This window comes from Gopherus flavomarginatus, chromosome 2 (genome assembly GCF_025201925.1).
Source record: "Gopherus flavomarginatus isolate rGopFla2 chromosome 2, rGopFla2.mat.asm, whole genome shotgun sequence".
In the NCBI taxonomy this organism is placed as follows: Eukaryota; Metazoa; Chordata; order Testudines; family Testudinidae; genus Gopherus; species Gopherus flavomarginatus.
Window position 1 is genome coordinate 275,452,008 of NC_066618.1, and position 487,587 is coordinate 275,939,594.

The 487,587-nt window shown below is 42.5% G+C and overlaps 2 protein-coding genes across 6 annotated transcripts; one reads left to right on the plus strand and one right to left on the minus strand.

The window, feature by feature from the left end:
• The first annotated feature begins 63,954 nt into the window (after positions 1–63,954).
• Positions 63,955–135,893, plus strand: MED30 (mediator complex subunit 30). Of its 5 annotated transcripts, none has more exons than XM_050941405.1 (5): positions 63,955–64,111; positions 65,891–66,096; positions 71,996–72,154; positions 77,516–77,626; positions 135,282–135,893. In XM_050941405.1, the coding sequence occupies exons 2-5, from the start codon at positions 65,923–65,925 to the stop codon at positions 135,348–135,350; spliced, it is 513 nt and encodes a 170-aa protein (XP_050797362.1). In that variant the 5' UTR covers positions 63,955–64,111; positions 65,891–65,922; the 3' UTR covers positions 135,351–135,893. The 5 variants fall into 5 exon arrangements, with proteins under 5 accessions (XP_050797362.1, XP_050797365.1, XP_050797363.1 ...); XM_050941408.1 differs by lacking the exon at positions 135,282–135,893 and adding an exon at positions 100,065–100,088; XM_050941406.1 differs by lacking the exon at positions 135,282–135,893 and adding an exon at positions 79,475–80,281.
• Positions 135,894–229,665: 93,772 nt separating this feature from the next.
• Positions 229,666–485,992, minus strand: EXT1 (exostosin glycosyltransferase 1). Its single transcript, XM_050940868.1, has 11 exons — positions 484,109–485,992; positions 263,289–263,382; positions 260,555–260,662; positions 252,654–252,773; positions 248,746–248,878; positions 246,516–246,634; positions 245,702–245,797; positions 241,778–241,867; positions 237,525–237,685; positions 236,216–236,387; positions 229,666–233,217 (listed from the first exon to the last, which is right to left on the minus strand). The coding sequence occupies exons 1-11, from the start codon at positions 485,068–485,070 to the stop codon at positions 233,032–233,034; spliced, it is 2,241 nt and encodes a 746-aa protein (XP_050796825.1). The 5' UTR covers positions 485,071–485,992; the 3' UTR covers positions 229,666–233,031.
• Positions 485,993–487,587: the final 1,595 nt, after the last annotated feature.

Sequence of the window (487,587 nt, forward strand, 5' to 3'; positions counted from 1 at the left end):
CAAAATTGTTGAAATGCTGCAATCCAGGTGTCAGGAATACAGACATTAACATAGAACAATTGCACCGTTTAAGGGCAATTGGTGAAGTAAAGTATTAGCCTTAGATCGATAAAAGTTAGTAAGGAAGTAGGATATGCATGCTGTGCCCCAGGTGAGTTTTACTGTTTTGCTTTCTTTGTCCTTTTGTCTAATTCCCGCTCTTTTATCTGTATAAATAAGATAGTTTGTGTCTTGCATGGTGCTCAAATTATCTGGATGTTATTAGCAGAGCACTGTGCTAATAAAACAGAGTGGTCTGACAAACTGTGAGTCCTGAGTCTAACTTTAACAACGTTTTATATTGGAAAAATGTAAAGGGGAATCATCTGGGTGGAATAGCTATGCTCTGAATGCATGACAAAACAAAATCGCTTGGAAATAGAAATCAACTGCACCTCCAGTGCCTTTCTGGCAAGGTCTCAAAATGATTCAACAATATTAATTAAGCCTTAGACTCCTGTGAATTAGGTACTGGAAGTACTTTATAAATGATCAAACCAAGGCTGTTATTTGTATTTAAACTGAAATTGTGTTCCATGTTTTCCAATCATGGAGAACACAGCCTTTACTCCCAGTGGCGGATTATCGTATGTGCTGATGGGGCCCTTGCCCAGGGGCTCTGGCCAATTTGGCAGCCTCACCAGAGCACTGTCATTCTGGCCCTGCCCCTTGCTGCTTCTTTCCCTCCCACCCCTCAGCCCTGCTCCTCCTCTTCCCCTGGAGACCCCGCCCTTGGCCAGGTTGGAAGATGGATGGAGCATGTGTAGAGAGTGAATTGTATTCCCCCACCCAGAGCTGGCTGAGCTTCCTCTCCCTTTGCCCTCTTTCCCTCCCCCAGCACGGAGCTGGCCAAAGCCCCCTATCCCTTTCTCTCCCCCAGCACAGAGCTGCCCAAGACATTTGCCCAAGCCTCCTCCTTCCCCATGCCAGGTTGGCATGAGCCCCCTTGCTGCTGCTGCTGTGTTAGATGTTTTCCATTCATGCAGAACACAGCCTCTACTCCTCTGCAGGGTTTACAGTCCTAAAAACACCAAGACAAAGAGTGTAAGAGCAACAGGTATAACACACAAGCAAAGATGTCAGGCTCAGAGTAGTCACATGGCTTATTAGTCACACGGGCTTTTTTGTTTTGAAAAGTTACACACTCCAAGACCCTGATCCAGCAAAGCACTTAAGCATGTCCTTAATGGCACTATTCATGTTTTTAATTTCAATGCCAAAGTCCTTAATTTCAATGCCAGAGTCTCCACACAAATCAGCAGTTCACTTAGAAGATGAACAAATGAGGTAGATAAATAAGAACATAAGAATGGCCCTACTGGGTCAGAGCAAAGGTCCATCTAGCCCAGTATCCTGTCTTCTGACAGTGGCCAGTCCCAGAGGGAATGAATAGAACAGGTACTCATCAAGTGATCCATCCCCTGTCGCTAATTCCCAGCTTCTGGCCAACAGAGGCTAAGGACACTTAGAACAAATAGAACACTTAGCTAGTTTCTGTTGGTGTCATAAGGTATATCTATTCTGCAATGTAAACTCAGGTTAAGTAAGTCTTGTAGCCCAGAGAGCAAGCTTAGCATTTGATTTTACTTAGCAATAACACAAGGCCTGTATCCTGTAAAACATTTGCTTAAGCAGGTTAGCATAAGTGAAGTCTAGGCCTGTGACTCTTAGTATAGATAAAATGGCCTGATAGTTACCCTAGATTTTGGGGAACTGGGAATTGCTTCCTTAAGAGGGGAGTTGGTACATAATGAAACCAGGCAACTGCAGGAACATTGAATTGATACTAGACTTGGATAGGATAAAATTGTTAGCAGATGTTTAACCTCAAACTTACTTTAGCAATAGTTGATGTATATGGTAATGAGCTAAAAGGCATTAATATGTTAGCCTATATAGCCTATAGAATAAAGGCACTCTGATATTATTAGGGTGAGGAAGTTAGATATGGACATGGGAGGTTGGGCATCTGAATGAATATTCATGACAGTCACCTGGACCCTATAACAGGCCAGGTCACTATGTAAGAGATAATGAGCTTTTCATCACTGGGCCCTTCAGCTCTTCATTGTCATCTATCACTGACCTTCAGGCCTCAGAGTCTGAACAATCGGACTCATGTGAAATGCCAGGGACAGGGTTTGTCCTTTGTCTCTTACTACCAGGTCCGCAAGGAAGTTTGTGAATCTATACGTATATGAACATATGTAAGGAAGATCAAAGATATACCTAATACTAATACTACTGCTATTTGTTTATATGATTGGAGCTTGCTTGTCTTTATTGATTGTGTTAATCAAAGGGGCTAAGGCTTTGCTTTTGGCCTCAGTGTGAGTGTCTTTGCAGTGTGAGTGTCAGGGTTTCCCACAAGATATTGAACTTGTCAATTTTAATTCTGTTGTGTCTGATTCTGGGACTAGAACCCTATTACCGCCAATTCTTTAAACTGGTATTAATTGGCAACCAAGTACAATTATCAACCATTAAAGAATCAGACTACAGACTCAAGGCAGCTGACCCACATTAGAGAACCCTGAGCTTGAGCATCTATACTGTTTTTTTAATCTTACTGTCTGTGCCTCAGTGGGTCACAGCTGAGAATACCAGATTCAGGACAAACTGCTGAGAAATAGGACAGACTTACCCCAAACTGGTGGTTATTCTGTCATTAGATATACCAAACCAGTAACAAAAGTAAACTTCTGTCTCACCACACTGGTTACCAAGAAGTCAAAAATGAAAGCTCCTCAGGAATTCCAGTCCTTATCTCATCACCCAGACACTAGACTTTATGATGACTGGTGTCATAAACAGATAGCTAAGGGTTAATGTCTCTTTCACCTGAAGCACCTGACCAGAGGACCAATCAGGAAACCGGATTTTTTCAACTTTGGGTGGAGGGAATTGAGTGTCTTTTGTCTTTTGTCTGTCTGCCTGCTTTCTCTGAGCTTTGGAGAAGTAGTTCTACTTTCTAGTCTTCTGTTTCTAAGTGTAAGGACAAAGAGATCAGATAGTAAGTTCTATGGTTTTCTTTTCTTTGGTATTTGCATGAATATAAGTGCTGGAGTGCTTTGATTTGTATTCTTTTTGAATAAGGCTGTTTATTCAATATTCTTTTAAGCAATTGACCCTGTATTGTATCATCTTAATACAGAGAGACATTTGGATGTATTTTTCTTTCTTTTTATATAAAGCTTTCTTTTAAGACCTGTTGAAGTTTTTCTTTACTTCAGGGAAATTGAGTCTGTACTCACCAGGGAATTGGTGGGAGGAAGGAATTGGGGAGATCTGTGTGTTGGATTGCTAGCCTGATTTTGCATTCCCTCTGGGGGAATAGGAAAGTACTTTTTGTTTCCAGGATTGGGAACAGAGAGGGAGATTCACTCTGTTTGGATTCACAGAGCTTGTGTCTGTGTATCTCTCCAGGAGCACCTGGAGGGGGGAAGGGAAAAAGGATTATTTCCCTTTGTTGTGAGACTCAAGGGATTTGGGTCTTGAGGTCCCAGGGAAGGTTTTTCAGGGGGACCAGAGTGCCCCAAAACACTCTAATTTTTTGGGTGGTGGCAGCAGGTACCAGGTCCAGGCTGGTGGCTAAGCTTGGAGGTTTTCATGCTAACCCCCATATTTTGGACGCTAAGGTCCAAATCTGGGACTAAGGTTATAACATGGTGGCAGTTGGTGGGATATAGACAGAATCCAGAAGCCAGTAGGAATATTATATTTTTCTTTTCTCTGCTAAGGGCTTTTTAGCAGAGAGAAACAGTTGGTTTTAAAAGGGAACCAGAGAGAATTTTTTTTTCTCTGCTCTCTCTGGCAGTTTGTGGCTTGCATGTTAAGCGAGAAGCCATTAAGAGACTGTTGAGGGTCTTTTGTCATGCAATAGCCCTCCCATTAGGAGGCAAGTACCAGCACTTATATGCATGCAAATAAAGTGGTTTTTCTGGTTTCCCTTCATTGAACATTAGCTAGAGAGAGAAAAGGAAAAAAGCACTGTTGCTAGGCAGACTCCAGGAGGGAACAGAGCCTGCAGTTCAGAAGATAAACACCGGAGGGCACCCCAACACAAGAAAACAGGAACCATGACTTCTAAGGCAAAAATTGACGCCGAAGAACAAATCAAAGAAGCTGAACACAGGCGACAACTGGAAATAAAACAAAAAGAGATGGAGATGAAAGAAAGAGAAGAACAGATCAAAGAGGCAGCCTACCAAAGAGAACAGGCAGCCTACCAAAGAGAACAGGCAGCCTACCAAAGAGAACAAGCAGCCCAATAGGCAGCACACAAAAGAAAACTAGAAGAAGAAGAGGTGGCCTACCGAAGGAAACAAGCAGAAGAAGAGTTGGCCCACCGCCGAGAAATGGAAAAGCAACAAAAAGAGAATGAAGAGAAGGAAAAACAGAGAAAACATGAACTGGAGTTGGCAAAAGCTGGGCTGCATGTGCCAGCCAACCCTAACAACCCGGCGCCCATTATTGCTCCACAGCACAGGAAATTTCCCACCTACAAGGCAGGTGATGACACCGAGGCCTTCTTGGAAAATTTTGAAAGAGCCTGTCTTGGGTACAGCATTCCCGAAGACCAGTACATGGTAGAATTGAGGTCACAGCTCAGTGGACCTTTAGCAGAGGTGGCAGCTGAAATGCCTAAGCTGCAAATGAATGACTATAAACTTTTTCAAACCAAGGCCAGATACCGAATGGGGATAACCCCAGATCATGCCCGTCGGCGCTTCAGAACCCAAAAGTGGAAACCAGAAGTGTCATTTCCCAAACACGCCTACTACATTGCAAAAAACTATGAGGCCTGGATAACAGGAAACAACGTTCAAACCTTGGAAGAACTGCACCTCCTCATACAAATGGAGCAGTTCTTGGATGGTGTTCCTGAAGACATCACACGGTACATACAAGATGGAAACCCCAAAGATATCGCTGAGGCGGGGGAGATTGGAGCCAAATGGATGGAACTGGCAGAAAGCAAGAAAGCTACTGTCAAGGGGAACGATTACCCCAGGGGGCACACAGACCATAAACCCTACAACCGAGGACAGCCAAAGACCCCACATACCACCCAAGTAAAGCCACAGATACCCTACCCTTCAACCTCACCAGTCTCCAGTAACTCACCTCGGCCCAGTGACCCATCAGATGGAAGATGCTTTAAGTGTAATGAACTGGGACATATCAAGGCCAAGTGTCCCAAGAACACCATGCGAGTGCAATTCATTACACCACCATCACACCAAAGATCCCCAGGCCCGGATGCCTCTCAAATACCCTTAGAGCGAAGGAAAAATTTGAGAGTGGGCAGAAAGAAGGTTACTGCGTGGAGAGACACGGGGGCACAAGTGTCAGCTATCCACCAATCCTTCGTTGACCCCAAATTCATCAACCCAAAGGCCAAAGTTACAATTTTCCCCTTCATGTCACAAGCTGTAGACTTGCCTACAGCTCAACTGCCTGTCCAGTACAAAGGCTGGTCAGGAATGTGGACTTTTGCAGTCTATGACAATTATCCTATCCCCATGCTACTGGGGGAAGACTTGGCCAACCAGGTGAGGCGGGCCAAGAGAGTGGGAATGGTTACACGTAGCCAAACCAGGCAAGCTTCCAGACCCATTCCTGTTCCTGAGCCGTCCACAGAGGCCCCGTCTGTGTTACCAGAGACCCAGACAGAGGTAGTGGACCCGGATTCCATGCCAACCACTGAAACAGCCACAGCACCTCCAGTCCCAGGCCCGGAACTGGAACAGCAACCAGCACCAGCAAGTGCAACCACATTTTCAAACTCAACACCAGAGGGCGCCAGTGAGCCAGAACTGGCAGAAGCAAAACACAGCCATACCCAAAAGGCTCAGCCAGAGCCTGAAATACCCTCAGGTGCACCAGTGGAGAGCGGTTCACCAGCAACGGAAACAACCCCATCACCTACATCGCTTCCAGAGGGACCAAGCCCAAGTCCACAGTCTGAGGAAGAACTGGTGACCCCAGCCTCAAGGGAACAGTTCCAAGCTGAGCAGGAAGCAGATGACAGCCTTCAGAAAGCTTGGGCGGCGGCACGGAGCACCCCACCGCCTCTCAGCTCTTCTAATCGATCCCGGTTTGTTATAGACCAAGGACTTTTATACAAGGAAATTCTTTCTGGTGGACACCGGGAAGAATGGCAGCCGCAAAAACAGTTGGTGGTTCCAACTAAGTACCGGGGGAAGCTCTTAAGCTTAGCCCATGATCATCCCAGTGGCCATGCTGGGGTGAACAGAACCAAAGACCGGTTGGGGAAGTCCTTCCACTGGGAGGGGATGGGCAAGGACGTTGCCAAGTATGTCCGGTCTTGTGAGGTATGCCAAAGAGTGGGAAAGCCTCAAGACCAGGTCAAGGCCCCTCTCCAGCCACTCCCCATAATTGAGGTCCCATTTCAGCGAGTAGCTGTGGATATTCTGGGCCCTTTCCCAAAAAAGACGCCCAGAGGAAAGCAGTACGTACTGACTTTAGTGGACTTTGCTACCCGATGGCCAGAAGCAGTAGCTCTAGGCAACACCAGGGCTAACACTGTGTGCCTGGCCCTAACAGACATCTTTGCCAGGGTAGGTTGGCCCTCCGACATCCTTACAGATTCAGGGTCTAATTTCCTGGCAGGGACCATGGAAAAACTGTGGGAAACTCATGGGGTGAATCACTTGGTTGCCACCCCGTACCACCATCAAACCAATGGCCTGGTGGAAAGGTTCAATGGAACTTTGGGGGCCATGATACGAAAATTCATCAACAAATTCTCCAATAATTGGGACCTAGTGTTGCAGCAGTTGCTGTTTGCCTACAGGGCTGTACCACATCCCAGTTTAGGGTTTTCACCATTTGAACTTGTGTATGGTCACGAGGTTAAGGGACCATTACAGTTGGTGAAGCAGCAATGGGAGGGGTTTACGCCTTCTCCAGGAACTAACATTCTGGACTTTGTAAGCAACCTACAAAGCACCCTCCGACACTCTTTAGCCCTTGCTAGAGAGAACCTAAAGGATGCTCAAGAAGAGCAAAAGGCCTGGTATAACAGACATGCCAGAGATCGGTCCTTCAAGGTAGGAGACCAGGTTATGGTCTTGAAGGCGCAACAGGCCCATAAGATGGAAGCATCATGGGAAGGGCCATTCACGGTCCAAGAGCGCCTGGGAGCTGTAAACTACCTCATAGCATTTCCCAATTCCTCACTAAAGCCTAAAGTTTACCATGTTAATTCTCTCAAGCCTTTCTATTCCAGAGACTTACAGGTTTGTCAGTTTACAGTCCAGGGAGATGATGCTGAGTGGCCTGACGGTGTCTACTACGACGGAAAAAAAGACGGTGGCGTGGAAGAGGTGAACCTCTCAACCACCCTGGAATGTCTGCAGCGGCAACAAATCAAGGAGCTGTGCACTAGCTTCGCCCCATTGTTCTCAGCCACCCCAGGACGGACTGAACGGGCATACCACTCCATTGATACAGGTAATGCTCACCCAATCCGAACCCCACCCTACCCAGTGTCTCCTCATGCCCAAGCTGCTATAGAACGGGAGATCCAGAACATGCTACAGATGGGTATAATCCGCTCATCTACCAGTGCATGGGCATCTCCAGTGGTTCTGGTACCCAAACCAGATGGGGAAATTCGCTTTTGCGTGGACTACCGTAAGCTAAATGCTGTAACTCATCCGGACAACTATCCAATGCCACGTACCTATGAGCTATTGAAAAAGTTGGGACGTGCCCAGTTCATCTCTACAATAGACTTAACCAAGGGGTACTGGCAAGTACCGCTAGATGAACCTGCCAAGCAGAGGTCAGCATTCGTCACCCATGCGGGGGTGTATGAATTCAATGTCCTTCCTTTTGGCCTTCGAAATGCACCCGCCACCTTCCAGAGGCTGGTAGATGGTCTACTAGCTGGACTGGGAGAATTTGCAGTTGCCTACCTCGATGATGTGGCCATTTTTTCAGACTCCTGGCCCGAACACCTACTACACCTGGAAAAGGTCTTTGAGCGCATCAGGCAGGCAGGACTAACTGTTAAGGCCAAAAAGTGTCAAATAGGCCAAAACAGAGTGACTTACCTGGGGCACCAGGTGGGTCGAGGAACCATAAACCCCCTACAGGCCAAGGTGGATGCTATCCAAAAGTGGCCTGTCTCACGGTCCAAGAAGCAGGTCCAATCCTTCTTAGGCTTGGCCGGATACTACAGGCAATTTGTCCCACACTACAGCCAAATCGCTGCCCCACTGACCGACCTGACCAAAAAGACCCAGCCAAATGCAGTTAAGTGGACTGATGAGTGTCAAAAGGCCTTTACCCAACTTAAGGCAACGCTCATGTCTGACCCTGTGCTCAGGACCCCGGACTTTGACAAGCCATTCCTAGTAACCACGGATGCATCTGAGCGTGGTATAGGAGCAGTGCTCATGCAGGAAGCAACAGATCACAACTTCCATCCTGTCGTGTTTCTCAGCAAGAAACTGTCTGAGAGGGAAAGTCACTGGTCAGTCAGTGAAAAGGAATGCTATGCCATTGTGTACGCCCTGGAAAAGCTACGCCCATATGTTTGGGGACGGCGGTTCCAACTACAAACTGACCATGCTGCACTAAAGTGGCTTCATACTGCCAAGGGGAACAACAAGAAACTTCTTCGTTGGAGTTTAGCTCTCCAAGATTTTGATTTTGAAATTCAACACATCACAGGAGCTTCTAATAAAGTTGCTGATGCACTCTCCCGTGAGAGTTTCCCAGAATTCAGTAGTTAAACAGTGTTCTTAAAATGTACAAGTCTGTTAGTTATATACTTAGGAGTATATGTAAAGGTGCATGTGTTGTATTAATCTGTTTATTTTAATGTTCTAGAAGGAAATCGCCGCCAGTGAGCTTCCCCACTGTCTGCAATTTGGGGGGCGTGTCATAAACAGATAGCTAAGAGTTAATGTCTCTTTCACCTGAAGCACCTGACCAGAGGACCAATCAGGAAACCGGATTTTTTCAACTTTGGGTGGAGGGAATTGAGTGTCTTTTGTCTTTTGTCTGTCTGCCTGCTTTCTCTGAGCTTTGGAGAAGTAGTTCTACTTTCTAGTCTTCTGTTTCTAAGTGTAAGGACAAAGAGATCAGATAGTAAGTTCTATGGTTTTCTTTTCTTTGGTATTTGCATGAATATAAGTGCTGGAGTGCTTTGATTTGTATTCTTTTTGAATAAGGCTGTTTATTCAATATTCTTTTAAGCAATTGACCCTGTGTTGTATCATCTTAATACAGAGAGAATATTTGTATGTATTTTTCCTTTTTTTTTATATAAAGCTTTCTTTTAAGACCTGTTGGAGTTTTTCTTTACTTCAGGGAAATTGAGTCTGTACTCACCAGGGAATTGGTGGGAGGAAGAAATCGGGGAGATCTGTGTGTTGGATTGCTAGCCTGATTTTGCATTCCCTCTGGGGGAATAGGAAAGTACTTTTTGTTTCCAGGATTGGGAACAGAGAGGGGGAGTCTCTCTGTGTAGTTTCACAGAGCTTGTGTCTGTGTATCTCTCCAGGAGCACCTGGAGGGGGGAAGGGAAAAAGGATTATTTCCCTTTGTTGTGAGACTCAAGGGATTTGGGTCTTGGGGTCCCCAGGGAAGGTTTTTCAGAGGGACCAGAGTGCCCCAAAACACTCTAATTTTTTGGGTGGTGGCAGCAAGTACCAGGTCCAAGCTGGTAACTAAGCTTGGAGGTTTTCATGCTAACCCCCATATTTTGGACGCTAAGGTCCAAATCTGGGACTAAGGTTATGATAACTGGTTATTGAAAACCAATTTCATCAAACAAAGGGTACTTCTGATCACAAGAGATCAGCCACAGAGCCAGGTCAATATATAACTCAGATCTTAGCCAATAATCACACTGCTGCCAATCCTTTGGTAACTAAAATCTAAAGGTTTATTTACAGGAGAAAAGAAGAGAGTTAAAACAGTTAATAGATCATATACATACAATCGTTGAAAAGTTCTTATATCAGGTTTGTGGCAGTGATGGAATAAACTTCTGGCTTGTAAAGTCTCTGGTAACTTCCAAAAAATTGGAAGGTCCTCAGTCCATAGACTTAGTTGTAAGTACATAGTTCAGCGAATCAGAGCAGGAAAGAGGCAACATGGAGATGATTCAAGGGTCCTTTACATCCTCTGCCAGGTGCTTGGAATTGTACTGTCACAAAACAAAGCTCGTGGCACAGTTTATGGGAAATTACTGGCACAAGATGGAGTCACGGGTGGGTCACATGAGCAAGTCACATGCCTTTACATGCAGGGCCAGCTCCAAGTTTTTTGCGGCCCCAAGCAAAAATAATTTTCCCGTGCCCCCCCGACCCCGCCCCATTCCAACCCCTTCGCCAAATCCCTGGCCCTGCCTCCTCCCCTGGGAGCGCCACATTTCCCCTCCTACCCCTCCCTCCCAGGCTTGCCTGGAGGGAGGGGGAAAAGCAGAGCTGTTGTACGCATGGGGGAGGAGGCGGAGGTGAGCTGGGGGGGGAGTGGTTCCTCTGCCCCCCCCCAGGCTCACTTCCTGCAGCCCTCCCCACATCCCCGACTGCCGCAGCTCACCTTCACTCCGCCTGCTCCCCTGAGTGCACCGCCCCCACTCCGCTTCTCCCCCCTCCCTCCTTCCCAGGCTTGCGGTGCAGATCAGCTCGGGAGCAGGCAGCAGTGGAGCGGAGGTGAGTTGGGGAAAGCAGTTCCTCTGCCCCCCCCAGGCTACTTCCTGCGGCCCTCCCCGTGCCCCCCCACCACCGCAGCTCACCTCCATTTAGGGCTGGCTCCGGGCTTTTTGCGCCCCAAGTGCAAAAAAAAAAAAAGGAGCCGGAGTGCCACCTCTTGGAAAGTGCCACCCCAAGCACATGCTTGGAGCACTGGTGCCTAGAGCCGGCCCTGTTTACATGGCTTGATGTTTCACAGGGGCAGCCATTACCCATATTCTGGCTGAGGCAGCAGTCCCCGGGTGGCTGAAGCAGCCATTGTCAGTTGCCCCCAGCAGCAGTCCTGGGGCAGCCGGAGCAGCTGCTGTTCAGTGATCCCCAGCAGCTGGTGCCACTTCCCCCCCAAAGCAGCCCCTGGGGCAACCCCTCCCAGCAAAGACCCCACACTCCTCCGAGATTAAGTCAGAATTATTTATAGTTACGGATAAGTCACGAACCACAAATTTTTGTCTATTTTCCCTGACCTGTCCATGACTTGTACTAAAAAATACCTGTGACTAAATCGTTGCATTAATCATAACTTTTCCATTGACATCTTATATGATATACTTTGTACATGATTTGTTGCAATTGTCTAACAGTGGCAATATTATTGATATAAATGGTGATATTTCAATCATACAGCATCACACCTACATTAAGACTTTTGTAACCCGTCCTCAACCTTGGGGCTCTGGCATCCACACTGCAGTGCATAAACCCAAGTCAAACCAATTATATCCCTGAGTCCCTAGCACCCTCCCAAAATGTGGCCACTCCAGCCCTATCACTATGTTGAACTGTGGGAAAACTTTACTGCCCATCCTTCTGTGACATTCCCTAGTGTTATCTGGACCGATGATCTGCTAGGTCATGACAATCCTTGACTCTGGGAGCCAGCCTTATTCTGCTTTGCTGTGAGAACCCCCACTCCTGGATTGTTCACACACAGCCTCTAGCATGTAACCTGCTCCTTGGATTGTGCAACTGAATGACACTAGCCAATATCTCTGATCCCAGACACAATCCTGGAACCTCTGTCTTGCAGTGTCCAGTTATGCCCACTGGACGCTGCAAACTTATATGAGTTCATCAATTTAACAAAGAAATTGATGTGTATCAGGTTTGTTATCCCAAGGGGAGTCTCTGACACGCTTCAAACCAAACACACTGCTTCAGATAGAATAAACAAACAGATTTATTAACTACAAAGATAAATTTTAAGTGATTATAAGTCAAAGCATAACAAGTCATATTTGGTCAAATGAAATAAAAGCAGAATGCATTCTAAGCTGATCTTAACGCTTTCAATGCCCTTACAAACTTAGATGCTTTTCACCATAGGCCGTCTGGTTGCTCTTCAGCCAGGCTCTCCCCTTTGATCAGCGCTTCAGTCGTTTGGTGTGATGTCTGTAGATGTAGATAGAAGAGAGAGAGAGCATGGCAAATGTCTCTCCCTTTTATCATGTCCTTTCTTCCCTTTTGGCTTTGCCCCCCCTTTCAGAGTCAGGTGAGCATTCCTCATTGCAGTTCCAAACTGACCAAATAAAGGGGGGTGACTCACTCGAAAGTCTAATAGACTCTTTTGTTGCTGCCTAGGCCAGAGTCCTTTGTTCCTGTGAGGCTGGGCTGGGTTTGCCTCATACCTGCCCTGATGAGGTGTGAACTGCCTCTCTGGAGAGCTTTTGGCTGGGCCTATTTTAAGTCATGAGGATACATTTTCATAACTACATACATGAAATTATAACCTATAACATTACTGTAACAACAATGCTCAGTGCATCATGAGCCTTCTGAAGACACTCAACATGACAAACTTTGCATTGGATACCACACAACCATTTTATAAAGATGAACATGGTAGTGTAGTATGTTCCACGAGATACAGAGCATCACACCTTCACATTACAGGAAGTTTGAACAGCCCACCAAAGCAGCCTGCCAAGAAGTCATTTTGGTCTGTATGCTCCCAGCTACCAGAGCCAGCAACATGAGGAGGAGCCTTTTGAAGAACTTCTCTTGCTTTCACTTTCACTCCTGTGTCAGGAAACTAGCAGCACATCTGTGGGGCACTGGTGCACATTTTGGTGGTGCTTTCTGTCCCACCAAAGGTACCTGATGGAGATGCAGGAGGAGGAGGAGACAGCAGGGGAGGAGTACCCTGGCACAGCAGACTCACATTGGCAGATGCTGCTCAGTATAACTGGCATAGCCGCTGATGTCCTCTATGTAGACCAGCGCTTCTGGTGCAGAGCCACAATAATGTTCGTCCATCGTTGTCGATGAAGACCTCAACAACTCATTCATTCGATGACTGGGCTCTGTGCGTCCGAAGATGACTGATCAGTCCGATTTGGGCGTGGAATGTCCTGTCACACGTCGGGCAGACATGTGATGGTACTGTCAATGATGTGTGGGCAGCCCTGGACTTGCGCAGCTCACGCTTTCTTTCAGCCTCAGCAGTGAGCCTCGCCTCAGAGGTATTACTGCCTATGTGAATGAGGCTGCACCATGCTGGACGGTTAGGTGCGAGGGTTTCCCATGTGGCGGTGTTGATCTCAAGGGACTTCAGAGAGGTCTTCAGCGTGTCCTTAAACCGCTTCTTTTGTCCTCCATGGGAGAGCTTTCCCTGGGTGAGTTCTCCGTAGAAGAGCTGTTTAGGAATGCGCTCTTCTGACATTCTCATGACATGTCCGACCCATCTGGTCTGGGCTCCCATCAGCAGTGTGTGAACTGACGGCAGACTGGCTCTGGTAAGGATTTCAGTATCGGGCACTTTGTCCTGCCATCTGATTTTTAGAAGCTTTAGCAGACAGGAAATGTGGAAGTGATTGAGCCTTTGTGCATGACTCCGATAGACAGTCCACGTCTTGCAGGCGTACAGCAGAGTTGGAAGCACCGCTACTCGGTAGACCTTCAGCTTTGTTGGTAGGCTGACCCCTCGACGTTCCCAGATGTTGGAGTGCAATCGGCCAAATGCAGAGCTGGTGTTAGCAATTCGGCAGTTTACTTCATCGATTGACACTGCTCGGGAAAGGGTACTGCCCAGGTACGAGAAGTGGTCCAATGCCTGAAGTCTCTGTCCATTTACAGTGATGGACGGTTCTGAGTATGGAGCGTGGGGATCTGTCTGGTGCATGACCTCAGTCTTCTTGATGTTAATGGTGAGACCAAGGTTGTTGCATGCAGATGAAAACTTGTCCATACTGGCTTGCATTTCTGGCTCTGTACAGCATTCAGAGCACAATCATCGGCAAAGAGAAAATCTCGAAGTACAGTTTCCTTCACCTTCGTGATGGCACGCAGTCGCCTCAGATTGAATAGTTTCCCGTCAGTTCTGTACTTCAGGCGTACTCCGTCAGTGCAGTGTTGAAAGGCATAATCAGAGTGGCAGAGAATATCATGCTGAACAAAGTGGGTGCTAAAACACACCCCTGCTTGACACCGTTGGTGACTGGGAAGGCCTCAGATGTTTCACCGTCATCCAGGACACGAGCCATCATACCGTGATGAAATTGACGTATCATTCGTATGAATCTGTCTGGACAGCCGAATTTTGACATGATCTTCCACAGGCCCTGGCAACTGACAGAGTCAAACACTTTTGTGAGGTCCACAAAAGTTGTGTAGAGTTCATGACTCTGTTCTTGACATTTCTCCTGCAGCTGACGCGCAGTGACGATCATGTCAATAGTCCCACATCCCTTGCGAAAGCCGCACTGTGATTCTGGCAGTAAGCCCTGCTCCAGGTGAATGATCAATCGGTTCAACAGAACCCGTGCAAGAACTTTCCTCGCAGAGCCACAATGCAGGCTGGTGGGATCACATCATCATTCAGATCTGAGATACTCAGCAGTGGGTCTAGAATTTTAGCATGAAGAAAGCTACATTTCTGGAACTGTGTGAGAAGCTTGCCCCCACCCTCCCGCATAAAGAGACACAACTGAGGTCACCCTTGCCAGTCCAGAAGAAGGTTGATATAACGGTCTGGAAGCTGGCTACCCCAGACTGCTACAGGTCTGTTGCCAAACAGTTTGGGGTTGTGAAGTCGACTGTGGGTAGAGTAGTGGTGGAGCTTTCTGAGGCAATCAGGCATGTGGTTTATCCCAAGGTGGTGTGCATTAAAGATATTCTGGGGATGACTGCTGGCTTTGAGAGAATGGGGTTTCCTAACTGTGCTGGAGCCATTCATAGGACTCAGGTGCCTATAGTTTCCCCTCCTCAAGGAACACATGAGTACACAAAGCACAAAGAGTACTACTCCATTGCTATGCAAGCCCTCATGGACCACAGAGGCAGGTTTATGAATGTCAACATGAACTGTACTGGAAAAGTTCACAATGCCAGAGTTTTTCACTGCTTGGGAGTCTACATTCATGGACTAGTTGGGACGCTATTCCCAGCAAATGACATTGACATAAATGGAGCTACTGACCCCACTGTTATTCTGGGGGACCCTGCATACCCCCCTTTTGCCTTGGCTTATGAAACTGTACCCTGATTTCTGAGGCCCTGGCAAAAGAATGTCTAATTACATTCTCAGAAGGTTTAGAATGGTTGCTCAATGTGCTTTTGACACATCACGTTGGAAATGTCTACAGACCCATTTGGATACCAGTATCGTTAATGCTGTCTGCATTACTATGGCTTGCTGTGCTCCATAAAATCTTTCTGAAGCCAGAGGTGAGCCATTTCCCCGTGACTGGACCTAGGACAGTGAGGGGCCACTGAATTGGTACACTCAGCCAGAAAGTGCATCTGTCACTGTGGGAGCTGATTGCACCCGGGCAACAGAAGTCAGGGATGCTTTGTGTTCTCACATTATGGATGAATGTACTTGTGAGGGAAAAGGGGATAATTAAAAGTTGGGACAGGCATTTAGTGCTTTGGAAGGTGTGTGGGCTTGATTGCGGTGCAATATAATTATGAATAACATGATGATTAATGAATTGGAGGGTTGGCGGGCAGCATGTGTTTATGTATGGAATTTTTTGAAATGTGAATAGCTCAGGAACCAATCCATGCAACAAACCTCAATGCCAACTCTGCCCACATATCTACCCCAGCAATACCATCACAGGACCTAACCAGATCAGCCACACCATCACCGGTTCATTCACCTGCACGTCCACCAATGTAATATACACCATCATATGCCAGCAATGCCCCTCTGCTATGTACATCAGCCAAACTGGACAGTCTCTACGGAAAAGGATAAATGGACACAAATCAGATATTAGGAATGGCAATATACAAAAACCTGTAGGAGAACACTTCAACCTCCCTGGCCACACTATAGCAGACCTTAAGGTGGCAATCCTGCAGCAAAAACACTTCAGGACCAGACTTCAAAGAGAAACTGCTGAGCTTCAGCTCATCTGCAGATTTGACAAGATCAGCTCAGGATTAAACAAAGACTGAATGGCTTGCCAATTACAAAACCGGTTTCTCCTCCGTTGGTTTTCACATCTCAACTGCTAGAACAGGGCCTCATCCTCCCTGATTGAACTACCTCATTATCTCTAGCTTGCCTGCATATATATACCTGCCCATGGAAATTTCCACCTCATGCATCTGACCAAGTGGGTATTCACCCACGAAAGCTCATGCTCCAAAACGTCTGTTAGTCTATAAGGTGCCACAGGATTCTTTCCTGCTTTTGAAATGTGAATTGCTGCATGTTGGTAAGCAGAGGAATAGTGTTTGCTTACTAATGTATAATTGCTCATAATCATGTTTTTAGCTTTATTAGCTGAAATTATGATTGTATCATGTGATGCAGTGGCAGCAACAAACTTTCTTGAAGACCTAAAAGGCTTTATTTGTAAACAGGTTAATACCAGTCACGCAGTGTTGGACAGACCAGCTGCCATTACAGCACCCCAAAACAAGTACCAAATGAATATTTTCAAAGAAAAAAATGCTGGAAACAGTGCAAACCCAATTCAAAACCGCTTCCGCTACATGCTTCCTGGCCTATGTTTTCTTTTCCCCTCTTTCCCTGTTTTCCACGCACGTGGAGCTGCAGGGGGGAAGAGTGGAGGTATCCACAGGAAAGGAGTTGAAGAAGGAAGACCTCACAGGGTTTAGTTGCCCTGCTTAGCCGCTCATGAGACTTGAATGCATGGGTCACTCTGACATGGAGCTGTCCAAGCTACTGCATGCCTGATGGTACATTGCAGGGGGATCCGGCCCTGGTGTGGGGGAGGCAGTAGGAGCTGGCGCTTTTGCGTCCATGATGGAGGTGAGTTGCTGAAACAGTTCTTTCTGTTGAGGTATGTCCTCCTCCCTTTGCTACCATTCCTGTTCCTGGAACTGCTTTGCAAGTGCATGCTCCCTCACTGAAACCCTCTCCTCCACCTGCACAGCAAGCCTCAGCCTTTCTTCCTGCCTCCCAGCATGCCCTTGCTCCTGTCTTGTGTCCCTCTGCTTCTGGTACAGAACCTGCTGGTCAGATCTCTCAAGAACATTGACCGTAAATGCTTCGTCACATAAATGCTCCCTTTTGAACAGTCCTTGAAGGTACGGTGGGTCAGGGATCGTGTTTCTGATGAACACCAGGCAGTAGAGATTGAGGGGCCTGAAACAGGACAAGAAACAGAAGATTATTGTCTAAACTAGCTCAGCGGAGAAGCACAGAACTAATTCTTGTGGAATCTCATGGACATAAAATGTTACATTTCTAAACTGGCCCAACATATATTATGAAGGTGCAAGGTCCTGGCATCCTGGGTCTGAGTGCTAGGTTAGTGCAATTGCAATGTAGATGCAAGGGGGGTTAGGCTTGAGCACAGAATGTAAACAGAAGTGAGTCTTCAGGAGGAATTTGAATAAGGGAAAGGGAGTGGCTTAGCAGCTTTGCCGATGGACTCAGTAAGGGTGTTCCTGACAGGCTAATGGTTGTGGACCCTATAAGGGGTTGATGGTGTTATTTTTTCAGTGGCTCTTATTCTGGGAGTCCCTGAAAGAGCCTGGGCAAATGTTCATCTAGGTCTTCATCTGTCAGATCCCACCAGGCTGTCTTGCCCCCATTTACATTTTGATTAGAAGGGAGGTTGAAGAAGAGTTGGTAAGGAAGGCTGGGTTACAATGACTTCAGTATGCGGAATGCACCTAGATTTACATTTCTCTTTCTCTCTATCCCGCGGGTGTAAAGAAGTGCCTTACCCAGTGCTGTATAGAGATTGGAGTATGGATTAGGGCTAACTGACTGAAGTTCAGCACGGACAAGACTGAAATGCCATTGGCTGGAGAAAGCAACTAAAGGAGAAAGGCAAAAATCCTACTTGATGGTGTATGCCAACCATTCATTTCTAAGCCAGGCTGCCCTAGTGCCATGTTGCATCTCCAGCTGCTTTTGACCTCTCAGGTAGCAGTGGTTGTCAAGAGTGCTTTCTATCCCACAGGTTTGACATGAAGGTTGTGTCCTTTCCTTTCAGATTCAGACCTTGCAGCCTCACCCATTCCTTCATCAATTCAAGTTTGGATTATTTGCAATGTGAGTGTGCTTTGACCTGGGGCTACATCCTCACACCTTTCACAGGTTGTAGACTGTGGCATCGTGCTTGTTAGGTGGTGTTTCTCGCTGCTCTGGCATCTGTAATGGCTTTCAGTTACTTATGGGTGAAATATAAAGCTACTGGCTTTGAACTAGAGTTGGGTCCCAACTACCTAAAGGACTGCCTCTCTCCCAGTATGATACCCTGGCAGCTGAAATCCTTTGGGTTCAGAAACTAACAACCCTGTGTTAGTATAAACAAGTGGGGATGGAAAGCAGATGACAGAGTGTCTCTTCTCACTGAAGTATCACCGACTGAACTGTTTGAAATTTTTTTATTCCAAAAGGTGGGGAATGAGAGTTGCCAAGAAAAGCTAATCTAACAAAACAATTTATTTGAAAAAAAAATTGTCTTCCTTTTAAATGTTTTGATTTTTTTCAATAATGAAAAGAAACTTTTCAGTTAATTTCAGTTTCCAAAAAAAAATAAAAAATCAAATATTGTTGTTCCCCTTTTCATTAAAATGCACATATTTCAATACAAAAGGAAATAAAAAATGTGTGTTTCATAAAAAAATCTGTTTCATCAAAAAAAAAATTATTTTTTCATTTCTTTTGAAGTTTTTTATGGGAAATATTTACCTTTTTCTGATTAGCCTTAGGCACTGGCTCTCAGACCTGCTTCCCATATAGGCTAAACCAAAGCCTCAATTTGACCTTCCACTTTTTACCTTTGACTTTTCTGAATGTGGAGAATCAATGGGGAACATGAGGAAGATGGTTGTGATGTGATGTGATTATTTTGAAATAATTGTTTGGTCATAAAATGTTTGTGTTAAAGCATGTAAAAGAGTAAGATATAGATGTAATTTATAATTTCAAAATTAATAAATAAATGTAATCCAAAGTGTTTCCAGCACCCAGTGGTCCTGACTCTGCTCCCCTGATCTAATCTCTAGATCACAGTGTGATGGATGTGAAGCTGTTGTATAATAATTTTATGAATACTGCATGTGCCCTGGTTAGCAAGCTAGTCTCTGTAGCTATATTGGGTTACTGGGCTTTCATACATGAATGTATTGGTGTAGCTTAATAAGAAGATGTTGCAAAAACAAGCAGGATGGCCACAAAGGAGCTCTACATAAACAGCCTCCCAACAAACATGTGGCAGTAATTGCAAGACCATAATAATATATATGGAGATATACCTATCTCATAGAGCTGGAAGGAACCCTGAAAGGTCATTGAGTCCAGACCCCTGCCTTCACTAGCAGGACCAAGTACTGATTTTGCTGCAGATCACTAAGTGGTCCCCTCAAGGGTGGAGCTCACAACCCTGGGTTTAGCAGGCCAATGCTCAAACCACTGAGCTATCCCTCCCCCTATACCTGAGCTATTAGCAGTGAAGATGCTATATCCAGGCTCCAGGTGTTCTGCCAAAGCTGGAAGCCTAGAGATCAAAGGAAGAGTAAGTGATTTAAAGGACTGTCTGCGGAGAGGGAATGGGGACTTGTCAGTGAGCTGTTCATCGGGGAACAGACTAACATGGGCACAGATACAGGCCCAGTGGGAATGTCTGAAGCAGTTGTTGCCTTCCATGCTTCCAGGGAAGGGTAAGTCTTAAGATCTCTTTCTTTGGAATACTTTGGTTCTATATAAATACTTTGCTTTAAGAAGTGAGTCTTTTGAATAAAATTGTTAACTCTGTTCCATTTGCAGGATCCGGTTGCTGGAAGACACTTACTTTAGCTCCTGAGGAGAAGAATTGCAGGTACTGAACATAAGATGCACCTACTGAGGTAACCTCCCACCTTGCAGGGTCCTAGAGCCCAGGATTCAGCCCAAGCCTGGAAGTTTACACCACAATTAAACAGCCCCTCAGCCAGAGTCCTGCGAGCTTAAGTCAGCTGGCATGGGCCAGCTGTGGATATTTAATTGCAGTGTGGCCATATCCTGAAGCTCAGACCTTCTGACACCCTGGGTCTGAGCTTGAGTGGCTAGCCTGTGCTACTGCCTGTGTCACAACATCCACACTGCTATTTTTAATGTGCTAGCTTGAGCAGAGCTAGTGCACATCTGTCCACCTGGGCTGGGCCTGGGAGGCATGCTCCCAGCTGCAATGTAGACACACCCAAAGAGGGTGCTGGAGCTATCAGAGGTGCAGTTAGCATGGTAACTGTGCCACACACTTCCTTCCTTCATTGTTATTTCAGTTCTTGGACTCAATTATTGTGCTGATAGGTCTTTTAAAAGTTCATTGGAGGTATTTGGATTAATTATAAAATGCTGAGAGAGATTCCATTCCAGCTGAATAAATTAAGATGCAATAAAATCTTAATATAAATACATTTTAATAGCTACATGTGTCACAACATCATGACACTGTAGTTTCCATGGCATATATTTAATTTAATTTTGCAGTCATTTGAAATATTGGGCCTGATCGTGCTCTCACACCAGTGTGAATCATGAGTAACTCCTTTAAAGTCAATGTAGTTAAACTGGTATAAAACAGTATGGGAGGAGAATCAAGCCCTTATACTGGAGATTCATCAATTTCATGGCCCAAAGGGACCATTAGATCATCTAGTCTGATCTCCTCCATAACACAGGCCAGGGAATTTCACCCTGTTACTCCTGTAGTGAACCCAATAACTTGTGCTTGATGAAGGCATATTTTAGCAGTTTTAATTTGAAAAATTATTGTGCGAAAAAAATGGCACCTTCTGTGTTTGGTACTTAGACAACCCCCATTACCACAGTATCTGAGCACCTCACAATTCCCCTGGGAGGTAGATGGGGAACTGAGGCAGAGAGATACTGGTGACTTGGCTAAGGTCATACAGGAAGTCTATGGTGCAGGAAATTTAACCCTGAGCTCTCTAGTCCTAGGCCAGAAGCCCAACCATTGAACATTTACTCTCCTTACTCAGCAAACCTGCTGTGTATGGGTATCCAAGCTCTAGGTCCTGTTAACCCTGCAGAACAAACACAGCTCTTGGAGCATGAGATTCTTTTCTCATCATGAGTCTTTTGAATAAAATAAAATTGTTAACTATGTTCCATTTGCAGAATCTCCTGCACAAACCTGCTGTCTTTACATTATGCCCTCAGTAACCTTCTGGAGACAATAGGACTTTACAGGTCTATTTTAAGGCATAATTTGACCTCTGTGATCTTTATTACTCAAGATGATGCATGAGCTAGAAAGACTGCAGCTTGACTTTCAGATCCCAGACTAAACTTCTTTCAGGTCCACTGTTCAGAAAAAAATAACACAAAACCAACACCCATCTCTACTGGTAAACAGCGCAAACTGGGCAAGGCAAATCATTCTGAAACAATAGATGGTGGAACTCCACACGAGAACAGACACTCTTCAGTGCAGAAACTCACTTTGTAATGTTTTCTTTTGACCATTGCTAAAAAACACCCTTGATGTTAAATATTTAAGCCTCATAAACTCCACAATGTCCTCCCTGAATTCCTGTACTTTACTTCAGGCATCAATTAAAAAACACATGAAATTTTCCTTCCATCCTTGCAGGACTCTTACTCATTGCTGTTGGGGCCTTGGGATTGTTGGTTGTGTGTAAGGTGGAATTTCAAGTGAGATGCCAGTGGCAACTGAGAAGGTGGTGGGGCAGAATCTGCTCATTTTGAAATTATTTATAAAATATGATCACGTTAGTTTTACATTCTTATTCAGAGGAAGCATATTTTACTGAAATTGCTGTTAGCAATGCAGCCTGAACCACATCAGGAAGAGAGAGAATCTAACAAAACTCAAGTGACAGTTGCTGGCAGAGAAACAGAAAGGAAACAGCTGGAAAACGTAAGAAACATTTTCAGGTAAGTAGACAGATTCTAATATTCTTACAAAATGGACAGTACATGATGCCAAAGATACATTAGGCTTTATTCTTAATTGTGCTAGCAATCTGAGAGTGTACAGAGAGCAGAAACTGCCCTCTGAGAATACCCCCCTTGTGCAGGGGTTTCCATGACGTGTAGCATTAGGGACACATCAGGAGCAGGAACTGAGAAGGCAGAGGCAGGCCAGGTGGCAGGAGAAGGTGTGGCTGGAGTACACTGCACTACAGCTATTCACTGCTTCCCATGGCCCAGGGGAGCTGATAAGAAGCAGAGCATAAGTTAGAGCAACCCCTATCATGTGGGGACTGCAAAGGGAGCTTAAGGACAATTTTGTCTCTTACCTCCAAACATCCCGCTGTAAGCATCGGCCAGGAGGAACTGAGAATTTGGGGCCATTGGTGTAGAGAGACCAGATATTTTTAAGTTTAAAAACGAATGGCTTTCTTACTATCGTACATAAAAGGAAGATTTGCATGTGGGATGGGTTTGGCAAAAGAGGATGAGATGGAAGCAGGAGATTGTTTTATGGGGCTTCAGAAGGATTTTGACAGCCGGTTTCAGGGAATGGGCAGGTTAGTAAAGATTGGTAACTGGGGCAGGTGAGTAGGATGGAAGTGGGAGATGCAAGACAATTCAGAAAGAGATTGTGGTAAGGTTTGTTGGAAGAGAGCATGGATTTGGGGTGATATCCACAGAGTGGAGGAGAATTTTAACAGATGAGAAGTCAGACTGCGGGTGCTTGTCCTGGAAGGATTTCGTAGCTGAAAATAGGGATTGGGCTGTGGTGTCTCTGCGTATGTCCACCATTTCTCATCTTCCAGGATCTGCCTTTCTCCTCTAAAATAGTCACAAGTCCTTTGCACACAAGAATTGAACAATCATTGTCTGCACTCCATGGAAACGTAATTCCAATTGTTCCTTGAAGTATACGTCACAGTTTCAGGGTAACTGCCCCTGTATCCCCACGCCATGGTCCACTCCAGGAGTACTCAGTCAGGCCATTACCTGACTTTGGGTAAGGATTCTTGTCCCACTTTCTTCTCACCAGGTATTTAAGGCTGTATAGCTCCCTGCCTTACATTGAAATGTTTCCAACTAGCCACTCCGCCCAATGGCCAGCAGGCTCTCTCTTTGAGGGCTGTGAACAGTATATTGCTGGCAGTTACATGGTATCTCACAGCTCTTTCTAAACAAGCACCTTTATTTTTAAGACAAAACATCATTAAAAAGTTCCTGTATGTATGCTAGAAACTCACCAGAGGTCAACCATCAGTCTCATGAGGCCAGAGTTGGCCATAGTCTTCCCAATCCTTCTACAAGGGTTTAGGCCCCCCTTGAACAGAGGGTCCTGTCTGTTTTCAGGATTAGAAAAAGGCAATGAGTCCATTCAAGCTTATCCTTTCATACCAAAAGCCCTTCCTTTGTCTCCTAATCTCTGGAATACAGGGCTTGAACCAGTACATGTGAGCCCTCCCAGGTGGTGGTGATACAAGAAGCTTTTTAACTGCCTTGATCCTGTGTAAGAAATACAGCAGCCAGGACAGAGACATGCAACCACATGCACACAGCTGTAAACAGCCAGATGGGCAGAAAATATAGTAAAGATCACCTCTCCCAATTAACATAACAAAGGCGGTGACAGTGTCATAATGCTTAAACATGTATAAAATGTAATTAGTTTGAAATTTAAGGCTTTTTATAAGTAATAAATAATGATAGTTTATAGCTAGAAATCCAAAATGGCGGCCACAATAATTTTGTATTAGAGACATCAAAATGGAAGATTCAAACTACATCGACCAATAGCAGACAGAAGATTAGGGTGAAATAAATTTCAGCAGGGTGTGGTTGATCTTATTCTAAAATACCTGAAGGGAGGGGTCAGGAGAAGGTTCAGCTGTAATGACACGTAAAACTGATGCCTGAGCAGGTATAACCCCATAGGGAGGATTCATGCTAATAGTTGAAATTGAAGAAGCAACCAATCAGAGAAGGCCAAAAATTGTACATAAGGCAAAGAGCTCAAAGGCTTTGGGTGAAAAAGAGTTTTGGATGAGTGGAGAAGACTACAGAAGGAGCAGCAAGAGAAGCAGAATATTGGCAACAGTAGGACTGCGGAGGACAAAAGCAACACCACTAACAAGCAGAGAACTGACAGAGCAGAAGGACCCTGAGACATATCAGATGTATCTTGAGAAGAAGGAAAGTAAGTATAATATAGACACACATTCCCTGGTAAAACCCCGGCAATTCCTCTAGAGCGGGCCACCCCTTGTTACCCATTGAAGTGGGCCAAATTGACAATTGGCTTATGATTATAGGCAAGCCATTATTGGGGTGCTTTGGGTCCAAATTTTGAGGTAACAGTGCTAGCTCCATGGATTCCTAAGTGATTCACCTTAATAACCCCCCACTGTTTTTGAAGGACCTTTAGTAACCTTTCCCTGGGAGCTGTATACAGTCCCTGGTCCATAGTGATACAGGAACCATTCATAAGCTTAATACAATATGGTCCCCAAAGATATTGCATGTGGTTGCTATATCTGTCATAGTATGACTCAAGCTTTCCCAAATCAATATACCTCTCTGTCAAACATGTCACATTTTAAAGTCTGTAAATTACTTCAGAGCTTTGTCTCCTGACAGCATTCCTTCTGTTGTGTCCTGTAGATCTAAATTGTTTTGACATGACAGAATCTCTTAATGCTAACAAAATATCTACCAGCATCATTTATCTTTATAGAACATCCTTCACACAAAAATATCCCAGCACACTTCTCACATGGTTTCCTTCTATGATATCTGTGACGGGCTGGATCACAGAACCCCCCCTAGAAGCTGCCACCTGATGTGCCCAGACTCCTTCTACCACTGCTTTCCCTGCCAGCCCTGTCTTGCTGAGCCATACACTCCTGTCTGCTCCAACAAAAAACCCAGGGTCTGAATTACATGCCCCAAAGCTGCAGGTTTACCTGAAAGCAGCTAACAGAAGTGTTCTTGTCTTTACTACTCAGATGCCCAACTCCTAATGGGGTCTAAACAAAGGTGCTTGTTGGTACAGTGTACTGGACATTTCCAACACTTTCTTTTCTATACCACTTCATTCTTCCTGCTATTACAAGTTTGCCTTTACCCTTGACAAACAGCAAGTCACATAGACCAGGGTTCCCCAAGGGTATCACAATGCCCCAAGTATATGCCATCGAATAGTTGCAGCATTGTGGAAAACTGCCTCTTACCGGAACAACATTGTGAGCTACGTGGATGATATACTAATAGCAACTAAGACCAAGCAAGAAAACACCAATGCTTTGGATGAAGTATTGGGGATAGTGAAGACAGCAGGTTTACCAATAAATCCAACTAAAGCCCAATTAGTCCAGCAACAAGTCATTTATCTAGGAGTGCAATTGGGACCTGCTGGAAGGAAGCCTGACACCAACCGGATAAAATTAATAGCTAAACTGTCCACGCTGACAGATGTAAGCACCCTCTGGTTCTTCTTAGGCCTGGGTGGCTTCTCAAGAGATTTCACTGAGGGCTACAGTCAGGGCCGGCTCCAAGTTTTTTGCCGCCCCAAGCAAAAAAATTTTCCCATGCCCCCGCCCCCGGCCCAGCCCCAACTCCACCCCTTCCCCACCCCATTCCAACCCCTTCCCCAAATCCCCAGCCACACCTCCTCCCCTGGGCACGCCGCATTTCCCCTCCTATCCCTCCCTCCCAGGCAAGCCTATTCGATGGCAAGCCTGGGAGGGAGGGGGGAGAAGTGGAGGGGTGGCACGCTCAGGGGAGGAGGCAGAGATGAGCTGGGGGGGAGCGGTTCCTCTGCCCCCACCCAGGGTTACTTCCTGCAGCCGTCCCCGCACCTGCAACTGCCGCAGATCACCCCCGCTCAGGGCCAGCTCCCAGCTTTTTGCGTCCCAAGCAAAAAAAAAAAGGAGCCGGAGTGCCGCCCCTTGGAAAGTGCCACCCCAAGCACATGCTTGGAGCACTGGTGCCTAGAGCCGGCCCTGGCTACAGTGAAAATGCAAGGCCTCTGTACCAACTTCTCAGAAAAGGTCAACAGTGGAAATGGGGAAAAGAAGAACAAGATGCTGTCCAACAACTAAAGAAAGCTTTGATGGAAGCACCAGCTTTAGCATTCCCCCAGGAGAATAAGCCTTTCCACCTCCAGCTAGCCACTACCAGCATGGCAATCAGCACCATTCTGTTACAACACAATGGAACTTCCTTAAAGCCTATTGCATATGGATCTAGAATGCTGTCCGCAGTAGAACAACAGTTCACAGAATGTGAAAGAGAAGTACGAGCTCTTGTATGGTCGCTGGCACACTGGGAGTACATAGTGGTATGTATGGTATGTATCCCATTGTATTGAAAACACTGCATACTCCTGTAAAGTACATATTGACTGGAAAAGCTAGTTCGGGAAGAGTGAGCCATCCTTGTTTGGCCAATTGGACCTTGCCATTAATCAACAAGGAGATACAGGTGGAAAAAGTTGCAAGTCCTAATTTGGCACCTTTTGCACTTTGTGTTTTAACACCAGAAGAAACCCTGACTAATCATGAATGTCCTCTTCCTGAAATCAAGAACCTTGAGATTACATCTCCTTTTAAATTGGAATTGGTATTTGAGGATGCAAAGGCTTACAATCAAGATTTGTGGGTTGTAGACGACAGTAGCATGTACATAAATGGGAAAGCAGCTACGGGATTTGCAGCTCTTTATGTTGCTTCCGAAAAGGTATATCAAGGAACCATCAAACACAACTCAGCCCAGGCTGCAGAAATCAAAGCAGTTATTGTAACCTTGGAGAATGCAGAAGCTTCCACGGACATTTCCATCTGCACTGATTCCGAGTGGGTAATGAGGGCATTATTAGATTGGATGGTCGTATGGAAGGCTTGAAAGATGAGAACAACCGATAATCAGCCGGTTGCATATGCAGGATACTTGCAACATGCATGGCAGTTAGCGAAAGCCAGGAGGGGTGACACCTTCTTATTCAAAGTCAAAGCTCATTGCAAAAATCAGGCCGAAATCACTCTCCTGAATAGCAGAGTAGATCACCTGGCAAAACAAGCTGCAAGATTGGGACCAGAACACCAATGGGACAAAGTAAAAGCCATACACACATTAACAACAACAGATTATACTGACCATCAGGACATTATAAAACTGCAATTACAAGATCTGAAGATTAAACAGTTAATAAAAGATGGAAAATGCAAATCATACAGCGTTCAGCATTTAGTTGGGGGTCTACATGTGTTATTGCCAGAGTGATTTGTATTTTGGGCCTGAGCTCAATGCTCCTGTTTTAAAGCTGCTGTTTCACTGTTTTGTATTGTTTATCTAGTCACTGTTTATTCACAATTACCCCTTCCCTGATTTGTAAATTTATCCCCCCAATACACTTATCTGTTGTTTTTGCCTTTACCTATTGCCAGTTTTTATTATTTGCACTACACATAAGGAAAAGGGAGGGAGACCTGTACACCAGTCCACTGGTGACAGACACGGCAGAGGGCAGGTCTGCGCTTCTGAGTCAAAGGGGCTTGTTTTACATCTTGATACCTACATCATTATACATTTAGAGTTACCATGGCTCCCCTTTGAGGTAATAGGTGGAAGGAAGGGGTTACATCCAGGATTTTCTTTGTTTCTAGGCTTTCAAGTCTATGTCTCATATTGACTGTATAAGAGTTAGGTATTGATTGCTACGAAAAACCTTTCTAGTTTTGGTCAGGAAGGAAAAAATGTTGCTGGTACAACTGAAAACTGAAAACTTAAGCGTGAACCAAAATATTTGGAAGCATTTTGCTAAAACTTTCTTCTTGGCAACAATAAGAAATTTTTGCATGTAGCCTTAGTAACTATTTCATTTGTTAGTTGTTAGTTGTCATCCTTCTCCAGCTTCCGTGGCCCTTTTTCCTTTTCTTTACCAGTTACCATTCTGAGCACCAGGTGGCACTAAAATCATACAGTTACCAATAGTACCTTCACAGACACATAGAAGATCTCATTTCCAGGGTCAACAGGATTCTGTGGAAATCTCTGAACAAATATGGTTCTTTCCTGACTGTACGTTATATTAACATTCTGTAAAGGTTCTCATAACTGCTTTAGGAAGTTAAGACCTGCTGTACTCCATCATATCAATGGTCCATTTGTTCCAGTACTCTGATTCTAGTGGTTCAGATGAAGGTGCAAGAACTCCACAGTGGATAATTTTTAATACATGTTTGTGAGGCATAGAAAATGGTGGCTCTTATTGTTATTTGACTCTTGTTAAATATTGTTAAAAGACTCTTCTTCCTCCACTAAAGCACTTGGGATACTGCACAACGGTGAAAGTACCAAAACAAATTAAGTACAAAACAAATTAAAAAATGCATAAAATAAAAAGAGATGAAAAGCCAAATTAAGTGACTTCATTTAAATATGAAAGTGGGTGGGAAAGTCATGTAGAGGGACTGGCATGGAAAGAATAAAAACATTTCTAGGAAGAAGTGCTTTCAGATGCTTTATATTTAAAGTAGGGAAGATGCATTTCCTATATATTTGTACTGTGGTAGTGCTTAGATCAGGGCACATTGTGCTAGGCTTTGCATACACATGTAATGGAAAGATGAACCCTGCACCAAAGAGCTCATTGTTCAAGGTACAATAGGTGGATGCAACAAATAGATGGAGGAGCACAAGGAGTCAGGAATCAGGGCCTGCAGTAGATCCTATCTGGAAGTAGGGCCTGCAGCAAAGCTGGTCTCTGAGCAACCTAAAAAACACAGCTGGCCTGCAGAAGGCTGTCTGATTGGCCCCACTGCCTGATTGGTTGAAAGGATCAGCAGACTAGCTCTTACTCCAGGCAGCAGCAGCAATTCAGTAGCTACTCAAAGCATTCATCCAGCGCTGTGATAACGCATGCCTCATTCCCAGTCCTGCTCCCGACTTGTCCCCACCCTTGCATCACTTCAGGTAACCCGGTTCTGACCCTTGGCTCTGGCCTCTGACTCTGGTTCTGTCCCTGAACTCTGACTGCTGGCTCATGATTCAGTTGCTGACCCTTGGTTCTGGCACTAGGATGCTGACTCCAGTTCTAATCCTGGGCTCTGATTCCAGACTACTGCTTTGTGCACCAACCACTATGCCTGACTCCTGCTCCAACCACTAGGCACAATTGGCCACGTCCTAATCACATGACACAAGACAAAATAGAGACAGTTATGATTAGTGTAGATGTAAGCGGGGTCTGAATGAATGCTCCTGTGACAGCTAGCTGGGAGGGGGAGAGACTTTGTGTGTGTTTATGTAAATACAGTTTGCTCCTGCTCTGCTTAGATATTCAGCACATAGAGTGTGTCAAAGTAATAAATTTTGGCTGGTGTTGGGTACAAATGACCTTAGTACTGAATGCAGGGGTAGTGAAATACTGTTACCAAAATGTTGTAATTATTGTGGGAATATAGGGAAGCAGGACTGTGGTTAACCTGTCTCAAATGAAGGGTGTCACCTTCAGCTGAAAGGACCTGGTTAAGCCAGGGGCTTGAATGCCAGAGTGGTGTGACGCTAAGAGAAGTAGGGACAGATGTCCCAGCCAGGAAATGTGTGGACACTCCCTAGAACTCCCCAGACTGGTTTAACCTGTTCCTCCTACTGTTAAAAGAACAGAGCTAAATAGGCTTCATTAGGAGCCATTTAAATGCTCAATGAGAGCTAAAAATCAATTGTGGTGAGACTATGTTTCTGCCCAGAGCTGAAAATCACTGAGAGCTGAAGTCACCTGAGATGGGGCTATTTTTCTACCCAGCCTACAAAAAGCTGAAAATCACTAAGAGACTGATGTGCAGAGGTCACTGCAGAGAGAGGAAGGTGGCAGTAGAAGGTGACTGACCGTCGGCTGATGAACAAGTGGCTGATGAGGGGATGAGCAGAGCAAGTGGCCAGCAGGGCGGCTGGTGGAGAGTTGCAACAAGCAGCTAGCAGGGTGGCTGGTGGAGAAGTGCAGTGAGTAAGGTGCCTTCTTACCTCCACCCAGGGTGGGAGGTGTACTCTGCAGATGCACCTTTGAACTCTGGGTCTGCACTGACCAGGGACAGCAACTGAGAGAGGGGTGCAGAGATGGGACAGGCATTCTAAAGGGACTTTTGGGTTGCTGGACTTAAGAACCTGAGGGGAAAAGGACACTGCCCAACTTACTTGGGGTGGGTCTTTTGCTCATGGTTTATGTTTATGAACCCTATTTGCAGTGTTTTCCCAAATAAACACTGAATTACTTCCCTCCTTTTATTAAACATTTATTTGCTACACTCAGACTCTGTGCTTGTGAGTGGTGAAGTATTGCCTCTCAGAGGCACCCAGGGGTGGTGTGTAATTTTCGCAGGTTACTGAGCGGGGGCTTGAGCCGGTTCTGTGTTGTATCAATGGAAAGGAACCCCTAGATAATGAACCCGGCTGTGGTTGCTGCTGGCTTCGCCTGACAGAAGGGTTACATAATAAACAGCAATCACAGTACACCAGCTGCCTAATCATCACTAAGGCTGATGTCCAAGGAAAGCAAGTTCTAACACAGAACTCTCTAAAGCAGCAGAAAAATCTGTCTTAATTGGCACTTTGCGTGAATAAGACCGGGTTAGAGTTAAACTGAGTTAACCTATATTTCCATTGGGAATGGACAAACCAATTCTGACATTAAAAAAAAATGTATTACTTGCACCAAACAATTTTAAGGTCCAGGAATTGGTCAGTTTAAATTCTCTCCTTTTTTTCCCTACCTGGTTGGCGGTGGGGTGTCTCTTGTCCAGGCTTTCTTGCTGCTATCTGCACAGGGATGTCATTCTGAGTGGTATTCTACAGTGCACAGCAGGCCTGAGAAGCTCAATCTCATGGACCTCTGGATGTGAGAGGCTCATTGGCGTGTTATGACTAACAATGGAAGCCCTAGACCATGTGGAAAATTAAAGTTTGCAATAGTGAATATCACCATTTGATATTGCTGCTGGAGCAAGGGCCATGAACCACCCTTGAAGACTCCTGAGCTAAGCACTGGAGGCTGTGGTGAAGGAAAGTTGCTGGGGCAGAGAAAAATGTCACAAAGCCTGGGGAAGCCCCTAAATGTGTGGGAGTTCAATTATGATTCAGTTAAGCACTCGTACTTTGAGAAAATATTATAATTAGAAAGGTTAGAGAATCATTCTCATGCAGACAGTCTGAGTTTTAAGGTTACAGGAGAGATCAGAGGGTAAAGAAGTAGCTACTTCTTCCTTCAGAGAATTTCAATCTGTTCTTCTGGGGGACTTTTTGTGATACTAAATTTGATTTTCCTCTTTAGTATTGGAAAATGTATTTGGTCTCCTGGCCTTTCAAGCTTGGAAAGGAATTTTGTGGCATAGTTCTTTAACTGTTTCCTGCTCTACGGGCAATATAGGTCAAATTTTATCTTGTATACAAAAGAAAATAATTGTGATTTCTGGACAATGCATTCTAATTTTTCCAAGTATTGCAGAGATAGAATGACACTGAAATGTGTGCTCTCCTTTTTTTTTTTTTTTTGGTTGGACATTCTTTGCTATGTGTAACACTTCGTTATTAGTCACTATCTTATCTTCAGAGACCTGCAGAAATTCACATGATGATAAATACTTCCAGTCAGTATTGACATGAGATGTGATTCGGGGCATGTCTACACTACAGCTGCTACTGCAGCACAGGTATGGCCCTGCAGCTGTGCCACTGTAGCACCATAGTGTAGGTGCTTCCTACATTGTCAGAAGGGGTTTTTCTATTGAAGTAGTTAATATACCTCTCTGAGAGCTGATAGCTAAATCAATGGAATAATTCTTCTGTTGACCTCGCTGCATCTAGACAATGGATTAGGTTGACCTAATTATGTCCCACAGGATGTGAAGATTTTTACATCTCATTTTTAAAAGTAGATCTGGCTTAAGGTACTGTGGTGTGGTTGAGTTATTATATAGTGGTTAAATTAAGTGATGTAAACTATGAAAAAGAAAATACCAAGTAGATCCATAATTTAAGGGGGAGGAAAACAATCTGTACACTTAAAATGCTCTCCATCTTAACTAATTTGACAGCATCCCTGTGAGATACACAATTATATACGTTTTACCAGTGATTTGCCCAAAATTGCACAATGAGTCACTGGAAATACTGAGATTAGAAAGACAAGGTAGGTGAGGTAATATCTTTTATTAGATCAACGTCTGTTGGGGAAAGAGAAACGCCTTCAAGCTACAAAAAAGCTCTTCTTCAGGTTAGAATGGTCATTCCTGTCTCCTGGTGCTTAGATCACACCCTCTGGATCAAAACCTGTACTAAGTACATTCTGGGAGAAGACGTGTCCATTACCTTTGCCAGATGGTGATGGAGCAGGGAATTGCCAAGAGATTAAGGCCACGGAATATCCCATCACTCTGCAGTCATGTCAGGAATGTGTCTTCAACCACTCCAGTTAAATAAGAGAGAATATTTTAATTTGTGAATATTTTAATTTTCTTCATCAATTACTGTATTAGTGGGTGGGAAATTGCAGTTAGGCTAATCTTGTCCAATGGAGAGACCCAGTCTCCTGCTATTTGTCTCTTTCCATCAACACTGCGATCTTCCTGTGTCTTTTTCTAACTCCACCTGGCTCAAACTGGTTACTGTGGCAGTTTGACTGGACGTGGGACCCAGCTCTCGGTTCATTGAAATGACATAATGTACAAGAAAATGAACAGCATTTACTTTTGTTATGAATAATACAACTAACATTAAAATATCTCCAGTCTTTGTCAATCCCCTTCTGGATGGATTACCCAGGCAGAAAAGCAATCTTGGCACCCATCTGGATTGCTGTTAAACTCTCTGATATTGGATGCAGAAGGAAATGAAATGGAGCAGTAATCCGGACAAGAGGCTGGCTGCAATGGAGTAATAGATAACAGGGAACGTATCCATTTTCATCATCCCACTAATAGTACTAGGGTTGCAAGAACTTTACACATCAATGAGTCATTACAAGTCATTCAAATCAATGGAAGTTTCACACCTAGAAGTCTGATCTTAATATTTTCTCCCATTCCTAGAAGTGTGATTATCTTCCAAGTGGAGAAGAATGGATAAAAACATGTCTGTGAACAAACTTACCCTTTCACCACAGGACTTTTGAAGTCAATGGGTTTTCTGCATTGAAGGCGCATTCTTTGAACCTACACTAGTTCATCATTGTCTCATTGAACTATTTAGATAAAGTTTCCATAAAGGGAGATCATAGTGTACAATGGCAAAACCAGTCCTGTAACAGTTGACATTTGGTTGCAATCATTTAACAACAGGAGACTTTTAGACCAAAAACCTTAAAAATCAGGAAGGAGGCAGAGTCAGTACGTTTTCTCAACAAGTGATAATTCTTAAATAAACAAGCATTCCTTTTAAGTGAAAAAGTGTTGTAGAGGATTAAAAAAAACTTATAAATTAAAGCAAATGAAAATTACAGGGGGAAAATTAGAGTGACAAATAGCACAAACATTGTTATGTCCAAAAGTTTGGCAAACTCAAATTTAAATACCCACCCTGTTCATTGTAAAAGGATGCTGGAAGCTGTAGACTGAGAAGTGGACAACAGCAGCAATAATTATTTAATAGTCTGTGTTTAGAAATGTAAAAGGTGGATTACTGCCTGTTCCAGATAGCAAAATTATAAGGACAAATGAGAAGATATTCAGTAATGCCAGAAATGGCTACGTTTAAAGGCTCTGAAAATTGACAGGGCCCCAAGATTCAGACTACATGAAACCGAGAATATTAAAATAAGTAAGAATGGAAAGTGGAGGAGTTTCAGCTGACATTTTCACACATGTACTTAGTTCAGGAGAAAGTCCCTTAGGATTAGAAAGTAACTGGCATAACATTTTAAAAAAAGAATCAAGGGACCCAACAGGAAAATACAGAACAGTCACACTTACAATCTATTTGAAGGGATCAAATGGAGGAATGATTAAGGTAGCCAGGCCTCTCTTGCCTTCAGATGCATCCTTTGTTAGAATTCTTTGAAGATCTCTGACATGGTACTCAAGAGGGATGCATCCTTTAGCTAAGATCTCCTAAAATACTTGACAATGCAGCCCACCAGCAATAAATGTCTAATGTGTAAGAAAGAAACATTGGCAGATAAGATAGAGAGTGGGACAATGGGATAAGAATAACAGGTTGTAATAAATGAATGTTTTCAGGCTGAAAAGGATACCTGCATACCTTAGAGATCAGTGTTATAACTGATTTGTTGTTTTTGTCAACAAGTCACTAGAGAGAAAGAAATTTAGATTGTTTGTGCTTCTTGCTCAATAAAAAGAGAAAATGCACTTTGAAGCTGAAAAAATAGAGTTAGGTACATTAAAACTGATTTACTCTACAGGGTGCTTTTCCTGAAATTCTGTTCAGCTGGTACTGGAGATTTTAAGCAGCTCTATCCGAAGCCTTGAACAGAGAAATAAAACTGTTGTGAACGTCTCAAGCATACAACTGCAATGTGCCAAATATATAGAACCTTTGCTTAAGAGATGGAAAAGATGGGTGGAGACTCAATTTTTTACCAAAGCCCCTTATTAGCAGAGTTAGAAGACATTTGTTAGGTACAACCTTAGGAGGAGCAGGAACAGGTCTTGGAGTATTAAATAGTATAGATGTAGAATTGTAGGCTAACAAACCCTTAAAGACATCCCTAAGTGAAATAAGTACTAGCCATCATTTAATAGCTAGTTTGCTTCCTGGCTGGTAGAAGCTGCAAGAAGCAGATCACTAAGTACTATTGCAGACAGTAGACGTTCTGCAAAGCAATGTGTTCATGGCATTAGCTTGCATACAGGCACAAGCGTGGACCAATGATGTGATAAAATACATCATAAAATATGGAATGAGTGATATTCTGCCATTAGAAATAAGCAGTATAATGTGGAAACATGCTACTATTTCTGTACAAAATCTGTATTCTTGATGGAAAATGATAAACTTTACCTATGATTTACAGTTAAACCACATTACCACATATATAATAATGATGTCAAATGCTCAGATAAAATGAATATCCCCTATTGAGGCATTGGGATTAAATGTCAATAATAGTGTACTGGAACATGAATTATGGGCCATAAATGAAACCTCTGTATGGAAAGCGGTAGAACCTGAAGCTTGTATCGAAGAATGTGAATTTGGATATGTCTGTAATAATCATACTACATCACCATACGATATATGTTTGAATTCAGAAAAAAGGGAAACGTCATTACCAATTAGACCCTTTCCCACTTAGAAATTATTGTATTATGTATTATTTCTATGTATTAGAAATTAGTGTAAACTGAAGTTACTCATTTCTTCAATGTAACATGTGATCCTCATGATAACCAAAGTTTGTCTAATATAACTGTTTAAAAGGACCTCGTTTTAATTTTACATTACCTGAAGTTAAATATAGGGAAAAAATAAGGGTCAGAATCAAATGTATTCAAGTGTTAAGCCGGTACCATTAGCTACAAATATAAGTTTAGTTAAACATTTACTTATTCATCCTGAATTCCAGATGCAATTACAAAAAGGATACACACACACACACAAAACGATGGTCCGTGTGCATCAATCAGCTAAGGAGATGGACCAAATTATGGAATTAGTAAAAAGAGATGCTAAACAGAAATGGTGAGAAGTATTTTTGGGATGGTCTCCCACAGCACCAGGATTCTTACATGCTATTTTACATCCTGTTATAATAATTTTGGTATTTTAGATTTTGGTGGTTTGTATGCTCATTATCCTACTGTGTTGGATCAGAAGAAGGTTTAAGCAGCTAAAGTATATATAATTCTTGAATGTTCAACCTTAGTGAGGCAGAATCAGGGTCGTGCAGAGGGGTCAGAGTTCTAGAAGCTTGATGTTAAATTCTGGTCTGGAGATGGTTCCCAAAAACCACTGCTTTTTTTGTTACATTACATAGGTAAAAGTAGCTATCACATTATTCAGCACCCCTAGGAAGGGCCTGGGTGGTTGTAGTTTTTGCAACAGATCAAGAAACCAACAAAAAGCAGTTGCGTGAGAGCAACAGCAATCGCAGCAACCATAGCAGTAGTAGCAGTTACACTGACAGAGAAGAAGGTGAATTGACAGAGCAGAGGGAGAGAAGCCTATGGAGAATAAGCATGCTAGCTATACTGTAAATATAGCATAGAAATAGTATTAATGAGTATCTCTACGTACATCTGGATTAATAAAGATGTGTGTTTGTGTTATGAATGTCACATTGTTTTACATGTATAAAGTTTAAGCTCTAACACTGCTGTCAGTAACTGCACATGGCTGCTCACAGTATGCCGGGTGAAATATTTAGTACCATTCTAATTATATGACATTGCAATTGGCATATTTTAAAATCTGTATTAAGGAATTGTCTTGTTTAGATTATATTGTAGCCAGGGATCATCAGTGTGCTACTGTAATAAAACAAACTACCTGTGTGTCAATCAATCATATCGGAAGGCTGTATCCATGTCCTTCCAAGAATAACTGTCTGAGGGGTTTTTCTAAAAGGGAACCTCTAGTAAACCCAGGTAATTCTTCTAGGGCAGGCCTCCTTTCACCCTTCAAAAACATAATAGGTCAATAGGCCATCTTGAGGGGAACCTCTAGAAAACTTAGGAAGGGGCAACATGTTGATGAGCTACTCTGTGAGTACCCTAGATCTGTTTTGGAGGGCAACACAGGATTTAGTGCCAATCTATAAAAAAGGAAATCAAGACCACCCAGGGAATTAAAGACCAGTTAGCTTAACTTCTGTACCCTGAAAGATAATGGAGCAAATAATTAAGCAATCAATTTGCAAACATCTAGAAGATAATAAGGTAATAAGTAACAGTCAGCACAGATTTGTCAAGAACAAATCATGTCAAGTCAATCTGATAGCTTTCTTTGACAGGGTAACAAGCCTTGTGGATAAGGGGGAAGCAGTTGACATGGTATATCTTGACTTTAGTAAAGCTTTTGATACTGTCTCCCATTACCGTCTCATAAACAAACTAGGGAAATGCAACCTAGATGGAGGTACTATAAGGTGGGTGCAAAACTGGTTGGAAAACCATTCCCAGAGAGTAGTTATCATTGGTTCACAGTCATGCTGGAAGGACATAACAAGTGGGCTTCAGCATGGATCAGTTCTGGGTCTGGTTCTGTTCAATATCTTCATCAATGATTTAGATAATGGCATAGAGAATACACTTATAAAGTTTGCGGATGATACCAAGCTTGGAGGGGTTGCAAGTGCTTTGGAGGATAGAATTAAAATTCAAAATGATCTGGACAAACTGAAGAAAGGGTCTGAAGTAAATAGGATGAAATTCAACAACAAAAAATGCAAAGTACTCCATTTAGGAAGGAACAATCAGTTGCACACATACAAATTGGGAAATGACTGCCTAGGAAGGAGTACTGTGGAAAGGGATCTGGGGTCATACTGGACATAAGCTAAATATGAGTCAACAGTGTAACACTATTGCAAAAAAAGCAAACATCATTCTGGGATGAATTTGCAGGAGTATGGTAAGCAAGACATGAGAAGTAATACTTCTGCTCTACCCTGCGCTGATTACTCCTCAGCTGGAGTATTGTGTCCAGTTCTGGGTGCCACATTTCAGGAAAGATGTGGACAAATTGGAGAAAGTCCAGAGAAGGGCAACAAAAATTATTGAAGTTCTAAAAAACATGACTTATGAGGGAAGATTGAAAAAAATTGGTTTGTTTAGTCTGGAAAAGAGAAGACTGAGAGGGGACATGATAACAGTTTTCAAGTACATAAAAGGTTGTTATAAGGAAACAGGAGAAAAAAAAGTCTTCTTAACCTCTGAGGATAGGACAAGAAGCAATGGACTTAAATTGCAGCAAGGGAGGTTTAGGTTGGACATTAGGAAAAACTTCCTGTCTGGGTGGTTAAGCACTGGAATAAATTGCCTACGGAGGTTGTGGAATCTCCATCATCTGAGACTTTTAAGACCATGTTAGACAAACACCTGTCAGGGATGATCTAAATAATACTAAGGGCAGGTCTTCACTACCCACCAGATCGGCAGGTAGAGATCGATCTATTGGGGATTGATTTATTGTGTCTCATCTAGATGTGGATAAATCGATCCCTGGACATGCTTCCTGTCGGCTCCGGATCTCCAGCTTGTGAGAGGCGGAAGTAGAGTCGATGGGGGAGCAGCAGCAGTTGACTCACTGCCGTCCTCACGACCAGATGAGTCGACCTAAGATACGCCAAATTCAGCTACGCTATTTGCATAGCTGAAGTTGCGTATCTTAGGTCGACCCCCGCCCAGTGTAGACCAGGGCTTAGTCCTGCCAAGAGTGCAGGGAACTGGACTGGATGACCACTCAAGGTCCCTTCCAGTTCTATGAGTCTATGATTTATTCTAATTTATACTGTAGGACAAACATAAAATGTGTGTAATATGGCTTTGCCATATTGTATGCTAATATCTTTTCAGCGCTCAGGTGAAAGGGAAAGTGAGGGCTATTTCTTTTTTAGGGCCAGATGTTCAGCTGGTGTAAATTAGTGTAGCTCCATTGAAATCAAGATGCTTAAAACTAACACATCCTGGATCAGGGCAAGAGTTCGCAACATTTTGAAGGATTGAGGAAACTTGACTACAGTCACACAGAAGTCTGTGGCAGACCCAGAAATTAAATCCAGATCTCTTGAGTTCCAGTGCAGTGCCTTAACCACATGACCAACCTTCCTCTTTGAAGGATGTCTTTGAGGTCATCTGGGCTTAAAAAGTGCTGCTTTCACTCGGCTTTCCATCACTTAGCTCCTCTTCAGTGCTGTCTGCTTCTACTCTTGGATAATTATTTTATGTATCATACCTATCTAAATATGACTGTAAGCTACTCAAGGCAGGGACCGATTTGTTTGTAAAGTGCCATATATGCCTATGGTACTATATAAATAAATAATAAGACTAATAGCACTGACTCTATATATAGGATCTTAAATGTCACGCAATCTTAACATCAATCAACCACTTTATTAGCTGCCAGTGAATCTTGCAGATTCACATCAGTCAGTTTCAGTTGGCAGCTTAGCTTCAGGTGACAAAACATCTTTTCTGAGTAGCATAAAAATAAATCTGGAAGCAAAAAAAAAATCGGAAGAAATATTACCTGCTAAAAAAATCCAAATAATACAGTTCAAGAAAGAGCTGTAGGATGGGGGGTGGGGGAGGGAATCCATAAAGCTGGTGATGATTCTGAAGTGGCAAAAAAGTGCTGGATTCACTGCTACTGACGGTGATATACTGGACGTTAGACAATACGCATGTCATGTCATTCCAAGCTGGTTGACTGAACTCCTGTTCCTTTTGCCTCCTTCTTTTTTAACTTGTCAGTGGTGGGAGCATGTGAAGAGAAACTGAATTCCTGATCTGACTGATAGCTAGACCTACACCAAGTGGACTGTGAGAATGGGGTAAGCTGTTTCACCAGATGAATTGTTAAATTATATTAAAAATGGCTTGGTGTGACGTGACTGGACAGCAAGTGTGAAAAATCAGGACAGGGGGTGGGGGACAATAGGCTTCTATATAAGAAAAAGCCTCACATATCGGGACTGACCCTATAATATCGGGACATCTGGTCACCCTAGTTTGGTGTTTGATTCATTTAATAGATTCTGGGGCCATTGTGATCTAGTCTGACCTCCTTGTAACACAGGCTATAGGGATTCCCCAAAATAATTCTTAGGACACACCTGTTAGAAGAAACATCCAATCTTGATTTTAAAATTGCCAGTGATGAAGAATCCACCATGACTCTTAGTAAATTGTTTCAATGGTTAATTACTCTCACTGTTATAAATGTACATCTTATTCTGTCTGAATTTGTCTAGTTTCAACTTCCAGCCATTGGATTTCTCTGCTAGATTGAAAAGCTCATTTTTAAATATTTGTTCCCCACATAGATACTTATAGACTGTAATCTAGTCACTCTTAACCTTCTCTTTGTTAAGCTAAATAGATAGAGCTCCTTGGATCTGTCATTCTTAGGCACGTTTTTTAATCCTTTACTCATTCTCATACCTCTTCCCTGAACCGTCTCCAAATTATCAATGTCCTTTTTGAATTGTGGACACCACAACTGGACACAGTATTCCATCAGCAGTCACACCACAGTGCCAAATACAGAATTAAAATAACCTCTCTACTCCTACTCGATATTCCCCTGATTATGCATCCAAGGATCGCATTAGCCCTTTGGGCCACCGTGTCACTCTAGGAGCTCATGTTTGGCTGATTATTCACCACAACTCCCAAATCTTTTTCAGAGTGACTGCTTCCTATGATAGAGTCTCCCATCCTGTAAGCATGGCCTATATTCTTTGTTTCTAGATGTATACTTTTACATTTAGCCGTACTAAAACTAGGGTGACCAGACAGCAAGCGTGAAAAATCAGGACAGGGGGTGGGGGCTAATAGAAGCCTATATAAGAAAAAGACCCAAAAATCGAGACTGTCCCTATAAAATTGGGACATCTGGTCATCCTAACTAGAACTGCTGTTGTTTGCTTGTGCCCAGCATACCAAGTGAGCCAGATTGCTGTGTATCAGTGACTTGTTGCCTTCATTATTTGCAACTCCCCCAATTTTGTGTCATCAGCAAACTTTATTCAATGATCATTTTATTTTCTTCCAGATCATTGATAAAGATGTTAAATAGCATACGGCCAAGGACTGATCCCAGCAGGACCCCAATAGAAATGCACCTGCTTGATGATTCCCCATTTACAATCACAGTTTTAGACCTATCAATTAACCAGTTTTTATTCCATTTAATGTGTGACTTTAATTTTATATCTTTCTAGTTTTTTTTAATCAAAATATCATGTGATACCAAATCAAATGCCTTACAGAAGTCTAATTATATTACATTAACATTACTAGTTTTATCAACTGAACTTCTAATCTCATTAAAAAAATCTGGTTACTTTGACGGGATCTATTTTGCATAAACCCAGATTGATTTGCAAGCATTACACTACCCTCCTTTAATTCTTTATTAGCTGAGTCCCTTATGAGCCACTCCATTATCTTTCCTGGGATTGATGTCAAGCTGACAGGCTTATAATTACCTGGGTCATTCCCCTGTTTACCCTTTTTAAAAACTGGCACACCACTAGCTTTCTTCCATTCTTCTGGAACTTTCCCAGTGCTCCAAGACTTATTTGAAAATCAGCATTAACATTCCAGTGATCTCCTCAACCAGCTCTTTTAAAACTCATGGATGCAAGTTATCTGGACATGCTGATTTTAAAATGTCTAACTTTAGTAGCTTATGCCTAATGTTCTCCAGAGATTTAGTGGAATGGAAAGAGTTTTATCATATGATATGACTATATCAACTTTTTTTCCCGAAATATGGAACAGAAATGAACACTTCTGCATTTTCTGCATTATTATTGTTAAGTCTAACATTTCCATCTAATAATGGAACAATAGCATTGTTAGGATTCGTTTTGTTCCTAACAGACTTAAAAAACTCTTTTTATTATTGTCAACTGTACGGGGCATAGATTTCTCCTTGTGTCTCTTGGCTTCCCTTATCAATTTTCTACAATTCCTAGCTTCTGATTAATATTCATTACTATCTGCTTCCCCTTTCTTCCATTTGTTATATATTATGAATATTTTATAGCTGCCTTCACTTCACTTCTAAATCAGGTTGGTTTTTTTAATCAAACTAACTGGAATGTAGTTCCAGTTTCAATTTTAAATAAATTGCAAATTCAGGCCACGATTTCAAAGGCAACTAGTGCTTTGGGGTCACTTAGTTTTGTGTGCCCAACTTGGGTCACCTTTCAAAAACAGCTGAGATTTTCAGAGGCAGATGCCTGGCACATTCTGAAGTTATTGCAAATTAGGCATCTTAAAAGCAAGTCACCTCAAAACGTTACTCAGCTTGGATAAAATCTTGCATACTGACTTACCATCTTATGGGGTCGGGTGGGAAGAAGTGAAAATGAAACACAGGATATTGTTTTACAAGGTCTGCTACCCACATCGTAGAAAAAACACTCAAGCCTAATCAGCTCAGTAATCCTGAGGCCTTGTCTACACTAGAAAGCTGTCCTGGTAAAAGTTCTGCGGCATTATGCCACCACCAAAGCTATTTCAGAAGAGAGTGTTCACACTTGGCTGCTTCTGCCACTGCATTGTGTCCACAGAGCACCAGGCTATATTGGAAAAAAGCATATTCCACTGTGGGTATGTATTCCAGCTTCTGCGCCGCATTGAGGCTGCATTACCTTGTGGGTAATTGTCACTGTATACTGTGGAGCAGCCACTGTGCATTGTGGGATACCTGCACACTTCTCAGGGAATTGTGGCAGTTGGGGTTCAAATACCCATAATGCCCTCTGCTATATCCCATAGTCAATGGCTCTTGTGTTTCATTTAAGAATCTGCTGCTACATACATGGATGTGTCACGGAGGAGCACAGCTCTCTTCTCCATTGTAAGATCGGGGCATACAAAACTTGTATTTTGCAAGGATGCAGAGCTCAGACAGACTCAACTGAGAATGTCTGAATAGTGAACAAATGTTTCACTGTTGGAACTTGGCATGAGACATTCAGACTATGTATGGTGGTCTGGACGAGTATTGAACAGTTCCTGACTTTCAGCTATACTTTTTCATGCTGTCCACTTCCTGGTTGATGCACGTCCACCACACCTTGATAGTTTTCTTCCTCCTCTGCAGGATGCAAAATCTCTGCAGTGGTTACAGGGGAGGTGTCTTATCCCTGCTGAATATAGCATCCAGCTTATTATAAGAGGCACTGGTCATGACTCTGGAATTCTCATTCTCCTTCACCTTCTGGAAACCCTGCCTCAGTTCCTTTCCAATTCCATGGCACTGGGCTCCTCTCTTTCCTTTCCTGTGCCATTGCTCCTGTGGGAGTGCCATAGCTGTGGCTGCACATGCTCCTCCTCCCCACAGTGCACTGAAATTGAGCACCTCCTTCCTGCACCAGTCAGCAGCACGGGATCCAGAGTGAAGAACCATGCTTTCAGCTAAAAGGTAGCTGGTTACAGGAAAAGAAGTGGCTGAGAAGACCGCACCAGCCCTTTAAGAGTGTGGTGGACTTCTGCACACTGTAACCTGTGGGTAGTAAGGGTTATGAGAAGGTCACTCCTGAAAGCAATGTTGCATTGTGGGATTACAGTGGGAGGACTGCTAAAACCAGTATGTGTGCGTCCAGACTGCCACTGTCCCGATAGCACTGTACCAGCAGGGGTGCTTATGTCACACCATAAAGGGGAATAACTGCCAGAAAGATAGGATTGTCAGCAGGAGATACAATTAAATCTGGATGCATACCAGGTTGTGCCAAAAAGGAAAGTTTTGCTAGTACAATATTCTAGAGTACAGCAAGTTTTACTCAGGCACTGGTGCTTTTAACTTAAATTGGAGTAGTGTGTGTAAGGCTTCGTACATGAAAAAAACTTGCAGGACAAGGTTCAATAAGCTCAAATTACTCTATGTTGCTACAGACCAAATTTTCAGTAGCTTTGTAATTATTTTCCATCTTCTCAATTGCTCCCATTTTATTTTCTAACATATTTACTGGACATATTGCCTGGAATTTACCCCCTATTGAGAACAAAACGCGTGTCATTAAGACAACATTTTTAGGTAGGATGGCAATCTTTAATCTTAGTGTCCCTTTTTCAAAAGTCATGTCTTGTGTTTGATCACTAATCCCCTTCTGAGCATTTCTTATCTTGTGGATGGCCCCACAAAGGAACTGCTTCTTAATATTTTTTGTTTGTTTGTTTTGGAATGAGGCTTATCTGCCATTGTCACACAGCACAGTGGGATATCCAGAAATGCAAGGAGGCCTGTTGTGTCACTTTCAGAACGTTGCTTTAACTAGAGCCACACTGCCTCCAACATAGGCACGCAACTCCTGCATCAGAACCATTCTCTCCAGGTCTCCGCATTCCACTCAGTCTTCAGTTTCTTCTGTAGCCTTTGAAATTTCAGTTAGAAATAGTGACATGGATACAGTTTCAGAAGAATCCTTTACAGCTCTCCAACTAACAGCCTCAGTTTGTTCCTCAGTAATGCTCATCTTATAGAGAAGGGGAGTTTACGGGTTACGGCCCTGAACTCTCAAAATCTGAGTTCAATTCCTAGCTATACCACAGACTTGCCCTAGTCAGGTAGAGTATATCTACACTGCATAAGAAACCTACAGCAAGGGATCTCTGAGCCTAAGTCAACTGACTCAGGCTTTCAGGGTTCATGCTACAAGGCTAAAAAATAGCAGTGTAGATGTTTTGGGTTTGGGCTGAAGCCCAGGCTTCAATACCCGACTACCTCACCAAGTTTCAGAGCATGGGATTCAGCCCCAGCCCAAACGTTTAAACCAGTGTTTCTCAACGACTGGTCCGTGGATCAGTGCTGGACCCTGAGAGCTCCCTGACACAGTTTAGGAAGGCAACAAGCTAGTCCTGGTATCAAAAAGGTTGAGAAACACTCGTTTAAACAACTATTACAAGCCCCACAAGCCTAAGTCAGGCGCTGAGATTTGCTGCTGTGGGTGTTTTATTGCAGTGTAGACATATCCCTAAATTACACTGGTCAACAATTTTTGAGAAGTTGTCTGCTTCAGAGATAAAATGTGCTAATTATTATGTATTTTGATGTGCTGAATTCAAATATGACAATTAAAACAACTGATTGGCTACTGTTTCTAAGATATTTAAGTTTTTACATTTTATGTCTATGTATATTGTATAGATAGTAGAGTTTTAATCATAAATTGTAAACCTAGGTCTTTTCCTGTGTTTATGGTTGCTTTACATGATAATATTTCACCTGTCCTGTTTATGTAACACTTTAAAAATCAGCAAAAGGGTTCTATAAATAAAATTTATTAGGAAACAAAAGGCAAAAAACTATTATGTACATAGTTTAGTCCTATTCAGTGTCTACTCGGCGCTTCTTGGCTTGTCTCTTGTATTCATTAAATGGAGTATCTCTTGTCACTGTCCAGCAATAGTCTGCAAGCATTGATGGGCTCCATTTGCCCTGATAGCCTGCCAGGAGATTCCACTGCTGTAGTCTGGAGCCCAACAGCTCTGCCGTACTCTTGGGTAGTTCCAAATCCCTGACAAGGTCATTCAGTTCACCTTGTGTTATGAGGTGTGGTTCAGAAGAGGAGGATCGGAGAAAATGTCGGTCCTGTGACATTGATGGTTCAGGACCAGAAGTTTCATCCTCTCCCTCGTCTGACTCAAGTGAGAATGATTCTGGTGCATCAAGAACCAGCAGTCCTTCTCTGTGGGGTACTGGGCGTATAGCTGATGGAATGTTTGGATAATGCACAGTCCACTTTTTCTTCTTTGATACATCTTTCCCAACTGGAATCACCATGCAGAAGTAACAATTGCTGGTATGATCTATTTGTTGGCTCTCTCCAAATCATTGGCACTGCAAAAGGCATAGATTTCCTTTTCCTGTTCAACCACTGGCGCAGATTTGTTGCACAAGTGTTGCAGCATATGTGTGGGGCCCACCTCTTGTCCTGATCTCCAATTTTGCAGCCAAAAGAAAGGTGATAGGCTCTCTCAACCATAGTGGTTATACTGCGCTTTTGTGATGCAAAAGTCACTTCACCACAAACATAGCAGAAGTTATCTGCCCTGTTCACACAAGTACGAGGCATCTCTGTTCACTTTGGCTAAACAGAAATGTGTCCCTTTGCAAAATCAAACACTGACAAAGAAGAGAGCACAACACTGTATGATTTCTAGAGCTGATATAGGGCAATTTGTTCAGCAAAGTGATGTAAGCTTCGTTATGATTGCATCATCCATGACTTCTAGGAATAACATGATGCAATTCATATCATGTATGATGCAATACCAGCTTCAGATTGCATCATTCATTGTTTTGCCTCAAAAGCAAGTACTGTCCAAACCCAGTCATAGATTTATTCATAGATCCAGTCAAAGATGTATTTTAGTCATTTCTGGTTTAAATGGAGATCCCTTTCCTTTATAACTCACTTATCTTCCGCCATTCCCAAGTCAAGGGTCGTATATACGGACCCAATAGCATATCTTGAAAACTAGAGCCAATCAACAATTTTAAGCATTATTTTTGTTCTCAGTGACCCAGAATTAGTAAAGTTGGACTACATTTATTTCAGAAGCATTTTGGCTGTAGAGCAGTATTATCCATGCCTGATCTGTAAAATGGGGATAACAATCCTTCCTTTCTCCCATCCACTAGCTGTTTTGTTTATTTAGATTGTAAAGCCTTTGGGACAGACTCGAGACTGTCTCCTACGCTGTTTGTACAGCACCTAGCACAATGGGGCCATCATCTCAGCTGAAGTCTCCAAACACTACTGCCATACAACCCCAAAAAAGTTCTTTGATAGTCCACAGTGCAACAACCTTCCTTATACAAGCAGGGTTCAGCATTACATGCTGCTCTCGTTCCTTGTCCAGCCAAAAGGGTTCCTGCAGAGTGACACAAATGGCTCTCTTCAAGAGTTCAGGACTTTTATGGAAGCACCTTGCTAGTTATTGTTCATGATTCCATATTTCAGTATTTTAAATTACTTTCTAGCTGTTGTCAGCCTGTGAAACAAAAGCTTGGACCAAAGAATCAATGCTGGTTGTCTCATGTGGTACTACAGTATCCTGGCTACTTAAAGGTGTTTTGTTTTGTTTTGTTTTTTTTAAACCAAAACTCCTTAGGCACAATTTATATAGATTTTCATGTAGCTTGCTGAGCAAAACTGAAACTGCCTAACTGGAATCTGCCAGAATTCATATCCCATGGGGCATCAGTACAATAAAGAGCTGTAAGGGAACCAGATCTTTCATTTCAGGGGCAGAGGAAGTTTCACAATTTTGAAATTTATTCCATTCTGGAACGGACTGAAGACAATAAATTTCTAAATTTCCTGCCAACTGAAATTTAAAAAAAAAGTTGCTTTGATAAAATTAAGTATCAGAGGGGTAGCCGTGTTAGTCTGGATCTGTAAAAAGCGACAAAGAGTCCTGGGGCACTTTATAGACTAATAGAAGTATTGAAGCATGAGCTTTCGTGGGTGAATACCCACTTCGTCAGATGCACTTTTGATATAATCAAATGTTTTGTTCTGATTTCAACTTTTTAATTTAAAATATAATAGTTAAAAAATGGAAGTCACTTTGCAATGGAAAATCGAAATGTTCCTGTAAGCAGGGATGGGGAAACTTTTTAAGGTTGGGGTGCAGGAGGAAGTGAGGGCTCTTGTTGGGGAAGCAGGCTCCAGTGTGGGACTAGAAATGAGGAGTTCAGGGTGTGGGATGGGGCTCCGGACTAGGGTGAGGGAGTGGGGTGCGGGAAGGGGTCCAGGCTGCGGCTGGGGGTGTGGGCTCTGGAGTGGGGCTGGGGATGAGGGGTTTGGGGTGCAGGAAGGTTCTCCGGCCTGGGATCATGGGGTTCAGAGGGCAGGAGGGGGATCAGGGCTGAGGCAGAGGGTTGGAGTGTAGGGAGAGGCTCAGGGGTGCGGCAGTTACCTCAAGTGGCTCCCGGAAGCAGCGTCATGTCCCTTCTCTGGCTCCTATGCAGAGGGACAGCCAGGCAGCTCTGCATGCTGCCCCATCTGCAGGCATCACCCCTGCAACTCCCATTGGAGCACTGGAGGGGAGCCATGCCACTGCTTCAAGGAGCTGCATGGAGCGGCCCCTGACCCTGCTCCCCGGCTGCAACACCAGAGCAGGGCAAGCCACAGACCCCGCTCCCCAGTCAGACATTGATGGATGGCTTAAAATTGGCCCGCAGGCAGCAGTTTGCCCACTCCTGCTGTAAGCAGTTGCTCTTACTGCCATAGCACCCACCCCTGCTGGCAGGAAGTGATGTTGCAGTGGTCTCCACTTCTAGTGCCCCCTAGTGACCACTTCCTTGGCCCCATGATGGCCTGTAAGTCCAAACAAATATCTAAAGTGCTAAACTAATAATTTGTCTGCCCCTTTTGGTTACACTGATGTTATCGACCTTTTTTGCCCCTGCTCCTAGGCCCTGCAGAGTTTCTCCTATGCTGCTTCTTCCCAGCAGGTTTCTGTCCCTAGGGTCTCCAGCTGCTTATCTCAGGGATCTCCATGTTCCTCATAGGTCCTATCTCAGGGCCACCCCACAGGATCCTGTCCTGCTCCCCATATCACCTCCAACCTGACTCCACCAGTCCTGTTCCCAGAGAGGAAAAAGACCCTCTCTCCTCACAGCTCTGTTTAAACAGTGCTTTCTGATTCCCCACTGCTGGGGTCAGCCATTATAATTAAGTCTCCATTATACTCAACTGGGAGGATAGCTGGCTGGTCACAAGCAAGGCTGAGCCCAACGTGCCTTAAAGGGGTAGCCAGCCTGTGCCAGTTTCATTCCTTTTTCAATTTTTCTTTGAAAAGAATTTTCATCAAAGGTGACACATTTCTGAGAAATGTTTTGCTTTCTACAAATCAGCATTTTTTGACAGAAAAATGTTCTGTTGGGAAAATTTCTGAACCGCTCTAATCATAATGCAATGGACTTTGTGGCTGGTAGGCTAAAGCAGCTGGAGTACAAAGGTAGTTGGGGGAGAAATCAACACAACCAAGCATCTGTACAAGTTCATGATCAAGGAATTCAGAATGCATCTGGAAATGTTAGTTCTACAAGTCAGGGTTACACCAGCCACAGGCCTTGTTAACTCACACAGGGATACAGCAATTTCCATAGCAGGTCAGATCTGTGGCCCAATTACTCCAAAATCCTATCTCTAGTAGACTTCAGTAACAAAAACTTTAGAGAAAGACCCCATAATTGCAAATAATAGTCTTTTAAATCAAGTGGTACAGGCTTATGCTTTTAGAACTTAGTGGCCTCCAGTTCAAACCCCCTCTTAACACAAGTGGGGTCAACTGCATTCAGATCAGTGATTTTGGTTTGAGCCAGTCTCTACGCTTCATTCCCCAATGAGAATGTGTATGAACCCAGAAGCAGTGATTATCACTACAGTGAAATTTAAGCCATTGGGAACAACATAACGAGCAGAGTTTGCTGAAGCAATTCTCTCACTTTATGCCAGGAATCCAATCTGTTCTTGGCTCTTACCCATTTATGAAGGCTGTGTTCAAATTTAGGTCTTACCATATATGGTCAAATATGGATCATAACTGTGCCTAAGGAACATTTTGTCTGACATTATTTTCTACAGTTTCTTTCTCCTCCAGCTAAGTAACACTTCAGTTATTCTGAGAACACTCTCCCCATTATAAACACATCAGTATATATTGGCATGTTTTCTTCATATATGTCAATATGGAGAATGTTATCAGCAGCAATAGAATTCCCATAGACCAATTACTCTCCTGACATTTACTAAATAACTAACAGACAGGACGAGATACAAATTGCTATAGTTTTCCTATAACCCTGTTGCCCTGTTAGGACAGATAGGCAAACATTTTTGCTCAGCTGTTTCTCAGGATTTGACACACAAACTAATGGAGTGGTCAGAGAGACAATTACTTTTCCTTGTCTAACTTTTGGATACCATGATTTACTTTTTAAAGGTGACCAGTAAGTATAAAAAAAATTACCCCAAATCCTAAATATAGGTTTAATTGCTGGATTCTTTGTATATGAGTTGCATTTAGCCACACATAGGTGATTTTAAATTCATGAAAGTTTAAAAATCACTTATGTGCTGAATGATTTTCTAACCCTTTCTGTTTGAAAGGGTTGATATTAATCTGATATTAATCTGATTTTTCTGTCAACTTTGTAGTGCAAAGCACAAAAATTTCAATAATAACATTACTTATTATTTAAAGTGAGATATTTGCCTGTATTTTGAATCTCAATTGCTCAAAATTAAGCACATGCTAGAGTACTTTCTTGGATCAGGACCAAAGAGACCACCTGAGAGGAGGGATTCATTGAAGGGACCAGGAGTGGCAAGATAGGCTTGTGAGCTGTCAGCATACAGATGGTAACTGAAGCTGTGTGAACAGATGAGATATGCACAGAAACTGTATAGAGAAAGAGACGATGCAGGACACTAAGACCAAGCCTTATAGGATTGTCATAGAAAGCAGAATTAAGGAGGACCTGCCAAAAGAGACATTGAAAGGGCCTTTCTCTCTCCATCCTCTTGCATCTTGTGTATAGATCAGCACAGCAATATTTTATACCCCTTTTGCACTCTCTTGTGTAGCTATAAATGACTACAAATTCATAGATTATGGGCCGGCGCTACCATTTAGGCAGCCTAAGCAATCGCCTAGGGCACCAGAATAATTGGTGGGCACCGTTTTGCCGGAGAGGGCAGCAGACGGCTCCGGTGGAGCTGCCGCAGTGGTGCCTGCGGAGGGTCCAGTGCTCCGCGGCTCCGGTGGAGCTGCCGCAGTCGTCCCTGTAGACGGTTGGCTGCTCGCGCGGCTCCAGTGGACCGCCCGCAGGCATCATTGTGGCAGCTCCACCAGAGCCACGGAGCACCGGACTCTCCGCAGGCACCACTGCAGCAGCTCCAGTGGAGCCACGGGACCAGCGCGCAGGGCGGCGAAATTGCCGTCTGTCTAGGGCGCTCAAACTCCTAGCGCCGGTCCTGCATAGATTCATAGATTCTAGGGCTGGAAGGGACCTCGAGAGGTCATAGAGTCCAGTCCCCAGTCCCCATGGCAGGACCAAATACTGTCTAGACCATGCCTGATAGACATTTATCTAACCTACTCTTAAATATCTCCAGAGATGGAGATTCCACAACCTCCCTAGGCAATTTATTCCAGTGTTTAACCACCCTGACAGTTAGGAACTTTTTCCTAATGTCCAACCTAAACCTCCCTTGCTGCAGTTTAAGCCCATTGCTTCTTGTTCTATCCTTAGAGGCTAAGATGAACAAGTTTTCTCCTTCCTCCTATGACATCCTTTTAGATACCTGAAAACTGCTATCATGTCCCCTCTCAGTCTTCTCTTTTCCAAACTAAACAAATCCAATTCTTTCAGCCTTCCTTCGCAGGTCATGTTCTCTAGACCTTTAATCATTCTTGTTGCTCTTCTCTGGACCCTCTCCAATTTCTCCACATCTTTCTTGAAATGCGGTGCCCAGAACTGGACACAATACTCCAGTTGAGGCCTGACCAGGGCAGAGTAGAGCGGAAGAATGACTTCTTGTGTCTTGTTCACAACACACCTGTTAATGCATCCCAGAATCATGTTTGCTTTTTTTGCAACAGCATCACACTGTTGACTCAGATTTAGCTTGTGGTCCACTATAACCCCGAGATCCCTTTCTGCCATACTCCTTCCTAGACAGTCTCTTCCCATTCTGTATGTGTGAAACTGATTGTTCCTTTCTAAGTGAAGCACTTTGCATTTGTCTTTATTAAACTTCATCCTGTTTACCTCAGACCATTTCTCCAAATGGTGCAAATCAGTGGAGAATCAGGCCCACAGAATAGCCAGAGTATATAATACTTGACATTTGTAAAATAAAATTCCATTCATTATCTAAATGTGGATCCAGATTTTGGAAGTGGCTCTGTATTTACTGTATTTGGCTGAACCAAATCCCTGGATCAAAAATTTCCCAAGCTTTGGAATGTTCCAAATCTCAATTTTAAATTTTGCAGATCAGATTGCAGCCCAAGTGAAACCTAGATGAGGTTTATCCATGATTATCCTTCTCTCAGAGCTTGTCTACACTAGCCCACTGAATCGGTGCTGCTGCATCAATTTAGCGGGTCTGGTGAAGATGTGATAAGTCAATGGGAGAGTGCTCTCCCGTTGACTTCAGTACTCCACCTCCCCAAGAGGCAGGAGCTAAGTTGGCAGGAGACCATCTCTCACCGACGTAACATGGTGTAGACACCACATTAGGTCAATGTAAGCTATGTCACTCGGAGTGTATGTGATTTTTTTTCACACCTCTGAGCAATGTAACTTACATCGATTTAAGCGGCAGTGTAGACCAGGCCTCAGTCTCAGAAACATTTTAGCGTAATACAAAATGGGGCAAACGTTCAACTGGTGTAAATTGTAAACGCTTAGTTGACTTAAGTAAATAACTCTATTTGAAGTCAATAGAGTTATGACAATTTACACCAGTGGAAGATCTGCTCAAAGGTAGTCATCCTTTCTGTTTACACTGAATGTAATGCAGTATCTGTTAGTCAGTTCTATAGCCAGATTCCTAAACAACTGAATCACTGAATATTGCCAAACAGAGATGAGAAAAGTCCCTTACAAAACTTCTCATTTCATATAGTTGGTGGAGGAAATGGTTTTATCTTGTTCAACTTAACCAACAAATGATGAAACATTGACCTGACCTTTGCACTGTAGTTTTCTTTTCCTGCTTTAGGATAAGCATTTCATTCTTCCCCATATATGCCGCTATTGCTTAGTAGATACTATCTGCTGAAAAGTATCTTCCCACACCCATATAATACTGTATGTTTGCTCTGTCACTTCTGACACTAATGGAAACAGCATTCTAAGTACATTTTTATCTTTGAATATTAAGATTTTCTAGAAAAGAAAAACAGATGAGTAGTGGTTTGCATCTCTGCTTTTGTTCTGAAAGCCAGAGTGTGTATGTGTGTATATATATATATATCTCAATGTTTGAAGGATATGAACATACAGTTCCAAGCAAAGGGTCTTCTTACAGCATGTGAAACACATATCAGACAGGTGAATTTTAATCTTTCCAGACAAAATTAAAATTCTTTTAATCTCAACTTCAGAAGCAGCAGCAGGACACTGACTTTTACCTGCATGTACTCTTTCTAGACCAAGACTTTGATTCTGTAAAGGTTGTGGAAAGGATTTCACAGATTGTCTGATTAAAGAAAATAGCTCTTTTATGTGTTCTTTATATATGCCTTTTTATGTATGGTAATTTGGCATTTGTACCTGAGAAGCAGAGAGGTGGAGATTTGGGGTTGATGCTGCCTGGTTCTGAGCATCCTCAGCTCACCCAAAAGGAGTCAAATATGCCGAAGTAGCTCACAGAAATCATTCAGTGCTTTGTGATAAAGCCCTTAGAAACGTATTTTATCTGTTCCTTCTTGCAGTGATGCATGGACTATTATTGTTGTTGCCGTCAGTATTGTGGCAAAGGACTAAGATTTCTTCTTTTTTTCGTATCTGATGCCCCTTTTGTTGATATCCACAGGGGTAGTATTTATTGAAGTTTTTGAAAATATATTCTCTTAAAGGACCAGTGTTTGGTTAAAATGAAGTTAAAACAAACAAAAAAAATCCCACTTGCCCAAAGTCACAATTCCCGTCACGTTCCAAATTATCCCTTACAGTATTAAAACAAAAGATTTCAAACATATAGATGAACCCTCACTATTTAGGCTGTTTATGTTTTGACTTCCTTTTTGCTTGAACCTTGATTACACAATTAGTCAATTTCATCTTCCTTTGTCACTTTTTAGTAAGTTTCACTTTAAGATGCTGTAATGTTTGTGTTGCAAATAGTGCTAATCAAAAACTTTCCATTAAAACATTTTTGATGGGAAATGGCTTTTCAATTAAATGAAAATTTGTTTAGAAAAAAGTTTGTTTTTTTAAATTAGTTTTGACCAAAAACCCTCCCCCACAAACATTTGGGGAAAAACACTTTTCAGTGGCAACAAACAAACATTCATTTTCACCAAAATCTTTCCAGGGCCGGGGGGCTGGAAGAATATCATTTCCTGACCAGTTCTAGTTGCAAACACTGCAAGAGAGTTTCTAATGGAATGTTGAAAACAAAAAATGGCAACATCTCTACCGGGCTTATGTTTGGTAAAACCTAATTTTTACAAAGCCTAAGTTTAGGGCCAAATTTGTTTTAACAGTGTTCTTCTAAATTCCAATAGTACTCTCCTGGTTTAAAAAATGATAGCATACGAGGGATCCCTGTGACAGCTGCTCTAATCCCTAGCATGACAGGGAATTGCATGTATCTTCACTATGGTAGCTCCCTGCCCCATGTGCATCCACATCCCTATCCATGATAGCAGCCTTCAACAATATGGCCTTGAAGCAGTCTCCATCCCCAAGAAAGGCAACAGCGCTGCAGAACTTAAGAATGACCATAGTCCATCTAGCCCAACAGCCTACCTTCTGACAGCGGCCAGTCAAATACAATCTGACTTGCAACAGAGATCTGCTTCAGAGAAATTGTTTGTGGTGGGAGCTGTAACAAAAGCTTTTTAAGATAAATTGTGGTATTTAAACTGTTTGGGCTTCCTTGGAATCCCCACCTTGCTGTATCACTGGTGGAATAATTTGAAGGTCTGCTGCCCTTCCATTTCATCTTTTGTGCAGTCTCTACTCCTATTTCTTGTGTGTCCTAAATAGACTTTCCCCAGTCTAATCTATCTGCATCCCAGCTCGGCTCACCTCTGTAATTGCAGATGTGCTGCTTTGCACTGAGCAGTGACCCCGATACACCTGCCATGGGAGAACATGAGCCCCTGGAGAATAGATGAGTCGTTCGCAATTATCTCTAGTAGCCATATACAAAACAAAATGATGTTGACTTTTAATGTTTATATGAAAAGCATTCTATACCCCTCTGTTGTTGTTTTCAATTAATAGATTCAAGTGACAAGTTTTATTATTAAATGACTGTGACCAAGTGTCCTAAACACATCTCTTCATCTTGATCTCTTGACTTAACACCATGATTGGGTTTTGCATCCGGCTCTCAACACTCTGCATGGCTAGATGAGAAGAAACGAAATTCAGAAGCTGTCTGACAAATGCTTAATAGTAGCAAGCCCTTTACCAGAGTTACTTGTTTGGTCAAATGGAGGTGAACCTCAGTGTGGTCACTAGCCTGGAGAATTCAGCTGATGCTGGCCTGCATCCAGGACATTATGGAGGACCTGTTACACCTTTAATCTTCTGGTCCTTCCCGCAGTTCATTAGGAGTACACCTGGCAGCAATCTCAGCATTTCATCTGCGCATCCAACAGAAGTCAGTATTTTGAACTCCATGGTAGTGAGAATTCTGAGAGGAGTTACTCGTCTCCACCTTCTAGTTAAAGAGACAGTTTCTTTGTGGGCCCTTAATACTGTCCTAGTGCCTCTTCTGGGACCTCTGTTTGAGCCTCTGGCAACTTGTTCTGTCTCTTCTGGGTCTGAAAACAGCCCTCCTTGTTGCAATTACATCTGTGAGGACAGTGTATGAGTTGTAGTTTTTGATCACAGAGCCTCCATACATAGAGTTTTCCAAGGACAAAGTGGCCCTGCAGCCATATCCTAAAGCAGGGGTGGCCAACCTGTGGCTCCGGAGCCACATGTGGCTCCGGAGCCACATGTGGCTCTTCAGAAGTTAATATGTGGCTCCTTCTATAGGGACTGACTCGGGTGCTGGAGCTACAGGCACCAACTTTCCAATGTGCGAGGGGGTGCTCACTGCTCAGCCCTTGGCTCTGCCACAGGCCATGCCTCCCCACAGGCGCTGATCGGTGGGGCTGCCAGTGGGTGGGAGGTGCTGGGAGTGTAGGGGGGAGATGATGGGCGGCTACTGATATATTACTGTGGCTCTTTGGCAATGTACATTGGTAAATTCTGGCTCCTTCTCAGGCTCAGGTTGGCCACCCCTGTCCTAAAGTTTTGTCTAAGATGATTTTTCAGTTCATCTGAACCAAGTCATACATTTACCGTATTCTTCCCTAAACCACATGCAAATTTGAATGAGAAGCAACTTCATTTGCTGGATATCAGTCAATATGTGGAGTTTTATATGGATAGGACCAGACCTTTCTGTTCTTCACCTCACCTTTTGGTCTCCTGTGAGGGTCAAATGAAAGGTCAGGCAAACTTTGTGCAGATAGTCTCCAGGTGGATAACTTCCTGCATCATGACAGCATATGAAGTAGCTCAGACTACATCTCCACAGAGATTACAAGATCATTCCACAAGAGTCCAAGCAATGTTAATAGCACTCCTAAGTGATGTTTCAATAATGGACATTTGCAGAGTGACAGCTTGGTTCTCTCAACATGCTTTTACCAAGCACTATGTCATTACTGTTGTGTCTAGATCAGATGTAAACTTTGGGAAGGCTGTCCTGTCCTGCAGTCATTTAAACAGACCCCAAGACTCTATGAGTACTGCTTGTGAGTCACCTAAGTGGAATATATATTTGCATCCACCTCAAGAAGAAAAATCGTTATTTACCTGTACTGTAACAGTTGTTCTTTGAGATGTGGGTGAAGATGTGTCGTGGAATACCCTGCACCCTCAGTCCCCTCCACACTGCAGTCTCTACCGTGGATGTTTGGTGCAAAGGAATTTAGCAACATCAGGGCGATACTGCCCTACAATAGCCATGGGAGGGGTGAATGGCACAAGGTCTGAGTGCTGCCCCATGAGCACTGCTAGGCAAAGTTGTCCAACTTCAGTGCACTGGACATACACACAATAAGTAGGATGTACATCTGCACCCACAGCTTGAAGAACAACAATCACAGTATAGGTAAATAACCATCTTTGATAGTGGATCACAAGTTGCATATGCATCAGCAATGTTACTCAGTAGCAAAAAGGCTAATATTCTGGGAGGCATTAATAGGAGTGTCAGATGTAAGGCATGGAAGGTGTTTGTCCCACTCGGCACAAATGAAGCATCAGCTGAGGTCCAATTCTGGGAGCCACACCTTAGGAAAGATGTGAACAAACTGGAGAGAGTCCAGAAGAGCAATGAAAATGATAGAAGGTTTAGAAAATTTGACATATGAGAAAAGGTTAAAAAAAACCAGGGCATTTTTAGTCTTGAGAAAATAAGACTATGTATGGGGAAACCTGATAATTGTTTCAAATACATTAAGAGCTGTTATAAAGAGGATGATGATGATCAATTATTTTCCAGGTCCACCAAAGGTAGGACAAGAAGTAATGGGCTTAATCTGCAGCAACAGAGAGCTAAATTAGAAATTAGGAAAAACTTTCTGACTATACGGGTAGATAATCCCTGGAACAGATTTCCAAGGGAGGTTGTAGAATCTGCATCATTGGAGGTTTTAAAGAACAGGTTAGACAAACACCTGCAGGGATATTTGATCCTGCCTCAGCCTAATGGGCTGGACTAGATGACCTCTCAAGGTCCCTTACTGCCCTACATTTATACGTTTCTTATATTGGCAGCTCTCTCCTGCTCCCTATCACGGGAAAATTCTGCATTTGGAAAAGGCTGGACTTGCAAATTGAGAGCACAGTACAAGGGTAAATTGTTATGGACCTTTCCATTGGTAAAACTACACACAACATTATTAGGTGCACATGGGCAGGGCACTTGAGGCCTCCAACATAGTACAGCAGGGTAACTTCAGGCATCTTGAGACACCCATGGTACCCACATTGGAATGCATCTAACCCTGTTCTGAATTGTGTTAAAGGACATGATAATAACACAACTGACTAGCTGCATCTGAACCTATTTGCCTACTTAGGCTTAACACCTTTAAAAAGGGTAGGTTACTTTCAGAAGAGGAGGGTTGTGTTGTCTGAAAATAGGGTAGAAAATTCTGAAGACATATAGAAAGTACTGAGTTTGGATTCTGTTTATTATTTGTGATGCAGCTAGAGACTTTTGCATAGATAGTGTCAATGTGGGTCAATCCAGAATCCCTGAAATGACACCCAACTTGCAGTGGAATGATTTGTGGTCAAACCTGTTCCTTCAGTGACTTTTTTCTCTCTTATCATTCTATTCCCTAGTTTTACTGCATGTAGCCTTAGCGCATTGGAAGGCTACCAGCAGCTTTTACTTCTTCATTGGCAAGATGATAGCTTCTTGGATGTGAGTTATTAAATTAAAATGTCTGTATTCTTATTATTATGCTGCATTACCTTCTATAATTCTCACATCTTTTGTTCTAAATTAGGCCACTCCATCATCCTTATCCAGCTATCCCTAGGCCCTCCTTTACCTATTCTCCTTTGTGCTTTGAAATACATGATCTCTGGATTGTACACTACTCGAGGAAGGATTGTCTTTGCTGTGTTTGCACAGTGTCCCGCACAATTGAGTGATACCATAATATAAATATTTACTACTACTAATATAAGCCCTCCTTTTTTAACAAGTTGTAAAGCTACCACTAAGGGGGGAAAAACAAAGAGACAAGTGCACCTTGGGATGAATGAATTATATGGTTGAAGGCACAAATAAGAGTGTAAGACAGAGAAGGGTTGCATATATGGGCAAGCAATTGAACAGAATGCAGAAAACTCACAGGACCAGATTTATAGCATTGGCAGAGGCTAGTTTTACATGCTCATTATTAACTGTTTTAAATGCTATTCAGGCTTTGCACACAAAATCTGATTCACTTGCAGCAAGGGTTGTGGAACCTGAAAATAAAAGAGACCATAAAATCCAAATTGATCGACAGTGAATAAATGGCAAATAATGTTATGAGAATGGGACTATAGGTGAAAAGGCATTTCATGCCACTCTTAGTGTGTGTGCCCTGGAGCAATGATGAGTCTAACTAGGCAGTGAGAATGTGAACTACCCATGCAATCCACTCATGGATACCAAATCCTCAAAAGACAAGGCACTAGGGAACTGGACTGGGGTATACTAACCCTTTAAGGCCAGAGTGAGAAGTCTCAGGGGTCAGTCTACCTGTTTCTGGAGTTATAGGCCAGATAAAGACCAAGAGAATAACAGACACAGAGAGGGAAGAAATGGTCCCCAGGTAACAACTGGTGCCTGGAAAAACTCCAGGCTACTGTTCCTTTCAGGGCCTAGGACTTATAGCGTAAAGCAGGGCTGGCCTCCCCTCTCAGACAACCAAGACAAGCTCACTCTTACTTTCACTAACATTTTGCAGAATACCACAGGATGATAGTGATACTCACATTGCTGACTGCATCATCATTGCATGTCAGCAAGATCCTCCACTTTGTTTTAGGCCACCAAAATGCACACTGAATCACCACTTTGCACCTGCTGAGTTTGTAGTAGAACCACCAGCTATCAGGGTTTGTATATTTAGGCTAGAGCTTCATAAACCAGGGGAGAAGTGAGTATGCACGGTTTCAGAGTGTTCTGGTGCAAAGAGATAACATTATTAGCTATTATGTAGGGTAGGAAAGAGTGCCACTCTTGAAAACCCCGAGGTTCCTACAAATTCTTTGCTTGGCCATACTGCAAACATACAGAAACTGGCTAAAATGCTCCACTGAGGCCTGTATCTCATACAAACATAGAAATTGCCAATTTGCCATGTGGATCAGACCAAAGTTCCAGCTAGCCCAGTATCCTGCCTCTGACAGCAGTGAGTTAGTGCCAAATGCTTCAAAGGTAAAAGGACCCTACAGTGAGCAGTTATGAAAAATGCCTGCTCACAGATGTTTCTTCCTAACCTCAAGCATTTAGTAGTTGCCTTATGTCCTGTAGCATGAGGTCTTATATCCCTTCTACAATTTATCCTATGTAGCCCAACTGTGGATGTGCTCAGCCCCTATAAATGATTGTCTTTGGGGAGACAAGACTGTGGCAGTCAGCTCTTCAACATGATTCCTTTGGCCTACCAGCATAATCTGTTTGCATAGTGTTTGACTTTAGCCATCTTTTCCTCATCTGTTGTTCACCAGACACTAAGATAAACTGTGAAAAGGCCATGTCACCCAGTTAACAGACTTGTATGCTCGCTACGTATTATTGGCAGCTGAATCAGTGAAGTCTCACTATCCTTCCTAGTAGCTGCATGTAAACATTGAATTAGACAGGGGAGACTGGAACCCTGTGGTTCTGTTTAAAACACTTCCCTGTACGCAGCATTCAGTGATCAACTGTAAAGAATCCTGTGGAGGGATATTAGAGTATGAATATGGAAGTTTCCTCTTTATTCATGGAAAAGAAGAGATTGTCCACCAACACCTTAAACCTAATTGGGAAGGATATAGGGGCAGATGTGGAGACAGCTTTTTGCTAGATTTTCAGTGCAGCTCCTTAGGTAGAGAAATAAGAGAGATTTGATGCTGTGTGTGGTAGTTGGCAAAGACCATTGTACCCAGAGACACTGGGTGAACTAATGCCATGAATCAGTATGGATGTGAAGGAGGGACTGTCTGAGCTGGACACATTTGGCCAAAACAGACAGAGTAGTGTGTGTGTTTTCTGGTTTAAGCGGGGCTGCAGGGGGGTGTTCTGGTTCAAGCAGGGAAAGGTATGAGGTGGCTCCTGCTCCCTTGCATTAGCACAAAAGATCAGAAGGTGTAATCCTGAAAAGATTCAGAGAATTCCAGATCCCGCAGGCATCCCTATGTGTACAACCTAAAGTCTCCCAGCAAAGAGGGAATGAATTAAGTCCCTTGCAGAGAGGGAATGGTGTTTCTTTAGGCATTGGAGCTACATCTGCCAAGTGTTGAGCACCCAGGCATGGTGGGCATTTTTCATTTATTGTTAGTAACAGTGGGAGCCTGCTGGCCTGGAAATATATTCCTCTTATTTTTACACAGAGCCTCCACACAATCAATTTACGAAAGCAGCTTTTTATTTAGAAGTTGTTTTTATCTATATCTATATATAAACAAACATTGTCGGTAGTTTACATATTTAAGCCATTAATATAAGAGGGCACTCAGAAAACTTTTTTTACACAACTACTGACTTGACTATAGGAATCAAGTTTGATAGTTTAATCCTTAAATAGTTGTATAATCACTCTATACATCATAGAAAACATTATATTGCACAGCTTGGTTAATGGTAATATCTTTGTTAGGATCATTTGTGCTGTGCTTTGGCTAGGGGAATGTTTTTGAAAGAAAATTACTATTTATTTAGCCAGCCAGGTCAAAGCTCAATTAATCTGTTTCAAGAGGATGAGCAGCTTAGTTCTGGTGGCAAGTCTGTCCCTAGTAATCTTTACTGCTTTCTTTCCTCCTCTTAAAAACTGATCATGGTATTGTGAAAGTAGAATGAATTATATTGTAAAAATAGAAAGGATTAAAGAAGTGCTGTCTGTACCTTTAAGCAAAATTGTTGAAATGCTGCAATCCAGGTGTCAGGAATACAGACATTAACATAGAACAATTGCACCATTTAAGGGCAATTGGTAAAGTATTAGCCTTACATCGATAAGAGTTAGTAAGGAAGTAGGATATCCATGCTGTGCCCCAGGTGAATTTTACTGTTTTGCTTTCTTTGTCCCTTTGTCTAATTCCCACTCTTTTATCTGTATAAATAAGATTGTTTGGGTCTTGCATGGCCACTCACATTATCTGGGTGTTATTGGCGGAGCGCTGCGCTAATAAAACAGAGTGGTCTGACAAATTGTAAGTCCTGATTCTAACTTTGGCCTGGTCTACACTACGCTGTTAAACCGATTTTAACAGTGTTAAATCGATTTATCGCTGCACCCGTCCACACTACACTGCTCTTTATATCGATTTAAAGGGCTCTTTAAATCTATTTCTGTACTCCTACAAAACGAGAGGAGTAACGCTAAAATCGATATTACTATATCGGATTAGGATTAGTGTGGACGCAAATCAACGTTATTGGCCTCATTATTTTACAGTAGCTACCCACAGTGCACCGCTCCAGAAATTGACGCTAGCCTCAGACCATGGACGGACACCACCGAATTAATATGCCTAGTGTGGACGAGCACAATCGACTTTATAATATCTGTTTTATAAAATCGGTTTAAGCTAATTCAAATTTATCCTGTAGTGTAGACGTAGCCTTAGACAGTATACAGTCTGACTCTGATATGTTACCAGAATGACAATCATCATAAATATCATACAGAAGACTGTACATGCCATCAGTATTAATATAGCACAAACACTTTAGCCCTGTACTCTGATCCAAACACACTGAATTAGTAAAAAGCCACTGGTGTATAAATGCACCCTTCTGGGTTTTCATGCAGTCATTATCAGAATCATTAGAACAACTCTATGATGATAATTGTGGAAACAGGAACTTTGATTTTTATCAAGCTAACACATGCAGAAACTTGACTGCCTTTACAAAGGAAGCAAACACTGGCATTGGTTCATTTTTCCACCATATGGAGACAAGTATATTTATTAGTACTCAAAGACATTTTTATCAGTACTTGGGGCACTCTGAATTTTAGTTTTCTAATGTGGTTGCATATTTTACCCTAAATGTTTCTCTACCTAGCCCTGTTCTTCAAAGAAGGTGATCAAGCAAGAAATTTGGGAATAGGAAGGGGGGGGGGGGTTCTTGACATTACATATTTATTATATAATTTTTCTGACAAGGAACACAATTTTTGGAGTAACAGCAAAGAGGATTCATACCCGACCCTGCTTCTTCCAGGTAGCATATTTTGATTTTCAACATACTAGCACTATCTCAGGCCTTGTCTGCATTCAATTATATCAATGTAAAGGTGTTTGAGGGCTTGTCTACATTTAAAAGACAACACTGATTAAGGTAGGGTATGAATTAAAAGTGTAATAATTGTTCTTAGAGGGTACACTAAGCAGAAACACAGCACTCAACCTCAAAGAGGAGTGTTCACACACAGTTAATGAGGAAAAACTCCATGTGTAATCAAATCTTTAAGCTTATACCCATGCAGGAAAGGGAAAACCCTATACTGTATAAAGCACTTTTATACTGGTATAAATGTGTCCACCACAGGTACTGTACCAGTATAATTACATTAAAAAAAAAATCACTCCTCATCTATTTATACTGGTTCGAAATCTGTACGTAGACCAGGCCTCGGAATGAGTTGCCAAAAACGGATAGTCTGTTATAGTAATATAATCTCACAGGAAAATGGGCAAGTTTAAAAGCTAAATCGTATTTGCCTTATTCACAAGAATAATGCTATTTAGCTGAGTCAGGTAGAAGAATCTGACCCTAAATTTTCAACCTAAAAAGAGATGAAAAATGACACTCTCAGTTACAACCTCTTGCATTAATTGGGGTCTTTCTTAAAGCCCCAGCTCTTAGAGTCATGGGAGTACACAGAATATCAGAGTTGGAAGGGACCTCAGGAGATCTAGTCTAATCCCCCTGCTCAAAGCAGGACCCATCCCCAGATTTTTACCCTAGTTCCCTAAATGGCCCCCTCAAGTACTGAACTCACAACCCTGGGTTTAGCAGACCAATGCTCAAACCACTGAGCTATCCCTCTGCCCCCAATCATGACAAATTCAGCTTTCATTTAAATAAGTGCATTTCTAGCCCTCAGTTGCAGAGAAAGGCATGAAACTGTGAAACTAGTGCACAAAAACCAGAGGGCCAATAAAAATAACTGCATTTTTTTTAAAAAAAAATCTCACAACTTTTAAGCCAATCATACTATCTGGCGAGGCGGATGTCTTTAAAAAAGTATTTGGATTTGGCAACACCCCAGCGCCGGGCACGAGGTGACGTTGCTCCCGGATCCCCAGCCCTAGATCCAGCCCACCAAGCGAAACGTTTCAGTTCTTCTCGGCGGCTGCTCCGTGGAGAGCAAAATCGAAGCAGCCTTCGAAGTTCACATTCACACCAGGCGTCCTGCCCGCCCCGGCGCCCCAGGGCAGGTCACTGCACACAAACCCGAGACACCGGGGTCTGGTCCGGCCCCAGTCCGCGTTTCTCGGCCAGCAAACACGTTAAGCCCCCAAAACCCCGCACGTACCCCCCGCCGGGACCGCTCTGACCGCGCAACACGCGTCGCGTCAGCGCCGCCAGCCGCGCGCCCCGCTCTCGCCTTCCCAGCCATGAGCCGCGCGCCGCGCCGCGCCCCTTCCTCTAGCGTCACTTCCCGCGCGGCCTCGCTTCCGTTTCTCTGCCCAGTCCTGTCATCTCCTTCCGCCTGGCCGTTTCCAGGGTAACTAGCCGCGCCGGTCGGAGACTCCTGTCGCCCGCCTCCCAGCGGGGGAGTCAGCCCGGCCCCCGTCCGGCGTAAGTAGCTCAGTACCCGGCCCTCAGCGACCTCCTCGGCGGAGAGGAGCCCCGCCCTTCTGCCTCCCCGCCGGGCGTAGAGCACTGCCCCTCCCCCACTGGGGTCAGGAATCCCCCCGCCCTCCCCGAAGTAGAGGGTTGCCCTTCACTCCCAGCGGTGCGGGACTGCCCCTCCCCCCAGGTCAGGAATCCCCCCCATCCTCAGAGGCTGCTCCTCTTTCCCTCCACCAGTCCCCAGCCAGGTGTTGGGACCCACAAGAGATCAGGATCAACACCCCCTCCCTCCCAGGACTGCTTTCCCCACAGGTGAGAAAGTCTCCCCTCCCTATGAAGTGGAAGACTAGCCCAACCCTCTCCTCCCCTCGAGCAGTGGCTCTCAACCGTTCCAGACTAATGTACCCCTTTAAGGAGTTTGATTTGTTGTGTCACCTCACTTAAAACTACTTGCTTACAAAATCAGACATAAAAATATAAAAGATCCACAGTACACTATTACTGAAAAATTGATTATGTTCTCATTTTTGTCATATTATTATAAATCAATTGGACTATAAATATTGTATGTACATTTCAGTGTATAGTGTATACAGCAGTATAAACAACTCATTGTCTGTATGAAATGTTAGTTTGTAGTGACTTTGATAGTGCTTTTTATGTAGCCAGTTGTAAAACTAGGCAAATATCTAGATGGCTTGGTGTACCTCCGTTCCCAGCCAATGGGATCTGTAGGAAGGGGCGTGGGCCTGCAGACAGTTGATGTAAACAAATCGTTTTGCGGCCCACCCGCGGGTTACCTGGATGGGCTGCAGGTTGCCCATCACTGACTCAGGAGTAAAGGACTGTGCCTCCTGCCTCCCCTGGAACTGACCCCTCCCACCCAGAAGCAGAAGCATAGGAGATTGGTCGCCTCCCAAGCCGAGCAGAATAGGAGACTGAGTCCCCACTTCAGTGCAAAGGACTTCCCGCCATGTTCCACATTACAGAGTCCGGTGACCTCAAAGTATGTTGCAGCCGGGAGGAAAGGATGGGGATTGATAACCCCCACACACTGAGTAGTTGAGCCCGTGTGTTCTCTCATCTTTTCCCACTAAGCTTCTGGTGGGCAACCCCTACTGCTTTGACATGTTGCCCAGACATCAAAACCATCTTCCTTGGGGTAAAAAGTTTTGGGCCTGCTTGCCTTTTTCTAGATGTTTGTACAGTGTGTGTAAAGCATCTAGAGTTCTAGAGAGGAACTTGATAAACCAAATGAAACAATACTTAGATATGGAATTTATTTTAAACTTTTATTACGCCTTTCATCCCAAAGCTGCTCATGGACTACATATACTGCCTGAAAAACCTTTCTGAGGTGGAGAGGACAGCAATTGGGCTGACATCAGTCATACAAGACAACAGTAGAAAGAAACGAATTTTGGCCAATGGTACTAGGACAAATTCCTACTTCTAGGAAAAGTGCCCTAGGCTCTTTCATGTCTACATAGAGTAGGTAGGACTCATCCAAATAATTCCTTTATAGTGTGAACTGCTTGGATATAAATTGCTAGAACTGAGTTCGTCCTACTGAGTTACAAACCTGTGGTTCAAGGAGGCTGAAGATATTTCAAACCTGATGTTTGAAAAACCAACCTATCTTTTGCCTGTTTAGTAATGTAGTTTGTTTTTCATGTTTGGGACTGGGGTGTCATGAGGAAAGGAAGAGTATAGTAACTGTACAGAGTTTTAACTGAGAATTCATGAACTATACTTCAACATCTCTTTCTCCCTGTCTGTGTGCAGCCTAATTTTGTGGGATTGATTGGAGTCAGACAATGTCCACTCCTCCTCTCGCTGGGGCAGGGATGCCTCCTGGAGCTTTCTCAGGACCACAGGCTCAAGCAGCCCGGGAAGTGAACACAGCTTCTCTCTGTCGCATTGGCCAAGAAACTGTGCAGGATATTGTATTTCGGACAATGGAAATCTTTCAGCTACTGCGGAATATGCAGGTGAGAAGCAGAAAGACCTTCCCTTTTCATTCTCTTCTGTTCCCTTCCCATCTCCTACCAAATAGCTGTTTAAAAAAAAAAAAAAAAGTAATACAGTTGGAGGTGATCAGGGACATCATAGCATGTGTAGAACGTGTTTTCAGTATTTGAAGGAGGTAGTTTAGCTTAGAGCAAATTCTTGACCAAACTGCTTTCAGGGGGTGAGGATATGTTGTCTGTATATTGCTGCTGGATTATTTCTGTAAATCTGTTCTTCCATCCTGGTTGCCTGAGCGTTGTGAATTAGAGAAACTCCTCATTTAGTGTACTGTGGGTACATTCTAAATGTAAGACTTTTGTCTTCATGTTTCTATTTTCTTTTAAGAAATAACAAAATTTGTTTGTATGTGAACTGCATTTCTGTATTCTTGCTGGCCTTTGGGGATTATTTTGCCAGAGATCTTTTGATCATCTGATTATAGAATAACATTTTCCATCCAAAACTGGGTGAAATTCTTAACGCTCTTTTTATACTCAGTAAGTGGTCCAAATAATCTTCAGTGTGAGGCTGGTTACTGAGTAAATTAACAAATAAATCCCAAGATGTAATTGTATTTGAATAATGGAATCTGAGAAGATGAATTGGAATATAATCCTTGTATTTGTTCCTGTGACTATGATTTTTTTTATTTAGTTGGAAGTTATATTATATTGTAATTTTTTATCTATACGTAGGTATTTATGTCAAAGATTATTGCTAAAGCATTTTGATACTGAGCTTGATAAAATCTCATAAAACTATAAGGTGGCATCCAATGTCACATCTTCTACATCTTGCATAAACTAGTTTAGGGTTGGGGTTAGGGTTAGGGTTGTCATAGCACTTGTTTTGGGAGGTGAAAGAAATAGTAGCGGCCAGATTCTTGTATCTGTGGGAAGAATCCAACAATCATTGAAGTAAATGGGAGTTGAGCAGAAGCATTTTTGAGTACAAGACAGAATTTGGCCAACAAAATGGAATAGCCTTTGTAAATTGATATATAACAGATTAAAATGTTATAGCTTGAGAATTATTGCATTTCTAAGAGGTTTTCCGGAACTGTGCATCATACTAGAGTTGCAAATTTTTTATTGAACAAGTTACTTTTTTAAAATCCAAATTTAACTATGAAGATGTCTCATTTGAGCTACTTCACTATATTTGAATAAAAGTAAAGTGAGAAATATTGTAAAATAACTGCAAGAAAAATATGTATCCTTAAGGCAATGGTTCCCAAACTAGGGTTCACAAAATGTTACTGGGAGTTCTCGGGGAAAAAATTCCCTAATGGCTGACAGCCGTCCCTAGGGACCTTGGGCAGCATGGGGTCAGCAGCCTGGAGACCCTGGACTTCCAAGAGCTAAGCAGTTCTAAGCAAGCCTATCTATCACACTGAGGAGATTTAAACTTCAAGACTCTTTATAAGAAATGGAAAGGGAGGTGGATTTTTTTTCTTTCTGTTTTTAAAATGAAATAGGCAGCTAGTATGGTTTTTAAAATTATTATGAAGAACAAGTTTAAGCTTTGTTGTAATGTGTGTTGTTTTCCTGGACTGCTCAAGACTTCAGTGCTTGTGTAGGAGGAACTCTTTGAGTTGGTTTCTTAAATACCTTCATGCTGTTTCACATCTGATACTCCTTGATGAAACATAGGAGCCTTGTCTTATAACAGGCTTATTCAAACTGATACAAGCTATGAAAATGAGATCTTGGAAGAGTGTTGCTGTTTTCATAATGTAATAAAAATACTGTAATGATAAATAATAATTAATAGTGTGTAATAAGCATGTCATAAAAACAAATTTTATACTTCCATGATCACTGCTTTTATAGTTTTTATTCAGGTAAAGGAGAAAATCCCTGGAAATATTCATTTTTAGGAGGGGGTTCACAAGACTTGACATTTTAGTGAAAGGGGTTCACAGGTTGTTAAAGTTTGGGAACCACTGCCTTAAGGGGTATTGCTTTGAGCAGTGACCAATACAGTTTGATTAGATATTGCAAATCCTCTATTATTGTAATGACATTTATATGATAAAATAAATAAATAAAATAAATTAATGGAGATATACCTATCTCCTAGAACTGGAAAGGACCCCGAAGGATCATCGAGTCCAGCCTCTTGCCTTCACTAGCAGGACCAAGTACTGATTTTGCCCCAGATCCCTAAGTGGGCCCGCTCAACGATTGAGCTCACAACTCTAGGTTTAGCAGGCCAATGCTCAAACCACTGAGCTATCCCTGCCCTTACTAAAAGTAAAGGTGAAAAAAGAATAATTTATTTGTGGACTAAATAAAAAAGTAGTACCGGTGTACAGGTTGTACACTGTTATTAACAGGACATAATCTAGTTGCTTGAAAATGTTCCTTAGATCAGAAAGGACGGATACAAAAAAATTGTCTGTGTAAATTATTTTTACAACATTTAAACAGAATGAAAGAAACCATGGCTTCTATGAAATTCAATACAATTAACATAGCCTTGATCTATTAAAACCCTTTAAGCTATAACTAGCAAATATATACAGTCTATCTTAGTTCTCTTTTCAACTCTTAAAGAAATGCTCATGCATTTGGTATAGCTTAATGAAGTAATTAACTTAGATATAGAGGAAATAATGTTATTGTTTAAAAATAAATATTTTCTGTGTTATGTAACAGTACTAAAGCCACGTCTCGGGATTTCATAGTGGAGTCTTTTTGTAGAAATTTATGACTGTATTTCCTTTCAATATTTGGTTTTATGGAAATCTACCTTAGCCTCTTATTTTCTCTTATTAACCACAGAAATGTGACACTGAGCCTAGTCTACACGACAAACTTATGTCAGTGGAACTACATTGCTCAGGAGTGTTGAAAATTCACACTCCTGAGTGTCCCAGTTATGCCAGCCTAACTCCTGGTATAGACAACGCTATGTCGATGGGAGGGCTTTTCCCATTCACATAGCTACCTCCTCTCAGGGAGGTGGAGTACCAATGCTGAGTGGAAAAGGTGTCCTGTTGGCAGGTAGCATTTTCATTAAGTGCTACAGCACTGCAAGTGTAGACAAGCCCTTAGTTCATCACTTTGATTCGTGACTGAGATGGCCACCTAGATGCATTGGCAGTAGAGATCTCTGACTATTCATGATTTAGCTTCAGTTACAGAATTCATATTTATAGTTGTGAGTACGATCACCTCCTGAATGAAAATAATAAAACAAATTCTTTCTCTCATTTCCATCAGTGGGGAAAACTTGAAAAGTAGAAGACATTTTGTTTTGTGATGAATGTGTATATGAGTCTGTGTAGAGAGCTTATTGTGGAAAAGCTAAGTTGATGAGGTGTATTTTGTATTAAGTTCTAATTTTGGAAGTCCTGTAAGAGTGAGTTCCATAGTCTAGATCCAGACTCCCGTTCTCTTGTCTGTGTCATAATCCTCCTCTCTTGGTAAACAGTTTCATGGTTCTAGTAGAATTTAGCTGTCAGTGGAGAGAGAAGTGATCTTAGGTAACAAATGTTAACCCCACAGAGAGCTTTGAAATTTAAAATTAAAGCTGGTCAAAATCTCAGAAAATTATTTCATCAAAATGCTGAATTTTCAAAAAGTTTCAGCCCTTTGTAAATTGGTCATAAACAGAAACAATAATTGAAAAAATTAGAAATATTTTTCCTAAAAATGTTGTTGAAACTTTCTTTTTTTTAATAACTAACTAAAATGAAATGAATACAGAATCCAATGCCTTTGCTAAGTGAGCAGACTGCTGCACTCTGCATTATGGAGCCTCTTTCCCTGACATAGTGAATATGTCTGGAGCATAAGAGTGTGGATTACTCTGGTCAGATCTAACCAGGAGTTAGATTGTTAGTTAGTTGTTTTTGCTGATACAGACTAACATGGCTACCACTCTGAAACTGGTCAGATCTGTGTTTGATACGAGAGAGTATCAATAGGAAAGATGCTAGCATTTGCAAAATGCTTTGAAGATATTAAATAATGAGCTATTGACCATATAAAGGTTCTGTTGATTACACAGGACTTGAGTTTGTTGATGTTTTTATATCAGTGATTTGGCATATAAAATCAGCAGATAAGGTGCAAATTTTTAATGTAAAGAAAGTGACTGGAACATCTATGACTGTTAGACGGAGAGAAGAGGTAAAAAATAGGCCTGTCAAGTGATTAAAAAGATAAATTGCGGTTAATTACACAATTAAAAAAATTAATCATGATTAGTCATGCTGTTAATAATAGAATGCTATTTATTTAAATATTTGTGGGTGTGTTCTACATTGTCAATTATATTAATTTAAATTACAACAGAATACAAAGTGTACAGGACTCACTTCATATTTATTTTTATTACTGTAAAAACAAAAGAAATAATATACTTTCAGTTCATCTAAAACAAGTACTGTAGTGCAATCTCTTTATCATGAAAGTTGAACTTACAAATGTAGAATTATGTACAAAAAATAACTGCATTCAAAAACAAAAAATGTTATGTTTTAGAACCTACAGGACCACTCAGTCCTACTTCAATCAATCATGCAGACAAACAAGTTTGGTTACAATTTGCAGGAGGTAATGCTGACCACTTCTTGTTTACAATGTCACCTGAAAGTGAGAACAAGCATTCGTATGACACTGTTATAGCAGGCGTCACAAGATATTTACGTGCCAAATGCGCTAAAGAGTCATATGTCCCTTCGTGCTTCAGCCACCATTCCAAGAACATGTGTCCATGCTGATGATGGGTTCTGCTCGATAACGATCCAAAGCAGAGCGGACCGACGCATGTTCATTTTCATCATCCAAGTGAGATGCCACCAGCAGAAGATTGGATTTTCTCTTTTGGTGGTTCGGGTTCTGTAGTTTCTGCATCGGAGTGTTGCTTTTTTAAGACTTCTGAAAGCATGCTCCACACCTTATCCCTCTCAGATTTTGAACGGCACTTCAGATACTTAAACTTTGCATCGAATGCTATAGCTATCTTTAGAAATCTCACATTGGTACCTTCCTTGCGTTCTGTCAAATCTGCTGTGAAAGTGTTCTTAAAACGAACACATGCTGGGTCATCAGCGAAGACAGCTATAACATGTAGTATATGGCAGAATGCAGGTAAAACAGAGCAGGAGACAAACAGTTCTCCCCGAAGGAGTTCAGTCACAAATTTAATTAATTCATTATCTTTTTTAAAAAGCATCATCAGCATGGAAGCATGTCCTGAGGGCTGGTGGCCAAAGCATGAAGGGGCATACAAATGTCTTGGTGGCACTGTAAATAAGAATCAGGCAGCAGTATGTCCCATAAATGTAAAGAAACTTGTTTGTCTTAGCGATTGGCTGAACAAGAAGTAGGACTCAGTCGACTTACAGGCTCTGAAGTTTTACATTATTTTGGTTTTGAGAGCAGTTATGTAACAAAAAAATCAACATTTGTAAGTTACACTTTCACAATAAAGAGATTGCACTGCAGTACTTGTATGAGGTGAATTGAAAGATACGATGTCTTCTATCATTTTTACAGTGCAAATATTTGTAATAAAAAATAACAAGATAAAGTGAGCACTGTATACTTTGTATTCTCTGTTGTAATAGAAATCAATATATTTGAAAATGTAGAAAAAACATCCAAAAATATTTAATAAATTTCAATTGGCATTTCTAGTCTATTGTTTAACAGTGTGATTAATCACTACTAACTTTTTTAATTGCAGTTAATTTTTTGAGTTAATTGCATGAGTTAACTGTGATTAATTGATAGCCCTAGTAAAAAAGAACTTATCATAAACACTTAATTTTAGTTGATGGGCTGGAAAGTTTGTTTTAGTAACTTGTTTGGTGTTTTTTTTTGTTTTGTTAACCATTTTCCTTTTTAAATTGTTTGGCTTTTTAAGCTACCAAATGGTGTTACTTATCATACTGGGACGTATCAAGACAGATTAACAAAGCTGCAAGAACATCTCCGTCAGCTATCAATACTCTTCAGGAAACTGAGATTAGTCTATGACAAATGCAATGAAAACTGTGCAGGGCTAGATCCTGTTCCCATAGAGGTAAGTATTTACTTTGATATGCATGATTCATGGGTCTGATTTTTATTGTTTATTTATGGTACACTAGCACCCATTCCTTCAGATTGCTTGTTATACTCTGCTGTTGTCTCTAATTTTAAACAAGACTGTAAACCACTGATCCCCAAACATTTTATTTTGTGGCCTTTCTTACCCATAATGGAACCTGTCCACCCCCTCCTCCCGGAACTATGGTTGGGAGCAGGACCTGAGGCAGAGTCAGGAGCTGGGACCAGGAGCAGAGCTGCAGTTGGGGGCCAAGAGCAGGGCAAGTGGCCAGGGCTGGGAGCCAAGGCCAGGACTGCAGATGGGGCCGCAGCTGGGAGTGAGGCCATGGCTAGGGCCCAAACTGAGACTGGGGGTAGAGTAGGGCTGGGTGGCACTCCCTCCCCACCCCCGAGGGCTGTCCCGGACCCCACCACATCGAATGTTCCTCTGCTTCCCCCCACAGGGGTGCGCCCACTAGTTTGGGGACCACTGCTGTAAACTCTGGGGACAGATTGTCATTTTTTGGAGCTGGTTGAAATTTTGGGGTTTTTTAATTAAAAAAATTTTTTTTAAAGAACTACATTTTTTTCATTTATATTGAATGAGGTTTTTTTTACTTTTGGGAGGATGAAAAATTTGAAACATTTTTTTAAATGAAATTACATTTCATTTCAGATTTTGGATTAGTCTTTGTCCAGTAGAAAAAAAGGAGAAAGGGTTTTTGTGGGAGAGAGAGACAAATCGGAAAAAAGCTTACTTTCTGTGTGTCTTTTTTTACACTTTTCCAGGGGAAAGAACTACATTGGGTGGGCGGGGGGGAGTTAGAGTGGAGATTTTTATCCACTACTTTCTCTCTCATTTTTTCTTTTTCTAATTATTTTCCAGTGGGGAAAAAGAGAGAGGAAGAATACTGGATGGAAAATCCTTTTTCCATTCAGCCAAAAGTAAAGAGAAAACCTGAGGAGTAACTCATTTTCTCTTGATTTTTTTAATCTTTGTCAAAACTACCTTTTTCTCTTTGAAATTTAGACATGCCCTACTTAATCTGAGTGTACTGTATAGCACAATGGAGCACCTATCCTCATTGGGCCTCCGGATACTATTGCTGCTGCTGTTACTACTACTATTACTACTAGATTTTTGGATTTTCGACAGTTTAATTTAAACATGGTGTTATATGTTTTTAAATGTTCACTAAACAGGGACAAAGACATATAGGAAATTTAGGATCAGACCTGTGGTCCATCTAGACCAGTCTCTGACAAGATTACCACCTGCTTAAGAGAAAAGTACATGAAACCCTGCAGCAGGCTGTTATGGGATAATCTGCTCCATGGCAAGTTTCCTCCCAATCACTGATAGATGGATTTAACTTATGCCCCATAGCATGTAGATTTATATCCTTCTTGGAGTTTATGGGATTTGAGGATTTTTTAAGCATTTCCTATAATATATCTGGATATTTTGTTATCCATATTAACGTCCAGTCCCTTTCTGACTCCTTCTAATCTCATGGCCTCAGTGATATCTTGTGCAGTGAGTTTCATTTTGCTTTTTGTGAAAGAAGTTTATTTTTATTGATTTTGAGTTTGCCACCTTTGAGTTTCATTTTGTTCCTCTTCTTGTGTATTGTGAGACAGAGTGAATAGAAGCTGAATCTATTAGACCAGTGGTTTTCAAACTTTTTTTCTGGCAACCCAGTTGAAGAAAATGTTGATGCCCATGACCCAGCAGAGCTGGGGATGAGGGGTTTGTGGTGTGGGAGGGGGCTCTGGGCTGGGGCAGAGGGTTGGGCTGTGGGAGGGAGTCAGTGCTCTGGGCTGGGGGTTCAGGCTCGGGTGGGGCTGGGGATGAGGGTTTTGGAGTGCAGGAGGGGGCTCTGGGTTTGGGGGGGCTCAGGGCTGGCTCAGGGGATTGGGGCATGAGTTGAGGTGCGAGGTTATCTCAGGCAGCTTCCAGTTAGCAGCTCCACAGGGGTGCTAAGGTAGACTTCCTGCCTGTCTTGGCACCACAGACTGTGCTACACCCCGGAAGCAGCCAGCATCAGGGCTGGCTCCTAGCCAGAGTCGCACAAGCGGCTCCACGCAGCTCTCACCTGCAGGAACCCCGACCCGCAGCTCCCATTGGCCGGGAATGCCGGTGTGCAGGGCAGGGACAGTGCATGGAGACCTGTGGCCCCCCAACCTAGGAGCCAGACCTGCTGATGTCCACCACTGGGGCACAGCGTTATGTCAGAACAGGTAGGAACTAGCCTGTCTTATCCGGGCAACACCGCCAACGGGACTTTTAATGGCCCGATTGGCAGTGCTGACCAGGACCGCCGTGGCCCAATGCCTTACATTCACGACCCGCAGTTTGAAAACCACTGAACTAGACCATTCACTATTTTGTGTCCCTTTGTCATATTCCCTCTTAGGGCCTTTAATTACCTTCTATTATGAAAGTGAAAAAATACCGCTGGTAAACACAGTATCTTGAAGAGGGGGAATTTGGGCTGAATATAGCAAAATGGTATTGCATTGGTGAATGCAGAGAAATTGTCCTCAGGTTCTAAAGGAAGTGTGTGTGTTAGGTCAAGCTCTCTTCCAGTTCCCAGACTCTATAACTAACATTCCATCAATAAAACTAGATTAAGAAAAGGTTGCGTAACCATAACTCTGTCGCCTTGTGCATTGCTTTTGATATAGTCTCTAATTACGTACTAAAACAATATTATGTTCTACCCTATTTTTTATATTAATTTAGCTCCCATCCTGCCACTGATTCCATCAGAACCAGTTGCAAGATTCTGGCTTTCGATTACGTGTGCTGCATCTTGAAAAAATTTTTTTTTTAATTTTTGCTATACTCTGTTTTCATTGGCAGTCTTTATTTACTTAAATGTTTTAAAATAAATCTCTCTTTAATTTATATACGTTAATATAGTTGGCTTCTTTCTACTGTGCAACTCCTTTTCAACCAACAGATCCATATGTGAGGCAATTAACTATGAAGCTGGCCTAGCTGCAAACGTTCTTTGCCTGAATTTCCTGAATGTTGAGTGCTTAACTGTTCAATTTGAATGTTCTTAGTCACTTTTATCAAAAAATTGCAGTAGGTTTAGAGATAAAAGAAATGTCATAGTGTAGTATATTTGGCTGCAAGCTACCAGAATGCCTTCTCCTTCCCCTGCAGGATAATGAAGGAAGCCCTCCTCCAGAGAACCTTAGTAGCTAAGTAGCTTCTGCCTTATAAGATGCAAATATTATAAGTCATGCACTTTCATTACATTTTCACTGTACAGCTTAGATAGACACATGTAGTTTGGCATTCGTTGGCTGTCCACTTTAAGAAGATTAATGAGAATTCCGTGCAAAATGTATTTCACATGCATGAAATTCAATTTTCAATGGGTTAAATCCGAACTTTTTTTCACTAGTGTATTCAAAGGTGGTAATTCTAAAATGAGGACTCCTACATACCAACTTTAAACTTCCTACCCGCATCCATTTTACTCCTAGAGTTGCATTTGATTTTTTTTTTTTAATTGGGAATGTCTGAGGAAGATGGGAGGTCCCACTCTTGTACTTTAAAATATATTTAATGTCTTTTCTCAACTTAAAAAAATAATAACCTCCCTTAAGCAGAGACCAATCCTGCAAAATTATGGTACAAAGGGTAAATGTTTCAGTAAATTATGAATGTCTGAAAATGGGTTAGGGTGGAAATTATCGTGCTATCTGAGGTATAACAGATATATTTGGACTGCATAAATATTTAGTATTCATGATTTCTCTTCCTTTCACAATCTCTCAGCATAAATGGTTCAGTTTCCAATGTAGCTAAATAACAAATGAATGTGAATTTGATTGAGAACCTATTCCCTAATCCTTAACCCTTGTCTTCTCCTTTCATGTTTCCAGTAATTACTAATCTTAGTTTTGTCTGTTCTCTGTTTACATTTAAGAGAATCTTATTCTACTAGCAGCTTCATCTTTTCTCAGTGCCTAATGTTTGAGGACTCAGACATTGTGTTGACATGTTTAAGGGTTCCAAATTCTCGACTTTGTTCAGAAATGGAAGTTTAAAGAAGCCAACAATGGACTGTGTGCCTTCATATACAGGTTTCATTAACTCTGAGATCTAATTCTAAGCTGTTGTAGGGTACTGCTTTTGAATCAGAGTAGTATTTTTTTGCTACTCAGAAAAATACTTTTGTCTGTATTTTTTATATGCAAATTGGTTGGATTTTCTTTTAAAGGAAGGATATGGGTGTTAAAATTCATTTAGGACTACTTCATCGGATTTGGGGTTCAGATTGTTTCTTTTTACAATAGCAGTTTGTAGGAAATGGTGAAACATGGGTTGTTTGATCTAATCACAGTGGAAAATATTTAAGACAAAACTCATTTTTGACATATTTTCCTGTTAAGATCTTTCTATTTAAATCAACCTATAATGGTCAAAAATACAAAGACATCATGATGTAGACTTCTTAAAATATTAAAGGCTAGATTTTGCCTGTTTGTAAACCACAGCCCATCTTGAGGCCTGCATAAAGTTTCAATGGTCCAAGCATAGGTCTGTGAGGCATTGTGCCTACTTGAAGCACAATACCCCTCCCTGGTGTACTGGAGGTGTGTGCTGGAGCCATTCTGTGGGCCTTTGTGTCGGGGTGGGCAGGGGTGGTTGAGTAAGCCATGTCACTACCACCTCCCTTTAGGGCAATTTTCACTTCCAGAGAAAGCCATGATGTCTTTGCTCTCTTATGCACCTATCCAAAGGCTAAGGACAATCTGGCACTAATATAGCACACCTGTAAAAAGAAACTTTCCTTCTTATCCTCTGTCTGCCTCTGTTCCTCTTTCCCCCTTCTCCCATACTCCTCCCCTCACCCTCTCCCCCCTCCCCCACACACAAAAGAAAACAAAGGAGTTGTTCAGATTAAGAACTCTGTATTTGTATATATTCCCATGCAGAGCTCCCATTGCCCACTGAAGGAGAGCTGAAGGGTTAGAATATTTTAAAATCTGCTTCCTGTGTTCCTTGATTCTATAAAAAATACTGTTTACAAGCTTCACAGTATTGAAATAATAATACTAAATAGTCCTTTACAAACATATGCTTCAGATCAGGAAACTTATTAAGATTTCTGTTTAATATATTTAAAGTATTGAGAGCAGAGGTTTATAACGGAAATGACATTGGCACTGAAATGCTTCATTTTGACTGTATTGCCATAAATGTAGATGAGAAGTTTATTTTGTCTGATGAGTTCCATAACTCTGGAGCATACTATGGTTCTCTTCAAATTTTTAGCATACATAGCAAAAACAGTTTTTACTTGAACTCTTAACATTTGGTTCACCTTCATAGCAACTTATTCCGTATGTTGAAGATGATGGATCCAAGAATGATGATCGTGGTGTTGCCAGCCAGCTTCGTTTTGCTAGTGAGGAAAGAAGGGAAATCATGGAAGTAAATAAGGTAACAAAGTTGAGATTGACTTGCATAACGCAGAAAATATGTCGCTTTGTCCATGTGAAGCTTGTATTACTAGATTGCTTCATAGAATGCAGTGTGTTTGCTCTTTGGCCCCAGGTGACAAATAGTTCAGTAGTAAACATTTCTTGTATATCAGGATTTCAGCATTCTCTGTCATTCAGCAATTTTTGATTTTGTTCTACTGGGTGATTGCAGAATTAAGGCACCCCAACAATGGAAACTAGGTTGTTCTCTACAGTGTTTCCTAGCCAGTGCTGTGAGATTTTCATAAATGAGGTACATTTGGGTTTGTACCTAGTAGTTCTGGTTAGTGTTTGGAGAGTAGATTGGGATGAGATCATTGTTGGGTTCTCTGCGGCTTTGAGGCTTCTCCAGGAATGGTGGATAGCAGAATGTATATACAATGTAAGATGTGAAAATATTATCAGAACTACGTTGTGGATTAATAATGAACTTTAGAGCTGCCACTCCAACACCTTTTATGAGTAATAAATTCCTTGTTTGAAGGGGGGGAAAAAGAGGGTCTGCTTTTTGTATTTTGAGAAATTGAAGAAGAGCTTTTCTTTTGTCAAGTGTAACCATTTATGGAACAGTAACTGGTTCAAGCACAATGCATCAGATATGCTAAAGATGTTACATTTTCAGTCTGAATGGCAGGTATAGTTACTAATTAAAATTTTATTCAAAACTAAAAGAAAAAAGACGAATTAGCATTTACTACAGTGTACAAAGGTTACTAAAATATACAGCATCACTAAAACACAAGTAGTTGGTCCTTCAAATTGTAAAATATAAAGATAGAATTAATTAAATATTTGAAGGGCTGGAATAGACGTATGTGTAAATACTAAGTAGAAAGCAGTACAGGTACATGTAAAATAGACAGAAAACAACTGAACAAAAGAAGTATCTAGATTCCAAGTAATTAAAATAAGTGGTAGAGAGAAATACCAGAAAATGCACTGAAAATATTTCTTTGATGTTTCAACTTCTCAATTCCCAATTAGAGAGGGACAGATATTACATAAAACCCTATATTTATTCACACATTCTATAGGCAAAAACATGGAGACAGCATGTGAATTGAGAGAAAAGCAGCTGAAAGCTTTCCTGTTGTATTTTATCTTATATGTTTGATGTAGTGGGATTGTATATATTGAATCCTGTATAATGTTATACTGTGAATCTATGCACATTTATTTGTAATCTTTAACTGTTAATAAACATAAACTGTCTGTATTTACTGTGTTTTTGATAGTTTTATAACATGTTTTTAACCTTGTTGTTTTACTTGTATGCAAATTTGTTTTTTAAACCTCCTTGGCATGATCTTGTGGAATTTCATAAATGTTTACCCTTTCTTTTAACAAAATAAGTTAATAATAATAGAAATGTAGGACTGGAAAGGATCTCAATAGGTCATCTAGTCCAGTCCCCTACACTGAGGCAGAACTAAGTACTATATCTAGATTTCCCTGACAGGTGTTTGTTTAACCTGTCCTTAAAAACCTCTAATGACAGAGATTCCACAACGTCCCTAGGTAATTTGTTCCAGTGCTTAACTACCATTATATTTAGGAAGTCTTTCCTAATGTCTAACCTAAATCTCCCTTGCTGCAATTTAACCCCATTACTTCTTATCCTGTCCTCAATGGATAATGAGAGCAATTTATCACCCTCTTCTTTATGACAATCTTTTATGTACTGGAAGACTGTTATCCTGTCCCCTCTCAAGTCTTCTGTTCTCCAGACAAACAAACCCAATTTTTTCAGTCTTTCCTTGTAGGTCATACTTTCTAGACATTTAGTCCCCTTTGTTGCTCTCCTCAGGACTTTCTCCAGTTTATGTACATCGAAGTGTGGATACAGTACTTGGACACAGTACTTCAGTTCTGAAGCCATATCAGTGCTGAATGGAAAAATTACATCCATTGTCTTGCTTGCAACACCTCTGTTAATACATTCCAGAATGATGTCTGCTTTTTTGCAGTGGAATTAAGTTGTTTACTCATATTTAGTTTGTGCTCCACTATAACACCCAGATTCTTTTTTTCAGTACTCCTTCCTAAACGGTCATTTCCCATTTTGTTTTTGTGCAGTTTATACTCGTAGGGCAGGGGTCGGCAACCTATGGCACGCGAGCCAATTTTTAATGGCATGCCAGAGCAGCGTGCCATTAAAAATCCTGCCCAGCCTGGCCCGGCCCGCTCTTCACCGCCCTGCGCCCTGCCCTGTGGGGGCAGCGGACAGAAGCATAGGTGTGCACACTTGGTGTGCCCAAGCACTCCCTAATGCAGGGGTGGGCAAATGGCACCACTCTCCCAGCACAGCAAGCCGTGGGGTCCACGCTCCTGGGCTGGAGCACACAGCCGAGCGCGGCAAACCGTCGGTCCCTCCCCTGCCTTTCCCCCTCCCTTGGAGCCATGCCGCCGTGTGCGCAGCGCTCTGGGGACCGGGGCTGCACGCTCCCGTGGGGCAGTATTTGGCTCCGTGGGGAGGCAGACATGCTCCTCCCTCCTCTGGATCCATGTCGCTGAGCGCACAGCGCTCTGAGGGGCGGGGCTGCCCACTCCTGCGGGGCAGCGTGTCTGGCTCTGCGCGGAGCAGAACATGCTGCTAGGAGCCTCATGGTAAGGGGTCCAGGGTGGGGAGGGTTGGATAAGGGGAGGGAAGTCAGGGGACAGGGAGCAGGGTGGGTTGGATAGGGAGTGGGATCTCGAGCGGGGTGGTTAGGGGCAGGGAGTCTCTGGAGGGGGGGCAGTCAGGAAGCAGTGGGGGTTGGATGGGGCATGGGAGTCCCGGGGTCTGCAGAGAAGGAGCAGGGGCATGGCCTGGCATGCGGGGGTGGAATAGGGGCATATTCCCACCAGTCCCCTGTCCTGACCCCCCTCACACAGCCCCCAGCCGTGACCTCCCTCACACAGCCCCCAAACCCCGGGGCCCTGTGCCCCCACACACACCCATCCCTCTGCTGTGACCCCCACTCACACACACCCAGCCCTGTGCCCCGCAGACACCCCATGTCCCTGCCCTGAGCCCTGTATCCCCCTCATGCACACCCAGTCCTCTGCTTGACTCCTTCACATGACCCCAGCCCTGACTCTGGCCCCCCCACACAAACCAAGCCCCCCCCGTCCTGACACCTGCGCCCCTGACACCTGCGCCCCCATCACATGCCCCCAGCCCTCTGCCCTGACTCTTGTACCCCCCACATCCTCACCCCCACCCTGAGCATCAAACGGGAGCTCCTACACACACACACACACACACACACACACACACACACACACACACACACACACACACACACACACACACACACACACACACACACACACACATATATTCCCACGTGCATCCCTCACACCAAATGGGAGCTGCCCAGGTAAGAGCCCCACACCCAAACCTCCTGCCCCAGCCCTGAGCCCCCTCCCTCATTCTAGCTCCTGGGCAGACCCTTCACCCCCAACCCTGTACTCAGTGCACTCCTACCTTCAGCTCAGTGCAGAGAGAGGAAGAGAATGGGCCAGAAGGTAGGTACCCAGTATGTGGGCAGGGCCGGGACCCCAGACTGGCAGTGGGCTGAGCAGGTCCAGCGGCCAGGATCCCGGCGGGCAGGAACCGGCAAATGGAACCCACTGCCAGTCTGGAGTCCCGGCCGCTGGCCCCGCACAGCCCACTGCCAGTCTGGGATTCTGGCTGCTGGACCCTTGCCAGCCAGGGTCCTGGCCGCAGGCCCCGCTCAGCCCGCTGCCAGCCTAGGTGAACAGAACCCCAGACCAGCAGCAGGCTGAGCGGGCCAGCGCCATAAGATCAACATTTTAATTTAATTTTAAATAAAGCTTCTTAAATATTTTGAAAACCTTGTTTATTTTACAATACAACACTAATTTAGTTATGATATAATATAATAATATATAATATAGAGAGAGACCTTCTAAAAAACATTAAAATATATTACCAGCATGCGAAACCTTAAATTAAAGTGAATAAATGAAGACTCGGCACACCACTTCTGAAAGGTTGCCGACCCCTGCTCCTAGGGGAATTCTGCACCAAAAAATTAAAAATTCTGCATACAATATTTTAAAATTCTGCAAAATGCTGCATATTTTATTTGTCAAAATTACACAATATAATCATGCCAGTTTCAATTATTTTGATAATTCATTTCAAAATATCTGCCAGCAAGTATGTCTGAAACAATACAGACCAAAAAAAACCTGATTCTGGTAGGGTTTTTTGTTGTTTGTTCATTTGACAAATAGATTCCTTACTAGGCATATTAATACAGAACTTTGAGTAATTAATTTAAATTACAATACAGAACTGTATTTCCTGCACCTGTCAGAAGCAGCGCAAAGGCGTGGTGAAGTCAGGGGTAAGGAGGAGCTGAGGGAGAGGAAAGGAGCCTGGAGTGAACTTGGAGGGTTGTTGGGTGTGGGTGGGAGAAATATAGAACAGGTTTTTTTGGGTGGGGAGAGTTGGGATCCTCCCCCACACAGACCCTAGCTGACCCCAAGCCTGTCCCATTCAGTCAGGCACATCTGCCTCTGTCCCCGTACTCCTCATCCCCATCCCCAACCCCCTGCTTCCTCCCCCATCTTTGTGCCTTAGTTTGTCCCCCACTAGCCATTGTGAACCCCAATCTCTGACACCCCCCCAGCAGCCCTATGTGCCCCACTCTGTCCTAACTTGGCTCCGCAGGCAGGTTGCTGTGATGAACTTCTACTCCTGGAGGAATTTCCCCCACAGAAAATACATTCTGCCCCAGTAGTGCTTCAGTTCCACCTTTTGCTCACCAGAGGCTACTGTGGTGCCAGAACAGCCAGCTGCGTTCATGCTGCTAACTGTTCTGGTGCCACAGCAGCCTCTGGTGGGTGAAAAGCAGAACTGCAGCACTTCTTGGGCAGAAATATATTTTTTGTGGGGAAGAAAAAATTCTGCAGGACACGTGAATTATGCGTGTCGCAGTGGTACAGAAGTCCCCAAGGAGTAATACAAGGGGGTCAGATTAAGTTGGCACAGACTACCTTAATTGTGGCATTTCTTAATTTTTGAGTGTTTGACTTTGCAATTTTACCATTCTTTGAATAGTTGTTTATGTAATAGATTTATTACCCCACTACTCCCTTCTACACATAATGGTGTAAATCTGGTGTCAAAAGCTGCACAAAGTAAAGGAGGAGGCTTGCCCTACTTCCCACATTTCCTCAAGGATTCCACTCTCAAGAACTTTTAAAAGAACTAAGTAAAATTGCCTAAGCATCCTGAACTTGTTCTTACCTAAACGGAAATATTAATTTTTCTCTAACATCTGTTTTCCTAGTTTAAGGGGAAAAATAAAGGTCACTGCAACCTTAGCAGGAATTTGCAGTCACTTTTTCAAAACGTAATTATAGCATAATTTAGTGGTCAGAAATACCCCTAATGCTCATGAAGGGAAAGAGGAAGTAAGTTCTTTGCACAATAGACTGCTATATAGCAAGACAGACTTTGTTTCTTTAGTTCTGTTGAAAATGTTTGCAAGTAAAATGCTGATAATAATGAAATTTAACACCATTATCTGTACTTACTAAGCTCAGATGCAATCCTGGGTTGAACAGCTGATTATGGTTGTGGGAAAGTATCTGTGGGCACAGAGATAAAGAGAATGGAAACTTGTTATGCTTTTGGAAAGGAACTCAATTTTTTCTTCAGAAGAGGACATACTTAAAACAGAGATGCACATCTGGATCTCTTTTACCGGTGTCAGTCTTATTTTACCATACTTCCTACACTCTTATCCTTTGTTTCAAGAGTGACCAAACTTTGACAAGATGGACCACACCATGGTAATACATTAAGGCCCTGATAACAGCTAATAATGATTGATGTTAACTACATATTGTTACTTGATACATATTGTTTGGGAGTGAAGGAGGTTGAAGGTGATTAGACTCTTGGATATGTGTAATTAAATTGTGCTGGTAGAAGACTAGGCAAACATAAGCATCACTGATTCAGTATGAAACAGAATTGGTGGGAGTATAAAGAAAAAAATGACTTGCTAGAGGATTGGAACCAAATTCCAGGTGTTAGTAATTTTAACTCCCATTGAAGTTGATCTGACTTTGACCCACAGAGTCCAGATCTGTCCAACCCATTCATCTCATCCACAGGATTCCATCTAGCACTATGAAAGGACAAAAAAAGAAAAGGGTAAAAATTGCCCATGATATCTTCCCTCTACCCCCTTCGATCAATGTATCAGTATTCACTTAGCACATACTCACATTGGCTTTCGGCGCGATAAGATTCAGGGAATTCCAGATCCTGGAGTATACTCACACACTTAACCAACTTCCCAGAAAGAATACCACATGTGTACAGTTTAGGAACCACTTCATAGCCTTTTACAACTTCCTCACATGATATCATCTCAACCTACATCTTCACTTAGCCATCAAAGTAGTAGCATCCTCTCATATTCCACCTCATTGCTGACATGATCCTTTTTAATAAAAGCCCTGTGTCCTGCTATGACAACCTACACAGTTCGGCAAATGATGCATACTTGATCATGAAGGAATACATGCAGATCTTGCTTTCCTCACACATGAGGGTATAAAACATAGATTTCATATCGTAATCACAGCTCTGTCAAACATGGCAAAGTAATCCACGCATGTCCTCATATCCCAAACACGCTTTTACCAAGCAGGCCCAACTACTGCCTCCACCAACTACTGCCACCACCACATTACACACTGACTGCGCCTACAGCATATGCAAATAATTTCCATTGGCTACTGCTAGCTACAGGGGGCCAAAGGGAAGATAGTGTGGGCAACTTGTTTTTGTGTCCTTTAATAGTATTAGATGGAATCTGATGAATGAGGGAATGAAATTATAAAAGGTGAAGAGCTTGTACATTTCAGCAAGAGGTATTAATAGGATGTACGGAGGCATTGCTGAAAGAGGACAGAGTTAAGGTTGCATGGCAATCCTAACTGCATGTCCTGGTTTTTCAGAAATTTGTGTTTCATTTGACTCAGTGTTCTGCAAGAGGACAACATAGCACCATGCAATCTTAAGTCTCCATTAATGTACTTCTTTGCCATTGAATTTCTTAGTTTTTTGAACAGGAAAATATATGTTGCTGGTACAAGTTAGTAGTTTTTTAGGCACTTGTGCATTACATATCCCACAATTTGCATACCGAACCAAATCATGCTATAGTCAGAAATCCCCATATCATGGTGTACTCCTTGCTCTCCTGCAAACTTCTGTAGCCTTATGATCTGGGAGTTGCCCAGAATTGACACATTGGCAACACTGGCAGCTGTCAATTCTAAATCTCTGCAGTATGTGCCTTTGGAAATGCCACCTTAATCTGCTTCATTATCAGGAAGTAGTGACTCCCCTACCTGAGCAGTGAGTAAAATACAGCTTTTCTGAAACAACTAGTTTAAGGATTGCCTATCACCTATCCTCATTACTCAGCCCCTCCACAACCACAACCTCTCTCCCTGTCTCCTACCCCTTCCCTCACCCACACAGTCTTCTGCCTCTGACTTTCTCCATCCAATACAACAAAAACTTTGGTTAGGCTGCTGCTGACTGTTCTGCTGTTTTCAGAGTAAAGCTCCCCATAAAATAAAAACATGTTATATTATGACAAAGAAAACTTGCAGCAAGTAACATAAGTTATTAACCTTTTATTGCAAAGGTATAGAAAGGTTCAGACTAGAAATGTCAGTGGCTTGGTGTTCCCCAGGAGCAGTGGCATCAGCACGTTCCCTGCAACTACGCAGACCAGCATACAGTGACTGTATAGACACCGTCTCATGTTTTTTTCTTTATTGGTGCATGCATACTAATCCTTCCGGATTGCACATCTATGCATGTGAGGAAGTTAACATGTTCTTAAATACCATTCACAATTTGGATCCCCCAAAGAGTTAGTGGGTGCCATGTAGTGCCTTGGGTAAAAACTGACTGATAGAAACCTGTATCACAACAATAGTTTGATCTTTAGTTCTGCACAACAACAACTTTTTTAAAAACAGCTGTTTTTTCGGGGTTTACCTCTCTCTGGCTCAAATGAAGGTCACTAATCCTTTTTTGCATTCCTACAAATAACAGCAAATTTTAAGAAAATCTGTGCAAACATTCAGCATTGAGGCCACATCTACACTACAAATTTTGGTCAATGCAAGTTACATCGATGTACAGCTGCCAAAGTTTGTATATCACTATGCACATGCATGCTTGACTGTTTGCATCGGCACTGTGCGTGCTCAACAGGAGTGCTTGTGTCAATGTAAAGTGGGGTGCATTACAGGTTGGTATCTGTGCCACGCGCAAGTTCCCAACATGCAATTTTCTCCATCCCATAATGCCATCCATATCTCATAATTTCCGTGCCTTTTTTTTTAATCCCACAGACCTATGCAGCACTTTCAATGTCCTCCATCTTTGACAGACACATGGAACCCACAGAGCTCTAACACTAGTCTCATAAGCATTGCAAATACAAGACCACAATTCTCCTGTATTTGCAGCCTGCAAGAAGTACTGCAAGCGGGGACCTAACAATTTCTTGGAGGAGAGTTTGCTGAGGGACATAGCAAAAAAAACAATTAAACATGGTTGGTGGCATTCATGGAGCAGCTGCGATGGTGGTGCACTGCTGACTGGTGGGATTACATCGTAATGCAGGTTTGGAATGATGAGCAGGGGCTGCACAGCTTTCGGATGCGAAAAGCCACATTCCTTGATCTGCGTGCCAAGATGACTCCAGCCCTGCAGAATAGGGACACCACAATGAAACCCACACTGACTGTAGAGAAGTGAGTGGTGATCACACTCTGGGATCTTGCAACAATCAATTGCTACCAGTCAGTGGAAATTAATTTCGGAATTGGAAAATTGACAGTGGAGGGTCTTGTCATGCAGATGTGTAAGATCATTAATTATCACCTGCTAAGCAGAACTGTGACTCTCTGCAATGTGCAGGACATCATGGATGAATTTGCAGCAGTGAGATTCCCAAACTGCAGTGGGTGATAGACGGCATGCACGCAGCTATTTTGGCATCAGTACAACTTGTCACAGAGCATGTCAACAGAAAGGGCTGCTCTTCTAAGGATGTGCAAGCACTGATGGATCACCAGGGATACTTCACTGGTATCCGTGTGGGCTGGTCAGGGAAGGTTCATGATTCTTGCATCTTTAAGGACACAGAACCATTCAGAAAGTTGCAAGCAAGGACATTACTTGCCAGTTGACAGATTACCATTGGTGATATTGAAATCACAATAGTGATTCTGGAATATCCAGCCTACCGTTTGCTCCTTTGACTCATGAAGCCATATTCAGGCCACCTTGACAGCACTAAGGAAAGAATCAATTACCAGCTCAGCAGGTGCAGAATGATTGTTAGTTGTTTTGGTAGACTGAAGGAGTGCTGGCAATGTTTACTTACTAGAATGGATCTCAGTGAGGAAAAATATCCATATAGTTATAGTTATCTCTTGTTTCCTGCATAATATCTGTGAGGCAAAGGAGGAAAAGCTGTGGCTAGGATGGAAGGCATAGGTGGAGCAGGTGTCTGTTGACTTTGAACAGGCAGACACAAGGTCTGTTAAAAGAGCTCACCATTGAGCTATGCAGTTGAGGGAGGCTTTGAAAAGGCATTTGCATGGTCATCCACAGTAATGTTCATGCTGGACTGTTCTCTGGACCTGGAGCATTGGGTGCTGCTAGGAGTTGTGTAATGATTGCTGTACATTTACATGTATTGTGTGCTCTGAGTAATGTTGTGTATTTTGCAATATGTGTTGTGAACTAATAAAGATAATTGTGTTCTCCAAAAATAGAAGTTTATTAACTGGCAAAAACAGTGCAGAAAAACAATGTGTAAAAACCAACAGGCAGTGCAAAAACCATCAGCCAGAGCAATACAAACTATAAACATAGATTAACAGAATGGGACTTAGAAATTGGAAAGGCAGAAAACATTTCTGTCCATTTCAGTGCACAAATGTAGTTTGTTGTGGCCACACGTACACAAATTATAATTCTCACAGGTCAGTGTATGTGAAGCTGTGGTTTTCCATGCTGTCCCCCAGCGTGGAGTGATGGGGTAATGATGTGGCCTGTGATGTCATGTGGTCAGTTGTAGGGCATAGGGAGCAGCAGCTATGGAGTTCTCCAAGGGCTGCAAAGAGTGGAAAGTCTGAGATATTTGAACCTGTAGGTCAACCTGGCTCTGGAGCATTTAGGTTTGCTGCCTGAGAAGACCCATCATGCACTAGTGTGTCCCACTGTCCTTTTCCTGCTGGGACCTCTGGGCTCTCTCCTGTCCACTCTTTCCTTCTCTAGGCAGTTTGCCATTTTGTCCTTCTAAGCCCTTTGTTCATGGTCTGATGCAGCAAGCTTACAGGACCTTGCAAAACATATCCTCCCTAGTGCTCTTCTTTCTCCTCATCGGGATCAGGCATTGTGGGGGAGTGGAGGAGGCACTCCTCAAGGTTGCAATGGCAGAAACTGCTGATAAAAACAGACAGATGTATCATTGGATTTACAGTCACAACGGAAAGGAAAAGATAAGAGAAGGGAGTTTTGAAACTAATTCCCATAAAATCTTATTAAAAGATACTTATTGACACTTCAGCTTTGGAACGCCTCTGTACAGCACTGCTCTCCATCCCCAGCCATGGTAAGTATAGCCCACCAGGGGTGGTGGGGAACGGAAGGAGTTTTAGTTACACAAAACAATAAAATTTCAGTCCTTGCTTCATGGATACAAGTATAGGGCAACAGCATTGAATCTTGGCAGTATTTTCCATAGGCGGTGGTGGTTTTAGCAGATATCTCACTCCTGAGGTTAACAAAGGCACAAAGAACAAAGCTGCTGCTGGCATTCTGAAGCCACATGGGTTTATATGCCACTAGCCTGTTTACTGCAATGGTGCCAGCCAAACACATCGTGGAATGGGTTGGGAAAGCATCCTATCATGGAGGAAGAAATAAGACATCTATCCATAGATACCTTCTAGAGAGGATTGTGAGGATCTCCATGAAAGTTTCATCAAGATCTCTCAGGAGGATACAAGGGATATCCTTATATACATAAACAAGTGCTCTGCATGCCTGCTCCCCCCAACTCAATAGAGGAACGAAAAACAGATGCCAGCTTTATCTCTGTTGTACTTCTGCCTCTTCTTGTATGAATAAAACAATGGAAAGTCTACACCTGGGTCTTGTTAACTTGGGGATGAACCAAGTGCCATCTTTAAACATTCTAAAGAAGAATGAATGCATATTCCTTCTCCGGCACCATGCGTATCTGTTCTCAACTGGTGGGATTAGCTAGACTGGAGTGGAATCTCAAACAGGTCCTGACTGGAGCCCTCACGACCACCTCTCCCTCCTCTTCCTCCTTGCTGTTCATGGCGGGGATCTGTCTCTGTCTCTTCTGAGGTATCCATGTTCTGTAGGATGCTGGTGCAATCTCTGCCAAGAATGGCATGCTGTTTATAGTAAAAGCAACAGGTCTGCAGCTTGGCACTTTTGCATGGTGCTGCTGTTGTACCCCTTTTGCCTGCATTCCCTCTATAATCTTTTTCTTGATGTCTGTGTTTCTATGTCTTTGTTCCCTGTGCCATTTGGGGAGCTGGTTTTCCTGCATTGCTGTAATGAGGCATTTACACCAGCTGGAGACAACTTTGAGTGTAGACACATGCACAAATATATTGACATAAGACAACTTACATCAGCCTAACTTTGTAGTATAGACCAGGCCTGAGAGCCATCATCCTTTAAACAGGAAGGATGGAGGGACGATGGAGAGAAAGGGCTGCACTACATATCCGCCTGCAGAATAGGAAGCTCTGAAAGATGTGAAGTGGCCCATCCAAATCAGTATGGTGTTCTCAACCAAATGAGAACCCCCCATTGCAATGAATACAATGTGAAGCAATGGTTCTGAGACATGTGAACTGCCCCATTCACCTCAGTGAGGGTTCTCATTCCCCTCCTGAGTGCTCTAGAATCTGTGATATGCATGAAGTATATCCTTTCTCAGATTTCCACCCAAAGAGTCAGGATTACCCCAGATCTTGACTTTGGGGAGGGAGGCAAGGAGGAGGCCTCAGACCCTTCCAAAATGGCAAGCCCCCCAGAATGGCTCACATAAGGGGGAGGGAAACCAACGCCTGTAGATGGACATGGCCCATGAAGACCCTGACACTCATGGGGGGCAGTGGGAAGGCCTCAGACACCCTCAAAGGGGCTAGGCCCCCCAAATCCCAGTTCACAGAAGAAGGGTTGGGAGGGGGGGCTCAGACCCCCTTACGGGGCAAGAGCCTTCCAGATCTGGGCATTAACACATGGGAAGAAAGAATGTCCCTGTCCTTAGTCTTCCCCAGTCTCCCTGTCCCAAATTTCCCTCAGCTGAGCCCCCAAACTTTCTCCCCTCCCCATCACCCATCCCCATTTATCCCCCTCCTCATAAACCCTTTTCCCCTTACTGCAGCCCCATTACCACTTTAACGTGTTCCCCCACTGCTCCACCCCCTAATTACCTCTCTTCTTCCCCCTCCCCCCACTCTGCCAGTGCACAGGGCATTGGGGTGCACTGGCAGAGCTGGAGAGTGCAGAGTTTTCTCAGGTCAGGCTATGCCTGCTACTGTAATGAGAGTAGATGGTACTCTCTGCAGCTCATCAAACCCACTGCCTTCTGAGAACCCCAGGAGGGCATAAGGCCAAGCGAGCAACCCCTGACAGAAAAGCTCCACTGCCGTGTGGGTAAATTCATGAGAATGTAAGGCTATGAGAATAATCAGAGACAGGAAACCCATAGTGGAAGGTGGTCAGGTACTGACATTTTAGTATCTTTCTGGCAACTCCAGATTGGGTACCAGATGAATTGGTTCTTCCTCTCCTCTGGATTTTACTGGTGACGCCAAGAGGAGTATCCTGATGCATGGACGGTCAATGTAAACAAACTGGCTCACGGCCCGCCAGGTCGCAGGTTGCCCACCACTGGTTTAGAGGCTTTTGTTACAGCCCCTAGGTATGAAGTCTTTTTTGCCTCAGACTGTTTTTTCCTAGATGACCAGTCAGACGGTCTGAGGTGATACCCTTGTGATGGTGAAGTACCTACACTGCTGGGAGAAGCTCTCCTGTTGGCATAGATAGCATTTTCACTATGCACTACAGCGGCACAACTGCAGCAATGTAATTACAGATTTTGCTGGTCCCCTAATCCCTAGAGTATTTGTGCACCTCAGAATCTAGAATGAATAGGATGCCCTGTTTGCTGGCCTGCACATCAGTTATAAATCAGGGTTGAGGTGCTTTGAGAGAGCTGTTGAAAAAAATTGAACACCTCTCTTCATCAAACTATGCCTGGTTCAGACTACCTCAGAGTTACAAACCCCTCGGGAATGCAGGTTGTTCGTAACTCTGAACAAAACATTATGTTCTTTTAAAAGTTTACAACTGAACATTGACTTAATTCAACTTTGAAACTTTACTATACCAAAGAAAAATGCTGCTTTTAACCATCTTAATGTAAATGAAGCAAGCATAGAAACAGTTTCCTTACCTTGTCAATGTTTTTGAAACTTTGCAAATTTTTTTTTTAGTTTATGTTTAACTCAGTAGTGTACTGTATTTTCTTTCTTTTTTGAGTGGGTGGGGAGGGAGGTGTCTCTGCTGCTGCCTGATTGCGTACTTCTGATTCCAAATGAGGTGTATGGTTGTCCGGTCAGTTCATTAACTGGTGTTTGTAACTCTGAGGTTCTACTGTACTACTAATCCACCACTTTTCTAAGCATTCAATTCACACAAAATATGCTCACATAAATTTACCTGTTCCCCCTAGACCTTTTAACTAGTTCAGACTGTGCAGTTTTTTCTTCCTACAGAAGCATGCTTTTGTTGCTTTAAGGACTTTGCTAATATCTTCTGGTGCCCTCAATCACTCTGGTTTTAAAGAAGCTTGTTTGTGGTGTGAGAGACAAGGGTTCTGACCAAAAGACTGTTGTGAAAAGAAACAGTATTCCTATAGCAGTCCTTAATTGCAGGTTTTTCTAATCCTTGAAGAGTACATTTTAAAGAGAGCATGGCATTCAGTTGATGATGATGGGAGCATTGGTGTGTGAGAATAAAATTTTTTTTAATTGAAATTCCAATTGCATAGTCTGGGCTTGATCAAACACCACTTGATAAATTCTTTCTTTTCACAGAAACTGAAACAGAAGAATCAGCAGCTGAAGCAAATTATGGATCAATTACGGAATCTCATTTGGGACATAAATGCCATGTTGGCAATGAGGAACTGAACTATGATACAATTTAAGTATTTTTTGTAATTATGAAAATAGACTTTCTTTATTTGTTTGAAAATACATAATTTCTTTTTTCTAAAAAGCCATTCATTTTACCCTCTCCTAATCCCACTGGTAGACAAAACTCCTTTAATGTTACTATGTGGTTTCTTTTGCGATATTTAAATGTGTTGGTTCTGTTTGTGTAAACAATTCATCATGTAATTTGTACACACAATAGAGACTCATTTGTGTTTACTACAATAAGCTTTGTAACCTGTAGTCATATTTTGGTTAGCATTCCAATTCCGCTGATATTTTTTTTTTAAGCTGACTTCAAAACTTGTGTTTTGAAATAAATTTCTCAATGTTTCAACAAATAAAGCTTTTGTTTAAAATATAGTCAGCATTCAAATATGTTCAATGTATTTTCAATATTTTCAATGCTCTGTAGTGAAAAGCACTCAGGTGGAAAGAAGGGGATGTAAGTGATACTAAGAAAATTTAAGATAAAGGATGATGGTTCTGATGTAAGTAATAATTGGATCCTAGGATGATGCATAATGGGTGTAATAACCTTAGTCCCAGATTTGGACCTTAGCGTCCAAAATATGGGGGTTAGCATGAAAACCTCCAAGCTTAGTTACCAGCTTGGACCTGGTACCTGCTGCCACCACCCAAAAAATTAGAGTGTTTTGGGGCACTCTGGTCCCCCTGAAAAACCTTCCCTGGGGACCCCAAGACCCAAATCCCTTGAGTCTCACAACAAAGGGAAATAATCCTTTTTCCCTTCCCCCCTCCAGGTGCTCCTGGAGAGATACACAGACACAAGCTCTGTGAACCCAAACAGAGTGAATCTCCCTCTCTGTTCCCAATCCTGGAAACAAAAAGTACTTTCCTATTCCCCCAGAGGGAATGCAAGGTCAGGCTAGCAATCCAACACACAAATCTCCCCTTGATTTCTTCCTCCCACCAATTCCCTGGTGAGTACAGACTCAATTTCCCTGAAGTAAAGAAAACTCCAACAGGTCTTAAAAGAAAGCTTTATATAAAAAGAAAGAAAAATAAGTACAAATGTTCTCTCTGTATTGAGATAATACAACACAGGGTCAATTGCTTAAAAGAATATTGAATAAACAGCCTTATTCCAAAAGAATACAAATCAAAGCACTCCAGCACTTATATTCATGCAAATACCAAAGAAAAGAAACCATATAACTTACTATCTGATCTCTTTGTCCTTACACTTGGAAACAGAAGACTAGAAAGTAGAACTACTTCTCCAAAGCTCAGAGAAAGCAGGCAGGCAGAAAACAAAAGACCTCAATTCCCTCCACCCAAAGTTGAAAAAATCCGGTTTCCTGATTGGTCCTCTGGTCAGGTGCTTCAGGTGAAAGAGACATTAACCCTTAGCTATCTGTTTATGACACGCCCCCCAAATTGCAGACAGTGGGGAAGCTCACTGGCGGCGATTTCCTTCTAGAACTTGAAAATAAACAGATTAATACAACACATACACCTTTACATATACTCCTAAGTATATAACTAACAGACTTCTACATTTTAAGAACACTTTTTAACTACTGAATTCTGGGAAACTTTCACGGGAGAGTGCATCAGCTACTTTGTTAGAAGCTCCTGTGATGTGTTGAATTTCAAAATCAAAATCTTGGAGAGCTAAACTCCAACGAAGAAGTTTCTTGTTGTTCCCCTTGGCAGTATGAAGCCACTTTAGTGCAGCATGGTCAGTTTGTAGTTGGAACCGCCGTCCCCAAACATATGGGCGTAGCTTTTCCAGGGCGTACACAATGGCATAGCATTCCTTTTCACTGACTGACCAGTGACTTTCCCTCTCAGACAGTTTCTTGCTGAGAAACACGACAGGATGGAAGTTGTGATCTGTTGCTTCCTGCATGAGCACTGCTCCTATACCACGCTCAGATGCATCTGTTGTTACTAGGAATGGCTTGTCAAAGTCCGGGGCCCTGAGCACAGGGTCAGACATGAGCGTTGCCTTAAGTTGGGTAAAGGCCTTTTGACACTCATCAGTCCACTTAACGGCATTTGGCTGGGTCTTTTTGGTCAGGTCGGTCAATGGGGCAGCGATTTGGCTGTAGTGTGGTACAAATCGCCTGTAGTATCCGGCCAAGCCTAAGAAGGATTGGACCTGCTTCTTTGACTTTGGGACAGGCCACTTTTGGATAGCATCCACCTTGGCCTGTAGGGGGTTTATGGTTCCTCGACCCACCTGGTGCCCCAGGTAAGTCACTCTGTTTTGGCCTATTTGACACTTTTTGGCCTTAACAGTTAGTCCGGCCTGCCTGATGCGCTCAAAGACCTTTTCCAGGTGTAGTAGGTGTTTGGGCCAGGAGTCTGAAAAAATGGCCACATCATCGAGGTAGGCAACTGCAAATTCTCCCAGTCCAGCTAGTAGACCATCTACCAGCCTCTGGAAGGTGGCGGGTGCATTTCGAAGGCCGAAAGGAAGGACATTGAATTCATACACCCCCGCATGGGTGACGAATGCTGACCTCTCCTTGGCAGGTTCATCTAGTGGTACTTGCCAGTACCCCTTGGTTAAGTCTATTGTAGAGATGAAATGGGCACGTCCCAACTTTTCCAATAGCTCATCGGTACGTGGCATTGGATAGTTGTCCGGACGAGTTACAGCATTTAGCTTACGGTAGTCCACGCAAAAGCGTATTTCCCCATCTGGTTTGGGTACCAGAACCACTGGAGATGCCCATGCACTGGTAGATGGGCGGATTATACCCATCTGTAGCATGTTCTGGATCTCCCGTTCTATAGCAGCTTGGGCATGAGGAGACACCCGGTAGGGTGGGGTTCTGATTGGGTGAGCATTACCTGTATCAATGGAGTGGTATGCCCGTTCAGTCCGTCCTGGGGTGGCTGAGAACAATGGGGCGAAGCTAGTGCACAGCTCCTTGATTTGTTGCCGCTGCAGACGTTCCAGGGTGGTTGAGAGGTTCACCTCTTCCACGCCACCGTCTTTTTTCCCGTCGTAGTAGACACCGTCAGGCCACTCAGCATCATCTCCCTGGACTGTAAACTGACAAACCTGTAAGTCTCTGGAATAGAAAGGCTTGAGAGAATTAACATGGTACACTTTAGGCTTTAGTGAGGAATTGGGAAATGCTATGAGGTAGTTTACAGCTCCCAGGCGCTCTTGGACCGTGAATGGCCCTTCCCATGATGCTTCCATCTTATGGGCCTGTTGCGCCTTCAAGACCATAACCTGGTCTCCTACCTTGAAGGAACGTTCTCTGGCATGTCTGTCATACCAGGCCTTTTGCTCTTCTTGAGCATCCTTTAGGTTCTCTCTAGCAAGGGCTAAAGAGTGTCGGAGGGTGCTTTGTAGGTTGCTTACAAAGTCCAGAATGTTAGTTCCTGGAGAAGGCGTAAACCCCTCCCATTGCTGCTTCACCAACTGTAATGGCCCCTTAACCTCGTGACCATACACAAGTTCAAATGGTGAAAACCCTAAACTGGGATGTGGTACAGCCCTGTAGGCAAACAGCAACTGCTGCAACACTAGGTCCCAATTATTGGAGAATTCGTTGATGAATTTTTGTATCATGGCCCCCAAAGTTCCATTGAACCTTTCCACCAGGCCATTGGTTTGATGGTGGTATGGGGTGGCAACCAAGTGATTCACCCCATGAGTTTCCCACAGTTTTTCCATGGTCCCTGCCAGGAAATTAGACCCTGAATCTGTAAGGATGTCGCAGGGCCAACCTACCCTGGCAAAGATGTCTGTTAGGGCCAGGCACACAGTGTTAGCCCTGGTGTTGCCTAGAGCGACTGCTTCTGGCCATCGGGTAGCAAAGTCCACTAAAGTCAGTACGTACTGCTTTCCTCTGGGCGTCTTTTTTGGGAAAGGGCCCAGAATATCCACAGCTACTCGCTGAAATGGGACCTCAATTATGGGGAGTGGCTGGAGAGGGGCCTTGACCTGGTCTTGAGGCTTTCCCACTCTTTGGCATACCTCACAAGACCGGACATACTTGGCAACGTCCTTGCCCATCCCCTCCCAGTGGAAGGACTTCCCCAACCGGTCCTTGGTTCTGTTCACCCCAGCATGGCCACTGGGATGATCATGGGCTAAGCTTAAGAGCTTCCCCCGGTACTTAGTTGGAACCACCAACTGTTTTTGCGGCTGCCATTCTTCCCGGTGTCCACCAGAAAGAATTTCCTTGTATAAAAGTCCTTGGTCTATAACAAACCGGGATCGATTAGAAGAGCTGAGAGGCGGTGGGGTGCTCCGTGCCGCCGCCCAAGCTTTCTGAAGGCTGTCATCCGCTTCCTGCTCAGTCTGGAACTGTTCCCTTGAGGCTGGGGTCACCAGTTCTTCCTCAGACTGTGGACTTGGGCTTGGTCCCTCTGGAAGCGATGTAGGTGATGGGGTTGTTTCCGTTGCTGGTGAACCGCTCTCCGCTGGTGCACCTGAGGGTATTTCAGGCTCTGGCCGAGCCTTTTGGGTATGGCTGTCTGTGGCTTCTGCCAGTTTTGGCTCGCTGGCGCCCTCTGGCGTTGAGTTTGAAGATGTAGTTGCACTTGTTGGTGCTGGTTGCTGTTCCAGTTCCGGGCCTGGGACTGGAGATGCTGTGGCTGTTTCAGTGGTAGGCATGGAATCCGGGTCCACTACCTCTGTCTGGGTCTCTGGTAACACAGACGGGGCCTCTGTGGACGGTTCAGGAACAGGAATGGGTCTGGAAGCTTGCCTGGTTTGGCTACGTGTAACCATTCCCACTCTCTTGGCCCGCCTCACCTGGTTGGCCAAGTCTTCCCCCAGTAGCATGGGGATAGGATAATTGTCATAGACTGCAAAAGTCCACATTCCTGACCAGCCTTTGTACTGGACAGGCAGTTGAGCTGTAGGCAAGTCTACAGCTTGTGACATGAAGGGGTAAATTGTAACTTTGGCCTTTGGGTTGATGAATTTGGGGTCAACGAAGGATTGGTGGATAGCTGACACTTGTGCCCCCGTGTCTCTCCACGCAGTAACCTTCTTTCCGCCCACTCTCAAATTTTCCCTTCGCTCCAAGGGTATTTGAGAGGCATCCGGGCCTGGGGATCTTTGGTGTGATGGTGGTGTAATGAATTGCACTCGCATGGTGTTCTTGGGACAGTTGGCCTTGATATGTCCCAGTTCATTACACTTAAAGCATCTTCCATCTGATGGGTCACTGGGCCGAGGTGAGTTACTGGAGACTGGTGAGGTTGAAGGGTAGGGTATCTGTGGCTTTACTTGGGTGGTATGTGGGGTCTTTGGCTGTCCTCGGTTGTAGGGTTTATGGTCTGTGTGCCCCCTGGGGTAATCGTTCCCCTTGACAGTAGCTTTCTTGCTTTCTGCCAGTTCCATCCATTTGGCTCCAATCTCCCCCGCCTCAGCGATATTCTTGGGGTTTCCATCTTGTATGTACCGTGTGATGTCTTCAGGAACACCATCCAAGAACTGTTCCATTTGTATGAGGAGGTTTAGTTCTTCCAAGGTTTGAATGTTGTTTCCTGTTAGCCAGGCCTCATAGTTTTTTGCAATGTAGTAGGCGTGTTTGGGAAATGACACCTCTGGTTTCCACTTTTGGGTTCTGAAGCGCCGACGGGCATGATCTGGGGTTATCCCCATCCTGTATCTGGCGTTGGTTAGAAAAAGTTTATAGTCATTCATTTGGTGCTTAGGTATTTCAGCTGCCACCTCTGCTAAAGGTCCACTGAGCTGTGACCTCAATTCTACCATGTACTGGTCTTCGGGAATGCTGTACCCAAGACAGGCTCTTTCAAAATTTTCCAAGAAGGCCTCGGTGTCATCACCTGCCTTGTAGGTGGGAAATTTCCTGTGCTGTGGAGCAATAATTGGCGCCGGGTTGTTAGGGTTGGCTGGCACATGCAGCCCAGCTTTTGCCAACTCCAGTTCATGTTTTCTCTGTTTTTCCTTCTCTTCATTCTCTTTTTGTTGTTTTTCCATTTCTTTTTGTTGTTTTTCCATTTCTTTTTGGTGTTTTTCCATTTCTCGGTGGTGGGCCAACTCTTCTTCTGCTTGTTTCCTTCGGTAGGCTATCTCTTCTTCTTCTAGTTTTCTTTTGTGTGCTGCCTCTTGGGCTGCCTGTTCTCTTTGGAAGGCTGCCAGTTTCATGCTTTCTTCCTTTTCTTTCATCTCCATCTGTCGCCTGTGTTCAGCTTCTTTGATTTGTTCTTCGGCGTCAATTTTTGCCTTAGAAGTCATGGTTCCTGTTTTCTTGTGTTGGGGTGCCCTCCGGTGTTTATCTTCTGAACTGCAGGTTCTGTTGCCTCCTGAAGTCTGCCTAGCAACAGTGCTTTTTTCCTTTTCTCTCTCTAGCTAATGTTCAATGAAAGGAAACCAGAAAAACCACTTTATTTGCATGCATATAAGTGCCGGTACTTGCCTCCTAATGGGAGGGCTATTGCATGACAAAAGACCCTTAACATGCAAGCCACAAACTGCGAGAGAGAGCAGAAAAAAAAAATTCTCTCTGGTTCCCTTTTAAAACCAACTGCTTCTCTCTGCTAAAAAGCCCTTAGCAGAGAAAAGAAAAATATAATATTTCTACTGGCTTCTGGGTTCTGTCTATCTCCCACCAGCTGCCACTCATGTAATAACCTTAGTCCCAGATTTGGACCTTAGCGTCCAAAATATGGGGGTTAGCATGAAAACCTCCAAGCTTAGTTACCAGCTTGGACCTGGTACCTGCTGCCACCACCCAAAAAATTAGAGTGTTTTGGGGCACTCTGGTCCCCCTGAAAAACCTTCCCTGGGGACCCCAAGACCCAAATCCCTTGAGTCTCACAACAAAGGGAAATAATCCTTTTTCCCTTCCCCCCTCCAGGTGCTCCTGGAGAGATACACAGACACAAGCTCTGTGAACCCAAACAGAGTGAATCTCCCTCTCTGTTCCCAATCCTGGAAACAAAAAGTACTTTCCTATTCCCCCAGAGGGAATGCAAGGTCAGGCTAGCAATCCAACACACAAATCTCCCCTTGATTTCTTCCTCCCACCAATTCCCTGGTGAGTACAGACTCAATTTCCCTGAAGTAAAGAAAACTCCAACAGGTCTTAAAAGAAAGCTTTATATAAAAAGAAAGAAAAATAAGTACAAATGTTCTCTCTGTATTGAGATAATACAACACAGGGTCAATTGCTTAAAAGAATATTGAATAAACAGCCTTATTCCAAAAGAATACAAATCAAAGCACTCCAGCACTTATATTCATGCAAATACCAAAGAAAAGAAACCATATAACTTACTATCTGATCTCTTTGTCCTTACACTTGGAAACAGAAGACTAGAAAGTAGAACTACTTCTCCAAAGCTCAGAGAAAGCAGGCAGGCAGAAAACAAAAGACCTCAATTCCCTCCACCCAAAGTTGAAAAATCCGGTTTCCTGATTGGTCCTCTGGTCAGGTGCTTCAGGTGAAAGAGACATTAACCCTTAGCTATCTGTTTATGACAATGGGAACATAGGAATTGCCATGCCAAATCAGATGATTAGTTCATTTTGTCCAGTGTTGTGTGTCTGACAGAGGACAGAACTAGATGTTTCAGAGCAAAGTGCAAGAAGCCACATACAAAACAGTTCTGGAATAACCTGCCTTTAGGGGATGCAATACTTTCCACCTAACCGTTGTCCTTGACTATAGAGTAAAACATCCTGAAACAAACATTTGTCTCTGATTTTTACCTTGTCTACTGTATCAGTAGATGTTCTTATTATCCTTTATATAAGTCTAATTTTCTTGAATTCTTCTAAGCTCTTGAATTCACTGTGTCTGTGGCATTGAGTTTTTAAATTAATTATGTAGTTTGGTTTAAATATAGTATTTCTTTTTATCAGTTTTAAATATATTGGCTTTTAGTTCATTGGATAGCACTCTTGTTCATATATTATGAGAAGGAGTAACCATGAGTGCCTGATTTCTTTTCTTGTATATCATTCATTTGTTATATCTTTGTGCTGTCTCTAAACTGAACCCTTACTCTTCTCAATCTCTCTCTATGGAGGTCTCACCATTCCTCATTTTTTTTTCCTCTTCTCTGAATCCCCACCCCCATTTTTTTAGATGAGGTGACCAACCAGAAATTGAATGCAGTATTCCAGGTGAGCCATGTATTGTATAATGGAATTAGTATACTTCTACCTGAGTATTTTGGTTGCTGCTATTGCCTGTTGTGCATTGAGCAAATTTTTCATTAAACTGTCCAGCATGACCTCCACTTTTTATCCTTAAGAGATTACCATTCATTTAGAAACCAGCAATGTATGTGAGTAGTCCATTATCTTGCATTAGTCATCACATTTCATTGGTATTTGTGCTGCCCATTTGCGTAAATTAGTTAGGTCACTCTGGCATTCCTCACAGCTCTTCTCTCGTCATGAAACTATCAGATTCTTAAATAATTTTGCATCATCCACAGATTTTGCCACTTAACTGTTTACCCCCTTTTCCAGACCAATGACTATGCTAAACAATATTATTCCCACTGCAGATCATTAGGGCACCCTACTGCTAATATTTCGCCAGATTGAAAACTGGCCATTTATTCCTAGTCTGTCTCATAGACAGGTTATACTATTACTTTACTTTTCATCCCATGTCTAATTAGTTTCCTGAATAGGCTCTTGTGAAAGACTTAGTCAAAAGCTTTTTGAAGTCCACATATATCTACCAGCTATCCTTTACTCATACTTCACTGATACACTCAAAGAATTCCAGTGGATTAGCAATTTCTTTACAGAAGCTGTACTGCTTTGTTCTTACATCATGTGCAAGGTGTCTGTTTGCATCTGACTATCTCAACAGAGGGTTCATTATTGTGTCCTTTTCTCTCAGCAGAAGATGCCCTCCACTGAAGCTCTTTATTTCCTGTTTCAACCAATTTATCTCGTACTGGGGGTAAGACCATTGGTGTGTAATTCCCAGGATCATCACTAGCATCTTTTTTTTTTTAATTCATTCAATTTTTTCAATAGTTCAGTCACTTCATTTTAAAATTCCTTCAGAACTTTTGGATATATGCAATTCAATCTTGGTGGCTTGCTGTCCATTTGTATCAGACTCCTCTTTCATTACCTAAAAAGAGGAGGTCTAAGGTAGGCATCTTCCCACCCTCAGTATTGAAGGCTGTTATAGAGATATCATTTAGGTCCTCTGCAGTGTCCGTTGCTACCTTAAGCATGTCTTGACTAGGGAACAAAGCTGAATTTAGTTCAGGTTTCGCTAATGGAAGTTATAATCTAATTTGACCTGCCGTCGTAAAGCTAGTGGTTTTGCCCTATATCTACATTAGGAAATGTGGTCAAATTTAAATCAGCTGAGCTAGCTCATGTTAACTAAACACACACAAATTCATGCAAGTTTCCTAATCTAAACAAGTCATTAGTTGCTCTCTTTACTCCTCTTTTGGTGTCTGTAAGTTTATAGATAGCAGGTGCCCAAATTATCTTGTGTCTGGACTCGCAGATTTAGTGGACACACTGATTGGATTTTGGTTCAGATTAATTTATTTTTGATTAGAGGCCTAATTGGAAGTAATGGTGATGTAATAATATGCCAGATACCTCAACAGACCAGTACTGCTGCTAATCTCAGCTGAGCAAGGGTGAGCTCTTGGTGATGATCTGGAGTCGTACCAAATATAATGGCAAGATTGACCGCCTCTGGACACTCTGCTGTTGCTGTCTGTGAAAAAAAGGCAAAGCTGGTGAAGATCCTCTTCAGAACAATAGAAAGAGAGTTACAAATGGGTGACACTGTTTGGCCCTCTCTTAAAAGTGCACGCTCTGATCTATACCTTGCTTCTAATTTATGGTGCAGTAGCGCTTTTTTTCCAGTTGCTTGGGTGAGTGTGTGGGCATGACTATATACCCATGAAGTGCACAGCAGGGTGGTGCACTGTAGATTTTCACCCTGGCTCACTGCACTCTAAATCACTATTTAGACCCCCCTGCCCCCGTGTGTTTGTGGGTCCATGTAATGGAGTAGGAAGAGAGTGTGACAGGGACTGGTCCACTCACTGCTCAGCAGCACCACCTTGTCGCTCATCTGGGGAATTAGCTCTGGCACCTGGTCTGACGCCCCTTCCCACTGTTAATCAATCAATCTTTCACCTCACACATTCTATAGCTCTCTTGTAGCGCTTTCCTCTTCATAGCTTAGCCCTCCAGCCAAATCACATTAAAGTCCTCCCCCATTCCAAAGTAATGCAAGTTCTTTGAGTCAAACTGTCCCAGGCAATTCGCTCCCCACTGCCTGGTCTGGGCAACTGAACCAGTGGCTGGTCCAAGGGAACCCAGGCCCGCTCTCCACTCCAGATTCCAGTCCAGGGACATTCAACCCAGCAGCTCTGGGCTTTTACTCTCCAAGCCCTTACTGCTCCTTCCCTGGACTGCTTCTTACTCTGTCCTTACAGCTTCCTGCTCTTTCCTCTTTTACCAGGGAGTGCAACTGCAGGTTTCCTGCTACTAGCCTGCCAACTTCCTCCCTTTATAGATCCTGCCCAGCCCCTCCCCCCAGCTAGACTTAATCTGCCATTAGGCCCTCGCACTCCCTAGGTTTTCTCCAGGGGTAGACTAAGGTTAATTGGCCTAATTTACCCCTTCAGGCCTTGTGTGGATGGACACTCCATCACAGAGACCTTTTCTTTGTGTTATTGCCACTAGAAGGAGAGGAATTCACAATGGGTATAAAATGATGCCACCAGTGTAAGTGAGAGGGGAACTCTCATTTGGTGGTATTTTATACTCACTTTGTTATTATCGGGGTATGGAAATTGTATGGCAGGCCAAGAATGCTCATGAAATTGGGGATAGGAGTGCAGGAGGTGGTGAGGGCTCCGACTAGGGGTGTGGGCTCTGTGTGGGACCAGAAATGAGGAGTTCAGGGTGCAGGAGGGGCTCTGGGTTGGGGTGGGGGTGAGAGCTCGGGTGAGGGTGGGGATGAGAGGTTTGGGGTGCAGGAGGGTGCTCCGGGCTGGGATTGAGGGCTTTGGAGGGCGGGAGGGGGATCAGAGCTGGGGCAGGTGGTTGGGGCATGGGGAGAGGCTCAGGGGTGCAGACTCCAGGCGGCGCTTACCTCAAGCGGCTCCCAGAAGTAGCGGCATGTCCCTTCTCTGTTTCCTACATGGAGGCGCAGCCAGGTGGCTCTGCACACTGCCCCATCTGCAGGCATCATCAAAATGCAACTCCCATTAGAGCGCCAGAGGAGGGCAGTGCCGCTGCTTCCAGGAGCCGCATGGAGTGGCCCCAGGGCTGGCTCCAGGCACCAGCCGACCAAGCACGTGCTTGGGGCGGGGCGGCACTCAGGTTTGGGTTTTTATTATATTTTTTTTGGTTTGGCCGAGTGGCGCAGGAGGGTTTTTTTTGTTTGTTTTTGTTTTGGCAGCGCGGTGCTCGGGGGGAGGGGGCTTGGGCAGTACAGCGCTCGGTGGGGCAGGGGGCTTGGGCAGTGCAGCGCTCAGAGGGGGTGGGGGCTTGGGTGGCGCAGCGCTCGGAGGGGCGGCTTGGGCAGCGGGGGTGGGGGCTTGGGCAGCGTGGTGCGGTGCTTGAGGGGGCTTGGGTGGCGCGGCACGGCACTCAGGTGGGGTTCAGTGGCGCGGCGCTCAGAAGGGGCGGGGGCTTGGGCGGCGCAGCACTCACGGGGGGGTTCTGTTGCATGGCACTCACAGGGGGGTGTTATGGTGGGCCAGCGCTCTTTTTTTTTGCTTGAGGCAGCAAAAAAGTTAGAGACGGCTCTGAGTGGCCCCAACCCTGCTCCCAGGCTGGAGTGCCGGAGTGGGGCAAGCCCCAGACCCCGCTCCCCAGCGGGAGTTTGAGGGGCATCTTAAAATAGCTGGCAGGCCGGATCCAGCCCGCGGGCCATAGTTTGTCCACTCCTGCTGTAGGAGATGCAGAGTAGTGTAAACTAAGACCCATTATGGGTGACTATTATTGTATTTTCGTTAAAATTTCCTTGAAGCTAGCTAGATTCTTTTTTGTGGTAGGTAAACAGTTAAAACAGCCTAATACAGGAATAAAAGTGCAACAGAATGTTAGGAACCATTAGGAACGAGAGATAATAAGAAAATATCATAATGCCACTCTATAAATCCATGGTACATTCACACTTTGAATACCCCCCATCTCAAAAGAGAGATATTGAAATTGGAAAAAGTACAGAGAAGGACAACAAAAATTATTAGGGATATGGAACAACTTTCATGTGACGTGAGATTAAAAAGACTGGGACTGTTCAGCCTCGAATAAGAGATGACTGAGGAGGGATATGACAGAGGTCTATAAAATCATGAATGGTGTGGAGAAAGTGAAAAAGGAAGTGTTATTTACCCTTTCACATAACGCACAAATCAGGGATCATCCAATTAAATTAATAGTCAATAGGTTTAAAACAAACATGAGGAAGTACTTCTTCATACAAAACAGTCAACCTATGGAACTTATAGCCTGGGGGTGTTGTGAAGACCAAAAGTATAACTTGAGTTCATAAAAGCGTTAGATAAATTCATGGAGGATAGGTCCATCAATGGCTATTAGCCAAGATGGTCAGAGACGCAACCCCATGCTCTGGGTATCTCTAAACCTCTGACTGCCAGAAGCTGGGATTGGACCACAGGGAATGGATCAATCAGTAAATTGCCTTGTTCAGTTTATTCTCTCTGAAGCATCTGGTACTGACAGAAGACAGGATATTGGGCTAGAAGGACCATTGGTCTGACCCAGTATGGTCATGCTTATATTCTTAAATATTACAGGTAGAATCACTACAATATTTAATATATAGGTTCCATTCTATGCATCTGATGAAGTGGACTGTAACCAACGAAAGCTTATGCTCAAATAAATTTGTTAGTCTCTAACACTATGAAATTAGGTTGAATTTATAGAAGTCAGTTTTTTAGAAATCGATTTTATACAGTCGATTGTGTGTGTCCCCACTTAAGACACATTAAGACCATTAACATGGCAGAGTGCATCCACAGTACTGAGGCTAGCATCGACTTCCGGAGTGTTGCACTGTGGTAGCTATCCCACAGTTCCTGCAGTCTCCGCCGCAGATGCCTGATGGGTCAAAAACATTGTTGCGGGTGGTTCTGGGTACATGTAGTCAGTTTCCTCCCTCCCTCCATGAAAGCAGCGGCAAACAATCGATTATTTCTCAGGTTTTTTTCCTGGGTTATCCATGCAGACACCATGCCACAGCAAGCATGGAGCCTGCTCAGCTCACCAGTCGCTATACGTCTCCTGGGTGCTGGCAGATGTACTGCATTGCTACACAGCAGCAGCTCATTGCCTTTTGGCAGCAGATGGCACATTACGACTGGTAGCCATCATTGTCGTCTCCTGGGAGCTCTTTTAGCCAACCTCGGTGAGGTTGGTCAGGGGTGCCTGGACATATATGAGAGTGACTCCAAGTCACTCTCTTTTTAAGTTTCATCTCCTGGAGATTCAGTCCTGCCTGCAGTTGTACTGCACCATCTTCTGGCTAGCAGCCAGGAGACGATGATCGCTAGCAATCATACTACACCATCTGCTGCCAGCCTAAGATGTATAAGAGAGATGGAGTGGATCAAAGCAAGAAAGACCAGATTTGGTTTGTATTTATTTATATTCATTTTCTCCTCACTCCCTCCCTCTGTGAAATCAATGGCCAACAATCGTTTTGGTGAGGTCTGGCAGGGGCACCTCGAAAAGTTTAATGGAGATTCAGTCCTGCTTGGGTTAGTGATGGGAGGGAGAGCTCAGTGGTTTGAGCATTAGCTTGCTAAACCCAGGGTTTTGAGTTCAATCCTTGAGGGGGCCGTTCTGTGTGTTTCTCCTTGATGCAAACCTACTGCCTTAATTGATTTTAATTCCCTGTAAGCCATGTCATCAGTTGACCCACCCTCGGCACTGCTGTGGGTCCGTGTTATAGTCTCTGTCCTTCATCCTCTGGGAAATTTTTTCAGATGTTTGGGCATTTCATCTTTTGGAATAGAGTTCTGATAGCACGGATTCGTCTCCCCATACAGTGATCAGATCCCGTACCTCCAATTCGGTCCATCCTGGAGCTCTTTTGCGATTCTGGGACTCCATCATGGTCACCTCTGCTGATGAGATCTTCACTCACCTGCAGATTGCCACACTGGCCAAACAGGAAATGAGATTCAAAAGTTCACGGGCCTTTCCCTGTCTACCTGGCCAGTGCATCTGAGTTGAGAGCGCTGTCCAGAGCAGTCACAATGGAGCACTCTGGGATAGCTCCTGGAGGCCAATACCATCGAATTGTGACCACACTATCCCACACTACCCCAAATTCAACCTGGCAAGGTCAATTTCAGCACTAATCCCCTCATCGGGGGCGGAGTACAGAAATCGATTTTAAGAGCCCTTTAAGTCGAAAAAAATGGCTTCGTCATGTGGACGAGTGCAGGGTTAAATCGATGTAACGCAGCTAAATTTGACCTAAACTCGTAGTGTAAACCAGGGCTAAGGTGCCACAAGTACTCCTGTTCTTTAAAGACGCTATATACATCTGCAGCTAGTGGCCAAGAATTATGTTCCAATTTTTCAGCTGAAAGAGACAAAATAACACCGTAAGGTGCCACCAGCACACTAGCAAAATTGTAAAGAGTAGAAATTGATAGAATTGTAAATTATCACAGTAAACATTGTCAGAACAGGAACTTTGCAAGGTATTGGATCAGAAGAATGTCCTTTGTCTTAGAGAAGGCTAGTGAGGGCAGTTTATATAATTCACTAAACTGCCAAATCTTTGAATAAATGTAAGGTGTGTTGAAGAACAGTAGAAGATAAATTTGAAAAGAATAGCTATTTACAAAGGGCATTATACCACTGTGTAAAAAAAGTCTGAGGCATCTACCTAACGGGGCTGGGGCCCCTCACCATGCCCAATTTCCACACAGGGTGGCCTAGTATAGGCCACAGCCTCTTAGCTCTGGTAGTGGCCTCGCCCTTCTGGGCCTGATTACTTCTGGGTGCAGGGAGGAAGCAAAAGTCCAGGTCAACATAAACCAAGCCCCACCTAAGATCAATAAGAAGGCAACAAAAAAGTCTGAGGCACCACCTTAATTCAGGGGTGCCTGGGTGGCAGCTTTGTTGGAGTGCTTATGGCTGGGTAGTTGAGTCAGTCCCTCCTAGTCAAGCCTACCCCTGGGGTTTGCTGGCCCCCTCGCAGAGCTGGGAGGTTTCAGGCATGAGGGTTCCTCCTGCTGTTCCAGGAAGTACTCTAGTCATTTCCCTCTCAGGCCTTCTTCCCCTTGTGTAATTGTTTCAATGTTTGTATATCAGTGTAATGAACTTATCTTGGTTTTGATATTAGAACGGGAGGAACTGTTTGGATAGTCTCATGTTATGAGAACAAGTAACTCTTGATGCTATGATCTTTCTAATGTATCTGCTGAAATAATTTCTGTGTGTAATCCTCATATGCATCCAGTGTACTCCAATTCAAACTCCAGAGTAATGAAGCTAGTCCAAAGGTCCTGCCAGATTCTCATTTAAATTATGGAACTAAGTTTTAAATTCAGTTTTGGTTCCAGGCAGTCATTTGCCCGTCACTTACAATATATGTATTAAAACCTTGTCTATGAGCAAAATATAGGTATATGGCAGTATGTGTTACTGGGTGGTAAAGGATCAAACAAATGCTATAGTCTGCTTCCACCTTAAAAAGAACAGGAATACTTGTGGCACCTTAGAGACTAACAAATTTATTTGAGCATAAGCTTTGGTGGGCTACAGCCCACTTCATCGGATGCATAGAATGGAACATATAGTGAGGAGATATATATGCACATACCGAGAACATGAAAAGGTGGGAGTTGTCCTACCAACTCTAAGAGGCTAATTAATTAAGAGAAAAAATTTTTGTAGTGATAATCAAGATAGCCCATTACAGACAGTTTGACAAGAGATGTGAGAATACGTAACGTGGGGAAATAGACTCAATGTGTGCAATGACTCAGCCATTCCCAGTCTCTATTCAAGCCTAAATTGATAGTGTCTAATTTGCATATTAATTCAAGTTCAGCAGTTTCTCTTTGAGTCTCTTTTTGAAGCTTTTCTGTTACAAAATTGCCATCTTTAGATCTGTTACTGAGTGGCCAGAGAGGTTGCAGTGTTCTCCTACTGGTTTTTGAATGTTAAGATTCCTGATATCAGATTTGTGTCCATTTATTCTTTTGTGTAGAGACGGTCCGGTTTGGCTAATGTACATGGCAGAGGGGCACTTCTGGCACATGATGGCATATATCACATTGGTAGATGTGCAGGTGAACAAGCCCCTGATGGCGTGGCTGTGATTAGGACCTATGATGATGTCACGTGAATAGATCTGTGGACAGAGTTGGCATTGGGCTTTGTTGCAAGGCTAGGTTCCTGAGTTAGTGTTTTTGTTCAGTGGTGTGTGGTTGCTGGTGAGTATTTGCTTCAGGTTGGGGGGCTGTCTGTAAGCTAGGACAGGTCTGTCTCCCAAGATCTGTGAGAGTGAGGGATAATCTTTCAGGATAGGTTGTAGATCTCTGATGATGCACTGGAGACGTTTTAGTTGGGGGCTGACGGTGATGGCTAGTGGTGTTCTGTTATTTTCTTTGTCGGGCCTCTCTTATAGTAGGTGACTTCTGGATACTCTTCTGGCTCTGTCAATCTGTTTTTTCACTTCAGCAGGTGGTATTGTAGTTTTAAGAATGCTTGATAGAGATCTTGTAGGTGCTTGTCTCTGTCTGAGGGATTGGAGCAAATGTGGTTGTATTTTAGAGCTTGGCTGTAGACAATGGATCGTGTGGTGTGTCCTGGATGGAAGCTGGAGGCATGTAGGTAAGTATAGCGATCAGTAGGTTTCCGGTATAGGGTGGTGTTTATGTGCCCATTGCTTATTAGCACAGTAGTGTCCAGGAAATGGACCACTTGTGTGGATTGGTCTAGGCTGAGTTTGATGGTGGGATGGAAATTGTTGAAATCATGATGGAATTCCTCAAGGGCTTCTTTTCTATGAGTCCAGATGATGAAGATGTCATCAATGTAGCACAAGTAGAGTAGGGGTGTTAGAGGACAAGAGCAAAGGAAACATTGTTCCAGGTCAGCCATAAAAATGTTGGCATGCTATGAGGCCATGCAGGTACCCATAGCAGTGCCGCTGACTTGAAGGTATATATTGTCCCAAATGTGAAATAGTTGTGGGTGAGGACAAAGTCACAAAGTTCAGCCAGCAGATTAGCTGTGACATTATCGGGGATACTGTTCCTGATAGCTTGTAGTCCATCTTTGTGTGGAATGTTGGTATAGAGGGCTTCTACATCCACATGGCCAGGATGGTGTTTTCTGGAAGATCACTATATGTTCCTTTCTATGCATCCGATGAAGTGGGCTGTAGCTCACGAAAGCTTATGCTCAAATAAATTTGTTAGTCTCTAGGGTGCCACAAGTACTCCTGTTCTTTTTGCGGATACAGACTAACACGGCTGCTACTCTGAAACCTTCTACCTTAGAAAGTCATAGTATCTAATTTCATGTCAGCAGTCACCTGGAAACTGAATACAACAAGCACTGGGCAGTCAAAACTATATATAGTGCTGGGTGCCTTCCACAGCTGGGAAAAATGGCCAGCACCTGGTACTTGAAGAAAGATCAAAGAGACTGAATTGAAGTTCATGTCTGGACAAGTGTTGTGCGGGAGAGGAGCAGTGAAATGGTTCCATAGCTTCAAAGGAGTAAGATCTGATCTAGACACTTGTTGAGATCAGAAGATGGTACATGGTAACAGAAGGGGGAGTGAGAGATGCTTTTGTTTGGAGGATTGAGAAACTGGATGGGATGGTTTGAGTCTCTGGTAGGTAGTGTGGGGACAGTTTGGGTAGTCTTTGAGGAATGTTAAGGAATTGGCAGTGCATTTGTGTGGGAGCCCTGCACAGGCAAGTACACTCCTTTGTACATTTTCATTCTCTCTGTTCTAAAGGTGAGTGCATTCACTCAGAATGTTGTGTTGTTGATCCAGTGCTGCCAGAGACAGTACTATGTGCCTGAATTCAACTCAAAGTGACAATAGAATAAAGTTAGAAAGATGTCTATTGGGTAACAAACAGCCAAACCTGTGTCTGCAGAAGTTCCAACTTACATACAAGACAAAGTACAAACCTACGCCACTTTCAAGAAGGCTACAGAAAGCCTACTTCTGCTCTGCCATAGGGGCAGCAAAGCCACACCCTACTGAAATTTCCTAGACCATTAATTTCTCCGTTAAACACAGATTGCCTTCACTCAGCTAGAGGAGCCTAGCTAGCCTTGTACTTCTTCCAGCTGAGAGTTAAAAGGGAAGTTGGAACCTGTGCCCAAGTGCCACTTGAAGTCACTGTGGTAAAATAGTGGGGTCACACAGTACAGCAATACAATGGTGCTGGACTTCAGGATCGCAAGAAGCCAACAATGTGTAAAATGGCTGAGCAAGCCTAAGCCCATAATAGTTAGGGCACCACTGATAATTGCTCTGAAAAAAATGCTAATATTGCTTCCTGAGTAGTAGCTGTTCCAAGATCTGAAGTTAAGAAAACCTGGCAATCGAAAAAGGAGAGAGGCAAGCTCAAACGTGAATACTATGAGTCATTTAAACTTTACAGGGAATAGATTAAAAACTAATTATATAATGTTAACCAAAGGAGTCATGGGTAATAAGAGAATTCACAAATACAGCAGGCTAGAAAGAAGTACTTGGGAAAAAGTAAGTACTGTATTAGTAAATGACAGGGATAAAATTAATGAGGACTGAAATGGCAGAGCGAGTGAACTTTTTTAAAAAAATGATCTTCAACAAGAAAAATGTCTGTATAAATATAGTTATGATAGGATATTGAGAGAATTAGCAAACAAACCTATTGTACCACTGACAATTATTTTTGAAAAATCATGGAAATCAGGATGTACTGAAAGGGTGGACAAAAGTAAATAAAGTACCTTGAAAATTACTACCCAGTAAATGTAACTTTTCTTCCTAGTAAAATGATGGACTATGAAGAGAATAAATCCCTAAGGGACTAATTCTGGGCTCTGTTGTGACAGTAAGTCATGAGTAACTACACTAAAGTCAGCACAGTTATTCTGGACTTACGCCAGGGTAATTAGAAGCAGAATTTGACCTTGTTTTTCTAAGAGCAGATATTACCAGACAAAGTAGATTATATATATGATATAGAATTACAGTACACATGAACTTGTTATGATTTTATTGTAAAGTAATGGATACTATTACATGAAATGTTACTTGAAAAATTAATTTAAATTGGCTTGGACAGGAAGACGTGTGGCTTGAAAATTGCCTGAAGGACTGTAAACAAAGAACAATGACAAATGTCAAAAAATTAAAATGGGGAAGCTATGTAACTGTGTCATGCAGAGATCGGTATTGGATGTGGTTTTATTTAGCATAATAATCGGGATGGGTGGGTTTAAAACCAGCCCATTAATGAAACTTGCTGATAAAGTGGGTGGAGCTTGCAAACAGTAATGAGGATAGAGAAATAATACAAAGAAACAGTTGAGAAATAAACTGACTAACAGACAGTTAAAAAGGATCTTGGGGAACAGTAATGCCAAGAGAGACATAGGAGTGGTAATAAACAACAGATTAGACATGAGATTGGAGTAATATGGGTGCAAAAAAGGCAGCTGCAATTTTGGGGTACACATCCAGAGATAATGTGTTAGAATACTGAGCAATAGGCCCACTCTGCAGGGCCCCGATGTAATTCCACCTGAAATACTGCATTAATATGGGGGCACCCAGTGGCAGCAAGTTAGATGGAGGTCAAAGGTGAACTAAAAGAATTCTTAGTGAAATTAATGTCTGAGGAAGAATTAGAAGAGCTAAATAATATCGTTTGGAGAAGAGAGGACATGACACAAATATTGATAGTGTACACAAATGATGGAGAATTATTATTTGGAGTGGTTCATGGGGGTTATAACCGAGTAATGGAAAGAAAGTAAGAGGTGAAATTTAGGCTTCTGTCAGTGAAATATACAATAATAATCTCCTAAGGTGTGTGGTAGAAGCCCTAGAAGGTGCTTGGGACCTGTAAAACTCAATGGCACAAAAGACTCCTTAAATAGGTTGTAGACAACTATCTTGCATTAGCAGAATGATTATGTGTATTGAGCTAGCATGTCTTTCCCATCTTTAATTTCTCCGACTATAATAACATTTGTGTGTTAAATGAATATTTGTCAGACCATTAACTCTTCAGAACATCTGAACCAGGCAACACCTGCTTGTGTTAAACAAGCTTCCATGGCTTCTCTTGTCTAAAGATTTGTTGCAGAATTCTTCCTTAGCTTAAAGTGCTTTCCTGGAGTTTGGATTTAAAGTGAAGAAGAAGCGGAAATACAGGATGTAGCAGCACCATGTCTTTATTCTTCATTCCCTAGTGATGAAGAATCATCCTGTGATCTTTCTACAAAGTCACAGTAGCACCTGGTGTCAGTTGACTAACTGGAGGATCCTATGAAGCTATTTACTCATTTGAAACTTGCGAATCGAATGTTTTCCCGCCCTCCCCCCCATAAAAAGGAAGCTGTAACACTCACGTGCCTTGCAGTGTAAGATTTTTACACAGCCCAGGTAGTAAGGGTATGTTTGTTCCTTTACATAGTTGGGATTTTTTTAATGGATGGTGGTGTCACAGAGTCCCTGGGCGATGCTCTGGAACTGCTCCCCACAAAACCAGTCAGGACTTTGGGGAGCCTCCTCTCCCTTGGAGCAGACTTTTTCAGAGCAAGAAACTCCCACGTTTTCGCCTCCTGGGTCTCTCCTTCGAGCATTCAGCATCCTCTGCCCCTCCGTGCGCTTCCCACAGCAAGCCTCCCCCAGCATGGTCCTGGGGAAGCTACAGGGTCCTGCACCCCCACTTTGCAGTCAGATGTTACTCTCAGCCAGCCAGTAAAACAGAGGTTTATTCGATGACAGGAACATGGTCTAAAACAGAGCTTGTAGGTACAGCGAACGAGACCCCTCGGCCGGGTCCATTCTGGGGGACAGTGAGCCAGACTCCCACATCTGCACTTCACTCCTCATCCCCAGCCAGCTCCAGACTGAAACCCCCTCCAGCCCCTCCTTCTCTGCTCAGTTCCTTTCCCGGCCAGGAGGTCACCTGACCTCTTTGTTTTCAACACCTTCAGTTGGCACCTTTGCAGAGAAGGAGCCCAGGCCATCAGCTGCTAGGAGACAGCGTCAGGCATTTATGTGCACTGGCCTTTTGCTCTGCAGCAATCACACACCCTTATTCCACCAGCTAGATACTTAAGAACTGCATAGGGGACACTGAGGCACCAACACAGTATTCAGAGAAAACATTAAGAACATTCCCAGTTCGTCACAGATATGTATATGTATGTACTGTAGCATGAAACGGGCTGCTTTTATATTTAAGTTAAAATACGATCACATAAAACATATGCTACTTGCATAGCATTCATATGTTACATATATTTTTGTTCAATGTGGGAGGTTTTAATTACTTTCTAGGAAATGGGAACTTCATTTAAAAGGTTTTGAATAGCTTCAAAAAATAGTTTCAGCAACCACATATGAAATGCCCTCCCACAGTCACAGAAACCAGAAATAAGGATGGAAGTAGACCATAGTAGACCAATGCACTTTCACCAAAGAGAAGATGTTTTCCACATGTGTTTACATAAAATTGCATCAATCCTAGGTTCTCATATCATTTGTTTGCTTAGGGTTTATAAAAATGAAGAGCCCTATACCATTTGGAAAATGATAATGAGATTCAAGTCAATTGAGGCAAAGACAATTAATATCTTTATTTTACAGCCAATTGAAGCCACGGAGGCTAACAACAGCTTAAGTAAGGTTAAGCAGATCTGAGCACAGAGCTAGTGCAGAAGTGGGCTTTAGCAAATTAACTCAAAGAAAGTATGATCTTTACATTCAAGCTTTGAACTAGGACAGCTTTCCTAACCTACAAGAAAGGAAGGGATAGCTCAGTGGTTTGAGCGTTGACCTGCTAAACTCAGGGTTAAGAGTTCAATCCTTGAGGGGGCCACCCAGGAATCTGGGGCAAAAATCAGTACTTGGTCTTGCTAGTGAAGGCAGAGGGCTGGACTAAATGACCTTTTAAGCTCCCTTCCAGTTCTAGGAGATAGGTATATCTCCGATTATTATTAAATACAGAGACAATAAATTCTTCAATGGTATAAGGTAACACCATAAACAAAAGTTAATCCAAAATAGGTCATAAAGGGACAAATAATCAAACCTGTGACTTTCTGGATTTCTGTGGTGTTTCAAATTATGCAGTAAGACACTGCTCATATTATTTGTTGTGGTTGTACAGTACCTCACACAATGTTCCCTGATTGGGCCTCCCTAATGCTACCACAACACAAACAACACTCAACAGGAGTAGAGGTGGCAGAATCTAGCCCTGAATTGATTTAGCTATTTAACTTTCTGATTTAATGCACAAACGTTTGTTCCTGAAATTGATTGTGCCATCAGCTGTAAAAGTTCAGATTCCTTTTTAAATTAGTCTCGGTTAAAAAAATAAGAGGTAGTTTACAAACACGTCGACAGAGGAAAAGATGTATATTAATTAGTCAATCCCTCATTCCCCTTACCGTTATTTGGTAAATATATTTCCATTTATGTACATAGGGCTGTACAACACAGATAATGAGAGATTTCTCTGTGCCAAGGAGTTTTACAACATAGGAGAGTGAACAAGAGGAGATGGTAACACAGGAGTGGAGAAGAAACAGTAAAGCTGGAGGACCACTATACTTCTACCCTGACACAAGGACCTAAAGCAGGCATCTGGAGCAAAGGTTTTGTTGTTATCCTTTTGTTTTAAACATTTATATTTGTCAGTTTTTATTTGAATATGTAAGAGTCTGTCAGTTTATGCAGAGATGCACGCAACTGTTCAGATCCTGACTGAACTATTTCCAAGGTTCAGAGGTGTTTAGATTTTTGGATTCAGCCTGTTATGAAGTCAGGACTCAGGAGCTGTCTGCAATGTTCAGATCTGACCTTGGAGTGCAACTACCCCAGAGTGTAGACATTCATCAGCTCCAGAGTTTTGAGCGAGGCCCATGTTGCACTACTTTCTATTCTTTGCACATCTTATACAACTTCTGTATCTGAAGCAGAAAGAAAATACAGAAACAATAAACAGATCTGTGCTCTCAGTGGAGTGACTAACCTTTACTCTTCATGGATGTTCAAGGACAGCCACCCCTGCTAATAATTAAACTGTTGTTTTTAGAACATGGAAAAAATGTACATACAAAGCAGTTAAGTACATTTCTCAAGCATTCTGCAATGTAATCTTTGTCTATTCAGATTCCCATAGTCATTACCAGATAGAAATTAGCTCCAGCAATGGCCACTGTGATGCTATCAGCAGTACAGTTTACTTTTAAATTTAAAATGGAGTCTGTCATGTGCCTCGTACCAGCTATTAACTTTACTGTCATCCTCACAAAGCCATCAATCTCAATATGTCCCAAATCCATTTTCTATGTAGAGCCAGTCCTTCGCACTTAGTGCCTACACGTATAGATTTTAAATCACCTTCTCTTCTACTGCATAAGACAAACGTTTAAGACTGTAAGTCTTGGAAGTTTGTGATTTTATATACATTCAGCATCTCTTACCAGATGACAGCTTGCAGCTACGCTCTGGCTATTATCATGCAGGTCAAAAGAGAATAGCTTATATAAAATGGGTGAAATCCTGGCCCCATTGAAATCAATTGCAAAATTCCTTTGGACTTCAGTGGTGCCATGATTTCAATCTGTAAGTTTTAATATTTATTTACAGATATTTGCCATAAAGAAAAAACACTAACAGAAAATGTCCTTTATGGGCTGGATCCTGTGTACCTTAGAGGCTGCCTCTGCTTGCACGATACCACAGCATCTGAGATCAGCAGAGATGCTCCAGCTAGTTGCCCCCTAGGTTAACAAAGCAGAGCTTGCTACCAGGGCATTTTGAATGAAGAGCCCTTGATTCTGGAATTTTCATCCCTTCTGGGTCCAACAGACCCCAAGGATGTTCTTCATTGAGGGATAGAGGGAGGGGAGACAAAGAGAAGTAGAGTGATTGACTCTATGTGCACTTAGCTTGGAGTTGGAAACCTAGGATTCAGTCTCTCTGCCAATGAATAGTTAAGTATTTCATGTAAAAGGTAACAACTTATACAGGAGAGACTCAAAGAGACCCACTCCAGAGTACCCTGGAGCCAAGCAGTTAGGGCACTCAGTTGGGAGATGAGTGAATTGGGCTCAGGTCCCTACTTTACATCAGGTAGAGTGGAGATAGAATGGTCTCCCTCATGCTGGGTGAGTGCCCTACCTATTGAGTAAAAGGGGGCTTCAGATATGTTTTGTGCAAGGCCTGACCCAGTAGACCTTCTCTAAAGTGGCCTCTACTCTATTGGGCCCCCAGGAGAGAACCTACTTTGTGAATCCTGCTGGGGCTTAGGCATAAGTTAGACTCCAAACTTCTCAGAAGTGTCAGGATGGAGGGTGCTGTGCATGTCCCCAGTAGCAGAAATTTAGGCAGTACTTTACCAGTGAAAACTTAGGCCCCTAGGAAATTTCATTGCCTACAGGTTAGGTGGCAGTTGAGTTAGGGTTTTGTGAATACCAGCGATGCCTAAATGTTGGACTTGGGCAACTGAAGTGGTAGTTAGTTAGTGAACTAAGTCCCGCTTGTGAATCTGGCCCCTAAAAGCAAGCTTCACCAATTTAGACAAGACCCTCATTCAGTAGGTAGACTAGCCGGAGAGTATTCATTCACATTACCAAAGAGGCAAGGCTCAAACTTGGCACTTGAAGCCAGCAATAGTATGAGGGGTACCTGAAAGGAGCCTGCTCCCAGGCCAGTAGGAGCACTGATATGCTTGTCTCAGCTGGAAGTTTCTTTTTGCATAACTTTCAAGCCATGCCACAGTGAACTAAACGCAAGCGTGTATAACACTGCGAAAGTGCATAATCTGCAGCGTTAAAGTGTGCGCTGAACATTTGCACAGGGGGATTATAAGAGTAAAAAAGTGTACTATTCAGTGAGCAACCAAGCAAGCACTTCCCATAGCACAGCAGCAAAGGGTAAAGCATGAACAGAGCACCTGTTGTACAGAGGCATCTTGAAGCAATTTGGGACTGAATTTTTGTACCTTTGAATTATATACCCAAGTGCAAACAAGCTCTTCACGTGTAAAGGCCATGTTGACATGGGTTGCCAGTAAATCTATACTGCAGTTAAAGGGACACCATATTAAATACCTGAAATATCTGTTTCCACATTTGCAAAACAATCTTCAGCATGTGCACAAATGTAGCACTTGATCATGCTAACATTGCTGGGTGCCATGTTTACTCCTGTGCATAGCCCATTGATGTTGTGATCATAAGTACTGCGCAGATGAATGTTAGCAGCACCAGGCCATAAATAGGAATTGAGGGCCAGGTTGTCCGCTGGGGAATTGGTACAGCTCTATGGAAATTAATGGAGTGGTGCTGATTTTCAACAGCTGTGGATTTGGCCTTGAAACATGATTGTGATATCTCATCACATCCCTGCAAAATAATTTCCAAAAAAACCTCACTCCCACCTCACCCCCGTATACCCAGTCCGTCACTCATATAGCAACAGCCCTCCGGAGCGTCATACACTCCCGCAGACACAAACCTGCCATTCTCTCCCTTAACACACACACATACAGCACCTCTGGCCATACCCTCACTCTGCCCAACACTTACCAACCCATGCACCTCTGCACATCTACGCAGAACCCCACATCTAAACCATCACATTCTCGCACCTGCTATCACACACAAACATATCCCCTCAGCCCACACTTGTCTGCCATTCATCCCAACTCATCAATTCTCTGCTCTTCCATTTCATATTCATCAGATCTCTTTTGTCTTCTCCCACCAGATTCATCAACTGTCTTTTCCATCTCCTTTCCCTCCTTTCCGCTAGATGCAATCAATTTCCTTTCCCTGCCCAATCTATTATCCTCAGCAGTTTCTTCCTAACTGCTGCAGTCATCTCAGCCCCACTCCCCCAGGTGGGGTGAAAGTCTTTCCTGGTGGTAGCAAGCACCTCACCTCTCTTGGCTGCTCCACTGGCAGTGCCATGACTCTAACGCTGATGAGTTGCTGACGGTCCTGCTCTATCACCTGCTCTGCTTAGCAAAAGGCCAGCAGAATTTCTCGGACCATCTTCTCTTCCTTGGAGGGCTGCTGGAGCTTGGCAGGAGAAGCTGGGGCCAATTGTGGGGCGAGGTTTTAAGGTCAGGAGAAAAGTTGGTGAGTAAGGAGAGAAAAGAATTAGCTCAGGATAGTGGAGAATTCTGAGGAGCCACCCATCTTCATTCTCTCAGTGTGTGGAATCGGATGCCCAGTGTGAGACATGAAATCTCATCTGTAAAAGGAGGATAATGATAATACTTAACTTTATTGCAGGCCTCTTACTTATATTATTTATTGATCATTGCAGATGTGCTCAGCGGCATAGAGCATGGAGAACACAAGGTCTCTACCTCCAGGGGCTCAAAAACAATAAACAGATACAGACATGTCACCAATTATCCAGGATGTGAAATCATTACATAGCAGCAGTGCATGCCATGTTTAGCTTTTGAGTGAATAGAAGTGTTGCATCAAGCATGTTAAGACTGATGAGCTGCACTGAGGAAGTGTGGTTTGGGATTTGAAAAGTCAGGGTGGGCAGCATGCTGCACTGCGATTGGGAAAGCATTCCAGGTGTTTGGGCAGCATGGAGAGAGGTGACAAAGGGAGTGCTTAAACTTGCCGGGCTGGCAGGCAAAATGGGAGCAGAAAACACTTCAGTCAGTGATGTAGGTCAGAACAGAGTTCAAATTAGCCTTGAAGGGAAAGACAAGTAGCTTGAATGTGATACAGAAGGCAAGAGGGAAACTGAGAGGGAATCCAAGGAGATGAGTGATGTGGGCAATGCAGCTGGTGAGGAAAATGATTTTCACAGACGCATTTGAAAGAGTTAGGTAGAAATGAGGAGGAGGTTGCAGTAGTGTAGGTGAGAGATGACCAGAGCATGGCCAAGGTCCAGACCCCTGAAAGCATTTAGGCACCTACATCCCATTCATATCAAAGGAAGTTAGGTGACTATCTTTGAGGCTCTGGGCCTTAGCCACATGAAGGAGAAAGGGTATGTTTTAGAGAGGTTTATACGTAAAGAAGTAACAGAATTTGGCAACAGCCTGGATATAGTGGCAGACTCAGGTTGCGAGGATGGGTCTTGTGAGATTTAATTAATCAATGCAGCACAACACTTAGGGATCTGTGGAAGAAAATACAAAAGTGTTATTATTCCAGAGACTTTCTGAAGAAACAGAAATGGAAGTCAAAGACTGTCTTGATCTCTTGATCTCAAAAAGATATTAATCTAGCGGGGCTGCTTGCACTTGACGTCCAAGTGGCAAACATACCTATCTTCTCCGTACAGAAACTGAGAGCAGTGTTTGTGCTCTGGAAAGGTCAACTCATCCCTCCTTGGGCCTCCAGAAGGTTATCTCTGAATTATGTCAGAAACATAGCTCAATAAATCTTTATGGAGAGAGTCTGTATAAACTGTATCTTTATTTCAAATTGACTTGTAATAGACTTTATATCCAGTAGCAAAGCTTCAGTTCTCAAAGCACTTGCACGTATTTTTGCCTATCCCTATAGAAAATGCAATGAGTTAGTTGATATGGGGGGGGGGCGGGAATTTGCATTTCTAAGAGAGAGAAAAAAAACTGTAATGCCTTTTAGAGTGACAGTCTGTTTGGAATAGATGGATTCAGGCAAAGCAGAAGGGGTACCAACTTCCTGAGTTCAAAATTGGTAGAATTTGTTAAAGGAGCTTTAAATTCAGTAGGAAGGAGAGAAGAGGACTTTTCACTTGATTCAAATAACCAGACATATACCTCATCTTCTGAATAAGGCAGAAGCTGGAGTAGTTCCGAAACAGAAGATAAAATAATAGTAATGTACTGAAGTGTCTACACAGGAATGCAGGTAGAATGGAAAATAAGCAGCAGGCACTAGAAGTGATACTATTGGATGAAGATTATGAACTAGTGGGCATAGTTGAAAGCAGGTGGCATGACTCTTGTAAATGTATTGAATGTCAACATAGAAAGATACAATCTACATCAAAGAAATAGAAAGTGAAAGAGCGGTGGCTTTATATGTCCAAATTATCTCAGTAGTGTTGTGAATGCAATTGACTTTAAAAGGCGTTATACTTGCATAACAGTGGCCCAAAAGATGTGGAATGCTGGAAGTAGTGAAAGTGATGGGTCTAGTATGATTTTTTTCCCCCAGCTCCTGGGAGTTCTTAAACCCCTGAAGCCTTTGAATTTAGTGGTTATAAAATGTTTCTCATAAAAGTCAGTTCAAACATTTTTAGTCTAACCTACATTTACATTTATTAAGTAAAGCTACATAACATAATACTGGATGCTGTACTGAATGTTGAGTGTATTTGTACAAAGTTCCTTAATTGTAGTAATTAGTATCAGCCTTGAGATGGGCCACCCACTTGCCTTTCCCTCTTTGATGTCAGCAGCTTAAGGAAGGAATAAAATAGAAGCTAGAATGAAAAGAAAAATACTTAGTGAGGCCTTTGGCCCCAATATCATAGCCCTGAGTTACTGCTTTAGGCTGAATGCCACTCGTCTAGCAGAGAGAATTACTCCATAAATTATGAAACCACAATTAAAACATTCTATTCAGCTCCCAGGCATAAACAGTTTTATCATGGATTGTTTGCACTTTTCTTTGTACCAACAACATTGTCAATCACTGAAATCCTGCATCCAGCCTCAAGCTTTCCATTGGCCTGATTATGCCGCCACGGCACAGATGACTTCCATGGGAGCCAGCTATAGCCTGTAGCCGGGAAACAGACCTGTGCTCAGATGAAGTCACACAAAAGCAGCATGGCAATGGAACTCTAGTGGACACCTGACTGTGAATCCAACTTGATAGCAGAATGACTGTGTTATACAAGCACCACAGTGGGGGCACCTACCTGCCTCATCGTCAGGGTCCGTGCAATGAGATTTCCATACCTGTGAGTTTCTGTCCCCAAATAATCCCTTCTCCAGCAATGTGGGCAGATGCAGGCCTCCTGTGAATTCATTGGAATCTGTGCTTTTGGGAACCCATTGAAGGGGAGGGTTCTCAGCACTAACAAGAGCTTCTGCAATAAACTCCAAGGCAGGATACTCTGTAGTAGGAAGTAGGAAACCTGTCCATACTAGGGATCATGTAGCAGCCAATGTTGCTGCTTCTGTTGCCAGCACAAGCCATTGTTAAGGTATAGCAGTTAAAATTAAGGCAGCTTCCTCAGCATCTGTTGATTCTTTAGTGGGCATGGTGCCATCTCTTAGCCACCACCCAACACTGCTTGTGCACTGACTAAATTGAGCACAAATGAATCAGACAACATTTGGGAGCACTGTGCTCCATGCTCTGAGTGCCCTTGAGTGGAGCAGGTGATGGTAGAGTCCTTGTCCTGTGACTCTCCCATTCTGAGATCAGGGTTGGTTCAGTCCGCAATAGTCTCAGAAAGATTTGCTGCTCTCCAGTCTTCTATTTTCTAGTCATATATTTTAGCTCGTATCTATTGATAGAAATTAAGGCCATTACCTCCCACAGATCTAGGAAAAGCAGTAGATTGACACCCTAACATTTGAAGATACTTGTCCTCTCCTACTTGCATCTGGTACGTATTGTTTGGAGGTGCCTACATTACCCACCATGTTAGATACACTGAATTATGTACAATACTTGGGAATAGGTACTAAATTAATTACTAGTCCCCTGAGGAGTGATACAGGGCTGGATAGGCTCAGCAATGATCTGAGATCTAGAGCCCTCTCTGAATTTTTATCTTTTTGGAAGTACTCAGACTACTATTATATTTTCACAGCACATCAATATCTCTGAAAACAACATCAGGTTAGGATGATGAGTGCAACTCAACAGTCAAGAGCTGAATACTGTTTTTTCTCAAGCCAGCTAGAAGTGACATGTTATATGGAAACTTGATCTAGTGTGGCACATGGTAATGAGTTCTATTTCTTTCTGTCCACAAGTGCATTAGGAAGGTGGAACATGGCATGGAGCCGAGAATGGAGGAGATGGTGTAGGGAGAGCTACATGTATGTAGGCATGATGTACTAGTATTTTTCACCCTCTCCCACTTCTTGTCCCATTGGGAGTCAGTCACAGAGCATGACTACTGCTCTGCAGTGATCAGATCCAGCCAACTTCAGTTATACTAAGCAGGAATGCAGAAGTTAGCTAATACCTATGAGCAGAGATGCTGGAACTAGAGGTGCTGGGGGTGTGGCAGCGCACCCTCGCTTGAAGTGGTTTCCATCATATACAGGGTTTGCTGTTTTGTTCAATGGCTTTCTGCACCCCCACTATAAAAATAGTTCCAATGCCACTGCCTGTGGGCTAGATTCTGTCACCCTTACTGAATAGATCCATACTTTATGAGTCATCTCACTGAAATCAGTAGGCTTTACCCATAAAATGCAGGGCTACTCCATGTGAACGTGAGTGACAGAACCTGACACTAAGGGGGACAGAACATGACATTCAAATGGGAACTTGGGCGCTGCAACTGTGAGCACTTAACCTTTAGGGGCCCTGCTGCCTAGTGGAATTCAACCCCAAATTAGGTGCCCAGAGTCCCTTTACAATGACTGGGGAGAGTTAAGCACCTAAAAAGGGGATTCACAGGAGCCAGCATGTTAAGCAGGGATAGTAAGAAGTACTGAGGAGAGAGAGAGTTTTGTGAATACCGGTATCACCTAAATCTTGGGCTTAGGTGCCTAAAGTGGCAGTTAGGTGCCTAAATCCCCTGTGTGAATCTAGCCCTAAGATTTTTGCAATCAGGTCTGCTGGTCTTCTGTTGAATGAGAAAGCGTGGTGTGGTGTTGAAGAGTGGTTGTAAAGCTAGCAGAGGATGGTTTGTGGGTTGGAGGGAGGAGTTGAAAAAGTCCAGGATGGGGATCTACAAGGTGCTTTGCACAGGAGTCTTCATTCCACAGGAATTTGTTGGATGAAGGAACTCCACTTGTAGCCTGACGCTTATGATGCTCTCTTGCTGTCCAAGAAACTGCTGTTTGCTCCTCCTCTGCTGTTTGTATTGCTGTAAATGTTGGGGATCATTGGCCAAGATGATTGCAATGCATCTCCACGTGCCCCAAAGTTGACTTGATGTCATTACATTTGCATCTTGTACTTTGAAGTCACCGTTTCCCTAGTCTTGGAAGACAAGAAATGGTTGTTTGACTAACCTACCCAGAATTCTTTAATAGGAAGTTTCATGTGTCCGAACTGGAGAGTGAAAGATAAAAGGATGGTGGCTTGTTAGCTACTTGTGTTTTTTGTGATTGTCATAACCTAGTCCCAGATTTGGACCTTAGCGTCCAAAATATGGGGGTTAGCATGAAAACCTCCAAGTTTAGTTACCAGCTTGGACCTGGTAAAACTGCCACCACCCAAAAAATTAGAGTGTTTTGGGGCACTCTGGTCCCCCTAAAAAACCTTCCCTGGGGACCCCAAGACCCAAATTCCTTGAGTCTCACAACAAAGGGGAATAAACCATTTCCCTTCCCTTCTCCCTTCCAGGTGTTCCCTCCCTGGGTTCCTGGAGAGATACACAGAAGCAAACTCCGTGAATCTAAACAGAGGGATTTCACCCTCTCTATTTCCAGTCCTGGAAAACACAAGCACTTCCCTCTTCACCCAGAGGGTATGCAAAGTCAGGCTAGTAAATCTAACACACAGAGATTTCCCCCTGACTTCTTCCTCCCACCAATTCCCTGGTGAGCACAGACTCAATTCCCTGGAGTTCCCCACTAAAGAAAAACTCCAACAGGTCTTAAAAAGAAAGCTTTATGTAAAAAGAAAGAAAAATACATAAAAATGGTCTCTCTATATTAAGGTGACAAATACAGGGTCAATTGCTTAAAAGAAATATGAATAAACAGCCTTATTCAAAAGAATACAATTTAACACATTCCAACAACTACATACATGTAAATACAAAAAAACAAACCTATCTTTGTACTCACAACTTGGAAACAGAAGATTAGAAAGCAGGAAATAGAAAAATCCTTCCCGTAGCCGAGAGGGACAGATTCAAGACAAAGAACAAAGGACTCACACACAAACTTCCCTCCACCCAGATTTGAAAAAGTTTTGTTTCCTGATTGGTCCTCTGGTCAGGTGTTTCAGGTTACTTCTTTCCAGGTGAAAGAGACATTAACCCTTAGCTATCTGTTTATGACAGTGATTGCAGTCTGCTGTGGATTTTACAAACATCCATGTTCAAAACAAAGCAGCTGGAACAGAATGGGGGGAGAGGGAGAGGAAGTAAGAAATAGGATTGGAACAAGATCTTGCTCTTTGTGAGTGCCCCATGAATACAATTAAATTAGGATTTTCAAATATAAATGCCATGTGGGATTGTCAATGCTATATATATCAGTCACAAGCAGAGATCAACTGGCATCCTGCAAATCTTATTTGCATGAAATCAAAAATAGTAGGAGGAAATCTGCTCACAGCAGACTTTGTGTCAGTCTGCCAAAAATCTTTCAGCAGAACAAAGTCACCACATGAATACTTAGTCATTTTCTTCATTTAGCATAGCAAATGGTGGATGCAATGTTTGGCACCCTAGCCCACTGAAGGTACAGACCTAGGATTTTGTTTCAATGCACTATCTGATGATATTGCATCCCAAAATGAGAAAAACACTAAAAAAATGTAAAATGATACAGACCTGGGGTAAAATTTCAAAAGTGTCTCAGAAGTCTAAGTTCTATTTTCAAAGGTAATTTAGGCTTGATTCACAAAGTTACTAGGGTGCTGCAAGACCTAACCCAGGCACCCTGCTGACTAGTGAAATTCTCAGCCCCAAATTAGACACCCAGGTGCCCTATGCATTGCCTGGGGAGAGTTAGGACCTAAATTTTGGAGGTATACTTATCTCAGAGAGCTGAAAGGGACCCTGAAGGGTCATTGAGTCCAGCTGCTGCCTTTGCTAGCAGGACCAAGTACTGATTTTGCCCCAGCTGGTCCCCACAAGGAGTGAACTTGTAACATTGAGTTTAGCAGGCTAATGTGCAAACCACTGACCTATCCCTTCCCCCCTAAGAATGGAGGTTCTCCGGAAGCCAGCAATCTCAGCAGGGACCTGCCTAAGCTAGCCAGGAGTCAAACATAAAGGAAAGGAGTGGGGCTAAGTCCCATCGATCTGGGCTTGAGTCTCCCTTCACACTGGATTCTGAGCCATAACCCCTCTCCTGGAGTTGGGTGCCTAAGCCAAGTCAGCCCATGCCATAGCAGATGAAACCCAGACTTTTTTCATGGAAAACCAGAAAGAAAGAGACCCCCCTCCATACCAAATAGCTCAGTGGGTTAGACTACTCCTCCAGGATATGGGAGATCAAAGTCCCTGTACCAAATCAGGGAGAGTGGGATTTACAAATAGGTCTTCCCCCAGCCCATCTGTGTACACTAACCAGTGAGCTGTTGGGTGTTGTGGCACACATGCATGCCCACCCCCAACTATCATTTGTGCAAGCTCTGATCTTCTAGGAGTGTTCTAAGCATGCCTACCACATCAGACTTTGCAGGCGAGATAGGTGGGGGAATACCTAGTTGGAAAATCCTGCTAGGACTTAGGTGTGAGTGAAGGCGCCAAGCTACTTGGTGGTATGAGAATTTATGTGGTTTTGCACATGCCTACCAGTGGAAACTTAGTTGCGACAGGGATTTAGGTGACTACAGAGTTGGACAACAGCTAAGCAGCTATTTTGAAAATTTCATTAACCTCAATGTTGGACTTAGACACCTAACATGGCACTTAGATACCTAACTCCACTGGTTCTAAGTTACCTTTAAAAATAGTCCTTAGGTGTCACTTAGGCAATTTAAAAGTTTACCTCTAAACCCATCTAGAAAATCAGTAGTGGAGCTGACCTGCTGGCTGATCCAGCTGATACTACTGCAATCTGATCAAGTGTTTTAACATACACAAAATGTAATGACTGGTGAGGGGAAACTAGCTGATCTTTTTCTTTACAGCTAACCAGTGCCTGATCTTGTGAACATACTCTTGTTCGCAATCCTGAAGCCAGTAGGATTACTCACATAAGTAGCCCCTGCTCATAACAGAGTAAGGATTTGCAAGAGGAGGCATCAGATGACTCATCTTTCCCAAAAATAAAAAGAAATCAATGAGCCAGTAAAAGAACAACACAGTTAAATTAACAATTGCAATATAAAAAGAGCTCTTTGGCATCTATACTGTCACTATTACTGAAATGCTGTCTAGGTCACCAGCCTGTCTCACGCTAATGCATCTCTAGTTAATGCCTTTCCAGCCAACAACAATTCCACCATCATAACTTTTTCAGAAGCAAAAAGGAAACACTTCTCAACTTACATGCAGTAGCTGAATATAAGTACAGTAGAACCTCAGAGTTAAGAGCACCTCAGGAAGGGAGGTTGTTCATAACTCTGAAATGTTCGTAACGCTGAACAAAATGTTATGGTTGTTCTTTTGAAAGTTTACTACTGAACATTGACTTAATTCAACTTTGAAACTTCACTATGTTAAAGAAAAATGCTGCTTTTAACCATCTTAATTTAAATGAAACAAGCATTGAAACAGTTTCCTTACCTTGTCAAATCTTTGTTTTTAACTTTCCCTTAATTTAAAAAAAAATCTTTTTTGCTAATTTTTTTAGTAGTTTACATTTAACACAGCACTCTACTGCACTTGTTGGAGCGGGTTTGGTCTCTGTTGCTGCCTGCTTGTGTACTTCCGGTTCCAAAAGAGGTGTGTGGTTGACTGGCCAGTTCATAACTCTGGTGGTCCTAACTCTAGTGTAGCTCAACTAAGGAAGGTTAGAGAGTTAGATTTACTGTCATTGATATCCAGTACAACTTGAAGAAGCAGAGTTTCCTATAAGCTAGAACGGAATTTTTCTGAATGTTTTCAGTGCTAATACAATATTGGAGTGTATGCAAGATGCATGTTAAAAACGACTTCAAAGAACCAATATAAAATCATAGCATATAGATGGATACAATAATGCTTGCAGTGTATTGTAGCCATGTTGGTCCCAAGATATGAGAGAGAGAGAAAGTAGATAGGTGATATCTTTTATTGGACTATCTTCTGTTGGTGAAAATAGAACAGAAGTTGGTTCAATAAAATATATTTATGCAGTATTTTTCATCTGAGGGTCTAAAACCTTTTTTACAAGCCTTAAACATTTAAAAATCTATTCAGTAGTTTAATCCAAATAGTACAAGAACAGAATAGGATTCAGTCCCTTGGCCAGGGCAGAATTGTGCCCTGTGATATACTTTCTGTGTTTTGTCCAGGCTTATTAAAAATAAAATTAAAAAAATCAAGCAGTGACACTTTGGTAGGACTATTCCATGATCTAAGAAATCTCACCAATAGGAAGTTTCTTCTGACATTCAGCCTAATTTTTTCTTTTATTACGTCCACCCTACTACTCATTATTAGCTTCATCACCACTTCCTGTGCAAGGAACTATTACATCAACATTGTTATTAAGGGCCTGATCCAGTGCCCATTAAGTCAATGGGAGTCTTTCCAGTGACTATAAAGTAGGCATTGGAGCAGGCTCTTAGAACTTGTCCCCAAGGCAAAGAAAGATGCATGCTATCATATTCATAGCTGTGGTAAATAAAGAGTGTCCAGGGACCTGTCCTGCAAGAGAGAATTATTCCACTCTTTTGTTCACACCTCAGCTGCTAGCAGAGGACCTCACCCTCCCTGACTGAACTAACCTCGTTATCTCCAGACTGATTCTTGCCTGCATATTTATACCCGCCTCTGGAAATTTCCATTACATGCGTCTGACAAAGTGGGTATTCACCCATGAAAGCTTATGCTCCAATACATCTGTTAGTCTTAAAGGTGCCACAGGACTCTCTGTTGCTTCTTTGTTTATAATTATTTTTCATGGTGTATGGTTGACTAGAGCTAAACTATAGGGGCCTGATTTTCAGAGAGGCTAAGCACCCAGGCCCAGATCCTTAAAGGTACTTGGGCATTGCTTCTCTCAGCATGGCAATGCCTAACTGCTAGGTGGCCTGATGCCCAATGGAATTTTCAACCCGGTGCTAGTTGCCCAGGCAAAGAAAAGGGTTTTCAGATGCTGGCCAGCTGAGCAGGGGGCTCCCTGCTAGGATAGCCAGGAGTGAAATGTCAGGGAGAGGGGTTTAAACATCCAAGCAGCTGATCTGATGTGCCTGGTTGAGAGGCCAGACATAGGTGCCTCCCTACACTCAGGATCCTCAGCCACAGACCCTCTCCTGGAGTTAGGCGCTGAAGCCAGGTCAGCTGCTTAGGTAGCACATGCCCTAGCAGCCTCTAGGGCTCTCTCCTTCTCCTGCTCACAGTCAATATTTCTCACATGTTTGCCCTACACTGTCCTGTGCTCCTGGCTCTCTTGTATTGGTGCTCTGCTGGCCCTCCCACCTGCGCCGGCTTGCCTCCAGCCCTTCTGCTGTGGATCTGACAGGTATCAGAACACACCTGCAAAATCAGGCCCAGCTGGCAAGATAGGCATCCCCTTGCCTAGTCTGAGACTCCTGCTTTGAGGCCTTATAAGCCCACCCGAACCCCTAGGCTTGAGAGCAGCAATGTCCACACTGCTATTTTTAGCACACTAACCTGAGTCCCAGTAGCATGTGAGGCTCACTCCCAGCTGCAGTGTAGATATGTTCTTAGGTGCCATGGGGACTTAGGCACCTATGGAATTAGGCTGCAGCTGAGCAGAAGCTTTGAAAATATCCTTGATATCTAAATGGTACATCTAGGTGCCTAGAGGTAGATCGGCACCTAAATATCTGTAAGGATCTGGGTCCACATTTCCAAGAGAAGTCAATGAGAACTGCATCAGGCCCATAGAATATACTCAGCTGGTGTTCAGCCCTGGGGTGAGGACACACAAAAATAAAGAGCGAATTGTGCTGTTTCTGGAGCCTTAAGTTAGGTGACTGTCCCATGCCTTCTGAGCTGAGAAGTGCTCTGGCTTTTAATTCCAAAGCACAGCTCCTCAGCCCTTGCAAATCAGCAGAGCCCCCATTGATTTTACCAGCTGAGGATCTGGCGCTTTTTCCTTTTGTGTTTTGACAGCGAGTGTGATCTGATGATTGTAGTAGGGGGCTGGGAGTCAAGATTCCTGGGTTCTAGTCTCAAATTAGCAGTGGGCGAAATTCTGGCCCCACTGAAGTCAATGGGAGTTTTGCCATTGAACTTGAATAGGGCCAAGATTTCATCCCGTGTGTCATATAGTCTCACTGTCCGTTAGTTCACTTAGCTACTCCACAGGGGGGTAAAGAACAGTAGTCAATGTTTTCCAAGTGATTTGAGATCCTCAAACAGATGTTAAAAACATAAAAATAAAACCCCATGGCGGCCTGATTCTCCATTGCCCTGCACCATAACTAGCCATTTCCTCCACTGCAAGGCACATGTAAAGTGTTGCTATTCTTATTTTACACCAGATTTATATGGGTATGACCCCAGTGCCCATGCAGGGTTCCTCCCATGTGGCTGTCACTGCAGTATTGGGCCCTGCATGGTGGAAGTCAATGGAAAACTAGGCCTATTCCTTTTGATATAGCATTTCAGCTGTGGTTTCATTTCAGCCGTATCTCATGTGACGCTCCTTCTGCTGACAGACATCGTATAAATAAAATATATTATCATATCAAAAACATAACCTGTAGGTCACTGTCTTGTGCTGACTAGAGCGTATGCTGCTGGCATTCTTCACTCAGCCATAAATAAGTGGAATCAAAGAACATTGTGTTTTAAAACCAGACCATCAACTTAAACATGCATACTATGCCTATAAAACAGAGGGTTCAGATTAGTAACTTATTATCACACACTCCCACAGGAGAAAGTGTCAGTTTTTTCCCTCTGAAACAGTTAGTTTTAACAAATGAAAAAATTAGTGATGCGACTCAGATCCCAGTGTAATGTGAAGTGTGATTCTCCCTGCTAGACAGTAGGTGTCATATCACACCACAATTTCTTCACCTTTACTATAGTAAAATTGTCAGGCAGCATATTGATCTCTAAAGATTTTTTTTTTTTTAAAGGGCACAAATGTTCTCCCTTGGACACGGAGCAAGAGTAACGTGATCACTTTTTAATGAGGAATTCGGCAATTAGCTCTCATATCTGTTTGGTTTCAAGAACGGTGGGTGAATTTAAAAAGAAAAGCAGAGTGCTCCTGTACATTCAGTGGGCCCTACTTGCAGATTCTAAACATGAAGGCATCAAGACCAGTGCCTGCTCACCTCCGCATTACCTTTTATCCCTGCAATAATCTAATAAAAAACTCTTTGGTTTCTGTCAAAGCTGCAGCTACAACTCAATAATGTCATCATACAGATCAGCCAGCTCAATTTTCCTCTAATCCAATCAATAAAATGACTATGCTGTGCTCCCAGTTCCAATTTAAAACAGGATGATAAATTCTGAGCTGCTGCTGATCAGACCTCAGGGGTTCATTTGGTTTAGTTGCTTGCTGTTTTTGCAACTTGTTTATATGCACATTGAACCCATAGAGGCAACATTGCTGCTAAGGAGCGAAATGAGGGGAAAACAGTCATTTACATGTTATAAGTCTGACACTGAGTTTAAACTGACATTAACCCATTGACTTCAGCGGCTTTACTCCTGATATAAGTGCAATCTCATAACCAGCCCCTACATGCATTGTGTATCTTTCTTCTTGCCATGTTATCTGTACGGAACAGGTTTTCAGCCAAAATGGCTAGATATTTACACACACATTGGTAAACATACTTCACTGTAATAGATAGATAGGTTAGATTGCCGGGAGTAGTAACAACCTCTATAGTTAAGGTTGCCTAAACTTGTCCATTCTAAACCCCAACTTCCTGTCCCTTATAACTTGAAATATTCACCTATCAAGCTAAAATTTTCCTGGTCTCTGCCTGAAGCTGAATTTTTGTTTGAAAGCTGGAGAAAAATCATTTCAGCCATTTCTGAGTATAAAGAAAATAATGTTTTTTCATTATAAAAAAAATGTTGCAACCTATTTATTTTTCAGCCGCTTTAATGCCAAAGCAGCTGAGGTGTGGAAAGACTGCATTTGGCATAGAGAGAGTCCTCACTGAGTAGAAGTGTCTTTGAGTGTTCCGGTTACAATTGGTTTTGATTTTCCAGAATTAAGAGCTGTTGAGAATTGCACATGCAGTACATTTTCAACATTGAGCATGCTTAGCTGGGGGCACACAGGTAAAGTGCTGCTGCTATTGGGGGCACTGCCAACTTAGTGGTGTTCTAGAAAGTCTTCGGAAAGGTGGCATTGGCTGAGGCTCTGCATGGTTTGTAATTGGAAGGGGGTATATGGAGGGCTCCTGCATGCTTTGCAAAGTGTACGGGGACTGATGGAAGAGGTCAACAGGAGACCTTCACTCAGTCTTTGCAGGTATTGTACAATTGGCCTGAAGGAGTTATGGAGGGATGGGTGACTACAAACTGAGCCCTCAGGTATGTAGGAGGCCTTGGGCCAGCTGCAACATACCTTACAAACCATGAAGATGCTAGGGAGGGCTGCAATAGGCATGTAAGGTGTGCAGGGGCTGAGCCAAGGTACGTATACAAGTTTCACTAATAGTGAAGTGACTATGTGTCTATGCTGTTCTGATCCCATGGGGCTCAGGAGATGTGTAGGAGCTTTGTTTCAGCATTGTGGAGCTCAGGAGATAATCAGGAACTATACTGGTGTTGTGCATAGATCCACACCAACAGGGACTCTCACAATAGTAGGGGGTAGAGAAATTAACCAAGATCAACCAAGCTAGTTAACCAAGGGCCAAGGAGGTGAGAAATGGTGACAAGTGACTTGCCTTTCTAAGACCACTGTATTGTGGAAATTCACACTAGCACAGTTGTACAGTAGCTTGTCTGACCAAACAGTGACAGCACACATCAGTCTGATATATTGTGTAATATCTCTGATAACATTTTCTGAAGTTTCATAAAATTTTCCTTTTCAGTGAAATTTGGGAGATAGCCTAGTGTTTCCTTTTTACAGCACTAGACACATAAAATGGCTTTTTGGATGCTCTGGAGAGGGAGAGAGACCAAAAAACTACTGGAAATCATGGAACAATCTGTGTATCTGCATACTATTTCCAGTACTGATCAGTTTGCCAAGCCAGGATGTATGAGGATGGTTACATCTGTAACTCACACACCTCCTGGGGATGGTGTTCTGTCCCATCTAGTAGTACCAACACCACTTAAAGAGAGAGTTAAATGAGCCTTAGCTAAGAGCCAGTTGTCTTTTAGGTCCTGCAGTAGAGGCTCATGTATGAAGCTCCAGAGGTCCCAGGTTTAATCCTGATGACCGGGGTCTGTCAGCGTTACAAGAGGGGACTTGTCCGGGAATTCAGCTGCGAAGTCTCTGAAGCTCAGGATGTGCTTCCTCAGCTAGGGGAAGTATGTAACCCACACACCTCCTGGGTGTGGTATTCTGTCCTATCTAGTGGCACTGAGACCACTTAGAGAGAAGATAAAATGAGCCTGCTCTGTAGCCTTAGCTAAGCACCAGCTGGCTTTTAGCTCATGCGGTAGAAGCTCATGCACAAAGCTCCAGAAGTCCCAAGTTCAATCCTGCCCACTGACAACCAGGGTCTATTGGTGTTACACATCTATTAGGAGATAGGTGTCAACAAAAATGTGCAGAGCAAACTCGCACTCGCTGGGAGCTCTGAAAGCTGCTCTTCTGCTCCCAACATTTGTAAAATGTGTGGCAGAGACTGAGAAAGTTGCAATTTCAGGACCACAGATTTAGAGGTAAGTCTGTAGTACAATATTTTAATTGCTTAAAATCCATGTGCAGCACATTGCTGGACTATGTTTGGTTAACCGTTGAAAAGTAAATGCACATATAGAGTTTTTTTTATCATTCCTACCCTACTAAGGAAGCTGTGAGTCAGATCTTTAACCAGTGTAAATTGACATGGGATCATCATCTGATTTATACCAGCTGAGGATCTGGCCCTCTGTGTTTAGAATTGTACGTAAGTATCAAGTTTCATATCCAGACAATGTTAGCAAGTGCAGTTAGAGTGTTCTACCATTTACTAAAATAACAGAAGATTAGGGTTGGAAGAGACCTCAGGAGGTCAACCAGTCCAACCCCCTCCTCAAAGCAGGATCAATCCCAACTAAATCATCCCAGCCAGGGCTTTGTCAAGCAAGGCCTTAAAAACCTCTGAGGAAGGAGATTTGACCACCTCTACAGGTAACCCATTCCAGTGCTTCACCACCCTTCTAGTGAAATAGTGTTTCCTAATATCCAAATATGCTACATCACTGCTGTAACTTCAGAGTAATTGAAAGTATTGTCTTAGGTACCATTTGCTGTCACAATAATTAACTGAAAATTTTTCTAATTAGTTTGTTCTTGTCTGTTACATTGTTGACAGTACCATGTTAGCTATCGTGTGCCGCACAAGTATGGTGAAAAAAGTTAACTCTCCTGTTAAGCAGTTATGCTCATAGGCCTCTGTCATGGTATAATCCCCCACTCTGAACCTTAGCGTCCAAAAGATGGGGTACCAGCATGAATTCCTCTAAGCTCAATTACCAGCTTAGTACTTGTAGCGCTGCCACCAACCAGGAATTCCAGTGCCTGGTACACTCTGGTCCCCCCCAAAACCTTGCCCAGTGACCCCCAAGACCCAGTCCCTCTGGATCTTAACACAAGGAAAGTAAACCCTTTCCCTCACCGTTGCCTCTCCCAGGCTTCCCCTCCCTGGGTTACTCTGGAAGATCACTGTGATTCAAACTCCTTGAATCTTAAAACAGAGAGGAAAATTCACTTTCCCCCCTCCTTCTCTCTCCCACTCCCAGACTCTCCCTGAGAGAGAAAGTAATCCTAACACAGAGAGAAAATTAACCTCTCTCTCCCCCTTCCCTCCTTTCTCCCCACCAATTCCCTGGTGGATCCAGACCCAGTCCCCTGGGGTCTCACCAGAATAAAAAAACTATCAGGTTCTTAAACAAGAAAAGCTTTTAATTAAAGAAAGAAAAAACAGTAAAAATTATCTTTGTAAATTTAAGATGGAATATGTTACAGGGTCTTTCAGCTATAAACACTGGGAATACCATCCCAGCCTAAGTATACAAGTACAAATTAAAATCCTTTCAGCAAAATACAAATTTGAACTCCTTCCAGCCAAATACACATTTGCAAATAAAGAAAACAAACACAAGCCTAACTCGCCTTATCTACCCAGCACTTACTATTCTGGACATACAAGAGCCTGGATCAGAAAGAGTGGAGAGAAACCTGGTTGCACGTCTGGTCACTCTCAGAACCCAGAGAGAACAACCAAAATCTAACAGCACACACAAAAACTTCCCTCCCTCAAGATTTGAAAGTACCCTGTCCCCTGATTGGTCCTCTGGTCAGGTGACAGCCAGGCTCACTGATCTTGTTAACCCTTTACAGGCAAAAGAGATGTGAAGTACTTTTGTTCTATTAACTCTTACTTATCTGTTTATGACACACAGCCTCACCCCAGAGCCCGCACCTCTAGCTGGAGCCCTCACCCCCCCCACCCCACTAACCTGGCCGAGCCCGGAGCCCCCTCCCGCACCCTGAACTCCTCATTTCTGGCCCCACCCCAGAACCAGCACCTCCAATCAGAGCTTCTGTTCTATTAACCTTTAACTATCTGTTTATGACAGCCTCTGAATCTGCAGTCCATATTTAGCAAAGCACAGGCGTACTTCAGGTAAGTGCTTGAGTTCCATTGAGGTCAATGGCCCAAATCCTCCAAGGTATTTAGACACTGAACTCCCATGAGTTAGGCACTTAAGTACCTTTGAGGCTCTGGGCCAGTAAGCTTAAGTGCTTTGCAGAACAGGGATGGACTTAAGCACATGAATAACTGCTGTTGCTTTATTGCCCCATTAGCTCTGTGGCACACAACTGCATACAAAGTGTTACAGCATTGCATTAGTTGTGAAGTTAACATAAAGAAACAGAAAATGAAGCACTGGATCCATAAAATGTAATTAACTGCACTGGAAAACAGAACTCTACCTAGCTCATTTCACATTAACATCTTTTTCTCTCTCTCTTTTTTTGACACGGAACAGTTCTTGGGCACAGCAGCCAGCTTCAAAGCAGAGTGGGCAGGAAGGAAGAAGCTGAGGAGGAAGAGATGAAGGAGGATTATGAGGCTGGCCGTAATTATGGGAGCAGTTTTTGGGTGTTCAGCATTAGATGGACAAATATAAATTCACTCTATTTCTAGGTATTAAATAATTTGTGACTGTCTGCAGAGACACACAGAGATATTAACACTTAGAGTCACTAAACAATAACACACATACACATAGTTTATTACTACTAATCTTCCTGGACATTCTATAACAGATTTAAAAGTAGCCATACTTCAACAAAAAAACTTCAGAAACAGACTTGAAAGAGAAACAGCAGAACTAAAATTCATTTGCAAATTTAACACCATTAATTTGGGCTTGAATAGGGACAGGGAGTGGCTGGCTCACTACAAAAGCAACTTTACCTCTTCTGGAATTGACACCTCCTCATCCATTATTGGGAGTGAACTACATCCACCCTGATTTAATTGTCCCTGTCAACACTGGTTCTCCACTTGTGAGGTAAATCCCTTCTCTGCATGTGTCAGTATAATAATGCCTGCATCTGTAATTTTCACTCCATGCATCTGAAGAAGTGGGGTTTTTTACCCATGAAAGCTTATGCTCAAATAAATCTATTAGTCTTTAAAATGCCACCGGACTCCTTGTTGTTTTTGTAGATACAGACTAATACAGCTACCCCCTGATATTTATCATTATTATTTATTATTTATATTGTGATAGCACCTAAGGATCATACTAGACTCTGTACACACATAATTAAAAGACTGTGCCTGCCCCAAAGAGCTCACAGTCTAAGGGACCACAGAGGGTTTACATTTTTCCTGAACAAAGTGGCATTCCTCAGAGGAAAATCTCATGTAGGGATTTGATATAGTAAGATCTCAGAGACCAGGCGAGAGGCGGAAGCGGAGTCGATGGGGGAGCGGCGGCCGTCGATCCCGTGCTGCAAGGACGCAAAGTAAGTGATTCTAAGTCGATCTAAGATACGTCAACTTCAGCTACGCTATTCTCATAGTTGAAGTTGTGTATCTTAGATTGATCCTCCTCCCCACCCCACCCCAGTGTAGACTAGGCCTTGTGTATAAGCAGAAGGCAGAATGGCAGTTTACTTACAACATTGTTTTGTATTGTTCTCCAATAAAAACTGGTTCTGTCCAATGGAGAAGAAAATGAAAGTGGCCATGAGAGGTCAATAGCTGCAAATGGAGGCAAGTATTTAGTAGAGTCATAGGTTTAAGACCAGAAAGGACCATTGTGATCATCTAGTCTCACCTCCTGTACAACACAGGCAAAATCACCCAGAAATTCCTTCATCATCACCCATACCTTGTGGTTGAACTCTTGTATTTTGGTTTTATTGGGGTGAGAACATGCTGTAAGTAGTTCTATAGTGCATGTGCCACTGAGAAAGACAAAATTTGTTAGCTAAGGTTATTCACACTGGCAAGAGAGACAGGGCTACTGCTCACTTTGTTGTGTTCAGATCCTTTATCCTTTTTTAAATTTCATTACTGCTACAGCACTTTAATATGTCCCATCCTGTGTACTGTACATGTCTGTCAGTGAGGAAAAGAACCTGAGTGAAAAATGACTGGAGTTTAGTATAGCACAGATGTGGATACTGCGAGAGGCAGTAATGTAATGACAATGGTGTAGGACATGTATAATTAGTGCATCACTAAGCTACTCAACAGCACTGCAGAATCTTTTAATGTTTTGTGGGTTTGATTTCTCCCCTCCGATGCTGCTGAACAGATTGGTAGGAGTCAGAGGACATGATATCATGTCTGCTGCCCTGGAGACTGCAATGCTTCTGGAATGTGAGGAGCCTTCTGGTACACATATTTCAAATGTTTACCATAATATGTAGGTGTAGAAGAGATCTGACATTGGTCTCTGGTACATTTCAATTTCTCTTTGTGTTTATCTTTAACATAAATCTCTTGCCTTACAGTGTAGAACATCTCTTGGAGGCAAGAACTCATTGACCACATGCTGCAGCCACTGGGTGGGAGGGGGCATGCCTACTAATTAGTGGGAATCTGCAGCATTTAAATCAACATTTGCTGCCTCGAGTGATAATAATGAACCACAGCATGTATTAGGCTGCACAATTGATGGCTTCTTTCCCACTTGATTTCCCAGATTCCACAGTCCTACCTTTTCAGTTTCTGCATTCATGTCCTACCACCCCCACTATTGACCCTGAGCCCTAATTATGTACATGTTTCTCACCTGGTACAACCTCTCCTGAAACAGCAGCAAGGAAAATAGAACAGTCAACTTCTGTAAATTCCTTTGAGGATCCAGAGGAGGGGTGGGCAAACTTTCTGCCTGAGGGCCACATCTGGAATAGAAATTGTATGGTGGGCCATGAGCGCTCACAAAATTGGGGTTGGGGTGCAGGAGGGGGTGATGGCTCTGATTGGAGGTGCTGGTTCTGGGGTGGGGCCAGAAATGAGGAGTTCAGGGTGCGGGAGGGGGCTCCGGGCTCGGCCAGGTTAGTGGGGTGGGGGGGGTGAGGGCTCCAGCTAGAGGCGTGGGCTCTGGGGTGAGGCTGTGTGTCATAAACAGATAAGTAAGAGTTAATAGAACAAAAGTACTTCACATCTCTTTTGCCTGTAAAGGGTTAACAAGATCAGTGAGCCTGGCTGTCACCTGACCAGAGGACCAATCAGGGGATAGGATACTTTCAAATCTTGACGGGGGGAAGTTTTTGTGTGTGCTGTTAGATTTTGGTTGTTGTTCTCTCTGGGTTCTGAGAGTGACCAGACATGCAACCAGGTTTCTCTCCACTGTCTCTGATCCAGGCTCTTGTATGTCCAGAATAGTAAGTGCTGGGTAGATAAGGCGCGTTAGGCTTGTGTTTGTTTTCTTTATTTGCAAATGTGTATTTGGCTGGAAGGAGTTCAAATTTGTATTTTGCTGAAAGGATTTTAATTTGTACTTGTATACTTAGGCTGGGATGGTATTCCCAGTGTTTATAGCTGAAAGATCCTGTAACATATTCCATCTTAAATTTACAAAGATAATTTTTACTGTTTTTTCTTTCTTTAATTAAAAGCTTTTCTTGTTTAAGAACCTGATTGTTTTTTTATTCTGGTGAGACTTCAGGGGACTGGGTCTGGATCCACCAGGGAATTGGTGGGGAGAAAGGAGGGAAGGGGGAGAGAGAGGTTAATTTTCTCTCTGTGTTAGGATTACTTTCTCTCTCAGGGAGAGTCTGGGAGCGGGAGAGAGAAGGAGGGGGGAAAGTGAATTTTCCTCTCTGTTTTAAGATTCAAGGAGTTTGATTCACTGTGATCTTCCAGGGTAATCCAGGGAGGGGAAGCCTGGGAGAGGCAACGGTGAGGGAAAGGGTTTACTTTCCTTGTGTTAAGATCCAGAGGGACTGGGTCTTGAGGGTCCTCGGGCAAGGTTTTGGGGGGGACCAGAGTGTACCAGGCACTGGAATTCCTGGTTGGTGTCAGCGCTACAAGTACTAAGCTGGTAATTGAGCTTAGAGGAATTCATGCTGGTACCCCATCTTTTGGATGCTAAGGTTCAGAGTGGGGAATTATACCATGACACTGGGGATGAGGGGTTTGGGGTGCAGGAGAGTGCTCCAGGCTGGGACCGAGGGGCTTGGGGGGTGGGAGGGGGACCAGCGCTGGGGTGGGGGCTTGGGGTGCAGGAAGGTGTGTAGGCTTCAGCTGGGGGTGGAGGCTCTAGGTGGGGCTGGAGATGAGGAGTTTGGGGTGCTCCAGGCTGAGATCAAGGGGTTCAGAGGGACGGAGGGGGATCAGGGCTGGGGCAGGTAGTTGGGCGCGGGGAGAGGCTCAGGGGTGTAGGCTCTGGGCAGTGCTTACCTCAAGCACCTCCCAGAAGCAGTGGCATGTCCTTTCTCCAGCTCCTAAGTGGAGGCGCAGCCAGGTGTCTCTGCACACTGCACCGTCCACAGGCACCATCCCTCAGCTCCCACTGGCTGTGGTTTCCAGCCAATGGGAGCTGCAGGGGCGATTTCTGGGGTGGGGGCAGCGTGCAGAGCGGAGCCCCCTGGCTCCCTCTATGCATAGGAGCCAGGGCAACTCCCAGACCCTGCTCCCCAGCAGGAGCTCGAGGGCCGGATTAAAAGGACTGGTGTGCCACACCCGGCCCATGGGCCATCATTTGCCCACTCCTGATCCAGAGGATAGACTTACCCCCAGTGATCTGACACAGACTGGTAGGAAAAATATATATGGCTTAATATACATGCTCCACATCAGAAGTCCACTCACCATTTGGTGCATTAGTGTGAAGAAATGTTTATTTGTTAATGTGTGTTATGTTGGTATGGAACAAGACCAGTTTATGGAGTGCTAGAAGTCTTTATGGAGTTTAGCCAGAAAAATCTGATTCTATTTCCTTTTGGCTGAGAGGTCACCTCTGCCCTCATTCACATTGTAAGCGATTATGTGCCCAATTTTGCTCTGGGTTATATCAAGGTAAATCAGTAGTAACTCCACTCTGCTCAATGAAAACAACACTGGTGTAAAACCAAATCAATGTATAAGTAAGGAGAATCCAGGCTATATAATATTAGTTCTTTGTGAGGGCCTTTCTATTTTATATTGTATCTCCAGAAATGCCTAGTAAATTAATATCAGCAAAGATTGACTGTCTGTATAGAGAATTTCAGAATTCCATACCATGCTTTACACATCTTTGTAATAGACGTTTTCTTCAACACTGAACGACACCTATTGTGTTATTTATTTGGCTGACTCACCTCTGTGTTGCTCTAGTGTAACTCCACTGAAATGACATTGGCATAGAATTAGTGCTTCTTAACAAAATGTTCATGTTACCCTGGTTACCTTTCTATCCAAATGTTTTTAGAGAAGTCAGCTTCCATTGTATGCCAGTGCGAGCATGTGCTGACCCAACCAAAGCAAAGCTCCGGAGTAAAGTTCACTATGCACTGTGTGGAGTCAGACGCACACAACCCCTTCCTTTGGTAAACAAAGAAATTACTTGTAATGTAACAAAGTTCATCCCAAGCCTTCTCCCTAGGTTTGGCTGCAGTGCACCCAGGGTTACTTCGGCAGTATCCTTAGCCCCTCTCTGTCTAGAGAGCCACTCCCATTGCCCTTATACCTGGATAACAGTGTCTCAGTGAGTCAGCAGAACCCACTTACTTAATCCCGTCTCAGCAGAACCAATATCTGTGCATAAGGTGTGAGGTTCATAGCGGTTCTGTCAGCCTGTTACAGTCAGCAACAACTTCCACTGCACTGCCAATATTGTTGTGCTATGTAGCATCTGCTAAAATGCATTACACGTTTACAGCAAAAAGGTCGGTGAGATCGTATCTATCATGGACCAACTTATGTTGGTGAACGAGACCAGCTTTGGAGCATATATGAGGTTTAGCTGTCTCCTGTCTGTAGTATATTGCTCCCTGTTTCCAGTCTCCCAGAAACGTTCCTGTTGCAGTACTGCGATGACCTAATAATTTATAAAACATGACCAGATCATTGGCTAACAGCTTCAGAATGTCTGTGTGCCAGTTTTGTACATTAATAGTAATGTGAGACATGTTGTCTCCTATTAATCAGTCTGTACATGTCAGCCATTCCGGGGATCTTCGTCTGCTCACTCAGTAGGAAGTAGGAAGGAATTTGGCAAGATTATCATTTATTTTCATACGGGACTAGATTCACAAGAGATTTAGGCACCTAATGTCCATTCAGCTGCCTCAGTCCCGACACCACTCAGGAGCTCAGCACCTAACACCCACCTAAGCACTGGCAGCATTCACAGACTAGGCATCCTCCTGCCTATCTTGCCTTTGGTGCCCAGTCTGGCAGGTGTTCTCAGAGGCCTGTTGGAGCATGTTTACCATGTCAGGTACCACAAGAACGGGAGGAGGTGCCTCCCTTTTACCCAATAATCCACTGGTTAGAACACTCACCCAGGATCTAGGAGATTGAGATTCAATTCCCCACTCTGCCTGAGGATGTAGAACAGGGACTTGACCGTAGGTTTGCCACTTCCCAGCTGAGTCCCCTTAGCCACTGGATTATAGAGTAATCTGAAATGAGCCTTTCTTTATCTCTCCTATTGGAACTGTTCCATTTTATAGAAATAATAAACTGTTCATTGGAGCAGGGGAGTGAAACTTGGATCTCCTATGCAGGGCCGGCTCCAGGCACCAGCCGAGCAAGCTTGTGCTTGGGGCAGCAGATTCCAAGGGGCGGCATTCTGCCCAATCCTTTTTTTTTTTTTTTGCTTCACCTCTTCGGCCACCCCAGTAGGTTTTTTTCATTTTGGTTTGCTGCTCCAGCCACCCTGTAGGGGGCAGCAGCTCAGAGGAGGGGAGCACCCTGCTGGAAGCGGTGCCAGGTTTGTAGCAAGCCCGGCAGGGCAGCCCGTGTCCTTCTCTGCCCGCCGACCGGAGCAGCGCAGAGCCCTCCTAGAAGGCAGCGAGGCGAGCGCCCTGCTGAAGAAAGCCCTGGCCGCCCCCTCATCTCTCTCTCCCTCCCGTTGCCCGGGGCACATCAGCAGGTCCAGAAGTCCCCCTGCACCTACGTCCATCCACCCCGCAGGTTTGTTTTTGTTTCCCCCCCTTCGCTGCTCCGGCCGCCCTGCAGGTTTGTTTGTTTTCTTTTCCCCTTCGCTGCTCTGGCCACCCTGCAAGTTTGTTTGTCCCCCCCGCCACCCCATCCTTTCGCTGCTCCAGCCGCCCCACAGGTTTGTTTGTCCCCCCACCCCCTTCACTGCTCTGGCCAGCCCGCAGGTTTGTTTTTGTTTTTTCCCCCCCTTCGCTGCTCCGGCCACCCCGCAGGTTGGTTTGTTTTCGTTTCCCCTTCGCTGCTCCGGCCAACCCACAGGTTTGTTTGTCCCCCCTCACCCCATCCTTTTGCTGCTCTGGCCGCCCTACAGGTTTGTTTGTCCCTCCCACCCCCTTCGCTTCTCTGCCCGGCCCACAGGTTTGTTTTTGTTTTCCCCCCCCTCCTTCGCTGCTCTGGCCGCCCCGCAGGTTTGTTTGTCCCCCCCATCCCCTTTGCTGCTCCATCCAGCCCAGAGGTTTGTGTGTCCCCCCCCGCCCTTCGCTGCTCCAGCTGGCCTGCAGGTTTGTTTGATGCCCCTCCACCCCCCTTCGCTTCTCCAGCTGTCCCGCAGGTGTTTTTTGCTTGCAGCGGCAAAAAAGCCAGAGCTGGCCCTGCTCCTATGTCTGAGATAAGTGCCCTAACCAGTGGGCTACAGAACAAGTCATTTGCGTGCTTTTTGTCCTAGTGAATATTTTATTATTTTATACACTGTGGAACAGCTCCAACAAAGGCATCTCATCATCTCTAGAAAGGCAGTCCTGGGTAAAAGGATCCCAATGAACCTGACATACCCCACAAGCCATAACTTCTTACATATTTCTACATATTTCAACCTAACAATATTACATTTGCAAGCAATCTGAGTCTTCTAGAAGCTATAGAGTCTGATATTCCTCTCATATACATGTTTGACATCAGTGTAACTCCATTGACTGCAGTTGCCCCTGATTTGTATCACTGTAAGGGAGGGGAGAAATGCCATCACTTTCCCACCTCTTCAACCTAGGAAATGTAAGGACCACACTCTACAGTGTGTCCCTTGTGGAAAACTATTGGCTTGGGTTTCAAAAGCATGGAGGCCATTACAGAATTTATTAACAGTGAAATTAATAATGGCAACATTGTTCTTCCTGCTATTTGCATAAAATTTGTACTGAAAGGAGAGAAACTGTGAAAGCTTGATGAAGAATTCGATTAGAGTTTTGGCATGAATCTACAAACACAGCACTACTAAAGAATTCATTACATCGAGCAAGACGTTACATATGGAAGATGTACAAGAATCCACAACTGAGGGCCATCGTTGTCTATGTTCTGCAAAAGTGGAGTGTACACAGCCTGACATCAAAGAGAAATTTAGCAGGAACTTGTTCTTCCACTAGTGAGTTTGTTATGCCCTTCAAAACTCCAAGGGGCCTTACTGCTCCTGTAGCCTGATCACACTTTCCCCAATCCAGGTGGTAAGACTGTTACAAAGAATTGTATAGCTGTGAATGTCCCTGGACGCTACGCACATCTTGGTATGGTTGTTTCACACAGTCATGAAGAGGCCCTGCACAAGCACTGGCTATCAAGCTAGTGAAATGTAATAAGCAGAACAAACACAATATTAGGCAGTTAGCATAACAGTTCACCTCTGTGTCATTATCTAGATGAGGATAATGAAGTGCTCTCAACTAAACCAGAGGTGTGAGTTGCACTGCCATCAGTTTCACTGACAATCTCCTTTATTGGGCTTTGCATCTTTCTAGCCTTAGGAAGAAAGATTTGTGGCAAGTGAAGTGCAAACTGACTTATTAGGCAATTAAACTCACTAAGACATTCCTAATCAGCTACAGCTCTTCAAGGATCCATTTCCAAAATAACGAAGAACTAGGTCCAGATCCTCAGCTGTGTTAGAGCAGCTCTTATCTTAGCCATAAACCCAGCCACTGGAGGACTCTCACTGTAGGGAAAACAACAAGGAGTCCTTGTGGCACCTTAGAGACTAACAAATTTATTTGGGCATAAGCTTTCGTGGGATATAACCCACTTTGTCAGATGCATGGAGTCGAAAATACAGTAGGCAGGTATATATATATATATATATATATATATATATATATATATATATATATATATATATATATATATATATAACAGCACATAAAAAGATGGGAGTTGCCTTACCAAGTGTGGGGGGAGGGTCAGTGCTAATGGGGCCAATTCAATCAGGGTGGATGTGGCCCATTGCCAACAGCTGACAGGAAGGGGTGAATATCAACAGAGGGAAAATTAGTTTTTCTAGTGCTAATGAGGCCAGATCAATCAGGGAGGAGGTCGCCCATTCCCAACAGTTGACAGGAAGGGGTGATTATCCACCCTGATTGAATTGGCCTTGTTAGCACTACAAAAAGTCATTTTCTCTCTGTTGATATTCACCACTTCCTGTCAATTATTATTATTTTTTAACTGTTGAGAATAGGCCTCTTCCACCTTGATTGAATTGGCCCCATTAGCACTGACCCCCCACTTGGTAAGGCAACTCCCATCTTTTCATATGCTGTAATAGATATACCTGCCTACTGTATTTTTCACTCCATGCATCTGATGAAGTGGGTTTTAGCCCATGAAAGCTTATGCCCAAATAAATGTGTTAGTCTCTAAGATGCCACAAGGACTCCGTTTTTGCTGATACAGACTAACATGGCTAGCCCTCTGAAAACTGTAGGGAAAGCAGCTGTAGCAGCCTCTACACCACCTCACTTTTCCAGAAGTGGAACTAGGAAGAGAAAACATAATATTGTGGTCAGATTACTGGATTAGAACACAAAAGATCTGTGTTCAAATGCTTGCTGTGCCACAGACAGCCTATGTGACCATATGTAATCATATAGGCCCAGATCCATAAAGGCATTTAGGCTTCTAACTCCCTGAGCCCTTGTCTCTCTGGGCCTGATTCAACATGGTGCTTATAAACATACCTAGATTTAAACCCCTGAGTAGTACCACTGATCCTAATGAGACTACTCTTGTGCCTAACTACCTGGGTGGGCTGGGGCCTCAGTTTTCCATCTGTAAAACAGACACAATAATACTTCTCAACCTCACAAGGGTACTGTGAGAATGATTTCATTCATGGAGCTGTTCTGATACTAGGATGATAGAGCTATAAAGGCATCTACTTAGGAAGGAAAGGGGGCATGGCTGAATATCAGGATCTATTTGGGAACCAAAAAAAAGAGGCATCACAATCATAATTTATTAATTGAGGATGGATAATTCACCCGCCACTTATTTACCCAACATAGGGAGTTTATTTTTATTCTGACTTTATGTCAGATCATGTACCAAATGAAACTACATGACATGAATCCATATAAAAAATTGTTGTTTCATAAATAGGAACTTTCCAATCCAAAGATATTTTAATTTGAGAACTATACTGTTGTGTGCAGTTCTTTTCTACAGTTTTGGAAACAAACTTTGAGTTAAAAAGCCCTCATCATCAGAATTAAAGCAGCTCTCAGAAGGGACAATGTTTGATCTTAATTGTTGGTTAGCAAGGAAAATGTTCATATACAAATACTTTAATATAAATCAATGAAGGGAAATATCATAAGGCTTCACTAGAAAAGAGCATTTCTTTTCTTGTGTGTATTTTATAATGCTGTTAAGATATGAGAATTACATAGCCTGCTTGCTTTGCTAACACAATATTTATAAATCTGTATTATGCCAGTTTCCATCATTTTTTAAACTTTTTTTCTGTTCCTGAGCAATTTGCAAAAATCATTCTGTTTTTGAATAAACATTGAAATACAGATACCTTTGCTTTACCAAGTACTTGTGAGTTTACAAATGAGCTGTACAAAGCACTTGTAATTTCAAACCTATTTTTTAAAAAACATACATAGCTGTGAGACTGCAGTGCTATAAAATATCACCCTGAATAGGCTTATGATTCATTGCAATGCATTTAACATAAGTGCTTTCATCATTTAACATAAAACCTGGCCAACGTGACTGGCCCTATTCCAAAGGGAGGGAGTGGGAAAAAGCTCTTTGCTGTTGGTTTTACTGTTCTCCAACTTATCTTCCCCATATCATTAAAGGTCTGATCCAAAGCCCATTAAACCCAATGGCAGGACTAATATTTTCACAAGTGACTAGTGATTCTGAGTACCCAACCTGAGCCCTCTTAAAAGAGCCTAAATTTCCGAGGGTGCATGCTCACCACTTCTGAAATTAAAATCTCTTTAAGGTGCACTAAGTTTCCTTAACAGGCCTTGAATATTAAGTTTTAGTTTTTAAATAACTATTGAAGACTTATGGTGACACTGCATGACAGCCTAATGCAAAATCATAGAATCATAGATTAGGATTGGAAGAGACCTCAGGAGGTCATCTAGTCCAACCCCCTACTCAAAGCAGGATCAACACCAACTAAATCATCCTAGCCAGGCCTTTGTCAAGCTTGATCTTAAAAACCTCTAAGGATGGAGATTCCACCACCTCCCTAGGTAACCCATTCCTGTGTTTCCCCACCCTCCTAATGAAATAGTTTTTCCTAATATCCAACCTAGACCTCCCCCACTGCAACTTGAGACAGTTACTCCTTGTTCTGTCATCTGCCACCACTAAGAACAGCCAAGCTCCATCCTCTTTGTAACCCCCCTTCAGGTAGTTGAAGGCTGCTATCAAATCCCCCCTCACTCTTCTCTTCTGCAGACAAAACAAGCCCAGTTCCCTCAGCCTCTCCTCGTAAGTCATGTGCCCCAGCCTCCTGATCATTTTCGTTGCCCTCTGCTGTAGTGGGGGGACCAAAACAGGACACAATATTCCAGATGTAGCGTCACCAGTGCTGACTAGAAGGGAATAATCACTTCCCTCAATCTGCTGGCAGTGCTCCTACTGAGGCAACCCAATATGTCATTAGCCTTCTTGGCAACAAGGCCACACTGTTGACTCATATCCAGCTTCTCATCCACTGTAATCCCCAGGTCCTTTTCTGCAGAACTTTGCTTAGCCAGTCAGTCCCCAGCCTGTAGCAGTGCATGGGATTCTTCCATCCTAAGTGCAGGACTCTGCACTTGTCCTTGCTGAACCTCATCAGATTTCTTTTGGTCCAATCCTCCAATTTGTCTAGGTCACTCTGTATCCTACCCCTATCCTCCAGAGTATCTACCTCTCCCCCCAGCTTAGTGTCATCTGCGAACTTGCTGAGGGTGCAATCCATCCCATTATCCAGATCATTAACAAAGATGTTGAACAAAACCAGCCCCAGGACAGACCCCGGGGCACTCTGCTTGATACCGGCTGCCAGCTAGACATTGAGCCATTGATCACTACCCGTTGAGCCTGACTATCTAGCCAGCTTTCTATCTACCTTATAGTCCAGGGGTCGGCAACCTTTCAGAAGTGATGTGCCAAGTCTTCATTTATTCACTCTAATTTAAGGTTTCGCATGCCAGTAACACATTTTAACATTTTTAGAAGGTCTCTTTCTATAAGTCTATAATATATAACTAAACTATTGGTGTATGTAAAGTAAATAAGGTTTTTAAAATGTTTAAGAAGCTTCATTTAAAATTAAATTAAAATGCAGAGCCCCTCGAGACCGGTGGCCAGGATCCAGGCAGTGTGAGTGCCACTGAAAATCAGCTCTAGTGCCACCTTTGGCACGCATGCCATAGGTTGCCTACCCCTATTATAGTCCATTAATCCAATCCATACTTTTTTTAACTTGCTGGCAAGAATACTGTGGGAGACCGTATCAAAAGTTTTGCTAAAGTCAAGATATATCATGTCCACTGCTTTCCCCATACCTAGAGAGCCAGTTATCTCATCATAGAAGGCAATCAGGTTGGTCAGGCATGACTTGCCCTTGGTGAATGTTGACTGTTCCTGATCAACTTCCTCTCCTCCAAGTGCTTCAAAATGGTTTCCTTGAGAACCTGCTCCATGATTTTTCCTGGGACTGAGATGAGGCTGACAGGTCTGTAGTTCCCTGGGTTCTCCTTCTTCCCTTTTTTAAAGATGGGCACTATATTTATAGGATATATTTGTAGGATATCCTATATTTATAGGATAATTTATAGTAGCCTGTTACACTGTTATTTTAAAACAATTGTCTTAGCGTGCGTTTAGCACATAGCACTAGCTTAAAGGTATTTTATGTACCAGTAATGCAAGAACCCTACAGGTCTGCATCTTGCAGGATATTAGCTTGAGCAGTTAGCATAAGGCTGTGAGGCCTTTGAGCCTTAGCGTGAGCAAATTATCCAACCATGAACCTGAGTTATTGGGGAACTGGAATATTATGTTTAGGGGATTTTTGTATAAAATGATACCAGGTTACCACAGGAATATGAACTGATACCAGCTTTTGGATACTTTAGGATAGGAACATCTGCAGATGTCTGACCACAAGAGTATTGATGTATATATTAATAAGCTTGAGGTAAAAGGCCTAGTAAACTGTGGAAGAAGGGCACCCCAACATTAGTAAGGTGAAGAAATACTGATAAAGAAGAGGGGAGAAACCTCTGCTGAATAGGCATTAGGCATAATGGCATCGGCATAACACATTATAAAAGTTCTATCCCAGCCTATATGCTTTAAGAGGGAGAGATGTAGCTCATGGGAGGTGCCAGGATGATGGCCACAGGTGATGATGATGAGGATGATGATGGTGATGAGGAAGACAGTGACTAACAAGGGATGGTGTGAGTATATGGATGTTCAGATGTACTTTCTGTATGATCTCTATGCCCCAGGCTGAGTTAGAGTGGTTGTGACTTTACTAACTGTATGAATTAAACTATTACAAATACAGAAGGGTTTTCCTCAGCACAAGAGTTACAACTGTGCACATTGGGGGTCCCTACTGAACAGTAACTTTAATAATACTGGGCCTGATCTTGGGGCAAGACCCTATCAAACCTCCGCGATTGAACTGGGAATTCTTAAGCAATCAATATAATTAATATGCAATCCATAGATCAGGCAACATTGTAATCTTCTTTAAACCTGCTGCTAAATGAAATTACTGTGTTCTACCATATATCTAATAATGATGAATGATATCTTACATTTACACAGTGCCTTCTATCTCAAAGGATCACAGCACACGCTCCTTCACTGCCTGCCTCTCACAGAGAGACGGAGATCACTTCACCCACTACTGACAAGAAGCACCGCTATATACATTTCAGGACAGTTCTTCCATGGCACGTTTAAAGTTAGGCATCTGCTGAAATACCATCTATGAAGAGCCATATAAATGAGTGTCACGTTCCACCACTCAATAGCGTTTAGTGAAGCATGATAACACTGGTCTACAATTTTTGACAAGTCGTCTGCTTCAGAGATAAAATGTGATATTTATTATGTATTTTGATGTGCTGAATTCAAATATGACAATTAAAACAACTGATTGGCTACTGTTTCTAAGATATTTAAGTTTTTACATTTTATGTCTATGTATATTGTGCAGATAGTAGAGTTTTAATCATAAATTGTAAACCTAGGTCTTTTCATGTGTTGCTTTACATGATAATATTTCACCTGTCCTGTTTATGTAACACTTTGAAAATCAGCAAAAAGGTTATATAAATAAAATTTATTATGAAACAAAAGGCAAAAAACTATTATGTCCATAGTTTAGTCCTATTCAGTGTCTACTCAGCGTTTCTTGGCTTGTCTCTGTATTCATTAAATGGAGCATCTCTTGTCACTGTCCAGCAATAGTCTGCAAGCATTGATGGGCTCCATTTGCCCTGATAGCCTGCCAGGAGATTCCACTGCTGTAGTCTGGAGCCCAACAGCTCTGCCTTACCCTTGGGTAGTTCCAAATCCCTGACAAGGTCATTCAGTTCACCTTGTGTTATGAGGTGTGGTTCAGAGAAAGAGGATGGGAGAAAATGTGGGTCCTGTGATATTGATGGTTCAGGACCAGAAGTTTCATCCTCTTCCTCTTCCTTGTCTGACTCAAGTGAGAATGATTCTGGTGCATCAGGAACCGGCAGTTCTTCTCCGTGGGGTACTGGGCGTATAGCTGATGGAATGTTTGGATAATGCACAGTCCACTTTTTCTTCTTTGACACACCTTTCCCAACTAGAGGCACCATGCAGAAGTAACAATTGCTGGTATGATCTCTTTGTTGGCTCTCTCCAAATCATTGGCACTGCAAAAGGCATAGATTTCCTTTTCCTGTTCAACCACTGGCCAAGATTTGTTGCACAAGTGTTGCAGCATATGTGTGGGGCCCACCTCTTGTCCTGATCTCCATTTTTGCAGCCAAAAGAAAGGTGATAGGCTTTCTTAACCATAGTGGTTATACTGCGCTTTTGTGATTCAAAAGTCACTTCACCACAAACATAGCAGAAGTTATCCGCACTGTTCACACAAGTACGAGGCATCTCTGCTCACTTTGGCTAAACAGAAATGTGTCCCTTTGCAAAATCAAACACTGACAAATAAGAGAGCAGGACACTGTATGATTTCTAGAGCTGATATAGGGCAATTCATTCAGCAGAGTGATGTAAGCTTCGTTAGGATTGCATCATCCATGACTTCTAGGAATAACATGATGCAATTCATATCATGTATGACGCAATACCAGCTTCAGATTGCATCATTCATTGTTTTGCCTCAAAAGCAAGTACTGTCCAAACCCAGTCATAGATTTATTCATAGATCCAGTCAAAGATGTATTTTACTCATTTCTGGTTTAAATGGAGATCCCTTTCCTTTATAACTCACTTATCCTCTGCCATTCCCAAGTGAAGGGTGGTATATACTGACCCAATAGCATATCTTGAAAACTAGAGCCAATCAACAATTTTAAGCATCATTTTCGTTCTCAGTGACCCAGAATTAGTAAAGTTGGACTACATTTATTTCAGAAGCATTTTGGCTGTAGAGCAGTGTAATGAGCCAAATTCTGCTCTCCTTTCCGATCATGACACCCCACTGACTGGAATGAGGTTGCAGGGGTGGGTGTAACCAAGGGTAGAGTTGAGCACTAAGAATTTAAATGCCAGCAGTAGCAAGTCAAGTATCCACTTTGGCTATTTTTAGATATACCATTCTCTTCTATTCTACTCGAGCACCCATCACTTATACCACACCCATCACATCTTTGTCTGTCATCCAGACACAGAGTCGTCCAGAACGTTTAAACATTTGCACATTCTAGGCTCACATTTTTGTCCCCCAGGACCAACGCTGATTATAAATTGATATTTCAATTTGATTATTGATTAGCCACTAATGGAAATTTCCTAGGGCGTGGAACATAAGATCGGTGAATATGCTTCAGATTTTGAAGTCTTTTTTCCAGGGGAGGAGGAAGAGATGTACAGTGAATCTTGACAGCAAAGACACTTGCCATTGCACAGAGAGAAAATCTAACTTTCCAGCTGTCTGCTGGCTCAAGACTCCATTAAATGTTTGAAAGGGAAGCATAAACATTAGAAATATTGCTTGAGTACTGTTACTGGGCAGTGTTAACATGGTTTCACAAACAAAGCTCTGGATGTCATGTTCTTATTGTTATTCGCTGTATAATCTACAGATTCCAGGCACCTTATGACACATCATATTATTCTCTGCTTGGAATAATAGGGAAGGCATATGAAACTTGATTATACACAGGCCACCATCAGCAGCAGTAAGAGCTAAAAATGCAGAGCATTCATGCCATTGAGAGTTTTATGAGCGCTAAAGCATATAGATAGCTAAGGCTTTTTCTCCATCATTCCAGAGCACAGAAGGCTACCCAGGCAAACCCAACATACCTTTATTGGTGGGAAAATATTTCTGTGACAGATGTCTGCAAAGACCCTTTAAAGAAGTTATTTATGGCCAGTAAAAATTGCTTTTCTCTACTTGAGATGCCTACAAAACAGAACACTAATCAGACCATATGCCTACATCCAATAGTCCCTGATGATGTATTCTACGTACTTTATCCATGAGACAGCAACCCTAAACCAGAAAATACAGTCCAATCCTTTCACTAACGCTGACGAGACTGGCGGTGCATTTGAGGCGCTCTAGATGCCATTCAGAAATGTCCAGCATCTAACTGCACCCAGTCCAAATTGCATAGCTCCTCTTCAGTGTAGCCGAGGCCGTGATAATGGGAGCTTTTGTAATTTATAGGATTATTTATACCAAACCAATAATTTCAGTATATTTTCTGATTTACCAGTAACACCGTGTTACAGTAAAGCACAGTGGGGAAATCAGAAAGTGGGAAAAAACAAGTGTGAAGAAAAAGAAGAGGGATAAACAGATAACTTATTCTTGTAAAACACTGGAATATAGTGAGACCAGCCTGAAAAGACAAACACCTCTCTCCCTTCTGCCTCAGAGACTGATCATTTATACACTTTACTTTCTCTCCTCTCTGCTCTGCAAGTCACTTGCCAGTACTGGTTAGCTGCTCCCTAGCCCCACATGCAGAATGCCAATCAATATTGACAGCAGTTCTGTTTGCAGAACATACAATACAAACCCTATGGTGGATCTGAGAAATTTTCCCCTTAAACAGTGAGCAAATACGATCCCTGCCTTAGAAGTGCTCTGGGGACTTAATGTGACGAAAGCTTTAAAAGCATTAAGGGATCTATTCCTTTTATGAATCCCAAAAGGCTATTTTGAGAGTTGCCCAAAGGCAATACTTAAGAAGAAGAAATATTATTTTTCAATAAGGTATAAAATATTTACTGTCTGCCAGTGATGGCATGCTGAATGATTTGTAGATATTACTTGGACAGCTCAGTGTTTAAGAGTGCTTCTCAGCCTACGTCTGTAATCACCAAAGCTGTACATCAAAACCTAGCCCCCCACTGCACCAGTTTAGATATTGACTGCGTCTGAAAACAAATGCACGTATAGGCTTAAAGTTGTATGCATTATTTTTTAAAAAATATTCCCATTGGAGTCTTCCTCCTTTCTAGTACATTTTGTCGCTCAAGCGAGAGGAAATCAAGGCACAAACTACAGTAGATGTAGGAAATGTGAGGTCTCTTTCCTGTTGTTTATTTATCCTGGGTGGGTTTATTTCATTTTTACTCTCTCTCCTATTAACTCAGCAACACACGCTTGCTTCAAGGTTCAAGTTTTCCCCTGGGGAAAGAAGGTAGCGGGGCTTCAAGGCGGGCAGCTGTGGACTCAGAAGAATCTGAGGAACTGTGGCCTAGTTCATGATGAGGTAAGTCCCTTAACAGCTCCATGCATGCCTCAATTTCCACAACTGTTAAATAGAATAAGGATACTTTATGCTCTACAGGGGATAAACATTGTGTAAATGCAAAGTATTTTTATTATTTTATTGTTCTGATCCTTGACACAGCCCAGAAGATTTCCCCTACTGCAAAGAGCCCATTGAACCTCAGTGTAGAGATCTTTTGCTATGGCCATGATCCCTCTAAGCAGAGGGGATCTGGCTGCCATTCCCAAACTGGTCAGACCTTTCTACCTACACACGCTCATGGGAGCTGAGCATTGCAACCTTTGCTAGTCCTCAAGTCTAGTTTTCTTTTGAGCCTGCTTCTCTTTTCTGGAACTATTTGTCATCAAGATTAGAACCAAACAAACAAACTACTTTGCTTCTTTGTGAATGGTACTTAAATGATAGAAATTCATCAGGAAGAATGAAAATCTAATAATAAATTAACAATACTAAAGTATTGAATTTCTACAGCATGTTTCAACCCAGGGTGCTTTACAGACCTGAACTGATATACATATAGAACTGTACAAAACTAAGAGTGCTATGGAGTTCCGTTCACAGTGAGCCTTCATTTTTTGTTTCAATTCATTTACGCTCACAAGCCTGAGTTTCTTCTTGAATTCTGTGGTCTATTGTACCCAAGAAATCAAAGTGAAAATCAAGCAGTACCATGTAATGTAAAACCTCTGAGTTGTGAATGCATTCAGTTCTAAAGATAAATTCTGCTGTTGAAAACCTATAAGCAAATCTGACCTGAATGTTTTTGATCAAAATAAACCTGGAACCAACCAATTTTCACCCAGATTCTGGTTTTGTTGTGACAATTTTGTAAGACAGTAGGAAAAATTATCAGCCAATTGAGCAACATGTATGTGAGTAGTCTTTCCGTTGACTTCAGTGGAACTAATTATGTAACTAAAGATTATTCACAGGAGTAAAGACTGAAAAATCAATCACCCAAAGCTGACATGCAGCCACCTCTGATAAAGAACACTGTAGCTGTTTAACAGTGCACAGCAAGAGAACCCAATTACTTCAGGAGAAGAAGTGAAAAAGAATAATTTTTCCAAATGAAACTCCATGAGGAATATAAGTAGGTAGGCGTTAACTACCCAAGCTGGCACTGTGCCAGGAAGCTGGGGCTAACTGCTCTACTCCTGGCAAAAATGCTGTGGGGTCTTTAATGTTTTGAGTGGATGAGGTCCTGGGTTTTCCTCTGATATACAACTATGCTTGGGGCATTAGTTCAGTACTGAGTCAGAGAAATATACAGTGGCTGCAAGCTATTGCACTTACCATGGCTGATGACCGCTCTTCATTGCTTCCGCTAGTGCTGGGGGCACTAATTCAGTAATGAGTCAAAAAAAGAGTGACAATGACTGAATCAACAACACAACTTCCTGGCGGACATGATGGATCTGTTCCTATGCAATATCCTATCTTACCTGCTTAGCTTGTGTGATCTGAGAGGATGGCTCACAAACCCCAGGAATAAACTGTGGCTGCAATCTGAGGTTATTGTACTTACTGTAGCAGGTATTATTTTTCATTGCTTGCATACACTTTGGACCTCTTTTGGGTCATTATACACTTTTATATTACATAAGATTATATAAACTTTTCCAGTAGCTATGAATAAACTGAACCCCATGCTGTGACTCAGCCCAGAGGAAATTAATATGCTGAGTCTAATATCTGATGCACCAGGGCACATCATTATGATGCCTGGGAAAATCTATGAGTGAATGCTCAGATGCCTTCACTAGCCCAGAGCTTTCAGATCAGGTCGCCAGACAACCTTTGAAAGACTTGTAGTTTATTTCCTTTTCCACTGCTGAATTTCAGTTTAAGAATATTTGAAACTACTGTAGCAAGGAGGAGTTAGGGGCTCCGTACTCAGTCCCTTGAAGTGAAAATACGTCATGTCATTTTCAAGCTGGCTGCTGCTCAGAACACCAGAGATGAGAAAGGCCTAATATGATGTTGGGCCCTTGAGTTCCAGGACTGGAAATGCTGAGGGACCCCACCTCACTAAAAAACCACAACACAATTTATTATAAAAATGGCAAAGCAGCCTTCATTATAGAAATGTGTGTATACTCTATGAATCTGATCTGTTGGGTTCTCAAATGTCTTCAGCTTCATTTGAAGTCAATGGGAATGGACGGAGCTCAGCATATCACAGTATTGAGTGTAAGGTTGACGTTTAGCTAGCAAGTGTTTCAGAGCCGGTTTGTTAATCAGAGAGGACAGATGGTCCAGTGGTTAGCATACTAGCCTGGGACTCTGGAGAACAGTGTTCAGTTGCCTGCACTGAACATTTAAAAGACAGGGAGATAGACTGAATCCTCCCTCAGTGACCATAGAAAGATTACTTAAGGCTTGGCTACACTTGTGAGTTAGAACACATTAAAGCAGCCCCAGGCACCCTAACTCATGATGCGTCCACACTGGCAAGGTACATAGAGCGGTCTGACTCCTCGGCTGGAGCGCTCCCGGTAATCCACCTCCACAAGAAGCATAAGACTTGCTGCGCCCTGGCTGGAGCACCGTGGCACCAATGTGGATGCCTTGGTCTATTAATGTCTGACTGGTCTCAAGAAGTGTCCCACAATGCCTGGTCTAGCCACTCTGGTCTTCAGTTTGAACTCTACTGAACTGCCCTCAGGTGACCAACCATCAGACCCACTCTTTAAATTCTCTGGGAATTTTGAAAATCCCCTTCCTGTTTGCTCAGCAAGGCGTGGAGTGCTCTCAATGAATCTTTCCACAACACCAGGCGATCCCCAGTATGGAGCAATGGCGAGGTGCTGGACCTCATCAGTGTTTGCAAGGAGGAAGCTGTCCAGGCCCTGCTGCACTCCAGCCATAGGAATTATGATACCTTCAGGCAGATATCAAGGGACATGATGGAAAGGGGCCATGACCAGGACACTCTGCAGTGCAGGGTTAAAGTGAAGGAGCTGCGGAATGCATATTGCAAAGCACACGAGGCAAACAGCCGCTCCGGTACTGCCCCCGCAACCTGTCGTTTCTACAAAGAGCTGGACATGATACTTGGGGGTGACTCCACCTCCACTCCGAAGACCACCATGGACACTTCAGAGACCAGTTCAACAAGGCAGGAGAAGGAGGAGGAAAGTGGGAGTGAAGGTGCAGAGGAGGAGAGAGACAGCCCGGCATCCCTACATGCATGCAGCCAGGAGATCTTTTCAAGCCAGGAGGAAGGTAGCCAGTCACAGCGGACAGTGCTTGGGGAAGAATAAACACCAGAGGAGGTGCCCGGTAAGTGGCTTTTATTTTCGGAAGGAAGTTGTTGGGTGCGGGCTTTTGGGGCAAAGAGGGTTAGGGCAGCATGCATGCCACGATGCGGAATAGGGTGTTGATGTGCTCTCTCACATCGTGGTAATTGGCCTCAGTGATCTCTTCAAAGGTCTCGTGCAGAAGCTGGGCAATCCCCTTGCGCAGGTTCTGTGGCAGAGCTACTATGCTCCTTGTCCCAGTAACACTAACGTGTCCATGCCACTGTGCTATGAGAGGCACGGGAACCATTGCTGCACACAGGCAAGCTGCATATGGGCCAGGGCTGAAGCCTCATTGTAGTAGAAGACCCTCCCTTGCTTTCCAGGTCACCATCATCAGCGAGATATCTTCCAGGACGAACTCCTGTGGAAAATGTGGGACAGTGTTCAGTATAGGGGCCCCCTGCAGCTGTTGGCTCCCCCCTTACCCCTGTGCTTACTCACCATTTTGGGGCTCCTGTGGGTTAGTGCATTCGCTTTGGACAGGCAATTTCTGCTATTGTGTACACTGTGCTTGTCCTTATGTACAGCCGAATCATTGCTCTGTCGAGTGTGAACAATGCTGCCTCTGTTAAGTGTTGCATTTTGCCTTTACAGAAGCAACCTTGAGATCCCAGCCGTCCTTGTTATCAACGTCTGAAAGACTCCAAAGAATCAGGAAGTGTACTCGAAAAAGCAGAGGACATGCTGTATGAAGTGATACAGCAGTCCAGTAATGAAAATCAAAAAGTGCAGGAGTGACAGGAGAGTGAAAGGAGGGTCCACCAGCGGAATGTGGATTGCTGGAACCAAAGCATGGAGCGGCTGCTAAGCATCATGGACCACCAAGCAGACTTGATATAGGCGCTCGTAGCAATGCAGGCGGAGCACTTCCACACCCCTCCCTTGCAGCCCTTGTCCCAAAACTCTTTCCCTTGTGCCCCCATATCACCACCAACCCACTTTCCCCAACATCCGGGTTCTTATCGCCACCAGCTGCCTCCAGCTGCTTCACCACCCAGCCCTGCAAACTATGACCCTTATCCACTGCACTCAGCCCCCATCACTATGCATTTTAGCCATCCTGAAGTGCCGGACTCATTGCACAGCACTCCAGACAGGAAGGCTGAGTATAACAGGACATTCGCAAATCTGTGATTGTCCCTTTCCCCAATGCACCCCCCTTCCCTTGTCTCACACAGCACAGATGTGTAATGCCCTTTCTGTTTCCCAAGCAGTTGTGTTTTTTTTCAATAAATGAATATTTTTGGCTCTGAAAACATTCTTTATTATTGCATTAAGTATAAGATACTGTAGCCCAGGAAAGCAACAGGCACTGCAAGTCAGTGCATCATACGTAGCAAACATAGATTCCTACTAGCATTGGAACCACTGCACTTCACTCCCGTGCAGGGCACCAGACATTACTGGTGGCTTTCAGCCTCAAATTGCTCCCTCAAGGCATCCCTAATCCTTGCATTCCCATGCTGGGCCCCTCTAATAGCCCTGCTCTCTGGCTGTGCAAATTCAGCCTCCAGGTGTTGAGCCTCCGTGGTCCATGCCTGAGTGAAGCTTTCACTCTTCCCTTCACAAATGTTATGAAGGGTACAGCATGCAGATATAACTGCAGGGATGCTGTCATCGGCCAGTTCCAGCTTCCCATACAGACAGCACCAGCGGCCCTTTAAATGGTCAAAAGCACACTCCACAATCATTCTGCACCAGCTTAGCCTGTTGTTGAATCACTCCTTGCTGCTATAAAGGCTCCGTGTGTAGGGTTTCATGAGCCATGGCATTAAAGAGTAAGTGGGGTTTCCAAAGATCACAATGGGCATTTCGCCTCCTCCTCCGGTGATCTTCTGGTCTGGGAAAAAAGTCCCAGCTTGCAGCTTCCTGAACAGGCCTGTGTTCTGAAAGATGCGTGTGTCATGCACCTTTCTGAGCCAGCCTGTGTTAATGTCAATGAAACGCCCACGGTGATCCACAAACACCTGGAGAACCATAGAGAAATACCCCTTCCAATTAATGTACTTATAGGCTAGATGGGTTGGTGCCATAATTGGCCATCTGCAGTTAGGGAAACCCATTTGTGCAAAGCCAGCCACAATGTTATGCACATTACCCAGAGTCGCGATTCTTCTGAGCAGGATGCGATTAATGGCACTGCAAACTTGCATCAACACAATTCCAACGGTCGACTTTCCCACTCCAAACTGGTTAGGACCAATCGGTAGCTGTCTGGAGTTGCCAGATTCCAGATTGCAACAGCCACCCACTTCTCCACCGGCAAGGCAGCTCTCAATCTTAGGTCCTTGCACCACGGGTGGGGGCGAGCTCAGCCCACAGTCCCATGAAAGTGGCTTTTCTCATCCAAGACTTCTGCAGCCACTGCTTGTCATCCCAGACTTGCATAACGAAGTGATTCCACCCTCAATCCTTGTTTCTCAAGCCCAAAAGCGGCATTCCATGGTGGTGAGCATATCCATGAATGCCACAAGCAATCTTGTGTTGTATGCATTATGCGAGTCGACATCATCCTCAGCCTCCTCACTGCCAATTTGTAGCTTAAGGAGTAACTCGACTGCAATTTGTGATGTGCTGATGAGACTCGTCACCATATTCCTCAGCACTTCGGGATCCATTCACGCAGACTGAAAGGGAAGACAGAGCACACAGTTAAAAAAAACATTGAAAGATGGCCCCAAAAGTGGATGGAAGCACAAGGATTACTGGGATGCAAAACGATGCATCACGAGGCATGGGGACAGGACCCAGAATGTGCCACACCTACCGCCCCCTTCTCACAAACCACAACACCAGAATGGGAAGAGGTTCTCTGTAGGATAGCTGCCCATAATGCACCACTCCCAATGTCACTGCAAGTGCCGCAAATGTGGCCATGCCAGTGCGCTTGCAGCTGACAGTGTGAACACACTGCAGCGCTTTCCCTGCTGCAGTCTCTGAGGGCTGGTTTAACTCACAGCACTCTACAGCTACAAGTGTAGCCATGCCCTTAGTGTCTCTGACTCATTGGACATAGGCAGCTAAATACCTTTAAGGACCCATGCCTCAGTTCCCCCATCTGTAACATGGTGATAGGAGTATTTCCTTACCTCACAGGGGTGTTGTGAAGCAAAATGCATTCATGAGCATGAGGTGCTCAGATACAAAGATGCTCATGCCCATATAAATACCCAGTATAGATATAGTCAAAAAAGCATGTTGTAGAGCTGCAAGATCAGCATGTTCCTAGCCTTTCAAAGATGGCAAAACACTCAACTCCAAAGACTGTTTCCAATGGTCTCCTATTGAAAGCTGGCTGGAGAAAAGGTAAAAAAAAAAAACCTACTCAAGTTGCAAGAGTTACCTAGAGAGGAACCAGAATCCAGTAAAGTGACAATGCAGTTGAATTTGTTGTAAAACTATCTGCAATTTCTGCTACCACATCTCTACAAGATGAGTTATTGCAAGCCTTTGTTATTAGACTGCTGCTACCTGAGCTCTCACTGAGACCCAGTAAAGACCTCATGAGTTTCTGACTAGTCAGAGTAAGCAAACATAAAGAGCACTTTAGTAAACATTTAAAAGACAGGGAGGTAAACTGAAGCTCCATCTCTACTGGTTGTGAAACAATTTTAAGAATTGTTCCTGTCAATATGGTTTAAACCATTTTCCTCACCAGTATAGAGTAGGCATAACTATTTCAAAGACATGGTTAAAAAAACTCTTCCCCAGGGATTTTCAGCGAAGGCTCATAAACAAACACAGTAAAAGGCTATGTTTGGCCAATATTGACCATGCAAACAATGTTTAAACCACGTTGGTAGGAACCATTTTTAAACCAGTTTACGTTCCAGTCTAAATGGATCCTAGGAATAAAGATTATTGCTAAAATTACTCAAGGTAGAGTGAGTTTAACAGATTTCTGACACCTACAGTACTTAAGTAATTATAGCATCTTTCTCCATTGGTCGGAGGATATGTAGCAAGGCGGTGTGGCTCCCCCTCCACCCTCAGGGAGGATCGAGTCCCGCCAGACACCTAAGGGGGCGGGGCTACAGAGCAGCGAGCCTGCCCCTCAAAGGGTCAGGCGGCGACCCGGAAGTATAAAAGCTGGCCATCAGAGCTCAGTTGGAGCCCAGCTGCCGTCGGGAGCAGACCTGCTAGAGGGAGCTCGTGACTGAGAAGTCGCTGGGGCCCAGGGCAGTTGCCCTGACTGGCCGGAGCCTCCCCACACCCATTACTGGGAGGAGCTGCCGGAGCCACCCCGTCCCTGCTGTTACCCTGAGGAACCCCCAGAGCAAGCCTGGCCGGACTTCCCGGAGGAGCTGCCGGACCTACCGCCCAGCACTGGCCGGGAGGAGCCCATGCTATTGGACTTCCCGGGAGCTGGTACCACGGACCAGGTAGGCCCGGAGGGGGAAATTGGAAGTAGCCCGGGGGGCAGCTGACCCCAGTCAGGCTGCAGACGTACCTGAACCAATGTCAGTGTGTTGCGGTCAGGAACCCCACTGACCGTTAGCGGTGATAGCCGCTACTGGGGCCCCAGGCTGGAACGCAGTGGAGTGGGAGGGCCTGCGTTCCCCCTGCCACCCTCTCAAGGGTGGCAGACTCCCCCTCCCCCTGGCCTGAGGAGGCCACTCAGATTAGTCTGTGTTTGGCGCCCCGCCCGAACTGAGGGCTGGGCCCCTTTAAACTTGTATTATTGCTCAGCCCTGCAGCAGAGGGCCTGAGCTCCCCTGAACTTTGTGTCTGCTCAGCCCTGAGACAAAGGGCCCGAGCTCCTAACTGACTTGTATTATTGCTCAGCCCTGCAGCAGAGGGCCTGAGCTCTCACTAACTCGGTGTGTCAGTGCTCAGCCTTGCAGAAGAAGGCTGGAGCCCCCAAGCGACTGTGCAGTGTCGCTCAGCCCTGAAGAATAGGGCAGGACCCGACTACCTGTAGCAGGCTGGTGTGGCTCCCCTCCACGCCCAGGGAGGGTTGAGCCCCGGCCGCACAAGGTTACAGGATAGAAGGCCTTTCGGGGTTTTTTCAGGCACAGGAGAGGTTCTCCTAGAGTTGTGAACCCAGGTCTGTGGAGGAAGGTCCCAGGACCTTGACCTTCAAAAGGTCCCAAAGGTGACCTCTTTTTAATTAGGTTTGAGAGCTTTATTTCTGTTCACAGAATGCAATACCCTCTTTTCATCTCAAGTCACATCTCCATCTTTTCGTCAGGGGATATGATAGAGGTTTATAAACTCATGACTGGTGTGGAGAAAGTAAATAAGGAAGTCATTTATTCCTTCTCATAACACAAGAACCAGTGATCCTCAATTAAAATTAATAGGCAACAGGTTTAAAATGAACAAAAGGAAGTATTTTTTCACACAACGCACAAGTAGCCTTGGAACTCCTTGCCAGAGGACATTGTGAAGGCCAAGAATATAACAGGATTCAAAGAAGAACTAGACAAGCTCATGGAGGACAGGTCCATCAATGGCTATTAGCCAGGATGGGCAGGGATGGTGTTCCTAGCTTTTGTTTGCCAGAAGCTGGGAATGGGCAACTGGGGATGGATCACTTGTTGATTACCTGTTCATTCCCTCTGGGGCACCTGGCATAGGCCACTGTTGGAAGACAGGATACTGGGCTAGATGGAACTTTGGTCTGACCCAGTATGGCCATTCTTATGTTAAGGCATTTAATCAATACAGAAAATGCTTTTTACTTCCTATCCTTACACAGTGATGCTGGGGCCTATCATTTCCAGTCTTGTCTCAAGGAAACTGAAAGGGTTAATCCATTCTGCCATGCAATATCACTAGGCTGCAAAGCTTTTGATGTTGCCTGATTTCAGAAATGGGGCTTCATACATTTATGACTGTGACCATTAATTACTGCCACAATCTGCTTGTTGCCCTCCTTCAACCATTTCTGCAGCACGTACAGATGGGTGGATATACTGCTGCCATTATTTACCTACACGTTAGCAGAGCAACTCCTTTCCTCATAGAAGTCAGTTCAGTTGTTTTGTTCTGAATAACACAGTGATTGCATATTTTGCCCCCTTCATCTTATCAGTCCCTGTACCTTTCCCACCCGGCTCATGTTTGTGATAATAAAGATGTTGGAATTCTAACCATCCCTAAACATGCTCTCAAGCCAGACCATTTACAGAGCTCTTCAGTTGCTTTGAAGGACATTTCATGGTCAATTCAGCTAAGGATTATCAAGACTTCTACTTCCAAACTTGGGAGAACTGTTTAACTGGGCACTTTAAGAATGTCATTGTTTAAGAAGAATACTCTGAGTATTTCTCTAATAAAGTCAGCCAAAATGTAAAAAATAAAATAAAAAACAGCACTGAGTTCAGTTCACTGTGATTCTTTGGGTTATGTTATAGACTATCAGGGTTGGAAGAGACCTCAGGAGGTCATCTAGCCCAACCCCTATTCAAAGCAGGACCAATCCCCAGACAGATTTTTGCCTGAGACCCCTAACTGGCCCCCTCAAGGATTAAACTCACAACCCTGGGTTTAGCAGGCCAATGCTCAAACCACTGAGATATCTCTCCCTCCCTATTATTGCTGAGTCACCAGACAGCCACAAGGTATTAATGAAAATGTTTATAACTCCTGAGAGTTTTACAGATATTATCAGGAATGAGTATTCATCTGAGAATTCCATGAGGAAGTGTGTTGTTTGTTATTTCTATTATGGTAGCATGCGTCATCCAAATACATTGTAAGAGACCACGTCCCCAAAAACTCCCACTCTATAGGTATAGCTTCACTCAAAAAAAAGGTGTGTCCTGCACTCAAGTTAGCTAACTTAGGCTAAAATAGCCATGAAGACCAGGCAACACAGCTTTTAACTCAGGTTAGCAGCTCAAAGTAAAGCTTGGGGTTGAACCAGAGCTGCTAACCTGAGATAAAAGCCACGTTGATGTGTCTTCACGACTGTTTTAACCCAAGTTAACTAATGTGGGTTACCTAACTCAAATTAAAAACACACAATTTTGGCATGAAGCCATACCCTTAATAGAGACAAGACAAACAAAGGCTCAGAGAAAGGAAGTATCACCCAGCCCTCTGTTCTCTATCTATAAACTGGGAGCCCTCACCTCCCAGTTTATAGATAGAGAACAGAGGCAAAGAGAAACTGAGCGATATGCTTAAGGCCGCCTGCACTGTTTGTAGCAAAACAGGGGAATTGAACTCAGATCTCCTGAGTGCCAGGCCCCCACCGAAATCACAAAGTCATCCGGCCTCTTGATGTTCCCCTAGTGTTAAAAGTTTTAGCTATCTAATCATGCAGGAGAAACATTATCACATGATTTAGAGGAGCAATGTCACCATGTAAGGCACACAAAAATGTACCGTAGGTTACATAGGTAGAGAAGGGCAATATTGCATTTATTACTGGCCTGTGCTACAATGAACATGCACATCTGGAGTGAAGGTAGAGATAATCTGTATCGCTTTCTAAACACATTCTATCAGTTATACATTCAGGCAGCTCCAGGCAAATGTTTAAGCATTTAGTTACTGCACCATATGTCTAAAATGTTATAGTTCCAGCTGACATTTTTTAAATATTTTCATTTCAGGGTAACTCACTGAGTAACTTCATTGCTCCAGGAGCTGGTTATCCCACATTCCCTTTCGCCATAACATTTTTAGATCTTTCTGCCATGCTCTCCTAGTTTTTGGCACTGTAATCGAATTTAACCTCATATAAATTTGAGTTGGCAACTGCATTCGCTGTTTTGTGTGTATGAAGATGCTAAATGAGGCAGAGGGTGTGCACGGTATGTGAGGCTGCCTTCCTTAGCTTGCCTGTTGTAGAGAATGATTGCAGTTTTCTGGAGTAGAGCATGAAAAGCAGGGCAAGACAGTGCCTCTGTATGACCTACCTGGCAGCAAATGAAGATGGGTTGTGGAACATTTGCAGGGAAGTCTGTTGGTGAACAGTGGAGTAATGTAGATCAGGCTTAGCTTTGCACATACCGTTCAGGTGATTAGTAAAGTATAATTTTTGTGCCCTTTAACAGACACATCCAGAGCTCAGCATGGGTTGGTGGGTAGCTAGCTAATCTATCCTGCTTCTCCCTTTGGAGCTGTCATAAACAGATGGTTAAGGGTTAATGCCTCTGTCATAAGCAGATTGTTAAGGGTTAATGTCTCTTGTACCTGTAAAGGGTTACAAGCAGGGAACTGGACACCTGACCAGAAGACCAATCAGAAGACAAGATACTTTTAAATTTGGGTGGAGGGAAACTTTTGTGTGTGTTCTTTGTGTGTTGTGTGTTCTTCTCTCGGAGGGTCTGAGAGGGACCAGACATTACTACAGGCTCTCAAAGTTTCTTTTCATATAGTAAGTAAAAACAGGTGGTTTAGGCTTTTTGATTGTTTTTACTCTATTTGCAATTGTGGATCTGGCTGGTTAACTTTTATAGGTATAGTTGCTGGGAATATTCTGATTTGTATTGGTACTGGGGGGAAAGTCTCTTTCTGGTGTCTGTAAGCTATAGGACCCTGTAATATTTACATCTTGAAGTTACAGAGATAATTCTTTGCAATGTGGTAGGCATGTCAGGGGAATGACACATCTGGTTTCCATTTTTGGTTTCTGAACCGCCGACGGGGAAGGTTAAGGTGTTATCCCCATTCTGTATCTGGCCTTGGTTTGAAAAAGTTTATAATCGTTCATTTTTTCCTTAGGCATTTCAGCTGCCACCTCTGCTAAGGGTCCACTGAGCAGTGGCCTCAATTCTACCATGTACTGGTCTTCAGAGATGCTGTACCCAAGGCAGGCTCTTTCAAAATTTTCTAAGAAGGCCTCAGTGTCATCACCTGCCTTGTAGGTGGGAAATTTCTTGTGCTGTGGAACAATTATTGGCAAAGGGTTGTTAGGATTGGCTGGGTTCTGTTGCTTAGCCTTTTCTAATTCCAGGGCCTGCTGGTAGGTCTCCCTCTGGAGTTCCAGCTGTCTTTGGTGGTCTGCATCTTTGGCTGCTTGCTCTCTTTTGTAGGCTGCCTCTCATTCTCTTCCTCTCAGCTCCATTTCTTGTAGTTTTTTTTTCCATGTCTCGCCTGTGGTCTGCCTCTTTGATTTGTTCCTCTGCTCCCGCTTTTGTCCTGGAAGTCATGTTTCCTGCTTTCTTGTGCTGAGGCGCCCTCTGGTGTTTACTGCCTGAATTGCTGGTTCTCTGTTGGCTTCCTGGGGTTGCTTAGCAACAGAGTCCTTTTTAACTTACTAGCCTCTCCTGAAAGAGTTAAAAAGCAAAAGAAAACTCTTTCATTTACAAATTGTGTCCTGGCTGGAGTGTGTTGCTGACCACTTAAGGCTGCTTTGTTTAACAAACAACCATTGTTAAACCTTAATAGCCCTCCCTATGCACAGCTAGACGGAACAAAGGGAAAAAAAAATTCTCTGGTTGCAGTTTAAAAAAATAAACCCCTACCCTCTGCTTATAACCAGCTAGCAGAGAAGCAAATTAATTATCTTACTGGCTTTTGGATTCATATCAATCCCACTTAACTGCCACCAAATCCTAGCATTCCTTCTCAGATCTGAACCTTAGAGTTCAGAAAATGAGATACTAGCACCTGAATCCTCTAAGCTTAATTATCAGCTTAGATCTGATAGCACTGCCACCACCCAAAAATATAGTGTTTTGGGGCACTCTGACCTCCCCAACCTTCCCTGGGGACCCCAAGAACCCAGATCCCTTGGGTTCTTAAAACAAGGAGAAATAAACCATTCCCCTCACCTTTCCCCCTCTCAGAATTTCCTTCCCTGGGCTATCCTGAGAGATACCGATCTAACGTCTAAATCACCATACAGAGAAGCATCTCCCTTCCCTTCCACAAAGAGGCAAACAGATTCAAAGAAAACAAAGAGAGATTCTATCTCTCCCCCTCTCGTCTTCCCCCCCACCTGTCCTGGTGAGTTATCCCAATCCCCTGGAATAACACAAGGGAAACAAGGAAGAAAAAATCAATCAGGTTCTCTTAAAAAAAAAAAAAAAAAAAAAAAAAAAAAAGAAATCTTTTAATAAAAGGAAGGAAAAAGTAAAGAATTATCTCTGTAACTTCAAGATGTAAATATTACAGGGTCCTATAGCTTACAGACACCAGAAAGAGACTTTCCCCCCAGTACCAATACAAATCAGAATATTCCCAGCAACTACACATATAAAAGTTAACCAGCCAGATCCACAATTGCAAATAGAGTAAAAACAATCAAAAAGCCTAAACCACCTGTTTTTACTTACTATATGAAAAGAAACTTAGAGAGCCTGTGGTAATGTCTGGTGTCTCTCAGACCCTCCGAGAGATGAACACACACAAAAGTTTCCCTCCGCCCAAATTTAAAAGTATCTTGTCTTCTGATTGGTCTTCTGGTCAGGTGTCCAGTTCCCTGCTTGTAACCCTTTACAGGTACAAGAGACATTAACCCATAATAATCTGCTTATGACAGCCTCTTTTACCTGTAAAGGGTTAAAAAGTTCACCTAGCCTAGCTAACACCTGACCAAAGGGACCAATGGGGGAACAAGATGTTTCAAAAGGAAGGAGGGAAGTTTTTTCTTTGTTTAGAGTTTCAGCCGGAGAAAAAAAGATAAAGGAACCAGCCTCTTATCAGAGTAGTAAGTTTTAGAAAGGAATAAATAGGTTTATGTTTATTTCTTTGTAACCTGTCTTACACGATTAGAGGTAGAATCAAATTGAGTATTTTTTTGTGTAACTAAATTTGTGCCCAGGGGAACATCCTCTGTGTTTTGAATCTGTTGTCTGTGAGAGTAGCTGGTATGCTAATCTCTCCCAGAGTTTTTTCTTTTATCTTTCTTTTCTTTAATTAAAAGCCTTTTTCTTAATACCTGATTGATTTTTCCTTGTTTTTAGATCCAAGGGGATTGGATCTGGACTCACCAGGGATTGGTGGGAGAAAGGAGGGGGGATGGTTAATTTCTCCTTGTTTTAAGATACAAGGGATTGGATCTGGACTCACTAGGGAATTGGTGAAGGAGTCTCTCAAGGCTACCCAGGGAGGGGAAGGTTTTGGGGGGAAAGGGAGTGATCCAGACACTGAAAATTCTGGATGGTGGCAATGATACCAGATCTAAGCTAGTAATTAAGCTTAGAACTGTCCATGCAGGTCCCCACATCTGTACCCTAAAGTTCAGAGTGAGGAAGGAACCTTGACAGCAGCTTTTTAGGTTGGATTATGGTTAGGATCCCTTGTTGCTATAAACTTTAAACTGAATTCATATGTTCTGGACATCATCTCAGACTCAAAACTAACCACAGCAAAACAATTTAATGATTTCACTGAATTACAGCTGAGCTTCTTCAACTCTAGCTATCACATCAGCTGCCAAGAAAATGTAACTACCTGGAAAGTTTGCACGGGCAACAACACAGCAACAAGCTGTTTTCAAGCTAGGAGGCAAAGAAACATTAGGCTGAAAGTCAAAAATTCAAATCATTGCTAGTGTTTAATGATCTGTGACTTAAAAACAGCTTGACAAACTTTTGACAAATTTTGCAGAAATATCTTCATTTGTTCTCAGTGTGAATCTGCCAATTTTCTGACCAAACTAATTTTCTTAACCAATGTTATAAGGAGACTAAAATAGGTCTTTATTGACAAGTTATAATTTTTATACTAAAGCTCAGTGCCAATGTTCCAGAGATGCTGAACCAAATTCTCTGCTTGTGTAACTCCATTCAAGTCAGTGGTGTTACACCAGCGGAGAGTTTGGCCCAATATCCGAGAACATTGGCTCTGCGATCTAGTTGAGTTATGCCAACAGAGAATTCAGTCTAGCATCCCTTCTATGCATGGATTTTATCCAGAGAGAGCATTTCTAATAATAGTGGGCCTAATTCTGCCCTCAGTTCCATAAGTGCATCATCTATTGAAGTCAATGGAAGATGGACCCAAAATTCAGTCTGTTACGTTTTATAGAACCTCAAATCTGGAAGCTAAGCATCATGGTTAGATCCTTCAAAACAGCCACAATTAACTACTTTCTTCTTCAGAAATATTTTAAGTAACTTTTAACTTGCTAAGTATTATTATTGCCTGTTGAATGCCAGCAGTGCGTGGGACTCCCAGCTGAAATGGTGGGCCACAAAGGAGCTACTCACAGCTTAATCACAGGCCCAAATCTATGCCGGCACAAATCTATGCCTGGAATAGTTTAGCGCAGAGTTAGGCCAATGCTACACCCATTTGAAAATCCCCACTATACATTTTCCAGAACTTTAGGATAATTTTATTGTCCCACTTCAGTGAGGCAGGATGTGGTGCTTATAGGCTGGGATTTCCAAACGTGCTCAGCATTGGTCAGCCTGCCTCATCCTGCCTCATCTGCCATAGGCTTTGCAAAAGCACTGAGCTTTTTATATATAAAAACCTGATCCTGCCTCTCTAAAGTGAGATGACTTGTATGAATAAACACTGTGACAGATATGGCAATTTCCTGCAAAACCCTTAAAAACCCTAAATGAATTATCTTTGGAGTCCACAGTATTACATGCAAAGGTTATGTATTATTGTGGGCCTGGATGATCAAAGAATTATAGCAAGCAATGTGGGAGACAAGAATGACCTTTGGGACAATACGTATGAAGTGGATTTCCTGGGAAATATCTGGAGAGGAGGTGAATTGAAATTCCTCCTCCCCCTACTGCTGGCACCTCCGATGCTGCAAAAACCCAGTCCTTGGAAATCAGCCCTGAAGAGAGGGTAATTGTCTGCTGATTACCTATTCTCAGGGTCCCATGATCAAAGGCCCATGTTGTATAGAAGAGGTGCTCACAGATCCATGGGAGTGCTTGTTCTGAGTTAACTGCTGTTATGAACTTGTAGCCAAGGAAAACTCCCCTGGTAGGCTAGAGGCCTGGTTGGGGTTTGAGTGATCTCTAGTAAGCTCATTAGCATGTGTAGGATTTTATTTATTGTTTTTAATATGTTTTCCTCTGTAATGGTACCACCTTAAGAATAAAATGTACTTGCTTATAAAGGGCTATGTGGTAACCTCTAACGGTGGGCAATTATGCTGTTTATAGCCGCTGAGGAGAAAGCAAAGCAGGCCTGTTTGACAGTCTGACTTGCTGAGAATATCATAGAATGGGCCAAGAACAGTGCAATGTGGAAAAAAAACCCAGTCAGGAGGAAGCAAGTCTCAGGTCTCCACTCAAGAGCGATGGTGGCTGAGAAGCCAAGAATGGGCTCCCTTTGCCGGACCAAAAGGGAGAAATTCAGATGCATTTGCCCTGGACTGTGATAAGGGCTGCTTGCATGTGTGTGCAATCAGGCCCCAAAGGATGAGGACATAGGTGTGCTTTCTTGTGCTTTCTTGCAATAACAGCCTGCTCTGCTGCCATTTCAATTACCTTGGATCCCATTACTTTCACAAAGGAATAAAGCTGTATGCTCCTCTCTTCTTCAAGAATTTGTTTTAGATGAACACCATTAAAATCACTATCTGATAAAGTAATCAGCTCATTTAAAATAATAAAAGCCCAATGTACTAAAAGGTGGCATATAATTATTGCCTACGCTATTAAAGGAATGAACCTGCTGTAGCCCAATTACACCTTCCCTATATACAATGGCATACCCCTTAACCAATTCCTCAACAAAGGAATACATCTGTCATGAAAGAAAAATGTATTGTTCATCAAAGCTATGTATTCAGGAAGTAGTACTCGTGTCAGGGTCATGCTGGCAGTAACTCAGTGTGCAATTAAAGGGAATTAGAGACAGTCTTGTAGATTTTCCATTCTCTTTGTTGTGCTATAAAATGTGTATTTGAATCACTAACTTTCATCAACAAAAGCTTATTCAACGGAAAATGAGAGTGTTAAAGTATATTTGGTAAACAGAAAGAATACGGCAATTGTGTATAATCTCGATCCCTCAACATAGGGTCCACTCTTGCTCTGAATTGCACCAGCAGAAACCCAAAGTAGCTGCATTGACTTCAGCAGGTTTACTCCAGATTTACACCAATGTAACTGACAGCAGAATTTGGGCTATTCACAGTAAGAAATAGTCACAGGCAAGGTTCAGCATCCACCTATAATTCTGTTTGTAGGTCAACAAAGAAACTCGGAGGTGAAATAGTTCTAATGATTTTCAGCTATAAAGAGTATTCCCCAACCAATCTTTGCAAAAAAAAAAAAATTAAAAAATTAAAAAGACTGTGAAATAGAAAGGGTTAGCTGAGCTCTAAGTGAAGATCACTGGGAAAAAAAGGGTCGTAGAATAGGCTTAAATATTGATTGGATGCATGGTCTCATTTTGAAAAGTTTAAGCTGCATATTCTCTTGAGCTTTTCCAATTAATTGCTAAACCCTTTTCTACCAGCTCTCCCAGGCTATTCAGGCAATAGCATTTCTCGCTAACTACTCATATAATCAATTAGCATGATTTTCTTTGGAGAAAAATTAAAAGTGACCCAATGACATAATTATACACAGTACACATTTTATGATGGAAAGAAACATAGCAAGCTCAAGAACTGCCATTTCCAAAATGAACAACGCTTTCCCCTTCATCTGTTTTGGTGAAGATCAGTAGAACAATTGCTGCAGATAAATATGACTCCTGACTTATTTAACAATCATTTAAAGTACAGAAGGTTCTGCTTCTGAGCAATTAGCTAGATAGAGGCATGATCAGAAATCATAGAGCTGCAGAGCAGAGGAAGTGAAGCTAGTTATAATTCTGATACTCCACAACAGGGGGGGGGAAGATTGCCATATAATTAAGCTTCCCTGAGCTTTTATGGAAATATTTATGAAATGAGAACACATTTTAAATAAATCATAGGTCTGTTTTATTATTCTAAATATGTTGCATTGACAAAATATTCACTGAGCCTTGATTACTAGCCTTGTCCTGTGATTCAGTAACAGCAAACAGAGTCAGGAACTCAGGCTCTTAGACAACTGACGGTTAAATCGCACTGTAAATTTTCCACCTTGCCCCATATAGGTTTCCTTACGTGGACCCCTATTGTCTCCTCCTTATACACAAGTGGATCCAGAGTGAATGGAGTGGGGAGCCCTCCTTCTGCAGCTCTGATCCCACAAGGACTTTTACATACAGTGTGAGTAATGGTCACCCAGTCTCACAAAGGATGTTGCAAAACTAGAGGTGAGGTTCAAAGAGGGGCAACAGGAATGATCAGTGGCCTGCAAACACTGTCATAAGAGGAGAGATTGTAAAGATTACAGCAGTTTAGGAAGGAGACAACTAAGAAGGGACACAATCAAAGTATGTCAAGTATCAGAGGGTAGCCGTGTTAGTCTGGATCTGTAAAAGCAGCAAAGAATCCTGTGGCACCTTATAGACTAACAGACGTTTTGGAGCATGAGCTTTCGTGGGTGAATACCCACTTCCTCAGATGACATGCATCTGAGGAAGTGGGTATTCACCCATGAAAGCTCATGCTCCAAAACGTCTGTTAATCAAAGTATGGGCAGCAGGTAATGCAGGTGTAAGCTGCTCTACATCAAGAAGGCGTGGTTGTCCCTGCCCACACAAGTCTTGGGTTGGACTGCTCCCTATCAGTAGTACATGATGAAGGGCCCTGCTCAGATTACTGAAGGAAGGCCAACAATGGACCCAGCAGATGAGGGCCAAGTTCCCCAATGGTGGTGAAGGTGGATGAGCCATGACTGTGGATGTGTGGACCACATAGGGAAGAAGAAGAGCTAGATCACCATAACAGCCATCCACGCCTTCAGAAACCAACAATATCTGGAGGAAGAGTTCCTGAGAGGGGGGATGGTGTCCCCAAAAATAAAACCTCTATGTTTCCTCAGTCCCAAGGAAACAGAGTGAAACAAATGGTCAAAAGAAGTGATAACCATGACAACAGCACCAGGCTTAAAGCCCTGCTATTTCTGACTCCAGGATGGACTGTGTCACCCAAATTCTGCTCAAGGAGTTCCCAGACCCAATGACCCCAACTTCTTGACTGTCCAGACCAGATCTTAGAGGCATGTTCCATGTGACCATGGAATGTGTTTACACTGAACACTTAGCTGACTTGGACTACGGGGTTGTTTAATTGTAGTGTAGATGTTTGGGCTCAGATTGGAGCTCAGCCGCCCTGCTCATGAGGTCCCAGAGCTTGTGCTCCAGCTCAAACCTAAACGTCTACCTTGTAATTAAACAGCTACTTAGCCATAGCCCACAAGCCTGAATCAGCTGGCACTGGCCAATGGCAGGTGTCTAATTACAGTGTGGACATACCCACAAAGGCTTGTCTGCCATAAAGCAATCAAGTTATTGTTGAAGGCGTAAACTTCCTCCACACTGGTGGTCCACACCTAACTCAAGGTGTGGCATTTGTCATTTAGACAAATTCTAGTCTGGACTCCAACTCCATGGACCCATATTTGTCCACACTTACTCTATGCTCAGCTCCAACATTGTTGTGGACACTTATTTATCATTGTGGCCTATATGCCAATAGAAGACGTGTCAGCTGAGGAAAAGGACACATTCTACCACCAGCTAGCAGCAAAAAAAATCCAGTCAGCTCTGCCACAGGACGCGCTACTAGAGCTTGGATATTTCAGTGCCATGACCGGCTGCAATCAAACTGAATTTGAAACCATGATAGGTTCCTTTGGCTCAGGTTCCTCCAATGACACCACCACCCAAAATTTGACATTGTGTGCCATTGAGGGCATGTTTGTTATGGGCTCCTAGTTTAGGTGCCTTAACAATCATGGCTTGAGCTGGGTTTCAAACAATGAAAGTGAGATGCAGGAAGTTAACCACATCCTCATCAGAAATTGACCATAGTGAAATCCCACCTGGTCTTCATCAACACAGAAGCACCAGCAAGCTCAGACCATAGACTAGTTGTTGCTCATCTCTCACTACATTTTCCATCTTCCTGCAAGCTGGATGCCCACCAACAGTACAATGTCCAGTATCTCTCTGAGGATCCTGTTGAAGCTGTGAAATACACATAGGACATCAAGGATTACATACATAAGCCTGTATCCTCTTGGATGACATGGAGATCACCTGAAGTGGCATACATAACACTATATCACGTATCACTGCTGGAATATTTCTAAAGATGTCTTTGCTATGTTAACGAAAAAGGCAGAAGCATGCAAGCATTGAGATATTCAAGAACATAAATGCCTGAAAGGCTTCTTTCAGGCCATGCCAAATGTGACCATGAGATCAATATCAACTGACTGATGGAGCAGAAGACAGCCTAAAATACAAGAATCTGCATCCTGCCTACAGAGCAATCTGGCTGGCAGCCATAAACAGCCTTCTAAGATTCCCATCATGAAACCAGACAGGTCTCCCTGCTTATCAATGGACTTGGTCCTGAATAGATGAAAAACACATATGAAAGCATACTGAACCACACACTTCCTGATGACTATCCAGAGCCACATGACCTGGTAACTTTTGTGCCTACTCATCAAGGGATGAACACTGATCCTCTGTCACTAAAGGAAGTACCAAATGTCATCCAAAAGTTTACAGAATGGACATGCTGCTGGAACCTGATGGTATTCCATCTGAGCTGTTCAAAAGTGCCTTGGAACCAGTAAGCATCAGTCTGCATCAATTGTTCATAAAAGCATGGGCCTCAGGCCAAGTACCAGCATCATAGTTCCCTGAACAAGGGTAAAGAATCTTGTACTAAGTGTGGCAACTGCAGGCCAACCTCATTGTTATCAGTCCCTGGAAAGGTGTTTGCTCATGTTCTGCTTGATAGGATGCAGCTGCTCCTTAACAGACATCATCATCCAGTACAATCAGATTTCACTGTTAGGCAGTCAACAATGGACACTATTCTTACCCTCCAGCTTCTGGTTGAGCTGCACCAAGAATTTAACTGCCTGCTTCATGTGGTTCATATTTTGAACATCAAAGTGCTTTGGATTTAGTCCACAGGTCAACACTTTGGCTCGCACTGAAAAGAGTTGGCATTCCAGATGTTCTGCTAAATCTGGTGCACAATCTGCACACCAGTACTAGTGTGAGAATGCACATTGGTTCACAGTTTTCACTGCCTTTCTACACAGCTTCAGGTGTGTGGCAGGAATGCATTCTTGTCTCAGCACTATTCTGTCAAATGATTGGCTGGATACTAGGACTTGCTGCTTCACATATCACATATCAGAATCATGGTGGGTCAAGAAGTGATTATCCACTAAGACTATGCCAATGATGCTGTCTTGCTTATGGAGAAGTCAGAGAACTTCAGCCTCGCCCTTCAAGGTCTTCAAGATGCCTCCCCTCTCATATTTTGGAGCTGAACATCTTGTGGCAGGAGACCAAGGTACAGAACCTCAGAACTGGGCCACCAGATCTGCCAGTGCAGGTGGGATCAAGTATCGTGAAGAGCGCTTATGAGTTCATCTACTTGGGCTGCAAGCAGAGTTCAAAAGGTTGCAGCAAACTGGACATTCTTCAACTAACTGCAACTCCTCCATGAAGTTCATGTCTCACTTATGGATGCAAAAACATCCTTACGCTGAGACAAAATTCAGAATCTATCAAACATGTCACCTGGATGGATGAAAACACCCCACCACACCCTGCTCTCAAACTCTCCATCAACACGCAAAGGGGCCCATACTTGGATCCTACCTAGGATTGCCTGAAGGCCACCCCAGAGATTCATGGACTTGCAGGATTGAGCCCGATCTCAGAATTTCACTAAATGATGCCTGGTGTGATGCCGTCAATCATGGTTACTCTGGCTGGCACAACATTCCTCAGAACTATGCATGTTTGATAATAATGATAATGAAAATATATAAAATAATAGAGAAGTTAGCTAGGAAGCTTCCATTCTTTCTGTCACAAAACACCAGAACAAGGGAACAGTCAGTGAATTTGAAAGGTGGAAAATTCAAAACTAACATGAAATACTTTTTCACACATTGTGTAGATTGTTGAACTCCCTGCCACAATTGCTCATTGAGGTCAATATGCAGAAAGAGATTGGACATTTATACGGGTACCAAGAGTATTGAGAGCTGTCATAATTAATTATTACAATTTTGGAAGGTGTATTAAACCTTGTGCTTCAGGGTTTAAGACAATCTCTGACTGTTACAGATTAGGCTGAGACCTAACATGGGAGGCAGATTGTCCCACATTTGCCTACTGTGGAGTTCTTACACCTTCCTCCGAAGCAGATAGCATGGGAGACAGGAAATTGGACCCTTGAATCTGACTCAGTATGGCAATTCTTATATTCCTGTGGTCACAATCAATCATTCAGTACCAGCGGTCCTGAGGCTGTCAGGCTGCATCCAGGAGGTGGCCTCAAAGAGGCATGTAGTGCAGCTCAGGGCAAGGTACATAATCAGCTTTGTGTCAAAAGAAGGAGGCCTTTATTTTAATTGTTAAATCTATTGTATTAATTATTAGGTTATATTAAACATTAATTTATCAGCATTATTAAGATGTGCTCTGTGAGAGACTAAAGGGAAGGGGAGACTATGGGGATTGTTCAAAAAACCTGACCCACAGAAGGAATGAAGGGATGAGCTGGGCTGGAGGTGCATGCCAGACAAAATAGGCTCAGGGATGGGGGACTGGGTGTTGGGTAGGAGTTGGGGCTCACCAGATGTTTACAACCCCTTGATAAAGAGGCAAGAAATCAGAGGCAAGAGGAACTAAAGAGGATCTGTCTCTCCTGACAGTTTCATTCCTGCCTCGCTAATGGACCTACTTTAGAAAGAAGGGAGTTAAAATAAAGATTTATCTTTGTATTCTGATGGAAACGTGGAAGAAATGTAGACCACCTTTTAGTCAGTGGAATGCTTTTCTTTCTACTGCTAGTAAAATGCAATAATAATCTCCCTAAAGGGCGTAGAGGAAAGTCATCAATGCACACTGTTCCTCTTTGAGTTCTCATCATCTCTGTCTGTCTCCTGTCAGAAATCATCTGAAATCACCTTGACTCATTAAAAACTAATCTAATTGGGAATCAGAATGAAAACACTTCTTTTTTAAAAAAAATATATTAACTCCAAAATATTGTGTCCCATGGATCTGGGATACTTTGTGGGTCCTGGAACCCCTTTGGTACAAAATTGAAACAGAATTATTTTATAAAGATAATCTTGGACCTCGAGAATTTTATTTTATTTTACCATTTCATTGTTTTCCCTACTGACCTCAGATGCTGACGTACCTAAAGGCACAGAACAATCACTTTAGTAATGTTTCCCTGATTATTGCATAACGAGAGATGTTTGTTGTGTGTTTTGAAATGACAGCACGGTGATAAAGCAAGCATTTTCTTGGCTCAAGGATAACGGCAGCCACAATCCTACTCAACAGAGTAACCATAGTTCCCCTAACCACAGGGTTTATAACCACAGCTCTGCACATATATTATGTACAGAACTATGAACAAACCCATCTTCAAGGCTATTACAGCCTGTGTGAGCATATAATCCATTACACTGGAGCTCTGAAAAGCTATCTGTTAGATATTAACAATTGCCTTCAAGCAGAGGGTGAAAATCAGCCCACTGCAAGAGCCAGAATAGTAGTCTCTGTAGCACTCAAGTCCCTAACAGAGGGCTTAAATTCTACATCAGACCTTTGCATTAATTGCAAAATGAATTGATTACTGAGTACCTTTCTTTTGCTTCTTTCTTTCCATGCATTGTGCCCAAAGCATTTGATAGGCATTACTGGATTAATTCTGGACGCCCACCTGAGGCATTTTTCTTTGTCTGGTTGGCTATCTGGTTGTCCTTCTGTCTAAATATTTACAGTGTACTGATCATTATGGTTGCAGCTTCACCATGGTGTCCGAGTGCCTATGCTTGATCAGGTTAATGAAAGAAGGAATGAGTGAGTGGAATGTGTAGTGACTATGAAAACTTATGTAAAATTAAAGCTCTCATGGGATCAGAAAAAATGATATCTCTTACTATTTAACACACACATGCACCAATATTCCCCAAAACCACATATTACAATTTCACCGGATCTTCAGATATGTAAAAATCCCTTTGCACTATTCAAAAACAAAGTAGTGTTTAGGCTAACATTCCCCCTCTCAGGAAAACACATTCTAATGTCTTAGTTATTTGCCCCAATTGTGAGATGAGGAAACAAAGGCACAAACTCATTAAGTGTGTGACACTCCCCCCAGTGGCAACTAGCAAAAGGGGTCACTGTTCCATTACAGCAACTCCTATCAGGCCCGCCAAACTCACTACACCTAATACACTGCTTTCATAATGTTTATCTATAAAGAGTGTCATGTACGCTCTAAAATGAAAGTCAGGATCACACTGGTCACTAGTATTGCTGTGAAATGTATTTACTGGCACTATAGAAGGAGATGCATATGTATATTGGAAAATATGTTTTAAGGTCTCAGTCAAAGCAGAGTTGACAGATTTTTGCCAGATAAAGGATGTATGTTCACTTGTGTGTCTCAGTTCACGTCTAACTTAAACCTTGTAAGCCAACACAATGGAAGCCCCTGTGTCCATGTGCCTGGGATGGACCACACTGAGAATGCCACACTCAGGGCAGGCTGCAAGAAATAGGGCAGACAATTCCCAAAGCTGGTGGTTTAGTCTATAATTAGATTCACCAAGGCAATAACAAAAGAGCTTCTGCAGTACCACACTGGTTAACCAGAAGCCAAACACAGTCCCCTTTGGGCATTCCAGCCATTGCTCCCATCCAGACAACCAAGTCTCATATAGTGAGAGGTATTGAAAACCCATTTTACCATATATGAGGCTCTTACTAATCCCAAAGGATCAGCTACTTATCCTCTGGTCAATATGAACCTCAGATCTTACCCAAGTATCATGCTGTCAGCCAGTTCTTAATAGACTAACTAAAGATTGATTAATAAAAGAAAAGAGAATTATAAATGGTTAATACTGTAGATCATATACGTATAGGTGATTGCAAAGTCCTTATATCAGGTTTGTTAGCAATGATGAAATAAACTGCTGGCTTGCAAAACTGTCTCTGGTAATTGCCAAAAGGCTGAAAAGTCCTCAGTCCATAGTTTAAGAGGCTCTTTTTAATTGTAAATCCACAGTCCAGAGAATTAGAGCAGGAAAGAGGCAAAATGGAGGTGTCTCGGGGGTCCTTTATATCATTTGCCATGTGCCTGGAAATTTACTGTCCCAAACAAAGCCCACAGCCCCTTTGCATGGAAATTTACTGGCCCAAGATAGAGTCACATGAGCATAACATATCTGCTTACATGGTTTGCTGACTCACAGGTCATGGATCCTTTCTGTCTGAGAGATCCACAGGAAGAGTTATCTGGACAGGACGAGTTTCTTCATCGGCTCCTTGTGAGCGTAGAGTATCCTTAATGGGCCATCAACATGGAGCTGTCTAGCCTTGATGTAAATCTGTCAGGAGAGTATCCTCAGGAACAAAGCACATGCTGGAGATATACATACATAGCTGATATTCATAATTTTAGACACAAAGATGGTACATACATATACACAGGATACTCATACTTAGCAATTCATAACTTTTCTAGTAATACCTTACATTACATTCTTTGTATAAGATTCATGGAAATTGTGTAACAGTGGTAACAACAGTGATATAAATGGTTACCTTTATTATACACAGCATCACTGCCCTGTTTGCACAGGAAGTCAACATGAGGATGTGAAGGCAACATGGAGTCTGCACACCAGGGAATAAACTGGGGGAGGGGGGAGGAAGTCATCCTGACTTGAGAGGCAAAACAATGAATTTTGGGGCTATAAGAAAAAAGCAAAAGGACAACTCTTTATCCTTCACTGAAGAAGCAAAAAGGACATGTTGGTTGGCAATGCAGGGAGATTGCTTTAGGTGATCGAAAGTACTTTAGATGAGGGATTAGCCAGTTAAAAGGAGGCTTAGATTCTAGGAGGTATGTTATACAATTTGTTTTATAGGTAACCATTTCTGTTTTTATCACGAGCCTTACTCACTATCTCTTAAATTGTAGCCTTTGATTTTCACTGTAAATGTATCTCAGTGCTGTGATGTTATCCAGGGGCTGGTCCTCAGCTGAATCAAATAAATTGGTGTGTGCACTGGTCGTTTGGGGAAAGCTTCCCTGGTCATTTCTATGAGTGTCTAGTGGTTAAAGGCTGGCTGCTGCACAGAGTGGTCTGAGGAGTCAGGCGTTGGTGTGTTCCTATCACTAGCAAGTCAGCAGAGGCCTGGATGGCAGTACTCGTGTTGCCAGAGGCTGTTGGCATTAGGTAGCTGGGCTATAACAGGCACAGACAAGGCTGCTTCATGCTAAGGGCAGGTAATGGTGAGGTGCCTCACAACCCTGGGGAGCATCACAAAGTGACTTTGCCATGGTCACTCAGGGAGTCTCTGTACCAGAGGGAGGACAGAACCCCACGAGTGCTGCTTAGCATACCACATATGATTTTTTTCCCTCACTTCTCTCTGCTCCTTCTACCATGTGCTTGGTTTCCTCCATTTGTTGTCTCATCTCATGTCTCTCAATTGCAAGCTCTTTGGGTCTTTTGAAACTTCTTTTTATTATATGTGTGTACCGTGCCTAGCACAGTGAGCCCCTGAGCCCTGACTGGGTCCTCTTTGTGCCAACGCAGTACAAATAACTAATGCAGAAAAAGATAACAGCTGCTTTCTGACTCGCCCTGCACTTCAGCCACAAGACCATCCCTCCTCACCCCTTTCCCCATCATATGTGTTAGCTGCATTCCAAGGCTCCATTCCAGATCTGTATGGGCAGACCTTTGTTGGGAAATAGGGTGACATCCAGGTTCCACTGAGGCCAGCAGGAGTTTTGCCATCTCCTTCAATAGAGCCAGGATTTCATCCATGGAGCCCAGTTGACTTTGAACAGAGAATTATATTGAAAAAGTAACCAAAGAAATCTGATGATCAGTGTAATGGTGCAGATGCAGTGGGGCTGAAGGTGTAACGATAGTGAATATAAACCTCATACTCAAATCAAGAATGACAACTGGCCCACCACACAGCTGGTGTAATTCAGCTTAACCATTGATGTCAAAGGAGCTAAACCATTTACACCAGTCAAGGCTCTGACCCACCATTACACAGAAAATAAAACTAGTCTGCATTTACTCTGTAATCTGCCCTTGCAAAATTACCTTCACTTAGTGTGAGTAATGTTATTGGACCAGCAAACAAATTTCTTCACCATTATTATCAATCATCATAGCAAATGGTACCTGAATAGATAGTGTAACTGGGCTGGCAAACTTTCAGGAAAATATAGCAAGGCTGCTTTATTCTCAGGAGTACAATTTTTTTAAAATAATCTTGTAACACATAAGTTGTAACAGAGATCAATAACTTTAGCCATCCAGATTCTCATTAACAAATGACACCTGATGCTCTTTGGTCCTTCTGTTCTCTTGCTAATGATCCCCCATTTTATAGCAGAAACAATTGGCTACAGTAAGTGTCCATGTTAAAGTAAAACATGCACATAGGGAAGCAGCAGTAAAATAAACTTTACGGTATATAATGACAAAAACTGTCCCAGCAGTTTACCCACAAATGCTCACTCTATAAAAAGTTCAATAAACTCTTTTAAGACATTTGAAAATGTCTTCATTAACTCTGACATGCTAGAAAGGTCATCTAATACAAGAGAGGTTTCTACTGTATCAATGTATTAACATCTTTATTTTGGATCCATGAATAACAAATGTGATTTTTTTCCCCCCACATGCAGAAAATATGGCTCAAGCCTCATTAGCATTTGGGATTTCTTAGTTTCCAAAGTAAAGAAGCGATTTTCTTCAAGCTCAAGTTCCAACTTCTTGCTTCTGAAACTTTGTAAGATGATATCCATCTAGTTGCTAGTCACCAAGAGGCTTTTATTAAGAAGTTAAAGGTTCATACATAAGGCCCTCCTTGAATCGCGGAATGATTACCAAGTAATTGAAGCTGAGTTGAGGACAAGACATGAAAAATCGTTGAAAAGTAATAATGGACCTTTATTAATTGTGGCTGACAGTGAGAGCCCCAACCACCCCGGAGCTGACAGCAGAAGTCCCGGGAACCCCGCGCATGGCAGGGCTAGCAGCCGAAACCAGGTGCAAGGCAGGACTGACAGACAGAGGTAATTAAAATCAAAATTGCGGTGGAAGCCTAATATTGCAGGATCCGCAATATCGCAAATTAAGTATTATTTATACAGCAATTAAATACAAGTTGAAATAATTATGTCGTGTACTTACAGTACAAATCAGGACTTCAGTTGCCCAAGGCCTTCACTAGAAGGTGGCAGGGCAAACCACAATTACATTTGAAGTGCTGGGGAGAGGAAGCGCTTCACCATTCAATACCTTGGGCCAGAATCTCACGTCAATGTGTGTATGTGCCCCTCCACTTGCTTGTGTGAATGGCCTGTAGTCTGTGTGGAAAGAAAGAAGCCTGAGATCCTGCAAATAGCCTTCTGCTGTGATTCCATGCAAAAGCAGCTGTACTTGGGAGTGAGGCGTATGGAGTGGGAAAGGTGGGAGCCATGTTCCTGCCATGAAGGCAGGGGACTGGACTCGGTGATCTCTTGAGGTCCCTTCCAGTCCTAGAATCAGGACTGGTGCAAGGATGTTTCTTGTCCGAGGCGAAACTTCCACCTTGGGCCCTCCTCCGACCCGACCCCTGCCCTGAGGCGCTCCCCTCATAGCGCCCACTCTTGTGGCAGCTCCCCACCCTGAGGCAACCCCCCGCCCCAGGTCACCCCTGCCCCACCTTGACCCCGAGCATGCCGTCACTGCTTCACTTCTCCCGCCTCCTAGGTTTGCGGTGCCTAAGCTGATTGGCTGCAAGCCTGGGAGGCAGGAGAAGTGAAGCAGCCACGGCGTACTCAGGGAGGAGGCGGGGCAAGGGTGAGCTGGGGAGGGGAGTTCCCCTGTGTGCCACACATCCCCCTTACTTGCTGCAGGCGGCCCTCCCTGCGCTCCCCTGCCCCAGCTCCCTCTGCCTAAATGCCGGTGGCGACTGGGGCGGCCAAAGATCCGGCCGCCACGGTCACTACAGAAGAAAATGGCACCCCCCAAATCCTAGCACCCTAGGCGACCGCCTAGGTCTCCTAAATGGTTGCACCGGCCCTGCCTAGAATCTATGAACGAGGCACTGGCTGTTGTTAGTGCAACATCATGAGCAGACTTATCAGACTCCACATAGAAATATGATTGTGGGGTTAGTACAGTTTGAAGAAGTACTAAGGCATGCTGGGTGCCTTCTGCGACAAAATTGCTTGGGTTCAGTCTGAGATGGCTGCTGCTGTGACTTCTCTGTTTGAGAATCAGCCAGTATGCCATACGGAAGCAATGTAGGAGCTAGGGGAGATTCTTTCTCCAACCTCTCTGGCTGGTGAAGGCCCACAATGAAAGACTAGTTCCCTGTTGATAAACATTGTTAATGTTTTCCTTTGGGAGGAGAGACGACTGCATACCAATGATCCTTAAAGAAGTCATTGTGGGATGACTGTTCAAGAAACGAATTCTTGATGTGGACAGTCTGGCTTCAATCTCCCCAATTTTTGTGCAAAATCACTGAGAAGGTTATAATGGGATGACCCTAGGGTTTTCTTGAATCCTCTGATTTCCTTGACTGGTCAAATTGGGGTATACTGCTGGGGTAGGGTAATAACTGCACTGGTTGTGTCAGCTGATTCATAGATTCCAAGGTTAGATGGGTGAATTGTGATCATCTAGTCCAGGAGTCGGCAACCTGTGGCACGCAGCTCGCCAGGGTAAGCACCCTGGCAGACTAGGCCAGTTTGTTTACCTGCAGAGTCAGCAGGTTCAGCTCCCATGGCTCCCACTGGCCGCGGTTCACCGTCCCAGGCCAATGGGAGTGGCGGAAAGCGGCGTGGGCGAGGTATGAGCTGGCCACAGCTTCCCGCCGCCCCCATTGGCCTGGGACAGCGAACCGCGGCCAGTGGGAACCACGATCGGTCGAACCTGCTGATGCGGCAGGTAAACAAACTGGCCCGGCCCGCCAGGGTGCTTACCCTGGCGAGCCGCCTGCCAGAGGTTGCCGACCCCTGATCTAGTCCGACACAGCCCAACACAGGCCATAGAACTTCCCCCAAAACAATTCCTAGAGTAGATTTTTTAGAAAAACATCCCATTTTGATTTACAAAACATCAGTGATGGAGAGTTCACCATGACCCTGGGGAAATTGTTGTTACTCTCCTCCGTACAAATTCACAATTTATTTCCAGTCTGAATTTGTCTAGCTTCAACTTCCAGCCACTGGATCATGTTGCACCTTTCACTGCTAAGTGGAAGAGCCTATTATTATAAATTTGTTCCTCGTGTAGATACTTATAGACTGCAATCAAGTCACCCCTTAAACTTCTCTATATGTTAAGATAAATAGATTGAGCTCTTTGAGACTATCATTATAAGGCATATTTACTAATCCTTTAATTGTTCTTGTTCCTCTTCTCTGAACCTTCTCCGATGTATCAACATCCTTGAATTGTGGGCAACAGAACTGGACACAGCATTCCAGCAGCTGTTGTACCAGTGCCAAATATTGAGATAAAACAACCTCTCACCTCCTACTCGAGATTTCCCTGGTTATTCATCCCAGGATTGTATTATCTCTTTTGGTCCCAGCATTGCACTGAGAACTTATGTTCAGCTGATTATCCGCTATGACCCCAAATCTTCATTATTTACCACTCCCCCCATTTTTGTGTCATCTGCCAACTTTATCAGTGATCATTTTATGTTTTCTTCCAGGACTTGCAGGACCCCACTGGAAATACACCCTGTTATAAACAGATAGTTAAGGGTTAATTTCTCTTTTACCTGTAAAGGGTTAACAAACAGGGAACCAAACACCTGACCAGGGGACCAATCAGGAGACAAGATACTTTCAAATCTCGGTGGAGGGAAGCCTTTGTTTGTGTTTTTTGGGTTTGGCTTTGTTCTCTCTGGGTCCTGGAAGGGACTAGGCGTGCAACCAGGTTTCTTGCCAATCTCCCTGCTACAGTCTCTTATATATTCAGAATAGTGAGTATTTAGTAAGAAAGGCGGTTATAGTCTTTTGATTGTTTTCTGTATTTGCAAATGTGTATTTGGCTAGAAGTATTTTAAATTGTATTTCTGCTGGAGGAGGCTTTTTCTCCAGTTTCTATAAGATGACAGACCCTGTAACTTTTACCATTTAAATTGCAGAGACAACTTTTACCCTTTTTCTTTCTTTTGATTAAAAGCTTTGCTTTTAAGATCTGTCTGATTTTTTCCCCTTGTTGAGGCTCAAGGGAATTGAGTCTGTACTTAATAGGGAAGGGGAAGGGAAGGGAGAAGGGTAGAATCCCTTTGTTTTAGATTCACAGAGCGTGAATCTGTCTCTCTCTCCAGGAGCCCAGGGAGGGAACACCTGGAGGGGAAGAGAAGGGAGGGGAAGTCTGGGAGAGGCAACGGTGAGGAAAGGGGTTTACTTTCCTTGTGTTAAGATCAAGGGGGTCTGGGTCTTGGGGGTCCCCAGGAAAGGTTTTGGGGGGACCAGAGTGTATCAGCCACTGGAATTCCTGATTGGTGGCAGCTTATCAGATCTAAGCAGGTAATTAAGCTTAGAGGAATTCATGCTGGTACCCCAACTTTTGGACTCTAAGGTTCAGATTGGGGAAAGATACTATGACACACCCATTCAGTGATGATTTGTCATTTACAATTATATTTTGAGAGCTGTCAGTTAGCCAGTTTTCAATCCATTTAACGTGTGCCATGTTAATTTTATATTGCTCTAGTTTTTTAATCAAAGTGCTGTGCAGTACCAAGGTAAACACCTTACAGAAGTCTAAGGATATTACATGAATGCCATTACCTTTATCAGACTTAAAATCTCATCAGTTTGACAGGCTCTATTTTCCATAAACCCAAGTTGATCTGCATTAATTAAATTACCCTCATTTAATTCTCTATTACTCAAGGCCTGTATCCTCCATTATCTTGCCTGGGATTGATGTCAAGATGACAGGCCTATAATTAGCCTAGTCATCCTGTTTACTTTTTTTAAACATTGGCACAACATTAACTTTCTTCCAGTCATTGGGAACTTCCCCAGTGCACTACGACTTACTGAAAATCAACATTCTCTCTTAAAGATGTGCTCTACACTTTGGAAATGTTTGAGAAGCCCAGTTTACTCCGCAGTTCATACACTGTCCAGCTGAGAGGATGGGTCAGCATCAGACAACAGCTGGGGTCAACAATGTCTGAAGAACCTTAACATAGAAATCTTATGTATTTACAGGTCTGCTAGTACTGCTACCAGACTTCCACCAAGCTGAACTCAGCATTTTAGAGAACAGCTATATTAGAAAATAATTTAGAAAGGAAATGAGAAGTTGACTGCACCACAAAAAACAATCAAATGTTCTTGTGCTCCAACTAAATGAACTGCAGCAAATTCCACTTTAACAAAAAGTAATCAAAGGTAAGAATATAAAAGTCATAAAAAATACCAGGTATTGTACTGAGGAGGATGGGGGAAGTTTACAGAATGAGCTGAAGAGAGCAACAACAAAATAAAAGGCAATCAAGTAAAGAATGAAGTGAAGATCACACAAAAAGTTAAGATCAATAATGGACCGTTCTTTCAGCTGTGTAAGGGAGAAGTCACTGAAGGACTCAGTAGAGTCTCCCGTGACAGTGGGAACTGGATGGCAGGCATTACAGAAAAATTAAATGAACTTTTTTTTCATTGTCCACAAGGGAGGAAGATGCACTGCTGCCAAAGAGAGAAATGTGCTTTCCAGGGAGAGGAGAATGAAAAACTGAAAGAACTCAAGGTCAACCCAGAACAAGGGATAAATAAATTAGAGTCGGAGGAGATTTCTGAGGCACCAGGGACACCCCAAGCTCCATTCCACACCCTGAAAGGATGCAGCAAGGGGATGCCTTTAACTGAGTAGCTTAGATGCTCATGGGGATCAAAACTGGGGGAATATGTAGAGCTGGACTAATTAAAGGATAGATAATAAGACAGAGGGGCAGAGCAGTATAGTTGAACACAAGCCAAGGAGCAAAGAACTGCTCAGTTATAATCCCACCAGGAATGTCACAAATTTACTGTGTTCCTTGGGGAAGTCTCATGGTAACCTCGCTGTGTTGTGTTTTTTCTGGGAGTGACTTATGGGCAGTAATATTACTTACCAGCTGCACATGTTGTGAGCGTCAATATTTATCATTTGTGAAATGCTAAGAGAAGATTAAGCACGATATCCCTGTTAAGGGCTCTGGCTCAAATTTTCAAAAGTGCACACCTTCCACGCGCCCGACCAGGGCTGGTGCAAGGAAGTTTTGCGCCCTAGGCGAAACTCCCACCTTGCACCCCCACCCAGCTAACCCCCCCCCTCCACAGCAGCTAACTCAGCCGCCGACCCGGGGAGCCCCCCTGCAGCAGCTACCCCCCCCACTGCGACAGCTAACCCCTCTCCCCCACATCCCCCTACTGCAACTAACCCCACCCAGGGAGTCTCCCCCCCACCCCCGCCATGGCAGCTAATCCTGCCTGGGGAGACCTCTCCCCAGAGAAGCTAACCCTGCCTGCGTAGCCTGCCCCAGCTCGCCTCGGCTCCACCTCTTCCACTGAGCACGCTACCGCCACTCTAATTCTCCTCCTCACCCAGGCTTGCAGCGCTGATTGGAGAGACTTAGAGCTGGGCTGTGTGCTCAGAGGAGGAGGCAGAGTGGAGGTAAGCTGGGGCGGGGAGCTGTTCCCCTGTGCACCACCCCCCCGTTACTGCGGGCAGCCCTCCCCGCTCGCCCCCCCAGCTCACCTCCACTCCACCTCCTCGCCTGAGGGGATTTTTAGGTGCCCCCAACCACTAGGCACCCTAGGCGGCCGCCTAGTTTGCCTAAATGGTTGCACCAGCCCTGCGCCCGACCATGCACGCACAAAAGTAAGCTCAGGATTTGACAATGCACATATTTAGGCGCCTCATATTTGCTTGTGCACAATGGGTGTTGCAAGCACACAGGTCAGGCATACCATGCACAAGGGTTTGACCATTTTTGAAAAGCTGGACCTATGCTATTAACAAAAGGAAATGGATGTCACTCATGGGAATGGCGTAACATGTCTGGGGGCTCCAGTAACATGAGGTCCAGGAGTAATTTAGGCATAGACAGAAGCGACTAACAAATAATAACAATAATGCCTTGGAATCTATGAAGCTACATAAAAAAGCACAAGGCCAGAAGGAACGATTGTGCTCATGTAGTTGGACCTCCTGTCTAGCACCAGGCATAGAACTTTCCCCAAATAATTGTGCTTTTCCTCAGTAGATCTCAAAGTGCTTTACAAAGTATCAGTAGCCCCATTTTACAGAATTCCAAAGAGGTGAAGTGACTTGCCCCAGGAAACCTAGTAGGCCAGTGAGCCAGGAATAGAATCCAAGTGTTCTGAGTCACAGTTTCGTGGTCTACCCCCTGGCCACACTGCTTCCCCTAACGCATAGGATTGACACTCAGAGGTAGCAGTCAGAGCATCTCTTGGGAAGCAGTATGTCTAGTGGTTAATGAAGAGGACTGTAGATTGCCACGTACTTTTAGGGGCGAAAGAAAAATGCAGACCTGTTATTTACCAGGCTGCACGTGGCAATAGACTGTATAGGTAAGGGATGCAAGGAGGGTCTGGGTCACGATGCAAACTGCAGGCACGCACACAACTAAAATTAATTAATTAAAAGTTTTATTGGGGATAGTTACAAGGGGTAGGGGAGCAGCGTTTGATTAGCTAATAGGGTTAATGGAATTTAAAACATACAATGGCTAAAGTATTTACTATCAAACAATATTTATAAACAAAGATGCAGTAAACAATATTTATAAACACGGATGCAGCATTTAGTAATAACCAATACTTACGAATACAAACCAACTCATAACGACCGGCAAACGTAGAAACTCTGCTTAAAACACGTGAGCTGAGAGAGGCTTCAAGGTGATCAGGCTCGGTTACGGGTGTGCACAAGGTACACAGGATTCGTTTTTCTTTCTCCTCTTCTGCCTGCACATGGCAGACCAGCCTAAAATACCCACTATGACATCATAGAAGTGTCATAGGGGATGGGGCCCAAAAACTGTGTGTGTTCGTTTCTGATTGGTACAAGCAAAGTTTACACCAAGTAGGGGAGCAGGTGCCTGAAAGTCTGGCTTTGCCCCCAAAAGGTGAGGAAATGCATATAGTTCAGAATGCCTTTAACACTGACTGACAAAGGAAGAGGCCAGGGCAATACCGGTATGGGCAAGTCTTTTAGGATGCAGACAGGAACTTATCTTAACAAGGACTAAAAGTCAGTACTCCTGGGTTCTGTTGAGAAAGTCACTGTTTTTCTGTGACTCAGATTTCCATCTGTAAAATGGAAATAAATACTGTATTATTCCTATATTGCAGGGATCTTGTGAAGCTTCTCTTCCCCTCAAAGGGCTAGAAGATCATCAGATGAAATACAGATCAAAACAACCAAGTATTTTGATGATTGTAAGGATTGGCAGTTTAAAAGGCAATTAAAAAGTGCTTAACAGCTGGATGCCCTAGGGATCAGTAAATAGGACTAGTGTCGTTGAGAGAATGTTTATCTGTAAGCTATAAGTTTGCTCATTGACTTAGATACAAATCTCATTTGCATTCCAGGGACCAGCAGCCAAACAATGCTGTTTCCTGACAAATGCATAATACACAGAATAGATTTATTAACCTGCAAAGTGGAAGATAGCAAAATATGCTGATGAAACAAAATTCTTTAAGATAGTCAAGACTAGATAGGCTTGTGAGAAATTCCAGACAGCCTTAATCAAATGAAATAACTAGGCAGCGTGATACCCAGATGAAATTCAGCCTAAACATGTGGTTTGTAAGGAATGATGTAAAACTACTTGTAAATGCTGATGGGCTCTGAATTAGTCGCAACCGCTAAGGAAGAAAAAAAAAGTCATCATTGTGGGCAGCTCAGTGACAATATCTACACAGTGTGCAACAGCAATCAAGAAAGTGAATAAGACGTTAGGGAGCATTGAAAAGGGACTAGACAGAGACTAATACAGAGAACATTGGAATCAATGGGACATCCTCACAGTGCTAGATCAATAGAAATTCATTCTGGATAGCATCTGTCATGAAAACCATATCTCAAAATGCCTTGCAGCAAGAAATAATCTGATTCTAGAATTAAATAATGAATAATTATGTGGAAAAAGAAATGTAGAGCTGTATGCAACTGAGAAAAGAGATGGGTTCTGCTGGGAACTAAAATGAACTGGAAACTGAATGAGGCAGAGAGCTCCAGGACAGCGGGTCTAGTTGGCAGGAGCTGCAAAGGAGAAGGTTCTTGCACTGGTGGTTGGGAAATTTTGGGAGGACAAACATAAGGAGAAGTGAGGGGGCAGAGAGAGACAAAATCCACAAGAGAGGCAGGAGCAAGTCCACATAGAGTTTTAAAAACAAGAGGGCAATTTTGACCTGGATCCTGAATAGGAGAGAGAATCTGTGGAGTGACGGATGGGGTAATCTACTTGCATTTCTGTACTCAGATGTGAGAAGATGGGTGCTAACACTCTGTCCATGATGGCATCTCTAGGGCTGGGCGTTGAGCAATGTCGTTTAGTGGATGCAGCTCTGGACTTGCCCTGGGTTCTAGTCCCAGCACAGCCTCTGATGGTTACCTCAGGCAAATCATTTCAACTCACTGTATGCGGTTTCCTCTCCCAGCCTTTGGCTGTGTTGGCTATTTATATTATAAGCACTTTGGGGCAGGGACTGACTCATTCTATATGTTTGTGCAAAATGGAGCCCCACACTCAGCTGGGGCCTCAAGCCACTACTGCATTGCAAATAATAATAAGCAGAAGGGAGTTCCTGTAGTCAAAGCAAGGGGGTTGAATATCTCATCAGTCAAGGCCATAGTCCTACAGAGATGGTGATAAAGTAGATTTGTAGACACAAGAGACAGGAGGAAGAGAATTCAAGGATGCTACCAAGGTGACAAACAGCAGAGCAAAGGGAAAGTCTGTGTTCAGGAAGGAGACAAAAGAGTATAGTTGTGAGGGAGATGGCCTTTTTCAGCCATTGAGACATTTAGCTGAAGGAGGTTGAGGGGAAGTCACAAATTTACTAGGCTTGGTCGGCCTACTCTGAAAAATTATATTGGCTTGGCTAGAACAAACATCACCCCTGACTGACGGAGCTATGCTGACAAACCCCTGAGTGCAGAGCCAGCTGTGTCAGTGTCACAGGCTGCTGTCAATGTAGCTAACAGTTTTCAGGGAAATAATGGTCCTATACCAACAGAAAGACACCTTCTGTTGGTATAGGCTGTGTCTACCTCACAGGACTATGCCAGCACAGTCTTCGTGGTGTAGACATTCATAGGGAAAGATAGCAGCTTTCATCCCTCCATCTCAACGTATTTTACAAAACTGGATGAGCATCATTATCCTCCTCATACAGATGGGTGAGCTAAAGTGAGAAATGAATTAAATGTTATCCTTAGTGTCATTAGCAGACATGAGTACTTGTGGCACCTTAGAGACTAACAAATTTATCTGAGCATAAGCTTTCGTGGGCTACAGCCCACTTAATCAGATGCACAGAATAGAACATATAGTGAGGAGATATATATATATACATACAAAGAACATGAAAAGGTGGGAGTTGCCCAACCAACTCTCAGAGGCTAATTAAATAAGATTAACTGTTGTCAGCAGGAGAAAAAAAACGTTTGTAGTGATAATCAAGATAGCAGGGCCCTACACAAAGAACCACACTGTCTCTTGGCAGGAAGAAGTCACTAAAACTGCACAATTGCATGTGCAACTGAACGTGACTATCTACATGTACGTGAAAGTTACAAGTAGAGAGAAGACAACAGGTGTGAAAAGGTAGCTAAAAAAGGAGGATCTTGAAAACTGCCTTGGCTTTTGGTGATCTCGCCATGAAAAAGACAGAGCAGGTATCCTGTGAATGTGCAGTGTGCAGTAACAGCTACGAGCTGGACGTAGTTTGTATTTTTTATTGTTTGTTTCTTTATGAAAATTAATAAAGATTAATCAGAAAAAAGAGCAGACGTGGAAGTGATCAGTGATGAAGAAATGGATTACAGCAGTGTTTCTCAACCAGTGGGGTGTGACCCCCCCCCCCAGGAGTTACAAAGTCAATTGGGGACAGTTGTGAAGCATTCAAAGTTTCTTTACAAGAAAGAAAATCTAACTTCTGCATACCCCAGTACCCTTCAAGGTCAAGTATTTGCTGTTGATCTCTTGAAACACACACACACACACACACACACACACAAAAATCATACCATCTTATTGAATACTTCTCTTTTTTACTTTTATTTGTATAGTCATTTTAAGGCCCTCTGAAATTTTTTACTTCAAATGAGGGGTTGCCCATTGGAAAAGGTTGAGAAACACTGGATTAGAGGAAGGATTAATAGATTCAGAGTCCAAGGTCAGATGGTACCATTGTGATCACCTAGTCTCACCTCTTGTACAACACAGGCATAGAACTTCCCCAAAATAATTCCTAGAGCAGATCTTTTAGATCTTTTTAGGCATTTGATATGGTCTCGCATGATATCCTTATCAATAAACTAGGCAAACACAATTTAGATGGGGCTACTATAAGGTGGGTGCATAACTGGCTGGATAACCATACTCAGAGAGTAGTTATTAATAGCACCCAATCCTGCTGGAAAGGTATAACAAGTGGGGTTCCGCAGGGGTCTGTTTTGAGACTGGCTCTGTTCAATATATTCATCAACGACTTAGATGTTGGCATAGAAAGTATGCTTATTAAGTTTGCGGACAATACCAAACTGGGAGGGATTGCAACTGCTTTGGAGAACAGGGTCAAAATTCAAAATGATCTGGACAAATTGGAGAAATGGTCTGAGGTAAATCGGATGAAGTTCAATAAAGACAAATGCAAAGTGCTCCACTTAGGAAAGAACAATCAGTTTCACACATACAGAATGGGAAGAGACTGTCTAGGAAGGAGTATGGCAGAAAGAGATCTAGGGGTCATAGTGGACCACAAGCTAAATATGAGTCAATAGTGTGATACTGTTGCAAAAAAAGCAAACGTGATTCTGGGATGCATTAATAGGTGTGTTGTAAACAAGACACGAGAAGTCATTCTTCCGCTCTACTCTGCACTGGTTAGGCCTCAACTGGAGTATTGTGTCCAGTTCTGGGCACTGCATTTCAAGAAAGATGTGGAGAAATTGGAGAGGGTCCAGAGAAGAGCAACCAGAATGATTAAAGGTCTTGAGAACATGACCTATGAAGGAAGGCTTAAAGAATTGGGTTTATTTAGTTTGGAAAAGAGAAGACTGAGAGGGGACATGATAGCAGTTTTCAGGTATCTAAAAGGGTGTCATCAGGAGGAGGAAGAAAACTTGTTCACCTTAGCCTCTAATGATAGAACAAGAAGCAATGGGCTTAAACTGCAGCAAGGGAGATTTAGGCTGGACATTAGGAAAAAGTTCCTAACTGTCAGGGTAGTTAAATGCTGGAATAAATTGCCTAGGGAGGTTGTGGAATCTCCATCTCTGGAGATATTTAAGAGTAGGTTAGATAAATGTCTATCAGGGATGGTCTAGACAGTATTTGGTCCTGCCATGAGGGCAGGGGACTGGACTCGATGACCTCTCGAGGTCCCTTCCAGTCCTAGAGTCTATGAATCTATGAGTCTATGAATCTATGAAAAGCTTCCAGTCTTGATTTAAAAATTGCCAGTGATGGAGAACCCACCATGACCCTTGGTAAATTATTTCAATGGACAATTATCCTTACTGTCAAAAATATAGGTCTCATTTCAGGTTTGAATTTGTCTAGCTCATCTTCCAGCCATTGGAGTATGCTACACCTTTTCCTGCTGGATCAGGAACCGGGGCAGGTTATTGGGTCAGCCAAAACAAGTCTCTTTTTCTGTCCATTTTTTAAAAGATTTAAAAATTTCATTTTTTTCTGAAAAGCTTTAAAATGATTTCGACTATCATTTAATTTATATAGGAAAAGATCTCTCATTTTTTACATTTTTGCTAATGGGAAAAATATTGGGGATGGGCAGCACAAAGTAAAAAGTGAAAGTGAGAAAAACCCACTCTTGCTTTTTTATTTTTTCCACTAGGAAAAGAATCAAAGGGTGACTTTGAACCTATTTCCTGTCACTTAATGAGAGAGCTAAAGAGTGAGAGATTGAGCTGCTTTTACAGTGAGCGTGTTGTTTATCAACTCCATCCTGCGTTCAGTAGTCTCAATTTCCATCTCAACGGTCCATCCTCCTCAGCTGCTCTCAAGTGATTACCATTTACTGCACTAATTTAATATGACCCCATCATCCAGTCATAAAATACCTACCACCCCCATCCCCATGGGGATAAACGCTTTGTTTATTGTCTGGTACTTGGGGGACAGCAGGTAGATTGTACTATAATAAATTTAAGCAACTTTTCTTCCACATTTAATTATTCTGAATCACAGTCTAGCACAGCTCAGGTTGAGTATCAGATCTAGGGATTGTATGACACAGGAATGCTTGAACAGATCATTCTCTCAATCTCTTTAACCAACTTGCAATCAGGACTAAATTTGCCTTACATTATTCTGTCACTAGCGTTGTTTTGCTTGTGTCACTGCTGTTAAACAGCCTTGTTTTGTTTATTGTAAACAGTGGCAGATTAGCCACTGGGCTTACAGGGCCTGTGTTCAGGGGCCCCAGCCAACTGAGGGGGCCCCAGAGCTCTAGCTTCCAGGCAAGTGGGGGGGGGGAAACCCTGTGCTCCAACTCCGCTCCCTGGCAGCAGCGCCGGGTGGATGGGGTGGTGGAAGCCCCCATGTCCCCCCCAATCCTTCTCCTGGCAGCAGAAGTCAGGAAGCAGCAGGGGAAGCCCAAACGCCCCTCCCTTCCTCCACCCTCCGACACTGGCAGAAGCCACGGGGCAGCAGGGGAAGCCCTCGGCGTCCCCTAATCCCATCCCAGGCAGATGTGCTGGGTGGGGCAGGAGAAGCCCCCAAGCCCTGACCCTGGTCCTTCACAGAAGCTCTGGGGGTGGCAGGGAAAGCCCCATCACCAGGACCCCTGCTCTGGCCCCAGGACTGGATGAGCTCTTGTTAGCTGCTATGGCCTAAGGGCTGAGGGGACAGAGCTTCTCTGGGGCCATGGGGGAGGTGAGGCAGAAAGTAGTAAATGGGTAGCAGGGCTGCAGTGGGGGGCAAAATGGGGGGGACCCTGAGTGGAACAGAGGCAGGGCCCTGGGAAAGGGTTGGGGGTGTGGGCAGGGCCGCAGGCAGAGGGGGCGAAAAGGGGGCAGGACCACAGGTGGAAGGGGTGTGGAAGGGCTCCCACTTGCTCTAGCCCAGGGCCCCAGGAAACTTTAATCCACCTCTGGTTGTAAGCTAGCTATCCGAAGAAGGCTCCTTCTACAGGAAGCCAAGTATATAACACTGATTTCTGAGAGCACTATTCTCTTGATAGATGGTATTATCCATAAGAGGATTGTTGTGCGGCGTTTTCTCTCCTCTACCCCTACATTCTGTTTTGCATAGATTCCCACTAGTTGAAGTACTTCAGCCCAAGCTTCTCAGGGACTCCTGCAGACCTATTTGAAGATAAAGGCCTTATTCTTCAGTTCCTGTTGAGACACCTAGCTGGATGGACATCTCCAGAATCTTGGGAGAGTGCAGGAAATGCCCCTCTCCCTAGCTCAGTGCTCCCTGGGGGGTATGGCCCACAGTTTGAACAAGGTGGGGGGGCATGGCAGGGCCCAGTCCAGCCCTCATGGGGGCTGGGTGGGGAAGGAGAGACATGCAGCCTTGCTCTGCCCTCAGCTCTACTCCAGCCCAGCCAAATCCCCAGCTCCACTCCTGGCTCTGGCCCTGGCCCCATAGCAGCCCCCTTAACCCTGTCTGTACTGCTCCTAGCCCTGGCTCCTGACTGTGGCTCCTGGGATGAGGGGGAATTGACAGGGGTAAGGGCATGACATGAAAAATTTGGGGACCACTGCCCTAGCAAAATTACCTCACTGGAAATCAGTGAGCTCTGTTATGAGGGACTTGATTAGATTAAAATCTAAAATACGTTGACTGCTTTGTCTAACTCAAGGTTTTTCATGGATAACTGGTCCTCACCCAGGGCCGTCCTTAGGATTTATGGTGCCCTAGGCGGGATTATTAAACTGGTGCCCCTGTGCCTGTCTTGCTCTTAGCAACACAAACACAAGCTTACACTACTGGAAAACTTGCCACATGCATGTTATTAAAACCAGTTTAACTTAATTAAGCACACTGTAATGCTGATGGACTAGTACTAAAGAAGTAGCACTATAGAAAAAATTCTGATTTGACAGAATGATGCAAATAATATATTTTTTTAATTTGTCAACATTTTGTTGGAAATGTATATGAAGAGGAATTGAAACAAGGATTAGTTTTTAATTAAAAGCAATCTTTCTGACTTTTTGGGCTGCAAAATCAGTAATAATGTCATTGTATGACAAAGACAAAGTGATGTCGTTTGAATGCAAGAATAGCAAGACCAGTCAAGTGTTTCTGACTCCTTGTAGAGCAGAGAGAGTTTTTAATGAGCTTTAGTTTTGAGAAAGTCCGTTCTCCTGATGCTACTGTTACAGGAATTGTCAGTAGAATACAAGTGGCAATGTACACATTAGGATATATGTCAACAAGTTTGCTGGTATGAGTAAACTGTACAACGTCCATCATCGATTTTGTATGTGGCAACATTGATGACAATGTACTCAATTCTTCAAGTCCATTTAAATCAAAATGATCACCATGCTTCAGGAGGCTCTCTAGGTCAGGGGTTCCCAAAGCAGTGCTTGTAGGTGCCATGGCCCCCACAGGGGCCCCTCAGTGCATCTGCGTACTGGCCGACGGAAGAGCATCCGCCAAAATGCCACCAAAATTCCGCAGCATTTTGGCACAGATGCCTCTGGATGACACTGATTGCCGCCGATAAGCAGCGTCATCCAGAGGAGTCGCCACTGAAATGCCACCGAATTTCAGCAGCATTTCGGCAGATGCTCGTCCACTGCCACGGTCCATCATCTGGTGCCCGCCAGACAAAAAAGGTTGGAGACCACTTCTCTAGGTTCTTGTACTTTGTCATTAGTTGCTCTTGTTTTCCTATTTTGTTGAATTTAATCCTGCTCAGCCCGCTGCCAGCTGAGTGAATGGAACTCCAGGCTGACAGCGGGTTGAGTGGCTCAGCCGGGGTCTCAGCCACCAGCTTGCTCAGCCCGCTGCCAGCTTGGGGTTCCTTGGGGGTCCCCAGGCCAGCAGCGGGTGCTGAGTGGGGCCAGCAGCCGGGACCCCGGGGTGGCAATGGAGCAGCAGCCAGAACCCCAGAGGAGCGGTGGGCTGAGCGGCTCAGCCCGCCACTGTGTGCCATCAAAAATCAGCTCGCGTGCTACTTTGGCATGTGTGCCATAGGTTGCCGACCCCTGTTCTATACACTAGTAAGGAGATGAGCATATTACAGTTGTTGGAGGGCTCTATTTAGCAGTAACAGGGCTATAGGAAAGTCAGTCAACATTTTTTGTTTCTCTGATGAAAACTGGCCCACTCCCTTCCCCATACCAAACTTGTCACAAATAATTGTCAACAATTTAATTTTCGGTTTTTGGCTAAGATATTGATTTTTTAAAAAAAATATTGAAATTGAATTCAGGGTTGTTAGAAAGCATTTTTGGCGAACAAATTTGTTAAATGACAATCTAAAAGGTAACACAGCACTGCTTTCATGCTTGGATCACCACCGCCCCCCCAGCCTGCTGGTCCAACAGCTGCAGTAGAGGATGACATAGGTGGAAAACTGCAGGACCCCCAAATCCACCTATTGGGGTGCAGAGTGGCAACAGCAGCAACAAACCCTCAGGCCCGATCACACGCCAATGGGCACCACCACCAGCCCAATGGACCATGGTGAAGTTAGCACAGCATCTGATCTCAGGGACGGGGCACCCATGGAGCCACAGCAGCTCATCCTGCCCTGTGCAGCTCCCCCCGGATGAGATGGATCGCTGTCAGCCCGGGGGAGAGATGCACTTCCCAGCTAGGGCGACCAGATCCAGATGTCCTGATTTTATAGGACCAGTCCCGATATTTGGGGCATTGTCTTATATAGGAACCAATTACCCGCACCTAGGGTGACCAGACAGCAAATGTGAAAAATCGGGATGGGGTTGGGGAGAAATAGGAGCCTATATAAGAAAAAGACCCAAAAATCGGGACTGTCCCTATAAAATCGGGACATCTGGTCACCCTACAGGTGAGTTCCTTCCCCCTCCCCTTCCCAGAGACCCCAGCAGCCAATCCCCTCCCTCAGACTGTGCTGCATTTGGTTCTCTCTAGGACTCAGCAGCCCTGCTCTTACATGCTCCACTGCTTCCCATCTGTCCAGGCTCCCAGCAGAGCGGTGCCCCCAGACCTAGTGGTGCCCTAGGCAGCTGCCTGTTCTGCCTATGGCTAAGGAAGACCCTGTCCTCACCACCTTCAAAGCTACAGAGAAATGGGTCAGCACACAGCCTGTAGCTTCCTAGAGAACATTTTGCAGGAGCCCTGAACTTCTACAGCAACTTCATGTGTTGCTGCATTGAGCTTATTTACTTTGCCTTCAGAAGCATTTCATGCCTTACATACTGGTATGAAGCTTTGCATAAGTAACTATCGTAAATCAGCACTAGCATTCTCTGTGTTAGGGGCTCAGTACCAAAATTCAGCAAGGTGCCTGTAACAGTGTAGCGAAGGAATTTCTTCATAAACCCAACATGCTATCTCAAATAAAGAACTGTCTCAGGAGTAGGACTCCAAGGTACTACAGTAATACAAATAAAATAAAAGCATAATTCCTCAGGTAAATGCTGCCAACCCATCTAAGGTTTCCTGGTGCCCTTTATACACAGTGTATATGTGTATTGCTAGCAGCTAAAACCAACACAAAATATAATTTCAGTTTCTTCGTCCCTCCCCACCACTATTTTCCAACTGAGAACCTCAGTGTTCCACACTGTTATGTGATATGCACACCCCGTCATCCATTGAGGTCAGGCGGGGTTGTGATACCACCATAGTTGCAGACTACCAGACTGTTCTCAGGCTGAAAGCAGCACAACCCATGGGCTGGAGTCAATATGGTGGCCCTTGGGTACAGGGCTGCACGGCCTAATGGTCAGAGTCAACATAGCTGCCATTAGGGTCAGGGCTGTGTGGCTTAACAGCCAGAGTCAATGTAACTGCCCTTGGGGTCTCAGGGTTGTTTGGCCCAATAGCCAGAGTCAATAGAACTACATCTGGAGTCAGGTCTGTGTGGCCTAGTGGCCGGAGTCAGAGAAGGGGCCACCACCTGGGGGTTGGTGGTAGCCAGGGTAGGGAGACCTGGGCCCTCCCTCTCCACGGGCCTTGTCAGCAATGGATGTTGTCACTAACAGTCAGCGGGGAATCCTACCACAACATGCTGACCTTGCTCGGGTGGGAGGTACCACTCCCTTCACCTCCCTGGGCCACTTCCTACAGCATCTCCTATGGCAGCAGTCCATACATCATCTGGGTCCCTGGGGTCCCTGTCGGGGGCAGCTCCCTGAAAGTTTGACTCTCAGCAGTTGCCTGAAGATAGCAGGTCTTGTCTGGTGTCCGGGTTCTCTGGTTCCCTCAGTCAGTGGCTATAGTGGCTCCTGGCCTGAAGCCTCCACCAAGCATTCTCTCTCCTTGGTGATCAGCCTAGCATGAGCTGTTTGTACTGAGTCAGCAATTGGAGCCTGCCTAGCATGGTCTGAGGGGTGGGACTTCCGTCGCCCATAGTGTGGGGTTTACCCTTTCTTGCCCAGTGTGGGGTATGAACACCGCATCACACATACCCAAACCGTTTCAGTGTCTGCTGGGTGGTGCTTTGCTTCAGGAAATGTCAGGAGGGATGGTTACCACTCAATAGTCCTATAGCTGATCTATGCCTCAAGCTCTCTTTTAATATTTCAGGAGGTGTATGTTGCCTAAGTATGCCAGCCAGTCACTTTACCTGCTGTTTCCCCTTCCTTTGAATAGTAGGGTATGATTAGAATCTTTCATCTATATCCTTTTCCCATTCAAACTTTGGAGAAAATTCCAAAGTATTCATCTCCTAAAGCAAGAGAGGCTTTTTGGCAAGTTAAGAGGGCTGACGGGAAATTTAATTCCCCAGGAAAACATAATTCTGATACAAATATCTGGTTTTTGATAAAGTCCTGCTGTTTCCCAATTAGGCAGATAAGCTGAATCAGACCGAAGGAGGCCAAATGATTGCCTGGGGTTACAAAGTGAGTCAGTGTCGTAGGCTGAATTAAAACTACATTCCTCCAAGCTCTGATTTTTTTGATCCATCTCCTAGACAACTCTCTTTCCACCCAGATACAGTCTTTGCTGACACACTTCTGCTGTTACAAGTTCAGCAGCACTTTCGTTAACTTAATATACAATAGCTCTTACTGATCCTGACAAAAGATGGAATATCTTATATTCCATAAAGAGATTGTGTAAAGATATCATTATGGCATTTTTCTCATGCATTCTGGTATGTAATTTCTGTGCCCAGCTGACAACCCTCAATAAAAATATTAGGAAAATGCCCTTGTTTCTGTGTTTATTGTGCCTCAATAACTCCATGTAATGGGGTGCCCACTCCACACAGGACTGGAAGGGGTTAAGGTGGCCAGGTAGGCCTATTAACTCCACAGCCTATACCCAGGGGAAGAGCCAGGGAGCAGGGATTGATTGCAAGCAGACTCACCTGTGAAGGAAGAGATGAGGCCTATAAAGCCAGGTAGCTGGCAACAGATGGGGGCAGCAGTCACTCCTGGGAAGTAGGCGGTGAGTTTGGAGCAGAGAAAAAGGGTAGGAATTAGAAGAGTAAGAAGCAGTCCAGGGAAGGAGCAGTGAAGGCTGGGCAGGGATGGCTCTCTGTTTTTTGCCGCCCCCAAGCATGGCAGTCAGTCAGCCTTGGGTGGCGTTTCTGCGGGAGGTCCTCCCTGGTCACGTGGATTTGGCGGCATTTCTGCAGGAGGTCTGCCAGTCCCGCGCCTTCAGCATACCTGCCACCAAATTACTGCTGAAACCCCGAGACCAGCAGATCTCCTGCAGAAACACTGCCAAAGGCTGCCTGACTGCCGCCCTCACAGTGACCGGCAGGCAGCCCCCTGCGGCTTGCCACCCCAGGCACGCGCTTGCTGCACTGGTGCCTGGAGCCGCCCCTGGGGCTGGGAGAGTAAAGTCCAGAACTGCTATATTGAGGGTACCTGAACTGGAACCCCAGAGCAGAGGGCAGGCCTGGGTTCCCTACCAGCCACAAAAAGGAGTGGCACCTGAGGTAGTGAATGGAAAACTGTCTAGGACTGTGGAAGGAAAGATTTTGATATACCCTGGATGGGGGAAATGCTGAGTGACCTGGCCAGAGGACAGAGTCATGAGGAGGACGTTGAAGTTCCTGGAGTGAGAGAGGGGCTGCAAACCAGAAAGAACGATGGTGTGATGGCATGCGACCATGAGAAGAAGTGTCAACCTTGAGAACTAATCCCCTGAGTGACCAATGGGAGGTGCCAGACAAGCACACCCTGTCACACTCCATATTAAACATTATTATTTATTTCTACTAGCATCCAGAATGTGGTGGTTACAGTGCAGACATCAAGGAAGACACAGTATCTGCCTCAAAGAGCTTGCAATCTAGAAAGGTTGCATGTAAGAAGAATGGGTTTGATCTTCATGCCAAACGGAGATGGAAAAATATATTTCTTGTCTTTCTTCCACTGCCTGTGTTGAGCCCTGCCTCCCTTCCTTGTATGCTAATTTACATCAGAACCCATTGGAAGAGTCATTACCAGTGGATGCCACAGCCCTAGCTCAAATACACACATTTCTACTAAGAAAACATAAGGCCAAATTCATCCCTTGTGACTCTTAAGAGGAGTGACAGCAGGAAAAATTTGACCCAGTCTGTAAATCATTGAACCTGGCACAGGAGGGAGAAAATTGTAAGCTCTGTGGGGGCAGGCACTGTCTTTTTGTTCTGTGTTTGTACGAGACCTACCACAATGGGCTCCATGACTGGGGCTCCTAAGTGCTACAAATAATAAATAATAATAAATTAAAGAGGAATAAATTGTAATAGTGTAAAGTCACATTTATCTGTACAGAGTAAAAAAGAATAAAAATCTCCATGAACTCCCACAAAATACACAGGGAGTGGGAAACTGATCAGTTGAAGTGAAGAGCTGGTTTAAAAACAGACTAATAAAATAAGAAGGAACTTTAACACATTGTTCATTTTCCAGATAGCTTGAGTGACACAACATGTCAGCATGCACCATTCACACTGTTTTCCATGACAAGTCTAGCCTGACACAATGAATCACAATAACATGGGCTGTGTGACTAGCAGAAGTTTGTCCAGTGCAGCTGTTAAATTGCTGGTTTTCAGTTATACCCGTCTAGGGTCAATGTGTAAAGATTCCAGTTGTGAAGGCAGCAATCTACTTTTCTTTGTTTGTTAGCAGATTGTGAGACAGCAATAACGAGCAACAGACCTTTTCATCACTCACAGTTCTTTCCAACCCTCATTTCAGAGGGATGGTAATTTCCCACTAAAACAATTGGCACCTTTCTAGGTATAAGGCCAACTTTGCATAAGATAAAGAAGCAAAAACATGCAAACATGTTAGCATTCAAAATCTTCCCTAAACCAATTGTAATATAATGTATTCAGTGTAAATTTGTACTGAACTTGGAGCTAAAATGATCCCTTGCTGTCAATAACATGCATACTAGGTGTTATTTTTGAACCAGGAATACAGAAAATTGCAGTGTTTGGGTTTTCTCACACTAACAGAACATAGAGCCCGATTCTCATCTCAGTGAGGCTTGGGTAAACCTGGAGTAATTCCACTGATGTCAATAAAGGTTCACTGGTGTGAGAGAGAAGAGAAATAGATCATTGCTTTTAATGGGGAAATGATTTATTTTGCTTATATTAGTCTATAGTATTATAAACCTTAGGCTAGCTAGCAACTTCACGATTGAAAACATAAGAATGGTCATACTGAGTCAGACCAATGGTCCATCTAACTCAGTATCCTGTCTACCGACAATGGCCAATGCAAAATGCTTCAGAGGGAACGAAAAAAAACAGGGCAATTACTGAGAGAACCATCCCATACACACTCATTCAGTCCCAGGTTCTAGCAGTCAGAGCTTGCAGGTTCAGGGACACCGAGAGCATTTAATTGCATCCCTGACCATCTAGACTAATAGTCATTGATGGACCTATTATTCATTAAGGTATCTAATTCTTTTTGGAATCCAGTTATACTTTTGGCCTTCACAACATTCCTTGGCAATGAATTCCACTGGTTGACTGTGCGTTGTGTGAAGAAAGAATTCCTTTTGTTCTAAACCTGGTGCCTATTAAATTTCATAGGGTGACACCTAGCTCTTGTGTTATGTGAGGTGCAAATAACACTTCTCTATTCACCATCTCCACAACATCTATGATTTTATAGACCACTCTCATATTCCCTCCTCCCCTCGTGCTTAGCTGTCTCTTATTGAAGACGAACAGTCCTAGTCTTTTTAATCTTTCTTCATATGGAAGCTTTTCCATACCCCAATCATTTTTGTTGCCCTTTTCCATTTCTCATATCTCTTTACTGAAATTGGAAGAATGGTACATATTCAAGGTGTGGGCGTAGCATGGATTTATATAGTGGGATTATGATATTTTCTGTCTTATTACCTATCCCTCTTGACGTTCTGTTCACTTTTTTGGCTGCCACTGCACACTGAGTAGATGTTTTCAGAGAACAAACCACAATGACTCCAAGATCTTTTTTGAGTGGTAACAGCTAATTTTAGAACCTATCATATTGTATGCATAGCTAAGATTATTTTTTCCAATGTGCATTACTTTGCATTTATCAAGACTGAATTTAATCTGTCATTTGGTTGCCCAGTCACCCAGTTTTGTAAGATTCCTATGTAACTCTTCACACTCAGCTTTGGACTTAAGGGTTTTGAGTAATTTGGTACTGCCTGCAAATTTTGCCACCTCACTGTTCGCCCCTTTTTTCCAGATCATTTATGAATATGTTGAACAGGACAGGCGCCAGAACAGTTGCTTGGGGGACCCTGCTATTTACCTTTCCATTGTGAAAACTGAACATTTATTTCTACCTTTTGTTTCCTACCTTTTAACCAGTTACTGATCCATGAGAAGACCTTCTCTCTTATCCCATGACTGCTTACTTTGCTTAAGAACCTTTGGCCTGGGTGCTTGTCAAAGGCTTTCTGAAAATCTAAATGCACTATATCCATTGGATCCCCCTTGTCCACGTGCTTGTTGACAACATCAAAGAATTAGATGGGTGAGGCATGATTTCCCTTTACAAAAGCTGTGTTGACTCTTCTCCCAACATATTATATTCATTTATGTGTCTGATCATTCTGTTCTTTACTATAATTTCAACCTATTTGCTTAATACTGAAGTTAGATTTACCAGTCTATGGTACACCACACACTGGACCTTTGAGAATGGTTACTTGGAATTACTCAGCAACAGCATGGATACAATTCAGATCCTCCTGCTTCAGAAGCACAGGCCTCTGACAGTTGAGCTAAACAAGAATCTCCACTAGCCTAGGCATCCCACACAGTGGTTGTTCCAGAATCTTTCCTATTTTTCTCCTCTCAAAGCCAGTGTCAGGCTGGCCCGAACTCCAACAATGAGGGGTCTTTCAGAAATATAGCATGTTTCTTCCAGATTGCTTCAAGTTGCTAAGCATGCTGGTACCCTCATTGTGCACTCAAACTCCTGTCGGCCTGTGAGCAAGGGACTAAGATGGGGGTCTGGATGCGGCCGTTAGACCACTCTACTCACCAAGACACTGGTTTAAATACCTTCTGTATCATTGCACTAGGCATGCCTATAACCACTTACTTTTCACTAATGGGCTACTTACAGTCACGGGGATTTCAACATAGCATAGATATTGCTTGTGGAAGGAGGCTACAGTATGTATATTGTAGATGTTATTTCCCTGATTTTGTGCACATATATTTGCACTGTAAATTATAAGAGTCATGAACATATAATGGATTGGAGAATAGACCCTAAATATTCTGAATACTTACCAGTTAACCAAACAGTAATTAGTCTTAATGGTAACAAATTATTTTTACTTAATGTTAAATTTAATAAGAAAAATGTTATTATTCAAAATCCTCCATAGATTACTTAGTTTTGAAATTAAATAATTTATAAATTAATTTCAAACATATTTCTTTTCTTATCTATTTTTAATTTCTTAAGCCTAGACAATGCATCAGTCATAAAACTATACACGGATACATACTTTTCAGAGAGTAACTAGACAAGAAGAAAATTAAACCTTCCTTAATTTGAAAGGAGGAAAAGATAATTAATATCTTATACAGTACAAAAAGTTGCTTCAGTCACTAAAGGAGAAATTATTTCTCTTGCAAACAAAGTATCATTAGTGAATTATTCACACTTTATGATCTGATCTAGCTTGATAGTCATCATCATTTTGCATTTATGTAGCATCTTTTATCCCATCGGATCCTAAAGCACTTTTTGGAATGGCACCATTTTCCTGGATAGACTCATTTTTATTCACTAAGATCATAATGTGCCTTGTACACTGAGACTCTTTAAAAGCAGATTCTTAGATGTGTCAGCGCTTGCCCAAGAGAATTTCAGTAAATATGCCTAGATCATTGATTCATGCAATTCCAGACCTCTTTCACTTTATTCTGAAAAATCAATATTTTTGAGGGATTGGGTAGGGGAGTATTAGTATAGAACATTGATAAAGACTGCTCTACTTTTGAGGCTATATGAATGTCAGCACCAGTGAAACGTTATAAATATTAAAGGAATATTGTTCATGGCAGAGTAGTAGCTGGAGTGAAATGGAAGCATTTGATGACCACCAGCTCCATTTATTGGGAATACACTTCCATGTTGTGAACAGTATTCTCATTATACAACACAACAAAGGAAATGTTAACTTACATCAGCGTTTTCTACAAATAAGTATTTGACTTGCTGCCTGAAGGTATGTTCTCAAACTTTTCATTGTCTTCACTTGGACGTGCAGAAGTCATAGGGCGCTATGGCATGAACCGAAATAGTTGGGTGCACTTCGTGTCAATAACGATTTCAAATGTGGCAGTATGGTCAAGTGGCTAAAGCACAGAACAAGCATGGATTCTATTCCATGGCACTGACTTGCTCTATATCCTTGGGTAAGTCACTTAAAATTTGTGTCACAGTTCTCGCAGTAGTGAGACTGTGACAATGTTATTTAGTCCAGTGTTGTAAAGTCATTTGTGATCACTCTGGGTACGTCGACACTACGGGATTAGTCCAATTTTACATAAACCGGTTTTGTAAAACAGATTGTATAAAGTCGAGTGCATGCGGCCACACTAAGCACATTAATTCGGCGGTGTGCGTCCATGGTCCGAGGCTAGCGTCGATTTCCGGAGCGTTGCACTGTGGGTAGCTATTCCATACCTATCCCATTGTTCCCGCAGTCTCCCCCGCCCCTTGGAATTCTGGATTGAGATCCCAGTGCCTGATGGAGCAAAAATCATTGTCGCGGGTGGTTCTGGGTAAATGTCATCACTCATTCCTTCCTCCAGGAAAACAACGGCAGATAATCATTTCCGGCCTTTTTCCCTGGATTGCCCTGGCAGACTCCATAGCACGGCAACCATGGAGCCCGTTCAGCTTTTTTTTTTACTGTCAATGTATATGTACTGGATGCCGCTGACAGAGGCGTTACTGCAGCGCTACACAGCAGCATTCGTTTGCTTTTGCATGATAGCAGAGACGGTTATCAGTCGTTCTGTACCGTCTGCTGCCATTGTAAATTGGCAATAAGATGACTGTTATCTGTCGTTCTGTACTGTCTGCTGCTATCATGGGTGCCCCTGGCTGAGGTCGGCCGGGGGCACAAAGGCAAAAATGGGAATGACTCCCCGAGTCAGTCCCTCCTTTATGGTTTCTAAAAATAGACTCAGTCCTGCCTAGAATATGGGGCAAGTGTACTAGAGAACCAGTGTATCAGAGAGCACAGCTGCTCCGTGTCAGATCCCGCAGAAATGATGAGCTGCATGCCATTCACGGGGGGTGCCCCTGCAACAACCCCACTCGTTGCTTCCCTCCTCCCCCAACCTTCCTAGGCTACCATGGCAGTGTCCCCCCCATTTGTGTCATGAAGTTATAAAGAATGCAGGAATAAGAAACACTGACTTGTTAGTGAGATTAAATGAGGGGGAGGCAGCCTCCCGCTGCTATGACAGTCCAGGCAGGACATTAAGCAGAGCGGGGAAGAGGAGCCCAGCATCCCGCTGCTATGCTAGTCCAGGCAGTACAGAATCTTTTCTTTACACAGGAAAGGGAGGGGGCTGATGGAGCTCAGCCCCCAGTTGCTATGATGAGGATGGTTACCAGCCGTTCTGTACCATCTACGGGGAATGACCAGGAAGCATTCCTATTTTTACCCAGGCGCCCCTGGCCAGCCTCACCTGAGGCCAGCCAGGAGCACTCATGGGCTGATGGTGACGACGGATAGCAGTCATATTGTACCGTCTGCCACCAGGGAGGGGAGAAGAGCGGATACTGCTCTTCAGTGCTGCAGCATCGCGTCTACCACCAGCATTCAGTAGACATAGGGTGACATTGAAAAAAGTCAAGAAACGATTTCTTTCCCTTTTCTTTCACGTGGTGGGGGGAGGGAGTAAATTGACGAGCTATACTCTGAACCACGTCGGACAATGTGTTTGAACCTACAGGCACTGGGAGCTCAGCCAAGAATGCAAATACTTTTCGGAGACTGCTGGGGACAGTGGGATAGCTGGAGTCCTCAGTACCCCCTCCCTTCCTCCATGAGCATCCATTTAATTCTTTGGCTTTCCGTTATGCTTGTCACACAGCACTGTGTAGCCTGGAGATTTTTTTCAAACGCTTTGGTATTTCGTCTTCTGTAACGGAGCTCCGATAGAACAGATTTGTCTCCCCATACAGCGATCGGATCCAGTATCTCCCGTACGGTTCATGCTGGAGCTCTTTTTGGATTTGGGACTGCATCGCCACCCGAGCTGATCAGAGCTCCACGCTGGGCAAACAGGAAATGTAATTCAAAAGTTCGCGGGGCTTTTCCTGTTTACCTGGCCACTTCATCCAAGTTGAGATTGCTGTCTAGAGCGGTCACAGTGGTGCACTGTGGGATACCGCCCGGAGGCCAATACCGTTGATTTGCAGCCACACTAACCCTAATCCAATATGGTAATACCGATTTTAGTGCTACTCCTGTCGTTGGGGAAGAGTACAGAAACCGATTTAAAGAGCCCTTTATATCGATATAAAGGGCCTCATAGTGTGGTCGGGTGCGCCGTTAAATTGGTTTAATGCTGCTAAAATTGGTTTAAATGCGTAGTGTAGACCAGGCCACAATGAAAGATATGGGATAAATGTAAATTCTGGACAGGTCACTTCAGATGTTATCTTCTCTCAAATATCATCAAAAGACAGAGACAGAGGGTCTTTGACTAACAGGCAGCATAGTATAACAGCTGGAGCAAAGCAGTGGGAAATGGAAACTCCCCATTTCTAATCCCCTCTCTGCCACTGAGCCAGTGTGTCATTGATCAAGATGCTTAATCTCTCTGTCTTCTTTTCTCCATCTGTAAAATAGGGATAATTACTTACCTCATGGGGGGCTGCAAGGAGAAATGAGTAAATGTTCGTTCAGTGCCTGGGAGAGGATATTTACTTCATAAAAGGGAGAGTTTAGTACGATTAATTCCAAGGCACAGTCTTGTATAGAGTTAAAAGAACTATTCGTTATCATGACATCATTTCTTCTGAGCCCTGGATTATTGTTGTAGGCTGTGCATTTCTCTCCATAGGCTACTGTCTTATAGCATCAGGCATGGGAAACTACAGCTGTATGCACAGACTCCCTAATGTCTAGGAGTGTAGAAGTGGCCATTCAAAGGCCTTAGAAGATATGCCAATAAGCAAAGTGAGGCTCCAAACCAGAGGATACAGATGAAGTCCCTGCAAGAGCTGAAAAGAGGCTGAATGATCGACATAAAACAACCAAGTCAAAATGCAGGATAGTGAATCTTTGACTAACAGCATCTCCCAAAGGATGACATTGCAACTGAGTCAAGATCCTGAAGATAAGGGGTGCATATAGATCCTGTCCACAGGTTGGTAAAGAAAGAATTAATTCTTTCAGCCTGGCATAGGAAAACATATAGTTTCCTGCCTTGAATAGAGGGGGTAGCAGCACTGGGAGGCCTACAAGAAATGAATGCATCCCACCAGCTTTCTGTAAGGAATTGTCCACACAAGAGAATTGCAGTGTGGCAAAAAACCAGTGCAGTCCCTGACATGCTTCAAAGTAGCAGCCGTGTTAGTCTGGATCCGCAAAAAGAACAGGAGTGCTTGTGGCACCTTAGAGACTAACAAATTTATTTGAGCGTAAGCTTTCGTGGGCTACAGCCCACTTCTTCAGATGCATAGAATGGAACATATATTGAGGAGATATACATACATACAGAGAGCATGAAATGACATGCTTGTATTGCTTTGTTTGGTTTCATCTCAAAACTACCTTTCAAAATTAACATTTTCATTTTGAATTTTCCTACTGGAAAAAAATGTGTTGAAATCTCCATTTTCCTGCAGAAAAAGTTGATTTTGATTAAGCCACATTTTTTGACAGGAAAAAAAATTTTGGTTGAAAAATTCTGACCAGCCCCAATGTTCTGAATAGAACCCATACCCTTACATTTGCCCTATAGTCCAGGTGAAAGAAAGCAGGCACCTGCCATATATTTCAAACTGTACATTAGAGCTCAGTTTCAATACCTCTCAGAAGAGGAGCAGAGTGCTGGGTCTTTTTGAAACAACAGATGAAGAGGAGGAGAAAAGAAGTAATTCAGCTCTAGCAGCTTTCAGAAGGAAAGAAATGAATGCTCATTCAGAGTCCTTGTAGCCAGAAATCAATTTTGAAAAGTGGAAATTATTGAAGTGCCAGCCGCACTAGATGATCACTGATTAAAGACCCATGAGACTCCAGTACTAGAGCAATTCCCCCATGAGTCAAAGTCATGGCTGTATCACTGGCCAGCTCCCAACACAGCAGCTTCTGCAATAAGGATGAGAGAATTTAGGAGGAGATTGTTTGAAATAGATTATATGGCACTGATATTGTGTTGGCCTTGGACACCTCTGCTGATTGCAGAACTTCAAAGATTCCGAAAACAGCCTAATATGTGCATGGGAAAAAGAAAGAAAAAAAGAAAAAGAAAAAGAAATACTGAACAAGCAGTATGCTTCCAACACACAAATAATTAAGTGTCCATAGTGTGCACTGCTTTATGTAAAACAGAAAGGAAGGCATGACTGCAGCCCCAGGGAACTAAATAGACAGATAACAGAAGGTACTGGGACACCCAATCATTAAAGTATTATCGGTAAGATGTGGTTTTGGAAGAAGACCTGAATTCTGATCCTTCTTCTGACACAGATTTCCTGCGTTGACCTTGTGCTAGTCAATGTGTTTCTATTCCTCATGCCCCAGCTGTAAAATGAGGACAATAATACATCCCATATTTCATAGGAGCTGTCTTAGGATAAGTTCACTGATGTGCATGAAGCACTCAGTTGTTAGGATGATGGGGACCACATAAGTATCTAGACAGAAAGTAGAACTTTTCTCCTTTAGGTAGGTAGCAGTGTTTTGTTGACATTGGCCAGCATTTTTGGAATTCTAAATGTAGTGAATTTTCAGGGAGGGGGTTTGAATGAGTCTGGCCCACTGAGGGGGAGTTCTGGGCAACACTAGATTTGAGAGGGGTGTACAGTTCTCTGTTCAGCTCAATAGAGGATTAAATGGTCATCAGCAGTTTTGAGTGTTCACAGTCAACATATGAACTATTTCGCTGCTGATGTTTTGAGCTGAAACGTCCAATCACTCTGGAATTGTCAGAGGAGTATGGGATGATCAGAAGAGATGGAACAGAGCTTTCGCCCTCCTTCATTTCTCTCCATGAAAAAAATTCAGTTCTGCAGAAAAAAAATAATTTTCCATCAGGAAAATCAAAATGGCTGTTTCCTTCTGGCTGCCTGCCTGCAAAGCTCTTGTCAATTTCACTTGTGGCCATTGAAATAGACAGACATTTTCCCAGAGGGCTACCAGGCTGAGCTCCCTAATTCTGTGTTACTCCACCACCCTCAGCTGCAATTGTCTCTGCCTCTCTTGTTCCTGGAGCTGGAGGAGGCTGAGCACTCTAGCTCGTTGCTTTCTGGCAGTTGAGCTGGAAGGCTCTTGTCAATGATGGGCAGTTGGGAAGCCAAAAAATTCCAGTTTGGTTCTCCCAAAAGAGAATTTTTCTTGAAAACTCTCCCCACAAAATAATTTAACTTGGAACCATTTTTTTTTGTTCAAAAATGCAAATTTTTGTCATGGGAAGTTATTTCCATTTTCCAGACAGCTCCACTTCCAACATGAACAGAGATACATGGAGGTGAAGTGACTTGCCTGAGCTCACACAACAGGTGAGTGGCAGAACTAGGAATAGAACCCTACTCTTGACTCCTGGTCCAGTGACTAAATCACTCGTTTACCCTGCTTATCCTATTAATACCTATGCTATCCAGTCCTCCTGGGAGTTTCTTCCTCCTCCTCTTCCAAATGTCTGTGTTGCTTACACGTGGACTCAGAATTCACCATGCTTTGTTCACAACCATGAATTACAACTCTCTTTGTGCATAGCACTAATGAAAACTTGGTAGAGCTGGTCTATGCAGGGATCAATAATTGATAAAGCTGCCTCTTATCTAAGTATGGAGCATTTAATGGTCCCAGTTAAAGTGCAGGCTAAACTAAAACAGACTTTCCGTCATAACAATTATAGCATCTTTATATGCAAATAGCTGAATTTCACCTTTCATTCCCTCTCTCAGTCTCAGAAGCCACAGCATGGGTTTGGGAATCTAATGAAGCCAGTGCTGTAAGGTACGAAGTCAGACAAAATTAAAGCATTTCTGTTTCGGTCCAAGGCATTAGCAATTCCCCTTTAGGTGGAAATCTCACCATGGGCTTCAACCCCCTTTTGGTGCATATCACAACCCCACTGTGAACTCTCATTCCCCAGGACTGGAACAGCAAGGTGTCTGAGAGAAAGGGAATTTTCAAAACTGAGATGCTATTACAAAGCTACTATGCTGGTGTCAAACCACTGTTTCCTCTCTTCACGCTACCACTCCACAGCTGAAATCAGTTGGGAAGCTAGAGCTCACATTCCCTACATCTGGCTGGCTGGGGGCAGGGCATTCTCAGTGGAGGCCTGTGACTCTGGGATAAAGTTCCCCTCCTGGTTTGACAAAGCCCATTTCCACTTACTCTGTGGCTCATTGCAAGGCTCTCTTTTTACTCAGGTTTTTCCGGGTGAGGTGGACTGGGCATATTTTATAAATCAGAAAAGTAACTAACTGGAAAAGTTAAACTTGGTCCACCACAGCTGGAATGCATTACTGTTCCAGACGCACTGCAGCACATGGGTATTTGGGGAGGAGTCAGCCTGAGGGTATGTCTACATTGACTGAGCTAGTGCACTAAAATTAGAAGTGTTGCCATGGCAGTGAGAGTGGTGGGAGGTGCTAGCCAGGGGCGGCTCCAGGCCTCAGCAAGCCAAGCACGTGCCTGGGGTGGCAAGCCACGGGGGGCGGTCTGCTGGTCGCTGTGTGGGCAGCAGGCAGGCTGCCTTCGACGGCATGTCTGTGGAGGATCCGCTGGTCCCGTGGCTTCGGCAGACCCATCACAGGCGTGCTGCCAAATCCACAGGACCGGGGACCTCCCACAGGCAAGCCGCTGAAGGCAGCCTGCCTGCCGTGCTTGGGGCAGCAAAATACCTAGAGCCACCCCTGGTGCTAGCCACCCTACATATTATCCCGCCCAAGTTCCTAGGTATGTACGGCATGGGGCAGTAAGCCCATCTCATGCTCACACCATCATGGCTACACTTTTATTTTTAGCACAGTACTCCATCAGAGCTGGCACAGGTATGTCTAACTGAGTTGGAAATTACACTTGTCAGCTCCACTGCAGCCAGGCCTGGTGAGAGAAAGACTTTATATTTTTATTTTTGTTTGGGTTTAGGAGAGTGGTAATGATAGACTCATAGGTTTTAAGGCAAGAAAGGCCCATTATGGTCATCTTGTCTGACCTCCTTCCTAACAGACCAGAGATTTCACCCAGTGATTCCTGCATCTAATCCAACAATTTGTGGTTAAGCTAGAGTACGGGTATGTCTACACTCAAGCAGACAGTCGTAAATTCCAGTCTGAGGAGACATACCCGTGCTAGCTCTGATTGTAGCGGCAGTGACACCAGACGTGGGAGGGGCTGGCCACCCCAAATACAGTCCCAACTGAGATCACAGGTATGACCTCCTGATGGCTAGCTCTGACTGTCACTTGCATTGCCATAGCAACACTCCTATTTTTAGTATGCTAGCTCGATCAGAGCTAGAGCAGATATGTCTCCTTGAGCTGGAATTCATACCTTCCAGCTCCAGTGTAGACATACCCTACCTCTTTAAGAAAGACATCCAGTCCTGATGTAAGGACTCAGAGTGACAGAGAAACCCTCGCTCCCCTTAGTAACCTGTTCCACTGGTTAATTATGAGGACAGGGGGAGCAGTTTAGTATATGGTATTTGTGTATGATGATTTTACATGTTGTAACAGAGCCCAGTGCAATATGTAAATTACCCCCTGACTTCCCTAAACATCATCTGTACACACACATTAGCCAGAGCTGCTGTCTGGCAGAGTGATTCTCCAGTGTGAGATAATGCCATCTTGTCAGCAATCAGAAAGGTAAAACAGAAGCGACAAGCAGCAGCCAGCTGTAAAATGGCCATGTTAGGGCTACAGTCAGTTGGCTCTGCCTGATCTAAAGAGCCAGCCCCAAAAAGGCATGTTGGGGAGAAAAAAACCCAAAGGGAGCAGCCCCGTATTCAGAAGAGTTCATTGACACTTCGTGCTAGATCCACAAGGGGCTTTGGCTCAGCACTGCAACACCTAACATTCGAGTGCCCTGACACCAAAGGCAATGACCAGCCCTGAGTTAGGGGCCTAAGCTCCCTATACAAGGCCTGGGGAAAGTTAGGTGCCTAAGAATGGGACTCACAAAAGCCAAGCTGAGTGGGAAGCTGCCTAAACTAGCCAACAGGAAATGCGGAGGAGAGAGGTGTGGCCTAAGCCCTGCCCCTCAAAGGTAGTTAGGCTCCTCCCTCCATTTGGAATTCACAACCCTCTCCTGGAATTAGGCACCTAAGCCAGGTCAGCCATTCCTCACCAAACACAGGGGAGTATGCTCTGCCCCTTATACCGCATAGACTGGGGGAACTGGGCACCACTCCTCATTCTGCCTGCTCTGGAGCACGGATGTGAACCCATGTGTCCCACCTTCTGGGTGAGTTCCCTAATCACAGGGCTATGGGGTAACCTCAGACAGGTCTGTCTCAGTCTCTCCAGTGCCCTTTCCACTGAACCAAACTGCCTCCTATAGTAGTGAAGATAGAAGAGCTTAGTGCATGCCTTAGTCATTCAGCACCGCAGCTCAGCAGTCAGGACACCAAGGCTTTCCAGTTCATTGATGAGAGCAGGAAAACCATCAGGTTGCTTCCTAATCTCTCTCTCCTTCCACAGCACCCCTTTGCATCAAGCAAAGCCACTTCCAGCAGCTGGACAACCTTCCTGAGTTACAGCAGAGAGGAGCCAAGAAGTTAGGCCTCAGTGGGCAACCCAGGATTTCAGATCGGGTGATTCAGGAATTGCGATAGTGAAGCTGATTACAAGATTTCTTTCTTTTTTAAATTGGGCTACATTAGCACCCAGCCTATTTAATGACAACAGCCCATACCAAGTTGCTTGGGAGGCAGAATGCAATGTCTTCCCTTCTCACGTGGCCAGCTAGCGACCCTCCAGCATCTCAGAACACGTGGCAAGTGAGACATTAGCATACAGCACATAGAAAGGCAGGCAGCTTCTATTGATTTCTCTGCCAGCTGAGCTATAGCGGCAGATCTGCCAGGTCAGAGTGGGAACAATTCTTTTGCATCATTGCCCGCAGTTCTTTGATCAGACATTGTCAAGAAGTGGCTAAACTTCTAACCTACCTCTGAAAAAGAAATGACTCTGTTCTAGATGGATTCCTAATAACTCCATTGTTGTGTGAATAAAAAAAAAAAAAAAAAAAACCCACCAGAGGGTTGAAAGAAGATTTATCTGTTAATAGACACACTGTGTGCTAGTTTCTACCTGATCATTGCAACCAAGTGAAGGGTTTCTTTGCACGCTTGGAAGAATATGGGCATGAATAATAACACGTTATGCTTCCTTAGCACCTTCAGCTGGAGAATTTCAATGTGATTTGATAACATTAATCAACCCTCTGAACAGCTATCTTGGGTAAACACTAAAAGGACAATTTTATAGGGGGAACCTGAGGCATGGAGACAATGATTGGGGGCTCTGAGATCTGGAAGAGGGTCAAAGCTAGCACACTATAGGCCATTTTTTCCAATGACCTCAACTCCCAGTTAGGCACCAGAAATAAAAATATATGAATATTTAACCTTTATATTGAGGTAGCACCTAAAGGTCACAGCCAGGCTGGGTCCCATTGTGCTAGGTGCTGTACAAACATATAGTAAATGATAGTCATTGCCCCAAAGAGCTTACAAATGACCAGATTTTCAAAAAAGTTCAGCATGCTGGGTATGAAAACCTGGCCACAATGGTGGCAGCTCCATGCTGAGCACTTCCGAACATCTGGCCCTTATTTAAGTGGCTAAATAGGAGCTGCACTCTTTAGAAAATCTGGACATACATGCACATTTCAATGATACCACATATGGAGGAGATGGAGAGGAAACACTCCATTATTGAGAGAGTATTGCAATTATTTACTATTTAAGGTCGCAGAGGCATGCAGAATGAACTAGATCAGGGGTAGGCAACCGGCGGCACGCGTGCCAAAGGAGGCACAGGAGCTGATTTTCAGTGGCACTCACACTGCCCGGATCCTGGCCACCAGTCCGGGGGGCTCTGCATTTTAATTTAATTTTAAATGAAGCTTCTGAAACATTTTAAAAACATTTTTTACTTTACATACAAAAATAGTTTAGTTATATATTATAGACTTACAGAAAAAGACCATCTAAAAACATTAAAATGTATTACTGGCATGCGAAACCCTAAATTAGAGTGAATAAATGAAGATTCTGAAAGGTTGCCGACCCCTGAACTAGATGCTTTCCCAGTGCAGAAGATGATACAGTTTAAAGAGCATACAGTCAAACAAGGCAAATGAAAAGGTGAAGGGAAAGGATACAAAATCCAAGCAAAGTGTCTCCTAAACGTCACCACTTTCTGCTGCAAGTACAAGGCATTATTCTTCAACTAGGGTTGCCAGGTGCCCAGTTTTTGACCAGAAAGTCCAGTTGAAAAGGGGACCTGACAGTCTCCACTCAGATGTACTGCCCAGACACGAAAAGTCCGGTTACCTTGGTGGGAGGGAGATGCCCGGTCATCAACTGGTGCCAGCCCCTGCTCAGGCAGGGCTGCCTTCTGCCTGCATCTCATGGGCAGGCAGGCAGGCAGGCTGCTCTGGAGCAGATGGAGCCCAGCGGAGGGGAGAAAGGTCGAGAGGATCCAGCTACAAAGAAGAGGGAGGGGGAAGAGACATGATCGGGTGGGGGGGAGCAGAGTGAGTGGGGAGTGGGGCCTGGGAGAAAGAGGCAGAGCAGGGGATGGGGTCTTGGGAGAGAGGTGGAGCAGGGCCAGGGCCTCCAGAAGAAGAGGCAGGATAGGGGAATGGGTGTAGTTGTCAGTAATTAGAAAGTTGGCAACCCTATGACTTCAACCCGGCCTTCTCCAACATAAACACAGCGCAGTGAGGACTTCTAAAGAAACCCAACAAAACCCTGCAGTGCACACACAGAGGGAGAGGATGAGAGAAGGAACGAACCTCATGTGACTCACGTCAGTCATGCCACTTAGTGCCCGACTGGAGGGGGCTCAGACTCTATGGTGATGAGGGGCATGCAAGAGCCTGTTTAGAAGTGACACTGGTGATGACAGGTCGGTGCCTTAGTATTTCCGCGTTAGCTAAATATAAACACTCCTCATTACCCCTCTCCGAAGCTACTGTCAGTCCCTGACCCAAACCTACAAATAGCATTTATCTTGGCCACTGCTTATTTTTCACACCCAATAAAATCCCACGATCATCCCATTCTCATCACAGATAACCCCACTCCCTTCCCACAGCTCCCTGCCTCGCGTTCCCCTCCCTCTGCATGCATCTGCATTCTGCAGAGAGAGGACAAATGTGAAAGTGTCTGCAGAGGTGGGGGCTGCGCTACTGGCCCTTCTCCCTCTGGCAGCATGGCTTGAGTCTCCACCATTGCTTGGGTCCTTTCGCACCCTTATGGCTGTTCAGAGGCAACAATGGAAGGGACCTAGAGAAATGTCACAGTTCCAAGCTGTATCGATTCCCTCCTGGGAGGTAAGCAGGGCCAGAGAGTGGCATATCCCCTGTACACTCCCATATCTGTGTAGCTCCATCTGTTCAGAGGTCTAGTGGGAATCCAAGCCCGTTGTGTGGAGGGAACATTGTGCTGCTATGCAGGTGAGGACAGCTCCTGCCATGCACATATAATTAGTGGAAGAATCCAGCCTCCCTTTCATCTTTGCCATTTGTGTGTGGTCCCATCCCTCACTCTTGAACTGCTCAGATAATGGGGGTTTGTCTGCGATATGATCTGCACTCTCTCTCCCTTCCCATGTACATATTTTAAATACCAGCAGGACTGTGAGGGGGAGTCAAAGCCCTCCCTGAAACCTCCCATGTCACTTAGTTCCTCAGCACATTGCTCCATGCTCCCTAGTAGCAAGGGCAGTGAAATTGACTAACGTTCCAATCTCTGAAGCATGGGCACAGAGCACTTTGGAGATTTGGGAGGCTAAGCTTTCACTGCTGCTGCATACAGAGGGCAGCAGGGTATTGCTTCAGGGAAAGAGTGAGAACAAAGGGCAAAGAGACAATGCAGAGTAGTTTTCTATCTAGACCTAGTTACTCAACACTCTCCCTCCTGCACACTGGTATGATCCTGTCAACAAAAAAGTAATAAGATGCAGCATTCCAATACCAATAGTGGAGTATTTCTGGATGCTTAGTTAAAACAGTTATTAACGGAAGAAACCTTGCAAGTAGTCCATTTTCCTGCAAGGGTGGGTTGTAGGCTTTAGAGAGAGGATATCCCAACTATTAAACATCTAGGACCAGACTCATCAGTATGCTCCATCTGATGCAAAGCTGCCGTCAACCCACTTTAACCAGACAGTTAAACTGAGTTTACAGCTGCTTTGTGTTACCGAAGTGGCACAAAGCAGCTGGGTCATATAAGTAAAACTGGCCCCTAAAATTTTCTTGGGGCCTACTCAGCCATCATTTTACCAGCATACTTCAGATGGTGAGGCGGACATTATACACAACATACACAAATACAATGAAACAAATTAAAAACAAAGCTGGACTTTCACTCTAAAATGACGAAGTATCACACATTTACAGGAAATAGTTCCAAGCTTGCGGCTTTGAAGTACATATAGGAGAATTCGGACTCCCAGGAGCAGCAATGCCATGAAGTTCTTATCCAACAGCCTCTTCTCCACTGCCCAGTCCAAACTGAATATGAAAATAATTATATTGTAGACAAGCTGCTGTCTGTCCTACTTCTAGATATTCAGCGGCCAACCTTCTACCACATTGCTAAGTATATTTTGTTAACAAGCCAGTTAACTTATGGTAAATTCACCGTTCATACAGAATTTGCACAAGTAAACTAGCAATGGTATAAATCTGTAGAATGATAAAAGAGGATTCCTAACGTATGCAGAAGAATCCAAGTATACCAGTGTTAAAGACTTTTTTTTAAAAGGCTCACTCCTCTGCAATAGACAATGAGGTTGCATAACCACTCACTAAAGGGAAAAAAATAAGCATCCTTCCATGTTGAAAATTAATCTGCACACTGACCTTCAACCCATTCTGGTGCTTACTTAGCAGTGTGACAGGAAATACGGATGCAGTGCAACAACATAAACAAATTCCTGCGGAGGAAACAGCTCCGATGGAGACATTCGTTTTCTAAATGAAAACACAATGTATTAACACACTTAACTCATGTTCTATGCAGAACTCTTGATCTATTAATGGAAAGCTTCCTGCACCAAACGTAACTTACAACCAATAAGATGGACAAATCAATGAGCATTGCTTTGAATTTCCTCAAGCACATGCTTTGGCAGAGCAATACTTTGCCTTTGATCATTTGCCTAACCCAAACATTAACCCCCTGTAAATTGCCAGTCTGGAACTTTTGTGGTCAATTATTTATTGCAGCTCATCACGGAGTTATCCGCTGGACCAAGGCTGCCGTGTAGGAAAAGAAAACAGGTATTATTGTTTGCTCATCACATAAAACAAAGGGGAACAAAGACAAGGTTATTAGAGCTCTTTATTTAGGGTGAATTAAATATATCCATATGTTTCACACAGTAAATGACATTCAATGCACTTTAGTGACTCATTGCATTTATTGCATCACAAAATATGTCATGTAGCTCATTAAGTTTGATGCATTATATGTATAAAGCACCACAGGTCATTTGCAAGTATTTTCAGGATGCAAACTGCTATCCTACCTCATGCTGTCAGTACACACACACACACACACACACACACACACACACACACACACACACACACACACACACACACACACACACACCCTTAATATGTAACACTTCAGATTTGACAGCAACCTTCAGAAGGCATCTTGGCACCAACTTCATTCTCCCACCAAGGACGACTTCTTATGAATGATGCCTTTAGGGCTTCAGGATGCTGGATAAATTCTGTTGGTTTCTTTTGGTTGGTTTGATTGAAACAGCACCGCTTCTTTTCAGACTAAAGTCAAAGAAAGGTTGGAAGAATTGTGGAAAGCTAAATAAGCATTGAAGTTGGCCAGTTGCAGAATACAGTCCGACTTCACTAATTTGCCTGGCATTAATCCATACACACAGGCCCAGCAGACCACCCACAGCGAGTTTGACATGGAGTGCTATAGCAAGGTGTTCTATTGCTCAGCCTACATTACACACTAGGAAGTATTTACTGGTGTACCATTAGCAGGATAAGAAAGGCAGAATGGTTAAGTGGAGAAAGCTGGATGTAAGGAGAACTGGGCTCTTCTTCTGGTTCTGCCCCTGACCTGCTGTGTCATTGTGATATGTTTGCAAGGCAGTGAGCACCCTTAATGACCCAAGTGCTTAACCCATTGCACGAGGTGCTCACCATTGAGCCCTCAAACTGCCCAGCATTTCACCCAGCTGCTAAGTGGGGACAATGAGTCTGATCTATCTTTGTAAATGCTTCAGATATTGCTCTTGCTTTGATGCAGCATATATCATTACGCTCTTTTACTGTCTCTTAGTTACACGCTAATTTAAAAAAAAACAACAGTGATTCACAATGGGTTTCCCAATTACCAACATGTATCAGAGAGGTTCTCCTGCAGTGAATAATAAATACAACGTTGTGCTTATCCCTTCATCTGAGGATCAGAAAGCTCTAGTACAAACATGAAACGCTCACATTACTTCTCGTGCTACAGGTACAGTGCTTAATACCCATCTGATTCTTGTCGAAAATAGATTCAGGCATAAACCCCAGGAGTCCTGACTGCCAGTCCCTGGCTCTTGGCACATGGGAGCTGTGATCTTTTGCCATCCAGAAGTCCCAGCTTCAAAGTCCCAATTTGGAAGAAGTTTTTCAAAAAACAGATTTGAAAACCCCCTTCATTTATTATTCTTTTTGTAGTCAAATGTTTTTTCTGGTTCCCTATACTAACCGGCACTACTGGTGAAATAACACCCACGTTATAAAGTTCTAAGGAAGGAAAATAAATGAGTGGCTTAAAATTGTTCTTGTACGACCGGCTGTCTTAATGCTTTACCTGTTAAATATTTCTTCTCTTACCTTTCATGGGTTATTTTTATTATGTATTTGTATTCCCTTAGCGCCCAGGAGTGATAGTCATGGGCACCAATTGTACTCGGCAGTGGATAAACACAGAATAAAAAGTCCCTGCCCTGAAAAACTTACAGTCTAAATAGCCAAGGTAGGCACAGGGTGGGGGAAAGGGCTTATGGCAAACAAAAATGCAATCCCGGTTGGCAAGTGTTATAACATCCTTGCTTCTCTTCTGCCCCTCAGAGCTGGAAGTTCAAAGGCCTAATAGCATGGGCATGTGTCACACAGTTCAGGTTGTTGGTTTGGAGGCTCCCAAAAAGATGCCTATAAAATCCTTACTGTTCTAGCTAATGAGAGATTCAGTGCCACATGTGTGCAGTTATTTTTACAAGCAATTAGAGGCTTTCTTTATGCAGACTCACAAGTGATAAAGGAAAAAGCCCAACGTCTTTGTGTACAATGATTGTATTCATTTCCTTAACATGGAGGTTCAGGCTTCTCCTTAAGAAAGCTGCCCCTTTCTGACACTGGTATCTGCCAGAGTGATTGGGGAGCATTTTGAACTGGACTTTCCACACCTTGCCCACCTGGAAAACTGAGTGCCGGGTGGTGGGTACATGGTCACTGCAACCCCCCAAATCCAAGCAAGCTTTCTATGAGTGCCTTGGGTACCCTGGCAATTGACAGCTAAACTGAGCTTATTGACCTAGGACAAAGATTCCCAAACTGTGGTCCGCGGATCACAATTGGTCCACCATCTCCATTCAGATGGCCTGTGGATAGTTCCTTCTATGGTGCGCACCTGGGTGGCCACACGTGAGAGAATGAAGGGCCGCCCACCTAATTAGTGAAGCTGCACAGGTGTGGCTTCACTAATTTAGGTGCCTGGACCCTGGAGAAGATGCACATGTAAGTTGAGGTGGTGGCCTTTGGGGGAATAGGGGATAGGTGGGAGGGGGCAGTAGGTGAGGTGAGGGAAATAGGAGATAGGTGGGAGGGGTCAGTGGGATGAGAAGAGGGGGTAGGGGAATTTGGGACATGCAGGGCTGCAGCACCAGAGAAAGAGGCTACCTTCTCCAGCTTCAGGGCTGCAGCTGCTGGGGAGAGATGGCTCTCCTTCCCAGCCCCAGCTCGGGGGCTGCCGTGGTAGGAGAGTGAGGGAGAGACCCCACTCCTTCCCAGCCCAGCCTGGTGGCTGCCACAGTGGGGCAGAGACTACTGATATTAAAATATGAGTTGTGTGCTTTTTATTTGTAGAACAAAAACACGTTAATTATTCTTTAGGTTTCAGAGTAGCAGCCATGTTAGTCTGTATCCGCAAAAAGAACAGGAGTACTTGTGGCACCTTAGAGACTAACAAATTTATTTCAGCATAAGCTTTTGTGGGCTACAGCTCACTTCTTTGGATGCACAGTGTCTGTGTGTTCCATTCTATGCATCCGAAGAAGTGAGCTGTAGCCCACGAAAGCTTATGCTGAAATAAATCTGTTAGTCTCTAAGGAGCCACAAGTACTCCAATTATTCTTTAGTTTTTTTTATATAGCACTTTTATCCAAAGCGCTTTACAATAGTTAGCTAAGTGTATAAACAACATTTGGAAAGATCATTAAGTGGTCCGCCGAGATCCTCAGCAATTTTCAAGTGGTCTGTGGAAAAAAAAGTTTGAGAACCACTGATGTAGGGGTTGATCTTACTCCACTGAAGTACGGGAGAGTTTTGCCATTGACTTCACGCCTCTAATTACTTGGATTTACTCTGCTGTTGGTAAAACCAGAATCTAGCCCCACAGGGACAGAGACAGAGTGCACGCACATCTATCAGTTATTAGCTCTTTTTGGAATGAACTAAATGTTTTCATTACTTCCTAAGGATTGTATTTAGTCAGTCTGTAGACTTAAGATGATTCCATTACTACCTGATCCCATCTCAGTTATTGCTTGGTATCCTGGGCAAGTCACAATTTTGAGATTATTTTGTGATACACTCTGATTCACTGTGGAGGAGGGAAATGGAAATGCAGTGGACTGGTGCACATTGCAGTTAGTAACTTTTAAGGGAAGTGGATGCTTTATTTCTGCTTTTGCTATTCTCTGGTTATAAAAGAAATAACCCCACTGAGTAAAATGTCACGAGCTCCCTGTCCAATGACCACATTAAAGTGAACACAGTCTGATCTGCGTGTACAGACTGGCTTAACTATCTGACTCTGCTTGTAGGTATAGGATTAGGTGCTAAGAACCTTGAACTCCAGCTGAAGTCATTCAGCAGGAGCTGAAGGTACTTAGCACCTCTTAGATGTGGCTCAGTAACTGGCAGGACCAAATACAGAACATGAAGATAATTTTGCTTATGGCTCTCAAAGTCTGATTCACCTCTTTCTTACATCACTAAAAATCCATCATCTTCAATGCAGCCACTACTGAGTTACCCCAGTCTAAATGAATGGAGAATCAGATCCTCATTGTCTCACCATTACTGTGATCTAAACCGAAGCAAATTCCTGACACACCTTTTGATTTACAAAGCCAACTTCTGGCCCCTTGCATTAACCATAGTAATTTCCTTCACATTTCCAACCACTGTGCCTCCAACAGTAGTACCAACTGCAGGAGCAATGATGTAGCTAGGCCTCTAATATTTCAACTGGATTGTCATGTAAACCAGCAATGAGCAGGGTGAGGTGACATAATAGTTAAGGGCCAGATTTTCAGAACAGCTCAGCGCCCAGCAGTTGACTGGAGAACAACGGCTGCTGCCAGAAACTGAGCACTGCTGGAAATGTAAGGGTACGTCCAGACTACCCGCTGGATCGGCGGGTAGCGATCTATCGGAGATCGATATAGAGTCTTGTCTAGACGTGATATATCGATCCCCGAATGTGCTCCTGTCGACTCTGGAACTCCACCAGGGTGAGCGGTAGAAGCGGAGTCGATGGGGGAGTCATGGCCGTTGATCCCGCGCCGTGAGGATGGGAGGTAAGTCGAAATAAGATACGTCGACTTCAGCTACGCTATTCCTGTAGCTGAAGTTGCAAATCTTGCATGACCCCCCGACCACCATCACCCAGTGCAGACCAGGCCTAAGACTCTCCTTTTCCACAGTGCTAGTGATTTTAACGGTCTGGTTTTGGATGCCCAATGATCTTCTGAGGGAAAGTGCTCATGCTTGTCCTGAAAACCAGGCCTTTTAAAGATGTCTCAAAGTGGGCACCCAAAAAATGAAGGAGCCCCAAATCATTGGTTAAAGATAGGTGGAAATGCCTAAATGGGAGCTGAGCAGTTTTGAAAATCTGACCCTAGATTGTAAGCTCGTTGGAATAAGGGCTCTGTCTGTACAACACCTAACACAATGAGTTCTTGGTCCAAGACTAGGACTCCGAGGTCTATGATAATACAAATAAGTAATAACATGCCAGCAGCTGGTCTGCACCAACATTTCTAGTATAGTCCCTACTGGGGAGCTGTTCCAAGGGAAAAACTGAAGGAAAAATGCTGGTGTAGACAATTCCCCAAGTTCTCTTTTCAGTGCAATGTAACGAGATCGTTATTTTTTGACCTCTGTAGTTGATGTTAGCATTGCTTTGTTCAAATACAATACAGTGAAGTATCAAATATAGATTTATTAAAATTAACAAAATGTTCTATTCTCTAAGTCTATAAAAGTCAACAGAACAGCTGTTAATTACAAAAAGGGGGTGTGCTCTGTGGAGGGTGTTAGAGATGAAAAGAGGAAAAAATAAAATACAGTGTGATACAGCAACTCATTATTAATGTGAAAACCCCCCTGAGTGACACACACAATGAGCTAAGCGGTACTAGGAGACTGCCTCAAAAGAACACACAGTCTGGAAGGAATGTTAATACTGATACACTTGCAAAGCCAATATAAGATAAAACAAGAAGAAAGTTTGGAATAAGACCCATCACGCAACATCCCTAATAGCCACTCCAAAAGCAGTTTTAAATTGTTTGAAATCTTAAGATAAGAAAAATCTGGTTCCATCTGGTCACATTATAAGTATGCTTTGCTAACAGTTTCACGGAAGGAGAAAACAATATATTTGGTTTTCAGTGGAAGCTATTTTCTTTTCCCTAAGAAGCATTTTGCAAATGGTTTAGAAGAACATAAAATAGATGGCAGATCAGTGCAGACCCATCTTTATATATATGATTCTATATATGTCTCAATTCATGTTACCATACAATGAATTTAACAGATAATTTTCAGAAAAGCCCTGCTGTCAAAAGTGTGTCATTTAGATAGTTATTATTTCTGTTAATTTCCCCTTCAATATATGGGCTCATATCCTCAGCTCATGTAAGTCAACATTGCTCCCTTGACTTCAATGGAATTACACCAATTTACTGCTGCTGAGTATCTATCCCCCTTTTTCTTATTCTGCAGGTAAGCAGACAATAGAATTCCTCTTTCTGTTAACATGAGCAAATGAATATTCAGACGTGATGCTATATTGTGATGCACAAGCCAAGTATCTTAGAATCATCTTAATGTTTATATTGTGATATAACTATTGAGCCAGCCAGACTCATCTGCTTTCTGCAGCCAGTCTCTGAGATAGACCAGATTTTTTTTGGCAGTAGGACCAGATGGGATGACAATTTATTGTAGGGCAATTTTCACTGTGTTGTTGTTGTGATTATTGGACTTAAAAATTTACCCTAAGCAACTGTGAAAAGTATGTGAAAGTTCATAGCATGTCACCATAATCTATGACTTGCCGTCCGCTTGAGAATTAACCACAGAAAAAAAGTCAAGTTGTTTTCAATAAATGAATGTTATGAACAGGTGCAGGGAAACCAAACAGAAAAACTGAATTAGTCCGAACAAAAATGGCCTACTAATCATCAGTGAAGGACTACAGTAAAATACTACTTAGCAAACAAGAAAATGTGGGAACAAAGTTACCTATGCCAAGTTTGGCCCTATAGAAACAGATTTAGTCAGTGGACAAAATAAGGAGGATAAAACATGCCACCCACTTGGACTCCTTTTTGGGTTCTTATAAAGACACATTGAAAAAAAATGAATTATTTTCCTCCAGCTCATCCCCTGACCAGCCAACACAGCAACTCACCTTGATTCATCTCAGCTTCCTCGACCTAAGTCAGAAGCTGATCAGGCAAAGGACGTTCTTCCAGAAAGGAAGGCCAGTTGGCTTGCTGTTCTTTAAGGAACTTTGTTTTCACCTGTGAGAGCTGAAAGTCATCAATCATGCCATCCAGTCCTCAGTCCATCAGTGAGAATACCTAATTCCTGGCACTGCACAGGCAAGTAAGATCCCGTAAGTTGTCCATTCCCTTGTTGTGTTACTTTCTAAGCTCTATCTTTTCTCCCATTCTCTAAGCTTTTCATTGAATCCTAAAATCAACTATATTGCATTCATCCAAATCTGCCTTGTCTAAGGACAAAGGATCCTAAAGATGACATCCCTGACCAGAGCATGAGCCAGGGTCCAAGCAGCAGGTATTGTGGTAGACTTGCCAGCCAAAACATCCACCCTTAACTATTCAGCAGTCCTGTGTTCCAAAAACATCAACAGAAGCCATATTTCACCCATCTTTCCTATTTAGTCTCCCCTACCTTGTGTCTGTTTGTTAAGTAGATGCCCTTCCCACTGAGGGTAAAATTAACCTTTTCCTTATCAAAGAAAGATTATTTTGAAAATAAGAGACTGATATTTTGTCTTCAAAAAGGAGGAGGACTTTAAAGGTTATGATTAAGTTTGTAATCCCTCAGCCACAGTTTCAATATGAATGTGTGTTTTTTTCTTTCTTGTTCTTTCTTGTGTTTAATCAATAAACTTTCTATTTGAATGAATGCTTTTGGGTGTTTGCCAAATAACCAGGTAGAATCGGGATCTCTGTAGAAACATAGCCCAAACCTATCTATCACTGTTTAATGTTGGACAGCAAAAGGGCTTATAAACACCTTTATATTTCTAGGCCTTGGAGATCAATATCAGTACAACGGTGTGTATTGTAGATACACACACATATATACAGTGATTGCCATTAAAAAGTCAGCATTAGTCAGCAGTTATCATGACACATTATCTGTCATACCACTGTAATATTACACACCCGTTCTGTGGTGATGGGTGCCAGTGATGAGTGTGTGTGTGTGTGCGTGTGCCAGTGATGAGTGTGTGTGTGCGTGCGTGTGTGAGAGAGAGAGAGAGAGAGATTTAATATTCCAGTTATGGGGAAATACTGCATTTTTCTCAGGTAACACTAGATGGTAACTGCAGGTAAATGTTGAATTTTTAAAAGCTACCACTGTGTATACATGATACAGTAAATATATTATCTATATAAGATATAGATATAAGACACATCCACACATTCCTCTGTACAGTTTGAGGAGAAAACGGATACAGGAAAAAGCAGTTATCAGTAAGTAATCTGAAGTTTGAGAAAAATGACAACCACACCCCTCCCATTTGCATTGTCAGAAGTACAAGCAAAGTTGTGGCTCTTCATTAAAAATAATAAAACACACTATGACATAGTACATAATTTATTAACAAACATTTTAATAAATCTGAAGAAAAAAAGTCTTTGGTGACACTATCTATAAAAACAACCGATCTTTGATGGTAAACCTATAATGTTATACAGGTTAATGAAGTAAATCAAATAATATGGCTTTGTAATTTTTTTCTCTCTCTCTGTTACACACTTTCTTAAAGTTTAATTACACCATATTATAGTCAAATAGGGGAAGAGGAGATGCTTTAAAAAAATGATGTGGCAGCACTATGAAAACACTGGTAACACATTAGAAATTTTTTCCCCCAAATGTACATTTTATACAAAATAAGGTATGATTGTTTTTGTTTGCTTTACAATTGCCCATCTAAGTATTCCCAGTTTGATTTTTCACCCTTTTCAATCATATACTATACATATTTTCTCTCAAAATAAATATACAAGATTATGTACACTGTCACAAGGCCCACTTGATCATCCCTAATTTCAGTGTGAAATGATTCATGTCAACGAGGGAGAAAAATCCTAATGCATCAGGTGGTTACAAAGAAATTAACTGCAGCTGTTAAAAAGCAGGTAATGATGTAAAATAAAAGGTATATAGGCCAGCCTGACATCACTTTAAGCAAGGGTGAGACGTACAAAGCTTGGAGGACTGTTTCATTATCCTAGAGACAACGGCTCTGATCCTGCAGTGGGCAGACCCCAGCACCTGCAGAAAGCTCAGTTGACTTCTACAGGGCTCTGCAAAGGATCATGGGGCCATCTATGCGGAGTACCATTGAAGTCAATAGTTCCCACTGTAGGACTGGGCTACTGTCCTTCATGGCAATGTTTCTTTGCACCATGCAAAAGCTGAAGTTTCCAACAGCAAAGCCAGACTGGAAAACAAATCCATCCTTTCTTTGCTGTAAGAGAATGCTTAATTTGAGGATTTAACAAATAGATTTCGATCAAAAAATGTATTATAATGACAACCACATACTATTCTTTTGTTTTGGGTAGGGGAGACAGACACAAGTAGGTTGCATTTTAAGAAGGAGAAAGAGAAGGTTTTGTTTTTTATGGACAAAATCCATGTACAGCTGAATATGGGCTGGTACAACTGTTTCAATGTCAAATTATCACTTCTCTTTTTGACATCAAATGTTTTTTGGAAAAGACCTATTTTAAAAGAGGGGCTCATTGGTGAAAGATTAATTTCTTTGTCAAACCTGGCTCTAAAAAGAAACTGAAATCTCAGCTTGATCAAATCCATGGTGGATTCAAATGGAAAGGTAGATCAAAATGCTCAATAGCTGCACATCATGATGAAATCGTTGCAAAGCTTAAACATTCACATTTAGAAAAAGTTGTGGTAATAATTAGAGTTTTTCAAAAATGGAAGGATAGCAAATAAGATCTCACCCAGCCCCAAGCGCTGTGGAGGGAGCCAGGCATTTGCTAATCCTGGAAGTTTGCCCCTACTTTTGTGACTCGTTCTTCTCATTATGAAACCCTCCTCCAGCAATGGGTCTCATTCAAACAACAACCAAGCAGGGATTTTGTTTTAATAAATTCAATTAAAAATTCATTACTTCTCCCAAACCCTGATCCCTGTTTTTATTTTGTTTTAATGGCATGGATCTGTTCACATACATCCAAGTCACCCCTGATGAAATTAAGGTTGGTAACCTTTACTAAAGGCCACATGCATAACACTCCAGGCATTCAAGTACCTGTAACGTAAAGGCTAACATAGCCTGCTGTTAACAAACAAACCAACCTAGAAGAGAAAAAACCAGAGAGGAAAGAAACAAGGAGAGATTTTTGCTTGAGCACCATTTGAATTAAGAAAAAAATAAACACTGACACATTCATAGGACATGATAAAGGAGAATTTTGTTTGCTACAGAAACTGCAGAGCTCTGTACATCATACTGACATGTGAGTGCGTGAAACATGCTTAGCATCCTTCAGGAGCACTGGCTGATAAAGTTTTCACTGTGGCTAATGCATAAAGTTCTAAACTGGATCTGCATCCAACTCTCAAAACTCAGAGAGGACCTGAATCACCATACATGGGCAGAGAGATCTACGGCCATTAGCAAGGTTGGCAGTGAGATGCATTCTTTGCTAGAGAGATGGCTATGCCTTGGTAACATGTTATACAGAAAAGTGTCTCATACCTATCCGAAATCGTTCTGAAGTTCAGCTTTTTATAGTTGCTTCTTTAGGTAGTGATTTGTAAACAGAAAGAGCCTTGAATGATATTCAGATTTAGCCCCCTTACTCTCTTTTTGCCACTCATGGAAATGACATATACAAAGAATGTTGAAGCGATACTGTCAAAGAGTTTTAACCCAAGATTTCACCTGCTGCCCTATAAAAATGGATAATACCTGCTGCCTTTTCTTACGAACCCATCCTACTTCTGCCAAGAAACCACGTTACATAAAAGAACAGCAGAATTCCGGGCATTATTTTTGTATAATGAACTAGCTGTCCCCAATCCGCAGGCACTTCTCCTGCTGGCTAGCTTCCAGAGCGAGCTGCTGAAACATACATGTGCTTGTCCACAAACAAGACAAACAAACTAGGAGCTGTGCTGGGCTTGTCCACTATTTGAACGACAGGACAAAATGTTCACAAATGGGTGCCTTGAAGATAGGCCATATTTTAGCACCTAAATAAGAGGCTTCAAGAAAGGAGACCCAATGGGAGCAGTTGGGTGATCAGCACTTTTGAAAATCAGGCCAACAGAGTTTGGTCTCTTGCTCCCTAATTGGCAACTGCAAAAATTAGAGTAAGAACAGTTCAAAAGACCTTGGCAGTGTCCTTTATGGGGTTTGGCTCAGACTTAAACAACACAGCCAGGAACTTGAGAACTCTGCCCCTAACTCACTGTATTGTACTTGGTTATTGCAGTTCATATGGAAAGAAAGCCACTGGTTGGACTATCCTGACAGAAGATCATGTACTAACAAACAGTAATAGTACTGTGCACTTCTATATCTTTCTGCTGAGGAGCTTATATGTTTTGCTACAAATATTAAACAAACTTCATCACCCCTCTGGGAGATAAACATTACAATGTCAATTTTACAGCAGGGTAAACTGAGACACACAGTGATTAAGTGATTTGACCAAAGCCACATGTGGAATCAGTGACTGAGTTAGGAATAGAACCCAGTAACTCTGACCCAACCACCTTCACTCTTTCTCTGGCTTCGAGAGCATGCTCTCTCCATCCCCTGTATCAACTGTCTAGACCAGATGTTCTCACAACAATTTTTTTGATGGCCTCAGATTGCGGCCACCAACTCTTGCTGGTAGCTGCTCTGACAATTTTTCCTAAAATATTTAATTAATTTTAGAAAAAGACAAATAAATATGCACATACACGTGTCCAAATCATTGTAATTTGTGTGTGTTGGTGGCTTTGTTTTTGTTTTGTTTTTTTGCAGATAAAAATAACACAAAGTTGTCTCCATTCTTTACTGGATCTAAACAGACCTGAAACACTAATAAGGTGCTTTGCACGTTCTTGTCTTTTGTGGTTTCTTTTGCTTTTTTGGTTGCTTTTTTTGAGAGAGTTGCTGGCTAGTAAGTCTGCTGCAGTGAAAAGTGATGCTAGCATATTAATATCACCTTGCACAGCCTCCCAGATAGCTGCTAAATCTGCTGTGACAAGTGCTATTAACATACATACAAGTATCACTCTTCACAGTAGACTTACTCAGAACCGGCAAGCCAAGGGCCAAAGTAAACCCTGGATGGGGAGGTGGATAGGGAGGTAAGTGGGCCAGGGGCAATAAGGGGAATGGGTGGGGATCTGGCAGAGGCAGCAGAAGCGAGGGGCAATGGGGGGTGAGCCCAGGGCTGGAGCCTACCGCTGCACAGCCAAGGGCCAAGGCTGGAGCCTGTTGTGGCAGAGCTTTGGGGATAGAGCTTTGTGCCCTGCACCCGGGGAATGGGGCCCAGGGATGGACCACAGGCCAGAGATGAAGCATGCAGCCCCACGCCTGGAGCCTGCCGCTCACCACCCCAAGGCTGAAGCCTGATCCCCCGGCCCCCACAGAAAGGTGGGGAACTCACTGGCTGCCTGCTCCTCCAGCATGTGTGTCCCAAGAGGGGAACAAGGCCCAGGCCTTGCTGGTGGCTCCATGGGAAGGGCCACCGCTTTCCCCCCCTCTCCTCCAATCACCATCCAGGAGTGTGGCCACAAGAAAAGTCCCTGGTGGCCGCATTTGAGAAACACTGGTCTAGAGACAACAGATTGAGGTAAGGAATGCTCTGCAGTGGTTTTATCTAGGGCCAAAGTCACACTTTCTTGCTGTCATTTTAACACACTTTTTTGTGAGTGATTATTGTTATCAAATACCCAGAGACATCTCGCAGAAATGTGTGACAATTAAAATAATTGCTAAAAGTGCTTATTTATCCAATAGATAGTAATCGCTTCTTTTTAACTCAAATCAGTGTTTTTATTTTATTCCCACAATTTAAACACACACGTAACTAGTTCACACTATGGCGTAAATAATGGAAATGTTTCTGTTTGAAATGAGAAAACCATTTGTGAGTTATAAGGAAAACAGAAAAGAACCTGGAACTACCACATGTATCTTTGGGCCAGATTCTACTTTGAGTTACCGTGGGTTAAATCTGGAGTAACTACCGCCACTGATAGAAATACTCCATACCAACAGAACTCCAGGATGGAATCTGGCTACTTGGTTTCACTCTTACAACTATAAAATACCTAGACTGATTTGATTTTCCTCAGTACAACTGGTTTCAGGCAAAGTCCTTGTAAGCCAAGCTCTTCCTCCCATCCCCCTTCAAAACAAGGGGATTAAAATGGGAATGTTGATAGATCCTTAACTATTGTGACATAAACAGTGCCTCCGTGATACATATTCCCATGTGCATGAGAAGAGCAACTCATGCAAACTGTAGCTTACCCATCACTGTAGCTATAGCTACTATATTTCCCTCCACTCATGATAGGTATATAATTAAAACGGAACTTCCAAACTCCTGCCACACCCTGATGAGCGAAGTCAGGATGATTTCTTATGTGTCATTCATAACTCAAATATAACCTCCACCAATAAAAGGCATTGGATTCCTCCTCTTTGACTTCCATCCTGTTTTGTTCTTTGTGCAAACCAGGCAAATCGACTAATATTTCTTAGGCATCAATCTTTTTTCCCCATTTAAAAAAATAGGGTTTAATTGTCTTTGTTCCCTAAACAGAAGGATCTTAACTATGCTTCACTAAATGGACATTCTTCAGCTTTCCCTCTGTGCAATAGAATGGTTGATACATTTACTATCATTGACTTGAGCAGTGAAAGAGAAAATTAAAAAACTAAAAGCAAAAAAGGCATTAAGTGAAACAGTGTATAATTTCTGTCCTGTTTGTGCCTGATTTTTTTTTTTGAAACTGCTGCATTTTCTACCTGTGAGAGCTGAACTTTTAATTTTGCAATTTTCATTCAGTTCCCCTGCAATGATATTAAAACGCTTGTCAGAAAACAATGGCAGCTTCGAATGCTTGTAAGAAAGGAATGGCAACTTGGAAATATTCACACCCAACACCATTTTGATTAAAGAAAGAACTCTGTTTTTAATAGTTGTGGGTTTTTTTGATCATTAAAAAAGTTTTAACCTGCATAGCAATCATTTCAAAAATAATTATTTAATGTTCCATAATGAAACTGTACACAACCTAGTCTTGAACGACAGAAGCCTGTGAGGTGGTTTGAAGCAGTCCAGCACAATGATTCCTTGAAGCCACATAACTCTACTTTCCACTTGCATGTGTTTTTGTCCTCGTTACAGTCTGGCTCCAAGTGTCTGTGGATCTGCACTGGGCATGGAGAACAGTTCAGGCCCCTCAGCAGGGCTCCTCAAAGTCGTTCAATGTCTCGATATTTCTTCCTCAGGATGGAGACCTGATCTTTAAAGAGGACAGGGTCAAGCCTCATCTGAGAATGGATCAGCGGCATATAGCCAAACCAGCTGGCGAAAGTGTTCATGCAGCTCTGCCGCTGGGCAAAATGATCTGGGTCAGCCCAGCGGGAAGCCCTGGAAGTCTGAATGGAGAGAAAGGAAATGCTAAGTCATCGTGTCAACAACGCTGTGTAAATGGCAGGAGACAAGGTGTTACCACGGCTGTGCTTTGAGGTGATCTCAGCACCTCATCACCTGGCTCCAAAACCTCTACATAGGGCTGAAATTTGGTAAGAAATACATATTTGGTAGTTATATTTCAAGCCACATGGATCAAATTCTGACCTCAGTAACAGCTGGACAACTTATTATTTGTATTACAGTGGTGCCTTGGAGCCTGTCTCATGGACCAGGATCCACTGTGCCAAGTGCTGTACAAACAGAAGAGAAAGACAGTCTCTGCCCCAAGGGCCTTACAGTCTAAGTGTAAGGTGAGAGACAACAGATGGAGACAGACAGATGAGGGAGTACAAGGAAATAATGAAACAATATTGATCAACATGATAAGCAGGGCATGCCTTGGCCTCTGTGACTTTTAAAAGTCTTGGTTTATGAGGATCATTAGGTTTGTTTAGAACAGAAATACCTCGGGATAAATCCCCTGAAATACGTCAAGGCATTATTCTAGAATCTCTCTATTTCAATCCAATTCCCAGATTATTTTTCAAAGTGGATATTAAAACATTACTCCTCCGCAAAAGACCAAGCCACTGGGGGTGCAAATGTCAGAGCTAATTGTGCAACCCTCAAGCTATATTCTAACACATGTCATCAGTGGGCACACATGGCAGCTTGACTAGCCAGAGTGCTCACGTAAGAGCTTCAGAATGGCCCAAGGGCCCCCAAACTAATGGCTCAGGTACCACTGAGGTCTATGAGAGTTGAAGGAGGCCATAAAATGCCTAATTCTGGGAGTTGACGTTGGAGTCAATTTGCGTGGAGAATGTTGAGCATCTCACAGGACCGAGCCGTAAGAAATGAACACTGTAACACCATTATAGGTGTCAGGTCAAAAATTCATTTTGAGGCCCCAGTCCTGCACCTCATATGCATGAGTAATTCTACTGAGTTTGTGAGTCCAGTGGAACTTCTTTATGCAAAAACTCACTCAGGTGTGTAAGTGTCAGCATGATCAGGGCTTTAGAATATTTCCTACAAATAAATGGGCACTGCAAGTGCACAGATAGCACAACATGGTGGATGGAGCCAGCACAATACACGTCGATAGAGAAGTAGAGAAAATAAACTGAAATCACAGAAGTGATTACATTCCATCAGGTCATGCTAATAATCTAGCACTTTTCAAAATTAGTATGAAAGCCACATTTCGTATTTACCCAAAATATTAACAACCTTATTTTCAGAGGTTCTGAGGTTCATCCGCAACTCCCATTAAGGTCCATAGCAGCTATGGGTACTCAGCACCTCTGAAAAATCAGGCCCTAAAAGCTTTGAAGGAGTTGTTATTCTCTATTTGGAAAATAATACACCTCACTGTATATAGGAATCCACTCAATCCAAAACAATTCTTTGAAACAGACTGCAAGTGCTCAGAAAGTGCCATTAAAATCTATTTTGTGCCATCTCTCATATGTCTGCATGACACTTTACTTTTGTTTGTCCTGCAATTTTTTTTTAAACAGCAGAAACTCAAAGTGTGTTCATTAAATGTTAAAACAGTGATAGAGCCAGGAAAACTGGCCAGTTAAACTCGAACAGTAGATTATAATGTGTACTAATCCCAGACACTTGATTATACGTAATCACAACAGGGCTGGCTAGGAAAAGTGTGCTGGAGGATTAAAGAAGACATCCAGCCATTAGCATTGAATTTCCATATGACTATTAATTGGTGTCACAATCTTAAGGTTCTGTTATGTTAATTTTTTATTTGTCTTTTCAACGGATTATGAACATAGACCATTCAGTTTGTTTTAGGAAGACAACTGTAGTTCATTTTTCACTTACATCACCATCTCCTGCAAAGGCAAGCCTGTGTGTAGTCTGAACTGAAGAGCCAAAGGGCAGCTCTACAGATAGCAGGAGGTATCTTCTGAATGGTGCAGATGGAGGCATTTTGGCCATGTCAGGCCCTCTTCTGGGTGCTTCAGTGAGCACACCAACCAGTGGTGTCTGTGGCATCAGAGTACTGAATTGTTAGTACTATCAATTGGAGCCATGGTTATGCCCTCATCCAGCTCCCATCTTTCTCTTTGGTGTGCAATACTGGTCTCCTTTCTTCCCTCCAACATAGTAGCAGCACTGGCCATGGGCTGCCTCCTGCACAGATATACAAGGGGCGCTCTGTGTCCTCTACTCCCACAACTCACTTATGCAAGGCAAGAACAATAGAACGCCATGCTTGCAAGGTTTCTGTGTTATAAAAGGTATTCTTTTCAGGAGGCAGGATCCTAAACTAGTAGCTGGTAAAGGCAAATATGCTCACTGTGAAACGAATTCTAATACAAATAATTTGCCTAGGAACTACAGAGGCTATTGATCATATTGTGTCAGCAGCGAGACAAATATAACAGCATGTGGATGGTTCTTCCTTATCTCCTTAACGAAGCAACTTGAAATAAACATTTGAAAACAACAAATTACATCTGTTGTGACCCAGTTTAAGAACACTGCTCCAGTCACATTGAGAATGCGATATTATTTTTAAATAGCATAGAGACTGCTCTGTACATTACATTCATTACTAATCATTAAAAAAAAAAACCTTTTAGAACGGCACAATAGGCTTGCATTAGAAAATTCTCTTAAATGAAATTCAGTTGTCATGGAATCCATTGCATGAGTTTTACATCACCAAGAATAAATAAAACAATATGGGAAAATGAGGGAGAGGATGTTGCATTCCACAGGCAGATATTTACCATCTCTATTGTTGGATTTTCCTTTGGTTCATTAAAAATGTTCCCAGCTCCATTTATGATTTTATCAAACAAGGAATCGTGAAAAATTGAGCAGAATTTCATTTAGCCCAGAGGTCTCCTACAAAACGTGTCTGGTTCGGAAGCGAAAAGTGATTTTACCAAGACGACTCAACAGATCAAACATGCTCTAGACACATACCTGCCCCATCATGGTCTCCTTATACTGTTTTTTCTGTGTTACTTTGATTGGAGGCAGTTTTGTCACAGCGGACACCAAAAAATTCATTAGAATGTCCTCACAATTGGCCAGTTGGTCCACCATATTCTTCAGGCTGGCAGGCAGGTAATGAGTGTACAGGTAGTGATAATATCTAGAAAGCCAACAACAGGGGCATTAATGCAAGTCTTTGCCTTACTGGGGCATATGGATGCCACAGGATTTCAATCCAGTTGAGGCGCTAACTCACAGTGTACCCATGAGCACATCATGGGTCTTTGTTGCTTCATCAAACCAGAAAAGTGCGGAGGAAAAAGCAGGATGATACGATGAACTAAGCTATTAGAGACACAAAAATTAAAAACTCCACTGGGCCTTTCACAATTAGTGAGAGAGAGATAGAGTTGACTTTAAATCTTAAGCAAGATAATACAAGACTAGAATTTGGACTAGCCCAAGTGCATTGTCGTAGCCAAGGTGGGTAACTGTGAGGAAGAGCATGTGGAAGCAAGAAAAGTTGGAGAGAAAATGGAATATGGCCTAATAAGGCCCTCACAACTGCAGTTCAGATAATTCTGTTGTGGACCTAAATAAATCTAGATCCCTCTTTAACCGGTGCCTACTTCCTCCTTTGCGGGGAGTAGATCAGACACAGCAGTATAAATTTGACTTCATTAATGGCTAAGCGAGTCCCTCTATCTACCCCTGCTCTACTGAAGTGGTAATAATGTGAATTCTCTCCACTATACTGTGCCCGAACTGCAAGGGGTCACTGCACTAAAGATTCAAGCGTGGCTGGAAGAGTTAGCAGCTCTACCAGCCATGACAGTCAGCTACCACAAACCCATAGTGAGGCTGGCAGCAACCTTCACTCCTCTGCACTATAGGCCATTTGGTCCAAGAGTTTAATAAATTTGGGGCTTCTTTGAAGTGCGTAATTCCTGATGTTAAAAAGAGCAGTTAGACAGCCTCAAAATACAAGTGACTTCAAAAGAGATCCAGGGAACACAGTTATGATTACCAGATCCCCAGAGTCAAACTGGGAATTTAAATCATTACTCTATAAACAGAGGTGAGCTTCATCCATTCTCTACCTTCGTTTCCAAAGGGATTCCCCCACCTCCAACCCCCTTTTTTTTGGAGGGAAGACAAGAGTTCCTTTTTCGGGGGGAGGGAATGATAAGATTTTCATTCCTTCTTTTGGTCAGGAACAAATTTATTCACCACCTTTAATAAAATAAATAAATAAAAATGAAACAATAATAAAGACAAAGATGCTTTTCTCTCTTACTTGTGGTAAATAGCAGCTCCTGTCAACACCATGGAATAGTCATTAGTCCATTTGGATGTATAGCCCCATCTCTCCTTAGTATTATCCCAAAAGTGACTGCGAGCAGGGTACCCTACAATCCTCTCCGGAAAACTCTGCCATACTGTAAAGGCAAAATCCACCTGCAGGCAAATACACATGCCAAATGAATAATCAAACTGTTTCAGTAATTGTCAACAAAACAAAATATTATCTTGCCACTAATTCATAATTCAAAAGCTTGGAACTGTTGCAAAACATTAATTCGGTGTATTCATCAGTAAATTAAAGCGATTGCTTGACATTTTGCCCTATAATTATGCACATTTTAATTTTTTCTGTTAAAGGAAGTCTTGAGCACTGCAGCATTACATTAACATTTTGCAGATATGCCCTTTACAATTCAAACCTTTTCAAATAGAATTTTGTGTGTGTACATTTATACTTCTACGCCAGGGATGGTCAAACTTACTGACCCTCCGAGCCGCATGCGACAATCTTCAGAAGTTCGAGAGCCGGGGTGCCACTGCCAGGGCTCGGGGCTTCAGCCCTGCTGCAAGGTGTTGGGGTTAGGGGCTTCTGCCCTGCAAAGTCGGGAGGGGGCGGGGGGAAAGGTCTCGGGGCTTCAGACCTGTGGGAGGCTTCAGCCTCAAGACCCCCTTCCCTGCTGCCATAAGTGCTGGAACTAGGAGCTGAAGTGGTTTCCGTTATATACAGGGTTTACAGTTTGGTTTAATGACTCTCAGCACCCCCACTATAAAAATTATTTCAGCGCCCCTGCCTGCTGAGCAGAAGCTCCTAGCCCCACCATGCTGCTGCAGGGCAGAAGCCTCAAGTTCCCCCAAACAATCTGGTAGGCCGAGAATGGAGGGGGCATGGAGGGCTTCAAGAGCTGCACTTTAACTGTAAAAGAGCCGCATGCAGTTCATGAGCCACAGCTTGGCCACCTGTTCTATGCCATAGCATATCCCCTCATCCTGCACCTTTAAGCATCTCAGCTATACTCTGTGCACGAGTTCAACGTTATCAACCCGAAGCATTTGAAAATCATACATCAGGTCCTCCAAAAACAATGAGATTCGCTCAAAAATCATTTTTTAAAAATAAATATGGGGTTCTGTTTTCCTTCTGGTTTTTCTGCTTTTAGGATATAGTTGGGTCATGTTTTTAAGTTTCTCTTTGCAGCCAGGAGGGGCAAAAACTTACTAAAAAATAGATGAGATTCTCATGTAGTTAACATGACTCCAGGAGCTGGGGCCTTAGGAAAAATACTTTATCAGCAGCCTCATGATAAAATTGTGAGCACTGGCAACACTACTAATTTCTCTTTAAATATTCCAGCCTCTGAGCACAAAAAAAAAGGGGTTGCAGGAGGTCAGGAAGCCCATCAAGAAGAAGAAACGGAGCAAAAGCCAACTATAAATACCCGGGCCAAAAGCATGCAAAGCTACTGAGAGCCACACCTCATTTCCACACTAAAATCATTAATCCACACTGACACCTGAAGTTCAGCCTAGACTCTGACAAAACTTTGCTCAAAAAACCTCCCAATGAACTTTTCAACAAAACATGACCAGAGTTTCAGGTTTGTGGTGTTAAGGGGTCACACATAGTTCAGCGTTAATACAGTAACATTTCCGTTAGAACAGTTACATTTCCTTGTAGTTATTGCCAGAGCTTTTTCATTTACAAATTGGTGTGTGAAAGAGAAGAGACACAAACGTATTGGAACATGCAGTTAGAGGCCTATTCTGTTATTTTGAGTTGTTTGAAGGAACTTGAACAAATGGAAAGCCAATGCAGCTAAAGTTGTTAATTCTTGTGATAATGATTTGGATGAGATCTGAACTAACACATCAAAGAACTAAAGTTGACCTTAAGGACCTTTCCTGTAAAACCAGACATCGGTTTTCTTAAGATGAGTTTGAGAATTTCAGGTTAAGAAAAATAAGAATAAACTATCTACATCTACAAATACCTACTACTAATAGTAACCCAGCTAATGTCCTCACTCATGTATTATTTAAATACCTGTCCTTGTAATGGAAAGAAGCATTAAAACAAGCTGAGCTCCCTAGGAGAAGACGAGTCACAGTTTATCCCCTTAAAACACTCCTCGTCCTAGATAATTTTAAGCAGCATTACCACTCAGCTGATCAGCGGGAAAAGCAACCAGTCACTTCAATCTGTGTATCATTTCCAACCCATACTCATTTCTAATTGCTTCCCATATAAATACCCCTCCAAGCAGCACTTTTGGGCTGCTACCCTTGGAAATGAAAACAATAGAAATTAGGCTTCATTTCATTAAGAATGAAAAATGTTTATTAACACTAGAGCTGAGCAAAGAGTGGAAAACGTGTCTGGTGATTATTCATTCACACTTGAAATGTCAGCTTGACTATCTATGCTTGTGAATTTTTTGTTTGCTTTCCCTAGGATGAAAGCTTGGGAAAAGTGGATTTTAAGTACAAATGTTAGCTGAAAGGGAATTCTGAACTCAACAATTCAACTACGTTTGAAATGCAGTTTAGGTTTATTTACATAAGCCATCCAATCAGGGAACAGAAGCAATATCAAGGCCCCGATCCTGAAAAGAAAACCAGGCAGTAAATTTCTGCCCCCACGTGCAGTCCCACTGAAGTGAATGGGGCTCTACCTAGGCTCAGTGGCCTGCCTACATATTTCCCATTGCAGGACGGGGACCCAACTGACATATGGTGCTAACACACAGACAAACACATTATTTTGAATATTTGCAGCAAATTATTCAGAGCAGTGAAAATGCTGCGAAGAAGTTAACAAATCGTTTCACAAAACAAGCAAACATTAAAATTCTGCCACCTCTTTAACATAAAAAGGGGCCAAACTCAGTGAAAAACTGTTGCACATTATTTGCTTTGCGTAACCCAAAAAGGTGCAATTACCACTAAAATGGGTGTGTGTGGTGGAGGGAAGTGATGGGAATAACAAAGTGGGCGGCCGTAGTACCTTGCAGGAGACTCTGGGTAAAATCCTGGCCCCAAACAAAATCAGAGTTTTGCCATTGACTTCAACAGGGCTAGGATTTCACCTTGTCTTGAACAAAAATCTTGAGCCATGGGCCAGTGCAAGGAGTCTTCCTTGGAGAACGCTGGACTTTGTCCATGTTCTCTCACAAAGCGGTGTTCTTCCCGTTCCGGCAGGAATGGCCCACGTGTGGCCTGAGAGCCAATGCTGCCCTCTTCTACAATACGGAGTGAAGCACAGGGGACTACAGTGGACCTCCCCATGGATAAGCTGAAGGGCTGAATACTGGGACTAGTAGTTCCACACTGGCAAGGAGACTCTCTGAGGTAAATTATGTGTAGTCTTAGGGCTTATAGCAAGCTGCCAATGCAGCACTCAGTCTGGCAAAACTTGGGCATCCCTGCCCTAACGTAAACCATAATGGCATCATCTAAAGGGCTAGAACTATTGACAATAGTAAGAGCAGCGCCATGAGGGAAAGTGGGGAGAAAGAAATAGTTCTGGATGTGATGAAGGGGGGGAAAGAATAGAAAACTGAAAAGAAAATCAAGTCTCCAAGCTTTTCAATAGCCACCATTAATAATGTATTTCCGATATATTGTACTTCTATATAAACAGTCATTAGTCTCCTCTGTGGTTTTCAGGACAAGCTTCCAGAAATCAATACTCATCCCATTTGTAAAAATTGGTTTTCTACAGAATCTTTCCTTTCTCCACTTATTTTTTTTTTTTAGTGCAATCTTGCTCCAGGCACAAATGCTGGAATATCTCAACCATCATGTATCTGCAGCTCTATGGTATAGTGATACAGTTAGTGCATGTGTGTAGGAGAAAAATCACAACATTTGTACCCAGGCAGAAATACTGTCTTTGAAGCAGAAATAATGTCCCATCGTTGAAGCTAATGTGTGGGAAAGAGAGGAACCACGATAAGCACAGTGGAAACATAATGCTAAAACAGACTGCTGTTACCTGTCCACATCCATCTATGTTACTAAAATGATAAAGAGGGGAAGAACCACAAGCTAATGATGCCAATTAACCATGAAAAAATCCTCTCCTGCTGGCAGATGGCGGCAAGATTTTTGAGACAAATGCAATACATTAAACTTGGGGTGCGAGCGGGAAATATTATGAGACACACACGCGCTGGCAAGCAGGTTGTAAGAAGAAGGGTGTGCATCAGGCTGAAAAAGCCGCAGAGATTTCAAGAGGATGGGTCTTACCTCGGTGGTTGAAAGCACGGTGTCCTCGTCAAGGCTTAGCACAGCATCTGTGACTATGTTGTCATAAGGTAGGAAGCGACTGCTCATAACCTGTGGATGTCAAAAAGAGAGAGAGAAGGGAAATCTCTTGAGACACTTATTTCCAAGAGAAGGGGAACATAACCCTTCTGCATATGCTATTTTACTCTTCCTTCTTATTTCATCCATGGCACATCGCACATCTTTATCTGATAGGAAGGATTTCTCAGCTCAAGGGTGAAAGGCTGTCATTTTCCATCAGCCCAGCAGTCAGCTTATACCTTGTACCTGAGGAATTAATTTCTGAGCAGATCTGTCTCTCTCGAGCAGGCTGCCTTCCTCCAAAGCCCAAACTATAAGTGCATCTGCTGAGAATTAGACAGATGTAGGGTTCTTCATGGCTGACATCTGTCTGGCAGTTAGAGTTGTCCATCACCTCCCCCTCTCCCACCTCCACCTCCCACTCCACTATGGGAAAATAATATAAAATGAAGTGCTCAGAAAGACCTTGCACCTTTGACAAGGCCATTCGGTTGGCAAGCTAATGACCCCACCTTGCATCCCAGGCCTTGTCTACACACACAAGTTGTACTGATTTAACTGTATAGTTATAGTATAGTTGAAGTGGTACAGCCCTCCATGTGTGGATGCAATTATATTGGTGTAAAAGTGTCTATACAGGTATAGCTATTCCTGTATGGGAAAGAGAATAAGCTATAGAGATAACAAGGCATTTTTATACAGGTATAACTGCATAAACAGTAGGCATTATACTGGTATAAAATTAGTGTGTAGACCATGTTTTTTATGCTAACCTGGGAAATGCCTCAGTGTAATGGGAATTAGATGCGAGAGGGGGGAAAAAGAAGATGACGATTAAAAAAGGGGAATCTATTTAGGTAATTTTTGGTCTGCATTACCAATGGGATCTATGCTTATTTTGAGTACTGAAAAAATGGATATAAGAACACTACACATGCATTCTCTCCTCCTGCCACCTCCTTTTCCAGCCTGTAGGAACAACTGCTTTATTAGTTTAGAGAGAGAGAGAGAGTGTGAGTGAGTGTGTGTGTGAGAGACAGAGAGAGACAGACAGACACTGGATGCATTGTATGTGCCTGTGACAAAGTTCCTCCTCTACCTTGGTGGGTCCAGCGCTTATTGGAGGATTTGCTCGCCTCAGAGGTTCACTGTGTGGGTCAGGAAAAAGCTCACAGACCTTCCCCTCTGGTAGAAGCCACAGTCCAGGTCAATTCCTCCTGTGTCTGATCAGGAGTTGGGAGGTCTGGGGGGAACCCAGGCCCGCCCTCTTCTCCAGGTTCCAGCCCAGGGCCCTTTGGACTGCAGCTGCCTAGAGTGCCTCCTGGTACAGTGGAGTGACAGCTACAACTCCCTGGGCTACTTCCCCATGGCCTCCTCCCAACACCTTCCTTATCCTCATCACAGGACCTTTCTCCTGGTGTCTGATAATGCTTGTACTCCTCAGTCCTCCAGTAATATGTCTTCTCACGCTCAGCTCCTAGTGCCTCTTGCTCCCAGCTCCTCGCATGTATGCTACAAACTGAACTGAGGTCCTTTTTAACTCAGGTGCCCTGATTAGCTAGCCTGTCCTAATTGATTCTAGCAGTTTCTTCTTAGTTGGCTACAGGTGTCCTAATTAGCCTGCTTGCCCTAGTTGGTTCCAGTAAGTTCCTGCTTGTTCTGGAACTGCCCCTGTTACCTTACCCAGGGAAAAGGAATCTACTTAATCTGGGACTAATATATCTGCCTTCTCACACTCTCCTGTAGCCATCGGACCTGACACCGTCACAGTGCCCAACTCTAACAGATATCCGCTGGGCCTGTCTCTTTATTATACCTTGGCAACACTTGTACAGCTCGTCATGCCAATAAAGCATTATTGAATCGCACTGTGTATGAAGAAATCATCGAAAGAAAACTAGAAAGAAGAGATGAGTTTTGCAGTTAGCTCTGAAAGCACATAGTGAGCTCATGTGGCAGTGAGTTCCACAGTCCTGGGCTAGTTTCTGTGAAAGCTTGGTCTTCTACACAACTGTCACTGTTCGGGTGGAACTTAGCTATCATGTGAGGTCATGACTGTGGAGGAAGGGACAGTCTGGAAGGTAGCCATAGTTATTCCTGTGAAGGGCTACCAATAACAGAACAGAGTTCAAACTTGGCTCTGTGTCCAATGGGAAACCAGTACAGAAAGAAAAAGAGATAAGATTGGTTTCCGTAGAGGATTTCTAATTGGTACTAATATATGAAGAAAAATAATTCAGTCAGGAGACGGGAAAACAATCCCATGCAATTAAACACTTACACTGTTCTTATAGTGAAAGAACAGAAGTAGAAGTCAGGAAATCAGAGTTCTGTTCCTGCCTCCTTTACACACCTACTATGTGAGCTTGGGCTAACCATTCATTTTTAACTGTATCCAAGTTGTGTCAGCTGTAAAATGGGTGCAATAATGCATCTCTGTTTCACAGTAGCGTTATGAGGCTTAAAGTGCTTTGGGATCCTTGGACAGAAGGCCCTAGAGAAATGCCAACTATGAAAAGTAAGTCCTTTGTTAGATCTTTGGAGTACACTGAGCAGCTCAGCAAGACTTGTGAAAACAAACAGCTTTTCTGTTTCAAAAGCCATTTGGTACGTGATGTGATATTAGAAAGGAGAGACTGTCCACCATAAACACTCCTTTGGGAACTTGGGAGATAGGTTTGTAAATTAAACAGCTTCTTCATATGCTTAGAATTGGCCCAGGTGGTCTCCCCATACCCCTCCTCCCAGCCCTAGGCAATTCACAAAGTATGAAAATAGATGGGGAAAAAGCCCATAATGTTCGCAATGCTCAGAAATCCCCAGGCAGTAGCAGCAGTAGCTTCTCTTAGCCATGCAGTAATTCTCTTGACCCCGTTTACATGTCCAGTGACTAAGGCAGAACTATTAGCTGTCAGCTTAGTGGTGCCCTGACTTTCCTCTTGTTAAGCCTACTGGGGAAAAGAGCGAAGACAAGGTGTAAAAATTCACAATAGGATTTTACAGCCAAAGCAGCTAAAACATCACACTGTGAATTCAAGGGTGGAGAAAGATGATAAATATCACAGACTGGCCCAACTCAGATGCCTCAGCATTAGAGAGAGATGATGAAGAATGGGCCTGATTCTCTACTCCATGCCAATGCACTGGGTGTATCATTGGCATGAGTGCAAAGCAGGCAAAAAATACCACTAGTCTCACTTGGTAGCATTTTACCCCCATTTTGCACTCGCGCCAATGACTACGCACAGGGGAGGGCAACAGAGTACCTGGCCCAATGGCAGAATTTTTTCTCCTCCCTTTTGCTGTTTTCTCTTGACCAGTCAACTGTGTTTGGATCCCACTGGGTTCCCAGGCTGTGCATATCTCCCCGCCCTCTCCTTGTGAGCACCTTAATGTCCTTGCTGACAGCTATACAAGCCATAAAAGCAGCTCTTGCCAATTTCTCTGGGAGCCTAATTTCCAAATCTGAACACAGATGAAGGGTCCTCAAATCCTGTGTCAGAACACTCACACTAGCATTTTGGTGCATTATTAATTTAATGCTCCTGCCTGCTCACAGGCATGCAAGACTAGCACCTCCTCTCTAGGTGGCCACATTTGAAAATTGGGTCTCTTCTGCCACTCTCAGACTCGCAGTATTGATTGCCCCCTTGATCAGTAGCTGACATGTGATGAAAGGACAAACTTCATGCACTGAACCTTCATTAGAACAAGGAGTCTGCAATCACATTGGTACAAAAGGCAGAGGTAAAGGAAGGGGCATCGCCCACCTGGTCACCATAAAACATTTGCCAGCTGGAGAAGTAAGTACCCAGTTCCACTGCACCATACTTGCAATCTTTGACTGGTTGTCTCTCCACCTACCTTGCTCTCCCCTTCGATGACTATGACAGGCACAGGAGTGGCAGGCCAGCGGTGTTTGGCTGGGAGGGGTTTATCACAATTCCATAAAACAATGATCTGAAAGGAAGATTGACCTACGGTGTTAGACACACATGGGTACACTTACGTCTGTGGAGTTCAAGCCTGGAGGACCCTGAGCACCAAATGGATTCAGATTAGGCGTTTCAAAAAAGGAGACACGATCAAATTAAATATCCAGTTGGCATAAAAATAACATCCCCTAGCTACTCAGCCACCCTGACAATAAATCCTACATGCCCTCAGTCAAATACCATCTGAATAGAAAACCAGAGAGTATCTAGCCTTACTCAGAAGGGTGTCACTGATTTACCTGGGCACTTGATAAAGTCTAAAGCACTCATGGACTCTTCGAAGCAGAGGGCAGTCCTACTGCCTTCTTGAGATAGTGAGGAGTCCAAATGCTGCTGAGATAAAGGGAGGTAAGGCAGTCAATAGGCCTATTGACCCTTTTGTTATTTACATCGTACATATACCCTAGTCTTAAAGCACAGCTGTTATTTTACCTCTCTTCCCAAACTAAATCAGAGTTGTGATCATCCGTTTTCCACTTTTATTAAAGTTCAAGCGTTTTTATTCTCCACATATGCTGGTTAAGGTCTCTGATTATAGCTATCTCAGAGACAATGAGGATCAGAGTTTAAAACAGGGAAATGGAAACGAGAAGGAGGACTGACAAGTCCTGAAGTCAATGGGGTGCTTGTTTCTGTGATGGCTTTGGCTCAAAAGTGATTGACAGTCAAACATCAGGGCTCACCTGTGCACAGTACTGGGACTTGGCTACAGCAACCAGGAGTTTCAGCACAGGCTGAGACTGAGATACCAAGGGTGTTACTGCATGGATAACGGCAGTGAACTTGGAGGGGGTCTTAAGTCCTGAAATGAAAAATGGATGCAAGTTGAATATAGACCAAGCTGCCTAGTGTAGCATAAATCAAAGAAGTCAGAGATGAAAAAAGACCATTTAAGAACAAAGGAAATGCTATGTTGGATCAGACCATCTCATCCAGTATCCTGTCGCTACAGTACCAGATTCTCTAGAAGAGCGCGCACTCCTTCTCATAAACTCCCCAGCTCTCTAAACGCTCTGTCTGTATTACAGCCACTGCTTTTACATTGTTTCCTCTGATTCCCTCCTGGATGTCCTGCAACCTGGGTTTCTCCCCTTTTGCTCCATAGAAACTACCTTTGCCAAGTTCATCTGTTAAGTTCTCCTGGCCAAGTCTAAGGGCTTCTTCCCTCATCTTCATGGGTTCTGATTTCTCTGTTGCCACTGATATGACTAATCACCGCCACCTCCTTGGACTGCCTGATAGATGCTGGCTTCTTGGTGCTCTCTTCCTGCCTCTCGAATAGCTCCGTCAGCATCTCCAGTGGTGCTTCTTTCTCCTCTCTGTTTTAGCATCCCTCAGAGTTACGTTCTCTGTCCTCTCCTTTTTCCTCTAAATCCTACCCAACGGCAACTTCATCCACACAAAAAGCTTCAACGATCATCTGAGTTGATGACTAAACTATTCTTCTGGCCCATTGAGGAACAATTCCCCTCCATCCATACTTGAGAGTCTGCAAGTTTCTGTGATATATGATTCCAGCCATCCTTCCACCAGCTCATATACTGGTGGCATATGATAGATCCTACCTGCTTCCTCCCTTCAGTACTGCTGCAAATACCATTCTCCTCCACCTCACCCAGGCCCACAACCTTGGTGGCATGGTCATTTTTCTCCTCCCTGACTGGAAGTGTTGTTGAATCCTCTTAGTTCTTCTTTCACAACAACTCAACATCCACATTTTCTTTTTACAGTGTAACAGTGGTTCTCCAAGCAGCTTATCAGATCTATGCTGCTGGCATCAGACTTGGAACCCTGGTAAGCCGTGACTGTTGAGGCTGCAGGCATGTTCCCTTGCAGAATTCAACATTCAGTCTTTGCCTAAAGGAGCCAGGGATCAAACTCTTCTCAGTTCCCCCCACTCAATCAGAACCCATACAGAGACTCTGAAGAAGTGAGGCTGGAGAGTGGGGAGGGTGGATCTATACTGACTATCAACTCAGAGAATTATTTGCGAATAACTTCTGTTGTCTCTGGGTATTGTCAAGCAGAGCTAAGCAACGAATGCAAACCAGTGTTGCCATGAAGTTGCCAGCTACTGATCTGCAACATAAAGATAACCAGCAAATGCAGGGAGGGCAGGGATTTGTTACAATAGTCTCTGTTGGCTGCAGCTATTAGAGGGGTAACATGAGATCCTGTACTTATGCAGGTCAGTCAATGACATTCCATCCAGCAGGGGGCAGTGTTTTGCAGCAGTGATTCTTATCCGGGGTAGGTGTACCTGGCGGGGGGGGGGGGGGAGGGGGGGAACGACACAGTGGTCTTCCAGGAGGTAATCAACTCATCTAGATATTTGCCTAGTTTTACAGCAGGCCACGTAAAAAGAACTAGTGAAGTCAGTACAAACTAAAATTTCATAGGTTTCAGAGTAGCAGCCGTGTTAGTCTGTATCCGCAAAAGCAACAGGAGTACTTAAGCTCACGCTGAAATAAATTTGTTAGTCTCTAAGGTGCCACAAGTACTCCTGTTCTTTTTGTAAAATTTCATAGACAATGACTTGTTTATACTGCTGTATATACTATACACTGAAAGATAAGTACAATATTTATATTCTAATTGATTTATTTTATAAGTATATGGTAAAATGAGAAAGTAAACAATTTTTCAGTAATAGGGGCTGTGACACTTTTGTATTTTTATGTCTGATTTTTAAGTAAGTAGTTTTTAGGTGAGGTGAAACTTGGGGTATGCAAGACAAATTAGACTCCTGAAAGGGGTACAGTAGTCTGGAAAGGTTGAAAGCCACTGTTTTGGAGGACAGGATTAACAAGAATACCACTAGATAGATATTTCTGGTGAGCCATTTACAACACACCATCCAGAAATCAACAATACCCCAATATGTGTGAGGTCCAGAAGCAAGGATTCACTCACCTAGATTAGCATAGTAGTAAGGAAAATCTCCCAGATATGAGGAATACTGTGGCAATACGAATAACCCTCCAGGATGTTTGTTCCATATTAAACTGTTACGTGATATGTGCTTAAATATTCTGTCCTGAATAATCTGGAAAATAAGAAAGGTAGTGATTTGTAAATAAGTTGTAATGGCCATCGGTAGAATCTTCAGCAACTCTGGCAGACTGCAATCACTACACATTTTTTTTTATTAAAAGCAGCGAGACACAAATCTCTTTTTAAGATGATACCAAACCTATACACTTGTGCACATTCTCGGCAGTTTGAGGCCTTGGATAACAGTATTCAAACTATCTCATTAGTCTCTGTGGACATAGGGATCTTGTAATTCACTAGATTCTGCATTTAAAGTGAAATATTTTTCCACCTAAAATCACTTGTCAATTGCAAGCCTGATTAGTTCATTCTAGAGTTTACCATCCAGGACTTGCATAAAATAATTAGTCAAGAATGGAATTACAAAAGATGGGTGTTATTCTGAGATAATGAAAACTTTTAAATACACAAAAGCCAGACTTCCAAGCCAAACAGGCTGGGTTGATATTTTCCCCTTTATTTTATAACTGAGTTATTATGTGACAAAGTGACTAATTACATCAGATCCCATACCTATTTTACAGATAGCTGTCCACCACGGCGTGGTTCCAGACGTTCCCATTTCATCCAACGTGGAAGGAAATTTGGGCAACTACTACAGTAAGCTTTTTGGAGCAGGGAAAAGATGTGTATCTTTGTAAGGGCCATTAGATGATCTAGTCTCACTTACTGTGTAACACAGTGCATAGAATAACATTAACAGTGCTATATGTTTGTGAAGGTAAAACTAATTCTATATACTCAAAGTGTATGCACACAAAATTTGAAAGCAAAGACCACATGTGTAGGAAGAGCTAATGATTGAGTTAGTTGTAGAGGTAAGGAGTCTCCAAGGGCACGAGGGTAATGTGGCATTAGGGTGATATGGCATGTGAATGAAGGCTGTCCCAAATGGTCATTTCCTAAAATTTGTGAATACATGGGAAATGCACAGGAACTATCTTAACGTGAAACTAGCAGCAATTTTCATATGAGAATAGTGGACTCAAGACTGGGTCAGAGTTAGTTATGTTACACTATCAAGTGCATCTCTAGATATTTCTGTTAATAGATATAAAGTTACATGTTTCAGCCATGAGGTGTTTTGTGTGGGAAGGTGGGGGAAGGGTAGTGACTGCCTTCTCCCTTCCTTTAATTTATGCCACTGAATGTAGCAAGAAACTAGAAAATGAAGAGAGAAATTAAAAAATGTGCATCTTCTACCATCTGATGAAGAACTAGATGGAACTAGCTCCTTTGCTCCCTGCCCGGTTTTCTCAGAACTGATGCCTAAACAGATAAGAAGTAGTCTGCAGCTTTAGATGATGAGTAGGTTTTCATAGACTGTACAATTTTCCACTGCTCTGGTAGCTGACAATGCTTCAGGGGAAACACACGGCTCACATTTGATGATCTTTCATTGTACACAGAGCAAAAAATAGTTTCATCTTGAAACAAACTTCTGATGTCATGCAACATATGCAACCTTTATTGCATGTGAGGCATACAAATCTCACCGATACTGTTACTCAGTAGGCTAGGAAGCCAACCTGTGGAATATCTCACATTTAACAGATGGCAGATTAATTTATGGCACTTCTGGCCAATATAAGAATCCTTGCAGCCTAAGAATGGCGTGGAGAAAAGAAAACTCGAAGGAAAGGAAATAGAAAAGGAGGAAAGGAATCGATGAAGAGCTAATCAATTAAAATACAAAAGGCAGATGGTAATTTGCTAAATGTATTGCAGAGATTTCTCAATACCAGCACCAGCTTTAGAGGCTCTCTGGTGATTATGGAACACATGCAGTTTTATAATGAGGAGGTTAGGCACTCCGGCTGGATCTGTCCTGTCTACATGGTATATGTTGCTGGCATAATATTTCGGCCCCCATCTCCCCAAAATATTCTGTCATATACAGGTTCTTGTATTGACCTCATAACTGCAGTGTCCAGGTGTCTTCAGTAGTGCACTAAATGTCTGTCACGTGATTCATTCTCTCTCATTTCTCCGGTTCCCAGGGGAGAATTTTGTAAGCTGTGTAGGGCTGGCTTCTGTTTCTTAAATTTCTACGCTGCTCTGTGTTGCAACTGGAGAAGAGAGGTTGAAGAAGTGCCCCTTGCACTTGGAGCAGAAGATGAGGAGTTTTGCGATAGTCCTCCTCTGACCCTCCACAGTGTCAGTCTGGCCCCCAGAGAAAGCTGTCACCTGCACAGCCAAGCTTTGCCCTCAAGGCACAAAGGTCCATGGCACTCCAGAGCCATGCAGTTATTCACCAAGGGTTTTGGTGACAATATGCGGGGCGGAGGCCATTGAACATCCTGAAGATAAGACCTTCAAGACTTTGAACTTGAGTTGATATTCTACAGGAAGCCAGTGTACAGAGCAGGGGACAGGTCTGACATGCTTATGGTAGCCTGTGTTGCTGAGGAGACATGCTGCAGCATTCTATACCCTTTGAAATTTCCTAAGGGTTGATGGCTTCATGCCCAGGCATATCGCATTGCTGTAGTTCAGACAGGAGGTGACTAAATGATATGTAGGATCATCAAGATATTGCAGTACTACAGCATTATAGTTAGAGACCGAAAATAACTACCAGAATAAATCCATTCCCTCTCCAACTATAAGATTTACTGCCCCACATCAAATTTTAAGCAGAGGGCGCATCTGATCTTACCAACTTCCAACACCTAAATAAAAAACAAACTTTTTATTTTCTCTCTTTCTGAAAGGAAACAGTTCAGGCTTTTCTAGGGATTGTTGGACTCTGGAATGAACACCTGAGCATGCATGTTATTTTCCACTGAACAGAATTATTGTTAATTTGCCTTCTATACATAGAAGTGGTTCTGTGAGATTGCTTATCTTGGATTCAAAAAACAAAAGGTCTGATATGTCCGACTTGGTTTCATTAAATTAAAACCTTGCAGGCTCCTTCCCTGTTCTATCCTGAATGTTTTCCTTGCTACTAAGCTCAAGCTTCTCAGCTGGTAGCTTCCTAAATCCTAGCTACAGGTATTACTAACCATCCCCTAGTCAACTGACAACTATGGCCACATTATTGAAGATGTTTCAATTCAGCCCTAAAGTTGCACTTGAGGGACAGATTCTGTAAAAGAAACAAAAGGAGCTGGGGATAGCCCAATTGCAGAAGAGATTGCAGGGAGTACAGAACCAGTGTATACCTCCTTCTCCACAACCCCCGCTGGGGTAAGGAGGAAGAATGGCTGGAGTACAGTGGGCTCTGGCTGTCCACAGCTGGACTGCTATGCATAATTTGGGCTTTCTTCTGTATGTCACCTTCTATCTCCCCTTGGAAATGTACACATTTGATAAGTCTCAGGTGACTTACAAGCAGCCACTTCCAGAACAAGAGACCTGTGAAAGGGCATCAAAAAGTTAAGGGGGAATGGGAGAAAAGGGGCTTTTAAATTATATTTTTTCCAAAATGAGTTCTAGTAAGGTCCTTTAAAGGATCACATTCACTATGTGTAATAGGAATACTGATTCATCAGCCATAAAGCCTTGAGAAATTGTGATGGCACAAGACTTTTCCATGTGTCGGATGGCTCCTATTTGTCACCATGTCAGTTTTCTTATGTGGATTCCAATAATGAAGAAAATATTTCCTTAGGGGAGAAAAGTTATCAAGCTGCTGAAGGTTTTTCAGGTGACCAATCACATGTCATGAAAGCCAAGGTCACACGCAACTGCTCAGCACGGAGTGTGGCAGACATATTAAGGAACATCTCTGCTCTGACTAATATCTGAGAATTGTTACTCACCTCTAGTGTAGTCAATACAATCTTCTCAACTGAAGAAAAATAAGCCTCCCACAAGAACTGTGTCTGCTGTCTAAGTGCTAGGATTTTATCCTGATGGATAGACCTGATTGTAGAAGGAATCTGTAATACAAGATGCACTACAATCAGATGGTGTGGAAAACAATGTAACCTGATCAAATTAATACATGCTTAAGAATCCCAAACTAGCATTCTCTGCTCCTATCCAGCAACACAGATTCAGTGTCAGCCAGTACCCCCACCAGACACAGATATGTGAATTAGCAGCTAAAGAACAGCGACTGGAAAATGAATGAGCAGCACCTTTTGTGACCTTTGGTATCTGAGCCTATTGGCCAACCTTAGGATTTACTAGCAACTCTCCATTTTTTAAAGAAAGTTGTTTCTATGGTAGCAAATGCTACTTTTTCCACTTCTGCAGTCACAGTGAGAAACTTTTCGGCAAATCCCTTGCACACACAGCTTTTTGCAAACCACCAATTTAAAATACTGGTAGCTGCGGGTATTTAGAGTCCAACAATGATCTCCATTCTGAAAGTATATTAAAGGGATCTGCGATTGCAGTCACTACAACATGGCAACACAAATTCCCTGAAGAAACCATCACAGAATCTGCAGCAAAGCCACCCCTTTGTGGAATAACGTGGAGAGAAGAAAAATCTGCTATTTAGAGGAAAACACAATGATATTTTTCACTGGACACATTGTGCAGCTTTAATTCTGGTAGAGCTTTCCTTATAAATGAAAAAATAAATCCTACCATCCTTCTTCCTGATAGACAGTTGCCCTGCAAACCAGATCAGAAGGAGGGGGCGTGGGAACCCACATTCCCCACCCACTTTGGAGAGAGTCCAGCATCTGTACAGACTAGTGTTTAGCTTCTTAAAAGCCCAATTCTCATTTGCATTAAGAGCTTGTCTACTCAGGGAAAAGGACTGGACTAGCTAGTGCAGAACAGCTAGTGGGGAATAGCTACTCCACATTAGCACCCCATGTGGACATTTATTCTGCATTGAGTTCCTTCGTGCAGTTTAGGTTTGTCCCCTCTGGAAGCAGATTAACATAAATGGCAAAAAAGTGGGGAGTTAGTGGGAAATAGCTATTGAATTCATACCCTGGCTATTTTGTAGTAACTTTCCCATTAAATCTCCATGCAGACAAGCTCTAAGGTCTCCCTGCTCACTGCTCTGGCCGTGTAAGAGGCCATCGGAGTGGGTGTAACTGTAATTTATTCCTACTTCAAGATCTCTTTACACTGTCAGAGTGGTGTTCGCGGCCTAAGTGTAAATGAAAACCAGGCCCCTTCACTGCAGTGTGAGTGTGTTCACTTCTTGTAGAAATGGGGAGTTATTTTGCTGTGGTACCTACTTCTATTTCAAGTCCGGCCACCTCATTCTCCATCTCTTATTTCTCACAAGCCTGTCATATATTTACTTTCAGGGCTAGATGCACACAGGCACCAAAGTTTGCATTATTATATCTTATAATAATATTATCATCATTGTCCATCTAGTTATTAGATTAACCTAAACACTCACACCCCTATCTCTCTCTCTCTCTCTCTCTCTCACACACACACACACACACACACACCACATAAAATATCCCCGATCAGAATACAATTATTCTTCATATAATGTTCTGAAAGAGTTCGGTGGCAAAGGTTATTGTGCAGTTTCATACACATCTGCAGGGAAACTGTTCCATAAGAAACCTGCTCCAGAAGAGGATTCAAAGTTTTAAGGTTTGATACGTACAGAGATTCAGGAGGGTTATGCAGATATTATACAATTATTATTCTATCTCATTTGCATTCAGGTAGTGCCCACAACTCCCAAACAGGATCATGGCTCCACATTGTTAGGTGCTGTACAAATGGTAAGAGACTATTTCTGCCCCAAAGATCTTGTAATCTAAGGGTTTGTCTACACTGCAATTGGGGTGTGTGTGTGTGTGATTGTGGCATGTGCAGACACACCCATGCTAGCTATAATCTAGGCAACTCACATCCTGATAGCAGTGAAGCCCCGGCAGCACAAATTTCAGCACAAGCAAGCCACCCCAATAGTTACCCAGGGTTCCAGGCTGGCTTGCACAGCTTGCACTGAAGTTTGTGCTGTTGCAGCTTCACTGCCATAGGTACCCACGTCAGGTAGATTAAAGCTAGCTCAGGTATGTCTACATGGGCTGCAATCACAGTCCCACTTCCACTGCAGTTCAGACATACCCTCAGACCTTGAATTGGAGTTTAAAAGGACAAGGAACTAAGGGAGTGGGATACCATACAGAAGCAAAGCAGTCACGGTGATAAGAGGTCCGTGGCATATTAGAGTCTTTTGCTTGATCCTTCCTGTAAAAGAAGCAATACAGGAAGGGTGGGGGCACAGAGAAGCAGTTAAAATATATACAGGCAGACCTCGACTTTACAGCATTCGAGTTACGATGAATGGCATTTATGACGCTTCTACATTGACACCCTGATTCGACTTACGACTATTGGTTTCGAGTTTACAACACTTGGTTCCGCAAAAGAGTAGACTCTGGTTCCGAGTTCCGACGCAATTGTAAGGAACCAATTGTGTCGTAAGTCGGAGGACTGCCTGTATACAAATGAGGCACCTTACTATTTAAGTTTATACCACTGAACTACAAAATTCAGTCCTCTGATATGGATTATAAAGTGGATTGTTTTCTATTAGGCTCCTGTAAGTATGGGAGTATAGTGAAGCATGTTAACAGCACCATTATCAACAGCAATCATATTATTGTGACTGCATTTTAGTACAGCCATGGGGCATTACTTCTAATAGACACAAATGTTTCATGGCACCACGCATGATTTCACAGGCCTTGATCTAGTGATGGACACAAAATGAAATTAACACCCGTCTCTAACTACGGCACGCGCTCTCCTTTGTAATAAGGAAGCAATTCTGACCCCGAAAGTTGAAGAGGTTATCGTTCTACAGCTTCATGCATGTGCCCATAAACATTGTGACAAGGTTAGAGAATTTCTTAGCCTGCCTGTGCGCCTGGCCTGTTATAACAGCTGGTAAGCAAAATCAGAGCTCCCATTTTAACTATGTTTGCCTATTAGTTATTAATCTATTTGTCCAGAAAGACAGGTTTGGAAAATGACATATTAATACTAATCTGGCAGGATTACACTGGAATTAATAGAACTAGATGACGTCTTAATAAAAGGTCATTTTGGTAATAAAAGGAGAAAAAAGAGAACCCTACAGAAATAAATGCAGGAAGACTAAATTAAGACTGGAACTAAACTGGTTCTATGGTAACAAGAATATGCAAATAAAAACATCTGAGCTGTTCTAAAACAGGAAATGAAAAACTGCAACATAACAAAAACATTTCCCAGAGCAGACATTCAGGCTCTGTGCCAGCACTTTACAAACACTGTTAATAACGGTGCCGTAGCTGTTCAATAAGGAAGCAGCTGTGAAGAGAACGAATGGCATATTACAGGAAGACACAAAGATCAGCAAATTATATTTTTTAAATAATTTTGCTTACAAAAATGTGTGGTCCTTTGAAGCAAAAATTACTTTATTTTTATACTTGCAATTAATTCATAATAATAGTTCTCTCTTAACTAAGAGCTTTTGGGGTCAGATTTAAAAAAGTACTTCATCTAGGGATGTAAGAGTTTAAGCAGTTAATGGTTAAACTCCTGCCAGGGTCCCAGCTGCCCTCCCATGGCCAGGGTCCCTGATGCTGCCACACCTGGGGCTCTGCTGCTGTCCATCACCCCGGCATCCCTGCGTGCTTGGCATCTCGGTTGCTACCCTGTGTCGGGGCTCTGCTACTGCCTGGCTTCCCGGCACACCTGGGGTCACTCCAGGCTGCCAGCCCCACCCAGGCTCAGAGGCAGCAGCGGAGCCCCGCGTAAAATATTTCAGCTGTTATAGCATAAATAAGGGAGAGATAAGGCAGAACTGGGGTTGGAGGGGGGATCAAATCAGTATTTTAGATGTCTGTATACTAATGCGAGAGGTATGGGGAGTAAGCAGGAAGAACTCGAAATGCTAGTAAATAAACACAACTATGACATTGTTGGCATCACGGAGACTTGATGGGATAATATGCATGACTGGAATATTGATATAGAAGGGTACAGCTTGCTCAGGAAGGACAGGCAGGGAAAAAAGGGAGGAGATGTTGCCTTATATATTAAAAATGTATACACTTGGACTGAGGTTCAGCTAGAAATAAGAGACAGACTTGCTGAAAGTCTCTAGGGAAGGATAAAAGGGGTAAAAAAACAAGGGTGATATCATGGTAGGGGTCTACTACAGACCACTTAACCAAGAAGAACAGATGGATGAGTCTTTTTTTAAACAACTAACAAAATCTTCCAAAGCACAGGACTTGGTGGTGATGGGGGACTTCAACTACCCAGACATCTGTAGGGAAAATAACACAGCAGGGCACAGATTATCCAACAAGTTCTTGGAATGTACTGGAGACAATTTTTTATTTCAGAAGGTGAAGAAAGTTACTAGGGGGAAGGCTGTTCTAGATTTGATTTTGACAAATCGGGAGGAATTGGTTGAGAATTTGAAAGTGGAAGGCAACTTGGGTGAAAATGATCATGAAATGGTAGAGTTGATGATTCTAAGGAATGGTAGGAGGGAGAACAGCACAATAAAGACAATGGATTTCAAGAAGGCAGACTTTAGCAAACTCAAGGAGTTGGTAGGGGAAAAACAACTGAAGACAACTGGCAGTTTTTCAAAGAGACATTATTAAGGGCACAAGGGCAAACTATCTCACTGCGTAGGAAACTAGGAAGTTTGGCAAGAGACCACCCTGGCTTAACCAGGAGATCCTCAGTGATCTAAAACTCAAAGAACAGTCCTACAAAAAATGGAAACTTGGTCAAATTACAAAGGATGAATATAAACAAATAACACAAATATGTAGGGACAAAATTAGAAAAGAGATCAAAACGAGATCAAACCAGCTAGAGAAATAAAGGAAAACATTCTACAAATACATTAGAAGGAAGAGGAAGACCAAGGACAGAGTAGCCCCATTACTCAATGAGGGCGGAAAGACAATAATAGAGAATGTGGAAGTGGCAGAGAGCTTAATGATTTCTTTGTTTTGGTTTTCACCAAGAAGGTTGGTGGAGACTGGTCGTCTAACATAGTGAATGCCAGTGAAAATGACGTAGGATCAGAGTCTAAAATAGGGAAAAAACAAGTCAAAAATTACTTGGACAAGTTAGATGTCTTCAAATCACCAGGGCCTAATGAAATGCATCCTAGAATATTCAAGGAGCTGACTGAGGAGATATCTGAGCCATTTGCAATTGTTTTTGAAAAGTCATGGAAGATGGGAGACATTCCAGAAGTCTGGAAAAGAGCAAATATACTGCCCATCTATAAAAACGGAAATAAGGACAACCTGGGGAATTACAGACTAGTCAGCTTATCTTCTGTACCGGAAGGATAATGGAGCAAATAATTAAGTAATCAATTTGCAAACACATAGAAGATAATAAGGTGACAACTGTCAGCATGGATTTGTCAAGAACAAATCATGTTAAACCAACTCAATAGTTTTCTATGACAGGGTAACAAGCCTTGTGGATAGGGTGGAAGTGGTAGATGTGGTATAGCTTGACTTTAGTAAGGCTTTTGATACTGTTTCCCATGACCTTCTCATAAACAAACTAGGGAAATACAACCTAGATGGAGCTACTATAAGGTGGGTGCATAACTGGCTGGAAAACTCTTCCCAGAGAGTAGTTATCAGTGGTTCACAGTCATGCGGAAGGGCATAATGAGTGGGGTCCCGCAGCGATTGGTTCTGGGTCCGGTTCTGTTCAATATCTTCATCAATGATTTAGATAATGGCATAGAGAGTACACATAATGTTTGCAGACAATATCAAGCTGGGAGGGGTTGCAAGTGCTTTGGAGGATAGGATTAAAATTCAAAATGATCTGGACAAACTGGAGAAATGGTCTTAAGGAAACAGGATGAAATTCAATAAGGACAAATGCAAAGTATTCCACTTAAGAAGGAACAATCAATTGTGCACATACAAAATGGGAAATGACTGCTTAGGAAGGAGTACTGCGGAAAGGGATCTGGGAGTCATAGTGGATCACAAGCTAAATATGAGTCAACAGTGTAACACTGTTTCAAAAAAAGCAAACATCATTATGGGATGTATTAGCAGGAGTTTTGTAAGCAAGACATGAGAAATAATTCTTCCGCTTTACTCCGCGCTGATTAGGCCTCAGCTGGAGTATTGTGTCCAGTTCTGGGTGCCACATTTCCGGAAAGATGTGGACAAATTGGAGGAAGTCCAGAGAAAAGCAACAAAAATGATTAAAGGTGACCTATGAGGGAAGATTGAAAAAATTGTGTCTGTTTAGTCTGGAGAAGAGACGACAAAGAGAACATGATAACAGTTTTCAAGTGCATAAAAGGTTACAAGGAAGAGGTAGAAAAATTGTTCTTAACCTCTGAGCATAAGACAAGAAACAATGGGCTTAAATTGCAGCAAGGGTGGTTTAGGTTGGACATTAGGAAAAACTTCCTGTCAGGGTGGTTAAACAGTGGAATAAATTGCCTAGGGAGGTTGTGGAATCTTCATCATTGGGGATTTTTAAGAGCAGGTTAGACAAACATCTGTCAGGGATGGTCTAGATAATACTTAGTCCTGCCCTGAGTGCAGGGGGCTGGAGTAGATGATCTCTCGAGGTCCCTTCCAGTTCTATGATTCTAAAATGTGGGGGTGCTGATAGAATTTTAATCGGTTACACGATTACTGTTTTACACATTATTTACATCCCTAATTTCATCAACTAAACGTGCAGAAGAGTGTCTCTAGTGGGTTTTTCAAAGGGAATGAGCACCTAGCTCCTATTAATTTCTAGTGCCTCAGTACCTAAATACCTTTAAAATTTGGCACTTCACCCATTTGCCTCAAAATGCTTTAGAAATCACAGAAGAATCATGATGCCCATTTTACCGCAGGGGGAAACTGAGGCACACAGAGATTTCAGTGATTTGTCCAAGATCACACAGCAGTTCAGTGGCACAGCCAGAAATCTAGAACCCAAAACTCAGTGTAGCACCCTAGCCAGTGGACTACAGCCACAGCTTTTGCTTGTCCTTTAATAGGTTCTGCACTGGAGAAATTGATTTTCAGTGGTGTTTCCTTGATGATATCATTATATACTTTGGCTTCTAACTGATTTTGAAGAAAACACAGAAATAGTATTATAGAAATAGGAAAAACAATGTTTGAGTGCATTTAAGAAAGAAGCCGATACAGACTGTAACAACAAAACACTAACTGGTCATTCTATAGCCCTATTTCATTCTCCCTCATGGAGATAAACAATTAAGAGATAAGTAACATCACCCTTAAAAATGAAAAAGTGAGGTACAGAAAGGTAAGGGACAGATTCTGCCTCCCACACCAATGTTGGGTAGCACCTTACTCCACAAGTAGTATCTTCAGTGTCACCATCTCCCTGTACATATGGCAATCTACATCAACAGATCTCTTTGCAGAGTAAGGTATTCTGCAGTACAAGTATGGGTGGCAGAAATTGTTCCTAAATGATGTGTCCACCCTCGAGCATGCAGTTGATAGATAACAGAGGGTATCCTATTAGAGAGGCATCCAAAAGAAATTTGATACTCTTAAAAAGACTTTTCTGTGTTTTAACAATGTCTGAAAATGTCATTGTGGTCAGAAAATGAATGATGTCTTATTAAATGACTTCATATTTACAGTGACCCTAACCCTAACTGACCTTTTAGATTCATCTTCCTACAAGTTTAGTTGGTGGCAGCAGCACTTGAGCAATATGCTGAAGGCCACAGCCATTTTCTTACCTGTAATAACAATCTCTCATCCCCTATGACGGCAGCTTGGTTCCAATCAATCACTTCGGAGAATGGCAACTCCCATCCATTGCTAAGCATAACTGGGACACAGGCAGCCTGCACACAGAGGAATAGCAGACATTAGAAGAGTCACTGAGTGTGTGGTCATTGATTAGCACAAACTTTGAAGTGCATACAAATTGAATTATTGGCATTTTCTGCAGAAGTCAGGACCCAAGCTCTCACGAAAGACATTAAAAAAGAAAGCCTGCAAAGGGCCCTACAAGGCAGACATAACAATACATCTGCCAAGATCCCCGCTGATCTCCACTCTCTGAACAGACTCCACATTTGTTTGCATGCAGGGAAACCCTGATTTTGCATGTACAAAGGGGAATTTGCACTCAGATGTAGATGTTTTGTGAACCAGCTACAGAGCTCTCTAGGGAGAACTTACGTATTAAATTACATAAGATGGTTTAAGAAAAATCTTTTGAAAATGTATTTGATATTTAACTCTACAGCTCTTTTCCATAAGGGTAGATGTTTAGTTATCCACTTTGTACGTCATAGTATATGTTCTGTGCTTGTAAACAACTGCATGTACAAAACCTGGCTACAGTCAGAGAGACCAGTTTGGAAAATTTAATCCATTGACTTTATATTTAAATATAAACACATATCACTCATTTATCACCAGCTTCTGTTCTGCCAGTGTATCTGATATACTATGTGCTATTGTTAAAAGGTAAACTCTTTGGGGCAGCAACCATAATTGTATAATGCTTAGTAAACACCACGTTACTGGCACTATATAAGTAAATAAATAATTCACTGCCACCTATTGGTCAGTTGGACCAGAACTTGAGACCTGATTCAAAGTCTGTTGAAGTCAGTGGAAAGGCTCGCACTGAGTTCAGTGGGATTTGGACCAGACCATTGCTGTGGTGGTTCAGTTTCTTCTAGACCAAGCCAGATTTAACTGATCTGAATTATCGCCCAGACAGTACAATAAATGAGCTGGTCTTTCCCATGCTCAGTAATAAGTGGAACACTGGGGAAGTTTTCTAATTGCAGTGCATTCTCTCTCTCACTCTCTAATTCTGTGCAGTAACTTCGATCTAGTCAAGTCTATGCTACAGCAGTATTTGCAATGGGTAAAGATTCTGTTTGTTGGTAAGGAAACCGCATTACACTGTCTAAACCCCCGCAACACAACAATTAGCAGTTTTCATCTTCAAAATACTCCATAGACATTAATTACACCTCACAAGTAGATACAGAGTGGGAATATCAGAGAAAAAGGGTGATATGACCTAGCAGATGTAACACAGGGAGTCAGTATCTTAGGGCTGATCTACACTGGGGGGGGGGAGGGATCGATCTAAGATATGCAACTTCAGCTACGTGAATAGCGTAGCTGAAGTTGAAGTATCTTAGATTGATTTACCTCTCGTTCTCACGGCGCGGGATCAACGTCCGCGGCTCCCCGTCGACTCTGCTACCGCCGTTCGCGCTGGTGAAGTTCCGGAGTCGACAGGAGTGCTTTCGGGGATCGATATATCACGTCTAGATGAGATGCAATATATCAATCCCCGAGAAATCGATCACTACCCGCCGATATGGCGGGTAGTCTAGACGTACCCTCAGTAAAGACCAGAACTTAGGAGTTGCTGGCTCTTAAGGTACGTCCAGACTACCCACCGGATCAACGGGTAGCGATCGATTTATCGAGGATTGATATATCGCGTCACATCTAGATGCGATATATCGAACCTAAACGCGCTCCCGTCGACTCTGGAACTCCACCGGAGCGAGCGGCGGTAGTGGAGTTGACAGGGAGAGCTGTGGCCATCAATCCCACACCCTGAAGAAGGGAGGTAAGTCGAAATAAGATACATCGACTACAGCTAAACTAATCCCGTAGCTGAAGTTGCGTATCTTACATCAGACTCCCTCCCAATGTAGACCAGGCCTTAGTGCAGTGCTTAGGGGAGGGGAAACAGAAGAGAAGTGACTTCAGCGGGAAGAGACAGAGTGGCTCAGTGGGAGAGACAGGAATAGAAACCCTGTTACCTGACTCCTGCTCCAGTGCTACTGAACCACACTGCCTGTTACAGGATTTTCAAACTTTATGCCTTTGCTCTCCATTGCTGGTCAAACAAAAAAGAGCATCTTGCTGACTAAAAGATTTCAAAAAGGTGAAGAGGAGTTGGGGAGTCCTGCCTCTGACACAATACGGAAGAATATTTTAAACACGTAGACAGCAGCCGGTTTGAATGTCCTTTTTGCTGCATTACTTTCAGATGGGAAGCAGCAGAACAGAACCATCATCTGCACATTCAGTATGCAGCACAGTGAACAACACGTAGGCAAGTTTGCTTCAGCTGAAAACAATAAGCTGTTTTTATTGCCCCAGGACTTGCTAGAACAGGTCAAGGTCTCCCCTGAGAATCCAGACTCAGTTGGGCAAACACTGCTCTAAACGGATCCAACTTCACCTCTTCTACAATGAGCAGGGAAAACTTCTCCATGTAGGTAACGCAATTCTATCTTCAGACGAGCTCAGTGCAGAGCCCCTCCTGCGATGAAGCTGCCAATTGCTTCGGAAGCATGACTAGAGGCTTCCGCAGTGGGGATTATCGCCCACTAGGGAAATTAAACACAACCCCAAACACCACCTCTTGATATCACCAGCTGAATTCCAACCAGCAGAGTCAAAGTTTTAAACCCCAGTTCTTACCTGCAGAGCCTCCAGAAACCTGAAGGATCCAAGCCTGCGGCCACGGGGAACCAGACAGAAAGTGGCATTGTGCAGCATTTCACGATAATCAAACCTAACAGGAACAGGGGGATGGAGGGAGATAAGAAAGAGAAAATCAAATTAACGATGAGTTCTACAGTAACTGTGCATGAAAATGCAAACATCTGCTGATATACATCTGGATAAAATCATCTCCAATCACGTCCATTTCTGTACATTCACCATCAGGTTAAACAGTTCTCTCTCTGTGTCTTTTTCTTCCTCTCCTCCACTCCCCCTCCCCCACCACCTCTTTTTTTGTTGTAATGGGAAGGAAATCAATGTGGTTAACAAAGAATAGGCAAAAGGGATTTTGCTTTTAGAATCATCAATTTTGTTGTTAGGAATATACATATGGTGTTTTCTACTGCTAAAATATCTTTGGGGGAGCTCCGAATTTGAAAGGAAAATACAGACAATTAAGACCAACTGTTTTCACAAAAACCGGGTTTCAAGACTCTTCACATAGTGAACCAGACTTATTCACAAGCAATCATTAATTTGGTCACCTCTGAACAAGAGGTTTGTAAAAAACAGCCAAGAATATTCAGCTATACAATACAAATCCTTTCTAATCAATCAAGAAATAATAAAGAAGGGTCATTGGTTGTTACTAGGGTGGCGAGGGAGAGGCGGGTGGAGGAGGAAGGGGAAATCAGCTAAAAAAAAAAAAAGCACAAAAACAAATTTTGATAATTAACCATAGAGCTCCAGTGACTTCTGATCCTCAAAATTAAAGCTTGAAGCTAGATACTACTGTTATTGTTCCAATTCCATCAATCACTTCAAAACCATTTACCAAAAACACACATCAAATCCTAACAGTTTCAAGCCAGTTATTAGCTAATTGTACTTCTGTATTAATGGAAACCTATGGAACTGTAAATGGCACTGACCCTGCAGTCTGCTGGGTCTGAGACAAAAGGATCAAGATTAAATACCCCTCATTTCTCAAGAGTTACAAGCACTCTGGAAACAGGTGCTACTTTGACAGTAGCTACATTGACAGTAACGTGTGGCACTGAAATTTTCTAATTCTAATAATCTAATTTAATCATGGCCTGCAGGCACTGAATTTTTTTTGTATGTATATAGATAGAAGATTGTATATATGTATGTGTGTGTGTATATATATATTATATATATATATATCCAGATCTATTGTTATATTCTCAAACAGGGCAGGCAGATGGGAGTAAGCCAATTTTCAATTATAAACCCTGTCATTAGGAAGAGATCTTCCGAAGGCCCATTTGCTTAAACAAGCATGTATAGCTAATTGCACAAGAAAAGGTCGCTGTGAATGGATTAAGATTATCTCCATTGAGAGTAAAATAAAAACTCATGTTGCATTAATTAAAACTACAAAACAGACTTCAAAGTGGATTTTTTTTTTTAAACAGCTCGCGAGTTTGGTTATATATTTTCCCACTGAGTGGCAGTAATTTCTTTTTCTCAACACAGAATATTGATTGGCAACTAAGTCCCAGCTCAACAGCCTGCAGTGATGCAGCACATGGAGGAAACTGTTAGGAAGCTGGAATAAAAAAGTTGCATATTTAAAATGTTCATTTTTCACATGGTGAGAGGTCTAACACTCATCACTGTCAATATATATTGTACGACAGGAAAGTTTAATAAATACCCCAAACAGAATCTCCTGTAGGGTGGAATACTTCACTCATTTGTCCCCATCATTAGCTAGCTAAAACTTTAAAATCCTGTTAATACCCTGGACTGCAACAAGCACACAAAATGTCAGCTTGAAAATCAGAACAGAAAAGAGAGAAGGAAATGAGAACAGTGAAAGTGAGGAGAGGCCTCAACAAAGAGGAGTTAGATTCCCATTTCCAAGTCAATAGATGCCATTTGTGCTTTTTATCATCTCCCCTGTAATTAACTGCTCAGCTCATGAACAACCTGGGCATATACACACAGACCTTATCCTAACCTTCATGGATGTATCTCCATCCACTTCAAGGAGTACTCCACAAATGTAACATCGGCAGAACCACAGTACAGTAACATACCCATCAATAAGATTCATTCTACAGTTAATGAATTGCACTAGAGTTTCTTTTCATGACTAAATTTCACTTGTATTTCAATTTCAGTGTTCTAAGGTGACTCAATATGGTCCTTTATAGCAGCAGGAAAGGAATGATTTCGAATTTAATCCACATCAGATAACAGTCTGGGATTAAGAATGTATTTCTTTGAAATCCTCAGACATAGTGAATCAAATTTTGCCTTCATTTATTCCCGTGAAATGTTGAAGACAATGTAGATACACAAATTTCACTGAATGCAAACTGCAGCCCAATATCTTTTAACAAAATTGTACATAATACAGGACACACACACGGTATCTATGTAGAGATCACACACAAGTATATTTGAAAATCTGAGACACCATTACACGATGAATGTTTTAGAAGTCCCCTATATAAACGTAGTGCTTATCTGTGGACTACAGCAGAGATCATTTAATGTATTATTTTTCTTCTTGCTGTTATGTACTTCTGAAGAAAACATGAGTCAAGAAAGTGCTATAATAAGGTAAATTTACCTACAGTTTATAGATGAACAAAAAGCTTCTGGTTAACTGCAAAGTATTGCTAGAAATTCAGGTTCAGAAACTGAAAGGGAATAAAACCAGCAGTAACAATAACCACAAAAGAATTAATATATGAATATGACCAACACCGAGCACCGAGAATGTGCTTAGCAGGAACTGTGACAAACATACTTCTTGGTCTTCTGAAACTATTTTAAACTGTGAGGTGATTATGCCAGCAGAACCCTTTCGCCAGGTCCCTTTCTGCATGATATGGACTCTTACGCAGCAAAAACTCAAACACCTAGCCATTGAACAGACTACAAAACAACAGGTGTCAAAAAATTTCCACTGCAGAAGGTGGAGCTGAGGAGTGACAGAAAAACAAAAGGACTTAAGTTTCAGACACTTACATAGACCTCTCTTTTCTATGAGACATGGTAGAAAACGGAAACCCTGCACAGGATTTAAAATGTTGTTTAGCAAGGGAGGGAAAAGTATTCTTTCACCTAGTCGGGGAGGAGATGAAGTAGCATTTTATCACCTGAGAATCTCAGGGGCCACAACTGAAAGCACTCACATGCTTAATTTTAAGCTTGTGAACAGTCACATTAAAGTCAACGTGACTACTCATATGCTTAAAGTGACGCATACACATCTGTGCTTGCAGTACTGGGACTGTAAATTCCTCCTTCATCTGAAAGATGGAATGATAGAAATTGGAGATGGAAAAGAGGTGTTAGAATGTCAGTCAGTCCCACGGCCAGTACACTAAGGGCTGTCTCGCTCAATGATACTCAGACTGAGTCTCAGGAGCGGAAAGTGGCTCTTGAATGTGTCATCTGCAGCTCTTTGCAGCACGTGATATTAAAACATTGTGTTATTTAATTATTAACCAATCAGGAGGCTTTCACTATGTCATTAACAAATTGTAGAATACTTGGTCAGTCATTTTGCTGTGAGAATAATTATATATAGTATAGTAAATGAAACAATGAATTCAAACTACTGTGGTTCTTTTGGGTAATGTTGATCGCTAATTTGGCTCCTGAACCACCGAGGTCTGAGTATCACTGATCTGGCTAGATATTACTATGGTCCTATTACCATAATATGTGAATGCCTCATAATCTTTAACGTACTCATCCTCACATCACCCCTGTGAGGTAGAGAAGAACTATTATCCCTATTTTAAAGATGGGGAACTGAGGCAGAGAGACTTGTCTACACAGTGAGGTAATGCACCCTACAGTGTTGTGATTTCTGAAGGGCACGAACATGTTGTACCTTAATTGAAACATGTAGATCCTGCTGTTGCACTATAAGGTAGTGCTGTCTGAAACAGTACTTTGTTAAAGCACACTAGGGAACCTTTAGTGCACACTAGCAAGGTCTACATCGACTAATTGACAAGCAACACATTAGTGCACTTTAGCAATCATGCCCCTGTAGAAGTCATTGTCTCACCATGTAGATAAGCCCTAAGTGACTCGCATCAAAGTTTAGGGCAACTGCATCTGTATTTTCCCCGTATTTTCCCACTCTCAGACTTCTGGCTCCCCTGGCTCTCAACTCTGATGGCGGAGACCTACATCTGTCCTAGTCATCTGTACAAGTTTCCTAGTCATCTCCCTAGTCCTCTGTCCAAGTTTCCACTTCTTGTAAGCTTCCTTTTTGAGTTTAAGCTTCCCAAAGACTTTTCTGTTAAACCAAGCTGGTCGCCTGCCATATTTGCTATTCATTCTGCACATTGGGATGGTTTGTTCCTGCACTCTCGATAAGGCTTCTTTAAAATACAGCCAGCTCTCCTGGACTCCTTTCCCATTCGTATTGGCGTCCCAGGAGATCTTGCCCATCAGTTCCCTGAGGAAGTCAACGTCTGCTTTTCTGAAGTCCAAGGTTCATATTCTGCTGCTCTCCTTTCTTCTTTTTGTCAGGATCCTGAACTCGACCATAATGATGACTGCTGCTCAGATTGCCACCCACTTCTACTTTCCCTACCAATTCTTCCCTGTTTGTAAGCAGCAGGTCAAGAGAAGCATGACCCCTAGTTGGTTCCTCCAGCACTTCCACCAGGAAGTTGTCCCCAACACTCTCCAAAAACTTCCTGGATTGTAAGTGCACTGCTGTATGCTCTCTCAGCAGATGTCAGGGTGATTGAAGTCCCCCATGAGAATCAGGGCCTATGATCTGGAAACTTCTGTTAGTTCTGGCTCAGTGGATATGGGGAAAGCAGAGAAAGTGATATGCCTTGATTTTAGCAAAACTTTTGATACGGTCTCCCATAGCTTTCTTGCCAGCAAGTTAAAAAAGTATGGATTGGATGAATGGACTATAAGGTGGACAGAAAGCTGGCTAGATTTTTGGGTTCAATGGGTAGTGATCAATGGCTTGATGTCTAGTTGGCAGCCAGTATCCAGCAGAGTGCCCTAGGGGTCGGTCCTGGGGCCGGTTTTGTTCAACATCTTCATTAATGATCTGGATGATGGGATGGATTGCACCCTCAGCAAATTCGCAGATGATACTAAGATGGGGGGAGAAGTAGATATGCTGGAGGGTAGGGATAGGGTCCAGAGCGACCCAGACAAATTGGAGGATTGGGCCAAAAGAAATCTGATGAGGTTCAACAAGGACAAGTGCACAGTCCTGCACTGCTACAGGCTGGGGACCGACTGGCTAAATAGCAGTTCTGCAGAAAAGGACCTGGGGATTACAGTGGATGAGAAGTTGGATATAAGTCAACAGTGTGCCCTTCTTGTCAAGAAGGCTAATGGCATATTGGGCTGCATTAGTAGAAGCATTACCAGCAGATCGAGCGATGTAATTATTCCCCTCTATTTGGCACTGATGAGGCAACACGTGGAGTATTGCATCCAGTTCTTGGCTTCCCCACTACAGAAAGGATGTGGATAAATTAGAGAGAGTCCAGCAGAGGACAACAAAAATGATTTATGAGAAGAGGCAGAGGGAACTGGGATTATTTAGTTTGCAGAAGAGAAGAGTGAGGGGGGATTTGATAGCAATCTTCAACTACCTGAAAGGGGGTTCCAAAGAGGATGGAGCTCAGCTGTTCTCAGCGGAGGCAGATGACAAAACAAGGAACAATTGTCTCAAGTTGCAGTGGGGGAGGTCTAGGTTGGATATTAGAAAAACTATTTCACTAGGAGGGTGGTGAAGCACTGGAATGGGTTACCTAGGGAGGTGGTGGAATCTCCATCCTTAGAGGTTTTTAAGGCCCAGCTTGACAAAATCCTGGCTGGGATGATTCAGTTGGTGTTGGTCCTGCTTTAAGCAATGGGTTGGACTAGATTACCTCTTCCAACCATAATCTTCTAGGATTCTCTCTCACTTCCTTCTGGTAGGAGTATGTCCCTGGCTGAACAAGTTCCCTGCCTTCGCTATGTTCTCCCAAGCAATGATAGGTTGCCCAAGGACACCTGCTTGCTTTCTCTTCAGAGAGTTAACGGGTGTAATTGCTACAGTTATAAGGTAGCACACAGCTCTTTCTAAGCAAGCGTACTTTAATAAGCTTACAACACATCATCCCAACTCTAACATGGGCTCTGGAAGGAGCTTTCCTTCAACCCTCCACCCAAGAGAATTCCTTGTGGTTACAAGTTCATCACAGCTTCAGCTCAGAACAGGTACCCAGTCTTACAGAGCCTCAGCTGGCCAAGTCCGCCCAATCCTATTCCTAAAGAATGGGGCCCTCCGTGACCAGGGGTCCTGTCTGTTCACTAGCTCAGAAAAAAGCCAGGAGCCAGTTGAATACCAGACTATTTATCTAAAAAACTCTTTCTTTGCCTGTTGGTCCCTGGAGAATCCAGTTTGAACTAGTATATGCGTACCTTGCCGGGGATGGCTTCAAAGGGTTGATAACGGAGGAACCACATTAGCACCCTCCCCATTACAAGAGAAGGTACATACAATGCCGCAACAACTACATACACAATTGCATTTTTAATACAATGTACACCAAAGGTATTAACCCTAATTCAATAAGCATTAACAAAGTTTATCTTAATTCCATTTAGTTTGTTCAGGATATTACAGGACATTGTCCATCTGTCACAACTTGCTTCAAGACACACAGGATGACTATGGCGATCAGGAATTGAACTCGGGTCTCCCAAACCAGGAGGGCAGATTCTCAGTGGGTGTAAATTACCATACTGTAGTTCCATTGAGGTCTATGGCGTTCCTTCCTAACGGTACTCCACTGACAGTCCAAGTGCTAATACTCCAAGCATGTGGACTTCCACTCTTGGTCCAACAGATTTCTTCCATGAAGAAAATAATGCTCTAAAGTATTGTTTCCCCAATGCAGATGTGTGTTGAGGAGTTCATTGTATGAAGACAGACACACAAATGGAGGTGAGGGGGGCGAGCTGAAGGAATTCAACACATAATCAGTTGGCTGAATTCTCGAAAAAGTCCTGGAAGAGGTAGGAAGTTAATGTTGGGAGAGATGAGGACTGATTTTTGCATCTGTTTTATTCAGGTCAAATTTAACAAAAAATTAAAGAAACGAAAAAATACACAAACACAGGTGCTGCTATATTTATGTTTAACCAATGCCATGTTACATTTTGAAATGTTAACCTCAGATGTAAGATTCACATAGCTAGTTTAGCTTTTCCCTTCTCAGATGTACATTTCGATACCGGACAATATCATAAAATGACCACTCACTGGATATGCAGACAAGTTATATTTTCTGATAAGTTGAGATGAATTCCCTGTGCCAACCCAGGTACACTCTGGGCCCCATTTAAATGAACCAGTATGTGTTTGTCCGTGTAGGCAAGAAAGCAGGGGTTCTCAACCTTTTCCTTTTTGAGCCCCTCTCCCTGCATGCTCTAAAAACTCCATGGCCCACCTGTGCCACAACAACTGTTTTTTCTGCACATAATAGCCAGGGCCAGGGTTAGGGTGTAGCAAGCAGGGCAGCTGCCTGGGGCCCATGCCACAGTGGACCCTGTGAAGCTAAGTTGCTCAGGCTTTTGCTTCAGCCCTGGGCCCCAGCAAGTTTAATGCTAGCCCTGCTTGATGGACCCCCTGAAACTTGCTCACTGCTCCCCAAGGGGCCTCAGACCCCTGATTGAGAACTACTGCTATAAAGGATGAGTTAAGTTTATTACATAAAGCTTACAGTTAACATATATTCTAAGTGGGATTTTTGCATTAACTTCAAGATGACTTGATTAAGTAATATTTGGATTGGCTGGTAGTTTGATGCTTTCATAGGACAAAAATGCTTATCTATGGGAGAGGCCTCTCACTTTAATTGCAGTAATGTATGGGTAGAGTGTATGTGTATATCTATATATTAGCTACTTAGAAGAGATCCATTGAGACAGGCTTTTTCCTAGCAATGTGCAGGTTCACCTGTTTTCAGAACTGTAGAAGAACCCCTATTAGTCAGTACTGTGTGAAGGTCCTGGGAAGTGTTGGGTTACGTGTTTGTTTTACTTTGTACCACTGTGGTCCCTATAACACTGACGTCCCAACTCTTGTTTTATTGGGGGCACCCTCTGATTCATTTTTGTATCTAGGTAATTTGTATTCATCCAGCTAGCAATGTTTACTCATCACCGTGCCAACAAAAATTCCACAAATCAAACTTAAAGAGTTGCCTTGTATTCTCCCTTGCATGAAGCGGCTATCGTGTGGGTGGGCAGTTTTTTAGTTATTACTGTTATTTAGGTGTTACATGATTTCTGTTGCTTATTGTTAGCTCAGTACTGTCAGTTAATCTCCAGGGACTGAAAATGTAGGAAATGTTCATAAAGAGAGGAGTTTTCCATTTTTCTCTACACATTTATTTCCAGGGTGCACCCAGTTTTTGATGGAAAGGAATTCCATAACCGAGGAACTGGATCTGAGGGCTCTATGATTTGATGTTCAAATTTGTGTGCTCCTTCACTTTTCACTTTCTTATGAAAGTAAGTTATTACTGCCAATTTTGTGCATGGCTTAGACTGCTCCACTAAAAACATTTAACATACAGAGTGTATGTGCCTTTAAATTGTTGGCTGAGTTTTTCAAACAAAAAACTAAAGATTTAACCCAAGGCTCACATTCCTCTGTAAGGATCTGCAGCGTGTTTTATTAACTTTCCAGCTCCCTTCCACAATGATTAAGTACACCATGTTCACAGCTAATACCTTTTTAGGCAGTACAAACAAATAGTCCTATTTATAATCAATCCTAATTTATTCACACTCTAATTGAAATATCCCCTCCCTGCTACCACCCATAGCTGAGAAAACATGCATGGCCCCATCTATCATGCAGGTGTAAACACTAGAACACCATGCAGGCAATTATCAGAACGAAAAATGCTGCTCAGCAGAATGGTCTGACAATTTTAACTTCTTGATCCAACACGCTGCTTTTTTTTGATGTACCGACCTTGTCAATCAGCACTTGGATTAGACAGCTGCTTGGAATTCCTCATTCACCATTATCCCAACCAGTATGAGCGGTCTGCAGAGGCTCTGCAGCGACTAATCAGCCATGCCATGCATTCTTTCTTAGAGCTTAACTATTTCCCCTTGTCACTACATTTAAGAGATTATAAACTACCCTGGGAACCATTTTCACTATTAATTACTAGTACCACATTTTTATTTTTTTTTCACTCTTAAATTTAGTTCTTTCCAGTCACTCCCACCTCTTTCTCAAAGCTGGGCTCTTTCAGGGAACGGAGTCAATTTAATCATATATAATACTACTTTATACTTACAAAGCCCCTTTCAACCATGAATCACATAGCCCTATACAAATAATTATGAAAGCCTGAGAACATTCCTATGATGCATCATCATCATCTCCATTTTACAGATGGAAAAACAGAGATGCACAATTATCTGCTCCATATCACACAACAGGTCTGGCAGAGTTCAAGACAGAACTCAGGAGTCCTGATACTTACTACTTTGACCTGCCTACTACACAATCCAGTCTTCATCCCAGATTATTTAGTGCACAGTTGTAAAATCCATCTCTAAATTCTACCTGGAAAGTTTATTTGAAAGCGAAGGAGCAGAACCCAAGACAAACATGAGAGGGCTTTGCCCAGCTGTATACATTTTAAAAGCACCCCACTTAATAAATCTTCTGGAGGATGCAGGAGCTCATCGTTGGCAGAAAGCTTTCTGTTGTGGCAGTAATGAGCACATATCGTTGGGGGTGTCACATGGGACTAGTGCTGCCTTTTCTTTGCACGCCAAAAACTGCCATGGCATACAATCAAATACGTCCACTGCTTCGTTCCTGAATCTCTAAACCCCATGGAAAAGAGGAGACTAAGGGGGGATATGATAGAGGTATATAAAATCATGAGTGATGTGGAAAAAGTGGATAAGGAAAAGTTATTTACTTATTCCCATAATACAAGAACTAGGGGTCACCAAATGAAATTAATAGGTAGCAGGTTTAAAACAAATAAAAGGAAGTTCTTCCTCACACAGCGCACAGTCAATTTGTGGAACTCCTTACCTGAGGAGGTTGTGAAGGCTGGGACTATAACAATGTTTAAAAGGGAAATGGATAAATTCATGGTGGCTAAGTCCATAAATGGCTATTATCCAGGAAGGGTAAAAAATGGTGTCCCTAGCCTCTGTTCATCAGAGGATGGAAATGGATGGCAGGAGAGAGATCACTTGATCATTGCCTGTTAGCTTCACTCCCTCTGGGGCACTTGGTATTGGCCTCTGTCGGTAGACAGATACTGGGCTAGATGGACCTTTGGTCTGACCTGGTACGGCCGTTCTTATGTTCTTACGTTCATAGAAGCACACTGCATCTTCCAGAAGGCGCATCTGGATCAGTTAAAGTGTTACAAAGAGAGTTATTAAACACACATGACACCACAGGGCTAAATAGCAAAGTGTTTCCTAGTTTTCCAGTGTCTTAAGTTTCAGGTCTTAACTAATCAGTCAGTTTTCAGCATATGAATTCTTAATACAGGTGGCTCTGAACTACTGGCTAGATATTCTGAAGAAAAAAAACATTCTTTCTGTCATATGGACTGCCTTGTTGCTTGGTTTCCATTAAGGCATCTTGGCTTTTAAGTAAACTGTCAAGTAAAACTTGGCATTGAAAACACAAAGTGAATAACTTCCTTTGTAGAAAACCTGACAGCTCAGCTGTGTGTCAGACAGAGAGTTGCCTAACAGTGAGCTCTAAAGACTAATGCATCAGAGTTGGAAGAGTGCCTTTACCACAAACTGCGTGCACCAGGATTAAGGCTGAGCAACATTTAGGGATGATTTTATTGAAAGTTAACATGCTATTGGTTGTCAGTTTATTTCCCTCTCCACAAGTGCTGGTTTTGGAATTAGAAAAAGTTTGGAGGTGCAGAAACACAAATGGAAAAAACTTTTTTTCCCCCCGCTTAAAGGGCTAATTGATTTCACAGGTGTTTAATTATCATTTGCTGTGAGATAATACCTTATAGTGCCATAAAAAATGGATTTAATTTTCAAGTGCCTGCAAAACCACTGCCAAAGCCAAGTTAGAGCTAAAGCTAGATAATTATTCTATAAATCAAACACACTGCCTCCTTTCTTTGAAATTTTTAATACACGGCTATAATGATATCTGACGACCTTGAAACTAACATAAAAAGGATTTTCTTGCCAAGTGCCGAAAGGCAGCCATTGGAGTATTTCATTCAGTCTGGTTCATTAACATTGAACCAGCCAGCCATAGTACCCTAGCTGCAAGCTTCCAAAATATGCCACAGTATATGTGTAGCAGTAGTAGCGTACATGAAGATACTGCATTTTCTGCAGAGCTGTGGCTACTAAGAGCCATTGAACTCTACACAGGCAAGGTGGATCTGACAAATGCTGTAAAACTCTCTTCTACACCTATCATGGGAAACAAAGCTTAAGAATCTTTGAACAACTAATTTCAAAGTGAAAACATTTTCTATCATATTTATGCCTAACCATGTACAAACTACCATCGTCTCCCCCATAAAATGAAAGATCACTATAAAAGAGAAACTGAAAAGTAATTTGGAATCCACTATAACAATATCAAGGCCATTTTACAGTTAAGATGGACACTAACTAAGGCATTTTAAATCATTTTTATAGCCTTTATGGCTGTATAGTTGCACTCTATTCAGTGCCATGTTATACATAAAAATACTTTGATAGAGAAACCATTAAAGTAATAGTATGTTCTATTAAATAAAATACATTTTAATGATTTCACAGCACAGGACATTTTGACTAAACATACAAGCACTGTCTGTATCATAAATCTATATCACATGTGTACAACATGCACATCTTTTGAACTGCCAAACAGAAACTAATTGGCTTATAAGTCATGTGACCCTAGATTATTACTCTTTTTCTAGAACAGTAGTTGCTCTCTGGCCAGCAGCTTTTAGTGTTTAAAGATGTTGACTAATACTCCAGATAGGTTCTACTCTATCAGTGCTGCAATGTGAGAGTCAAACTTCATCAGGGTGTCTCTTTAGATAGCATTATGGCCAATTAAGAACAACCCATTAATTTACTGTCTTAAAAGCCGCTTTTAAAACAAAGTCATTAGCTCTTCCTGTTGGTGGTGGGTGTGTGTGTGTGTGTGTGTGTGTGTGTGTGTGTGTGTATACACACACACACACACACACACACTGTGATTCTCCCCATCCCGTAGGGAGACCTCTATGGCGGGTTTTAGGTTTCAAACCAACACTACTGAAGTAATCAATACAAACAACAAGGAGAAATCAGAAAAGTCCATGGATGAAGACTACAGAAGTTTTTTCATCTCACTAACAAACACAAATGTACACAGATGTACAGTGAGTACTACACATCCTGGCACAGTGGGCAAGTACTTTTTTTCGATGCATTATATATATGCATACATTGTTTAGGTGGGGTTTTGAGAAGTACTCGTTGGCTTAACTCTTCCCCCTCTGAAGTACATGATCACATCCATTTCCAAATCCTTAAATATTCTAGTCTCCTGAAATGCATGAGGGCCAAAGTCTGACAGCGTTACAGACTCTTAGAGATTAAAGATGAGAATGACTTCTTAGATTATCTAGGACATAGCACATCAGGGCAGTAAAGTTTCCTATAGCATGCTTTCGAATAATAATTAAGTATACTCTGCTATGGCACCTCCCATCCTCTGAAGATCACAAAACGCTTTTAAAACTTTTATATATAAAGACTCAACCCCTCTGTGAGGTAACAAAGCCTCATCTTCTTGGAGTAGTAGTTCACCAAGTCAAATACAGAGCCTGGAATGAAATCCAAGTCTCCCAAGCCCTGGTCTAACCACTAAACCATGTTCCTTAGTACTTTGCCCAATAAAATACAGAGCTAACATGAGATGCGATCACTAGCATTTGATACTGCTGATACTCTGTTCCACAGACGCATCAAAAGTGGAGCTGATAACTAACTTCGAAAAATGGGGCACTTGATATTGTACATCTTCTCCAGCTGGCTCTGTTAGAGACTTAACCTCCTGCTTCTAGTGAAGCAAAAATGGAGTGTCAAACACATATGCCATGTCATCCGTATCAGGTCCCAGTAATGATCTCTGCAAAGCTCCCAAACTCCACCTACAAAGCCCTTTGCAGTATCTTTCTGATGCAAGTTAAATCCTCCCGATTGATTTCTTCCCCAACTTTAAAAGCTACCAATAGAATTTCAGTTATTAAAGCATTCGTTTAGATTAAAGACCCAAACAAAGGAAAATCCATACTGCATTTTCAGAACAAAGAAACAAGCTTTAATTCATCTGCCGCCTATTCTAATTTCCAGATTACAGGACATACTTGAAAAACTTAAGAGCAGAGAGAAATAAAGATATTATTGTGAGATCTCTACTATGTCAACTCCTGCTAGTATTCAAGTTGATGATCATTTAGTGGAAACCCCCAAATCTTTCTTTATTATTATTATTATTTTTAAAAAATAGCTTTGCACTGAAAATTTGGTGTAAAAACATACAAGGCCTATGTTGCTGGGGATTAACATTTCAAAAGTTGCATGCTTTGATAACTAGTGGTAACTGTATACTTTAACTGGCTAGAGAAAGGGAAGTGGTTACACTGAAAAATCATACACGTTAAAATGAGGGATGAAGTTAGTAGATTCTGTAGAAATTCAAGCAATTGGATCCACATGAAGTCCTACTGGGGCACAGGGTCTTCAAGCATGAGGCAGCTGCAAGATCTGAACTTCAACAGGGCGCTATAGAAAGTAAACATTTTTTGAGTTTAATAGAGGATGTAAGCCTTTCTACTGATGTTTTGAACCATCCTATTAAGTTCTGTACAGAATAGATCGAAAATTATTTGGCAGGGTTATAGGTTTCTACTCAGTGCTACAGAATTTTTCCAGGAAGGATGCTGGACACAAGTGACTCACTGGCATTTTAAAAAAAGTTATATTTCTCCAAACACAGTCTCTAAAAATGGAAAGCAAAGACCACATATAATGCTGATTATGCAGGAGTGCTTTTTATGAATGACTAGATTTCTTTGGGGTATTTTTTAAATGGACATTGTACAGAAATTATTGGCAGAGCTAGATGTTGTCAAGGTTTACAGACCCAACATGTGGCCCTTCTTAGATAAAAAAATTAGTTAAAAAATCATGGAGCTCTTTATACGTTACTTTTACCCTGAACTAAATATATAAGTGACTTATCTGTACCCTTAAAACCTAAAAAAGAGCTGCAGCTCAGCCCTCAAGAGCTTGAACACTAGAACAACTACAGATATTCATGAACACATGATAAATATAAATCATATACAATGATGGCCATCTCAGGACCACAAAACACTTCATAAAAAGGTGATTATAATTCCCATTTTACAGATGGGGAAGCTGCCTTGCAGAGAGGCTAAGACCCACATTTTCAAAAGAGGCCTCTAACTTTACTATTCTTAATTTTTGAGTGCCTAGTTTTACATATTTAGGGTAAATCTAGGCCCCATTATAGTCAAATAGGAGTTTTCTCATTTACCTCAATGGGGCCAGGAATTTATGCCATGGGGTACTGTCAAAAGTGCTCAGCAATGGACTGACTGTTCCCAATGAAGTCAACTCCCACTGCCTGAGATGGAAGGCCAGAGTTAGGCCATCGCTAAGATTTTAGAAAAATCTCTCCTCTAGAGTCTTATTTCCACAGTTCCCACTGATTTCAATGAGAGGTACAGGAATTCAGCACTCCTACATATAAGGCTCTAGGCGTCTGACATTGAGCACCCAGAAGCAGAAGCCACATTTCAAGATGTTGATCTCAGTGACTCATCCAGGATCACATAACAAACCAGTGGCAGGGAAGGATAGAATCTAGGAGTCCTGATTTTGAAATTTGGTGTAAAGTATGCAAGTGTTTGGATTCAGCTCATTATAAAATGCCACTTACAAAATCTGGCCATGGAGTCAGTTTCCAAACAATGTGGATTGTTCAAAACTTTACTGATTTGGAGCCCACTCTAGTGTGGAGAAGCATCCCTAATGTTGGATGCTTATCTTCTGAACTTTATGAGGGTCACCTTCAGCACAAATCAATGTGAGCTGTGGAGGGATGAAAGATTCAGTTAAGAAACTAATCTCCTATTTACGCTCCCTGGGGTTATTCTATAAAGGGAGAAAGCGAGAAATGGTTTAAGTTGGGAAAATTATGAAAAATAAATATGTTGCTCAGGCCCTTTGCAACAGAAGCTGGATACTCCAGTGCTCAGTTCAGTTAACATCAATGTGGATCAAGCCATCTCACGGAGAGTTTAAAGTGCAGTTGTGCTCTGAGCAGTGATGTTTTAAAAACAGCACCTTCTTTCTCAGCAGGTCGGCTCCCTGTGTGTGGTCAGTCATATTGGCTGATCTTAGTAAAAAATAAAGTTAAGTTTTTACTATTATTTCCCCTCAGCACACGCAGCCTTGGGAGATTGAGCTGGATTCTCTTGTGCTCACGCATCATCAACAGTTATCTAAGGGTAGCATGTTTATACTCCCCTCCGGATCGGCAGGGAGAGATCAATCCAGCAGGGGTCTCCTGTTGACTCCTGTACTCCACCGCCACAAGAGGCACAGGTGGAGTCGATGGAGGAGAGGCAGCAATCGACTCACTGTGGTGAAGACACCAATGTAAGTCGATCTAAGTATGTCGACTTCAGCAACTTTATTCACGTAGCTGAAGTTGCATAACTTAGATTGATTCCCCCCACCCCCAGTGTAGACCAGGCCTTAGTTCCATTTGCAGGGATGTGCCTTCAACCCCATGGTTTTCAACTGGTGCCTTAAGTTACACCTGTGCAACTCCATTAAAGTCAATAGGGCTGCACAGGCATAGCAGACAGCAGCATTTGGTCTGCAGAACTTTATTACTGGTGATGATGCATGAGTCAAAGAAACCACAGCTGGATTTTCAGATCCTAGGCTGACATTATGATTACAGAGTCCACATGAAACAATATGCCTGCTAACAGCAAATGCCTGCATCCCCAACGCCTCATCACAGTGTCAGGACCATGAGCAACATGCTGAAGGTGCTCTCAATCTCCACAGGCTTCTATTAGAGCTCGAGGTGCTCAGTACCTCGCAGGATCGAGCCTTAACCTTTTAGCATTCCTATCCTGCTGGGCAATGTCTGCTTGAACATGCTACGTCTGTTTTGCATGCTAATGCATTATTTATGTAAGCTATTCAGGCATAGGAGCGAGGACATAAAACATTTATCAACAAAGGGACCAGTTTGTCATTTTAAAATAATAATAATTATTTTTTTTTTTAGAGAAACCAACAAATTCTGTTGTCTCGGAATTATTTATTGGATTGCGCAGACAAGAAAGGACTCTTTCTTTTGGAGGAAGGAGTCTCAAGCCCTGATCAATCTTTAATCACTAGAGATTTTATACCTCACGTTCAGCAAGTAAATTTAGTAAGGAGCAGATATCAGATCAACTGTACACTCTCCCCTATCTTTTACTATTGTGGACAGCAGAACAACCTGTATTAACCGTGGAGTTACATTAATAAGAACTCTTCCATGTATCTCTTCAATTATGCAATTCAACCAGTAGGTGGAGCACACCCACACAGCAATTCTTCCTAAGAACCCATTCCTATGTTCTGAGCCTCCATAGGACACATTGGTGCAGAACTGCTATTGGTTATGGTTACACATTTCCTATAGCCCTCCACTGGATAATTCACAGAGAAGACCTGGAGTCACCTGGAGAGACATCTTTATTTTCTCTATGCTCCAGCTCCTGCATTTCCCAGTGGAAGCTAGTGGGAGAAGGTGTCTCACTGGCTGGGTGACAATTTAAACTGTACAGAAAACAGAAGACATTCAATGCACATGCACAAATCTAAGGAGAAACACGATCAGATGTGTTTTGTAAAGGGCAGAATAAAATTCCATAAAGAACAGTTTGAGATCTTAACGATTATCAGATTACACTAAGGGCTAGCAGCCCCTGGACTCACCATGAGCTGGAATAACTGATAGATGTTAAATGCCAGTAAGAGGAAGGAGCCACTTTCCCTCATGAACAGAAGTCTAAAAACACTGACTGTAGGTGGGAGGACAGTATTCTACAGATTGAAGATAAAATGCAACCTGGTAAGGGGGAATCTGTTACATAGTCACATTATTTTCAAATGTCCTCCAGTGTATTAAATATAACCCACTATTATGCTTTTTTTTTTTTTAAATTCCAATGGTGAGAACAACAGAGGTCTGTGTTTTATGTATGAATAAATCTATAAATGAGGCTCTTGTACAGGATAACTTCAGTTTCATATATCTTTATAACCAATAACACTATCACTCTGGGCTGGTTTGTGTACACACTGTAGAATTCCTAGCTGAGTCTGGGGTTTGTATACCATTTCCCTCAGGGGCAGTAAATTAGACTGCCAGCTATCTCCACAAAGTTTCAAACAGATGTTCTCCCTGAGTCTACTCTCCCAGATTCCAGATGGCTTCTGATACAGGCTCTTCCTACTGCAGCTCTTCATCTCACACTTCAGGCATGTCAGCAGTTTTTGCAGATATCTGAGGCTAAAGAGGTGCAGTTTTTCTGAATGGCCTCACGTAACACAGTTGCATTCTACACACAGCTTAAGAGACCATAAAATTGAGTAAACCAAAATCTATGGTAATACTTAATGTCTGAAACAGGACTGTATTCTGGTAAGCAGTGACTTAGAAAATTATTTAGGGGTCACAGTAGACAAGCAACTCAACATGAGCTCTCCCACTGCAATGCTATGGCAAAAAGCGCCAACCTTCGATGTATAAACAGAGGAACAGTGAGTAGGAGTAAGGAGATGCTTTTCCTTCTGTCTGCAGCATTGGTGAGATAGATACTGGAATACTGCATCCAGTTCTGGTGGCCACATTTTTAAGAGATGCTGAAAAATTGGAGAGGATGCAGAAAAAAGCCACAAAAATGATTCACGGGCTGGAGGACATGTCTACAGTGAAAGACCTGAAAAACATAATCTATTTTATTAAAAAAAAAAAAAAAGAGAGAGAGAGAGAGAGGTGACTGGATTATAATGTATAAGTAGCTTCATGGGGAGAGGGAATAAAAGGTACTAAAAGGCTTTTTAATCCAGAGGAGAAAGGCCAGAACCAATGGGTGGAAGCTGAAGCCAGACAAATTCAAATTAGGAGAAAAAAAAAACTTAAAATAAAACCCGTGAGGGTGATTAACCACTGTGACAAACTACCAAGGAAAGTGGTGGACATCTCTCTTCATGTCTTCTGATCAAGGCTGGATGTCTTTCTGGAAGACATGCTTTAGCCAAACAAGAGGGCTCAATACAGAGGTAAAAAGGGTTAAATTTAATATAGGAGGTCAGAGCAGATGATCTCATGGTTCTTTCTGGCTATAAACTATTAAAATAGTTTTTTTTAAGTGACATTGCTTTTCATTTTCTATAAATGCTTTCAATATCAGCATGTTTTCTGAAAATATTCTACAAACGGTTCAGAATCTAAAAACCCACTCCCTGATCTTTTATCATGAATACTTCATTGAATTAGCTTGTGAACTCTTGGGAAGAGATCTATCTTCTTATATATCTATAAGTCACTGTGTAGAATCATGATGCTAAATGCATTTTTCATGGATTAACTAAATTGCTCCTGGAGTCATTGGCTGATGTGTGAAAGTAGAAGGGACAAGTTAGGAAATCTAGTGACCAGCACAAAAATCGACAGGCTTAACAAGATTTCCTTATGTACAGTATTCTATTCTCTTCCTTCCCCCTGCCTCTTAGATATCTCTGATCCTTGGCTAAAAATGCAGCCAATTTTCTCACTGAAACATACTGAGGCACTGTAATTTACAAGTAATATCTTCAGGGGATTTATTACCTTTTGCACGGAGTAGTTCTTCCTAAAACTATTTTCTCCACGTACATTAATATGTTGGTATGGGAGAGGAGAGAGGCTGAGAGACAGTTTACCTGTGCTTTAAAAGGGGAAAGAAGGTCTTACCTCTTTCTATCACATTTTACAAGAGATTGTTTTCTCTTATACCTTGTTCAGTGTCAGGTTTTCTAGCTTTGTCAAGTAAAGACATCTTTGGCACTGAACCAGCCAGATGTAGAGGCAATGGAGTTACTATCTTCCCTCACATCTGGATATCTAGCTAACTGAGGGCTCCACAGGTATCTCCCAAGTGTGCTAAAATTAGAAAGGACTGGAGCCAGCAAGTATTCCGTTAACCCTGCCCTCCCTTGCTGCTTTTCCTACCTTGTCGTCCCTCCCTGACCTGACAGGATTGGTATATTTCAATAATATTCTTCTCAATGACATTCTTATGGACGCAACTATTTTGTCAGCATATTCCCAAGAAATTCATGGGAGATCTTTCAGCTCCAGTTTCAGTGGGAATTCTTCAACATTTAAAGTGCCCCTGTAAAGTGACACATGAACCTGCAGCCTGTCCTAGCATTACCATGATGGTCTACTCCTGACTGTCAAAACTCTTAGCAAATATTTATTGAATGAGCCTTTTGACAAAAGCCCTGTAGAGAGGTTATGACAGATGAGTGGTAATGTTAACCTTTTCCCTCCATCTCTCCCCCCAAGTTTTCCCCCCCAAAAACAACAGGGGGAGCTTCACTTTGCTCAAATACACTAGTATTTAGACACTGTTATCCAACTATTGCGGTAATAAGAATGCCATAGAGAATATTAGTGTGCATCTCCTGTGCATTTAATTCTTTATCCTCTATAACTGGTTATATGTAGTGCTCTTCAAAGATACTGGATGGACAGCCCAGCTACCTTGAACTGGCAAACACTTATGCACATGCTTACCTATATACATGCAAGTATTCCAATGGGACTAAATACTCACATGCATGTTTGACATGTGTGCAAACGTGTATAAGGTTGGGCCCTAAAACACGGAAATCCAAGGCACATTGAGTGCCATGGCATATTGCTACCCCAACAGTAATGTGTGTGATAGATAGGGCCAGTTAAAACAGCCTCAGTTTGAGAACAGCTCAACATCCAGACAGCAAAGACTGCCAAAATCACTAGTCTACAGGAAAAGGAAGAAAGCCCTGATGTCAGAGGCAACCAGATGCTGTGAGGGAGCAGGAACAACATGCTGGAGGCAACGGCCCAGGAACTGGCTGCAGAGGAAAGGCCAGGCTGCTTGGGGAGAGACACTCTGTTGCTCATGGTACAAAGCTCACTGCCAAAGATCTAGAGGGGACTGGCATTCCATAATAGCCAGAGTGACACGCTGTACTGGGGTCAGCTATCATATGAATTTAATGGCAAGCCTCAGGCATCTAAGTTTGAGAAATCTGTCCATAATTTTCAGACATCACCAGCAACAAGAAAAATATCTGATTGTTTCATAGTTCCATCTTCTGTTTATAAAAGAGTATGAAGGTCAAACAAAGAACATTACACAAAATTTCTTCCCAGCAATGTTGTGTTTTTGGCTCCGGCTAGAGGTTACGAAAGCAAGGAAAAGTACTTTTGTTTCTGACATTTGTGTAACAAACCCAAACAACAAGCAGAGGATCAGGTCTGAGCTCAGCCTGCAGTTCTGTTTGTAAAATGATCAATGACACATATAAATGGACTCTTGCTTGTCTGATGGCATTTAAAAACATGGTTTTTAATCACAATATTTTGCCAAAAGGTTCTCAGTATAGCAGAGAATAGAATCTTGGTAAAAAATTAAAGGAGGGGTGAGGGTAACTTGTTCACCATCTAAGTTTATTCTAAACTTTCCAATAAGGGTATTGAGCATAGTAGTCTTGTGATTTTGGCCTAATCTGCAAGATTATTTTAGCCTGAATACAAAAGGGATATATGTGTCTTCATCTCATCTCTAAGTGCAGCACAGCTGGTTAGAACAGCCAGAATTGCATTTAGCCATCACATAGGATTTTCAGCTTAAATACATTCTTGCCCATTTTCAGAGCCATTCTAATTCTTAAAATTTAAATTCCTGGACTGCCAACCAGAGATTAATCAAGACAATTTTTTGGAAGGTGTCTAGGTCACTAATGAATACATACACCCTATTTTGAGTGTATGGATTTCTAATTACTTTTAATAACCAGTAGGTGGTAATTATTGTGCATATCTTTCCAAGTCCCAGAACAGAGAAAAAAACAAATTAATGGCTGTATAAAAATTACATGTGAAATGCTCATTAAGATATGTGGTCCTATCTGTATTCCATTGTGGGTTATGGAGGTGCACCATGTGCCCCAGAACCAGAGAATTTGCAAGCCGTGTCCATGAGTTTGCATGTATGTCCTGGCTCAACCCCATGCCTCTGACTGAGGGGATAAAACTGTGGGCTGGGCCGAATGCCTCTCCAGTTCCTTCTCTACTGTGAATCAGATAAAATCCAAAGCAGAGGGGAAGGAGAGCAGATAGTGGAATATATAGAGCGATCATACATCTTGAAGAACCTCCAGCTACAGGTAAGTAACCTCCTCCTTTTCTTCAAGTGATGGTCCCTATTGTATTCCACTGTGAGTGATTGACAAGGAGTATGCAAGTAGGAGGAGGCTGTGAGGATGTAGATGGTAGGGCTGAGCTGAGTACCGCTCTCCCGAAGGATGCATCAGCAGAAGGGTTCTGCACCAGGGTATAAAGTCTTACCAATGTGTAAATGGAGCCTCGTGTGTCCAGAAGGGGTACCTCTTGAAGAAGTGCCATAGCTGTTGCTTGCACTCTGGTGGAATGAGCTTTTAAGCCAGGGGTGGAGGGAGAGGAGGTTCGAAAGCTGATAGCAGAGCAGAATGCAACCAGAGATCCATTTGGAGATTCTCTCGGCGGAGATGGTGTGCCTCTGACTCTCTTTCTGCTATAGTGACGAGTAGTCTTGGGAGTGGACTCTTTCTTCCTCTGCAGAAACATGTGGTTTTGAGAAGAACACAGATAAGTGAATGGATTGGTTAAGGTGAAACTACTTTAGGGGTGAATTTTGTGTGTACCCTTATGGAATATAGTGTGCGGAGGATCTGTTATCATCACTCCAAATTCACCAGCTCTTCTCACTGAGGTGATGGTTACAAGGAAGGCAACCTTCCTGGAAAGGGGGCACATGGAACAAGTAGCTTAAAGGGATGAAAGGGGGGCCTTGTGAGTACTGAGAGAAAAAGGTTCAGGTTCCTCTGGGGAGCAGGCTTCTGAGTAGGTGGGAAGGTTCTTATTAGGCCTGTCCAGAATCTATTGTCAGTAGATGTTCGAAGACTGAGTAATCCTTGGACACAGAGCTGATGGCCAAACCTGATGTCTTAAAATATAGGATATAGTCCACGATGAAAGGATAGCTATAGTCTCTGGGAGAATGCATCTTTGGTGTGCCCAAGAGGAGAAGTCCTTCCATTTAGCTAGATAACATTTTCTAGTAGAGTCCTTTCTACTATTAGAGAGGAGGCCTAGTTGGCCTGTAGAGCATGAAAGTTCTAAAGATGATGCCCATCCAAATACCAACCCCTGAAGTGGCGTGGACGCAGATTGGGGTGCTTGATCTTGCCGTTCCACTTGGTCAAGAGCTCAGGGAATGCTGGGAGGATGACTGGTGGTCAGGACGACATGCGTAGGAGGTTGGGAAACCAGAACTGCATAGGCCAAAAGGGGGTGATCAGGATTACTCATGTTCTGGCCTGGTGGATTTTTCATACAACATGTGGCAAAAGCAGGAGTGGAGGGAAGGCATAGTTGAACTAGTCTGACCACGAAAGAAGCGGACTGTTGCCTTGGGAGTGGTAATCTGGAGCAATACATGGTGCATTCCCTGCTTGCTTGAGAGGAGAACAGATCCCTGGCTGAGGTCCTCGATAGAGTGAAAATATTGCACTGTATCCAACTGTGGTGCTCCCACTCATGGTGGACTGCGAAATGTCTGTTGAGGGAATCTGCAAGCACATTTTACTTCCCTGGAAGATAGACTGCCAATAGCGTGATTTGATTGCTGATACACCAGTTCCAAAGGCCCACTGCTTCTGCACACAGGGAGGTGGATCTTGCTCTCCCTGCTAGTTGATGTAGAAGACAGTTGTAGGTTGTTTGACATTATAAGGACATTGTGAGTGCAGAAGAAAAGACTCGTATGCATTCCAGATTGCTGGCAACTCCAGGATATTGATGGGTATCCTGGACTCTCAACATGTCCAGGCAACTTGTGCTGTGTTGCTGTTCATGTGGGCTCCCCAACCTAACAGGGATGTGTCCACAATAATGATCCTGTCTGTAGAGGAAGGGAGAAAGGGGACGCCCATATACAGCTATGAGGATTTGTCCACCACAGCAGGGAAGACAGTACCTTGGCTGGAACTGTCACCATGAGGTTCACAGAATGATGGCTTGGGGAGCACACTGACTGCAGCCAAGGTTGAAGGCAGAGTCTTGTGAACGGGGTGACATAGGTGCATAGGGCAATATGACCTAGGAGAGACAGACATGTCTTGACCTGTACTTGAGGGTTGCTTGTGATGTGAACTATGATATTATTTATGGTCTGGAACCTGTTCTTGGGCAGGTACACTCTTGTGATGATAGAACTGAAGGTCGCCCCCAATGAAGTCCAGAGATTGTATGGGAGAGAACAGATGTTTAGATGTTTATGCTGAATCCCGGTGAAGAGCAGAGGTGTAGCATCATGGAAGTTGACACAGGCTTCCTGGAGGGACTTAGCAACAAGAAGACAGTCGTTGAGGTAAGGGAAGACAAGGAGACCACGATGTCTGACATGGGCCGCTACTACCAAGGATATCTTGGCAAAGACTCTGGAGGGTGGTTGCTATTCTGAAGGGGAGTACACTGTACTGAAAATGGTTGGAGCCTACCATGAATCTGAGAAAGCATTTAGGGGTGGGATGATTGTCTATGTGAAAGTAGGTGTCCTTCATATCAAGAGCTATGAACCACATGCCTTTTTCTAAAGATGGAATTATTGCTGCCAATGTGACTATGTGAAATCTGAATTTGCGAATGAAGCAGTTGGGATGGCAAAGGTCAAAGATTGGTATCCAACCATTCTTCTGTTTGGATATCAAAAGTAGGTTAAGTAAAACCCTCTCCCTTGATATTGAGCAGGGATGTGTTCTGTCACTCCTCACTGAAATAAGGAGTTCACCTCTTGTATGAGAACACTCTCATGAGAGTGGTCTCCTAATCAGGGGGACAGGGAGAGGGGCTTTGGAGGAGGTAAGAATGTAAACTCTGTAATACAGCCAGACTGGATGACGTTCAGCACCCACTTGTCCATTATTATTGCACTCCAAGTGTTAAAAAAGAGTGCTAGACAACCCCCAAGTGGTGTGTGGAGATTGGGAGGTGTTGGGCTTAGTGTTTCATGGCTCTCATGCTCCCATCAAAAATAACATCAAGCCAGAGGCTCAGTTTGAAATGCCAAGCCTGTTACAGAGGGCGTAGGGAAGTGGGCTTATGTAGTAGTCCACGGGGTTTCTGATGGAAAAACTACTGAGCCATACATCTACATTTGATTGATGGGCGAGGCAGGCGTGTATATCCCCAGCAAGCAGCGGGCAGCCCAGGAAGCCTTCAGGGTATGGAGGTACTCATCTGTCTTCTAACTGAAGAGGTGCAATTTATCAAAGGGAAGGTCAGCAGTGGTATTCTGGACCTCTTTAGGGAACTCTGACGCATGGAGTCATGACTTCCTGAGCATGACGATGGCAGTAGCCATAGCTCTAGAGGAGATATCAGTGACATCGACTGCAGATTGGAGGGCGGCCCTGACTTTCAGGGTATGGCTACATTTGGAATTTCAAAGCGCTGCCACGGCAGCGCTTTGAAGTGTGAGTGTAGTCAGAGCGGCAGCGCTGGGAGAGAGCTCTCCCAGCGCTGCATGTAAACCACATCCCTTACGGGTGTAGCGTGCAGTGCTGGGAGCCGCGCTCCCAGCGCTGCTTCCCTGATTACACTGACGCTTTACAGCGCTGTATCTTGCAGCGCTCAGGGGGGTGTTTTTTCACACCCCAGTTGCAGCGCTGTAAAGTGTGAGTGTAGCCAAGGCCTCAGTTTGCCTTCAGCTATCAGAGCTTGAAAGCGAGCATTGTCCTGCTGCGAAAGGCTGTTAGTAAACTCCACAAACTTGGCATAGTTTAGGAAATCATATTTAGCCACAAGTGCCTGATAATTGGCTATCCTGAACTTGAGGCTGGATGATGAGTTAGCCTTTCTTCCCATTTGATCCAGGTGTACGCCCTCTTTATCAGCAGCAGCAGATCAGGTATGTTGCTGTCTAGCCCTTTCAGAAGCAGTGGCTACCAGTGAATTGGGAGGGAGAGTGAAAAAAAAAAATCTACAGCTTTGCCCAGCTCATAATAATGTTTGTATTGTAGAACTGATAAATGAAATTGTTTTCAACTGTTCACTTTATTAATGTAACTTCTGTTCACCATTCACTACACTTGCCTATACTGTAATTTCTGTTCCATATTGTAATTCAAACCTCATTTTAAAACACTCACTTCATTTTGTAAAAGCTTCCTCCAACCTTCATTTTTGCAAACCCTGCTGTAATCTTATTAGTTTAGTTTAGATGTGTGAATGAGGTATGTATAAACGATGGAATCAACCTCCAGCCCCAGCCTGTCCTGATGAGATAAAGTTCAAATACCAATTGCTGAAGACCTAGACAACAGTCCTAAACAAAGTAAGAAGCATCCACCCTAAAAAGAAAAGGACAACAGAACAACAGAAGGAAGATCAAAGCCAGGTCCAAGGCTGAAAGTCACGCCTGCAATTGATGGGTGATCAATCTAAATCCAGAGGCAGCGTGACACAGCAAAACCTATAGACTTTGAATCCAAAACTAAAAGCCTATAAAAAAGAAGGGTGAGATGAGAAACTCTGGGTAACATTCTGCTGCCAACATGGAAGGATATCAGTGCCTGCCCAACAGAGATCCAGCTTGTCCTTGTGCCCAGCTTTCCTGGCCAGTCAGCTGCCACAAGCTACGAACCCAAGCTGCAAAATCAAGCCATGAACTTAAGCTATCTTCAGGACTGGTAACTATGCAGCAGCTGCAAAACACCTGATAAATATGGATGTGTGTGTGTGAATGTGTGTGTGTGTGTGTATAGGTAATAGGTATAATGTGAATGTGTGTGTGTGTGTGTGTATAGGTAATAGGATAGGTATAATGTGAATGTGTGTGTGTGTGTGTGTGTATAGGTAATAGGTATAATGTGTGTGTATAAGAATTAAGATATCAGTTATTAGTCATAAATTGTTGTTATAATGAATGTGGCATCTTTGCCTTGTCCCCTTTAATAAGATCCTGCTGGTTTTTATTGGTCTAATATAATTGGTACAACAGTATATCCCTTTAAGGGTGGGAGCACTGGTGGCAGAGATGTGCCAAATTGTCCTGGCTGGCTCCAGGATGGCTTCATTAATGGACAGAACTATTTTGCTGGGTCTGGAAGCGTGCAGGATGTCAAAGAGTTTGTGCTGGGAGTCTTGGATCTCCTCAAAAGGAATCCAAAACTCTCCAGCAACTCTGCTGAGAAGGTCATGGAATTACCCGAAGTTATCAGGAGAGAGAGAGAGGCGGAGGGAATGTAGATGTCACAGCTTCATTCAGAGATGACAATGGCAATCTTGCTGGTTCTGGTGGAACCACAAGATCTGGAGCGTAATAGTCACCCTCTTCTGTCAGATCCGGGGGGAGATCTGAGTGTACCCTTAGAGGGGAAGCAAGGGAGTAACTCCCTAGTGGATCAAATCTACTCTGCAGGCACTGATCCCAAGACCACCGATATGGACAGTAGCAGAGGCTGATAGGTAGTCATGGCGGCCACCATGGCATGGGGTGCCAGCGGCTCTAAGTTAGATGAGGTGAAGGTTGGTCACAAACCAGTGTAGGTCTTTCGGGTGGTGGAGGATGCAGAGAATAAGGGAAGAGGTTCACTGGATGGCTCAGAACGTCCCAGTGAGGAGAAGGCTGATTCTGGTTCCAGTGGTGAGGAGATGTATTCTGTGTATGGGATAGGTGATAAGCTTTTTCCAGCAGTCCATTCTCTTGGAAGTGATATTATCTCTCTGGAAATGAAGGGGCCTGATGGAGGAGGGGATTCTGGATCCGGAAGAGCGAAAATGTCATGTGGGGCAGCAGCAGATTCAGATCTCCTCCAGTATGAGGGGTCCTGCTTGTCTGAGCCATCAGAACTGGCAAGGAAGGTGGCATCCAACGTTAGCAGTGATCAGACTTCACTGGTGATGACAGGATTTGGGAGGAGCTGGGATGATGGTAGTGATGGAACACAGTCTAGTATTGATGGAGCCCCATGCTTAGGGGCTTTCTTGTCGTGCCTCTAGGACTTAAGACATAGTAAGCCCTCAGACTGCGCTGTTAGACTTGCTTACAGCTGAGTCTGACTGAGAAGATTTAGTCTCATGCTTATGAGAGTAATTCCTAGCTTCCCGACAAGACCCTGCTGTGGGGGTTAGTGTGAGTAGATTCTCCTGCACTAGAGTGAGACTTTGCAGCAGGAGGCACATACTTTGCTGAATTAAGATGATGTACGGGGAGGTTGCTTGGCCTACGTCCAATTGGAGCCTCATGGCCTTCTCTATGAGGCAGAGGTCGCAACCTTAGACACGTTGTCCATCAGGGTAATCCGCTGATGGGCCACGAGACATTTTGTTTACACTGACCATCCACAGGCACAGCCCCCTGCAGCTCCCAGTGGCCGCGGTTTGCCGTTCCTGGCCAACGGGAGCTGCGGGAAGGGGCAGGCCGCAGCTGGCTGCCCCTTCCCGCAGCTTCCATTGGCCAGGAATGGCGAACCACGGCCATTGGGAGCTGCCGGGGGCCGTGCTTGCGGACAGTCAACATAAACAAAATGTCTCGCGGATTACTCTGACGGGCCATGTGCGAAAGGTTGCCAATTGGCCTGCTAAACCCAATCCTTGAGGAGGCCATTCAGGGATCTGGGGCAAAAAAATAGTTGGGGATTGGTCCTGCTTTGAGCAGGGGGTTGGACTAGATGACCTCCTGAGGTCCCTTCCAACCTTGATATTCTGTGATTCTATGACTCCTGCTGTGAGGTATTTGCAGAGACAAAGTTCCTGCTCTTCTTGGGTAAAGCTAGAGAACAATCAGCAGATACTGCACCTCGATGCAATGTGAGTTTTCCCCAAGGCAGTACAGGCAGTGCTGGTGCTTGTCACTGACTGAGAAGAATCATGGACAGGAAGCGTAGAGTTTGAAGCCCGGAGCCCTGGGCATAATCTAGTACCCAAACAGGGTAGGGGTGAGGAGGAGGGGGATGAAGGAATGAAGAGTCCCCTCAGCAGACGAATCTAATGCTAATCATTAAAAACTATTAAAATTGTTTAAATATTTACAAACTAGGTGACTCTTATAGAACCAAGCCGAAACTTTGGACATGAAACGTTATGACCCAGACCATGTACCAGTGAGAGGGAACTGTACAGGTGATCAGTCCACCGCCCCCCCCCCGCCCCCTTTTCCCCTCAGTCAGAGGCATGAGGTGAACCAGGGTCTATGCATGGAGCAATGGACACTGCTTTAAAATTCGCTGGCTTTGAGCATATAGAGGTGCTGGAACTAGGCATGCTGGGGACTTTACTGCACTGCCTGGCTTGAAGAGGTTTCAATAATATACAGGGTTTACAGCATTCCCACTATACAAATTGTTCCAGCACCCCTGCGGGCATATGTGTAACCTGAAGTGGAATACAATAGGGACTATCACTCAAAGAAGGATGGTAGATACTCCTGCATGTGAGAAGGTATGTTTCCCTTCCAAGTACTTTTCTGTGGGTAAATTATGGGAGCAGCTGGATGCTGTTGGGAAGATTCTGGTCTCAGCTACACTGGTGTGAAATAATTACTCTGGATTTACGTCCATGTAGCTGAGAACAGAATCTGTCTTCGTAGGTTTTCCTTCATTGGGGACTGTTCTGCTAAATCTTGGGATCCATCCTAGACTTGTTTCTTAATACCAGTTGCCTAACTTCTACAGAATCAGATGGCAGCATTCTCCTAATCTGGAAGTGTTTAAACTCAAAGTGTTTCCACGTGGCTTTGTGGATGCTTTTAGACATAATTAAGAAAGAAGGGACTTGCTTGGTGCTTTGCTTATTCTACAGTGCAGTCATTTGGACAACATGTCCAAACTGTTCTCTGTGTGTCCCAAAAACAATTAGCAGCACCGTGAAAATGCAGTTCCTATGTTTTGTATTTAAAGCAGAGTTTTTTAAACTCTGGCACCAGCGGAAGGCTGTTTTTCACAAAACTGAGTGATAAACTCTGCAAGAAAAGCTCATTCCCCAACTATCTGCGTGGCTTTTGCACACATCTGTTTCTCTCCTGTCCCCAAGAGATGTCTAAAATCTAATTAACCAATTAATTTGCAAATATATTCTAATTTATTCAAGGCAGATTTTCTTTGTGTTAAATTATCTGACAGTGAACCATACGTTGTATACAGGAACAGGACTTCATTAAAATACCAAAGGTTACACAAATGGAATAAAATTTATATTTGTACTATAGTCAGCATAAACTTCTATCCCCTAATGAGAAAATGTGTCTGTATTTCCCTCATTCTAATTTGTTTTTGCATGTGTGGTGTAAACCTGTGGTTAATACATTTGCAATACCAAACTACTATGCTTAGTGTGGGAACATGAATATTCTAATTAAGAGGTTTGCACTTCTATTTAGCTTGCAAAATAATTTAAATATATAAATACATAAACCATAGCCAGTGTCTAACACTGAGTTTTCTATAACCAAGCTATGCCATAGTTCAGTCTTCATTGAAAGGTAAGAATTAACATTTACATTTGCATCCAGGGCTGGCCTGTCAAACCAAGCAACAGTCACTCCCTTTCTCAGCAGGCAGTATTGTTTACTGGAAAGTTCGAGTTGTAATTTACAGCACTTGTGCAAATGGATTAAAAAAAAAAAAGTTGGTGGGTTGATCTTAATTGCTACATTGAAACATTTTATCCAGCTCAGTGGCTGCATAGGTACAAAATACAACAGCTGGGTCCAATTCTGCCAGCTATTAGAGAGATTATATAATTTACTGTACAGGGATGCCAGCCACAAATAAAAACAGAGAGAGTGATGGCGGTTTTGAAAACAGTCTTCCTGTAATTGCTAAATACCCAATTACTTTATTATATGGCACTGGCAAAAACAAAAATACTGAGGTTTGAAACTGTCAGGTTTAGAATGATGTCTCTTAGAAAAGAATCCTAAATAGTTGTTCGTTCTCTCTCTCTCTCTCTCTCAAACACACACACACTTTCCTTTACACCAGGATTATCATTATAAGAACATAAGAACGATGTACTGGGTCACACTAACGGTCCATCTAGCCCAGTATCCTGTCTACCGACAGTGGCCAATGCCAGATGCCCCAGAGGGAGTGAACCTAACAGGTAATGATCAAGTGATCTCTCTCCTGTCATCCATCTCCACTCTCTGAGGCTAGGGACACCATTCCTTACCCATCGTGGCTAACAGCCATTAATGGACTTAACCTCCATGAATTTATCCAATTGTCTTTTAAACGCTGTTATAGTGCTAGCCTTCACAACTCCCTCAGGCAAGGAGTTCCACAAGTTGACTGTGCGCTGTGTGAAGAACTTCCTTTTATTTGCTTTAAACCTGCTGCCCACCCATTAATTTCATTTGGTGACCCCTAGTTCTTGTATTATGGGAATAAGTAAATAACTTTTCCTTATCTACTTTCTCCACATCACTCATGATTTTATACACCTTTATCATATCCCTCCTTAGCCTCTTCTTTTCCAAGCTGAAAAGTCCTAGCCTCTTTAATCTCTCCTCATATGGGACCCATTCCAAACCCCTAATCATTTTAGTTGCCCTTCTCTGAACCTTTTTTTATAATTATTATTTATATTATAGTAATACCTAGAGCCTTTAGAGGACTACTGGTTACAATTCTATTAGGCAAACATAGTAAAAGACCATTCCTGTCTCGAAGGGTGGAAGGGAGAAAAAGAGAGGTAAAATGACTGGATCACACTAGCAGCTCAGTGGCTGAGCTGGGAACAGAACCCAGATCTACTGTTTCACAGTCCACTGCCCTAAACACTGAATTCTACTGCCTCTTGACAACTTGCGCACAGGTTACCAGGACTACCATTATACATTTCATGACTCATATGTTGGAATGCACGCAAAACTGAACACATGCGAGAGCATACCCAAGAGTTATGTGAATCCATCAACTGCAGCAAGGAACAACACAAGTCTGGGATCGGTTGGAGTGACCAATGGAAGGTCAGTCACACACTCTCTCTCTCCACAAGTTTGCAAACACCTGCAGGGGCTGAGAAGGGAGTTCAGCGGCTGGCCTGGAGCGTCAGCTATTGGGTGGGGAGCCCCAATTCTTGCTTTGGTCAGAATTACGAACATTTCAGAATTACGGACATCTTCAGTTCCCAAGGTGTTCATAACTCTGAGGTTCTACTGTAATTTTTTTTAATTGACTTCATTTTAGGATGATAGCATCTTTTTAATACGAATGAAATAAAAAGTAAATGATCTGTTATAGGGTTACAATTCCATGGTGTGGTTTTGGTCACCACTTGAGTTTGCTTTCGCAGTTTATTACATCACCAGAACCCATTGGTTGAATTATAGCCCCAAAATTCACAGTTGCTCATTATTTATCCTAAGGAACATATTTTACTGTCCTCTGAAACAAAGTTTTGAAAATTGGCATACAGCACCAGTCTCTCATGATACATTATAAAAACAGACCCGGCTAGAGATGAAGGTCTTGTTCATTCAAAATAAAACTTTAAAAAAACCCACAAATATTCTCAAATCTTTATTTTCTTTGATTTGCTACAGCAACCCAGCCCTTTTGGTCTTAAATCCATGCCGCTTATGGCTTTCAGTAACTAAGCTGTGCATTGCAGAACTGTCACCCAGAATAGGCTACATTGACAAATGACAGGAGAAATAGAAGTATATGATCATGTGACTATGAGTTGCCATATGCCAAATTTTGCTTCTGAGTTGGCATTGTTTAATATTAAAGGGCCAATGCTCCCCATGATCTGTGGTTAAAGATCTTCCCTTAGAACTTTTGAGTAGATTATTCTTTTCACTGAAAAGTTTTCTTGTTTTGTAAGTCGCCCTTATTTACATACTTGCCTACATATAGCATTTTCAAACCATGTGACACACCTAGACAGCAGCACACTGATTTAGTTATTAATAACTCCAACTGTATATGCCACTGATTGTAAATAAAGCTAACATTTTGCAGAGATCCTGAAACTTAAAAGAGATCTCTGATCAAAACTGGTTCCTGTATTAGTGACAGCTTAAGCTATTAAAATATACTCCTCTTCATCTGCTTCAATGTCAGCCATAATAAACTACCTTAGTAATATAGATGAGCCTGTAAAGAGAGCAGAATTTCTTCTGCATTTTTCAAATAAAAGAAATGACATTTTATACCCTGCTGGAGTAGGCGCTACCACGCACATTGCATACCACATGAACACTGTATTCTGAATACTCAGCTTGCCATCTCAGAAACAGCTTTATATGCTCTTAGATATGCTTGGCAAGCTCAAGGTTATTCAAGACTCATTCAATATTTTCCTTTTCAGGAGCTGAAGGGTAGAGGATGGGAAAATTTGGGAATTGTCAGTGTTTTATGGGGCATTGCCCATAACTGGAATTGTGCAATTTCTATTTAAAACTAAGCAGCCATACCTAAATTATATCATCTGGAAGTGCTCAACGTTTATTTCCTGAAGTAAGGCTTGGAGCACACAGACCTAAAGATTGTGGTTCTTTATTAACAATAGCATAGACAACTTTTTTTCTTTTAATACGGCTGGGGAAGGAGCGAGTTTAAAAAAAATTGCTACTTCAGTAAGCAGTTTTGTACCATAAAATTTGTTCCAAAATCAGTATTTCCTTTATTTATTAATGGGGAGCTAAAGCCTGCTGTGGTCTTCAGTTGTCTACGCCCATGACTTATCCACCTTGAAGGCTGGGGGCTTTGGCACCTATAATATTGAGGAGCCTTCTGCAGCAGTGACAGTTTCCAAGTCAACTTCGGAAATGATAATACAATAATCATCTAGTCTAGAGGAGGGGAAGGCATAAACGGCTGTGGGGAGCTTCATATTGGAGAAACAAGCAACAAGTCAAGAAGGAACTCTCCCCCAAAGAAATGGAACTAACATGATGTTACCCAACCATCACCTTGGTGCTTGTACATTGTATTTTCTCTCCCCTTCTTTCCTGTGTCTTTCTGGTCTACTTAGAAAACCATTTTGAGGCAGGGAGTGTCTTGTCTTATGTGTTTGTATACTGCCCAGCACATTGCTGAACTTCATTGGAGCCACTAGGTACTACTAGAATAAAAATAAACAAACAATCGTAAAGCAGTTACAGTGGGGAAAGTAGCGGTACAACCTGTCCTTGTCTCTCTTAAGACTGTGAACAAGAGTTTGGCTATCTGTCAACTCGAACACAGACATAAATGTTCAGACCACCAGCTAATTTGACACATCACCAAAAAGGCATCAGATGGTGGTAACGTTCAGTCACCACCAATGGTGGCTGGCGTCATGTTTTTAAGAAAGATTTGCTATAAAAGACAACAAAGACATTAGTATATACATAAAAGCATATCTGCAATTTTTTGTTTTTTTATTTATATATAAACATATATAAAATACCACAAAATTACAGACATGCTCATGTGCAATATAGGAATGTTCTTAACATATTTTGTTGTGTAGACTTTTTAAAAATGTGAGTGTCCTATCTAATATCTCTGTGTTGATCTGCAAATAGTACACATGTATCTGGAGCCAAACAAAACCTTTTGCTCTAAGAGCAGCTCCATTAGCTCACCAACTAGCAAGAGCTGATTTAGATAAATATAAATATACATAACTGATACATACACAGACAAGAGAGCCGGTCTGACATATTCAGAGGTTCCAGTGCACACTAGACAATTCATTCTAAACTGATTTTGCTCTACATAAACACTTCCTGGCCAGAGAAAGTCCCATAATCCCAGCTGTATGAATGGGAGGTGTATTACATCTCCTTCACAATGAAGGAAGATGGTATTGCACAGTGGTCTATGCAGCCTGGTCATGAAGGAAACACATACTTATATGACTTAGAGGGAAAATTAACCCAGCAACATAACTTACTTCTCTGACTTACTAAGCAGCCATTGCCTGTAATAATAAACACAGGGCAGGGGGGGAATACACACACACACATTCTTAACAACATGTTCCTTGTCTTCTCGCTATACATTTGGCAAAGCTAAAATCATGATAATACGCTGGGCACTTCCCAATGCTAAACTAATGACTGATTATCACGAAATACCATATTTTAATTACAGCCTCTCTCACTCAGATATTTTTTTTTTTTTAAGACACATCACTTTTGCCCAGTGCAGAGACTTTGACTCTTGTAACAACCGGAGGCCAGTCTGGCTGAAACAGCTGGCCTTTTCCTGATCACAGAAAAGAAGGTCACTGAATTAATGAAGGATCAGCTGCAGGACCCTAAGCCAGCCTATGAGGGGAGAAAAAGCAGACTTAGTAATTTTCAGCAGAATCATAGGGGGAAAAAATGAGGTTCTATCTGGGTGAAGTCAGTTTTATAGACTTGCTGTTCACACTATAGCAAAAACTACAGTGACACTGGGGTGAGAAAAAATAATTAGGTCCCAAATCTGCATTAAAACATTTTTGCAGGATTTTGTTCTTGAAGCAGAAAACTGTTCCCACAAGGTCTATTTTTAGGCATTTTATTTTAAAGAGATCAGAAAGCCTCTTCATGTTTAAATTTCTCAGTGGGAAGTTTTACAGTAATGATACTTAGAACTAGACTAACGATGACAGAGCACAGGAAATAAGTGAATACTATAGGTCTATGGAAATACAAATGTAGGACTGAAACGAATACATGGCTAGCCAAAGAGAGACACTTAGAACGCTCACCCTGACACAAACTGTACATGCTAACTAACATTATTGCTTCTTGCATTGTAGTCACTTGGGAAAAATATATAACATTTTGGGTAATTAACTGCATTTTTGAAAAAGTACTGTACCTTTTAGCCTGTCAATACCAAGCACTGGAGTCTATTTGTTGAACTGACCTGTGTTGAAGTAAAAGTCTCTCTTTTAAATCATGTTTGAAAAATCCTCCTGCCACTAATATATAAAGAATAGGAAAGCCTTAGTGGAGCAGTTTGAGATGTGGGGAAGCTAAGATTTTGGTTTTATTTAAGCTTTTATTATAATTTTGTTTTTTAATTGAGATTCTAGCCCCTATGGTTGTCAAGATAACCTTCTGAATATGAACCAGTGCACTGCTGACTTCCTGAGTCTACAGACTGGAATGCCTGTGTTGCTGCCCATAGTGCTCTCAAATACCAGGAAAATAAAACTTACAAGAATGGCATTTTCTCTGCTGCTCTTCAGAATCCTGGGACAACAATGGAACTGACAAGAATCATGCCAGTTTCACTCTAATGATTCTTGGAAAAAAAACTCAGAGAAGGAGCAAGAACTGGAGCTCTGCATGGGGTAGGATCACTCAAGAAGTAAAAACAAGCGGTGAAGTACAACAGATGCCACTGCTTTTAGACACTGGGGAAGAAGGAGGATGGCAAGGCATCCCTCCTCTGGCCCATTCCTCAAAGTTTCAGGAAATTATGGAGTGATGGAAGAAGAGAAAACCTTTCTCCCTTCCAGCAGCCAGAGATATTTGGTGCTTTGTGAAGGCTTAACATTTATCAGACACCTACTATCAGTGGCTCAACTGAAAGACAGAAGCCCGGGGAAGTGGTTCAGGTAGGCAAGTATCCTTCTCCTTCCTGCAGCTAGGGATCAGGGCCTGCACTTTCAGCAGGGTATTCCCTTGTTTGGTGATGGTGAATCTCCCTCATCTTTCAGACCAGTCTCTGTTATTAATCCTCTGGTTAGTAAGTGTCTGGTAATTTTTTTAAGTTTTCTATCAACTAACCTTGATTCAAAATTCACTGTGAGGGTAATATGGTGGTTGAGCCTCTAAATGCACTGGAATAAGTTATCAAACCTAATTCTGAAACTAGAAGTTTATTTATTACAAGAACCATTTGAGAATTCTCTTAATTAATGGAGACACGAGGCCAGGATTAGAACCAGTGGAGGGTTTCCATCAGAATTATTTCTAGAAGAAAACTATCTACACCAGAAGCAACTTCCTATCTCCTAGAACTGAAAGGTCATTGAGTCCAGCCCCCTACCTTCACTAGCAGAGCAGGACTAAGTACTGATTTTTGCCCCAGATCCCTAAGTGGCCCCCTCAGGGACTGAACTCACAACCCTGGGTTTAGCAGGCCAATGCTCAAATCACTGAGCTATCCCTCCCCCTGCCCAGAGAAGTAACTTCTGAATTATCTGCCTACATGCTTCCTCTCTCAGCAAGAGAGGAAATCTAGGTCTTCCTTTTAAAAGTGCCTGTTAACCCTTTAGAGATGGATAATAATTTACTGATACACTCTCACTTCCCACCTCTGCCCATAGCATTCATTTATCTGTCAGTTTGGAAAATGCCACATTATTAATGGGCAATGCAGAAAGGCTATTATAAGAAAAGTGTAAGAGTTTGGCTAGCCAAGAAAGCGCTTAAAGGAAACATTTTTACCCTTCAGTCTTTTCACAGCTTGTGCTGGATTTCTGTTAGATTTAATAGCTGGCTCAGCCATAAGGAACCCAGGTCTGTAATTCCATATTTTTAACATGTCAGAATCCAGCCTTGTACTAGGGGTGATGGGTGGGTGGCAGGATATTAATTTCTATCTCTGTGGCTTTCTATCAGCCAAAAGCAGCTGAGGATTTAAATTCTGAAGCTCCCAAACATGAATTACTTTTCCAACAACGCTGCTCGTCTTGGAGGAAAGAAAAATCCCTTTCTGAAGGAATTATTCTTCAGTGCCCAGACGACTGCTCTTTGGTTTGCAGCTAGAAAATTCTCCTGAGACTAATGTGACATTTTGTACTGTCAGACGAAAAAATGCCCCCAAAAGGCTGGTTTAACAACAGCTTCTTGACTTTTTTACTCTGCACCAATTAAAAAAGAATTAGAATACTGGCGAGAAAAATCTTAGCAATTCAAAAGGCCATCCTAGGCCTTTCTGTTTCTTAGCAACATGCTGAGCAACAGACACAAGTATTCAGCTATACCAGTGCAAGTTTGTATTAGGGGGCGCTGAATTTTGTGATGACGACTTTCGCCATTGTAATATTTTGCAACGATGCTTCTATAATGCTATTAAAATCGAAGCATTTTAGAGACTTGTAAAGTTTGCATTCACCATGCAGAAGGCAGCTGCAGGTTATGTCCCCATTCACTGACCTGAATGAGAGTAAAACAACAGAGAACAGGATTTAAGACCTAATCCTAAGAACTCTGTACTGTTCTTACAATGCTTACTACCAACAGTTCTGTCAATGATATTAGAGTTAGAAAGTATATAGTGTCTGCAGGTTCAAGCCCTTAAACGCTACCAAGATAGGCACTACAGAAATAGGTAAAACACTCATACGCCTATCAAAACAAACAAACTGAGGCTGAACTGCCACCAAGGACTGAACTGGTATGATTGCAATACAGCCTCTTGCGTGCTCATCAACTTCATCCTCTCTCATCAGTCATTTCAATGCTGCATTGGGCCAAACTCAGAATTCACATACTTATTATACGAATAGATAAAGAAAACACAATAATGAGAAGTGAACAAATGAAGCAAATTTATTGCACACTCAAGTGGCCCACAGTGAATAACCTTTTTTTTTTTTTAATTTGGACTTCATGAGAAAACCAAATTGTTCAGCAGTTGATAAATCTGACTCGTTCCTCTGCCATAAAATTCACAGTCATCACAGAATCCTTTCCCAGTCTAATCTCTGTTGCAGTTCAATGGTCGGGGTGGTGATTTCTGGGTGTCAGAGGAAACCAAACACACACACACACACACACACACACACACACGCACGCACACACACGCACACACACGCACACACACGGCAGTTCTCAATCCATCCACAATTACTAGATCACCAAACAAGTTTGCCATTCCAAATAAATAAATATTAATAAATAAATCATTTCTGGTTTTCTCCAACTCTCCCCTTTCCTCCTAACAAAAAGAGCATTAGAAGGACATAAAACCTCATGTTTCATCCCTTGAAATAATGCCTGTATACTGAGGATTAACGTGATGCCGTCATGGGCAGATTAACCCACATCTGCCTACTGCAGGTTTTTTTGCACCTTTCCTTGGGGACATCCAGACTACCTGCCATACTGGCAGGTAGCGATCGATTTTTCAGGGATCAGTATATCGCGTCTCATCTAGACGTGATATATCGATCCCCGAAAGCGCTCCCGTCGACTCTGGAACTCCATCGGAGTGAGCGGCGCTAGCGGAGTCGACACGAGGAGCCACAGACGTCGATCCCGCACCATGAGGACCCGAGGTAAATCCATCTAAGATACTTTGACTTCAGCTACGCTATTCACGTAGCTGAAGTTGCGTATCTTAGATCGATACCCCCCCAGTGTAGATCAGCCCTCTGTTAGAGCATGATACTGGACTAGATGGACCGTGGGTTTGAGTCAGTCTGGCAGTTCCCACGTCTTGCAGAAACTAAAAGGAAACCCCAAAGCAACTGTGTAACATAATATGTCATAATAAAAAGTGGAATGCAAAGGCATTCTACTGTAAACAGGAACTTATTGATCTTTAGTAGTAACATGAACATGTAAGGCTATCACATTTTTGTCTACTTTAGAGCCTGATCCTGCAAGTTGCTGACTGTCCAATTTCCAGGAATGAGAATTGAGGGTGCAGTCACTGACACACAAGCTGTCCCACTGAGTTCAAACAAAAATGGAAACCACACAACCACCTTTCAAGAATACAGCCTAATGTCAGATATCAGGCTCAAATAAATCACCTATATTGGGAGTGGAGCATGTCATTTTATTCCCATAAAGTTCTATGCAAAGTGATGATGTCAACTAATAATGAATAATGGGCCAGATCATGCCATCAGTTTTTAAGATGAATGTTCTATGACTTCAATGGGGAATCCTGCTTACAAAACTGCTGGCATGACGCAGCCTCATAAATGATATTGTAACAAGATGAGGCAACAACATCCCGTGGAAAAGAGCTAACCCTGGACCAAGCTATTTTTTTTTAAACCTGATGTCCAACAACTGGCTATATTTTTAAAAGTTAGGTGGCAACAATGCTGTGTGTCTAGAGACCTGGTTTTATTTTATTTGTTGGTGAAGACTGCTTTTTAAGTTTTTTTTTTTTTTAAGGCACTGCCCTATGCACCACTTAAACTGCTACAGGTGAAAATTCAGTTTTTAAAAACGACCAGAAAATAATCTGTATTTTACAAGGTTGCTGGTAAGCACAGAAAGATGAGGGAAAGTGATTTATTCAAATAAAAGCCAAATTCTTCTGGTAAACCCTATATCACAGGCTGAGATTAATATTCAACAGTCAGGTGAACAATCATTTGATGCGCCAATGCCCAAATGTCAATGGAAAATGTCATTATCTCATTGCAAATGGTATATGCTGTAAAACAGATGAATTATAAGCACTTGTGCAAAGCATCAGAGCCACAATATATACCATATGTCAGCAACTCCAAAGGTTGGAGCTCAACACTTCAGTCAGTTTCATCTCTGCAGCCTTCTGGCTCTTTCATAAATATATGTCTATTGATGCACTTCACCATGATGGTTTTCCCACTCTGCTAGGATTACAGGGGGTTACCCCAATAGCAGGCAAACAGCCAGCCAAGAAGCAATGAATAGTAGGGTACTATAACTAAGCAACTGTTGAAAGGATTTGCTTCTTATAGTGCATGCTGGGTAAATGAATACTGAATACCAGTGAGGCACGCATCCTGCCTGTATAATTAAGAGTCTCTTAAAAGACCAGAGATCAACTGTAGTGTGAGTCAATAGACAGCTCTTTAACAGCTTTAGATGATCAACTACAGTCAGTTTTGAATGGACTCTTCTGTGAATCATACACTCTATTAGTCCCTGCGTGGGCAGATTTCAGTTTCCCGCCAAATGACTGAAATTGTAAATTTTGTGACCACTCCTGCGATCACTGCACCTGCACCAATAAGGTTGTACAGGGGCAGCATGTGAAAGAACATGGACATGTCAAATGATTCATTTTCTTTCAGAAATTTATTTCTCTTTCTCTCTCATTTTAGAACAAGCTTGAAAAAATACAATCTCAGTAAGTTCCTGCTTACTTGAATAGAGATTAATAAATTCCTCTGCTTGAAAAATGACCATATGTTTCAGACAGCAAGCTTCTGCTCTAAAGTTTCTTTAAAATCTGTTTTAACACTAAAAGAACAAAACCAACTGCTATTCAACTTTCCATGGCAGCACCTCTTACACGCTAAGTGCATTAAACCATCAAGTATAAGCACTAGCAGCATAGCAATTCCTCACTAAAGGAGGGGAGGACATGAAGGGAAGGCATAATTAATTAGTAATGGAGGTCGTAAAAGTCACAGAATCCATGACTTCCAGTGACTTCTGTGACTTCAAACTGTGACTTCAACCTCAAGAGCAGCAAAGTACCCTGCCGTCTCTGGTGGCCCAGAGAGATCCTGGCCGCCATAGGCAGTGAGGGTACCCAGCAGCTCCCAGTCGCTGCAGGTGGTGGAGAACCCCTGAGCTACTGGCTGAAGTGGGCAGCGGGGGCCCCTGGAGCAGCTGGCGGCAGGGACACCCCACAGTTCCCAGCCCTATGGGCAGCAAGGGCACTCTCAGCTCCCGGCAGCTGTGGGGGGAAGCCCTGAGCTCCTCGACACTGCAGGCCCCCAGAGCTGCAGACAATAGGGGAACCCCACAGCTCCTGGCCCCCACAAGTGACTGGGGACCCCCAGAGCTGCAGGCATACCTTATGGCCCCTAGATGCTGCAGGCGGTGGGGGTCCCCGCAGCTCCCAGCTGTGGGATACGGGGGACCCAGGAGCTCCAACACCGAACCCAACACCTGGAGCTCCTAGCCACAGCCCAGATACCATGCTGCCGGTGGTGTGGAGGCACAGATCCTCATTTTGTCACAGATATTTTTAGAAAAAGTCACGGACGGGTCACAGCTTCCATTAATTTTTCTTTATTGCCCGTGGCCTGCCCGTGACTTTTACTAAAAATATCTGTAACAAAATCTTAGCCTTAGGCATAATTAAGAAACATACCCCCAACAACCTAGTCCAGCAAATTATATTCAAGATTAGGTCTGTCACGCAATTAAAAAAATTAATTGCAATTAAATAATAGAATACAATTTATTTAAATATTTTGGATGTTATCTACATTTTCAAATAAATTTCAGTTACAACACAGAACACAATGTGTACAGTGCTCACTTAATATTTTTTATTACAAATAGTTGTGCTATAAAAAACAAAAGAAATAGTATTGTTCATTCACCTCATACAAGTACTGTAGTGCAATCTCTTTATCATGAAAGTTGAACTTAAAATTTAGAATTATGTACAAAAAATAACTGCATTCAAAAATAAAACAATGTAAAACTTTAGAGCCTACAAGTCCACTCAGTCCTACTTCTTGTTCAGCCAATCGCTCAGACAGACAAGTTTGTTTACATTTGCACGAAATAATGCTGCCTGGTTCTTGTTTACAATGTCATCTGAAAGAGAGAACAGGCATTCACATGGTACTGTTGTAGTCGACATCGCAAGATATTTACATGCCAGATGCTCTAAAGATTCATATGTCCCTTCATGCTTCAACCACCATTCTAGAGGACATGCTCGATAACAATCCAAAGCAGTGCAGACCGATGCATGTTCACTTTCATCATCTGAGTCAGATACCATCAGAAGAAGGTTGATTTTCTTTTTTGGTGGTTCAGGTTCTGTAGTTTCCACAACAGACTGTTGCTCTTTAAAGACTTTGGAAAGCATACTCCATACCTCATCCCTCTCAGATGTTGGACAGCACTTCAGATTTGTAAACCTTGGGTCGAGTGCTGTAGCTATCTTTAGAAATCTCACATTGCAGTGAAATTTGCAGTGAAAATGTTCTTAAAACAACATGTGCTGGGTAATCATCCGAGACTGCTAAAACGTGAAATATACAAAAGAATGCAGGTAAAACAGAGCAGGAGACATATTATTCTCCCCAAGGAGTTAAGTCACAAATTTAATTAACGTATTATTTTTTAATGCATCAGCATGGAAGTATGTCCTCTGCAATGGTGGCCGAAGCATGAAGTGGCGTACGAATGTTTAGCATAGCTGGCACGTAAATACTTTGCAATGCAGGCTACCAAAGTGCCATACGAACACTTGTTCTCACTTTCAGGTGACACTGTAAATAAGAAGCCAGCAGCAATATAAACAAACATGTTTGTCTTAGTGATTGGCTCACCAAGAAGTAGGACTGAGTGGACTTGTAGGCTCTACAGTTTTACATTGTTTTGTTTTTGAGTGCAGTTATGTAACGAACAAAAAATCTATATTTGTAAGTTGCACTTTCAGGATAAAGAGCTTGCATTATGGTATTGTATGAAGTGAACTGAAAAATACTATTTCTTTTATCATTTTTACAACGTAAATATTTGTAATAAAAATAATAATGTAAAATAAGCACTATACACGCTGTATTCTGTGTCATAATTGAAATCAATATATTTGAAAATGTAGAAAAACATCCAAAATATTTAATAAATTTCAGTTGGTATTCTATTTTAATAGTGCTATTAAAATTGTGATTAATTGCAATTGATTTTTTGTTTAGTTAATCGTGTGAATTAACTGTGATTAACTGACAGCCCTATTCAAAATTATATAGTGTTTATGTGCATTTGACACACAGACACTTCAGCTGAAAATCCTTACCCAGAAGCAAAATGCAGTAGCCCATTCTTTCCTCTACCATCGCACAGTACAGGAAAAAGAAAAAAAGATCTTTTCTTAATTTCTTTCCAGTCCCACTATTTCTACTTATATGTGCCACTTGAAACCATTTCTCCCTGGCGTGGATTCTGTTCAAATACTTGTACAGCACTGAGTCATAGTTTGTAAAGTTGTACATCTCTTTATTGATTAAACAAAAAAATCCCTTTATGGTTAAGTCTGTTCTACTCAGCAGCCAACAGATAATACACCTGGCTCGATTTCCCCTGATTAGCACAATTTGCATACTCTTCAGAAAGTGCTAATCAGTTTTAGCTCAAATTGATTGAAATGCCACAGAAATTAGAATATGAAGAAAAATGTTACTCAAACATGACATTGGATAAAAAATAAATCTACTGTGAAAATCTGAACTGGAGAATCTCTAGTAACAACAAAATATTAATGACATTATAAGGAGAGCAACTAATAAAAACTGTGTTCATTTCTACCAGCATTAATGGATACATGATATCTCTGGATCATAGATCAGTATTGTTATCCCTGTAAACAAGTAACAAAACAAAGAGGTTAAGGTCCCTATTTTCAGAAGTGCCTGTAACTCAGGGCCGGCGCTTCCACGAGGTGGTCACCTAGGGCGACAAGATTGGGGGGGTGACATTTTGTCGCCCTCGGCAGAAATTCGGCGGCGGGTCCTTCACTCACTCTGGGACCCACCGACGAAGTGCGGAAAATGTTGTGTGTCAAAACTGAACCTTTCTGAGGGAAAAGGTCAGTTTAAATGAATTTTCTCACTCACAATCTTTGAAAAGTTTCAAAACTGTCAAATATTTTAAATGATAAATTAAAATTTTCTTTTTTTTAATTTAAAAAAATTAAATTTTAAATAAAAATGGTTGGAATCGAAAAGAAATTTTCCAGTTCACAATTTTTATTTCAAATTTTGACTGTTTTTCTCAATTTGGAAGAGGAACAAAGAGATTGAAACTCCTTCAAGTGCAAAACTCAAGTCAACCTTGGCTGAGCAGCAGTGACTGTCACATGGATTATAAATGTAATATTTTATTATAGGTAAATAGTTTATACAGATATTTATGTCTCATGTTCTAAATCTTTGCCCCTGCAGTTTAAAATTCTTTTCAATACATTTCAATTCACAGTTTTCATTACATTTGTATTCTTATTTAGCTTTTAAAGTAAAGCTGCATAAAAAAATAAACCTTAAAAAAATAAATTAGTGAAGGGTTTTGGCACCTCCTCCGTGCCAGCTTTAAAGCAATGTTATGAAAACGAATGCCACTGCAGCAAACACAGATCTCCTATTTGACAGGATGAATTACTGAGAAAGAACCCAGATTTTCCTTTTCAAAAGCTTTGTAACTTCTGATAGTGCCCCCTTAGTAGCCAATTTATGCTGGTAAGACTTTCATCCTCTGTTCCTACCATGTCTACCTTAGAGATGAAGGACGGTGCACTTGTTAGAGCACTCACCCGGGGTTTGGCCGTTCAACCCCATGTTCTGCCACAGACCTCGAGTGTGATCCTGGGTAAGCCGTTTAGTCTCTCTGTATCTCAGTCCCCATCTGTAAAATGGGGACTACAGCTCCTCCCTACCTCACTGGACTGTTGTGAGGATAAATACAGTAACTTCTCACTTAAAGTCGTCCCGGTTAATGCTGTTTCGTTGTTAGGTCAATTAGAGAACATGCTCGTTTAAAGCTGTGCAATGCTCCCTTCTAAAGTCGTTTGGAAACTGCCTGCTTTGTCCACTGCTTGCAGGAAGAGCAGCCCATTGGAGCTAGCTGGTGCGGGCTTGGAACCAGGGTGGACTGGCAGCCCCCTATCAGCTCCCAGCTTCCCTAAGTTCCCTGTGCTGCAGCTGCCCAGCGGGCTAGCAATTGCCAGCATTCAGCTGTCCCTCCCCCATTGCCATGCGCTGCTCCCGCCCTCTGCCTTGGAGCTGCTCCCGGGAGCCTCCTGCTTGCTGTATGGGGGGAGGGGGAAAGTGGGGGGCTAATGTCAGGGTATCCCCATGCCCCCTGCTCCTGTACTCTGCTTACTCCATTTCCATAGAGCAGGGGGGACAGGGAGTTTCCAGGCAGCAGCTGCGCCTCAGCAAGCTGATCTAATTAACAAGGCAGTGTACTTCAGACTCGGGTCAGCTACTTAAAGGGGAAATGCACATCTCCACACACACAGTGTCTCTGTCTGCTATGCTCTCTCCCCTCCCTCCATGCCTGCTGCCTTGTAGAGTGACGCTACATTAACAACGTGTTAACCCTTGGGGGCTCAGCCGAGTGCTAGTTCATCATTTAGCAGTAAGGCATTCCCTGGGACATATCCCACTCTCTGACTTCACCACCTCAACCCAGCTTCACAATCATCATCGGTGTGTGCCAGTATTAAATCGTTTCTTTAAAACTTAGACTGTGTGTGTGTGTGTATATATATATATTGGAACCAGGGTGGACTGGCAGCCCCCTATCAGCTCCCAGCTTCCCTAAGTTCCCTGTGCTGCAGCTGCCCAGCGGGCTAGCAATTGCCAGCATTCAGCTGTCCCTCCCCCATTGCCATGCTATATGTATATATATAATGTACTGTGTGTATATGTACACACACACACACATATATATATATGTGTGTGTGTGTGTACATATACACACAGTACATTATATATATAGTCTTTTGTCTGGTGAAAAAAAATTCCCTGGAACCTAACCCCCTCATTTACATTAAATCTTATGGGGAAATTGGATTCGCTTAGCATCATCTTCGCTTAAAGTCGCATTTTTCAGGAGCATAACTACAATGTTAAGTGAGGAATTATTGTACATAATGATGTAGTGTTCAGGCTCAACAATAGTGGAGGCCAGGTAAGTACATAATATAGAATTCCATGTTACTTATAATCACTCACTTCCTTTTCACATTTCTCCTGAAAACGGGGTGCATTCAGTTGGGCACATGTCACCACTGGCACCACCAGAAAAATATTCATTTGCCTGATTTTCTTTGGTTTCTCCTCCATCTGACTATATTACTCTATTCTAAAAGAAACACTGACAACATAAAACCGCACTTTTCAGAGACAAGTGTTTGTCAACAGGTGTTACAAGAAGAACCTAAGATTACTGTACTTGAAAGAGACCAGAAAAAATAGTTTTTCTCTATTTGTTCAATTTATGACGTGTATTGGAAACCACTATGTGTAGAATTAGCTTCAATGGCTGGAAGAAACTACTCAGTCATTTTCTTTTTTTCTTTGTGGGAGACAACAACATCAAAGAGACAAAAAAAATCAGAAAACCAAAAAAACTGGCAAGGGGACGCTAGACAGGTGTAGTATCTGAAACTACTATGAAAGTGATACCATCAACTTGATAGTTCAACAGTAATGTTTTGGAAGTAGTTGCGCGTACTGCACCTGCCTCAAAGTCCTTCTACCATTTTGGGGGATTTTACAATCACTTTTTTTTATAAGGTTCTCTCTCCCATTTCTGCATGAAAGATCCTCATACAATCATGAGTCAGAAACTAACTGACTGGCTAAACAGGGAAAACAATCATATTGACTATATGCAAAATATTATCAGATGCACTCCAGGTGAAATTCACTCCTGTGTAGAGGCCCTGTACAAGACCTTGAGATTTAAGGGTTTCACCCAAAGTCAATAAACTAAAAAAAAAAAAAAAAAAAAAAATAGAGAAAAATATTTCCTCTTTGCTTTTTCAGTTATTAGTAATCTTAGGCATTACTTGTACCAAGAGTAGGTGATGTATAAGTTGATGGTGTTCCTTTAGCTCATACTTTTCAAACTGACTGAATTTCCAAGCTGCCAGAGTCCTTTTAAGGAAAATATATGCCAAATATACCAGATTTACATGCAAACAGTCACACAGCACGTGGGCAATGCTGCTAATAATCTGTAAATGAAGGGAAAGTGGTTTTTTAGATTTCAAAATTAAGCCAGATAATACATTCATCAATTACATTTTCTGTGTGATATATTCCCAATATGCATATGATTAAATGATAATATGACCCTTGGTTAACAGCTCCAGGAAAATCTGCTCTGATGCCCTTGGTTTTGCTGAAAGTAACAGTCTTTATCTTATTACGAACCTTATTGTAGAGTGTAAACTGAACTATTTATTCCCTGGAGCACATCACAGTTTTATATTCTACTATTCATTAACTAGCAACATCTCAGTCTAAACCTGACAGTATTCATCTGACCCAGAGAAACCCCATCTGTCTTTTGTCTAGTAAGCAAGGCCAGGATTATGAATTTCAATCTTTTGCAAAGACACTATCAGGTCCTTTGTTCATACTGTCACCTTGCCACTCCTTTCTTGCAAAACCAGCATGCGTGTGACCGGTGGGGAGAAGCAGCTGCATGTGAAACAAGACCAGATTCAAGAGCTGCTTTACCCAGTTCCAGAAAATGTCACCATGTCAAAAACTTTCCTTTGTAAATTAATATAATTTGGTAGTAGTGGGGAGTTTGCTGGCAAAACAAAGACAACAAATATAACAAACAAGCATGCAAAATGGAAGGGTTACAACAGAACATTGGAATTCTATAGCTATTAACTAAATAAGTTTTTCAACAAGGAGCAGAAAGACAAATGCAGTTTAAAAACAGGCCAGCAACATGACAGGAACACAATGGATGGAATTCTGAACTGGAGGAGGAAGAGAGGGCAAGGAGGAATCTTCTCCATTCCTAATCAGGCAGGAGCAGAGAAGGCTATGGGCCTACCATTGCTTTAAGCGCTAACTGGGGTCCTGGCCCTTACCCTTCCTCGCAAGCAGGTGCTAGCACCAGGCACTATGGAGGAAGCTCACCATTCTCATCTTTCAGAATGGGTCACCCTCCAACCCCTGAGCTACTCTGCCTTGCAAATGCAACATGGCTCTGACTCACTCTGCTTAGTGGCTACTATAAGTGCCACACACTAAGGTCACGACTTTGCCCTTACTGTAGACATGCATGAGTCTTCTATTCAAGGTTCGGGGGAGCAGCCATGTTAGTCTGTATCCACAAAAACAACAAGGAGTCCGGTGGCACCTTAAAGCTTTATTTGGGTATAAGCTGTCGTGGGTAAAAAAACCTCACTTCTTCAGATGCTATTCAAGGTTGACATTTTACACCAAACTGCAACTCGTTCGGTTTAAACACAATTATGCGGCATATACAGATGAGTTCTGAAAGCTAAGACGCATCAATAGTAAATTCCGGGCATAATGAACATTTCCTGTAGTAGAGAGCGGGAGAGAATATGCCAGTCATCACAAAACCCTGGAGAGCAGTTTCAGGAATGACCCAAGAGCAAGGAGGTCGATTTTCATGGCTAGGACGGCTGTTAGGCCTTTCTGACTATCAGAAGGGTGGCTATATTGTGAGCCAAAAGGGTAGAGGGAATCTTGCGGTAGAATCACACAATAGGACGTATGCCAGGAAGCTCAGGGAAGCAGGTGGTGACTTATAGGTTGATTAAGGAGCTATGAATACTCTGACTGGGCTGAGCCTTTGGCTGGCACTCACCAGCTGAGAGGCAGAGAGTTTCACATCTTCTTAAAGAAGCTCGATCTTTTTTATATCAAGAGGTGACGTGGACACCTGTGGGGTGGTGATCTGAACACTGCAAGCAGACCAGTCCTGCTAATGTTTGCCCACATGCCTACCTTGGATTAAAGCATTTCCTGCCCTTCTTTGACTCCTTTTCTTCCGTGATGGTCAAGAGGGAAATTGGCACGTGCACTACAAAGAATGCTGTTTGGCTATCATGATTATTCTCGCCAGAGTCCAAGTAAATAATACCAGGGAGCAAAGAGCTGAAAGGAAGTCAGAGGTGGTACATATGGCATCAAAAAATAAGTTGGCTGCTACAGCCCATTAATTGGTTGGACAAGGTGCAAGCCATTAGCTACAAACTCACGGAACACAAAGAGCAAGAAATTAATGGGAACAAAGTTTTCTCACAAAGTGTTCATCCTCGTCTTCCTCAACGTACTACATACAAACACCAAAGCTGATACGTGCTGCCCATTTTTAGAAGGATTTCCTGTCTGATTAAAGCCATTTGTGCAAGCTTATCACCATCGCTGATCATTAGCTTGAATAACCGAATGAATATTTTCCCCTCTCTGAATAGATCACACCAGAATAAATTGAAATAAGTTAACTTTACCAGTTACAGCTTTTTTATCACCTCATTTGGGTGGGTGTCTGTTGGGAAAACAGCACCAAAGGGGAACCCAAGTGCTGTGCATCCAGCAACTTTTATTCCTCTAAGCTTCATACAGTGGTAAAAAATAATTACTATTTCCAGAGTGGGTTACTTCCCCTAATTAGTGAGTCAGCTCTGCTTATAAAGATTACAAGAAGACATTAAGCTATGTTGTAGAAGGGAGTATTTATACAGGTCAGTAGGGGTTTTCCTAAACATTCTGATTACAACTTTAACTGCACTAACACACATGCAAAAACCCATCATTAAATTTAAACAGCCTGATGATATGCGGTACAAGGCTATGGGAACTGCAAATGGATTGCTGTAATCTGCCATACTGTCACTTACTCCTGCTCTTCAACAGCATAATTGACTAATAGGATAATAAGGTGGCATTTTACAAATCTGAAAGCTATACTCCATTGTTTTAAATGCCCTTGAGGAGAAAATGCTGCAAGTCAAGATGACAAAGTGGGCCTGATCACAATCATCTCCCTTGATTCAAAGTTTTGAAATGCTTCAAGACTCATCTGGACTAATGGATTACTCCATGTACAATGGAACAGCATCACAATCTGTTCTACATGGTGACAAATGTACCAGTGTTCAACTTTTAATAGAGCTCACTCTCTTCAATCCACTCTCCCCCCTGCCTCTTCCCCACCCCCAAGCTAATAACCACAGGCAGTGAACAGCCAGGCTATGAGGTCTTGGCAAGATGACCTTCTAAATCAAAACTCACCAAGGACAAACATTGACCTCACTTCTCATGAAACAGGGCTCTGCTTCGCATAGGGTTATTTTCATTTTGACCCTTAGAGTCCAAGACACCCAGAAAGGCCTTCCTTACTGTGATGTATAGTAGAACCTTATCTGTATGTTTATGATAGCATCAATCTTCACGGTAGAGGATGTGAGGGAGATTCACAGACCGGAGCCATTCTTTTTAGGTGACAAATCTGAGGAACTCAATCCCAGATTGAGGTATCATTAGAAGAGGTTTTGGAACAAATTGAAAACTGAACAGTAATAAGTCACCAGGATCAGATGGTATTCACCAAGAGCTCTGACGGAACTCAAATGTGAAACTGCAAGTCTACTAACTGTCATTGGTAAACTATCATTTAAATCAGCTTCTGTACCAAATGACTGGAGGATAGATAATGTGATGCCAATTAAAAAAAAAAGGCTCCTGAGGAGATCCTGGCAACTACACGCTGTCATGAGATAAGAAGGAAGGTCCTCTCATGGACTGGTAACTGGTTAAAAGATAGGAAACAAAGGGTAGGAATAGATGGTCAGTTTTCAGAATGGAGAGAGGTAAATAGTGGTGTCTCCCAAGGGTCTGTACTCGGCCCAGCCCTTTTTAATATATTCATAAATTATCTGGAAAAAGGGGTAAACAGTGAAGTGGCAAAATCTGCAGATAATACAAAACTGCTCAAGATAGTTAAGTGCCAGGCAGACTGCAAAGAGCTACAAAAGGATCTCTCAAAACTGGGTGACTGGGAAACAAAATGGCAGATGAAATTCAATGTTGATAATGCAAAGTAATGCACATTGCAAAACATAATCCCAACTATACCTATAAAATTATGGGGTCTAAATTAGTTGTTACCACTCAAGAAAGATCTTGGGAGTCGTTGTGAATAGTTCTCTGAAAACATCCACTCAATGTGCAGCGACAGTCAAAAAAGCAACCAGAATGTTGGGAATCATTAAGAGAGGGATAGATAATAAAACAGAAAATATCATATTGCCTCTATATAAATCCATGGTATGCCCACATCTTGAATACTGCATGCAGATGTGATTGCCCCATCTAAAAAAAAGATATATTGGAATGGGAAAAGGTTCAGAAAAGGGTAACAAAAATGATCAGGGGTCTGGATCGGCTGCTGTATAAAGAGAGATTAATAAGACTGAAACTTTTCAACTTGGAAAAGAGACAACTGGGGGGGATATGACAGAGGTCTATAAAATCATGGCGTGGAGAAAGTAAATAAGGAAGTGTTCTTTACTCCTTCTCATAACACAAGAACTAGAGGCCACCAAATGAAATTAATAGGCAGTAGGTTTAAAACAAGCAAAAGGAATTATTTTTTCACACAATGCACAGTCAACCTGTGAAACTCCTTGCCAGAGCATGTTGTGAAGGCCAAGAATATAACATGGTTCAAAAAAGAACTACATAAATTCATGGAGGATATGTCCATCAATGGCTATTAGCCAGAATGGGCAGATATGGTGTCCCTAGCCTCTGTTTGCCAGAAGCTGGGAATGGGTGATAGAGGATGGATCATTTGATCATTACCTGTTCTGTTCATTCCCTCTGGGACACCTGGCATTGGCCACTGTTGGAAGTCAGGATACTGGGCTCGATGGACCTTTGGTCTGACCCAGTATGGCCATTCTTATGTTCTTATGTATTCACATAAGGCCCAGGGGAGATCAGAGGAATAGTAGGTGCTGCTCACAACAGAATATCAAAGACGTCCATAGTGAATGCCTTTCCAAGTGCATCGCTCCTCAGGAAACAGTCAAACTCATCTTCTGGGAGCCCTATGTGAAATCAACTAGCAGAGAATAAACCCTATAGCATATACTTTTCTTTCCATTAGGAAAATTGCCTTCTATCCTTACTACTAAAGGATTCCAACCTATCACATGACTTTACTATTACTAAAATTAAAGCCTTAATAGGAAGAGAGAGAAATCTGGCCCAAAGAAAAGGTCTCAGCTTACAACCAAATGCTCAGAGTCAAAACAGCAGGGCCAGATAAACTGATGTGGTGTTTGACCATGCAGCTATGAGAAATCAGTCCCTCGCAGTTGTGAGGTTTTTCATATCCTTTGAGTATTCCTAAGTGCAAATGGAATTCAAATGGCGAGAAAGAAATAAGCAGGCCCACCTCTGGAGAAGGCTAGCATCAGTTCAGCACTTTTATACTCAAACATGTTGCTAAACTCAGTGTTGGAGGGAATGCAGAAATCAGAACTTGTCCTTAATCTCCCACTGGTTCCCTTCCCATTGGTCTGGCCTGTATGTGAGACACTCTCTCTATTGCTTTCCTTCCCTCCCCTCCACTCTCTCCCTTCACAATCAGCAACTCACTTCTGATCCTTCTTATCGGGAATAAACACCAACTGGCAAGGCCACTAGGCTGCATTTTCCTCACAGGACCCTGTCAGAGCTATCTGCCACTTCTTCTGTACAAGGTCATTGCTTCCTTCTCTCAGTTTTGCCCCCAGATCAACAGCGGTTTTACTGTCCTTTGCCTAAAGGAAAACCACTAAGGAAAACTCACTGTTACTTTCTATGTTTTTTTTTTCTTTTTTAAATCCCAGAGAACGCTGGCAATGTCAGGAATCAATCACAACTCACTTAATCCCCCATTTCCTCCCACCCAATAGTTCTCAGCAACCACTGGCCACTTTTTCCAGGAGGGAAAGCAGATCCCCTGGCTGCTCTTAAAGCTAGTGACAGTGTCACTTCTTGTTAGAGAGAATTCAGCTGCTTCAAGTGCTTGCGTTTTAAGTGAATTAGAAAGAACACATTTTACATGGTGTAACCGCCCAGACAAGGAGTGTCCTGCTTAACTGTGGCATCTCGTTTACATCAGGAAGAGAGAGAGATGCAGGCACTGAAGTTTTTTTGTGGTTTGACACAGGCACACAGCAAGGGATGGACTAATCCACCAAACCAATGGCTGGGTAAAAGGCACTGTGTGTAAAGCACAGCAGATCCACATGTATCGATCCAGTCAAACACAGACTAGACTCACTAACAAACACTACTGGATGAGATGATCTAACCCAGAGTTTGAAGTTACAGATGTATTCTCTTTTAGGTTTTTACATAGCCCCCAGCACTGTGGTATCCAGATAGTATAATCCTGTCTCCCCTGTACTCAACCTGAAGAAAGTAAAGCAAGAGATCCAGCAACAACTAGGCATTCCAGAATCAACAGCTATGTCTACACTACACACCGCTTTTGGTAGCAAGTGGGGTACGTGCAGTTACACACCCCAGTGAAAAGCAGACTGTGTCCACACTGCAGTGCATAGCTACATGTGTCTTTCCCTGTAGAGGTGAACTGCTGGAGCCTTTCCTTGCTGCCAGAGCCTTTCACTGCGGCGAGGGAAGGGCTCCAGCAGAAGGGAGATGCCAGGCTCTTTCCTGCGGCAAGGAAAGGCTCCAGTAGCGAGGACTCTACACTGCTTAAAACAGCAGTGTAGACAGAGAGGCACAGCTTGGGAGAGCAGAGAGCTCTCCAGGTATGTCTTTACTTACCTAAGCCATGATTCACCGTCTACACTGGTATGGGGGAATGGGCGCTGCATGTACACTATATGCCGCTGAAAGAAGCCTGCCGTGTAAGAGCACTCAAGAGGGAATTGCTCTGGCAGTTCCTGTGGCTAAAATTGGGATTAGTAACCACTGAAGTCTTTTTCTAAAAAATTAGTCCCATGATTTAAGAAAAAAGGATTAACGCTTAATTTGATCCAAATCCTTTAACATTCTCATACAACAGAACTGGAAGGGACTGCTGTTTATTCTGTTTACAGCAGGGCACGTTAAAGTAATTAAAGGTTCTCAAAAAATAAAATGCTTCTGAACTATATGCTTTTAACTCCATTTGAGTCTGCAATGTCAGCAAGTAAAACTGTATCGTTGACTCAATGTTACAAGAAAGTTTTAGCCTGGGTAATAACTTTCCTTTAATAATGCAAATTACAGAAAATAATTAGAATATTTGCATGCTCCATCAACAAAGAGGGGCATTTCAAAGTCTCTGGGAATAGCCTAGGCAATAAGAAATGTTCTTGTTCTCATGTGTCAAAACCGCTTTGCTTTTTCCTCTTTCCTGCTGACCAAAGGTTTCATGCTGGAAATGCTAATCACATTCTCATTTACCGGAGCTCACCCTCTTGTTCTTGTTGTAGCTGCCATTTGGTTGAATTACAGGCTATCACTACAATATTCACTACAGTACATAACAACACATGGGTCATACAAAGGCACACACACACACATCCCCTTCTACCTCTGCATGAACCATTCCAGAAGCCAGAAGTTTGGGGTAATGGTAGGAGCTGAAATCTACTAAACATGCAATAAACTTTAAGAAAACTGGCATCCAGCTGGTCTGTTAAAGGCAACAGTGCATGAAGCTAAATAAGTAGAATCTCACAGTTCTCACTCTGCTGCCAAATTCTTGGCTTCACACATTAACAAGCAGTCACCCACATTAAAAATTGTGCTTTCCACAAGATTTCAAATTGAGCTCAGAGAGTCAGGAAAATGGAAGCCAAAATGTCTGTTGTGTGAAGCATGGATCCTATCCAGGGTTCTGTATGGTTATTAATGAAACTAAAAAAAACCCAAATGAACAGATTTTAAATGAGAAGGTGAAGTCAGACAAACAGTAATGGGTAGGGCATGTCCACAAGTATGATATTTGAGAAGTTCAAAAGTGTCTCAGGAAAATGATGAAAACTGGCACAAACCACAACAGATGTTAAAATACCTTGTAATTAGCATGAATATGAAGAGCACAGGTTGCAGGATGGAGGTAGATAAGCAAAGGCCTTGAGAGAGAGAGAGAGATTTAAAAATAATCAGTTACTCCATATTCTAAAGAGCTTCTAATATCTTATGCATGCATAGAGGACCTAATGCACAAATCCAAGACTATGTGATTCTATTAATGTATCCTGAACCACTCGCCTGAGAAGACTGGATTGGAATGGCCTGTTGGTTGGAAAAAATGGCACTGAAACTAGATAGACTCTCGAAAGGTCGTTATGAGGCTGTAAAATAACAGCCTGCAAAACCAAAAGCCCAACAATAATTTGCAATTCCTCAAAAGCATCTTTCAGGTAGAAAAAGGGAACCCAGTTTATATTATGATTTTCCTTTTTTTAAGGCAACTAATCACCTACAGGTTTCGCATCACGGTCTTAAATAGCATACAGGCTCTTAGAAATTTTCCCTTTTGTTCAGATTAATGTGGACCTGGAAGTCAGAATGTATCAATGATGAATGTGTGTATCTTTAATGAAGAACATTTACGTTGGGGATCAGTATTGACGAACAGTAACACTGGATTTTCTCATGTTTTATTTTTGAAAAGCTTTCTCCCCCTCTGCCCAACTTTCCACCATATTTTTAATGTTGTAGATTATAAAACTTCCAGAAAACTGTATTAGAAACATCTGAAGTTTCATGGGGAAGCTGGAGAGAAAAGTTACTAGAAGACAGGGGAAAAGATTCCAGTGCTTCCAATTCTATCATGCTGTGATTTATTTACAATACATAGCTCCTACATTAGCTGCTGAACTTGGAATGTGTTATAGAAGGGGGGAAATGAATGAATAGCACTTTCCAGAGCTAGGATAATGATACTAATCAGCTCAGAAGATAGTGAGGGGGAAACAGTGTCTAAGACAAGTCCTGATTTGTTTTGTTATAGAAGCAAAAATGTGCTCTCTTACTGTTTTTTCTAATCTACACAAAAACTTTGTGATAGATAATAGATCCTTCAGCACTATCTTAAAACGCATTTTGAATAAGTGGTCACTTGCCTTTATGTGGATCTATTTGAATATATTTATGCTGATGTAATATGCACGCTCATACTGTAGGGGGAAGGTTGCATTCAGGGGAAGCACTTACCAAGATTGAATTTACATTCTCTTAGACTATCAAAAAGCGCTTTTATACAGACAATCATACAAGCTGCATTCACATTTAGAAACTCTGGAAAGAGGTTTTGCTCTGGCTGAAACTGGTAAAGATGCAGAATCTACAGTGAGCTTGACTTATTGTTTTTAATAAAGAGATGTGCTAAAAAGCTTTGGGATAAAAATCATAAATAATTTTTTTTTAAAAACCATTATCAGAATGAAGCCAGGATTGAACCTATATCATAGGTGAAATCCTGACCCCTATTTAAGTCAATGGCAAAAAGCTATGAGTCAGTGTGGCCAGCATTTCACGCCAAGTCTGTAAATTTAATTCACAATCATACTGCTCTTTCCTATGCCAAACTCTCTTTATTCTTACATATTCAAAACAAGAATGTCTACACTATATTACATACACAGACGCACACGCACACAAAGGCCCTGAAGTGTGAGCTTCCTGAATCACAGTCTATATGTGTATGCATGGGTGCATGCATGTGCACACACGTGAAAGTACTTAAGCACACACTACAAAGTCTTTGTATGTATGTATTTGCACATACACTCTCTCTCTCTCTCTAATATATATATGCATGTGTGCAACACTGGACACAATAAATGATTGCAGGGGCATCAAAGCAAGTCATCCACTGAGTGAAAGCAAAATGATAGCTCGTAATATTCACTGGACAAGAGAGGTTCCCTTACACGCCAGCTTTCAAACGACCTGATGGGTTTCCAAAATTTAAAAAACAAGGGTTCCTATGCAGGTTATGTACAACTACTACCCAATTTTCTACTAATACAAGAGGGAGAGGAGGAATCAATAAACCTCAAAAGCCACCTATGCTATCTCAAGAAGTCACTTGTAGTCACATATCCAGTGAAGACTTATAAATCATCAGTTCTATACTTGCTAATGCAGTAAAAGAACAATTCTAATTTTCTTTCTTTTTTTTGGTCTATTTATAGATTTGAGATATAAGGTTATGTTAGGAGATGGGGAATGTTAGGCCACGTCTACACTACAACATAAAATCGAAATTATTAAAACCGGTTTTATAAAACTGGTTTTATAAAATCGATTTTACGCGTCCACACTAGGGCACATTAATTCGGTGGTGTGCGTCCATGGTCCTAGACTACCATCGATTTCCGGAGCGGTGCACTCTGGGTAGCTCAGTAAAAGAATGAGAGCAATAACTTTGATTTCCGTCCACACTAACCCTAAATCGATATAGTAATATCGATTTTAGGGTTACTCCTCTCGTTGGGGAGGAGTACAGAAATCGATTTTAAGAGCCCTTAAAATCGATTTAAAGTGCCTTGTAGTGTGGACGGGTACAGCGTTAAATCGATTTAACGCTGTTTAAATCGATTTAATGCTGTAGTGTGGACCAGGCCTAATACATGTAACTTTGTGCACATCTACAAGGGAACATGCTCTGAAGATCTCAGAATAGGGTGACCAGATGTCCGATTTTTGGGTCTTTTTCTTATATAGGCTCCTATTACCCCACACCCCTGGCCTGATTTTTCACATTTGCTGTCTGGTCACCCTATCTCAGAATCATTCATTGCATTTTCCAGACAACACTAGCAAAGCCGTTTGCCAAAAAGACTGTTACAACTCTTATTCTTGACTGCAAAAATAGAGCTGGACAAATCGGTCTGTTTTCTGAAATACCTGCTGTTTCTCTAATCACTGAGTTACAGGCTATGCTGAACGCTTTCGGTTATCCTGTGGAAATAAGTCTGGTGTATTTAGTACAGTGGACAGGTATCTTGCTACACCACAAAGATACAACCACCTGGCACCCTTGCTGGAAGTCTCAACAAGTGAGCTCAAAGACTAAATATGGATGGAGATTGAAATACTCTCTGGAAGTGAAATCTTGGCTCAACTGAATTCAATGGGAGTTTTGCCTTTTACTTTAAGGGAGCCAGGATTTCACACTCTGTCATTTAGAGGAAGTCCTTCAAGGTCAAGGTTGAAGCAAGGCTGAGGCAGTTTGCACTGCTACTGCTGAAGCTGTATCTGTTCTGTGTTTAAATAGCGGACTTCATCTCTAGGCAACGGTAACTCGCATTTTTGTTCTGAAAACCAAAAAACTGAAAGGCTTATCCATCATCTATAAAACTGAGCACAGTCTGATTAATTTTAGCTTGACTTCCATTTCATTAACATTCATAGACAAGTAGTCTTGAATGTATCAGATGGACAACTTAGAGAGGCTTTTTATTGCAATAGTCCAGCATGCCCAAAACCAACATCATTTTAAGTAGCTAAGAAATAATATGCTTTGAAAGTTTTAACATAATACTTATTGGATTCAGCACACACTGATTTCAGTGGATCAAACTCTTGCTCTCCTTTGCAATCATGAAAATGTGGAGTAACCCCACTGAAAGAGAAGGAGCTAGTTGAAAGTACCCAAGATCTGAGTTTGGTTCAATTTACGCTTTTCTCCTGGCTCCCCTAAAAATGGAAGTGATAAAAACAGCACAATATGATGGTTTCTTGCATCACCAAAAATGTGTTTATATTTTTCCCTTTTGAATTAATGAGTTCACTTAAGAAATTCTCCAACCCATTGGACACTATGAAAAACTGAGTGTAGGAAGCCAGTGCCAAAGATAACAATGCTAGTTCTTTTGGCATGTATTAGAATATATATTTATATTAGAAAAATCAGACAAGTCAGACGGACAGACAGCTCCTTGAAGCAGCAGGGTTTAGTCTCCAATGACTCTTACTGGGACTAGACTTGATTTACGTCGATGAATGTTCCATATTGTCTTTTTTCCCAGGCAGAGATTGTGGGTATTAAGTATTCTCAAGACAATTTAAAAAAAACCCTCCAACCAGTGGTGACACGGGGGTTAGGGGGGAGGAGAGGCACGCTGGGTCATGTCTCACCTCCCCCGCCCCCTCCCTTGTGATTTCTGCAGGGTTTATATATTTTATTTACTTATTTGTGAGGACGGAGTTCAAAATACAAGTTCCCACCCCACTAACAGCTGTGCGTTGCCTCTGCTCCCAACCATCCTTATAAACCTTTCCCTCTTGAAAAGTACTAATACAAATCTGCTTGAAATTTTTTCTCCTTTGCTATAAACAGGGGCTGAATTCTAGTCCATATTTGCTGTACTGTAACTTATTGGCGAGGGAAAGGGTTACACAGTACATTAAAGCAATTAAAAAGGAAACAATGGTGCTATACAGAACCTTACTACGGTACAAGCTGAAATCTATTGTCTCGCAATGCTCTTGGAGCTTGAGCTGAAAGCGTTACAGACAGGAGTATCAATATCGGAGCCATTTCTAGGACTATTCATCCACATTATTATATCAGCAGTTAGATGGGATGTCTATGAAAAGAGATAGTAATTCGCTCATCAACACGTGTACAGCTATCTTTATTAGCAGCAAAGAAGGTATATCAGATCAACGACACTGCTCTGCTGGTAGCAGCTATTTATTACATCTCCTCGCTGAACCAGTGCCAGTGCCAGTGCAGCAGTATTCTTTGCAAAGAGGAAGATAGCATCTGCTTTTTTCATGGTGGCCTGCTATCTCTTCCCTCCTCTCGCCTCTCAGTCCCCCGAAGACACTACTTTCTACAAAAATAAAGGCTGATGGTCTCAGTGCTAGGACTATCCTGCTATTCACCAAATAAAACCTTTGTAGCTGCCCAAGGAAATTCAAGAAGCACAGAAGCAAGCAGTACAAACGTGTTCATCTAGCGTGCACTCTCGGGAAAGTGACCTAAAAACGGCTTCTGCAGGACAAGTCTATGTCCTTCCACCCCTTTTACATAGACAGATCGCTTTTATCATTATGCCCATTGAGAGTCAGTTCAGAAACATATACAGTTGTGCTCGGTGCAAAATTCTAGCTGCTGTGCATTTTTTCTTAATGGTTCTAAAACTGGCAACATATCAGGCTTTCCCAAGATGTAATGTGTAATAAAAACATTTTGCACTTGCATATAAACATCTAAGGATCTCAACACTCTTTTCAAACATTAGTTATACCTTCAAGACCCCTGTGAGGTAAGCATTATCCACATTAATACACTCACATTATATATAAAGGACACTATAGTGGAATAAAAGAATTAAGTGCTTTTGCCCAGTGTCCAGACTGAGTGTGGAGCTCAGAACAAAACTTAGATTTTAGATCCATGTTTTAACCACACGACCATCCTTCATCTCCTATTCTAGAAATAATAACCGAGTTACTGATGGGTAACATAAAGCAGAATGGTTAAGTGACTTGTCTAAGGGTACACAGCAAATTAGTGGCAGGGTGAAGAATAGAACCTAGGAATCCAGTCCCTTTTGCTCCAATTTAATAACTAGATCACACTCTCCGGGGAGTACCACAAGCACATCCATGACTGTAAAGTGGCTGTTCCCCCAAAGTCAGCCAGTCATTGCAAAGTACTTCCCAGACATAGGGGTTTCCCAGAAAACAATAACAACAAAACCCAAAAAACAAAACAACCTCACCCATATTTTAAATAATTTACAATAAAAGAAACCCCCCTGTAACATTCAGTGAAGGAGCAGCACTGGCAAACAGGAATAAACAACATTAAACATTAATGTTAAACACCTAATCCCTGCAGGATGTAAAATATATATATACAGTTCAGAAAAAACTGTCAGAAAATCCCATGGCGAATGGTGTCCCCTCATGTATCTCATTTGTAGCAGTTAAAAAAAAATGTATAAAATATTGACCATTTCTTTATGAATAAATGTTGCTCAGAGTGATGGAAACAGTGACTGACCAAAGGTTAATTTTTTATTAATTAAAGAACAAAGCATTCTGACTTATCCCTCATTTGGATACCTTCAGGCAGTCTGGGCCTGGCTCATTAGCTCTCAGAGAAGTTTCCAGCTAACAGTCACTTCGTAATAAGGAGTAGGAGCAGAGGGCTCGTGTTCACTAAGAACTTAGCTAATAGCGATGAAGGAGTTTGGTTAAGGCTGATTTCACAGAGGAGAGAGATTGGATAAGCCCCTCCCACTATACAGCTTTGTCAGTTTTTTTATGAGGCTGCTGCAACAGACTGCAACACCAACAAAACTAAGCCACTCCATTTTAGCCAAAAAATGAAAATACAATAAAATAAAATAAAATAAAAAGGGTTGTATATGTGTGAAAATAGTGCTGGGATCTTTCAACAAATAGAGAGAGAGAGAGAGAGAGAGAGAGAGAGAGAAAGATTGGGCATCCCAGATTCATCTATTTTAATATATTCTACTGAGTCTTCACCACCCTATCCTCAGGAAGCATTAGTATTTTAGACCACAGGTTCTCAACCTGAAGTATGAATGGGTTTTAAGGGGTCCCCTTCTTAATGGCTTGATGGGCGCGGGCATGTGCCAAAATATATGAGATGGAGGTGGAAGGACGGTTGCAAAAAAATCTTCTGGTATCACACAGGGTCACAGTATGGGAAAAGGTTGAGAGCCACTTTTCCAGGCTGATCAAAAATCCCATAAAGCGCAGCAACTTAAGATACATACACATGAACAGGAGGAGAAGGGCTTGGGGTCCTTGACCATGTACTGAATTGCAGCCCCATTACTAGGCCCATTCATGGAAAGCGCTGTGTGTGCGTGTGACCACTGATCTGCCCGTTCACATACACACACACAAACAACAGAATTTCCTGAATGAATTCTCATTTTTGTTCTACTAGGAAGATGGCGCAGTCCGGGGTGGGCAAACTTTTTGGCCCAAGGACCACATCTGGGTATGGAAATTGTATGGCAGGCCATGAATGCTCATGAAATTGGGGATTGGGGTGTGGGAGGGGGTGAGGGCTCTGGTTGGGAGTGCAGGCATTGGGGCGGAGCCAGAAATGAGTTTAGGGTGCGGGACAGGGCTCCGAGCTGGAGCAGTGAGTTTGGGTGCAGCTCCGGCTGGGGGTTTGGGCTTTGGGGTGGGGCTTGTTGCATGTACAGGACAGTGCTTCAGGCTGGGACCGAGGGGTTCAGCAGGCACGAGGGGGATCAGGGCTGCAGCAGAGGATTGGGGCACGGGAGGGGTTGGTGCTTGCCTCAAGCAGCTCCTGGAAGCAGCGGCATGTCCCCCTCCACCTCCTACATAGAGGTGCGACCAGGCAGCTCCCATTAGCCACAATTCCTGGCCAATCAGAGCTGTGGAGGTGGTGCTTGGGGCAGGGGCAGTGTATGGAGCCCCCTGGCTGCCCCTATGTGTAGGAGCCGGAGAGGGGACATGCCGCTGCTTCCAGGAGCCGTGCAGAGCCACAGCATGTGCAGAGCGGAGCAAGCCCCCGACCCCACTCCCCGGCTGGAGCATTGGAGTGGGGAAAGCCCTGGACCCTGCTCCCCGGTAGGAGCTCGAGGACCAGATTAAAACATCTGAAGGGCCAGTTGCAGCCTCCAGGCTGTAGTTTCCCTGCCCCTGGTGTAGAAAGTGTCTGGTATTACACTTGAGATAAACCTCCTTGTTCTTGTCAAAAGCAATGCCATATCAATGACAGTGTAATCCAGCTTTAACTCTTCCCCTTAGAAACAGATATCAAATACCAGCACAGGACTAACCCTGGCATAAATTGTACATAATTAGATTCAGCAAGATTCAAACTTCCTTCTGACAATATAAATGGCTGACAATAAACGTTTTACTTAAGTGTCTGCCAGTATATCCAGTTACAAACCCTTATTTGCAGTTTGTAAAATTTTCTTCTAGATTTCTATACACCTTAGCCCAGATCAACAGTAAAAAAAAAAGTCTGTAGAACATCTGTATTTCAATTAAACGTATTGGAGCACTTAAAGAGACATTTACTGATTTCAGATGCTCTTTTGTAGTTCCAAAACTCAGAGAGAGAACTTAGAATTTTAAAATGACATTTTTTCCAATAATTTAAATACATAGCATGGACTAAGGGTTTTTGCTTGCAAATAATAAAAATGATTAAAAAATAGAATGAATCATTAACTGGAGTTTGGCTATTGGCTGAGCACAACGCTGTCTCACAGTTTTTACTGGACATCGGTATATTGATTTTGCTATTGCTCCTTTGCTGTTAATAAACAACAAAAACATTTTGTACTTCAGCTGCATTGTATGATCTTGTCTGAGGCTCTCAAAGTGTTTTATAAATATTAAAGAATTCAGACTAGTATAGAGGGCTAGACCAGGATGGAAGACCACTGGGTATATTTCCAGCTCTGCTGCTGTCCTGTTGGGGGACTATGGCCACGTCACTTCGCCTCTCTGCTTCCGTTTCTCCATCTATAAAATGGGGGTGACGATACCATCCTCCTTTGTAAAGCACTTTGAGATCCACTGATGAAAATCACTACATGACAGACTAGACATTACTTATTTATTTGTGAACAGATGGGAAAATTGAAGCATAGAGAGATTAAGAAACTTTTCTAAGGTTGCACAATGAGTGTGTGGCGGAGGAGTGAGTGAAATCGAATTTCTAAACTCCTAGCTTTAAGGTCAAGATGGTCTGAAGTTTAGTGTCTCAAACAGTCTGCAGAGCCAAATATCTATTTTTTTTTAAATTACCTAAATACAGATTTTTATTCATCATCTCTCATAATTGTTTCATTATTTTCAGGAAATTAGACCTGGCATTTAAAATTCTCTTAAAACTCATTAACTTGCCTTTAATATTCTGTGCTGTGGCCTAATGCAAATGCAATATTTATGGATGCCTGTATTTGCATGTGTGCATAGACATTTGCATGCACAAACTGGCTATTTTGCATGTCTAACTCCTATTTATTCACAAGCCTCTTGCTAAGGTCACATTTTTAGAGGCATGCTGAAAATCTCACCTTATGCAGTATACGCTGCAGCAGCAGTCTAGGCACAGTGAGGCATTGAACCTGCAGTTTTAAACATAACTCTCAATTATCCTCCCTTTGTGGAGTTGTGAAGATCCCTAACCATTTGATAACTAGTTTTTTAATATTTTAATAAACTTCTATAACTTTTTTTTGGTTTACTCACAGCAAGCCTACAGCTTATATGGGAGCCAAAAAATACTCTCTCTTGAAAGAGGCTAATATGAAACCATATTTTGGAATCTACTCAACCATTTCCAGAAAAACTCAGTCTTTTCAGTTCACTGCAAATTCAGATCATAAAGAAAATGGAAGAAAAAAAACTGTGTTCTTAATTTATTATAAGGCTCAATTAAATAACAGCCCTTTTGATAAACAACTATCAAAAGCTGCCGGGGACATTAAGAAACTGGTTAGTGCAAAATTGAGAGGAAAAAAGGTCTTGTAGTTAAAGACATGAGTTCTATTCCTGGCTCTGCCATGAATTCCCTGTATGACTTGGGTATGTTATTTAGCTTTGCGGTGCCTCAGTTCCCCCATTCATTTCATCAGTGCGTCTAGTTGCACTTTTTAAACAGAGTTTAAAATTCCTTAAAAAGAACCCAATCAACTTAGGAGGTTTCATATGTATTTATCCTGCAGGTTAGGAAAGTAAAGAGAAAAACAACAACAACAACAACACCATTATTAAAACCCCTCCAAAAAACTGTCCATCGTGGTAACACTGTATTTCGTTTCATGCCTGTGAAATGTAAAGAACCGCTTGTTTCCATCCCCAAAGAATTCCCTTTAAAAACTCTACAGCTGGTTGCAAAGTCTTTTTCTCCAGACTTCAGAAAGCTGAATTTTGATGACACCACAACCTCCCCTCCCCATTCCCTCAAGAGCCTTGCTGTAAACATACACCTGGTAAACACACTGACTGGAGGAACACTGGCTTGAATCCCATAAAGGCCAAATGGAACTTTAAAAAGCAGCTACCCTTATAGCTGAGCACATGTGGTGTTCTCTTCATTTTAACTCAGATCCCTGTTTGTCTGTTCAGAGGCTAAAATAAAAACCGATGAATAGGCTTAGCAGACTGTTTAAATAATTTTGACAGATTTTTTTTAATTGATTTTGATCAATTTATAGTTTCTAAATTATGGGGGTGTCAAACAAGGAGGGATAGCCAATAATTATTTAACAAAAGTAGATGCTGAGATTCAAAAAGTTAACGCTTTCTAACAGTTAAGCACAAATTGTCAACGTGTCAAAAAGTACAAAGTAAATATTCTTAAAACAAACTTGAATAAGTTCTCGAGCAGCATTTTTCTTACTTTACCAATCTCTAATTATCAATGGATACATTTTTCATTAGGTTGTGTGCATATGGTTAAGTCTATGTTTACCAATATTTACCCATAAAAACCTAAGCCCTTCCAAGCCTACCTATAACAAACCAAAGCTATTTCATTTTTAAATAACTAAGCTATTAACTACCTACCTAACAAACCAATGTTTCTCCAGTTGCTGAGAGAAAAGTTAATTCAAGCATTATTTTTATAATGTCATGTTTACTAAGGAGAAATCACACAGGAATACTAGAGTTTAGCGTATATCCGTTTTTTCTGATCCAATATGTGGAGTAAAAACAATACCTCTCTGCCATTAAAGATACCAGAAAATACTTTTCCATATCACGTGGTTCATCTCCACACTGGCTCTCTGTTTGAAGGTGGCATTCAAGGTATCCATAATTAACCATCAATAATTTGACAATCAATAATTGGTAGAAATTTTAATCATGATGAAATGTTTACTGAGAGGTGTGCCCTCTCGTTCGGATTAGTTTAATGAAAACAGACCTTGGGTAAGTCAGCTTTGATTGGATTTATTAATCAAACACTTAGTAAAGACAGCTCATACAAGGAGGCATACACTACCAACAGCTGGAGAAGACCTTCCCCGTAGTTTCTGACAGCTTGCACCCAGCCTACCAATAGTCTTAATTCCCTTATGATTTAGCGGCAATTATACCCAATCTCCCGCCTCACTCTTCTCTTCTGCAAACTAAACAAGCCCAGTTCCCTCAGCCTCTCCTCGTATGTCATGTGCCCCAGCCCCCTGATCATTTTCGTTTCTCTCCACAGGACGCTCTCCAATTTGTCCACATTCTTTCGGTAGTGGGGGGCCCAAAACTGGATGCAGCATTCCAAATGTGGCCTTACCAGTGCCGAATAGAGGGGAATAATCACTTCTCTGGATCGGCTGGCAATGCTCCTACTAATGCAGCCCAATATGCCATTAGCCTTCTTCGCAATAAGGCACACTGCTGACTCACATCCAGCTTCTTGTCCACTGTAATCCCCAAGTCCTTTTCTGCTCCAGCCTGTAGCAGTGCATGGGATTCTTCCGTCCCAAGTGCAGGACTCCGCACTTGTCCTTGTTGAACCTTGTGGGAAACTGTATGAAGAGCTTTGCTAAAGTCAAGATATATCACATCCACTGCTTTCCACATATCCAGAGAGCCAGTTATTATGCTTTCTTTTAGATAATTTCATCTATTATATATCTTGCAATTAGTATATGATAAAAATATGTCTTACAATAACTTTCAAAATAGTTTAAGGGTTACTGCACAATAAAATTCCATTCTTCGTTAGACATCTCTATCTTAACTGCAAAGCATGATGGGAGTCTTGCTCCCAGACAAGCCTCAAAATCCTGCTTGGCCTCTTACAGGTCATCAAAAGAACAGGACTATCCGACCTGTGGGGCCCTGAGCCTGTGCTTTCAACCCATAGTCGGTCAACTTCCACAAAAAAGCCTTTCAAAATCATACATTGAATCCCCCCTCTCCTCTAAATGCTCCTTTTTCACGAAGCTGATAAAGGTGATGACAAAACGAGTTCTAACTGGAATATCTGTAGGCTTGTAGTAAGCCTCACATAAAAGGTTCAGATCAAAATGGCTGGGGTAGGCTTAGAAAGCCTATTCGTGGCCCTCCAGCAAAACGGAGATATTATATAGCTAGGTCTTCAGAACTGCTCAATTTCAGATGGAGTTGGAGTAGGGTTTTTAGGTAACACCTCCAGCCTACGCTGTCCAAAACTAATTATGTTTTTTCCCTACTGTGCTCAGAAAAGAACTGAGGCTTAAATGAAAGAGAAAACAGCTCAAATGTTTCATGTACAGTGCAGGTTACTGTCAAAAATCTTTCCTGCTAGATGCCAGAAAGCATACTCACAGGTTCGGACTTTCAGAGGGAAACGAAGAACAAGCTACTCACACTCCATAATGGAGCTACCAGTCTTCTAGGATCTCTCTTGACAGGTGAAAAATACACCCTTTATAATCACGTTAGCTTGGTCAAGTAAGTTTAGCATTATTGAAAAACACACCTTTTTGCCTGTCAGAACAAAGCCATAGACTATCCATGGCTGCTTATTCAAGTATTTTGTAGTTATCAGAAGATGTGGACTGGAGTCATGACTCCTCCATTCTATTCTTAGCTCTGCTTGCTGTATTTGAGCTAAAATTCAATTTACCTTTTCCCATCTGTACAATGGGTACACCTACCTACCTCTCATAAGGTTGTTGCATGGCTTAATTTATTCATGTTTGTGAAGGGCTTAGAAATTCTTGGACAAAAGGATTCATAGAAGAACTTGGTATAATTAGTATTTTACAAGCCAATCTACAAGTGAAAGCAAAAAGGCTCCAAAGCCATTTCACCTACTAGAATCTTCTACCCTTCCCATGGAAATCTCTAACACTGGACTTGATTCCAGAGCCAAACCTATAAACCAAAGCAGGAGTTGTTATAATTTAGAGAGTTGCAGTCTGGCTTCATCTAGGTCTGCGAATCCAAAGAGGCTTGTGTGTGGAGCCAAGATAAAATTGGCATGAAGTTAAGGGAACCCTCAGGATGCACACTCTGACCTGCACAAAGACCTCTGTAGCTCACAACTACTGCCTTCTGAGACTTTTCTTTACCCACGGCCTGAAAAACAGATCTGAGGCTCTTATTTCATTGCAAGGTGTTTGAAGAGGATGGTCCAGTGAGTGGGAAATTTATCATGGTAGGAAAAAAAAAATAGGGAGCTTACAGTGTGCTCCCACCCTGCATGCAAAGCTTGAATTGCATTCTTTCTTGCTGTCCTTGCTGCAGTCTGAGGTGTGGTCTACTGGCCACGTAGAAAAAAGAAAAAATTGGAGCTGCTGATTTCTGTGTACAAACCTACTCTAGGTAGAACAGAGACAAGGCATTCCAGTCAATCAGAGTTTGAGTATGTCTTAGAAGTCCACTCTCTGCCTAAACAACAACCCCCTAGCCTCGATAAGTGAATCGGACACTTAACAAATTAGGTATTGTTAAAAGTGTTATTGTATTATATTAACTAAATACTAATACTAATTATTAATTATTATTATTATTAATTAACAAACATTGAAAAATTCCCTCCCTCCTGGTGAGCCAGAAGCCTTCCTGGGTGAGTGCCTTCATGTTCTGCAGAATCTGAGCTTCCATCCAAAATAAAAAATCCCAGTCCTTATCATTGCAAATAAAACCTGAACTGAACATATCCAATGCAGCACCATCTTCCTGAGTCTACAAACAGCTTCAGTGCCTTCCAGCTCAGAGCTTTCCCAACTTACAAGAGAGAAAAGAACTTGTCAATTATTACAGTTGCTAATCAGAACCTGTGTGCAGCAGTGAAACCGACAAGAATCAAATCAATTTTACTCTCTCAAGCAACAGCAGAGGAAGGTGTTGGAGTTATTCACTGTGGAGAAGGACTGAAAAATTGATGTTGTGGTTGGTGTACTTACCTTATATAGGTATGACAATATTGTAGCTGGAGGAGTATTTTCCAGCTTAGGTAAATGTACACACACTAGCTTTGATTGAGCTAATGTGCTTAAACTAGTAGGTAGCTGCAGTGGCTCAGGTTAGCCCTCCAATTACAATCCTGTCTGAGATCCTAGGTACATATTTGGGCCTCTAGCCACCATCCAAGTAGCCGTGACTACACTGAGCTAGCACGCTAAAACAGCAATCACAGTTAGCATGTGTACTTCTACGTGATCTGGAAATTACACCTCTAGCAGTACAGAAGACATACCCCATGTAATGAAGTCTCTCAACAACCACTAGTAGCTGGATAGGTGGATGAGAGAAGAATAACGCTTCTTCTCCCAAAGAGGCACTGCAGATTTGTCAAATAATTGTCAGCCTTGCAGAATCATGAGATTGATGCAAAAGATAAAACTAATTCAAAATGTTATTATTTTCTTCTAGTTTCTTAGCTTTTGGAGGTCATGTTTCCAAGCATTTCTCTGCAACCTTGAGGGCCAGAATATTTGTAGGGAGGGGTTGTTTTGTTTTTTAATAAAATAAGATCTAAGATTCTCATGTAATCACAGGAGTCCAGAAGCTGAGGCTTTAAGAACTCATTTTAAAATTACAAGGACACTGCACTGGTACTCTTCTTTGAGATCTAATAAGAGAGGGAAAGGTTGAAATGTAAATGGATTCCCTTCCAGAGGCAGCCCTGCCAAAACAAGTCTGTAGCACAGTGCTCAGGTAGTGTAGGGAAGCTTGTTCTGCTGTGCTTGTTCAGTGCTCTGAATCAAATGAGCACTTCGGTGCCCACCTCATCAGTAACTACTACTGTGATGAGCAGCAGTACAAGATCTTTCCATGAAAACAAAAACTTTAAGAGGGAACCAAAAAAATAAAAATTCCTAAAACAAATCTGGACTTGGATACATGGAGGCAGGTAAACCTGAACGGGTTAATCTGGACACACAATCCAACCTGACAACCATCAGCCCCTTCATCAGTCAGGGAACAATATGGCCACAGGGATGCACTGAAATGGTCACTCGTTTCTAAAGCCAAGCTTAATCATAAGAAAAATTCCTTCCCAGAAGGAAGATATTGAGAATTTATGGAAACTGATGGCACAGCCTGTAATCATGTGAGACATAATGTAATCTGCAAAGCATTAGGCACAGTGTAGCCAAGTACAGCTGTGACACTCTGCTATAGCAGACAAGAAATGGCAGAGTGGAGTTAAAGCCATATTTTTTTTCTTTCATAGCTTACTATGCAGCACCTGAAGGAGAGGAAATTGTGTAGGACAATTTATTTATTGGTCAAATAAAGAGGCAGCAAATTGTGTACCTTGCACATTTATTTCTCAGGCCAATATGGGCTTACACAAACATTTTCTGCACATTGTATGGAAAGGGGTTGTGCCACAGAAGAACGGATCACGCCACAAAAGACATTATTTATCACCCTGGACACAGCTGGACTTAGGGCCTGTGTATGTGGTTGTAATGAGGCAGATTGGCCACCCACAAACCTGGAGGGGAAGGGTCCCCTCACTGAACCCTGGTGGGCAGAGCCACGCCATGCTCAACCGTCCTGCCAGAAGTCAGTGGGTGGGACTGGACATATAAAAGGCGGGACGGAGAACTCAGCTGGGGCCCAGCCACCAGGGGAGCCAGATGCCTCCTGTGAGCTCCCAAGCTGGGAGGCTGCCACAGATCCCAAGGAAGCTGAGGACTGGCAAGGCCCCTAGGGCTATTTATAGACCTGAACACGGAGGAGCTGCAAGCACTGACCAAGGCCTTCTTCACGTACGACCAGGACGGCCATCTCCAGAGCCAGGTATGCCCCGGGGGTGGGGGGGGGGGAGTTGGAAAGTGGCCCAGGGTAGCTGACCCCTGTCTGGCTGCAACACTGTCATGTTGCGATCAGGATCCCTGCTGACCCACTGGCAGACTGCTTTGTCACTGCTAGGACTCTGGGCTGGGACACAGGTGGGGGGGGGGCCTGCGTCTCCTCCCGCCACCCGAATCCATGGGTGGCAGTCTCCCTCCTCTCAGGCAAGAAGCCTGCACTTGCCAGCCCTCCGCCAGAGCTAGGAGGCCTGACTGTTTTGAGGCTCAGCCTGAGTGCAGGTCTGAGACCACAGACTCTTTGCTGCCCCGCTCTGACCAGGGGTTGGGCTCTGTAACTGTGTTTGTCATTCGACCCTGATCACGGACCCACGCTCAGGTCTCCCATCACCCCGCTGATTCCCCACACCAGGCGACCACCCAGAGACGTAGCGAGGCAGATTGGCCACCCACAGATCCGGGAGGGAGGGGGCATTCCCCCCAACAGACTACAGTGCACCCTGATCTTATTCAAATAAAACCAAAGAAGAACAGGAAAAGCTGGGTGCTGGTTTAAAGCAAGTTTGAAAGCCAACAAAATTGTGTGTGTGTGTGTTATATTATATATATAAAGCCATTTCAGGGTAGCTGAATGATACAACACACTGACACAGAGAATTATTTATACATAAATTACAGTAACTTTGCCCATGCTAACGAGGCTGTCATCCCCTCCCCCACCCCACCCCCATGTGATTTACTGTGATCTTGTAATGGAAAAGCTTCATTTCCTTGACACCTGGGTGGTAATGGGACCGATAATTCCATCACTGCAAATGTTTCCTCCTCTCGCCTACTGGAGGTGTTTTAAAATCTAGAGTGCATTTGCAGGTCACAGCAATTCTGATACCAGTCTCCAGAGCCCAGAGAGGCTGCCACACATACATTCATTATCCAAGATGCCTGGCTAAGCCATCGTCTTCCTTTATACATTTAAAGGTAAAGGATGCCTGTCCTTACTTAGCAAGAGAGTTTGGGGAAATGACATGAATATATGAGTAATTAAAATAAGGGTGACCCAATTTATAGCTGAAACTGAACATGCAAATTAAAACTTTTAAGCAAGGATTATTTTTCTTTGTGGGAGAGGGCGGATGGGTTATTTACGTTTTAAAAATCAGCAACAGCCACTCTCCCTACACTCCCCAAAAATAAAAAACCTATGGGGCTTTCTGGAAATCACAAAAGCTATCATCATCCAAATAATGGCACCTGCATCTATTTAAGCATGAAACAAAATGTGGAGAAGACAACAGGGGAAAGACCGTGAAAAATTAAATTATGGTCAAAATGGCCTCAGCAGCTGGTGGTCCATACCTCTATAATCCTGTGGGCTGTACAGCCATAACAGGTGGCCCTGATGAGGATGGTGTTTAAAAACAGGCTGCCAGACACTGAACTTGAACAGTATAATCAGGACATTATACAGATAAAGATCCCAGTCCTGAAAACTGCTCTGCGAAGGATGAGAAGGGCTTTCCATTAGTAGTAATTTCTTTCATTCGCTACAAATGCCTCAGCATTTCTTTCCATATTTGGTTTCAGTCCAAATGTGAGTTTAAAAAAAAAAAGATCCTAGTCATTTCAGGTATTTTTGAGATATGAGAGCATGAAAACAGATAACTTCCTCACTGAGGACTAGTATCATGCCCAGTTCAAAAGTTCATGTCCAGGCAGGATGACTATTTTTTAAACGGGAGTGGGGAGGAGAGGTGAATGTGATCTCAGACTCCGGTAATGCTGCTGATTAGGGGTAGGGCAACTTGCGTGTACTCCTTTCTCCCCATTCCCACCCCCCCTTTTGGCAATACAGCTGAATCTGACTTGAGCACAATGTGGTGGAGATGAAACTCCAGAATTCTTATTAACCTTGTCTTCAAACATGGCTCTGTTTGGCTGGCAGCAAAAACTGCATTAGATGCTGTCAGGGTCAAGGGGATGCATCCAGAGGTAGAATGAGAAGGACAAAACCAGAAGTAAACAATGCCTGCTAATGTGCTAAAATTTGGCCCAATGGCTCTCCCCACATAGAATGAATTATAGACATTCTACTATATCAATGACACACTCTTTAAAAAAAAAAAAAAAAAAGGATTTCCCCACAAAAATTGCTGATTAGAACTTCACTTAAATCCATATTAAAAATGAATACCCTAACCTGCAATCAACAAGATTTCCCCATTGAAGACAATAATCTATTTTGGTATGACTTCAGCTGCGCTTGGCAAGAATATGAACATCTCCCTCAAACTTTCATGTGCTGTCCAAACTCAAAGCCTTTAGCAATTACATTCTCCACCCTCTCTGAATCACTCTCTTCTCTTGCAGTTCCCCTGGTCTTGCTTTATAACTGAGCAGAGGGAAAGCGGCTAGGGCGAAAGAGGAAAATACCTCCGTTTGAAGAGAGGTATTAATTTTAATTTCTGTGAACTAATGTAAAAGAAATCTGGCAATTTACTTTAAAGCTTTCACTTCCCAGCACTATAACTATGTAACAAGGAACTCCACAGCTAGCCATTAGCAAAGGAAGTATAAAACAAGAGTAATTTTCTTTGGGGATGGGAGAACTTTGCTCTTGTGCTACTTAGGAAAAAAATCTCTGTATGCTGCTTCTGACCACAAGCTCACCAAGGTATTTCTTGGCTGACAACGCTGCTGCAAAGTGAACTGGAATGATGCTAAATGAGTGGGATTCCCTTTGGTTGCATTGCTAACAGAAGCTAAAAGGAAATTATCTGTTTACACCTTCATGCAACATCCTCTCAAATCATCTGAGCACAAAGGCAATCAGCATTTGCCAGTAATTACTGTGTTGTACAGCTCACAGTGACCTCACATTGGCCTCATGGGTTATATCATGCACTTCAGAGAAAAAATAATTGTCAGTGCAGGCCTAAACAGGTAGAATAAATAGGAAATCTAACCATGCAAATGCAGTCCTGTCCAACAGGACTGAGAAAGGGGGTAATAGTTCCCAGTATAAATTTAAGACATGCAGAGACACAAGTCCATGCTGCACAAAGCTGTACAGTATGAGATGACGAGTTGATGTTGCAATAAGCAATTCAAAGAAGAATTAAGAACCTTTTACAGACTGCGATTAATAGTTCTACTGTGCTTATTAATCTCTTCCCATACTTGTTATGATAAAAATCCAGTGAAAGAGTACTGACATTGCACTTTGTAACTTACTCATTGACAATGATGAAATGTGTATGTAAATATATTATTATTTAGTGTTTATACTGCCCTAGAGCCTAAAGGCCGCAGTCAGGTTGGGTACTATTGTGCTAGACATTGTACAAACATATAATATATGAGCAATCCTGCCCCAAGAATTTAATGTCTGAAAGGCAAGATGTACCATGCAGATGACACAAACAGGTGGCTGGGTTAGCGGGTGATGTTGTAGTGGAGCCTACTGGACTGGGACTCAGGAGACCTGCATTCTATTCCTTGCCCTGTTGGGTGACCTTGGGCAAATCATTTTACCGATGCCAAGTAGAATTTCAGTTATGGAAGGTTATCAATTATTATTATTTGTATCATGAAGAATATTAAAGGACCTATCAAGGCCATATCATGCTAGTGACTGTGCACACATATAACAAGAAACAGTCCTTGCCTCAGAGAACTTGCTATCTATGACCCTAGTAGTAAGGATCTCCTCTGGATCACGGCACTACATTGGCAAGGATGTGGAGTTGCTGGCCACCAGAACTATTCTAACATTGACCAAGATGAGGAGCAGATGGTTGTTCAAGCATAGAAGTTAGGAAAGATTAGGAAAGGAGAAAACTTAGGACTACTGGTGTCAGTCCAGTGGAGACAGCCGCAGACCATTCTGCAACTAAAGAACATGGTGGGTGGGGAGGTCAACTGTGCTTGACTCCTTTTGTGACTGTTAAGCTGTTGAGGAGGAAGGGCAGAAAACAGGTATGTTAAAAATGGGATGAACACTTCCTTTCTCTTTCTCTGGTATGGAGTGACCCTTAAGTTTCTACAAATAGAACACTGATGGACAAAACATTTTCCCCTCACGTCTTTTATGAAAACCGTTATCTGAAAGAAAGTGGAAAAAAATGAAAAGGGAGGGCGGGAGAAAAACCCTGAGCCTCATGAGTTCTTTAGTCTCTTCCTTTCCCTGCTCCCTAAAATACTTCCTTGGGAGTGGCTGGAATAGTTGTAAATAGAAGTGGGTCAGAACTTACAAGCTATTCAGCATTTTCATCTAAAGAAGTCAGGTGCCCAGGGAACCAAAAAGACCATTTCCCTCATGGACAGGAAGCATTAGCACTTTCTTATACAACTTGGCACGCACACTACATAAGGTCACACTTGCTTTTTAGATGCCTATCTAGCCTCAAACCCGTCGCACCTCATTTCTTTTTTCATATATTTGTGATAAACTAATCTGTCATTCATGCTTGAACGTCTATCCTGTGAGTCATGTCTAAGCAGGGATGTTAAGACCAGCGTCTGGGGGACTGAACAAAAAGGTCATTAATAGCAATAGATGCCGGGGATATTCATAGGGCTGGCGTGATTCAGTTTACGGAGGCAATTTGTTTTCAGGTTATTGGTGGTGATGGTGTATGTCAGGCTCACGATACATTGCAAGTATAAAAACAGGGAAGATAGAAAATAAGAAGCTCAGAGAGCAGCCAAAAAAAAAATCTGCAAGTGAAGAATCAGGAAAAAAAACAGTGAAAAAACATGAAAGATCCTTCTCCTAGAATGGATAACCCGATGGAAGAGAGGCCAGTTCGGGGAGTTCATGCTCCTACAGTCTTTTCTCTCATTTCCTCTTAGTTTATTAATAATTTCATATAGATTTTTATATAATACTAGATGGAATAGAACAAGCACTTTCCTTACATAGCTTATATTAGAAAAAGGGCCCAGGCAAGAGCCAGTTGGAATGAAAAGTGGAAAATATTTCACAACTTTTTTTTTTTAAACCAAAAATTGTCCGGTTTGAAATCCACATCTGGATTTTGCAGCTCAGGCTCATCCCTATCTTACGTATTCCTGCATATTCCCTTTTCTTTACTTTTGTCATAATGTATACTTCTATTCCAGGAGAGTCACGTGGTCAGTGAAGATCCCTTTACAGAAAACCAAATTATTTCCAGTAATACAGGCAAATTTCAACCCAGGTATTGACATTATGCCTACAGAAAGTTTCCACCATTGTTTCAACTGGACGCTGCACTCCACTTCATTTGTTCTCGTAAGGAATCCATATGGCTGGCAAGCTGTTAAACAGCTGATATTTCTTTTTCCTAGAAGTGGCTGCATTTCAGTAATGGGTAAATAGAGATGCGAAGACTTTGTGTGAGAGAGTGCTAAATTACAAGAATTTTTGCATCTTCCAGAAAAATATATGAAATACTAATCATTAAAACTATTTATAGGTCACGTTCTTCCCATTTTTATTGTTCAAAACATCAACTTCATGATATTCAGTTTATTGTAGAAGATTTTATAGATTTAACAACTTTAGCAATTATTTGTGGGTTTTTCTGAATTCTCCATAAGACTAAAGGTGGTTGAAAACAACAGCAAAAAAGGGTCTCTTTGTTAATGGATGTGCCAAAATGCCAGAACTTAAGTAGTGTCTGGGGCTAAGCACATTATGATACTTCTTTCATCCATCTCGCAGCACAGAATTGAAGATGCATTTAAGCCATGTAGTTTAGAGTTATACCCGCAATTTATAGTTAACACTATATTTATAAACATGTATATACTCATGCACACATATTTGTACGGGCATACGTGCGCACGTGCACACACACACACAGAGCTCACTCCTGATACCTATACTTGTTTATAGGTAAATCTCACTATATATACACATTTAGTGAATAAACTTAAAAAGTTCCTTCTGATCCTTGAAATATTACCAGTTCCAGTGATATTCACCATTTTTAAGTATAGAGAATATCTCCAGAACCCTTATTTTCTCTAGCCCCAGAAGGAACTTTCTAAGTGTACCCTCTGTAACACACACTGGTGAATACATATTTAAAATTTATAATACTGGAGTATTTATTTATAAACTATTCCATATATTTGTTTTTTAAATGCCTTTGTCTCTATTAATATGTACAGCACTGGAACAAACCCATAAATCCTTCCCCTAGATCTTATTTCCACTGCCAGGAGCATACTGTCCATTAAAATGTTATAAACTCAAGACAAATACAATCATAATCTCGTGACCTTATGAAAATGATATACCACTACTCCTGGCCTTAGCAGCCCAAAGCTAGCTGCACACACCATAGTCATGTTCATTAGAGTCAAACCCCTAATATCTACTCTAACTAAACTACTGCTGTTGTCTGATCAAAATTAGCATGTGCTTCAGAGAACAACCAACAAAGCCAACTCCCTCAAATTATCTTCCATGAACATGTCGAGCAAAACCGTTAGACACATGAAACCGGTTCACCTAGTGAGATCATCTCGGGGTGATTCTGTCCACACAGCTCTTGCTCTATAGCTCAGAGCTATTCTCAGGAAACCACATATACAGCCGCTGCCTCAGTTTCTATTATAACCCTCAGAAAGACTCCACCTCCAGCTAGTCTCCCTCAATTGATGAAGTGAAAAAAAAAAAAAGAGTTCTGAGAAATACGAAGGCCATTAACAGAGAACCCAGCCAGGCTTCTCAGCCTGTCAGCACTAAGTTATGGTTCTGTACAGTTTTGTTTATTTTATTACAACTAAAAACTAATAAGGGAAATAAATAATGGGGGACTGTGAAATGCTACTGCTCATTCATAAGGGTGGAAACTTCATATTCTCTAAGGATAAGCCTGGTTCTCATGAGTTACAACCATGGTACAGCCAAGAAAAATATAGTGTCCCACTTCCAAATGCTAAACGTTACCCAGAGAGGGCATGTACAATGGGTTTAGTTTTGATAGGACATTTATCTTCAACAGCCCAGGGAACAAGGTCATAACATACAAATGTAAACAGAGAATAAATGATTGGTAGGAGAATTACAAGGCTGTCAAATACATCTCGGGGTTCAGCTGGCATCATATAAACTAGAAGAATGAAGCTCAAATGTTGTGTGATGAGACTGGAACCTTGGGGAGTGTTTACAAGTTGGTTCAGTTTCACTGTCTTATTTCTTTTTTAAATCGTCTGTTTATTTGGATCCTACAACAAAAGCTATGTTTAGATTTCAGTGGCTTTGTAAAGGGTTTCCCCAACTCCATTGCCCTCCTTAGCTACGTAGCAAAGAATAGCAGCACTTTCAATGCTAACTTTTCACTAAGGACCTAATCCTGCAAATACTTCCCCACATAAATATCTTACACTGCAGTCCAATGGGACTATTTACATGTGTAGAGTCATGCACAAAGGTAAATGTTTTTAGGGTAAAGGCCTAGCAAAAGAATAATCCTCCTGGGGTTAGTCTTCCTAATTTATTTGCATAAAGTAATTTTTAAAAGTTTCACTTGTCAGAGACATAGTGGCAGTGAAAAAAACATGTTAATCATTTGCTTTATATGTTGTACCTGTTATGTATGACGCTGCATGATTTTTTATTATTATTATATTTATTTATTTTATTCCTTGGAATAGAAAGAGTGAACCACAAAGATGGAGGGAGAACAACTACATACAACCAAAGACACTATTTACATTTTTTTCAAATCAGCCACAGTGCAACTGCACCCTGAATACCCGTCAAGCTCCACTAGTCTAAATGGCCTATAAAACCAAAGATTCGGACTCTCCCATGAGATTTAGAAACAGTATGACTTCATTTTGGTAACTATGTGAATTACAGGCAAAAGCAGCAATAGAATGCAGGCCTGGGAGGAGGGAAGTCATGCACATGTATTTAAGGTGCATATGCACACATTGTGGAAATGTAGGAGATGGTCCTGCAGTCATTAATTTGACAGGTCTGCCCTGGGAAGAGTCTGTCCCTCAATCTGCATTTCTAAAGAAGCCTATTACCGCAGTAACTCCTATCACTGGAGTTCCTGTTTAAGCATCTGATTTCCAGTCAGACATGATTGGAAATCCATATGATCAGAGCATTCAAGTCTCTTGACGGGTCTGTCAATGTTTCAGATAATTAAGTCATTAAATCACAGTGTCCAAGTTAAAACAATAGCATTACAGAGCCAGGTTGGGGAACATTTCTTAGATGCACTCTGGACAGGGAGAGAACGCAAGGGAGACAAAGGGTAGAGCTTTTGCTTTTATGCCTGTGTTACAACAAAAACCATACAGGCCCTGCCGAAGAGAGACAACTGAAATAATGAGCGGGGAAAGAAAGATGAAGAAGCACACAAGGTTTGTGCTGTTAGCCAAGACCTGCTGATGCTGTACAGACAGACAATGTACAGACAGTTCTTGTGTGTCAGAAGTGCCCATAATGCTTTCATCTGAACATGATCCTGTCAACTAAGAAATATATTCTGCAGAGACCTCACCGAATGCCAGCTGAAAGGCCTACGTAAAGTTGGGATGCAGTCTGAGGGTTGGTGGGGAAGTATATCTTGGTTAGGGAATAAACCTTTTTCGAGCTCCTAGAAGGTTTCTTAGAAATAAGGATTTTACAAGTAGTAGTAATTCTAGCTGGCTCCATGGGAGAGATTCCTATTACAAATCAAAGACTAACAAAGGGGAGAAAAGATTCTTAACGTACATATTAAATTTAAACACAGACATTTAGAAAAAATTAATCTACACTATTTAACCATGGAGCTTCACAAATTGGTGCTTTGTGTTTACATAGGAGGCTTATACAGTCAAGTCTCACAATGCAGTGGATATTGTATTTTAGCTTTTAACTCTGTTAGTGTCTTTTCTCTGACACCGAGTGGTGGGGTCTGAAGAACACAGTGTAGGTTACACTCAGAACAGGTTTCCTACAATGGTTTCTGGAACAGCGGAACAAACTCTTAAATTGAGAGCCAGAATAAAATCTCTTTATCAGAGAAAGAATAGTCTAGGAGAGGAGGAAGACAAAAAGGTGGCTTTAAGCTAGCCCTGCACCTTCCATATTCTTGGCTTCTCTAGGGGCCAATGTGAACCACTGAGGAAGTCAGAGTAGCCTCCCATGCAAAGCACTCCAGCCACTTGCCACTTTGCCTCCTCCATGCCCTTTCAGGCCACACAGCACTCCCTTGGCACACATGCACACCAGAGGCTGTGCAGGAATTTGGTATACGGTCCCCTGTACCACCCTTGTGCTGGGTGAATTTTCAGAGAGCTGTTTTCATCTCCTTCATGCTGCTACAGGGTCATAAAGTAGACTTCAGCAGAGTATAAGAATCTTGCCCAGAATTTCTTGTGCAGACCCACCATACTATATTTGCAATTTTCATAGTACATCCTGAAATTAGGCTAGAGTGCCCAGTTACGAATCAAAGTGGACGTGCTATCTCAAAATGATCAGAAACCAAACCCCAGTCTTGTCTTTCATACCCCATAACATAGGCTGGAGGAAACAGAAAGGCAGCCAGCAATGCAATTCGTCCTGACAACAGAGAGGTATGTCTTTTATTGCCAGTCCTACAAGATAATTAATAAAGCCATTTTTGGCTGCTCATAAATGTAATGCAGTAGATAATGTTCTGTACAAAAACAGAAAGTGAGACTCAAACGTCACTTGTCCCCAAGGCAAGCCTAACAACTTTTGGCAATCTAATACCAATTGGATTTTAAAACTTTAATTAGCATCTAACAAAATCTGAGATGTCAACACACAAGAAAATATAATGAACATGCCAAAGACCCACACTCCCCCCATACTTTTAATTTAAACAAAAAGTTGGCAAACACTTTGTCTAAAATGTCAAGTTTTCCTACCACATATACCCTTTAAAAGGGCACTTTGGATATAGCTGGCTGTAATGGCTGTCTGTACATTTTGAGACTTGCATAGCTGGAATGTCAACTTGTCAGATGCACAAATCTCCATCATCAGTCAAGGTGATTAATATTTGAATAAATCCCCTATCTGTATATACACAGGGAAATATGTGCAAATGAGACATAGCAATGTAAAGGAGATTAAGAATCCAGTGCAACATGAGATTAAAGATATTCCTTCTGCCTGGGGTCTGAGATCAACATCACTTATTCTTGTTGATTTCTCACTGTGTACATACGCAAAACTGTGGTTCTTAACTTTATAAGGGTATTTCAAGATTTTTGGTTTACTTGACTTAAGAGCTGGCACGGGGCACAGAGTTTGTGTGTGGGTATGTGCGTGGGGGGGTTTATTGGCATGAGTCCTCGGATTCAGACAACAACAAAAACAGACAGATCTATTCCAGATTTAACTACTTTCATGGCAGATGGATTACATGGTCCAGAAAAAGCAATCGAAGGGACATCAGAGCGTGCCAGGTATGTCCAGCTGTGTTGGTGAACTAACTGCATTTAAAAGAGAAAAGTGTCAAGTCAGGAGTGCTATGGAAATATTCTAGGCATCGGAAGGCACTTTGGTCACCATACTCATTCAGTTGCCGGCCTGAATTGAGATTGCCAGCAAGGGTGCCAGTACTGGGTATGTTCTGTGCAACGTAGGATTCCTCTCCACTCAGAAGTGGCCTGAGGCCATCAAATAGCTAACAGATGGCAACAGCTTTCAGGTCATTATCAAACCCAACCTAGGACACGTTTGAGTTCAGAAAGTTCTTCTGCTGACCATTCTAAGCCTGATATATTTTAAACACACAAGATGGCCCACAATAGTGGATTGAAGTGAAGCCCTGAAGTTACTCTGAGGCCTTGGCTACACTGGCGCTTTACAGCGCTGCAACTTTCTCGCTCAGGGGTGTGAAAAACACACACCCCTGAGCGCAGCAAGTTACAGCGCTGCAAAGCGCCAGTGTAAACAGTGCCCCAGCGCTGGGAGCGTGGCTCCCAGCACTGCAAGCTAATCCCCACGGGGAGGTGGAGTACGTGCAGCGCTGGGAGACCTCTCTCCCAGCACTGGCGCTGCGACCACACTCGCACTTCAAAGCGCTGCCGCAGGAGCGCTCCCATGGCAGCGCTTTGGAGTTTTGAGTGTAGCCAAGCCCTGAGAGTCTATTTTTAAAGTTTCTATCTGACACACCTTGTTAGCTAAAGAGAGATTTTCTGAGCCCAACATTCTGCTGTGACTGCCTCTCTGAAACAGAGCCAAGACTAGGGATTCCAGGGAGACAAGACCAAACATTCAGCCACAGATGCAGCTACTAGTATTAATACCATTGCCAGCCATTCACCAGACAAAAGCTGCAGCTCATCAGTTCAGATTAGGGGATCTGAATGTGCAGCAAAACAATCAGGATGTAATTGGTTCAGCAGCATAGAACTCAGCAACGTTAGCACTGATGGGAACCAGTACAAACTCTAAGGTAGATAGAAACAGCTGTCATTGAAGCACTAAAATTAACTCCCCATTAAGGTGAACGTGCCTGGCTGTTTATGGTTAAAATATTTTTTAGTGCTATTGTTTCAGTCTCTCTTGTTGCAATCTCAAGCGGACAATCTGTGTATATGTTTGCTCTTTATAACCAGAGGGGCTATAAGTTTTACACTTTGCTAGTGAAAAATTAGATTTTGGTCAATACAAAATGTTCCAAGGAAAGATATTAAGGTTTCATGTTCAGCTACTGATTACATGAACCCAGCTACAACTGATTCTAATGAGAACTGTGTGTACATATAATCAATGCAGAATTGGGCCCTGAAGCTGTGATTTCCAGATATTTCCCACAGAGTGGCTTTGCCCTTACACATCTAGTCACTAGGGTTTTTTTATTTTCTTTAATTGGTTCCATTTCAATTCTAGGTTATTGGGAACACTGAATCTGACAGGTATAAAACTTCACTACACCAACAAAATAGCATCATGACTACGTCCTGAAATGTACAAGTACAGCATTTAAAAGGAAACAGGAACTTCAAACAGGAGCACCCTGTGCTGAAAAGCTGAGCCATAGTGAACGTTTCCCCCCTAAAAGAGAAATTAAAATTATATCCACTCTGCCACTGAACTGTCTGACTATGACCCTGCTTGCTAAAAATACAGGTGCATTTACACCTAACCCAGTTACAAATTATAGTATCACCAGGATCAGTAGTAATCAGAGATCATTTTACCTGTAGAGACAGGCAGAAATGGCTAATTATATACAAAATCCCATTGTCAGTTATTATTTTTCACTAGGAGTTACCTATCATTAACTTTTAGGCCCTATTGTCTACCTTTTAAAGTGTGATAGCATCAACATTTGGAAGCAATTGCTGTAGCATGGTTTCCTGGCTAGTGGTATTTCTTCCCCATCCGTGACAGCCTAAACAGTACAAGATATAGGGTAAAATGTTCAAAAACATCTAAGTGATTTAGGAACTTAGGTTCCACTGAATTTCAATAAGCCCTGGTCTACACGACAAACTTCTGTTGGTATAACTATGTCACTCAGGGGTGTGGAAAATTCACACCCTGGAGCGATGCAGTTATACCGACCGAACTCCCAGTGTAGACAACACTATGTTGATGGGAGGGCTTCTCCCATCAACACAGCTACCACCTCTCAGGAAAGTTGTGAACCTATGCCAGCGGGAGAAGCTCTCTTGTCGGCATAGGTAGCATCTTCACTTAGCGCTAAAGAGGCAGACCTGCACCAGTGCAGCTGCAGCACTGTAGGTATAGATATAAGGCATAGGCGCTTGAGTACCTAAGTCACTTTTGAAAATTTCACCCCATAATTTATATTTAGTCTACAGAAAAATACAGAATCACAGTCTCAAGAACTGAGAACAGAAACGCTACCCCAGAATCAAATCCCAGTTCTGATACTGACTTTCTAAGAGGCCATGGGCAAGTCACTTAACCTCTCCATCTGTGTAAAGGGGATCACAATACTAGTATACAGAGGTTCTGAAAGGATTAAGAATGTAGATGAAAAGTGCAGTCTAAGTGACTGTGATTGAAGTCGTAGCATGTAGAATGCCTAAAAAAAATGACAGGTTTCAGAGTAGCAGCCATGTTAGTCTGTATCCGCAAAAAGAACAGGAGTGCTTGTGGCACCTTAGAGTGTCACAAATACTCCTGTTCTTTTTTAAAAAACGATGATAGTGAACGGTGTGTAAAATCATCATTTGAAATGGATCTTTGTAATGTAAGCAGCCATTTTACCTACCCCTACAAGACTCTCCCAATTCAAAACCTTTATGCTCTGATCAGGCATTTCCACACAAGATTTTTTTTATGTGATTAACAGCTTTATTAATTTAACAGCTCCTTATTTAAGAGGATTCCACCAGATTACTGTTAGGATCTTGGATAGAAGATACACAGCGTAATATATACAGGAAGGCAATATAAGCTCATCAGAACTTCATGCAGTACTTAATATAATTGAAGACACACACAATAAAAGTATTCTTCCTAAACTAATAAAACCATTAAAACGTCAGCTTCAACCCAGATGTATGATGTATAGCGTATGGCTGGCACAGAGTCAATTCAAATGGAATCTTACTGAATCTCCCTAATTTATTAAGTCTGACTGACTTGTTTCCCCACAGTACCCCCTTCTCATTTTTCAATGCTGGCTGCTTGCATTCAGTCTCAAAAAGCATATAAACGGGCATGTGGCCAGATATTGTAGCACAAAGCAGACTCTTGTCAAACCATTTCCCCATTAGGCGCGCATAAACAATAATTGTTAAAAAAAATCCTCAAGATTCAACAGATTTTGGGGCATTTTGCAGTATTTGTTTAGATTTTTCTTTAAAAACAAACAAACAAACCCCCATGTAATGTACAGCTATGTGGGAAAGGAACAGGGTGTGTTAGCAAACAGAGAATTTACCACAAACCAGGGGACAGACTGATTACTCAGCAAGCAGGAAGTCTGTGTCATAATCTGACTAACATTTCTGAAGTCACTCTGTAACAACTGTGATATCCAGAGCCAGAGATTGCTAAGATTGCTCTTAAAGAGGTAATGCTGAAAATATGAACAGCTAGTTTACAAGTTCATGGGAACTATGTGGCTTTTATTACTTGAAATACATTAAGTCTGACTCGGATGGCGGCCTTCTTGCCCCTTCTTAAAACATAGTTATAGATTCCAGATCTGATTTGGAGGGCATTACACCACCGGGACACAAAACTTAATTGCTTCATGACAAGCAATTGTTCTCCTCTGTAATACCTTTCACACAATGCAATAGACTCATATTTCCTTAGAGAAGAGCGGAGTTCAAGAGGGGCTTTACAAATTTTTTTCTCCATTGTTAAAGATAATTTGACTGTAAGGAGACAAGCAAGCGCATTCTGGTCCATCCTCCCATCCTGGGCATGTTGCCTTTCACTTAACTCTGTACTGAATTCCAGCATGGTCTCGTGAACAGGGCTAGGAGTCCGGAGACCTGCCACTAACCTGTTGTGTGAACTTGGCCAAGTTGCTTCACCTCTCTGTGACTCTGTTACTCCCGCAGACCTTTGTCTTTTCTATTTAGGCTGTAAGCTCTTGGGCGAGGGACTGTCTCTCACGATTTGTTAATAGAGCACCAAGCACAATGGCACCTCTAGGTGTTGCCATCGTAGACCTAAATTTATTCAGCTATCAACTCTCTCTGATTTTCTGAGGACTCCAGCCATATGAAATTTAGCTGCTACTCCTCTGATAGCAGCCTCACATTTCACTGTAAAAAGCCAGCGTAAGCTATGTTAGTAATGTTTGTCTTCTAACCCAGCCCCGCGTGGCTTGTTCTAATGGACCCATACATTTTCTTGTCAACCATTTCACTCTCTCACATGCAATTCCTAAGGTCATTTTTACCAGACAGTGCCTGGCCATGGTGTGGGTTTACAGCAGAGGCTTTCTGCTAGCCTTGTGTGATGCTCCCACAGTCAGGCAGAATTTCAGTCCCTGCACACAGGGGACAACTCTCCCCCGACTCTGCTACGAGGCACATTGTGCCCCATGTTGGCTGGGGAGGAGGCAGAGCATGCTCCCTCCAGACCCCTTTGCATAATGAGTAGAATGGGAGCAGGCAGCACCCCATAGCTGTGGACTTGCTCATCCCAGTACTCTTCCAGGGTCAGAACAGTTCTGTATCACTTCTTAGTCCAGGCTGTGCCTCAGGGTAGGTCTACACTGAAAATGCTGTCCCAGTGCAGCCCTGTATTGACTGTAGCGCTTCAGTGAAGAGCTTCTCCGGTCGCAAGAGGCGGTAGCTATGTCAATGGGAGAAGCCCTCCTGTCAACACAGCGCTGTCTACACCGGGTGTTAGGTCGGTATAACTGCACTGCTTGGGGCTGTGGATTTTTCACACCCCTGAGCAATACAGTTATACCGACGTACCTTTATAAATAGGCCTGTCCTAAAGGCACAATCTTTATATTTACTTCCTCTTTAGTAAATCTCAGCATCAGCAACCTCCTCCCTTCCCCCACATCCTTAAACACAGCTACAAAAGAGATCTCCTTCCAAAACTGCTGACATGGTGCATGTCTGATTCATTGTAATCCTGTGGAAGCCTTTTGCTTCCATGTTCTCAGATGACAAAACATTTCCAGTGCATTGCTTCTGCAATCGGGAGCCTTGAAATGCCCCTTCAGCCAAGGAAGGAAACCGTTCCTGAGTATTTCTCATAGCTCCAACAAAACCTCTGCTGGAACGGAACTGGAGCACAACGCTATGTGCCACAATTGTTGCCAACTGCTACCACTGCTTCTTTCTTCATGTGAATTCCTCAGCATGCACTCCCATTGCTTTCTCAGCGTCTCACTGGTATCTGTTCATTGTGGGCTTTGCCTTTGCCCTCTCTTCTTCTCCTTCCCATTTCACAAGCACTACTCATGTGTGAGGGGGCAGACGCTTACCAAGCTTTGTGTGCCAGCATTCTACATTATTTTCAATTTTCTAGTTTCCGTTTATGCCATTATGATTTCTTACTCGACTAGATATTAGGAAGTGTGAATTCACAGAGAAAGTACTGGGTTGTCGCCCCTGGGCATGATTATGCCTATTAATTAGCCTAGGATTAGAAATGAAGTTCAATTGGAACATTCTCCCTGCCCTTGAAATGGGAAAAGCTCCTCAAGGTCAAGTCTGATGCTCCTATTGAGGCCAGATAAGATGGCAGTTTGCACAGCATTCTCTGTATGGTATCGTTCTCTCCATTAAGACCTGCACAAAAGAAGCCATTTGCAGTTCATGAAAGCAAGCTGCATTGGTCCTACAAAGCCCAAGAACTCTGCTACAAATTCTAAAGGTGCCAGGACAAGACCTTCCTCCCACAGTAACCAAAAGGGAAAGCTGAATTCTCCTCCTCTTTCCTATTTATCTTACTGCTAGCCACAGAGTTCCTTCCTCCTTACATGGAAAGGCATATGGGGCAGGAGCTGTCGAGGTGGGATGGTGAAATGGAGGTCACAAAATAGGACAACATACAAGACTAGAAAACGGGAAGAGAAGTGCATTTCCCATAAGCTGGTATGATCCTGGCCAACAACACGTGTAATAAGCTTTGTGCAGGCTTGTAACTTGTTTCGGTAAACAACAGACGTTGTTCCAGAAGAGAAAAAAATGTCCCTAATAATTAACTTTTCAAGTTTCTCTGTGGGAGTTTCTGATGATCCTGTGCTGCCATTTGGCATCTCTGCATGGGACTTGCTGGGCGTGATTCACCTCTCATTTTATGCTGTTCTTTATACCATTGCAACTTCATGGACTCCAATGGACTTACTCCCAGTTTACACCAGCGTGAGCAAGAAGAGAATCAAACCCTCTGTCAGTCACTCATTCTTAAGTAAAGCTCATTTTTTAATTTGGTTAAGTTGTGTTCAGCACAGTTTCCCCATTAGAAGCCCTACAGCTGCTTCGTCTCTAGGAGAATCAAATGCTCTTTCAGAATTTTTATTGCGATGGGAGAAAAAGGGCCGAGTGCAGAAGTTATGGGGATGTTCTCTGCTCTTCAATCAAAACACTGCTGGCCCAGTACAAGAAGGAAAAACATGCATATGTATAAATGTACATACACACAAAGAAACATATATGTATATACACATACATAAAATTATGGAGAATCACTTCATTAATGCTTTAACTGTTAAGTCACCGGTTAAAGTATTCTTCTTTTCACATTAAAGCCAAACAAGTTTACATGAATTTTTTTTTGTTTTAAATATGCTCCCCACGACCCACCCAACTTTTTATTCTCTCATGGAAAAGTCTTACAGAATTTAATAGAAAGTGATGATGATCTTCCTATAAGATTTTGGGCCACCCTATGGAATAATAGAGTATCTGTGCTATAGAGCTACAAACCAACCATAAAAGCAGCAAAGAAACCAACCACATTTTCTATTAAATTCAATAGATTATTTTCCATAGCACCCTCTGAAATTTTGACAGAAGCCTACCGGTTGTATCCTTTTTCCATTAGGAATTTTCCATTAGTGTTAACAGGAACTGAGATAGCATTCACTCAAACAGGACCAGCAGGAAGGCCCAATTCTGAAGACTGACCCTGCTCCCATTAAAGTCAATGGGAGTTTTGCCACAGACTTCAAAAGTAGAGAGAAAGAATATTTCAGTGGTTAGCCTGGGACTCAGGAAACCTGAGTTCTATTCTCAGTTCCACCATGGACCTTCTGTGTCAACTTGAGCAACTGGCTGAGCTTCTTGGTGCCTTAGTGTTCCATGGATATCAAATGGATAGTAATTCCCTACCTCACAAGGATATGGTGAGGATACGTACATTAAAGACTATGAGGTGCTCAGATGATATGGTAATGGGGGACAGATATGGATCAGGAGAGACAGGACTTGGTCCTAATTTCCCCTTTGAATTTGGCCAAAGTCCCTGAGCTCTCAGTACAGGGCCTCCCTCAAAGCAGCTGCTGCACAAAACTCCAGTAAGAAAGATTTTAAAAAAAAAAAACATCTTTAGCAGGCATTTAAGATCAAGCCAGGCTTGAATTAAAACTTCTGATAGAAAACTAATGCACCAAGTCTCTTTCCCGTCCTCCAATTTTTCTGCAATTTTTGCCTTGTCTTTCCCAAACACAGTAACCAACTTTAAGTGCACTTTCATTATGAACAAGAATCATGCTTTAGGCAGCTGATGGCCCTTCAATTCTTAGAGGATTGAGAGACTCATTTCAGTGATCCCTGCTTTACCCTATCCCAGATAAAACAGCTGTATCACTGGGCCTTCCCATTTATGGACACTGAGAACTTCTTGGTTAGTGTTTAGATCTAAAACCAGGTTGTATAAACAGTGCAAGGCTGGCTGCACTGTGATTTCTTCTATGCACACAAGCAGAGGATTTTTTAAAATGGCAATTCTTTTAAAAGTACTTATTTGCCTTTCAAATCTGAGAGCTAGCCCTCTTAAAAATAATACTTTTCCTGAGCTAAAGACACAGATTTTCAAAAGCACAATGGACACTTACTTACGCAGCCAATTCCCATTGAAAAAAATCAACGGGAGTTGCAAACCTATCTTCCACTTGTACCTCTGAAAGTCTCTCATAGTTGTCCTGCGCCCCTCTAGGATTTTTAAAGTTAAAAGTGAACAAAGCAACTGAGGTTTGTAGAATACAAATGTTGTAAGATATATTCGAACACACTAGCGTGTGTGTGTGTGTGTGTGTGTGTGTGTGTGTGTGTGTGTGCGCGCGCGCGCGCGCAATAAATGCACCACTGCCCTCTGCTAGCTGGAATCAGAACTACTCAACTGCATCACGGGCCCCACAAGGGCCAACAGCTAAAGATTTTTCTTCAGCTCAAGCAACAGAGGCAGTGCTTTTGAAGCAAGAGAATTTGAATTCTATAGTTGTTGCCACCATAACATGCCCAACTGCTGCGGTGTGTAGCTTCCCCATACCTCTTCTAATCTATTTTGAAGTGGAATGATTTTTCTGTAGCTAATAAATGCTAAAGACGTGCTTCCATAGTATTTTTTGCAAGAACTGAGATTTACCCTGGTGTCCTTGGCCTAAGATTTCTTTCTATACCACTGGCTATGGTTCTCTAACCCAGAGATATTTGGGTGACGCCGTGTGTATATTTCGTGAAGCATTTCATTGTCCTTGGGATGACAGCTGATATTTAAATATAGTTGTCTTGTGTGTGCAACAGCCAAAAACCGATTAACTGTTTATATTTTAAGAAATGTATTTAAAAGAAAGGCTAGTGGTACCAGGTATGTGCCTCTTGAAGCAAACTTATATTCACTGCCATGTGATCACTCAGTCTAAAAAAGTCGTTACTGGGTCCTCATGGGCCAACTCGAGACAAGTGGTATAAGCTGAAAGGATGAGAAGGGAATTCCCTTCAGGCCTCATTTTCAATGGGGCAAAAATAATTACTTTTTATACCAAGAAATGCAAGCTCATTCCACCCAACCCAAAAATTAAATAAATACAGAACAGTGGGAAATGATTGCTCTGTTCCTGTCTAGACCCAAGCAAATGAATGGATTAATCAGCTGATTTTGACTAAGCTGTGAACCATTCCAATCCTACCAGCAAAACAATGCCACTGATTAAGTGGTCTAAACACAACATATGCTTTTACTTTATAGTGGTGAGCTTCCACTGAGACCCATTTAAAACAGCCAATAATTCCTTATATAGCTACATTTCAGAGTTTTACTTTTGCTCCCAGCAAGCAAGCCCAGAAGGCCTTTATTCCCCACCCCACACTCACTCCCATGACTATTTACTGGCCATATTTTTTGGTATATGCATTTATGGCACTGTAGTTTGGTTACAGAATGAAGTCAAAACCTACATTCATAACAAGAAAGCTGACAACCCCTTGACATGGTCAATGCATCTCATCTGATTAGGACAAATCTTTCCCATATGTGTTCTTTGAAACCGTAAGGTCGCTCCCAGAAGCCAAGGTCAGACCGTACAGTAGAATGTCTGCGTATAGCTAAGAACTGGAAACTGGTCTGAGGGGCTGTTATACACAACTATAATCCTGACACCAACAAGAGGAAGAAGCAACTCATCTGAACAGTTTAAGATACTCAACTGTGTTTCCGTTGAAACGTGTTTTGTCACAATTACAAACTGAACTCCATTAGATAAATCTATCAGGATTAGATACAGAAGTGACCTTATCACATTTAACCAGCCATTAGTGCTAGCTTTTCTAAATACAGGGCTAGTGACAAGACTAGCAAAGCCAGTGCTGGATTCTACTGAGGCAGAGAACGTGCTGATTCTCTGTTGGGCTTATTGTTGTACACACTACGTAAGTCTAAAAGGGTCAAACAGGTCTATTCCTTCACATATTTAAAAGGAACAAACACTTAAGAAACTGAATAGAATCAGGACAAAAGGTGAGAGAGAAAACACATGCACACTTAAAATAAACTTACTACAGTAACCTTACTTTCAAGTACCTGTCTTCTAATCTTACCCTGTAGGTATCCACATTTCCTAAGCTACTTAAGAAGACAAGGCAGGGAGTGGGAAGGTATAGCAACACATCAGAGAGTCATTACGCTAAAGCAAACTTTTTTGATTTTATAAGAATTCCTTGTAAACTGAAAAATCAAAGCTATTCTGGGATAGCTGACTTACAAAATCATGTTAACTTTAGCCTATACTGGAAACCTCAGGGCTGTAGAACATCTGTGTTGATTTAGGGCTTGGCTACACTTGAGAGTTGCAGCGTTGGTGATGGGGTTACAGTGCTGCAACTTACTCTGTGTCCACACCTGCAAAGCACAGCCAGCGCTGCAACTCCCTGGCTGCAGCGCTGGCTGTACATCTGGTCTGCTTGGGGTGTAACAATTTCAGCGCTGGTGATGCAGCGCTGCTCATCAAGTGTGGCCAGCAAAAGCGCTTTTATTGGCCTCCAGGGTATTAGGAGGTATCCCAGCATACCTTTTCAGCCACTCTGCTCATCGTTTCGCACTCCACTGCCCTGGGCTCAGGTGACCGGCCCTTTAAATGCCCCGGGAATTTTAAAAATCCCCTTCCTGTTTGCTCAGCCAGGTGTGGAGTGCAATCAATCAATCAATCAGTGACCATGCCTCCACGCCCCAAACGAGCCCCAGCATGGAACACTTGCAAGCTGCAGGACCTCATCAGTGTTTGGGAGGAGGAAGCTGTGCAGTCACAGCTGCGCTCCAGCCATAGAAATTATGATACCTATGGCCAGATATCAAAGTCCATGCTGGAAAGGAGCCATGAACGGGACGCGTTGCAGTGCAGGGTTAAAGTAAAGGAGCTGTGGAGCGCCTATTGCAAAGCCCGTGAGGGAAATCGCCGCTCAGGTGCTGCCCCCATGACCTGCCGTTTTTACAAGGAGCTGGATGCGATACTTGGGGGTGACCCCACTGCCAATCCGAGGAGCACGATGGAGAGTTCAGAGCAGGGAGAGGAGGGGGAGAGGGAGCGGGAGGGTGTAGAGGAAACCGAGAGTGAGGCTACTGGGGTGGAGGGAGACACCCCGGAGTCCCAGGAGACATGCAGCCAGGAGCTCTTCTCAAGCCAGGAGGAGGCTAGCCAGTCGCAGCAGCTGGAACTTGTTGGTGAAGAAGAAGCAGAGGAGCATGTTCCCGGTAAGCAGATTTTATTTTTAGGATGGAAATGTTTTGTGAGAGGAGGGTGGGGGTTATGGCTGCATGCATGCATGCCTAGATGTGGAATAGCCTATTGATGTGGTCTATCACGTCTCGGTAATCGGCCTCTGTAATCTCTTCAAAAGTTTCAGCCAGAGTGTGGGCAATGCGCTTGCGCAAGTTTATAGGGAGAGCCACTGTGGTCCTTGTCCCAGTCAGCCTAACGCGTCCGCGCCACTGTGCCGCGAGGGGTGGGGGGACCATTGCTGCACACGGGCAAGCTGCATAGGGACCAGGGCGGAATCCACATTGCTGTAGAAGACCCTCCCGCTCTTCCCAGGTAACCAGCAGCAGCGAGATATCTGGCAGGATAAAATCCTGTGGAAAATGTAGGGATAGTGTTCAGTGCAGGTCTGCCCCAGCTGCTCTCTGCTTTCCCTAATGCACAGAAACCCCCGTGAGCCCTGACTCAAGCAGCTCCCCTTCCCAGGAGAGCCACGGCAGCAACATGGCTTCCAGGAGTAACTGCTGTGGCAAATGTGGGGGTGGTGTTCAGTGAACTTTCCCCCTAGCTGCTCTCTGCTTTCCCCAATGCACAGAAACCCCAGTGAGCCCTGACTCAAGCAGCTCCCCTTCCCAGGTGAGCCGCAGCAGCAACATGGCTTCATTAATCACTCATTCCCCATTACTCACCATGTCTTCGCTGCTGTGGCCTCTGTGTGCTATGTTTGCTATGTGTAAATGATGCTACAAATAGTCTACAAACTCCTTCACTGTGATTATAAACAATGCAGCCTCTGTAATAAATGTTTCTATTTCTGTTTTTTTTAAGTGTCCTTGAATCCTCTGGCCCTATCACAGCCTGCTGAAAGACTACAGAACTTGAGGAGGAAACCAAGAAAAAGCAAAGAAGATTTGGTGAAAGCAGTTATGAATCAGTATGCCAGAGAGAATAAGAGGCTGCAGGACTGGAGAGAGAAAATGCATCAGTGGAGGGAGACACAAAGCAGGAGAGAGGAATTGGCTACCAAGAAAAGCACAAAGCAGCTGATAAGCCTCCTGGCGCGCCAAATGGACTGTATGCAATCACTCGTAGCCATGCAGGCAGATCACTATCATGCTAACAGCCCCCCATCCTAAAGCTCTCTCCCTTGTGCTCCACTGTTTACTCAAACCCCTCCTTCTCCAGAATCCTGGTTCTTACCACCACCAGCTGCCCCCAACATCTGTACATTCACCTACCAGCCCTGAGAACTACGACCCTTACCCATGCACTCAACCCCCATCACCATGCAGCATATTAATCCTGAAGTGCAGCAGGCATTGCACAGCACTCCAGGCAGGACATATTCAAACCTCTGACTGTACAGTTCAGTACCCTACCCCCCTGCCCTTTTATGTACTGTATTTTGAATAAATGATTTCTTGGCTTTTAAAACAGTTTTTATTATTGCAGAAAGTGAAACATACTACACCCCAAGGGAAAAACAGGCACTGCAAATCATTGTAACCACTGCACTTCACTCCCGTGCAAGGCACCAAACATTACTGTTGGCTTTCAGCCTCAAATTGCTCCCTTAAGGCATCCCTAATCCTTGTAGCCCTGTCTCTACTAGCCCTGCTCTCTGTCTGTGCAAATTCAACCTCCAGGTGTTGAACCTCGGAGGTCCATTCCTCACTGAATGTTTCACCCTTCCCTTCACAAATATTATGGAGGGTACAGCACGCGGATATAACCACAGGGATGCTGCTTTCCCCCAAGTCTAGCTTCCCATAAAGACATCTCCAGCACCCTTTTAAATGGCCAAAAGCACACTCCACAGTCATTCTGCACCGGCTCAGCCCGTAGTTGAATCGGTCCTTGCTCCTGTCAAGCTTCCCGGTATACGGTTTCATGAGCCATGGCATTAACAGGTAAGCGGGGTCTCCAAAGATCACAATGGGCATTTCGACGTCCACTGTCATCTTGCGGTCTGGGAAAAAAGTCCCTGCCTGCAGCTTCCTGAACGGGCCACTGTTCCGAAAGATGCGTGCATCATGCACCTTTCCAGGCCATCCTCTGTAAATGTCAATGAAATGCCCACGGTGATCCACAAGCGCTTGGAGAACCACAGAGAAATACCCCTTCTGATTAATGTACTCGGATGCCAGCTGGGGTGGTGCCAGAATAGGAATATGCGTCCCATCTATCGCCCCTCCACAGTTAGGGAAATCCATTTGTGCAAAGCCATCCAGAATGTCCGGCACGTTCCCCAGAGCCACGGTTCTTCTTAGCAGGATGCGATTAATAGCCCTGCAAACTTGCATCAACACTATTCCAACGGTCGACTTTCCCACTCCAAACTGGTTCGTGACCGATCGGTAGCTGTCTGGAGTTGCCGTCTTCCAGATTGCAATAGCCACCCGCTTCTCCACTGACAGGGCAGCTCTCAATCTTGTGTCCTTGCGCCGCAGGGTGGGGGTGAGCTCAGCACACAGTCCCATGAAAGTGGCTTTTCTCATGCAAAAGTTCTGCAGCCACTGCTCGCCATCCCAGACTTGCAGGACGATGTGATCCCACCACTCAGTGCTCGTTTCCCGAGCCCAAAGGCAGCGTTCCACGGTGCTGAGCGTGTCCATTACTGCCACAAGCAATTTATTGTCACGCGCGTCAGATGAATCGATATCATCCTCGGACTCCTCACTGTCACTTTGGAGCTGAAGGAATAGCTCAACTGCCAAACGTGATGTGCTGGCAACATTCATCAGCAAAGTCCTCAGCCGCTCGGGCTCCATTTCTAACAGAAATCGCGCTGCAGACTCACAATGGCGCCAAACTGCTGGGATGTGTAGTGATGCACCATGGGGCGTTGGGACAGGAAGCGGAATGACCCGCACCCTTCCGTCCCCTTCCCACAACCCACAATGCCAAAATGGGACGAGGTGCTCTGTGGGATAGCTGCCCACAATGCACCACTCCCAACAGCGCTGCAAATGTGGCCACACTGCAGCGCTTTCCCTATACAGCTGTACGAAGACAGCTGTAACTCCCAGCGCTGTACAACTGTAAGTGTAGCCGTAACCTTAGGTATCAGTGAGAATAAAAGTCTTCTCTATGCTCCAGAAACAAAACCACAAGAAAGCAGGGGGAAAAACCCTGACACCTTGGACCGGATTCTGATCTCACCTTGCACAGGCATAGAGGTGGAGGAAACTCTACTGCCTTCAGAGAAGGAACAGTACTCCAGATTTACTCAAGTGTAACAGATTAGTATCTGGCTCTTATCTCCAGCTGAATGTGTGAGAGAGACATGTTAAGAGAGAACTGGAAAGAACTAGTCTCAGGGGAAAGCCCCATCGACCAAGGAAAACCATATTAGAATAAAAGAACAGTGTCTCAACTGAAACTGAGCCATAATCTTTGCAGCGTGAACACATATGGACATTATACAGGATAGCACTGCTAACACACAGCAAAGAGCAAGTTCTAAAACAGCCCGTATTTAGGACGGGACTCCTTTTAAAAATATTCTGTATTCTCCAGAACCTGAATTATTAGTTTCCATATGTGATAAAGTTTCAGCACAGTACATGGGACATTTCAAATCCAACCAAATCCTCTTCATATTTGGTATACACCTCTACCCCAATATAACGAGACCCGATATAACATGAATTCGGATATAATGCAGTAAAGCAGCGCTCGGGGGGGGGGGGGGGGGCTGCACACTCCAGCGGATCAAATTAAGTTCGATATAATGGTTTCACCTATAACGCAGTAAGATTTTTTAGCTCCCGAGGACAGCGTTATATCAGGGTAGAGGTGTATTTCCAAGAAGAAACTAGATCATTCAATGAATTAACCTCAATGCAGTTTCTAAGAGACTGCCATACATATTCTGCCAGAATACTGCTAGAACTTTAAAGGCTAATATTCCTAATAATTCTGCACTTTAAGTTAATGTTCCTGAAATTCTGCTTATTACAAATTGGTTGTTCTCAACAGAGAACAGACCTTTAGAGATAGGAACAATTGAAAACACATAAATGCCAGATAGTAAGGAGCACATTAGGAAGTTTCAGGAGCACTTGGTGTTCAGTACTCAAAAGCTAATTTTTAATATTATGTACATCAAAATGATTCTATTGATTTTTTTATGTATCTCATTTAACTCCAATTGACACAAAAAATGAGGGAATTCCATAAAGCTGAAAGCTCTCCCCATTATATTCAGCACCGGCAGTGTGAAAAGTTCACATTATAAAGCATATCTCAGCATGTCTAAAACTGTGACTTGAATTTGAAACTAAAGATTTTAATTAAAATTGACATCTCTGAGCTGACTGCTGTAGACAGCCATCTTGCTGAAGTGACAACCTTTATGACAGAAGCAGCACGGGAGCCAAGAGTAAGACAGGATAAAGCAACAGTAATTGTATAATGGTTTACATCTTCAAAGCCCTTCATGAACATTAACTAATTAATCCGCAAAATCCCCCTGAGAGGCAGGTAAGGACTGTTATCCCCGCTTTGTAACTAGGGAAAACAGACACCCATCTGATTTACACTGATGTAAATCCACAGCATCTCTAGCGATCTCAGCGAAGTTACTCCAGATTTGCAGCAGTACAAAAGGAGGTTTAAGTGAATTGTCCAAGGATACAGTGAACTGGAAGCAAGAATTCATAGCTCCAAGGCTCAGTATGTTACACCACATTGTTTCTCTGTTTAATAGAGAAATACACAGTAATTTTCCTCCTCACATAGTTAGCCTCATGTCAGATACCTGGAGGTTAATCAGCATCCGTCTGCAAGTGCCACAGACTTCTCCAGTGAATGAGCATGGAATTCCCATCGGAGATGGCAGCGGCTGCTGCTGCTGCACATAATGATTCTCTACTGGTGCTGACAGTGGCAGAGTGAATCTGGCATAACTCACTACATCTACAGCAGTGGATCAAATTTGAAAGTACTTTACCCAAATAATAAACTACAAAAACCAGTTGGTTACGTCACAAGCCCTCTGAGACGTGAACAAGTGGAGTACTGTAACCCTCTTCCTGCTTCTGTAGATTTTGGAAGAATTTTGGGGAACAAGAAGGTAAGACACTGTGGTTTCCTCTTCTTGCAAATACAAGCCATTTTCCACACTCTACTTCCCTCATTTAAAGAAGCCATACAACCCTTATTTAAAAAAAAAACAAAAAACCCAGAAACCTGAAGTAATCTACTCTCATGGCTTAAATGCCATGGTTTACAATGAATGGTGTTACTACCAATGTGGTGTTAGACCATTATCATAGTATATTATAATACTTGTAGAATAAGAGTCTCTTGAGTTTGACTCATCCACTTCCAGGGATTACTCTTCAGAGAATTTTGCATCACTGTGCATGCACAGAATTCATGTCCCACACAGATTTCTTTGCTTCCCCACAGAAAAATGACTTCTAATGGGAAAGCGGTCACACGCCCTCCCCAGCAGCACAGGCAGGTCAGTGTGGACTCCTGGAGGAGCCAGCAGAGATGTAAATCACCGCTGGGAGGGGAGCTAAGCAGTCGTACATGTGTGAGAGAGAGACACACACACACACACACACACACAGACTGTCCCTCTCGCTCGCTACTGAGGCATGCTTAGCATGGAGGGGCAGGGCTTTAGGGTGTTTCTGAGGAGGTAGGAATGTGACAGACTCTGTGCCCTCAGACAGAGCTGAATGTAGCAGCCCGCCTGCTTAGTAAATTGTTCCCATTGTCTTTGTGAATTCTACCAAGAGTATAAAACAGGTGTAAAAGTTTTAAGGCTCCTTTACATTGCCAGAGTGGTGTAAAGGATGATATAGCCTTATAAATGCTTAGAGTGCTTTAACGATTAGAACTGGTCTAATTTTTGGACTGAAAAAATGTGCTCCATGAACTATTTGCTATTGACCTTTCTGGTGATGGACAGTAGCCAATATAAATTGAGAGTTTGGATTTTCCAGTCATCACTTGCTCTTCAGTTGCCTATGATGTAACACTGAGCATATGGCTGCATCTATTTGTTGACTAGTAACTAGAAATAAAGGGTCAAACCAAGATACATTACTATTAGACAAGGGGGGCTGGGGATTTCCTCCAATGCTCATCACTCCCATTCTCCATCCATTGTACTGCAGTTTAAATAAATTACCTAAATAAATGAAACCAGCACGATTACATTGGGTTATATTGACAAATAAAATACGCAGAATTTTAAAACATTGTGTGCAGCATTTTTAAATTTTTGGTGCAGAATTTTTAATTTTTTGGTGCAGAGTTCCCCCAAGAGTAAGAAATGGAGGTCAGCAAGTTCTTCTCCTAAGAAAGAGGCAGTGTGGTCTGGTGAGCAGGGCATAATGCTGGAAGTCAGGTGACCTGGCTTCACCAATGAGCTTGGGCAAGTCTACTTACTTCAGTGCACCACAACTACACCATCTAGAAACAGACATACGCAACCATCTTTGTAAAGCCAACAGCAATCAAGAAGAGAAAAGGGATTAGTTAAGTCCTTGCTGTTATTGTTGTTGTTAATAATAAAATGCTGTCTTCAAGAATTCTGCCTTAACTGCTCTGTACTTATGTTTGCATCAGGAACTCTGCAGAGAAAGACACTAATTAGCTTTGACTAATTCATGAAGGAAAAAAACCTAATTAGCAACTCTCCAAACTTTGAGTGACCTCGCTCCCTGATGCTCACTGTGGCAGCCCATCGGCATCCATAAATTCTTTCCTCCTCCAGAAAAGAAAGGATGATGGATAACAAAAGGGTAAACTGAAATGGCAGACGAGGGTCAAAACATAAGCTTCACTTGGTAGCACCCTGCTGCCTGAATAAAGGGGGAAAGATTGGTTGAATGTATAGAAATTAAGGTACTAAATACAGTTGGTCCTTAACCCAATTTTCTCTCTCTTTTCTGGGCAGGCTCAGTTTTCCTCAACATACATCACAGAATTTAAGGCCAGAAGGGACCATCAGATGATCTAGTCCAGGGGTAGGCAACCTATGGCACATGTGCCAAAGGCGGCACGCGAGTTAATTTTCAGTGGCACTCACACTATCCGGGTCCTGGCCACAGGTCAGGGGGGCTCTGCATTTTAATTTAATTTTAAATGAAGCTTCTTAAACATTTAAAAAAACATTTACTTTACATACAACAGTTTAGTTATATATTATAGACTTATATGAAGAGACCTTCTAAAAACATTAAAATGTATTACCGGCACGTGAAACCTTAAATCAGAGTGAATAAATGAAGACTTGGCACAGCACTTCTGAAAGGTTGATGACCCCTGATCTAGTCTGACCTCCCGAGTATCATAAAGCTAACAATCAATCCCAGTTCTCTTAGAAGCTCCTGTAAGCCCCACCAGTTCACAACGCACTACAATTACAACGCCCATGGATTGCTACATGTTCACCTCTGTCATAGTTGTTCCACTGTATTGTGCATACTGCTGCCCCAGAGTCAGGCAAGTAAAGGACTAGTGGGAAGAGTGAGGGGGATGGAGGGAAAGCCAAGGCTAATGTAGATTTCCAGTTCTACTCCTCATGCGCGGAAAAGACTTTAGCTGCATGTGATCCTCATTTAGTGAAATTTGACCAAGAGGCTCATGTACTCCATCCAAGCTTGATCATCATTAAGGGTTTAATTTTTTTAGAGGAGAATTCAGTGTTTTAAAATTACACTGAGACATAAATGAATGCAGCAAATACCCATCTCAACTTTAGGATAAAGGCTAAAAGTTTATCTTGGCATAGAAGCTACAAGCTGTATTTTACAGAAACCTACACAGTAAAAATTATTTATTCTTAGATTCAAAATGGCATAGCACTGTGCATTGGCCAACACTGGTATAATAATAATAATAATAATAACAACAGAGAGATCATATAGGCTGATTACTGTACAATTAAACATTTGGAATGGAATTAATTCTTTCTACCCAAATACTTCTTTTCCTTTGTAGAATTAAACTAGCAATTTGTAGTAACTCTTCATTTCCTGGCCCAATATGAAATCAAGATTATGAAGATATGTCTATATTTGGAAAAGTTTAGCCAAATAAGTGCCATTTAAAATAAATGACTTGATTAAAACCTAGTATACCGCTCTGATCATTTACTCAATAAAATAACATTACCCAAACCAAACTGAAATTCACACAGAAAATATATTTAAGTTAAAAAATACATATGGGCTATGACTTAATTCTATGATACATAATATCTATTTAAAAAACTGCTATGGAGCACCATCCCTTCTACTTGTATGCGATACATCCAATAATTCCTTGTCTGCTCCAATTTTTTTTCTTTTTCAAGGTGCAGTCAACTTATAGGTCACTTCTTAAAATTGCATTTCTGTATTTTTACACACACACACACACACACACACACACACACACACACACACACACACACACACACACCTGCTATTCTTAGGACTACAGCTGCAATTACTACAACTGAAAGAAATTAAAGGAAACTATTTTTCTCTATTTCTCTGTTAACTTTGTGCATAGTCAGTTGCACAGATTTAATTGTATAATTAGTTGTTTCCCCCCTTTGTATTGTTTTCTTTCATACAGCAACAAGAGAAAAGGCGATGGAAATCCTCACACAGGAAAATGTGATCTACTCTTGGATCTACAGGAACATAGTCCGTTGGGAAGAGCTAACTAAGGAATTTATCTCGTAGACAAGAATTTGGATCTCCTAACTCAGCTCAAATTCATAGCATTGGCCCATGCTGCCTCCCCAGTTTACTGCTTATATTTAAATATTTACATTACAATACAAGTCAGAGACTGCTGTCAGGATCAGGGCCATGTTGTGTTAGGCGATATTCAAATACACCTTACCCCAACAGAACGCTTGTCCTCGGGAGCCAAAAAATCTTACCGCATTATAGGGTAACCGTGTTATATCGAACTTGCTTTGATCCGCCAGAGTGCACAGCCCCACTCACCCGGAGCGCTGCTTTACCATGTTATATACAAAATCATTTTATATCGGGTCATGTTATATCGGGGTAGAGGTGTATATAGGAAGATGCAGACCCTGTCCCTTCGGAGTTAACAATTTTTAAATGGTATTCCTTACCACTTAAGAGTGATGGATGACAGCACTAGCAGACTGCATGCTGAGACGTGTCAGCAGAGCAAGAATGAATTGATAGGGATGCACTTCTTCAGACGTGCAAAAGTTTCAACCCTGGTATGCACCGAGAAGTTCAGTTATATAGCCTGTGTGTTTATTATGTGTGCACAGGTCCTAGCACAGTGGGGATTCTGACCTATGACTGTGCTACCAAAATACAATCAGTAATAACAATCTTAGTGAAATGAATTACATACTTAACGTCTCTTCATACTATGTAGAAGATAATGGCTATATACTTGACAACAGACCTTCATTGCATCTGCTTATTATTTACTAATTTTATTTGTTGTTAAGGTTCTTGATGCTAATTTTCTTTCAAATTTCTTTTAGAAGAAATTTGTACAGATTCTGGTCTAAGATCTCGTGCCTCAGCTTCCCTTATGCTAGTGAGCCTGGAAGAATAGTAAACCCTGCTTCATATTTTTTGCTCCCAAGAAATCTGTATGGAACCTGTTATTTCGTCCAAACAATGATGAACCTGAAAAAATGGTTATAAAATGTTCACTACTCTAGATGTTGGTTCTGCATTGCATTCAAAGCCAGTGGTACAGCACCCAACCTGGCACCATGCAAGGGCACTGATTCAGCAGTGGCTCAAGGGAAGAGTGCCAGCTACTGAATCACTAATACCACTTCCTGCAGTGCCTGATTTCCTGCAGCTAGTCTGGAAGAAAAGTTTAGGAATTAAACACAGAGAGATGGAGAGAAATTCAAGAATACCTACAGCATTCAGCCAGGTGGATGGAATAAGTCCGGAACAACTTAAGAAGCTCCAAGTCGGGGGGAGCGGGGGATGGACAAGATGAACACTTGGGCATATTGTTTGGTCAAAGTTCCATTTCGTATGCATATCAGATGCAAGATAGGCTTATACCATGGCTCAAGAGAAGAGACTACATTTCCAGTAAATATGAAACCTATTTATATTGAGGAAAAGCTTCCTTACTGTGTGCAGGTGACTTTTTAAAAATTATACTTTATGTACACATATAAAAGTGAAGATTAAATTCAAAGTTTACAACCTGCTCATGATTACTATTTAACTTCAGTCAAAATGTGAACATATTTCCATTAATAACACTGGACGGCATGATAACCCTGAGAACTGCTTTTAATGGCTTTAAATGCTGTAGGATAAAAATGATGAAGCTTGGCATTATCTGAGTTCTCAAATATTTTCCTAAAGAATATCTGAAAAAAATATTTGGACTATGTTCTGCAGTCAACATCAATGCAATCAGCACATCCTAGATGGTGTCACATGGAAGATGCCAAATTGAGGATGGTTCCTCCTGTATTTACCTAGACTTTTCAGGGGTATTTGGACAACGTCTCTCCCCATCCTCCATCATGGAGTAGCAGCGTTCAGGAGGGGCCTGCACCCACTGACTTGAGTGATGCAACTTGGGCCGTTTTTGCTTTTGCTAATTTGCCTAACAGCATCTTTAGATTTAGGTTAGGCTTTAGGAAACAGTTTCTCATTAGAAGGATGGTTAAGCACTGGAACATGTTACCTGGGGAGGCTGTAGACTCCCTGCCACTGAAGGTAAAAAATGTCTAGTAGTGGGGTCAGAAAACAAAGGGCATCGCCCTCTCAGGATTTTTGCAATTTGAATTTCTTATGTGTTCTCACACCAATAAAAACTGCTTCTTAGAGTCCTCAGAATACGTGTACTTGCCCATTTGAAACCTGGCCATTAATCCATCACAGATGGCAGTACAGGCTCTACTATGTATAATGTTTCAGAAAGGAGGGAGTTTGTTTTAATTTGTGTTGGTTACACTGAGGAGTGAAGTAATTTGTTTTAGATTGTTGGCCGTGGACAGTTGCAAAGGAACTGGGCCACTCCCTCATCTAATCCAGGAACTGAAAACCCCTTTTATGACTATAATCTTTTACTAATAAATCTTCAGAGGAGTGTTGGCATGCCCAAACATATACAGGAAATGAGATTTAGCAACTGACATGGTGTTCAAGGCCAGTGTGTAATTAAAATCCATTCAGATACTAAGTACACATCATTTCATACATATAAATGGACTCTATGCAATTCAAGGGACACAGTCAACTTTAAAATCAAAATTTCACTTGCTTGAGTCTGCTTGCCAACTTTTTTAGTTTTACTATCACATTTTCCTATTTTTTGAGAACTTGCTTCCTGTTGCTTTGTGCATGACCCAGGCAAACAGGGAAAACTGATTAGACAGGGGGAAAAACAGAACTGATTGACGCATGAAGTAAACAGCCTGAGAGAGAGAACTTTTTTGTCTAAACCCTTTTAGTTATGGTATCTTAAAATTGTTATTGTAATAATAGTAGAAAAGATAGGTCATACCCCAAATCACAGAAATGTGATTTTTGAGCTAACAGCGTTCCTGTAAAATCATGTCTCAGTCTTAAGGGTGGACTTACCTAAGTCTTAATGAAGGGAGACTGATGGGTTAAAAACATTTAATTTAAAAGCAATGTGAATTTTCTTACCTGGGCTGCAAATAAGTTAGATTATTGAAACTGAAGGCATTTTGCAAATTTGGATGCAAATTCTCAACTGCCCCCAGGTTTATCCTGGGTACAACTGATAGCAGAAAGCCGAAGTTAAAGCTCACTGCTCCTGAGTGCTGTTTTAAGATGTGTTGGCTGGCTATGTATCTCAAGGGACCATCTAACAAGCCAAGGATAGCCAGAGAGTAGCATGTCCATTTGCCCTTTCTGTCTATCCTTGACAACCCCATATGCTGGTTGTTTCAAAACAGAGTGACATAGAAGTTAGCTGTACCTGCTTTTTTGTGGTGTGCTTGCATTGTCCCGAGCACAATTGGGTTCAGGTCCATGACTGGAGCTTCTAGATACTACAGCAATGCAAATAAGAAATAATAACCATACTAATGATCATACTGGTTTCCACTGTCTTTGTCTTGGTGGAGTGGGGCAAAGGCAGAGGAGTGAACCAGAGAATCTGGCCCTTATTATTTTATCATTTGCAGGTCACCTTTAATTACAGTGTGGCTGTTAATGAGTTGCTTTTTGTCCTTTTCTTTTTCTTTTCATAGTTTTCTGAGCCCTGTTCCTGAAAGACCCATATGGTGTGCTATAATTTAATCAGATATAGCCTGAACTTCCCAAGATGTGTTAATGATCATTGCTGCACAAGGGCACCTGAAAAAGCAAAGTATTTTTTCATTTGGGCACACTGAGGATTTGTTTAAAAAAATACTTAGTATCATTAGGATCTAAACAGGATATAGTGCATAATAATTATGCATGAAATAAAATATTCCCTAGTTTTCTGATAATATTGCAATGTCTTGACAGAAAACTGGCTTGCTAGTTGCAGTGAAGTTCCTTGTCTCAGCTGGCAAATTAACTAGTTTTTTAAAAGAGGGTTGTGGAGAGACTGAGATGGAAACAATAATTCTTTCCAGGTAGGAGTGATTTAATTAGTAAGATAAACAAATATGTCACCTGACTTTTAAAAAATATTGATTAAAATCAGTTTCACAAAGCTTCAACCTCATTTGAAAATTTGTGCAAGTACAATTATGAATTAAATTTATAATTAATTGAATTATAAATGCTGGGGGGAGCAGGAGAAGGTTATATAACTTTCAATGTCCCTATAAGTTGGGTAACTTATATGAATTTTACAAATTGATATATGCAAAGAACAAAATATTTTAATTGTTTTGTTACAAATTCTTCCCAAATATGATTTTTTTCTATTCTCTTTTGCTCTTAAACAAAAAAAAAAACAAGCAATTTTTTAAAAGAGGCTAGTGGTTGAGGGTGCTGCCGTCTTTGAGTGCCCAACTCTAAGACATCTTAAGGCAGGCTGATTTTCAAGAGTGATCAACACACATCTTCTGAAAAGCATGTCTTTTTAAAATGTCTGAAGTTAGGCACCCAAATCACTTTTGGAAAATGAAGGCCAAAAGCTTATTTACATTATGAGATATTCTTACTTCGTAATAAATGCATTAATCTCAGTCTTTCTATGTTCTACCTTGGATTAATGCAAATTTCCCTTACAGGTTGGTATTTCTAATCTTATTGACCTCACTTCTGCAAATACATATGCAGCTACTGACACATGCAGAAGGTTAAAACACATGTATAAATGCCAGATCAAGGTCATGAACTACAGAGTATTTTTGAGAAGATTCTATCCTTCTATGCTCCTTTAATGTTCAAGGTGTTTGGATCCAGGAATTTTTTTCAGGGTAATCTCTGTAAAATATATTCTCCCCCATGTCAAGACATGTCCAGATATTTTTGCAATTAATTAGGTATTTGCAAGTGATCATAAGATGAGTATTCTGGCAACTGAGGTACATCCAAATAAGTACTATATCAATTTAGGATTTAATACGTTATGCTTCTATAGTGCCTTTCATCAGATGATCTCGGTGTGCTTTTCTTAACATTAAATTAAGCTTCAGAACATCTTATGAGGTATTATCTCCATTTTACAGATAAAGAAACTTGGATACAGAGAAGTTAAGTGACATTCCTGAGGTCACACAGAAAATCTCTGGCAGAGCCATGATCTTTCCAAATCTTCTGAATCCTAAACCTGTGCTTTAAACTACAAGATTATACTTAGGGGAGTTTACAGCAACTGTTAGTGCTGCAAATAGCTGGTGGATACACTGTAAGCAAAAGATATTCATGGATAAACTCTCTCACTTGCTCCTAGATGTTATTTACAGACTGCAACTTCTAACAAAAACGTATGCACTGCAGTCATATTTCACCTACATGCTTATTCTAATTGCGTATTGAACACTATTGAGTGGCTAATTAAGAGTTTTTGAGGGACTATGGCTGTTTGTTGGTTTAATTTCATTTTGGAACGTGTGCTTGCATAAATGCCATAGAAGAAAAAGTCTGGAGGCCAAAAACATCCCTAATATTGAAGAATTTTACATTCTGTGAAGTTGCTCCCTGAGGGTTTCAATTCATCTCAACTAGTTGAAAATCCAGGTTAGAAATCCCCTCAGTGCCTAGCAGAAATATGACCCTTTCCTTGTCCAGGCACGCAGAGAAGTGATGAATCAGACTTTCCCAAGAAAATGCTTCAAGTCTCCTTTTCCTAATGGGTGTTGCAGGCTGAATAACTGAGGTTTTCCATCAGTGGTCACAAAGCACAACCCTCTTTAACAGCACATAATTTTTTATGTCAAAGAAAGCAAAAGGAATGGTCTGGATCTGATCGAGGTTATCTAGTGCTATCTTGGACAGCACATAAAGAAACCCTAAAAGTTTTTAAAGAGCACTTTGCTTCTCTCCATCCCCCTATTTCAATGTGACTATTGACACAGTGCCAGAGGGTTTCAATTTGCTTGCAGTAATCCCAGTCTATTCTCTACTGTTCACTAAGGAGCATTGAGACACACAGTGCACATTGAAAAATATCCGTGAAGGCTGCCAGACACTACTTCCTATTACCTGCAGCACATACCAATGTACCTATCTGCTTAGGGCTTTACAAGACAGTTTAACTAGGGTTTCTAAGGGACATTAGCAAACATTACTCTTTATCATTTCAGTTACAAGGTCTTAAGGACTAGATCCATGGAGCACTGCCACCCAGGAAAGTCCCCAAAACCTGATTCTTCCTTTAAAGTGAAGATGGGCCAGAGCCACATGGTCATACCCTCTGGAGAGGTGGCAGGATCTGGTCCTAGGGACAGCAGGATTTGGCCCCTTTAGAGATGTTAAAGAAAGTATGTGTCAGCCCACTCGTATCAACCTTGGACCTGTTTTACTGAGGGTTTTGTTTAAGTCCTCACTTGGTTTCCATACTTCACCAAGACTGAGCCAGGGAAAACAACGAAGAACAGCTGAGCACTTTCCAGGCTCTGAAGGCAATCAAACGTCACAACAATCCTGAGAGGTTTATCATTGTCCCCATTTTACAGAAGGAAAAACAAAGACAGAAAGGCAAAGTGACTACCCACGGCCTACAGCAAGTCAGTGACAGTCAAGATTAGAACTTAGGTCCTCCTGACTCACCAGCTTTACACCCACTTCTCCAGACCACAGTCCATTCAAACTTCAACAGCTCAATCTCTTATACAGGCTTTCACACCAGTTAACAGACTCTCAGTGAAATCCTGGTGCCATTTAACGTAATGGCAAAGCTCCCATAGACATTAATGGGGCCAAGATTTTGCTGTCGATTATCTGGGGAGAATGGAGAAATGGCATTTTCCATTCCATACACAAAGTAACACTACACAACTAGCTTACGACAGGAAGTGATAGAAAATCCTGTACCCAACTCAGAAAGAGATAAAATTTACACACAACCAGAGCACTAAGTGTTTTCCTCAGAACATTCGATTGTTTTAAAAGTGGGCAGAAGAAAACAGCCTGAATGGTGATATTTCATTTTTAAAATGTGAGAATAAAGTGAAATAATAGCCTACATGGAGTCTGATTTACTCAAATCTGGCTGTTAAAGCTCTCCCCAAGCCTAAGAGAACAGAAAGCCAACTCTCCTTCCCGCTATCTTGTCTTGCAGTCAGGCACGGTACTGAAACATAAGTTTTGCTAGAATATATGCTTCAGAGCACATTAAAAACAGGCAGAGGGGTGAGGGAAAAACATCTCCCAATCATACCCTTGCTTATAGTGGTTCTTTATATTAGGAGTCTGATTTTTCCAGTTCGCTCCATTTTAACTGTATTTGATCACTCATTTGTCGTTTCTTCAAAATGCTTTAAAGTTCTGTACACAAAACTCTATAAAATTAACATTAAAGAACAAGAGTTAGACATAATAGAAATAAAAGTAGAGTACAGTCTAAGAGCTGTACAATTGTTAGCTGCTAATCAATAGTATACAGGTAACAATATTAAGGAAGCTTTGTATCAAACTGGGCAAGCCATTATAATACGAAACAGATTTACAATCTTGCAAACAAACATTTTCCATTGTCCTGCTCCCATCTCTTTCTTCGAGCAGATGCTAAACAGCCTCTTTTCATCTTCCTAGAGGTGTGTAATAGAATCAAAGAGTGATTCAGGGAAGTATGCATCCAAATCATTGTTTATTTGGATCGCTATAATCCAGCCTGATTTATACAAAAAGAAGGGTCCCCATTTAAGCAGACTTGTTTCAGGTCATTTCTATTTCACACTTGCACCAGTTCTCCCAGAGCTCCATGAGTTAACACAGATGTTTAAGAGATGAATCAAGAGCAGAGACTTAATATAAAGTTTGCAGACATAAACCAAAAAGTAACACAGCTGTAATGCACAGACCCCCACTGTGCAAATGACTCCAGCTTCCTGTCTAAAATAGCTCGAAGTATTTTATTAATTCAGAGAAGGTCAAAGTTTCACATCAACATCCACTGGTTTCAAGATGGTCTGTGCTGAATTTCACAAGATCACTGGATATAGTAACAGATGATCAAATTATCTGTCTGAGGAACATTTTCCATGTGGTTGACATGATATTAAAGGCGGGTGGGGGGACAAAGAGAGCAGAACTAAGTTTTTCAAGGAGGTAATGGAGTTAAAGTGAAAGTACATAGCTTTAACACAATGGGCTGGATTCACAAAAGGACTCGGGCACCTAAATCTCAGAACGAAGGCCTAAAGGGATTCACAAAACCCCTGTTCAGCTGCCCCTGAGCCCTGGAAGGGCCTAAAATCGCTCAGCACCTAAATTATTGCAGTAAATGTTCCATAGGCACCTCTTTCTGTCTGAGCATGCACACTGCAGCCCCACTTCAGGCATCCAGAGGCCTCGGCTCCAGTGGGGGAACGTAGACGTTTCTTTGCCTAACTCATCTATGGGGCCCAATCCGGTGTGTTCAGACCACGCCTACTAGATCAGATCCCTATAGATAAACTTACAGAAAATAGCTGAGGATGGGAGGAACCCTCATAACTTTTAGCCCAGTGGTTAGGGTAATCACCTGGGATGTGAGACACAGCTGGTTCTAGTTGCTCCTCAATCTGAGCAGGAAAAGGGATTTGCAAACTGGGATCTGCCACTGGGCTCTGGGATATTGTGATGTGGGGGCTCCCTGAGTCTCTCTTGTTGAAGCTATTCCACTGGATAAATAATTTTTAAAAATTGATGCTGGCGTAAGAGGGGACTGGATCCTGGTTTCCCACCTCCCCAATGAGTGCTCTAACCACCATCTGAGGTACTCTCATGCTTTCTCTCTCTGGCCCCATGTTGAAGTTGTTCCGCTGTGGATAAACTAATGAAAGAATCATTGGATCACACAGAGAGAAAGCACTGAGCATCACCACACCTAAGTTTCTTTGTAAATGTAGCCCAGTGAACCTAAAAAGGTTTTAAATAATAAAATGAGCAGGCATCTACAAAGGTAACTGAATAAGTATCAACTTCCACCTGAAAAATGTAAAATTAATGTATCATCTGATGTTTTCCTCCCTGTAAAGATATTGTTACTTGTGCTTTTGATTTCCTGCTTCATACTGTTCAGAAATGTACACCTCAGACAGTTTATGAGAGGCCAGTTTAGTTAACTTACACCCAAACTGTACATTTCTGAATGCAGACCAGAAAAAGTGACCAAACCTCTGCTCATACAGAGGTACAACTTGTGCTATAATTGATGCATAAAAACACCCAACATACATGCTATCCTGCAGGGATTCACTTACTGTGTGAAACTCACACCCAGTACCTGTAATGAACCTTTGTTACAACTCAGTGACTTCCAATGAGGTTTCATTACACCAGATTATTCTGATGGATATGTCAAGACAAAGATATCTGGGCCTTATTAAAGAAGCAGAGTTACATAGTTAAAATACTGATTATATGGATCATCATTATCCTTTCATTTCCCTAGGCAAACAGCATTGATGGTGGCTCTTCACATCTCTTGCACTTTAATATAGAACTCCAACTTGGAAAACCCATGAAGGAAAAAGTTCATGTTAACAGACTAACAGGAAAACTTAATTCCAGCACGGAGGATCTTTAAATTACAGGTTCCTTGAATTGTTTTTATTTTCAGTTTTAATAAGAAACGCATCTTGGCTTTTCAGCAGATTATATTACAGTTTTATTAGGAAACGGGCCCCACTCAGATCCAGGCACTCCCTGCTTAAACCAGTTGCTGAGAAGGGAAAGCATGCTAGGATTTCTGCCAGGATGTCTTTCTATCTAAGGTACTTTTATGGCCCCGTCACTATAGCATCTGATCGTCTCACTGTTTGTTTAGAATCAGAGTTTAACGCCAGAAGGGACCACCAGATCATGAAGTCTGACCTCCTGAATATCACAGGCCATTAACATCACCCTGCACCCAGACACTAAACACAACAACTGATGCATTTCTCCTCACAACATCCCTGTGAGATAGAGAGCTGTTATTTCCATTTTACAGATGGAGAATTGTGGCTCAGAAAGACTAAGTGATCTGCCCAGGGTTACACAGGATTTCTGGCAGAGCAGGGATTGAACCAAAGTCTCCCTTGACATGCCATTCAAAATTAGACCAGGGATCTATCTAATCCCATATCCAGTCACTGACAGTGGCTGGTACCAGATGCTTCGGACAAAGCGTCAAGAAAAGCTGCAACAGGAATTTATGGGATAACGGGCCCTGCGAGGACTCTCCTAATCCCCAGTAGTTAGAGGCTGGCTTATACCCTGAAGCATGAGGATTTATATCCTTCCAAACCTCTTGCTCATTTTTAGTGTTAACTATTCTAACTGAATATTCTGGTTGCCCAGAGGCATCCTGCTAAGTTCTAGACCTCAATGACACCAGAGTCTTGTCGGCTTCACTCTGCGGCTTCTTGGGAAAGGGACAAGCTGCAGCAGCAGTGGGGACAGAGGAGCTGCATGCCTGCAGACTCAGGCAGAAGCCAGTGTGTTGTTTTGTGCCAGCGTCTCATGTGAAAGGCTGTCTTTCCAATTATAACGGGTAGAAATTTCTTTTAATGAAAGCTTTAAAAAATTGGGGAAAATGTATCGCTTGATCCTCCTTTCTTCTGCTTCCCATTTGCCAAGAAGAGCATTCGACTCACCACTAGCAAGAGGAATCTTTTTCCCTAACCCTTGCCCTTAACTCATAAACAGAACAGACACCGCTATGTCTCATTATAGTCTGCACAGACACATGGTCATGCTGAGAGGGCAGTCCCATGCAGGGAAGCACACAACAGCAGCAGGAGTAGTTGTCTGCTAGTTTCTCATAACAACAGAACTGCTTTTCATGCAATATGAGGGCTGCTTAGAATTTTCATTTTTAAGCCCTTTTCCAAGGGCTAAAAAATCTGCACATGAACATTTGTTACAGGCTGAATCATCACATGCAAGGTTATATGTAGCAGCATATTTCCCCTCATTAAACTAGAGCAATGGTCGTGATTCTATAAAGCTATGAGATTGTTCCATTGTAAGTTTAATTTTAGCCACCCAGCTCTACACTTCCCAATAAAAGTACATTTCAGCCCAAATTTAGCATGCTTAGTTGTGGGTCAAGAACATTTATTTATTGGGGACAGGGAGGAAGAGAGAAGAAATTTGAAGTTAATTGATCAAGTTGATTTTGAGTTAAGTATCTGTCTCAATTTCCAAAAAGTGGAAATAAAGCTACTTTTCTTAGAGTGACAGATGTCTGCAGGTCATAAAAGAAAATTGTGTGTTACTTTCTCTATGCAATAAGAAAGGATGAGTCAGGGACAAGGGCATAGCTGAAGTGTGAGTTTTCTCACTTTGTTCTGATGTTTGTTTCTCCAATAGTCCAGTAATTAGAGATGAATCCATTTTCAGATAACAAATTTGGATTCAGGCAAAATATGACAAGTTTGGCTTCAGATAAGCCTTTGTGAACAAAAATACCATGATCTACTTGCATGACTTAAATATCATGATGTACTTGCTGAAATCCAGGCAGGAGATATTTGGATAAAATTAATGGGCTTGTCTACATCAGAAAGTTGCAGCGCTGGTGAGGGAGTTACAGCGCTGCAACTTAGGAGGTGTACACATCTGCAGGGCACCACCAGCGCTGCAACTCCCTGTTTGCAGCGCTGGCCGTACTCCCGTTTTGTCTCGGGTGTAGAGGATCCAGCGCTGGTGATCCAGCGCTGGTAATCAAGTATAGACACTTACCAGCGCTTTTCTTGACCTCCGTGGAATAAGCAGGTATCCCAGCATACCTGAGGAAGCCTCTGGTAATCAAGCTGGTCTCCTTCCCCGGCTTGCTCTCGCGTTCCCCGAACCCCGAGCAAGCAGGTCTCCTTCCCCGCGGTTTGCTGGGTGGTTCCGGGAACGCGAGAACAAACCGCGGCGAAGCTGGTCTCCTTCCCCGGCTTGCTCTCTCGTTCCCCGAACCCCCGAGCAAGCAGGTCTCCTTCCCTGCGGTTTGCAGGGGGGTTCCGGGAACGCGAGAGCAAACCGCGGCGAAGCTGGTCTCCTTCCCCGGCTTGCTCTCGCGTTCCCCGAACCCCCGAGCAAGCAGGTCTCCTTCCCTGCGGTTTGCAGGGTGGTTCGGGGAACGCGAGAGCAAACCGCGGCGAAGCTGGTCTCCTTTCCCGGTTTGCTCTCGCGTTCCCCAACCCCCCTTGAAGCCGCCCAACAGCGCTGCAGTGTGGCCACATCTAACACCACTTGCAGCGCTGGTTGCTATAAGTGTGGCCACTCTGCAGCGCTGGCCCTATACAGCTGTACTAATACAGCTGTAACAACCAGCGCTGCAAAATTTTAGATGTAGACATGGCCTAATAAGTTACATATACATTTTAATTCACTAAAATTTTATTCTAAATCAAATTGCCCCCTTGCTCATCCTTAGTAATAATGTTATAACGTGCAATTATTTCAAATTTTAACAACCTTAATAAATGTTTTATGCATCCTTGGACATTGCTCATACAGATTTTTAAATGAATTTAGATCTAATGAAGGTGCCTAATTAGCAGCACAGTGAACCGTAAGACTTTTGTATATACTCAGAGATCAAGTGCAATAAGTTACACTAGGCTGCCTCGTGCCAGTGTCTGACTGCATACCACCACAGATGCTCAAATACCATGGTGATGAGGGCAGGATAAGAACCTGAATAGTACGAAATGGTACGTATAGGTCCTAAGCTAGAGAGGGCCTTCTATGGACACAAAATGGTACATAGCTGTGCTGCGGTAGTGTTTTAAGTGTAGACATAGCCTGAGTGGTTAGAGGCAGGCACAACTTAAGCATATGCTATACAAGTTCCCTCTGTAAGCGTACCTCATTCCCGTCCTGCTACACTCCTGAGATTTCAAGCCAGGAACATTAGGGCAGATACTGCCAGTAGCGCTGTTAACAAATATCTGCAGAGGACAAGAATGAGACCAGCAAGCACTGTAAATTGCTCTGACCTTAGCAAGATCTGAATTTAAGTTTTCAGAGTGAAAGATTGGTCAGCTCCTTCACGTGATGCATCACCGACCTGTTTTTCAATACAGATGTTATATGGCAAGGGTGGCCAAATTGTGGCTGATGAGCCACATGAGGCTTTTTTACCATTCAAGTGCGGCTTGTGGAGCCCCACATATTCCCTTCATCTCCACCTACCAGCCGGGGGGTGGGGTGGGGAGGGAAGGGAGGCACCTCGGGAGCTCTGCCTTGCAACGGGGTGGTGGGGTAGAGGCTTCTGTCCAGTGAGGAGGGAGGGTCTCAGGGCTTCTGCCCAGCACGGTGCACCTGCTGGGGCTTGGGGCTTCAGCAAAAGCAGGCCTGAAGCCCTGAGCCCCCTCAGGTGTGCCCCAGCTCTTGAACTTCTGAAGATTGTCACATGCAGCTCAGAGGATCAGTAAGTTTGGCCACTTCTGTTATGTAGATAGGGAGCCACGTTCTGCTCCTGATTTGCTCCATGGGCAATAATGACTTCAATGACATTATGGAGGGTAAATTAGGACAGAATTTCACCCACTATGCACAATTAAGTACTTACCTACCAGATCATAATGGCTGCAAAGGATTCTGTGTATTCTAATGACTCACCATGAAAGATTATTCTATTTATTATTAACTAGAAACTACAAAAACAAGCGTCAGGAATACAAAGTCTGAGATGCCACTTTCACTCAATTCATGTTGTTACACTTCCCACTTTTCTGCTCCCACAACACAATAAATTTACAGATAGAGTAGATATTCAATGAATTGGCTACACTGTCTTTGCTTTGGTTTTCCTTTGCTTCTGACTGTGTGTCACAACCTTCATGTTATCCACACACAGCTGTTTTGTATTCATTTAGCCATGGCTTCCGTTATAGAATGTAATTACTTATTGCTGTATCTCTAGCCATAACAGTTTTTGTAAGGCTGAATAGTCCATAAAATAATCAGAACGAGACTAGGAGAAAGGTTGCAGTCAGTTGTAAAACTGAAAAGAATCTCTGGGAGTCTTACAATTACTACTATGGCTGTTCATATCTACCAAATACTAAGTGACCCAACTTTTAAAAGTTAAATGTTAATCCCCAAAAAACAAACCACTGTAAACAGAAATCTTTCAGTTTCATCCTTCAGGCCATTTTTCAGCTGTCACGTCAAAGGTTATTTCTTAAAACTAAATAAAATATTTACATTATCCAGTATGAGGCAAGCAACAAATTCCTCTCCCACTTCCTCCACACAGATTTTAAGAGACTGTCTATAATTTCCTCTTTTTCCCCCTGTTAAAAGTGGTGAAAATTAGTGCTCATTTTCACCAACATTGAAAATGGACATGAGACAGTTCAAGGTCAGGCTCAAATTATATGTGGACTGGTTTGGTCATTTCTTGCTTCATGAATCTTGAATCTTGTCCCAAAACATCAGCTTTAAAATCAAAGCAGCTGATGTCATTTTTGTCCTGTATCAAAGATTATTAAGAGTTTACATATAGGTCCAAACCTGCATTGAGGACTGCACAGGCACACCCCTGCCCTAGCACAAAACCCCTTTCAGGGGCTGCATGCAAAGCATTCCTGCACTTGCATGGATCTCTGTGCAAGATCTGGGTCTTAGCCATTTCTTTTTATGCAGTCAGTATGCTCACATATAGCATTACTGAGCCACCTCTAGTCTCTGGATTTAAACTAGTGCAATTAAGAATAGAATTTAGCCCATGCGTATCATGTCCATAGATAGATCTTGCAACATTCGCTATCCAAAAAACAAAACAACCTTACTCATCCACACTCAAGAGACTTTATTCTGCTCCGTCTGAAATCAATAGGTATTTTGCTATTTATGCGAATCAAGGCAGCAGAGGGCCCAAAGTGTGTGTTGGTGCTAGCTCTAGCTGGAGTTAAATACTGAATTATTGTCAGCACTAAATATGCAAAATGAAAAGTACCATAAAAGTGCTAAATGTGGTTATCAATCTAATTCCTACATATTTGTTGGAGAAAATCACCTTTGCAAAGGTCAAATTCTCCTCTCGGTCACCCCTGGATAAATGCAGTGCAATTCCAGTGACTTAAGCGGACAGCAGATTTTGGCCATATCTGAATGCACCAACTTGGAGAAAGTGATTTCTGGGTGGAATTTATTCCCAGATATTTCTCATCAATTCCTTATACTGGGAAACCGACCGTGATGACTGACCAGACAAATTCTTGAGCTTCTAAACTCTATTTGCCAGTACAGGAATTCTCTGCCTTCATAGAAACAGATCCGATTGAAAGGATTTTTGCACACGGGGCAGGGGGGAGATACATTATAAGAAAATATGCTAAAAGCCCTCAAATAATCAGTGATAAGTAATTTGCAAATGATCTCTTTCATTGTAGAATGTCACAATACAACCCCACCCATAGCATCACCACTTTAGGTAGGATTGGGAAACCACTAGATTTCATTCACCATCTAACCAATATAGCCTCCTGGATGGTAACTGGTGCCAAAGGAACCTAAAGGCAGGAAATTCAAGCAATATTCCTACCTGAAAAGGAAAATTAGAACTGATCTTCTATTTTTAAGCAAGAGTAATCAGATATAGCTAAGATTTAAGGATGGCATTTGAAAGCCGATGTTAAAATGAGAAATCCACAAAGCAAGTGAGTATGTTCATAAGACACCAGAGTGTGCTGAAATTCCATGAATACAAACGTATTTCAGTTTAGGCACTAGCTGGCAGAGGACTACCCAAAGTTAGCTGGAAAAAATAACTTTGAAATGACTTACACTGGTACTTTTAAAATAACCAAGCCCATGTGGTACGGTAATACATTTGCAAGAAGCATCATCATCTTACATGCACACAGCAGATTAGAGAGGAATAGCCCTATCAGAAGATAACCTAGAAAGCAGCACTGTGTTCACAAAATATATCAAGTGCAGGAAAGAACTTGTCCCTCCTCTTCAATGGATACAATCAGAAATGGATAAAAAAAAAAAACTATGAAAAAAAACTTTGGGGATTCAAATAATATTTTTTAAAAAGCTATTAAAAGCATTTGGGGAATCTAGTAATAATAATTTATTATAACTAATAAATTAAGGATGAGATTTTGCTTTATTCTCTTAATAAAAAATATGCTACCAATTTTAATGTATAACAAGAAGCAGTGCACAACTGAGACCACCCAAGAGAGTATTAAAATCTGGGCACCCTTTAAGTGCCTTCAGCTGGAAACTGAAAACTTAAAAGAAGGGACTTGAATCTCACCGGAGATTTTCCCCTGAAGTTTTTTAGCCTGAGTAGGAAGATGGTTTCTATGCTTTGAGGTTTATTTGTCTTTATGAAGCATACAAGTGAATTAATGACATGAAGCTAGATCCTCAGCCCCGTTTAGGCTGCATTGCAATGACAAATCCCCAGATGTGTCTGAGCTCTCATCACAATACAGCATGAGGTCTAATCACCACTGGCTGTACTGCTATATTAAAAGATTAGAGTGGCTGAAATCTGCTCCATTTCATGCTAATTAAAAGCAAATCCTGCTTTATCTACTCATGAGAGTAAACTGATTTGAGTGGGATTACTTGCAGGAGTAAGGGAGAATCAGGACTGACCCTAGGCCTCCTGGCAAGATGTCAATGATGTCCCAGCTGGACAAATTTTGAGCACTCTTGTCATACAAAATTAGCCTCTAAGTGATGGTTGAGATAGATGACAAAATAGCCCATCACACACACAATACAAAATCAACTTTTAAATAGCATGCTTGTTTTGCTATTGTAAATATTAAGATTTGCGCTAAATTGTCAAGAAATCTGATTATAACAGATAATGATATATTACAAATATTTGTTTTTAAAAAGGAGAAGTTTCCAAAGCGGCACCTGCCTTAGGCTAGTAAAAATTTTCAAAGCAGAATGGATACAAAAACTTGGCCCAAACCTTCTCTTAGCCCCGATTACTCCATTCCTCAGAGACCAATGCATCTTTTTAACAAAGACATGGTTTATCAGCCTAATATATTATTAGCACTACATTTTCTCCCATGGCTTTCCTAGCTTTCAGGTCCTTGCAGAGTGGCTGTTGACACTTCACATGCACCTACTTTATAGACCCTTTGTCTTATGACAACATAATCAGTACAAGCTAGATAACCCCTATATGGACAGGAAGTTAAGATGGCTCTCAATTCATGGTAGTATGCCTGCAATAACAAAGAGAATGTAGAGGGCTAGATGACTTGCAAACAGACCTTGTATCTATACACCTTGTATCTATGAATTTCTGCTACCTGAAATTCTTTTCCACCCCAATAATGATATTATCAAATAAGAAAACAAAGGCTTTGCTACTTTACAGTCATTCCGTAAATCTGAGTATTTCAAATCTGCATACAGTGTCTTGTTGGTTTAGCAATGTTTGTATGGAAAAACACTCCTTTTCCACCAGAGGGATACGTAACCCACTCAGGAACGGACTGCATTCGAACAGCAGTAAGCTGAACAATAAGAAAAGGGGAAATTGTTTTCTATTTGCATATTTTGTTTTCCTTCTGTAAAGCCACAATGTGCTATGCCTCTGGCCTTGTCTGTATGGAGTGTCTTCTTACCATTTCCAATTGTTACATTACCACCAGTGCAACTCCACTTGAAGGCATGATGGTGGGATATCTAGAGTAGATAAGACATCAATGACATTTCTACCACTGAGTCGTCTGGACCTTGCTCTGAAGAGTTACATGACACAGTTGTTAAAAACCGCTGACACCTTGTCTATGCCAGCAGTAGTGTGATGGTGGGAAAGTTCAGTGTAAATACAAACGTTCTGCTATGATCATTTTCTGCCTGCAGATGAATCCAGAAATACTTCACTAGCACTATGTATGTATTCTTCCTTGGTGTCCTTTCTTAGTGTGATAAATTCCATAATGGAGTAGTTGTCTCTAGATCAGTGGCTTCCAAACTTTATTCATTCATTTAATACCTTCTTAAAAAATTGTTGCGACGTGAATGAATGGAACATCAAGCTGACATACTACCAATGGTAAAAGTATCACAGTTTAGGAACCCATGCCCTAGATAATTCTTGAACCATTCATCTCCTAAATGTCACATCAGGTAAAGAGCATATACTCCAGGTTCCCCAGCTCACTTTTTAAGTGGCATCTTAAGTTTCCTCTCTAACAGGCTGCTCAGTACTCTATAGTGCTGTGTTCCTGAACCTTTTTGATACCAGGGACCAGTTTGCTGCCTTCCTAAATTGTCTCAGGGAAATCTCAGGGACTGACAAGGAGGGCTGCCACAGACCTGCGCCAGTCTACGGACCGGTCATTGAGAAACACTGTTCTAGCAGAATAACCTGTCTCGAATTTTATAGGCCTGCATATTACAGAAAATATTTCATAAGGATGACCAAGAGGTAGGTAACCGGCTCTCGGTTGCCCCAAATAGCATCAAAATTTCAGCTTTTTTTTCTTCTTTTTTTTCAAAACAGAATTTTAAAATCAGCTTCATTCCAAAAAACAGGATTCCCCACAAAACAATTTCCCTTTTCTCACTGTGATCCCTACTTATTTTATTGTCTTGATCAGAATCATCTCATTTTTATCTTGCTGTTCCCTCAATCTGTTTGTTGTACGCTCATGTTGGCTCTTAATACTTCGGCTGTAAGCTCTTTGGGGTGGGAACCATCTCTTTGTTCTGTGTTCTACAATATCTAGCACAAAGGGACACTGATTCCTGGACTGGGAACCTCTGGACAACACTGCAATATAAGTAACAATAGTGTTGCTAATACTTACAGGCAATATCTAACTATAATAATATAACCATCTACCTAGAGATATTTATATGGTTCCCATCCCCATAAAATCTGCATGGACTGCAGAGTAAAGGGAGACATCTAAGGGCTGGTCTACACTATGGGGGGAAATCGATCTAAGATACGCAACTTCAGCTACGTGAATAGCGTAGCTGAAGTCGAAGTATCTTAGATCGAGTTACCTACCGTCCTCATGGGGCGGGATCGACGTCCGTGGCTCCCCCTGTCGACTCCACTATCACCGTTCGCGTTGGTGGAGTTCCGGAGTCGACAGGAACTCGTTCGGGGATCGATATATCTTGTCTCATCTAGACGCAATATATCGATCCCTGAGAAATCAATTGCTACCTGCCGATACAGCCGGTAGTGAAGACGTAGCCTAAGATGCAGGCAAGCAAGTGGACCAGTAAATAAAATCAGCATGAGCCATCTTCCTCACTGGTAACAGTAGAAAGCTGGTGAAAGTGCTAACACCATTCACACAACACAGTGGACCAGATCCTCAGCTGATATAAAATAGCACAGATCCCAGATTATAATTGCCAAATATTTCAATTCTGTATTTCAATTCATATCATTTGTTAACACATTCCTTTCCACTGGTATCTCAGAGGGATGTTAAACAGCAGCTATTAAAGTTGGAAGTTTTTAAATGTTGATATTTTTATCAATGACCTGGAAGATGACAAAATCATCACTGACTTAGGCCACGTCCAGACTAGGAATTAAAATCGATTTTAGATACGCAACTTCAGCTACGAGAATAACGTAGCTGAAGTCGAATTTCTAAAATCGAGGTACTCACCAGTCTGGACGGGGCGGCATCGATGTCCGCGGCTCTCCGCGTCGATTCCGGAACTCCGTTCGGATTGATGGAGTTCCGGAATCGATGTAAGCGCGCTCGGGGATCGATACACCGCGTCCAGACTAGACGCGATATATCGATCCCCGAGCAATCGATTTTAACCCGCCGATGCCGCGGGTTAGTCTGGACGAGGGCAAAGTGTTCAGAAGACATAAAAATTGGGGGAGTGGTAAACAATGAAGAGGATAGGTGACTAATACAGTGTGAACTTGATCTTTTGGTAAGATGGGTGCAAACAATCAGAGTTTTAATACAGAAAAACACAATTATAAAGACATTGAGCCACAAAGATTGTAGGCCACACAGGATGGGACACACTAACTTGGGAAGCAGCGACTCTGAAAAATACTTGGGGGTCATGGTGGATAACAAGCTAAACATGAGCTTCCAGTGCAGCACTGTGGACAAAAGAGCTAATGCAATTCTTGGATTCATAAACAGGGGATTCTCAAATAGGAGCAGAAAAATCATTTTACCTCCATTTGGCACTGGTGTGACTGCTCCTGGAATAGTGTGTCTAGTTCTGATGTCCATAATTCAAGAAGGATGTTGATACATTGAAGAAGGTTCAAAGAAGAACCACGAGAATGAATAAAAGGTTAGAAAACATAGTATATATAGTGATAGACTCAAGGAGTGTTATCTATTTAGCTTCACAAAGAGCAGATTAAAGGGTGACTTGATCAGAGTCTGTAGGTACCTATATGGTACCTCAATCTGGCAGAGAAAGTTATAACATGACCTAATGGCTAGAAGTTGTTGCTATAGAAATTCAGACTTGAAAAGGCATAACGATGAGGGCAATTAACCACTGGAGCAATTTACCAAGAGTCATAGTGGATTCTCTGTCACTGGCCATTTTTAAAATCAGTATTGAATGTTTTTTCTAAAAGTTATGCTCTAGGAATTATTTTGGGACAGCTCTATGGCCTTTGTTATACAGGAGGTCACACTAGATTAGCAAAATGGTCCCTTCTAGCCTTGCAATTTATGAATTCAATGTCGTCTTGTCAAATATGTACCAGCTGAGGATCTGACCCAGGAGATAGACTACATGAATTACTTGTTTCTGCTTCCACTAGCAGAAAGAAGAGAATTACCAGGCAGTTTAGACTTCCAGAGAAATGCTAAAGAGTGGATCGTTTGGGGGGGGGTTGTTTTTTGATGGTACATATGTTTAAAATCACACTCCAGATCTTACCCACTACAGAATGCGACAGTAAGATAATGCATTCAGGCACAAGATGGTAAAAGAATTTCATTTGTTTGACAGACGTCTATACTGAAGGCTAATAAAAGCTGAGTGAATACAGCAAAGCCTATCATAAAATTCCTAAACATAACTAATTACAAGACTGATAAGACTTGGGGGCTGGAGCTCTCTTGTGCTAAATCTGATTATTGTTTGTATTGACCAGCACAATCTGGCTAAATCCCCTGTGCAAACAAGCAGTTTCAGCCAATATAGTCACATTGAGCCAACAAAGTCTTAATTTGCTAGAAGAAATGCTCATTTTACAGTATCTTGTACATCTGGCAGTGACTGAAATGCATCTAACTTAGTCAACAATCAGATGTGATGAAATACTGCCAGCATTTTTCCACTGGAGAAATTTAGCATTCTGCAGAGAGTCTGAATCCAAATCTTAAACATCACTGAACATCAGATGTTACTGCATTCGTTTTCAATTAAATGGTTTTTGTGTAGCACGTACAGATAAATAGGCTGCCCACAAATGTTGTATGTGATAGAAGGTACATAGAAACTGAGTTAAAAAATAAAAAATTGATAAACAAATAAATAAAAGCACAGGAACTAAGTTTAAGTCTGTGACATTGCTGAGAAAGTGCCTTTTCTTTTTAGCATCTCTTTTCTTTAATAATCCTGTTTAACTTCTTCCTGAAAATTGATTGACATTTTTGACATCTGACCTGTACAATCAATTGATGATTCTTCTTTCCCATCTGAAATGTGCTTGAACCTTTTGACCCACATTAGATAAAATCTTCAATATTCGTTCTTTATCTGGACAATATGTTATGAACATTTGCTGTTCCCTTATAGTCCCTTCTTGTAGACTCGAAATCAACCTACATGAATTAGCGAACAGTAGATTCCTCCCCTTCCTCCACCCACTCCAATTCTGAGTTCTCTAGGATTTCAGTTTTCAAGGATGTAAAACTGCTCCACATGGCTGCCTACGGATGCACATGGAGCAAATTGGGAAATTTCTTCTTGGCTGATGGAAAACATGACTAATCTGCAATAGGGACGGCTCTAAAATTGACTTGCTCCCCCAGTGGAACAGAGCCATTGGTTGCTAATGTGGAAAGCCCAAATTCCCAGCAGCCATGCTTATTTTATGATTCATTCTTTTTGGCACCAAGATCTTTTCTTGTCACATGTCAAAAAATAATAAATCATATCTTGGGGGGAGGGGGAATAGCACAGTACCAACTATATTTTATTCTAGTTACACTTTGAAAATCCAACTCTCTCTTCACTTTTTCTGTTAATGGAGAGGGAGGAGAAGATGATGGACTTTTAGACCTGAAACACCAATTGTGAGATAACGTACTGAAACACCAATATAGAAACAATCAGCCCTAGTCACTGACCCTGATATAGATGGAGAAACAGTAGCTTCAGCTGATATCTAGCTACAAGTCCTGCTTTCTTCCCTTCCATGGTACCGGTTTTCTAGCACAATGGGTAACTTAAGGAAGCTCTTCTATTTTGAATTATTTATAGGCTTTTCTATGGTACTTCGTATCTTAAACATTGATTAATTTAACCTCATAACATAACATAACTGCCCTGATAGGAAAGAGAAGTATTAAAAATGGGAAAAATTTAAGGCAGGGAGAGGTTAAGTGATTTGACCAAAGTCAGTAGCAAAGCAGAGTAAAGAATCTGAGTCTCCTGAGTCCCAGCCTAGTACCCTGGCCATAAGACCATCCTTTCTCTCTTCTCCTTATGTTCAGGAGGAGAACCCTGTTCTGGAAAAGATCATCTTCTCCAGAAATAAAGACTGAAATGCGCAGAACCAGTTGTGAAATATACTCTTCCTTTTAGAACACTTGTAGTAAAGCATTGCCTCTGAGTGCGGTCAGAGCATATCCAGTTAGATTTCCCATAGACTGACATTTAAATAATATTTTTAATGCAATAAAATAACATAGGCCCAATTCATCCTTGATTTATGCAGACACAACTTTACCCAAAGTCAATGGAGTTAAACTGCTTACACTCAGCCCAAGCTGGCCCTAATTATTTAATATTCCTTATTTAGGTCCAACATTTTATCAGAGTGCAAGTTTAATCCTTTCCTTTTGTTTCAAAGGCATAGGCATAAATGCATGTTAAATTCAGGAAAGGTAAACAAATCTGATAAATGTGTTTGATTGACACAGAAGGCTCAAGGCAAAAAGACCTCTCTGTTTTGGTGGGGGTGGATCCCTGGATCTCCTATTGCTTTGCTATGGGCTGAGAATGAGTCTGCCTCAGTAGATACTGGGCTTTTACTCTCTGCTGTATTACTGCAGGCTCCTAAGAGCCTTGTCAGTTCTTTCAGTCATATTCATCTGGTGTCCCACAGTAATCTGAGGTGGAGTTTATCTGTGCCTATAAGAAAAATGCAGGTCTGAGGCCTACAAGGATTCCCTTCCTCAGGAAGCCCTTATGTGCTGAAAAATGGAGGAGGGGAGGAGGGGGGAGAAGAGTCACCAACAGCTTGAATTGTCCTTTTGTCTAGGCAGCAAGGTCTTAAATGAAAGATTGCCTATCAACTGGGGCTGTGGGAAATGATAATTGGGGCTCAGCCCTAACCTCATTGTTCTGCACTCATCCACAACAGCATGTATTCATAAAACAATCTTTCTGAATTACTTTTCTACCCACCGTTTGTCTAAGACTGTAACCATCTTGCCCTTCCTTTATTTCTGAAGAGATACAGTGATGCTCTTGGGCTCCGTAGTCCAAAAAAAAAAAATAGAAAAAAGAAAAAAAAAAGACAGTCAAAGCAATGTTTTGTCCAGTGGTTTCACAAAAGAGGTTTCTTGTCAGCTTGCTCTGACAAGACACTCTACATGGGCCTTTAGCATTAAGTCAGGACAGCTCCCGACTTCAGTTTCCTTTTCCTCACAGGCCCCCATCATATATATGCTCTTTGGCCTTGGAAAACTCTTGACCTCTAGCTAGCTGACAGAATAGAAATTTGCATTCATTAGCTCCCAACGAAGTAGGGAGGATATCCAATGCAATAAGCTTTCAAATGAGCTGGAATTTCCAAATTCCCCCCAAATAATAAGTCATATCTTACGGTCTGGCAACTCTAAATACACCTTGTCACATGACAAGTGCCATCTTGCTGGATGGTTAGTTGTAAAAATAAGTAAATAAAACTGAGGTGGGAGGTTAAATGGGCTGATTTCCAGATCTGCTGTGCACTCACAAATCCCACTGAAGTCTATGGAGTCTAGAGGTACTCAACACCTTTGAAAACCAAGCCCTAAATTAATAGTTTTTAATCTAGTTTGTTTTCAGTGTGGAAATTTTAATGTGATATTTCTTTGGTGTGTTTAAAATTACAGGATTTTTTTTTTTTTAAGATCTAAGTTTGAAAACAATGTTTATTTATGTCTCAGAGCCACTTACATTACAAATAGAGTTTTGGCCCTTGAGTACAAATTTCCCAGATGTAAACTCAGCTGTTCATGTAATTAATCACTCAAGATAACTAAAGTCGAGTTCCAAAAATCCCGATTCTTCATCTTGAGAAACTGCAGGATGCCAGAGGTTGCGATAGGAATTCTTCAGCAAAGGCGCAGAGCCTAAAAATGTAACCTGAAGTACTGTATCAAATACAGGGTAGGCTGCCTTCCCCTCTTGAGACCTAATTCTGCCCTTGGATACGTACATACGCACTGTCTGCCTTCTGTTGGAGCAGCACAAAGGACATAAATTATACTGAGGGAGAGGGGGTTAATTTTAATCAAGTCCTATTATTTTTAAAGCCACACAGACCCACATGATTCTCTGTAAGAAAACTTGCATGTTTTACTGTTAAAATGCTCTATTTTTGCAAAAAATGTCAACTGGCTCCTATGCAGAAAGAAGCGAGAGATCTGGCAAAATACACTTTCAGGGTAAAAGACAGACCTGTCTATAAAATGCAATTTGTATGAAACTTTGTATAGATCATGTGAACTTAATCCTTGGTACTATTTCCAGCCAGGCAACAGTAATGAGAAAAATTCTTCAATTGAAGAGGCGGATTATTTTCAAGCTGCACTGCAGCCTTTCAGTCTGGATTTATTCTTCCCCAAAATACATTACCCCTATAGAACAAAACTATAAAACTTGTGTTTTTGTCAGGAGCAACTGTCTCATAACCATAATGTACACGAGCACTGTTTGGCTTTAAGACAGTGTTTGTCACTCAAACAGATGTTGCTCTGTAAATCTGTCCAAAGAAGATACTTCACTCTCTCTTTCTGGTCAGAGAACAAAGCTGATCAAGCAAACCTATTAGGGCTATGTAAACCCTGTAGGATTTTGGGTGAACAAACTCTTGCAAGATTGTTTGGAAGTTCGAGTCTGAGCAAGCTGAACTTCCATGGCTACCACATTCACAGTTAGCTGCTTTCTATCCCCTCCCCAAGATTCCATCTCTACAACAAGCCCCAGGGTATGCCCCTGCTCCTTTTTTATACACCTTAAGGAAGGGGTCCTAAGGATTATTGGGAAAGGAGGAGGAGGGAGGAGAAAAGGGAGTTACCAACAACAGGAGTTAGGGAGGCTGATTGTGAGGAAGGGAGTTTTCCCAGTTTCCAGCTGCGCAAACAACCTCAAACCTGTATTCACCAACATTTTGAGATGGGCTAACACTTGTGGACTTGTGTTCAATCAGGGCCGGTGCAAGGTAGTTTCGCGCCCTAGGCGAAACTTCCACCTTGCGCCCCCCTCAGCCCTGCAGCAGCTCCCTGCCCCCTTCCACGCCCTGAAGTGTGCCGCCCGCCCCCGTGGCAGCTCCCTGTGGCAGCTCCCCACCCCCTGGCCTGAGGAGCCCTGCGGTACCTCCCCACCCCAACTCACCTCTGCTCTGCATCCTCTCCAAGCAGGACTGCGCAGTGGAACCCCTGGGCTGACGGCTGACGGCAGTGGCGTGCTGACCCAGGGGACCTCCCTGGGTTGCCAGCGGCGTGCCAGGGCAGCCCAGAGGATTCCGGGGGCCTGGGGTCTTCGGCGGCGGGGGGCCCCCGCTTTGGTGGTAATTCGGCGGCGGGGGGCCCTTCCGCTCCGGGACCCGCCGCCGAAGTGCCCCGGAGACCCGTCATGGGGCCCCTCCACTGCCGAATTGCCCCCAAAGTGGGACTAGCTGCCGAAGTGCAACTGGGTCTTCAGTGGTAATTCTGTGGTGGAGGGCCCCCACCGCGGGTCTCTGGAGCACTTTGGCCACTGGTCCCAGAGCGGAAGGGCCCCCCGCCACCGAATTACTGCCGAAGACCAGGCTGCATGTCGGCAGCAAGTACCACTTCGGTGGCAATTCACCGGCGGAGGGGCCTTCCACCCCGGAGCGGAAGGACCCCCCACCAGCGAGGACCAGGAGCAGAAGAAGATCCAGGGACCTGGGCCCCACGAGAGTTTTCCGGGGCTCCCGGAGCGAGTTAAGGACCCCGCTCCAGGGGCCTCGAAAAACTCTCGTGAGGGCCCCTGCGGGGCCTGGGGCAAATTGCCCCTCTTGCCCCCCTCTCTGGGTGGCCCTGCTGGCGCGCTGACCCAGAGGAAGCCCTGGGCTGCTGGCTGCTGCGGCGGCGCGCTGACCTAGAGGAAGCCCTGGGCTGCCGGCAACGGCGCGCTGACTCAGGGGACTCCCTGGGCTGCCGGCTGCCGCAGCGGCGCCCTGACCGGGAGGACCCCCTGGGCTGCCGGCTGCCACAGTGGTGCCTTGACCTGGGGGACCCGCTTTGCTGCCGCAGAGGTGCCCTGACCCAGGGGACCCCCTGGGCTGCCGTGGTGGTGCCCTGACCCGGGGAACACCCTGGGCTGCCGGCTGCCGCGGCGGCGCCCTGACCCAGGGGACACCCATCTCGGTGCCCTAGGCAACCGCCTAGTCCGCCTAAATGGTTGCACCAGCCCTGCGTTCAATACAACCTTTTTTGACGTGACATGGGAATTCTGTGGACAGGCTGCAAAAGCAGCAGTCCTTGGCCAAAATGGTTTAAAAGGGGAGCTCACAAATGGGAAAAAAAGTGAGGGGGGAAAAATACATCCAGAAGTCTCAAAATAAGAAAAACGTTGACGATTACACTACAAGAGATATAAATAGTTGAAACTGGGGAAACAACAGCTGCTATGCAGATGGCATTTTCCACATCTTTACTGCCAAACCACACAAAACTCAGGGCTCCGTATTTCTGTTAATCTTCTTTAGTCAATGATGTGCCACAACAAGCAATTCACACAACCATGCATATGCATTCTATGAGTCTTTAAAGAGCCCTTAGAAAATTATGGCTCTAGATTTAACTAAAAAAAGTTCAGATTAAAGGTAGATGTCATTTAATTATCATTTTAAGGGCTTCCTCTAATTACATCCTATGGAAATACACTTTACAGCACACTGAGGTTCAAAATTAACAAGGGCCCAAGGCCATCAGTATACAGTACCTCCCAGGCTGTTAAAAATGTATTAGTGGGTAGGCCAATGGGCCCACACAACAAATAGAGCAGTGATGTCTGTAATTATACAGTAGTAAGAAGAGTTACATCCTGATATGAGCAATCGTAGCATATTGTCCTGACACAATTCTATCTTGGGCTCTCCTTAAAGCTGCCAGACTGAACATCCCCTACCAAAAGAGATTTACACAAGTGGTGATTAAACCCTTCCTAATTCTATGGTTTCTGTCCCAGTCCCCAATCCACTATGTACATCTTCTCTGACCAAACTATACAATATTCTTCAATAAACCAATTAATTTAGGCCTGTTTCAACCACTGAACACAACAATTTATTTGTTAGACTCATAAAATACTGACAGAGATGAAAATTTGAAACAGCCTTCTGCATGTGTGTATGGGGCTGGGGAGGAGAGGTGATCTTCGGTATAGTGTGAATTATAACAGTTTTGGACAAGAATAAACAGGACTTCTAAAAGTTTTCTGTCTGCACAGAGCTTTTAAAAGAACCCAAAACAGACAACTTTGTTAAGCCATGATTTCCTGTTCTACTTACATTTGGGAAAATGCTTCTTTATGGAGGGTAAAGTGGAAGAGGAGGGACAGATAAATGTATTTCCTTGCGACAGCATCACTCTCCATGTGCAATCACTTGTCAACACAAGAGAATACTAATGATGGCAGTTCTTGTGTCTAAAGTTCCTTTCTCACAGCATTTTAAGCATCACCACCAGACATGCTCTTCAGATCTAATAAATGCAACAATCCCAGGAAATTCCTTTTGGTTCACCCATACTTTACAAGAAAGTCACACAGCTGAAATTCATTTATGCCAAATTCTTTAAACAATATGCAAGAAGCACAAGCTTTGAATAGAATGCCAATTATGGGCAGCAACACTATTTTTTTAAAGGGTCGGGTTAAAAATTATGGTTCAGTGATAGACTGAGAAAATTCTAAATCATACTGTCTAGAAGCATGGGAATATGATGGAGTTAAATGTACATCCAGGATACAGATCAACATATGTAATGAGGGTTAATGTAATTTTACCTCTCTATTACAAATTCCAGACACCATAATTCTCCCAGTGTTTTATTTTCATATTCTGGTTTATCATGTGATACACACATATCAAGTGAAAGGATGCAAGTGAAAGGGTATGGTTCGGAAGGTAACACATCGGCAACACCTGAGGGATGTTGCGCATATGCTAAGATGTCATCCATGGCAGAAGTATATCATGACTACCCTCATCTATCTGACCTGGAATGGTGCTGATTTAAATAAATAACTAAAAATAAATAAATAAATAAATTTAGATGACAGATAGATGGATGGAAAGACAATTTCAAAGGAAAGAATAAACACCTTGGAGAATTTTTGCAAAGTGTGTTGCATCAAAGCATTTTCATTCTGGTTTAGACACGGTATTGGATTTACAATTGAAACCATATTCACTTTCCCTTCTAAACTGGCCTGGTGAATTACTTTTCTGCAACTTGATAAACACCAACTCTTAAATTTCAAATGGTGCTTTTCAGATTGACTAGAGATGACTGCAGATAGTAACTGCAAAACAGGAGGATTCATTCGGTTCCACTCCAAAGCAGACTGTACTTCAAGATTCCAAGAAATCCTCACCACAGTATGTGAATGCCCAGGGGAGACAATTCTAATTTTAAATTCCCAGCTGAGGCAAAGTCTAACGTGCCAGTTAGCGAAGAAAGCTTTCCGTACCTTATCTTCCTTCCTACTAAGCAAAGGTAGCATGTTGAGGCTAACTTAACACTGAGGTGTGGGGGGGGGGGGGGGGGGAGGGGGGGAGGGCTGGTTTGAATTCCTAGATCATTCCCATTTTTAATTTCCTTCTGAAAACTTTAGCATTCTGACCAGATGCTTGGTGGGAGCAATTCCAGTTCCATCTGTTTGAGAGTTTTAAGTTGTGCAACATGAATTTTACTTTAATGTGTTGTAGCAACAACCTCAAAAGTCCCATCTCATCTTTCAAATGTGCTAGCTCAAAGCCAGCTTTCATATATATTAACATATTAGGTATTATGCAGTACATGTCAGTGCAATGTACAGAGATTTAGCCACACAACTCCCATTAGCATTAATGAGGGTTTCACGACCAAATCCCTGAGTCACGTTGAAAATGTATTTTTGAGAAGTTCAGATCCCATTCCTTCATACCCTATTCACATCTGTCTTGCCTCTCATTTTCAAACAACCCATTTGCATCCATTCTCATTAGGTTTCATAAGCTAAATAGATTCAGGTCAGGTCAGTATTTGGATTGAAGGAAGTTACAAAGTGCTAAAGGAAGTGACTCTGGTGCTTCATTAGTGTGAACGCTCTGTTCTGAAGTAATATCGAATGAGCACTAGAGCTGCCTGAAATTTTCAAAACTAAAATTCTTTTAGCTGAGAAAGTGGCTTTTTTATCATATATAATACACACATGCACACTTACTTTAAGTCTTTTTAAACAAAATGTGGACAAAAAAAATTCAGTTTTGGATTTTTTTTTTTTAGTTTTCATTTTTTCATAATCAATCCCATCCCATTCTTATTTACTGGCAAAATGGAAGGAACAAACAAAGGTGAGGGAAGGGGGGCAGAGGGAAAACAAATAAAAAAAAATGAAAACCGCCCACAAAAAATTAAAAACAGATTTTTTTATCAAAAAGTTTTAAAGCATGAAAAAGCATTCCTCTTTGAAACTTCAGAAGGAAGATTATTTTTTAAATATTGTTGCAAAAACTAAGATTTTTTTAAGTCTGCTTCAAACAATACCCTCCAGCATGATGTTGACAGGCACTGACCTGCTGTCTTCTAGATGACACATAAAAGAGATATTTTATTTTTATATTATATTACATACATACATTTTATGGAAGGCATCACCAGATGGTGTTGTTATTTGTAGTCTTCTAAGTTTTTCTTAGCATACAAACAAATATTCAGTCTTGGTACAAACAAATGTACATGCTGAAGTGTTTTTTGTTGTGCAAAGTTCTATGTAAAGACGGGTCCCTGGAGAAGGAGGAGTTGTGTGAGCAACAGGAAAGTTTAAACAGAGACAAGGTAGAGAGCAGAGTCAATTTTTGAGGCAGAATTGCTCTCTGGGAACTAGACATTGGGTGTTGGGCTGAGATTCCCAAAAGAACGAATTGCCCTGCACGCTGTTTGACATCTTTGTTCCAGGACTCGTGTATATGTATAAAAAACAAGTGATAATAGTTCGAATATATACAGTTATATATACACAAGTTACATTAGTTAAATATACATCGACTCCATGTCACCTATTTCTCTTCCACTGGGAGAGAAGTTGTGTGCACATGCACACAGTCTCTGTACCATTAATCATCAAAGCTCTTTAGGAATCCATGAATGCATGCAAACACCTCCTCATGACATGGTGTTTATTTTCTTGCAAAAGTTTACAGCAACCCATTTTATATCACTATCACAGTCTACAGACTAACTGAAGTCAATACAAAAAAGAACAGGAGTACTTGTGGCACCTTAGAGACTAACAAATTTATTTGTGCATAAGCTTTTGTGGGTTACAGCCCACTTCACTGGATTCATGTAGTGGAAAACACAGTAGGAAGATATATACATACACAGAGGACATGAAAAAATGGGTGTTACCATACACACTAGAAGGAGAGTCAATACAGTAACCTGTGACTCCACCATTGGATTAGAACAATGTTTTAAGCATCATATATAAAAAAAGTATTCAGATCTGAGACCAGAAATAGCGATTTTACACGCTTCCACCACAGGCAAATATTATCGGTCACATACTAGTCACATGCTAGACTGAGCACAAGAAAGCTGATCATATTCCTCTGAAGTGTCAATGGTAGCAAATGGTACAACAGAGTGGATCTCATTCTTTGATGCTACCATTTTTTTAATACATTAAGTGTACTGCTATTGAAGTGTCTTTCAGCTCTTCATTACCATTTATTAAAAAAGAACATTAATAGATGTACATAGACTTCAAATACACCCCCCCCCCAAAAAATAATCAGAGAAACTTATGCTAAAAAAGAGGTCAAAATTATGCACAAAGCAATTCTATGTACTTCAAAAGCTAAAGGAAGTTTTCCTGCAACTTGTCTTACATTTAAAGGCCACACAGAATCTTTTGTTCCTCTGAGATTTTGCACTCCTGAGTATTACATTCCTCAATGAGCTATCAAGTACAAAAAAACTGGTTTTTAATGGATACAAAGTCTGCAGTACTGCTGGCTTCACACTCTCTATGGGTATTTTCAATAGCATCTCAAATTAAACAACTAGGGAGCCCCCAAAACCAGGTTCTTCCAGCTGTGGTTTGCAGAGTCTAGGGTTCAGTAGGAGCCAAACTTCTGAGGGGATCTGATAAGCTCTAGTGTGAAAGAGCTGATAGCATAGGTAGCGGCTCCATTTCCAAAGTACAAAACTGGATGCAGTGAAATGGGTAGCACCAACAGCTATACAGAGGAGGTGATGCAAGAACAACAGAGATAAACCCAAAACAAGATGAAGTCACAAATTACGTCATAGTTTTGCATGTGCACGTATACCTGGAGCTCTCACTTTTCCAACTGGCTCTTGTTAAAACAAACAATAAAAACTGAGCACATTACTTTACTGAGAAAGGCTCAACAAGCAGATGCATTTACCAGTCCTTCCAGGTTATCAATTTTATTACAAGTCACACATCCCTTCATTCTCTTTCTGACAAGCCTTCCCTCCTTTTCAGATGACTTTGGAAGGTATAAAGACAATCCAATAAAATTTTGGAAAAATGCTCAGCCTTCTTTCTCCTCCTTCCATATAGGGGAAAGACTTGGGAAAAAAATCTATTATCCTCAGTTGGGCAAAGTGTCAAACCACTTAGTCATTTTTAGCCTGTTTGGTGTTGATAAAAAATACATGTTTCTACTTTGTCATATCCTTGTCTTTTGGGAGGGATGAGAATGGGAAGGTTTTTGCTTCTGCGGCACACAAGGATTTCTACATGCATCTGCGCGTGTACACACACACACACACACACACACACCTCATTCCCTCCAAAAATAAAGAGCTATACATGTACATATACACATACACAAGACACCAGGTGTAGTTAAATATCGTATAAGAAAATAAATATGCACAAGATATTCTATGAAAGAAAACTTGGAGCATTACACAAACGGAAGTTTCAAGTCTTATTCGAGGAACAGATCAGCTCATCTAACACTCTGTTTTGGAGAATTTCTGTCAAATTGACAATCCAATTTCAGCAGCGTACATTAAACTCTGCACAATTATTTAGCACTGTACAGATTTTACATAACTCGAAGTTACTGACTTAATTCATTTTCCTTCCAACTACAAGACAGATTAATTTGAAATGAACTAAGACAGGCAACCAGAAGTAATGTTACTAGGCTAGTAAACATGCTTTAAACTGCTGTATCAGTAAGCTGCTTAAAATACTCACCATCTTTATATATTATATTTGCTCATTAATAATTACCTCTCAAACCAAGGATTATGAACATATGTACTGAATATTTCAACACAATACCAAGACAGTACAGGTAGCCAGCGATTTTGAAAGCTGACTTTTTCTTTAATAAGGTACACTTTAATATTTCCACAAAAAGTTTCCTGTGGAGCTGCTGATCCAGGAATCAGTAGATCATGACAGAACAAAGTGCCAAATTCCTGATACACAGACACCCCAAGGCATGGAATCAGGATACTTATATCTAGGGGAAGCAATCAGGCCATGGGGTACTTACTAATGGCTGGCTGAAATCACTAAAACAATGCATTGATTGTCTTCCCAGCCATCAAAAAAGATTGTGCTCAGTAGGAAGAGACAAATATTACTAAGGGAGATAGTGTATCTTAACTAAATTAACAGGATCATATTTTCCAGTTACAATGTAATAGAGGAGAAACATTACAATAGAAGGAAGAGGAGCGTCTCTGTACTGTAAAGTTGCTTTAAAACAGAAGGGGAGAACATATAGGTCCTTGGGGAAAGGATTTCTGTTCACTATGCATTTGTACAGCACCTACTAGAGTAGAGTCCTGACATGAATGAAGCCTTTAGGGTGCTATAGCAATATAAATGTTTAATACTAACTAATGATAATATTAAGAATCTCAACGTTTAGGATAAATAACAGGCCTCACTTTCCTATGACTCTACACCATTCTCCTGCCCACAAGCACAGAAAGGAACCTAATGCAGGATAGACTATGCAGCAATTTCCAATCCTGATTTGTTCTGCCTCCCACAAACACAATCTTGCACATACATGCTCTAACCACCTGATATTGGAGACATCTGAATTTTGCTCTGAACTGCCAAGAAGAAGAATGGAACAATTTAAAGAAAGGGTGCTCTTACAGGATTGTGTGTGTATTGGTTTATAGCATTATCACTTATCAGACTGCTTGACTGCAAATGTCACAAAGGAAATTAGGTTAGTTAGGAATACAGGGATTTTAGTTACTGAAGTTAATTTCCGCACTTCTAGGAAACTCTCCAATAATTTGTCAGAGTTGATCAAGAAAAACTTAACAAAAACAAATAAAAGGACATACACTTATGAGAAAAAGCAACTCTGCACTATTAACACCTGTGCAGGGGCGGCTCTAGGCATTTCGCCGTCCCAAGCACGGCAGGCACGCTGCCTTTGGCGGCTTGCCTGCGGAAGGTCCACTGGTCCCAGGACCAGCGGACCTCCCGCAGGCAAGCCGCTGAAGGCAGCCTGCCTGCCACCCCCGTGGCACCGGCAGAGCACCCTCCGCGGCTTGCCATCCCAAGCACGCGCTTGGCGTGCTGGGGCCTGGAGCCGCCCCTGCACCTGTGGTTCTGGGTATGAAGTGTCCTTGATGCCTGACACTTTCCCACTGTTGCTCCCATATCGATTGGTATGGATCCACATAACATCTCAGTGAAGTCCATTTATTTATTTACTTTTAAAAACTAGACACATTCCTTGACACTACATGTAATTTACTAAATGGGTAATTCTTCTGATGAATTGTCAGCTAAGAATACATAACACACCCTCTCTATTCGGTAATGGGGTCTATCACACAGAGGAGTTACACGGTTAGTTGCCAATTTCAGTATCAGAAGGAGTTTATTTGCAAGTCCCCTGTGCATTGACAAAGGCATAAACATTTATGGCCAACCTGCTGTCTGCCATGGGGACACAAAACAGGCACAAGCATTTATTATGTCCACAGAATACCATATCTGTATATATAAACAGGAACTGTCAAACATTAGTGCCTGTTTGCACATGCAGTTACTCATTTTGCATGTACAAATACCTGTTTATACAGGCAGTCACGATGATTTACTACCGAGTCGTCTATCAGTTGGACTATGTCTACACAAGCACTTACTCCAGTATAACTTACATAGCTCAAGGGTGTGAAAAAGCCAAGATCTTGAGTGACATAAGTTACACCAACCTTAGCGCAGGTGTCAATAGCGCTATGTCGACAGGAGAAGCTCTCCCATCAACACAGCTACCGCCGCTCACTGGGCTGGAGTAGTTAAGCTAATAAGAGAGCTCTCTCCTCTCTAACATAACTCTTTATGCCTGCAGTTTACAGCGGTGCAGCTGTATCGCTGTGTTGTAAACTCTCTATGTGGCCATAGCCCTAGGTATCTCAATGTTATTTTTCTCTACACATGCAGCCTGCAGACTGATTGGTTCAACACCCATTACAGATTTCTTTATAAAAACTATGTATCTGTCTCTTCAGCAAGACTGAGAAACTATCAGAAGACTTCAAATAAAATCAGAAACTCTTAATGTTATTTACATGACATTAGCAAACATTATTATGGTGCCAAGACACAGTATGAAAATCTCACAGCATTATCTGATCTAACAGACAAATATTAAAACTCTTTTCAAATATTCAGCTGTACAGCTTTAGACAAAAAAAGGCCATATTATCTAATCTTTGTTAAAAATACAACATACGCCCCTTAGCGTTAACTACTTCAGATCTCAGCAGCCTGAGGTTATTTCAAGATTCACTGACTGATAGTGTAACTATATTATATGGGATTTAAGCTATAATGTCTACAGACTTTTAATTATCTTCCTGTAACTTTTTGGTTATAAACTACATTGCACATCTTACAGGAGGCAATATATTTGGAATACTATAGCAATATTTATGAGTTTGTTTCTGATTTTATTTAAAGTATTCAAAGCATTTAAGCATACCCAGAGCAATACATTAAAAAACTTCCAATAAACCATTCACCATGCAAAAGCAAACTTTCATTAAAAAGAGAGCCTTTCATTGGTGGGAACTTACTGAATGTAAACCATCTCTCAGAATACTACCCCCAAACACCTTTCTTGTAACAGATGGTCGTTAACTTGCTGCAGGTTGATCATTTTAACTACTGAAACCTAGTCAATGTCTTCTGAATCTCCTAATACTGCCTCAATACAGTTAAGCCACTTGTGGGATCCAAACACAATCTGCCTTTTAACTGACCAAAGAAAATGGACCCACAGGCAGAGCCGGGCAGGGGCCTGGGGCCTCGTCAGCAGGCACCGGTTCTTGGGCACAATCCCAGATGTTGCAGGGGTCGGGCAGCAGGACGGGGCGTCCCCCGCCCCAAGAACCCCACCCGCCTGGTCCAAAACGCAGGCCTGCCGGATGGCATTGCGGGGCGGGAGTTGCTCGGCACGAGGGGCTCTGGCTGAGCTGCCACAGTGTGGTAGAGAGAGCAGCCCAGATGCCAGAGTGATGGGCGTGGGTGAGACCCCGCTGAGCCGCGGAGGGCAGGGATCCCGTCCTGCCCAGCAAGAACCACAGAGGATTTATCACCCCAAGAAGGAAAGATCCCTCCTCCCCCCGACCCTGTACCCAACAGCAGGGTTCCCAGCTCCAGCACAGAACTCCCCGGCCCCACTGCGAAATGCAGCCGCTCCTGCTCTTCGCTAAGGGTCTGGACGTGCCCCCCCACCCCCGTGTCTCGCGCTCCCCAAGGTCCTCGCCTTGTTTTTCTTACTTTGTTGTATTTCCTTGTGCCAGTTTCTCAGCTTTTTTATGTTATTTGTCTCACGTGCCTTTTAATTCTTGTTTTAAAGGCAGCTGGCTCGGGGGGGAGAGAGGCGGGATCCAGGCCTGCTGCACAGGGCAGAAGGGCTCTGCTGCCCTCCGGGCATGGGGTGAAGATAGATTCCTCCAGACAGTGCCCTGGTCCCTCCCCGTGGGAGCCGCACCCTGCTCAAGCCAAAAACTCTCGCGCCGTATTTATCTGTATTGTGAAACGCCGTTTTTTGACTGTTTGCAAAACGAAGGTCTCACGTGGCCGGCACCAGCCAGGCGCCCCTGCTGCCTGAGAGGCCGGGCCCGCACCTGTCAGGTCGGCACCGTTGTAACCCGCCTCTGCCAACAAAAGTGAGGAGTTGACCGGAAAAAAAAAAAAAGAGCTGTTGGCCTGACTCAGCAATGCAGATCACTTACAGCTTCCAAGGCATTGGTTCTCAAACTTCTGTAGTGGTGACCCCTTTCACACAGCAAGCCTCTGAGTGCGACCCATCTTATAAATTAAAACACTTTTTAAATATTTAACACTGTTATAAATGCTGGTGGTGAAGCAGGGTTTGGGGTGGAGGCTGACAGCTCGCAACCCCCAAGTCATAACCTCACGACCGACCCCCTGAGGGATCCTGACCCCCAGTTTGAGAACCCCTGCGTTAGGCTTTGTCTACACTGCCACTTTACAATGCTGCAACTTTCTCACTCAGGGATGTGAAAAAACACGCCCGACAGCTGCAAGTTTCAGTGCTGTAAAGTGGCAGTGTAGACAGTGCACCAGTACTCCCAACACTGGTAGCTATTCATGGGGGTAGGTTTTTAATTTTTTTTACAGGCTGGTGCTGCGACTACACAGCTATGTTGAAGACACACCCTTATGGGTGATCAGCATTTCTGAACTTCAGGTCCTGGGTATTTAAATTCCATATGAAGCAGCTATGTGCTGAACCACCTTGCAGTGATCACCAGAAAAGAGCTGGGATCATATTTTCCACAATTCAAACAGTTTTCTGCAAGGGTTTGTCACAAAGACATTGAAGTTTAAAAGGTGACCATTCTGGAGCCTTTGATCGCTAGGTAACAATACTACACTAATTATCAGTCTGAATCTAATGTTCTTCAACTAACAGATCCAGTCTTGTGAAGTAAATAGGAACTCATTCAAAATTTTGATTTTAGGGTTGTTACACTATGGCCTTGTCTACACTACAAAGTTGCAGCGCTGGTGAGGGGGTTACAGCGCTGCAACTTAGGAGGTGTACACATCTGCAGGGCATTACCAGCGCTGCAACTCCCTGTTTGCAGCGCTGGCCGTACACCCGGTCGAACCTCGGGTGTAGAGGTTCCAGCGCTGGTGATGCAGCGCTGGTCATCAGGTGTAGACACTCACCAGCGTTTTTCTTGACCTCCGTGGAATAAGCAGGTATCCCAGCATACCTGAGGAAGCCTCTCCAGTAATCAAGCAAACTCCACTGCCCTCCAAGCAGGTCTCCTTCCCCGCAGTGTGCTCTGGCGTTCCCCGACCCCCCCTCCAAGCAGGTCTCCTTCCCCGCGGTTTGCTCTCGCGTTCCCCGAACCCTCCCGCAAGCAGGGCTCCTTCCCCACGGTTTGCAGGGGGGTTCGGGGAACGCGAGAGCACACCGCGGGGAAGCAGGTCTCCTTCCCCGCGGTGTGCTCTCGCGTTCCCCGAACCCCCCTGCAAGCAGGTCTCCTTCCCCGCGGTGTGCTCTCGCGTTCCCCGAACCCCCCAGCAAGCAGGTCTCCTTCCCCGCGGTTTGCAGGGGGGTTCGGGGAACACCGGAGCAAACCGCGGGGAAGGAGACCTGCTTGCAGGGGGGTTCGGGGAACGCGAGAGCAAACCGCGGGGAAGGAGACCTGCTTGCGGGGAGGGTTCGGGGAACACCGGAGCAAACTGCGGGGAAGGAGACCTGCTTGCAGGGGGGTTCGGAGAACGCGAGAGCACACCGCGGGGAAGGAGACCTGCTTCCCCGCGGTTTGCTCTCGCGTTCCCCGAGCCCCCCTGCAAGCAGGTCTCCTTCCCCGCGGTTTGCTCTCGCGTTCCCCGAACCCCCCTGCAAGCCGCCCAACAGCGCTGCAGTGTGGCCACATCTAACATCACTTGCAGCGCTGGTTGCTGTAAGTGTGGCCACTCTGCAGCGCTGGCCCTATACAGCTGTAACAGCCAGCGCTGCAAAATTGTAGATGTAGACATACCCTAAGATTTCAACTGTGTGTGCTGGGTGTGTCCTCACAAAAAGCTGGTGCTCTTAATGAACAAAATCCCCATGGGAAGAGATTTTAAAGGGAGTTTGGAGCCTAACTGCCCTTTAATCTTTTGAAAATTTCCTCTATATTTTCAGTGGTGGAGCTGGTCATCTTCAGCAAGGAGTCCTAGATTTACATGTGGATGCATTCCAAGACCAAATCTAAGGACAGGTCTCATACTAATGATAGCTCATATGACCAGGCCCCTTGCTAACACTAGAAAAGCAGGTATGTTGCAAATTGCGCACAATGCCAGAATTTAGACCTTTTTCTAAAAATAGTTAAGGTAATACAAGAAACAACTTCTAGTGCAGAAACGTAGCATTTGCCACACCAAGTCGGTCTGTCACTTTATCTAGCCTTATGCTAATGCTTATAGTAGCCAAGACTATATTTTAGAAGAAAGGAACCACCAGAATGCACCTAGTCAGTTGTACAATGCACATAGGAAAAAAAATATTCCTTCCTGACCCATGCAGTGAGGTCAGTTGATGCTATTCCCAATGTATGGAATTATCTGAGGAACAGGGGCCATCTATTACAGGTCTCTAGCCATATGTACAATTAAATAATGTTTATTTGACCTTGCAGAACAGGTGGGCAGAAGTCAACATGTCAGCTGTCAAGAACTAAAGAACAAGCACGGTCCATTGGCTGAACGGGGTGGTCCATCAAAAAGAAGCCTCATTTGCTAAAACAAGAGCAAAGCTGAGCTTTGACCTCAAACAAATACATTCACGGTCTCACCATGAAAAGGGCATCCATCGTTCTCCACATCCCCAAACAGTGTATTCATCTCTATGATCCAATCCGGAAGCCATTTACAATAATCTCAGTAACCATGTCACAGTAACCATGAGATCTTGATACAATTTAGAGGACTTGTCATCCACCTGGAGGCCAGATCTCATAACCACTACCAAATCAAATGGATTTGGTCACCATTAGCACAGTCTGATTTTACACAGCTACAGAGATGAGCAACGAACATTTGTTTGTTTGTTTGTTTTTTAAAGCCAGCCACAGAACTGATCTTCCTTTTGTTTTTTCCAATTCTAGTGACCATAACTTTAACTAAGTAGTAACCTCTCATTCCTGTAGTATGAGATTGAGTGGAATGGAAGGAATAACCAGTTTTCATTATATCCTTCTCAACGTTCCAACTCAAAGTAATCTTATGTCATATGTTTTAGGGGAAAGAGAAAAACATACATACAGTACTAGGATCAACCTAACTCATTATTATAATCTATAAACACTTGGGCAGTTGCATTCTTTATACACAGTCATACTCCACAGTAAAACGCTTGGCACCCAGGAGTATTTTGACATTTGAGTACTTCTAGCAACGCACTTTAGTAGTAGGCCACAATTGATAAGCAGGGAGGGAAGTGCGGGAGAGGGACAGGTAGCTTAAAAGATATAGACAAGAGTCTCTTCTCCAGCAAGGCACTGTGGTGGACAATAAATGAAATTGAAATTGCTGATCTCAGCTCAAGTCCTTGAATTATTCTCTAGATCACAGAACACATACAGGAAATAAAGTTAAGTAAAGCTACGCCACAGACAAATTTGGCACAGTTTGGCTTTTTCTGCTCAAGAGAAAGATCTAAGACCAAGCTGGGAAGGAGCATGAATTTGTCACTGCTGAGAAGGAAAACTCATTCAGGTAAAAAGATTTAGGTCACCTGCCTAGCAGGACTGGGAAAACTCACACTGGCTGGCTGCCCTGCATGTGACCCATTGAAAAGAGGACGGAATTTACTTTCCAGGCAGACACAGCTCTTTACGGTGAGAACCTGGAGATTGCAAACTCAACTCAAAAAAACAAAGATTAAAGCGTGCACGCACACACACACACAAATAGCACAAAATTGCACCAAAAGGTATTATTGGAAGTTCTGACACTAAAGGATCTAAATTGGAGGGACTGGACTATATATTACACAGAAGAGAAAGAAAGAGTTTTGTTTTAAAGCAATAGTAAATATTACTCGTCTCAGTCAATTCAACAGTCAGATTCCAACTCATAGCACCCTCTCCTCATTAAGTATTATTTTCAGCCCTGAATTAGCAGTGAGCCTCTCTATAGATAGTGATTATGTGCTCCTCTCTGATTCCCTAGCTTTAAAGAGTCTCTTTCCAGCATTGAAGTCAGCCTCCAAATGAAAACACAATGCCACATGAACACAGACCCAAATACCTTCAGGTTTTTTGAAAAAAGAAAAGAAAGTATGCACTGAAACTTTACACCTCATCGTCTGGGCTAGGAATTTGCTTGATAGCAGCTTGATTGTACTGCTCAGGCTAGTTGACTTTTTCGGAATGATCAAGGAATGCAAAGACAAAACAGAAAACTCCCTCTGATATCCCTTGTAGTGAGTGACCTGCTTAAATGCCAAGGTGACAGATGCCTTTATCAGGAAGAGGAACTTCTCTTCTTGGCCTTTCAGGTGCAGACAGAGCAAACAAAACGGCTTTGATGCAACATATGGATATATAATTTCAGTGGCTCTACAGTACTTATTATAGAAGTGCGAGCCTACATTTGGTAAAGCAGCCAAACCTTTATATAAAAAATGACAGCCCCTCCTCATTAACATTATCTTATTTTAGGGTGAGTTTTTCTTTTGAATTAATTCTGATGCCAAGTCACCCAGCATGGGATCCTGTCCCGTCTTCACTCACGGCATTGTATTAGGGCAGCCTTAATGCCTATGTGGAATATCTAAGACAAGGCTCTAAAGCTGGATTTTAGAAATTCCATACAAATCTGTTTATTTGTATTCATAATCAAGGAACACCGTTCTGGGTTTTTTGAGGGGTGTTCTCCCTTTCAATTTCAGGCCTCACTTTCTATAATCTTGTGTCTGGAGCTGGATGGGATTTCCAAAATCACCCAGCATTGGCCTCCTTCTGCTTAAAATCCCATTGACATCAACAGAAGTAGATATAGGCCAACACTGAGAGTTTTTGAAAATTCTTCTCCAAATGTTTAAAGTGGTTTGCTGACTCTCCTCCACAGAGCAAGCAGTGTTTCAATGAGACATGTCTGGTTTTCCGATGTGCTCTTTGCCTCAGTTAATCAGGTTCTTGGTCTTCCCTGAGAAAGGCTAATTTAGCAATGTTGTATGATGGTGGAGTATGTGGTATGACAAATATTTTTCCACACTCACAAAATGTATTAGTGGGACTTACCTATCAGAACTTTCACTCTACTGGACAATAACAGCTGTGTGATTTTGCATGCTCTAAGGAAGAGTTTAGGTTCAGTAACAGTTCTGATAAACCAAACTGCAATATTGTTAAGAGACCAGCAAGTCTGCTTTCTAGTTATCTAAGTAGACAGTACAGGAGTCACATTTACTGATTTCTGACCTCATAGACATTTTATTTTGCTAGTACTTTTCAAGGACACACGTTCTCATTTCTAAGCTTTATCCCGAGAAATGAACTTAAACTTAAAACTATTTCAGTGAAGACGAAGATGGAACTGATTGCTCATGTGTCACCCTTGATGTCCGCAGTATATACAAGGGCCTAAGTCAAATGTGTTAGGACAATAGCACTTACTGTTGTGTCTCGTTTTTGCAGGGATCTTGATTGATGCAGTCCTGCCTACACTGTTTGGCACCCTCCCTTAAGCGCACACAGAACTGCTGCCTCCAGAGAATAAAACACCCCCTGTGCAACATGGAGTCAATAATCAGATACAAGGATAATGGACTCTCACTTCCTTCTGGCAAATTAAAAGAAGGATTCGGGTTCACGGAAATATTTAAAATGGAGGATGGGAAGAAAAACAAGTGGTAAAATATACCTTGAGAATCCCAAAGCAGGTGCAGTAAGTATGTAAATTCTCTCCTCAAAGACAGTTACCACATCAAACAGAGATCTCTAAATATCTACTGCTAGGAGCTCTGAATGAAAACCTAGTTAATATACTGCAGTCATTAGAGCATAAACAGATGGATACAGATGGCACTTGTTCACCCACTGCCAACAAAAAAGAAATCTGGCATTCCACAAATGCGGTGGCTAGCAAACCCCCCAAGGCAGTATATGTCTTGAAAAGAGACTAACTCCTCCTGCAGAACAGAAGGGGTTAAGATGTAGAAATAGGGTTTGGTCACGCTTAGAGATACAGTAGACAAACAAAACCACAGTCCTTTCTGAGGTAAGTTCAACAAGGTGCTAACCGAGTCCTCCCAGACCTTGTACGGTACAAGAAGGTGAATGTCTGAACATACCCTTCGTAGTGAATTAACTGAAGGTCTGAAATTCCACTAATGAGGGACATTTACTAATGAGGGACATTTACTAGCTAGTTACAACTCCTAGGGGGAAGCAGACTGAGACGGAAAAAATAAACCACACACAATACTCTCTTCTGCCTTGTGTGAACAAGGATGCCAGTCCCACAGCCTCGACATAATAGGGTCACACAGCATCTTCCAAAGGGCAGCCCAGGCTCACCAGCGCTGACTCCTGACGCACATTCTCAAGACAAACTGACAAGCCAGCAGACACTGACTCCCTTCCCTCCTCTCCCCCCCCCGGTTGACAGAGCTCTCCCCTTTGGATACTGCAGGGCCACAGGTGAAACAGCCAGTTAGGCACTGGAGCTCCTTGGAGCTTCTCAGTACCTTCCTCCTCCTCCCCCTCTCCCAACTCGCCTGCTCAAATGGAACTCCCCAGGCCCATGGAATCATCTGGGCCCCATCATTCCCTCCAGCAGCTCTCCAAACAGTTTCTCTCTTCACAGCTCCTTTGCTTTCGACAGGCTGGCAGAGGAGCTCATTCGTCAACTTGCTTCTCTTAGACACATGTTGGACGACGGTGAGTAGGGCGACCAGATGTCCCGATTTTATAGAGACTGTTCTGATTTTATAGGGACAGTACTGATTTTTGGGTCTTTTTCTTATATAGGCTCCTATTACCCCGTACCCCTGTCTCGATTTTTCACACTTGCTGCCTGGTCACCCTACCGATGAGGGAAGAAAGGGTATATGGCACACAGATTACTTCAACTCCAGAAAGGAGCTTAAGCAGACATCCTCTTCCAAGGCAAAGGTAGGATTAGGTGAGTCACTATGGGGAAGCAGTACAGAATACCACCCAGATTTTGCCAGTCTCTGGCCTTCTGGACTGCATTTGGCTCCCTTGGGCTTTTCTGTAGGATTCCTTTGGGTTTTTATTTTTGCCTAAAATCTTTGATAATGTAGGCAGCTTCACCTCCTCCCTCTCCACAGTCTGCTCGGGGATGTCCTCCCCCTTTCGTCACCACCCAAACCTTGATTACCTCCCCAGAGCAGCCTCCATCTCCCTACTTTTATTTGCCAACTGAAGGCCCTGAGGTGGCTACACTTTATGACTTCACGTAAACAATTAGTGCAAATGGTTTCAGTGTATGCGTCTAGTGGTTCCTCCAGTTCCTTCGGCCACTGTTTTCATTGGCTATCCCTTTTATGTCATTAGATACGATTATAAGAAAAGAATATTGTGCTCTTAGCGGTTTCTAAAATCATCAGAAGCCTTCAGCAGGACATGGATGTTACTCTGCATTTTCCTTTCCTTTTCCATTTCATCTGCTGTAATTAACATTCGCCAAGGCAGGCAGATAAGTGACAGAGACAAAAAGAACTGCGGAGAGGTTTTGGCCTTGCTGCCCTAAATGAGGGAGTCCTTTGCAGAAAGAGAGCTTTGCAGGTTAGAGGTTGGCCATTACAATCCTAGCGAGCAAACAGTTAGACAGGCTATAATCTTTAAATCTAGGATTTAATAATTTCTAAAAAGCCCCATGAGCGACTTCAAGAAGAATTTGATAACGTCTTTCCAAGCATCTGTTCTGATGAACCAGACAGATAAGGTGGTATTTACTTATTCAGAATGGAGACCTGAAGTTTCTGATCATTTTAAAACATCACACACATATAATTCAGTAAAGTGCAGCTTTAGCACCATTTGTCTAGGAAATCCGAATGACAAAGGACAAGATTGTGTTACACTTACTCATGTACTTTCTTCCCAACCGGTCCCTTTAATTTAAATGGGATTACTCATATAAAGGTACTGGTCTGGTTGAATAAGGGTGGCACAACTGTACCCCCTCAAAAAAATTAAATTAGGGTTGGTTAGGTCAATCAAAACGAGTGTAAGATTTGCAAAAAGCCATTCAACGTGGCTAACACGATGGGTACATAGAAAGGGGAAATCGTATAAAATAAGTGTGTGCGCAGAAAAAGAGGGAAGTAGAAATTTTCCCTTCTCAACAATTCTTCATAAATACCACCTCAATCAAAGTTTTGACAATTACTAAGCATGTCAACTGATCATGAAAATTCATCAAGTATGTCACAAATGACAAGGAATAAGTAAGTACTTGACTGCTGAAATTGGCTGGGCTACAAAAGTTACTGACAATCACTTCCATAAATTATAAGAACATATCCATCTTTTGACACAGAAGGTGTTTCCAGACAGTGATGATTTCGGGTAAAGAACACCAAAGTTTGTATACCTGATGAGGAATCACACTATATTTTTAATCACTGTTATGCCAAAGCCTTTCAGAAAACAGCTCATCTATGCTTCTACAGCTGAAAAACATTTGCCTCTGAAGCAGATGGACTTTCGCAGGACTTTTCCACATACAGGAAATTTAATCAAATCAATTTTGAACACCTATATTTCTTCTCCAGCTTAGAAAAAGTCATCTGTAGGTAACAAAGAATAATGTTACCCAAAGTGTACATATATATTGTAACGCAGCTGCACTTCCATCAAGGGATTAGAGAAAGATATTATAAGTCAAATCTTGAGTGGTTTGTTCAGGTCACTTGAATTCTGGTGACAGGTTTCCTGAATTTGCAATTCAGGAATTGTTCTCAGGGCATTACTACACAGGCCAAGTAAAGGATGACCTTAACTGTGATTTTCTTTGTTTTAGATATTTTAATCTTAAACATAATTTAAAAAAAAATAAAGCCAAAAACTATGTTTTTGTCAGTTTTGTGTAACTTTAACTCAGAATTTTCTAGTTATCTTTTCTTTCAATGTATCGCCAAAGCGTTTGCAAAACTTCAATGCTCATTTTTTTAATATGAGTTTACAACCTTCGACACACACCATTGATCTGGAGGTTCATTAGCTCCATCTAAAATTTCATTTGGGAATTTCACTGGGTCCATCTAAAAAAAACTAAGGTCAACTAGAGGGGTGCAGTCCCTCTGCAGATCTTCCAGCAGACTGTAAGAAGGAAGCCCTGATCTAGCACACTTAAGAGGATTATCTAAGGCCTACAAGAGAGGAGCGCCAATGTGACCAACCTATTTGGGACCCCCACCTGGTCTGAGGCCCCTGTCCATTTGCCAACTTAGATACAAGAAGTTTCCCCTCAATGAGACCTTTAAGCACACAAAGTGTTCAACTTTGAAAACTTCATGCATTTCTAGTGGTAATACTTTGGGTTTCTGAGTAAGCAGTATATCCCCCACCCCCCTGCAGAACAAAGGATATCCATAGGAATGTCTGGAGTTGCTGTGAGGCCCTCTACCCCGGCCTCCTCTTTCTATAGTCCTTCTGAGGTCCAGAGGAAGGGAATCCAGAGATTCACAAATATTAGGAGGAAGCAGCAGTTACAATACACTTAAATTTTACTCTCACTTTCCATTATAAACCCATTGTATCAAAAGCAAAGCCTCTCTAGCTTTTTATTTATATTTTAAATATACTCACCAACCTATACCTTATTCTGAATCAAGGGTGATTCTTTTAGCTGTCAGTGGCACTGGCCAAGTATTTCCAAAGGTGCCCTAGGAATCTCAAGCCCCGATGCCCACAATTCAAGAAGGATGTTAATAAATTGGTGAGGGTTCAGAGAAGAGCCACGAGAATGAGTAAAGGATTAGAAAACATGCCTTATAGTGACTGAACTCTGACTCTACTTAGCTTAAAGTGAATCATAGAATCACAGGGTTAAAAGGGACCACAAGGGTCATCTAGTCTAATTCCAGCGAATAGAAGATTAAGAGATGACTTGATTAAAGTCTATAAGTATCTACACACGGAACAAATACTTAATAACAATCTAGCAGAGAAAGGTATGACATGATCCAATTGTTAGAAGCTGAAACTAGACACATTCAAACTGGAAATGAGGTGTTAATTTTTTTTAGCAGTGAAAATAATTAGCCACTGGAACAATTTACCAAGGACTGTGGTGGATTCTCCATCACTGACCATTTTCAAATCAAAATTGGATGTTTTTTCTGAAAGATCTGTGCTAAGAATTATGTTAGGGACGTTCTATGGTCTGTGTTATACAGGAGGTCAGAACAGATGATCACAATGGGCCCTTCTGGCCTTGCAATCTATGAATTAAGAGTATGGTTCAATCTGATATGATCTTCTGAACTGGCCCTGTTAGTAGGCCCACTGGTCTGTTTCTTAGGCCTTGTCTATATGAATAGGTAGTGCACAGCAAGTTGGGGTAAAAATCTAACTCACGCTAGCCTGGCACGTGTGGACCCTGCTGCCGTGCATTAAAAGTTCCTAGTGCACTTTAATCTATTCACATTTCAAAGCAGCATAGATCAAAGCGCACTAGAGAGCTTTCAGTACGTATGACAGCAAGGTCGCATGGATAGTTAGCGCATGGCAGGCTAGCACAAGGTAGATTCACACCCGAGCTTGCCGTGCACTAACTTTATAGACAAGCCCTTGGATGTGAGGTCAAGTATCCATTCTAATAACTGCCTCTCTTTTTCCATAGCCTTTATCCTTATTCTCAACTCATATACTCTTACTGGTGGTACAAGTTATTCTTTTGACCCATTTCCAGGCCTGCTGTAAGCATATAAAAAGCCATGCCAACAAAGAGCAGAGCTTACACACCCAACTTCTTGCAAGACCCAAGCAGTACAAACAGCAGAAAAAGTACCACATGGACAAAGGTGGATCAATGTGCAGTCACGTCAGCTTGAGGGCCTACATAGAAAAGTAGGTTTTGAGTTTCAAAGGGGATGGAAAAGAATGACAAAGTAAGGGGCTGCATAACAATACTGATCATATATGGTCTTTTCATGCTAGAATAATCTCCCTTGCTCTGTAATGACCTATCAGCCAGGCCTTCCTCATTTCTTCCTCTTCTTCCTCCTAATTAAAATATAAAATACATTCCAGGATTTTTTTTTTCCTGTTAAAGATTGGGTAAACCAAATTTGACAGCACTGAAGAAAAAATGAGGGATTTTTACATTACGTGATGGTTTGCTAATGAGCCAGGGAACATCTCTGATGGCTTACAAATGAAAACATTTGTTTTGTTTCCTTTCATTCTCAAAATGCTGTCAAAAGGACTGGCAATCAAATCACTTATGTGGATGTGTGTCGAAAACATGCCTGAGCCAGGTACAGTATTTACACTTCAGCAGCAAGATTCATCTGAAAAAGGTCAAAAGAGAGGAGATACAGCTGAAATGTTATTTCCCACCTATTTTTGTGTGTGTGTGTGTGTGTGTGTGTGTGTGTGTGTGTGTGTGTGTGTGTGTGTGTGTGTGTGTGTGTGTGTTAAATTCAAATCTTGTTATACTAGAACAAATGTGTGTGCCCACACACACACACAATTTGGTTTTGTAAGACAAGGTTTAGATTTCACACACACACACACACACACACACACACACACACACACACTTTCCAGTACATACAGCAAAAGACCGAAACGCCTTAAAAGTAGATTGTAAAACCATATTCCATATGCACCATGTCACAAGGTTTAATAATTGCTTAACAGTTCTCTTCATCTCTGTGAACAATTTCTGCATGGTCATCTACTTGATGATACAATAAAAACCGGGCTGGCCCAGTAAGACTAAGACATCTCCAAAAGATTCAGTTTTTAAAATAGGAAAGCAGATAATTTCATGTGTAAGTTTCCTTGGTTAACAGAACCACTAGAAGGTGGATGGTTTATAAACTTTCTTTCAACTATTTAAAATAACATTTTCCAGCAAATGTATGAAATTAACTATCCCCTTTATTTTTACTTTTTAAAATAAGCAGCCATCACTTTTCAACCCATGGGAATATTGCATCAGAGGGGTAGCCATGTTAGTCTGGATCTGTAAAAGCAGCAAAGAATCCTGTGGCACCTTATAGATTAACAGACGTTTTGGAGCATGAGCTTTCGTGGGTGAATACCCACTTCGTCGGATGCATGTCAAATGGGAATATTGGTTATTTAAAGCTAGTGTTATTGGCATAACAGAGAAACAAAGACACAATTATGAAAAAGCAAAAAGCATTTACATTCTAAACATGTTGGCTGACTTTATTTTACCAATCTGCATAAATCTGAAATCACAGTTCTTTGGATCACCTGGAGGGTGTGCAATATTGTACCGCTCAATAATCTCACTGCTTTCCTTTCCGTACAAGGAGAATTATTTTTCTGTATACATGCTGTGCTTTATAATGTGCAATCTTGTGTGTGTGTGTGTAATCATATATCCCCATTAAGCCCATTAAATCACATAGCCATGAAGGGACCTCAGTTACTATTGAAAACACATACATACACATAATGAAGAAAAGCTTTGTTAAAAAAGTTAATTGACAGGCGAGAGACCTACTTTAATTGAAGTTTTCCCAAACAACAAAACAAATAACCTGAAATGAATTACAATGGGAAGCTAGCTTCAACCATCACTATAGAGGGACATCACATCAATTCATAATTGGCACTGGATTGTCACTCGCGCGGAGGCTCAGAAAAACGCATTGTACATGGCTCTGTTGCTTCTTTGTTTGGATTTCCCTAATTGTTTGTGAGCATATTAAATCCAATTAACAGTTTAAGAGCAAGTATCTAGTCTTCTCTATGAAACTGAACTAACCGTTTGGATGGAAACCTGATCCAATCCCATGACATTAATATCTGATATTGTACAGTCAGTTCTGAATGCCCTGGGAGCCCACACTGTAGCCTGGACCTGGAGATGATCCTCCTATATTCTCCACTGTGAAGATAGAACTCCACAGAGAGGGCTCAAATTACAGGCCCAGAAGAACCCTGTGCTCCAAAAGCCAGGTAATGAGCAGAGTTTGGATTCAAATCAAACTGTGGCTCAAACTCACAGGTGGCAAGAACCTGAAATCTCCACTGACTTTATGCTCAGCCCTTCTGCTTCATGCTGAAAAGCAGAACCCAGATTCACACAGTGTGTAAACAGGAAAGCCAGTATGGTTTACAATGAATGGTTCCTTATGGTTTTCTCTTTGGCAAGCCACTGCTCCAACCTACTACCCTACCACAAAAACAAACACCACAATAATATTAAACTAGAATCCACTTTAAATTTACTAACTCAAGAAAAGGAATTAATGGGAAAATGACTGTACATCCTTAACCTATTCATCTAGGTCATCAGTTCTCAAACAGCAGTACATGTATCCCCTGAGGGTACGCAGAGGTCTCCTTCGGGGTCCATCAATTCATCAAGATTATTTGCCGAGTTTTACAACAGGCTACATACAAAGCACTAGTGAAGTCAGTACAAATTAAAATTTCATATAGACAATGACTTGTTTATACTGCTCTATATACTATACACTGAAATACACATAAATATTTACATTCCAATTGATTTATTTTATAATTATATGGTCAAAATGAGAAAGTCAGCAATTTTTCAATAAGTGTGGTGTGACACTTTTGTATTTCTATGTCTGATTTTTGTAAGCAAGTCATTTTAAAGTGAGATGAAACTTGGGGGGTAGACAAGTGAAATCAGACTCCTGAAAGGGGTACAGTAGTTTGGAACATCTGAGAGCCACTGCTCTAGGTTAAGGCATTAATTCATTGGGATCCAGTTCTACCCCCATTAAAGTCTAATGAAAGTACATCTCTTTTTCCCCTCTCCCCCACCACATCCCTCCCTCCTTGGAATATGTGAAATTAAATTACATTCCTCCGAAACTTCCCAAAGCACAGTAGTTCACCCAGACATCTTCTGCACCTAACCATGGAGGAAAAACCTTTTTATGCCCAGTAGTACTTACTTTATTACTCTTAAAAAGACACCTAGAACTAAATTCAATCTCCGTCCAATTTTGCTCTATTGTACAAAACTTCAATTTTCTGTATACAAAGTTATAAGAAAGAGGCACATGAGTGGAAAGTTCTTTCTTACAGATCGCCTTTTTGGCAAATACAGCTGATAATCATTAAAAACTGTTTTTTAGAGTCATCTAGTCATAGAGTTTAAGGTCTGAAGGGATAAGTAGATCATCTAGTCTGACATCCTGTATTTCACAGGCCACCAACACCCCCCAGCTGACACACACTAAACTCAACAATCAAAATGAGACCAAAGCAAATGGGAGGGAAATGATTAAATGAGATATACTCAGATAATCCTGGCAAGTGACCTGCACTCACATGCTACAGAGGAAGGCAAAAAACTCTCAAAGTCACTGCCAAACTGACCGGGTGGGGTGGGAGATTGATTCCTTCCTGATCCCACATATGGCAGTTAGGCCCTGAGCACATGAGCAAGAACCAACCAGCCAAGTATCAGAGAGACAGAATACTCAATGTCACCTCAGAGCGGTGGCCCACCGCGCCCAATGTCAAATCTCCATCTGTGGCAGGGAAAAGAGACAAAAAAGGAGTCTGTATCTTAGACTCAAAATGTATATTTGTAAAAATATATTACCTGTAAAGAATATAAACGCTGATATGAAAAGACATTTTCCATAAATTTTGGCGAGAAATATGAAAATTCACCTAGTAAGTGAGCATGGACGGCAGAAGGCATGGTGAAAATGTAAAATTCCTTCCATTTTAATAAAACAGAACCAATCCTGCAAACATTTACTCCTAAGCATAGTGCTTCCTGCACTGAGGACAGAGTCCCACCAATTTTTGCACTTAAATTCATTAAAGTAGTAAGCAATGCATCCAGTAGCATGTGTTTGCAAGCCTGGGCCCTAATGGGCCATTAGTCACACAGGAAAGGACCTTTAATGCCAAGAAACTCTCATAATTACTTAATACCCTGAAAAGAAAGAGGAGTCTTTTGGACTGCCAGGGAACTGAACATGACAATTTTCCTTTTAAAGCAGAGGTGCAAATAAAAAGAGAAAAGAAAGGGAAGAGACAGACACTGAAAATTCAGCTTAAAAAAGACATGTCCAACTACTGTAATTTGCTTTGTTTCTATCTAGAATGACAACTTGTATATCAAGTTTAAACCCCTGAAAAATGAGGATTTACAATGAAAATGCTGACAAATTCTTAACCACACAAGCACTGCCAGGCACCGTTGATCCATGCGAATTATAACTGGAAGTGAGCAGCTTTGAATGAATAAAGATAAAAATTCCTTATGTTGCACTAGTCACAAGAAACACTTATAGAATAGGCTCCACAAACGTCCATTATAAAAAGAAATGGAAAATAAAAATATTTAAGATAAGAGATTTTTTTAAATTCCAATTTTATTTTACTAATTAAATTCCCAGCCCTGCTGCCACTGAAATCAGTAGCAAACTGCCATCAACAAGTAGCTGCAGGTTTGTGTGGGCATTTTACTTCCATTTTCATTATTGCGCCTGAGTTTGAGTGTTTCTGAAAAGCAATGCTGAAATGTCTAAAATGGTAGCTAACGAAGAGTCATACTAGCTCATAAAAATACAAGTGGGAAGCAGAAAGATAGTGTTTGACCTTTGAAACCTGCCTTCTTGTTACTGAGAGAAGCCTCCAACTTTTTTTTGTTCAGCTTGCATTTTTAAAGAAATCACTGCACAGTTCAAATAAACCATCTGATCTAATTAGCAGACCATAAGCCACAGGACAGAATCATCTCCCTTGAAATTGTGTCTCCCTCTCCGCTGGCATCTAGGAGCACTGAAACCCCACTTTCAAACCAGCTACAGAGATTAAGAAGGTACTTTGATTCGAAAGCTAGACATGACTAGATTTCCTTTCTATCTATTTTAACCAATTTTTAAAAAGCGTAACACAAACACTTTTGGCATCAATTTTTTGAAGGGAAAATGAATTGGACGCCATCTCACACCTTCCTCTATTCCGTTCCGCAGAATTTCATCACATTCCCTTTATCGGATGGAAACGTGACAAAGCTTTATTTGTTAATAAACACTTTCCAAGGCTGCAGCACACTGCTGACCTTTCCACATGGGAAGAGCAACCCATTCTGAGTGGCACACCAATTGCACATCCTCCTCTCTCCACTGTTGAAGAGTGTAGAACTGATAAATGAAATTGTTTTCAATTGTTCACTTTATTAATGTAACTTCTGTTCATCATTCACTACACTTGCCTACACTGTAACTTCTGTTCCATATTGTAGTTCAAACCCCATTTTAAAACACTCACTCCATTTTGTAAAAGCTTCCTCCAACCTTCATTTTTGCAAACCCTGCTGTAATCTTATTAGTTTAGTTTAGATGTGTGAATGAGGTATGTATGAATGATGGAATCAACCTCCAGCCCCAGCCTGTCCTGATGAGATAAAGTTCAAATACCAACGGCTGAAGACCTAGACAACAGCCCTAAACAAAGTAAGAAGCATCCACCCTAAAAAGAAAAGGACAACAGAAGGAAGATCAAAGCCAGGTTCAAGGCTGAAAGTCACGCCTGCAATTGATGGGTGATCAATCTAAACCCAGAGGCAGCCTGACACAGCAAGACCTATAGACTTTGAATCCAAACTAAAAGCCTATAAAAAAGAAGGGTGAGATGGGTAACATTCTGCTGCCAACATGGAAGAACATCGGTGCCTGCCCAACAGAGATCCAGCTCAGCCTTGTGCCCAGCTTTCCTGGCCAGTTAGCTGCCACAAGCTACGAACCCAAGCTGCAAAATCAAGCCATGAACTTAAGCTATCTTCAGGACTGGTAACTATGCAGCAGCTGCAGAACACCTGATGAATGTGGGTGTGTGTGTGTGAATGTGTGTATATAGGTATTAGGTATTATAATGTGAATGTGTGTGTGTGTGTGTATAGGTAATAGGTATAATGTGTGTGTATAAGAATTAAGATATTAGTTATTAGTCATAAATCGTTATCATAATAAACGTGGCATCTTTGCCTTGTCCCCTTTAATAAGATCCTGCTGGTTTTTACTGGTCTAATATAATTGGTACAACAAGAGCAGAGCTAAGTTTGATTCCATTAAGAGTCCATCTAGAGGCTGCTGAGCTGAATTCACGTTGGGCCAATGGTGCACCAGCACCGGGGCTCCCCACTACAAGCTAAAATCACCAAATGCTTCTGTCAACATACAATGGGAGTGCTGCCATACACCTTCTTTCTTCACTGAGCACAACCTCTCCCTTTTGTGATTTGTGAAATTAGACCAGAGGTCTCTGCAGATTCCCAGAACAAAGGAAACACCTAAAAATCTTCTGCCCCAACAAGCTTTGGGCAGGACCAGTAACTTTCCCTAGGTTACTCTTATCCAGAGCTCCTGAAAACTAAATCAGGAGTCCCCATGCATTTAAAAATGCAGATTGCAGTCTCAGCGTATGTCTACATCTACAATTTTGCAGCGCTGGTTGTTACAGCTGTATTAGTACAGCTGTATAGGGCCAGCGCTGCAGAGTGGCCACACTTACAGCAACCAGCACTGCAAGTGGTGTTAGATGTGGCCACACTGCAGCGCTGTTGGGCGGCTTCAAGGGGGGTTCGGGGAACGCGAGAGCAAACCGGGGAAGGAGACCAGCTTCCCTGCGGTTTGCTCTCGCGTTCCCCGAACCCCCCTGCAAACCGCAGGGAAGGAGACCTGCTTGCTCGGGGGTTCGGGGAACGCGAGAGCAAACTGCAGGGAAGCAGACCTGCTTGCACGGGGGTTCGGGGAATGCGAGAGCAAACCAGGGAAGGAGACCAGCTTCCCCGCGGTTTGCTCTCGCGTTCCCCGAACCCCCCTGCAAACCGCAGGGAAGGAGACCTGCTTGCGGGGGGGTTCGGGGAACGCGAGAGCAAACCGGGAAAGGAGACCTGCTTGATTATCAGAGAGGCTTCCTCAGGTATGCTGGGATACCTGCTTATTCCACGGAGGTCAAGAAAAGCGCTGGTAAGTGTCTACACTTGATTACCAGCGCTGGATCACCAGCGCTGGATCCTCTACACCCGAGACAAAACGGGAGTACGGTCAGCGCTGCAAACAGGGAGTTGCAGCGCTGGTGATGCCCTGCAGATGTGTACATCTCCTAAGTTGCAGCGCTGTAACCCCCTCACCAGCGCTGCAACTTTGTGATGTAGACAAGCCCTCAGATAAGTGAATGATGTCCAAACAAGAATAACTGCAGACTTTCCAATAAATGTACGTTAAAATTAAGACATGGGCCCAAATTTTTCTGAACTTCAAGGAAATCTGAACCTGAACTTGAATTTTGCAATTTGAGTTGATCTCTGACCAACTACTATATCTTCTTGAGCCAGCTGTATCTCTCAGTTAAGAATATGACTGTCATACCATTTAGATGATCCAATAAAATCATCCACACTGGAAAGATCCTCTCTCAAATGCCTTCTCATCTTAGCTAGTAAATAACATTTTTAGGCTGCTAAGAGGTAGGGAAAACCTGACCTATTTAAATGACTTTATGGTCAAAGTTCAACTAACCTTCTAAACACCTGCATCTGATTTAACTTGATTATTTTTAGTCCTTGGTTACTTGTATCTGCAACTGTTTGAGGATCTGCAATTTATTCAAAAATGTGGCAAGATTCCATATCCCCAAGGTCTGTCTCACTTCCTGAAAATTTCCCTCTGGGAAAGGACTTTATTTTCAACAACCTTGTTATTCAAGCCAAATAAAAGCGGCTGTACACGCTAAACTGCCAAGAAGGAAAAAAGGCCCAAATGATTTAGGACAGAAAGTCTGACAAGATTACAAAAAGTTTCCAAAAACTAATAACTTCCATGGAATAAGCTTTGTCCTACATTAGCTGAATGATTTGTTTTCCATGATCTCCTTCTGGTTCTTTTAAACCTCTTAAAAGCAGTACATTTTAGAGTGTAATTTGCTGTAGGTCTGTTAATTTTTGCTGAGTTATTCACAGAATTCGCTAGTCAGAAAACTCTCCCTCTTCTCTCTCCCTGAAATCTACCTCTCTCTGCATTCTGTTTATTAATTTTTTGTGGCTCTCTGGATTTCCCTGAACTGCCATGGGAAAAAGCTACCCAGAATATCCTTTAAAAGAGCTAGGAAAAACAAAGTGGTATGTATAAAGCAAAAAGTCTATGCTTTAGGGAAGACACAAATTATTTCAACATTGTACATGATAAAATTAGAGCACAAATAAAGCATATATTATACTTCTTATCAGAGGCAATATGGTAAGACTAGAGTCCTGGAAGTGAGGAATTATAGATTCTATCCTACAACGGTCAATGACTTGTTGTGATAAGCAAGTCGTTTAATGACTAGATTTGACTAGAAGGTGCCTCAATTTATCCATCTTTAAAATGGTTATGATACTCCCTGCTATACCTCCCAGGAGGGTTGTAAGACTTCACTAATTGTTTGTAAAATATTCTGGAATCCTCAAGTGAGAGAAGCACTAAGTGGAAATGAAAAGCAGCATTCACCAGCTAGAGTTACCACCTCTGAAATGCAAAAAAAAAAAAAAAAAAAAAAAGGAACCCCCCACACAAGACAAGCCCTCCTCAACCCCAACCACAAAGCAACTCTGCAACCCCCCACCTTCAACAGACACTTATAGTATCTAGAGCAGTGGTGGGCAACCTGCGGCCTGCGCCGCTTCTCGCAGCTCCGATTGGCAGGCAACAGTGAACCGCGGCCACTGGGAGCTGTGGGCAGTCGTGTAAATGTAAACAAACTGTCTGGTGGCCTGCAGCAGATTACCCTGATGGGCCTGCAGATTGCCCACCACTGATCTAGAGAGATAACAAATATAGATAATGATAACATCATTGATAACCAACAGGTGTTTGTTTTATCAGTACATTTTGCTAGCCAGCCTTTGTAGTCTGTTTCGTTTAGCCAGTGCTCACTGAATGTGCAGTTTCTGATGCGAGCTTTTTTTTGAAGCGTATAGTCGGATCACTCGCACCATCGCCCTGATCTTCCATTATTTAATATGCCTGGCACGTCTCCTCACTTCCACGTGACTCAAACCCTCACACTCTTACCCACCAACATGGAAGCGCACCGTGTGTGACAGTTTTGATCTGTTATGGCTTAAGCTGCAGAAGTGGGAAGACTGCAGCATCTTTAGCTGGACACAGATACTTAACATGAGATATCCCAGTGTTTGGAGATAACAATGCAAATCTTTAGACCCACATTAAAAAAATGGTAGATTAAATTATTTTTCTGACAACTGGCAAACCCATTAAAAAACATCAGCCAGGCCAATCGAATATCAGCTAGATAGTAACCCTATCGCCAGCACACTCCAGCTTCTTTGTGCCACTACAGTGAAGCAAAGCATAAACTTGTATTAACTGACTAGTTAAACCAGGTTTCTAGCTACTCTGCATTGCGATAGCACACAGGTGAATTTGGCCCTAAGTGTATTACATAAACCATCACAAGCTTATTAGGAACATCTGAAAAGGAAGCTGCAGCACCAGTACAGTAGCTTGCTTGGTGACAGAACAGCAGTAGCATGAAACAGGACTAGTAAGTGAGGGACCAAACTCAAAAGGCCTCTAACTGTGCTCTCCTTCTACCGTGTAAATCAATAAATCAGTTTAGGTGAATGGAGCTACATCAGCTACACCAATGGTGTTATACACCCTAGGCATGACATCAGAATTCGGCTCTTGAACTAGCTCATGCTGTGTCCATGCCCAATATATTCAACCAGGGAAAAGGCACTTACATGTTGGGGAAGGCACTGGCATCCATTTCCTTAAGAGAACAATGGCACTTCTGACCCTCTGCTAAGGGGACGGTGAGTTGATTCCTAGGAGATGTTGTGGTGGCAGTTACACAAGAATGAAGTGGGTGAGGGAATAAGAGGGCAAGAAACAAAGAATGGCACTGAACTCAAACTAAAGCCATTGTACAAGCCCCGACATGCACATGAGCGCTGCCTGCGAGAACTGCTTGTCTCAAGCGGAGAGGCAGCACTCTTCTTGTTCTAGGGCCTAACTCACCATCCCACCGCACCACGGCTCTGCAGTAAGCTATTTATGAATGATCTGATGCACAAAAAACAATACACAACATCCAGTTCCAATTGCTGCACAAGAAACACAGCAGTAACAAGAAAAAGAAAAGTTAATTTACTTAGATTGTCATCTCTCATTTTAGTTATCTGTACAGGGCCATGCAAATCTACGGCACTGTATGAACAGCATGTAACAACTACTCGTGACTGACAATGGGTGTTTTAATCCACATTCAAAACCTAGCTATTCACTTCCTCCCAAGTGAAACAAAAACATACGAAACTCCTATGCAACTACTGAAGTATGAACATTATATGTATGGCTTTATACCTGAAGGCCACAGCTCGTCTGTGCTAGGCACTGTGCAAACTGTATCACTGTATCAAAGAGGTAGTCCCAGAACCAAATCGCTTACAACTGAAGTTGAAGAGGAGAGACAACAGAGGGACACAAATGTGGTGCGGGGGGAGGAAAGAGATGAGAAAAGCTGGTCCTGCGATTCAGATTCTAGTCTAGGGTGATCAGACAGCAAGTGTGAAAAATTTTGTGTGTGCGTGTGTGTGTGTGTGTAAAATAGGAGCCTATATAAGACACAGCCCCAAATATCGGGACTGTTCCTATAAAATTGGGACATCTGCTCACCCTATCCTAGTCTCAAACTAGGGTTCAGATCCCTTCTTTGCCACAGATTCCCTGTCTGACCTTGGGCAGGTCACTAACTCCCTTGGTGCCTCAATTTCCCCTTTGTAAAATGGGGATAATACCACTGCCCTACTTCCCAGAACGAAGATAAATGCATTGAAGATTGTGAGGCACTCAGTCACTATGGGAATGGCAGGGAGATTAAGTATCTGAGACAGACAGAGAGATAGGAATCACAAGGTAACAACAATGATACTGTGATCACAGCACATTAGCCGCCCAAGCAAGGCTGAGTTTTTTCTACCCCTCACAGCAGAAAAGAGTTTAAGGAAAAATCTGGGAGACGACAATAAGCGGACTTGGAGAACAGTCACACAAAAGCGCTTGTTGGAAAACTTGACAAATGAAGTAAATATATATATCGGACTTCTGAAACTTCATAGAATGACTCAGATGAATTAATCTGAAAATGGCCTCTTTCATATATACCAACAGACTAAAGAAAACCAGTTGTGTAACAGTTATGGTTGCTCAAATGCAATCACTAAAATGCACTTGACAAAGGAAAACATCCCAGGAAAGAAGAGAATTAGGCTCTTCAGCTTTATGGTACCTCACTCAGTTATTTCTAATGCAGCAACCCAATATACTTGCCTTAAAAGATCTGCTTGCCGAAGACTGCATGCCCAGTCATGTTAATATGGTTTGAATGGTGAGCCAAATCTCAAAAATTGATTTACCACTGGCAATTTCCTGGGCCACTATGCTATTCTCCACTGTGGCGGCCAGCTGAAGACTGGAAAATATTAATAATGTGCTCAAGAGAGATGCAGCAATTCTGAAATATTCTGCTAACTAAGGCCTTGTCTACACTACAAAGTTGCAGCGCTGGTGAGGGGGTTACAGCGCTGCAACTTAGGATGTGTACACACCTGCAGGGCATTACCAGCGCTGCAACTCCCTGTTTGCAGCGCTGGCCGTACACCCGGTCAAGCCTCGGGTGTAGACGATCCAGCGCTGGATTACCAGCGCTGGTCATCACGTGTAGACACTCACCAGCGTTTTTGTTGACCTCCGTGGAATAAGCAGGTATCCCAGCATGCCTGAGGAAGCCTCTCCGGTAATCAAGCAAACTCCACTGCCCTCCAAGCAGGTCTCCTTCCCCGCGGTGTGCTCTGGCGTTCCCCGACCCCCCCTCCAAGCAGGTATCCAGCCCCGCGGTGTGCTCTGGCGTTCCCCGACCCCCCCCTCCAAGCAGGTCTCCTTCCCCGCGGTTTGCTCTGGCGTTCCCCGACCCCCCCCTCCAAGCAGGTATCCTTCCCCGCGGTGTGCTCTGGTGTTCCCCGACCCCCCGCTCCAAGCAGGTCTCCTTCCCCGCGGTTTGCTCTGGCGTTCCCCGACCCCCCCTCCAAGCAGGTATCCAGCCCCTCGGTGTGCTCTGGCGTTCCCCGACCCCCCTCCAAGCAGGTCTCCTTCCCCGCGGTGTGCAACAGCGCTGCAGCGTGGCCACATCTAACACCACTTGCAGCGCTGGTTGCTGTAAGTGTGGCCACTCTGCAGCGCTGGCCCTATACAGCTGTACTAATACAGCTGTAACAACCAGCGCTGCAAAATTGTAGATGTAGACATACCCTCAGATGACTGGAAAGATGACTATAAGCTGTTTGGGAAAGGAACCATCTCTTGAAACTCCTATGTGCTGCTGCAATAACAACCACCACAGGAGGGTGTGGAGGGCAGGACAGAACAACAGTCTTTTATAAAATGCTTTACAGGGCAGTGAGCTAAAGCCAAACCTACCCCAAAAATTCTTGAGTTGAGTGACATCACTGCTGTTTAAACCTTACAGTCATAAACTTGTTTCGTTTTAGTTTCCCATAAAAGTTCCCAACATTAAGACCCAAACTTGCATAGTTTCAAATGCCCTTAAAAACCAACTGTCCAACATACAGTTTTCTAACTAGCACTCAACTCGCCTAGAAGCCCCCAATCTCTGGGTTTAACCCAGTTTTTGTGGCTAGAAGCACTGACCAAAGTCCACACAGTGGCCACGTCCAGACTAGGAAATAAAATCGATTTTAGATACGCAACTTCAGCTACGAGAATAACGTAGCTGAAGTCGAATTTCTAAAATCGAGGTACTCACCAGTCTGGACGGGGCGGCATCGATGTCCGCGGCTCTCCGCGTCGATTCCGGAACTCCGTTCGGATTGATGGAGTTCCGGAATCGATGTAAGCGCGCTCGGGGATCGATACACCGCGTCCAGACTAGACGCGATATATCGATCCCCGAGCAATCGATTTTAACCCGCCGATGCCGCGGGTTAGTCTGGACGAGGGCAGTGTGTCCAAAACTTGTATGTGGAAAGTTAGGTGCCTCAGTCCATAACGAGGCATCTAAACAAGTGACCTGATTTCTAGAGTGAAAGTGTATACCCTTCAGATCAAGTTCAGTTAAGCAAAAATGCAGCTAACCTCCAGCAGAAGACAGGAGGAAGATTTGGAGGAGGAATGGGGAGTGGCCACCAAGCTTTACATGGCAACTCATCACATAACCTTACAGCAGCATTCTACAAAAAACATGGAAACAGATTTCTAAATCTGCTGTTTGAAGCTGTGACTGAGGTTGTGTTTGTTTTACAGCCAAAAATGAGAGTAAATTGGAAAAATCACAAGACAATCTAAAAGATTATTTATTGTCTGTTTTATGCCCCTCAAGGCTGCCTGTTCCTCTGTGTGCCTGCAGTACAAAGGGACGCAATCAAAGAAGGGCTAGAGAAGAAAATGCATCAGTCAAGGCCACACCATCTATTTTAACACTACCCTTATGATAACTGTCATTGTTCAAAAGCATGTGTCCTTTATAGTAAAGGAAAGGTCAAGGAGAGAAGGGAAATCCTCTCACCCAGTGCCAGGAGGGTTTGACAGTTTCCATATTCAAATTTCTGCAGGGTAATAGGCTTCATCTCAAAACCTTTCCTTCATCTCATCAGACAGAGGACGAGTTTTTGCTTGCAAGCGCACAGCTCAAAATGCAACCACATATGCTTATCAGGAAGCGTGACTAGAGCAAAAATACAACCCAAATTTCCCACAGAGCCCACGTGACCACAGGCTTCCAGTTCAGTTCCCCCCTTTGGTGCTGTCATAGCCACAAATGGTAACAACATGACATGTCTTCCTCTCTGCATCATGCCTAAGGTTTGCTCATCTAGGTGGTTTGTCTTCTGTGAAACCCAGAAAGATGCTGCTGCATTTGCAGGAGGTGGGAGCCGACTGGTTCCGTACTCACTGCAGGCAAAAAATGCCACATCATCTCTTCAGCTGCCCTAAGTTAAAATAACGGAGAAGTTTGTCAAAGACACTAGGAAGAGGGAAAGCACAGACAGGAAATTCACAAGAAATCAAATCCCACACACACCCACAGAGACAATCTCACATTCTGATTTACTGCATCTGAAATCATGGTATCCAGCTACGAGGTGTTACTGCTAAACACAACAGACACCAAAATAAACCAGGACAAACAAACAGCCACAGAAGAAAGCCAAGAGAGGGAGAAAACAAACCCTCAGGGGAAAAAAATAAAAATAAAAAACAGAGCAATAGTGTCATGGAAATTAGCTCTCATAAAATGTTCAGCATGTTGTAGTTTAATGCAAATGTAAATTTTACTTAAAATCTAATCAATTTATTTTACTTGCATTTTTCTTAAACACACATAACAAGCAAGTTTTTGCTGGTGGGCTCACTCAGCTATGAACATTATACTAACAGTATAAGTAAGATCAATCATGCGCTAAATTGCTACTGAAAATACACTCTCTTCTGGCTTTATTTCTCCACATGGCTGACCTGCTATTTTCTGCTATACATTCCTTACGTAAAGCGTAACTGCATTTTGAAACTGTATATGGCCTTGCTACCGGCCTTTGCAAAGGGGTCAACACAGAACATATTTTTTGTACTCTGATGGCATTTGCCTGTGATGCTATGGTGGATATATATCTAAGCTAAAAACAAATAACCCCAACTAATAAGATAATTGGATAGATAGCTAGATATTGGTTGGTGTGGTTAGGTGACTGAGTACTGTGCAGGAATGCATTGGCAGTGCTAGAGGCTGGGAGCTGCACTGTTGCCTACAATTCATTCTTTGGCCATTCCTACATTAAAGTAATAGAGTGTCATGACAGCCTTACATCATCAGGCCCCTGGCACGTCTCTGTAGAATGGAGAGGGGAGAAAATGCATTTGGTAATTACAGCCCAGATCTGGCAGCTCCTACTTGGAAACTGTTTTACAACCTTAACTGCAACATCAGATCATTTTATTCCACTTACAACTTTCCAAAGCTTTAACCTTCTGTTTTGGTTTCTGCCTGACAGTGAATGAGCAAGATGCCACTCAGCTGTTTTTGAGATCAGCAAACGTTGAAATAAATGATAACCACACTTTTAAAAGACATGGCTACCAACAAAATATGGCTGCCATTTGTAACTTGAAACACTTGAAGCCTGGACTTACTCCTCACAAAGGGATAATGCCTCCTGCTTGGCTTTGATTTACCACAGTTATGACTATTTGAGATCAGCACTCAAAAAAACCCCGTACACACAGTGAACTATTTCATTACATCAACAGGGCAAAGAAAGATGCCCTGCAACAGTGCACCCTTTCCAAAATCTGTTCTCTGTAAGTGGCGCTGACACTAAAACTACCAAACCAATTTTGCACTGCTGTGGTGCAACCTTGAACTGCCATTAAAGGTTTCCAGCTGTGTCAGAGGGAGAAGTATGGAATGAACATGGGTTTCAAATGATTGAAAGAGAACTCTGCCGCAAGGAGTTTTGAAGCTATGAGAGCATTTAAAATTGGCAGACCCTGAAACTACCTTAAAAGTGACCTGGAAATGATTTTGTTTTATTGGACTTGTGTACTTTTTGCTTCTTTATGATGTTTAAAGTAGATCTGAAAGTTTGCTGTTGCGTTTTTCTTTGGTTTTTTGTTTTTGGTTGGTTGTTTCTTTATTTTAGAATCATAAGGAATATTTTATGTCTGGTTTCCCCTGATTTTCTGAAAGCTCTCTTGGGATTTCAGAGTATATGTATTGTGAGTTTTCTCACTTTAGTTAAAAGAATTGAGGTGTTTAATCTTTTACAAAGACGACCCCTCTCCAGAATGTTTATAAGCCATTGCAGTTAAATGAGTGTTAACAAACAAGTTGTCAGCATTTTAAAAATCTCTTCTCCTCTCAACAGCTCAATTCTCTTGACACCTGTAATAATATCTGTGACATATGTGATAATTTACTAGGCCTCCAGTCATCCTGGGCCCTGCCTAACAGTTTCCTACCATTGCTAACACTGGTGTTCTCACTATGTCTCCCAACATTGGTAGTGACTTCCACTACTAAAGGCATTTCTTGAAACTGTTTCACAAACTATCTGTGAGGCAGTTAAGAATAAATACAGGGATCACATCACCCACCGAAGATCTGCAATCATCACTGGGTTGGAATACGGCAGCTTACAACAGCATACAAGGAAGTATTACATCCAACGGAAGCTTGAGAGCTAACTTTATATAGGTATCAGGGGGTAGCCGTGTTAGTCTGTATCCACAAAAACAACAAGGAGTCTGGTGACACCTTAAAGACTAACAGATTTATTTGGGCATAAGCTTTCTTGGGTAAAAAATCTCACTTCTTCAGACGCATGGAGAGGTATCACTTCTTATATAGGTATCAATTAAGTATCAGTTTGAATTTGGGCTGGTCACAGGATTAGCAACCCTGCTCTAACAACAAAAGATATCATAGCATCTTTCATAACTCTAAGTACTCAGGACCTCACCACTGTGTTCTTTAACTTCATGCTGGAGAATTTTTTCAGTACTGATTCAGAGGGCAAAATACTAAAATTCCCATAACCAACAGGTTGCAAATAATTTTGCAGTCCCTTGGTGGTCTCCCACTTTAGTACTAATCCAGCCTCCATGCGTTTACCTTATCAAGTCTGCTTGGATCACAACACAAAAAAGGGTGAAATAAGTGGACGACTCCCTCTTCACAAAGGAAGTGTTCAAAGAAAGAGACTGGGTCAGGAATTCTGCGTTCTACTCCGGACTCTGCAGATGATGGTGTAATCCACACGCTTCACTCACCCATCTGCAACATCAGGACAATTCTTATCCACTTCAAAGAGTTCCTGGAAGGGTTATTTAATTAACATCTGCAAAGTGCTTTGAGATTTCTTGTGTGAAAGGCACTATAAGTGATTAGAACAAAACAGGAAACTACGATTACCATTAATGTGGCAAGGAGGAGAAATCTGACATTTTATAATAGCTCAGATAGCATTGCCACCTATAGAGAACAATAGTTTCCGGGGGGCGGGGGTGTTCCCAGGAAACAAAAGTGACCAGGGCATGTTGTAACACCTAATTATGCATCTCAAATCTACATGCCTATGCAGGCCTCTATATTGCCCCTATTTTCATACTATCCGAGCACCTCGATCATTGACAGAGTTTACTCAGATAACATCTCTGTGGAATAGGGAAGTATCCCCTATTTTACAGAGAGGAACTGAGGCACAAAGTAGATTAAGGCCTTGGCTACACTGGCGCTTTACAGCGCTGCAACTTTCTCGCTCAGAGGTGTGAAAAAACACTCCCCTGAGCGCAGCAAGTTACAGCGCTGTAAAGCGCCAGTGTAAACAGTGCCCCAGCGCTGGGAGCATGGCTCCCAGCGCTGCAAGCTAATCCCCACGAGGAGGTGAAGTACCTGCAGCGCTGGGAGAGCTCTCTCCCAGCGCTGGTGCCGTAACCACACTCGCACTTCAAAGCACTGCCGCGGCAGCGCTGTACAGCTGCAAGTGTAGCCATACCTTATGCGACAGGCCCAAAGTCACAACATTTTGTCCCTGAGCTAGGATTTGAACCCAGGGCTCCTAAAGCACACTCCATGTCTCTGTCTACTCTAGATAATCCTTCCTAGAAGATAATCTCCTGACTCCATCTCCTCACTGAAGAGCATCTCCATTTTGATGTCTTTCTATAATCCCTTAAATCGCTCTCCTTCCCACACTGACCTATATTCTTGGAAACATCACAGAATGCTATTGCGAATACTATTCACATTTCCATTGCTATTCGCAGGTCCCCTCTGCAATTCTCATCAGATCTCATAAGCCAAAATTACATAGATAGGTATGTTTAAAACACATGTTTTTAAGGAAGAAAATAATATCCCAAGCAGTTTCTCCCTCAAGCCTTGGTCACTGAGAAAAAGAAACAGTAGAACTAACAACCAGCTTTGTATTATGGATACAGAATACTAGGAAATCTGGTAAATCCTAAGGAAGTGATTTTCAAAGTGTTCTCTGAAGAACACTGGTAGGTGACAGAACACTTACTGATAGTCCATGGATGGTCTGGCTGGCCGGGGGGGGTGGATGAATATTATTTAAAAAAAAAAAAAAAAGGAGTTACATTTCTTGTAATCAGATTTTTGTTTTAAATTGAATTCTTTTGTGTAAATTAAATACAGGCTTACTTTTAAAAAATAAACCTATTAAAAATTACATTTGAAATTGTGACAACCTATATTAAGGTCCAATCTATTAATGCCATTTAAATTAATTAAAAATAATATTAAGCAGTACATGTTTGCTGTCACATTTTAAAGAAAATTAAATAAATGAACCGGTGAAAGTCACTAGCTAAGCACCTGGAAATGGAATTTGAAGTGCATACCCAGCATTTGACAGCAGTAACCTCTTCTGCAGGTGCAGAGAGAATATTTGCATTTCAGTTTATTCAACTAGTTCAGTTCAATGATTAGTTCATTCAAACTTAAGAAACCAACAAGGAGTTGAACATGCAGAAAAGATTGCTTTCCTCTCCCAAACTATGAATACAAATGGGGTGTCAGAGGATGAGAGCTACTAGTTCTAAAACCTTGAAGGATGGAGTGACCTAGAAACAATCTGTTCAATTCACTAGCTAGAGATAATGTGTCCTTTGTTTAATAAATGTTAGTTTATACGCAAAACATGTTTTGATAAAACTTTTTTTCTTATGTATTGAGCATCTTAAGGTAGTTTTATTTAACTAATAAAAACTATTTTAAAATGTTTTTGTGCATTTAATTTTATTTTAAATTTCCATCCAAATAGAGCTGGACACAAATCACATATAAAAATTAATCATAATCTGGTAAATAAGAAATGTATCATTCACCATTTTCTAACAATGTAAAATATTAAGAATCTGAACAAATGTAAATTAAGTATATAGTTACTTAAATAAACTTACATAAATATATAGTTGATCCTCCTGGTTAGCAAAAACAAGGACCAAATTTAGCGTAAAGAGTATGTTGATTTGCAAATCAACATGTTTTAATGGCTATCAACTAATAATACAAACCTTTTTTTAGGATAATAACTAAAAATACAAATTCAAAACAAGATTAAAATCAACGATTTAAACAAAAGTTTTCTGGATGTTGATTTAAATTATGATTCAAATCAGTGATTTAGATCATTTTAACTTAAATCAATCCGCCCTGTGGTCAGGTGGCACTGCTAAGTCACGTTAGAAGACATTCATTGTTTCCCTAATGTTTCATTTCCATGTAAACAATTACTGCAAGAATGTGATATGATCATGAATGGGTGAGGAGTTAAGCCAGATGTACACTAGAAACCTTTGCCAGCATGGTAATATCTATATGGGGATTTATTTATTACAATATATTTATACTGGCAAAAGCCTTAGTGTAGGCAGGGACAGTTACATCAGCATAAGAGTCATTTGGCTGGTAGAGCTTATTTTGTTTGGGGAACCACTATCAGCTACAAAGCCAACTACAAAACTCAAAAGAAGCCATTACTTGCCTTTTCAATTTTCTTATAAAAAGAAGACAGCAGAATATAATAATTGTGCCATCTAATTTCTCTGTGTCAAGGGTGACCCTGCTCAATGGCATGCACATGCTTATTATTCACCACCCGATCAAGTGTGTACAAAAGTTATCATTCTATACTACGTACATAAACCTGAATCTCAACATAGCCACGTTTATACCTCACAATAGAATGAGTGAGGATTGGAGAAGGTTGTGTCAGATGCATTTCAAGAGAGAACGCAAAGGAAAGTTTCAGTTGATCTTCTCCTATGTTTTCCCGGCCTTGAGTCTGTGCTCCAGCACCTGAAGATCACACTGAAAAGCACAGATGTAAATATGAACAAATGCTTCAGTTACATTGCACAGAAGACGATAAGTACTTTGAAGTCTGCAGGTCTCTAGTTCTTATGAACTGCTTGTTGTTCAAAATGTCCCTAAATAGCTAAGCTAAGAAGCCAAACAACTTACTCACTCTATCATTGTTTCCCCTCCTTTCTTTGCAAGGGGGGGGGGGAGTGAACCTGTTCAAGGGAAGGACTGGAAAGATGCACATATCTAAGCTGTAAAAGAATCCTTTTAACTGATGTACTGCCAGGAAATTCCCTTCAACATAACACTAAAGAACTGGTAGAATTAGAATCTCCTCATAAAGATGATTGAAACATTCCTATCTTCTGTCTGGTGCCAAAATCTGTTAACTCCGGACGCACAGAAATGCCATAAAATTCCTTCATTCAAAAGTACAAAGAAAGATGTCAGACTTCCTTCTGCATATTAAGAAGGCCTGGATACTGAAGCACACGTTGCTGTAATCCCCTATGAACATCACATCTTCTGTGTCTTGTTCGGTCCTGAACATGCACACTCACCCCAGATAAGCACACTGGCATCCTCCCTCATATATACACATGCACGCTGCTAGTTATAACTCCTTCCCAGCCCTGCTTCACAAACACACACACACACATTTTGTTTTATGTTGGCATCTTTTAAACAAAAAAAAACCCTCTTTTATGTCAGAGAACAGATTAAACCTTGTTTAAAACAGGAACGATTGAGAGGAGGTGCATACCTCTGACAGCGCACTTGTTGCTCTGACATGTCCAGAAACAAGCTACATCATCATCAGTTTGGATGCCTGATAGGAAGACTGCACGGTTCCCTGCCTGGGTGAACAAAAGGTCTAGTCTCTTCACCAGACAGTATATGTTCATCTGGGAGACTCAGATTTTCTTCCTTTTCCCAAAACATTTCAAGTCAAGGAGGCCATTTTACTGCCTCTTTATCTGGGCTGGAGGCAGCAAGCTGCACAGAGGAATCAGTCTGTTCAGCAGTGAGATACTTATTTCAGCTGCATATTTCCTACTTTATTCTTTGGGAAGTCCATGAAAAGGGTGTTACAGAAACGCAAGTGACTCAGCAACTGAAATGAGGACACTTAACATTTCAGCTCCTTCAGATTTTCATAGTACGGTCCCAGGGGAAACTCATACCGGTGCAGATGGCCAGCACAAGACCCAGATGCCACTAAGTGTCACTCCTGCAATACGTTAAGGCTTTAAGTGAGATTTAAGCCTTGTCCTTCCGCTGCATGGGGCAAATTTCACCTCCTGTGAAGAAAACCTCTATTCCTGAAGTTCACCATTTCCCTATGTAGCCCAGAACTACTGCTCTTCAGAACAGGGAGTTTTATCTGTTTGGCAGTGCTGACTGTACAGCATCAGGCACATTTATGGTGCTCTACCATAATATATCATCACTATCAAGCAAACAGCAGCACTCTTCCAAGCAATAGCCAATTAATGAGAAGTTGCAGCTTCCTGCAGCTGTGCTAGAGAGGCTCTTTTTAAAACTCTAACCTTGCTGTAATGGGAACTGTAATAAGGCTCCAAAATTCAGTCTTTTTAATCAAAATTAGAAATCTGAAGGAGCCCTGCAGAGCTGTGTTGGAGAGAGGAAGAGAGCTAATAGGCTCTGGCTACTTTTGCAAGGAAATGGGAGAAAGATACAAATAATCCCCTCCCGCCCCCCCGACATCTTGGGGATGCGATCCCAGCTTTGCACCATTTGGAGTCAGTTCTCAGGCAACCACCCAATCAAATCATGGCTTTAAACAATGCGTGAATCTGTATCCAAACCCTCCCCTGCTCTGCCCCACAACCCTCTAGCAGCCTCCTGGAGGAAAATAATGAAATGTACAATATATAACCTGCCAGTTAAAACCACAGCTCTGTTTGTGGGAAAATCTGCACAGAGAATTGTTTTAACTCGCTTGTTTGCTTTTCTTTCACTGGGGGGGGGGGGGGGAAAGAAGGGGAGTAGGTTGTTGTAATCTCATATGCCTATTAATCACTGAAATATAACAGCTACAAATGAGGTTCAAGTTTATATTTTAGCAGGTGAAACAATGAAGAATTAAGCAAAAGGCAGATGGAAAAATTCTGACTTCTACAGCAGGGTAGGCAACCTGCAGCATGCAAGCTGATTTTCAGTGACACTCTGACTGCCCGGGTCCTGGCCACCGCTCTGGGGGGCTCTGCATTTTAATTTAATTTTAGATGAAGCTTCTTAAGCTTTTTAAAAACCTTATTTACTTTACATACAACAGTTTAGTTATATATTATAGACTTATAGAAAGAGATCTTCTAAAAAGGTTAAAATGTATTACTGGCACGCGAAACCTTAAATCAGAGTGAACAAATGAAGACTCGACACACCACTTCTGAAAGGTTGCTGAGCCCTTTTCTAAAGACAGTAGGTCTATTTCTGTTCTCATTCACAATGTGATGGATCTGGAGCACTCATAGATTTCAAAGGAATTCACTCTGGTGTACCCACAGAACAGAATCTGTTTATTTATAGTGGTGACGTGCACAATGGTTAACATTTTCAAAGGCACTTAAATGATTTAGGGGCACAATTCCTATAGAAAGTAAATGGGTTTTGGGTTCCTAAATCACTTGGGCACATTTGCAAATTGTATTTTACTCAATGTAATCACTAAACCCCATTCAGGGTTATCAACCTTTAAATGATTTCTGTTTGAAAGATGAAGAGGCTTGCTTACAACTGTGGAGGGAGGTGGGAGGAAGGACAAGCCAACCATCTCCTTTCCCCCTTGCTACCCTTCCTTCCAAGGTGTTAATGGGTTATAGCATTTTTGGTTCTCCTCAAGTCAAAAACAGCTACATTTTTCAAAAGCTCAGCTCTGCACATAACTTCAACAACATCCAGTTTAAATGATCCATATGGGCAACCTCTCTTTTGATCTCTATATCTGAATAACCATCACAAGGGCTTCCCAAATCAGACACATATGCAAAAGCAAAATCTCCATCTTGCCCAGGCAGAGGAAGCTCTGCTAGACATTTTAGCATTAAGGCAGGCCAGTCAACTTGCTATTGGCCCTAATTAGCACTTCTGCAAACTGTTTAAAGAGTCATATATTCATAGAGTCATAGATTTTATGGGCACAAGGGACCACTATATTTTCTAGTCTGACCTCCTGTATAAGACAGGCCATGAAATATTGCCCACTTACCCCTGTACTGAGCCCCAAAACTTGTGTTTGTCTAAAGCATAACTTCCAGGAAGTCATCCAATCTTAATTTGAATCCATCAAGAAATGGAGAATCTACTCTTCCCTTAGGAATTTGTTCCAACAGATAATAACTCTGATTTTTACACATTTGTGCCTTATTTCCAATTTTTATTGGTCCGGCTTCAGCTTCCAGCCACTGGTTCTTGTTCTGCCTTTCTCTGCTAGATTTGAGTCCTTTAGTAGCCAGTATCTTTTCCCCATGATGTTCTTTACCTGTAGCCAAGCAAAATTCAAAAGAGTGAAATTCTCTCCTACTTTCAAAAATAAGAAAATGAAAACCCATCTTAAAGCCAAAAGCCCCACTGATCAGAACAGCAAAGGCTACAGCAAAAATAGGAATTTGCTTTAGAAAAAAGATCTGCTCCTTTTACCTGAACAATCTTTACTCAGGCCCTAACCCTGTATCAGCATCTGTTGGCACAGTCCCTCACGCACATTCAGTTACCATCCAAAGCTTATTATTAAAAGCACAATTAAATTTCCTTAGGTGTAATTTTGGTTTCTTCTGAATAGGATTCACCAACCAGGACTGATGTCATAACTCATGGCAAATAGCATGCAACAATCATCGGTGGTTTCCCTCCTGTTCCTGAACTTCCCTGCAGGCTTTGTGGATCGATGCAGGTTCAGGGCTCTGCTCTGGTCCCTATAACCAATTTGCCAGTGAAGTGCTGGGCAGTCTCCCAGTGGGGAGGCAAAGGTAATCTTGAAGGGGAAGACAGGTTGTAATCAGATGTTGAACTGCCTGGCACAGCAATCACTGGCTAGCAGAGTATGTGAGAAGTCTCTGAACTGAAAACCGCTGCTGGGCAATGGAAACGCTGTGGAGAATCTCTGGTACTAAGGGAATTTGGAATTTACCCCCAGCTGTGAACTCCATTCCAAATGCAAAATTCCTGGGTGGCGAAGAGGCAGGGAAGCTCATTTCACACAAGAGCATAATCCCTTGCAAAAGGCTCTTTCACAGGTAGCAGAAGTGGAAACATCTGCATGGGGACAAAGCCTGGGAAGGGCACAGTCAGTGTGAACAAGGCAGCAAGGAGAGTATCCCATTCCCATAACAAAACCCTCGGCCTCCATTCTGCTAGACTGGAAGATACACAAGTTGTAATCTCTGACACAAAATAAATCTTTTTTTCGCCCATCTAAATGTTGCTCAGCTACAGATACAAGAATATGGAGTCAGTGAGACGTTGCATAGGTATAGGCAGGGGTGGCTCTAGCTTTTATGCAGTCCCAAACAAGGCAGGCAGGTTGCCTTCAGCGACGTGCCTGTGGGAGGTCCCCAATCCCGTGGAGTCGGCGGCTTGCCTGTGAGAGGTCCGCCGGTCCCGCGTCTTTGGCGTACCCACCGCTGAATTGACGCGGAATCCACGAGACCAGGGACCCTCTGCAGGCAAGCCGCCGCCGCCCTCACAGCGACCGGCAGGGCGCCCCCCACAGCTTGCTGCCCCAGGCATGCGCTGACTACGCTGGTGCCTGGAGCCGACCCTGGGTGTAGGGCCAGCACTTATGGATCCCAGGGCAGAAAGGAAGCCTCAAAATTGAAGCTCTCTGTCATCTAAAATGATGACTTCCATCTTTTACTATTTTTCTTTTCTGTTTAATTGATCTCTGCATTTTGGTAGTGACAAAATGATAGTGCTCCCGTGGCATACTACTCATAGAATCTCAGAGATGGAAGAGACCTCAGGAGGTCACCTAATCCAATTCCCTACTCAAAGCAGGGCCAATCCCCAGACAGATTTTTACCCCAGATCCCTAAATGGCCCCCTCAAGGCTTGAACTCACAACTCTAGGTTTAGCAGGCCAATGCTCAAACCACTGAGCTATCCCTCCCCTCTACTGTGTTACTTGTTACTGTGTTTTGTATTCTAATAGCTTGTATGGCACCTCCAGAACCTAAGCAAGAGCATGAGAGTTGTTATATTATATGTTCTGATTGGGAACTTGCAATATGCAAGGAACAGAGAGAATATAAATATGACAGAGGACAAGCTGTCACAATAATTAGAGTATGCCCAAATATGCATGCTAAGCCCCACAACTGACATGACAATGGGAAGGAATGGGTATGGAAAGGAAAGTACATCTAGAAGTGGTGTGTGTGTGTTTCCATCAGCACGTGCAAAAGGATTCTCAGCACACACATTTCTGAGCCCCAAAGACTCATTATCTCCAGCTATTGATCCACTAATCAAAAAATTCTGCAGGAAATGACTGCCTCTTTGTAGGTCTACACTGACACAGCTAGTGCAGTTTTTAACAGGTCACACACATGCTGCAAACATCTCTTACCACTTTCAACAGGTCATTCCTCGCAATACATTATTACTTATCATTCACATTCACTATTTGATCCACTGCTGGGATCTCATTCTCTCTTTGTTTGAGGATACTTTTTGAGGGGGAGGGGTAGAGGACTAGTAACAAAGGTTTGACTGAAAATACACAAAAGCCAGGAAACTCAGAGTTAAGGCTGAAAATTTGTGCTGACACTGCAGCATTATCTCCCACCATTAAGCCTTTTCTGGATCTTTTGGCACAACTGCCGGAGTTAAGGCCGGGGTGTCAGCAGAGATTCTCAGGCTTCCTGATGAATTTCTTTGCTTAAATCAAATGCTTAATGTCACTTAGACATACTATTCGTTAACACCACATCAACCTTTAATGAAAATTATGCACACACACACTTTTATATATGCCATTAGCTATATTCTTCGCAGTGGCCGTGAATTCCGTATGAGCAAACTTGTAAAGTCCCAGCTATCCAAAGTGGACACAGAGGCAGATTAAGCAAGTGGCTGAATGGTACTGACAAACAGACCAGAGTAACCATAGCAATCAAAATTTCACAGAGTAGTGTCATATAGCAAGTATCAGTCTCTCCCCTCAGCCTGAAATCAGGAGAAAAAAGGTTGTGTTTTTTTAAAAATGGACTCTGAAGCTTCACTGTAGAGCAGTTCCACAGGAGGTTGGCTACAAATTGACACTGGAGGTTTCAGACTGTACTGAATTCTATAGTATTGTAGAAAACAAGAAAGCGCGCGCGTGCACACACGCACACACACAATCTCATGGTCCTTTAGTTATGGAACCTGGGCTCATGGAAGTTCTGCTGATTTTATTCCATGAAACAAATATGCTTTACCAGACTCAAAAAACACATCCTACACAGATGACAATATTTGGGCTAGATCACAGCAACCCTCACTGAAACCGATGATGACTTACTGAGGTGAGTAAATCCATTTCATTTTTCCAGAGTAAGAGGTCATAATCAAGGTGAGTATGGCTGGTGTATTTTACTCCCTTATGTTTTGCATATTTGAGATTATGAGGAAATGTCATCAACTAATAATTTGAAGAAAGGTTCAATAAAACAGTTCAGTATTCTCAAGTTCTAAATGTCACAGGGTGATGATCAAGAGCAAATTCTGATTAGCAGCCTAATGAAAATGAGAACCTGGCTCAACTGTGAGTATTGATTAACTAGTGGGAGCCACCAGTTTTAAAGGGCAAGATTGTTACAGTGTAATACTTACTGGGTTACACTATATAAGGTGGACACCTTTTACTGAGTTGGATGAAATAGATTTTTTTTAAAAGGCCCAAACAAAGTTATTGCTGGTAACTCAACAGTCTTAGCAACCCAAAGCTGAAACAACTCCTTTCTACAGAATTAAATATGCCATCAAATAAGGGAAACTGCAGTTGATGTTTATGGCTGACATCATGCAAGTGGCAGAGCATGTATGTACTTAGCCTGTCCCCTTTAAAATTCAGACCAGGCCCAATTGCAAATCACAAAAATTACTGAAATTACAAAGTGAACTATCAAGAGATCTTAACTCAGCAGGAACAAAACTAGCTAATCGCTGGTTAGGAACTTCGGAAATTACAAACTAATCTAATTAGAGACTTTATCTTGGCAGTTACAGCCCACATGTTAAATATTTATCAGTAAATCAAAAAATGGAAGCTTAGTTACACTGGCATGTGAATTACTAGTTTCATGCTAGAACACTTGCTAGCCTGGATCAATGTCAAACAAAATGACTGATTTGGCTTTTACAGTTTTAAAGACAAGTAATTCAATATCATCCATAAATAAATAAAGTTGTACTGAAAGCGAAGGAGGCCACAGACATAATGAAGGCTGTTAAAAGGAGATGGAAAATACACTAAGGTGACATGAATTAACTACCACATATACTTGTTCATAAGCTGAATATTTTTGGTAAAAATGTGGAGCATCAAAGAGCGTGGGTTGGCTTATAAACGGGCCTACATCAAAATTTGATGATTTTAAACTCTATGGAATCATTGAATTGAATATCTAATACATTGTTGTTTTGTTTATCTGGAGCATCTGCAGGCATTGAGCCCCTCAGCTTCCTGTGGCTGTGGTACACCATTCCAAGCCAATGCTCCAGGTAAACAAAACGTCCCGACCCGCCAGCAGCTTACCCTGACGGGCTGGGAGCCAAGGTTTTCCAACCCCTGAAACGTAGGGTCGGCTTATGAAAGGGTCATACAGTTTTTGCTATTTTTACTTATCCATCTTGCGGGGTCAGCTTTTAAATGAACAGGCTAATGAATGAGTATATAGGGTCATTTAAAGTAAGGCCACTTTAATTCTGAATCAGAGTGTCCACATAGGGATTTAGTGACGTTTAACTGATACACTTTAAATTCACATCTTTAGTTAATTCGGATTAACTTTCTAGAGCATCTCCATGTAGACAAGCCCTGAGCACCTGTAAAAAAAGAAAGGCGGCACTTGTATGCGTCATAGTATTTGGGGGTCCATTAATTTGTACACTGGAGGTGCAAGGGACAAGGACTTCATTTTTTCACTTGTCTATAAAGGGACTTGCATGCTAAAGACACTAATATAATAAAATAATATCAACAACTGTGGGAAGATGGAAAGAGACGAGATATTTGTAGGAGTTAAATAAATTTCACTTTAACGTTTGAAGGTGACTAAAGCCCTCTTGGGATAAACCAGGTTGTTAGTTGCCCAGAATTTTTGGGCAATAACATCAGGATAAACTTTTCTCTGAACGTGCCAGGCCATGGAGAGCACAGAAGACCTCAAGTGTTTTAAGTGCTTAGCTAAAAGACCTTCTACATACACACATCAACATGCCCCAGAACTTGGTGGGCCAGATTCTGCTCTCAGTTACAGCAGCATAAAATCCATAGCAAATCCATTGACATGACTGGAGTTCCTCTGGATTGACAACCGTATAAAATAAAAGAGAGCACAATTTGGCCCAATTAGTATCCTAGAAGGTTGAATGACTGAAGTTAACCCTGCTGGGAATTGAATCTGTGCTTCCAAAGAGTCCAGGGATTGCAAACCTGAGGCCAAAGGCACATTCACACAATGACGTGAAATAACAGAGATTGAAATTGGGGAGTGTGGGAGGGAGAGAAGTGGTTTAAAAAGACAAAATTAAAAGCACTTAAAGAAATGTTTCGACCTACAAAGGACGGGGGATTCAGTCAGTTGAAATCTGCAAATTGGTAGGTTGTACATTCTGCACTGTCTGTCAGCGTGGCACATCTTAAAGGGCTGAATAAATAACTGGAGAATAAATAATTGCGCCAGAGCTCTGTCTCATGGGCCATTTTTATAGATTGCTGTCTAATGATAGCCCCATCTGTGACACTTTGCATTAATATGAGATAAAATTACATAGTGCCTTGTTTGCTCTGACACTGGGATGTTATGATGTCTCTTAATATTATCGTGAATAAAGGACTAGAGCAACGAGGGAAGCGTCCTGATTGCTAGGAAATGCTCAGCTGGAAAGAACCAAGTTTTAACAGTCAGAGATGTTTTGCCTCCAAAGGGGGAGGGGAGAAGGAGAAAACACTATTTCCCGTGTACTTACCATCAGTGTAACAAAAGAAAGGAGGAGCTAGTGAGTGTTCTTGGGTGCAGAAGGAGCATGAGTCCACTTCAAAGCCTCTGGTTTAGAATGTACCATTTTGGGTCTAATAGCAGGGGCACAACTCAGAACCAAGGAAATAGCACCCGGGAGCCAATCATTTTTTCAACCTCTCTGCAAGGAGGGAGGGAGGAAGACAGAGATAAACTGTAGGTCTCCAGTGATGAGTCCTGAGCAGAGTGGATACAAATCAATGATTTTTTTTTAATTAAAAAAAAAGATTTTTTTTTATTTAAATTGGATTTTTTTGATAAAATGCTTTTTGAGGAAAAAACCTATCTAAAGACCATTTTAATTAAGATACCTTTGGGCTATAATGTATCTCATCATGGAACAGGGATTACAAATTCTAATTCTATAGTATGAGACAATGTATTCATGCTTCACAGTAGTGTTCGTGTAATGTTTAAGAAAAATTTTGTAAATCAGTTCCAACAGTTCATGGATTAGGGACCCAGTCGTATGGGGTTCCAGGGGCTTCTGTTAGATTATTTAGGTTAATCTTTCTAACCCAGTGGGACTCAGTGCTCAGTCTAGAAGATATCATCAGAGATGCTTAGTTTTGCAGTTCTCAAACTGGATTTGTGTCTCCAGAGATAACATGCCTGTTAACAGCCAAAATGTTTTAAATAAATAAATGAATAAAATAGAAGTGAGAAATAACACACCTCAACCCTATTGTCCCTCTGCATATTTGTGTACATGGAATCAACTCCTTACCTCTCTAAAAGTGCAAAGTTTCAAAAAGTTGAAGGAACAAAAGATTGTTGGGGGTGGAATAGATCTGGACAAGGAGAAGAAGTCTGGAGATAAATGTGAGAAGGGAGGGACTAATGTGAAAAATTTTCAAAATAAATCACTTTAAAAATGTATCGTGTGTACCTTCTAAAAATGAAACCTACATCTATCTCTGAGTTGTGAAGAATATGTATTAAGGTTATAACAACCAACAAGAATGCACTTATGTAGAAATCTATGATTAAATTGAGTCTTCCTGACTAGTGATTTAAATCATGATTCAAATCAAATCCACTCTGCTCTTGAGTGAAATCAGATGCCTCAGTGGCTACCAGAAAGGGATACAGGCAAGTTGCTTTGGAATAATAGATAGATAGGATAGGAAGATTATAGATGAATTTCAGAATCACATAATAGCAACACTGTATTTCTACAGCATTTTCCATCCTAGAATCACAAAGCACCTTGACATTACATTCAATAAGTCTCACACTATATTCTGTGAGGTAGGGAAACATTTTCATCTTCCTTTTGCAGATGATTGGGAAACAAATGCACATGCAGGTAAAGTGACTTACCCATGGTTGCACAGCAAGTCTACACACAGGCCTCCTGACTTCAGGTCCCGCTCTTTAATCACAAGGCCATTTTGATTCCCACTTCAATCTGAAGCATCCTGCAGGTGAGCAGATCCTGCTATGGATCTGGACTGACATTTCTGATGGGTGGTTATTACTCTCACCAGACTAGAATTGCAAGGACTTTAATAAATGTCTCAAATGGTTGTCTGTTAAGCTCTTTACTTTGTACAACCACTATCCATAGCCACTGCTGGGCTAATAGAAGCGGGGGTTGCAGAAGAGGAGGTGGAGTGTAGGGCATTGATGTCTGAGATGTAGTCAGAGGCGTTTCCTTGCCATTCAAAAAAGCCAGGAGCTGCATGGGATGTTCTTCCCTACCTTTAACGAGTGACAGGTAGGTGAGGTGGACCGCAAGCACAGGGAGCTGGCCCAGTGTAACAGTGCTACACACTCACTCTCTCACACTGTCATAAACAGATAGTTAAGGGTTAATGTCTCTTTTACCTGTAAAGGGTTAACAAACAGGGAACCAAACACCTGACCAGGGGACCAATCAGGAGACAAGATACTTTCAAATCTCCGTGGAGGGAAGACTTTGTGTTTTTTGGGTTCTGCTTTGTTCTCTCTGGGCTCTGAGAGTGACCACAAGTACCTACAAGCTCTCTAATCTTCTCTTCCAGTTTTGTGAGTACAAAGGTAGAAAGGCGGTATAGTATCAGAGGGTAGCCGTGTTAGTCTGGATCTGTAAAAGCAGCAAAGAATCCTGTGGCACCTTATAGACTAACAGACGTTTTGGAGCATGAGCTTTCGTGGGTGAATACCCACTTCCTCAGATGCATCTGAGGAAGTGGGTATTCACCCACGAAAGCTCATGCTCCAAAACGTCTGTTAGTCTATAAGGTGCCATAGGATTCTTTGCTGCTTTTAAAGGCGGTATAGTCTTTTTATTTGTTTTCCTTTATTTGCAAATGTGCAGTTTGCTGGAAGTATTTTAAATTGTATTTTGCTGGGAGGGGAGGCTTCTTTCTAGTTTCTATAAGCTGACAGACCCTGTAACTTTTTACCATCTAAATTGCAGAGATAAACTTTTACCTTTTTTCTTTCTTTTTATTAAAAGCTTTGCTTTAAGACCTGATTTTTTTCTCCTAGTTAAGGCTCAAAGGAACTGAGTCTGTACACACCAGGGAATTGGTGGGGAGAAGGGAAAGAGAGCAGGGGGGAGAAGGGAAAAGTGAATTTCCTCTTTGTTTTAGATTCACGAAGTTTGAATCCGGATTGCCTCTGGGTGAAGGGAAAAGAGGAGGTGGGAAGGTATCATTCCTCTCTGTGTGGTGATTCAAGGAGTTTGAATCACGGTGATCTCCTAGTGTACCCAGGGCGGAAAGGAGCTGGGAGGAAGAAAGGAGGAAGGGAAATGATTTATTCCCCTTTGTTGTGAGACTCAAGGAATTTGGGTCTTGGGGTCCCCAGGGAAGGTTTTGGGGGAGACCAGAGTTTATCAGGCACTCTACTCTAAGTCCTGATTGGTGGCAGCACTACAGGATCTAAGCTGGTAATTAAGCTTAGGGGAATTCATGCTAGTACCCATATTTTGGACGCTAAGGTTCAGAATTGGGAATTATATTATCACACACACACACACACACACACCCCTCCCTGCAGTGACAGCGAGGAGTAGCTGCTATCAGGGTAGATCCATGAAAACAGGTATGAGCAGCTAGCAGGCCATTTGGATCTCAGGGATTTAGAGAGACTGCATTTGCACAGTTTGTTCTATAGGCAGATATAGCTAAGGTTTTATATTATATTTAATTAGATTTACAGGATACCACAACCCTGTCACATTCTAGTGATCTAAAATGGGGTGACTTCTGAGAGAAAAGCTACTGTCTCTCTGAAGCCTCAAAGCACAAACTAACCAAAACCTTGGTGCAGCTAGTTCACTGAACCACAACTGAATACTTTGTTTTCACTTGCATATACAGCCTGAGTGAGTTCCTCCCAAAAATAGCACAGGAGGCTATGACACTGGTGGTCAAGGCTCCCAATGACGTTATTAATGACATGACTGGACTCATAAGTGCTAGAAATCAATTTGCAAAAACAAGCAGGTTTTCAGCTCTCCACAGACCGAGATAAGACTCAGGGCTTGTCTACCTTACCCGCTGGATGCGATAAATCGACCACCGAGTGCTTTCCCGTTGACTCCAGTACTCCACCGGAGCAAGAGGCATAGGTGGAGTTGATGGGGGAGCAGCAGCCGTCGACTTACCGCAGTGAAGACACTGCGGTAAGTAGATCTAAGTACGTCGACTTCAGCTACATTATTTACTTAGCTGAAGTTCCGTAACTTAGATCGATCCCCCGCCCCCATCCCCCCTAGTGTAGACCAGGCCTAAGACTAAAAAAGAAATGGAGGAAGAGGGTTTGTAGGGGTATCAGTGCAAGACACTCTGACTGCACAAAACCAGTATGTTGACGTATCTGGTTTTATTACATCCAGCTCCCTGCAATGCACATCCTACAAATCACAAAAAAATCATAAGTCACCTACTCTTAGGTCAGGTCTAAAAGGACAGAAGTATAATTTTTTTTACCAATATAGTTATACTGTACAACAATATAAAGGTGGCTTAGGCACTTACCCATTTGGGAATAGCTATACAGTTATAAAGGCACCTTAATACCAATATAAGTGTATCTACACTAGGGTGGCTTAACCACATTAGTGACTTGTGACTCTGCACTGACCAGGTACCGCTCATTTATGATACAAACAGTTCATAGTTCTCAAACCCCTAACACTCTAATGTGCAGCACAGGTCTTTAAAACATGTAACAAGGAGGCCAAAAGAAGTATACAACAAGAGCCAAAAGCACGATGGTGAAAACTTAAAAGTATATTAAGCTCACTTCTTTAATATTCTTCTGATGATCTCCATTAAAGAACTGTGATATCAATAACTTATAGTTATAAACAGACCTCCTGATTCACGTGGGACAGAGGTATATTTGGATATAAAATAAAGTAGCACCACCTGAAAGTTGGGTACAATCCAGAGGTATGTTCCACATTTGGTTTAGTGCAGATGGACTGATTACAGTTTTCCACAGTCAGTATTTTTAGAACTGTATTCTAGACAACAGAGGATGAAACAACATGAACCATCTGGGCTCGCTCTTCCTCTTGAGTGGTGGCAATTTAAAACAGCACAAATGCTGTTAAAACAGCACCGTGTGGGGGGGAGGGATAGCTCAGTGGTTTGAGCATTGGCCTGCTAAACCCAGGGTTGTGAGGCGGCCACTTAGGGATCTGGGGCAAAATCAGTACTTGGTCCTGCTACTGAAGGCAGGGGGCTGGACTCACCCTTCCAGTTCTAGGAGGTCTCCATTAATTTATTTAAATTTAAATTTTATTTAAATGCCATTAAGTTGTATAGTTACTGTTGAACATGCCACAAAAACTGAAACTTATTAGAGGAAAGGTAACAAGGAATAGTCATTCCATGGCCCTGATGCTGCAAAGACCTATACACGCACTTAACTTCACACACTGTGAGTAGTGCCATCGACTTCAATATCTGCACTGAGATAGTGGTGAACTCCTCTCCAATGAACGCAAGTACCCTTATCAGATGGTACGTACTGCTCAGCCCTCCCTGCTCAACCAAGACACCCTCTTCACATCCAGAACGAACAAATTCCAACAGTATGAAAGGCAAATACTTATACCAAGTCTATCAAGGAACAATGGCACCAAGCAGTAAGTAGTATGGTTTAGTGGATTGGGCACTGTCCTGTAATTCTGGAGACCTGGATTAAATTCGCAGCTCAGCCACAGATTTCCTGCATGACCCTGGGCAATTCGCTTAATCTACCCTGTGCTTCCATTTCCCATCAAATAGGAAGCACACAACTCCCTACTTCACATGGATATTATCCATTAATGATTGTGAGGTGCTCAGAAGCACATAGAGGGAGTATTGAGCAAAACTTTAATTCTGATTTAAAAAAATCTCCATCCTCTTCGGCCTTCATTGTTATATTGTCAGGAATATTTATTAAGCCTGTCTTTGTTATGCACCCATATTATAACCTTTAACTACAGTGCAAAGTTATATCCTAGTAATCCCTGGCCTGACTTTCAAAGGTGCTGAGCTCCCACAACAACCTTTGAGGCCAATGGGAGTTGAGCACCTTTGAAAGATGGACAATCAGACCATCCAACTCTCTTTATTAGATGTATTTAAGGAGCACCGGGATGTATTTAAGGATCAGGGAGAGAGACTGAGAACAGGAACACCAGCTGACGCCAGGGTTAAAAAAGTGAGCCAAATAAATAACCTACTGGGAGGGAGAGGCATGGGCTACAAACAGGAAAAACACATTTTCTATGGCAAAAAATAAAAAGTTCAGAGGTTGCCCCAGACACGGTAAATCTTTTAGTGCCCTTAAAAGTCATCTTGTCTTCCAGACTTTCCAGTGTTTTCTGTGGTGGATAAAAAGGGGCCAGCGACCCATGAAGTGTCGGGAATTCATCTAACAGAGACCAGGCGAAGTTGCTAGACAGCTATTATGCTCAAGTGAAGTTCAAACGCAAATCCTCTCAAGAAATGGCACTGATCATTGGTTCAGCTGGTAGTGAAGGGGGTTGAAAAGGAAAGGGAGGGGGAGGGGGGAGAGTTTAGGCTTTTGCCAAGTAGCAGATAAAAAAGAAAGAGCAAGGCCACAATGGTATTAGGGTAACTTTCTCACAGCTACAGCTGAAAAAGGGGGCGGAGAAAGGAAAAGGAAAATGCAGGCAGCTTGATGGTCAGGCCTTTGTACAAAGCAGGCCTGCTGTTGCTTTTTCCGGGGCTTGGAGGGTAAAGGGGTTTATATATTTACATTTATCAAAGCAGATTGACAAAGAGGAATTTTGAAAAGTACTGCTCTCGACATTAAATATTCATGCCAGCAGCTATGGCAGGGCTAATGGAAAGTGTTCAAGAAAACCCTTAACAACTTTGTTAATGCACGGAGACCAACAGGGGTCATGTCACGTTTTGAGGAAATCACGTGCCGTTTCCATGTGAATATAACAAAAATAGTTTTCTTCTTTTGAAAATAGACTTAATAGGCACCCATTTACTGAACTAAAAACCAAATAGAATTGGAGGCATTAAATTAGGGTTTTAAACACTCATCAAGTGCATGCTTTTAGTTAACCACTCTGTGTCACAGTCACTAAAACCTACTGCTATGACCTTGCCTCTGGACTTCGGTAATCAGCAGAATGAAGCTGCCAGTGTAATGCACTTACATAGACATCTTTGTCCCGATCGAGGAGGATTTGGGCAGTTACTGTGTGGTCATCTATTTAACTTCCATGCTGCAAACAAACTCAGATTTTGTTTGGTGGGTAAAAAGGGGCTGGAAGGGATGTTATAGTTTTATAGGATGCTGTAATTACAGTTGCCATCTCAATTTCATGGGAGAGACACAAAGCAAAACTCAGATATCAACACCCCCTACCGTTAGGGAAAGCGGCAGCGTATTTGAAATGTGAACCTAGATCAGGATCCACATTTTGCAGAAAGCCACCCACCTCTCACTTACCCCCAATTTTTATAATGGGCCAAACTCTCAGGTGCAAAAACCCCAAGCTTCCTAAACCTGGGTCTGAATTTTGCCGTTTTCCTCCTTATTTCCTTCATCAAAAAGGAGATGAAGTTTGCTCTCCCCTCCACAATGAGAAAAGTGTTTTTATAAGGAATATACTGGGTCATATCCTCTGGTACAGGATGGCTGCTTTGTACCAAACGCTGGGCAGACTTTGATCAAAACTTAAGTGAGTGACCTAGGGAGGATTTCCAAATGTGGAAGGGATCAAGCAGCAGCGTACCATTGATGAAGGGCTCGTTTACCACACACCGTAATCACTGCAAGCATAGACAATAGGGGCGCGATTATTGAAAAGGGAAGGTTATCAGGATGACTTATGCTAGGCAGAGCTTGGGCTAACTGTTTACCCCATTGTAGCCAATCTGGACGAGCATCATTTAAACCACCTTCAGGTGGTTCTAAGTGTATAGTGGGAAAATACCTATGATCAGAGCAGTGCAGGCAGAGTACCCAAGGATCTGGCCTGTAAGAGCTTTTTATGCCTCCTTCTTTTCAGATCATCAGTTTAGGACAAGAACCTCAGCATTAAAGTGCCTACCACACTGGGAATTCAGTCCTGATTTGAGCCTACAAGCACTACAATAATATCAGGATAACAGAACACAAAGTACAGCCACCAACCCAGATTCAAAAGCAATTAGAGTCATAACAACCACATGCTGGATTCTGACCACACAGGCAAAATGAACAGTTTAAGGAAAGTACTAACTGCAGAAGATCACTATACAAATCACTACTTGCAGTCTCAAAGATCACACAGACACATGTGCTAAGCTGCTTTTAAATGTACATATGTCATGTCTTTAAGGTTCAAAAGCTGCTGTCTCTGTTAAACTTTTTCCCCCTAGGTCAGCAAGTTAAATTAGTGTGTGGTTCCTGCTATATCAACTCTGCAAGTTAGACATTTTGCTTTGATAGCAGAAGTGAAATCAAGAGGCCAATTAACTTGGTTTGTCTGAATTCAAGACAATTTATGGCCCAAGTAAAATAATTTGCAATGCAAGAAAAGATCAGGTCAGGGAATCACTTTAGGAAACCAACATAGTCATATCAATCCATTTTTATCAAAGACTTTAGGAAATATGATTGACTCAGATCCTGTAATTTCTACTAGTTGGTGCAATTAAATTATATTGGTAGAGAACCTCTTATGACTCATCAAGTTTTCAAAATAGCTTTTGCAAAAAGAACACCAAGGCCTGTCTTCATTCTCTAGTCCAGTGGTTCTCAGCCAGGGGCCCGTAAGCAGGTTTCAGGGGGGCCACCAAGCAGGGCCAGTGTTAGACTTGCTGGGGCCCAGGGCAGAAAGCTGAAGCCCAGGGCTCCCAGCCCTGCCACTTGTGGCTGAAGCCGAAGCCTGAGCAACTTAGCTTTTTGGGGATCACTGTGGCATGGACCCTGGACAACTGCCCTGCTTCCTACCTCCTAATACTAGCACGGGCTTTTATATGCAGAAAAACAGTTGCTGTGACACTGGTGGGCCGTAGAGTCTTTATAGTCTGTTGGGGGGAAAAGGGGGCTCAGAAAGAACCCCTGCTCTATTCCCTTTATTAAAAAAAACACGGACACATAGAGAAGAGAAAATCATCATGATTCATTCTCAGGACACAGCCTCATCGTTAATCTGAAAAATGCATTTCTGATCGGGAAAAATGGAAAAAAAACATGTGACCATCTAGAAATTCAACAGGTGTTAGTGGACAGTAAGACTGCCTTTTTATGTTCATATGCATAGTATTCCTTAGACCCCATTTCACCTAGAAAAGATACCATTGCATTTTCTACTTTAGGCATCATTAACCCTCTGCATTCTGGACATGAAATACTGTGGTCATCAGACATTTAGCCTTCGCAAAGCAAGCAAGAGCCTTTGAAGAGCTTCCCAAATTAAAATAGCCTCACAGTCCTAACTGAGGCATGTCTACACTGAAATTACACACCTGCACCTGGCCTGAGCCCAAATCTCTACACTACAATTAAATGGCCCCCTAAGCCTGAGCCCCACAAGCCCAAGTCAGCTGACATGGGCCAGCCACTGGTGTTTAATTGCAGTGTAGACATACCCACACGCTCTAGACAGGGCATTATCTGAGGTTTGTTGAATAAACAATTAAGATTAAGTAGCTTCACTCTTCCTACAGGCATTCGCACGATCATATCAGTTCATGAAATAGTCATGAATTTAGACTGCAAAACCTAGCAAGAGTCTAACATTTTCGTGCTTTTTATTCATTATGACAGGGTCTTTTGTGAGCACTTTGGTTCTGTCACTATTTCCATTCACTTTTTGGGCTATAGTATCAGCCCTGCCGGACTTCAAAGAATTTGTGGTGGCTTAATTACCGTTAAACTAGAGTATTTAAAACTAAAAGAAGTCAGAGTTGATGCAAAGCCATTTTAAGCAATATATATGACCACTAAAGCATAGCTGACACTTACTGCTTTTGAACCAAACTAAATGCGTCGGTTTGGAACAACGGGACACAATACAACGCCACACCACACCGAAGGCCAGATCCAGAACCTCAGCTGGCATAACATAGTATAGCACCCTTTGAGTTAATGCAAGTATGACTGTTTATGCCACCTGATGCCCTTAAAACTCACTTTTAGCAGACAAAGGCTAAACCCAGGATAACCGGGGCTATTATTTTTTTTAATATCCATTTGGTCGTCAGGAGTTAAAGCAATGCCCCAAGCATATCTGAGTGTGTCAGGTTTGTATTTTTCTGTTCTGTAACATTTAATGTCACAGATCACTTATTTTTATGCTCATCATGAGCTGTTACATTCATCACTTGACGTCTGATTTCCTTCTTTCTTTGTTTTTAAAATACTTCCTAACAAAAATCTCAAACTATTATTAATGCATGTATTTTTCACAACTGCGCTTTTCACATTCTGATGTTAAACAGATGTTAACTACCTATACCCTCTGTGATGCAAGCATTAGCCCTATTTTTTAGGTGAGAGAGCTAAGGCAAAGAAAGTAGATGAGTTGTCTGAGACCACAGAAACAGTGTCAGCGAGGAATTCACATCTGAGACGTTTCCAGACATAATCCTGGGTTCAGGCCATTAGATTACACATTTCTGTAATATCCAGCTTTTGTCACGACGACAAATCAAATTCATACAGAGCTAGAAAGCATCAAAGAGATGTAACTCCACTTTAGAATTTGACTTGCAGTACCTAGAGGGAACAGAAAAAAAGCATTGAAACTAATATTCATATGCCAGCAATGACGAAAACCCTAAGTGTTTAACAGTTTCTTTAACAAGTCTTTGTTTAAACCAAACTGATTTTATTAATCTCCTACTGAACAAATATGATAAATTTCTATCTAAATTATCTTCCAGTGAGCAACAATGAATAATAGCAATATTCTTTAAGTGATCCATTATTTTAAATCTGGCTATAAGCAACTCCAAGTATTTTATATGCATAGATATGAATAATCTTCAATCTGATAATCAGGTGTAAAACAGTTTGGTGCTGTGAGGTTTGGACAAAACACGGAAACAGTCAAACCCTTAGTAACAGATCCAGCAACTCAGAAACCTCATCTCGGCGGAGTTCACACTGTAACAATACAGAACATAATTTACAAGCTACCATGAAATGCTAAAGGTCAAAATTTTCAGGGCGTAATTTAAACAAGAACGTGCATAGGATATTGCATTAGGCTTTGAGATCTTAAAAAAAAAAAAATTGGCTGGGGTAAAAATGCAGACAGTGCTTTGTGGTTAGAAAGGAAAAGGTAATTATTTGTAACATCCAAATGCTTTTCTCTATTCTTTTTATTAGCAAGCTCATCTATCCACCCACATGCACACACATACACCACCTGACTTTCTTTTTAAAGTGTAAAGCATTATTTGGCGCATGTTCACAAATTATCTTTTTTGTGTCCCATTGCATAAAAGGTACATGGAGTGGTACCTCAACATCTTCCAATGTCCCCTCACTGCTTACTGATGGCCCGTAATAATTTGGGTTGTTAAACTACTTGAATGAACTGCATTTTCAACACCATAAAAGATCAAATCCTTTTGATGTTTAAGTCCCAGGAAGTTCAAAGGTCAGTCTGCTTACCTAATTTGCTGTTTATGCAGAGTCAAAGCAGGAAATGCCTCATTTCTAAATTTTTCAGTTGAATGTATCATTTATTGTGAAGTTTGAAGCACTGTTAATTGTTTAACATACTGGTGTTTAGTACTATGCTGAACTGTTCATTCAAATGGGTGACAATCACTTTCTGATCACCTAGAGGAAGCTCTTTGATTGTGCAAAGTATCTCCCCTTCCTAGATCACACTTGTAAAAAGGGAAAAAAATGGTTTCTACCTTTCCTAGGTATATCTGAATGCACTGCACATTTTGCATAGCAACAAAACCAATGAAAAATATTATTGCATAATCTGTTTTTAAAGTGAGCTGTGGTAAATTCTGAGAAAAAGCACACACAAAAGAATAAAAATAGAATATAAAAATTAGCATAATAGCAGGAAGGAGACAGTAAAATGGGACAGTTTGAGCAAAATGGTTTAAGTAAACAAGTTTCATACAAATGTATATATATGTTTCAATGAAGGAATCTGTGAAAGCAAATGTACTTTGTTTAAAAAACATATCCAGTTGCATTTTCCTTTAATATGCATAAAGCACAGGGAGAGAGAGAAAACGCTGATTGGGCTCAATGCCTTTTTCCTTGTTCTAAGGCCATGGCTACACTGGTGCTTTACAGCGCTGCAACTTTCGCGCTCAGGAGTGTGAAAAAACACACCCCTGAGCGCTGCAAGATACAGCGCTGTAAAGCCTCAGTGTAATCAGTGCCGCAGCGGTGGGAGCGCAGCTCCCAGCGCTGCAAGCTACACCCGTAAGGGATGTGGTTTACGTGCAGCGCTGGGAGAGCTCTCTCCCAGCGCTGGCACTCTGACTACACTCACACTTCAAAGCGCTGCCGCGGCAGCGCTTTGAAATGTCAAGTGTAGCCATACCCGTCCCACAGGGTTACCTTTGCCATTTCTACATTTTTAACAAAAATTACAAAGTCTTGTATGAACTGCATTCCAGCGAAACAAAACAGGGAGACAGGATCATTGCCCCATGCCTGGGGCTGTACTGCGGCTGATTTGCACTGCACTATTGGCAGAAAGCGGCCCTAAAACATCCAATATCCATCCATGGGACAAATGCACCACTCAGTACAGTTGTATGGAGTCAGAATAATGGCTTCTAGGCCATTACCTCCCGACCCCCACTTTGCTTGTTGTGCCAAGAGGGAGGTCGGGGCATTACTGTGCCCCACTCATAATCAGTTATAGCTTCTTGGAGCCATAGGCAGCCAGCACTAGTTACAGCAGCCTGAGATCTGCTCTAATTTATGCCGAGGAACCAGCCCGGCACACAGTCAGCCTGGATCAGAACCAACTAATTAGGGCAAAGGCCACCCTTGCACACCTTTTACTGAGCTGTACCACACACTCTCTGCCTACAGTCAAGAACCCGGATCCTTATGCCCCATCTGGGAGGCCACACCTTGCCCATGATGGAAAACATGTCTAGCAGGACTTCTAAGTGCTATGATCCTATACTTTATTGCTTAAAATGTAAAGTTGTTTAGCTGCTACTGCAATTTTCCTCTTGGAGATTCTCGGGTCTTCATAATTATCTCTGCTTCATTTTTAGCAAACTCGATCCAACTTTCAGGATTAATGTACTGTCATACCAGCTAAAATAATTTGAGATTCACAGAGAAGTATATTGGTCAAAGAGCAACTTTGTTTTTTATATATATATACACATACACACACACACACACACATCCCCCTCTACCCCGATATAACGCTGCCCTTGGGAGCCAACAAATCTTACTGTGTTATAGGTGAAACCACATTATATTGAACTTGCTTTGATCCGTCAGAGCGCAAAGCCACCCCACCCCCAGTGCTGCTTTACTGCGTTATATCCAAATTCGTGTTATATCAGGTTGAGTTATATCACAGTAGAGGGGTGTGTCTGTGTGTGTGTGTGTATATATATATATATATATATATATATAATATATTTTACAGTGGCTGTTTTACATTCAGTTCTTTAGTCTTATTTTGCAAGCTCCAAGGTAAGCATTATTTTTTACTCATCTTTATATCCTCAAAGGTCCTTCAGTATTGTTTTCTGTTGCTTACATGGTAGCTATTAAAAAAGCAACAATAAAAAAAAAAGACTTGTGCAATTGTGTATCTAGGCAATGTCCATACTTCTAGTATGGTTATCCCATCCTTGAACACCAAACATCCTCCCGACCCAGCATAAAAAAATAAAATAAAAGACAAGCCTTTATGTGAACAAGCTTCCCCAAGACTAAGAAGGCTTCCTATTGCTATTAAAATGAACACTGGTTTCACTAAGAACCTTTTTTCCTGGAAAGCATTCAGCCATACAAGGTACACAGGCCTGGAGAAATTTACCAGATTTGCTCATGAGTTTAGATTCCCTGCCCACCTCCCTGTATCTCACTTCCCATTTGTCTTTCTTCCATGTGTAGCCTCACCCAGGAGTTGTAAGAGAAAGCAGATGCAAGAACACTCCATTGTTATTAATGAATTGACTCAGTCATGCTGTTAACAGCCCCATTCAATTGTACAGTAGTGTTTGCTTGGCAGTTCCTCCCATTATAATGTAATAACAATCCTCTACACTGTCCCAAATGAATTACCCAGGCTCAGTTTACCATGTCGCTTAACTCTCCACAGCTACTATCCAAAATACTAGCCACTTGACTCTTTGTGCACTATGATTAAACACACAGTCAAGATTAGCCCAGTCAATATCCATCACAGCTTTCACATGCAACCCACAGACATGAGTGCAAATAAAGAAATACTGCAGCACCAAGATGCTAACTAACAATGCTCCCATTACAGGCAAATCTGCCATTAATCACAAGCTGATGGGGCTGGGGCTGGTGTTTTAGCTTTCTCGTATTCGAGAAATGAAGTAGTGTTTAGCCTAGTGAATTGTAATGTAGGCATCTCTTGCCTAGCATTAATAAATCAAACTTGTAAGTCATTCCCTTTTTTTCTGCACACCCTTGTATTACTGTAGCTAACCATTCGTTTTGAAAATACCTAGGCTCCCTGGAACCACAGGTATAAACCCCAGAAAGGTCAACCTAGAGACGTTCATTGCTAAATACAGTGAGTTCCATGTAGTTTATTATGTGAATAGCTTCTGGATCTGGCCTTAATAAACATGGCATTAAAAAAATCCTAAGACACTTCCCCCTCCCAAGACTAGCGGTATGACCCAGTATATCTGAACCAAATTCCCTCCCGACAGTTCTTCATTCAGTTCATTCATGGTGTATCAGGCCATGGCTACACTGGCACTTTACAGCGCTGCAACTTTCGCGCTCAGGGGTGTGAAAAAACACCCCCCTGAGCGCTGCAAGATACAGTGCTGTAAAGCCTCAGTGTAATCAGTGCTGCAGCTCTGGGAGCGCGGCTCCCAGCGCTGCAAGCTACACCCGTAAGGGATGTGGTTTACGTGCACTGCTGGGAGAGCTCTCTCCCAGAGCTGGTGCTCTGACTACACTCACACTTCAAAGCGCTGCCGCGGCAGCGCTTTGAAATGTCTAGTGTAGCCATACCCTCAGTGTGTTGCCACCCTCCAGCCCAGAGGTTGCTGCATTTTGATGAAGCTATGTGCAAATACAGTTGGAAGAGCACTTCAGGAAAAAAGCTCTGTATAGCTGTCAAATAGGGTACATCTACACTGCAATAAAAGACCCAGGGCATGACCACAGCTGGCCTCACATCACTTGACTTGGGCTCAAGGGCCTCAGAATGGGAGGCAAAAAACTGCAATGTAGACATTTGGGTCCAGCTTGGAGCCCAGGCTCTAAGATCCAACCAGAGTTTCAGAGTCCAGGGCCTCAAACCCCTTCACTGCAATTTTTAGCCCCTCTGCCTGACCTCCAGGAGCCTAAGTCAGCTGTCCCAGGCTCTGAGCGCTGGTGCTGGGGGGTTTTATTGAAGTGTAGATATACCCATTGAGGCTGTGTGGGCTTAATGAGCTGAGACTCAGAAGTAAATCAATATATTCATGTCTGAGTATTGGTGACATCATAGCAGAATTTTTGGAAGCCTGACTTTTCAGCAGCTGACCTTCCAGTGATCTGCCACACACCATCAATCCATCCATCCATCTTCTCACTGGTCATCCCCTTCCATGATAAAAATTTTCTCAAGCTTACTTTCCATCTCTGCACCTAATGTGACCAAAGTACATAAGTATGCATCTGTTGATCTCCAACAGAAGGGCCTACTTCTCTCCAATAATATTTCTAACTTAGGCATTGACCTTTTTGTTCATAGAGCAGAATCACAGAGTCTTCACCAGCACATTTCAAAAGCTTCAATTTCCTTTTTCTCAGCAGCATTAACTTCCCACAGTTCACACCCATAAATCACTGCGGAAAAAATTAGGCTTTTTCCGCAGTCACACCAATGTACAATTTAAGATGACATGGTTTTTCCACACTTTCTTAAGGGAGGCCATAGCTGAGTAAGCCATCCCAAGTCATCTTCTGATTTCTTTGGAATTGCCTCCTTGGTTGGCTATATATGATCCCATATAATTAAATTCATCTACTGCCTCTATGGTTTATCTATTACTTGCAATGATCATTTGCATCCTGGTTTTGTTAGTCCCATCAATGTACATGCATTTTGTTTTTGTCACATTCAGGACAGTCCATATTCCTTATTAATTGTTTCTGATTTGATTTGTTTTGCAGACTCCAACATTTGTTGCATTTCATCGGTAGTTGTAGCAAAGAGTGTTGTATCATCAGCATATCTGAGGTCGGTTAAGAGATGTCCACCAACAGAAATCCAGGCTCCTCCCACTTTGTCAAAACGTTCCAAGACTTCTCATATAAATTCTGTGCATATGTCAAAGAGGCTTGGGGACAAAAAACACCCTTGTCTCATGCCCTACCCAGTGAAAAGCCACTCTCTGTCGCCTACTGCTCTTTGTACTGTGATCTGGTGGTGGTAGTGCAATGAGTTCAATGAGATGCTTTGGAATCCCCATGTTTCCCAGTATCCACCGAAGATGTGTGTATGTGTCGGATGGTACCAAATGCTTCTGAGTGGTCAGTGAAGTACATGCCCAATGGCTGAGTGTGTATGCTTTCTATTTTTTAATCAGGCAACAGATATTTGCGACTTGGTCATGTGTGCCTCGTCCCTCTCTGAAGCCAGCTTGTTGTGGGGGGTAGTTCTGCTTCTATTCTTCACTACATGCAATCCTAGATGCCATAGAGCAGAACTTCGCTCACGTGCGATATCAGGGAGATGGTATGACAATTACTATGCTCTGTTATGTCTCCCTTCTTTGGTAGGGGCAGAAAACTTCCCTTCATCCAGACCACAGCCCATTTCTAGTCATCCACAACCTAAGTCATATTCTCGGCTCTGCCACTGGCTTGCTGTGAGATCCCAGCAACTCACTTCATCACTCTGTGCCTCCCTTTCCCTTGACATGGGGATAATGATACTGACTCACCATTGTAAAATAATTTGAAATCTAATGATGAAAAAGTGCTATATAAAAGTGCTGGGTATTATTATTATTATTACAGAAGTCTGACCTGAACCCCAAGTTATTAGCACTGGGAGCTATATTTAAATAGTACCTTTCATCAGAGGATCTCAAAGTGGTTTTAGAAATTGGTCTCACCCCAGTTTTGCAGACAAGAGTGTAAGTTGTAACTTATATTTATGCAGCAGTGTTGTTATAGCCATGTGGATCCCAGGATATTAGAGAGACAAGATGGGTGAGGTAATATCTTCTATTGGACTAACTTCTACTGGGGAAAGAGGCAAGCTTTCAGGCTACACAGAGCTCTTCTTCAGGAAAAGGGTACTCAGAGTGTCACAGCTAAATACAAGGTGGAACAGATTGCTCAACATAACGGTATGTCTACACTTACAGCACTACAGTGGCACAGCTGCCTCAGCGCTGCTGTAGCTCTTCAGTGTAGACACTATCTGTGCCAATGGGAGGGGTTCATCCATCAGCCCAGGTAATCCACCTCCCCGAGAGGTGACAGCTAGGTTGACAAAATAATTTCAGTCTTGCCAACTCTCATGATTTTGTCATGAGTCTCATGATAATTGTTTTTATCCTTAAAGCCCCAGCTCCAGGATTCAAGTGGATGTGTGGTGATTTCAATCTTCATTCTTACAGAAAAAGAAAGTTTCTGGCCCTCATGGCTGTGGAGAAAGCTTCATTATATGATCCAGGTTGTCAAAATAGGTCAAAGGTTCAAAAAGGAGAAGGCAAATAAACACCAAATCTATTATTATTTTTTACATAATCTCATGATTTTTGGTGAGCCTGACTCATGGTTTTTTAACATTTGGGGTTGGCAATACTGTAACTTCCATTGACCTAACACTGTCTACACCTGGTTAGGTCAGCATAGCTACATTTCTCAGGGATGTGGATTTTTCAGCCTCCTGACAGACATAGCTATCACAAAATCCCAGTGTAGACTGCCCCTAAGTAGTCAACACATATTCTAAAAGACCATTCAAGGTGAAGTGGCCCATTAACTCCTCTGCAATCCTAGGACAAAAAAGGAGGATTAGTGAGTTACGGACTGTCGTAGTAAGCCATAAATTCAGTGTCTTTATTAAGAACATGATTTTTACTGTCTAGCAAAGTTATGAATATAAGCTCCCAGGCTCGTCTTTTAAAGGTGTTATGCCGGTTTCCTTTGAAGATGAGGACTGAAAGATCAGATATAGAATGATGGCTTTGTGAAAGATGTGCACCCACAGGTGACAGGGTGGGGGTTTTTCTTTTATCAGTTTTCTATGAACCTTCACCAAACAAGGACAATCCTCCAGAGAAGCAGATCACATCATGAAACAGGCCACCCAAATACCTTCAGAGAACCTGCTTCAATAAGGAGGGGAAAAAATTCCTGTGACCACATATCCCTAATTCATAGAATATCAGGATTGGAAGGGACTAGTCATCTAGTCCAACCCCCTGCTCAAAGCAGGACTAATCCCCAAACAGATTTTTGCCCCAGATCCCTAAATGGCCCCCTCAAGGATTGAACTCACTATCCTGGGTTCATCTGTTACCCCACATTAGAACGCTTACAGGGTATCATTAAACAGTTACAACCCATACTCAGTGGGGAACCACATCCTGAAATAATTTTCCCCTGAACCTCCTCTATTGGCCTTTAAAATAACCTTGCCAAGCTCATCATCAGAAGCTCCCTACACACCAGGATATAATCAACTCAAAGTGGCACAAACCCTACCAGAAAAACAGATGCAAAATCTGTAGACATAGCTCCACTGCTAACCTTTCAACATCCATGAGACCTACACATGCTTACATATGTGGTGTACCTCATCCAGTGCGCTAAACGCCCCAACAACAACTATGTGGGTGCAACCAGACAATCACTATGCCGTCGAATTAACTCATATAGAAAAGTAATATAAGACAAAAAACACCGTATCGCCTGTGGGTGAACTTTCTTCACAAAGTGATCATTCTAAAACTGCCTTCTCAGTCCTCATCCTCAAAAGGAAACCTGTACAAAGCCTTCAAAAGACAAGCCTGAGAGGATAAATTCGTATCTTTGCTAGATACTAAAAATCACGAACTGAACAGACACACTGGATTTATGGCTTATTACAACAATCTGTAACTCACTAACCCCCCTTTTTTTGTCCTATGACTGCAGAGCTGTTAATAGTCCACTTCACCCTGAATGGTCTCTTAGAATGTGTGGTAACTGTTTATGCTAAACAATCTGATCCACTTTTCATTCAGCTGTGACATTCTGAATAACTTTCCAGACCTGAAGAAGAACTCCAGGTAGCTCCAAGGCTTGTCCCTTTCACCAACAGATGTTGGTCCAACAGAAGATATTATCTGACCCACCTTGTGTCTCACTCATGTAGCAGTCATAGTGTCAGGAAAACAAACCACATCTCCAGACTCCTCACACTACCTACATCACACTGCACAGCACTGAAGCAAAAAGGAAAAGATTTGTTATAAGCAACGGAGTCCTGTGGCACCTTATAGACTAACAGACGTATTGGAGCATAAGCTTTCGTGGGTGAATACCCACTTTGTCAGACACATGTGGTGGAAATTTCCAGAGGCAGGTATAAGTATGCAGGCAAGAATCAGTCTAGAGGTAATGAGGTTAGTTCAATCAGGGAGGATGAGGCCCTCTTCCAGCAGTTAAGGTGTGGACACCAACGGAGGAGAAACTGCTTCTGTAGTTGGCAAGCCATTCACAGACTTTGTGTAATCCTGAGCTGATGGTGTCAAATTTGCAAATGAACTGAAGTTCAGCAATTTCTCTTTGGAGTTTGGTCCTGAAGTTTTTTTGCTGCAGGATGGCTACTTTTAAATCTGCTATTGTGTGTCCAGGGAGGTTGAAGTGTTCTCCTATAGGTTTTTGTATATTGCCATTCCTAATATCTGGCTTGTGTCCATTTATCCTTTTACATAGGGACTGTCCAGTCTGGCCAATGTACATAGCAGAGGAGCATTGCTGGCACATGATGACGTATATTACGTGGTGGATGTGCAGGTGAATGAACCAGTGATGTTGTAGCTGAACTGGCTGGGTCCTGTGATGGTGTCGCTGGTGTAAATATGTGGGCAGAGTTGGCATTGAGGTTTGTTGCATGGACTGGTTCCTGGATGGTGCGGTGTGTGACTGCTGGTGAGAATATGTTTAAGGTTGGCGGGTTGTCTGTGGGCAAGGACTGGCCTGCCTCCCAATGCCTATGAAAGTGAGGGATCACTGTCCAGGATGGGTTGTAGATCACTGATGATGCGTTGGAGAGGTTTTAGCTAAGGACTGTAGGTGATGGCCAGTGGAGTTTTGTTGGTTTCTTTCTTGGGCTTGTCTTGCAGCAGGAGGCTGCTGGGTACATGTCTGGCTCTGCTTATTTGTTTCCTTATTTCCTCATGCAGGGGCTACTCCTCTAAGATTTGTTATGTGCAACAAATTGTTTTCCCCATTTTTTTACTAGAGAAAAATTACAGTATTCTAAGTAGCAAAGAATTCTTTGCTGCTTTTACAGATCCAGACTAACACGGCTATCCCTCTGATAGTATTCTAAGTGTTTCTTAAGACTCCTCGGCCCCTGTAGCGTAGACACTACAGAGACAGAAGGGGTTCTTCCATCACTGTAAATACACCTCTCTGAAATCTGGTCTACACTACAGAGATAGTTCAACTCAAGGCAACTTACATCGACCTAACAATGTAATTATCTACATTAAAATTTCGCTCCCACCTATATAACTCACCCGCTATGTCGATTTAATAACTTCACCTCCACGAACGGCACAGAGTCAATGTCAATGTAGTTAGGTCAACGCAGAGTGAGCGTAAATACTGTGTTGCTTACATCTACTGTCGCTGGCTTTCACAAGCCATCCCACGGCAATGGTTTGTTCAATTGGTACAAGTGCTCCTGGTGAGGATGCTTACTGCCAACACAAGGAGCAAAGTGTAGACACGCACAAGCGATGTAATTACTGTGGCAGCTTTATGCCAACACAGATTAGGTCGACTTAATTTTGTAATGTAGACATGCCCTGAAAGGCAGTAGCTAAGTCAAAGGAAGAAATCTTCTGTTGTCCCAGCACTGTCCACACAGGGGTACATTGTCTACACAGGCCTTATTCCCCACTCTCTTACACCAGTGTAATTAAAGGGTAACTCCTCTGAAAATCAATGAAGTTATACTGGTGAGTTAAGAATCTAGCCAACTGCATCTAATAATTAGACATTATCATTCACTTTAGGCCTGATCCAACTCCCATTGAAATCAATAGGACTGTTTCTATTGCCTGTAAGATCATTATCCAATTCTCATTAGAGTAGAGACAGAAGAAAATGATCCTATAAAAAGGGATGTGATCAACAGTATGAACCGACAGACAGGTGTTTCCAAGGTCCTGTAGACCAGAAATAATAATAATTTGCAGCTATTTACATACCATGATGTGTCTGAGTACAGAGGTCTGGTACAATTGATCCCAGAATAAGCCACGAAAATTGTTTAGCACCAATATGGGTTGGGTTCCGCCCCCCCCAACACAATGTAACATGATGTGCTACAAAAATAGCAAAAACTGATAAAAATAGAAGACTTATCCTGAACTGAAGAGCAGAGTTCTGGAGTCTCTGTTTATTTAGAGACACTACTGGCAACCTCATGCATGACATCATGTTACAATATGAGTTTTACTATTAGCCCATGCAATTTCTCCCACCCTCCCCACATCAGTATCACAAAGGATTTCATTGTTCTACACATCTGAAAATTTTGGCTCCAAACTCGGATGTCTTGCCTTACTGGGGGAAGCTTTTGACTACAGCTTGAAATATTCAACACGAGTATCTGGGAAACATTGATTTCTTCTTCCTAACCCCCTAAATATTGGTCACTCCTCACCTTTTCTTTCCAGTATTTCAGCTAAAAGTTCAGCCATCATGAGGATACTATTTAAAAAAAAATCAGACTTTGTTAAGGAATGTAAACTGGCATGGACACTTACTAAGAGAAGAAGTGCAGTCGTAGTTAAAGTGCTAGCTTGGGAACCTGAGTTTTGTTCTCTACTTAGCCATAGGCTTCCTGCATGACCTTAATAACTCACTCAGGGGCTGTTTCCACGAAGGTGTTAGCTCACAGCATATCTTAAGTTTTGCTCCTAAACCTAATTCCCATCCATGCACAAAAATCTCTAGCTCAAGTTAAATGATGCTTTAAACTCTAGCAAGCCGGCCCATCAGAGGGCGTGGTTTGAAGTTCAAATGCTGCTGATGCTTGAGCGAGTAATGCAGTGGGGACTTGGCTACTGCATGCTGCTAATACAATCACTCTGTGCAGCAGCATGCTGGTTTTCGGTGCAACTGCTCTCACTCCAGCTAGGCTATCTCCAGAGGTGTTAACTTGAGCATAGATAACTGACTATGGGTATGGCTACACTTGAAATTTCAAAGCGTTGCCGCGGCAGCGCTTTGAAATGTGAGTGTAGTCGGAGCGCCAGAGAGCTCTCCCAGCGCTGCACGTAAACCACATCCCTTACGGGTGTAGCTCGCAGCGCTGGGAGCCGCGCTCCCAGCGCTGATTACACTGGTGCTTTACAGCGCTGTATCTTGCAGCGCTCAAGGGGGTGTTTTTTCACACCCCTGAGCGCGAAAGTTGCAGCGCTGTAAAGTGCCAGTGTAGCCATGGCCTACGGTAAAGGCAAGCCCCAAGTCTCTCTGTGCCTCAGTTTCCCATCTGTAAAATGGAGATAATAGCACTTGCCTACCTCCCAGGGGCATTGTGAAGATAAATGCATTAAAGATTATGAGGCACTCAGACACTATGGTAACGCAAAGAAGTATGATAGATAGATATCTAAGTGCCTTGGGTTTCTTTTAGTAAGAAAGCGATAGGCTAATTAAAGAAAATGCAGGACTTCAATATTGTGTGTAACAAAAAATCAGTCATGCTCCATGTAGATTACAAGCCCAAGGCACTTGAGGCAGAGTAATCAGAGTCAGCAGGAAATTTGCAGTCATGTGATGATCAGCGTAGTTAAATGAAAACTCGAATATTGACAAAAGGGTCAATCCTCTCCCACTTAAATCAGAAGCAAAACCTCCCCATCATCTTCCATGGGAGCAGGGTCCCACCCAAACTTTATACAAATAAATAGAACTTAAAATAAAAAAAGATTAAATTAAGAGATGCCGAGATTAGCTATAACAGACCTACGAATGTCCCAGTTACGCTGGATGTGTACAGCTTGACTTTATACCATGGAGGCGAACGCATCTGGACTACCTAAAATAGTTTCACATTTTTGTAGCACTCATGTAACTCCACTAGCGTTAGCTCTAGTGTAGATGCACAACCAACCACCACAGGAGTTTGACACTGTCAATTAACAGGGTTACACAGGAAAGCATTAAACACACAGACAACAGCCAGCAGCCCATCCATCCCAAGACTCTCAATATTGCTAATGCTGGCAGAGCTGAACCACTATCAGCACTGGGGCGAAGTTTTTAGAGTTTCCTCAGCACAGACAAGGTCCTTAAATCATGCAACCTTTTGGACCTCCCCTTCTCCATTACTTTCCCCAGTGGTTCCTGACAAAGAGTAACCCTGTCCCCCTCCTCGTCCCTCTTTCTCACACACACACACACACACACACACACACACACTTACTTGAGCCATGCCTTCTCTTTTCTAGATGAAGTGGTGGAGTCAAACATTTGTAAATACTCCATCTTCCCCAACTCTGTATGAAAAACCACATCTATTGCCGTTTCAACTTCCATACCATTTTCCAGCACCTTATCCCCTCACTGAGTCCAGAACGAGATTATCTTAGCAAAGAAATCTGAACCCTTTTGAAGTCCATGGGAGTTTTGCCATTGATTTCAGTGGAGTCAAGACTTCACCTGCGTGCCTGAGCTAAATTTAAATTCAATATTGAATAACCTCAAAGAAGAGAAGCAGAGGGTCTGGGTGTATTGGAGTAGAGCAATCCACTGTATTATACTGTTCAAACTGTTCTGACTCTCTAAGGTTCAGGCCAGCCTTTATTTTTAAATTCACACCTGTTTTCCAACCCCTAAACAGCAGCACCATCAGCGAGCAGTTTTCCTTTAAGTTTCCATCCCGGGTAAACATTGACACAGAAAATCCAGGCAAATTGGCCATAAATCTCAAACTCGGAACATCACAGGGTCAGATCCACATAGGAGAAAGTGTTTGAGTGCAAAGAGTCATTTACAAAAAGGGTACCCAAGTATTTTGGTGATGGGTGCCTTAAAAATATTATTTCACTTTATATCAAGTTTCAAAAAAGGGAAAATGCACTCTGTTTGACCACCTTGCAGACAATAAAAAGAACCCCTTAAAATAAATTTAAAAGAACTGGTGGCACACTGATGGCATACATTCAGCTAATGGCTATATCTTTTCACATTTACACTAGCAAAGTAAATTTCTTTCACTTCAGTGACACAAGGTTAAAAGCTTTCTCGTGCAAAATCAGCAGCCAGCTTGAGTTTTAAATATAATGCTGCTTTGCATTTACACTGCAACAAGGATGACAAAATGTTTTGCAGATATGAATTAAGCACGCCTTCCAGGTAGATATCCATCCCTGATTTACAAATGGGGAAAGCGGAACCACTGAGACAAGGGACATGGAGAGGCTCACACGGGATCCTTCATGAAAAACCTAAAAGGAACAATAAACTGCATGAGAAGAGAATTCATCTTTAAAACTTGGATAATTTGACTTTTAAATGAGAGCTGCTGGGTTCCATAATCTCTGAAATATTCAGCATATTTAGTTTATGTGTGACATGAGACTATGCTGCAAGAAGACACATTTACAAACCAGCACACTGTCTGGCACTCAACCTCCTTTTTTGTGGGGGATGGGGAGGGTTTCTGTCTCAACAGATCAAAGGCTCCTGGCCATGGGAACTGAAACAGCTCACATAACAAGGCAAGGTACCTTCCATCACTATCTGCTGCTGATGATTATCAGCTGACTAAAGGCACAGAAGAGCCACAACAATTCTGTCAGGAACTAAAGCTGGCAGCCTACACATTACACTAATATCTTCCAGGAGCTGGGGGAGGACATGAGAGGAGGAATATTTCTTTCAAGTAAACCATTCGAGACACAGCAGCAGCCGATTAGACCATAAACGTGAACAGGCACTGCCTTTAACCTAGGAAAGAATGCCTTGTCCTGGAAGTGCAGTCTGGCCTCAGCAGCGGACAGCTTGTTGTTTTGTCTGTGGCTGTTCTACTGCATTTTCCTCTCTGCAAAGGAGCTTGCACTAGGAGAGTGATTTCGAGAGGGGAATTCTCTCTGCCAGGGTATCATTTAGCAATTTATTACATGCCCTCAACCCCATTGTTTCCAAGCCTAGAAGAACAACAAAAGCAGCTGTTAATCAATATTCAAAATTATAAGGCTTGCCTGGCAGACAGGAAGCAGGACCTAAGGCAGATCTGCCTTTGAGAAGGTTACAATTCATGCAAGGGGGCAAAAAAGGAATTGAGACTTCTGTATCGGTTTAATTAATTGTGCAAACAAGAATAGGGCCTGAATCTGTGAGGGGCAAAGTGTCACTGAGTTGAAGGTGCCCAGCACCCCACAGGATTGACCCTATAGTTCTTGTGAACAAGTTCAATAACATTATTATTATTCAAACTAGTGATTAATAAAAACAGACACGTAGAGCGAAGTTTTCATCAACACGGATTCCCTGCAAGGAATTTTCTGATATTTTGCCATTGTAATTCTTGGGAACGGTTGGGATACTTAACTTTAATACAGGGGTCGGCAACCTTTCAGAAGTGGTGTGCCGAGTCTTCATTTATTCACTCTAATTTAAGGTTTTGCATGCCGGTGATACATTTTCACATTTTTAGAAGATCTCTTTCTCTAAGTTTATAATATATAACTAAACTATTGTTATATGTAAAGTAAATAAGGTTTTTAAAATGTTTAATAAACTTCATTTAAAATTAAATTAAAATGCAGAGCTCCCCAGACCACTGGCCAGGACCTGGGCATTGTGAGTGACACTCAAAATCAGCTCGCGTGCCACCTTCGGCATGCATGCCATAGGTTGCCTACCCCTGCTTTAATACCTAGCTGGCTTAAGCGCTCTTGTGCCACCTCTTCCTAGTAAAAAAAAAATGGCTTTAATGCAAAGGATTGGGTCGATATCACATACAAGGACCTGCAGTATCCTGGAAGCACATAAAACTGTCACTAGTGAAATAGTATGCCGTGTGATTGCTACCAGCTCTAGCTGCTTCTTTAATCTTGCAGTAGCGGACGCACCACCATGGGAAGATGTGATCTTCATTTGGTACAGGGTGCTGGATTGAAGCAATGTAGACATGGCTCAAGAGATGTAGCCCCTTCAGGCATAGACACTGCTGCAGAAACTGTTAGCAATACCCCATGGCACAGCTACTTTTTGATACTGATAAACGGATTTTACAGGGTTACAGCAATGCAAAGCAAACCATCAATGTTGTCTGCTTTAAAAATAAAATCTAAGGGACAGCGCAATGTAATCTGATTGAAAGTCTCTTGATGTCAATGATAAGTCTCCAGTTGACTTGAATGGGCTTTGGATCAGGCCCACAATGCTCCAGTGAGGACCAAAATCGAACGAATTCAGCAGCTGAGAAAATTCAATCAAGGGTAGGGACCAAATCTGTGGTGCCAAACCCACATCCAGACTTACTGCTGGATTTACACTGAGGTTAGTGGGAACTACAGGCACCCATGTACTCTGGAAAGAATAATCAGACAGGAGGGGGAGGGATAGCTCAGTGGTTTGAGCACTGGCCTGCTAAACCCAGGGTTGTGAGCCCAGTCCTTGAAGGGGCCACTTAGGGATCTGGGGCAAAATTAGTACTTGGTCCTGCTAGTGAAGGCAGGAGGCTGGACTCAATGACCTTTCAGGGTCCCTTCCAGTTCTAGGAGATTGGTATATCTCCAATTATTATTTACCCGGTTTTACTGAAGTGCCTAACTTTAGGCATCCAATCCTGAAAATGTTGGCCTTTATTCCTAATACTTTTAAACTAAGGATTCCCTCCCTTTCTATACTGAATCCTTTAGACAAAAAAAATTGGAGGGAAATTTTAAAGGACAGTACTATTTCTCCTGCTCTCACCCTTATGGCTGCCCCATTAAAATTAGGGATGTAAAAGTGTAATCTGTTAACGGGGTTAACCAAGAAGCTTCATGCTTATCGGTTTCTGTTAACAATTAAACTCCACTCGGGGATCCCTGCTGTTGGCCCCAGGCCCAGAGATCCCAACCCCCGGCCCCGCGCCCAGGGATCCCCGCTGCCAGATCACACAGAGCCCAGAGGATGGGCCAGCAGCAGGGAGTCCTGGGTGTGGGGCTGGCAGGGAGGAGCACCATCTAGAATGTGGGGGTGCTGCAGTACCCCCCACGCTCATAGCTCCCCAGTTAAGCATTTAACCATGTAACCAACAGAATTTCAACTGGTTACATGGCTATTGTTTTTACATGTTCTTTACATTCCTAATTTAAAGGGTCCATTTTAGACATATAAGGAGCACCCACCCATCATTATACAAAAGGAATGGTTTCAAATGTTCTAATCACTGACTCTTCACTAACTGGGAGAAGGGTTAAAAAAAAAAAAAAAAGGAAAAAGTACAAAGGGATCCTTTATCCTGTGGGTAGAATTAAAACCAAGTAGAAATGAGCTCATTCTTAGGCTTGTAAACCAAGCCTTTACAGATAATTATGTTTTATTACTCTTCATTTTATGAGCATTGTGTTATACAAAACAAATACCAGATGCCTATTTGTTTTATTCATTTTCGGGGGAGTGGGGAAAAAAAATCTCTACCAGCACTGTTATGAGCAGCGCTGCTTTTAATTAAACTCAATGCACAATGAAGGCATAAAAATTAATACTGTTTGAAACCAGCAGGTAGGAAGCAAATATATCCAACTGTAACTGCTGAATACCCTCTCCCTTGGCGCCTGCACTGCAAGGGGGAACATTCACAACAACCCTATTACTTAGGAGCTGGAATCCGCAGAGCTGGTGCTCTTGCACAAGGTCGTTTATAGATTTCATTTTTGTGAAAAATTAATGCCAGTCTTCGCAGAAATCAAAAAGCTGGCGGAAAAAAAAAATCAATGGGAATTTAACGCCACCTGTGTTAAAATGGCACGCAAGGCCCACGCAGAAACAGACCCATAATAAGTGAGAGCTGACTCTCTTAAGCCACATTAGGCGACCTGCTGAAATGGAACAAATAGGATATGCTGCTGCCACCTTAGAGAAAAGGCAAAGGATGTGCAAAGTGATTTCTGGCTAGCCTGGAGTGAATCACACGGCTTCTGAAAAAACAGTTAATGTGCTGATACCTTTCAAAGCAGGGGTCTAATTCTTCAACCATTTATTCACTGGGTTACTCACCTGAGTAATACCTGCTCACATGAGTAAGGCATGAAGGATGAGGCCCCTAATTTGAAAGGGGGGCCCTGTATCTGTAGAACCCAGCAAATCCACAGATCTCCTCAGACCATTTTTGCGGATCGGATGTGGATACACATTTTTGTATGGATGCAAGGCTCTCTGTATCTGTAATTTGAAGAATACCATTGCTCTTTTCAGATTGAGGCAAACAAATCCAATGTAACAAAAGCCAGAATCTGACACATTTTCTCCAGAAAACAAATTAAATATGATTTTTCAGCAGTCCGATATAAATGATGATTTGCCTGGAGGCACCAGGGGAAAACTATTTCCCATTTACGATACTGTTTTCCTTTTTAATTTTAATCACATTCAGATGTGACTCTGGCAGACCCAGTAGTGACTCCTTAGTTCATGTTAACTCCACATTGCAAATCCAGTTTTCAACATCATATCTAGTATTTGTTTAATGTTACCTTCCCCAAAGAGAAGCTGATCTTCCTGAAATTTTGCATACAGCATCTCATCCCACAGTAGAGTTTTTCTGGAAAGTTTGGGTGTTTAAAATTATATATTACACACATACACACACTTTCAGTTATGGTGCAACAGTAAATGAAGAGTGAAGTGGCTACATCCTTTATTTTTTCATTTTTAGAGACTTTCATAATTTACTTTTTTAAGTAGAAGAATTATTGTACAGAATTTGTAATACGTTATCTATATTTTAGAAAGAATCTACCGATACCTGCTTTTCAACCTTAACTATTTCCTAATGAAATTTGTTCACAAATACGTTTTAGATTCTGTACTTCAGTAATCCAGTCAGTTAATTAATTATAGTCCTTGCCTATAACGAAACCACAAAATGCCATTATACTGATCAGTGTATTGATTGTGAAACAGTTACCCTCACAGTAAACTAAGTTAAACTAAATAAAAATAATAATATACAATCACACCAATAGGACAATTCAGGATTAAAGTCTCAGTAGCAAATGTCTTAACACTTCTAGCCCCTTAATTTTACAGATACACACGACACAGCAGAACTCACCTGCAATCATTTCATTATAGCCCACGTTACAAACATTTTGGCTAAATTAAAGAAATCCTTTAGATACAAGGAATAATCACAATCCACTAAAACTGGAAACAACAAATAACAAAAAAGTCTATACTCGCTAAAGTTCAACCATGTTACTTTGCATTAACAAAAAGAGAATTATCTGCATTAGTTACTTCATGTCTTAATTTTATCCCTCCAGTATCTCGAGACATCAGTCAAGACTGGAGCACCACTGTAAAACCACATAATAAGAATTGGGGGTCCCTATTGACAAGGTGCTTACAATCGCAATAGAGATGACAGACAACAGAGAAGTAAGGTGTGGGAGGAAATAGTATACAAGTAAAAGGATCAGGGTGAAAGGTGGGAAACATCACGTTACTTCCAATTCATGGGAAACATGCGAAGTTCAAGAATAGCTCTGGAATTCTCCCCCCTCTGGCAGGTTCCAGCCTTGATCTAGAAAGGCTCTCACCATCTCCTTGTTATTAGGAAAGTTGGTCCTTTCTTCTCAAACATGGATTTCACATTCCCTTGCTTTAATCTAGGTGCTCATTGAAGTTGATCTGGAAGCTGCACCACTTGCAGAAGCTCCTCCATACCAAGATGCATGGAAGCAGTGAGCCCAGCCTTCCATAGCTACAATGGCTACTCGTAACCCAACAGACACATTTCAAGGCACTATTATTATTATAGTATATGAAGTCTTTAACCTAAGTGCAAGGTACTGAAGCAGGATCTTTAATCATACGTCTCACCAACCAAACCAATACCAGCTGGGTTCTTTACTTAGCTTCTCAAGATTCTGTCCTGTTTGTGCCCAAGGCACAAGGCAGAGATAAGACTTCCTCTTGGAAGTCTCTCCCTGAGAATATCTTCTGCAGCTCTTAGCATAGCTCTCAAATCCTTCCTATTCGTATTGGTTCATATAGGACCATCCTATTCACCTTGACTATCTATCCTTCTGCATATACGTGGCTGAAGGAGGAGATTTAGTGCTGCAGATCGGGTTTATGGCTGTGTTTTCATCATGTAATCTGTGAACAACGTGCATATGATCAAGTGAACAGACCAACAGGAAAGCACAGATAAAGCACCAGAGTGTACTTTGTCACTTGTGTTAACAATTGTAGCTTAGCTTTAATTATGTATATAACTTTGCAACATACCAGAGCATCTACAGAAGTATATTTTGTAAGTAAATAAAATAAATAAATAATAATGATGATGATGAAGAGTAGACCTTACTAAACTACTCTGCCATTAATATTAGGAGGGGAGTGGTAGAAAAGTGATCACATTGTTTGTGTGTGCAAATTATCCAGTTACTAAGATATTTTTGTATTTATTTAGGGAAGGAATAGTCTACAGGAAAATGTGCCTGGGAGTCTTGTACCCATGATCTCTGAAGTGTCATCCATGTAATTTCACAGAGTCCTAACAACTCTCGTGCTTTGATTATTCTCCCTGCCCACCCCACCACCTCATTTAATCACTTTATTCTTGCCACAACAGCAGCCGAAAAAAACATAGTTGAGAGGTCCATGGCCGAACAAGTCACTCTGACTGACAGGAGGATTTGGAGAATGTTGATATTCCAGAGGAAGCTAAAGAAATGTCCAGGGGCGGGGCGAAGCAGGGACTACAAGAATATTTATTAAAATGGTTGCATGTTCCCCAGAAAGAAAACACATCTTTGACACACATCTTTGCTTTATGTCTAGCAATCAATGACTGCCCAATTGAGTCATACCTACATGATTTATCATATGCTGAACATATGTAAAAGCTACTTGAGATTTGTGTCAGGTCCAAAAATAAAATACAATAAAATAAAAATATATTTTTAAAAGCACCTTTTATAATCTCCTCTGCATTTCCAAACCAATATTTGAGTCTAAGAGCAAGTCAGGCAGTAAGTTGACAATGGGCTTGCATTAAGAGTACAGAACTACAATATTGTAGTTAAAGGGAGAGCAGGGGTCAGAAATAAGGTATCTGATTGCTTGAAATAGTTCCCTGCCTTCCAAAAAGCTGGCTTAAAATTCCTATCTATAACACTCACCTTGCTGTTATAATTTTATTACCACTACTTTGGGGAATTTCTCTGGTACTTAATATGCAGAAATGGTACACAGGACTAGGTCCTGCTGCCATAGATAATGTGGTTCTAAGGGAAATCCATCAATTGTTAATGGCCATGCAAATTGTTGAAACTAGAGAGTTATTCACAGTTATCACACTGTGATTTGGTAAGTGTCCATGCCTGATGTGATCACTCACTTGATATTTTATTCCATTATAATTAAAGTAGTATGCTTACCTTTCAGGCATTAAAATAAAAGGAGGTGGGAAAAGGTTTTATTTTTGTTTTTAGTTATTTTAGGTATACCTGTACTTACCTGAAGTTTTTACATTAAGAGAAATCTTTAAGAATAAAATCACGGCCAGCTGAAATGCTTAAATCCATCTGATCAGATATTAAAGTACTTAATCTGCACTTAATTTTAGGCTCAGATCTTGCAAAAAAGACATATGCACATGCAGAACTTTATCCACTGAATGCCTTAGTAGGATTGGGACCAAAAACTGCAGATTAAGCACTTTTTAAATTTCTAATCAGAGGGCTTGAACATTTCTATTGCTTAGGCTAGAACAATTTGTTGTTTAATAAGTTATATACAGATTTCCTCAAACTCATAATGAGTTCACTGTCTTGCATAACCAACTCACTGATTATTAATTTTCAGCTTTACTGCAATTCTTATATATCAGATGCATTTTTCCTGTTTGAGATTCCTTGTTTTTACTAAAATGTGGCTTGGGGTTTGATTTTGTTTTTAACAGCCCTCGAAGGGAAAAAAGTTACTTTTCAGGAGTACTTCAAAAGGAAATCATATTACACAAAACAAACCCTAGTATTACATTTCCTGTTTGGATTAGATAAATTATATTTAATTTAAAAAATTCCATCTGCTAGCACCGAGCACAATGGTCAATGGCAAATCAAGAAGATAAAACATTTATACGTTTATCTTCCTGAAATAGCTCATCGGGTGTATGTGCAGAGAAACCCAAACCAAGCCTTTAGAAATATAAACCCAGACTCTATAAGCCAAGAATTGTCCTTCCCTTCATCTCCAGATAACAGGCTTGATTTCCAAAAGCAGCCTCTGATTCCGCACCTGCAGACAATAGTGGATGCAATTTTGATACCACACTTCATAGCAGTTCAACATTAAACTACCCAATTGCACCTGTAAATCAGGTACTGCTATAAAATGTGCCTGTAATTATTTGCAGGTGCAAAAATCAGAAGAGTTGAAGCTCCTCTGAAAAGAATCAATGCCTCTCACTAAACTTGTTATGCAGCTACATGAATGTGTGAGAGAGACAAACTGATACCCATAGGACTAAAAACGGGACAAGCAAACTAACACACAGAGCACCTGTACCAGTACTTGCTCCCTTATGATGCCCATATACAATGGTGAGAGGGTGTTCTGTGCCAGTTTGTGCTCTGCTCACTCCACCAGACGAAAGGCAGGTTTACCTGCAACCTGCTCACTCCAATGCCAAGGGGGAATGGAGCAAGTTAATCTGGTGGCCAGAGCAGATGAATGCACCCATTCAGACCCAAATCCATCTGCTGCAAGGGGTGGAGGTGTTTATGGAGGAGCTGCATAGGAGGACAAAGCATCACTGGTAACCCTTCCTCTGAAGGGCTGAGGAAAGTGAGCTATCCCAAACTGGTAGGAGGGTAGGAGCGCAAGTACTTCCTCCACCCAGGAGCTAAGACAGAAAATGAAGAGCACTCCAGGAGCAAGAACCACCCCTCCTCCCATTCCCACCCCCGGCCTCTCAGCAGTGGAGAGGAGAGCAGGCCTGGCACTGGGAGGGAGGACAGATTGCTGAGACCCTAACGCCACTTTCACCTTTGCAATCTCCACCCCACACTGCAAGATAACCACTAAGCGAGGACTCAGCTACATCTACAGATAAGCGAGTCCGTTCACACACAGTCGGCCCCCTTTTTCATTTACACAGAACATGAGCTGCAGCTCAAACACCTACACACACAAATCTGTAGGGGAGAGGTTTGTTTCACCGGTGCCGGCAACTCCCATTAACAAGAGAGCATCCAAACATATTGAGGAAAGCAACAATACCTCCCCTTCAAGCCCCTCCACTGGTTTCCCAGCCAGCCCATAACAAACCTAAGATCCTCCTAGGATCCTTCGAGGCTCAACACAATCCCAACCTAACCTGCAACTCATTTCTGCTCTTCCGAGCTCTGCTCATTATCTACTTTCCTCCCAGTCCTCCCTTCACCACCCCTCCCAGCCGCACACTTTCACTCAAGTTTTCCTCCTCCTTTCTCCTATTAACACAAGACATTCCATCTCACCCCTTTGTTTTGGGCTGCTGTTTTAGACTGTAAGCTTTGGGTAGCATTTTATTCCACATTTGTAGAGTATCATGGTTGTTGTTTTTTTACAGCCCCAAATAACAGATTAACAACAAACCTGAGATCCCCTAAGGAACTGAAGATTCGGTTTAATGCAACATGTCATGCTGCTAGAGAAGGAAATGTTATTATAATAAATAATAGATGATATCATAGGTGCTGATGCACATATCCCCAGAACTACGATTGGGCTTGAATTGTTCACTTTTATCAATAACATATCTCATGTGACTATGTTTACAGCAAATCCAATGTTGTCAAAAAACCTCAAGTATATAATTACAATCTATTACAATTATGCAAAGAAACATTACAAAGAGGCCTTCTCATTTCCCATTCTTAGCACTGAATACTTTTGTTTTCCAGCCAATCAACTAAATTAGCCCTAATTCTGTTTCATTCAGACACATAAAGAGTATATTAGAGAAAAAAGTGAACAAACAGGAAATTCACTTAGGAACCGATTTTAGCTTTCACGTGTTCCTGGACTAGAAATTGTCATGGGGAAAAAAAGTCAACTTAAATAAGAACAGCTTTAGTGAATTTATTAATGGCATTGCAAGGTCACATGGAACATTTACCTGTTATAGAGACATCTATAGCAGCTGTAAATGTGACAACATCTGGTACAGTTGGAGTTATGTGGTGTGAATTAAAATAGTCATCCCTTCCAACACTGTGACTCAAGACAACTCTGTCACAGATGAAGCAAGCAAGAGAATCTTAGTTTGGAGAACATCAGTTACTAGAAGCTGAATAAAACATCAATTATCTATCCTTGCTTCATGAAATATAAGGTGACACAGTTGACAATAATTAAGACTCAATCCTTAGGTAGCACTTTACAGATCTCAAAGTGTTTTAAAAAGGAAAGAAAGTGGCATTCTCCACTATTTTGAAGACGTGCGAACTAAGTCACAGTGTGGCGAAATAACTCATTCAAGGTCACATAGCAAAGCTGGGAACAGAATCCCAAATCAGGTCTGCTGACTCTTATCCTTTGGACCACAGTGATACGGAAGGAATAGGTTGGAAACTCATGAGATACCATGTGACAGCATTACCAATGCAGTGCAGTATGGAGGGAAACTGGAAAAAATCTAATGTACTTTAATATGAAAAGGGAGCATGATGAATCCAACATTAAAGCCTCCACTGTACAAGTTAACACAGGTCAAAAAGCCACACTAGATCCCTACCATGACTCTTTGGAAAGGACATGATTAGGAAGGTAAATAAAGAGGTATCTCATTACAACACTGGAGCAAAAGAAACTTTCATCAAAACCTGACAGCCAATGTTAATATTTAAAAGTATTCAAACAAGATACGTTGAGAGAGATAAGTGGCGAAAGCACTACATTTAAAATGGACAAAGAAGAAAGAAGTGCCACCTTCCTGCTGTTATTGAAGCATCCTAGGCTTCTTTGGTTGCTTTTAATAATATGTTTTGTTGTTCAGCAAAGCCACACTAACCAAAATTCAGATCTCAATCAAAAAGAATGTGCTTACTGAGAACACGCATATAGGCTCCTATCGAGAAAAGCAGTGAGACGTGCTTTCCTGAATCAGGGTCATGTACACGAAAATATTGCTCCTTTTTTTGCATGAAACATACTGCTCTCTCCATTAAACCCTTCCTTAAAGCCACTTTCTTTCATGACTTTTCAATATATGGATCTCCTCTTCTAGGATATTGACACCTAAACTATTGTCCATATAATATGACATCTAAGTTAGATTACAAGGCTTTCAGGGAAGGGACTGTTACCATATATGCTTTATAAGTTTTGTACACCTCTACAGCCCCATACAAAAACTTTAATATTCATTTTATTTAAAAAAAAAACCATTACACATTAAAAAACAAAGACACATTAAATAAGTGTTTTCATCCCATCCTATCAAGATGAAGGGGTGAGAAGAAACAAAGACTTCAGAATACAGTGTGACCTATAACAGGGTTTTGTTTTAAAATGAAAATATCCTAAAGTATTTGCTAATGTGGAAAGCTGTGGAACCTTAAATATAACAGAGTTATACTCATGCATTCTTCTGTGCTAATGTAAGCTGCATAGGATATGCAACAGAAACACACATATTGCATCACATTTAGATATAGCCAAACCCTGTGGAAGAGAAATCAGTCATTTTAATGGTACAGAGCATGCTATTTAACTAATTTTTAAAACAGTCTCTAAATACTTGCTTGGGTGCCTATTGATTAATTTCTCTAGTTAACAGAATGGTTTGTTTATCAATGACCACAAACCTCCTTGGATATTCAGAGAGAAACTTTGTAGACAGAAAGAAGAAGACACAGTGAATACAGATAATGCTCCAGAAATCACCATATTAACAGCCAGTCCTCTCCACACTCAGCCTTTGAGTAAATAAGTCTTTCCTTCTCTTGCTATGCAAAGTGTTTTCCTTTAAAACAAACTGAATAGTGAGGTGTGGGGGGTTGGAGAGGGGATGGTGTTTTTAAAACATTAACTACAAATATCTGAAACAGATGCTTAATAATCCTAAGCATGGAATGTAGGAGTAACCTCACCACTTGGGGTTCAGAATGATTTACCTACACAGGAGCAGCCATACTTAATCAGACCAATGGTCCCTCCCTAGTTCACTACCTTGTGACAAACACTGGTTGCTAGCTGCTTTGCAGGAAGTAGCAAGAAACCTTCCAAGGGATGACTATGGGATATCTCTCACACAGGGAAAGTTTCCTCCTAATCTCAAGTAGTTAGGAGTTTGGGTTAAGGCCTGAAGCATGATAGGAATATGTATGTATGTGCATGCCTCTATACACATGCAATCTTTTTCAGAAAAGGCCTCCCACGTCTGTCAATGGCTACAAATGGAATGCATGTATAACATCTCCCCACCCTCCGAAGAAACAATCAGAGAATCCAGAGATTTTAATACAAGATTAAACTGTGAATGCTTAGTAGTAGTAGTATGCTAGGACCAGTCAGGATCAGTAGCTCACCATGAATATAAATGAGACCATTAAAGTATGGGCAGGGGAGAAGGAAGAACAGTACTAGCAGAGCAATCTGGGTGAAGATCATTAATTTTATGTTTTCTTGTTTTACTTGTTCTTAAATAAATACCTATAGTAAGGGATGGGCTAGGTGTGTAAGGGGGAATGGTTAATAGGAACAAGAAAGGGAACGGCAATATTGAGGGCTGCACGAAGGAAAGAATAAAAGGGAGGGGGAGGCGGACTGTGAAGCAGGTGTAGAGTCAAATAACTGAATAGCAGTGAGAAATAAGCATCTGGAACCAAAATATAAGGAAAGAGTTTCATAGCATCACCGCTGTCTGAAAGTTCAGAAGGTGCCATTGCTGCAACCATCACCTCAGCTCCTACCTGTGATCTCAGGGACTGACTCCACCTAGAAGTTTTGTTTTCCCACCTGGCAGAAGAGGCCCTGGTGTCCTGGGAGGAGGCCCCAGAAGGAGACAATCTGGCCCCAATTCCATATGTACATATACATACACACTATTTTCAGCACAAAAATAATGCAGAAGAAAAAGCCTATTAAAACGATATCTTCGGATGTCTCCGTTTTGTGGGAAACCTGGTAAATGCCAATGCCCACCTATTTGCTGTATTAGAGAAAAGCATTTTAAATCAGCAGTATGAAGATCAAGTAACTGGAAGCTGATAGGACAGCAGTTTGATGGGGATAGCAGCCAAGCAGCTGTGATGATCTGAGAAAATGCCCAGGATCCTTCAGTGGCTCTTGAACTTCTCCAAATCTACAGTTTGGGGAAGAAGCCTACTGGTTGTATCAAATCTATAGGCCAACTCTGGTCCTACTGAGGTCAGTGGCTTCAAACAGGAACAGAATTTGGCCCCATATGACCATTCAGCCTTTCATAACTATCTACACTGAACTAGAGGGTTTCTTACTCATTCCTAAATAGCAGCTTAAAAAGTGAATTGAAATTTTTTTAAAAAACAAAACTTATTTAAAAGATGCCAAATCAGTAGCAGAATTTATGCAGAGACTTAAAGGGGACAAATATGTTGACAATTTAATACAGTGGTCCCCAACATGGTGCCCATGGGTGCCATGGCGCCCACCGGGGCATCTATGTGTGCCCGCGTACTAGCCGGCGGACAACCATCCGCCAAAATGCCGCCGAAAAGTGGCATCATCAAGAGGCGTCGCTGAAATGCCACCAAAAGCGGTGTCACCAAGAGGCACTGCCACCGAAATGCCACTGATTTTCAGCGGCATTTCAGCAGCGACGCCTCTTGACGTTGCCACTTCTCGGTGGCTCGTCATCCAGCGCTAGCCACCCGGAAAAGGTTGGGGACCACTGATTTAATACAACATATTTGAAGTTCAGCTCCTCTATTTGCCTGCCAAGATCCAATTGTAAAGTTTTGAGTCTCCCTTGTGAGAGATAAAGACATCGCAACTGCCTAACGAGGGAGGAGTTCAGAAAAGGACGCAGGGGTTTGTACTGCTAATTCTAACAGAGGACACCCAGAACCCCAGACTCTATTCTTGACAGGTAAGAAAAGATGGTAACGAGTTAAACATTTAATTTTTTCCCCTTTTTTTTCTTTATTATGCTTCATTATAACCTTCACATAGGTATCCATAAAAATGCTTAGGACAATGGTTCTTTCAGCATAATGTACATCTATCTGTAAGTTACATATGGTATACTAAAAATGAATGGAAATGTGTAGAGATACATTCATCTATCATAGGCATGCAATAGGTTGGTACTAGCTAGAGAGATGCCACATATTTATAGGTGCATATACAGATGTCTAGTTGGATTTTGGTCTGTTAAGCCTATATTCCATGTATTGAAAAGGAGAGTGCTCAGCTGGGTGTTTACAGGCCTCTAAAATGTTCCTCATTTCAGGCTCAAAGTGGTCTATGTTCCACACTAATTTGGTGGAACTGATCCCACATCACTTTCCATTCCCTGCATGAAGCATTTCTCTATGTCCCTTATTTTGGGTTTTGGCCACACAACGTATCCTGTATTTGGGCGCTGGCTGATTGACAGGTGTAGCAGGCAAAGGTCTGAATAATGTCTCCCTTTGCTTATGCTCTGATCAGTTCATAGAGGCTACAAGAGCCAAGATCGCTCTATATGTATTCTGTCTCTCTCTCATAGCTAATCTGTGGATTTTTCCATTGATGAAGTTTCCATCACTGATTCCACATAGGAGGATCTAATCCTTTTTACCATTGGTGGAGTATGAAGGGTCTGATCCAAAGTCCAATGAAGTCAACGAAAAGCCTCCTATTGACTCAGTCACCTTTGGATCAGATCCTAAACATGTGACTACCATCGCTGTCACTTTCTCCATTTTCTGAAAGTTGTGAGGTCAGGGCTATCGAGAGTCGAAAAGGCAAAGATAGGTTGGGTTACATACACTGCTATCTTCCACCTTAGAAAGATTTCACTTTTTAGAAAATGTCTTGAAAGCTTCTGGCTACATTAGGACAGACATGTAGCTTGCATTTGTATCCTCTGTTACCTTCCTGACTACATCAATGGTAATCTGTAATATTACCTTCCAAAAAGTAACCTGACATTATTTTAACCTACCCATGAATTTTGCTTTTGTTAATAGACAGTGTTTAGTCCACCTTTAAATGGCCTCTCTTTAACCTTCAATAAACATGGCACCTGTTCCTTTCAATGTATGCAGCTAATCATTTCCAAAAGTGGAAATTATCAAGCTAAAATTAAAAAAACAAATCATATTGAAAAGGAATTTTAAAAAAGAGTGGTTCTAATGAAGACTATACAAGTCAACCCTACCGAAGAGATTCAGGGGCAGAATGCAGAAAGTATTTTTAAAAACCCTGTTTGCAATAGTCTAATCACGATAATGCAATTTATTTTAGTCTGCATCAGCTTTATCTGCCGAGATGCATAACTTTGATGAAAATTAATGAGCTCTCACATACAGATGGCTCTCTTAATAGAACTTATGAAGATTGAGCCAAATATGTCCCGTTTCTCAATGGAATATGGTGCACTTTTCACTTTACATAACTAGAGAAATCATCAGGGGAAAGGGCCGGCGGAGAAAAGAGAGAAACTGTATTCTGTAGAGACGTAGATGTTGCTTTTACCGGGCCCTAATCATTTTGCTCCAGGCAGAATTTCATTGCAAATAATGTCAATATTACCTTTTTTACAAAGTCACATTTTACATTGGAAATAAATGTAAATTATAACCTTCCTCTGTTGATATGACATCATCAAGATTTTCAGTCCAATCACCTAGTTTAGCTGGCTTGACAAAGATTCTTCTTACAGCCAAGCTCAAATCATTCATGTTGCACCTTGCATGGATCAATACTTCTGGGCCAGTGTACTATATGAAGGGGCTCATGTGATGAACACAAGCACAGAAACAAGACAGTACAAATGCCACAGCAAATTTTTTTAAAAAAAGAGTGGCACAGAAGCTGACACAGAGAGTGAAATATTTGACTTGGCCAACTCCTTATAGACAAGCTAATCCATTTCTAATACACAATTCTTGGAGAATGCACATCATTTTAAAACCATGAGGACACGTTGCTTAATCCAATCCAAAAATTGCAGAACAAAAGCAGCTCGGTCTGACCTGAGAGTCATGTGAATATGAATTTAGATCTAGCATAGGCCTAGTTTTAAAATCATTATAATTAATTTCTTCTTTAATTGGTATAGCCTTGTGCAATGTTATCTTTCTCAGGTGCATTTTCAGTTACAGCTAATAGAGGACTACTTGTTACAACATTTACATATATATGTTATATACTCACATGTAAGAAATACTACTGGCTGCCTGTAGTCATAATTGCCTCAGGATGCGACCCTGTCAGATTTCATACATTGAACAGAGTCAGCTATGATCAGTATTTACATGGAAGAAAAGCAAAACTCAGGATGCTACAGGAAGTGGTATTCAGTAGGTGGCACACTTTGCCATAAATCAGTACTGAATCAATGCTTCAGCATTGTACTAAGGGACAGCAATATGCTCTTGCAGGTCTTTCAGATAAGATAAAAAGTTAAAAGGTCGTTACCATTTATGGTAATTCATTGGGGTATTAGCCCCAGTATCCTTACCCTAATTGCAATTCAACAACTACATTCGACCGACACAAATGTCCTCCTGCAATCTCAAATAACTATGATTATCTCCACATACTGTCTTAAACTACTGCGTAGCGTTGCTGTGCAATGTTAAACAGTTTCCGAACTCTACCCCAGATAGAGGTGCACTTGCCACTGAAGTGGACTAGCAGAGATCCCTATATTTCTTAGATACGAAAGACATCCGGCGAGTTTTTTATTAATATTAATGTGTACTATAAGGTGCATGTTGTACACTCTTTAATGAAACTAACCTGCATAGACATTGTAAATAATACAAACTCAAGTTCCCACGTAATTCAAGTTCCCAACAGTCAAACGTTTGACTGGTATTTTTTTTGTGTTTCAAGAATCTAATAAAACTTTAAACCATCGTGAATTCTGCAGAATTCAGCAAGGTGACTAAAAGACATGAAAAGTGTAGACTCTCTCAGGGCTCGTCCAGACTAGGGGGGGAAAATCGATCTTAGATACGCAACTTCAGCTACGTGAATAACGTAGCTGAAGTCGAATATCTAAGATCGGAGTACTCACCCGTCCAGACGGCGCGGGACCGATGTCCGCGGCTCTCCGTGTCGATTCCGGAACTCCGTTCGGGTTGATGGAGTTCCGGAACTCCATCAACCCGATTAGACGCGATATATCGATCCCCGAGCAATCGATTTTAACCCGCCGATACGGCGGGGTAGTCTGGACGAGGGCATAGATTAAACAAGCATATGCCAGAAATCTCTGAAGGCTATAGGCATTTCCCCTCTCTCTCTCACACACACAATGTTTTATGCAGAAGACATCAGTTACTATCCACAATTTAAAGGAAATCCCAGTTCATGAGTCAAATGTGTAAACATCTTGATTTGAGCTACACAAACTGGATTTACACCAGGTTTTTACATGTTATTCATACTAAAAAATTATCAATTTTCTATGCTCAGAAAGTGGACAAAATAAAAAGCCAAGAAGTATTTGTGAAGCTTCACACCACTTCCTTACAGGGCTTTAAAATAAGCAGTAGGTGGATAATGTTCATATCAAAGAAAGCACAGAGCTTTCCTCTCTTTCAGCGTTACCTAATTAATTTATTTCAAACTTTGTGGCTAATGGCTGCAAGAGAAATTGGTAGCCAGTTGGAAATTTTGCTCAGCACTAATACCATTGTAACTTCTTCATTACCCTTTGCCAGGATTATTTTTCTTCCACACTGTATTTCACTATCCATTGAAAACTCTTCCAGCCTTTGGCAGTTCCTGATGCAGCTCTAGATTGTACTAACTCAGCAATATAAAGTTGCTCTGTTTTTAAAAAACTTCTGTTAGGTGGAAACAGACTATGCAGTTTTTGCATGGGAATATTTGCTCTGGAGCATACACAGCAGTGGCCAGCATTTAAATTAACAGTTTCAAATGGACTAGTTAGTATTGCCATTCTAGAGGTAATTCCTGAACATGATTTTTCAGCAGCTACATAAACAAGCTACACAATTGAAAGGGATATTTGGGGAGAAGAGTAATACAGTACCCACCTAAACCACCTGGTTAAACTTGCCCACAGCGGCAGTATGCAAAGCACCAAAAGAAGAAAAGTAATCAAAGTGTTACACAAAGTATATAGAAATTGTCCCTAGCCACTGGGAAGGGGCCTTAGAATCAGTGGGGTTTTCCTCCTTTACCCATTTGTATCATCTAGAGAAACAAGATTGTGAGCTATCTTCCTACACTCCACTCTCTACAGGTCACAGACTCAGTCCTGTCATTGGACAAATGCTCTTTGGGAAAGACAAGACTGGGTGCCCCCCCACACACCAACACTGCACACACACTCTACAGATCCTCAGCTTCGAGCTTTGTCCTCGGTGGTTAACTTCAGGGCTGGGAAAGAAGAGGACGTTTACCCTGAAGAAACAAAATGATGAATGAATGGGGGAGCCAGATATCAGACTAGCCTCTAGCAGCATCTTTGTTGAAAAGCCAAAGCGTGTGCATACAGGTCGTCAGCTCCTGGTCCAGCTAAACCCAGGAGAACCTACAGGACTTTGCATCCCACTGCAAATATTTTCCACAATGAGGTGCTTCCACCCCTATGCCCCCGTATATCTAAGCAACTTACTAACAGCTGGAAAGAATTTCAGGGCAGGAAAAGAAAAATCGTGGCTTTCCTGTGGCCTGAAAGTAAGTAGCACATTTAGAAATGCATATAGCTGACAGCTGCCTAGAACACGAGAGGCCACAAAAAGCTGGCCAAACCTTAGGCAGGCAAACACAGAAGGGGCACTGGTCACTTACTTTTCATATTCGGTGTTGTCTCTATCGCAACGCGAATCCTTGTGCTTTTGCCAGTCTTTGCCATGCTTGCAGGTGGTCAAGAGGACAACATCCTCCCCGTTGTGGACGTGATATAAGGCATTCCTGGTGTCTGACCCTATCCCTGTCAGGTACCTTTTCCCCTTGAATACCAACATGTACTTCCTGAGAGGAGGGATGGTGTTAAACCTTAGAAATCCCTTCTCCCCTCCTGTCCTAGGATGATCCTTAGAAAAGAGCGGAATAGAAACATCGAAATTCGGTCTGAAGTTTTCAGTACTGATGCTAGCTTTAGCCAGCATCGCCTGGCCAATATCAAACCCCACGTCTTCAGTGTAATCGGGCCAGGTGCCGGAATATAAATTAAAAATTAAATGATTTCTACCATTGTTCCACAAGTGGAGGCTTTGCACTTTCGATCGCAGGTTGTGCACGTACTGGGGTGACAACTGGTCTCTGTCTAAGGTATCCAAGCTCAGGACAAACAGGCAAGCTTGGCTCGGATCGGAAGTGTAAAACCTGGATCCCTCGATGGCTGCTAGAATGTTTTGGTAACTTTCGGCGATTTTCTCCCCTTTCTGCTGCGGGTATACGTAGACTTTGAAGCCGTTTTTCTTGCAAAGGGTGAAATCGAAGCAGGACTCCATGCGGCACTTCTTGCCTTTGTAGACGCTGGAGTTGGCGTCTCTCTTCTGCCTAGGGGAAATGTGCACATTGTAATCCTCGTTTTCCAATTGATCCCAAGGAATGAAGGGGCGCAAAGCGTCCGGGAACCGGGGCCAATAATGATCCGGGCTGGAGTGGTGCAAGCCATTTCTGCTACTGTGCTCCTCTCTCCTGCTTTGGTTTCTCGCTGCCCTGAACTGCAAGCCCCCGAAGTAAAACAAAAGGACGAGACAAGTGCCAGCTGAGAGCAGGATGAAATAGCGTTTTTTGGCCTGCATGTGTCCTATCTGGGTCAAGATGATTGTAAATAAACACAAGGATCACCCAAGTTTGCCAATCAACACTTTCAGCTCCAGTCCGCCATCTTCCCGCCTGCAAAGACTTCAAACTCTCTTCTACTACCTTCTCTTTATTCCTTTCCCAAAGGCTTGGACTGATGCAGCGCATGTGGGCGATTTCTTTAACTTTCTCCCCTTCTGTCTTTCATCTTTGGCTCGCACAATAGAGAGAGAGAGAGAAACAGCGAAGGCGAATAATTCACGCCCAGCACGAGCTTGCGAGGCAAAAGGCTGGGAATTCTCCTGCATGCACCCACATACACACACAAATGAAATAAGCACCAAATCCAGCTCCCTTCACCCCTCAATCAGTTGCAAGACTGAGTGTGTTTCCCCTCCCCCACTCTCTCTCTCTCTCTAGTGTTGCAAACGATCAAGGTACAGCAGCAACTTCAACTCATCCAAAACACTCCCGCAATCACTAAGCCCCCTGGTTCCAGAGCAAGTCAGCAGCAGCTCACAGCCAGCGCCGGTTCACACCGCTATCATTATCACATCTTCCAGCTTGAGCGCCTTAACCTTACAAATCCCTGCATTTCTCTTTATTCTCTTCTGCAGAGGAGCTCCTAGACTCTGGGGCTGTTTACCCCTCTCTCCGCGATCTCTGTGAATGGCCCCCGGGATGGAACCAGCCGAAGCAGCGAAGATCCTCCTCCTTCTTCCTCCTCCTCCTCCTCTTTGCTCCCGCCCCCCAGTCAGTCAATGAGGTGCGACCTGCCGAAGCACGGAGGAGGCTGCCTGCCCCTGTTCGAACGTCGCCGATCGCAGAGTTCGATCTCCGAACGTTACCCGGTTCTGAATGTTACACTTACACATTCCATTCCCCGACACCACAGCGCTGACCTCATCCATCCACGCAGCCCGCTCCCCCATTGGCTGAGCGTCACGTCCGGGGTGGGCGGTGCTTCCGCTGCACCCATTCATAACCCCCCAGCCGGAGGATACAGTGTTGCAGTAGTATGTTAAATGGGTATGCGTTGGGGACGGGGTGAGTGGGAGCGTTGCTGGGGAGGAGGGTGCCCCTCAAGGGGATGCCTGTTTAAGAGATCGCCCACACAGCAGAGCAACTTGAAGTATCTTTGGGGCACAGTCACTCCTCCTGCCCTTTCCCTGGCACAGCACTGATGAGCGAGGGTCGAGGAGGATCTTTCTAGTTTTATGTTAAGCCGCGTCCTTGGGTGGGAGACTGAAATCTGATTGCAACAACATACAAGTACTTTTCAGTGTCCCCACGCTCAAATACAGGCAGTAACAAGACTGGCTGCAGCTCACAGGCGGGAGAGGCAGTTGTCTAGGATGTCAGTCATAGGTGCTGGAACTAGAGGTGCTGCTGCCTGCTGCACCCCCTGTCTTGAAGTGATTTCCATCATACACAGGGTTTATAGATTGGTTCAATAGCTCCCAGCACCCCCACTATACACATTGTTCCAGCACCCCCAGCGGCAATATTCAGTCTTTAGTGATTGTTTATGGTGGGAGTGTCTGTCGGGGGACAGACGCTTTCCAGTTTGCCTGAGGCTAGAAGCTGAGCCAAGGGAGGGTATATCTGAAACAATGCATGACAGTGTTAAGGGAGAGCCACCTTTGCGGGAGAAATCCTCAAGGCTATGTCTGCTGAGCAGCACAGGAGGGATCTTAGCAGCAGCAGCTGGCTCAAGATCCTCTCTGGTAGGCTCATTAAACCAAGGAAGAGAGCGCGCCTATCTTTTCATCTTTTAACAGCCCGTCACAAATCCATGCTAACCGCAAGCCAGTAATGCAGGAGCTGAGCCAAACACATACAAGACAAAATTCCCCCTGAGTAGGAGAGGACCTATTGCTACACAGGGAAAGGGAGCGGAGGTCTGGGGAGCGCTGGTGCCAAGGGGAGGAAGAGAGAGTTGCTCAGGTTAATCTGGAATCAAGATTGCAATTGGAAAATTGAGGAAAGGGAGAATATCTTTCCCCTTTCAGATGGACTGGTTTATATGTCTCTACTACTGCCCTCTACTGGATGGAATACTGTATTACCTCACATGTATCTCTTCCCTCTGGTTGGTGGTTGTTCCTACAACTAAAATGGAAAGAGCTTCTGCACTTTGAATTTCAAAGCCATGAACTATAATTCCATCTGGTACAAATATGATGTTATATATTGATCTTAATGCATTTAAGATGTGTTCTTGTAATTAAAGCAGTGGATTGTTAGTCAGCATGACTGGGATCTTGCTCTGTGTGTGGCCTCAGGCCATTCATATGCCGGATTTACACCTTACGCATGACCCTAGGCACAGCATCTTCAGCGCTCTCCCTGCCCCCTACAGCTGACCTTCGTGCTTTGCATAAAAAATGAAACTTGTAACCCACTTTTAACTTGTAGGTGCCCTTAGAACGCCAGGGCCCCAGGCACATGCCTACTGTGCCTACCTGGAAATATGGCCCGGGCCCATCCCTGTGCCTCAATTTCCCCATGTTCAA

What these genes read in the sequence shown, in the direction of transcription:
- MED30 (XM_050941404.1), top strand. Translation starts at nt 65,923, where the DNA reads ATGTCCACTCCTCCTCTCGCTGGGGCAGGGATGCCTCCTGGAGCTTTC. An exon ending in AGCTACTGCGGAATATGCAG is followed by an intron (nt 66,097 to 71,995) that starts GTGAGAAGCAGA and finishes TGGCTTTTTAAG; the next exon opens with CTACCAAATGGTGTTACTTA. An exon ending in TAGATCCTGTTCCCATAGAG is followed by an intron (nt 72,155 to 77,515) that starts GTAAGTATTTAC and finishes TCACCTTCATAG; the next exon opens with CAACTTATTCCGTATGTTGA.
- EXT1 (XM_050940868.1), bottom strand. Translation starts at nt 485,070, where the DNA reads ATGCAGGCCAAAAAACGCTATTTCATCCTGCTCTCAGCTGGCACTTGT. An exon ending in TTGTATTGACTACACTAGAG is followed by an intron (nt 248,879 to 252,653) that starts GTGAGTAACAAT and finishes CTTATTTTCCAG; the next exon opens with ATTATTCAGGACAGAATATT. An exon ending in AGTCCCAGTACTGTGCACAG is followed by an intron (nt 245,798 to 246,515) that starts GTGAGCCCTGAT and finishes TCTTCCTTTCAG; the next exon opens with ATCATTGTTTTATGGAATTG.